Below are 576716 nucleotides of genomic sequence, written 5' to 3' on the forward strand. Positions count from 1 at the left end.
CCTTAATCGAAGCTAATTATTTTCGATTATAAAAGCATTCATTTTAAAGCCGTGATTTCTGAAAGGTATCAACTGCATGTCCCACATTTGGAATTCTAAAATTAGTCCCATCAATAGAGAGTTTACACGAACACAACAATTTCACCAAATCCTGGAAATCGCCAAGTTTAGTTACCACTAATAACAACATTACACGAAAGTTCCTTGCGTAGGAAAGTTGCCATCAGTTCAAATTCAATGAAACGATTATTCTATTTCAGGCTTCGCAATCCTATCGAATTTCTAACATATATTTACTTTTTTCGTAGACATTATTTTCTGTTTCTCATTGCTAAATATTGCTAATAAGCTAAATGAACATATATTTAAAATATTGTCAAAATATTGTACGTACTTAAAAGGAGTTATTTTGCGAATGAGTGTAGCGAGTGATTAAATAATTATATGAACATTTTGAAATAACTTATTTGGAGTTTGCTTAAGGATAGAATTGAATTATATAAATAATAGTTTTTTCAATAGTATATCTAATATGATATTCTCTATTATAAAAATTATTATAAGAATTTATATAATAATATAATGATTAAAAATTATTAAATATAATACTTAAATATACTTAAGAATATATTTTGCATTTTTATATCTAAACTATAATTAAAATTATAAATTTTAATATTTAAAATTGAATATTTTAACATTTTTTAACATTAAAAAAATATATATTATTATATTTTTTAGAATCATATTATTTTAACTTTATTTTAAATTTTAAAATATTAGCTTTATCCAAACAAATTTTTCTAAATTATAAATATTTTAAAATCATTATATTAAAAATATATATATTATTGAAAATATGTTTTTTAAAAAAAAAAAAGTATATATATTTCTAATACTATTTTTGACTAAATTTCAAATATATAATAATTTTGGAATGTTCATAATAATTTGATTATCCAATATCCAGAATTCGTATATTCGTGAGAGAGAATTTGAGCAAGACAATAATAGAAATTTAAGAACTATCTCATTTTACCATCTTAGTTTACACAAATTTTTTTAACACAAATTTAAATTGTTTGGTATTTAGTCTCATTTTTTATATATCAATTTTTGTGTTTGTTTCAATATTTAGAATCGATCTTTCAAAAGTCTTGAATGAATATATTAATTTCGTAGTATATATATATATATAATATCAGTCATAAAAATTTTCGTACATTCTTAGAAAATTCATATATCTTTAAAATTATCTAATTTGAAATTCTGATTTTAATATTATATGTGTAATACATTATATCTCAATAAAAAATCTATTTAAATTTTTTAATATTTTTTCATGTTTTAAATACAATTTCGTTTGGAAATAATTTTTATAAAGAGGAAAATATTTTAATAAAGTATTAAATTTAAATACAATTATATTTATATAAATTTTTATTTCATCATATGTTATTATAAAATTATATTTAAATTATATTGTTATAAATTGGGAAAGATATTGAAACTTTAAGAATCTATTCACTCAAAATAGTTTTAATATAAAAACTCGCATATATAACCTCTATATACGTGACATAAAATAAATATTTTTAAGTCAAACATATATCAATAAAAATTTTATTCACAATAAACTCAAATATTTGTATGCAATTAGGGATCCAGTTAACAAAAAATTTACTGTATTTTTTCATTATATATTTTCATGTTCTTTTCCCTTTCTTTAATATAGATTCATTCTAAAATATATCTTCATGATTCATCTTCATGATATCTTATATAATTACAAATCTATTCATCTCCTATATTTTTTTCCTACATTATTTTCCTCATTTCTATCAAAAGAAATTTAAGAGATCATATTACAATCGAACAAAGACTTCAACCCATCGTTGCTCCTTTATTACATTCACTGAAACCAGGCAAATGTTGTGGAGCATCGTTGGTCCGAGAAAACGATCCGTTTTAGCCGTTGGGGTTTCTCTGACCATGTCCTGTCTCCACGATCTGCTTCCCTAATAAAGCTAATTGTACCTTCTCTCCGTCTTTTTTCCCTTTGCTCTCACTTCTCTGGTTCTTTGTTCCCCTTTCTTTCCTCTTCTTCTTTCTTTTTGCAAAGTCTCGTCTCAACCCTCGTTCTTTCTAGTGACATCTCCCATTTCAGTTTCGACGGCTATTGTTGTTCACGTCTCGCGATTGCGTTCATTTAGGGACTATGGTCACATAAGCGTTGAAACAACGGACATTATGATAGACATTACGATTCTCATTGTAGCGTGACATTGTAATACGTGCGAACAGTCCGCGCAACAGCGACAGCAAATGTTAGTAGAGAGGACAAATGTTACGATAGAATATTGGTTAAGTTATTTGTAGGATATATATTTAGTACACATTTATTGCAAAAATAATATAATTTAAAGTTACGAATTTAGGAAAAACGACTTTAAATGATTCTAACTAGTTATAAAATTATAAAAATCAAATTAAAATATCAAAGTGGAAATATGTATAAGTTGAAAACACATTTACAAAATTCTATAAAAAATATAAGTAATAATGTATTTAAATATATGAATAATACTGTGTTAAAAAAATCTCAATAATTGCAAATAAGTGACATTTGTATTTAAGTAACTTTTTTTATTTATTATAATATATATATTATATGAGTATATATATATTATATATATATATATATATATATATATATATATATATTATATGAGTAAATATTTATAAATTGTACTGAATTAAGCTAGAATGACATGGAAAATATAAAAAAAAATTATGTTATTAATGATAACAATACATTCTTATTTAGTATTGGATTATTTTCTATTCATGATACAAACTTATTATTAATAAATTATTATAAATTTTAATTATATGCAGTAAAATTATTAAACATTACATGATAGCAAAAAATAAAATAAATATCTTATATAAAATACAGGATGATGTAAAGTATTACAAGTTTTTTTAGTAACTATAGAAAATTGATTAATTTTAAAGAATATAGGATAAAAAATAATTTGAAATTCAAAAGATTTCTCTCAGAAATACTATCCTCATTTTTTGTAAATGGAATTTATATATATTAATTTGTTAAATTAATTTTTATAAAACTGGATATTTATTTGAAGTATTTTTCAGTTATCTGCTTATTTAAAGAGTTAATAATAATGAAATTAAAATTTAACACAATTTGTAAAATGATAAAAAATAATTATGATAGATTTATTCTAAAAATTTATTTTATTATATCTTCAAAATAATTCTATTTTGAATTTCACTTCTTAATATTCATTTAATTTTTTCATAATATTACTTCATAAATCAGATAATATTGTCAATATAATATATAAATAATATCATATATTGATATAATATAATATATATAATATATATACATACATATTGAAATACATGTACTTATCAATAATATTATTAACATTAATTTTTATTATATAACATATATTTCAATATTTTTGTATTTATATATTTTTTATACTAGTAATATCATATATATATATATATATATATATTATTATTATTATTTATATATATATTGAAATATGAATGTTTTTCATTTTAACATCTAGTAGAAATGAATTTCATTTCAGAATAAGTCTATTTTAATTATTCTCTAACTCTTTAGCTTAATCTCTCTTTAGATTTTAATTTCATAAGTAATTAAATTATGCAGAATAATATAAAAAGCTTAAAGCAAATGTTATTCAATTTTATAAAAGCAATCTTAAATAGAAATAGCATTTCATTAAAAAAAAAAGATCTTTTTTTTTTCTCTGAAATCATCACAGAAAAATCTCTTGTATCTTGAATAATTAGCCCTCTAATATTGCTGAAAAATAAAAAAGAAAATTACATCATTTTTTAGATAGATTATTAGATAGTTTCCATCAAAAAAAATTTATAATATTTTACGCGAATAATTTTATAAATATTTGATAATTCTGTTTTAACTTCTTAATATTAGAAATGTTAATCTTTAAATTTTTTTACTAATTATTTAAATTTTGAGAAAAATAGATTTAACTAACTTCAAAAGATTTCAATATTGATTACTGATTATAATAATTAGTTAATAATTATTTAATAATATAATTAATATATACTATATTATAATTAAATATATATTTAAATAATATTTCTTAATTATTATACTTATTGTAATATAATATATATATTATATTATATATCATACTTATTATATTATAATAAGTATAATAATTAAGAAATATTATCATTCTTAATGTAAGAAAATATTTTTTAAAAATAAAATTAAACTAATCAAGTATCTTACATATTTGTTTATATATATCTCTTTTAATTAGATACATGTCAAAATTCTTCAATTATTCATATTTCCATAAAAATACTTATTTGCAGAGAAGAAATAAATCCGTTTGTCTATTTTATCTCTATATGTTTTCTTATTGTGGTAAATTCAAATCATAATGATGATTATACAAACAAATCAAGTCAGGTAGTTGAACGTGAGCAGAAGCCAATACAAGGATTAATTGTATAAAAGAGAAATCTGTTTTGTTATAAATTAGAATAGAAAAGTTATACTTAAATTGATCGATTTTTTTGTTTATTCTATAAGCTATTGTAGTTTATTCTATAAGTTATTATATAATAATAATAATATTATATAATAAATTTAATATTGTACAATTGTATTAATATTGTATTTGTAATTAATATTGTACTTGTTTTAATTATGAAATTTGATTATGTATGAAATCTGATGTTTTACTTTTTTGGAATAAAATTTTTAAATTTTATTTAAAATTATATTGTATAATTATTGTATAATGATAATAAGAATTCATTCTTTAATTTTTCATACTTGAATATTTATTATTAAAATAAATTAATAAAAACTTTATTATTGTTCGAGAGTACCATTTAAATTAGAATATAATAAATATTTTATAATTGCAAAAAATTTATTTCTATTATTGAAATGTTTCTTATAATATATAATTTGAAGTTAAATATTTATAAAATCTTATCAATACAATGATAACAATTTTTTACTCTTGTTTTTTTTAATGATATTTTTATGATTTATATTCGTCTTCATAACAAGGATAAGTAATTTAAATTAGATAAAAAAAATATATATAGGATATTCGATTGAAGAATTGTTTTGGCGGATGAATCTATGCATAAAAGTAATAAAAAAAATTCATATGAATTGAGTTTGAATTTTTGAATTATAGTTTAATTTTATATAATAATAGAATAATTTTATTAAAATAAGAATAATTAGAAAATTTTTTGCGAATACTTGGGAAACTAAGATTGAGCAGTAACATATATAGAAAAATTATTCAAAATTGGCGATAAATTTTTTAATATTGAAATAAAAAAATTAATGATACAATATCATATATATATAAAAATTCGTCAATATTGTGGAAAAATAATATAAATAATGTAAATATTTTTTAATTAAAAAAAACCATTTACGTTTTAAAATTCGATTTTTTTTATTATTTGCAAATTTAAATATACGTCTTGTATATTTTATTTTATTTAATAGTAACAAATAATTTATAAATATTATAATTAAAGTTCATAATAAAAGATTGTTGATAATAAAAAGTAATTTTTGCTCATTCATTTTTTATTTTTTATAAAACTTAATTTGAAATCTTTATATAAATTTTATTTCAGCTTAATTCTTAATTTAATATTTACTTGAATTTTATATATCTCTGAAAAAATTATTTATATTAAAATAAATAATAAAAAAATTTTTAATAAAATTTCTAAGAATGTTATATTCTATTCCAATTTCAAAATAAAGATGCTTTAAATTTGTTAATTTATGATTTTGTAATTTTTTTTTAATATTTGTTTAAACTTATTCATATCCTTTAATGCGTTTTAATATTATTTTTTAATTTTTCTATATAATTTTAATAAATAAAATAATTAATTTTTTTATATAAATAACTTTTGATATTCTTCCATAATAATTGATTTTTATATTTCATTTTAATAATGTATTTATTTTTATACTTTTCAAACCAATAATATATTAATTTTTAAATCAATTGCAAATTAAAAAAGATTTTACTGATTGTATTTTCAATTTTCAAACGATCATCAAATTACATTTAACCATTAATCTTGTATTTTTTAACTTTCAAATATGGATAAACGAGTAAGTTATCTTGTACTCTATACTCGCGAGTATATTAGATTACAAGTCGATCTCATGAATAATTATTGCTACGTTCAACTGCATGATATCTACCATTAACCATTATATGGAATTATGGAATCTGACATGAAAAGGAGAGTTTTTTTTTTATGAAAGTATTAAAACATATATACATGTACCTGTTACATTATTAATGGGTAATGTATTATTTCAAAACATTATGAAATATAAATTATTCGAAGAAATAATTTGTAATTTTTAAATTTTAGAAATTTATAATTTAAATTTCGTAATTACATTTTTAAAATTTTGCATAAAATAATATATAGAAATATTATTTTTGCATTTTTGCATAAATCATCTGATTATAGCATCATGAACTTTAGTAATAATTTATTCAAACTGTAATCTTGAGACTTTTCTCGATATAACTTGTAAATATAATTTGAATATTAACGAATTGGTTAACCTAGAATGTAAACTTGATTATTGATATTTTCAATCTGAAGTATGAAATTAATTAATTTTATGTTTATTTCATTTTGTATAAATAAATTTGAATATATAGAATGTTCATTTTATTTAAAACATGTAAAATATCTTTTAACAAAAAAATAATATGAATAAAATGTTTTTAAGTTATTTGGTAAAATAATTATTAATAGTTTTTCTATAAATTGAGACAGATGAAATATTTAATTTTTTAAATAAAACTATATAATTTTTATTGTATTAATCAATGCAACTTTTTATTTTCTACAAAAAATTACTAAGCTATTTGTGTTATAATTTTTAGTTTAAAAGGTATTTTATCTCAAAGTGCATCATATGAGAGATAAGCACAAATAATAAAATATCACTTTATATATTCTTTTTGTTTTTCATATGATAAATTTTTACGAAAAAAATATAATAAATTTCAATATTTTTAAATAATTTTTCAACATAAATAATATTTTTTTAAAGGAAATAATAAGTTGCTCAATTGATAGATATATTAAAAATTATAATTTTATTTTAAAAAACAAAAATCGTATTTATATGATCTTTATTCATTCTATAGAACAAGTATTAATTAAATTCAATAATGCATCATCTTATATCAAACAACTTTTATAAAAATATTTTTTTTCATAATATTTATTACTAGTTTAAATGTTGAATCAATTATCAAATTTAGAACGAATATTCTATCTCTTGTTCTTTTTTTCCTTCTTTCTTACATTTTAGTTTTATAGAATTATTATGATTTTAAATAATATAATTTTTTATATATTTTATATATTTTATTATTTTATATATTTTATATATTTTCTGAATCATTATTAAAGTAATATTTTGGATTATGTATCGATAAAATAATAGTATTTTTTAATAATAAAATATAAAAAAATAATCAATATAATATTAATAAAAAAGAAAACTATTATATATTTTCTTTATTTATTTCTAGCTCTTAATAATTTTTTTCTGTTTTTAAAGAAAATATTGAAAAAAAAATATTTTAAGTAGAATCAATTGTAAAACGAAATTTATTGCATATTTTCCAACTATTTTCCAAATTATTTTGGAAAGTAGACAATATCGATACATAACTTCTAAATAAAAATGCTTTGAAAATAATTACAATAATGCTCAGTAATGTAATATGAATAATTTTGCCATGACGAATTAAAGATTTAAAAAACAGAATCATTAAATTCAATCGAATTTTAATCAAAATTAAAATCTCGCTTATTTGTTTCTTTGACTTCACTTTTTCTTAATTCTTTCCTCATACTTCCTTAATTTACTAACATGTACTTCTATATAATTAAAACGTTATCTAACAAAATTATTTCCTTTTCCTTTAAACAGTAAAAGAGAAAGAAAGAAAAACTTACATGTAAGTTCTTAGCTCATTAACCACATTTTTCAGAAGCAGCTTATAAAACCAACTACCATCAAACTTTATCTACCGAATCAGTCATAATGAGTAACGTTGCACTGGTCCACACTACAATTATATTGGACATTCTCTGAATGTCATGTACGTTAATTGCCATCCAGAAATCGTTGCGCTTCCAGTTGGTCCCACCTCAACATTTCCATGCTCGATAAAAGCTGTCAAGCGTATATCTGTTTTTAACCGACGATTTTGTTGCAAGAGTTTTTAGTGGATATCGTAATTTTTTATAATATTGTAATTTAAAAATTTATAGATGAATGTAGCATTTAAAATGTTATATTCAAATAAAAATAAAAAATATTATTTTCACGATAATATGTGAATAATATATATATGTGTATGTAGTTTTATATTTATTGTAATTAAAAAAAATTCGATATTCATAATAATAATGTAATTATTTTAATTACATATGAATTTCAAAATCAATATTGTATTATAATAGAATCTTTATTATATGAATATTCTTTATGAATATTTCATTATATAATTCTATATAATATTCTTCTATCATTTTTTGTTAAATATAAACAATATATTTTTTTTATTTAATTATATAAAATGTTTGTTTTTTTCAGTGAAGTGAAATATATTTATTAAAATTTATTTATCAATGATAGTAATATAAATAGATAACTATTTCATTTTTAATTTAAAAATAGCATTTATTTTTAAATGATTTTAATGATTCAAAAAAAAGAACAATGTAATATCACTATATAAAATTAATGAAATTGATGAAATTATATAATATATTTCTTAAAAAAAATTTCTATATAGAATCTATATGTTTGATTCCTTGGATATTGATTTTAATTTGAATTGTTTTTTTTTGATTTTATAACATTATACATTTTGTTTCATTTTAGCTTAAATAATAAATAAAACTGCTAATTATTTGTTGTTCTATTATGTGAAAATTTTTATCCTTAATTAATTTACATAATTTCATTGAAGAAGATTTCACTTATTTCTGATTAAATTGTTGTTCTTATAGTTTAAATTTAAATTTGAGAAATCAAATAAAACGGGAAGAATTTAATGCCTAATCGAAGAATCTTATTTTTAAAAATAAAATACGAAAAATTATTATAATATAATAATTATTATTTTAATTTAAATTATTTTTTAATAATTATAAATGAGAAAAAATTATATTATAACCATAATAGACAACGAAATTAATTTAAGTTAGAAATAATCATTTTTAAATCTTTTTGGATATTAAATAAAATCCAATAAAAACGAAAAAATTTCTTATAATTTCATTATAAAACTACAAAAATTTTTTCCAAAAATTCAATTATTTTATTCTTTTTGGAATTTTAATCAATATATAATGTATAATATTTGATTAAAAATAATCAAACAAAATTTTTGTTATTAACAATTAAAATAAATCTTTACTATATATAATCGTTATTTGTAATGAAAAACAATTTCTATTATCAATAGTTGTCATTGACACAAAAAGAATAAAATAACTTATAATCGTTGTAATTTATTTATAATTAAAATATTTAAAAATTGATATTTTTTTTTAATCACATCATTAATAAAAAACTTTTTAAAATAATATAGAACTACATTAAATTAAATAATTTTTATTATTAGATTATAAATATACACTAACAACCATCTATAATTTTCAAAATAATATAGAATTAAATTTCGGACCAATTGTCTAGTGATTGCGAATGAATTAAATGAAATTAGAAAAGAAAGCAACCGATCGCATTTAATATAATTCATGGAGTCTTCATTCATGGTAGGACGAATATATTATATTAATTCGTGTTTTGTGATTTCGTCATTGTTCAGCTGTTGTTAAGCGAATTTAGAAGGGACGAGATCGCGCAAAAAATGTTAATTACATGTAGAAAGTGGTAAATCGAATTAATTATCCGTAACTCATGAAATATTCTTTTCTCACTATATTTTTCCTCGCTTTTTCGTAGTTCTACTCTTTTTTTGTCATGCAGATGTTGCTTTTCTCGTAAAATTTTCCCGAGACCACTCACGAAGTCCTATCATCAATCACCTTTCTCTTGGTTAGTTGTTTGTAAGTTTGAGAGAAAGAGAAAGATAGAGAGAGGAAGCAAGACATTGCGCCTCATCATCTCGCGAACAAACGAGGAAAAGTGTGACGTTTCGCTTTTCTTCTTACCATTTTTGAGGAATCAGTTCGAGTGCTCGTTGAGAAATCGTTCTTTAAAGCGAAGCGAATATTGAAGATTCTATTCCAATTTTGTAAATAGTTCGAAGAACGAATCGTCGATCTTTAATGGAATTTGTATATCGTGAGTAAATAAGAACTATGGTGTTCCATTAAAAGATTTTAGTACTAAAATGTACTTTATTCGAAGTAAAAATGTAAATAAAATTAAATTAATATAATAAGATAGAATATGTCTTTATTGATCTTTAAATATTATTTTGCAAACTTATGGATTTAAAAAAATTGTTCAAGTAGAACTTATTTTATTTCGAAAAATGATTTATTTAATTTAAGTGACTTTTTCTTTAATTAAAATATAAAAAAATTAAAAAACATAAAAAAGACAACTTTGTTTTTTTTCATATAAATATCTATTTTTAAATACAGATATCGATATAGCAAATAAAAATTTTTTAATTCTGATCCATTCTAATAAAAATTTTAAGCCATTTCTAACAAAAAATTAATATTTTTGTAAAATATTATATAGATATATAATTTTTTGTAAAATATTTTAATTTTTTATAGAATTAATTGTGCTATTTATAATAATTTAAATAAATAATTTTACATTTTTCTATGTAGATTCTGTTTTTGGTTTCTTTGTCATGAAAGATATATATCTTTACATATTATGCAGTGCAATATGAATGGAATTTATATCAACACTTTTGTGAAAGTTTTGTTCAAAAATTTTAAAGGCTAAAAAAAATTTTAAATTTATGTAATTTTTTAGATTGATAATTGTATTTTTGAAATTCATTATATTCAGCTCTGTTTATACAGTTTATTTTCAATTCTTAAGTATTTCATAATAATAAAAAAGAAACTCTAGAATTGAAACTAACATATGAAATAATTATTTTATAATAAAATTTATTTTCATAGTTTATTTATATTTATGTGTTATTAGATTTTTTCTAAAAACCGCATTCAATTTCAATCTATTAATAATATTTCAAAGTATATTAATTAATATAATTAATAAAATAATTACAATTTTATTTTTAAAAATAGTAATAAAATCGAACTTTAAATTCATTAAAATAACAAGATATATTAGTCATATTCATTCAACTGTATCTAAAATATATATACATAAAATACATAAAATTATATAAAATTATAATAACTCATAACATATATATATGCTTATTCACGAAATATTCGAATGCTAATTTTAATATATTAATATTTTTATTAATATAGAAAAATGATTTTTATTAATTACTGTAGAAAAAAATAGAACGTATAGTTTTTTTAAAGTATTAAAATATATAATAAATATATATAATAAATATATTATAAATATATAATAAATATATTATAATTAAAATATATACAATTTATTTAATTAATTTAATATGATAGAATAATATTAAAAATTAAATAAAATCAATTATTTTTTGTGTTAGAAAAATATTTGAACATCTAACAAATTTAATAATAATAAATGATAATTAAAATAAATAATTTTTTATACAAATTTTTTCTTATTTATAAAAACGTGTGCAACTCTTTAACTTAATAATTTAAATTTGGACTCTATCTAGTTACAATTATTCTTCAATTTATTTTGTAATGCTCAGACAATAAATTATAAAATTTTTCTTTTTTCTTTCAGTTTATATATATATTATAATTCTTTGAGTTTATATATATATATGCATTTTTAATTTACAAAAATAAAAAAACATATTGCAAATTCAAATTATCGATTAAAGTAATGAATTTTATACAGTTGCATAAATATTTTTATAGAAAATATTAAAATATTAAATAGAAAATAAATAATAATTATTTATTTTTATATTAAGAAATATTTTATTGTTATTATTTTAATTATAAATAATATTATTATCAAATAATATTATTTAAAAATAAAAATATATAAATGTTATTATTATTATAATTATAAATAATAGTATTATCAAATATATAAATACTATTATTATTATAATTATAAATAATAATAATAAAGAAATACTAAAGAAAAGCGATAAATTCATTCAGAATAAGAATAAAATATAGAGTGCATTATTAACAAAAAATAGTTTTTTAATATTTTAGATTGTTTTATTATTAATATATATTATATGTAGAAGTAAAAGGATGTAGAATACATATTATATCAATTACAGTTAATTTTTATAAAGAATTTTTATTTTAAATATTATATATGTACATTTGTTAAAGAATATTTTTATAACATGAAAAATAATTATGTTCTTAATTAATTTTTAGTATTATTAATTTTTAAATATAAAATTAATTAAATTAGTTGTATATATTTGTAAAGTAGATATAATAAATATTTTATCGAAAATTTTGACAAATTTGAACCCATTTCTTTCATAATTAACGAAAATATAAATTAATATAAAATAAATTCAAATATTTTTATCAGTAATTGTATTTACTTATAGAAATATTTATTATTTTATTTTTAGGAATATTTTTTTATTTTGAATAACAGAATAACGTATGTAAATTATTTGTAATATAATACTTGATCGTACTTTTATTATTAATATTATAAATATTATAAATTATAAATATTATGAAATACAACGAAATTTGTAGACTTGGAGTTCTTGAAACATCATTCTTTATTTATAATTATCATATTAGTTCATAATGTTGAACAGTTATCCCATTCAAGAAAACCTCTCAATCTACTGAGTTTGTCAATCCTTCGACATATATATAATCCGAAGGTAATTATTACTATTTTACAGTTTTTTTATTTTTAACTCACTGATTACTATTTATTATTATTTTTATTATATGTATTAAATATGTAAATATGTGTTCGAAGAATATATATAGCCGTAATATATTATTTTCATTCTTTATCTTTATAAGTAAACAGAATTATTGAAAAATGTATATATGTACATTTGATAAATGTACATATATTTTCATTGGTAAATTATATAATGGCAGATTATTTTTTCACATATTAAATGACAAACTATTAAATGAATTCTACAAATTATAAGTTCTGTAATTTTGCATACTTAAATTATGACAAATAAAGAAATATTCATTGATAATTTCTTCTTCTTTAAAATGATTATTGATTTCTCATTTCTAGTAAATGATAAATAATAAAAATATAATACAAATACAATAACTTATTCCTTTGAATTAAAATAATTTTAAAATAACTTTAATATTAAGCCTAATTGAATTTAAACTAAATTAGCAACTTTCAGATCTCTAATTTAAAGTTATAAAATTAAATGTATAAACAAGGTTATATAAATTTTATATTTGCAATTTTATACAATAATGAAGAAAATTAAAACGATAAAAGTTGATTTTTGCACAGTAACGAAAATGGATATTTCACTTCATAATTTCAAAAATAATAATATGTTTTAAGATACAAATAAATGAATATTATGATTTTAAAATAAATTGTCATTAATTTATCTTTCGTATTATAAAGAAATATTATATATATTATATATCAAATAATGATAATAATGTATAATAATATTGAAAAATTTTAATTTCATCTTTCATGTATTATAAATTTAAAAAAAAAATTTAATTTATAAAAGAATATAGATTATTATAGTATTATAAATACTTTTATTTTTTTAAGTTTATAAGATTGAATAATTTAAAATTAGATGGTGAAAGAAATCATTATAAAAAAGAAATCATTATTAAACAAATATTTAAAACTTTATAATTGAAATATTAATTCATAAATTAATATCATATTTATCATTAATAAGTAAATTGATGAATTTGTGCTTAAAATTATACAATAATTTATAAATTATGTTTTTGCCAGATATTATTAAAAAATTAGCAAAAAATTAAATATTGAAATAGAAAATAAATAGAGAATGTTTCAAATATGATTTTTATCAATTTCAATATTTCAATAAAAATTTAATCGAAATTAAACAAAAATAAAAATTCAACTTTCTAATTCTTTCATACAATAATGTTTTCTTTAAAAAATATCGGATCATCTAATAAATTATATTAGGTGCAAATAAATAATTCTCTATTTCTTTTTTGTTTCGTTATATTTTTTATAAAAATATTGTATCACTTTGTAAATAACGTAGTCTTTTTTATCATTAAATAAAAATAAGAAACAACTAACATTTCGTAATTAATTAATGATGTTTTTATTATATATTATTTTTTGTTATTCTCTTTCTAAAGAGAATATATAAAGATCTATTCCATCTATAATTTACAGTTACATTTATTTATCGTTTTTAATGTAACGTAATATACATATTCAATATAATGAACAATAGGAAGATAAATAAGAGCAAAATAAAGTGATAATAATGAAGAAGACAAACGAATTTCAAAATAATTTAATTGCAGAAATAATTGAGTGGCTAGCGACGAAAAATATTCCCTATAGCGGATACAGTTTATTACAGCATTTGAGAAATGATTTTAGATTGGAAATTGGACTACGTATTAACAATACGAAAATAATCTTTCGATATGATTGCAAAGGTCTTGTATTGAGATATGCAACAAACGATTGTCGTAAATTGCTTCATAACGGTGTAACGATTTATCACGAAGATGGATGGATAACTTGCTTCTTTTTCAAAGCTTTGTATGTTGTTTCTTTTTTTTCATTTTCCTTTTCTCATCGAAACTCTTTTATTGAAACTCTTTGTTCAAAGATTAATCTAATCGCGTAAAAATGTAACTGAATTTATAAAAAAATTGTAAAAAGTAATAAGTGATGTATCTCTTTTCATAACATTTGAAGTATAATGTAGTTTTGTGCATGCATTTATAGAAAATGTTTGATTTTGATGGATGTAAATAAAAAAAATGAATAAAAATGGAAAGGATGATTCCAAAACATAAAAATATTTGAAAAATTGAAAAAATTGCTTATGCAAAATAATTTATCAATATTTTTATAGGAAATTATATAATTTTTATAATTAGAATATAATAATTTTATATTATTTTACTTTAATTTTTTTGAATTAAAAATTCCGTTATATTTTTTTTCTTTACATTTTCGTTTTTTCTTTCTTTAGAAATAAAAAAAGAAACATCTTTTCTCTTTTCAAAAAGAGCATACACATATATAATAATATTTTATTTCAAACATATTTTATATATATAAAATATTAAAATCTCAAAATTTTAACACATAAATTTTAAAATTCAAAAAATTTATTCAAAAATTCACTTTCAAAAATTTTACAATAATTTTTCAAAAAAAAAAAAAAGAAAAAATCTATTTTTTTATTTTCAAAAAACAAAATTAAAAGTTTAAAGAAACATTTTTATAAATAATAAAATTTTTAATTTGAAAAAATTGTGAAGAATATTAAATTTCAATGTTATAAAATGTCATTAATAGTACAATTATATCAGGACATCTTTCATTTAAAATAATATAAAAATATCAAATAAAATAAAATAACTGTTCTAAATAAAAAAGAAAAAATAAATAAAAATGTTCACAAATGAATTTTAAAATTGTATAAGAAAAATTATTTTCAAATTTTCACAATTTATTTATCAAATATTTAATTATTTCACATAAAAATAGAAAATGAAAGATAATAAAAAATAAAATAAGTAAATAATTTTACAAATAAATTAAAAAGCGCAAAAGAAAATATATATCTAGATAAAATAAGAATTTTTTGAAAATAAAAAAGTAAATATTAAAATAATTTATCTTTTAAATACATTAATAAATAACAAATATCTAAATATCAAATAAAAGAGAAAATATTAAAATATTTTATATTTTAAATATGTTATTATTAAACTAATATTATTTAAGATATAATAAATTTCACATATTTTAATAATATTTTTAATTACGCACATAAGCATTCGAAAATTATTTAATTTTTAAAAAAAACATTTCATCGATTTTTCCAAATAAAATTTTTATTATAAAAAAATCTTTGAACAATTGTATAAAAACAAAAAAGAAATAAATAAAATCCTTGATATTTAAATCGATTTAAATCAAATTATTCAAAACTAGATAAACTCGAGATAAACAGTAATTACTAACTATCCTTGCAAGAGATAATGTCAAGTGTGCTATTCATCGTTTTCGATCATGCATGTCATTACTATTCTCATCGTTTTATTAAAATGCAGCTAAGCTGATTGACAAAAAAACCATTTTACGTTGATCGTTATTATTGCGGCTGTTTGACGTCGTAATTTCTCGTCTGAGAACACCGGATTCATTATCCTTTCTTTCTCGCCTCTCTTAGTGTTCAGCCAACTCCTTGCGACATCTTTGCGACATATCCTGCTTTTTGTATTGGCCAACAGCTGAGTGTCGCAGTGTCAGAAGTTTTCTCGTTGGTAAGAGGCAAAAGGTCGACATTGGTAACTCAAACAAACAAGAGATTTCTGAAGATTCTTTATTAGCAAAACAAAACTAATGAGATGATTTAAATTTCGTAATTTTATTTAATAATCGCTCTAGTAAAATATTAAGAATATACTAGAATATTCAGAATATGAATTATTTATTTATCATTTTATATTATGTTGATATTTTCCATAAGGATAATATTTAAATAAAAAATTGAATGGTTTTGAGAATAATTTAGTGGATGAATAAAATAGAATAAAAATTAAATAAAATTATGTATTTTTTAATATACTTATATTAAAGAAAGTTTGTTGAAAAGTCATTAACTTAGGAAATTTTGAATTTTGTAGACTTCATGTATTAAAAATATGATATGCAAAGTTTCTATTAATTTATTAATGTTTTTTTTATTTTTTAGAAGTTAGTTCAGATAAATTAAAGATTTTAGTTCAGATAAATTAATGATTTTTTAAATCGGTACTTGAATCTCTTTGTTGATAAAATTTTTGAGAATCAATATATGATTAATTTTGAATTTTGTAACTTTATTTAATAATAGATCTTATTCAGTACTTAATAAAATATTATCAATAAAATTAATTTTAATAATTAAATTTTAATGAGATTGTTTTTAATTTAATAATTTCATTTTGTAAATATGACATAGTATAAAACCAATTTAGTAATTATTTAATATTAATTATTAAAGATTTTTTTTATTTGGATACTACTTTTATTGAATATCAATTAGATGTTAAGAAATTAAGAGAATCAAGAAAATTTAAAAAAAAAGTATATATTTTTTCAAATTATTTATATAACGTAACATAAAAAATCTTTCAAAATCAAAAAATATAGTTTCGAATGTGATAATTTTATTGATTGAATATAATATCAATATTAAATAATGATATTTTGTAAAAAAAACTAAATATATATTCTTACAGATATTTGTTAAATTCGCATTATCTCCAATAAAATAATATAAAAGTCGTTCTAAATATGAAAAATTTTGTTAATTAATTGCAATTTAATAAAAATGACATAAAAGTTCAGAAATCCAGAGAAAGTTTCGGATCAAGATGCGGATATTAAAATGCTATTACTATGCTAAATATATTGGACAAGTTTCATTTTTGATTTCTCTTCTTGGATATTATTTTTTTAAGATGATAAGGTATAACGATGTAAATTATAACAAACTTTCACTATTGCAATTTTTTTTAAATTTATAATTTAATGACTTAAACCTTTCTCTTTTCTCTTTTTAACATGAGACAAAATTTACTATAAATATATCCTTTTTAAAATAAGCAGTCAAGTGAGATTGTAAAAATTTTTGTATTCTTATGTAATAATATTTTAGTATATATATAGTATATATATAGTATTATAGTATAAATATTATAGTATACAAATAGTATATTATAATTTATTAGAATATTTAAATACATATTAATTAATTTGATCCGAATATATTAAATTTCGTAAAATTATTTTTCATATGATTACAAATATTTGATATTATAATGAAAATGAAATATAAAATCTGATTAAAAATACAATATTATATCATCTATATTATATTAAAAAAAATAAAAATAAATATAACATAGTACTATATGTATATAATTATATGTATATATAATATATATATATATATATTAATATAAAAATATAATATATATAATACAAAAATCATCCAAATCAATTTAATTAAAAATTTTCACATGACTCAAAATTCATAATATTATCAAATTAAATCAATTCAAATTAAACTTATTATTCATTTCTACTCAATCCTTTTAATTAACAAATTAAACGAATCTTAATTCTTCTATACAAACTTATTATTATTCATTATTATTAATTACTACTATTATTAACAAAAAATATATTCAATACCTATTCATCAATCAATAATAACATTCAATATTTTCCTTTAATAATAAGAATAAATTCCAAACTTCAAAATTTAAAACAAAACGAAGCAAACCAATTCAAATTAAACTCCATTCCTCAATTCCAATTACGGTCAATCCTTTATTAGTCAATTAAACAAAGTTTTCTAAAAGAAATCCGCAACTCGATATCGTGATGAGATTGTGCTACTAAAAAGAGGGATACAATGCTCGCAATGATCGCAATGATCGTAATTCACCTGTGGGGCAATCGATCAATCATGGTTAACTCTGGTGCACTTATCAAAGCTGACCGTTGTTCGGCGGCTGCCTAGATCCAATCCACCTCATCGAGTATCAGCGGACGTTACCAAATATCATTCCTGACATGAATTATTTCACTCTGTGCTCCACTCTTGTCCTTCGAACTTCGCACGCGGTCGCCATTTTACATGGATGAATTTCGCGGACGAAGAACGGAAACCACGTTTCTGGGATTTCGTGAGCTACCATGAGGATTAAGTGGATGCTGTTACGAGGAAATGCACTTAGTGTCGCGCTATTTGCGATAGATGAGAGAACATTCTGATGATTTCAGGGAGCAAGAAAGAAGCAAAGGAGGCAAAGGACAGTAAAGACTTTGTTAGACGTTGTGAATGATTCTCGGTTGAACGTGGTCCTTGAGTATTGCGCAAGGAGAGTTAGTTAAATGGTCGAAGAATAATTAGGAAATTTCTAATTGAGTTTTAGTGTCCGTCATTTAAAATCCTGTGGATAGGTGTGATTTGTAACTCATAGAATTGGATATATTGTAATCTGATATGTGTATAATAAGTTAAATATTTTATTATATATAGTAAAATACACTGTATATATACTATTACTAGATTTACGCACATTGACTATATATCTTTTTTTACTGAAATCCGTCTTTTTGACGAGTATATTAAAATAAAATTTTTTGTAAATTATTCATAGATTTTTAGTTACTATTGCTTTTAATACATGTAAACTCTATATATACTTATATAAATATGTACTTATATATTTATTAAATTTAATACAAATATAGTTAGACTCCAGACATTGAATTGAAATTAGTATTTTATTCATCGTGATGATCATTACCCGATTCTTCAGCTAATTGAAAAAGAAAATTCTTTCGAATTTTGTTTACTCCAATTTATTACAATTTTGATCTCTTTGTATAATAATCCAGGCATTGGTGGCTGCCTAATCTAAAAACAATTATAAAACACATGAAGGAACTATCTATGGGATCCTGCTTTCACAATATTTTCTTCATTATCAACATCTGTGGTTCACTTTCGCTTTCAATATCTGAATTCAATAATATGCTTTCTTTTTCTTTTACGATATGTATGATAATTTTTATTTCCATTGTCGTCAGAATCTTCAATTTCGTTTATATTGTCAAATTCTTTCTTGCTTTCGCATAATTCGTTTATATCAGAATCCGATCCAGATTAGTCTTTATTTATGCTGGTTATTCTTTTTATTCTTTTTATTATTTATTTTATTATTCTTTTGTATCAATTTTATGTCTTTTGAAGACTTACCCATAATAATATAAATGTAAGAAAATATATTTTTTTGGATAGGTTTTGAAAATATCTTGAAAAATTCAAATCTTCATTTACGAAAATAAATTTTTGCTAAACTTCTAAATAGCACTTATTTTTTTTTTTTTACAAAACGCACTATTGAAATTATCTTTCACATATCTATTTGTTATTATAAAATAAAACAGAACAAAAATCACTTTCTTTGTCTGAAAAATTCACCGTTGAAAGGATTATTTGTTATCATATCACAATTATAAACAACTTGTTTGATTATGTATTTATTGCTAAACAGTCGTTATTTGCTTGTTTTGTCTTATTCATTGTTGTTTCATTCTTTTTATTTCACAATAATTGATCTATATAAATTAACCTATCAAATTGACAGATTTTTATAAAAATAGTTATACAAAATTTAGAAATAATAAAATATAAATATTCTAGAGAAAACGAATAAAAATATATATTTGCTACATTATATCATTAAAAACTAAAATATAATATTTAAAGAATAATATTTAAAGAATAATATTCAGAATTTTTATATTAAGCATAAAATCGAAATCCCATCAATTTGTAATCTAGTGCTATTGTAGTAAAGTACATTAAATCATTTTTATAAATAATTTATTTTTATTATGTTTTAATACAACATTTAAATTGTATTTATTTAAATTGTGTTTTATAATTTCAAGATATAATTATATATAGTATAATTTCAATATATAGTAAATAATTGATCTATATGAAGAAAATTTGATATATTGAATACATGAATAATATATATAAAAAAAGAACTATAATAATAAATAATCAAATATATGTATATCTGTGAAACAATATTAATTATTTCTTCTTAATTTGTTTTAATAAAATCAATAATTTTTTAAAAAATTATATATTTTTTTGATTAAAATAAAATCAAACAACATGAATCATATTTGCATTATAATCAATTAGTAATAAGTAATAATAATTGTTTCTTTATCTATTATACAAAATAAATACAAAATTCGTGGTTAATCTTATTTTTATAAAAAAAATCTCGAATATATCAATAAAAGTTTCTCATAAAAAAAAATAAATTTTATCTTTATTAGATTAAGTTTTAATCTCTTTGTAATTATCTATAATTATTTGTAATTATTATTATATTTTTCATAAAGAAAGAAAAGAGTAATTTAAAATTTAATTCTAATAAATATATATTATTTTATTTTACAATGATATTGAGAAAATAAAATATAATGATAAAAATAAAATTATAATAAATATAATATATGAAATTATTTTGAATTGAAAAAGCATGAAGTATTTTTATGACTAAGTATATATTATTTTTCATATTACTTAATACTATTATATAATTATAATTTATGAAAATGAATAATTAATTCACAATAAAAATAATATTTTATTGATAAATAAAAGTATTTTTTAAAGCCATTATTGTTATTTTTTCTAACTAGTAAATGTTTAACAATAATTGTAAAAATAGTAAATGATTTCTGAATTCTATAAGAAAAAATAAAACAAATATTTCTAATGAACAAAAATAATTATGTAAAAAAATATTACATTTAATAAGTTGAAATAAAATATTTTTGTTCAACAGTTTACAATAATTTATTAAATTACTTTTATATATTAATAATATTTCTTTGCATACTTTTTGTCTTACGAATGAAGTGAATATTGTTTATCGATAAATGATAGACGAGATTTCTAGTCAAGAAATAGATTTTTTTAATTTTATTCTTTTCAATCATAATAAATAAAATAATCAAATTCATTTTTTTAGGGAATTTCTAATGAATTTTTTATATATATGAAATAAAAAATTTGAATTAGATTTAAAATAGATTAAAGAAAATGATTATTTTATTAGAATTTATACTTTATAATTTATAGTTTATTTATTTTATATATATTAATTTTCAAATTTATAAATACAAAATCAAAAATTTGCAATATTAATAAATTTATAACATAAAATTAAGAAAAATATATTATAAATATATTGCTAATATATTATAATATATACATAATTATAATAAAAATAAAAATTAAAAAATCAAAAGATATATGTATGTTAAAAGAAAAAAAAAATTAAATCTTAACTTAGTTATTTGAAAAATTAATTTTATAAAAACTTTTATATATAAAATCTAGAGAAATAATTCTATTTTTTTCTATTTTTATAATTCTATTCTATGTATTTTTAAAATTTTGATTTTTTATTACGAATATTATATTTAATTATATTTAATTATATTTATATATAACTATATTTTATATTTCTTCTACAATCGTATTAAAGAAATCACAATTTAACAGCAATTTGATACCTAACTTTTATAAATAATTTTTTCTTTATACATTATACAATTTTAAATAATTATTTTGATTTTTTCATTTCAAAATATTATTCACTATTTTTCTTTCCATAAAAATCGCATTAAGGAAATCGCAATTTGTCAATGAGAATACACAACTTTCACAGATAATTCTTTAACTTGCGACTGCTTTGCCTGTGATCGCATGACGCAAAATTCTTTGAAGTAGGCGGATACAATTCTCTGTACTTGAGGAAATTTTGTAAATGCACTAGGCTGAAAGTTTAGAGGATCCGTTTTTTGTCGTGAGCGTCCGTGAAAAGTTTGTCTCTGATTTTCTCTCATTCCATCGCTCTCTAAGGCGATCTATTTCTATTATTATCTATTTCTTTTTTATTCCGCTACTTTCTCTCCCCTTATTCGCGCATGGGGATGATACACGTGGCCGTATAAAGAGCCTTTTGACTACACATGTTTTAGCGCACAATGAGAAACTGCCGACAAATAATTCCGTTTTCAACAACCAAACTACAATCAACATGTCGACATTGCTGCAATTTTCTCCTCGTTAAAAATTACCATAACTGAATCGTAGAGTTGAACCGAGTTGATATTTTGAAACAATGACAGAAATTAGATATGTTGCAAGAAAATATCAATTTAATACAAGCAAATTGCTCGGATTTTAGAAAAGCTAGAGCATCTGGATAATTGTAGATATATAAATAATTGTTGGTGATTTGTGCATACAGAAAGTTAATTAACTAGAAATCGTTTATATATTTTTAATTAGAAAAAAAAGTTTTATAATAGATTGTATTATACAGCAGTAATTATAGTTAGATAATAAGATACTGGTAATTTTAGAATCTTTAATGATAAGAGTTGGTTCAAAAGATATTATTGTGATATTGGATTTTGATTTTTTTTATTTTTCGTAATTATCATTTAACTAATAAGCTATTAAGAAACAAAATAGATTCATCATAGTCATGAATTTGATTGAGTCATCTAACTTTCTTTTATTTGATTATTATTGCTATTTCATATAAAAATTGATAGGTTAAGTTATAAACTCGAGATGTGCATAACAAACATATGAATGTATAGAATAGACTTTTGAATTTTCAAATTACATTATTTTAATATCATTTTTTTATAATTCGTATAATATATTTTTTATTTAAAGAATAAATTATTTTTGAAATTGAATTATTTCATATGAAAAATAAATAAGTAATTTATAATTAAATGATTTATTTAATATTTTATTTAATAAATTATTTATTTGTTATTTGATTTTGATGAAAATAATTAGTTTCTTAATAACAAATATACATTATTGAATATTTATATTATCATTGCTTTTGATTAACATTAACACACGATTATTATCTATTGTATTCACGTATTCTAAATGTTATTTTCTATTAAGAAATACATATTACTTTTTCAAATAATCAATTGTATACTTTATTTTATAATTATTTACATTTCACAATTAAATTTGTTTAATTCTATCAAGTAAAAAACCTCAATTGAAATTATATATTTATATATTATATATTATTTATCAAATATTGAAATAATATTTTAAAATAATTATTTTTATTTTTATTTAAATTATTATTTGAATTATATATGTATAAAATATGTATAAAATTAATAAACACTTTATATATTTATATAAATTTATCATCTAAAAGTCTTTTAATAAATGAAAAAGTATGTTTTGTGTCTTTCATTTTTCATACATTAAAATTTACATAATAATTTAAATTAGAATTAAAATATCTTGCAAATGATGACTTCTTTTTATATTTAGTTTTTATTCTTGCAATTTATATAAATGACTAATTATATCTATTTATATATTTAAAAACATAAGATATAATTTAAGAAAAACAAAATTGTTCAATTTAAGAAAAATTTTTTATATTATACAATTTACTTTTTCAAATCATTTTTGTTTGAAAAATTTTTCAATATCATCAATAACTTAAAATTTGATAGTTGATTTGAGATAATATAAGTATCACAGGTAGATATAAGTATCACAGATAGAATTAAAATATAATATATTTTTCTAATAGTCAGGAATTTTCATCATTCTATATCTATCAAAATTGTATTCGGATAAATTCAATGATTATTATATTCTATTATCTCATTTCCGAGAACATTCTTTACCATCATAAAAGTAAAATACAGAATTTCGAGTATATATTCTATGGTTTTTGAAACTACAATCATCCAGGCATTGAATTATTATAAAATAACTTTGATTTCATCGATGGATTGATGTATTTTTGGTCGAGTGGGCATATTTATACAGATGCAACGCATAACAAGGCTTACTTACAACGCGTTCATTGGGAGAAGTTTTAAACTGCACGGTCTCATGCTCTGATACAATTCCGCATCGTAAACATTTCATGTAAAAATCATCGATATAAAACATATCGCTGAATTACAGCCACTCATATGTCGTGTCACTCGATTCGTTTTATATTTGCTTGACTATATGGAAATGTGATTGTTTGTATTCAACTATTCACAGTTTTCTTAAATTTGATTATTTTCGTCTCAAAAAAAAATACACCCACTCAGTTATTATAAGCAAATCGGCGCATCAGATGCGATTTACTTTCTAATTTCCACTGGTAATCATTCGTTGCAATGTTCAATTACATCATAATTCTAATGCAAAACACACTACTCGTGCAATCATCCGACGATCACCCTTCACTATTGGACCTTTTAATGTAGTATTTTTCACTTCGTTTCATCAAGTAGAGTGATAATTATTATTTACAAAGAATATAAAATATAGTTGATTATGAATAATATTGGTTTTTTTATTATTATAAAGACTTTTTAAATATTTTCTATATAATTATTAAAAGTAGAAAAAATTTATATAAAAAATTTTTGAAATTCTTTTCTTTTCTTCACTTATATAAAAAAGTGAAATTCATTCGATTTCAAAGCAAAACAGTGAATTTATATTTACTGTGATATTAATGAAATATTATATTTTAATCTCCTATTAATTAGGAGATTAATTTTCTAAAATTAGGAAAAATGGATTTAAAATCACAGTGATATAGCGATAAATCATTTATGAAATATTTTAATAAATTTATATCAATAAGTTAATATTAAAAAAAAAAGTTTATATATTTTCCGAATATAATATTTTATTGGATTTAAAACCTAATATGTTGAAATAATCTATATTATATAATTTAAATTAATGTGAAATTATAGATTTTTATAGAAAAAATATAAAAATAAGATTTCTAATTTTTAAAACATCATTCATATCACTTTTAATATCAGCGTAGAATGCAGATTTGAATAATCATTGAAATTTTTATTTTAACTTCAAAGAAAATATTAAATCTATAATTGAAGAGATTCATTTACATATTACTATTCTAAAAAAAAATTATGGGATAGAAACATTTACATAGTAAGCATTTATATTAATTTATGCTGAATTTGACAGATGATATTATACTGACGGGCAAATAACCTAGTTACCATGATACATGACAATCATGAGTAGATGTGTAAGATTCTATGGGTAAGCCTCTGGAAATGCCATGCTTGGTGCAAATTATCATAGAGTCGCGAAATTCGAGTGATGGCATGTAACAAAGATAAATAAACATATTGAAATATCCATATGATGGTATTTGATTCATATAGATTTGTGTGATTTGATATTAATGATTCATTGAAGTCATGATCTAAAAAAAATTAACATTATTTATTATATTTAGAATGCAATTATTGTAATTTGCGATACAATAGATAAATAATTAATTTTATTACACGATAGAATCTTTCATAATTTATTTTCAAATATTATATCAGAGATTCTCATGAAAAACCATTTTTAAGTTTTTATAGTTTTTGCAGTTTTTATATTATTATAAATATCGGAACTAATGAATTGAAGAATAAACATAGAGATCTTTAAAATTATAAGACAATTCTTGAATCAAAAAATTTATGAAAAAATTCTTATGCGCCTTTAATCGTTTCATTTAATAGTTAATAATATTAATAATATTAATAATATTAATAAATTCTAGCTTTAATAAGCGGCTTACACAATTTTATAATTTTATATCGATTAATTTTTTAAATTTGTTTGTAAAATATTATTCTTTTTTATTATTAAATTTGTTATGCCAAAAAGAATTCTCAACAATGATAATTCATAATTTAACTTATTATCTCAATTTTATAAGAAGATTTAGAAATATAATAATACAAATATTGGATTGTGCTAAACTTTAAATCCATAATGATTCTTATCTACTGTTCATTTCATTTTAATTCGAGTTCAAATTCGATTCCAATTTCAGATCTAATTTTACTCTGAATGTGAAATTATTACTTTTTGAACTATAGATAAGGTTTAGTTTTATTATTTTATTCTGAATCATTTTTATTATATATATTTTTATACAGAATTTCAACATTGAATAATATTATAATAAATTTGTTTTTTGAGAAATGAAGTTCGTTATTTCAACATACTAATCATTTGAAATAGATTTCATTTGGTCTAATTTAGATCTATTTATAGATATTATAGATAGATGTAATCTTAGATAGATCTATAACTACAACATAAGCAAAGCAATAAATAAAAAACTGAAAACTTTATGTAGATATTTCGAAGTTTTGTTGATTTTATTATTATGTAAATGTTAAATTGTGATTTTCTAATTAATATAAATAAAAATTGTGTAATTTTTAGCATCTAATGAGATTAATTTATGAAAAAGTTACTTTTCTTTCAATATTCATTTTGCATATTAATATAAAATTAATTTATAAAAAAAATGAATTGAATTTTTAGTTATATTGAAAAAAATAAAATATTGAATTTATATTATTTTTTCATATCTTTTCTAATAAATACATCATATTTTATTTATGATTTATATCTCTTTTTCATTGTTTCTAGAATAAGAATCTAGAATAAATTTTCTATTATAATATCTAATATCTAATATCTAAAATTATTTATTTTATCTTCTAAATTATTTCTAACATTATTTAGAGATATCCTTTTTTTTATATGTAATTGGTAATAAAGAATGATTTATCAAAAAAAGTTCCATAAATCTATAGATTATTTCTTAGAAAGTTTTTAATTATTATTTTTTAATTTTTAATATATTTTATAATTATAGGTATTATTTTCTTCTTTATCTCTATATCTTTATATTAAATATAACAAATTATTTTCTCTTATTTTGATCAAGAAATCTCATTAAAAATTTTATTTAAAAAAAGCTAAAAATGAAAATCAATTATCATAATAATTCTTAAAATTATGAATTGATATATCATCGATATTCTTTTTTTAAATAGTTCTGCTTTCAGTTTTGTTTTTTTTATTAAATTTATTATAAATCATTAAATTTATTATAATCGTATATTATAAACTTCAGTTCAAGCTATATCAAAATTAAAAACTAATATTATTACTATTACAATATATTAATATTGGATAACTATAAAATTTTGATTTCAAATCTTTAGCATTTATAAAATATTCACTGTAATATATAATTAATTCTAATTTTTCAATAATTTTTTAATAATTTCTGATATATTGATGTAAATATCGTTTATAGAACATTCCACATATCTTCAGTTAAAACATACTTTTTCCCACGTTCAATATCTCTTCAATATACCGTACCAGTAATAAAAATCCATTTCGTAATTCAGCGACACAACATGTCCTGCAACATTCCTGAGTACAACTAGATTATTGGAACTTTCCTTGGTTGCTTTCTTTTTCTCACTATCGGTCTCCAGCAATAGAGTCGCAAGGATACGGCCACACGATAAGATCGAAGTCTCGCGGCTAGACGATTGTAGCATCGTGCTATTGGCTTCGGCTAGCCTTGACACGATGTACCCGAGGTTGCAAGACTGGAAAGAAGAAAACATTGGGCCAACCTACGGGAACGAGCCGGAGAACATCACGTACCATTAAGAAGACAGTCGGTAAGAAATCAATTTACAGATGTTTCACACGCGAACAAAACATTTTCTGAAAATTTTATTTTCTTTAAGATTTTTATTCATTTGTTAATCATGTTCATGCAAAAAAAAGAAATATTTTTTAATATTTGAATTGAAATTTTAGTTAAAATAAATAGATAAATAAATTTAAAGTATAATGAAACTTTTTGAGATAATAATAAAATAAAATTTATTTAAATTATTAATATTAATTATTAATATTATTATTATATTATCATATATCAAATTATCATATAATTATATATTTTAATATTAATTAATGAATTGTAATCAATAAAATATTTATAAAGTTTTTAATATATTCTTTTTTATTTTTTTTTTTAATTTTCTACTTCTTATTTGGATAAGGTATTTATTTATTTTTTTGTTTAATTTTTTGTTTCTTTTCCATATATTTGATTTTTTTTTCTTTTTTCTTTTTCTTTTTCTTTTTCTTTTTTAATTAGAAAACTATAAATATTCAATTTTATTCAATAATGATTTTTCACAATCAAATGATTAATTTATAAAAAGAAGCATTGCTAATATATAACTTAATTCATTTAATATTTGTATTGAATAATTATTCTTATTATCTTTCAATTTTAGATATGGAGATATTTCTAAAATGAAGAAAATATTAAATAATAATATATTAAAAAATAAAATTAAAAAATTTTTTATTTACTTTATTTATTTTCTTTAAGATTTTTATTTTAGAAAAGTTAATACATACTTAAAGATTATGATATACATGTATGTTTTGTTCATTGATACCGAATAAAGATCATTAAAAATCATTCAATATTTTATTTATTTCTTTTTTTTTTGAACGAAATCAAATTAAAAGCAAAGAATAGTCTATTGATTATGTATATGAATCTATTAATAATTTTCTTTTTTTGTATTAATTGGGATTAATCTTCTTCTTTTTTATATTTTAGATTATTTAGAATTATTCTGTATGAGAGTATTTTTAAAATAATTAACATAATGTAATTATCATTACTTAAGTCATCAATAAAATTTAAATCAATAAAATAACATCATTAACGATGTGTTATATAGTATTGTAAACATATTTTATATATGATTCAAATTTAATGATCAGAAATATATTATATATATAGAATAGAAAATATAGAATATTCAATTATATTTTCTATACTTTTCAAAAAAGAAAATTTACAACTATTATTTATAAGAAATCGAAATTTTTATTTTTAGTCTTTTTTTTTAGAGATAATATAAAATCTTCTTCAATGAAAAAATTTTGATTACACATAATCAACCAATGTATCATATTTTATATGATTTCTTCTATATATAGAAATCTTTATCTAAAAATATCTTAAGATATTAATATTAATATTGGAATATTTTTGGAAGATCAAAATCTAAGAGATTGAAACACAAAAATATATATACAAAATTGATTGAGATTTATTTATCAAATTATATTTATAAATAATTACTTATAAATAAATAAGTATCAATCAACATTTTTGTGCATGAATTTTTGTGTTTATTTTGATTTCAAGAAATATCCAAAATTATTCTATAAATATAAATCAGCTATATAATTTCTAGTAAGTTGATCAATTATGACTATGTATATTGCCGTACAAATCTATTAGATATCTATAGAACAATCATTTTAATGAATTTGTCAATTTTCATAGTTTAGTTAAATATTCGTATCATTATTATCTATAGGAGTTTGCAGAAGGACTAAACTTTTTAAATTTCATTAAAATTTTAAATATATATGTTATTTCTTTCTTTATATGCTAAAAAATAATCTTTGAATATCAAGTTTCATAAATATAATTCGTTTTCTGTTGATTTCTATAAATTCTTTTATTTATCATTGATAGATGCATTATATAATTACGTATATTTATTTATTTCATATTGAAAATTTTGATTACACATAAATTACGAATTTTTGTTTACGATAATTGATAAACAATTTTTTATACATGATTTTCCTATATAAAAATATAAATCATTCCGTTATTGAATGATTTTTCATAGTCGCTCCGATTGCCTATATAAACCAAAATAACTGCACAGTTTAGTCGGAACGATTTAAAACCCGGCTTAATATCCTAGATATAAAAATCAATAAAATCAATAGATTCATAAATTATCGAAATCTAATATATGCAATCTTTAAACTCTTATAGTTATAATAAAAAAAATAAAATTAATATAGAAATGAACAGTTTTTATAAATAGAAATTCAAATGAATTTCTTATTATACAACAAATTTTTGAAATGCTAAAATTTAACATTCAATTTAATAAATTCTTAATTTTATTAAATCTGTAGATTATTGAAAAATTTTCATGATTGAAAAAATATAGAAAAATTATTATTAATATGCATGGTTTATTCCCATTTTATATGTTTTATTAAACAAAAAGATTTTTTTTATTAGAACAAAAATAAGATTGTTCAGATCTGAAAATTACCTAAAGCTATTAAACTTAACTAATCAATTTCAATTTTAATCGTCCTTTAGACATTCGGATATTTAATTATTCATTTTCATATTTTATTTTAATAATTTTTTATTTTTCTAATATTGCAAACCATCTAAAATTTTTATTTTTATGTCTTTTATAATTTTGTGATGTTTGATAAATAATATAAAAATTATAAAAAAATATATAATAAATATCTCTATAAAGTAAATATCTCTATAATATATATAATAGCTCTAAATGCTTAAGTATTAAATATCAAACAACTCAAATATTAAAAATCTTGTCAATATAATCTCAATATAAGAGTCAATAAAATTTTCAATAAAGAGAGAACAAACAAAAGAAATGAAAATTTATACTAAATTCGAAACAATTGACCAGACACAAAATGCAATTTTCATGAATGTTCTCGGTAAAGTGACATTCTTTTTTTCATTTGTTTCATTTCCATCGTTGTATTTTTCACATTGAAAATCTGTCCCGGTACGTATAAATCCATTTTCCGTTTTTCACATTTTCCATTCTAGTTCGATTAACATGAACAAATAGCAGAACAAGTGATTTGGTTACAAGGTGATTTTATCTTCGTCATCGACAGCTTGGCTACGCAATGATTCGATGTAAACAAATTGATGAATCGATTGACTCGATTTGACCGGATGCAGAATGGTTCGCCGCGCCAAACTCTACGAATGCTTAATTATGAATGCAAATTTGACATCCGTACTCGCGGCCTGCCTTCTGATTACATTCATTCCCGATAAATGCCGTAATATTGCGAATTCTCGTCGTTCCATGATGTTTTTTAACTTGCATTTCAATGGTAAAAATATTATCCTATGTCGTATACAATACACCGTATAATACAGAATAATTCTATACGAATGTGAAAATGTTTTTGGCAAACTGAGGGAGGAAGTTGTTTCAAATGAGAAATATCGTACCAATGTGGGTCACAGTATTTCATTTCTGTTATTTAAATTTACTACGATTATGATAAAATCATCTCCTTTGTTGTGGAATTTATTGAAATAAATGTTCAACATATGCTCTTAAAATTTATGTATATATTTCATGTATATTATAATGGAAGAAATGAACTTTTGAAGATGTGAACAGAAATTAATTAAGATTAATTAGAATATGGAAATTATATTGTATCAGAATAACTATGTTTGACAATTTCTAATCTCATTTCAACAGACTCAGGAATCAATTAATTCTTAATTATAATTTAAATAAAGTTAAATTGATTAAGATATATTTAGTTTTAAAAAAGCAACAAAAAATTTGTATTTGTAAAATAAATAATGTATATAGAATAAAATTGTTCTCGATAATTCTCAAACAGGAAAATAAAAAAATAATTGCAATAATTTCTTTAATCTGTAATCTATTAATATTAATCATTATTATATTTTATAAATAAAATAACTACAAATAAAGATTTAAATGTTTTATTAGTAAATTGATAAAAATATGAATATGTTGTAATATTGCATGTAAATTATATTTTCAAAAAGTTATCTGTCTTTATGAATATATATATAGTAGATATATTTAGTAGATATATTGATATATTTTTGAATTTATTATAAATTTCATTTCAAGCAAATCCATTTAACAATATATCAACTATTGACAATATTACAATTAATACTTAATTATCGAAGAATAAAACTTTTGTCTTTTTTTGGTTTTTGCTTTTTTATTTTTTCTAAAATTTACGATTTGCAAGAAAAATGCCTGAAACTAATAGCATAAATATCGTTTATATTTTTAATTCAAATATATTTAACAAAACCTCAAAAAAAATTTTTCATCCAATTCTATCCTAAAAAAGAGATTTAATTTCGAACGAGAGATCATGAAAGATATTAACTACAAGTCAGTCTCTAAAGTCCACAGATAATAAAAAAGAACTGGAAAGAAATCCATTGAAACATTACTGGAACTTTCCAAGCCACGTTCACAAGCTTTGCAATTATTCGTGGACCACAGTAATCCATTACTCGACAGTCCATCGAGCCGTGGCCATCAATAAGGAGCTAATTGCAAGGCGGAACGGGCAAGTCGAAGCACGAAACAATCCTAAATTCAGCTCTGTCGTTCGTCGAGGACAATCGATACGAACGATTGTATAGCCAATAGCATAGCACAAAAAACGAATTCCTGGCTAGACTCTTCGAAGAATCGTTCGAATGATCTCAATCGATCCTACTTGCGAATCCTGCATGTTGTTGCTCCACTTAAAGGAGCAAACTTGAGACCAAAATCTCTCATAATCAGCTCTTTTGTCTTGTGCAACATGAATATCGACTAAAATCGAAGATCAAATAAGAATGTCTCATTTTATTTTTGTTATAGAACTTTAGCTTAAGAATTAAAAATGTTCGCATATCCTTTAAAATGGAATAATTTAAAATTAAATGATTTTATTAAAATCCATTATTATACTCGTATATAAAAAAAGCAAACATTGAAAGATATAAAAATTTTTAGATTTATTATAGTTGTACATTATATTATATTTTATATTATATTATATTTATTATATTTGCAATTAGATTTACAAAAAAAACATGTTTTATATCATAGCATATCTTAAATCTACATTATAAATTCAAATAAAAAAGATTAAAAATTTTTTAATTTTATTTCTTTTTTCACAATTTCAAACAGTAACAATTAAAATTTTTTTTATATATTATCTAATAAAATTAATCCTTCTAATATTTCAAAAAAATTCAAATCATTTGATTCAATTTTAAAAAAATTATTCCATATTAATTTTTAAAAAATTATGATTATAAATATTTTTATTTATCACTATACCTCGATATAATAAATTTTTGTTAAAAAAAATCATCTCATATAAATGTATTTACATCACATGAAATATATAGATTAAAATTTAGTGAGAGAATATGATGTTATGAGTCAATCACGAGGCTGATATTTATATTATTTAACTTTAATAGTACATTAATATTTCCACTACTTACATAATTTCTTATAGAAAGCCACTAATAAATTTCTCATACTTTTAAAGCTCATACTTTTATAATCTCAAAACATTTGATTTGTCAAATAATTGCGATATAAACTGTTATATATTTTTATCTTATTATTTTAATATCACATTAATAAATATAAATATAAATAAGTTTTAACAAATATGTTTAATATTGCAATCAATAAATTATATAATACATATTTTATGTCTATCGATATTCATTTATTTATTTATTTAACAATCTATTTTATACAAGCAATTAACTTGATGTCACATCAACATAAAAAAATGATGTTAAAAATCAATTTATACGTAATATATCTATTCTATACTGTATTCATAATACGATCATATTTATATATAATTACATATATATACAATTAAAGAGCGTTCAGCATTTATTCACAATAAATATTTTTGAAGTTAGATTACAATACGTTTTTATTACAATATATTGTGGAACATTTAATTATTGTCTATATAATAATTATACTTCTTGATGAAGAAGAGGAAGAAAAACAAGAATCATAAAAGAAAGATGATTTATATTCATTATGGCAAAACCGAAATATAAAAGAGAATTTAATATCTAAAGAAAATAAATAAGAAGAAAGCATCAAGAAAAATTTTATGAGCATTTCAAAATGACAGTTTTTCATCATTTGTTTTAAATTTTATGCCTCTGACTGATGAGTACTTCTCAAGATGCAGTTTTCATATCAATTATTCTTTATTATGTCAGTCATATTTAGGACATTATCCATACAATTCTTCTATAGTTAAACTAGGAAATAGAAAAAAAAAAATCGAAACCAAATGCGACCTTGGAATCATTCAAATCACAAATAATAATGAATATGTATAAATTGATGTATAAACTATTATATATGTAATTAATTCGGATCCGACTATACGGCTGGAATATGATTCACGTATAAATAGATTTTAAATGGATATTAAATTGCTTATCTCAAGAGTAATAATTCGTATTTTAAGGCATTACATAAATATTACTTGAGCTATAAAAGAAGAATCGATTCCCAGTAATAAATTGATCACCAAAAAAGAAAGTGCAACGAAGAGAGAATTTCTGTAATCGATACGCGAATGAAATTGTATCAATCCGAAATCTGGCATAATATTATAAGTTTTAATAAAATACGAGTCTATAATTCAGTAATTTGACTTTCTCCCATGATTTCGCTATGCAATGTTTATATATGGGTAATACATTGTAGGATATAAACGGCTAAAATATTTTTGCAATATATGATATTTTTTAAATATTATTCGTGTTTGCGATATAATATATACTTGTGTATATTATATTTAATTTATTATATTATTTTATAATCCTATAAATTAAAAATTTATAGAAGAATATTTTGATATTATTTTTATTTTATATACAATATTTTTTTATTCAGATTAAATATAAATATATTTATTTAGATATTAATTATATTTTCGAATCAGACAAATAAGAGCTCAAAATCGTTTACATATCTCAATGAAAAATCAGACTATTACATTGTTTTATTTTCATTAGAAATACATTTTTATTTTTATTAATAAATCGTTTACAAATAAATGTTTCCGACATTTCGTTTCCGACATATTTACCATAAATAGTTTTTATTTATTATTTTGATTAGTTTTTGATTATTTTTGCACAAAAAAAGCTATTTCACAAAGCCGCTTACTACGAAACAGAAATACAAATTACAATAAAAAATTTTTATCAACAAGTGTTTAATCGATTCTATGGTCAGCCTATTTTTTATCCAACCATTAAACATATCACTAACCCTCTTAGTCGAACCATGTCAACCTACATTAATTAGCGCTTTCTTGAGTAAGGCTCGCCTCGAAGAAAATAGTCAAATTTTGTGACTTGTATTCGAACAAAGCCTCTACATGCCATTGGAGTACTTACATACTGGTTGTTATGAGGACTGTGCATTGCCACTGTATATAGACAGCAATGACTATGGAGTAATGAAACCAGGTTGAAACCACTTTCAAGATTCATACTTCGAAAGCGACGGTTTGGAAATCGTGAAACTCGTTTGAGAGGACTAACGTTTTGTGCGGGAATAGCTAAGGACTTTGGCCGTAAAATGCAGCTGAGGCAGCTTGGGAATAACTTTTAACCACTTTAACGTCGTTGAATTCATTAGAATTATTCGTAGATATTTTTCTGAAATAATCGATGCATATAAGAATCAGAGTTTATTGTTTGATATTATAAAATGCAAGAATAATTAAAAATTGTTTTTATATTTCTAATAATATTTTCCAATTACAAAGAAAATTCAATAAATCAAAATTTTATAATTAGATATATTGATTACTATTTCAAAATTACAAATACTCTAAAATATAATTTTTATACGAATACGTGCATTGTTAACAACGTTTCATTAATAGAATTCAACACAATCAGAGATAAATGAATGTTTTATATATCATTTTATGCAACTACTTACAAGTAAATTATATGTAATTACTAACATTATAAATTATAAATATATATTATAAATTATTAATATTATAAATTATTAAAATTATATATAATTTTATAATTATCTTGGACATAAAATTAAAACTCGATTTCTGAAAATAAAAAATTGAATAATATGGCAAAGATTCAGATATACTTTTATTAATTCATAGAATTTCAATATATGAACAAGCTAATTTTATATTTTATATAAGACTCGTACTAGATTAAATCATTTAAAAAAAAATCTGCATATAATATATATATATATATATATATATATATATATATATATATCAATTATACTAAAATATGTATACATATTTTATAAACTATTGAATTTTTAAATGAATTTTATGTATTATAATAATAAAATAAAAAAACATAATAATAATAATAAAACATATAAATCAAATTAATAATTATATTAAACTGATAAGTTTACCATCTCAGTTCTATATCCATTCTATTCTTTTCATATTCTATCATCTAATTCTACAAGTTATATGTAAAAAATATCAAAATGAAATTTGATATTTGAATTTATTTTAATGATGAATTTAAATTTATTTTAAAACAATATTGATATTTAATTTTTATTTATTTCACTATTGTTTAAATTTATATTCTGTAATTTAAATTTAAATTAAATTATTATAATTATTAAATTAATTTTATTAAATTTTTATAATTATCTGAATTATTGATTCATACAAAAAACATAGTATCATACTAATAATAGAAAAAAAATTACATTCATGATTTTATAATCTCATATCATAATTTCATTTAATCATGTAAAAATGTTTTTTTATCCAGTTTTTATTGTCTGATTTAAATGAATTTCGACTGATTATCCATCGATATAATATTCGTTTTCCATGCTTTTATACTAATTATATATGTATCACAAGATATAGTAAAAAAAAAAAAAAAGAAAAAGAAAAAATAGTATAATAAAGTGTGAAAAATAAATATCAATCAATATTCAACCATCATTTTCAAGTGAAAATGAATATGAATTCAAGTGAAAACCGGGCAATGAAAAAGTTCGAAGAAAATTGCTAAATTTGTTATATTTATCTATCTTAATGTAACATAATAAACAATTTTTTACTTAATTAAATGTCTATCATTATACTATGACTATGACGCAAATCTTATTAATCAACCCTCCATCGTTCCACAACCACCGCTCTACTTTCAGCAGCTATATACCATTCACAGCTGTGTATTTTTGTACACTCTCCTATTATATAATGTCAGTTATAACGCCAGTTAAATCGTTATAGAACTCGCATAACAAGACTTTCTCCTGAGATATCGGCGACAGTAAGGCGGAGACTACTATATTGGAGGTGCCTCTTGTGACAAGGATTTTTCGACCAAATCAAGGTAGCTGTGCAAGTAACGACAATTAACATGGTCTCTGAGCTGGTTTTCTGTTCGCGAAAAACTCGATGGAACCTGATGTAAGCAAGTGAACACTGATAATTGTGGTTTCTTCGCTAGTCTTGGCCAGATATATGGGATGTTTCATTCTGAAACGCCTCTATGCGACACCCTGGCCGCGCGATTAGCGGTAATGCACGTCGGCCTACTTTCGCGGATTAGTACGGCTTATGGGCTACGCACGCACGCGTACACATCGGCTCCAAATTGCATGAATTGTGAGAACCATTATCTTGCTGTTAAAGACTCACAGTTGGATTTACGTTATGAATGAGACGATATTACTTTTTAAAAGATAATCATTAATGCTTTCGAATACTATGTTATTTTTACATAAAATAAAATTATTTATAAGGTCAAAAGTGATTTGAACATCTATAATTTGTTAAATTCACTAAAATTTTTATATAAGTTTTATAAAAATATATTTGCTTTATATTTAAGAGTATTGTTTTATATTTATTTTATGTTTAAAAAATTATAATTCGAATTTTTAGAAATCAAAGTTTATTGTGGAAATTTATTTTATCATTTGACTTGTTTATAGAACTACAAGTAGTTATATGTTTATTCATTGATTTCTTTTTTTTTTCTATTAACTTTAACTATTTAACTTTAACTATTAACTTAAGCACTCAGAAAACAAAAAAGTACGAATTTTTCTTTCTTTAGTTTTTGCGATTTTAAGTTTAAATATGAATTTTCATTTGATAAACATTTTTTTTTCAATAATTTTAATATGGTGAAAATACCACATTAGACTATCATAATATAAAGATTTTAAATCTTCTTTTGAAATTTGATTTACAAAAATTAAATTGAAAAATAAAAATTCTATTTATATTTGCACAATTTTTGTGATTCTAAAATTTATTTTTCAAATCCTTCACATTTCTTAATACTAATATAATAATAATGATTTTGTTTATTTATAATATCACAAAAGTATGCTTATATTTGTTTATATTAAGTTGTCTATAAGAAATGAAAATTGATATTTAAAAGATATACAATAAACGATATATATAATTCATAAAATATATAATATATATAATTCATAAAATATATAATATATATAATTCATAAAAAGAACACAAAAATTATATTAATTCTTGTTCAATCAAATGACTATAAAATAATGCAATACTAAAATTAGATCATTTTATATTAATTATTATATATACATATATTTTATTTGTTTATATAAATTTATATGCATATATATATTTTTCTTTATAATAAATTTTCTTTTGCAAAAAAATTTTACCTTTTACATTTATCAATTTTTATAAAAGATGTTAAAAGAGAGAGATGTTAAATAAAAATTATTGATAATTATAATTTTTGAGTTTTGTAAATATGATAATATTAATATTGTAATATTCTTTCTTATACGATATTATAAAACTGCTATATATAATTAAAATAGATATTGAATATTAAATTATCAAGTTTCAATCTATTTATTATTATTTCTTGAATGAAAAAAAAATCAAGCATTAGATAAATAATAATAAAAGAAGAATTCATTCAATTTCTTATTGAATTGTTTCATACACTTATTTTTTATTATTTTGTTTAGAACAATAATGAATTTACATATATATATATATATATATATATATAGAGAGAGAGAGAGAGAGAGAGAATGTTTTTCTTTAAAAATCAATTTAAAAAAATAAAAAGAACAAAAAATCGACATATTAAAAGCTTCAATTTAAAAGTTTCATTTTTTTCATCCTGAATTACACTACTATTAGTTTGCTTTAAAACAATATAAAATAAAACAAAAACGACAATATAAGTTCTTTATAAATATGGATAACAAATTTTTTTATATTCATAGTTTTTATTTAAATAAAATAAAATGATTTTATATCATCTCTAATTTGATATAGTCTCATCAATTACAAAAATAAAAAATATATGGAGAAAATATTATCAAAACAAGATAATAAAAAAAACATGTATCCATAAGTTATTCACTGTTCGTTCTCTATCGCGAGAATAATGTAAATTTCTTTCGTAGAAGTTGTTCAAAACTAGAGAAAAAAGTTCGCTAAAAGAATATTATATTTACATACATTTGTTCCAAAATTAAAACAGATTTGATATAACATACAAAAATGGAACACATGGATATTTGCATTCGTAATTTCCGCAACGATACACGATTTATTGTCAAATAATTGTGTCAAAGCTTTTAATATAGATAGTAGCGGATAGAATCGATCATAACACGATTAAAAATATCAATGTAATGCAATAATCGAATCATCAACTATATTATATTCACCTTTAACCTTTTAAAAAATTTTGTATGTAATCAGATCATCCTTTGAATAGCAACAACAAGATAAATCGATCGATAAATCAATATTGTTTTGGCGGTCCCGTAACAAACACGAGATCAATCAATCGACCTTCTTTGTCAATTTATCAATCATGTATGTTAGGTTTATATGTACAGCAAAGGAATCACAAGGTGTTTCATAATTGTCTGCAACTTTCCATCGATTATCCATTGTATCGCGTCTTTTTTTCTTTTTCCATTCACTCTGACCAACCTATGATCTCATCTCCGCACATTTAATATGACCGATCGTAATCGAGGTTATGCAAGTGCTCTCTCTTTCTCTTTCTCTCTTTTTCTCTCGAATCATTTAGATATGAATCTTCGTGAGTAGAACGAGCATGGTGAAAGGTGTGTTTGGATGCACTCACTCTAAAGGAGGGAATACCTTTCAAGAGCGGAAGTTCTTCCGGTCATTTTAAAAATAAGAATTATCCAAGATTCGAAAAATCTTATGACACGGGTGAAATCGTTTAAATGAATTGTAAAAGCGATATTATGTAGATAAAGAATTAATATTAAAATTCTATTAACCATCGAACTCCGTCTATCACCGAACTCATTATTATCTATGCGAAATATTGAATGGATTCAAGTTTATGAGATGATTATTTCATTGTTTCGAAGGTGATATGTTTCATACGTTTGCAAATTGTTCCTTTATAGAAATATATAAAGTTTTACAAAAATAAAATGTTTTAATCATTTTATTGAAATTCTGATTAGCTTTGCGAATGAGATGTAATTTCATACATAAGAGATTTATGGAATTAATTGGAATTGTGAATTCATAATTCAAAAGATAACCAGTTTTAATAGGAATATCGTAAAAATATCATATCATTAATCGAATATCATTAAATTATGCATGTGTTAATTAATAAAATATATATAATTAAAATACATTTTACGATCATTTCAAAAAATATTAGTACACTCTTTAAAACAGAATAGTTTTTTTAAAATTAAATTATTGAATTAAATTAAAATTAAATTAAAATTAAATTTACTTTATTAAAATAAGAATTTTATACCAAAATATAGTAATTATAACGAATAGTCGTTATTATATAAATAATTAAATAATAAATAATAATAATATTTTAAAAAATTTTTATTATTATTAAAAAAATTTATTATCTTAAATATATAATAAAAATTAAGATTTCTTTTTAAATTTTAGTTTAGTTTAGTTTAGTTTTTAATTTCTTTAAATTTTACTTATAAAAGCATTATTTTTTAAAAGCATAATGCAATTAAAAAACAAAAAAAAAGAATATGATAAAATATATATATATATGATAAAATCCAATCTTGGAAAAAATCTTATAATATTTCATAATTAAAAAATATATCGATTAAAAGAAATATAATTAAAAGAAATATAAAGAAAATCAGAACAGAAATAAGTTACGTGTATTTAAACAAATCTTTGAAAGAATAAAGCCATTACTTTACAATATACTATTAATTAATTTAAACGAGAAGAAGAGATCAAAGATGATCTCTGTTTCATGGCATGTTGAACAGAGGAATTTTCACATGACATGATTAGTTTTGCGATTACATTTGAATAAGCTATTTTGTAAGAAACATAGCGTATATGATGTTGCAATAAAGTTAGAATATTCTTATCCTTGAAACAGGTTTATTAGCATTTTTTCTTTGAATGACTTACTGCATATATTTATTTATGCATTAAATAAATAATCAAGTTAATAGAACTTATTAATCCAGATTTTAATAAATTCAAATAAATTTTTAATTAATTTTTTTCTTATTTAGTTTTTTCTCATTAGTATTTAGTTTTTTCTTAGAAGTGTAAAGTAATGCATAAAAAAGAAAAAAATAAATTGAAAATAATGATTTATGATTATGATAATGTAAAATTTTATTTATGCATAATAAAAAAAGTGGAAACAACAACAACGAGCATAACATGGATGGAATCATGTCAAAATAAAATATTTATAGAATCTTCTTTCAGAGATAAGGTATAAGTTAAAACATGTTTTTTAAATAAAAAGTGTTATATAAATACTTGCATAAATTTAAAAGAATATTTCTGAATAAGGATATTTGCCATATTTTATCTAATGACTTTAAATAAATTTTAAATAAATAATAAAAATATGATTTTTCTTCTTTTTAATAGATTCAAAAAAAAAAAATTTCACATGAATTCGATGAAATCATAGTTATTATATATGATCCAATTTGTTAGAAGTATTTCATGATATATGATGTTAAAAGGAATTATTTTTATCTTCGTAGCATCGGAACATGAAATAAACGAAAAATGGAAATGAAATCAGAATTAAGATGAATAAGCAGAATTTTTTTATTATTATAATAATTTATTATGTATAAGTAAATAATATATTATATTATTATTATAATTTCTAAAAATATATTTTTATAAATTTTAATTTTTATATTTTTTATAAAAATATTTAATTACTTTGAATATATGAATAAGAACAAATTAATAAATATTATAAATATTGTTCTCCTTGATTAAAATATTCCATATAAATTTTTTTTCAAGATTTAAATATTTATTATTTAAATATTTATAATTATATTTAAATTATAATATTTAAATTATATTTAAATATTTATTAATAGTTTGCTAATAATTATATTATTAAATTTTCGAACTCCTCTCTCTATCTCTCTCTGTTTATCTATTTATTAATCTCTATTTATTTTTAAAATTAAAACATGTCTATAATTGCATAAAAATATTTAAAAGTTAGAAAATAATTATAAAACTGGTTGTACATTATATCTGGCTCAATCAATTAATGATTTAATATACAATGGATTCCTATATAATTGACTTATACTCGAAACAGTGGCCCTTGGTAATTAAAAGTTAAAACGGATAAAACGCGATGTTTTTTATTATATTATTGATTTATAATCTCTAATGAATTGATTTCTTTTTGTTATATATAATATATGATATTAATTCTTTAAGATATTATATTCTTTAATAATTTGAATTAGAAGATATATTCTTGTCATATCATTATATTACTTTCTTAACTTCACTATATTCAATTACATTATAAATATGATGCAAAAGTACATACATATATAGAATATATATATATATATATATATATATATATATATATATAGGAATACTCATTGTATTGAATACATAGTTTTATAAATAAATGACATCAATTATTAGTATTATATTTTATTTTTTTATAGAAATTGAAAAATGATTAAAAAATGATAAAAAAGTTATAGAAATTTTTCCATTTATATCTTATGGTATAAATTGTTTATGATAAAGTCAGTTAAATTTCGAATAATTAAAATTGGTAGTTTTAATTTTCGATTATTATACAAAAACTTCATTTCAATTTTGCATTTCGATAACACATGGTGAAAATAGTGATGTCTAGAAAGTTCGTGATGTTTCTTATATGTTTCTTGTATGTTTGACTTTGGTTTTATATATATATATATATATATAGTATAGTTCTGTTTTGCAACAAGTAAAATTGTGTTGCATTATTATTTTTCTAAAATACTTTGTAATAATTAATTTTAAATCAACATTTAAATAATTTAAATCAACTATCTACATTATTTTAATGTCGATTTATTTAAACCATTATGTCGTAATGATTCATTTTGATTACCATTTGTTTTATTTATCATTATTATTATCCGTAATACAAAATATTTCATATACAGATAGTATGATTTCAAAGAGAGCACGTTTTAATGTTATTAATTTTTTTGTAGATAGATATACAAAGGACATATAGATATAAAGGACATAAAGATAAAATTTTGTAAAATAAAATTATATGTTTTTTTAATTTTGACATCAATATAAATTGATATAGTTTGACATTCTCTATAAAAAATATTAACTTATTTAATTTTTTGAATAAATTCTTTTGGTTTATAATTAAATCGAATATATTAAATTTTATTTCATTATTGACTGTTATTAAACACAATAAAGAAAAAAAATATTATTATAAATTTCTTCTTAGTAATATTAAATATTATTAAAATTTATAATAAAAATGTTATTAATATAATAAATTATAAATAATGAAAATATTCAGATGATTTTTTTATTATTTACTTATGAATTAAAATTTGAATTTTGTCACAAAAATTATTAAAAGTATATGATATACAAAAAAATTGAATATGATAAAAATATTCTTTATGCCATTTATAATAATTCTTAATTCAATAATTTATATTCATTAAATTTATTGCTTTTATTTATATTAATTAGTAACTTTTAACTGAAAAAATTGTAAAAATTACATTGGAAGATTTTTTTGAATTCTTATATCTAAATAGAAAATAATGAATCTAATTCATGAAAAAAATTCATAGAATTATAATGAAATGTTTATAATTGATTAAATTTAATATATTTCGATAAAAGTTTTTTGAGAAAATAATTTTTTATATACATGAATATAATTATATTATATTAAATCAATCACATCAAGATGGAATAGAAGTAGAAGATTTAATCTGCGGACTTTTAAAAGATTTAATTTGAATAATATATTATAATACAAAATATTATCGATTTCATTTAAACTTAAAATATAAAAAAATCTTACGTGTTAATTGCTATGACACGATATGCATTGCAAACAACATCAAGTTTCGATCGATACGAGTCTGTAACGTGTGAAAGTATTTTCATGGTAGTATGAAACTTCGACGAACAAAAGTGTCTCGACGCAATGGGCGATGTGAAAAAGATATGTCGCGAAGTCGGTGGAAATATTGAAGAGGATGCGATTGAATGCTCTTTGTGTCGTCTCCTTTCGTTGAGGGATTTATTTGTTTTGTTTGTTCTGATGGGGGAAGTAGAAGAATGTGATTCTTTCAAATGCTTTTGTCTGCCCTGGAGAAAGGTAATTATATTCATAGAAGAGGGTTATTCCAGTCATAAAATTTACCATTAAAGACAAGGAAGGATCATTGATTTTGTAAGTGTTATTTTATTGTTAAAATTAAATATTTATATTATAATATATTATAATATATTATAATGCCGACTGGATAAAATAATCTATAACTTAATTTATTGATAAACGAAAAAATCAAATATTTTACGAATACATAAGATAAAAAAGATAAATATTATAAATTTGAATTATATTTCGATATTTTAATAAAATTTCAATCAATTTTATGAAATCATATTCATGTATTGTTCAGAAAAACATATTGTTCACATTCATCCAATTAATTATGACTTTAAATATAGAGCTCAATATTTAATGAAAACCTAATTAGAGAACAATATATCGAAAGAATATATTCAAAGTTAATGAAAATCAAAAAATTGAATTGAAAAATTTCTTTTTACAGATTTGTAGATTCTTGTACTTTTTATTACTTTATTTTATTTATTTGTATTAATTCATAAAATAATCTTTTATAACAATTTCTAGTTGAAAATTAATAATATATTTCAAAATGCAAAACAAAAATAAATAAAAATAAATAGTATTAAAAAATAATTATTTACAAAAGAATATAACGATTTTAATAAACTTTTAAAACATGTTAAAATTAATATTTCACAATTTTTCCTAACTTTTCCTAGTATAAAAAAATATATTCGATATACAATAAATATACAATAAATATATACAATATTATATTGTATATCATATCTTTATCATTTAAGAAATATTTACTTAGATTTAAATCTAAACTAATCTCATTTAACTTAATCTAATTAAAATTTGATTTAATTTCATAACTAAAAATCGTATATTATAAAGATTATTACATATTATATATTATATATATATATATATTACAAAGGTTGTCCAACATTTCTTTATAATATATTTCAAAATCATCAAAATTGGTGATGCTATTTTTTATGTAATTATCGTTTATTATGAAAGTTTTTCATTTCTGCATTTCTTACATCTCTAATCCAATTCTAGTCTTGATAAAAACACATTACAAATGTTGTATATTAAATAATATTGTATATTAAATATATTTTTGCGAATATTTCGAAAAATAGTTCTTTATATTTCGGAAAAGTTTTTTATATATAAAAGAAAATTAATTCACTAATTAAAATTATAACTCTAATTTCGAAATATTTCGAGATCATTAAAATCAGACAAATGTATGTAAATAATATTTATAAAAATATTTAAAAAAATAGAAAATGGAATGGAATAGAAACTAAAAATAAATTAAATACGAATTTTAAAATTATTATTTCAAGAAAAAAATTTAAATCATTCAAATTAATATATATTAATTATTTTTAATATTATTTATAATTTATACATTATATATATTTATATATATTTAGTGTTTAAAAACATTTTTGTACTGTCATGTAAATTTCTTTATTTATTTATTAAAACTCTTATTTATTTATTTTTCAATTATTTTTAACTCTTTTACTTTAATGCTAAAGAAATATTTATTAAAGTAGATTAAAGTATAATATTTATTTTTCTTGTATTTTAAACATAATTATATTATTATAATATTGTTTAACATAATATCAATATTGAATATTGCTAATGTGATATGAGAAATTTTAAATAAAATATTAATTATAATAAGTTTTTAAATTTTAAATTTCAAATTTAAATTTTAAATAATTTTAAATTTTAAATAATATAATTGATGATAAAGATAAAATTATAAGCAAATATTTCAATTGTTGAATGATTATATTTACTATATATACATATATACATATATACATGAATTTAAAATTAATGATGATGATGTTCTTTGGTTTAAAGAAGAGAGATTTATTTATAATACAAGAATAATACCATATGTTATATTTTTCATCTAGTGATATAATATATTTATAAATAATATAAAATAAATCACCTATATTCAATTGCAAATTGATTATTTCAGTAATATACAATTTCAAGTACTTATTTTCTCTTATAAATATATGTAATTATAAAGTATACCTCCTTCCTTATCTAATGATTAATCATAAATATTATAATATAATGTATAATAAAATTTCATATTTCATCGTACTATTATATTTTTTTCAAATAAATTATTTCTTATTTTATATTATTATGAATTCAATATAAATAGAAATTTATATTTTTTAATTAAAATATATTATATATAATTAAATTCTTAAACTCAAAATCAAATTGTTTAATTATATATTTCACATTTTTAAATTTAAATTCAAAATCAATTTTATTTAAAAATTTAAATTCTTTTATGAATATATAAACGTTTTCCAACTTTTTATTTGCAAAATTTTTATAAATTCAAAATTATTTCTAATATAATTTTAATATAATTCTAATATAATATCAAAATATATAATAAAACAATTCTAAGTATGTATTGTTTAATTTTAAAATTCTTTCATATACAATTTTCAAGGATATCATAAAAGACTATATAGACTGTTCATTTGATCATTTTAATATTTCTTATATTATTGAATTCCTATATCTTGAAATTCCTTGAAATTAAGTAATAAATAACAGACACGTGCAAAATTAATTTTTTATAGTCAGTAATTAAAATAAAGGTATGAATATAAATGATGTCATAATATTGATAAATGGAAATTGCAAAATTGACGGAAGTTTCGCATACAATGAAGAGTATTTATTACATCAAGGTCGAGATTCTTACAAATTATTTCAAGACAGACTGAAAAAAAAAAAAAAAGAAGAAAAAGAAGAGAAAGGAAAGAAATAGTATCTTAAGTTTTAATATAAAACTCTGTTGTTCGCTATTTCATTTAATTCTTATGGATGTAATAAAGCAATAATCTTGGATTCTGCTCACGAATTTATTGGACAGTTTCGATATATTCATTTTTTGTAAGATGTGTCCATAATTTATATGTGATTTTATAATATCGTGATGTACAACACAAATCTAAAAATTTGCGTATTTTGCACAATTGTGAACATAAAAGGAGAATTTTGTAGTACAAAATATTCTTTTAGATAATCCTGTTTAGAATCTTTTCAATGTATTAATATTTTCTACTTGGTAATTTTTTCGTATAAAACTAAAAATTGCTTTTATATATAATAAATTTTTTTTAAACAAGAAAAATAAGAATAATAAAATTTATTTTAAAACATATTTATAAATTATTTTATTTCTTACTTTATATTAAGATAATAAAAAATATTAATATATAATAGAATTATCTTAATAAAATTTTTTAATGTGTGATTTTATGTGGTTCACATTCATTTTGTATAATAATATATAATGAATTATATATTATTATATTTATATGCAATTATATGTATTTATGAATATATTAATTAATTGTTTAACTCATTGAAATTTCCTATAATATGAAAATTAGTTTTACATAAATATAAATACGATATAATTTCTAATGAGAGAAATATATAAATAAAGATTTTCAAATAAATAAATTATTGAATTCAAATGATCATATTCACTTGAAGAGTTAGGTTCTCAATTTTCTTAGATAAAATAGATAAAATAATGTGATAAAAAAACTAAAATACAAAAAATATGATCCAGAAAAAGAAGAAAAATTGCAAAATTATTTTACTTAATTATTATATTTAATTATTTTATAATCTTAATCTTTTCAATAAATATCATATAATGATATTATAGATAATATAATGATAATGATAATCATATTAAAGAAAAAACAAATAGAATATAATTTTTAAATAGATAATTATAAAAAGCATATTAAAAATTATATTATAAATGAAAGGATGATTTTTCATATAAAAATAAATAGAAAATACAGAATGACAATTTTTTATACAAGGTTTTTCTTTTGAGAAAATTGATTACGAAATTTTATGCATATGCATTTGAATAGAGTTGTTTAAATATATTTCTTCACGCTTATACTAACAATTTAACAGTTAATTAAATTTAGTAGGAATAAAAAGATAGGAATCATGCTATTGCAACAGATATTTATAGATACAAACATAATAGTTAAATGAAAAAAAACACATTCAATTGATTCTATAATAACGTTTTCAATGTACATGTAAGAACTTCACGTATGTGAATTCATAATTAATTTTTTTGAAAATGAAGTTTTTTATCAAATATTTTCATTTTACGTTTTCGACTTGTTTTCCACAAAAAATACTTCTTTCTAATTTCTATTCTCATTAGCTTGATATCAATCACATTATAAAATTACAATAATCTTATAATCATTATAAATAATCTAATATAATAAATAAATAAACAATCATTATAAATTATCTAACAATAATCTTTATAAAAATTATTTTAAGATTTATTTAAGATTTTTTAAATCTGAAAAAAAATTAATGAAAGAAAAAAGATTTGTTACAAATTTAATAGCTTCAAGCTTATATGTAAGATAATCTAGTATTCATTAATAACATTATGATAATGATAAATACAATAGATTTTTCTTAATGTTCTTCCGTAAATTTTCCTTTACTAAAATTCACTGGTTATTTATCTTGCTAATAAAATATTCTAAAATCTGCTTTCTATTCTCTAAAATCTTAAAATTTATCTCTTACTGATAATTTGATTAAATAATTTAATGAATACAATCATTTCGAATATGTAGAAATGTAATCTTTATCTATTTCTATAATAGTTATTCAATTTTCTTAAATTTTTAATTTTAATAAAAAGTTATCTATACAATTTAAATTAAAAAAATTTTTCATTTTTATTATATTATATTTATTAATAATTCATTCGAAATTAAGTTTAATTTTTAAGTTTAATTTCATTTTAGTGTATTTAAATTTATGAAATTATAAATATTTACACATTTTTTAAATAAATATTTTAATAAATAAATATTTTCTTTCTTTGCAATCAATTTTTCTGGAATATTTAATTTTGTTTTTTCTAAGATTTTTATTTCCTTTATTTTTATTTATAAATATTAAGTATTATATAATTAATATATTTATGAGATATAGAGATTAGAGGACCAATTTCAGAATTCAAAACAAATATAAAAGTTGATAAACAAAAATATCATCAGTTAAGACATATTTATTAAATTATTAAATTATAAATAATTTAAATTTGTATTAGATAAAACGAAGCAAAGATAAAATACAACATGTAACAGAGATAAAGTGATTTTATGATCATTTTCGTTTTTTATTTAACGTAAATTTCAATTGTTTATAATTTAATAAATAAATAAATAATAAATAAATTTGAATTGATATTTTATACATCAATTTTTGTATTTGTTTTAATTTTTAGTATGAATTCTATAATTAAATATTGAATATATTAAATTATAAATATATTAACGTCTTATACACATACATACATATATATAAATGCGAATATAATATTTCTCATTTTTTATCAAAAAAATTATATATAACATATAATCATAATTATTATATATTAATTATTAATTATATTAATTTATTATAATTAATATAATTAATTAATACAATATTATAATTAATATACTAATATATAATTAATAATTTAAAAATTAATATACATTTTTACGAAAACAATTTTTAAAAAAAAGTTAAAAAAGTCTAATCTATAGTATTTATAATAAATAATAGATTAAAATTAAAATAAAATAATAAAATAATAGAAAAAAATAAAATAGTAAAAAAAATAGTAAAAAAGAGAATGAAAGACATTTTTTTTTAATGATTCTATATTCTTTAATAAATTTTCATTCTTTTTTATTAACATGTATATGCAAATTTTAATACATATTTTTATTTATTTAAAATTTTGTAAAATAAATTTTATTTATATATAAATTTTTTTTACCTTTATATTACAATATTATTTATATAAAATTATAAAAAAAAGTAAAAAAAATTTAGATTCTTTTTAAATTAATATATATATTAAGAAAATTCAAAAAATTTAATGTAAATGTTTTTAACTTTATTTTCCTTACTTCGAAATAATCATAAATTTATTATTGATCAAATTTGTCTTATTATAATCGTCAACGAAGTGTAAATACTAATTTGATGATTAAAATCAAATTTTGGTTTAAAAAGAGTTAAAAGCATAATTACAAGGGTAATTAACTTAGTTTAATGGATATGCGGACTATAACATTTTAACCAAGTAATTTGAAATATATATTTCATACGTGCTCAACTTTGCATAAACGTACTTATGCACATGCAAAATGATTATAGAAAATAAAACAGAGTTCCTTTCAAAATGAAAATCTTGTAAATTATTTATTAATTATCTTTTATAATAATAAAATTTCTTTTTATTATTCTATATTTATATATATTTTATTTATTATGTATTTATTATTTTAATATTTTTTTTAACTTATACAATGAATAAAAGAAAAATGCTCTGTGTAAATGCTCTGTTAAAATTCCTTAATAATATTTATGATAAATTAAAATTTATTTAATTTAAATTTAAATTAATTAAAATTAATTAAAAAATTTGAATCAAATAAAAAAAATTACAATTTCTTTTAAGATTCTCATTACAATTTTATTAATCAAAGATAAAATATATTTTCATATATTTATATAATACAATCTCTATAATACAAAGCATTAAATGAAAAAATTAATTTACTATCTTTTCAAAATAAAATTATCATATTTATTTACAAAGAAATTATATAATTTTTATTTCTTAAAATTTACATTATTATATTTAATTATTTTATTCTATTTTTCGTAAATAATCTTCGAATCTCTAATCAAAAAAAAAAAAAATAGGTTTTAGTAATATAATAATCAATAAATCATTGATGAAATTACTTATAATGATTATTACTTATGTTAAGCTTTTTGAGTGTAAGCTTTGTTTTTTTAGAATAAAAAATTTCTGATAGCAATACATTTTTGTTATCTTTTTGTTATCTGGATGAAATAAATTGCAATGCTTGCGAAAGGACACGGCTTTTAACTCTAAAATTAATAAAAATAATTTTAAAAATAATAATAATTAGTAATAATAATTTCTAATAAATTATTAATATCTATTTATAGTGTCTTTTACAATGTTTGAAAGTATATATACGAAAAAACATAGGAATTATCTAAATATAATTATTTATATAAATGAAATAAATAATGCAAATAGATTATAGTCAAAAAATAAAGATAAATCATAAGTCATATAAAATAATAAAATAATAAAAAAATCTTTTCTTATATAATCTAAAAAACAAATATTTTTCGATTTTTTTGCCAAAGTACCAAAATATAATGAGATTTGTTTTAAGATTCTGAATCATGACATAAATGAATGATAAGCAGGAATAAATAGAAAAAACATTTTTTTTGTTTAAAATTTAAAATTGTTTAAAATTTGTTTAAATCATATTGAAAATTTTTCAAACATAAATAAAATTATTTTTCTATTGAATACAAATAAACTATTAATAGATCATTATTTTATATGTGGAAATAAACAAGAAATGTAAGAATAAAATTTTATATTCTTCTTTTTGAAAAAATCAAAATTATAAATGAACAAAAACAAGAAATCATATAATATATAATCAACGAATTTTCGAATTTAATTTACTCAAAAACTGCTTTTTGAAGAAAAATGAAAAAAATGTATTCTATACTTTTTGCTTATTTTTATATATAGAATTGTTTTTATTAAAAGCTTATTCGTACATAATTAAAAATTAATTAATTATTAGTTATAGCTGAACATTTTTTTAATATGATTTATTTGGAAATTAAAACTTAAAAATATTATTTTGTTTCTTCAATTTATTTTTACATGTAAAATTATCATGTAACTATTTGTTCTATAAATTTGGAATTTGGAACTTGTGAATTCGAAAACACTTTGTATATATTTCAATTATATATTTTTATTGTATTTATTATATATTTTAAATAAAATTATTTTTCTTCAATATGGAATATTTGAAGATTTGAGTTTAAAAATCAAAATAAAAGTAAGTACAAAAATTGCCGTACGAAAATATTAAGATTTAATTATTTAGTTATATAAATCATTTATTTGTTAATTGCGTCAAATAAAACAAAATGGAAATAGAATTCTATTTCTATATTTTATATCATTTCGTTTTTGCCTCCTTCATCGCACAAATTTAAATTGCTTATAATAATATAATAAATAAATCTCAAGTTTCATATATCAATTTTTATTTTTTGATGTTTAAAATCAAATTTTCAAATCAAAAAGCTTATTAAATATCTGTATAATAGCATACGCTCTATTATAATACATTTATTTCCAGACAAATTTTTCACGTATATTTTCACGATTTTTTAAATATCTATAAGAATTACAATCTATTAATATAAAACATTAGATCAATAAGATATTGAATTAATTTTTAAACTTAATATGTTATTTTCGAACATCAATTAGTTCATAACGTATAAATATATATATTCACAGTTAATTCTAAAGATGAAATATATCTTCCTCTAAAAGATTAATGAACAAAATGTTTAGCGTAATTTAAAAGTGTACAGCGATAAATTTGACGAAAATTTAGTATGTATTCTAGATAAATCATTATGAAATTACATACATATATGTGATGTCCTAAATTTATCAAACTATTATTAATATTAAAATTAAAATAGAATTTTATATTCTAATTTCAATGTATATAAATCTCTTTCTCTGATAAATTATATTTCAAGATCAGGCAATTCTTAAGTATTGAAATTAATCCTATTATATTTTTCTAACATATCATATATAATTCATGTATAAGTAAAATGCAAACAACGATTCGCTTAATCTCAAAAATTCTCAAATTTTTCGAAATTTTTTAAACACAAAATTACGAAAATTACGAAAGAGTGAACATGTCAAATTGACGACTCGAGCGAAACGAATATCTCGAATTCCTAGTCGCGTAAACAGTTCCTCTAGTTATTTTCTTACTATTCCTAAAGAATGCCATTCATTTTTCCATCCTCGATCGTTTGGATATTTTGAATTTTTCCAGTTGGACGCGAGAAGCTATCGAGCGGTGCAAAATAAACGCTAAATAGATGAGCCACAAAGTGCTCAGAGATCAGTGAAAAATATTCAGAAGCGACGGCAAATCGATTTCGAGAAATATATACAAATCCATTCCTGGACCGCAAACGACATCTCGAGACGGTTGCGACGAGGAATTGCCTCGAGTTTGGGAAAACGATAAACCGATCGAAGAAAGAGGAAATGGAAGGATAGCAGGGAAAGAGATGGATGAGAAACGATGTTCTGTGGTTGGCGAAAAGATCGATCGCAACCTCGATAACTTTCCTAGCGAGAAATCAAATTTTCAGCGAAGTTCCCGCGCGTAGGACTGGGAACGCCATCTATGAATTGAAAGATCGATCTGGTGAGTTATCAGAGTAAAAACGGATTAAATGAAAAAAATAGTAGATCTATCGAAATCAGATCTATCGATCTTGAGATAATGTAAGTTATAGAAAATTCAATGGAAACTTGACAATTCACAAAAGAAAAATAATGGAGAAATGAAATTGAGAATTTTGAACGAATTTTGAACGAATAAAAGTGTAAAAGATTCAATTTTTGATTATTTCTAAATTAGCATGCAATATAAAAAATATAAATATAATATAAATATAATATAAATATAAAAATAATATAAATATAATATAAATATTAAAAAAAATATTCTGCATCATTTAATATAGATTAGATATAAAAAAATCAAATTTATTACAGATTTTGCTCTTCATTATTATTTTCTATAATATAAAATAATATTATTCTTTTCATATATGTATATATTTACTCAAAATGTTATTTATATTTTTTTGACTAATAAAATTATATAAAATTAAATCAATGTTATATTTCATTGTCAAATAAATATATATTTTATAATAGATATTTTTTTAATAAATATAATTTTTTAATTTTGATACAAGTCAGAAGTAAATTTTAAATTTTAAAATTTGCTACAAATTGAAATTGAAAAGCTCAATAATTACTATTTATTATTTTGAAAAAATATATATCTTTAATCAATATTTTCTTTTAAATATTAGGTCAAAGTAATAATTTGAAAATTTCTTTTCAAATTTTTCTAAAGTTTAATCTATTATTATATATGATGCAATAAATATTATTATTATAAAAATTATTATAAACCTAAAAATTTAAAAAATTTTGATTATATATAAATATTTTTTGTTATTTAATTAAATTATAATGATTAAATTAAATTATATTATAGAAATGAAATTATAAGAATAAGTATTTTTTTATTCAAAATCGAAATAAAAATAAATTTGAATTAATATTATTTTATATAATTTTAAAATATGTGATAGAAATGCGTACAAATATTTTTCGAATAAATTTATAGGTTTTCAATTTCGTTAGAAACTGGAATCCTTTCGGAAGAGCAATGTCGATATTTTGTAACATGCATGGGCCATGGTATACGATTTTGTTAGAAGAATAAGATATCGAGAATTTATTCTATTTCACGCGTCATTTTAAATTACGTAACATAAATCACAAAAAATATAATCTACAGTCCTCAGTAACTATACTATATATATCACCGGAAATAGAGAGTGTAATTTGATTTTTTACAAAATGAACAAATGAAATAATATTTATAGTAAAATTGATTCGCAAAATTTATTTAAAAATTTGCCTTTCATACTAATTTATATTTTCTTTTATCATTTTTTATTATAATTAAATTTTATTATTTTTTAATAAAATTCATAACAATTTATTTATATTTAACAAATTTATATATATATAATAATGTATATATACATATATATTCCGTAATTCTTATGCTTATTATTTTTAATAATCATATAATAATAATTTTTAATAAATTATTGAATAATTTATCCAATATTGTTTTTAATTAGGAAGAATCATAATATTCATAATGATTGATGGAAGGAATATAATAATCTTGACAAATATATTTCTATTATTGAGGTTTCAATTATTCGATCTTCGAGCTTTCAATACCTCTATTAACTGACGTCTTAATCTCAATTAACCTACATCTCTATTAATTGACGTAATCCGACATAGTTCAGAAACAGTCCAAGCAAGTCTTGGCAAAGCCATGTACGTCCTAAATCCATTCTCGATAACCATTCAATTGGATGATTTCCCTATTCAACATTATGCAATTCTGAAACAGGTCTGTTAAATCTATATATATAATATTTTTTAATAGATTCAAAATTTCAAAAATTTGTTAAATTTGTAATAAAACATCGAAAAATGATAGATTAGAAAAACATATCTTAAAGTAACTAATATTATGTGATTTGAAACAATAATGAATCAAAAAAATTATTTTCAATTCTTATTTCAATATTCAAAATTTTTATTTTTTTTTTTTCATATATTAAATATTTTTGTATAATGAAGTTTTAAATTTGGAATATTAATTTATAGAAAATACAGGATATTCAATCTAAAGTGACCATCTTAATTATTTTATTGTTGCTTATTTTTTATGATAGAAAAAAATATCAGAAAGGAACATTATTTACTTCAAAGAAACAAATACTACGATAAGCAAAAAAAATTTTAGGATCAAATTTTGATATATAGTTATGTAATTAAAATATTTTCGATAATTAAAATTAAAATAAGTCCATGACGTAAATAATATGATTTTCATCTTGAGTAACTTTGACTAAAAATAAAATAGAATAAAAATAAAACTTAATAAAATTTAAAATAACATTTTGAATGTTTAAAAATATGCAAAATTTTTAATTAGCAATTCAGATAATTAAAAGACATTCTAATATTCAAATAGTGGTTTCAACATGACAAATTTAAGTTTACAATGCATTAATAATTTGTCATAGATATTAGATCAAAAATTTTGAAAGAAACATCAAATTTATAATGACATTTTATTAGAATACGCAGCAAAATATAAGAAAGTGTATTAAATAATATATGTTAATCAATTTATAAGAAAGAACAAAGAATGTTTATTAATTATTTATAGAAATATATTAAAGTAATTATCATATAATAAAGATAAAAATATATAATTTTAAATTTTTTAAATTAATAAATTTTTTAAATGATTTTGAAATTTCAAAAAAAATTAATGAATAAATAAATTTAAAAAAAAATTATAATATTTATTTTTTTTTTCAGTTATAGAATTTTCTATATATCAAATAGTTATTTATGGGGACATAATAAATTTCAAGTTTTTTTTAATTAAAAATGGATTAAAAGGATTGGAAAAACCAAAATTATTCAGTTACAATTTTATTTAAATTTGAAATTTAGCAATGAATGAAATATAAAATGATATTAAGAATAAAATAATTCTTAATCAATTCTTTTATTTTTCTTTGATATTCATTTTATTTGGTATTTAATTAGAATAAAAATTATTTAAATATAACATTTTTATATTTAAAAAATTTCTTAATATTGGATAGAAAATATTTTGATTTTTAAAAAAAATTAAATTGAATGAAAATAATTTAAATTTTTTATTTAAATTTTGAAACAAGTGATTTTAAAAAATAATTTTGTTTTATTGAATAGGAATATATTTTTTTATAAAATTAAATATAATTTGATAATGAATTTCTGTGAATTTGTAATTGATTTATGAAAAATCTTTATTTTTTTAATTTATCAAAGATAAATTAATTTAGACTCAAATTGCATGATTTCAAATGAATATATGAAAAATATAAGAAGTTTCATATATTTTTAATTTTTTTATATTAATTAAATATCAAAGTTTTCATTAAATAAGATATCAGTTTTCTCTTAAATTATGATATTAAATATTATTGAAATTTATATATATATATATATATATATATATATATATATATATATATATAATAATTAATTATATATATTTGTAATAATATATAATATTAATTATTTGATATATATATATGAAATTTGTGTAATATGTGTCAATCTCAGATCAAATAATTTCTTTTTTTTTTAATAATATTATAATATAAATTGTACAGGTTATTTGTTTTGCTTTCACATTTTCCTTTTTTTCATTACAATTTTATTTTTATTATATATGTTTTTTATATTGTTTTATAAAACATCGTGATTTTTTTAACTTTATAAATTTTAAAATTACTGTATTAAAAAGAATAACATTAAAAAAGCTGTTTATATCATATCATTTGATAAATCCATAAAATAATAATTTACTATAAAATAATAATTATGTGAAATAAGTAAAAATCATGAATCAATAATATTGCATCAAATTTATGATAGACATTGATAGAAAATTTTTATCAAAGCATCTATTAAAGAATGACATAAAAATCTTTCTCCCTATTTTTTCATGAAATCCTTATAAAGACTTTAAAGATATCAAATATACTTTTTAGTTCTTTTAAGTTATTAAAATCATTTTCAATTGGAACATCATTTTCTCTCATTTGTCCTTCATTTTTTATCACTTAAAAGTTCTAGATTTCTAGGAATAATCTCAACGTCACCTATGTTATCCCTTAATGATTTCCAAATCAAAGAATAATGATCAGAACCAATAAGAAAGGATAATAATGAAGAAAAAAATCAGACAAAAATCTACATAAAATAACATATTCATTTCTCCTTAAAATACATTAACAATATATTCGTAATATATATATATAGATTTGATTTCTTTTAATCTCAAAATTTTTATAATTTATTAAAATTGATTTATACATGATTTATATATTTTTATTTATTATTAATTGGAAGTATTTGGATATGCTGTGCCATGTATATACTATATTAATGCTATTAATTAGTAATAGAATAAGTATAATTATAATAATAATATGTGAATAAATATAAATTGATTTTTAATAATCTTATTTGCAAATATCACATTTTAGTTTCATTTTGTCAAAGTTTTCAATTATTTTAATAAATGAAAATTCATGAAAACTTTATATGAGGATTAATATTCTAATTATAAAGGTCTAAAAAAGAAAAAACTCATAACATTTTCCTATCATAAATCTTATTTTCACACGATATAATTTTAAATACAATTTGAATGAAAAGAGACAATATTATTAATCTAGTTGTAGCAATAGATAATTATTTTTAATTGTAAAGATTCTATATTAATAATTAATTATATATATATATATATAATAATTATTGTAATAATTAAAATTTTAATTACAGGATTAAATTAGACAGAGTATTTCATAATATTTCTCATTTTATTAGTAGAATGTATAAATAAAACAACAACAAAAAATTCATATAAAAAATATTTTATTTTTTTTGTTTTTCTGTTCATTTTATAATGTAATTTATTTAATTATCTTTATAGAAGATGCTCGATATCTTACATTTTTAAGAAAATCTGTTGATCTAATTATTCTTTCAATAATTCTTGATATTTCTCGAATTTGTTGAAAATTCTTTCAATTCTATAAATTTTTCTGTTAGATTTTAAGTGATCCAATGAATAAAAATTAAATTTAAAATATGATTATATGCGGAAACAAAATTTCATCCTATTTAGAAAATTTCTTACATCTCTAAAAAAGACAAATAATATTAATTTTTATATTTTTGTCATAATTTTTGAAAATTTGTGGAATAAATATCACATATTATAAACATCTTGTATGTAACAAAATCGATCTATTCGAAATATTATTTAAGTTGTGAAGATAAAATAACATATATAAAAATGATAAGTAATTCAAACCAAAATAAATTTATAAGTTGAGAAATTTTCAAAACACTAGAAAATAATTGAAAATTTAATCTTATAGGTATTCATTTGTATATAAAATATTGTATATAAGATAATTGAATAAAATAACATAAGTTTCTGCATTTTTATTTTATTATCTCATTCAATTAAATGTCACATGTAATATCACTAGCTCATAACTATGATCTTATGCTGCTATATAGTTTGAAAATGTCAATACTGAAGAATAAGAGAAAGGATAAAAGCGCTTTATGCAGAATTCTAATCAATTTTATTAATAAGTTTTCTTTATTATAATTGATGAAACTTAACATATATTCATATTCCTTAAATACTGATTAGAATTTTAATCTTATAGAGGTTTGTTTGCATATCAAAATAATTGAATAAAAATAACATAAATTTTTGTATTTTTATTTTATTATCTCATTCAATTAAATGTCACATATAATCATATAACTCATAGCTATGATCTTATGCTGCTATATAGTTTGAAAATGTCAATACTGAGAATAAGAGAAAGGATAAAAGCGCTTTATGTAAAATCTAATCAATTTTATTAACAACTTTTCTTTATTATAATTAATAAATTAATAAACTTAACATGTATATTCATATTTCTTATACAACGATTATCCATTTATTATGTTGAATTTTTTAATCTTAATAATTCTCTTAATAATTAGTGTAAATCTCAGACATTGTATTTTTGTTATAATTTAAAAAATAAATTTTTGTAAAATTTTTTTTTTGCTTTAATATTTATTTTTTACATATTCATTTTTTAATTCAGGATGCAAAAGAATTTAATTGTTTTTTTGTTGAATTGCATAAAAGAAATGGAGAACCTGAATCTGACAATGTGAAGTCTAAGCAATATTTCCTCCGTGCAAAGAATAAAAATAAAAAATTACAAGACCATAGTATAATATAATTAGTATACAGAATATTCTAAAAATTCTTTTAATTTTATAGTAATAATATAATGTAATATATTTATTTTTTAATTTAATGTATTTATATGTATATTTAATAACAATTATAATAAAAAGAATGCTGGAATTGTAGTATTCAATATTTACTGTCGAGATATTATGAAGGCATTATAAAGTTTAATATGAAAAAATTTTATAATTGTACTATAATATATAATTATATTAATGATATAATTAAGAAAATTAATTTTTTTTCAATCAACTTTTTTCTACAATCTAATATACAATCTAATATAATTAATAATTAACTCATTTTACATCAACACTTTTTTTTCAATTATTATTATTATTTCTATTTTGATATTTTGTGATTGATTTTTTAATCTTTATTATTTTATTCTCCTTTTTATTTTATATATATATATAACTTTTTTCTTTTAAAATAAATAAATAAAATAAACATTTGTATTTTTTAAAAATTTATAAAATCTTATTTTATAATTTTTTTTTAAATTTTACTTAATTTTCGAAATAAAATTTTAATAGAAGAAAACTCAGAAAATGTATTCATATTTTTTTATTCATTTCTTTAAAGTAAAAAAATATTTTGTTTGATTTTTTACATGATTTCACACATTTCTAATGTATTCACGCATAATAAATATATATACGTATATTTTTATAAATATATTTATATATTTTCATAAATCTTTAAATATATCATATTTAAAATCATATTAAACCAGAAAGAACGAAAAATAAATAATGATTAAAATGTATTCTTATTATTTCAAACAAAAAAAAAATGTTTTTTAATTGATTTTAAAAAATTTGATTTAGATTAGATTTACATTTATCTACAGTTATTTATCATTTTTATCAGATTTTGAATGCGAATTATATCAATATCAATTAAATCAATATATTTAATGTACATTAGATTTATGTTAAGTTTTCACATTTTTCTTTATTCAATAAAAATAAATAAGAATATGTTTTTCAAAGCTAATTGATCTTATTTTAGTAATGCAATAAGGCTCCTAAAATAAATAAATACACGTTATCAAAATCGAAAGAAATTAAATTAACTTTTTTTTTGCATGCAACATTAAATACATACTAATGCATTAATTACTACATCATCAGTAAAATAGAATAAAATAATTTAAAAAAGAAGAAAAAGAAATGAAAATAAATGAAATAAAAAAAAAAGATATACTATCTAAAAAAATCCGCGTTATACGTGTCGAACAGTCAGATCAGAATCGAGGCAAAGAAATTGACTATCGGTACGTGCCACGCGTTCTCGGGATTCCCTAGGAAAAGCTTGAAATTCATAATGGAGAAGGCACGTCGGAAAAAAACGTTCGAATTCCCACGCGACAGAATTCTCGCGTGATTTCTCGAGCGGAATTCGAGCGTGTCGGCGTCAACCATTCGGAATTGCGACATCCGCGATTGGCACCCATCCACTTGCACCCGTACTTCGATCCGCTGATAGATCATCATCGTTCAGGAACCTTTTCGACCAGTGGATATACATTGTCCTATACATTGTCTTCATCTGTTTCTCCTCTACTACCACGTGGAATTCAATTCGATGACGAATAATCAGTTCGTTTGTCGATCTGTTGTACGTGCGAACTTTGTCTGTTTGAACGTTTCGTTCATGTGATTCGAGAATCGTTCACTATCTCGACCAACAGGCAATAATTATCTTGGAGAATTTATGAGATTAGCAAGCTCTTATGGCTAATAAAAATTCTCTTAACATACCGAGAATAAGATATTTTTTTTATTTTCAATTTCTATGTAGAATGGTAATAGTAAGATAAATAATATTTAAAGTGCGAATACAAAAATATTTATATAATAATTAAACTTAATATGTTATTAAATTATATTTATAATAAAAATTTTTATTACAGAAAATGAATATTTATTTGATATTATTGAATATAATCAATTGCGTTATATGTCAAATAATATAAGCCATTAATGAAAATTATTATTATTTCATATTAAATATTTTTCTACATACTTAACATGAAATAACAACATTATAATATTATTATGAATATTAGATAAGTAATATTATGATAAGCATATAAATTATTTTTTAATACATTTTTCATGAATTTAATATATAATTTTATTTATAATGTATTTTTATCCATTTAATTTAATATTTATACAAAATTACTCTTATGATATAAAAACAAATAAAAATTCTAAATTACTTATTAAATAAGAATTTAATAACTAAGTAAACAAGACAATAATATTCTTTATAGAATATTTTTGTATTGATCATATCGTTATAATCAATTATAATCAATCATTAATGTTATCATTTTCGATTATATTTTTGAACTAAATTATAATTATAAATTTTGGCTAACGAGATATATAAAAGGTTTAAGTAATAATATTGTTTTAAAAAAAGTTGAATTAAAAATTGAAAAAAAATATATGTTTTTAAAAAGAATATTACTTATATTGAATAGCACTTATATATATTATATATTATATTACATTATTTATATATTTTTATTACAATATTAAAGCAATAAAGAGAAAAGTATATCTATATTTTTAGAAGTATATTTTGTTAAGATATAGATGTTTTTCAAATATTGTTTTTTATCATATATTCAAAAGTATTATTATCAAGGTTTATGAGTTTGAAAAAAATTATCTAAATATTTCTATAAAAAAAATAGTTTATAATTTTTAACATTAAAAAATTAATCAATACAAAAAATTTTATTTTGAAAGATGAATATTCTAAATTAATATTAAAGAAACAACAATTCAATGCGATATATAGTTTTCGAAAAAAAATTCATAAGTTTTAATAAAAATCAAAATGACAAAATTTAATTTTATATATTAAAGAAATTCGAAATCAACAAAATAATGATTCAATTTTTAATTTTTAATTTTAATTCATATCATATTTTAGTTTGAAAAAAAATCCCAATATGATCAACAAGAAATTTAAAATGGAATGATTGTTTTACTCAATGTAAAATGTTTTAAATAATTTTGAAAAAATGTTGTGAACAAAATCCTTTTTTATAAATTATTCGAATTTTTTTCAAGATTATTAATATTTTTCAAGAAAAAAAAATATTTTTTTATGTTGCATCATATAGGTGATGAAAAAGTATATTTAACAATGTTTAAATAGTAATCTTTAGATGATTAAAAATAGAATGAAAATTTTAGAATAATATGTAAACTTATAATAAACAAAAATCCTAGATTACTTGTCAAATGAGAAATAATTTTATAATAAAAATAAAATTGTTTTTATAATGTGTATATAGTTATAAAATATATTATATTTTTAAATTTTTCCTTAAACAATAATTTCCTAGTATAATAATTTTTATGAACATTCAAATGAAATAAGATTGAGCTTCTTCAAAATTAAGTTAATTCTCCAAAGAAATTATCTAAAAAATTAAATTAATTATATAAAATATTTCTAATGTTTTAAGGATTTGTATAATTCGACAAAAATTATAAAATTTACAAAAATTGATATTATTATCATGGAAAAAATAAAATTTTTTATATTCTTGAATATATAAATTAAATTTATATGAAATTTCATACAAAAGAATATCGATTTGATTAGATTTTTCACTTTTTTTTTTATGTAGATTTATATTCTTTTAGTAGCAATAATTAAAATATATATACTTATCTAAATTCCAAAAATATGATCTTTTTTATCTTGACATTTAAGTCAGTGACAATTAATTATTTTTTATTTTCACTTTAGATTTAACATCTTTAATTACATACACTAATTCATGACAAATAGAATTTTCATTTAATTAACACTTCTTCTAATGATATTATATTATAAATGATTAAAATTATCCTTAGCAATCTAAAAGATTATATAGTAATCAATTTATTATTATTTGCTTTTGAAATACTTAGTTATCATTAATTATTTTAAAGATTCTGGGTATTATAAATATGTCAATTTTTTAATTAAATGAATAAATATAAAAAATTAATAGAAATTAATTAATTAATTAAAAATCATTTTTTATTTTAATCTAAATATTTGATTGTGTATTAAACATTTCATTTTTGAAGAATTATTATATTAAAATATAATAAATTAAAAATTTCTTTTTTTACTTTAAAATTTATTTAAAATTTTTAATTTTTAAAAAAAAGATGTTAAAAATTTCCAATTTGTTTAATTTAATAGCTACAGATTTACATTATCATTATAATTATAAAAAGTTGGTTAGTTTAAGAGAAACAACAATACAGATTGTTGGTAACGAATTATCAAAAATGAATCTTAAAAAATATGGGAAGTAAAAATCAACCGTCCAGACAGGAGCAAGAACGAACTCTGAAGCATAGGCAGAGAAGGTAGAAGAGGTGGAAAATCAATTCTTGGAGAGTCTGGACCACAGCTTGCTCGATAATTCGTGCGAACACCCTCGACGCTTACACCTCGTTTGACACAAGAGAACCTACCTTAGATGTCGATAGTCAAAGTCGTCGATGTGATAGGCTCTTAAACCTCTCCTAACCATCAATGACACGAATAGATTCTGATGTTAATAACACGATAAGATTTTATCAAGAATTTCGCGCTAGATAATACCGAATAATTCCAACGAATTGTCTGATCATTTACAGAATATTCTACTACAAAGTAATCTAAAATTGGAGAAATATGATTAACATTATAAGTATCTAGAATGAAAATTTATTAAATAAGCATTAAAAATATGAATGTATATATTTTTTTATATTTAATTTTGTAAATTTTTATAATCTTTATCTTTTAAAATCATAAAAATTATTATATATTCTGTGTTGTATATATGTATTATGTATTGCACATTATATAAGAAATTATAATTGTTTTCAATATTTTATTATTAAAAATTTACATAATCTGCAAAATAAAAAAAATATTTATAATTATAATATAGAATTAAAAAATTAATTTTAAAAATCTATAAAAAATCAAAAAAACTTTGTGTAGAATGATTCTTCATAGAAAAATAAATCGAAAATATAAAATAATAATTTTTTATATAAAATATCATTTTCACAAAAATGAATTATAATGAATTATATTATTTAATTTATATATAATGAATTATATTATGTCAGAAAATAGTTTTACAATTTAAATAATATATTTTTAAAGTATAGTGCATTAATACAATCTATATTAAATTTCGATTGTCTAATACATATTATCGAATATGAATAGTGTAACGATATACAGAAAAACATTCAATCGATTTTACTTTTCAAATATACATGCAAGAAAGTTTATAATCGACATAATAATCGCATAATTGATTTTTCTCAAAACAAAATCTAATATCAAAAATTATCATTGTATTTTTGATTCATTTTTGTATGAAAAATTATTATTTTTCAATAGATAATTCGATAATATATAATACATTTTTATAAAATTTTTAACTTTTTTAAAATATTTTAACTGTTTTAACTTTTTAAAAATATGATATATATACAGAAAATATTTTATGAAATTGAAATTATACAATTTAATAGTAATGATTTTTAAGTTTCAGTTTAAGATTTTGGCAATTTCATTTGAAATTATTCTAAAAAAATTTTATATTCCCAAATACCTATAATTTTTATATAAAATATATGGACTTAAAAAAATTCTTTGTTTTAACGACAATGTAATGCCACTAAGATACTTTTTTTTTATGCTTTCAACATTGTGAGTGCATTTTAAGAAAATCGTCGGCTAAAAAATATCTAGCATCATTTAAACATACACAACATATCTATTTTACAGAGATTTTTCTAATATTTTGAATAAAACGAAAAGAAACAAATAGAAGCATTCACGATATAATCATTGTAATTATTGTACCGATAAATATTCAAAGAAGCATTTATAACAAAATGAAAAATATTTGATAAATATTCTTCGATTTTTATAAATTTTAAAATATATATCTAAATAATTCTAAATATATATTTAAATATATCTAAATATATATCTAATTTCTAAAATATATCTTGAACCATATGTTAATGAATTTTTTTTTGTTTAAAATGAAATTGAAATAAAATAATTCTAAAATTAATAATATTATTGAAGTTTTTCAGTTCAAGAATAAATATTTAATAAATTTTGTTAGATAACATAGAAACAAATGAAGTTTTATAAATTATAAATTACATATATAGAGATATTATATATATGATTATCTTATTTGATATAAAATTATAAGATTGTGAAGAAAACTCTAATTTATAATTTATAATTTATCTTATCAATTAATATGATTAGTTAATAAATTATTATACAAAAGAATCTATATAACTATTAGATAAAAATATCATTTATTTTTTTGTCTTATTTTATATTTATTAGATCAAATTAAATCTTAGCGAACCATATATAAAAAAAGAAATACAAAAGAAAAATTTTATATTTCTATAAAATAGATTAGAATTATGTTAAATGTAATTACTTATATGAATTTTTACCTAATTATCTGTTATTTCTTTATTATATCAGTTTATTAAATCTTTTAGTTTATTAAAAATCTTTTAAAATATTGTCTAATTATATCTGTTAAATATTATAGTACAAAACAAAAGTTAATCTACTTTTTTTGTATTCGTTTATATTTTTTGATATTAGTTTCAAATATGCTAATTACAATAATTAAAATGATATTATTAATAAAATTATAAAATTATAATATTAATAAAATTATAATTTTCATATTTCAAAATATAGATTCTATTATTCATGAATTCTAAAATTTTAATATATAAAATAACTCGAAACTATTAACTAATTGTTCGGCTATTGTAATTGCCGATTTCCAAACTTTTTCTTCATTGTAGCCAACGAACAATAGAAGAAGAGATCCTAAGTTTCAGTCTTGAGCCATTTCAGTTAGGTTTCAAAGTCAAGCAGCTCAATAAAAAAACTTTGAATGCGAAGAGGAGGCTATCTCTGCGGTGTCTCGAAACGTGGCGTTATCCACAAGTGAAAACAGACCGTTGACAGCAGAGTAATACCACTTTGGAACTATACAGGAAGCTGTGTACACCGTCGCGCGGAAGCTGCTGGCCAACTATCCCTAACTTCATTAAAAGTTCCACCGAATTTACCGAATGGCCTGTCGAACGTTTAACGTAACTCAGAATCAGTGCATTTCGTACATGTTAGAGGATATCGTTCCGACTAAAATGTCAGCAGACAGAATGTATTACCTGAAAATATAAACGTGATATACATCACTGTTTACGAATTACTTACTAATTTTAAGCATAAACTTATTAATTCATTAATGATACTAAATAATTTATAAATTTTTTTTTTAATATCTCATTTATAAATTTTTAAATATATGCTTTATATTTTTGATGATTCTTTTGATTTTTTATCCATTTAATTTTAAATCATAGAATCTTATGAAAAATAAAAATATAAATATAAATGTAATATAAAATATAAAATAAAAATAAAAATATAATATAATATGAAAATTTATAACAATAAACAATTTTATTTCAAATAAAGAAATTTGTACAAAAAATATAGAATTAAAAATTTTCTGTAACAGAAAAGTAAATTATGTAATGGACTATTAATATAACAATATATAAATTATTTGTTATATTATATGTAATTATGTTATATGTAATATTGTTATTATACTGGTATTTTATGAATTTGAATAGATTTATATAAAGATTATTGAAGTACATTTAGATTATATATTATACATATTTTTTTACAATAAAAAGAATATACTTATTATCAACATTATATTACAATCATAATAAAAATTTTGTCTGTATTTTAAATATATAATTACTCATAGATAGAAGTATATATATATATATATATATTTATAATGATACCAAATAATTTATAAATTTATATTTTTATGCTATTATATTGAATAAGACATCTTAATTCACATTAATATTATTAAGAGATTATTATATTAATATTATCTATTATCAATAAATTGATATTTTATAAAAATCGAATAAATAAATTTAGGAGGGAATTTTTATTATTATTTAAAATTTTATTATTATATAGTATTTTATAGAATAATATATAATAATTTCATAATATTATTCTTTGTAAATAATTCTAGAATATAAATGAAAATCAAATTTGTCTTTAAAATAGAATACGATTTATTATATTACTCGTTGATATATTCTAAATGATTTGACTGATTATTACTTATAAAAAAATATAATATATCATATTTATACAATATTTATATCATATAAGGAAATTAGCTTTCAATTTTATTTTCAATTAATTAAATTACGAATATGATATAATAATGAATATAATAAAATACGAAATATGGATAATTTTTAAATAATAGTTTTTAAAATTTTTAATAATATAATAAATAATGTTTTTTTAATTTTTTCACAACAATGGTCAAGATATGTCATGGAACACATGTACGAGAAATCTCATTTTTTTTTTTAGAATGTATGTGTACGAAATATTTCATCCGAAAATTTGAGATAAAAAATAAAATAGTAACATTCATCATAGTGTTGTGTAAATAACATTAAGATATCTTGTCCATAGCATCTAATAAATATTGCATCGAAATAATAACTTGTAAATTGATTAAATACTTATAATAAGACAAATAAAATTTATTTTATAAAAATATTACAAATATAAAAGTCTTTTATATCTCGATGTTAAATTATAATTAAATTTATAATTAAATTAAATTAAATTTATAAGTTTTCTTGTTGAAAAATTTCATTAATTGTATCCGTTTGTATTCGATCATCGAAGAAGAATTTCAATGTCGGATAGTTTTATTTAAAAGAGACGAACCATTCTTTGAAAAGCAGATAAAGAAAAGGAGAGAATGGGAGACAGAGAGGCCGAAGGAGTAGAGAAAGATACTCGAATTCTCGAGCAAAGACGTTTACGACGAACAAGTTAAGTTGCGGATAAGGGTAGCTTTAAGTTCCTCCCACAAGGAACGGTTCTAAAGTGCTCGTAGCCGTCGGAGCGGAATCGATTTCTTGATAGACGTGCGCACTGATTCATGGCTATAACACGGCCCTCGAGTGCAATGTCGTCGTCGTCGACGAGACGACGATGCAAGACAGGCACGTTATCACTTTAATCGTCATTGTCGCTAATGAAATTCATTAGAATTTCTCGAGCTTCCGACTGCGGAGGACACAACGATGGCTGTTATCAACTATTATTAAGAATCGATATCTGAAGAGTTTTCGTGAATCTTTAGCGTTTAATTCTATATTTCATAATTCTGATTCGTTGCAGGATTCGATTGATATTTATATCAGTTTGTTATTAATTTCAATATTTTTGTGTTATTCTACATTTGTAATTTTCCAATTAAATTACAAGAACATAATTTAGAAGAAATTTTAGAATAATTTCGACACAAGATATAAATGGATAAAGGATAATTTTGAATAAAAGATATAAACTAAAATTTTTTTTGTAAAACTTCGTTTTTGAGAAAATTGAGATTGAAAAGAATATTAATTGTAAGTTTCGATTTATTCATACAAATACAGATAATGTTATTTGCTTGTTGCAGTTCTATTCGTACTATCGTGCTATAATGTTATATATTTGATTGGATTCAATTAATTAGATTCAATTGAATACATTTCGTTAAGAAGATTTCGCTTTGTTTTTGCAGTTACATGTTTATCAGATTGATGATTCAGATATTATTCTCGAAAGAAGTGACATGCAAATATGTTATCATTACTAAATAGATCATGTACTTTTGTATATCTCTATATCATTATAAAACTAATAATATAAATCGATAATAAAATCAATAAAAAAAAATTGCAGCAAATATATAATATTATCTATATTTATATATTCAAACGAAAAGATAGAAGAATAATTCGAAATTTTTAGTATACATATAATAGATAAATTTTTGAATTTGATTTTCTTAAAATCAAAAAACTAAAATCAAAAAATCAAAATATTCTATACTTTTCTAAATGAAATTATTCTATTATATGGTTATTAAAAGATTTTATATTAAGATTATGTATAAATATACTTTGAAAAAATATAAAGACAGTTATTAATGTAATTTGAATATGTAACAATAAATTCTGTTGGAAAACATGAAATTTTATTTTAAAATGAAAACATTTTAAGTAAGTCTTATAAGAAATATAAGATAATTAAGAAATATATTTGATAAATTCCTATAGATAAAATAAAAATTGATTGTTATATTTCTTAATGCTTATTTCTTAATGAATTTGCATTATGCAAATATTCAAGAGTTTAATATAGAATTTAATATTTATTTATATCAAGAAATTGAAATTTATGTTATTAACAACGATAACATTATTGATAACATATATTTTTATATTTATGTCTATTTAATATTTGTATTTATATTAATTTATTAATTTTTATATTTATTTTCTGTATTATATTATTTTGTAAAATGTCATTCTTTATATTTTAATTGTTATTTTATAAAATTGTTATTTTATTAAATTCATTAAATTCATTAAAAACTTTAATATTATAATAGTCTATAAATATTTTGTAGCAAAGTATTTATAAACATATTTTATATAACATGTTTTCTTATTTTCATTTGTAAATTGTTTTAATACTTTGATAGAAAAATAATATCTTACATAAATATATATACTATGGTGGAACTATTATATTATTGTTTATTTTACTGATTTAATTAATTGTTTAATATTATTTAAAATTATTTAAGATATAATATTAATTCTGAATAAATTACTAATTTGAAGTTCTGTGTTTTATAAAAAAATTTTAATGAATCAAAAATTTCAATTATTTTGAAACTTGTCACAAAAAAGGCTATTTAACACTTCTTTCAAAATCCTCGAATCTATAAAGTTAAAGAATGAACAAAATTGCATTATTGAAATTCCCTAGTTAATTAAAATTCTCTTAATAGTTAAAAATAAATATTAATTATCCTAATAGTTATTAGCAAAATAAAATTCTTTATAAATAAAATTATAATATATGAAAATTTAGTAAAGCATAAATATTTCTTTAATATTACAAAAATTAGAAATATATATACATAGAAAAATGTTAATTCACAAAACAGAATTAAGATGAATATTTGATAAAAGAAAATGCAATACAATTGGATAAGTTATAGCATTCAATTAACAAAATTTTATTTTTTTCAATTTTTTATCAGACTCTTTATATTAAACTTCATGGAAATGAATTGAAGAAAATTCACAATAATCAATAAAACTTAAAGTATATCATATTTTAGTTGAAAATAAGTAATGATAAATAAATCACTCAATTTTCAAACTTGATTTTTGATGAAATTTTTAATTTCCAAATTATAATGGAATATATTCTCCTGAATTATAATATTATAATTATTATTATTATATTATTATTATTATAATATTATAATTCTATTATAATATTCTATTTAAATATATAGAACTCCGCATTAAATTCCAAATATAACTAACTTTATAGATATGATAAATTTATATAATAACTATAATAACTATTTATATAATAATTATATATATATAACTATATATATAATAACTATTTATTATAATAACTTATAATAACTTATAATAATTTAATAATAGTAAAAAAATATTTCAAATGATTTTATTATTAAAATATTTATCACATTGTGGTAAATTTTATATTATCAATACATTATTAAATTATCGCAAATAATAGCAATATAACATTAAAATTCAATTAGAAAAATATTAAATTGCTAAGAAATTAATTGTGATTTCAAGAGAATTATTTAAATATACTATATCCTATATCCTATATATATATATATATATATATAAGTTGATGTAAATTATAATTTTTATCTTTTGATGAATTTGATAAATTTCATTCATTATAGATTTTTAAATTCTATTAAAACAATGATAGCAAAAAAATATCATCAACAAAATAAAAAGTGCCATCATTTATATCTAACATCAATCGAAAAAAACTAATTTTTCTTTATAACAATATTTAACTATGTGCTTCTTTTTAAAAAAATTATACGAACTAGATTATTTCATCCATTTTATTCGATTTCTAATAGATTATCTTTACTTTTTTTTAAAAATATTTTTCGAATTTTATGTCAATGAAATAAACGAATTTGTAAATTTGAGAAAATTTATAAATATATTTTTATATATTTTGAAAAAAAATGATAACTTTTATTTTTATTAAAATATAATTTTTTATTATATTAATTAATATATGTCTTTTTAAATTCAATAAGTAAAATTTTTTACACTAATCTATTATAATAAGTTCCATATCCTGTTTCATATACTATATATTCATTAAGATAAAATAGAAAAATGTTTTATATATCTAGATGATATTAATATCCATTATAATCATGAAATTAAAATCATGCATCCGACATTCGTCATATTGTGTTTTTGACATTCCATCATCTCAATATTAAAAACGAGTAATGAAAAAGCAAAAATAAATAACATATAAAAAACAAACTATCCAGCTACATTTCGTAACGTATCGCATGACACACTTGTACGAAAGGATTTTGAGAAACAATAAAGCATCCCCATTTCTCTGGTACTTTTAATTAATCAACGTTGGTAACGATGTGCAACGAAGAAAGAAATCATGGAAACAGCCGATGGGTAATACGTGTTCGTTGAACTGCGTTACACACCTAATTAATTGTCACGATGCTAATTGGACTCGCGTTACATCAAGCCCATTTTCTTTCTTACTTTTTAGAAAAAATTCGATAATGACATGTCTTTTCATTTTCTGTAAGTGCTTATTTGAAATATTAATTATTGAAAAAGATTTATTTAATTATTAAAAAAGATTATAAAAATTTTTTGTCTTTAGAAAAATTTTATGAAGAAAGTGAATTTGAATAAAAATTGTTTTCTTATTGTAGTAATTGTAATTGCTATGAATTTATTTGTTCTCATTGATAGTATTTATTTTATTTGATTTCTCATTGAGAGAATTTAACAATGAAGAACATTTCATATACTATCTAATTTATAAAATAAATTTTTGAAAAAATTGTTAAATATTTATAATATATTTCAGATTTTTTAAGTTAAAATTTATCAATACATTTAAAAAATATGTTACTATAATGATAGATTTTTATTGAAAAATTAAATGTAATATAATTACATTTCAGTTTTCAATAACAAAATTTTTAGTTTAATATTTATTTGCAGCAACAAATAAATATAAAAATATATAATATAAAAAAAAAATATGATATAATCTATAAAAAAAGAAAAAAGTAAAAAATTCACAATATATTACAAAGAAAACAAATAAGTTTATCTATTAATTACTAAAAAAGCTATGAAACAACTTTGAAACAAAACAAGACAAATATTCATTCCTTTGATTATTTTGCTTCAATGTAAATAAAATATTTCCACAATTTACCCATTCATTAAATATTTGTAGCATAACATAATAACAAGATTTAAATCTTCAAATTGTATATATCTAAAAATTATAATTGACACATATTATGTATAGAATATTAATATATTCGTGGAACATCTTTAAAATATTGATTTTAAATTCTAGTTAAAAATTGATATACATAAATATCGCTAAATGATTTAAGTAGTTTAAATAAATATAAATTTTCATTGAATGAATATAACAGAAAATAAATATGACATTGTTATTCTTTTAAAATAAATATAATTTCTTGTTAATAATGGAAATATAAAGCTTGTCCAAATCCATTTTTCATCAGTATGACATAATCGAAGCTACATTCACCAAAGTTATTTTAATGAAACGAACAGATGCCATCCAGTAAAGGATATTGAAAACATATAAAAAGAAACTGGAAATTTTTATGAACGAAGAAACCGAAATTCCTTTCTTTAATTATTTTAATTCATTTATAATCTATTTTCTTCTTTTTCTTATATTATTCATGAGCTTTCTCTTAATGATGTCTGTAATTTTTATCGCATATATAGCACTTATTTTGCTGCAATAATTATATAATATAATTATATAATCGTAATAATAAATAATAAACATCTTAGAAATCATTTTTTACGGAAAAAAATCTATAATATATTTTTAATCATTATAAGAACACATAAAAATAATAAAGTTATCTTTTAATCATAGTGTTCTTAAAACTGTATTAAAACATACTTATACTGAATGGAGCAATTTTTATAATATAATATAACATATATTGTTAATACACTTGTAAGATCTTGAGAGAAATCTAAAGATTCTAAAAATTAAAATAGATATAAAAGTTGGTATAAAAAAATGTCAAATAAGATTTATTAAATTATAAGTAAGTTTGCATTTAGATAAAGCAAGATATAAAAAATAGCGTAAAATAGAAGTGAAAATTATTAACTATTAACTATATATAAGTTATAAATTATATAAATTGTTTTTTATTTTATCTATATTACATTAAGTAATAATTTACATTAGTACATTAAGTAACACTAATGTATATATTACATATAGTACATTAAATAGTATATTTACATGAAGTAGTTTTTCATTATCAAACAAATTGATCGGCTTCAAATCAAACAAAATCATCCATATGTGTTAAATTTCAAATATGTAAAATAAGCGAATGAAATTAAACACTTTAATTTATAAATTGCCAAGTATAAATAGATAATAACATTTAATAACAGAGAACATTTATAAACAGATAATATACTTAAAAGAAAATGGCTGAATGAATTCTTATCATTATTATTTATTATTGTGAAAAAAATCAAATAATCCTTGAAAAACATTAAAATAAAAAATATATATATTTAAATAATCATATTTTATAAAAAAAAGAAAAAAAATATTAATTCAACTGAATATTATCGAAATGAATATTGCATCGATAAAATAATAAAATATTAAAGATTAAAAAATTCTGACACTTTTTAATGTCCAAAAAATTTTTCAAAATTCACCAGAAATGATATCGAAAAATTCATGATAAATCAGTAATTACTTATAGATCGAGGAGAATTATATCACGATTTCTCATTTCTTATTCCACGGAGAATAATTTTGCGCATTAAATCGATATCAGCAAAACGATATTCCACCACGATGTAATGTCGCATTTGGCTTTTTTTATCCGTGCTAGTATTTTTAACCATTGTTAGTCTAGATGGCGAGCTAACAAATCGCATCGCCACCACTACCACTATCGACAGTAACATATATAGAGTTCTAGCGGCTGTCACCATAAATCGAGAGGCAATTTGTCCGAACTGGTCACGCTCTTCCGTCCCTCGTGTCTCGTAATCGTTCGTGGCCAAGCTTTCATTTATGCCCTCCCACCTACTTCCCCACCCATTTCACTCTTTGAATTTCGTACGATCCCGGGTATAATTCCCTAGAACGAAGCTAAGAGGCCGACTGTTCCAGTGGCTCGACCCGGACCATCTGGCTTCCTTAGTTGTCGGCTTCTATTGAAACTTTCCGACGACGCACTTCAGAACCTCTTTAAGGACTTCAATTGTCGCGTTCAGAGCATGCCAACTTTCCTATTATAATTTTATTGCCAATGTTATTGCTGTTAAGGACGCGTAACCCCCGGTAACAACCTGCGAGAAATTGTTAATTTTTTTCAGATGATTTTTAATTGTTGAATCTTTAGCTGTATAGGGACAATTTCTGTGCTCATGAAGAAAATGATGCTTTAATATTGTTATATTTATACATAAAGTAAAGTTAGGAGAATAAGTAAAGCATTACTGTAGATAAATCTAGAATTATCCACGATTTATGAATAAAGTATAGTGAAGTATAGTCATTTACAAAAGTACATAGGCATATATATTTCGCGATGATATTTACAATATAAAATTTCTGAAAAATTGTTAGATTAAAATTACTCTAAAAATTATACTTACTTAAATTATATTTATGCGGTTCAAATATGTTTTAAACATTACAATCAAACAATCAAACTTGGAAAAATTTTGCAGTCTATTAAAAATTTAAGGATAAAATATTGAATTACTCGTATATTCGTATATTTGAAATATTGAATTAGCATTCCTAATACTAATATTACTTACATTATTATATAATCATTGAATTTTTATATTATTAATATGTAAAATACAACAATTTTTAATAGAAAAAAAAGAATATTCTAAAAAAAAGTAATTTAATTTTTTGTTTTTGTTTTTGTTTTATTTTGTAATATTTTGATCAGAAGTTTTATAAAAGTATCATAATTTGTGAAATTTAAAATGCAAATTTAAATTTAATTATGCAAATTATTAATAATGCATTTTAATAATGAAACTATATTTCGGAAAATTTTTTCTTTTAAATTTTAGTAAATTAAATTGTGAAATTTTCTTAACTTTATTTAAAATATAAATATAAATGTAATATATAATAATAAAATTTTATATATTAAAAAATAAAAATATAAATTTTTATTATTTTTTAGAAAAAATTCTTTAATTATTATGTTAGTTCTTTTTATATATTTCAAAGTAATATTTCAAAGAAAAATAATTTTAGAGCGATTATTTTACAAGTCTCTCACGGTATTCAGAGCGATATCTACGTAGACGGAGAATCGACAAGAAAGAAAACTTTTTACTTGGATTAAAGAGAGTTTTTACCTCTGAAAAGGTTTACTTGTAGATCCACCTTTGCCAGAATTTTTTTTGCTTCTTTATACGACCACCCGTCCATTTATGAAATTTTTCAGCAAATTCTTCAATTTTTCGCAAAATGAAAATACATCTATTTAAAATAGTTAATATTCGTCTGCCAAATTACATCGTTACTTTGTAAACAATATTCTTGTTCATATATATGTAGTTTAAACATTACATTACTTATATATATTATATATAATATATATATATATATTATATTTCATAATGTATTCTTATATGTTACAATGAAATTCATTTATGAAACTATATACATAAAATTCTATATTTATAACTTTTTAATTTATAAATTATATAATTAAGACTATATTTATTAAAGACTATATTAATTATTTTTACGATAAAATAATAAAAATAAAATTAAAAGATTCGAACTTAGATTAATATTTATATTAACAATAAAACAAATTTTTTTTACCTCATAAAATAAATAAAACTAGATGCATTATATTATTTGTATATTATCTCTGATCTAAACTAATAGAAACATTTTCATATTTTATATATTTATATACTTGTTTATAATTGCTTAGTATTTTATGAACAACTTCAAATATAGTAAAACAGTAATTTAAAAAGAATCGTTTGAATTGTAATCGTATGTTTATGATGTGTTTCAGGGTGTATGAATATAATCCATTGTTTATAAATAAAAATGAGAATAAAAATAATAAACATTAATTCTTAAAATATGATACGATAATAAGATAAATATAATTAATATTTATTAATTATCAAAATATTAGTAGTATAGTTTTAAAAATAATTGAAAATAAAATTAAAAAATGTAAAAAAATGATAAATATAAATATATATAATATTTTATAATAAATGATTATTAATAAATATTTCGATATGATAAAAAATAATTACTAAATAAAATTTTTCGAATTTATTATAAAATATAATAAATATGATATACAGTTTTATCATATTTATTATAAATTTTTTCCATATATATACATATTATATATATTATATTTCTTTAGATATCTTTGGGATATCTTTAGAAAATTGATTCTAAAAGCCTAATCCAAAAATTTTTATAAAGTCAAAATCAATTGAATTATGAGCAATTGAAATTTACAATTAAATGAAGCAATTCGTAATTTAAATAGAAGCAGAATGAAACATTTCCATTTCTATTATATTGTCTCTGTTTTTGTCTCACTTCAATGATTAAACAACTTAAATTATTTATATTTTAATAAATATATTTTAACAAACATTTTTGTATAACATTTTTTTGTTTCTTCTGTAGTTGTTTTTTCTAAATCAAATTATCTAAATCAAATATATCTAAATCAAAAATATCCTAAATCTATAGATATACTGTATCTATATGTATACTGAATAACTACAATATTACTTATTTAAAAAGTTCATATAGTATAATATTAAGAAAAAAAAATTATTTTTTTAAGAACATCTTTAATTTTAAACATATAAAAAATATAATTATTCTTTCTAAAATGATATATATATATATAATGAAATCTAATATATAAACAATATAAAATATAAAAAATATATATATATAAACAATAAAAAAACAGTGCAATATTTTTTATATATAATTTTTTGATTAACAAAATTTTTTTTAAAAAATTAGCTATTTTTTTTACTAGAGTTTCGAAAATTTAGAAAAAATAGACAAGTATGACTTATCAAAATTATACCTATTATATTGCTTTGATTTGACAATTATAATTTTTAATAAAAATTTAAAATATATTTATTTAAAATATATTTAACCGATTATATATTTATCTGGATATACTATATAATATGACATTAGTTATTAATGTATTTGCATATTTAATTATCATATGCAATGTATAAGTTATTAAATATATTAATTAAATTTGGTTTGTGAACGTATAGTGCGAATACAAATTATTAGTAATTAAGAAGTAATTAAGAAATTAATGATTAAAAAAGTTCATAAAGAAAATAATTTAAATGTGTAAAGTTTATAGCTATATTAATTTATCTTATAATACTTTATCTATAGAATGTGATAAAATTAGCATTTAAATCAACAAAATTTATTAAATCAACAATATTTAATCTATCAATAATATTAAATTAGTAATTAAACATATACATATTATATATATAAAATATAATATAAATATTATATTTTTTTGTTTTATTGTATTGAAGAAAAGAAATATACTTTTTTTTATTTAAATATTAGTATTATTTTAACATAAGTATATATGCTTCTTATTTTAATTTTTGCGAAATATAAAATATTTCTCTTTATAATTTTTTTATTAATCTGTATAAATACATAAAATAACATATATATAATATATAAAATTAATTAAATTTTAAAAAATGATTACTGTAATAATTGTAATAATAAATTACTATATTTAATGATTAAATTACTATTTTTAATAAATTACTATAATTATGGATTAAAATAATAATTGAATCATTTAATTCAATTCCAACAATTAAGTTATTAATCGATTCCAAATTCAATGTGAAATGTCTTTATTCCAAAATTGCCTCAAGTTCTTTGTAAAGTTTTGATTTCAAAATTCTCGTTAAAGCAAAATGATACTTTTTATATCAATTAGTTTATAGTAAACAAATCGATCAAGTATTAAAATTTATATGCTTAAGGCAATTAGACAAGTGAATTACAACTTTCGAGATTTGAAATTTTAATAAATTTGATTTGAAGAATAAGAATTTTAAATTATAAAACAAAAATTATATAAAATATTATATATATAATATATATATATAAAAATATATATAAAAATATATAATCTACATATATTATACACCATTATGCTAACAACATGAATACAATAATTGGAATGTTTATTTTAAAATTTTATTTAAAAAATTTATTTAAAAAATTATTTTAAAAAATAACTTTATATTATTTTTACAATTTAAAATAATTTAAATAAATAATTTAAACTTAAATTTTTAAGATCTTAAATTAGATATAAATTAAAATACAAAATAAATATAATGTATAATATGTTATGTATGAGATGCAATGAAAACATAATTATTTTTTGTTACTAGTTTATTGTTAACTTTTTGTTTATTATTTATTTTAAAACGTTCTAATATATAATCTAATATATATTTAATTTAATATAATATATTATTTAATTTTATTATAATTTTATATTTAAAGAAAAAAATCAAAAATTATTTCAATTTTTATTAAATATATGTAGATGTATATAGATGTATAAATGTATAAATATTATTTTATTTTTATTTTATTTACAGGAATTAGCAAAAACAAGATAATAATATTACTAAATATAGTAATTAAATATTTTAAATATATTGTAATTTTTGCTGTTGTCAAAATTGAGTTTGACACAGAAAATTTACACAGGCAAGATATGTCACTTCCATTCAAAGAGTTAATTAATACAATTTGATAAAACTCTGATACTGTAATTAATATAATATAACATAAACTTTCCCAAATATATTTATCTACTTTCAAATAGTGTTTTTTCTTTATATCTATATAAAAAAATGTAGTATATATATATATATATATATATATATATTATGTTTAATTTAACCATTAAAAATTGAAAAAGTTTATAATTGTTAAAGTTTATAAATACAATGTAATAAATAATATTGATTGTGAAAATTAATTGTAATTTCAATAAAATTTAATTTATTATTTATTATTTCAATTTATTTTAGTTTATAGAGTTTATTTAAAATATTGACTGTTTTTTCGTATACAAAGTTATATTCTGCGAATTAAATTACGATGAATTGTTTGCAATATATTTTTTATTTTTATTTTTTTAAATTCCAGAATAATTCTTCATTTTAATTATTCAAGACTTTCTATATTTTCGAAATAAATTATTTTTTTTTATGAATAAAAATTAATAAATAATATTCTAGAGATTAAAATTAACACAAAAAACAATAAAAAAGAAACAGATTTATATTAAATCTAAAAAGAAATTAATATATTGTATTAAATTATTTATAAATTATTTATAACGACAGATTTATAAACTATTAATTATTTATAAATATAGATATAACGAGTGATTTATTATGTACTTACAACAGATTTTAGATTTCGTTAATAAATAGATTTTTACTGTTTTTTATAAAAACAATTCAGATCCATTTACTTCTTTTTCATATCTAAAAACGATTAAATTAAAACGATTTCTGATTAAATAATAATAAAAAATCATTATTAATAAAATAACAAGAAATATATTGTGCTTTATTTTCTATTAATTAATTAAAAATAAGAAATTTTTTTTATATTTTATATTTTTTTTTTTTTATATTTTGATGTAGATTAGAGACAATTTTAAATTTTTCAATTCAATAATTAATTTATAAAAAAAAATTTGTTTCAATTAGTTTTTTTTTTAATCAGTTTTCATTTTTTAATATTAAATCAAAGTATTAATTATATAAATAACTTTTTTAATTTTCTTAAAATTACTATACATGAACCTGTTTTTGTTGCAAAATTCTCAATTTTATGACCTATTTCATGATTAGCTATGCATTATACAAAGAAATCTTAAAATATATTTAAACATAACTGCTCGCAATAATCGAACTTATTTCACCAATTCGTAACAATTCTCTCAGATTCACTCTTGTTAGTTATATATACTATTTATTGAACGATTTGAAAACATAAGATGAAAATAAAAGCCAAAGTTTTCTGTTTATCCGCCTTTGCATATCTGAAGCGGGTCGAGTAGGCTAGGTAGCACGAACGCTCGTCTCTATTTACCAGGGACGATACACAACATGTATTTCTACATTCGTAGCAGAGAGAGCCATGTCGATTACTCATCTTCTGCCGTTTGTATCTCTAGCGTGCACGCTTTTATGGGCCGCATTTGCATACTTTGTCCGCGATGTATCCTTGTCTCGGCAGGTTTTAAAGCTCTTTCCGGCATTTGTCTGTCGGGCAGGAAGAGGTCGTCATGGGTATTCATCATGGTGATTCCCTTTTCCCTCCTGTCCACTTATTCCTTATAATAGTACGATGCTTCTTTACATATGAATAATTAATGAAGTCGAATTTCCTTTTTTTTTCTTTTTATTTTGCATACGAGAATCATTGGTTTCAATGTTAATCTCTTATATGCGGAAATAATTATTAATTATTAATTAATAATTATTAATAATTATTTAATTTAAAAAAATGTATATAATTTACTTGATCGATTAAATTATTTAATGTAAGTTTATTTTAATAAAAAATGTTGTTCTTAGATAAAATATTAAAATGATTGACTTAATTTGAATAATATTCATTTTAATATTATTAAATATTTGATTAGAATATAAATGCGAGTCAATTTCACAACTAATTTTTAGATAAATATTTAAAAGCCATCTTCCTCAATGATTTTTTAATATGGTGTTAAAATCATACTGAATGTTGAAAGTTTTGGCAATCATTATTTATTAAAAAATGATTTAATAGTTTAGATTAAGTTAGATTAGATTACGTTGTTATTAATTAAAAAGTGATTAACTTAACCTAATCTAATTCAAAAACAATATATATAAATCGGAAATTAAATAAATTTTTGTTTGACGTCATTTATATTAACATAATTTATATTAATTTATAATATATAATACAAACAATGTAATATAATTAGAATGTAATACAAATGTAATACAATTAATATGTAATACATTAATATATTAATAATTCTAAGTTAAATTTTACTTTGAATCGAAATTAAATAAAAATCATTTTGTTGATTTAGTAACTTGCATTAAATTTAGCCATGAAGCGGTTAGCCATCAATTATTTATAACAATTAATTTGACCTAATTTAAATTCGAAGAAATTTATAATTCTAGAATATAATTCTAATAATAATATACATTTTTGAACAATGAACAACATGAGTAATAAATATCAAGTCAAATAATATTTACAATACAAGATAATCTTTACAACATATTAAAATAAATAAATTAAAAATTAAGTTAAAGTTTTAGATTAAGAAAGAACATATAAATTATTCTTTACACAATATAACACAAGAATTATTATGAAAAATATCTCATTCAATAATAGACTTTAATATTAATTCCATTTTTATAAAGAATTTTTAATTTAAATTTTCCAAAGATTATAAATCCTATCTTTAAATAAATTTCTATTATAGCATATAGAATAAGTTAAGAAAAAAATTAATAAATAGTTTATTTTTTATCAAAATTTTCTTTTTAAATGAATAATTATTTAAACAATATTTATTTTATGTCTTTTTCTTTATGCTTGTATAAAAAACTTATTAGTTATGATATTAGATACTATCGCAAAGTAAAAAAGAACATTAAATAATATAATTTTTTAATATAATTTTTTGCCTGATATTATTTTATAGTTTTTATTTATTTTCAAATAATGATAGGAAAAAATTTATATTTTTTTATAGATACTTTAATAACTGAATATCTTTTAATTAATTTTAATCATTCTTTTATTTAAAAAGTAGTAGTTTCGAATTGCAATAAAATATAATAAAAATTTTTATTTCAAATTAATAAATTCAAATTTTAAAATTTTAGAATTTTAAAATTAAATATTTTAATTATCCATATTATGGATTAGGATTGGTAGTAACACTTTGATTTTGGAATACAATTACGCAAAAACTATTATGTTAATAACAAAAATTTATGTACGAAAATATTATTTATTTGAAATTGTATTGAATTACATTTCGCTACAAAATATCAAATAATAGAATTATATTCTTTAATTATTGGTTTTAACACAATTTTAATTTTAAAAAATTAAGATATTTATATAATCGAACTGTAATAATAAAAATAATTTTATTTATGAATAAAAAAACTATAATTAAAAATCACAATATTTTTTTAAGGAATTAAAAATTATATATTATAATTATGATAATCATATAATTTTTCGACGTATTTTTCATGTGTCTGAATGTAAATTCAATGTATTGTATCAATTTTTCATTTTCATTTTTTATAACACTCAGTATTAAAAAAGTATTGTTAAAAAACACTAAGTATTGTTAAATATCAGTATTAAAAAAAATTAAATTAAATAAAAATAGAAAAAATAATAAAATATTTGCGAAGAATATTTATATTTATATAATTCGGTTTTGTTTTTGAGTTACAACAAATTTTTGCTTATCTTTGTAAGAGATATTTAAAATAACTCCTTTTCATTTAAATGCAAGATTAGACATTTTATTATTAACAGTCTTATTTTTTTCATTCATACCACTAATTTTTTTAAAACTTTCATTAATTCTTTAGCAAAATATTTCGATACTATCAATAGGATTTATAATTATCACTTTGAACTTATACATTAAATGCATATCTACTATTTCTTGATTAAAGATATTTTCCATTTTCACATACTGATAATTAATTTCTTAATGCACATTAAAAACTAATGTTCTAAAGGTACACACGAAAGATACTAACAAAAAGAAACTATTTACAACATAGAAATACAAGATTGAACGACAAATATTTATTAGTAAACAAATACAGTTGTTCAATTATTTCAATCATTCGACAGAATATTACCAATCTTATACCAATATAATATTATATTAGAAAACATAATGGAATATAAACTTTTTTATTGTTTTTATGTGCAGAATCTACTACCAAGAAATATTCTCAATATTACAGAATATTTTAAATTACTTGTCAAGGATAAATATTTTTCATTTTAAAATATATTTATATTTCATATTTAAAATTGTGTTATAAATAATCTATTGTGTATATATATTTGTGTATACAAATTGCACATGTATATGTTTTTATATATATCATTCTAAGTTAAATTAATGTATTAAGATTTGCTAAATTATTTAACATTTAATTCTCTATTATTATTATCTTGATTTATTTTATGTTTATGTATATGTTATATTATATGAAAATATATAAAATTTTATATGTATATAGTTATTTTTATAAAATATAAAATATATAAATTTTTATAAATTAAATTAAAAATTATATATTTCTTTTCTATTTTTATATATACTTTATAGTTAATCTTTTTAATAATATTTTTTATACAATATAATTTTTTTAATATAATAAATATTGTTAATAATATTTTTAATAAATATTGCACAATGTTAAATTAAAAAATTATAAATCTTGAATAAAATTAAAAAATATATAATATATATAATTATTTTTAAAAATTACCATAAATATTTCATAATTATATTTCATGATAAAAAATTATTAATGAATGTTATTCGCATCGATGAATCTTTATTATTATATTTATCTGATTTAAGACATATAATTAAAAACAAATAAGAAAATGACGGAAAATTGTTAAAAATAATTTCAGTTGTTAGTTTTGTTATAAATAATTGAAAATGTAACAATTACTTTGTAAAGTTTCATATTCTATTCAGAACTTATTTTTTATTTCTATTTCAAAGTTTAAAACTAAAGTTTAAAAAAATTTAATTAAATCATTTAAATAAAGATTAAGATGATTTTCTTATTTCCATTTAGACAGAACAGAAATATGAAAATATAATAACTATATATTTGTAATTATTTATTCTTTTTAATTTGATTAAATTTATAAATTTTAATCAAATTATTTAATATAAATTTTTAATCATTTCATTTTATTTTTCTAAAAATTTTTCATCAGAATTTTCGGTCATATATTAAATATAAATTTTTTAAAAATATATTTTCTTTTAATCAACATTTTGAATAAAAAAAAAATATGAAGAATATATAAAACAAAAAAAAATTAAGATCTTTTTGATTTATTTTTAATTACATTATTTTCATAATCTTTAAAAAATTTATTTATATATCTCATATATAATATAATTAATCGAAAACAAACAAAGCAAAACATACGTAATAATCGCTAATAAAAATAATCAAATTTATGTATATAATACCATACATGTATAATTTCGAATTATACACTTTTATAAAAATTAAACAAAAAATTAATTAAAAATCTTCAATTTAAATTTAACACAACTTTTAATAAGAATGAACTTTTATAAAAAATTGTGTCAATGTCTTTGCGTTATTAAATTATATTGTGATTGTATTTTGTCAACAAAATTTCCTTATTTCACAATAAATTGATATAAATTTAATTAGATATTCATTTAATTGTAAATCTCTGATGATGCCAATGTGTTTACTTACTCGATTGTTCCCGATGCATTCTAACTGTAACAGGTGTTTTCCTTGCGATTTCATTCTATGTCACTCCACGTAAGTATTATTATGAGAGTGCACATAAGTACTAAGCTATTTCACTAAATAATATACATTTGCATCGAGTTACTCGCTAAATAAGTTTAGATGTATATAATTATTACGTATTATATATACTTATTTATAATTATTATATACTTATTTAATTATATATATTATAATTAAAACAACGAATCTAATTAAATTAAATGTAAATTACTTTTATTATTATTACTTGATAAGTATTATATATTATTATTATTTATTATTATTATTTAATAATTACATATTGCATTAATATATCAAGAGAAAATGAGATATGTAATCATAAAAAATGTTTGAATAATTCCAAATAATTAATCGAAATTTATCTATATTTTTGTCAAAATATGATTGTAATTATTTTTTAATAAAAATTTAAAAATTAATGAAAAAGTCTTTTCTTTTGTTAAAATATCACAATTAGTTATATAAAAGATTGAGAATTATAATAATGATAAATTCAATCGATAAAAAATTGAATTATATTGTAATTTTAAATTAATGAATATAATATTATATATAATAATATTATTTTAAATTAATCAATATAAATCATTTTAGTAATTCAATACAGATTAAAGCTAACTCAATAATAAAATTTAAAAAAATATAAAAATAACGAAGAAAATTATTTTTTCTTAATGCAATAATTTATAAATACTAACTTCACAAAATAATGTTACTTATATCTTCTATATATGTGTAAAGTTCAATATAAATTAAATATATCTTAAATAATAAAAGTATATAAAAATAATAATTATTTTTTTACTAAATATTTTTATTAAGAATTATAGATATTAATAATTGATTATACAATATCAAGTAATGAAAACATTTTTTGCCATTATTCTAAAAGTTGATTTTTATGTAAAAATATGAAATGATTTCTCTTTTCTCTTCAAAACTTTTCAAAACTTTAAAATGATCATCCTACTTTCAGATATCGTTTACATTTTTGAATTTTTTTTTCAGATATTTTTATTAAAATAAATGGAAATCCAACTATTCAAAATATTAAAATAATAGCTATTTTCTAAATGATTTCGAATACTGTGCCGAAAATTATAGAATAGCCTCATCTTTTTAATAAATATCGTTATAAAAACATTGTTATGCTATTTTTTCCATTATTTATAATAAGTTTCATATATATATTTCATATTTTCCATTTTTTTTATTTATAAATTAACATAAATATCATTCTCGGTCATCAGATAAATTATATTTCTTTTAATTATATTTTTTAAATGTTATGGGTCATAAATGTTATGTGACTACCTACGCATCGTGAACAATCTATTTGGAATTGTTTACTTTTCATTAACATATTTAAAATATTTAGAATCTGAATCTGAATAATCACGAAGCTATTGACATTAATCATAAATTATTTGTTTCTTATTATATACTATATATATATGTATAACTTCATAACTGCTTAAACACTTTTAAATTTTTTATCGAATGTATTTAAAATAATTTATTATTCAGATGTATAATGATTTATGTGTGAAGAATAGATTTATTTTTTACTTTTACCGATAATGTTAACTAATTTAATACAATCCGTCAATCAATTACTTATAATTTCTGATTTAACTTTTTCAATAGGATTTATATACTAACAATTATATACTATTATATTTTTATATCTCAAAATTATTTTTAATAACAATTCCATCGCAACTTCCATAAAATATTTTTATTATTTATATTTATTTCTTTATACGATATAATTATAAAATCAGTGAAATAGAATAATAAATATATCATTATCTTAATGATATTGTTTTTATCATTTATAAATTATATTTTTCTAAATATAAATATAAATATAAATATAAATATAAATATAAATATAAATATAAATATTAAGATATTATCAAAACTATTAAATTTATATTAATAATTTAATTAATAGATTGGAATATTATGTTTCTAATATTGTTTTATGTTTTTCATATTATATCATTTATATAAATAAAAAACAATATACAATATTTTTTGTTCAATTCAATAATTATCAACTTATTTTTTTATGAATATATTTTCTTATTTTATTCATAAAATATGAATATATTATATAAATATAATAATTCATAAAAATGACTTTATCGTATCATAAAAATAATCCAATAAAATACTACTAATAAATAACTCTATGAAATATTATTGGAATATATATTATCTCAATTGTGATCAGAAACGAAAATATTTACACAATATTTTTCTATTTCACATTATAATAATTATCAAAAAGTAAAAATTACTTATGCAAAAAATACAATATCGCATTGAAATGATTAAGATATAATTTATTGTCAAAGCTTCGAATAGCACACTCTGTATAATTAACTTTACGTAATCTGTATAGAAACCATTATCTTCATTTGAATATTGTTCCATTTCAGCAAAGCACGAGATCGAAGGATGAACGTTATAGCGATTTTTATTCAAGAAGATCGTCGAATAATCGGACGATGGTGTAGGGCGATATTAAGAATCGCGTGGCACATAATGGATGGCGATGGAATACGCGCTTAATAATTAATAGCGTATCCGTGGAAGAGAAGGAATGAAAATCTCCGGCGAGGCATCGGCCGGCAAACAATGCTGCTCATTAACGTTCATATCGAAACACTCAAATCCTTATAACGAGACGCAAGTAGCGGCATTCGCGATTTCCACAGTGATAACCTAATAATCATTACGACAAGATGACCCGCCTCGATCCGATCGTCCAGATTTCTATCGATTATTATTAATTACGTTTTAATTATCTCTCTGTTAATTCTTTATTCAATGAATTTCTTGTGTTAATGAATGTTCTACGAATAATTCTAGAAGCGATTGTTTAAATTGAAAAAAGGAATATCGAAATGTTGAGAGTTTTACAATGTCGAAATATTGTGGATTCTAGAACAGAATGTGATACAATCACATTCATAAAATAATATTTTCAATTTGCGAAAATTATATTGTAAAAAGATAAGTTAATTGTATTGAAATTGTGCATTTTAAATTAATTTTGATATTAAAATAATAAAAAATTTTTGATAATCTTTTATTTATTTTTTTTATTCTTTAATATGATTAATAATTAATATATATAATTTTTTAAATAATTATATATAATTTTTATAATTTACATAATTAATATAATTTATATAATTTATATATAATTATATAAACATTCATAATATGTTTTCAAATTTGAAGAAGAATTGTTACAGTAAATATATCAGTATATATTTATATGAATTAATATTCATATGAATTAATCAAACTTTTATTTTATAGCGATAATAAATAAAATGTTCAATCTTATTTTTCAATTATCTAGAAAAAATACTAACAAATACTATTATATTATATATATTAAATAGTATTGTTATTATTATTGTGCATTATTATGTATTATTATATATTATTATATATTATTATATTATATGTATTAATAATAAGTCCAAAGAAAGAAAAAAAAATAATAATAAGTTATTGTCATTATAAAAAGAATACGTATTTCATTCAAGAAATAATTTTAAAATATAAAATATACTACATTATAAAATATAGTGCATTATAAAATATACTACATTATAAAATATAAATGTATAATAATAAATTAATAAAAATTTAAATTTCTTATCCGTATTAAAAATGTAAATATAAAATTTTAAATTCTATTTTTAATTATGTTTTTTAATTATAGTTATAAAACGCGATTTCAAAATATTTCCAAGTGCAAAGTTAATAAAAATTTAATTATCATGTAAATACTTTATGATATTTAAGATTAAAATTATAGAGACAGAATATTTCCATTTCTCATAATTTTGTACATTGTTATAAATAGTTATATATATTAAAAATAATAAAATTTTATAGGAAATAAATTTCCAAGAATATCGATATATTATATTTTTGAAATATTCTCCAACGTATCACAATCGGTATTCATAAAAAACTAAAACTTGTTGAAGATTCAAGATATTGTTGTTCAAGTACTAATATTTATAAAAAAAAAAATTAACATAAGATTAAGATATAATTTCTCTAAACAATATTTTGGTTGTGATTTTGATAGAATAATTTATTAAATATTTTATTATTAACTATAAGAACATTTATAAAATACTTATAAATACAAAGATACTTTGTATTTAATTTAAAAGTATTTTTAAAATTCTCATTAAAATAATTTAAAATATTTAAGGTTAAATTTAAAAAATTTAATTTTAATAACTTATAAACTCAAAAATGTTTCTTGAATTTTATTTTGTTCTTTATAATTCTTCCATCCCAAAGTAAAATACAATGTTCACACTTTTCAATAAAAAATACAACACGCACTCTTTATCTTCTTTATCTTTATCTACTCTTAATCTTCTCATGCATTCGCGTACTATTCTAAACAATTAATTATTTTATCATTTACTAAGTGCGTGATTTTCATTCATTATACTTCGTTTGATATCTTTAATGACTAGCAATTACTCACGTCGCGTGCCTAACGTCAAGGTTTCCGTTCATTTTGATTATCATTTTTTGCTCTCCCTTTCCATTATATACATACACAAAATTAACATATTTATTTATAATATTTTCACACTTATATATATTATATTCTCACATCAAATTATTTATTTAATATCATTTCAGCGATATGAATCTTTTTAAAATTTATTTGATAAAAGAAATCGAATTTGAAGGATCACAAAAAATAAAATGATAAATATTTAATTTAAGTTAGATTGAAGTTATATGTTTTCAAGATCAAATCCTTTTTGAAATACTATGTTATAAACTGAGTTATAACATACAATTTATAAATCAGATTAGAAATATTTAATTAATTATAAGATTATTTATAAGATTTTTCATTATACATTTCATAACTGTATTTTTTCGAAATTTCTATATTTAATACGCATTATAAAAACGAAATTCAATTTCCTGTTTATTTTAAATTATTTTGGAATATTTTTAAATGTGTTAAAAATACTAAAAAATCGATATAACTTAAAGAAATTAAAGAAAAATCGATAAGAAATAAATTTTTCAATGATTAAAATACATGTTCTTAACAAAACTTATATTAATAATATTTATCAAGATAGAATTATAATTATATATTTATTTTATTATATATATTTAGTTCTAATTATGTAAAAATAATTTATTATTAATATTTTATTATTAATATTTTTAGAAGACATGTTTGAAAATTTCATTCTAAACACAAAAATTATCGATTGAAACTTATTCATATACTGAACAACTGAAATTTAGAAGTGAAACACAGAATGAAATAATTCTATATATAATAATTCTATATCATCACATCATGTCTCTACCACCTTAAATTGCTTATAATTTAATAAATAAACTTAAACTGATATTTTTGTATATTAACTTTTTTATTTATTTTGGCCTTTAGAATTAATTCGAAGATCTACGGATATATTAACTGTATAAAATATATTAAAATGCATATTAAAGATCAAAAGTTTTAATGAAAATTTTGATATTATAAATAACGAAACTTGAAGAAAAAATTTAAAATTAATATTTAAGATCAAATATAAAATATATATAGTTTAATTACTTTAATATTTAATATTTAATATTTAAGATCAAAAAAAATATATATAGTTTAATTACTTTCTTAAAATTTTAATATTATATTAAATATAAAAACATATCTATATGATTTTATTATTATACTATCTATATGAAAGTTATTGTAACAAAAAACATTTTCTTATATGTACACTCAAATTGTATTCAGAGCATAGATCTTCACATGAACATTTTGTTACATTACAGCTGTTGCAAGCTGTCAAGAAAATTATTAATGATTCTTTCTTCATAAATTCTCATAACATTCCTATTTTCCATTGTGAATTATACAAAACTTCTTTTCATAATTTTTATTATGTATTCTAACTAGCGACAGACTTTATTATCATTGCAAAATGATCAAATGATAAACAAAATATCTATCTTTATTGAATTAATCTGCTTCGTGTAATTAACACAATTCTTTTTACGATGAATATTTTTGCAGATAGGATTTCAACTTGGAATTTTTTCCATTATCTATTTTTATGTAATAAATTTTTTATCATTTTTTAATTACTGAATTTATAATTATATTCTTTTTATATTTTTTAGAATAATAATATAAAAATATCTACATAAAATATCCAAAAATAATTAAAAACAAAGAATATGGAACTAAAAAATAAAACTACTTTTTAGTAAATTAAATATTAATTAAATAAAATGTGGATGAAAACCCATCATGAAATCAAAAACTTCATAAATTTATCGAACATAAAAAAAAATTTATCGATATATCCTTCAAACCAATCTGTTTATTATCCATTTAAATGTATTATCCGTTTAATTCATTCCAATTATTTAGTCATTTTTTTTTCTCTTTGATTTAAAGATACCAAAACAATTATAATGACAATTTTTTTTTTCTTTGATATTTAACAGCATCCCTAATGTAAATCGTTCTCCACAATTTCATTCACCTATCTTCTTAATTTGAATCGGAAGACGCGAGAAATCGTGACTGAGGAAATTTACGATCTCGTTTAACAGTACGATTTATAGTGAGGGAAATTCACGAGGACATTAATCATTCTAATCAGAGAAATGGGCGCGGGAAATCTGACGAAAGCATATAGCAATGCAAATCTGCGAATAATACGTCGTTAATATGAAGTTAATTGTTATCCACAGCTATGGGAATTAAATAAATGTTTTCAGCGAATATAATGCAACAACACATACGTAAATCGTATTAACATTGACATGTAGTAATTAAATGGAAATTATAAATCAATTATAGATGATTAATTTTATCGTTCAACTGAAATAACGAGAGAAGAGAATGATATATATGTATATTTATGACAATTATGGAGTTTTCGATAACAATATTCTTTTTATTATTACTTGATCACTTGTGTTGAAAGAGAAAGAGAAAGAGATGGAGAGAGAGAGAGAGAGAGAGAGAGAGAGAGAGAGAAAGTGAAAATAAGTATAGTATAGTATTTTTTTTTACCAATATCAATGTTACTTCGATACCATTAACTATAACGACCGCAAGAACATCGGATTTCCTGTATTTTCAGAATATCGTCTGCTATTTTTCCTTTCTTGACCAAGCAACCAACTGTTACGTATTCTCGAGTAGTTTCAACCACCAAGGATAGATCGATAAATCAATCGACAACTGCGACATTTTCCCCTCAATATCTTTTTCTTCGTTGAATATTTTCAGTGGTTTTTCTTTTCTTATCGTTTTTAGATAAAATTGTTCGTGATATTACATAACAACCTCTTAATTAAACTCCAGAATTAAAAAATTTTTGAGATAAATTTTACTTTGAATATAATATTACAATAACGCGAAATATAATAAATTGATTAGAATATATTGAGCAAATAAAAAATAAAATAAAAAAAAAATATTGAAATGTTCAATCATATAAATAAGTTCATATTTGACAATTATAAATATAATTTTAATTATAATTATAATTTTAATTATGCAATTTTTATTAAAATACTATTTTTCATGACAACTTCAATATTTACACCATATATATTTACACAATTATTAACACCATTATAGCAAAAGTCTTTTTTATATTAAACTTTTTAATTATTTTTTCAGTATACATATATTAATTTCTTTCTTTTTATATTGTACGTGTACAACTTGTTTTCTAAACGAAAAAACTTAATTTATTCTAATGTCATGTTTTAGATTTAATATTTAGATTTAATATTTAGATTTATATAAACACGAATATTTTGATAAAATTGTTATAAATTATTCGAATATTTGAAAAATATTTTTAAATATGAATTTTATTATGAATATATGAATATTATTAAATATGAATATTAAATATAATATTTTGAATATTATAATTTAATTTATATAAAAAAGTTTCGATTTGAAAAAAAGAATATACAACTATGCAATACATATGTTGTAGTTCTGAAAAAAATGCATAGTCGAAAAGATAATTTTAATTGAAGCATTCATTGTTTCTCTAACTCGTTTTTTTGATTATAATCAGAAAATATCTATGAATTATTCCAATTGCATAGATCATTGTTGTATGCAAAAATTATTTTCTAATTATATTTTTAAATATTTTATAGAAAAACACTATGAAATAAAAAATACATTAAATTAGAAATTTTATTTTCAGTATTTTAAATACAATAAGAAAAGAAAATATAATAATTTTATAATATAATAAATATAGTGTTTTCATTTATCTTGTCTTTAATATTTTTGCTGCTTTAAAAGATACAAAAAAATATATGAGGAAAAAGTTGTTTAGTTTATTATGCTATATTGCGGTTTATATTTATAATTTATGTTAATTAAAATTTTTTTCAAAGAAGATCATTTTTTTTAAATTTTTATTTTCAAGTTATCATGAATTTTTTATTCAAAATCAATTTCAAAATTGATATATTTGAAATGCTTTTTATCAGGTAATAATATGATAATGAAAATATAACCATATTGTTTAAAAGTGTTGATAACTTGAAAATTGTATAAGTATATATATATATATATATATATATATATAATTAGAATATTGTTGACTGGGCAGTGAAAACAATAAATAAAAATGTACGGGTTTAGCTAAATGAATATATTTGATTATATGTAATTATGCGTATCTGTTTACAAAACATTTGAAGTATATATAGAAAAAGAAATAGGTACCAACTATGAAGTAGTGATATTGCTAGCAACATTGAATAATAAAACCACAAATAAAATTTCATTTAACTTTAAATTCTATAACAAATACTTATATATATATCCTAATCAATTAATTAACAATTAATTAAAAATAATTTATTTAAAAAGATTTCACATATTTACAATTTATATTTCCGTTTAAATTTATTTTATTTTTCTTTTTTTCTTCTTATTTCTTTCATGAAAAATATTTTAGAAATATTTTTTTTGCATTAGCAAATTTTTATTTCTTTAAACACTCTTGTTAATTCCATTTTTTAAATCTCTGTTTCAAAAATTACCATCTTTATCACAAGATTTTATCAAAAATCTTTTATTTCTCTACATTTTTTTTTCAATTTCCCATTCTATTAGTTTCTTATTACTCACCTCACCTTCAGAGTAAAAGAGAAAGCACAAAAATATGCACAAATAGTTATACATACACTTTAAAATTCTATAGAAAAATCTATAACTCCTTAATTTAACCTAAAGAAAAGACACAAAAATATAAAAGGAATAAAAAAAATGAGGAGTGTCGATCTATATTCATAGCGTATAAATTTAGCGATATTCAGAGTTTTTAGCGAGAAAATCTTTCCATGCTAGCAAGTCCGACCAGTTTTCACCTCTTGACCATGAGGCACGTAATATTGCATCACGTGCCAAGGAAGCATCTCGCCGCAAGAGAGAGATTCCCTTGCTCTTTCGATGTCAGGAATGCTCGCGTATTTCGCAACTCGCTATCGATATAGGTGAGTACTTGTACATATAGTAAATATATATTTGAGAATATACATATTATTACATGATGATATTTCATATTTTTTATCATTTTATTAATATTAATTATTAAAATAATATTTCGATGATATTTAATATTTTTTATCATTTTATTAATATTGATTATTAAAATAGTAATATAATTATAATATTTTTAAAATCGAATATAAATTTATTTGTTATGATATATACATTTAGAATCATTTAAACGGTATGTAAATATTGTAAAGTTTATACATTACATTGTAAATTACATAAAGTAATTTATTAATTTTTTTTATTTATGTTTTTTTATTATTCGTTTTTTAATGATAATAACTTATCAAGATTTATTTTGTAAAATATACTACATAATTATATCTTCTAAAATTTGGTTAATATTTACTGACATGTATTTTCACTTGACTTACAGTATTTACTTCAAAAGTATAATAAATATTCTTTATAAAGATAATTGAATTTGTAGTTTTTTTTAATATAAGTGATTGAAAATAAAAATGTCTTAGATCAAAATGTGACAAATGTTTACTTGATGTTTAAATTTAGATGAGAAATTTAGATATTTATTAATATTAATATTATTATTAATATTTTATAAATATATTCATGAAATGAATTTATGATAAACAATGATAAAGTAATATATTTTAAATAATTGTTTATTTTCTCAAAATCAAAAACTGATATAATATTCGAATAATTGACCTAATAATAATAATTTAAAAAATAAAAAGAAAAATAAATTCATTAATCTCTATTATCTATATCTCTATATAAAAAAAATTGATTTAGAAAAATAAAACAAAAATGAAACATAAAGAAAAATAGTAAGACAAGTAAAATATTAGAAGTTATATATAACAATAAAAATAGAATGTTTAATAAAAGATAATATAAAAAAAATCTAAAGTGCAACAAAATCTATTCTCATATATCCAAAAATGATTTTTAAAATTAAATTAATCATAAAGATAATTCATTTTGCAGTTAACTGTTTTCTCATTTCTTAATTTTTATATGTTTAACTTTTAAACAAATTTATAAAAATTTTATGCGTTTCGGTTTTGATATTATATATATGTGTGTGTGTGTGTGTGTGTGTGTGTGTGTGTGTGTGTGTGTGTGTGTGTGTGATAATTCTCAATTATTTAAAAGTATGAATTATTTTCATCATAGTTTTCATTTAATCATCATTTATTAGTATTTGGAAAAAAATTATAAATATAATATATATAATATATATAATTATATTATATATTATATATATATTAATTAATTCAATATATATTTTTATTTTTGCTGCCATTTAGAATTGAATTTTGCAAATGGTACAGTGATAGATTATGTAATTTTTGAAAAAATATTTTAGAAATTGCAAATTATTTTTATATACTTTAAAATTTTTATATATCTACTTAAGAATAGTTTTTGAATTTTCTATTATTTATTTTCTTTATTATATATATGTGTGTATATATAAATATATTTATATATAAATTTTTTTCAATTACCAATATATAATTGAAATATATGACTTTTTTATTATTTTGTATAATATAATAATTTAATCAATTAATAATCATAGTAAATTAATAGTTTATTTTGCTTGTTATAAACTTTTTTATCATAATTTTGAAATTGAACATTTTCAACACAAAAAAAATTCATTGAAATTTTTAAGGAAATAATTTTTGATTATCAATACATTAAAACATAGATAAAATTTTATTTTCAACATTTATAATATTTATATTTTAATAAAATATGAATTAATAATTTTAACAGTTAACAAAAAAAAGAATTTTATATTTTAAAAAATGGTAAAAGAATTTAAGAACAATTTATTGTGTTTAATTTGTTTTTTTAACAATTTTTCTATTTAGATTTTATAGTATTCTTAAATTTTAGCGATTACAAATTTCTATCTTACTTATATGGCTGCTTTTATCTTAATCAAATGATAAAAGTTTTAATAATTTAAAAAATAATTTAAAAATGTTTGAAGATAAAATAATAGAAAATATTGAAAATAAGATTTGAATTCTTGTAAATACACTTGTGGAACATTTAAAAAATTATTGGAATAGAATATAAGGAAATCTCCAGTTTATTGAGATCTATAAGTATTCACCGACAACTTCCTTAATTTTCTCGTCTGACAAGATTTCTTTCAGATAGGAATTTTTTCAATTGCAAAAATAGATGGTAATCAATGGCAGCTAATCTGACAAATAAAGTAGATCTGGCAACAAATAATAATTTAATTTTTTCATTTTGTTATTTCGGTGAAAAATAAGTTTTCTTTTGATTTGAAGAAAATATTTTTTGTAATAAAGTTATTATTATATTAGTTACTATTTTATTACAAGAATTTTTTTTAAATATATATTTCAAAGATAAAAAAATCTTGCTATTTTATAATTTATTTTTACAAAATATATCAATTTTTAAATATATCTATAAAATAAAATTTTATACATACAAATTTATTATTAGAATAAAATATTTTTCAATGATTATTTTATAAGAATATCATATAACTATATATGAAAATTTACGAACTAATTCATTTATGGTTAAATTAAATGAATAATTATTCTGAATCAATCAACTGTTAATCTTGTTAATCTTTAGAAGTTATAAAATTATTAATATATGAATAACACATTGTAAATTTAAATTGTTTTCATAAAGAAAGAGAAAAGAAGACTAAAAAATGTTGTGTTAACATTCATCGTTACGAAATAATTATTAATTTAATAAAAAAAATTCAGTGAAAGTAAAATAAATGAACGTGATCATGTATAGAACATAATTCAGTCATACATAAAATTTCCATTCAAAGTATTTTATCATCTCTACAATAATGATCATTATATAATTCATATTATTAATTAATTATTAATTTAATTAATAATGACATTATTTTTATTTAATATTTTTATATATTTAATATTAACATATATAAAACGGTGAATATTCAAAAATAATATTCAAAAATAAAAGCAAAGAGATAAAAAATATAGAAAAATAAAATAATAAATTATTTTTACATTAAACTCATTAAATTAATTTGAAATGATTTGTTCAAACATAATAATAAATAGATTTTAATATAATAAACTTTTTTCAAGTTTCTTGCATTATAATCAAATTGATAACTATTAATAACTAATATAGTTTAATAAAATGATAAATAATATATAAAATCCATTATTAACTTTATTCTAAATTTGAAATGCTAATTAATTTGATCACATTAAATAATAAATGTTTCTTTATCAAAATTCTAACCATAGAAAAAATACTTACTATGCTAAATATATTCCTAATCACCTTTTATTTATCATTAATTTTGATAAATTAATTGATAATTAATTTGGTTAAATAAAATAATAAATGTTTTTCTAAAGTGTCAAAATTCTAAATATAAGAAAAAAATGCAATAAAATTAATTACACAAAATTCTATTACTAATACTGTCTGCAAGAAATAATTTAAACAAATTGTTTCTTTTTAAAATTACTTCCTTAGAATTTATTATTTTTTGTATTAATTTATTATTAGCAACAAGAATTCAAACGATGAAATCATCGCTTAGTCAAATTCAATTACAACGATTCGTAAATGGGAACATGCGGAGTCATTGTTGCTTCGAATTCGCTTTGAACGTTAAAATAGCCGCCCTGTGGCTAGTTTTCCGCTAGTTTTAGTTTCCTTGTATGCACTATACTTACCGTACCACCTTGGTCTTGCAACAGCGGAACTTTCACTATCGAGTATAATATTGCGAAAATTACGGACGTTCAAAAGGATACAATTTGAATTGAGCTCGCTTACTGACAATCGACAAAATCTAGTAGAACTGAATTTTGTAAACGGATAATAATAGCGAAATAGTCGATCATTTTAATTAGGAATTGAAAAAATTCTTCAACGTTTTCAACGTCTATACTTAAAACAATCAGCATACATACATATATATATATATACATATATTTCAGATCTGAATTGAAAAAGTATATAATAATCAATTAAAAGATTCACATTTTTATTATTTCAATATTACAGTATTTAATAATAATTTGATTAGATAACATAAATAATTTATTTTTTAAACTTTTAAAAAGAATAATAGATATATATACATAAAAAAGTTTTGAATAATTTAATAATTTACTTTTAAATTCCTTTTTTTTATGTAAAAAATTAATTATTAATCTGTTTGTCTATGTTCATTATTTTTTTTATTATATAAATAATTAAAAAGTAAAAGAAATATAATATAAATCAAAGAAATAAATATTAATCAAAATAATCTGTCAAATTTTCTGGATATTATGAATTAACAATAATAAATTATTATTTCATTTACAAAAATCTAATATTCTTATTTTTAATTTTTTATACCATAATATAATGAGATTTTTATTTTAGTAGTCTGTGATTAATAATTATTTCTTGATATTTTTAATAATAAATAAGAGTAAATAAATTATACTCTTTCATAAAATCATATATTACATAAACATTATTTTTTAAAAAAGGAATCATAATTCACATTAATAATAAAGATAATAAAAATATTAAGAAAATATTAAAAAAATATTAAAATTTATTGAATAAACATATAACAATTTATTGAATTAAACATATTAAATTATTTATTTACTTTTTTTATAAAAAGATATAAATCTTAAAAAGATAAAACTGAAGATTTTAATTTGAAACTATTCAATCATAAAACTATTCAATCATAATAAATCGATTTTGTTTCCTTTTTTATTTTAAATTGTTGATTATTGAATTGTTGATTATCTTGTTAAAAAAAGTTTATTACACGAATTCCAATCTTCCAGTAGATATTTTATTATATTTAAATTCATTATAAATGAACATTCAGAACAAAAAATGAAAATCGAAAGTCAATAAAGAGAATAAAAAAGGAACGAAGCGAAGCAGATTGTCTCATGATGGAAATTTCTGGATATCGATTCGACGATCGGGATCAAATAACAGAAGGAAATTGTGCAATAGCGAAGAAACCATGTTATATTTCGTGAGAAATAACAGACAAAGCGAAAGAATTTTATTCGGAAGGTTTATAAGCGAATCGAATTCCTTAACATAAATTGAATGGACTGAATAAAAAAACTTTTCTATTATATGATATGCAAATGAAAATAATGGAATTTAAGTTGAATAGTGATAAATGCCTGTTTTGAGAGATTAACCAATAGACAGAAGTTAATGAATAAATTTCCGGTTTATTAATTGTTTCCAAAGTCTTTTATCTTTTATAAATCTTTTATATGAACATGTTTAAATATAATAAAAAAAATATAAATGGTTTAAATAAAAAGAAAAGAAACAAACAATAATTCGTTAATATAAAAGAATAATGAAAAATATAAATGATATACAAGAAAATATGATGATGCATTAATATTAATAAGATAATAAAGAGTATATTAAATGAAGAAATAACTCGAAAAAATAAATAAAGTAAATTTTATTATAAAAAAAAAAGATAAGTTTTATAACTATGAATTGATATAGAGTAACATTAAAATATAACAAAGAATATAGAATGATTGTGAAAAAACAGAAACACAAGAGCTTTTTGAGAAAAGTATTTAAAGAATCTTTAGGAATGTATATTTTTTAGAATATTTTGCTTTGACTGAAATGTGAACGTGATTTTGAAACATGAGACATTTTCCAACCCAATGCCAACCTTCATTGCAATCAGTATACTCGAGAAAATTTTTGTCAAACACTCACGGATCAGTTTGCTTGAGAACAACTCTATCTGTGTACAACACTTCTCCCGATCTTAAATAAAGAAATTTTTCTTACATTTATTAAATGTTGTGTAATTAGAGAATTGATTTATGGCGTCATTGATTGTATATTTCACTAAAAATTATAATCTTCCGAAATAAATATGGAGTTGAAAAATTTAGAGGACACAAGTTCTTTCTTGAATCAAGGAAAAATTAGAATTTATCTATCCATTAAACCGAACATATTGAACTATTGAATCTTTTCTAAACTTTTTTAAGTTAAATTATTTAGATTTTTTTCAATTATTGAATTATCCCAATTACGCAATAAAGTTATTAGAAAAATAATAGATTAGATTAGTGTATAGAAAATAAACGAAATTTAAATATGAAAAAAATATATGCAACAAAACTTTTCATAATTTTTTAATTACTACTAATACCTTTAATAATTAAAATATTATTTTTTGAAAAAGATAAATCAAAATTTACTTTTGATGAAAAGTACAATGAAAAGATACTACATGTAACATTTTATATACTACATATAATATTTTAATATATTTTAATTAATATGAAATTTATAAATTCATTAAAGTTTATAGTGCAATACGATTATTCACAATCGTATAATTGATCGATAATTTGAATTTTATCTTTTAATTAGTGTCTTCTCATAAAAAAAATTAATTTATGATAAGAATTTGATTTTACAAATTTGTATCTGATAGTTTTTAAATTGGCTGATTGAATAAATTAGACATGATATTTTGTTTTGTCTTGAATTAAATAATTGATTCAAGAATTCAAAAAAATTACTTTGGGTAGGTGAAGAGAAGTGGAGTAATAGCAATTAATTTGGTAAGTTAACTGGCGTAGAATGAGAAAATCTAGTTAATTTGGAAAGGATAAGTGGAAAGGATAAGTGTAATTTTAGAAGCAATTTAAATTGTACTTTAATTTGTTTCAAGTTTTAATCGTATTTATACATATAGGATTTTATTGAATAAAAATATATTTTTATTTAATTTTGAATATTAACTTGTATACTTGTATCATATTTTTTAATGAAATTCAATTGAAATAAAATAGTTCTTTTCTTTAAAATCTTTTTAAATAAATATATTTAAATTTAAGTTTTTATGTAAGATCTTTAATTGTTTGAAATCTTTTTTATATTGTAAAATGTTCTGTACTTTCATGAATAAATTATGATGATAAATTGGTTGACTTTTTCTCTGAAATTGATTGATTAATATCACTTTCTTTTATATCATAGTTATCAAAAACATAAACGAAAAAAGAAATTTGCTATTATATAAATATGCTATTATATATACAATATATATATAATTATATACATACAATAATTTGTTATTATATAAAAAATATTAATAAAATTCATATGAAAAAATCAGAATATTTGTATAATTCTTTTTTATGAGTTTAAATTTGTGAAAAAGTGTCGTGAAAGTCCCATAAATTTAATCACACAGATTTCATATGTAAATAATATAAACATTCTATATTTTAAATAGACAACTTTTTTACGAATAAATTTTAGTTTTAAAAGAAATTATGGAAGAGTTTTAAAATTCTAGAAACAATAAATTTTTTATTTTAAATCCTGGAATTATATTTTCTTAAAATAATAAAATCAATTTTTATTGTTAATATTGTTAAAATTACTTTAATTAAATATATAATGTATTAAGAAAGATAGAATGAATGCAGTTGAATTTTTATTGAGAAAAACAACATTTTATAATTATTTTCTACTTTAGTATAATAATAATGTGAATTACAGTATATTACATATTTTGTAATAATGTTATCATTATTTATATTAAAATTATTAAAACATAGAATTTATAATAAAAGTGATAAATTAATATTATATTAGAATCATATTATATTAGAATCATGTTCTACTAAAACGTATTAAATATTCAAAGATTTATAGATAATAATATATATATTATAGTAATTTTCTATATATATATAAGAATATTTTTATATTCTTTTTTATATATTTTTTATATTTCTCATAAAAGAATTGTATGAATTGTATAATATGTCTTATTTGAAATTTTTCAAAATATTATTTGCATTCAACTAGATACAATAGTTAAATAATATGCATAATAAAGAAATATTTAAATTATAAATTTAAAATATTAATATTTAAAAAAGATTTAAATAAATTGATTTGAATTAAATAATATTAATTTATAGAGATAAAAATCATAGAGTATTATTAATTATATATTTTCGAATTTTGTTCAATATTTTGTTTCAAACTTTATCTATATAAATTTCTTTAATTCATTTAGTAAATATATTTTTTAATTCATTTAATGAAATATTCTAACAAAATATATAATACATGGTAAAGGAAATCAAAATATAGACAATTCAACTCTATCTCTAATGTTTTAATCTATGGTTTAGTATCGTATTATTAAATCAATACAAGGATATTATAGATCACAAAGTTAGAATTGGATTTGGTTTTGATTAACTAATTTTAATTGTTAGATATAATTATTGTTATAATATAATTTCATAATTGTATTTTGAATAATATTAGAAATTGTATATTATCAAAGAATTCGAAACATTAAATCAGTGGTGTTTATAATTTTTTAACTAATATGCAAATTTTTTTCATATTCTAATTCAACATTAATTTTTGTAATGTTTCTTTGTAATAGAAATACAAAATAGTAAAAAGATTTAAATTATTCCAAGATATATAAAGTTTTAAGATTAATATAATCATTAATTTACATAAAAATTTTTAACTAAATTTCTAAATCAAACTATTTGCATTAAAAATTGATTAAAAATTATAATTGAAAATATATAATTCACTAAAGAATATTCTTATTTTTTTCTTAATCTTTTTTTTTATTTTGAATAACATCTCAATTCATTTCCATTTCAATTAATTCATATTCCAAAAAATAGGATTTGTAACGTGTAAGTACTAATATACTAATACTGTGTGTGTGTGTATGTGTGTGTGTGTGTGTGTGTGTGTGTATGTATAGTATTGTATATTAATACTATATTATTACTATATTTATTCCATTTCAGAAGATGATTTTTAACACCTGTATTTTCTTTTATAAGTTATTAAAAAAAATTTTTTCATTTATATTTAATGTCCAATAAAAATCTGAAATAATAATTTAAAATTGAAAATTATTCTCAAACTTGAACTGATTTAATAAATATTTCAATTACTGAAAAGTATTAATTCACATTGCATAAAACCATGTTAAACGATATCTTATAGACTCATAGACTATGATTTTTCAGTTTCTTTGTTCTTTCTGTTACTTCTAACCACAAAAACATGATTCTTGTCTTTGTAGTCAAACTAGCAGTTCAAAGGAGAATTTGAATGATGTTCATATACAGTCGACCTATCAGTATTCAATCGTATTTCAGCAGTGAAATTTATACTGTTACGCTGTGAACAAAGATGTATGGGATAAGATTCACTTAATAAGAAGGCCAAAGATCCAAAAATTGAAGGCTGACTGTTAAAAAAAACTATATATACTGAAATCATTGGGAATATATATTAATCATCAATATGAAATTAATGATCATAATTTGAAATTATTTTCTTTTCTTTTTTATATTGAATTTTTATTTTTTTATTAATTTAAATTTACAGGCATGAATTACAGATATAGATAATAATTTTATTTATTTCGTATAGATTTTTGATGAAAAAATTGTGTAAGTCTAATATAACTTTTTTAAATGGATTTTATAAAAAAACTTTTTAAAGTTTAAAAAAAATTTTAAACTTTTTGAATTTTGTGGAATTCATATGTAATTTCATATGTAATTCTAAATTTTTGAATAGTATTCTACAAATATTATATTGATTCAAATTTTATAATACTAACAACAATAATAATAACAATAATAATAACAAGAATAATAATAATAAATTATATTATATGTACAATGCTCTATATTGTTGTTATCTATTCCTAATATATTTGAAAAATAGTTTTGTAAAATCATTTTTAAAAAGAACAAGTAAAAATTGTATAAATAAAAAGTTTCACAAGCTTTTTAGTATTATTATTATTAAGTATATTATTATTATTATTAATATATTATTATTGTTAATATATATATTATTATTATTAATATATTATTATTATTAATATATTATTATTAATTAAGTAATAAATTTATTAAGTAATTATTAAGAAGTTTTCATTATTTAAAACGATAGTGAACAGAGAATCGTTTCACTTTATCTAATGTAAATTTAAATTATTTGTAACTTAATAAATAAATCTTAATTGATATTTTTGTGTATATCAACATTTGTCTTTATATATCAATTTTTATTTTTAAAAATTGGTCCTTCAAAGATATTCTATACATACGTTAATAAAAGCAACTTTTTTAATAAAAACATTATATAATAAATGGTATATACTAATGACATAATAATGGTATATAGAATATTCATCTTCATTACAAAACTATTACAAACATAAAATTTATATATTTTGTTTTGAACATTTAATTACATAATTTAAAAATACTTGAAAATATAACAATGAATTTTAGAATTTTTTGCATGATGTAAATGTGCGAAGGATATGTCAAATTTAAAAGATCTCAATATAGATAGATCGAAAAAATAGTATATTATTAATAAGATCAACAAGTATTATATTATTTCCTCGAAAATTTATAAATTCACTTTAAAAAATAGCTAAAGATTCTCTATGGAAAATCAGAAATACATTGCTTCATTGTATTGAAAAGCATCTGACTCATACAGGAAATTCCAGACTAACATAATTTTTCGAGATCTGCCGAAACGTAAGAAGTCGATGGTTTCTGAACCGGTGAAAGGCCAGAAACTCAGCTCCCCCTATCTCGTGAAACGTCGTTACCGTCTGCGCCGAGAAAGTGTAGCTTCACGCGATGAGATCGTTCCGCGCCAAAATGTATCGTGATCGTGAACGCATTAGAGGAAATGAACGACCATGCGAACCGCCTCCGAAACGACGATCCATTATCGTCGATTTCTATTGTTTTCCAGCAAGCGATTAAGCGCCTCCTCCGATGCAATCCAATGAACAAAATCGGCTCCGATCTCGAAGCGTTGTATCGTCGTACACAAGTGTAAGCCAACGGTCGATTCGCTTCATGGAAACCCCATTATTATAACGTTAAAACGCTTATCAACGATGTGAAACGCCAATTGATCGCGGGAATCAGTGATAATGAACACTTTCCATCGAGAAATGGGATGAATTTGCTCTGACCAATCCATCATTCGTCATATTCTTTTTTTCCCTCTTTTTTTTTCTTCTTCTAGAATAGTCCCATTTTCAAATGAATTGAAACTCTCTTTTGTAACGTTTAAATAACTTGTTAAATAATCTCTTTTTTTATATATATAAGAAAATGAGAAAAATTGAAGCAATCGTAGAATGACTAGCATTATCTTTGACTAGCATTATCTCGACGAATATCGAAAGAATTAGTTTGATATTATTATATAATATGGTAATGTGATTATATTAAAATAAATTTTTTATAAAAACAAATAAATTAGAAATTTAGAATTAGAATTAAAAAAAATGGTAGCAAATAATGATTTTCTAAAGAACACTTTGCGATTTCCTATTATTATTTTAGACATTTTGTGATGTTCTTTGTATAGTTAATTAATAATACGAAAATTAATTTATGAAAATTGAGCAATTACAAAATAGATTCATTAATATATAATATATAAAGAATAAGTATATATATTCATCAAATTTTAAAATTGTAAATATATTATTAACACAATCCTCACATATATTTTTATTGATATTTCCTCTAATTTATAATTATAATTTTAATTCTTAAAAGAAAAATCTTAAAGAATGGCCAAAATTCAGATTGTTCTATATTTTTGAAAGAATATTATTTTAATTTATAATAATTTATAATAATTTATAATAATTTATAATAATTTATTATAATTATATAATTTAATAATTATAATAATTATTATAATTTATAATAATTTAATATTGCAAAATTTAATGCTGATCAATTGACATTACTATATTATAATATTGCTATTACTATATCATAATATATAAGTGTATCATTTATTTAATACTTCTATTTTTTACATAAAATAATATAAATATATTTAATCTAATATAAATATCTTTAAATTCTTCATTATAATAACTGGATAAAAATTAAACATTGCGATATGAATCGATCGAAAATTAAATTACACATAATTTAATAAATAAGATAATCTATTATTTTTACATATTAACTTTTAATGATTATTGTGTGATTATAGTATTATATAATATTATATTATATAATATATTATAGTATATATTATATTATATGTAGTATTATATTATATATATAATATTATATATTATATATATATTATATATAGTACATATTATTATCATATAATATTGTATTATATTATATAATATATTATATAGTATAATTATAAAATCGATTCACACTTTCCTCATAATGTATAATAATTCCACATTAATGTATAATATTAATTTATTTCAATGGATATATTTTCTATAAATAATGCTTTAATAATGTAATAATGTAAAATGAATATGATAAAATATTAATAGTTAGGAATAGAAAAAAGAATTTAATCAAATAAAAAGTTAAACTGTAATTAAGATTACTAGATAAGAATAATTACTAAGGTAACAATAATCAAAAAGTATGAGAATATAGAAATTTAAAAAAAAAAAAAAAAAAATTAAGCAGAAAAAGTGAATTAATTCGCTTCAATTTTTAAAATTGAAAAAATTATAGTATAATATTATTAATATAATGATTTGTTAAATAGAAAAATTTAAGTCAAAATATTATTTGTAAATAAAATAGACTTAATTATTTTATAAATATAATATAAAAATTGATAACTCATTAAAAATAATATGCAAAATAATTTTAATAGCCAGATTAGATAGGCTAAGATAGGCTAAATTATCGTACGATTCGATAAATAAAAGTAGTTCAGAATTTTGAGATTCGCATGATCATAATACAGTGGTGAATTTTCTCAATTAAGCGACCGAGGTAAATCTCATAACAATGATGTTGCTGGCTGTTGCGTTTTGCCGGTCTGGTAAAAGTACGGTTTGCGTAATGAATTGAAATGTAGATAAGTTTGGGACGGAGTATGGGAAAATGATGGATAGATGGGATAGGAAAAATTGGCTCAAATTCAAGGATGAAGCGTTTGTAATTAGAAAAATGAAAGTTTAATAGTTTTCTTATTGATTTAGTGATCCAAAAAATATGCGAATAAAGCGAATATAGAGCGAAAATATTAAAAAAGTATATCTAATTTAGATCTTTTAACGGAAAAAAGGATTCGCTCTATTTTATGTATAAAATATTGAAATAAAAACTGTGGTAAATATAAAAAGAAATTTAAGAAATAAAAAACAATGTAACTTATTTTGAAATGCCATGATAAATTATATTGCAAACTTTTTACTACTATCATTTTTGATAATATAAAATAAGTTTTAATACATTTTATAAACAAATAAAATTTTGACAATTAAAAAATAAAGATTTTAGTTTTATAGCCCATCTTTAATTATGTAAAATTTCAACAGATTCTACATTTTTTTATAACAATTTATGTAATATTTCTACATTCGTTTTTAAAAACATTCATGAAATATGCATTTGAAGATATGTATATAATATTCATGCATTTAAATTGCTATAATTTTTTTTTATCAAAGAATTTCAATATGATATACTATATAATATAATATTCTGTATATATTATGATTTCGAAAAACTGATTTCTTTTATTATATTTGAATTGATTTTCAAAATAGGTTATAATAATGATATCATTTTATCAATTATATATATAAAATATATTAAAAATTTTTATTTGCTTCAAAAAAATATACAGTTAACAATGTATAGTTAATAAATATACAGTTTATATATAAATGATCTATAATTATAATGAAGTGATTTATGTTTTATATTTATATATCTCTATTATTATAATACCTTATATAACCAAAATATATCTATAAACTTCATCTATAAATTATACAAAATCTATCTAAACATTCTAAGATTAAAGTGTCATATATAAACAATACCTAATAAAAATATCTTTAAAACTTTTATCAACTTTTGTCGATTTAAAAATTAATAAATACTCATCATTTAAGTGCATTATTCAATTTATGATAAAATACAACACTTGAATAGTACAATACAATATAATACAAATATAGATCTTAATAAAGATAAACAAATAAATAGATATAAACAAATAAATATAAATATAAATATTCACGTTTCAAACAATTTCATTCATGTTTCACAAATCAATCGCATAATTTCAAATACGTTAATTTTATCTTCTTCTCTTATTAAATTTCATCTCTTAGAGAAATCTGGTGTAAGGAAAAAAAAAGAAAGATAAGAGTTCGTTACGAAAATGACGAAACTCGCAACACTCGGTCGTTTCTCTTTCGAACTTGGTCTCCTGATTCCCAGGCTAACGTGTTTTCCACGAAATTGCATCAAATTCTCGCATCACGAGATATTTCAAAGATTCTTCATCATCATTGCACTTTTTCTTCCCGCGCCTACAAACATTCTAACCGGCATGCAACCGTGAAAACCTGACCCCATGTAGCGACGACGGCCTCGTTCGACGACGAAGAAAAAGAAGAAAAATTCCTGTCGAGCATCTCGCGGGTAAATATTCCATAAGCATCGGATATTATCTTTCTAATGAATCATCGCGTTTCCTCCGGCAACGAGGTCGGCGAATTTCTTCACTATTCCCAATTTTGGAACGCTTATTAAAGAATATAAAAGAAAGAGGGCACATACAGTTACAAAAGTCTTCCTTCTTATAAAAAAAATTACAAATGTGATTTTAATGAAAATTTGTATGTATGTATATAATAGATTTATTTTTTGATAGGAAATCTCTTCGAATATGTGAAATCAATCTTCAAATATTTACCATTTTTTCATATTTTAAATGATGAAAAATTTATCTAAACATTTTTTGGATGGATAATAGAGAGTAATAATAAAATAATACTAAGTAATAAAGTAAAACTAAAACTTGAATATTTTATAATTTAAAATTTTCTTTTACTTTATATCATTAAAAATTATATATTTTAGAAAAATGAAATAATATCGAAACTGTAATTGATTTTACTCTGTTAAAATGATATTTCATTAAAAAAGAAATATTTTATATATAACTTATTATGATTTATATACTATTTCACATAACAAAAATATTATTGCTTTGGACAATGTAAATTATTAATTGAATTTTTGTAAAATATATAAATACTTCTATGACTGATTGCATATATATAAAAGTATTATTTATATAAATAAAATTATTCATATATATACTTTTAAATTTTCTTCGAAATAATAAAAGAATTATTTTATTACAATTTTTTAATGATAATGAAGTAATATTTTTTTACAATATTTTTAAAAAGACTTTTACGTTTAACAAGAATTATTTTATTGAAAAAAATACATTATCTATTATTTATTCAATAATTAATAATAATTAAAATATTCAATAATTAATAATTAAAAATAATTAAAATAATAAATTATTTAACTAACTAAAGCAACATTAAAAATGAAAGAATACAACAATATTAGTGAAAATATTACGTTACGATAAATAAACATATATTTATTTAATAGATAAAAAAAAGATTACTAAAATGACAAATAATTGACAAACTTGTTTCTTATTATGAATCAAACTATATAGTTCGTTTATATAATGTAACAAAAAATATTACAAATTTTCAATTTTTAATTGATTGATCATATATACAAATTTATTAAAATTTAGCAATAATTTTTTTTATGAAAAATTTTTAAGATAAAATATTACAAAAAGATATAAATAGTTATTTAACAAAATAATAAAAATTAACACGAAAGAATAACAAAAAATTAAATACAAAATTATATAATATAATAAATATATGTTTGATTAGATAGATTTAAAGTACTTGTATAAAAGTACTTATGTACTTCATAGAAATGTAAAACATCTTATTAACCTTATAATTATGATCTTAATGTTTTATTTCAATAATATAAAAAAAAATTAATAATAATGAAAAAGAAATAAATATGAAGAAAAAACATTCGAAAATAAAAAGACAATTCAAATGAAAGAAAAAAAAATTATATGCAGAAATATAGAAAATAAATATAAATATAAAAAATAATCATATACATGCACAAAAGATGGAAAATAAATGCATATGTTTTAATTATTTAGTTAGATACTATAAATTGTATTTATATACATTAAATATAATAAATGCTATGTCTATAGAAGATCTATTGATAATATTTACATACTTTAGATATTATAGAAAGAAAGACAATGCATAAAAACATAGAAGTTAGAAACAAAGAGTAAATATACATAATTTGATAAATATAAATCTAAATACTAAAGGTATACTCTTTGTAGATATATGTAAATAGAGAAAAAAGAAAAGCAATGCATAAATAGACAAAAAAAAGATATGTATCCACACTTGGAGAAACAGAAAAACAACAAAAGAAGAAAGAGTATACGTATAAAAAAAAAGAGAAAAAACAAACTCACACAAACAAATAAACTCAGAAATGAAATATACGTACTAAAAGACGCAAAAAATATATGCGGTAAGCAGAAAGGATCGCACGACCCTGTAACCCAGACGCAATGGCGGCCTCTTCAAAAGATTCACGATCGCCCGTTCAGATTAACCAGCACAAGGATCGTTACGTCGGTTACATCGGTAACAAGTAGAGAGAGACCCTGAAGAGGGGGTTCGAAGTGCATATACTGACAGTCGGTTGGTAGGGAGATTTTTGTTTCAATAGTGGTGGGACGAAAGTTAGGTGTTACTGAGCACCAGAAGACGAACTGGCGACCGGACGGAGAGAGGCGGAAGGGCGGGGATCTGCGAAGAAAGGCAAGAGCTATAAAAGAGGCACCGGTTCCGACGATGGGCATCAAACACCTCAACATGAAGGTACGTGGTAACATAGGCGTGCGTGAGCCTCTCGATTTTTACGCTGTTCCTTTTATCATCCGTATTTCTCTCCATCTCTATTTCAAAGAATTCACGCGATATTTTCGTTACAGGTGTTCGCGATTACGATTCTTTTGGCGCTCGTAGCCACTGCCTATGGTGAGTAATACCCTAACCTAACCAGTGAACGAATTGTTATTACATAGAATTGGATGAGTTGAATTCTTGATAAATCACATCCAGTAGAAATTTTATCGTAACGTTTCGTAAATATTACTATTATTTTTATCAGGAAGGAGATTGTACTAATATTATGTGTCATCTGATTTCTGACGAAATTAGCTGAAATAAACAATTAGGATAAATCTGGAAGTTCGAAATAAAAGTAATTATATAAATTGCTAAATCGTGAAAAAATTTAAATTTTTGAAGCAGTGAATGTGCAAATTTATCAAAAATGCAAAGAATATATCGTGATTAATATCCAATTAATCATCCATGATTCCAATTAATCAAGAAATCAATGTTTGTACGTACGAAAAACGCTGCAATTGGAACAAGCTTTCTTACCCTCGGGAGAAGACGTTAATCGAGTGACGGGTAAAAACGCGCGCACGCTCTCTCAATTTTCACGATCGTTTGCCTTCAATCATTAATCAAGTTACTATAAAATCAAATCGTCCGTGTACTTATAATAACCGCAGGAAAGATTTGAAAATAAAAGAAATACGATTAAATAAATATAGACAATGGATCGTTCGAAATTAATATCTTCTACATGCATAGAATAGAAATAACGATTCGATTTTAGCAAGAGTATTTCGTTCAGTGGTATTAAATTTCAAATAATTTTGAAACGTAGTGGTGTGTCATATTAATTTTGATAGCAAAGAATTAAGACAGATACTTTTTAAATAATTTGCTCGTATAATATTTCATTTTTGTGTAAAAATTTTAACGTTTTCCTTGTATAATAACAAACAATAATACAGAATACTATTATCATATTTTAAAATACGAAACATAAATTCTATGCTTCGTATAATATAATTTTCAATAAAACAAATTGACATGTTTATTATTTATATTTTTCATTTGAAATTTGTATTTATATTTATATAAAATTTTATATAAATTTAAAAATTTCATAATTACTTCTCTTCCATATCAGTATTCAAATCGATATGCAGATTTCTTATTCTTATTAATCAAAGATTAAAGATTGTCAGAAAAAAATAATCTTTATTCTAAAAATATTTTTCTTCCTTCTATATTTCTAAAAATATTTAATAAGGATTTCACATATTTTATCAAATTAATATTTAATATTAATCAAAGTCCAATAACTTATAATAAATACAAGATCAGTACTTCAAAGTGTCATTTTCCATTATTTAATCAAAAAAATTGATAGATTATTTTGTTTCACTTTACAGCCGGTTACATAAGCAGCGGTTGGTCTGGTGGAGGTGGTGGCTGGAATGGAGGTGGCTGGTCCGGTGGCGGTGGTGGTGGTGGCTGGAAGTATGGAGGTGGTGGAGGTGGAGGCGGAGGTGGCGGAAAAATCATCAAAGTGATCACTGTTAGCGGTGGAGGCGGTGGATGGCCTAGTGGGGGTGGTGGTGGATGGGCTGGAGGTGGTGGCGGATGGCCGAGTAGTGGCGGTGGTGGATGGAAAGGAGGATGGAGCGGTGGTGGTGGTGGATGGAGCGGTGGTGGTGGGGGAGGCGGTGAGTAATTAATATGATTTTTGAAATATTTTTCGAAGATATTAATTTCTTTTTCTTTTTCTTCTTTCTTTTCTTTAATTATCTTTTTTTTTTATTTTTTTTAAATATCAATCAATTAAAAATATCTCAAATACCAATGAAAAGTATTTGGAATTGTAAGTAATATATGATAATGAATTTTTAACAATTTTTTTCTTTGTATTTTTTTTTTATTGTTTTTCTTATTGTTTAATGTCAATTTTGAAGTAGGAACTTTGATTGAAATTGTTTGAAATTATCACAAATTTTTCTATGATCTCGTTTTTTTTTGTTTCAATTTTCTTTTTGAAGTAAGAATATCAATCGAAGTTAGATTTAAGAAATTGATTTTTTTCTTTTTTTTATTCCTCTTCTTTTTTTATTCTTAATTTTAATTGATTAAAAATGTTCAAAAAAATTTCTATAATCTTTTTTTTCATTTTTTTTTCCTTTTTATTTTGATACTAATTTTAAGAATAGTCAATTGAAGAAAGTCAAAATTATAATGAACTTTCTATAATAGAATTTTTTTTCTTCATTTTTCTTTGTTTTTATTATATCAATTTTGGCAATCTTTTATATCAATTTGGTAATAACAATATTGAAGATTTATAAAATTTTAAAAAATATATATAATGAAATGAAAAGCGATAATTCATGAATGATTTTTTGGGGCGTGAAAATTACGTTTGATTTGGAAAGACGGATCTTTGTTTGATAGATTTGTTGAAAGCGTAACGCGTTAATTAGCTGGTTAAGCTGGAATTCGAAGGCAAAGGGATTTATTTACATGTTTATTTATGAGGAATGTTGTTTCTGATCCTCGATTTAATTTGTTGAAACAAGGAAAGATATATTTTTTGTAAAAGTAAAAATATTTTCTTTTCTCTATGGTAATAAAATTTAAAAATAACTAATAAAATATAGATAATTTTGGTTATTTTTCGCTTATCATTAACCAAAATTACAATATCAAATAAATTTTATTAAACAAATAAAAAATACTTAGAACGTTTACTAAATTTTATAAAAATTAGTGCTTCTACAAACACATGAAAATAAATGAAATAAATTAAAAATTCATCATCCATGCAATATAGCAATACTTACAATATTTTTATAGTCCTTATAGTTTTTTAAAAATATTTGTCTTAGGAATCTAATAATTAATTATTAAAATTAATTTTTTCTTAAAAGTAATTTGAAAATTATTGAAAGTACTGTATAATCAAATTTTATGTAAAATAATTTAATAATTTCGCGAAACTATTACAAAGTATAATGAATTCGTGATTCATCTTCTTCGCTTCCTCCTCTCTAAGATTGCTATTCGCTTCGAAGATTTATCAACCAAATTATGTAAAATTAATCGTTCATTCATAAACCATCGTATATTAATATATATATATATAACTGAATAATGCGAATATAATCATTTTTAACCAGAATCGGGTGGAAAAATGAGACATCGGATAAATTATTTGATTTAGTAATTCGAAATACAATATTTATATATCTATTCGAAAATGAATGGATTTCGACCACCTAAATTTATAAATTGCATGCAGTTTAAATTAAGCTTTTTACGTACAAGATTCGATGCACGAGTCGATAAAAAGTCTGCCAACCATTTTCCTCTCGAGGAAGTAGAAAAATAAAAATTTGGCCGATCTTATTTAAAAACACATTTGTCCATTTCTCTGTTCGATCTTTTCTTTCAATCCGCCTTGATTCCGATTAATTAAGAGGTTTTACGTTTTCGATGAAATAACATTATAAGAGAAACAAATTTTCGAAATTGAGTATAATTAAGACGAAACAATATAACGAACAATTCCACCTGGCTTGTTGGGGTTCCATGTTTTTGATTAAAGGGTGCTTCGCGTTACAAAATAATGGGGAAAAAAACAACGAGGATTATAAAAGACAAAGAGGCTCGTAAACAAAAGCGCGTCACTGGGACCATCGTCCGATGAAGAAGAGTGTCGTCCCTTCGCGATTAACGCACGAAAAATTCTTTTCAGGCTGGTGGTAAAGGACAACTGGGAACCAAGCGAATAATTAGAAGGAAATTTTGCTCACCGATCACCACCAGTGCACATCTTGGCTGTAATCACCGATTCTCGGTTCACGAAGAGACAGACCTGACCCCTCTCCTTACTGATTCTTTTTCTTCTTCTTTTTTTTTTATTCTTGTACGCGAGGAAAAGCATCCATGGAGAAAGAAGGTGGAGATAACGTGATCGCGACCGAGGAACCATGTTTCCATTTCGCAAGTTCCGAGATACAAGCGCGCAAAAAAGAAAAAAGAGGACAATAGTGAATCCATGGACAGCAAAGAACAAGATCACACTTCCGAGGTTTCTTTTCTTCCTGGCAATGTGTACGTGTTGAAAGTGAGTTTTGGATGTACGTAGAGATTACCAATCCACTTCGAGGCAAATTTTGGATCTGTTGTCGAATCACACTATCAGGATATAAAAATTTTCTAGATTATTGTATCCGTGTAAAAGTGTTTTCTTTCGATTAGAAATTGAATCTGATGATATTTGATCTGTTGAGTTCGTAGAACATCTTGTGTGAGGGTATGGGTATGGGCTACTCTTCGATCAAAATATTTAGCAAATAATATTGTAGATATTGTACATTTAATCCCATATCGTTATAGTATGTACATGTATGTAAGATCCAGTTTTCAAGTAAAATGAAATAAAAATATGAAAATTGATGTGGGAGAAAAAATAATTTACACTGTATAGGATTATTTTTGTACCTTTATAATTGATTTACACATTTTTAATCAGCAAGAATTAAAAATTTATTGACACACAAAATGGTTTATTTTCTATTTTCATCCTTTTTGTCCAAATTTAAATATTTTAATTAACAAGTAAAATATGAATTTTCTGTTTTTTTTTTCCTTATCTGAAGCAGTGTATCGTTTGTTTGTTTTAATGTGATTAAAATTTCAATTTATATTTTTTTATTTTGCGTATCTTTTGTTTAAAATTTTTTGAAACTTAAAAATATTATAAAACTTTAAAAATAATAATGAATAAAATGGAAAGTTATTAGAAAGAAAGAATAGAATATTGAGATGTAACGATCGAGATTGAATTGTAAATATTATTATAATTGATCAACAAAATAATTTTCTTGAAAAAAGAAAAAAAGTAATTATAAAAGATAAGAAGATTTGATATTTTTAATAATCTAATTTTATTGTTTTAATTTAATAAAATATAGGAAAGCATTTCTATTTTAATTGTTTCTTCTTGTATTTATTATAATTTTAAAAAATTATAATTATTATTAAAATAGGAAAGTATTTTCTATTTTAAAAAATAGGAAAATAGATAATAAACATTTGTGTATATTTAAAGAGTTATGAAATAAAGAAAGAAATTATAATCGAGAGAAAATATTTCTTTTAAGATTTTTTATATATTTTTTTATAAAGATTTTTTATAAACTAAATTATAAAAAAAACAAATAATTTTGAAGATTCATAGAAATTCACTTATAAATCAAATTGATATTTTTCACATTCCTTTTTTTCACATTCCATATATTATCTTATATATTAGGATTTTATTATTTTTTTTTTGTATATTAGGATCTAATAATAAATGATACGAATGTATTGCCATTGTACACAATAATGCAAAACGAATAAGTGTCAAAAGAACGTGAATTAAATGCATGTTAATTCGCCCGAATTCGGTGAATCTATTTTCGATTTATTAATCTACAGTCATCTTGTACAAGGGTGAAAATTAAAATCGCTGTGAAACGGTCGTAAACGGGTATGGTCAGGCCGCGATTATTGCCGAACCAATGAATTTACTATCGTTCCAGCTCGCGGCAATAACATTTCCTCGGTTACGATATTGCAAGGGTATAAATATTATGGGCACAGTGGTTAAAATGATCGACTCGAGGAAAGTATCAGTATGGTAAGGCCATGGATTTGAAAAATGTGAATGCAATTGAGAGTAAAATTCTTACGAGATTTTTTGCAGTTGAATATTGTATTGAAAATGATTATTGAGAATAATTTTCGCTAATGAAAAATAATTCTGAGAGCGATTTTTGCTTAAATATATTTAAAAAACGAAGTTTTCCTCTTAAACATATTTGCATTTGAAACATTCACGAAACATTCGCGAGATTATTTGTTACCATAAATATTAAAATGAAACGAAATGTACAGATTTATTCATAATTTCTAACAAAATTTATTTCCTATAGTAAATATCAATAAATTTGATCAAGAAATTTTATGAAGTATTATAAACTATTTTAAAAATATTATTTTAATTGAATTTATAAATTTTTGTTTGGTAATTTACATATAATTATATTTTACATATAATTAAATATATATATTTGCCAATAAAATATATTTTTATAATGTTGGCATTTTATTTTATAAATATATTTATCAAATTATATATAATCATATCCACGATACATATAATACGATATAATTAAATCTAATAATAAATATAATGATATAAAATTTTTATTGTCATTATATATTGTAAAAATTATTTTATATATTAATTTTAAAGTATTAAATAAAAAAAATCAAAAAATAGATTTTTTAAAAATATCTTAAAAAATAATAATCTAAGAAAAAAATAAAAAATAAAAAATTTCAAAACTTTTGAAGCATTTATATATATATAAATTAATCAGAAATGATCTTTCGAAGATAAAAATCTAGAAAATTAGAAAATACAAGTTTCTTCGATTATTAAAAAATAATCATACATTACGAAGGTCGCAATCATGAAAGTAACAATTATTTTCAGACAATCACTCTCAATTTGTAATAAAATTAACTAAAACTACTTTTTCGAGAGCAACTTTCGACTTATTATTCAAATATATTCGCAAACAGATATTGGATTGAAAATGATCATTGATAATAATTTTCATTCTCAGTAATATCCATTTATTTAAAAATATTTTCGAGAAAAATTCTTGAGATAAGAAAACTTTTATTCTCAAATAAATTCGAGTCTGAATGTAATATTTTTAATGACTGCCATTGTTATTTACTTTTTTTGTGACTTTCTGATGCGTTGCCTTGAATTATGGATATGAGAAATAGAACAGGGATTTAATTATAATTTTTATTAATATTTATAGTTCAGATTAAATGAATTATTTACGTGATATATAATATGTTTTTATTCTTTTTATTTCTTTTTCTATCCTTTTCTTTTTTGTCATTTGTGTTTGATTAATATCCGAATTTATATTAATATATTTTTTGAAAAACATATATTTTAGAATTTTTGCAATTATAAATTAATTATTTGTCAATTTAAGTTTGCTTAATACATTTGTAAAATTTTATTCGATGAAAAATTGAAATTACGAATCTATGTAATTGATTCAGAAATATTTACGAAAATGAAAAAAAAATATTTTATTTTTATTAAAATAAAATATTGTAAAAAAATTAGAAGAATAGAATTTTCAAATTTCCAATTTATATTTATTTGTATTATAGATGTATATTATTTGATTTCATTAAGAAAATATTATTATTTCCTTTATGTTTAATTGTATGTTTAAATATTATATACATGTATCTATATATATATATATATTTTATTCAAATAAATTTTAAAGAATAAATTATTTTTAAGTGATATATATATTTATATTATATATATTATTATATATATTATTATATATAATAATATATAAAAATATACAATATACAAATATATTATATATATATATATTTCACTTAAAAATAATTTATTCTTTAAAATTTATTTGAAAACATTTTATTAAATAAATTTATTTCTTATTTTATTTAAAATTATTATATTTAGTTATTTATTTTTTTCTCTGTTACTTTAATAAACAAAAAAATCATTTTAATTCAACCATTTAAAATCATTTAATTAAATTTTAATTCACATTATAAATAAAATATATACTAGAATTTAAATAATAATAACAACAACAACAACAACAACAATAATAATGGCTTGATATTAAATCAATTAAATCTAAAATCAAATCTTCAAGAAATAATAATAACAATATCAACAACAATAAATTATAATAATTAGTAATAAAAAAAATAATTAAGAAGTATGAAGTTTCATAGACTAGTAATGATATAAAATTCTTCTCATTTGAAAGGAAATCACTTTGCAGAAAAGCCATGGCACACAGCATTAAATAATCAGGGAAAGCAAACACGCATGGAAAGCGTGCGCATGAAAATGTCGCAAATCCATCGATTTCATTATCGATTACGGCTTTCATTCATTTAATGCTCATGTAAACTACCCTTCGTGTTGTTCACAAGGGAAGTTTCTTAATTGAAAAAGTACGTGATTTCCGTGATATGATCGAGTCAATGATTTATTAATCATTTCATTTGTGAATCGATTGAAAAAAAAATTTCGAATAGAATTATATATTATAAAATTTAAGAACTTATTAAGAATATTAATTATATTAATATTATATTATATTAATTAAGAATATTAAATATTTAATATTTATATAGATGAAATTTTTGAAAGAACGAGATAAAGTTGATGACAAGAATAATTATTTCGAATTTAAAATCGACAATGAGTTAAAATTTTGTTTGATTGTACAAATGATGATTTTTGACGAAGTTATAAACAAATGTAATTTTTGAAAATATCATAATTATTCTGATTTAATGCTGATATGAAAAAGAATACAAAAATATAATATTTAGAGAATAAAATATATAATAGAATTTATAATTTTCTTTTAAAATAAATATAATTTCATTAACAATGGAAATAATATAAATACGCGCAATATATGAAATAGCCTGTACAAATTCATTTGTCAACATTATATAACTACATTCACGAAAGTCATATTATTTTTTCTGAATGAATAAATGCCATCCAAGAAAGAATATTGAAGTATATAGAAAGAGACTCCAATGAAAAAGTTTTTGTCAACAAAGAAATCGAAATACTTCTCAATTCTCTTTAATTATTTCAATTTTTTTACGAATCTGTCTTCTTCTTTCTCTCTTTGTTTATTCATGAACTTTCTTTTAATGATTTTTGTTTCTATAACATTCATATTGCATAAATATTTTGATGCAACAATTATATACAAAAATCATTTTAGAAATTACTTTTTATAGAAAAATGTATAATTTATTTTTTAAATCGTTATAAGATTGTATAAGAAAATTATAGTAATTTAAATATAATATTCTTCTTTTTATTCATAGAACTACTAAAACTATGTTTGGTATATCAAATGAAGCAATTTTTAAGTATATGAAAATATATTATAGATATAATTAATTAAAACTAGATATAAAACTAGATATAATTAATTAAAAATAGTATATGAAATAATAAAAATAAAAATAAATTTATGATATTGAGAGTATATGTATGTATATGTATATACATGTTATGTATATGCATACATAAATTTTTAATAAATAATTTAATAAATAATCATCTGATATTTAACAACGTATACGTACAAGATATTGAGATAGTTTTGAAAAATCGATTTTAAAATAAAATAAACACAAAAATGTTACTTGAATTTATTTATTAAATTACAAGCAATTTAATTTTATGTTAGATGAAAATAAAGATAGTATAATATAATAATCTTATTTTGTTTAAAACAAATTTCAATTACTTATAATTCAATAAACAAGAGATAACTAAAATAACTAAAATATATATAAACTTTTGTATTTGCTTATAATCCATCCTTTAAATATGTTTTTCGAATATGTTATTCGAATAGAATGTTTATAATATTATATATTATAATATAAATATTATATAATTGTAAATATTAAATATTAGATATAATTATGATATTATATATAATATTATGATCTTTTAATATCATAAAAATATAATATAAAATATAATATATCATAAAAATATTAAATATCATAATATTAAAATTATAATATTATATAATTTTAATTATTTTCTATTCATTATTTTGTTTTAATTTCATAAACAAATAATAAATATTGTTCATCAACAACTTATCCTTAATTTGTACATGTTGTACATTAAAATTCAAATAGATGCGTAGTTAAATACTAATATATACAAATTGATGAAAGTTCACATATTCATAAATAATGGTATTGAGTAATATTTTTCATAGTAAAAGATTTTTACTAATAATCTCAATATTTGAAAGTTCACTACAAAATTTTATCAATGATTCTGTCATACAAATAAAAGCGATTTTTTTTTTCTAGAAATTCTAAGTTATCATTGATATAGGAAATAATTCGATAGCGTACGAGAAATTCGACCAAATAGTATATAGATAACCATTTGCGATATTCATTACATTTTATGAAAGATAACCGAAAAGCTCATCCAATCTGATATCATATTAATTAATTTATTTATTTTATTAATTGTAATTAAGTTACAAAACAATTAAGTCACTTAGATGATTGCGCATTCTAAAAATTCTCTGTGGAAGGAAAAAATTGCTCAGCATAAGATTGGTATATTCAGAAATATACAGAAAAAAAAAATTTCTTCCACTTTTTCTATTTTTATCCTCTTCATATATCTTTATCCTCTTATACCTTCATTTTAGTTTAAGAGGAAGAAGAACACGATACTTCAGTCATATTTTTTTACTTTTTTTACGAGGAAATAATTTTAAAATTAATTCAATATACTGTCAAGCAATTTTATAAAAATACATTAGAGATAGAATATAAAATAGGAATATAAAATTGGAGATATCAAATGTTTTGTTTTTATATATATCTATGTTATTGAATTAATAATTCATTTATTTTTCATAATATTTTTCATAATAATAAATAAAAATAATTCAAATAACTGATAATTCATTTATTCATATATACTATATATTTACAATATTATATTTATAAACTATATTATATATTTATATGCATATTATTTTATTTATTTATATATTAACTCGCTTAATATTAACAATATCATATGGAATTATTTATATAATTATCTGAGTATTGTATTAAGCATTTAATTATAAATTTATACTATAAGTCTCTTATATTTAAATAATATATTTTAAATATTATTACATATAAAGTGAGCCGCAATTCATATAAATAGTACAAATAAATTCTATCTCTATAAAACAAAAATCAAGAATAATGTTTTGTTTTCAAATATTAAGTTTGAAAATTTTTCAAATAATTTTTCAAATAGTGAAATTAGCTAATAAATAATATAGGATATGAATAAATTGTTGACAAATGATTATTCCTAATGAAAATTAATAAAAAATTTACAAAATATTTTTTCAGTTAAAAAAAATTTTAAGGAAAATCGAATTTAAAAGTTCATCAATTATTTTATGAGTGTATATATTCAATTTCGATTTTCTCAAAAAAAAAAAAAAATAAAAGAAATAAATGAAAATTATTCTACATTTTCGCACAACTTTACAAAAAGAATAATCATTTCATAATTCTTTATAATATCAAAAATTTCTAATGATTAACTAATTTCATTTATATTTAAATCAAAATTTCCAAATGAGTTATTCAAAAAACAAAGTTTTAAATAAAAAAATTTTATTTTATATTTTATTTTATATTATATTTCATTATATTATATTTCACTTAAGACTTTCATTTTCCTTATTCTGAATTTCTCTGACTTCATTTGTACTATAATTTATGATGTATTATAATATTCGAATTATTTTTTATTTAATTTTGATAATGAATTGAATCAAGAATAATGTGTAAGTCCGTTAAATATTAACTTATACAGTTTATATAAATATTGTTAATATATATGTGGAAGAATCAAAAGATTAAAAAGAATATAAAAATTCGTATACAAAAATCTTAATCGAAACTTGTTTATTAACTTATAAATAATTTAATTTTGTCTTAGATAAAACAAGATACGATAGAACGGTTATATCACTCATTTTATTTCCATTTCGTTTCATCAATTCTGCAAAGATGTTCATTTGAATATATTAATTATATATATAACAAAATTAGTGCTAATTTTAGTAATTTTAGTAATAATATTTAATAAAATATGAAAAAGATATATCTTCATAATATATATTAATTGATATTTTGAAATATTTTGACTAATTTTAATATTCATAGAAAATTAATAAAAACGTACGGATTAAAATCATCGGAATTTTTTATTCGTGAACGATAAGCCGATTTACCGAATAAGAGATTAATAACTTTATCCGATGAATAATGCGACAAATAATGTTAACATATTACCATGCTGATTTCCATAATACAAAATTTTGTAATATAATATTCAAGAAATTATGGATATAAATATTTATTTATTTATTTCGTAACTTTATTGTTGAACCAATTGAAATACGCGATCAATACAAAATTACAATTCGAAGTAAAAACAATAGAAATGGAAACTAGAATAAATTAAAATGAGCAAAATAATGAAATAAAAGTACAAAAAGTTATCCAAAGAATAACGATAAACGGTAGATAAATGTTCAAATGGAAAATCAATTGAATGTATATAAAACATGAAAGAAATGCAGGAAGATTTAAATGAATACAGGAAGATTTAAATAACTTGACTTTATAACTTTCTCTATTCCAATTTTCTCGTGATTATTCTACTTATAATTTATTAATCTATGTTATGTTGTTTAATAATTATCAATATTGTTTTCTTTTTATAAGATATAATGATAAATCTATATATGTAAAAAGTTTGTTTTAGTCTTTAAATTATTCTAAATTTACTCTAAATTTTATTGAATATTTTTTACATAAAACCAAATTATTAAAATAAAACCAAATTATAAATTAATCTGGATATTAGAAATGAAGAAAAATATGTATTTTTTTTTTTTGAAAATTTTATTATCAGCTAAATATTAATTGAAAATATACATATATTATTCAAATTAACTAAATTTAATTTTATTTAATTGTAATTTTAATGCTATTATAGCGGCATCATTCATCTGCAAAGAGTTAATATATAATCTTTATTTATTATTTATTTATTAATTACACATTTTATTTATTAATTTTTAATTTAATAGAATAAACACTTTTTGATTATTTAATCTTGGTTATTTTCAAGAGAAAGAAATCTAAAAATTTACATTGTTTGAAAAAATTAGTGCATCAACTATTTTCTTTTTAAAATTTTCTTTAAAATTAATAAAATTCAAACTATTGTATCTTTATTGAAAAAAGATCATATTGCATTCTACTTGAGTTTATTTTAAATAGTAAACTTTTTTCACATTTCTCCAATTGAATCTTCCAGAAGAAAAATTTTACATTGCAAAACTAATGAAAAATTAAATTTAATTTTTGTTTTAAAAAAATATTTAGAAATTTAAACACTCTTACAAAATTTAAAAAAATTTTTGGCAATTTGTTTATATATTTGTTTATTATTTGGCAATAGTAAATTTGTAAAAAAATTTCTTTAAAAAATTTCTTTATAAAAAATGCAAAAAATTATATATAATTTTTTTTCATAATCATCTTCTTGGTATATCTTGGATTATTCTATATAAATGCTAATAACATATTTTTCATTTATATATTTTTTAAAATTTAATAAAGCAACAACAAAAAATCATACATCAAATCTTTTAAAATCTCTGTATAATAAAAAGAATATAATAAAAAAATATCTTAAAAGAAATCGCCAAAAATTTTATAAATTTTATAAAATCGTTTTATATATTTTTTTAAAAATCATTTTCAATTTCATAAGACTTTTCGAAAAATTTGGAAATGCAAAAGTAAAAATTTTACTATTTAAAATGAATTCAATATTATAACTTTTTTTCATGAAATTATGAATGTTTTATTTTTATCAATTCAAAAAAGCCTTAAATAATTGCTTCAAATTCTAAAAATACTATAGCTTTTTGTTATAAAAAATTAAAAATAGATAAATAAAATAACGGTTACGACAAACAATAAACAAAAATATAATAATAAATTTATTATCGAAAAATAACGTTTTTATTTCATATATTTACTAATATTTTACTAATATTTCTTCGATTTTTTTTAAATATATTAAGAATATAAAAAAAAATAATGAATGTTGAAAAATAATTAATCAACTTTTTATTAATTTATTTATTTTTAAATTTTGTAAAGTAAATAAATAAAAATTCAAATTATTCAAAAATTTTCAAATTGTCACTAATAGTTAAATAAGCCACTTTATTCTATTTTTTCTTTTTACATATAAATCTTTCTATTATTTTTCTATTATTCTATAAATTTTTCTATTGTTAACATTCAATATTATCTTTATATCTTTGAAAATGAAATCTTAAACTTTGGAATGAATGAAATGAAATAAATTATTGAATTTTGACATTCATTTTTTATTTAATTCATATATAATTCTCTTTTTTTTTGCTTAAATTTAATTAATTTTTTAATTAAAATTTAATTAAAAAATCACTTATCCAAATAAATATCTAAATTTAGATTAAATATCTTAATTCACATTAAAATGAGCATTATCGTGTATAATAAAATGAACAATAAATAAATAATTTCACAAAATATATAATTTGACAAATAATAATAAAAATGATGTACTCTCCAATTAATATAAAACTTAATTAAGGCATTAAAATTATTTAAGACATCAAAACGTATACACTGTTGGGTTTAAGTCAATAGTTTACAATCTATTTCCAGCGTTATGTGAGCTATTGATTTAAATCTATCATTTGAATCAATGAATATATCGTAACATGTTTCAGTGTATGTAGAGATTTTAAACATTGATAAAATAATATATATAAAAATATTTGTTTTTGATTCAATAAAAAATTGAATTGAATTTTTTGTAAGTTTCAAAAATAAATCAAAATTTATCAAAATTTAAAAATTTACTACAATCTTATAAAAATTTTATTTTATTTATTATTATTAGTCATTTCCATTTTCTTGTTTCAATAAATAAATATCTATTTAAATTAATTGACGCGTAATAATTGACTATTTTGGTAGATACAAAACTTTGCGCCAGAAGATTTGCGTAAAATGAAATTCCTCTAACGATGCTACTGTAATTATCCCATTAATAACTTGTTTATGTAAGTTAGTCTATAGAAGCATCATACAAAAGCAGCCATAATTCAAAATACGATATTCCAATGACAATTTTATCTTCTTGATATCATAACTTGGTTAATTACTATTATTATACGATGATTATTGGCATTTATCTTCCATTATACAAACTATGTTTCAATTTTAATTTTCATCGAATTAATGGATCTATATTCAATTTTACAACATGGTATTATTTCACACGTAGATATGGCTGTGAAAATTTAAAACATAGATATTGTGCTGCAACAATAAATATATTGAATTTATAATTGACAATAACAAAATATATTTATATTGAATAGTATAGAATTATTTTAGTTTTTTAATTATTAAAGATAACTATCATTCAATCTATAGAACTCGTTATATATTGAAAGTATTTCAATAATTCTTTGAATTTTTCAAATATAACTATATATTTGATGTTACCGATATATTGATATTTATAATATATACTATATCATTTAACATACAACAATTATTATTCAATCAAAATAAATATTATAATTCGAAATAGTATTTTGAAAATAAACATAATGTAAAATATTCGTTACATTTTTCTAAGATATTTCGTTATTTAAGTATAAGTTGAACATTCTATATTGAAAATAACTATATTAATTTATTGTAGAGCATTTTTATATATTTATTATATCATTATTATATCATAAATATTTATTATATCATTAAAATATATTTATATAATATATAGCATTCATTGTGTAATGAAAATGATTATTCTAATTTAATATAAACCAATTATAATAATCGCAGATATTTTTACTAAAATATTTGTATAGAATATTAATATAATAAATATTCATGGGATATGTTTGAAAAAAAATTCTAGAAAGTAAATTCTAAAAAATTAAACAAACAAAAATTGGTACACAAAAATATCAGTTAATTATTGTCAGTTATTTATTGAATTATAAATAAATTTACATTAAATAATGAAGTAAGAACGATATAAGAAATACAGAATAATTTCACTTTATTTTCATTTTGCTTGTAGTATCTAATATAAATTTCAATTCGTATTTATGTAAATCAATTTTTGTATTTGTTTTGGTTTCTTGAATTAATTTTCCAAGAATATTTCACAAATATATTTTACAATATCTTGTATACTATACTAAAGATAATTATAATCATTCAATAATAATAACTAGAAGCAATTACATTCATTCAATTTAATATATGTATATATCATATATCAATAAAATAAAAAATATAAATATAATAATGAAAAATAACATTCAATTAAATACTACTCTAACAAGATCATATTATAAAAAATATTATTAAATTTTAATTGAAGATAAATTCTTATCATTCGAAAAATGATAGAAAAAAAATTCCATAGCCACATAAATTCCATTAATAGATAATAAAATCTATAATAATATAATCTATAATAAAATCAAGATATCATAATTTTTTTATTTCTTTCATAATTAATTTATTGAAAAAATAAATAAATAATAAATAAAAAAAATAAAAATTTTCACTTGAAAAAAATTTAAAATCATTATCGCTCTCGCATTACAGTGAAATCTTTCGTTCAATGCATAAAAATATCTTCGATTTCCTGAATCAAACTATCTAAAATAAAACAAAGAATCTTTCTTATTTCATTAATCATAAAATAATCTTTCGAAATATTGCATTTCTCGTCGTTAATCGTCGATAGCTTTTCTCATTAAACGATTGGTTATTGAAAAAATAATTGCGATCAATGGGACGAGCTCCAGACTCCGCTCAAGGTCCTACGGGGTGGTTTTCCACGCTTGCCTTCTATACCCGCGTTGTTTTTAATGCAGCCAATTTACAGAACTACGCCAGTAGTCTCGAAGAAAAGCTTCGGAAAGCATCCAACGCTAATTGGACTCTTCAGATATCTACTTTGAATAATTACCAAGAGTCTGTCTTCGAATTATTCGCGCGAATACCACTCCCTTCTGCTACCATGGTCCACTCTTCGAACGCTTTTTTTTCATCTAGCTATATGATATTTTATTCTTCTTTCGCTTCAAATGGTTCAATTCTATATTTCTTCATCCACCTTGTGGATATAGATTGATATTCTTTTGGAATTTTTTATATTATCGTCGATACGTTTAAATGAAATATTCAAATTTATTACAAAATTATGATATAGAATACTTAGAAGGAAAGTTTATTACAAGAAACAAAAAAATAATTTATTTTGTCATTTCTTCTTGAATTATTGCAATTTTTTGAAATTTATTTAATGTCTTATTATAAAAAAATATTGAAGATATATTTTAGTAACTATGATGGAATGAATAAATTATGAAGTTATAAGAATAATTAATAAATATTTCAGAACAAATAATTAATTTTTCTTCTTTTAACGAGAAAACAATTTGCAATAATGGACATATAATTTTATTAGATTTTATATTTTATAAATTAAATTTTTAATGTGCAATATTTATATAATAATCGGAAAAAATAAAATTCTATTGATAATTTTTTAATTAAAATATATTTTATTTCTCAAAATAAAAATATGTCGGAATATTATTGTAATATAATCATTTGAATCAAATAAACAAATTTCATTTTTGTTTTCATTTATCGAATCTAAATTTCTATGTTCAAATCATTTCAAAATCTATTATAGTATGTTGATAAATTAATTTTAACATCAATTGTATAACGTAATCGTAACGTAATAAAAATACTACTTAAAAAATTATTAATAATCTCAATAAAAATTCTATAAAAAAAGTGAAATAAAAAATATTCCGTTATTATTATATGTAACTCTTTTAAAATATTAAAAATCAAGATATAAAAAGTCTTCAAAACATTTTTAATATTCTTTTATATTGTAACATAATTATATAATGCATAATTATATAACGAAAGCAATTGAAATATATATAAAAAAAAATAAAAATTTGTTTATTATTGTTATATTATATATACATATAATTTGCTGTATTTTTCTAACACATCATGAATTTTTGAAAATATATTATCATATAAATTTCTTAGAATAATATTTTAATTAAAAAAATAAAATATGTTTTAAAATGAAGAATATTAGCTTGTTTTAAAATTGGGAAAAAAGATAAAAATCAATATAAATATCATAATTTTTTAATTGAAATTAAATTTCAAAATGACATTATTTTCTAGTTCCTAGAGATCAAAAAATTAAAACTATTCACAATTTTCATATTATTTATATTTTTCATGCTTCTAGACTATTTAACAATAATTTTTATTAACTATTAAGATCTACAATTATTATTTTTATTAATTATTGCGTACATATATGTAAGTACGCATAAATAATTTATGTTTCCTCTTTTTACTTTGGCATAGTATATATTCTTTGTAATATATTTTATATACACATATTTTATCTTATTCTTTATTTTTGAATAATTTTATTAAATATCTAAAACTTTCTTTTTTGAATAAGTTATATAGTGATTGACGTTTTGTATATAAATTATTAAATAAACTTCAGATATTTTCAATTAGATTCATATTGAAAAATTTACCTAGCCATAACATTATAGTAAAAAAATAATAAGACATTATAAATTATTAATGTATGTGTGAAATACATTAATAATTAATAAGATTTGCAATTAAATTTCACTTTATACTTTTAAATTTCATTAAAAATGAAATATGTTAAAAATTATGAATAATTTTTTAACTAGGAATATTAACAATGGGAAAAAGAATGTAATAAAAAGGAAGACAGGAAACAAAATTGAAAATTCGCAAATCGATTATAAAAATATTCATGTTTCTTTAGAATTTGATAAAAAATAGGAAGAGTACCTATTTTATTATTAGAACGTTCTATTCTAGTTCCTAATTGCTTTTAGAAAGTAGTATTGATTTTTTTTCGATCAAGTATCTTTCTACGTATTGAATCGATAAACGAATCGTAGGAGAAATCCTTCCTGTTCAAAGAATCAACTTTTTCCAGGAACTTTTCTTTCATCTTGTTGCCCATTTATAGCGTTTCAACCGGTTCATTGTAAATCGTTTACAGTAAAGGTAACGATTCCAAACTACATCATTCGCTTCTTACGAAAAAATATAGTACGAGGCTTATAGTGAACTTGCTTTTACTGAATCGAGAATCAATTGCCATGAATCAGATAAAAAATTCCGTTACTTTCATTTTGTGTTTCTCCATAAAATTATCCTCTTGGAATTTTACTTATGCAAAATTTATTATAATATAGAATTTTTTTTTACTTTTTACATTTTATTATATACATTTATTACATTTAATACAGAATTTTTATTACAATTTTGTATTGTAATATATATATGTAAAATAATTCAAAACCAGTGATATTATTGATATACAGTAATTCACATAAATTACAAACTTGAAAATTCTGATTTTAACGAAAATTTGCATATATATATAGATAATAGATTAATATGAAGCTAATTTTTTTTTGACAAAAAATTTTTTCAATAGACGAAATCAAGTTCCAAAATTTCAATATTATATTTTTATGTTTTAAATAGAATGGAAATTTCTTTTATAACGAAATGATAGAGCATTAAATTTTAATTATTCTATAATTTAATATTATATATTTACATTTATTTTTATTATATTTATTTTTTCTTTATATTTATTTATTGTACCATACACTATTGTAAAATTTTTAAAAAGGCATTTTATTTTAAAAAAGACATTTGAGTCTTGATTTCTACAAGTGATATTTCGATAAAAAAAATTGCTTCATATATAATTCATTATGCTCTTCACGCTTATAAAATTTAATTAAAAATGAAAAATTTTTCATTCATCATCATTAATATTTCATTGCAAAATAAAAGAAGTATTCTAATTTAAGTAAGTCACTATATATTGAAAATGTTTCACTACAATAATAGAAGGTAAATAAATATTTTATTAAACTTGAATAATATTGATTTTATCTGATATATATATCTATTCAGTAAAGCATTTCAAATTTTGAAATTATTTCAAATTCACTTTTTTTAATTAGAATTGTATATTTTTATTATATATATTAATCGATAAAATTCTTTATTTTACATATAACATAAATTAAAACACAAATTAAATCATTTAAATCGAAACGTAATTATTTTATAAGATATTTTAATTTTATTTTTTCTATATATTTTGGATTTATTTTAATAGTTATTCATTAATAGTCGGAAAACGTAAGTTTCAATGTGAATGAAAAACAAATTCAAAGTATCTTTTTTCTTTTATCAGTTATTTCGATTATGTAGAATTACATGTATTATCTATCTTGAAAAATTAATATCTTGTAATTTAAAAAATCTTTGTAACATTTTTTTAAACAAAATATTAATATAAATTGAACTTTAAGATCTGCAAACTTTTTTACATGAAAAAGTAAGTATAAAAGTATATAAAGAATAGTTGGTTGGTTTTTGGAAATATGAAAAAACTTTTTTAGCAAAAGTTATTCAGTATAAATACAATATAATAATATAAATTTTTTTACAAATGAAATGAAGTTTCAAAAATATTTCTTTTTTAAATAGGATCATATATTTTTTTATACAGCTCATTGCAAAAAAAATATAGCCTATAAATATTATTAGTTTAGCGGATATTTCAATTTGAATTTTTGAAATATTATTGAACGAAGGAATACACAAAATAATGAATTTGTCTATTTATTTTCCTCGTCTCTCCTTAAATTAAAATTAAATGTCTCTTAAATAATTTTTATACAATATATAAGTTAATATTTTTTTTATAAAGAATGCCAAACTGTATTAGTTAATGCATAAAAAAATATATTTCATTTCATCAAAAATCATCTTTGAAATCTCCAAAACTATTTAATGTGAAAATAAATTTTTCTTTTTTTTTTTCGTTTTTTTTTTTTTTTTTGCTCTGTAAACAACAACACTGAACTTGCATTTCTAAAAGTCTTAATACATATTCATACAGCTATCTACTCAAGTGATGAATTTAAATTAATAGCTCACACGAAACTGAAATATCATTTTATTACTTCTACTCTTATATAGCTATTGATTTAAATCCATCAGTTGAGTTGATACATGTATTATAATATGTATTACAACATTATAATATATTTCAATTAATATAAATATTATATTATATTATATAAATATTATATCAATTAATATAATATTAATATAAAAAAAGAAGAAAAAAAAAGAAAAAAATAAAGATATAAAATATATTATATATAATGATATATCTGAAATATTCATAATAAATATTATTTTTTTTGTAATTGATAAAAAATACAAATAAATTATAAATTATAAAATGAATTCGAAAATGAATGGAAAAATTAATATTTTTTTAAGAATTTAATATTTTTTTTAAGGAAACAAAAAAAAATTGTAATTTATTGTAATTAAATTGTAATTTATTGTTCCTTTGAAACGTTTATCTTTACAATAAGTAAAATACAAACTAATAAAAAAAATTTTGATTTTGAATTTGAAAATCAAAATCATTTTTGCACTTTTATTTATAGATTTCCATCTAAAGTTGTAGAATCATGCTTTTTATATTAATTTTTTATCATATATCTGTCTATTTTTATTCTATTCTATTTTTACATTTATTTTTCATTTTCAATTTGTTTTCAATACGAAGAATAAAGAAAGACATATTCGCAATATAATCACACAGTTTTTATGTACATCAAGCCTAACTTTTAATTCAAGATTTAATATTTCACAATAGTTTATTATAAAATCTTTTATTTTTATGTTAAATTGTTTAAATTTTAAATACACTGTAAAAGATAAATTTTAGACAATTTTTTTTTATCAATACTAAAGACTTACCATGGATTCATCGAATAAAACCAAATATTAACAGATTTCATTTGGAATTCGATCTTTCGAAATCTCTAATCAGCAATTCAAAACTTTAACTTCACATTCAAAACATCTTCTTATTTATTTTTCATTGCTTATGTATAAAACATAGCTTATATCAACATCTTAAATTAATATAGATTTGTTTTAAAATTTTTTTTCTTATAAAATAATTAATGAAAAAATTTATATTTATATTTAAATGTTATATTACATTTAAATAAATCATTTGTCTTTTATTTTGTTTGTGTTAATAATTTGAAATTAATATAATACAAATTAATATTATAAATTTTATTATTTTACATTAATTTTATTTTTGATATATGAATTTAAATATATAGTCAATATATTTTAATACTATACATTTAAAATTTATGTATTTGAAATAACAAATTTATATATTTGAAATAAATATAATTAAATTAAAGATTAGAACATTTTTCTATTATTTTAATAAATTTATAAAATTAAAATATAATATAAATATAAATTAAAATTTAAAAATACGACAGAAATATTTATGAAAATTAATATTTTGTCTTTAACAAAATTCTAATTTCATCTAAAATAATATCTTATGCTTTACTGCTAATTGGACAATTGAGTGAAGAAGCATAAAAGATCAGAAATACAAATTTTAAGAATATTTTAATAAATTTTTTATTAATATCTTTTTATTATATCTTTCAACAATCTTGAATTTTCAACATTTTCCAAAACAAAGAAATAAGATCACTAATAGCAATTTTATTAGAATTGACATTAACAAATCAAAAAACAATAATATCTGAAGAAAATAAATTATAATTCATCAAATATTTGAAGAATAATATGAAATATTAGTAAGAAATAATCTTTCAAAAAAAAATAATAAAATTTTTATTTTGATCATTTTTGATTTGTTCTTATTTTATTTATTTTTCATATCTTTTGAAATTGATCATAAATTTTCTAAAGAAACAAAGTTATATAAGTTAATAACAAAGATTTTCGTGTTTTATTATTGGAACAATTTAAAAATCATATAATTTAATAAATAATGAGGAACATGAGAATGAGGAATGCTACTCCGTTTCAATTAATGACGTATTCGACGCGCGTTCCATTGCGCGTGGCCAATTAGATTTCAAGTGAAGGCTCTTCAACGTAGACGTCCAGGCAGCATCAATTGTCATATAAATTTATTGGATGATGGCCTCGCAGTCGTGTAATCGACTGACACCAATTTATGACACCGGCGCGCTAACCAGCCGACTGGCAAAACCGGAAACGGTATCATTTCACCCATGTAACGGTATAACGCTTCCACTTATCTCTATTTTCATATTCAATGCGACATCCATCGAAATCCCATGCAAATTTTAGCTGGAATTTGCTCGATCAATAGGAATTCATGTATCTTTTCATATTGGAAACTGATATAGTATCATTAAAAAAAAAAAAGAGAGAAAAAAAGAAAAGAAAATAAAGGAGATCCATCAACGAAAATATAAATATTTATAATGTATATGATGAATATTTTTCGTAAGCTTCATTAATGTGAAAAATCAATAAAAACTTAATTAGCTTATATTTTTATTTCTAATTAGAATTAAATCTTGATTTAGTATAATATAATAAATTATGGCTTCTAGAATTAATATAATATAATATCAATAAATTCCTATTAGAAAATTGTTAATATCAATTTATTTCAATACATATATGTTAAAATTTAATTAATTATATCATAGCATTGAAAAATTGTTAAAGATTTTCATCATATTAAATATTTAATTTTATTTATAATTACGATTCACTTCTAAGAATAAAATATTAGATTTATTTTATGCTATTAAAATTGCATTTTTATTAAATAATTATCAAAAAAAGAAGAGAAAGGAGAGAGAAGATATTTTAAAATATATATAAAAGAATTATAAAAGAAGACAATTATAAAAGAAGAGTGTATCTCGAGAAAAATTCAAAATACCATAATCATAATTAGAATATTATCAAAATAACTAAGATACAAATATTTTTAAAATAATTACTGTAAATGAAATAACTATAAATAATTTTTATGTATGGATTAAAATTGACAAATATTATATTGTAATTATGATAAAATAAAGGGAAAAAATTATTATTAGATTATTAAATTTTTTACTTCTAGTGTATTGAAATACAAGTATACGTACGTAATAAATAAATTCGAACTTTCCATATAATTTTTAATATATATATGTAACATTTAGACATATATAATAATATAACTATATTGAATACAGGATAAAATGATAATATAATTGAATAGAAAATGAATGATAAAATTTAAAAAAAAATTGTTTTTATTAAAATTCCTGACAAATGTATTTTAAGATTATTTTATGAAATTAAATTAAATTTGAAAATTCATCAAGTATATGAGAATTTGATTATTATTTAATTTAATTATTTAATTTAATTTGATTAATTAATATAATTTTCTTATTGGATTTTCTCAAAAAGAAATTTGAATAAAAAATTGTATTATATATCTATTATTTATTTTTGTAAATAATTCAAGAAATGATTATAAAATATTTATTTTTTGAAAATATAATGATTTTAAAAAATAAATAAATAAATATATACATATATAATTATATATATAAAATATAAAATAAATAAGTATAATAAATTTCATACAATTTCTACATATGTTATATTCTCTTGATTATTCTCCTAATAAAAATTCATTGTAAATAATTGACAATGTTATATTTTATATCTCAAAAATACAAGTAAAATATTATATTCCATTACTTTTATATATATTTTTGTTAAAAAATTGTATGAAATTTTATTATAATATAAATTTTAAAAATTTTTGCTTAAAAATTTCGATATTGTATTAGAAAAATATAATATAAGAAGAAATGTTATATGATATTTCTCTTTTTAAAACTTTAAGTTTTAAATTTTTTATGTATGTTTTTACCAATTTCGTGATTTTGTATAAGGAGAATAATGCAAAAGTAAATAGTATGCGAAATTTTTCCATAATTAAAAGTATAAATTTTTATTTGGTTATACTTTGCAAGAAAGAATTTTTATTCATTTTATGTACTTATTTAGCTCTAACTTTTATTTTTGCAGTATTAAATGTTTTCTTAATATGTAGTATATAGTTTTCTTAATGTAATTTTCTTAATTCTAGATATTTAGCGAAACATTTCAAATAATAAAGTTAAAAAAAAGTTTAAATGGTTCACAAAAAATATAAAAAAATAATAAAATATTCATAAATGATATAAAATTATAAATTTATATCTATATATGACATCTATATTACAGAATGTTAATATATTTGGATAAATTTTTTTTTGAGAAATTCTAGAAAACAAAAGTTGATATTAATTGAAACTCCTTTTATTAAAATATGAATCTTAATTACTAAGTTATTTATTTAAGTTTGCGTTATATGGAGCGAGACAGAATTTAATTTTTTTCCAAATTAATTAAGTTTAAATGTTAATAAAAAAATATCAAGTTACACAAATGATTAATTTTGAAGTGTTTGTCTTCTGTTAAATTGTTAATTAGTCTCGATTTGTTTCTTATGGAAACATCTATGATATATCTTGAACTTTATTTTAATTGAATATCCAAGTAAATAAGTAATAAGAAATCGAATATTAATTGTATTTCGAATAATAATTGTAATATACTATAATATCCATATTTGTGTTTGATTCTTGATACAAAGTAAATATTTTGAATGCTCCATTATCTGAATAATAAATGTCTTCTCTAAAATCATATTTAATTACATTTGCACTTTTTAATTACATCATTATTCGATATGCATTTATAACAAAAATATACTGAAAAATATATTGAAAATGAATTTATAATTTCTAAATACAAATTGTATTATATGGTTTTGTGTATTAAAATTCATTATTTTAAATAATTCAGAATTCACTAATACAATAATTATTTTAAATAAATTCCATAAATTAATTCTATATTTCAATATTCAATTTTTATCTATTTATATATATTCTTTATATATTCAAATATATTTTATATGTATTTTACGACAGTATTCTTAAGACATCACCTTTAAACATCTTTCTAAAAGTTTCCATAATTAAGACAGAAATTGCGCCTTATATAGGGAACGATATTGCCAACAATTCTATTCCGGTTAATGGCCATCGATGACGAGGAGCAATTAAATTAGCGCGGATTAGGAAATGCGCGTCAGTGTGTGTAAAATAGGGGTGGATCGTGTGGACGGTCGGGGATGGGAGAGTGTGGATATAAATTTAGGGTAGGCCTGGTAGTAGGTACCATGTTTCAAACACATCTGTGCTACATGCCAGGTTTCTCTCTCTCTCTTTCTCTCTCCCTCCCTCCCTCTCTCTCTCTCTCTCCCTCCCTCCCTCTCTCTCTCTCTCCCCCTCTCCCTCCCTCCCTCTCTCTCCCTCCCTCCCTGCCTCTCCCTCCCTCCCTCCCTCTCTCCCTCCCTCCCTCCCTCCCTCCCTCCCTCCCTCCCTCCCTCCCTCCCTCCCTCTCTCTCCCTCTCTCCCTCCCTCCCTCTCTCCCTCTCTCTCTCTCTCTCTCTCTCTCTCTTCTACCTTCCTCCTATTACCTTGTTCTCCATCCTCTATGCCTCTGTTTCCGTTTTGCTATCGAAACATGCTTTCATTCTCTCTCTCTCTCTTCACCTATTTCTCGTCCCTCTCCGTCATATTTTCCTCTCTTTCTTTTTCCTCGCGTTCCATTTCTCTTCCGTTTACCCTTTCCACCTGTCTCCATCGTTCTCCCTACCTGCTATCTAAACGCCACAGTTCCCATTCTCATCTCGTTCTGTCCTCTCAAACACGCGATATTTCCATCCTCGTCGAACATTCGCGGTCGTGTTTCATCCCTACCAAGAGGACGCTAGTAGTGCCAAAGCGGAATCGACCTGACGCTCACCGTGGCCGATTACAAATCTGACCAATTAGGCGCACACTGTGCTCACCGGATCCGAATTGGTGGCCGTTACGAAGGTGCCATTCACCGAACCGATCTTCCGGTGGATCGGTCTTAATGATTGCCGCGACATCGCGCACGATATTACATGATCATGACTGATCAAAGACTATATAGGGAGGAGCCTGTGCTTGACTTTCTCTTGATATTTTGCAATATAATCAGCTTCTTAATTGTGATTAATTAAGACGAATCATCAATATTTCAGAGATAGTTAAGAAATTTTGCTTCTTAAGTAGAAATTTGTGAAAAATATGATTCGGTTAGTAGCGTTTTGATTAAGAATAAAAGGAAAATTTGAAAAAGTAAACCTTAATTTAATGTTACATGATATTGTTCTATATTTGATTAATAGAGAATAATGCAAATGTATGTATGAAAGAAATATTCTGATTGTAAAACTTTTAAATTATATTTAACAATTTATTTATTTTTGTTGTAGCATTTTTTATTATTTGTTATTAAAATATTTAATTAATATTTATAAAACTTGAGTTTTTGTATTGACTTTTTGTATAGAAAACATATAGAGAAAAAATAGAATAAAGATAACAATTTACCGAATTTGGTTAATAAAATATAGATATCTGTGTTAAATGCAATAAAATATTTTTCAATGAAAAAATATTATGATATATTTTCATAAAAGTTGTTTCATAAATATATTAAACATACAGATATATTATATTAAATATTTTTTTTAAATGAAGTCAATATTTATTACATTAATCAATTATGCAGCTTATACAAAAAAGAGTAATTAAGTTTACTTTTTATTTTAACTAGAACTTTGCAGATAAGTGAAATAATAAAATATTGCTTCGCACGCTTCTTTTCATTTTTCATATTATAAGTTATACAAACTTCAATATTTTTTGAACTAAATAAATAGTTTAATAGTTTTTTACATATATAAGTTACATTTTGATTGTCAATATTTTTATAATTTTAGAAATTATTAAAATTTTCATGAATTTTTTTGCTTCAAAATATATTTAATTAATCTTCATAAAATCTATTTCATTAATTTTGAAATTATACTTTATATATATTACCTAAAATAATAAAAAATATTAAATATTTTATAAATGATATAAAATAAATCATATATTGAAATACCAAATTCGGTCAGAATATAGATCCGGAATCCACTATTCTAAGCAGTTCCCTGAATTTGAAAATTAAATTTAAATAAATAAATAATATATGTATAATAATGGATGTATAAATAATATTTATAAATATTTAATATTAATATTTAATTATTAATATATATATGCACAAGATTCATTAGTGTTTTCATTTATTTTTTTCATTAACGAATATGATGATATAATTTGATTATTATTAATAAATATACATATATACTTTTATTATTCATTATCAATATGTGTAGTTTTATTAATTATTAAAAATTTTGAAATTTTTTAGATAAATAATAAAGTTGTGTATTTATATGTGTATTATATGTGTATTTTATAAATATTATTTAGATGTTTTTATAATTAAATAATTATTATTAATAATTTTTTTCATAATATTTCAATTTTATATTTTAATATTATTAATATAATTATAAAATTTCTTAATATTTCTAATTCTAAGTTTTAATTATTTATTATTAACAAGAATGGATATAAAAAATTTTTTATATAAAGTAAATTGAAAAAATTAATCGAGATAAATGTATGACAAAAATGAAATATTTATGAAATATGAAAAAATTTTTTTTATTAAAATAAATAATAAATTAAAAATTGAAATAAATAACGAAAAAAATTAACTAAATAAATAAATATTTTTAATTAGTAAATTCCAATAAGTAAATAATCTCTGTAATTATTTATTTATTGAAATATAATAACCGCACTAATTGAGAATACTGAAACACTTATTTACGAAGAAAATCACAATATCTCAAAACCATTTGTCACTGTACAAAGTCACAAATGGTTAATGGTCTATTCTTTTTTGAAACATAGTGCTGCTTTTGCAATAACTTAACTTTATATTGACTGCAATTTGACGTAGAAAGCAGCATGAATAAGATACATTGCAAAGATGTTCAGTAATGTGAGAATAGTGTAACAGAATTCCTTTAGTAGCTGAGTCTACAACTATTAAGGGGGTTAGAAACTCTTGTTCAGAGCCAAATAAACAAGCTGCACGACTATTCAAGAATCCCATCTTGTTCTGTCGTCGACGATAAACTAATTTCCAAGATATCTTTTGTTTCCCCATGTCCTTATCCAATTTTCACCTTGACAAAAATCTTCATTAACGCTTTATAAGATATTTTGCAATTAATATATTTCAAACGACAAGAGTAGTTATTTTCACACGAAATTATTACATAATTATACATCAAAATATTAATTTTAGAAGAATTTTTGAAAATAAAACAATTTACATAGAAAATTCAAAATATTATTTTCTTTTATTTACTTTGGAAATGATGATATTTGATTTTATTTCCAGTTTATATCAGAAAATATTTATATTTAAATGAATCTAAACAATCACATTATATGGATATTTATTTTGAAATTAATATATATATTTGATATGGATACAATTATTATAAATGTATTTGTAACATAACAATTAATCATTGATATATATGTATATATTATATTTAATTATAATTTTCAGGTTTATAATCATAAATAATTGTTTTTTAAAAATTGAATTTGTTTTATTTTACAATTCGAAGAAAGATTAATCTTAAGAAAAACTATTTGTTGTAAGTCAAATTTTTGATATGTTAAAAATTTAATGAAATGAAAACTTGGAATAATTCAAAAAAAGCTTTTTAGTTTCTTTTTTTTTATTGATATTTGAATTATTAAAATTCGATATAAATAATAATGGGAACGAATGCACGTATATATGTAATCTTAAGTTATCTAATCTTAAGATGAGCAATAAAATAATGTATTTCTTACATATATAATTATTTATTTATTTGAAATAAATATTTGAAATAAATATTATAAATAATAGTTCTAATAAAATATACTCTTTATGTGATTTTATAATTTTTAGAGATTTTGTGCTTTTTTTAATATGTTTGATAAATAGATTTTTTCAAAACATATTACATAAATAAATACATAATAATATTATAATAATAAGAAATTTTTCAATTATTATAGGAGCATAAAAAACATTTTCACTATATATAAAATTTATCTTCATCACAATAATTAAATAAAAATAAATAATTTTAAAATAAATTTAAATTCAAATTTTTAAAATTCATTATATATTATATTGTTAATCATAATTGAAAAAAGAAACAATAATAAAAAAAATATTAAGCAAATTTTTCTTTCGTAATCACGATATTAAATAATATGATATAATTATACATAAACTGAAAAGAATTATAATTGAAATGTTGCATCAATAAGAATATTAGACCATAATAGGTTAAATTGACAAGACGAAAATTATAACGTCAAAACGTTACTGACGTTTGCAACAAAGTGATAAGAGTTCACAGATTTCACTTTTATATCCCTACACGTGTGCGTAAATATATAACATCGATCTCTTCCAACATTGGATAACGCTCGACTGTCAAAAGCGGCAAACGTGAATAAAATTTTTATCGACATATTACGGTATCACCGTACGAAAACAGTAAACGTCAAAAACCAACTTCCAGTACCAGCGCGACAAAATTTTACTCCGCGTAACTATACCGTTACATCCCCGTTCAATTCTTATCACAACGCGTTGCAGCGAGATATACGGTTGTATAGAATAAAAAAAAAACAGAGAATTTAAAAATAAAACAGAAAAAAAGAAAAAAATAAAATAAAATATATTGTACTGAAACAAATGCATGCATGAATTCTACCAAAAAAAAAAAGAGAGAGAGAGAGAGAATAAGAAAATAAGACCACATGAACGTTTTACGTCGACCTCGATTCAATCGACATGGTCCCACATTCTACCTCTTTTCTATTCTATCTCCTACTTCCAGATTTCAAAATATTTTTTTTATTCTACTTGAATTATCCACCATGACATTTTCTACGCAACCAACGAAAAAAAAAAATAAAAAGAAACGCATAGAGAAAAGAAAAAAGGAAAGAGAGGCACACAGTTCGGAAAATTCGAATGCACACTTACTGCTGGGCGACAATAATTTATTATTCGTTGTTAGGCCACCGGCGATCCATATAGAGTGGCTCTAGTTCATGCATGAATCCGAGTTTCAAACGAGCGAAAAAGAGACCGAGCTGAAACATTGAAAGAGAGAAAGATAGAGAAACAAGGGAATGGAAAGTGGTAGTGGGGACAGTAGTTGGGTACTGTTCGAGGCCGAATAGGAAAGGAGAAGTTAAAAAAGAACAGAGACAAAGAACCAAAGGGGGGAAAGAATGCCAAAAAAAAAAATGGGAACGCGCGCGTCGGTGTTTTATTGCCGGCGGATTTGTCGTATTGACCGAGCGTGGCACAGGGTGAGGGGTTGGAGGCACACGTTGAAAGGTGGAACAGAGGGAGCAGAAGATCTAACAGGAATGGCAAAAATGACACTCGGTTACCGACGGTTGATACAATCGACTGATTCTTCTCACGTAGAAATGATTTCGGTTCCGAAACGAGAAGTGACGATCGATGAAACGATTTCGAACCGGTTCGCAGCGATTCCTGAATGTATTACTCCGCCTTGATTGAAACGGAAAATCATTTTTTAGTCCTAGGATTGATATATGGTGTACAGGGTTAAGTGGATCTGTAAATCGTGAACAGGCATGTAATATTTCCGGTTTGTTGATACTTGCCACCTGAGGATGATTCGATTTAATTGACATTCGTACTGCTCGATTAAAAATGTTTCATGGTTGGGGAATCGGCGTTATCGTTTAGTAATTTGTAGTAAATCTTCAACAGATACAAGAGATGAGAGAAGAGGATGGAAAAATCGATCGGCGATAAGGCACGTATGTTTGTTTTGTTAGAGGAATTTAGTTTTAAATGATCGGATTAAGTAATTTACAGGCTGAAAAAATTGTATGTTAAGAAGATTACATTTTATGAATAAATTATTAGAATTAATTTTTGTAAAAGATTAGAAATATTGAGAATAATTTTTGATTTATCTTTTAGAATTATAATAATAACAATAAAAAAAAATTATATATTCATATAATAAATAAGAAATGTAAAAGAAATTTCTATATATATATATATATAATTTTAATAGTATCTTCATCTCAAAGTAATGATTTATATTTAATATTTGAATTTTATAATAGATATTATGTTTAAAAAAATATTGAATTAATATTGAATAAATATAAAGACTAAATCGTTTATAAATAATATAATAATGATAAAATTATTGATAATTGGAAAATTCTTTAACTGAATAATGAAATAAAATTTGTTAATGCAAGGAACATATCTGTGCGACTTTTCTGATAGAAATTGCAAAACATCAATATTGTATGGGATTCAAAAAAATTTTTCTTTTCCTACCATTCGTAATATAATTAATAAATAAAAATCATTTTTTTATTTTAATTAAAAGTTGAATTGAACAAAAAGAAAAATTTGCAAATATAATAATAACTTCAAAATAATAATCAATATGAAAGTAGATTCTTTAAATAATAAAAGTTTGATATTTAACTGTTGTCTTAAATTGTTATTTAAAATCATAAAATTATATTATTTAAATATAATATTTAATATATATAATAATATATATAATAATAATATTTAACTTTTCTACAATATATCTTTTTCAGAATACATTAGATTCGAAAAAGAGCAATACTTTTACACGGAATTACTATTTTATTAAATGCACAGAATATTTGTATTTTATAATTAGTTATTATTTTTATATTTGAACTTAATTTTATTGACTTCAACGGTAAATTTTATAATGATTTTTGTATTTATAAATTTTATAAAGATTTTTATATTTATATTTATTTTATACAACTGAAAAAATCTAAATAATTAAAACATAACTAATATATAATAAACATAATAAACATAAACATAATAATCATAAAATTTAATTCAAACTGATATTCTTATATCCCGTTTCAAGATTAAAAATAAATTTTTTTCAAAAGAAGTAAAAAATAAGTAAATTTAAATATTAAATAAAATAATAATATAATAAATTAATACAATATTTTTATAATTCTTTATAAAATAAATATAATTTTTTTTCTTTCGTACACTTCTTGAAAATCTCAATTTTAATCTATATATTATATTTTTTATTTTCAAAGTTTCAAGCTTTGAAATTTAAATACCTAAGTGAAACTATAGAATTCCCTATAAATTTTTTTAAAATAATAATTATAAATTTTTCTATTTTAGATACATCCAAAATATTTAAATATACATTAAAGTCAATATTGAATGATTTTATTAAATATTTTTCATTACTAAAGCAATTTAAAACAAAATAAATTTTTATAAAGCAATTTATAAACAAATTTTACAAAGTATTTAATCATCAGAGGTTTAAATTATTCTGTTAATTAAATATTAAGAAGTTAATTCTCTCCACAAAAAATATAATGTATCTTCTATGTAAAACATTTCTTTGATCTTTTTTATTTATATACAATTACACATTATAATGAACAGTAAAAAATAAAAAACAAAAGTAAAATTTTTTTTATCATTAAAATATTTAAATTGTTAAAATTTAAATTTGATCGATAAATTTTTTAAAATGTTCCAAATCATTCAAAAGCTATTATTTGCATTGAATTTATGAATTTTTATTTAACAATTTATAATGATATAATTTTTATTATTAGCAAATAAACATTTATTCATAATTTGGCAAGTATTTTTATTTTATATATTTAGTGGTTATAAAAAATATTCATTTATTTAATGGTTACAAAATATGCTTTTATTTTCGAATAAAATATATTTTCACAGCATTTAGCATTTAATTGTTATAATTATATGAAAAAACAATCTGATGCGACATATGATTTAATTAAATCTAATTTATTTATGTATAAATGCTGTAATAAATAAATATAGATGATAATTTTGCTTTATAGCCGTATATTGTAAACATTATTTTATATATTTATTTTAAAATATCAATAAATAAAATTAAAGAAAAAATATTTTAATAATATAATAAATAATATAATAAGAATTAAAGAATTAATAAAAGTATTTAAAAATATATCTAAATGTTTTAAAAAAAATTAAAGAAAAAATAAAAATTTGAAACTTTTTATGGAATCTTAAAAATTAATTTTATAAAAATTACTTTATACTAAATATAAAAAAAAGATATACTTTTTTCATTATTAAAAATTAATTATACAATTTTAATTTCTTTTTTGTTTATTATATACTTTATTATATACTCAATTTATTTAGTTGCCTTCACATCGCCAAAATTGTTACCACTTGTCACTTGTTACCTATGTCTTATTGCATTATCAAATTCATCATTCATCGTAACATAAGATTCACTTTCATTCAATGTGAAAAATAAAAATAAAAAATAAAAAATAAAAATATGCAAAAATTCATCATTTTTTCATTGCAAACTAAACTAAAAATGAAATTCCTCACTGCAAAAGAGACACGCATGTAATATTTCAAACAATACTTATTATTTCACAATTCTATCCTGGTCATAGATGGAAAGAGAATGAAATTGTCATTTGCTCTGAATAAAAGCCGCCAAAAGTCGGCATCGTTGAAGGACATATGAAAATTGACCAAGCATTAACAGTTGGGGCATCGGTGTTGGCGTTTACAGCGGAAACTCTTTAGAATTTTTAGAAGAGCAGACGATCGCAAGGCGTGGGCGTTATAAAAATTACACGCATTTCCATCTGCGAGCGATAGCATCAATCCACAAGTCTGAGGAATAAAAGGAAGGCGGAATGAGTCCCGCTGTGAATCGTCCGTTGATTCACGGCTTGCATCCCCCGGTCTTTGTACGATTTCTCTCCCTCTCCCTTTCTCTTTTCCTTCTTTTTTCGAAGAACGAGCTCTTTTTCTGCTGTTCTCTCTTCCATCCTTGTATTTCTTAGCTATCCTGCTTCATTTACTTTTGGAACTCGGAGAAAAATTGAAATTGCGGATTAAAATCTATTTCTGGCAAGAAGAAACTGTGGTAAGAATTATATAACATTCGATTTTTGCAGATGTAGAATAATTCGCTTGAATTATTCTTGAATTATTAGAGATACGTGGTGAAATGGATGTTGTTTTTTCGTTATTAATTGATTCAGATAAATCTTGATATTATGAAGTGATTTTAAAGTTTTGTTTATAATTACGTGACAATTTATTTTTATTAATTTTTTTAAATATACAGAGATATTAATTTATTTGAAGATGTAAAGTAAAATTAATTAAAATAAAATTAAAAATAATTTCAGAAGTTTCTCTTTTAAAAAAAAATTAATTCAATATTTATTATATATATATTCATTTGAATTATATTATTTAAAAAAATAAATATAAAATTAGTTTTTAATATTTTTATTATTGTTTTAATTCTTTGACGAAGCACTTTAACGATTAATTAAAGTCTTATTAGATAATAAAATAAATGTCAATAAATAATCAAAAATTTTTCGAGTCTTATAGTCTAGAAAATTAAAAAAAAATCAGAAATAAAGTAAATTCAAATTTTATGGTATTATAATAAAATTATAGAATATATATTATAATGAAATATAATTAAACAATATAATAGATTAGTATAATCGATAGATTATGTATAATACAGATAAAAAATTCAATCTCATGCAGATTAAAGATTATTGTATGTATCATACAGATAATAAAATAAAAATGTAAAAATATAAAATTAAATAGAAAATATAATATAAAAATTTATGATATAATAATATAATAAATTCATAATATCAAAGAAAGATTTTTTCAAAAATAAAATTTTTAAAATTATTTATAACATACAAATAAATATTATTTTGATTTTATATGTGTCACTAGATAAAATCCTCATACCACTCTTGAAATAATATAACATTCTAATGGAGATTGCTATCTGAAAAGAGAAGCAGAATATCTCTCAATATATAAATGCTTCTTCAGATAGGAATGAAGGTCATTAAAATCTTATAATAAAATGATATCACAGAAAATATATTTCAAATGTCTCAAAAATATGTATCTACCAGACATATTTTCCTAAATATTCTTATGAAAATAATTTTTATTGAAAAATAAAACCTTTTTCATTGATGATTTATAAATATTTTTGAAACAATATTTCAGTGAAAATGATAAAACATTTAGACAATCAATAAATATTAGCTAATGCTACAAAATATTATTATGATGATTGTGCTATTATATCTATTTTTGATATTGGTTATTTTTTATTATCTAATTATTTTATATTTATATTTTATTATTAATATAAATATATGTATATATATTTATATTAATAAACAAAATATTATTATGATGATTGTGCTATTATGTCTATTTTTGATATTGGTTATTTTTTATTATCTAATTATTTTATATTTATATTTTATTATTAATATAAATATATGTATATATATTTATATTAAAATAATAAAATATAAATATAAAAAATATATATATATATAAAGAAATTTAATTATTTTTATTAGAAATCCGTTCAATGCATAAACATAATTAATAATATTTACTTGAATTTAGGAGAAATATTGTATATAATATTATAATATCATATATTGAAATTTATAAAAATATAATTTAAATAAATCTCATCTTATATATTGTTTTCCGTATTTATCCCTGACTTATATATCATTTTCCAACTAACAATAAATTACATTTTATTTCATAATTAAATATTTTGTATTTTGTATTTTGTATTTTTAATATTTATAAGTTTGAATATTATATGATAAATAATATTAAAATCTGTTATTACAAAAAAATATAATCTATATATAATTTTTATTTAATTTAATATTTATCAACAATTTTACTGCAAAAAAAATATATAATTAAAGAATTGAACATTGAAATATTCTCTTTAAGTTCTTAAATATTAAGATTCTTAAATATTTTCTTAAAGATTATTGTATGTATATTAGTCATTAAATTAGGAATGGCATATTCAGGATGAGATGTCTAAATAGAAAAAATATGTCTTATCAAATAGTCGAGTAATATTTAATTTAATGTAAATATAATATTTTTTAGATAAGACATATAAAGATTATATAAAACTCAACCTTATTTTTTAAATCAAATGTTAAGAATCTTATTTCTATAAAATAAACTAATTTCTCTTGCAGTCAGCTTTTAATGACTTTGAATTATATACCATTTTTATTTTTATATTTTAAAACGCTCTACTAGATAATATATAAAAAAATATATCATTCCGTTTAAAAAAAAAAATTAAAATTGATTTTCGTATTCATGAAGATCATATTCTTATAACTCTACATATCCATTTATATATAAAAATATCAAATTGTGCCATTCAATACCATGCAAATGTGATTTGATATATTTTTCTGTCATCAATAATAGTTATCAATCATTAGTTGACATATTCAAGTCTGTTTTAAGTGCTCAACTTGTATATATGCATTATAAAAATTGTTATATACATATTATTTTATTCAATATATATATATTACAATAATATAATATAATAAGAATAATTAATTAAAAGCTAAAATGAAAAATTATTATATTAATGTTGTGATATTAGTGTTGTGTTGAACATAATATTGATGTAACGTAATAATAACAATGAAAAATTTGTACCAGAAAAAATAAATTGATAATAAATTCCCGAAAGATTAATGAAAATTTCAAAATTTCCAAAATAGAAATTCACAAAATGAATTAGAATTAATTATAAAGATTGCGTTTGGAATTCGCTTTAAATAGATCAAATGGTGTTCAAATATTCGAAAATACGTATTAGTAATACACAAATGATGTGTGCCCGAATGTTATCCATGATAATGGAGTTTGATTCGTTTTAAACAGAAGCCTAATATACAGTACATAACGATTGCTTCGATACACGTGATCAAAGCGAGACCGTTCATTGATTAAACGGTTCTTGACGCGTGAAAGCCAATTTGGCAATGAACGGCTTTCCAGAAATTAATCTTCAATCACCGGTTGGCTAACGATCGCCTCTAAGCCGGAAGAATGATTGCGCATCATATAAATGAATAAAGAGAACGACTTGCGAAAGTTCAATAATATAGCTGAATAATTGTCTACCTCGATAGAAGACAATTAAAAATAATTATTGTTCTAACATTCTCTTGTAACAACAATCAATTAAATAGGTCGCGTTCACGTACTATACGTAAATACGTCCTTTTCTTTTTAGCCGGATTCATGTCTATCTTATTTCATTCTTTCTTATATCATTATATACTATTTGGATAATTAGGAAATTATATGATGAAATATCCAAAATTTTTGCCGTGATCAATTTATTTTTTTTTTGAGTAAAATATATTTGCTATATAAATTGTTTTATTTTAATTTTTTAGGAATATTTCGAAAAATAGGATATGATAATTAAATAAAAACAAACAAAAATTTATGATTCAGCAAATTCTAAAATCGAATTAATATTGTAATTGATATTATATGAGTATTATACAATTAAAACTAAAACTCACATTTCTAATACCAAATAATTTATTTGGAATTAATCATCAATGTATAAATTTAATTTTATTTAATATTTATTTATTTAATGACTTATAAATTATAATGCAGAAAAACAATTGTAATAAGATGATATAAAATCTATCAATCAATATATTCAGATTATACGACTTGTAATGATAATATCTTTCATAAGGAAATTTTTTGTTTTTTTTTATTCTTTGTATAATAATTAAATACTTAACAATAACATGTTTATTAGAAGAAGTTAAATGATAGCTAATGATATATAAATATGATATATAAATATATTATAAAATCTTAACATCTAATTGTAATTGTAAATGTAGCATCAAATAATATTATAAGATCTATTAAATTCTGGAATTAATTCTGATGTTTAAATTCTAGAAGAAAATGCTTATAAATTTTCAGCAAATTTTAATACCAAACTATTGAGTTTTAATGGCATGTGAATCTCACAATCAATTAAAAATGAAAGTTTTTTAGCATTAAACGGATCTGTGATTAAATAGTTATATTTTACAAATATTAGCATCTACTAATTATAAGTATATTGTGACATCAAATAGAATTATTAGATAATTAAATTATAATTAACAAATCATATGAATTTTAAAATTAAATAGAAATTGATTTCATTCTGAACCTGAACTTCATTCGAAATTCATTGTACCAAGTTCTTGAATTAACGATCAATGATATCAATGAATACTAGGCCTAATTGTAAGTGTATTCTGGCATTAAATGGCTGTCTCGTGAAACTATTAAACCAAATAGATTCTAGCTTGAATTAAACTTTGATGTTAAGTGGTTCCATATTAATCATAGTTTACATGAAGATTTTAGCAGACTTCTAAAACCAAACCTCTTTAAGAAACTTCTATTACCTAATCTCATTTTACTCATAGTTTACAACTTATAAAAAAAACATTAGGTATTGTATCATAGATATATACTTTTAAATTATAATATACTTTCTATCTATTTTGTGTGTATTTAAAACGAATATAACTCGTTAATATGAATTTGTCATAATTTATAATAATATACTAAGATTTTTAAGATTCTATTTTATATACTCTATGGATCATATCTAATTCTGTAAATCTGATGTCATCAGAATTGGATTGCAAACAAATGTATGAAGTTTTATACACTGGAAGGTATATATATGTATATATATTCCCCAGAGTTTATAGCGGATAGAAATCTTATCTTATGATTATGTAGAGATCTTTTTAAAGTTGAATGTACTTGACTTGTATTCCATCTTATTTTGCATAGTATTCATTATTTTCCATTTAAAACATTAAAATATCGATATTTTAAGAATATTATATCATATTAATCACTATATATGTAATATATAAATTATAAAAAAGTTATATAAAAGTTAAGAAAAAATATTAAAAATTTAGATTTTTAATCACGTATCAAATATTATTTATTATAATAATTATTTATTTTAAAGAATATTCCTCATCAATTTCGATGATTCTAAAATATGTTATCAAAGTAATTATTTTAAATTTTGTAAATATTATTCATTATGCCGTAAATTATGGTTTAAATATTTATCTAACAATAAATAATTACATTTTTATATGATCTATTCTAAATAGTAAAGAAAAAAATTATTTGATTATAAGTTAAATTATATTTTATTAGAATTTGCTATTTATTATTTATTGGAATTTTTATATTAATTTAAACAATAAAGAAATTTTTATATTAATTTAAATAATAAAGAAAAGAAAGTAACGAATTATAGATTATGTTAGATTAGTTTTCATTAGTTTATTGTCTAACAATAAAGACGAGCGTGTTCCTGTACAACTCAATTAAAACAATAAAACATAAAAATTAATGAATTATAAGTTAAATTAAGTTTCATTGATTTTATTATAATTTAACATACTTTATTATGATTTGAATTATTTTTTGATTAAAAATTATATACATATATATATATATAAAATAATTATTAAGAAAAATATTTCTTAATTTTTTAAATTGTTATGATTAGAATTAAAAAATAAATAAATTTGAATTGAAATAATTAACTTTTTTATTTTAAAATGTTATAAATTCTATCTTTCGAATTTCATATTCATTGTCTTTGTAAAACTTTTAAAAGCTATTCTTGTTTAACATTCGTCATCACAATAACATGATGCGATTACAATGTACATATGTTACGCAATAAATCAATGTTGCACACTAGCCGCGTTAGATCATAAAATGTCACGTACCCTTATGCATGTACATAAAACGGCGAATCTCACATTTTGTTTCTGATGCACGAGAATTGTGAGAATAGAGTATTCGAGAAACAGGTGATTGAACGAAGATCTTTCTGCTTCTCATTTAAAGAGCGATGGCCGCTGAAAAACGGAAACTCTAGCCTTTCGAGTCGAACTTGGAACCGAGTTAAGAGTTTCCCTGCATCACTTCTTTGCTTCTTCACGATCTATTTTTCTCATACTCTTTGCTCTCTTTCATATGTATTTCTTTCGTTGTCTCTTTTTCATATTCCCGGATGAGCGACATGAATACCATTCTAGTACCTACTTTGACACGTTTTGGCTATCCTCTGAAATTATTCGCTTGATTCATGAATTTATTACATTCAGATGGATGTTTAAATTACTTAATGATTAGATACGTATAAAAATGATTGCATAATTGATAATAATATTTTTTAAAACATTCATAATTCAAAAATAAACTATAATCTAAACTATAATCTTCAATGTCAATAATCTTCAAGTAATTTATTAATGTACATATTGGAAAAAAAGTTAAAAAATGTAATCATAATGAAATTACATGAATTTATAAATTTAACAATATTTATATGTTATATCTAATTACTTATTAAAATTTCTAATACTATGTATATTTAACTACTTATTAAAAAAAAATTTTTTTTATTAAATTCGTTTTATTTTGTTATTTTACTTTGTCTAATTAAATAAAAATTAAATAATCTTTTACATGTTTAATTTATCAATATCTAAATTTTTGCTTTACATAAAAAATATATATTATTCATAAATCTTATATTTTATTTAATAAAAATCATATTAGTAGTTTATAATAATTTCTAACATAACATTATTTTCGAAAATATAATCTTTCTAATGAAAATATATTTTCAATTACATTATATTTTGTAAAACAATTATTATCGATTTTAATTATCAAATTTCATTAAAAATAGATGATAATACATGAGATTATAACACGAATAAAACAACAATTTAATTAAAATTAATTTAACATAAAAATGAAAAATTATAAAAAATTTAGAATAAAAAATTATTAACATAAATATTAAAAAAAAAAGATCGATATCAAAACTGAAACGAATCTAGACGCGATGTAAACAAATTCCAAGTTGCCATGCAGTCAATGTACAACACATATAAATGTTACTCGCTGACATAAATTGGAATCAATTTTAATATTGAATGCATATCACAACTTCGCACAACCGTTTAAAATATCTCGCGTATGTATTATATACATGTACTTACACATACACAACACGAGGGAGCTATTTCGTTTGGTTTCGAAGTGAAGCAAAATATGGTCGGCTTTCCCCAAGGAAAGAATTCACTTTGCATTTTTACAGTTTCGTAAAGGAAGAAGAAATCGACTTGAGATTACTCTTCGAAAAGATGTATTCTTCAATGGTGGCTGCAGCCTTTTTCGTCCTTCTATCCGACTTTCCAAGGCTTCATTTTCTCTTTCTTTCCGCAATTTAAGGCACTCGTCTCTTCGATGATTCAAATTTTAATTCAATTACGATGATGACGACCATCACCTTTACCGACAGCGACGCATCTATCTCTTTATCTTTTCTCTTTTTCTCCCCCGGCTATATTATTTTTTCTTCCTTGATTTCTTTAAGCCTCTTTTTTTCTCTTATCCTTGCAAAATCTGAATTTAATTATGACTCTTCACGTAACCGCTTTGCTTCTTCACCCCTCATACCATGATTCGTGGCCTATCTCACTCTTGCATCTGTCGCCCCTGAAACGTTAAGATGCTCCTTTCTTCTCTCTTTTTTCTCCCTTCTAACTTCTGTTCTATCCATGAGCTAGATGATCGTAAAAGAAGGCAAGAAGTATCTTAAATTTTAAAGGACATTAAATCTGCCTATTGTTTTTCGATTTTTTTTCCACCCTCCTCCATCATTAAACCTTTAATCAATTGAACATTCCATAAATGAATTTTATGATTATAATCGAATTTTATAGCTTTATTTCCCTAGTTATTTAAGAGAATTTTTATTTGTGAATTGAGAAAAATTAATTCTGATATTTGAAATCTGTTATAGAATTATTTATTATATAATTACAAATTAAATGATTGTGTTAGGATGTTATGAACACACATATATAGAAATTTTTAATTTTTTTTTATAATTTTAAATTGTAGAATTGATATCGAAAATAATATTAAAATTATCAATTATTTAATTATGAAATTATATTAAAAAATATGATTTTGATTATATAAGTTAATATATAAATGTTATCTGCTTTATTAATATTTGCTTTTGAAATATTTAATCTTTATTCATCTTTTCTTTATCTTAAAAACAACTTTCAATAATGTATTATAAATTTTTTATTGCAATTGTAATAAATTCAATCGTATGTAACTTTTCTTTCAAATTTTCTTTTTTTAAAGAAAAAAAAACATAAGAAATACAAAATGATGTATCCAAAAATTAAATTCATTATAGTAATAAAAAGTTGCAATAATTATAAAAATTTCTTATAATAATAAAGAAATAATACATTATAATAAAACTTTTTAGGTAGAGTCTCTAATAATAAAGGAAAAAGTACGAATGTGAGATAGAATAAAAATATAAGATATCAATGTTTCAACTACTATTCAAACAATTAAACTTCTAACAATTAAAATAATTATACTTAAAATATTATAAAACATAGCAATTCTTAATTATTATATTTTCTTTATTTAATGGGCATTTTATGTTTCAATTGTAACAGAAAGTTTCTATTACACTTATTAAACTGCTACTTATTTATTGAAGTGAAAGTTGCTTCAGTTTATTTTTAAAGAAATAGAAAAGGTTATATATATAAAGATCATAGTTTCAATGTATTAATGAAAATTTCAATTATTTTTTATATGTTTTATAATATATGTGTTTTATAATATATATAATTATGACATAATATAACAAATTGATAGAATATAAGATACTTGATTAGTAATATAATTAAAATTTTTCGAAGATTTTAAAAGTAAATTATAGAAATATCTATCATGCTAATTATGAATCATTATAATTATAAATCTAGAAAATATATATATAATTGCAAAATAATAACACTAAATTATTCGTTTAATTGTAAATATTTTATTATATTTGGCATTGTTTATTATGCTTATTTTTTCTATTAATATTTTAACATAATTTCATAATTTATTTTCTTAAAAAATAATGGTATTATTATTCGAATTTGTACTAATCGAATTTTGTCTTTATTAAATAAAAAAATTAAAAGTTCTGTAACATCCATAATATTTATTTTTGTATAAATAGGATTTCATATGAAAATATGTATTTTGGAATAAAACCTTTTTATTCGATTTTTTATTTATTACATTACTTTTAATTATATAGTTTAAATTATAAAAATCATATTATAAAAATCATATTATAAAAATTATAAAAATTTCGCAATTATAACTGCTTAATTGAAAATGGGAATGTAAAAATATATAAAATAATAAAATGATAAATATTTACATATATATCTATTACATATATAAATATTCACATTTCCCATTTATGAGATTGAATATACATAACTGATTTTATCATTTTATCATGATTTTATCACTATTCTAAACTCTGAACTATTCTAAACTCTATTCTATACACAAAAATTCTAAACTCTGTAAATTCTAAAATTCTGTAATAATTTCTAAACTCCATGTATCAAATATCATCAATAAAACAAGTAGACAATAATCTATAAATTGTCCGTTATAGTCAATATTCCGAAGACTCTTTCCCCATAATTGGCGACGAATTGTTCAACCAATTTGAATCCTTCGATTGTCGCGAGTTCACAGTATCCAGTGCTTGTACCATGCACGCGATTGTAGTGTATTGTAGTGTATCGATTGATCGTTTGAATAAATATTCTTATACAGAAATAATGATGGAGCGCATTATGAAAAGATGTAATAACGTATTCAGGATTGGTCGTCTACTCAGTTCAATCTTCATTAAAATTCCCTTTTTCCTTTTTCTTCGTTTCGCTATCTTATTTCCGTCTCGATTATCCTTTAGAAAACATTCGCATCGACGAGCCTTTCTTCCGTTCGATTCATTTTCTATTCCCTCCCCCTCCCCCCTCCCGACTTTTTCCACCGGTCTTGCCCTCTATCGTTTCTTTTTTGCATTTATTCGACCCCCCTCCGATATTCTCATTACTTCGGCATCGATTCCGTTCGAGGTCCCATCGATACTAACGGCAATTAAGCTAATGCCAATTAAACAAGCCGACAACCGTTAATTGATGGTTTGCATTCCCGTCAGTTCGGGTACCGCTGATTCGACAAGTTTTACAATATCGATGATTGCATATTGCATGTGTTATCTCTCTCTCTTGTTGCTCTCGTTAATTGTTTCGATAGTGCAATATTTCCCAATATTTTTCAAATTGTGTTCATCTTCATAATGTTGAAAATTTCTTCTTTCAAGTAAAATAAAGAAATTAAAAAATATTTCTTTTTAAATAAATGATTAAAATCAGTAGTTAAAATAAATATTAAAAATTAATAGTTTAATTAAACTAGCAATAATCATTCAGAAAACACTTTATAGTTTAAAGATTGTGATATCATATGATATCATATTCATATCATATGAAATGAAATTTTTATTTTAGATTAAAAATACAAGGAATCTTCAGAAAATTTTATATTTAATATGAATACTTTATTTCAAGAAAAAAATCGTTCCAAAATATAATTAAAATTTTATAATCTAAAATTAAAAATTTATAAATTATAAGATAAATGATGTATTGAAAATAGTTTTTATGATTAATATATTAAAATTTTATTGCTTTTATATTGAAACATAACTTTTTTCCTAATAAGATAATTAATAAAAATGATTTTGAAAATTATTAAATTCTTTATATTTTAATTAATTATTATACATTTGTTTATGTAGTTATATTTATGAATATTATATAATGAATATTTATGAATATTCTTGTATCAAAATTATTTAAAGAAATTTTATCGATTTATTCTTAAATAAATTTAAAATCAAATCATGTTACATACAATATCATTATTAGTTAATAAGAAAACTACATACAATCTGCTTCAAATTCAAAATTAAATCGAAGAACTTAATAAGAAAAAAAAACAGTTTCATTTTTAACTGGAATTATTACATTTAATATATATGTAAATATTTTGCATCATAATGCAAATTCTATGCAGATCGGATAAAAAATAAACGTTATAGAATTTGGATTTGACATTATTGTTTTATCAAAAGCAAAATAATGACAATTTCTAATGTCTATAAAATATTCATTTAATAAAATAATAATAAATAAATAAATTTTGTATTCAACAATTGTACACTGTTGAATTCTTTATGAAAAAATTTGAAAATATAAAGTATTGATTTTTTGTTTGTTGCATAGCATTTCAAGAAAATCAAAGATTTTGATTATAATTTTAATATTTATTAAAATATAAGAATTTATATGATGATAAAAAACTGGTAAATCAATAAATTCACGATTTATTTTTCAAGATAGCGAAAAATAGATAAAAAATAGATATTATTTATTGTTTAATTTAATTCTTTATTTATAATTCATTCTTATAACTTGATTCTATTTGATTATTATATTTTTTTTATAAATAAATAATTTCATTTTAAAAGACTTTTAATTAATTTTTACACTTAATATATTTATTTTATTAATATGAATTTCTTCTCAAAATTCACTTTCGGAAAAATAAATTTCAAGTACTTGTAAATTAAACGGAATCGAAGATAATAAGAATACGAAATAAAATATGTATATATACATATATGTAAATAGTATATATACATATAATATATATATACAGTATTTTGATCAGATATTTTATTTCAAGCTGAGAAGAATATTTTGATGGATTTTAATTATTGAAAATGATCACATGAAAAAATTGAAAAAAGACTATCTGACACAATTGCACATATTTTAATTAATTTAATTAATTATTACATAATATTAAGATTGTATATATATATTAATTGTTAAAAATAAATAAGATAATTAAAAATAAATAGAATATAGAAATGTTTTGCATATTTTATATCTATAATTATAATTATTATCATTCTTATAATCAAAATTATTTTTATATTCAAAATTTAACATTAAAAAAGTACACAATTATCATTTTAAAATCATATTATTGTAATTCATTTTAACAATTTATCTTAGATTTAAAAATATTATTTTATCATTATAAATCATTCATTTCAATCATATCAATACATATTTCATATATAATATAAATATATATTTCGTATATATATATGAATATAATATAAATATTATTAAACGATGTTATTCTTCATTTTATAAAAAATATTTTCGAACATAAATCTTCGTTAATATAAATACTACACATTTTTATTTGAAACTAATTAAACATCAAAAAAACATCACGCTTAAACAAATATAAACCTATGCTAAAGGACAAAGCTTAATCAATCTGACGGGACTATGAAAATCTGCAAAAGTTGAATCCATTCGAGTAGACTTGGTCTGGCATTTGACATAACGATGCAGCTGTATTCTAATTAAACGGTACAACGACCTGATCTCGGGATGGAATCCCAAGACCGGCATCGATTACCTAGCCAATTTGCGACTAGCCATTCTCTCACCTTTATCTCACTACCTTCTCTCACTCTCTCTTTGACAACCATCTTCACTACTCTTCAGTTCTTCGAATCCGACTAGTTTCCTCTGAGGAAATTCACATAGGCAACTGATCAAAATGCATATGAAATTCTGAAACATATTATCCAATTATGAAGAAAAGCAATAATTAAAAAAATATGTTGGAAGATTTTTTTTTATATTTTTAAATATAATTGTGTATTATTTTAGTAGTAAATAATAAAAACGTATCTCAATATAATAAATATATAATACATTTTTATAATTTTTGAAAAAAGTTTGAAAGAGGTATATTTTTTACTAGTCAATAGCAAATGCAAAAGTATTAATATTGATATATAGTCGCTGGTCAAAAAGTTAGAATCACTTATAATTCTTAATATTTTTCATATTTACAATATTACAGTAAAGTATTTAATAATAATTTTTATTAACTAGGTTCTGTTATCTACTCTTTTTATTAATTGTTAATACATATATAATTTGTTTCTCTCCTTTACTTTAATTATAATTTTTCTTTTTGACATGTCTTTTGTTTTTGTATAATTTTTGCAAATATATCATGACTCGTAATGAGATAAATATCTTAAATTCCAGATGTAGTCAATTGAATTCATATCGAAAGAGGCCTGACCAAGAATATAATAAAAATATAGAAATATAGTAAAAAATTATAAGATACTTTATATATATATATATATATATATATATATATATATATATATATATATATATGAAATTTTATTTAACTTTTTAAATTTTATTAAAAATTCAAAAAATTGTAAATATTTTGAAAATTGTAAATAGTTCTAATTTTTTGGCCAGAATTATATAAATTTAATGTATAAATTTCAATTGTATCAATCAGTCATATAATGTAAAATATCATATAATGTATAACAAATACTTCGAAATTCGAACTATTATCCGATTTTTGTAAGCAAGAGATTATTTTCAAGAAAGCAATGAACAATTCATAAAGATGAGAAAATAATTCATTGATATGCATGTATGGACAAAATGTTCCAGATTGCCAAACAGTCATTAAATGATATAAAGCATTCGAAAATAGACATAAGGCTATTATTGATGATGGTTGTGTAATTTTAAATTGGAAATCAGATGCGAACATTTTAGCATGCGAACAGACAGTACAATTTATAAATTAAATTGTTATAAGACCTTGATAGATATAAGAGAAATATATTGTAAAGTAATAATCGAATATAAATTTTCATTAATAATAAAAAATATTCGCTTATATATATATATATATATATATATATATATATATATATATATATATATATATTTTACATATAATTACTAATATTATTGATTAGTTATAATATTTTGATAAAAAAGTTAATAAAAAACCATTTTTTGAAAAAATATGTAACAAATAAGAGAAATAATAATATTTTTTAAAATATTTATGGCTAAAATCATCGAGATTTATATAGATTATATATTGAAAAAACGATAGATATTGATTTTTTTCATAATTGAATAATATAATTGATTACAATTAAATTAAATGTTTAGTTTTTCACATTAAGTTTTGTTCTAATTGATTCTAAAATTTGAAACATATTGAAACAATTTTTGTCCAATCGACAATTTTATAATTTTATTAAATATCGTTAGTTTTTTTATGATTAATCAAATGGCATCTAAATATAATATTTTATTATTTTTTTATTTTATTAATTAAAATTTAAATTTATTAAAATTAATAAAAAAAATTAAATATTATAAACTATTTATTTATTATGAAAAAATATAAAATTTTAAAAATTGTTTTTATTAGCAGTTAGTATCAAGTTTTATTAATAATAATTAATTATATTATTATTATATTTTTATATTATTAATCGTAAAAAAAAGAAAAAGAGAAAAAAAAAATTAATAAAAATCAAAGTTTATTTATGCCTTCAATGATGATGTTATAATAACTCTTTAATACTTTTTAACAATGCCTCTATAATATCAAATTCATTCATTATTTAAAATTTTAAACGTTTACATATTTTATTTCTATAAATTTACAAAATTTTAAAAAATTTAAAAAAAAATTTGAAATTTATTTTTAATAAATATTTATTTTATATTATTTGAATACAAATAGATTGAAATAAAATTAAAAAAAATAAATTATTAAATATACAAAAAAAATAAATTAAAAATTAATATAACTATTATAACTTAATATATTATATTATAATATAACTATATAACTTATATAAATATAGATATAGATATATAGATATAAATATATAACTTATAAAGATAAATATCTATGATTAAACATCGACGTATCATCACTGAAACTATCAATATTTATGAAACATTTCTCAAAGTAGTAGCACGTAAAGCGGTCTTTGGTGAAAATTTCAGCCGGGTTCCTCCGACGTTGCCTTAATAGTTCATTTGTTGTCACACAAACCCGAACGCGGCATATCACACACCAGAGAGGGATATAGGGAGAAACAAGGGAATAAAAGGAAGTTTGGGAGAAGAGAGGAGCTCAGGGATGGTGAGAGAAGACAAAGGCTTGGAGCCACTGTTTATGTCAATTTTGTGCCTACGGTGCATTACAGAGGAAATAAAAGGAAACAATTGCACTGTCGCCAAGTGCAATTTGTGTCTAGATATTATAAAAAGGGTGGTACAAGGAGGAGAAAAAAAGAATAAAAAAAAAAAGAAAATGGGAGAGAAGCGAAAACGAGAGGATATAGACAGAAGAGAGGACTAATGGGAAGGGACAAAATGGTCGGAAGAATGCGAAGGAAAGAGGTAACTAGTACAAAACAAACGATATACCATTCTACAGCGGTGCATTGATATATTACGGTATACACTCACAAATTCGATGCCTGTGCGTCTGTGTGTGTGTGCTTCGTTGTGCGGATGTTTTCGTTGCGCTTTTAGAATTCGATTATTGGACGGGCCGGTAAATCAACCATGGAAATAAACTTAAATTACGACCGTTTTTTCTTCGCTCGGCAAACGATAGATTTTTTTTTTAAGAGTAACCCGGGTGTCTGTATTAAAAGAGATAAATTTAATGTAACGAACGTATTACACGGAGAAAATTTGCCCAATGATTAATGCGAATTGAAAAATCAATGTTTCGAAAATGATAATGATAAGGATTAAATGTATATGTTGCTCAATTTTAAATTTGATACAATATTTTTTGTTTTTCTATTTGAGGAAATTATAATAATTAAAGGATTGGGAGAAGAAAAGTTAAAAATAGGTTAAATTCTAACATATATTATATATGACATATTATATATAACATATGAATTTTAATTATATTTCGATACAATTTTTAGATTTAGTAAATATTTTTTTAATTAAAATGAAATTTCTTATCTTCTCATAAATATAGTTGGATTGTTAGTATGTAACATTTGCTATTGATTTATATTCTAAATTTATAATCATATTAAGAATTATTGTTAAAAATTATGTTAAAATTTATATTTGCATAAAAAATAATGACTTGCATGTTTTTATAGATTAAATATTAATAAAATAAATACTAATAAAAGATATTTTTATTAAAAAAAAATTATTACATGTAGAAACTTTATTAATAATTTTAATTATAATTTTTTACATTTATTTTTAAAAAAACTTATTATATGATATTGTTTTATAATTTTTCATTTTGAATTAAATAATTCTAGAAATTTTAATTATCTTTTTAATAGAATTGATTAAAATATTTACATTTGAGATATAAAATATATAATAAAAATAGATCTATATTTAGAATCAATATTGTTTAGAATCAATAATAAGTTGTCAAAGAGCAAACAAAAAAGATTGTATTTATTAAAAAATTTTACAAAAGTAATTTTTATGAAGATGTCTTCGATTCAGATTGGAAACTACTTTAAGAATAAATTAAATTGATTAAGTGAAACAATCAATTTCGAAAGGAAATCGGAATGGAAATTTCCTTTCGAAAAAGATACTCATTATTTACTTAACTAGGTTAACGCTATAAATTACGCTATAAATTAGTAGTTTTAATATCAAAAGATAATACAAATAATTTAGAAATATTTCCATGAATATTATTATAGAATTATAGTAGAAATAAAGTTGATCAATTTAAAAAAAATAATTTATTTAAATTTTATTTGAATTTGTGTATCTCCATATAGAAATATTTTCCATAGATCTTTAATTTAAGGAATAATATATACTTATAAAACATTTGAAAGATTGATTGGTTTACCAAGCAATCAACCCAAAATTAAATTTTTCAATTATTCTTTATTCATAAACTCTTTGATCATGAATAATTTTTATTATGCTTTTTTTATGCTATATTTAAATTGCTACTTAAATAATTAATATTCATTGACAGTTAACATGATTAAATGCAAAATAACATAGAAATTATAAAAAATAATTCATATAAAATTTATATTAAAATTTCACAACATAAATTTTATAAAATAATTATTTTTTATCTTTTATTAATTAATAATTATTAATTATTCATTATTAATTAATTATATAATATATAATAATTATGAAATTTATAATTTTTTTTAATTGTATTTCAACTCATAAAATTTTATATTATATTATATTATATTATATTGTATTATATTGTATTGTATTATATTGTATTGTATTATATTGTATTGTATTATATTATATTGTACTGTATTATATTGTATTATATTGTATTATATTGTATTTTATTATATTATATTATATAATATTATATTGTATAATATATATAATAATTATATTATATTATAATTATTATATAATACTCATTAAATTTTATTATATCGTATTTAAAGTTTGAAAAATAATAAAAATTTTTTAATCTTAAAAATTTTTTTTTTAAGCTTTTAAAATCATCAATATCCATAAATAAAATTAAAAAAATGTATTACAAAATATAATTTTTTATCGCATTCTACAATTTTTCACGATGCTTGTAAATCCAATATTTTTGCTCTGTCCTATATGTCCCACTATTCCTCTGTCGAGTTACACAGACATTCAAAATCTGATGAAAGCCACGTAACAAGAACCGACATTTTCAAGGCAAGTATAAGCGTAGCCGATATTTCGAAAGAGACACTCTGTTAAGGTCAAAATGCATCCTTGTAGAAACACAGAGAAACGGCCAGAGGGTTTCACCTACAAAACATCCCCTTTCCCTTAATTTACTTTTCTCGAGGAAACGTGACCCGAGGACAAATTTGAATTCGCGCAAATCATTCTGACTGCCTCTCTTTACAAGCTCCCTTACATAATTTCTCTCGTCAGAGAGAGAGAAAGAGAAAGAGAAAAAAAGATAGAGAGCAAAAAAGAGAGGAGTGGAAAGAAATCGAAAGGGAGACGGAGATATAAAGACGAACGCATAAGACAGAAAAAAATAGCGTCAAGACAACAGCCTTAATAGCCAGTACAATGGGCGGATCTTCGAGTCTTTTACGTAGCACTTGACGAAACAATAGTCGAACGAGTAGAGCGCGATAGACCGGTGCTACTGGAGGATGTTGAGGGTGTCGAGGATGCCGAAGAGGGGCTGCTACCACTGGTAGACGAGTCGGAATCCGTAGCCCCGGGTCGGGTTTTAACGACGTGCTCGGACACAGTCATTGCATCCCTCTGCCACCGATGCATTCTCCCTCTCTTCCTCCCCAACTCTCTATCTTTCCTCTTCTTCTCTCTACCATTTTACTATCACGTTTCCTCCCTTTCCTCGTCTATTCTATTCTTTTCTAGCTCTATCCGTCTCTCACGCTCCCAACTTCACTTCGCTTCGTTTTCGTGCATGCTGCAACCCTGAAACGCATCAAGTTTTGCTTTCCTTTTCTCCATGTGTAAATATACACACACATATCTATATCGCCATGTATTCTTATGTTCTCTTTCTCTCCTACTTTCTCTTTTCCTCTTCGCTTCTATCGTTCCTTATCGAGTACTTTCACTCTTTCTTTCTATTCTCTTCATTCTCTATACTCTTAATCTATTTCCCTTTCTTTCTGTTTTTTTTATGTACTATTTTTTTCATTTCTCTCTTTCTCTCTCTCTCTCTCTCTTTCTCTCTCTCTTATATCATTTCAACTTCTATCACTCTCGTTCCTCTTACGCCACTTTCTTCGTCATTTTGCTGTTTTTGTCCCTGTCCAACAGAGACGATAATTACCTTTGCTCCATGTGTTTCCATCGTTTCTTTTATACAGCTCAAGCTTGCCTGCAAACCTCGTCGTTTATGTCAAAACTTTCCTGTTCTTCGTCGCATGCCCGTTTTCATAGTCAATGAAAACATTCTTCCACCTATATATTAGGTATCCGGCTCTATTATCGATATCATCCTTTGCGAAAACAGCCTGTCCCCTTCATTCCTTTCCTTATTTGTTTTATAATACTTTATTCATTTTCAAAATGCATACGGAGATAGATTGTAATTTAAAAGAATATGAAAGAATTGTAAATTATATTATTAAATAAAAACGCAGAATAATGTTTTAGGATTGAAAACTTATTTATAATTAGAATCTTATAATAATATAATATAATATAATAATCTCTACTCTATGATTTTCATAAATGAAATAGACGAATAATAGTAGTTTCATTTGAAAAAGTTTATATATTAAAAATTATACATATAATGTCATTTTAATTTTTTATGTGAGCCATTCACTATGTTATATTATATGTATTAAAAAGTATATATTAATATATTTTTTAATATTTCATAAAATGAATATTAAATATAGAATATTTGATATTAAAATGATATATTTAATATTATATGAAATAATCATTTTATAATATAATATATCATTTTATAATATAAAATTGCTAATTTTTAAATTATTAAAAATTTCTTATTGTGTTACATTTTTTCCAGTTTTTAAATTTTTTCTATGAAATTTACAAAATAATGATATGTAAGAAAATATTATTTTATCTCATAAAAAAAGTATATCATTATTTTCAAAAATTAAAGAAATAATGATAATGCAATATGAATATAAATTTTTATTTCAATATATTTTCTATATTAAAAATTCTTTGATCACATTATATTAATATTATAATGTTTATATCTATATCTACATTCCTATCGATTCCTCTTTCTATAAAAGGAAATTCACGAAACATGATAACTTTAACTATTGACTAATTTTACGATCTTCCTATATATATTGTGCGCATTAAATTTCAAAACTCCTATGTTTCAAAATTCAATATTTTATGTCAAATTACTGTCAAAAACAATTTAACTTGCCATTTATTATCAATAAAGTATCATGATTTCTTTTATGACGTGTTTTATTTTATAATGAATCGTTATATATAATATATTATAGTACATAAATATTAGTAAATTATTACAGTATCATGTCTAAATTAAAAAAGATTATATAAATTGAATTATATAAGTATTTTCTTTTTTTAATCAACAGAAATCATAAATAAAATCCTCAAAAATATTTTATTTTTACGTATTAGAAAAAAAAATGAGATCATTAATTATTAAAATTTAATTATTTTTCTAAAAAATATCTATAAAGAATGCTCAATTTTCAGTTCTCTACACCAAACATCTCGTTAACCCGTTTACTAAATCATTTCAGAAAAAAACATTCTTCGAATATCTCATTAAGCTGTTAATGATATCTAATTTATTTTTAGATAAAATTTAATATTTACCTATATAAATATGGGAAAAATATTGGGTATAAAAATATAATGGAAAATATATTTTAAAAAATTGATAACTATTTTGTAATAGAATAATTTTAATGAAATATTTTTCCAAAATAAATAAAATACTTTTCTTTCATACTATCATATTTTCATTGAACTTTCATTGTCAAGAAATTAGGAAAAATTTTTTAATACTTATATATAAGCATATAAATAATATTTTATTTAATTTTTTTCTACTAATTTCTATGGATTTAAATATTGCAATATATCAAAATGTATTATATTAATATCATTATGCATTATATTAAAATAATTGCAATTCATGAAATATATAATTATATAAATTTATTTTTTTTTAAATTTGAATATTGACAAATTAATTAATATTTAATTGAAATATGATAAGAATATCTTTTTTCAGCATCGTCAAAAATTTTATTTCTTATTAATTACGTTCCTTTAATTAAGTTTGCTTACATAAAATTAGTTTTCTTTATTTTTTTTTTCTTTAAAATATACGATCATATTATCACGAAATATAGCGGTACATTTCTTTCACAATCATTCCAGTATATATTTCCAGAACTTTAAATATGTATCAGAAAACAAAAAAACTTTCTTTACATAATTAAATCACTAAGTTGAAAATATTCGAAATTTGGAATGGCAAGTCGACTCATCATTCTTGCTTAAAATATCAAATAGTGTTTGATTCCAGGAGATCAAAATTCTTTTTTCGTAAAATCCAAAGAATTATCAAAATTCCTTGGATTTTATGAGATTCTTTCCCCTTCTGTTAGAAATTTCGCGACTGCGTATGCATAAACAACGAACCCATGGTAACTTTGTAAAAACTGTATGAATATAATATACACAGCATTCTTTATTCCAGAAGAAACTGCAGCCATCGAGCTTTTTACAAGTTCGTTGCAGGAAATGCTGAGAAACAGAGTAGAAACGAAGCCTAGTGTATTTTAATAAAGTCATTAAAACTCTGATATTATCTTTGGCAAATAACTGCGTAAAAATTGAAGAATTGAAGAGTTATTTTCTTCTACTTATTTCTTCCATTATTATTTCTGTTTCTTTCCCTTCTTTTTTTTTAAAAAAAACAAAGCGACAATGCTGAGAAAAGAATGAACCAGGATGACGAGACTTGTTTAAGCAAGAATAAAAAATGTAGGAGGACAGAAAGAGGGAAAGATGGACGAACACAAGGAGGAACTCTAAAAAATAAATTATACATTCCAGGCTAGCTCGATGCTTGGACATAGCCTGCGTGCACGTAAGTTGCAAAGTTACTCAAAGATGCGATGACTACAAAATGTTTTCCTTCCCTTTTTTTTATCTCCATGCGCCATTACGGCCAATCTTCCTTTGCAACATTCCAACAGCTCATATAAGAAAGCTCGAAATATCGGTAACGAAAAAGACGATGAAATGCAATATGGATTTTATAAAATGATAAATTCAGCGAAACTGTTACAAAGAAATTGTTGGAAAAATATAATATGGTATTATATAAAAACCGAGTCTCTTGAATGTTCAAAGAAGCATGAAAAAGAATGAATTTTATGAAACATGGAATGCTAAATAAGCGATTAAATGATAGAAAAGCGTTTTGAAAAGTGTTTTGAATTAATTTATCTGTTGATTTTGCATTTAAGTAAAGAAAAATAAAAAGCAAAAATACAATACAATAACATATATATAAAATTTAAAAACTGAGATATATGTAGAAATATAAATCAAGTTCATTTTTTTCGAGATAAATATAGAAAAGGATAGATAAGATCTATGTATATTTATCTAAAATAATGATCTCCAATATTTGAGATATCCAATTCTTTTTTATAATAATTAAATGTATTGCGACTTTCATCTCTTTTTATAATTCTATAAAAAAAATTTTTAATAGTATGAGATAATTAACATTTTATTTTTAAGAATAAATTATTCTATACACAATCCGATAATGAAATATGATAGAATATATATATATATATATATATATATATAAATATAATGAAATATAATAGAATAATAAAAATCTATTATATAAAAATATAAAATATATTTAATAATTTTTAAAGTTTTAAAAAATTTTAATAAATAAAAACAATTAAAAAAGAAATTAAATAAATAAGATAATAAAAATTTAAAAGATTAAAAATTATTTCGTAGCCTTTTGTTGTTTAATTGTATCTATAATAAGGAAAATTAAATTCATGTGTATTTAATAAATTTTCAAATAAAAATTTAAAAATGAAATCTTCAATTTATTATTCTTGATTTTCATCTTACTTTGCTATTTTCATAACTTTATTTATATCACAATTTTTGGCTCACAATGATTAGTGTTTAATTAGATTTATATGATGAATCTTTAATATTTTTTAATTATCGTTGTGATGAATCATTAATTAGTATTATTTATGATAATACAACTATTAGCCAGAATAAGTAATTTATTGAAATAAATGTTGAAAATCTATCTGAAACTATAAAATTTTTCATATTTAATTTTTCATAAAACGATTACAAATAAAAATAGTTACAACAATTCATCTTTAAAGATTACAAGCAGTAGAATAAAAAACTGATTTATAAAATAATAATAAATAATATAAAATTTTGCTATAAATTTTCCCTATAAAATATATAATATATATAAAAATAGATAACTCTTTATATAAGATATAATATTATAAATATTGTATTGATATTATAAATACAATGTTTACATAACATATGTAAAAGAATTAATTGACTAGAAATTTATAATTATATTAAATAATTAAATATATTAAATAATGTTTATAATTTATATTAAAAAATTATTATAATAATAATTTATGAAAGACAATAAAAAATTAAGAAATTATTAATAAAGAATAAATAATAGAAAAATTTAAGAATTATCGTTGGAAAAATATATTGTTATATTATATTATGTATGATTTTTCAAAATTTAATTTCTAAAAAGTATGCAATGAGTTAGATAGAAACCTTCAAGAATTGTTGAAAACTGAAAGGAGTTTCATAATTTGAAAGTACTAATTCTAAATTAAATTAATTTTTTTAAATTAATAAAAATTTTTTAAGTTATTGAATTTAAAAAAAGAAATACTCAAATCTAAATAATATATATCTTTTATTTCATATTGTACATAAAGTTTTTTATAAAAGAATTTTCTTATTATAATATAATAATCTCTATTATTTTATTCTTATATTCCGAATAGAATAGTCATATATATATATATATATATAATAAAGTAAAAAATGGAAAATCGAAATATGAATATAGATTGTACTAATAATAATATAAAGAAGATGTGGAAAAGAAAGAAAAATTGAATATTTTGAAAACTTGTATTATTAAACTTTAAAATTCAATTATATTAAATTCGTAAAAGTATCTTTTTTTATCATTCGAAAAAGTTAAAACTTAAAATGAAAAAATTCGAAATCAAATATTTGTAAAACATGACTTCAATTACGATATACATTGCCATCTATATCTTATTAAAAACTTTTTAAAAGCTCGATGTATGCAATTATTCCATTTTTCGTTTATTTCTGTCTATAGTGAGTACAATTTTCAATAATGACAATGATTATAAACGAGGAATACGGACAATTGATCGAGAGAAATAGGAAAATTAGATTTGGAAGAGATTATATATACTTGGAAGAGATTATATAGCAAGGTTACTGAAGCTTTAATCTCTATTGTATGTAAAATCATGAATTATTTGGCGGCATGTTTAAATTGTTCATGGAACATTTAATAGTGTAAACATGATGATGATTTATCAATAATCTATTATAAACGGTATCATTAGTATTCGATCGTTCTTTGAAAAGAAATTACTATAAAGTGCGGTACGTTATATAGAAGATTTTTCATATTAATCGAATAAAAATGCAGAGTTCAAAATTTTGTTGAATATTTCCATTTGTTTTTTTATTTAATTTTTTTACAATATTAATTAAAAATATTGAATATTGATTATGATATGCTATATTATATAAGATGTTAGATTCGTAAAATATTGAAGAATTAATTTTAGACGATAATAAATAAACATAAAAGTATATAACATAAATTATTTATTTATAAACAATTTAATTTGCAAGACAAAGCGAAGTAGAGGCGATTCAATAACAAGAGTTTTATTTTATCTGCTTTTTTTTCATTTAATTGATTTTAGTTGATTTAATTGATTTAATTGATTATTTTAATTGATTTTAACTTAATAAATAAAGCCATATTTTAACTTTTGGATTTGTTTTCCTAATCGATCTTCTCATGAAATATATATATATATATATATATATATATATATATATATATATATATATAGAATAGATGCCATTAAATAAAGAATGATTATACATGTAAAAATAAGTCGAAGAAAAGAAATAACATTTAAAGTTTCATTTTCAAAAAAATTAAGTTTGAAAATAGTATCGAATATGCATTAACTCTAATCAACTTATTTCCTATAAAATATTTTTTTCTTTCACACTTCCATGTTCATTGATCTGTTAGATATATACAAGAACATACTTCGTTTAATACTTCGTTAAATAGTTACATTAAATATCACTCAATAATATAATAATAATATAATTTATGATATTATTATTAATGTTGATTATTATTAATGTTGACAATATTAATAATATTAATAAACATATTATTCATACATTAACATTTTTTACTTATTAATAAACATTTAAATTCACAGATCCATATTCGATAAAATTTTCAAATTTAATTTTTTCAAAAACAAGACTTCAAACGAAAAAATGTTGTTTCTTTTAAATAAATAATCAAAACACTATTTTGATTATTATCATTTTTAATTCTTCTTGATTTCTTCATTTGATATCATATTTCATAATTAATATGAAAAACTTGAACAATATGATATCATGTTATATAGTTCTCTTTCCTAAGTTATAGTTCTATTCTCCATTTCTTTTAAGTGAAAAATAATTTAGTTAAATTTTAAACGAATATTATATTTATTAATTGTTAATAAACATCTTCTTGTTTTCAAACTTAGTTTAAAAAAAATTTTGAGAAAATAATTATTTTGGAAAAATAAAAATCTATTAGAAATTATACATATTTTTCTTTTACGAATTTTTTTATATCAAATTTTATTTAATTCTTTTTTCATGAAATTGTTTGTTTAACTAAACAATTTATTAGATGTGCATTTTTTTACTAGATATGTATGTGTATATAATTTTCACATTAGCTAAATTTTTTTAAACATTATTCAAAAGATACTTCTTTCAAATCGTAAAGCTAAATAAAAGGCATTAAAATGTTTTTACATTAATAAAACAATTACGTGAAATGTTCATATACTTCAACTGTAAAATTTCTATCTTAAATAATAATATGAAATAATAATTTTAAATAATTTGCGCAATATAATTTTGAAAAATAGAAAGAGATTATTTATTAATATTTTATGAGAATTATTCAGAATAATTTTCATTTTTTCATTGATTATTATTAATAATATTTATAATATTGATTATTAAATAATAAATTTTAATTAAAAAATTAATTGACTTAAAGTACGCAATTTTATTCAATTATTATATATAATTATTTCAATAATGATAAAATAAATATCTAATGATAAAATAAATATTCTTTTTCATGCAAATCTTCATCATTCAATAGAAATGTGCAAATGATAATCACAAATACTTAAATGAATCAAAATGCAACGGTGGCCAATTGGGATCAAAATTGGGATTAAAATTATCTGGGCACATATCTATATTTTTAATAAAATTTTATATTTTTTGGTTTAGCATAAAGATTTTAGAAGATAAAAATTTTTACAAGCAATGGTAGAGAATATACCATTTTAAATTTACAAATACAAATTTTTAATAATCTCACAATAAAACTAAAAAAAATTTATATTATATTATATTATATATACATGTATAAAATTTTTTCTGCTATTCATTACAATCTTGAAAATATATAAAAAAATTTTAAAAATATATATTGTCTTATAAAGAACTTTTTTGTTACAAACTAGCAGAATATAAAAAAAAATATAATTAATCTTATTTCAAAATATACAGGAAAAAGGAAGAAAAAGAAAGATATGCATTTCTATAAAAATAAAATCTTTCGTAGTGAAAACATCTTAATAAATAACGAAAATAGAATTGCTTATTTCTACATTAAAGAAAAAAAATAATTTTTCATAGATAAAAAAATGTTGATATTAAAAGGAATATACAGAAGAAATAAGAGCTTGTTATCTCATTATTTTATCATTCATTATTTTTCATTCCAAAATATCAAATAGTATTAAATAAAATATAATATTATCAAATAAAAAATAAAAATATTTAATTTATAAGATTACAAATATTGTTATTAAAATATAAATAAATATAATTTTTAAGAAATGAAAAACAAAAATATATATACTACGAAAAGATAACAAAAAATAAAATTGTTTAATGTTTACGTAGACATATCAAAGTCCTCTAAATCTACAAAATTTCAAAAAACTCGGGATTATCTAATTAATTCTCTCTGAGTAGTACACTAAATGAAGTTACATAATGATATAGAAAAATAATATGATGAAACAAAGAAAAATAGTAGAAGAGACGCAACACGAAATAATTTACATGTTCGTTGTTACATGACACAATGCGGTGCATAGAAAATTCATTGAAACTCAAGCTTGGATTTTAATAATTTTACATATGTATAGTGCATATTCACTAATAAACGTATAAAATTGCAACATATTGCAAAAATTTAGCTCATAAATGATCAAATTCAATATATTACACAATATATTATACATGACAGTGATAAAAAAAGAAAAAGAAAAAGATGAATAACATATTTAGAATAAATTCAGATTTTTTATATCGTATAATATTATCGTTTTCAATATCGATTTATCCGAAAATGAAATTTCATGTGAAAAATCATAATTTTGTTCTATTTTTTCATATGGATTTACCCCTTTTTGGGTTGAACCACCTTATATTTGTATAATTGGAAAATAGTATTGTTGTAGTAAAAATAATAAAACTGAAGTATAATACAATATATCGTGTATATTTGACACGTAAGTTTTTATTGATCTATAACTGAAATTTGAAGTAAATTTAATTTGTTTATATAATCGAAAAATAAAAACCTACCAATGTGGCGAAAATAGTTAAATTGAACATAACATGTAACGTATTTTTTTCGTATATGACAGTAGCTGATATCTAACAAAAGAATTTGTGTTGTTTCAAAAATTCCAATTTATTTGGATGTCTGAAAAGAATTATTTGACTAATTTTTTTTTGTCATAATTTCGTTCTAGGTTAAAAAAGCTATTACACATTTCCCCATTCCTATATGAATATCTTTAAAATCATGCTAAAAAAAGAAATCAAAAAAAAAAAAATAGATTTTATACTGTTCTGAAAATATACAAATAACTTTATAAAAATAACAATAAAAATTGTTTTTATTCAAACAATTTTTAAATTTTTTTCTAATTTCCAGTATCAAAGTTCAGAATAAATATAATTTTACTTTTTTACTTATAATTAAAAAAAATCATGAAAATATTAAGCAAAAAATTTAATACTATATTCTGATTCAGCATTATTATGAATAAAATGTTTGTTCTTAATGCTTACCTTGCTATAAAGTTAAATTACGCAAATACATGTAATTTTCAGTTGAAAATCCTATTCCAATGAGTTATTCGTTACGCGTTAAAATAGAATTACAGAACAGTAAACTTTTAACAAATAAAAAAAAAATTTCTAGTATAATCAAATTGATAATCTTAAAGACGAATTAATAACATGCACATTATATACTTCGAATGTAATTTAAAAAAAAAAGATGAAAAATTTTATTTTTTTTTTTCAATTAATAAAAACCAAATAACAAAAGCGAAACAATATCAATTATATTATAAACTTTTATTCTCAGTCGTTTAAATTAATATTGTATTTCCTGGAAAGCGAGCGCGACGATCTACACAAAATACATGCCGGTCGGGTGTTCGAAAACTCGTGCAATAATCACAAGCTGGCAGTCTTTCATTTCGTTTAAGCACCTACACTTATATCTATCACATTTTCGATCGGGTCGCGAAAGTCGCAAGAGAAAACATTCATGACAAAGAGGAATAAAAATTACGCTAGAATTGTTTTCCACAACTTGCAATAGTGAAATGTACAAGTTCGCAGATCAACGAGCCACATTCTAACTTTTCCTCGAAACAATGAGCAAAAAAAAAATTTTTCTCGAACCAGAAACCAATGATCATCCACCTACCTGTTCCTGTTTCTCGAGTCGAACGTCTCGTAACATAAACGAGACGCAACTTATATATCCAACGAAAGAATCTTTCTTTCGTTACAAAACAATACGAAAGGACGAAAAAAAAGGAGAAAGACAAAAAAAGAAGAGAAACGTTGGAGGAATAAAATAGGAAGAAGGAAGAGAAAAACGGACAAAAGTGTAACGCATCGCGAGCATCTACGAATGCTGGATGCGTGCAACGTACGCCGCGCACCGTACGTCCTCCCTTTCATTCTTTGTGGCACCTGCAGCTACCCTTTCCAACCCCTACGACACGGCTATCCAGTTGAAATGAGACGGCCGATACACGGCGCGCATTGAACAAGGATCAAGAGTGCAGGCGGTAGAGGGAATGAAACGCATGCGCGGCAGGACTCGCGGGGGTTCCCCAGCGCGATCAGTCGTGGCCGGCGGTGCCGGAGGCCAAAGACTTTCGCGAGGGTGGACGCGCCGCGTTTTCTGCCGGACCTCTTTCGCTCTATCTACACCTATCTGTCCCCTCCTCTCTTCTCCTCTCGCCGCCGATTTACAACGCGGACTGGTCTCGGCCGCGCATGCATGACCCTGCACTGCCACCGCGTGCATTTTCGCGGTCGGCTGCACCACTATCGACATCAACCACGACCGATCGCCGTGTGACAGAGGAACCGCTATCTTTCCGCGGCTCGACGTCGTCGATCCTCGTTTCCTCGTCGCTGTCGCGTGCGATCCGCGCGTACGTATCGCGGATACGATAAGAACGAGAGGAGAAGAACGCGATCTGTGACCGGACTAGTCGATTGAGGAACGAATGCGACCACGAAGATCGGCACGGTGTTACGTTTTTGGAACCGGCGACTAAGTGTCGACAGTTCTGCAAGGTTGATCCTGATTCAAAGACATACGGAATCAAACGATGCTGGCCAGCTGCCTAATCTTAGTGGGTAAGTTCTCTACGACCGCGGCTATGCCTCCGCGTGTGCTGTCTGTTGACTTTCAGACAAATTTTCAAAGTTCATCTGTGTGAGTTGGAATGAAGGGGTAGTGATGATTCGACGACTTTCCATGAAAAATGGCGGGATCGAAAGGTGCTCAATTAAAAAAACATTCGTGAATGTTACATTTTTGGTTCGGATATGCATTGTTTCGTTGCGCCATACGATGATCGATAAAATCTTTCTGGGAACTTCTAGCAACGTCGTTTCCATTTTTTCCAATTTTTTCTTCCTTCTTTTTAACGTGGATGAAACGACGAACCGATATCACGGATATCTCTGACGGGAGTCATCGGCGCGTAAAATTACCGCGAAAAAAGAAGACCGCGGATGCATCGACGGGTTTCCACCGAGTTCCTGGTTTCTACAGTGGCTATTTCGGGGATATGAGCAGGTACCATGTCGAGCAAACAATTGCGAATACGAGCATAGCCTCGGTGTTCCTAAAAGTTTTGTCCGGCGATGTGTATTGGAAACGAGATAATGGAGAACACGTGACACTCTTGAAAATCTAATTTGTGAAATAGAAACGACGAATTTCTACTCCTATCGAATTGTGGAATCAAAAGACTGCTTTCACTAACTTTTGTACATGAATGCTCTTTGAACGTTAGTGAGTGAATCATGCGTGAAAACATTGTGCATTCTTGTCCATAGTTAGGACACGCTTCCTTTATATAGAACGATCTGTACGTGACTTTGAAAAGAATCTGATAAATCATTTTGAAGATGTTAGAATTGTGCACTCATGTGTTTCTTTGTTTTTTTTTAATATTGGAATTATCAACCTCTAGATATATATAAAGAATTAAAGTGATATGATAAAAATAATACAAACTTAAATGCAATAATATTTATATCTTAAAAGTTATTTGAAATGAAATGATTATTATTAAAAATATCATTTCAATAATTATAAAAAGAAAAATGTTTGACAATTTTAATGTTAAATTGAAAATTATAATTGAAAAAGATTAATTGATTTAATTAATAAATCAATAGTGATTCAGTAAAGTATTGAAAACAATGAAAGATTGCGGCAATAAAGAATTTTTGTATTTGAAATAGGAACAAAATGTAGAAGATTTACATATTTGAAATTTTTGATTTTTACATATGTAATACATATGTATTTTGGATATGATCTTTTACTCAATATATTCTTGCTGTGATTAAATTTGCATAAATAAAAAGCAATTTACAACATTTGCATTGTTGACTAGATATAGAGATTATTTATATAGAAATATTATATAGAGATTATTTCTTTGACTTTTTATTATATATAAAATCATAAGAAATAGTGTGTTTATATTTCCAATACATCAATGATTTAAAAAAGTGAGAACTTTTTGGATAAATGTATATTTATGTCCAAAGTTTATATCAATAATATTCGTTCGATGCAAAGAGTTAATAAATATGTATTTATATAAAATAAAATGCTTCATGTATATCATAATGTTATTATAGTTTGAATTGAAATTAAGGAAGAAATATTGTTTACTCCAATTATACTTCTAGTAAATATACTAGATGAAATTACACATATAACTTCAATATATAACTCTGATGACAAATAATATGATTAAGTTGTTTCAAAGATGATTTTATATTGTTTCGATTCGTCATATCATTTAAGAGTCAAATACAAATCAAATTATCTCATTCGCGAACAACTTTATTCTTTATTTATAACGTAAAAAGTGTCAAACTAAATCATATAGAAAAAGATTAAAACATGAAGTATTAAATATCTCAAATGCTTTTTATAATTTTTTTATATTTTATATTTTAAAATAATGGAGAAAATTTTTAAAATATTTAATTTTTTAGAAATAATTGATTCATTATTTTTTCATGTTTTGAGTTAAAATAATATGGCATCAAATATTTCAAATATTTTTTATGATTTTTTTATAAAATCGAAACATAATGAAGAAAATAATGGAAAAAATTTCCAAAACATTTAAATAGACATTTTTTAAAATAATTTAATTTTTTATTTTTTTTCGTATCTGTTTCAGTTGAAATTTTTTGTAATTAGAATTTTTATAGAATAAAAAGATATAAAAATATCACGACAAACTTTTCTGTCAAAAATTTTGTATTTAATAATGATCCATCAAATTATACATTATATTGAATATAATGATGTACTTCTTAAAATTCTTAGAACAGCTATCAATTATTTATATTAAATTTTTATTTTATTTTTATCTTGTTACTCAAATATTATTTTTCTTGAATAATTTTCAGTTGTAAAACTTCATTCTAATTAAATGAATCGACTACAGAAATAAATGACTTTCACTCTTTTTCAAATTTAAGAGTTAAATTTTCTTTCGATGATTATTACATTTGTGCGAGAGAGAATCGATATTGAAGAACATAACGACCTTGTTAAAGGAACAATAATCGTACAATAGTGGATTCGAATCGACATCTTATTTAAATTTGAATCGAAAATCTAAGTATAATCACTATTTGGTTAATGAACTATACATATAATGTTGAATCTCTCATTATGTGAATATTCACTAACTAAACATTCTACTTATTATTTTGTTATCTAAATATCTATAAACATTATATAAATGATTTATTTGATACTTTAATAATATTATAGAAATATTTTATAAAAAATATTACATTAGAATCTTAATTATCAAAATATTATAAAAAATATTACATTAGAATCTTAATTATCAAAATATAATATAATGTATTTGAATTATTCTACTTTATATAGGATAAGATTAGTTATAAATAATATTAATAATATAATATTAACTTTGAACAAATAAAAAAATTATTAAAATTTAATAATTTTTTTCAATATTCATTTTAGTTTTTCAATCTTTCTTAACTGGGATTTGAGCCTTTTTCTTTAGTATTATTTTACTGCTTGCATATTCTGTTTTTTTTTCAAATTATTTTAAACTCTTTGTCAAGATAACGAAAAATTCTGTAAAATCTATTAAGATCATATTTATTTTCTTTTTTTTTTTCCTCCTTTACAATCTTTACTTTCTATTTATTTTATTACAAAACATATTATATATTACATTTATAATATTATATATTTATGCAATTTGTGCTATTGCTATTTAGCTATTTAATTATACTATTTTTATCTGAATTCTATAAATTGATGTATTATATGAAACCATATCTAAACATTTTGTTAATTTATTTCAATCAATACCATTGATATTTTCAAACTTTTCATATATTTCAGTATTAAGTAATAGTTGATCTATTAAATAAACATAATATTTGATATCAAAATACGTTTTATACATATTTAATAAGTGTTTATTTCACTAATATAAATTTTATTGTAGTAACTATAATACTTAGTAAATAAGTTTAAAAAATTCAATTCTTGATTCATTGCTTATATAATGGAGTAACATATAAAAGCAAAAATATTATTTTAACATTATGAATCATATATTATCAAAAATAGTAAATATATCGTTTTAAAACTATCGTTTTGTAAAAATTTATTAATATAAGATTTTAAAAATTTAATGATACATATGTATAGAAAAAAAATTATACGTCTATATTTAATGTGAAAAAATAAATACAAAATATCATTTGTTATCATTTACTATTTTACAAACAGAAAATAGTTAAACTTTTTTATCCGAAATTCGTAATAAATCTATGTGATAAATGATATATTTCATTATCAAAATAATAAAGTTAATATAATATATAATATTATATAATATTATATAAGTTAATATATATATAATATAATATATAATATAATAATAAAATTTTTCTTTTACTATCATTCTCCGTTGATAAACACTATTTTATAATTCGTACAAATATATTTGTGATTAATTTTTCTAAATTAATATAGTGAGAACAATTTATATTATATTTAATAATAAATAAAAGACCAATTATTTATTGAAATATAGAAATAAAAAATAACAAAATAAATAAAGTTAAAAAAGTATAATATAAAATATAATATAATATAAAAAATTCATGAATCTTTCCATAAGTATATAATCTTCGCTTTCACAGCGATGAAGAAAAATTCATAATTCGATTAACATCATAGTTTTAGAGAATTGTAGAAAAGTTATCTCTTCTCTGATTTTGATATAAATGAAATTCTGAAAAACTTTTCCTATATACAAAAAGATCGATTTTTAATCTTTCAATTAGTTTTTGAGATATTTGCGAAAAAGGATTTCTACTATAAAATTTCATCTATATATACATGTCCTGTGTATATATATGCATAAAATATATATCAGCATACGACTGCCACTTATTAATTGTTTAAATAAACACAGCACAGCAATTGACATTAAAAATGTATAATGAGTAAACTAATATCATCACATTTATCTATCCATAACAAGCTTGAAAAGATTCATAGAATGCTTAAACTTATATACAGATATTAAATATGATGAAATTCTAGTTCATCCATTATATATTTAGAATACCGCCGTGATTTATTAATAAAATAATGTATATATTAATGTAAATTAAACAATTAAGAAAAATTAAGAAAAATATATATATATATGTATATATAAATTCAATATTATAGTAGCAATCATTGCTTATAATATTTTAAAAAAAAGATTTATTTTAAAAATATATATAACATATTATTTATATAATATATAACATATTATATATTATTAAATTAATATTTTAAAAAAGAAATAACCAATTAAATTATAAGGAAAAGTTATTTAAAATGAAAATTTATATCAAAACTCTATTCTATAATGCATAATTATTGTAGTTTCATCTGTATACAGATTCAAAGAGATAATTTTTCTATTAATAAATTGAAAAATTTATTAATATTAAACTTATTATCAGTAGATTTATTTGAGAAAAGTTTCTTATTTGATATCAAATTTTATATAATGATAAAGTTTGAAAGCTAAGAACTTGCTCTGAAAGTTGGATTTTTTCCTAATTTTTATTTAACTCTTCTCATAAATAATAGATCTAGATCAAAATTTTTCGTTATATCTATTTAAATAAAATTATTTAAATGCTACTAATGTAAATATATATATATGAGTATAATTTATTCAATGAATTCTCTTTACAATCTCTAATTTCTCGTTTTTTTTTTCTATTTTATTCTATTAGAAACATGCCAATGGAATGACATGCCAATTCATCAATTTCAAATAATAATAATTTCAAATAATAATAATAATAATATAATTTGATCTATTTATTATAGTTATTATAGTAAGTTTATTTAAATAATTATATTATTATTTAATATAACCACTATTTAATTTTTAAAAAATACTAAGAAAAATCACTAAGAAAAATCTCTATAGTAGCACGTAGTTAAAGGATTAATTATTATATTACAAGTCCCATTGCAAATTTTTTTCATGTTTCTTTTTAAAGTTTATGTAAGTTTATGTCTTTTTAAAAATATTCGATCAACTGCATTCGAAGAATATATTTCTCTGGAAAATTTCCTCGTGAAAAAATCTCATTAAAGAGATTCCATCTTCGTTGCTTTTTCTGTAGTAAAAAAGTAAACTGTAATTTTATTTCGAAGAGCGCGTGTTGGTCCATACTATAAAAGTGTTCCTTTTCATTTTAAAATTCAGAACTCAGAAGAAAACTGATAAACATTGTACACATGTATGTATATATCAATAATTATATCAAGAATTAATTGCGATTCATATTTCATAAAACAGTTAAAAATGAGGAAAGATAGTAAAGTTCGCTAGCAGCATGCAAGCTATGTATGTGAAAATATAGAAGTTGACTTTCATAATTTTCACTTAATCATCGTATCTTCTATGTCTATAAAAGTCATTGCAAATTTAAAGATGGATGATTTATACTTATGCTCATGCCATATCGCGTTGAATCTCAGTGTATATATTGTTATTAAATTATAAACTTTAAAAATAGTAACTTTAAAACTATTAGTCAATTTTCGATTTTTTATTATCACAATAATGAAATAAAATGATACAATATGTTTCAACTTACTTTGAACCAAAATTAATGCATTATTTTTATTATAGAAAGAAATAAATATTTTTTTTTGGGCATTAAAACAAGAACCATTATATAAATTAATATTTTGATAAATATAATGAAATAAAAAAATAAAACTTAAAAAAAATTTAATTCGTTCATCAAATATTCTAATGAATACTTTACTTTGGGTATTTTTATATGTTATTTTACATTTTTGTACATTCAAATTCTTTATAAATGCATAAAAATTCGCAGTCAACAAAATTCAGTAATGAATTTTTTGTTTTTCTGATACTGTTATATGAATCACTCCACTGAAAGATGAAGATATTAAAAGATATAATACATGTAAAAGTGAATATATTTGTTTCTTTTATGCGTATTGTATTACGTTTCACGTTTGTTAAAATTTAATAGAAAGATATGTAATGATCAATCAGTGAAATATCAAACTTTTTTCATATCAAATAAATCTATAATTTTAAACAATAGAATTTCATCATTTATTGTTTATTTATTTCAATCATTAGTGTTTATATTTTACAATTCCACATATTTCATATAGGTTGTACAGGTCATATTTTTTATACAGATTTAAAATTATAGTATTTGCAAAAAAAAAACAAGTCATTCACATTAATAATTAAGTTTAAATTAATGATTAAATCAATATCGTATATTTTGATATTCTGATATAGTATGTAATATTTTAATTAATAATTATTTAATGATAACAAGTACAGTATAATTATTTCTCCGTATTACTTTAATAGCAATTTTTTGCCAATCAAGATATCTATGATCACTTACTTTACTGTTTGTATAATATCATTTTATTTTATTGCATTACAAAATATATTTTCTTCCTAACATTTTTCTGTCCTAATATTCCGATATTAAAGTGACTTTGATATTATGAATATATCGATATTGATCTGATGTCATTTTGTTATTACATTATATTGAGAAATGGACAAACAATGAAAGGAAGAAAAAGTGAAAATATAAGAAAGTTAAAAGAAGAAAAGCAAGAATCGAAGGGAAATGGTAGCCACGGCTACTACGGATGATTCGTTTTCATATCGACGTCCACAAAGAGGCTACATCGTCTTATTTGTGTTGGGAAGAACAATACGTTTGTCTGGACGAGAATGAGACGATATCGCTCAAACAATAAGGAATGTCGATAATGATCGCAACGCATCTTAAGACCACTCTCGTTAACGTTCTACTGGTTCTTTCGCTTCTTGCAGGAAGCTTTCTCTCTGTACTTTCCTGAAGGAGCTTGCCACCCGGTCAGCCTCCCACCCTCTCCCAACCCCACCCGGTCGCTGTCCTCTCCTACCCGTTTCGCACTAATTGCGGACAATTCCAGACTTTAAATCTCTCGAATCTCGAAAGCCTTTAATCTCGACGGCCGAGCCTTAACGACGTCGCCGTGTTTCGTAGAGCGACAGTTTGAAATTTAAGCGCTCGAGGGGGCGGAACAGACACCCTTAATAAGGTTCCTCCATCGTCTCGTCCTTTCTTCGCCTACTGCTAACTACGCTCTCTTCTCTCTGTCTCTCCAGCCCGTTCACTTCGTCTTCTCCTCTTTCTTCAGCCGTTCACCTGACTTCATCTATCCTGTGTACCCGATTCCACACAGACGAGAGCGTTAATGGAATATTTTAATGCCTAAGCAAACCTTTAATCAACCTTTGTTCACCGGGAGTGCATTGTACGAAATTAGGGATAAGCAGATAAGGTATTCGTGGCGCCTTCACTGGGACGTGGAGGGATGATTCTGTGTATATACTATGATTCTTGTCGGGTTAGGTAACGTAGCTCGTTGACGTTCCCTCTTGCAAAGATCTTCTCTATTAATATTATATCATATGAATTATTATTCGAAAATATTTCATTTGTAATTTGCGTATTGATGAAACGAAAATACAATGCATGTAATGTAATAAGTAGATTGATTTTAACTTTAATATATTTTTTCTCAAAGATAAAGTAAAATATTAAAGTAAAGAAGAATTAATACTGTTTTCTGCAAATTGTTTTATAATTAAAATTTTAATACATATATTATTGTTCAAAACTATTTGATCATTTATCTAAAGTGTTTGATAAAGTGAAAAAAAAATGGAATATAATAATATAGTGAGTAACATAATAGTCTAGAGTATAACGTAATAATATAGAATAAAATTACATTTATGTGAATCTATGAAAAATTTAGAAAAGAAAGAGAATAATTAGAATAATTGTTTTTTTGTTTTTAGTTTATTACCAAATAATAAGAATTCATATAAAAGAATTGTATGGAACATTTATTTTTATATATATAATAAGGCATTAGAAAAAATTTTAAAAGCACAATGATTACTCACCATGCTTGATAAATGTAATTTTTTTACTTATTTTGCAGAAATATAAAATATATTTTCAATTATTATATTATAAAGATATTCATTTAATTGGAATAACTTGACTATTGTTTAGATAATGGCTCACGTAAAATTTAAATCAAAAAATCTGATTAAGAGGGAATTATGCTATATGTAGCATTAAGACATATTAAAATTTTAAAAAATAGTTTTGAATAAGAATTTTTTAAAATAAATTTATTTATCTAAAAATAGTTAATTTAGAAAAATATTTTATTTTTTATTTTATTTTCTGTATTAAATTGGATAAAGAAAAAGTTTTACAAAAATTATTATTATTACATTAAAATATTTTATTTATTATTTGTTTTTATACATTTTATTTATATTAAATTATATATTGCAATTTTAAAAGTTTAAATAATCTTATAAATAACTTAGTTACACGAGTTAAAACTCATTTTTATGTATTTTGTATGTCTTCTTGTGTATTTCTTGAATATAATACGCAAATGGAATAAATAATATTATGAAAATTTTATATTTCGATTTTTTAATTTTGTATAAAACTATATTTATGTATACAAATTATAAAATTTCGTATAACATAGTTTTCTCTTGTATAAAAATTAAAATATATCATATATAATCATATATATGTTACAATATAAATAGAAATTTTTTACTAGAAAATTTATAAAAATTTTATTTTTTAATGTTTTGTGACATAAATCTTGTGTTGAACTTCTCAATTAATCAAATATTATTAAAATTTTGTTTAAATAAATAAAATATCACTTACAAATTACTTATTGCATAAAAATTTCTAACAAAAGAAGAATATCATTGCATGATGCAAAGAGAAAAATAATTTAATTATTGATTCGAGTTAATTTTTCTATAAATGAAGATATAAAAAATATAAAATATAATATAAAAATATAATATAAAAATATAAAATTTAATTTTTATATTATTGCATTATATTATTTTTAATATATTAATTAATATAATTTATTATATTACAAGAAATTATTATTAACTCATATTTCATAACTATTAGTTTCAAAGATATTTTAACTTGAGTTTTGTTAATTTTATTCTTTCGAAGAGTTTATAAAATCTGTAAAAAATGATCTTCCTTGAATTATTTTTCAAAGTTGTTCTTTGAATTTTAAACGATGCTTATTTAAAAACTCTTCAATTTCGCTTTATAACTTTTTAAAGGAACTACAATTGAAACTTCAGGATAATTACTTACAACAGTTTAATATAAATCTAAGGTGTTTTCAAGTGAAATTAAAGAATATTAAATTTATTCTAAACTATATAATATTTAAAAATGAATTTTATAAATTAAATTGTTATATATACAAAATATATACAAAATATTTCTATCTTCATCAATGAATGATATTATTATCGTTATAAATAATAAGTTAATAACATAAAAACATACATTTCATAATACATTTTAATAAAAAAAATTAAAATTAATAGAATTAAAAGTATTTAGAATTTATCTAAAGAATGAGAAAATAGAATTAATAGAATTTATCATCCGTTATAAAAGAATAACGAAAAATAAACATATTTTTTGCTATATAATCATATTTTTTTATATTTTTATTATATATTAAAATAAAATTATCGTAAAATCTAATAAAATCTAAAAAGAGATTTCTACAATATAGAAATTGTAATATAGACTGTAAATCTATAAATATATAAGTTATAAATACATAAAAATTGATAAATATTTTGCTCATGTATATGTATATTATATTGAAAAATAATGAATAGATAACAATGTAATAATAAAATTGATTTTACATAATATTCTTTAAAAGATGAATCTGTAAGTACTTTAAAATTTCTTGACAGATTACCTTTATGTTTTCAAACCATTTGATTGAAAAATTTTTAAATTAAATTTAAATCCAATAATTGTATTATTTTATAATTTTCATCTCATTAATATTTTGTAACTTTAAATAATATTTTCAATTAGTATTTTCAATTACATTTCGTATATTTCCTATGAAATGAAGGTAACAAAATCTACATGATATGTCACAAAGGTAATGAGATTAATCTCGTTACTTGGAAACTGGCTATAATCTGAAAATTTAACTTTATCGAGATGCACATTCATATTCTAATTTTAATATTATTAATTATTTGATAGATTTAATATTATGATTTTATAGCAATTTGTACAAAGTTCACTTACATAATATAATACTTACGAATATTAACGATATTGTTGATTATATCGCAATTTGAAAATCAACATTAAAAATAATGAAAATATTATTATCAATTTATCATTTTATTAATATCAAAGTACATACACATAAAAAAATAAAAGAAATATTAAGAAATATAATTTCTTTATAAAAACTTTATATAATATTTCAGCAGACAGACATTTAATCAATTTTATTAAGTCTTTGAAATTGCTAATTGCCAGATACTACATCATAAAACTCTGTCATTTGTCACATTATATTATCTGTTTAATTTTTAGTCAAAATGAATGTTCCATTGGGTTTCCAACTTTTGTACTTTTCTAATTTGAATCTCATTTTATTTTCAAATCTATCTTAAAGATTATTATTTTAATCTAAAATATAATATTGAAAATTGAGACTGATTAATTAAAAACAATCTTAACTGAATACAATAGAACAACGTATTCAGCATATATATATATATATATATATATCTTCTCGAAGAAATTATCTTAATGAAGAAAGAAATCAATTTATAACTAAAAAAAATTGATAATTATGATGCAATAAACTAATCGTTTGCGTATTTCTTTATATTGTTCAAAAGATGAGAAATAAATATAAATTCGAAAACGATTAGTTTGTTTAATAAATATATAGATACACATATTATAAGTGAGTGAAAAATATATAACGAGCATCGAATGATCGAAAGATTGCGCTCCATTTGAAAACCGAACTTCCCCCTGAAAAATGGCGAAATAACATGTTCCAAGTGAGACTGACGCAGGGATCGATGCGAAACTAAATTCGAAATGTTCATCGGCAACACTCGGGGAAAAGTTACTTCTCGAGAGAAACCCGCGTTCGAAACGGAACTCTGAAACTCCCCCTTCCAGGTATCTCTACCGTGAGCACGATTGAGAATGCAAAAATGCTCGTTTCCAAATATATGATATAATTATACGGAATCGCGTAATTAAAGTTTCGATGTCGTATGCCACCTCCGTATTCCCGTTTACTCTCCGCGTCCTCACTCTGTTCCTCTTTCATCGGCTCGGTTTATTTTTCCAGCGGAATAACTCCACGTTAAAAAAGAACGAACGAACGAACGAACGAGCGAGCGAACGTGTACATACGAACGAACGAACGAACGAGAAGTATCGATCGAAGCTTTATCGCGAGACGTCAAGCGGGAAGGTTGTTGTCGAAAAACAAAGCGACCGGATCCGGTGAACGCAAATAGCTTAATACTCTGTCTCGAAAATAAAAACGTGGAAACAGCAGGACGCGGTTGCTGCGAGTGCTGTCAGTCACTGTGAAAATTATCGCTCAAGTATACATATGGTGCACGGATCCCTAGACAGTCTGAAGAGTTGCTCTTGCAGAGATGGCAGGAACGAAATATGCGGAGGAGAAGATATATACTATATCTCTTTCGCTTTTCTCCGCTTTCTCTGTCTTTTTTGCTCTACGTTAGGTTACGTTCTCCGATTATATGGATAATGCGATGCAAAGTGACGGGCCTGTGTCCAGCAGAGAATGCTCGGTTAAATGACATATTCGTTATGAATATAAATTCTAGAAAACTAATTCGTACGGGCGGGTTTACACTTTAAACTACCACTTACGATTACGAGCACTCTTGTCACTGGAAGGGACATCTCACGGTGCAATCGTGTTGCCAACTTTCTCGCTTATCGCGATCCCCCATTTTCGATCGTTTCCTATGTTTTTTCTGGCGATATGGATTCTTTCGATTGGTTATTGGTATTGGCATTTTTCGTGATCTCTTTGAAGTGATAGATATTCTATTTTAATAATTGAAATAGATCGATGATAGCGAGTTTTTTCGGTTAAAATTGAGAAGATAGGTTAGATTGATTCTAATCTTATATTTGTGTTTGGTTAAATATCAAATTATTGAATTTATGCATATCAAATTCAATAATTCACGCTTTAATTTTATTTTCATGTTATAAGATTATATATTATTGTTAATATTCAAATCTTTTAAAATTTGGAAATTAAATAGTAAGATATTGTATTTTTTAATTGAATTATAAAAATATTCAACAATCTTTTTTAATTACTTCAACTATTCTATAAATTCGTATCGTATTAATTTCGTATCGTATAAATATTAAAATATTATAATAATATTCGTATTAAAATCTTAAGAGATCTTTTTGATATTCATGCAAGAAATAAATCGATGAAAATAGTTTCTTAAACAATTTAAATGCACTACTCAATAACATCTCAAACTTAAATATTTTGAAAATATTGGAAATATTAATATTATAGTATCATTTGTTTTACTTATACCATCTTTCTTATATTTCATCCAATATTTCAAAACCGAAAAATATGAAATTTTATCATTTTCATTTTTGAAATAAATAAATTTTTTTTTATTTGTTTCTAAATCTTTACAAAATTCATATAGATTTTCTAACTTTATTTAAAAAATAAAAAATGTACGGAACTAAGAAAACCAATATATAGATAATAAATTTAATTTTAAAACAAGTTATATTTATGGAAAAAATATTTATTATGAAAGATCTGAAGATGATATCTTCAAGAAAAAGCCATTGTCTCTACTAACAAGTTCTCAAAAAGAATTCAACAAAGTTATTATATTACATCTTTTAACGTATGTTCGCAACTATATTTCGTGACTTTATATGTATATGAGTAACAAAGAATAAAAAAAAATGCTTTGCTAATTCCGCTTCTTGCCCATCCACGGACATTTTTGTTTAATATTAATATGTTCAGGAAACGAATATAATGAGAATACAAAGTATAAATTGCAAACGTTATTATGAGCCGTATGGAAATATATCCATTGTACTTTGTTATTTATATTTCTTCCCTTGTTATCCTAGAAACACCAAGGTGCAATCATCGCATACCTTTGAATAGCAAAAGACTAGACAGGAAGCTAATAGCGTGCTTTCGGTTAGATGTTCGTGAATCGAATTATACCTAGTGTTTCCGGCTAAATTGAATTCAACCTATTCGTGTTTAGCAAAAGTATATTCAATTTCAATCGTACTATATTATCGAATTTTTTTCTCGATTCGTACTTTCAATTAGTTGTATTATACTTTTTCCGAAAATGTTTCTTCGTTGTTTCTATTTATGTAAAGAATTTAAATGAACATTCCGATAATATCACTGAATTTATTTAATTTAATTTCGAAAAGCATATAATTAAATCGAGCTATTCTTTGCAATTCTCAAAGTGCATTTTAATTATTAATATTTATAATGAAATGCCTTTTCGAGGGGATACATTGTCGACTATTAACGGTTAATGGTTAAAATAGTATTTCTTAATTGCGACCAGAAGAAAGTTTCAAAACTTGGCTTGTTAAATGTATATTAACATTATAGAATGAGCATTTTGCGAATATTTTATTTAACTATCTATGAAACTTGCCAATATTACATTTTTTTTAATAATATCGGTTAAATTTCGACCTATCAATCATTTCAACCAAATGAAATAAACGTGCTTCACATAAATTACAATATAAAACTTTAAAAAAAGAAATAGTATTATTATATATATTTGTTAATTCTTAATAATGAAATTTTTACAAAATTCTATTATAATCAGATGCAAATTTTTAAAAATGTTTTTTTATTATATTTTTTTTAATTCTGTCTTATTATATCATTAATTCAAAAATACCTTGTACATAAATAAATGACAAAAATATATTATTTATAAAATATTTAAATCAAAAATATATTAATATATATTAATCTTGTAATCATCAATGATCCGTCATTTGCAGTTTAATATACATATACTTGTATTTAATATACATATATTTGCATACACACACACACACACATACATATATATATAATTTTTAGCAATTTTAGCAGACTAGCAGTATAGATTAGTTTATAATGCAATTACTGAATTATTATTTTTTATTGAAAGCTGATTTTAAAGTTGTATTTGGAAGAGTTAGAATCAAGAAATTTGTATATTATTTGTATATTTATCTTATTTTCTTAAGTTTTATTTAGCTTTAAAAACTTATTATTTAGCTTTAATAACTTCAAAATACGAAAGCTGTTAATTTCTCAAAAAAGAACGAATCTAGAAAATTTATAGAAAAAATTTATATTATTGTTAAACTTCTAACTAAAGGAAGTTTATTAAGGAAGATAGGATTTAAATAAAAATGATGATATCGCTAATAAATTACAAAACGATGATTGAAATCAATCATATTTGAATTAATTGAAAATAAAAAAAAAATTTTGAAAAATATCACCAATTTCAGACTTTGTTGTAGATTAATATCATCTTAAACATTTATAAATGAAAAAAGCATTTATAAATTCATTTGATTATTCTGAAATAACAATTTTAGAAATGGGAAAAATATGGTCCTTACGTGCAACAGGCTCAAGACTTAATAATTTTGTAATGAATGGCTATTCGCAGTGCCACACGTTGCCATCAACCACTATATTGTGGCTTAAATATTCACTTTATTCTACATTTGCACTTTTAAAACTCTCTTAAGTTCTATTATTTCTTCCTTTTCACTTTATTTTTAATTATAACTTCCTTTCATCGTACGAAAATAGAATGTCTTATTCTCTCATTTACTTTCTTAAAATTCATTACTTAATTAGCTACAGGAAATTGGATTAAAAAATATCTATAATGTAACAATTAGCAGATAAAAAATCTTTTTTTGAAATCTATTTTTTTTATTATTAAATGCAATATTCAACAACATCGAATATTTTCTTTTTTATTATTTAATAAATCACTTATTTCTCGAATTTCTACCTTCATTTCTGATATCTCAAGAAACTTTCACGTTCGTAATAATATGTCATAATATCTTCCTTTGTTCCCTTCTTTTCGCATTTAATTTTATTTTTTCATTCACTTCACTCATTTCTTTCAATTTTAAAAAGCTCATTTCAATTTTGCTCGCGTAGTTGAAAAAATACAGGACGAATATCCATAACTGTTTGTCTATCGCTACATAAAATAGAAAAAAAACATGGCCGAGACAAATGAGATTTTTCAAATATATCGTAAAGGGTGAAATTCAACCGCAACAGATTTTTTATCCTTATTGCGGCGGTTATCATTCGATATTTTTTCGTTTTTTTGTTCTACTACAAATGAAATTAAAAATTTTTTAATAGCTTAAATGTTTATATATTTATATATTATATAATATTAAATATTTTAAATATTTTTATAGAAATTTATTTTATTTATTTATTTATTAAATACAAATCTGTTTGTAATTAAAATTTGAATTATGTTTTATTTTTCCCAATTGTAATTTCCCAATTTCAATATAGTTCAATTATTGTTTGTTATTGTTTCTATAATACATTTTCTAGTTTTAAAGAATACAATACTTAATACAATACTCCAATAATCAATCTTAAAATATTTCTTTAAAAGAAAGTATTAAATATATGGATTTTTAACATTTTTAATAAAAATATTATGAATTTATTTTTATTTTTCAAATAAAAATAATGAACGCGTTAAAAGTCTACAGAAATATTTTAAATGTATAAAAAGAAAATAAAAGTGATCTCAAATGTTTGATAAATAGTATGTCTTAATTTGTCGAATCTAACATTAGCATATGGTTATATCAATTTTATATCAGTTCACTTATCATTATTTTTTATTAATTTATCAAAATATTTTAGATTTTTTTTCTGTGTATTAATTGAAAACATTAAAATACATTAAAATTGTTAAAAATATGTAAATAGATAGTGCAATATATATATTATGAAATAAGAAATTCAAATAACATATCAAAAATATATTAAAAAATATCAATAAAAAAAGTTAATAAAAATAAATAATATAATAAAATAAGAAATTTTTAATATTCTACATAATATTCTAAATAATATACTACAACACTTGAGAAAAAGCATGTTAAATTAATAAACTGTTAATATATAGAATTTTTCTCTTACATTATCTTTATTCCCAAAGAAAATAAATATACATTAACAATTAGTTACAAAAATATCTGACTTTCTAAGTATGTAATTTCATACATAATTTTTAATATATAATTTTTTATCCTATATATTATTTCTTTTTTGACATTAAATGTTGTCTTGCTCATCACTGATGAATGTTTAATTTCTGATTATGTAAATGAAATTGCTCGACTTAAATAAATTACACTTTCATTGTAAATAAATATATAAAACTTGATTTCGATTTAATAGTATATAATATTTCGTAAAATATATAATATAATCGGATACTTTTGCAATCAAATATATTTATTTCTATAATTTTATACCAATGATAATCAACCAAAATTTAATTAATCAAAAACATGTGCGTCTTTTACATTAACTACCAATACCATATTAGCTATGAATTATTTATACTATATACATTAATTTTTATCAAACATCTAGACAATATAAAAATTTCAATTTTGACTTTCAATAATTAATTAATATCCACAGATAACAACGGAAATTTAAGCAATTTAATATAAATCACGCAATATCATGCAAAATCTGATACGAATACATTTATTTTACAAAGCGCGCGAAACGAATAAAGTATTTTAACATTTTTAGCCGATTTACAGCCGATCGCAGATATGAAGCTATATAGACGAGCGATATGGAGATATTTTAACAATCCAATAGCATTATTCGAAAATCACAATACCATGCTTTAAAAACATTTTGAACATTAAGAATTGGCAGAATGAAATACAGAAATAAGAAGAGGAGATTGGTGCAGAGAAATTTATAGTGTTATAATTCTTATTTTCTTTTTCATTTCATATAAAATTATATTCAAAATAATAAAGATTTTTATATTATTATTAATTAAAATTTTCATATTATCGAAAATATCAATTTTCTTTGAATAATAAAGGAAAATGAAGTCCAAAATTGAAAAAACAATTATAAATTATCTGAAAGAAAATTCAAAAAGATATAATTTAAAAAATTTCCTAAATAATCAATCAATATTATCCAAATTTCAATCATTAATTTTTCTATTACTTGATTTATTGATCAAAAAATAAGATATGTAAAATATTTAAGAATATGATATTTAAGAATTTATTTAAAAAATATATTTATCATTTCGTTTCTAATATACATGCATTCCAATGTCTACATAATTTTTATTTCATCAAGTGGCATTAGTATAATTTTATGAAAAAGAACCACTTTGATTTAATATTTATATATAATAATATATAATATTAATATAATTGATGATCAAAAGTGAAACAAAATTATCATCTCTGTTCAATTAAATATAGAAGAAAAATTTAATCCGTATTATTTTTCTTAACGAAGTTACACGAGTCCACATATTTACAATTAATTATTTCATTTTTTGAATTATTAATTTAAAGTCTGTCCATGACTATCTGCCTTGTTCGTGGAAAAAGCTTTGCCCTGAGGTCATATTACATTATCATAAAATTTTTTACTTTTTCTTCAACATATAAAAATTTGATTTCGTTCTTCTTATAATTTCCTTTATGCACATTGTTTTATAATGTTATAGATAAAAATATAAGTAAAAATATGTTATTATTATATTATTATTATATATTATTATATTTATCTTGCTTAAGATGCAAGATATATTTAAGAGTAAAATTCTTGATTTTCTTACAAAATAAATTACCATTAATTGAAAATTATCTAATAGTAATTTTTTTTATAATTTTATTCTCAAGTTAATTTGTACTAACAAATAAAAAATAAATTTCGAAAATTTTAAACGACTAATAAAAATTAAATAATTAATTACTATTGTTTGAATTCTTTAAAATTTCAATTTTTATATATAAACATTTCTTATATATAAATTTAATCTTTCTCTTAGTTCTATTGTTTTTATTAATAAAATAATATTTTTAGATTCATTTTATTCTTTTAAATAATTCTATATAATAATTACATTTATATTTCATTTTTTATTGGAATTTTTAAAATAATTATTCAAATTGTTTCAATAATTAATTTAACTATATTTAATAATAAAATAATACTATAATTATTAATACTTAAAAAAAAAGAATAGTTATTCAAGAATGAAATATAAAATATTTGATTAATTTTGAATTCTTTTTTCTAACAATAACAAATTTAATAATAAAACGAATCAGTTTAATAAGTAAATTCAACTAAATGTTATTAGATTATAAAATATTAAAGCCAACACTAAATTACCAAATTCATTATTAATTTAGATCATCACATCGGCCTTATAAAGTCTAAAGCATATCTGTACGGATATTCATTGGCACGGTTTATAACACCATAAAAGAGAGCCATTTTTGAGTACAAGATTTTTATGTTTTTATAAAGTATATATATTAAAATATTTGTCATAAATTAAAACATATATCATATAACAGGAAAATTTTCGAAATAATTTATAAAACTGATTTCAACATAGATTTCATATTTACTATATTTATTACATTTATATCATTATATACATTATATCATTATATCATTTATATACATTATACATACATTATATACATTATACATTTTTATACATTTATATACATTAAAAATATATTATATGTAATTTTACATTTAGATATAAAATAAAAATATTTATGTTTAATTAAATTATATTCTTGAACTATAAAATTTCTTTAATTCTATAAAATATGAACTGCTGCAAATAAAAATATTAACAATGAAAAAATATATATTGATCATAAATATTGTTTATAAACATTTATTATGTTAGTCATAAATTAATTAATCATAAAGTTCTAATATATTCTATTATTTCTGTAATTACTATAAGATATAAATATTAAAATTAATTGTAAAAGTATATCATTTATTCGAAGTACTTTTTAATCATACATTTTTCTCATGTATTGTATTATAAATATGAAAATTGTAAATATGAAATGTATTGAACTTAGAAATTGATTTCACTTCCTCAAAATTTACTCAATAAAAATATTTTAAATATAATTTATTATATTTTACATAAACTTTCATCTAAATCAGAATTTTATTATATCAGATTAATTTTATTTTATTATATCAAATATTAATTTTCGTTCAAATATATTTGAAAATACTTTATAAACTACTATATATCTAATTAATATTTACTTTTAACAAACAAACATTATATAGTAATATAATAATATATTGTTAATTATTATTATATTGTTAAAACAATTATTTTAGATTATTTATTACAACTAATCATTTAAGAAAATATTAATCATGTTTTGTTTGCAGTTTGCAATTTTTATCATAATCTTTATGTAAAAGAATAATTATTGCAAATCTAAATAATCAAAGAAATGTATCAGAGTCTGATGAGATTCAATTCGATGCAATTCAATTAACTCAATAAAATAAATTCAATTATTTGTACAGTTCCTATTTTCAGATAACTTTTAGTTAAATTATTTTATGCTTTATCGCCTCATGCAGAATAGTTACAATGAGATTTTTCCCACGAAAATTGATTGGAAAAAGAAAAAGATGTTGGAACAATTTTCGAACGAGAAAGTTTGAAAAAGATTCATAAAGACTCGAACGACCAAATTTGAATAATTTTCTTTTGTGTTCTTTACATCAAATTTTCTATTGTTATTGTTATGCTTCATCAAAGTTAGACATTTAAAACTATTATTTCAGAAAAAAATTAAAATTACATAAAATATTTACATATAAAATATGAATATTTTTTAATAGTTTTAATTTTTTAATAGAAGATAAAAAATCTTATAAGAGATTGATAATGATATTTTATGATTATATTCGATAAAATTTATATATGTAAATTAGTAATTAAAACATATTCATATAGCATAATAATATTATGTTATAATTAAATCCTTTAAATATACAAATATAAATATTTACTTATTAACTTATATTTACTTATTAATTTGTTTATTTTAATATATAGAGTTCTAGTTTTTTCTATTGTTACTGTTATTCTAATAGTTTTTTCTTTGCCAATATATTATACAAAATAAAACTAGCATGTATAACAAAAATTTTCTAAATACTTTATTAAAACTTTATTATTGAAATATGTTTTCTTAATTTAACAGGCACGAGCGATAAAATTGAAAAAGATTAATCTTTTCACCTGCTAAATTTATAAACTTATATTTATTTTAAACATTTATAATGTTTTTTATATGACATTTTAATCATATAATTAAAATTATTTTTAAAATTTTTAAAATTTTTAAATTTTTAAAATTATATTCATAACTTATAAAGTTTAAACAAAAAAATCTGAGATATCACTGTGTAAAGCATTAATTATAAATGAATTAAATTATTTATTATTTGAATATTATTTATTATTTTAATATTATTAAAAGAAATTAATTTTTTAAGAATATTGAAATTAACTTAATTAAGAATGTTTAATTTATCAAAATAATGTAGATTTTCTGTATCGATATATATATATATATCATAAGAATGAATTAATTTCAAAAAGATAATTTAAAATTAAATTCAAAATTAAATTTTTACATTATGAAGAGATATTAAATTATATGAATATACATCCATTTTAATTTTTTTAAAATTATGAGTTTCGTCTATACATATTTAATTTAATCTGTAAGAGATGAAAATAAATGAAAAAAGAACATTATGTTATTTTAACTACTTAATTTTATACATTTTTTATTATATAGTCAATATAGATGCTACGTAGCTTGTAATTTCAATAGAATATACCGCGCAGATATCAAACTAGATTTTTCCTTATAATTTTATCATCAGTTCCTTCCTCCCTCTCATAAATTAGCTTCATTTCATATTAAACATGCTTTGAATTGCGTTACAAGTACAATGCAAATTTATGATAAAAATACGAAGAAATATTTTTTTTCAATTCTCGAAAGAGATAATTTTCTAGCAAGTTTTTTCCTTCACAAATCTTCCTTCAAGAAAAGTTTCACACCAGATAGTCATGAAAGATTAAACTTCAATTCGGTACGATCGAGATTGCGAATACTTAATCTCATTTACTGAACTTACTATTAAAACTTCCAAGAATCTTGGCAAGGTGAAAAGATGAGAAATGAAAAATTTACTATTATTTATTATATAAAAATTTATTATATAAAAGAAATATGTAATAAAAAATGTATAAAATTAAAAGAATCATTCAATCTTTGATATTGAATGATTTTATAATAGTATATATAAATAGGTAATTTTTATATTTTTTTTTAATTAATTTCTTTAAGAAATAATTTTTTTTTATTATATCATGATTTAATAAAGATAAAAATAGATATATATATGATGTGATTCAATAAATTTTTAATATTTCCAACATTATTGAGTACTGTAGTATATTTGTACATATATATATAAAGTGTATAATATATAAGTAAAATATAATATAAAGTAAATATAAAGTAAAAGGATTTTTATAATAATTTTTTAATAAATATTCATAAATATATATTTTCAGATTTTTAAATTCAATAAAACATTTCAATTAAATAAAAATATAACAATTAAAAAGGAAAAAATTTGAAATCAATTAATATAAAGATTATTACTTTTGAAGAAGCAAGAATAAATCTCATAGATTAATAAAGATTCAACCAAAAACGACTTTAATTGAAATATTTTATTTTTTCTTCTCCGCATATATTTCTAACAAACATTTATAACAAAATATTCCATATACCAAAAATGTATAAAAATAAAAGAATGCTAGAAATACATATACCTACATAACAGTTCCATTGACGAAAAAAACAAAAAAAATAAAAATTTGTAAAAAATAATCACGAAACTATTCGTAGATAGATATTTAGTTTTTATAGTTTTTAAATAAAAAAGTATAAAAAAATTTCAAATATTTCAAATAAAAATAATTCAATAAAATAACTCTTTAAAAATACGTATATTTTCAATTTTTCTCAAATATGATATAATTATATTAACTTAATTTTATTAAATATTATATATTTGTATATTGCCAATAATCGTGAAAGTTTGGAAATCCTATATAATCTTAGCAATTATAAATTAAAAAGCACTTCAAAAAAAACACAAATAATGAATATATTATTAACTTGTAATTTAATATAGAAATAATATTTTAATTTAAATATAACGTATTATTTGATTGTTATGTGATTATAAAATATTTTTATTCAATTGTTTCATACAATATCATAGAATCTATTTTTCATAATCTTTTTATTAATCAATGTAATATATACTTACATATTATATTGTAGGCATGTTTTACTAAATTAAATGAATATTTTTATTTACTTATATATTTTTTTAAAGATTATTACAATAAAATAAGATCAGAAAAATAACAATCAATCCTCAGATTTGTTATTAGATAATCAAATTGTATTAAAAGCATTGTTTTTTAATTTTTTTAAATTTGTGTTTTTAAATTTGTCAATGAACGTGACGTTCATTGACAAATTCTTTTATTACACATTCTTTTATTACTTTATTGTATTATATGGACTTTATAATGTGAATATTAATTAATTAACATGACTATTGACTATTAACTATACACTTAAAGAAATAATTTAGTTTCTATTTGATTAGTAAACTACTTTTGTCAAACAAGAAAACATGAAATATTATATTCTGCGAATACTTAAATTACAGAAGCATTTTATATTCCATAACACGAACAAATACAAAATATAAAATTATTTAATTTATTCAATAGAAATTCAATATTTTATATATATTTCAATTACACAAAAATATTCGATTCAAATCTATTATTGATCTAATTATATATATTTCAATTACAAAAACATTTGACTCATCTCTGTTTCTCAAAAAAGAATCAAAATTAAATTCGCAAAAACCATTTTCAAATCCATTACTCATCTAATTTTGCAATTGTGTAACAAAGATACGAGACTCTCAAGACAAACGTAGAAAGGAAGAAACAAGAACCTTCCAGTTCTCCCAGGTTCAAGCATTGTGCCGGTAAATTAAGTCGTCGCCGGGGTTAAAGGCGTCACAGTTTTACGCGCGATAAAACGACGAAAGGAGGGCCAATTTCCTGATCGACCATGGGTGAAACGTCGAAGCCTCGGCTGCCTCCCTCGCGTTCGCCTCTCCGCCTTGGAACGTGTTCTTTCGCCTCCCCCTTTTCCCGGTTCAATCCCCCGATCAACCCTCTTTAAACTCTCAACCGTAACACGCACGCCAGTTGGTTCGTCGAGTGGTCGGTCCGACCGTTTATTTTCATTCGCCGGGATTGCTTTTCATCGACGCTCGACGAACACGACAAAAGCTTCTCTCTCTCTTTCTCTCTCTCTCTCTCTCTCTCTCTCTCTCTCTCTCTCTCTCTCTCTTTCCCTACGAATATATACACAGATCCCATAACGTACATAGGCGTACCTTTTACGGACTCTCGTCTTTCAATGGAACTCCTTGGCAACGTTCTCGATCGTTTATATCGTTGGCTGTGTAATACCAACGTCCTTGGCTGAGCCAACGAATCTTACAGCTAATTTGCACGGTAATGAGCTCATTATCCTAGCCACTTCCCAAGCCTGGGGATATTAAGAGATAATTTAGATGGCACCCAGGTAACGATATCAACGGGGGTCAAACCTTTGAGAAGGTCCTCGTGTTCAATTAGCTGTCCCTACGTCGAAGAAAATTCTACGGATACGAATCCAACGTATAAATTTCTTTATTTCGGTTCATTTATGAAAGAAACGAGAAATAATGATTTTAGATGATAATATTAGATTGTTGCATATGAAATACTTTTTATTAATTCTTTAGAATGCAAGCAAATGATAACTTGAAATCTCCGTATATGAAAATTTCATAATTTCGTAACTTTCTTTTTTTTATTATATTTTTTAAATATTAAAAAATTATAAATTTTTTGGAAATAAGTTACGGATTTTCTTTAATTTGATGTTTAAGTTTTTCTATATAACAAATCTTGATTTTATGTTTATTATGTGATGTGACATTTTATAAGCTAAATAATGTTTCTGTGTTCAATTATTATTAGTTTAACAAAAAAATGAATTTATTAATTTTTTTAAATAAATTGATTTATTTAAATATAATATAACTTTTTTAATGAAATTTTTCATAATGTAAATTTTAACATAAAAAATTTAAGAATCTAATATTTTTAAGAAATTAAATTTCTAAAGCAATAGAATTAAAATAAATAGCTTGTATTTTATTGATAAAACTATATAAATTGTAACGATTTTTATTTTAATTAAATGTATTCAATAAAGTTTTATATTAAATAACTTTAATGTAATTCTGTAAAACTGTATTTCATTTTCAAATATAAAATTTTAATATCAAAGTTTGTTGTTAGTCAAGCTTCTTAGAATATTAATACGCTAGAATATTAGCTTACTTAGGATCTTATTTCTTACCCTTAAGGTACAAGAAAAGAATATTTCCTATAACTGAATATTTTGCATTTCTTTAATTATTTAAATATTAAGTACATAATATTAATCTAAAATTGTTTCTAAAAAATTGTAATCTAAAATATTGATTTTAGTACACTTTGTATTGGAAATGAAAAAATTTTTATAATATTTCAATATTTAATCGTAAAGAATTGTTAAATTTTAATAATGTTACTAAATGTTACTAAGATATTATTAATAAAATATTATTAAATTAACGAAAAATGAATGTTTCTATTTCTATATCCAATTAGAAAATTAGATTATTAAATTATTAATTATTAATTAAATTATTAATGAATACTGTTAAATATTATTAAATTAATGAAAAATGTTTTTACTTCTATATCCAATTAGATAATTATTATATCGAAAGAATTAGAATTATTTTTTATAAAATAAAAATTTTTAAATTTCAAAATTATATCATTATTTTATTATTTATTTTATGATTTAATTTGCATACGATAAAAAATATTGATTTAAAATCTAAAATAAATATTGATTTAAAATTTTTGATAAAGATTGAATCTATTTTAACTATCTATTTCGAATCATTTTCAAATGATGCATGCCTAGTGAAAGAAACTTGTCATTTACATTGAGTTCTATTTTGAAGATAATTAATTGTAACAATATACTGGATATTTATAAAAATTTATATCTATATTAATGTGAAATATTGTATAAATTTTCATTTGAAAATTAAATTTTTTACATGTTTTATTAAAAAAAAACAATTACGGAATGAAAATCAGATAAAATTTATTTCTATTTATTTCTTCAAAATTCTCATATTCCATCGATATATATATATACGATAAAATACATACATGCATACACAAAGCTGCGAGTTGATATCGAATTGAAATCTCTAATCTTTTTTATTTTATTAATCAACATCCATTAGAAACTTGGAACAAATATTAATTCTTTATACATATATTTTAACCTTCTTCATTTAAATAATAAAGTAACTTCTTTTTAAATTGTGAAAGGTTATAAATAAATTTTCTGAAAATAATAATTTTCTGAAAAGAATAATTTTAGCAGAATATGAAAAAAGATATTATGGGAAAAATTCTCCTATCAATTTTTATACTATTTATAAAATACAAATATCATTTTATTATAATTTTTCATAACAGTATCGAAAAGTTTTACTTTCGAAATAAAGTTTTCTTTTAATAATAAATACAATGTAATAATATTAGATCAAATAATAAAATGAAAAAATAAGATAATTTTCAAAATTTCATTTTTAATAAGATTTTATATACCAATAAACCACTTATCAAAATAATGGAGATTTGTCATTAATTGAAATGCTCTTTCTCTTAGTCAAATAATAAAGAAATCTTCTTTCTAAAATTTATAACATTTTATTATTGACGATATAAAATGAGACCAACCGTTATATAATTTAATTTATTCGAAAATGAATTATTTATTAATCCTAATTAAATAAATAAATGTGAATTCATTACATATATCGCATTTGATCGCTATTTTAATCAAGGAAATTTCATCAATATATTAATAAACATTTTATTATCACAAAAACAAAAATATAAAAGTTTTATTGTTATATTAATATTCTCTCACCGATATATGAATTTATACAATAATTACATATAATATATATTAATTACAATAATATCATAATTTCAATACGTGTTCCAATTCAATATTACCTCTCCCCTATACACAACCTTAAACATTAATTACGCAAAAAATTGTAATTTATTCCAAGATGTCGACAACAATACGTACACAAAGATGTTCAAATAAACATGTCCACGAAACGTATACTCACTTTTGGCTATCAATGTGAACACGTGCTATCCAATATGAATCCGAGTAGGATGCAGCGTTAGTCCAGCCACGTATCGGACGTGTGTGCACGTTATGCTCCCCGCTACTAAATTATTCCACGATAAACGTGTTTGCGTACGTTTAGTCGCGCAGCAAGCGTCACGCGGGTTACTTTAATCGGTCCAGCAAATAGACGTGTTCAATATCTAACCGATCCGATCGAACGGCTAGCACGACGGTCACGTATCAGTGGAATAAACTATATACACGACTTAAACAGCTCGAACGCATTGGTCGCATTATCGTTTATCTCGATTTTTATCCATTTCCTCGTTTTTCCTTTCCACATTCGATGCGACACTCACTTTATGGACGATGTAGCATCGATGAAATTTTCAACCGAGGCAAACACCATTCCCCTCTTCCAATCGAACTCCTCTTTAAACTTTCGTTCTAATTGAAAAATTTAAATGTAAACTGGAAATATTCGGTATGACTCGTGTTAAACGATTCGTGTCGCTTGTGCTTTATAATTACAGATGTTTTTGCGTTCTCTGATGTCACATGATGTAGATCTCTATGTTGTCGAGCACTTTTCAATTGAGAAGAAAGGTTGGAAGAAAGATTTCATCGAAAGAAAAAAAGGTTTTTATCGATAGAGATATGAGAAAGAAGATTTGTCTTTCTTTTTGAAAAAGAATGGAATTTTGAAAATACATAAGTTTGTTTAATATTATTCGTGATGTTTTACTTTGTTTTAAATCAATATAATTAATGTTATGGTAATCAATATTTTATAGATGTTTGAAAGATAAAGGTAATAACAAAATAGTGTATGAAATTTTCAAGTTTCAATTTTAAACAATTGTAACTTTGAGAAAAAGAATTGTACAATAATGATTCTCATTTTAAAGCATGAATTTTTGAATTTTATATTTACATTATATATTAATTATTACTGATCAAATTTTCTCAAAAGATATTTTATACTAATCAACAAATAAAAAAATAAAAAATAATTTATTTCCTTATATTATAAAAATTCTATTTAACTTATTGTTAGAAAATTGAACTATTTCTTTAAAATTTAAACGCTCTAAATGTTTATGTATAACTTTATACAGACTTTATCTTTTATTTTATTTTAAATGAAATATATCATCGCTATTAAAATCCAAAATAAATTTCGATTATAATTATTATTATAGTCGAAATTATATCTTCATGAAAAGTTATGAATAATTTAAGAGATTAGATCATTCTTTTCTATTATCATAAATTTTGTAATATATCTTTAATATTGTAATATCAAAATGTTATTTATGTTATTTATTAATAAATGATTTATTAAGAATAAAATAAATACTTTAATCTTTAAATTCATTATAATTAATTTACAAAAAATTTTTTAAGTTTATTAAATTCATCGAATTATCGTTTGAATTTTTTACAATATTTGAAAGAAACCATTTTTGAGGAAACTCGAAACATATTTAAAAGGATTTATTGTTAAAAATAATCTGAAAAATATTATTGTACGATTTATATAAATTACAATTATTAAAAGATTTTATATTATACATTCAATTTAAAAAATAAATAAATACAAAAAATATTTTTTATACATAAATTGATTAATATTTTCTTTTATTACAACTATTTTATTATATAATCGTAATTAAATACGATTATATAATAAAATAAAATATATAGAAAAATAAAAAACATTAAATTTATAAAAACACAAATCAAAATAAATTCTTAAATTTTCTTTTTAATAACTTAAAAATTAACATACATTTTTTATATTTGATATTATTATATATAAAATATAATTTTAAAGAAAATAAAGAAAAAATATAATTTGACAATAATATTTATTAAAAATATTTATTAAAAATTTAATAAAAATTTTATAATTTAAATTTTAAATATAGAATTATTTATGAACAAGTAGATAATCAAAATATAATTGCCAATAAGATAATTATGAAATTTTTAAATCAAAAATTATCATATAAATCTTAAACATATAAATCTTGTAATATAAAATTTTTAGAAATTAATAATTAATTATAAATTCATAATTTATATTGACTTCATCCAAATCTATAATAAATACATAATAATTTCTATCATCGTAAATATGTCCCTAAATTTCAGTTTATTATTTCAATACTATATTATTATTACCTATTCCATCTTAACTTATTTTGTATGGTTAGCAATCGAAGTAAAATAAAATACTCGACGATCTATTGCGCGATATAGCCAACTTACAAAAAGCCATATTTCAAGTTTCTATCGAAATACGACAAGAAAGTTGATCGGCTGAAATCCCATTGTTGGAAGAATATTCGACTACGAGACGCCAAACTATGATAGATAAGATGAAAATTTAATAAACACAGCGTACGCGAACTACGACAGTTTCCGTTTAAAGCTAATACGAACTTCTAACAAGTAAGAGGCGTGCTTTGTACAGGATGAGACGGTTCCGGAACAGCAACAGTGTATTCCATCGATCGCTTGACCGGTTACACGACAAAGGCGGATTTTACTTTGGATAGAATCTCTAAAAATGAATAGAGAGATACAAGTACATTCGAACATTTCATAACTATTTCTATTATTCATTACATACTAAAGTAACTTTTCTATGGATTTTGATTAGAATAGAAGAGATTTAGCATTAAAAGAGATGAAGCATTAAAAGAAATATTATTAATTCTATTTTGAAAATTAGAACTATTTTTAACTGATTCCTTACACTTTATACTACTTTATTATAAAATTCATTGTCAAAAATAAAATCTGTCTCGAAAAAAATAAATATTTTAGAAAATGAAAACAATATTTTTAAATACATTCGAATAAGTTCAAATTTTTTATAAAGTATCTTATTAAAATTTTTTTGATTTTGTTAATCATCCTTTTTGTTATTTTTAAATTCAATTATATTTTCTTTATATTATATTATAATATTATTTGTTTTATATATAATATTTATATATATATATATTTTAGATATATTTACAATTTTTGTTTAGTATAGTATAATCATTTCTATATTTTCAGAAATTAGAATATTTTCAAAATCAGAAGATATCATTGAAAAAAAAAAAAAAAAGAAAAAACTAAAATCAAGCATTGTGAAAGTGAAATATTATTTCTTAAATACTCATTAATCAATAAAATGCAATTAAAAATATTAGGGAAGACTTATAAAATCATATATCTAAATAAAAATATTATATTTATTTATTTTGTCATTTCCTTCTTATTGAAGTGTTCAAATTATGATATAATGAAGTGTTCAACAATATTTTGTTATAAACATTTTAAAGAATTATCGAGTTTATTATATTTTCAAATATTCTAATCTTATATTTATTTGTTTTTTGAAACTATATTAATATTTCAATAAGTCGATAAACTATACTACAATATTTTGATAAATAGATAAGATATATGATATTTCTTAATAGCATATATATTGACATTATATTTCGAGAATTTTTGTTGATTTTCATCTTTATATTTAATATTATTCAAATAAAAAATAATACATATATATAAGATGTAAATATGCAAAATCAAATTTGAAACAAACAAACAATAATAAAAAAAACAAAAATTTATGAAAAAATTATATCAAAATAATAAAGATTAAATTAAATAGTAAATTTGGAGTCGATAATATTTGCCTACTTTGTCAAGAAGAATATGATATGAACTCAAGAAGATTGGATATAATATAATATAATAGGTGAGCATATAAAGAGTGAATAAACTATTAATTTAGATTAAATAATATTATATAGTATATACGATTTTTTCCATTCTATTGAAAAATCAGAAAAAAGTATCATTTTATTGTTATTGTAAATACTAAAATAGAATTTTTTAATTTTATTTCTTTTGTTTTTGTTTATTATAAAAGTATTTATTAAATACACTTTGATTTATACAATTTGTTTTACTAATTATAAAGTTACAAATTTTCAAAATTATATATATACATAATTTTATCTTTCTTACGTCGAATACATTATTTAAAATCTATAAAATGTTAGCTGGATTTCCAAGATTTCAATATTTGTAAAATTCATTTGAATTATTTAAAATATTAAAATATTTAAAAATATTTTCTAACTAAAATTTATTTAGATTAATTTAAATAAAAATAAAAAAATTATTATGTGAATTGCTTATCATATCCTAGTTCAAATATAGTTCGAAAATATATATGCTTTTCTATTATATAACAAATAATACAATATAATAAAATATAATATTCTTATATGAAGAATGCATAAATTCCTAAAGTTAGCTATTAAAAGCACTAATACTTTTTTAATTATAAACGTATTTCCCTTTCAATTAGAAAAATTTCCCAATTAATTAGAAAAATTTCTAATCTTCTTTCTGGTTAATTTATGTATTTCTTTTATTCTCATTTAATTATATAATTTATTTGTCATCTTATGGAATAAAATATTAAAGACAAATAAAATATTTTTAAAATATTAAAATATTAAAGAATGAGATTAAGTAGATAAGCTAAGATATCGATAACGATATCTTTGCATTCTTTCCTTTGCTTGACCGATTACACAAGAAAAATGGATTTTACTTGGTTGAATAGAATTACTAAGAGCAAAGAAAAAAAGAATCGACGACTATGGTATGGATGATGTGTTGGTGTGAACTCGGTCGATTGAAGAGAACGGAAGAAGAAAACGGAAATCGACGTTAAAGCTGATCGATTCTCATTTCTGGAAAATTGATTAGTTCGATTTTCCTTCGAGGAAATTGAAGTTCGCGGCGCGTCTTAATCCAGTTTAGAGAAACGTAAGGATATCTTGAAATGAACGGATGGAATGGAATGGGATAAAGACATCCGTCGATTTTACGAATTATATCGCCCGACTGCGATTTCATTGCCGCTACCAACTTGTTTCTACAGTTTTGCCCAACTCGATTATCGAATTATTGATAAGCATCGTATACGTATGATATATGTATATACAACGTAAATTATCTGAAGATAACATATTCATTAAAACATCTTCATTATCAGCTTTCATCGATAACTATTATTTGTTACAAATATTAACGAATATTTAATAGAGAAGATTTTTTTTAAATAATTTGAAACTATTTTTTAATTTTGTTTACATCAAGATTTATAAAAGATTGATTATTTACTCTTTCTACGATTATTTTTTTCTAGATAAATTATTAAGAAATGAGTAAAATATTTTCATTTTCCTTCACTTTTTTAATCACTTTTATTGATTTATTAAACAAAATTTTTGTCATATTTATCAAATAACAAATTATCATTTTATTTATTTATTTATTCTTAATCTCTCATAATATAGAAACAAACTTTTATTTAATAGCCTCTGATTAACTATTGTTTCTTAGCAATAGCTATAATGAAAATAGATAAATAATTTTTAATAAATATTTTCATATTTTGAAACAAATTATGTTATATTCAAATTATATTATATTCAATGATTTATATAAATGAATAAACATATATGTTTTATTTTAAAAATATGATTTAACTATGTTTGTTTTAATTATGTTTTTTTTCAAATTCTTTGCATTCGGAAACTTTTTTGAAATAGATATAATTATTATAAAAGTAATAAAAGTTTTTGAAATTAATAAAAAAAAAATTTCGTATTATATTTTATTAACAAAAATATTTTACTTTTATTTTTTTTAAGTCTTAATTTAAGCTTTTTTATAAAAATAAAACATTTATTTTATAAAAAAATATAATTTTATAAGAAAATAAACATTATATGAGGAATAACAGGTATCTGGAAATTTCCAAAAATTATAAAAATATTCTTGCAATTTCTGCAAAATATGAATCTCTAATAAATCTCTAATAATTCATTTATAAATGGAAAGAATATAAATTTACAATTTCTTAATATTGCTTAATATTCTTCACGTACGAAATTAATTGGTGAGTGATATTTGCTTCTAAAATGAAAAACTTTAATTTTGATTATTATTTTCGAGGAAAAATAAAAGTAAAAAATAAAATATCGAATAATTTATACATTGAAAAATTAAATTAGCTTTTATCCAATTCGATGTCAAAGCAATCGATCGAAATTCAAAATGTCGCCGTATCGACATCTGACATTCCAAAAAAAAAAAAGAAAAAAGAGAGAAAAAGAAGAACTACAAAAAATTGTTCATGCATTAGTTCAACGTAACTTAATTATTATAAAGATAATGGATTCATTGAAAAATGCGGGACACGCTGAGGTCGCTTTATTTTTCGAGTCATTTCGCGCGCCATTTTATAAAAAAAAAAAAAATCGAGAAGAGAGAATGGAAAAAAAAAAAAGAAAAGAATATTCGTGAACATTCGGTTACGTTCGAGCGAATAATTTCGTCGCGGAGTTTACGCTCGTCCAGTAGTAAAACAAACGACCTCTCCGCCATTCCATTGCCAGTAATAATTTACTAAAGGCTATTGCCGTGGTTCCCTCGAATTATTTCTGAATAATTCAACCGTTTTCTCTTGCAATTTAACAAATATACCTGGTACACGCGAACACGAATCATCATAGCCAATGATTCCTCCGTAACAAATATGCATACTCATACTTCTTCTGATGCTTCGTGTATTTTCGGAATACTTCACGCGTAAAAATGTTAATCAATTCGCCGTCGAATGAAAATAGCGAAAATTGTTATTATCAAGATTTTCGTTTTTTTTGTTATTACTTTTTGAAAATCGTTTGTGTTCATAAATGATGTTATGATTATGCGATGAGATATATATCTTACTTGGAAAAAAATAAATAAAAGTATAAAAAATAATACTTTAAATTATTTAATTATTTCATTTATATTACATACAATTTGGATTCATCCTTTGGATTGTTTCTTCAAATTTATGTATTCTATGTTAAATTTCATTGGAGAAAAAATTCTATGTTTATTTTGAATTGAATTTTTCTTTTGATTCAATATAAAATGTAATAATTATTACATAAATAATATAAATTTTTTCAAACATAGAGAAAAAGATAAAGAATTTTAGATTTAAACTATTTCTACTATTCTATATTTTGTGTTAACAAATTACGTTAAACAATATGAAACTTCTAAAAAAAATTACAAAATTGAAAGATTTTTTCGTAAAATTTATTGTAAACTTTCTTCCTTAAGTATATTATTTTCTTTTAAAATTCAAAATATTTAGCATCATCGTAAATAAATATCGTGATAATTTCCTAGAATCTCAATCTTGATATTCCATTTAATCTCTAATTTCTGACCAAAACAAGAAATTCATCATATTCATATAATATCATTTCTTCTTTGCAGAAAGAGAAATCATAATCGTTCATGAATCCATAATAATTCATAATTGGTCTATTTTTTCCCATCTTCATTTCTTTCTCCGTTTCTTTATCTCGTCTTTTCCTTGTCGATTATGTGATGTTCTGCAAATTTCTCATGCATCACAGATTGCATCATGAATCAAAGCTTAATAGGAAACGAAGCGAAGAATTCTGATGTGCAAAACGTTCACTACATTCAAAACGCAACTTTCTAACCCTTTCCTTATCACGCTCGACTGGTGACCAGTGCATCGTTACTTACCACAATCTCGATAAAGCAAGTATCCGACAACCTCATCATCCTCTCACGGCCTATGAGAAACTCCTGAACGAACGAAACCAGAGAATGTAGAGGTAAAAGAGAGAGAGAGAGAGAGAGAGAGAGTGGCACGATTCGTTCGATATCCATTAACCTCTTACTATCTCGAGTTTGTAGGGTTGAGGGAAAGCTCTTCCCTTTTCGTTCATCAAAAAGACACGAATTTATGTCATGCAGAGAAGACTCCTCGTTTATTAATCTATTAGAATTTTGGAAACGAGATTGATCCGTACCAATCATTTCTTCTTTGTCAGGACATGAAAGGATAACGAAAATTTATTTTTGAAAATTTGTTTTTTATTGCAAATAATAAAGAATGGAAATTTTGAAAGTGGAATATGTATAATGATGTATTTGAAATGATTCGTGCTATATATAATAAAAGTATCTTTTATTTCAAAAAATTGGATATAATCTTTGAAAATGAAGATATATTTTTGCAGATTATTATATTATTATATTATTAGAAATTCAAATTTATGTTGGTTATTGAAAAAATGTGTTTGTAGAATTATATTAAGCTTTAGTTATATTTTATGAAGAAAATGTATACAAGTAAGAATTTATATGAAATTATGTAATATAATTTCAATATTTTTAATATTTTTAATTATACAATAATATTTTCAATATTTTTTATTTATACATAAAAAATTGCAAATTTTTTAAATTGATTTTTTTAGAAATTGTAGATTTTAGAAGAAAATAATTTAAAGATTTAACATATTTAAATTCTAAAAATTGTAAAATCGAAAAAAAATTAAAATTAAAATAGTGATATTATAAATAATAAATTGGCGTACTTTATTACAATTTCATTATTAGAATTTTTTTTAATTTTTCTATGAATTTATTCTGAATATAATAATGCTAATTATTTTGTCTAAATAATAAAGTTGAATCTATACAATCAGATTGAATTCAATTTTCAATAAATCTTAATTGATTTCAATAAATTAAATTAATATAAAGAATGTTTATATATTTATAGAATTTTAAAAGAAAGTCAATTTTAGAAGAAACATAAAAATTGACATATATAATAAGTATATATAAATATATATAATAAAAATTAATGAAGACTTCTTTAAACAATTTAAATTTAAGATTAAATAAAGCAAGATTAAAGTAGAATAAGAGTATACTTCATTAACGTAAAGTATAAATTCCTTACAGCTTAATAAATAAGTTTCAATGAATATTTTTATATATCAACTTTTATATTTCTTTTATCTTTTAAAATCGATTCTCCTATGAATATAATAATATCTTCAATTATATAATTATATAATCTATAATATTATACATATTATATGTCTTACATATTATATAAAATATTTTATATATTACATAAATTTTAATAAAAAATATATACAATTAAATGCATAATCTAAACCAAATAATAAAGTTGTATTAAAAATAGAAAATATTCTAAAATATTTAAACATCCAATTAATGAAATTTATAGTCAATTAATGAAATTTTTTAATTTTCTATCATCTATGTGAAATTAAATCAATATAATTTATATAAGATTTCAATATAATTTTCCATTAATTATAAGCAACAATTTTGAATACCATGACTCACTGTAAAGAGATACACTTTGGCCGCTTCTTTTTCTTCCTCTTAGGCTTCTTTTCCTCGAGCTTTTCTCCACGTTTCGTTTTACTCCTTACACAAACGACCTGCTACGCCTTGGCCATTTAATATTCATACAGTAACACACTCCTCTTATACTGTATTCTCTCGTACCTTTCAAAAAATGAACCGTGCCGTACCATCCCCCTGTTTCCTTGACGAAATAAGAAACTGCATTTCAGAATCGTTCCGCCACTCATCTCGAAAGCTTGATGGCTACTCCCGCCGGCTAATTACCCGCATTTATCGTGCTGCACGTTTAATGTAATTTCACGATAAAGCGGCGAATACCGCGGGGAGCCGTTTACGATGGCTGCTCGATTTTCCTTTGATGAATGCGCATTATCGCGAGAGCGGATAAACGATCGATATCTTGGGGAAATTCAATGCGGCAAATAATTGTGGATTTCAGCTTTAATATTAGATAAGTTTATTTTTCTTTTTTTTTTCAAGAGTCAAGAAATTTCTTTTATCAAAAATTTAATTCTTTTCATTTTGTTTCATTAAATGAAAAATTTTGTTGTTAAATTTTATGATAAGAAAAGGATTGCTTATTGAGATTGAGTGCATATATTAAAACATATTTACAATTATTATGCATTTTTATGCAATTGTTTTCAATTATGATAATTTTAATAAGCGAAATATTTTGAATAAAATTATCATAAATTTTGAAAATGAAAATTTTTTATTCAATTCTTATTCTCTCTTCTCTCTTTCCGGGTTATTATATAATTTTCTTAAAATCTGGATAATCTCTTTAAAACTAAAACTGAAAAATATTGAAAAAAGTTTTTAACTTCTCCATCTTTATAACTTTTATAAAATCAGTATAATTTTTTTTTATTAAATAAAATGTGAATAATTATTCCAATGAATGAAAACTTTTTTCCAGGCTTCTTATATTTTTCTCACAACAAAACTTTTGTGATTACCTAATTTAAATTTTATTTAATAAATTAGTTTTTTATAATATTAAAATATTAATTATTAGTTAATAAATATTAATTATTGTTGATATTAGTTTTATTTTCAAATTAAAAGAATTATAATAATTATAATAATCTAGTAATCGTTATATAATAATCTAAATAATAATTTAATAATCGTTTCACTTATTATGTAACAAATATTCAATATTAAATATATAATATTCAAAATTAGTAATTTAATCGGATAAAAATAATTTTATAAAAATAATTTTATAAGCAAAAATTTTGTTTAAAATGGATGAAAAAATTATTCTATATGCAAAAATAAATGAAAAATTTAGAACATTTTCTTTATTTAAGATCTCTTGATCTCTTATATCTGAGAAAATCAATTTATTGAATATAAATGCATTCAATATTTATTATTCTTTCATATTTATTCATATAATATTTATTATTCTTTCTTCAAAATTTTTTTAACAAAAAGACAAACAAGTTTAACGAAAAAATATTTTCAATATATTTTATTTTTCTTTCCAGTCTTTAAATGTATTTTAAAAATAAATTTCAATTCTTTGTCTCTAATATATTTATATAATATTGTCTCTAATATAGCTATACAAAACTAATTTGACATAGAAAATATATGAATATTTAATATTAATCTTCTAAGTTTGCATTAGACATTATAATTATTCTTAATTTCTTTGTCTTTTATTTTACTTCAATATTTTATAATAGTATATAACTATAAATATTTTATTTTAGACAAAAAAATGATCGATTTATTCAAATCGAAAATTATAATACTTTTTAGATGTATCTTTTAATAGAGATCGTAACAAAATTATACAAAAATTCAAAAAAAAAGGCTATCTAAAGATAAAAATAAAATTCTCTAAAAATATATTGATATTCAATACTATTATCTGATTTATAAAAAGTATCAATTATTTCCAAGATTGAAGGCTTTTTCGTCTTTATTCTCATGTATTCTGTATAAATGTTATTTTAAGAGTATCAATATAACTAAATTTTCCATTTTACTCGTTATTATCGCGGAAAATGGGAAAACTTGTTACAAAAATATAATCTTTTCTTCTCTAATTCTTTTTTTTTAATTTTTTTTTTTTCTCTTTTTTCTCTTCTATATTTCTTCTTTAGAAAGACAAATATACCATTAGAGGAAATGAAACAAATATTCTATTCGAGCCAATAATTTGGAATATTGAAAATAAGGAATTGAGAAAAATTAAAAATTAATAAAATATATTAATAATAATCAATATCTGAATATATTTCCATGAAATTTATTCCAAAACAATTTTACATTACACTATTGCGCCAATTTCGGAATGAAATTTTTGTTTTAACGATGCACGTGAAACCTAATTGTTGTAATCGTTCCGATATTTCGTCAAAATGTACGTCGTTTCGTTTTTTCGCGATTTAGAAAGCTCGTTTCGTATTTCAGGTCAACAAAATAACGTTCCCAATTTTCATTGGTACTGTATTCACGAACAAGTGCACCTGCACGATCGTTGTTGCCCTATTACACCGAAAACAGTGAACGAACAATACATTGGTTTCCTCCCCAACTCCTCCCATTTCGGTTCAATTATAAAAACCTTTTTCTCATGGAAACAAAATTCGCCTCGAAAAATAAAAAAAAAAAAGTAGAAAAGTAGAATTCTCAACAATTTCAACTTTACTTTCACCGAGAATTTCAGAATTTCCATCCTTGGTGACTCTCATATATAACTCTTATCTGATATTATACTTTATAAATAGTTTTTAACTATGATTAATGATGGAAGAAAATATATGGCAAGTGTATTCGAACATTGATCAAATTTGAATCTTTCATAAATATTTCAAGGAAAAGAAAAATGATTACTTTCGAATCTAAATGTGACGAATTTAAATCTTGTATGAGTCTAGAAGTTTTCTATAAAAAAATAATTCGGATAGAAATTAAATTAAATCGATCGAATTTTAATAAATTCGAAAATGAGTAACTTATTAATTATTGAAATTCCGATATAAGATTTCATTGTAAATAAATAATTAGATCTGTTTTTTAAAATTAAATATTATTTTTTTTAATTAGAAATTAATCTTGAAAATATTATATATTTTCACATTTTTTGAAAATAAATATATATTTTATTTAAAATATTTTATTTAAAAATATTACGTTTTAAAATATTTACAAGTGAAAAAATTAAAATAAAATTATAAATATTCTATTTATATTCTTTTATAATTTTTTCTAAATTTATTGTAAGATTTCAATGCCTTTCCAATAATTCTCTCATAATTACATTTCAATTACTATTTATTTTACTAAAAGATCCAATTCGCTCTAATATCGAATTATTTATTTTGAAATCCGAAATCAGTTTCCAAAGATCAAATACTTGGCATGAAATGAACATTTCACACTAGATTTGATTGAAATTTACAAGTATATATGTATTGAACTTGATCTCATCGCTAGCCATGACCGAGCTGTGGTAGCAGCGTGGCATATTCAATGGCACGAGCAGAAGGATTATGCTATGTGCGCGACGGTTGGATGGCGATATACGTTGAGCTGTAGTGAATGTGCACCCCCTTCTCCTATCATGTACAACTGACATGGTGATGCAGAAACATAGATGCATCCTGTTGGAAAGTATAACGAGCTCAAACCTAGCTCTCGATGACTCATAGTTTCACCTTGTCTTCTCGCCCACCCTTTTCCTTTTCCCACCCCCTTCATCCGATTCTTTTTCTCGCTCTTGCTCTCATTCCGTCTTACTCTGTTACTCCCTCATTACCTCTTTTTCCAATCGCTTTGCCCACAATCTTTCTCTTGTTCTTGTCCGTCGTCCTGACAGTGCCTACAACTTTAAATTCAGGATCAATCCAACCCGGTCAACGGAGATATACCTTCATCTGTCCAATGGGACAGCGATGATTATAGGAATAGAAAACGTTTTCAAACGGGAATTCTTGAAAGATAAATCGAACTTCGTCGCTTTCGATACACTATTACGGGTAATTGGAATTCGTGTGAATACATTTTTGCGATTTTTCTGTGTATAAAGTGAGCTGTTTGTGTTGTTTTTTTATTCAATGCAGAAAATAAATATTTATATAAACTGATAATTTCTGTTAATATTATTTGGAAATACATAATAAAATAGATGTAATACATCATATAAATATTGATGGCTTATTATATTATTATATAGCTATAGATGTTTTCTAAACGTTTATATGTGTTTTTTTAATTGTATTTTTTATTATTATCTATTTTTTATATTATCTATAATAAACATAAATGAAACGAAAAAATAAGTTATAAACTAAATCAAAATGTACAATCAATTTTCTCGAAAACAAAATCAAAAATAAATTTCTATATTTTCAACTTATTTTTTTATGTAGAATCTCTTTCTTTCCAATCAATCTATGTAATGATAGTATAATATTATAAACTAAACTATTTTAAAACTTGACTATTTTATATTAAAAACTATTTTAAAGAAAGGATTATTCTTCAATAAATGTCTAAGATTAAAGAGTTAGCTAGTTCTTTATTTTATCTACAAAAAATTATATTACATTATATTATATTAATTATTATTGACTTCCATTACAAAAATAAAATTTTTTATAGAATATTTTTAAAACATAATATTATCTACCAGACATCTTTTATTTTATTAAGATTTTTAAATTTTTATATTTCATTTTCATTTATAAACAAAAATTTTTCTGAATAAGAAAGTTTTAGAATAAAATTGAAACAAAAAGTCGCATATAAATAATATCTCTTAAATTTAAGGAATTTTTTAATTATTAAAAAACATGATCGAAAATGATTTAAAGATTAAAGATTAAAGATTAAATATTGAATATATCAAAATATTTAAATAGTTAAAATGAATAAAATTTTTTAGTGTGTAGATGCGATTCATGAATATAATGTATTATACAAGAAAAAAAAATGTTATTAAAAAATGAAATGTAAATGTAATAAATACGAAGATAATAGAACTGTAAAATTTTGTAAAATTGTACTTGATTTAGATTATATAAGCGTTTTTTTATAACTTTTGTATACAAGAGAATGTTTTGAATAATAGTATATTATAAGGAATATTAAAAATTGTTTATAAAAGATTAAAAACAATGAATTAAATGCTTTATGAAAGAAAAAAACATTATTAAGAGATGATATAAACGAATATCATAACGAATATAATAATATAAAATAATAAAATAGTAGATTGGTTATTTGTTAAAGTAAGACACAGAAACTTATATCAAGTAGATTATATAGAGTATATAAATAGATTTTTGATAGAAAAAATTAAAACTGAAAATATTGAAATATATTAGAAGATAATCAAGAATATTTTTATTGAATAATTAATTAATATCTTTATACCATCTTTCATTTGTTCATATAAAAATAAAGAATAACAGCAACAAAACCACTGATAAAAAATAGAAAATTTAATATTTAAATAAAAAAGAAAAATAAATTATGCAAATATCACAATAAATTTCCATTATATCTTTATCATGAAAGATGAGACTATATTTATTCAAATTTATAATGATTAAAAAAGTTACTTCCAATTATCATTTTTATCATTACAAAATAAGGTTATGTTTTATTAAAAGACTTCTTACAAGAAAAACAATAATTGAATCACAAATTACTTGATCACTTATTATATATAATAATATAAGCAAATCTAAAATTGATTCTTCTTATTGAATTATGTATTAAATAAATATTATCTTATTTAGAATAGTTATTCTAAATACTCTAAATATTAAAATTAATCCCATTCACGATCACGATTGCCTAAAGAAACGGAAAGTCACGAAGTGAAAACATACCGACATTGAACACGTTAAGTAAAACACGATGTCGGGTCAATGTGTTCCTGAGTGAAACGCTTGTGTCATAGTAACTATCGTTTAACTCTCAACGTTTTGGTGCAGGCGAAACGACGGCGAAAGAACCGGAAGACGGTGTCATCTCGTCATCTTACTCGAGCAAATACGACGCAAATTCGATACGAGATCTCCCGCCTCAGTCAAGTCGAAAATGAGATACGGCATAGCTACACCTGGGAATAGTCGAGCTTTCTCCTTTCAAACCCTTTTCCTTCAACCTTCAGCCTCCTCCCCTCTTCTCGTGATTCTCGGGTGTCTCTTGCCCCTCTTTCACCTTCCATCTTTCCCTATCCATCCACCTGCCTTTCACGATAACGCGTCGGCCAAAGTAACACGTCGGTTTGACTGATGTCGCCTGGCGACGTAAACGCCCTCCGGGAGATGCCTTCCGGTTTGATGGCGCAACTGTTCTCCAGTTGTCTGTTGTCCTAGAAAGACATACGAACTACCACATAGGCAAAGATCGGCTGATATTCTTGGTTATCGATGTTGCTCGATTCGATGGTTAATTTATAAACATAATATTTGTTTAATATTCGATTGACGAAAAATAAATGTTGGTTGATTTTGAGAGTACGGAAGTAAATTCATTTACTATAATGTATCCATATATTTAATTTTTAAATCATTTAAAATTTGAATAATTATTATGAAACTTAACTCGTTATGCAGTTTATTGGAAAGTGTTTTTTTAATATTATTTTTTGAAACATTAGCATAAAATGATAAATAAAATTAATAGTTAATTTTATTAATCATTTTATAATTATTTTAATATTTGTTACTTTAAAATTTGATCAAATCTGATAAACTGTTTATTGATATTATGTACATTTACTTACGAAATTTATTTTAAACATTTATAGCAAATACTTTTCTCACAGATAATTACAATTATATCTTCTTTATATATTGTACAACTGAAAATATATTTTATCATAAATAATGATATTATTTGGAATTGTTTATCTTATCACATTCAAAAACTGACATAATTTTAAAATTTGGATTCTTTTTAGGATAATAGATTTCTCTTTAAGAATTATGAATTCCTTGACATGGAAAGTTCTTTCTTCTACAATTTTGTTTACTTCATTTAATATTTTATAGTTATTATGAAAGTTTATTACTGATTCAGATATGAAAGAGAAAATATTAGATTATCAATATAAAAAATTTATTTATTTCTTTATTATTTTTTTATATATAATAATTTTCATGTATTTTTGTATTATATTTTTGTATATTTGTATTTATGTAATTTTCATTTTATATATAATAATTTCATATTTCGTTGCTGATAATTCGAAATTATTGTACTAATTTATATATTTTTCACTCGAATAGAAAAAAAAAGAAATATATATATATATATAATAAAATAAAATATGATAAACAAATAAAACAGAATTTAAAAAATATGAATAGAACCTATAATTATAAATGACATGGTCTTATAAAAGGTTAAACAAATAAAAATTTTATGTTTATAATACATTTAAAATAAGAAATATAATATAGTAATATAAATTATACTAATTTATAATTAAATCTTATAAGAAAATTTATAATCGTATCAAAAATTTAAATTACTACTAAATTAACAATATAATACAAACAAATGATAATACAAACAAAGGAAACTTATCTAAAAAACTCATTTAAAAAATATTTTGCTATTATAATTTATTTTTACTAAATGCATATTAAGTTATAATCTATATACTATATAAATGCATTTTACAAATTAAACACGTTAATAATATATAACATATAAATTTAAAGCTTTCAAGGTTATGTAATAAATAAGATAAATACATAATATCATGCCTTTATGCTTATAATGTATTGTAGTTGAATCCGATTTTTTATTCTTGTCAGTTAGTTACAGTAGTACGTACAATGACAATTTGTCTTCTTCAAAAGAGAATTATTTTCTATTCTTGGCAATTGAATGTAAACAGGTTTTCATTTCTTTTCATAGTTTAACAATTTTATTCACTTACATAAACCAACTAGGAAACTTCATTTCCTATTTCCTACATATAAAATGTCGATTTTGTCTCACTCAACGTTTTATAAAAAGAATTACTAGAATTAGAAACTATTTAAGCATTTTTTTATTTTTGCTTTTAATCCAATTTTATCAAATTTCAACTCAATTTTATTTTATTTCATTTTTCATTTAAAGTAATTGACTTCGCTTTATTCTAATATTTTACTAAAAATTGTAAGAAAATATAATTAATTTCTCTAAAAATTACAAAAGAAACAGAAAAAAACAAATACATGTTAGACTTAATTTTTAGAAGAATAGATTTGTTATTGTGATTATATAAAACACGAATATTCATGTAAAATAAATTCTCTTTATTTTTTTAAGTATAATTTGAACTTTAATTTTAATTTTAACTTTATGGGGTAGGAAAATAGACGCAGAATGTCAATGGTATTGATAAAAAAAATTTAATATTATATTTTATTATTTTTATAAATGAAAAAATAATATATAAACGTAGAAGATTTTTTCTTTCCAACGTATAAATTTTTCGAATTACATGAGAATATCTTAACAGAAATTATATTAATCGATAGCAAAAGAAAATCAATAATTGTCTTTATTTGATTTAAATCTTTTTGATTTTTATTTATGGAAACATTTTAAAATTTAATTTATAATAACAATATTTATAGTTTGGTACTTAAAAACAATATAGTAACACTTAAAAATTGGATTATTGAATGTGAAAAAATTCAGAATATAAAAAATAAATTCAGAAATTTTTGAATGTCTTTGATAATCTTTAAAATATCAATGTGAAACATTGATATACTGTAAGTGAAAATCATTTTCAATTTCTGAAATATAGCAAAGAATATATCAAAATTTCCTTGGCATCCTATATAAAATTTCCAGATTTTTCTATCTAAGAAATATTCCCAAATAAATTCAAAAGATAAAAAAAATTATGAAAATTTGAGAGTTGAGTTCATTGTTTTTCATTAAAAATAAAAATTGCTGTATAACTCATAAACTTTCATTAAAATCAAAATATTCAGATAAAATATTAATTAAATTCTTCTAAAACAATATTGGAATATTTTCCTAAGTTATTGTTCAACACATAATGTAAAATAAAAAAATATTTAATATCATCTACTTTCAACATGAATAATATAACTATAATTCAATTAGACATAATAATTATTCGATAAATTATTTTTCATCAAACGATGAAAATAATTTAGCCAAAAGTTCATTAGTCGTTTTTCGAAACGAGAGAACTTTCATGTTCTTGTTCAAATGATCGCCCAATTTGAACAAATTTCCCGATGAATGCAATCCTCTTCCGTATTGCTGGACACGCTGAAGACATCAGAAGAAATTCGCGTTTCACGCATCGACGGTGTTTCTCGAATACGCCCGCTCAAAGTGGACGAAACTTTTTATTGGAATCCCCTTGCTTCCGATTCCAGAGATATTCCTTGCTGAGAGATAAGAGCGTGCTTCTTCGGTCGTTGACTCGTCGGTAAAATATTATTTCCGCCTGCACTCGCCCGCTCTCGTCCTTCCTGAAGCATCATGTCTCGCGCGCAACGCAAAAGGACCGTCGCTCCTCATCCTACATCGTTCTTTTTCTTTTTTTTCTTCTTTTTTTTTTTTTTTTTTTATGAGCTGAAGAGCGAGGGTGGATCAAAAGGACGCGGCTTCTCGGTGGGACGCTCATATGGGAATACACAATGCGGGAGCGTAATGGTAAACGTGCTGTCAAAACTGTATATGGCTTCAGATCTATCCACACTTTGCAAGCAAGGGTTTTTGGCGTCGGTAAAGTACACAAACCGACTCTTGATTGATTTTTATTTTACTCTTTGTTCTTTGTTTCTGAATATTTGCGTGTATTTGTGTATGATATAGGAATGAATTTTATATGTACATATATGTATATGTTAGAATGAAATATCGAAAGTAGTAAATTTTGGAATCTAAATAATATCTCCAAATAATTAAATATGAAAAATAAATATAACAATAATATTTTAATAATAATATTTTAAATATCTTATCTATTTTAAATTTTTACATTATATTCTTATATTTTTCTATTAAAATCTTCTTTCTTTGTTAATTAATAAAATTGAAATTATTATAATATAGAAATATAGAAATATAGAAATATTGAAATATTATACATTAAATAACATTCTAATAATTAAAAAAGTTTTTTTAAAAATTAATTTTAATCTAAGAATAGTCTTATTTAATTTAACAATATTTTGTCCCAAAATCATTTGATTACAAATAGTTCAACAATATTTATCTAATCAAATATTTGCTAGTATTGTAGTTAAACATTTCGATAAAAATAATATAATTTTATAAATAATATAAATAAAATCCATATTAATACAAAATTTTAATAATAATTAATAATGAAAAAAGATTCATAGAATCACATAAGATTAAAATAACTAAACATAAATTAAAAATTAACATAAATATTTGTTATCTTTAATAAATGATCATTAATTAAGAATATAATTACATAATATTACATAATATTAAGCATAAAAATAAGAAATACAGAAAATGTAACTATATATAGATTAATAATGATACAAGTGAAATATCAAAGGAAATAATAAAATCAATTGAATAGCAAAAAATTAAAATTTGAATCAATATCACATTCTTTTAAAGAATTTTTATTTTAAAAAATGCGTAAAATAATTGATTTACTAAAACTTATATAGATAAAAAATACGAAAATTATAAGAGATAGTATTTATTTAACTAAAACTTGAGAAAAACAAATAATTCATAGAAGATATATTTTTAATGATTTGATTATATATTCTTAACTTCAAAATTCTTGAAAGGATCGAGAAGTATCAGAGATGCTTTATAAATTTCATGGATTTTCCACGAGATCCGGTAAAGATTACTATCCTTTAATTCAGATAAGATATATGGCTAACAGGTCGTCTGATACACTTTTTTTTAAAAATCATGGACCTCCTCTGAGATTGAATTTTAATTTCAATTTTCAATTAATACGTTTTTCTCATAAAATATCGGAAAATAGTTTGTCCCTAGAGTAGAACAAAAGCCAACGAAAAATAAAAAAAATTCAAATAGTATAAAATTATCTTGAAGCATATTGTAATTTGAATGAAAATTTTTTTAATATATTTTTTGATATAATAATAATTATTATATATAATTATTATTATTATTAATTATAAATAATATTATTAATAAAATTATATAAATAAAATTATATTAATTATAAATAATATATATATACATTAAATCATAAAAGTGATACAGATTTCGACTATTAGACAATATTGTATCAATATTGCGTAAATATTGCATCGAAGCAAATTTGCACTATTTGGAATATCGAATATAATATTATAATATATATTATAATATATGGTTTGTTGTTTACTCTTATATTTATTGTTATCGAATTATAAGAATTTATCTAAAATTTTTCTATGTTACCAACGATAAAAAAAAATTATATATACAAGAATTTAAAAAAAAATAATTCAAATTCTTACAACGAGAATAAATTCTGAAAATATTAGAAAATTTAATTCTCAAAATCCAATGCAAACAATTTCAAATCTAAATTTTTATAAGTTAGCAATTTTTAAACTCATCAAATAATTTATTTCCTTCGAGAAATCCTCTCAAGCTACTAAACAATAGAATTGTATTTTCCCCATCGAATTTCACCGCGAAAAGTGATTTCGATAAAAGAATTAATACATTGATTATCCCGATGGATAAGGGATTGTGTGCGAATGTTTGCCATCTAAAAGAGAGGCGAAAGATTTCTATCTATCCGCATTGGTCCATTTGACGACTGGTTCGCCTCCGTTCGGATATTTGCTCCCGTAATCTTTTTATCCTTTTCCTCGTGTTCATGGTCTGTGAAATAGAGGAAAAGAAAAAGGCGGAAGAGCACGGTATCCAACCAGCCAAGGAGCAATATCGTCCTTCAGACGACTGCTCATCTTCAGAGGACATCAGTTTCTCCGTCGCCTTTGCAATCTCTCTGTTCCATCCCTCTCTTTCCCATCCTTCAGCGCGCCATCTTTTTCCGTCCAACGTTTACTCTTCCTCTCCGAACGAAAGAGCATCCTCGGACTGTAAATTAGTCCGAGATCTCCAGAAAGAAGAATCGTGTGTCCCCTTTTAGCGAGCGTACACGCGACCCGTTGCAACATCATCCCTCGGCTTTGCTCCATGACCCCTCTAACGCAGTTATGCCAGAGCGTCGTAAATAAACCGTGCACGTAGCACCTCCTTGTCAGAAGCATAGCAACAGTTTGTAGCTGTATGAATCGAGCGATGCGGTTTGTTTTGCTGGCCTACTTCCTTACACGGTGGTTGCCACTCTCCTTTGAAGGTTCGATCGAAAGTGGCTGCATCTTTCTTGGTCCGAGGTCAATACGACCCGTTGAACCTTGCCAAAGAACATTGATCTCAATTCTTGGAATGGCCAGTGAAAGTGAGGAAGAAGTAAGAAAGATCATACCGCGATTACGCATCAAATGACAAATGTTCTGTGTGGACTTTTGCTTGAAGCTTCTTTAATTAAAAGATATACATTTTACGCAGAGAAAAAAAGAGTAGAAGAATTTATTATTAATAATATTATTGTTTGTTGAGAATGAAAATGAAATTGAATATATAAAAACATGAACAAAATATAAAAATAGAAAAAAAATAACAAATTATGCTAGCTAATGGAACAAAGAAATATACTTGATTTATTGAAAAATATTATTTTAAATATTGTTCATTAAAAACGAAAGAGTTTGAAAAATCGTATTATTTAAAATAAAATTGTTAGTTAATAACGAAGACAAAATATTATTAAAATAATAGTAATATATATTAAATGATTATATTAAATGTACAATTTATTAAATAAAATTCATTCAAATTATTTAAGAATCATATTATTTACTCTGTTAGAAATATTTGCATAACGATCTTTTATTATCTGGTTTGATTTTTTATTGTTTTCAATTTCAAAAAAATTCGAAAAAATATCGAGATATTTATAATAATAATTTACTTTACATATGATACTTTAATGAAATAAACTTTTTTACAACAAAAATAAAAATTTGACGGAAAGTCAAAGATAATGAAAATTTTTGAAACTTATATATAATTTGAAACATATATGTAACTCTAAACTTATATAAATTTGCCATTATTCTAGCATAAGATTAAAAATATAAAAAACAAACGATAAACTATATTAAAATATTATATTAAACTATATTAATTAGTAAAACAAAGAAAAATATATAGTGTGATAATGATAGAATAATTGTTAATAACTTATTTGTCAAAAAATTTTCCTAAATACACTCATCCATAAAAATTTTTATATTTTATAAAATAAATTTTATAAATAAAAAAAATTATTCTTTGAGATTCAAATTGATCCCCAAAATCAATTATTTTATAGAAGCTGTATGCTAGATAATTTTCACTGTGACATCGATTTGCATGTAATATTATACTTAAATTAAATTTAAGTATAGAATATTACATTATATTTGTATAAGTTTAATTTTTTCATATCATTTTATATATTGATTTTATAATTTTATAATAAAACGAAGCATGTATATTATTTTATTATATAATAATAATAAAATATGATAATAATTTTAATATATACAAAAATAATAAACTAGCCATTTTGATATAGAATACTCATTTTGCAATATTGTATTTATAAATATATTTATTTATATTTATTTCAATGAAAATTCTATATGATCTTTTTATATGCTATAAACTACGTTCTATATGTGTATATTCAATATATCTATTAACAAATATAATAAAAATATCATAAAGATTATCAAAAATGATAATTCAATACATTTAATACATTTGTAAACCATAATTTTTTAGAATATCGTTTGCTCAGAAAGTATTTTGCAAGGTTTTCGAAGAATAACATTTACTCGCTGATATAAAGTTTCAAGCAAAATTCATTGCCATATTATACAGAACATGATGAAATATTATTATTCTTTGTAGACGAAATGTACATTTTCGGTGTTGTTATTTTTAGCGGCAACGAGAGATGCAAAACAATTTTTAGTGCATAAAATATAAAGTTTTCTGTCGCAGAACGAATCTGCTACATCTTTTGTAAGAAACTTAACGCTTGTGATAAATGAATTTACCGTGCAAAGTATATAACTGTCTAATGCGTTAATTAAAAAACTTTTCTCGACTTTTACAACTTGTTACAGCGATATCATTCTCTTGAAATTATTATAGTGAAAAGACTTTAACGCAAGCTTCAACAAAAGAAACTGCTACGATAATCTATTTTCTTTTTTTCGTTTCTTTTTTTAAAAACATTTTTATCAAAAAATTCTGTGTAAATTTATTTCACTTTTTATAAATTTTTAAATCAAATAATTTTGTAATATATGAAAAGAGAAATTTAATTATATATTTTTATGCGAAAATTTCAGTTAAATTAAGTTAGGTTTAGATTAAATAATGGTATTTGAAAATTGAAGATATACTAAAGTTGAATAATCGAAATTGATGCAATTAGGATTTGCTGGAAAGAATTTTTGAACAATTTTTAAACAAAAATTTAAAAATATATATATATTTTAATGATTGAAAAAATAATCAAATTGCAATGGAACAGATCCATTTCAACAATTATTATCATCAAAGAACAACTTTCCTATGTAAATCTAAAATATATTTTGAATATAATAAAAAAAAAATTATTTTCTAATTTTTTGCAGTTTCTAAATTATTAGCATATTTGCTTCTCTATTGATGTTCTATAAATGAATAATATTTTGTTTATAAAGATCGTGAAATGATTATTGTGCCAGATACTCGTTTAAAATTTATATCGATGAATCGATTATATGAATGGTCTTGAATATTTCACTCCCACGTTTTCAATTATACCGTTTTATTGTTTTATTGTTCTCGTTGCGATCGACTTCGAATTATGCTAATAAATTCTCTTGCAACTTAATTCCCGGAAGAACTAATTATAACTTTTCTAATTCCTCCCACTTCTAATTACGGGAAAATCGCGACTGAACATTTACGACGATTTCAGATTGAAACTGTAAATTCATTCGTCAGATTATTGATTCAACAGTCAGGAAACTTACTGAATGATCTGCCCTGAAAACGTCCCCATTTAGCTTGAAATTAGTTCACACAATTTCATGAGAGTTAATTACGATATCTATAAATGAATATCTTTTAACTGAATTAATTGCGACTGAATAATTACAATCTGCAAGATTTTTTATATTATTCAATATTGGATAATTATTGGATTAATTTCGTTCTAATCCAAATAATTTCTCTAAAAAGAAATTAAATAAATATAAAGAGGAGATGATATAATATATATTTTTAATTATAATGAATCTTTGAAAAATTATGATGAACATTTTAATAATTATCAGAAAACACCGAAATATGGAATTGTAATAGAACTCAACTTGTTAAAGTTGTTCCGGTTACGATATAGAATTTTTATTAAATTAAAATACATATTTGAATAGTTTAAAATAAATTTAATTTAATTTTGATAAATTAATTTTAGCTAAATAGAAATTTTGATAGGAAATTGACAATTAAAATATAATATTTACAATAATTTTTATGTACATAAATATTATGATAAGAATATTAATACAAATAATCTGTACAAAATTGTATATATATATATATAAAATATATAAAGTTCTAGATATATAATTTTTTATTTATAAAATAAATTGTATAATTAAAATTGTACTTATTAAAAACTTGTATAATGAATATAAAATAATAAAAATAAAAAATAAAAATTGAATTTTTATTTAAATTAACAATAAAAATCTTCTTTCATGATTTTGGCTCATAAAATAGATAAAATCGCATTAAATGATATTATTCTTTTACTTAATTAGCACAATAATATTGAAAAATGATCGAATTTTTATGATCTCTAATCGAGGGGAGATTAACTTTTTATTCATTAAAATTTCTGCTTTAATGTATAAAAATACACTATATAAATGTAATACAAATGATTGAAGTTTATTGTGTTCCATTATTTAAAATTAAATAAAAAAATAAAAATAATCAGCAATAATTTTCGAAATGGTTATAAATAAATATTATTAATATCTGAGTATAAATAAATATTGTTATTTTTATGCAAATTTTCCATCAATTATTAAAATATTATAATATAGTTTTAAATACAACCGAAAATAAAATAAAAAATTAGAATACATAAAAATATAATAAATTCAAATACAATGAAACTTAATACAATAGAACTTAATGGAATTAAATACATATTTTGTAACAAATTGATGATGATTGTAACTATTGATAAAAACATCAATATAAAATAATTGTCAAATGATGAATTAATTAAAAAAAATAAATATGATATGCAATTTTACTTTAATATAAACATTTTTCTTTTATTATTTTTTAAAACATTCCATTTTAAAATCCTATATGACACATATTTAGAAATATAAAATTTTATTCTTATTGATATAAAAATATGAGATATACATATAAGTATAATTATTCTTATTTAATATTATTTAAAATTATTTCTTTTATCCATATTATTTTCTATAATTATTTCTGAAAGCAGATAAACTTTTTGAAACACTATCTTCCCAACCTCCATCCTTCTTCATTTAAGATCAATAATGATACAATCGTGCCTCTCACTAATCAAACTTTCCGTTTAACTTATATTTGCCATTGAACACAACAAAGGCGTATCTACAATCATCAGACAATTCCCCTTCGATCAGTTATTTTATCCGAAAGTTGATTGAATAGCTGCCGCGCCAACAAGATGCTTAAAACAATTCCCATCTAACTGGTTTCGATGCTATTGTATATCTAACGTCTAATTGTAAATGAGACGCGTTCACCTATCCATGCTCTTCGTTCAATTGTTTGCAACACGTTAATGAATCCTGTTATGTATTGTTCGCTTATCGAATCATGTGTTCTATACCTTTACTATGATTATATGGCTGATCGAAATATTTGAGTAAATATGATGACATTCATAGACGATATTAATGTGTTTTACATATTTGAGTATATACAAAAATACAGTTTTTATTTATTTTAATGAAGTTTGAGAAGAGGATAATTTTATATTTACAATAAACTAATTAAAATTATAATCTCTAATTAATCTTGAAAACATAAAGTTTGAAAAATTCTTCAAATTAAATACATTTTTATCGTGGAATTATTAAATTATTATATATATTAGATATATTATTATTTTATGTTATTTTTTTATTTAAAGTGAAATTTTTTTTTAATATTATGTGTAAAATATTATAATTGTAGAAACGTAGATTATTTATATATATTAATTATTTTAATTATTATTAAGAAAAATAATATTTTATTATGATGCTTAACTAAACGATTTTTTCAAATTTTATATATACTTTTCTAATTATAATTATATTAAATAATATTGAAGATTTTTGTAAAAAAATGAATTTATAAAATGGCGAATTGAGTAAATTATGTCAAAAGTTCTAATTTTATTTTTTTTAATAATACATAATTATTAATAATTATTTCAAATTCTAAATTGTTATGTTTTTCCAAAACATTTCTATTTCTACAAAATTATTAGGTACAGTAAAAGCATTTTAAAACTATACTAAACTTGTAACTACATTTTAATAACTACAAATCATTATTCCAAATATTATTTCCAAAAATTGCAAAATATAAAAGAAACATATTTATACATATTTATAAATAAAATTTCAGTCAAATTTTATAATAATTTTACTTTCATTCATTAGAACATAAATTGATACTTTTATTGATTATTACATAAAATAATTTGGAATAAGTATGTAATATTTTTATTAATATGAATGCAAATTTCTTTGTTATTATAAATCTATTACTGTTAGTAAATTCTTTTACTTCTTTTACTTTTTTGATTTTTAAAATATTAATATATTAATATAATAATATAAAATAATAAAATATTAATAAAATAAGTTTAGTTTCATTTTATTTTTTTCAGTTTACAAAACAAATTATTATTTATTCCAAAATTACTGATTAAACTTAATTCGTTTTAACACATTACTTTCGTTATAAAAATTTTAAATAAGTAAATATATCGAACAAATATCATATATCTATGGACATAAAAAAAAACTGGCAAATAAAGTTGCCAAAAAACGCAGCAATGAACTACATATAATTAAAGAAAAAAAACTGCAACTATCTCAACTGTTTTTGTATTAAATTTTAGAAAAACATTCATATACATTAGCAATTTTATTTACATTTATTATAGAATCTAACTTCCCTTCATTAAATTTTATTGAACAGATGAGACGCTTCTTATGAAAGACTCAAAATAGAGAAATAGCTTAGTCAGCTTGCAACACGGCCAATTGTGCGTTACGCAGTAGATATGGGCAAAAGAGGGGTTGCCTAGCTGCTTTAACGCCGCCAATTCGCGTGGCTTGGCTACACGCGTGCGATCTCCCTCTCCGTAGCGTCATTTCCGGCTGACACCGGTATTGTGCAGACTACATTGTCCCCGCGTGTATTCAATGAGACGGCCCGCGGCAACTAACCGTCAGGAGTAGAGGGTGGGGAGAGAGGAAGGGCAAAGAGGTGGGGGCAGAGAACAACCAGAGAAACTGCGAGCAACAGAGATGCTGCTCTCTGCTCTACCGGTTGCCTCGACTCACTCGTAAGCGAACGAGCTTCCTTGGAACAATGAATTGTTCTGGAAGATGTCATTGTCCGATCGCTCGCGGGTCCTGTCACGTTTCGCATAGTAAACTCTTCTCCTATGGCCCTCCTCCTCATCACCCGTTCAAGTCGCTGCCCGATGCAATGTCTTAATTTCCCGTTTATTGATCGGCAACACAGAGCAGATCGAACAACGGGAATTTTGTCAATTCACAAATTTCCAGGAATTTATATCTGGTTTCATTGTAGGTGTATTTGATATAAGGGGCTTTTAATGGATGGGGTGGATATTGAAAGAGTACATGGGTTTTTGTTATGTATGATATTCTCTTGATATTAAAATATAATATATAAGTATATATTGAAAAATATATAATATAGAATAAATAATATATTGTACATACAAAAGACATAATAAGTGAATATAGGTATAAATATATATATAATTTAGAATACATTTGGAAATTCAATTTTAAAGTTCAAAATAAATATAAAAATCTTGGGAAGATTTATTTATTAAATTTTAAAAAAATTAAGTTCACATTAAATAAAATAAAAAAATGTGCATATAACAAATTTTAATTGCTTGTAATCTAATATTTTGCGGGAAACTGTGATTATATTTTTAAATAGAACAAAAGTTTTTTTATTTTTATAAAAATTCGAAATAAATCTATATTTAATTAACCAATCTTTTATTTCTAAATTCAAATCAATTCTAAAAGAATTAAATTGATTCATTAACACAATGATTGGATTTATCTGCTATATATGCAAAAAATCAATAAATAAACTTTAACCAAAACCTTAATATTTGTATACCAACTTTTTGTAAACCAACTTTTGTGTTTAATTGTGGTCTCTATAATTAATTCCATAAATATTTTCTATATAGAAAAATTCTCTTCATATCATATTTTATTAATTTTCAAAAAGTGAAATATTCATTTGTTAATAAATGTTTATGAATTCATTAGTGAAATATTTATTTGATAATAAATATTTATAAATATCTTCTTAAAAAATATTCTTTTTATTAGAAGAATTTTTTATACAAAAATCATTTTTTTTTTTAATTAAAGATATCAAGTATATACAAATGCAGAGAGAATTTACGTATTCGCTTTTATGCTTCAAATGATAACTCGGGGAAGCTGAAAACGGTAGGGTAACTTTTATTTCCGATTTCACAATTATACTCCGATATATATAGGATTGCCTCTCGTGCCTCAATGTTCACGGCTCTTATCGCAGCAAAAGATTCAATGCGCGGTAAGTTCGACGAGATGATTTCATTGCGGGTATGGTCGATATGGTCTGTTACACAGAGTGAATAGTCTCGATTATATCAATGGTTGGCGTAAAATTCGAACCACCACGATAACGATGAGTTTTTATTTGCTACCACTGAGAAATCTCGAAAAGATGAGTATGAATAACGAATCGAACGCCGTTTATATTTTAATGCGAAGAAATATTTCAATGTTTGAAACAAGGAAGCATGTAATCAACTCCGACATGAAATTGCATTTATATCAAAACATTTTGTCTATGCGGATAAACAATATCCGCGAATTCTCTTCCAAAGAAATTTTCAGCAAATTTTCATAATTTTCCATTATTTAATGAAATATACTTTAATAAAACACACTCTTTGAATATTTAGAATGTTCCTAGAATGTATCAAATGATAAACAATATCGGTCTTTTATTGAGATTTTAAATGAAATTTCAAATATAAAATATCAAAAGTTATTATATATTATTATATGGAAAGAAAGAAAATATTGAATCGTCATTAGCATATCCTGTAATTAGAAAATAAAATTTTGCTGAAATTAGCAGATATTATATGAACTTATTATTATTATTTAATTAATTATTTAGAAAGAATTTAATTAACATTTAAAATCTTAAAATAATAATTATTATAATGGAAATATAAAATATTATAAGCAATATTACATAAAAAAAAAAGGAAATGAAATTCTCAAAACGTAAAAAGAAAAAATAAAATTAATTTTATATTATAATACAAATAAATATATAAAAATATATAAAAATTCATTAAATATCGTAGAAATTCATCTTTATTATTTTTTTTAAATTTCTAACAAATAGATTGTTTACAAACTAGAAAAATAATAAATAATATATTGAACAGAAAATAAGACGCTTTTCCAGAAGAAAAAAATATTGAAAGGATTTATTAATATAGAGATTTATTATTAAAAGCAACAAATTACAATACTTAATCGAAAACAAATAGCGCTATTTATTAGCCTATTTAAAAAGAAAAAAAAGAAAAAGAAAAACAAATTTTCCATGATATAATTCTGAAGTATTTTTTTGTTTTTTTTAAAAAATAAAATCACAAATCACTAATCCTGTTGATAATTTAATCATTGCATTCTTTATTACAGTAATCTGTTCTGAATATATATAATTATATATACATATTAAATTCAAATTTTATTTTAAAAATTAGTAAAGAAAATTTTTATTTTTTAACAAGATAAATTTAAATAATAATAAATATACACATTCAATTTAAAATGAAGAAAACATACAAGAAGAAATACTTAATATACATTTACAAAACATAAATTTATAAAACAAAATTTATAAAAACATATATTTATAAAACAAAACAAAGAAAAATGGTCCAAGAAAAATTATTATATGAAAAATATTTTAAAAAAATCAATACAAAATTCGAACATAAAATAACTCTCGATCCACAAACAGTTCATAACAAGACTAATTTTTTCTAGAAATACAAGAAGTCGTTTAAATAGAATAATATAAAAGTCATAAAAAAAACTACAGAAAAAGTACATAATTAAAGAAACTTTAAATACACATATAGAGAATATCATCATGCAAAGAAATAATAGAGTATATAACAGGAGAATGCAAGTTACTAGCTGAAACAGACACAAGAAAACATAATAAAGCAGCAAAGATTATACATCAAGAATTCATATTCTCAAACATCTTCAGTCAGGCATATACACGTATTTAAACAAATATACAAAAACTGTTATATTCAAAACAGCAGTAATAGTCACTACTGCAACAATGAAAGAATGTGTGACCTAGAAATCTGTCAGATAATCATTAAAATACAAATATATTTTAAAATTATACGACAAGAATAATAACATAATAAAAATTTCAAATGTATTTACTAAATTTCGATAAAATTAAAATTTATCTAAAAATATTCAAATCTATTGCTTTATATGCTATTGTACTATGTTCGTATGCCTAGAATAAAATCATTTAATATATTCGCAATAAGGACATACTTTTCAAATACAGCCATGTAATTAAAATTTCTCTTATGCATGTAAGTAAAGAATATCTTTTAATATAGTCTAATACTTATTCAGACATACGCATTTGAACGGCATTCAAATACCAGGAGAAGCAGCAGACAGTAATATTCCGTTTTCGTCGACGGAACGAGTCCGCGAATTAGCACGACGTTATACTACAGGCAAGTGCTTGACTCGATGGGAAGTAATATTGTCCGAGGTCCTGTTTCAACCACTTTAGTTCCTTTAAACAACGGGCTCCATGCCAAAACTGCCAACCCTATCCGGGCCGACTCGACTCTGAGATTTCCGAGGAATTTTGTATTCGCGTCACGGAGTCCGGTTAAATCCAAAGATACGTGGAATATGGGATAGAGAAAATGAATTCGCATAGTGTATTCTCTGCGTGGAACACGCAATGCTTACGGCTACTAATGAATTTTTACTATTCGAGACAACGTTCTCTTCGCATTTTGTATATACGTTTTTCTATTCTATTATTTTTATAATGAAATATGTGCAAGTCAATATATAAGGTGTATATAATTGATAAATCACGAGATTTTTCACGGTGAGTAAAATAGTGATTTATTATATACATAACAATATTATACACGGGAATTTATTGAAGTTCATTTATAGAAGAAAGTAATTTTCATAAAATAATTGATGCAAATATTCTTAAAATATGGAAAAAATATTCTTAAAATAATGGAATACTTATTTATTTATTCATTTATGGAAGAAAAAGTTTTTTAATGCACAATTAAATACACAATTAAATATACAAATATAGAGAAAGAAAAATAATATATAAAACTGTGAAATAGTATTTATAAAATTAACGTGTCTCAAATATTACGATTATTTCAATGAAAAAATGAATTGAATTACAAATATATTTAATTATAGATGTACCTCTTTAATTGAACCAAATTTATATAATAGATTATATAATTTATGTAGTTTAAAATAATGTAGTATAATAATTAAAATTATAGATATTGTATATAAATTATATAAGATAAAAATAAGCAATTAATTGAAAAAATAAATTTCAATTAATTCATTAGTAATAAAAATAATTGAAATGATCCATTCTGAATGAATATTATTTCTGAATGAATATAAAAAATAGTAGAAATAAACTACAAAATATAAAAAATTTATTTAGTATTTCTTCTATTATTTCAGTTTCAGAATTATCTCGATCCTAGTTCAAACAATAACTCAGTTGCTCAACTAGATGTAGGTCTCAGTCGATAAAAACTGACATGATACAAATTGAACCTGCATGTACTACATAAATCATCCCTATCTTTCCATCCATATATATAATAAATCGTATTATTTTTTATTTTATTCTAAATATAAGGATAGAAATCAACATTTTGTATGAATATATATTTTACATTTTAATTATAAATAACAAATAACAAATTATAAATGTGAATTGAAAAGATATATGTATAAGATATTTTTTTTTCATTTGCTAAAATGCTCGAATAGAAATCTAGTGATTATTTAAGAAATTTATTTTAAGAAATTACGTAATTCGAGATACTTTGTTGTTCGAAACAGTGTAGTCTGACCAACCATTAGCATAAATCCAGGAATAAAGCATTATAAAAGAAAAAAGCAAAAGAGAATTGCTTTAATGTATTTACTTTTTGTATCAATAATTACTTGCCTTTCACCAATGTTTTGCTCTATACGTATACAACGATTGATCGTTATTTTTCACCATTTGTGTCCATGTATTTTTCTTCATTGTTTTCGCATGTTCATTCATTGTCAGTATGTGGCAATCGTTTTTTATGCTTAATGAGTTCGTTTCATGATAACATTGTCTTAATGAAATCAAATAAATTGGACATAAAGAAACAAATTATAATATAGCGATCATAATATAATACAAATAAAATATTTCATTTTTCATTTCCTACTTAACAATGAATCGTATTAAACTATAACAAAACACAGTAAGAAAATACAAAAATCTATTTTACAATTTCGCAAATTTTCTATAATATCAAAAATGTTTAAATTAAATAATCTAAAATCAATATTAGTGTTATTCCATATACTACGTGCAATTTACACAAGTTGAATAATTGATAAATTAAGTAATATGAATGGACATCACGAATCAAATATTGTGCAAATAACCTGTATCCATATTCTCCATGGAGAATTATACACCTCACGAATAGTAAACTCTTAGTTGTGTTTCTATCAACAAATTAACACGATATGTAACATTTGCTGCAAACATATCAATGTATAGTATGTAATAATTTTGATCGATGCAAATCCACACACTTATCAATTTTAAAATAATTTTACTTACTTTTAAATAGATCGACAGCAGCTTATTGTTTCTGAGATAAATTTATAATCATTATTAATATGTAATATAAAATATTTGTTAATACATTATAAACAATGCAAAAATATTAACATCTCTTAAAATTGAAGGAATATGATTGCCAATTGTTTGATGAAATAATATTCTTTTGAATTAATCTCTTATCTAATTTGTAAAAATATAATATAAAAAAAATATAATATTTTTTTCTATTGGTAAAAAAAAATTATTAAAAAATGATAAATAATTTAAATTCAATATTTAAATAAAATATTTTACTATTTTTATATTTACATATAACTTGATAATTTTAATTATTTAACTATTTTTTTATTGTATTTTATAAAAGTATTGTATTTTATAAAAATATTTTATATTTATATATTTTTATATTTCATACAAACGATTTATATCAATAGTATTTGTATCAATAAATATTAAATTTATATTTTAAAATTAAATTGTATAAACTTTCAATTTTATAGAAATGAATTTCATATTATTTATATATTTCATGAAATTTGCTTCTATAAAATACGAAAAAAGATATATTGAATACAATGATAAATCAAATACATTTATCCAACTTCGATTTGTACTGTGAATTATATCTTCACAATAATTTACTTTACTTTATTTTATTTTTATATTTCATTAAAAAGAAGAAATTATGAATTGGCCATTTTAATATAAGTATAAATGCCATTGAATCTCTTTTTATACGTATTTTTCAAGATCTTTGTTCTTCATAGACATTTGAAATCATTGTAATTATATATATCTCATATTAATTAATTGTTTCAAAGCATATTTCCATGAAATATCGATGTTGAAAAACCATTTATAATAAAAAATAATGTTATACAAGTTGATATCAATATAATACCCTTTGTAAACATTCTTATTACTTTTCCAAAGATATTTTCTTATTATGTTATCTTCTTGTCAGTTTCTTTCTGCGAATACATTTATAAAAAATAAATAAATCTTTAAAATAATTAACTATAGAGAATTAGAAATGAAAATGTAATTTAATCTCTCAATTAAAAAAATGTTATATTCAAACATTATTATACTAACTTTTTATTTTTATTATGTAATATATTAACATTGCATTTTTATTATATTACATCAACTCATTATTTGGATGACATATTGCTATATATATTGAATAAAATAGTATATAAAAATTTATGGATATATATACGACATAATCACTTAAGAAGTTAATTTATAAAAAGTTTTAGAAAAGTGGATAGATAAAACTTTTAACATTTTGCGGATCGAAAATAAGTTTTCTCTGGTTCCCTGCGACCATTCTCTCTCTGTTATTCGTCGAAAGAGCAACTAAAAGCGATGAAAAATTGACTCCACTCGTTGAGTCAAGGCAAAGTTGCCGGAACTTCCGGCGACTTTCCACTTTCTCGTTAAAAAAAAAAAATTCTCAGGAATAAGAGCGAGATAACAGAATCCAGAAAAGAAGGACAAAAACCTACAGAGCAGAGACTTAGCGTGTTTCAGTTCGACAAGCAGAAGAGAGAAGTTTTGGCTCGTTAGTAGTTAGAAAAGTCGATAGAAATCTCGAAAGCATCAAATTTTTCCTGGATCTCTTTTCATTCAAACGTTCTCATTAACATTCTCGAAATTATAGATTCTAATTGTACGAAAAAAATAGAAATATTCTAAATTATTAATGCTATTAATGTAAGTCGAACAAAAAGTGAATAGAAGTCGCAAGTAAATTATTCGAACGAAAATTTATCAAAAATGATATCGAAAATCATTGAATAACTTTCAAATAATTTTTCTAATGTGAAACTAATTTATATCTATGCAAGGTTCGATCAAAAAATTATTCGGACTGTACGATAACGATATTAAATAAGTCATCGTTCAATTATTTTCACTTCTCAATTTTCAGTCATTATTCACAAAGATTGTTATTTATTAGAGAAAAATAAATGTAATCGTGAAAACTAGAAGGCGTGGTTATTTTATTTCGACTATCTACAACGGATTTAGTGCAAATCATTTAATTTCATCGGAATCGAAAATCGATAACATGGATGTATATTAAACTGAACATTGATGTGATTAATTATTCTCAAAAGTGTACACACATATGGTGCACAGAATAGATTTTCAAGCAATAAATATATTTATGTTAATATCATGGCAAAACACGTTTCTTATAATTGATTTTACTTATCTATTATTTTTAAAAATATTAATCTATTTAAATTATTTCAATTATTTCTATTATTTAACAAAAAATTCAATTCGATAATTCTATAATGATTTTAGAGAAAATATTTGTAACATATGAGATCTATTTGCCTTTTGTTTCTATCATTATATTTACAATTTTCTGAATATTAAATTATTATATCGAGTATAATATTTGCTAAATCAGAGTAAATATAATTTTTATACTAAAACTCTTATAAATGATATAAATAATTTCTAAAAATTTTTGCACGATATACACTTAAAGTGTATAAGCGTATGATAAATATCCTTTCTATTTTTTTCAGACACATTCTGCATATATCCACAAAATTCCATCTTTAGATCAAGTAACATTTTACGCAACACATAACTTTTTCTCAATTTCATTTATTGCGTATCGACCGTTATCTATCGTATAGTTTGCCTGCAAGGGGATTTTATTAAACCTCGTCCGGTAGTGGTACACTCCCATACTATCTCTCTGATATCGCGTCGCTACGTGCATACCTCTCTTTGAGATGAACACCATCCTCGAGGCAAGCACCGGTAAAAGTCCAAGCAAGCAGGACTAAAAGAGGTCGACAACCCCGCCTTCGATAATTACCGTGGGTGGCGTGGGTGAAGCTCTTTCTCTCTCTTCCCTCTTTCTTCTCTGTTTCATCCTTTCTCTCCACCCTCCCTTCTAGCCTTCTCTTCGCAGCCTCCTATTTCCCCTTTCCCTCTTCTCTCTTTTTTTCATTGCTCTTTTTTCTTCTCTTTTTTCTTCTTTCTCCATCTCTTCGTTACTCTTTCTCTTTCCACCACCCCTCTTCGAGCTCTCTCCTTTCCTTTCACGCCCAAGCTTTTGCGCCTTGATTGCGACGAATCGATGGAGCGACCCGATAAAAATATACCCGCGATATATAGCATATATAGACATATTATTTTGAAAACGTCTTGGTTTACCGTTAACCTTTTGGCTAACAGGTGCACGATCCCGATAATGGATAACACAAGTGAATGGACGTTTCTTCGAGTGAAAGATATGCGAAGGAGAGAAGAGAGAGAGAAAGAGAAAAAGAGAGAGAGAGAGAGGAAAAGAGAGTAACAAAAAGAAAGAAAAAAGAAAAATCATTGTAGAAGTAACCATGAATAGAAAGAGATTGTCGGTGATAGCATGATACGATGGTGAAGAGATCATACGACATTTTTTGACGTCCAAAAGTAGACGTTTACCGGCATCGCAAGGATTTCAGCGCAGACGTAGTTCGTATTCAGCCTGTGAAATATATTGTAACCTATGGAGGAAGAAACGAGAAGTGGCGAGAGGATAGATTGGAAGGATGAATGTGATCGTTAGAAAAGGGATGCGAAGAGAGAAAACGCATAAAAATATCCTTTCGAACGAAGCTGAAATAATTCTCAGTTTCCGATAAAAATCGCGGTTTCGTTAACTTGCTGGATTTAAACATCCTAAGTATTATTTTTCATGATAAAATTTCCAAGATATTGTCTTGCGTATGTCTGATACATTTTCAATATCCGATTTATTGTAGGAAATGATGGAATGCGAGAGTTTCTAATATATAGGAAGAAGTATAGGTCAAATAACGTTTCAAGTGGCGAAATATTTTAATATTTTCATTTGCAAATCAAAATTTTGATAATATAAATGGATTAGATACACATTGATTTGAACATGAATATTTTTATCATATTTTTCAGTTTTCTATCATTTTTCTTTATCACTTAGAATTTCTTTAATAATCATGTATCTTTATGATTTTATTTAAAATTCATATTTGAAAATATTTAAAATGATAGTTAAAATAATTGATTACTTTTACAAAATTGATTTAGTCAAATTATAAGAACATAAAATCTTCATATAGTTATAAAAATCTTCAATCTTCAATACATGAAGATACATAAGAAGTTTATTAATAAAATTTAATAAATTATGTTATTAAAATAATAATTCTGTTTATATGAAACATTTTGAATATTTAGATCACAAATTATATATGAAGTAATTTTTTTATTAGTGGAATATCACTTCAGAAAGATAAAATCAATCCTTAAATTTTTAGATTTTATTTATTTTTTTTAATTATAATTTTGAAATACTCATGTTTTGCTCTATTATTCTAAAAAAATATTTCTAAATTAAATTATATATAAAATATGAAAAAATGATAAAAATTCGAGGATTGATTTTCTATATTTAAAGAAATTTTGTATCAAAAAATAAATTATTCTATATATGATTGATTATGTCTAACATACATAAATTTCATTAAAAAAAAATTTTCATAAAATAAAAAATTACTCAAAATAAATAAATAAATTTGTTTGTAAAATAACATTTGAAGACTTATTTATGTTATATAAATATTAAGTATTTTATTTTTTCATTAAAATATTAATAAAAATCTAATATATCAATAATATTTTAAACAATAAATAATATAAATATAGATTTTTTTATTTTTACCATTATCAAACATTTTATTCATTAATTTATTTACTTAAATTTGTTCGAATAAAATTTTAAAAACATTTCGTTCCTAAAAAATAACTCTGCTCTATATCAAATTTCTTTTTAACTGATAAAATAAGCTCCTATATATTGCGTATATATATATTATAAATTGCGTATATAAATAAAAAATAATTTCTATTTTTAAATTATTTTTAAGATCATTATTTAATAAATATTGCCTATTTATCTTAATAACTACTATATACATATGTATTCTTCTAATTTATTACATTTTCAAAGCTTCGTTCTATCATGAATTGCATTTACGTATGTAATGTGTAAATATTTTACATCCATCAGTGCTATAAAGTACACATTTGTCTCGAATCGTTATATTTAGGTGAAACGTTAAGTGTAATTACTCGCAGGAGTATGTGTGTCTAACAATATTTACCATCTTAATGCTCTGTAAATAAAACGAATCCATAGATATATAAACGCTCATTTGTTCAATTTATATCATCCACGATAAAGTTATGAAATTCATTTCACGCTTTTACCATTCGCTTTGAGGTAAGAAAAGCCGGAGGGATTGTGAACACGCTAATTGCGATTCGCCAAAGGCTGTTTGAAACGGTTTACTGTTCCAATTATTGCGCTGCGAAAGCTTGCTCAATTTCGAAACTAACGGATAGCATTGCACGTAAAACAAATAGATCGTATCGGTCTCTTTGTACAATCACTGATTATGAAATTTATCAATCCTAAAATTATTATTTTGAATTATTAATTATAAATTGAACTCATCTTAATTTTTAATCGTACCTTTTAACTTCATGTTTTTATTAATTATATCGATACTTTAAGTTTTGTGTTATTTATGTGGTTGAAATATTCAGCGGAAATAAATATTTCAATAATGATCAGGCAGTAATAATCATACAGATAATACAATTATACATATTTAATGTAATTTGATATCGTAAATATCGTAAAGTATTTACGCATCATACAAATACGATAATTTTCAATTTATAAGACAAAATAATCAATTATGAATATTTTTAAATAATTATTTTTTAGGAAATTTTTAATTCGTAAATGTTCATAAGTTTTAAAATTTGAATTCATCTAATAATAAATTTAACTCCATTTTCTTATTGTTTTTTTTATTAATAATTAATATTCAATTTTTCAAAAATTAATTTCCTAATCTTATTTCAAAATGGAATATATACAAAAATGGAATATAAATAAAAAAATAAATAGAAGAATTTTATATCTTTTTTATATAAAAACATACTGATGTAATATAAGGAAAATATTTTCCTTTTTCATATTTCACATTTCTTATAAAAGTTTATGATTCTATGCATCATTCATTATAAAATAGGAAATTTTCTTAATGTATACATTGCATTATTAGTTTCAAATATTTTAATTTGATCATTTAATATAATTAATATAATTAATTGTTAAATTTTAAGAAATATTTATATATTCGAGAATTTAATCATCAATTTATATAAGTTTAATTATTAGATTTTAAAAAGTTTAATTAATTTATAAAAAATTTTATACAAAAATGTCAAATAATTTTGTCTAAAAGACAGACAAATGAATATAATTAACAATTAGAATGATATGTCTATTTTCATATTTTAATTTCTAAATATTGAAATAATAATATTTCATATTGAACAAAAAGTTTTATCTTTCACAGTTTCGTATTCTAGATAACGAGTCAAACAGAAAAGCGAATGCAAGTTGATAGGCACGTTGACCTATATCACGGTAATTCGAAGTGGTTTGAAAGCACTTTTCTAACAGAAGGAATGAAGAGTAACAATTAATGATTAATACGTGTCGAAAACTATAATTCCTGAAAAGTTCTTAACAAATTCTATAATCTCTATTTAAGTTAGTAATTCTGAAGTCTCCATATCCTTTGACATCAAAAACAAATGATTTTTATTTCTTTTCTTTCTCATCATATAAGATCTAAACAATTCATTTTTAATGTTAATATCAATATTATATTTATGATGTTCTCAATTCATAAGATTGTATTTTTAAATAAATTTTAATATCTATTTAACATCTATTAAAAAAATAGTAAAAATCATAATAGTAGAAATTGAATTATAATCAAAATATTTTTATTTTAAGATTAAAAAAATTCTTAAGGATTTTAAATTTATCTAGATAATTATTTTAAATCATACATTTAGAAAAAAATATTAAAAAAGAAAAACGAATTCTAAAAATTCTACATTTAAAATCACGTTTTTTAAATTAATTATACCATTATTTTAAGAAAAAACGAATTTTTTAAATGTAGTTATTTTTTTGAATTATTTATGCTTTTCTTTAATTTTTCTGTAACTATATTAATAACAGAGTTATGAATAATTGCATGATTATATTTTGTGATCTTATAATTGCGATCTTATATTTATACATATTTTAAAAAATTCAAAAAGCATAATTATTTATTCTTGAACTCATAGGAAGCATATATGAAAACATATATTTGTTATTACACATAATGTAAAAAAGCCAAAGCTTATTATTATATCGTATTATTAATTAAAGAATCTAAAGTAATAAAAAATAATTAAAAATAATCTTTTCAATATGTTATTTATTATTATTATTTTACATTAATTTATAATCAATTATAATATTAACAAATTTGTATTTTGAATGTGATATTTATATCTTCTTTATTGTTTTAACTTATTGTTAAAATTTTTATTATTTTAAATTTTACTATTAACAGTTTCACTATTTTTGTGCCAAAGTGAAAAAAAAGAATAGAGAAATCCACTAAAAAGATTTCAAAAGACAGAAAATTTTACTACAATTTTATTATAATTTATTATAGTGAATAATGTAATAATAATTATTATTATTAATAATTTATGTAATAATGTTATAATTATATTTATGACGTGAAATCATTTTCATATAATTTACCTTCTATATCATTTATCATTTTGAATGATTTAATGTAAAGTTTTGTGATTTTAATTTGTAATTATAAAATTACATTTCATTCTCTGATGTACCTTTTTGCAAACATGTCTTTACATTCTGCAATTTTTAATGAATTTTTTTATGCTGAAGATTGATATTTAATAATTAATATTTCTTTTTAAATATCTAATATTATTTTATTATTTTCATTTATATTCATACTTCTAAGGCTAAATTTTGCCATTTAATCATTCTTTTACATTTACTCTTGGAGAATATGTAAAAAGTGGAATTAACTCTTTATTATTGTTATTTTTCAATTATATACTGTTTACTTTTCAATTATTATTAAATATTAAAATATTATTATAATTAAATAGTAATAAGAAACCTATTTATTTTATTATTGTTATTATAGTATTTATTTTTCAGATATTCAGATTCAATACTAATATATGACGAATATATTTATTAAATTCTTCTTTAAAAAATTATTAAAAAATTAAAACATTAAAAAATTATTACAAAATATTATAAATTTTGCAAGTAATCCCAAAATTTACTTGTATTTCTTATCATTTAAAATTTTTTTAAATCTGTAATAATTTTTAATTAGGCATCCAAAATTAATCAATTTTTACCATAGCTTTTTTTTTACAAAATTTGTTATATATCAAAAATTTAAAAATTAACATTAGTTTGTGATTTATTCAATGATTTATACTATTTCTCTATATTTTTTTATTAAAGATTAATTTAAATTTAAGCTGAATAGAAAATATTATTAATTATTTAACATTTATTTGAGGTATTATAAAACATTGAGTAATAAAAAGCATCAAAGAAAAAGTTAGTTAATTGAACATGGAATTGTATAAAAATCCATATTCCCTTTGATTAAAAGAACGAGAAAAAGTATTAAATATTTTCCAGCAGCATTCCTTCAAACTGTCGTTAAAATTTGTTCCACAGAAGAAATAATTTCTCATTCAAAATTGGAATAAGACGGATGACCGATTCCCAAAAGCGTAAAAACCTTCAGATGTTAAAGCCGCAAAGTGTTAACACTTGGACCATGCAGCACGATTTTCCGCCCCGTCTGTCGTGCTAATTCGCCTACTCGAACAAAAATGAGAGAATACGTTAGTGGATGGGCAATTAGAGCAAGAGGACATTACATTCGTTGTCGTTAGTTGGAACGGAAAAAGAAAAGAAAAAAGGAAAAAAAAGGGGAGGGAGAAAGGAGGAGCTAAAACATAAAATTCCAACGTGCCTTGGTCAGTCTTCTGTAAATTACAACGCTCGGCAGAGATCAAAGGTCATAGGAATCTAGGGGTGGAAATGGGGTCAACGGTAAAATCAAATATCATCGTATGATATATTAATGGGAGAACTGGGTAACCCGTTTGCGCCACAAAGACAATCCATTTTGCTCGGATAACGTTGATTTAATTAAGAATGCCGGACTTTAATTAATTTTGATATCTTCGTGATTGGGGATGGCGTTGCTCGCGCTTGAATCCTTGCTATCTATTTACAACCAACGGACCAGTGTCGCGGTGGAAAGTAATTAGCAGTAAATTTTCCGTTCTGTACACTATCTAGATTATATAGGGTATTTAATACAAAAAAAAAGGCCAAGAGTTTAAAGCTTTATAATAGTTATTAAGAGGAGCAAAAAATATTCAATCAATATAGATTCTGCAATCAATTTTTTCGATCAAATTTTATCGTTGATGAAAACATTGAATATAAACAGAGAAATTAATTTAGCAGAACATTCAAAGTTTTTAAAACGATTATTATTAATATTAATTAATAAAATTGGCAAGATCATACATAAAATACATATTCACAACTTTCATGTTCGAATAATGATAAACAGACTTGAATCAAGATCTGAGAATAACTTAATAATTAGTAACAATTGTAATAATGTCGATAATTTTGTGTTCTCAAATCAAGTCTTCTGTTTATATAACAGTGTATTACAAAGTTCATCAATGATAAAAATAAATTTTACATAAAGGATTGATTTCAAGACATATGTTGACTGTATTTAAAATCTTGGATCTTTTTCATCACCCTGTATAAACTATAGACGGACACATAGACGTAGTTATACATTTTCTGGCATAACTGATAACTATGCAATCACGCGACCGTGAGATGCACACGTTGAAAAATGTTCATGACAAATGTTCATGACAGGAGATATATGATCGGGTGAAAGGTTCATCGAACTGAACCGGCCCTCCCTAAGAGAGCAATTTCAAGAACGCATAGAACCGGTCGACCGTGGCCCACGCGTTTATATAACGTGACGCGTTTAATTGTTAATCAATACTAGCTGGTCAGAGCCGGTGTAGTATTCAATATTGCTGTAGCGTCGCGCTTCAATTAGTTTTCGCGGCGCATGCATCGTAACGTTAAACGGGATAGGTTTCGGGCCTTTAACAGCGGCTGGACGGCGAGAAAAAAAAAAGCTATTCGTTTCGAGGTTCAGACTTCATTTAACTTTTACGACTGGCGCGAACATTTTTCATTTCCTCCTCGAGGTTTCGATCGGGATTCGTGATATAAAAACTTTTATTTTCCGAAATCACGGACCGTTTCTTTTTCCTTGACGTCTCCAATTGTTTTTATTATCCGTCATTCGTCGGCATCGATGTTTGTTGAATCATGTCATTTAATACTATAAATCAGCTTATTAAATATACATTTCCATTCAAAAGCTATTGGATGTTTAACAATACGTTTAACAATATTTTTTTAAAATAATAATTACAGATAAATAAAAATTATGTCCGTAATACAATATTGAAATTAATTAATTATATATATGTATGTATTTCTTAAGTTATGTATAATATTATAGATTGATTGATTAGTATAAGTAAGAAATGTATATTTTCATTTATAAGACATTGGATAATAAGAATTTTAAAAATATAAAATTATATAATATATAATTTTAAAATAATTATGGATAAATGAATAAAATATTATACAATACAATATAGATACAATATACAATGCAAATTATACAATACAATATAGAAAATTATATATATTTTAATAATTTTAATATAAATTTATTTTATTTAAGTATTAAGTAAAAGCAATAACAGGTAATGATTAAAAAACGGAAATAAAAAGATAATATATTGTCCACAGAAATATATTATATTAGAATAAGAAATAATTTATTATACAAATTTGTATTAAAATATTAAATTTTTCATTTCTTCAAACTTGATAATATTATAAATTTATAATTTGAAAAATGAAAATTATTACTAGAAAAATATAAAATAAATATAAATAAAAGTGTAGAATTGTGATATTTAAAAAAAATTAACGAAGAAATTAACAATTGATTGTTAATGGAAATTAATCATTAATAAATTATAATTAAAATTAATAAATATGCAATAATTTTATTTGAGCAAAGATACATATTTACACTTAAAAAAAAAATGAAATTTCACAAAAAGATACGAATTCTTTTTTATATAGATATTTATTTATGAATTAATATTAAATAGTTTTTAAATATTTTTAATTTTCTTAGAAAATTATTATATAAATATAATTAAATCATCTGAATTAATTGTAAATAAAATCTAATAATTTCCTTTCTTTTTTATATCAAACAATAAATATACAAGGATTCGCAAGTCAAATTTTCTTTTCAAAATGCTTATACGTGATATAAAAGTGCAAATATTGAAATATTGATAATCCACGAAACTACTAAATCTCGGACTTTATCGATTGGTCATCGCAATGGGCGTGGTGATAAAAAATCGAGCACAACGAAAATTTTTTTCGCGAGATATTTATTACGCGTTCGCCATTCCGCGTGTGCAAATGCACGAGAATGCGCGCGCTATACACATTCCACCTGAGAGAGATTTTAAATTCTGCGCGATTCGAATTCATTTCGAACGCGGCCAAGCCGTTATCTATGCGTGTAGAGCTTGCAGTCTCGACCCCTGGCGTGGTAATAACTCCAGGGTAAAAGAGGTTGGGGGTGGGGGTCGTGAGAGAGAAAGAGAGAAAGACGGCGAAACGGAAGAAAAAAGAGGGACGCTGCAATGGAAAAAAGCGTAGAGTGGAGGGGGAAGGATAGGGGAATCGGTGGTGGGGGAACGTGCACCATCCCCCAGGGATAGCTTGCGGAAAATACAAAGGTACAAAGCCCCAGTAATATATTTTGGATTACCTTGGCTAGTCTATCCCCTCGTTCTCGTTCGTTCCTTGTTAGATGTATTCAAGCGTACCTCTAACGAGACTACGGGTATAAACAAACAGTGTGCATAGCTATGGATAAAAACAGAGGAGAAAAAGAGAGCAGAGAATGTCTTAGGAAATACAATTGCATCTACCACGATTGTAGGATTAGTAAGTATTCCAGGTATAATGTCTCAAAGGGTTGCAATTACACGTGATGTGTTTGTTCTTATGATTACCGTCATTTTAAAGCATTTTATCACCGTGGAATCTTGTGTTGCATTTTGTTGTTGTTTGAGATAAAGCTTACTTGAGTAACTAAGAATGATTTATGGAAATTGTTTGCATTCAAAAGAAAAGTTTTTAGAAAAAAATGTGAAATATTGTTTTTTTTTTAATAGATATAATATAATGTAACGAATTTTCCGATCAAGAGTAAACATATTCCGTCAAAAATCTGAATGGTATTGTACGGGAAAGAATAGAAAATTTACTCGTAAAAACTCGTAAAAATGAAGAAGTCAACAGGTGCAAACACAAACGACACTCAATTGTTTCGTTTACAAGAGCTTTCAGAAGAAGCTTTCGAAAGATAAACATCTTAAACATATATGTATATATCGATAACTGAGGATAACATAATAACATTTTGTTATACCGGACAACAAAATTGTTTCCATTCTTAACAAGTGGACATTGAGATCGTAGAATCAGTCGTGTAGAAATAAAAAGATAACATTGCTTTTCAAGAATTCTATACACAATAAATATATATGTATACAAACATATAAGAGATTATTTATCTTAGCTCGAGAATTTCTATTTATACTTCAGATATTTAAAATTTATCATATCAAAAAATGTAGTGATTGGTTCAAATCTATTTACATTTATCAAATATTCAATATATTCTATACATGATAAATAATATATCATGACAGAAAAATATATTTTTTCACTATAAAATATACATCGTAATATATAAAATATAATGATACATAAAGATCTTTTTTCTTAATGTATCATTCAAAAATATCATTAAAGAAATGCTACATGAAAACATTTGCTTGAGATGAAATTTTATGAAATTACTTATATCTCTAAGATAAAATACAAAGTTTAAATCTATAAATGTAAAGATTTTGAATAGAAATTTTTGAAAGCATATGGATCCTTAATTTTATGTAATCCTTTAGATAGATATGTATAGATAGATATATATAGATTCATAAATAAATTCTTGTATGAACAAAAGCTTTAGAATAGATAAATACTGTAGAATAAATAGATATCTAGTAGTAGTTAGAACTTTTAGTAAATATGAATGCTTGAATAAGTAAAAACTCAAACAGTTATAAACTTCTGAATGGGATCTGAAGCGAAATAAATAGAGATTTGAAATAAATATTAAATTTTAGTTGAATAGATTTATCACTTTCAAATAGATATTAAAATATTAAAAATATATTATTAATATCTATATAGAATAATTCATTTAAAGATAATTATCTGATATGTACTTCAATATGTAATGATATAAAAAAAATTTTATTACAAAAGTAAAAAAAAATGCAAAAAATATTTTTTTTGCACATTATAATTGATATTAAAATACATTCAGAGATGTTACTGACATGATTTTAATTCATAAAATTGAAATTACATATATATAAATATATATATACATATATATATATATACATAAATATGAAATTCATTTTCATCAATATGATTTTGAAAATCGTTTTTGTTTCTGATGGAGAATAATATTAATATAGTTATAATAACAATATTAAAACAATATTAAAATAATTTTTAAAAAGATTTATTGACCAAATTTTTCTTATCAATCATGATTAAGTAAATATAAAAAACATTATTGAATAGTGAAAAGTCTATATGAAACAGTAATCATGGATTGTATATGATTTGGGATATTTTAAACGATTATTTTATAAATGATATATATTAAATAGAGAAAAATATGTTAAGTTTTTGGAAGATGAATTATCATTATTTTCACATAACGATATCAATTGTTCGGCACTTTTTTTTTTACGTTTTATAAAACAAATTCTTAAAAGAAAATTTTCAAATCGCTCGATTGCGCACAATAGTTATCTTATCGAAATTTATCTGGACAATGGATTTTTTCTTATAAATTAAAGATAAACTTAAATAATTTAACAACCTATAACATCAAATAATATAAAAGATAATTAGAATTTGTTCAATTATAAATTCGGAAACCATCGAAAAATTATTAGAATTTATCGTTTACATATCTATAAGAGATATTATTTTGAGCATTTAACTGATGAAAAATAAGTTATAAATATAAATTTAATAGCGATTTTTTAGATATATTTGTTTATAAATAAGTTTAAGTTCGTAATTGCTAAAATCAATAATATCATGAAAATGAAATTAATATGTAATTTCAATTTTATAAGTCAAAAGTCATTTTATTAATATCTTTGAATGCATTTTAGAAAGAATATATATTTATTTGCAAAAAAGAAAAAAAAACGATGACTAAAAAACGCGAAAAATTTTTTTACCAAATATTTGTCTTGTAATATTATTCAAATTATATAAAAAATATTTTTTATATCATAATTGAAGCAGATATTTAGACTAGACTTAAACTTTTTTGTATAAATAAAGATAAAAAAGAATATCGAAAAAAGATAATCCAATAGATATCTATTTTCATTTCTCTGAAATCTCCGTTTTATCCATATGTCAATTTTCTTTTATAAATTTTATATTTAATATTCTATTTCACTATAATATATAATGTATAAAAAGTTTTAGCACATTGTTATAAACTTATTCCTATTGAATGTAATTTATACTTTGTAAAATTTTTAATTTTACATAGAATAATTATTATATCTGGAAGCATAAATAGATATTCTATAAATTTATATATACGTTTCATCTAATTTTATCTTCGCAACTATCATAACTAAAAAAATTTATTTGCACGAAACGCAACAACGCAACATCGATTTTTCGCATTGACGAATATTTTTCCACCTCTCTCGAATTCCACTTTGACCAGCAAACTTCCATGAATATTACGGGCACATGGAAATAAATTACAGGTACATATCGGTCCGTTCGTTAAAGGTAGTTTCGTGAAAATATAGCGAAACCCATACGTCGTTCCCGTTAGTTTTCCAACTATTGCCGCAGCCACCATTTTGCGTTCTATGGAATCGCTGGTGCATCAGCTCGATACTGTAAAACATTTCCCTCGCGGGTTTCGAAACACGACCCCCCTTTTTTTCCACATCCGAATTACCACTGCACTTGCTCTATATGTCGATGCTTGTCCATATTCGACCGTTTCGTTATGAAACCAGCTCTCCATTCCGTTTTATCTGTGTCTGTTTTCAACGTTTCTTTTATCCACTTGCTTTTCTTTTTCTATCACTTAAGAGCTCTCTCTCTCTCTCTCTCTCTCTCTCTCTCTCTCTCTCTCTCTCTCTCTCTCTCTCTTTTGTACGTAATTGTACATTTGTCCAGAATCGGACTACGTGGTCCTGTATACCGCATAATTCCAGAAGCTTTTTACCGACGAACGGTTTCCCGAGTTCATGGAAAATGCAAATTTTCATGAATCTAGCCATCCCTGCACCAGATGGAGCGCATTATAATGTATTCGAGGAATTATGTATACCTTTTGTATTATTTCGAACGAACTTCTCCGAGTCGAGTTCTTTTCAGTCTTGTCTTGTCTGACAATCTTCCCGTGTTCTTTGGAATACGAGCAAAATGTACATTTATTTCGGTTAATATTTCATGCCAACCAAAGCGCGTTCTCGAGGAATCTTCTTTCGTTGAACTGAAAATTGAGAACAACGGTTGTAGAAATATCATATTAATATCAATGTACTTTTACTCGAAATTCTTCTTTGCTCGTAATTTAAATTTACTATTTCAAATAAGTTTTTATGTTCTTCATGCCTGAGATAAAAAGAAGAATATGATGCGATTATCATGGATACGAAATAGCTAATTTTACACAAAATTTAGCGTTTAAACGTTTCATTAAGCAATACTTATTACGCATAGATTTGAAACTCGGGGTTAATCGATCGGGATGATCGTTTTGGAAACGCATGATTAGTATTTTATCAAATAGTTTATTATTTAAAGAAAAAAATGATTGTGTATGTTTTGATAATTCTAATTTATTTTTATTAATTTATTATCAACAATGTAAAACATTTTTAAATAACAAAGTAATAATAATTTTAAATAATTAATAATAATTAATAAATAAAATAAAACATTGCAAATTTATATTCATTATGTATATACAAAAGCAGTATAAAAAATATATTTAAAAAAACTATATTAAAAAATAAGAAATCTGCAATTGATATGAATAATTTTATTCAGAAAATATAAATATTAGAAATTTTTATTCTATAATTATAATTTTATCTTCTTATATATAATATAATTTTAAATAAAATAATTGAAAATAAAATTGATTAAAATTGAATTTGATCAAAAATTTATACGTCGTATCTGTAATTAATAAATTCGATATTTCGTTATCTATTTTTCATCTGTTCAAATAAAATCGCGATTATAATAAAGACGATTTATCATTTTTTTTTCATAACATTCGTCACATGATATTTCTATCAGCAACAAATACGCGAGTCAAAAACAGTAAACATCCGTGATACGAATCCAAGAATTATCCGTCGGGAAATACAAATATTTGAGCACATTCAACATCCGCGTCATCCTTTCTCCCATACAGCTCTTTCTTCCAATTCTCTTCGAAATAGATCTAAACGTATCCTGCGATCAAATATAAAGGATGCTCCTCCGTTTCTCCGCTTATCCCTTTTCTCATATATACATATACAATGTACATACACACACGTGTTTACCTTTCCCACTACAAATAGCGCATGTATAACCCCTCAGACTCTCGCATACTTTCTCTTCGAAAGGATAAGTCTCTGTTCGAGATATTTCTTTTCTCATCATACATACATACGAGAATCTTGCAAAGAGTGGCAAACGTCGTACACCAGTGCATAATCCGGAGGATACAGGGATAGAGATATATTCTTGGAGTGAAATTATTCAAAAGGCGAAATCGCACTCGTTCGGAAAGTAAAAGGAATTGGTCGAAAAGACGAACGAACTCCTGAAATTTTCCAAGAAAAATCTCTAAAAATAATTCATGCGCGAGGAGCACTCTGTATCGCCAAGGAGACAAAGAGAGCCCGCCATCCTCCTTCAAATGATCAACGACGCGAACGGGGATGGAAAGGGATAAAAAGATAGGTAGAGAGTTCAGTACCTGGCACACAGTTAAATATGCTTCGAACGTTCTGTTGCTTGCTCCTGGGAGAAGGCGAGCCCGGTATTTCCGTTCGTTCTGCCGCCTCATTATTCCCGGCCATCTTTGTTCTTGCCTCCCGAGCAGCAAGAAGCCGTGCCACCCCCTTTTCCCCCGCTTTTCGTACGCCACCCGCTAATATTTTCATCAAGCTCTCTGCCACCCCCTCGCCCCACCATTCCTCCTTCCACCCGAGCTCTAACTCTCCTCCAGCGTAAAATATTCTCCGGTGGCCGTTGCCTCGACCAGCCGAAAAGGAGAGAGAGAGGATCGCCGAAAAATTTATTCCTCGCGAAGAGTCTTCCTTTTCTCTATCTATTCGAGCGCCAGCCTGGATGGGATGGGTCGCTCGACCGGGGATGATATAGCGCAATGGTTGAAGGGGAGAGATACAGGCTATGGGGATAGCAGGCAGGGCGGTGGAAAGGCGCATCGTCGAAATTTCCAGACGAAAACTTTCCGCGGCGATTGTACGGTGCAGACTCCCGTGATTCGGCGTGGAAGAAAGGCCGACGAGAAAGATGAGGCATCGAGAGATGAAAGGACGAGGAAATGGGGGGGAGGAAGGAGGGGTAGAGAAGGATGGTAGGAGAAGGTTGGAAGGAGCGTGGTGCGTGGAGACAGGCGGCAGGGGGAGGAGGAAAAGGAGGAAGAGGAGGAGGAGGGAGAGGACGGCGAAGATGGTACATGAGAGGGTAGAAGGTTGTTGGCGCGCGCGAGTCAAAGAGGCGCGCATAAAGCGAGCAACGTCTACGGCGCAGAGGAAGCCGAGGGAATTGCCTCATCCAGAGACCGCTCGGCCTCGAGATTACCGCTAAATTTTTCGTCGTTTGTCAGCCCGCCCTTGCTCCTCGCCGCACCCGGAGCTTGGTAATTTCAAGCATCCTATGAACGTTACCGGGGCCTTTATACGCCGATACTTCAACGTCGAGCCGCCACCACTCCGTATATTAGCCCTTCACTCGGACATTCAGACCTCGACCCGGCGAAGAAAAGAGGCGGAAGATGAGGATGAAGTCTTCGAGTTCGTTCCAGCTGGTTCCAGCGCTCCCGTTTACATTGACGCGCCGTACCTCGATTTTCACCCCCAACGACTTCCGTCCCACCACGACTTTCGTATCTTTCTTTTGAACGGATTACGAGGATTGCGTGCTCAAAGGCGAATAACGTTGCGACGGATTCGTTTGCACGCCGAGCCTGGTTTTTTTTATTCGGACGGAAGGAAAGAATAAACGGCTTGTGACATTCTGCCGTGCAAAGAGAGAAATGACTTCTCTCTTATGTTAAGTTAATTCCGAATTTTTTTTATAATCAAGATATCAAATTGTATAATATATTTTATTTATTAATTATTACACTAGAAAAACTAAAAGTACACTTTGAATAATTGTTGTTAGTAATAAATATAAACTTAATTTATAAAAAGATCTCTAAAAAAAGATTTTTTTCTTGAGAATTTATTTCTTGTAAGTATATTTGATAAAAGATGAAATCTTAGTAAATAATTTTTCTACAGAGATCATTTATAAATTGTTAAAATAATTTATTTTCATAATATAGTATATATTTAATATTCGATTTAAATGTTTTTGTTTTATTTCTATCTTTTCTCAAAAAAATTTATAAATTTGTAAAATGTAGAATAATTTAAATAAATATATACAAATATATGAAGAATCATTTACATTTATTATTATTTTTTCTTTTATGATTTAAATTTCGGGTCATTTTCATTGTGTTATGTCGAATTTCTTGTCAGAAGAACTTATAGCATACCAAAGCGCAATGGGATAGTAGAAAGTCTCATAAATATGGAAATGTATGATCAAATTTGTATAGAGTGTTTTATAATATATGGAATCTACTTTAATGCCGGGCGGAGAATTTAAAAATACTTTAAAAAGAAATTCAGAAATTCAGAAATTCAGATAGACATTGATGTTGTTTTTGAAATGTGATCATTTCTATATTTTATTTGACATGTTGACACAATTAAAAATATCTGCAATTTTTAAGAGATTAATATTACATTATTTTAATCTTTTCAATATCGAATGTATCGAATTTAGCAGATAATCAAATGTATATATATATAGTCAAATAATTTAGATAACGAAATATTTTATTAACATTTTATTGATAAATTCTTAATTTTTTAATAAACTTTTGAATTTATATTTATTGAAATAAATTAATTCTCGTTAATATTCATGATACTTAATTATAAAATATATAATAAAATAATATACAGTTAACGAACATTGTGCAAAAGAGATTTTTAGTTATCAACTTAAAAATTAAACAATAACTTTACAATTTAAACAAATTTAAACGAATAGTTTAAGCTAACTTAAAAACATAAATTGTAAAATAACTAAAAATAACTAAAAAACATTACGTAATCTTATTTCATTTAAATGTTCATACATGTTTTCACGAAACTGACAGAAAATATGATCTTTTGAAACTAACTAAAGGTTAATAACATGAACAATTTCAATATACTTCCTTGAATTCTAAATGTATACGTACAATACATTCTCATGATATTGGTAAATCAACATTACATCAGAATTCACCTTTTCATTGAATATATATATATATATTTCTCATAATTGACTTGATTCGCAAAACGCATAATAATTCGATTTCGAAATCTGTAACGTCACGTATCCATGAAATTTGCCCATCACTTTTTTTTTCTTTTTTTCTTTTTTTCGTATCTCTGCCTGATTTTGACCCCGATATCGATTCGACTAAAAATACCGTGGTCCAATGTAAATGGAAGCGACGCACGTAAACGTGGTCGAATGTAACCAGGCTCCATCTGTGTCTCGTATTTTATTACCAGTCGAAATCGTACGATGCACGCAATTCGCTGTCGCGAATCCGCGAACCGGTCTCGTGTAACGTAACATATGCACAAACGCGTCCTTAGAATACGGGCCAAGCCCTATTGAATTATTCATGTCCAACATACGTATGTACCTACGTACACAGGTTCGAATCAAACTGACATTTTTTTTTCCATTTCTTTTTTCCATTATTTTTTTTCTCCTCCCTCCCCTCCTCTTTTTTATGCTTACTCTCCTTTTTCGCTTTCTGATCGTTCGTCCATCCGCCGCTCGTAAATTGGGATTTCAAATTGAAATCCGTAGTGAACGTTGCCCGCGTGTCAAACAGAATAAATACATGATTTGTTAAAACGAACGATGGAGGAACGCATTCCTATTTTTGAAATATGAAAACGAACTTGGATATATTCCGGTATTCAGAATAGGGTAAAAGGGATGGAAATGCAAGGAAATATGAAATTTTCGTTCCTCTTTGCCACGATACAAGAAATAAAGAATATTATATTTGACATGACAATGATAATTGAATTTATGATATATATTTTTATTGATATAATCATTTAAGATAAATATTATCCATAATTTAAAAAATCAAATAACGGAATAAATGCACGATTCATCGAAGACGAATGATGATATACATTCTTTTTATTTTTGAAAGGTGTAAATGAAATTAGGGATTCTGGGTCGCAACGGGGATAGAAGTGCACGAAAGATGAAATTTTCTTTTCCAAGGAACTATCGTATTCCTCGAAAGGAAAAACCATATCCCATCCGTCGTTGATAAAATTGGAGAAAACGTTGGATTGGCTTTGGACCGTATATCTAGGATCATATTCATCGATGGAGCCATCCGGGATATGCGCACAACTTCGATCCTTGAGAAAATGTTAAAACACGGTGGCTGCATGCCCGCCCTTTTCCGGCCGATGCACGCCCTCCAGCGACTTTTGCATTTCTATGAAATCCAATTCTTAGTCGAATCCTGGCGTGGTGGGAGTTGGAAAGAGTTGCGAGCTCGAATCGCTTATATACCGGGAAGATCCTGGGGGAAAAGATGGGAAAAATAGAAGAACCGGTGGAAGGAGTAGACAAGTAAGATCGCTGGAAGTTACGAAAGTCACTTCGACGCGAGTTCATCCCTATCTTATGCTCTGTTCACACTGGTGTTTACAAGCGGTAGGAAAATGGATGGAGAGCGATTTTCTTTCGTGATCAAGAAACTTGTCGAATATTATAAATTCAAATTATGAATTTATAAATTTAGTAATATCAGTATTATAATATTTAGTATACACATGAATACATCATGAATCATTTTCTTTTTTCTTTTAAGATTTTGATAAATTCAATTTTTTATCAAGTTTTAATTTGATTTTGATAAAATAAAGTGATTTTAAATCGATGCATGTCCTTCTTTACATATTTTTAAAAATTTTGAAATTTTTTTTTGATATACACGAATACAGATCAGAATCACAATGATTTCCAAAAGAATAAAATTAAAATTACTTGTATTTTATGTATCAACAACTTCCAGTACGAACATAAACTATTTTTATTCGTAATATATGTATACATGTGAGCAGTTTGTATTACATGATTGTATAATTTCTTCTGAAATATACTTTTAATAAATCTTTAATAAATATTTTCATTAGTTCATGATAATAATTTATAAATATTTTACTTCAAAATTAAAATAAAATTTAATTAAAAAATAAAATCAAGAAGTATATATATAATTTTTTAAATCTTTTCTTTAAAATAATATTTTCGATAAAAGTATAAAATTAAGATAAAAAGAAAGATAAGATAACAAGAAAAAAATTAAAGCGTATGTGATTAAAATAAACATTAAAATATATAAATAATTCATCAAGAATTCAAGAGTCTGATTAAAAAAATATTATTGAAATAAATAAGTTTAAATATCAAAATATTAAAATATTTTGGAGAAACAATCGAACAGTTTGATTTTTTTGATTTGCAAAATAATTCCTTTTTCTTTTTTACTAAAATTTTTCATTAATAATAATTTATATAAATATATTTTCTATCTTCTATTGAAACATTTCATTTTATAATTTTAATTTATATGGAAATATTTTCTCTAAAATAGATAATAATGTATCAAATATTTTAAATTTGAAAGTAATTTTGAAAAATACAATAATTACTTATAATGCTTAAAGCATTTATTTTATATTAAAGATAGAAAATATATTTTCATATTATGATAAACTTTCATATAAATGGAATGATATTTGGAGATAATTCAAATAATTAGATACTACATTATAATTTCATTCATATAAATTCATATCAATGGAATTTCACTTGTAGAATAAATATTTTAACTATAAAAGATTCAAGAAACTTTGCAATTATCTAAAAGAGGCATTCATTTTACTATAACTTTGAAATTTTTATGTATAATATTAATATATAAATATGAACCAAATTATATCATAGTTTTATTTTAATCACATGAAATTTTATTATAAAAGTACTAAAAATAAAAAAAAATTTAATTGTATTGTATTGTCTCACAGATATTTGATCTTAAACATTATTTTTTCCACGAATTTCATAATATGTTAAAAAAAAATAATTTTTTTAACGGATGATAAATTCTTTATATTCCAATTATTCCATAGATCAATTTTGCAATTATAAAATGCTTATTGTACTTAAATTAAATAAATTTTTTTTTAATCATTATATTATATATTCATATAATATTATTATCTATTATTATCAACAACTTTAATATGCAGAATAATTTTTTTTTATTATATATATATATATATATAATATATATATAATAAAATAGAATAATTTTATTATATAAAATTGAATCAAATACTGTTTTTTTGAAAAGTTAAAAACGATTAGTTTATTAAACGCTTAAAAAGATTTTCATTGTAAAGATCTCTTCTTACAACTTTTTTATTTGAATCTGTATAATATATAATGAAAAATATAGTGAAAAATTAAACAATACATTTTGCAGATTAATGTCAAAATTTATATATATATATTAAAAATTTCATACTGAATTTAATGCTGAAACAAACGAAAAAATAGAAAAATTTAAAAATCGGATAGATTATATAGAATAATGGAATATCTTCTGCCATACCCGCACAATTCCAATTCCAATTACTGTGTACGCAGCATTATCCTTCGACCTATCCTCTCCTTCCAATACACATACACACACATGCGTTTTCATCTCTCCATCACCAGTCACTTCCATTCCTCGCAACACGGTGAATTTTCTCAATCTATCGAAGACATATACCTTAGCGATAGCTCACGAGCTTCAGAATTTAGATTGCATCGTTAGGGAGATGCGGAAGCCCGCGTCGCGAATTCTGACTTTGATTAGAAAGCGAACGAACGATTTACATATTGTTTTCCGGCGTTGTTGCCCCATTATCGTTACGCGGATGAAGTTCGAGCTTTCCTCTTGTCCCGCGCCGATTCGCAATTCAACTCCCGCCCATTCTCGTTTTCGCTTTCTCCGCCTCGTCATCACCTGCCCCCTCCTCACTGTTTTTACCACGTTCCATGTTCCGTTCTCGATGTCGAGTCCTCCGTCCTTCGACGCTCGTTGTATCCAACTGTGCACGAGAGAGATTCCGGGTTGCTGCGGTTTCAACCGAGACTTTTAACCGAGAATGGAATTCACGATGGAACGTGAATGAAACGCAACTCGACTATACGACTACAACCCTATTTCTCGGCTATTCGCAATCGTTCGCCGAAATTCCTGGTTGTTTTCAACGAGACGAAATTCCGGCCTGGCAGACGCAACGCCGTTTTCCGCCTCGCTCGAGAACCACAAATCCGAATTTATCTCATGTTATTTTTTTGCTTCTCTTTTTTCCCCCTTTTTCCTTGCCTTTACCTTCTCCACCTTCAACCTTTCCAATTTACCTACGCAATACGAGGAGCTTAGTTCTCTGAACGCGACACTGGCGATTAATGCGTTCGATTATTTCTTGTTTTCTCGTTTTTCTTCCTTTTTTTTTTATTTATTTTTTTTTATTTTTAGAAACGAGAATACATGGAATGAACGAGGATTGCATTGCTATTGAATCGACAATATGCTCTTAATTAAAATACTATTCTGGCTTTATTGGATACGGAAATATTCGGGTATAGAATATCATGAAATGATGCGGCGAAATAAAGCTTCGTTAACTGGAAGTGCTTATATGAACGGCGGTTAGTATCCAAATTCTTGGTTTTCGAGTAAATTCTGTACTGAAATTGAAGAGAAAAGATAGAAAATCGGATGGTTAAGAGGAATTCTTGCATCATAGAAAAGTGATGGATTAATATACACTTATAGAATATATGAATATTGTTTATAAATTTATATTTTCTATTATTCTATTATTCTCTTAAAGAATATAATGTACAATAATAATTTTATAACAATAATAAAATATTTTATGAAATATAAATTTAGATATATTTTATATTAGAGAAATAAGAAATAATTATTATAATATAAATTTAAATATAAATTTAGATATAAATTTTTTATAAATGAATAGAAATATTTCAATACAAATAATTTGAATTAAGAAATTTTTTAAATATTTCAAATAACTATTCTAAAATTAAATTTGAATTAAATAATTTTAATTAATTTCATAAGAATGCTGTATGAGTATGTACTGTAAAAATCTTATTTTATTCCTATTTTATTATATCATATATCATTATATCATATATCATATATGATGCAAACTTAATAATTTAATAAATGAGCCTCAATAATATAAACTTTTTATGTATTAATATTTACATTTGATTTAACGATTAAAATCAATTATTTATAATTCTTTACATACTATTAATAATAATAAAATAATATTAACAATATATGCCGAAATATATATTCTAAACATTTTGTATTAATTGTTTATTTTTAATAAATCGTTACTGAATATTAAAAAAAAAAATTGCGCCATAATAACTTTTTTGTATTATACTTAACACTATAGTTAAAATTATAATTAAAATTACAATTAGAATTACAATTTAAAAATTATATTATTATTATTATTATTATATATTTATAAAATATATATTAAATAGATATCTATCATAAAATAAATATCTTTCTGTTTCAGAATATATGATAAGTTATCAATATTTGACAGTTTTCATATATCTGGAAATATCAGACAATTGAATAGTATTCATTCTTATATACATAAACAATATTAGCATTTCTCTTATATTTCTAGTTGCACAATTTTCATTTAATTAATAATCTCTGTAAATTGATAATTTTTCTGAAAATGTATTTAATAAAAAAGTTTTATCGTTTCAATCTTATTTTTTCAATTTGATTCGAAATGAAATAATAAGATTTTACTAAAATTAAAAAATGAAATTTTAATAAAATTCACATTTTTTAAATATATATTTAATTATTATAACTTTGTAAAATATCATATTTAAGATTTTTCTTCTACATATATATTGAAAAGAAAAACTTTTGTTAAAAAATTTTATAAAAATATATGTATAGTTATGAATAAATGTAATGTTAATGAACAAAAATATAGTGCTACTATTAACAAGAAAATACTTATCTTTTAGATAAACATAAGTTTTATGTATTTACTACTTCTTAAACTTGTTCTTTTTTGAAAATGCATAATAATTATGTAGAATAGTAATTATTTCATCTCATTAATAAACAATTAAAGATATAATATAATAAAATATTTTACGAAAATCAATATAATATTCAGTCATTATAATTTTTTTTTATATATAATCGCTATTTGCCTTTAGTTTTTATATAAATATTTGATATATATATATCATAGACAAAAATATTTTCAATATTATTTAAATACATAATTTATGACAAAATAATGTCAATTTAAATTAAATCAATAAATTAAATAGATTAGATATTCGATGGATAATAAATAAAAAACTAACTTCAATTATCTATATATCTATAGATAAATTACAAAATATGAAAATGCAATTATATAATTATCAATAACCCCCATAATATTGTTAATTATAGTGTAATGATCAATCGATAATCTCCATTCAACGTGAAGTAATGTTAAAAATATATTGCTCGATTTCAGGCGACATATTCTATTTTATTACAACAATCCTATTTTCTGTCTTGTTTCGTCAGAAGACGGTGTTAAATAGAAGTAAGAAATAGATGTTATGTATATAATAGTTCCTAAGCGAAGCAGATAAACGCCACCGATAAGAGACGCAGCCGCCTCTCGGTTCGAGGCGTTGGTTGCCGGTGGTTGGAGTTACCCAGGCACCTCTTATTACCAAGGGTCGGCGTCGTTAAACCGTGACTATCGTAGTAGACCATCTACACGAGGAGTAACCTTTATACGTGTTTATACGCCTCGTGACACCAAAAAGCGCTGCCAATTTTACTGCACACCGACAGAGATAACGTCGTATTCAACGCGCCGAACTATCGAAGCTAATCCGACCAACCCTGTTGATCCTGTTGATAAGGAGTTCCGGAGTTACTTGCTCAATAATCTCTAATATAATTAATCTCTTACATGCTTTGAACGAGGAAAGATAATTCATCGATGGTAAAATTAACAAAAGTGGGAAAAAATCATAGTGAAATCATGAACTCCGGGAAAAGATGAATTAATATGTGATATGTGAATCTTGTGTAATATCTGAATGATGGAGGAGATAGATTGAGAATTTAGTGAAAATGGCAGAAGATGAAAACAATTGAGAATCAATAATGTGATTTTTTTATTTATTTAAGGTTAATTCCGTGAAAAGTAAGAGAAGTATATATATATTATGTAAATGCTAATAAAAGAGAAGTATTATTGAAATATTTATTTATAATATTGACGAAAATTATTTTAAAGGAAAGAAAAAAAGATTTATATTTTCTTGTTATATTCCGTAGAAAGGAATTTTATAGGAAATTGAAAATTACTTTTAAATATCGATTTTTAAGAAATATTAAACTGAAACATAAAAAATTTTAATATTATGAATAAAAACTGTTTTCTTTCTTTTTTTTATTTCTTCATTATTATTATAACAATAACTCATTTAATTTAGGAAATTCTTTCTTTTCAAACAATTTCATTTATAAAAAATACAATACTTCAATAATATAGTAATGTAATAAAGAAATATATTTTATTCTTAAATATATTTTATAAATATATAGGATTTAGCCAAGCTCTAAGTTACTATAACTGTCTCTCTCTCTCTCTCTCTCTCTCTCTCTCTCTCTCTCTCTCTCTCTCTCTCTCTCTCTCTCTCTCTCTCTCTCTCTCTCTCTCTCTCTCTTTCTCTCTTGATGAATAAATCAATTGTAATAGCCCCTATATATTCATCAGAGAAATCCTCGTCAACAGAATTTTTGAAAATTCTCATCAAACTATTATATCTATAGAAATACATACATCTTTTGATCTAACTTCTATTACTCTTATGTTAAAAGTTTTGGTTGTTAGAAAATCTTACTGATATATTCTACTACTTAGCAGATTCTGAGCAAAAGGGTTTTTTCTTTTCTTTCTTCAAGCTTCTATTTTTTTCTCTTTTATCTTTTTTATTTATATTACAGAATCCTTTTTGATAGAGTTCTTGTTATCGATAAATCTTCCATGATAAGTATACATCTTAAAACAAAAATTCAATGATAATAATTTTCAATGATGATATTTTTCTTATCAATAAATTTTGTGGAATTTTGTGGATTTTGTGGAATTGAAATAAAAATTTATCAATCGTATCAATGTAATCTCAAACAAATTCAATAATATAAATTCTATTGTTAGAGATTTTAATTATTGTATCAATAGTGATTTTAGTGTTGAAAAAGAAATCTATCGATACAAACTCTATCGGTAGAGTTTTGTTATATCTGAAGGAGTCTTTTTGCACCCGAATAAAAACCCTATTCATACGATTTCTATTGTACCAATAGAAGTTCTCTGTTCTAAAACGGAAACTTTATTGATGCACGCTCTATCTATAGAGTTTTTGTTACAATGATAGTCGTTTTGTAGTATTGAAATAAAATTCTATTCATATAGTATACGGAGTTGTGATATAGTTGTTACAAAAATTTACCTATACATGAATTCTATCGATAGAACTTTTTTATTGAAATAAAAACTCTACCAATACGAACTCGAACTACGAAAATAAATTTAATAAATTTTATTAATATCATAATAGCGTTCCAAATTTTATTTCTGTATTGAGTCATTGATACATATTTTCATAAGCAGCTATTTTTATTTTTCTTTTTTTTATTTTATTTTCATCAATTTCCAAACTTTATTTTTTTGACATTACTTATAAATTCCTCTAGCCAATTTGAATATTTGGATATTACATATATAAGTCTTCTTATATATCTTTGTTATTTTAATAATAATAAAGAAATTTTGTTTATAAAAATTATATATTAATAAAAAGGATCATAACTTTATAATAATCTTCATTGTGGAAAGAAATTTCAAAAATTTCAAGATTATCTCAATGTTTTTAAGTGATATATTATATTTTTCTATTCTTAGTAAAATAGTAAATATTTAGATAATTTCAATGATACGAGATTATTTGTTAATATAAAACAAATATAAGAAAGAATATATATAATATATATAAATAAAAAAGTAAATAATGAATTTTATGTTATTATAGATGTTTAAAATGATGCAATATTGAAATATTGAAATATTGAAATTAGTTTTCTATGAAAAGCATATCTAGCTTGCCAAATAAAAATTTTATCTTAAAATCAGAATTTAATTTGTCATTAAAATTATATTATTAGTTCATTGAATTATTCATTCTCTGAAAAGTTTATTGATACTAATAAAGAAAATGCAAAATTTCGTAACAGTTACTATTTACATTTCACATTATATTTATTATTAACATTTATTATTATTTAAAATTTCCAAGAACTCTTGATATATATTATAATTTTTTTTCACAAAAGTTCTTCATTCTAAAAATAAAAAACAGAATTATTGCTTTACTTTTTAATATATTTAAAAGCAAAGTAGACTATTTTCAGTTTTTATCAATTTTGGTAAAATGAATTTCTTGTAACAATTTTATAATAAAAGAGATTGTATGTATAATTTATATAGTATATTCATTAATAAGTATTAGTAATATTGTTTCAACTTAACGATACTACATTTCCTTGAAGTTTTTCACAAAAAATGAGAGTTTTTGATTATTGATTATAATTGTCATTATTGTTGTATAATGAAATTCTGTTTTTGAAATGATTTTTATTTGACGTCATGAACTAATTGTGTTCGTTTCTTTGCAAGATTCAAGCTTTACTTATCTTACTTATCTTAAAATGCATATTAAAATTCGTTTTAAAATTTGTAAAAAATTTCAATTTTTTAATCAATGGTATTTTAAAAATAAATATCACAATCATTTTTCTATATGTTCTTAATACATATATCTTTTTTTGATGAGAGGTTTCTTTAAAGAATATTTTAATAAATATCAAAAGTGAATACAAAATTTCTATAATTATAAATCGAATACGGGATAACCAATATATATGATTAACTAACTCTTCAGAAATTTTCAGCAAATTTATAAAAACTGTTGAATATTAAAAAGATAAAAACTGTTGTATTCTTAACATATTGATAAATTATTATTTCTGTTACTTTAATATCTTTCCTCAAAAACAAAAAATTAAATAAGCCGTCCTTTGTGATTATAAATTTCGTCAACAAAAGTTTCACATCTTTGCGACATTGTTGCAAGCACTGTCTTAGATAAATTTATAATTCCTCGTATTATGAGTGTAATTTAACTATCACAAAGACTCTGTAAAATTGGAGCAAAATTCACGATTGATAAACAAATCATACAAAATCCTATCGATATGACTTAACTAAAAATTCAATTCACGAAACAATACAAATAACTAGTCTAAATATCTATCGATTTACATTTTGATCTTTTAACATCTTTATATCCAACCGACTCAAGGATTACTTCTCTGCTACACACGTGTTTGCATTCAATTACACGTACCCCCTTGTTAAGCACGTTCTCCGTAACGCGATAACCAGGAGCTCCTTCGATATCAGCCAGTGATCTTGAGTCTATCAAAAGAGCAACACGGTTAACGATCCTTCCCCGACACGTAACATCGCGTGTTCGATAACGCCAGGATTCGAGTATCATGCTCAGGAAGAGAAGCTCGGCAATCAAGACGACGACACGTCCCCGATGCGCCACACCTGCGAACCATTACACAGTGAATTATGGCTCGTGTACTAGTTAAGAACGGTTCTCGCGTTTCTGTAACGCGAAACCATAGCCGATTGGATCGCGAATTCGCAATCTTCGAAGGGGGTGGAAGCAGGCCAGCCTCAAGCAAGGGGGAAGACGAAGCACGTAAGGTGCGTCTGGAGACTTGAGATAAGACCTTATGCAGGTACTAGGGGATATCAGAGAATTGAAAGGGGTGGCGATGCCCATCCTACGATTGGATGACCGGTTCTTAGGGATGGTTCAACCCCTAAGAAGAAATCTCATACTTGATACAACAGAAAATTCATGATGAAACCTTGTAGAATATCCTTAAGGACGCCTGGAAACGCGTAGATAAAGAATTTTTCACCGAAAAATTGGAAATTGAACGGAAAATATGCGGTAATATACTTACGTCCCGCGACTAACGTGTATGCACTGCGATTCGATTATAGGTCAAACGGAATAATGGAACCGAATATAGAGATTGCAGACCAAGTTTTGTCAGCATTTATAGAACAGTGTCTAATATATGAATATAGAAAAAAAGATTATAATCTAAATTTCGTTCTTCAACAATTTATAAATCTTTATACCGATTCAAGCAATATTTGTACTTTTTCTTCTGTGAATCTAGAAAGTAAGAATAGATAGAGATAAGTGATTTTTCACAAGATTCTAGATATTTAGATCCTAAATTGATATATTCTGTATATAATTATCCAATTTGAATCTAAAAAGAGTATTCCGAGGCAGCATTTAAAAAACTATTATTTATTTTTTTCAGTACTAATTTCTTTAAAAGTATATAAGAATATGTATATAAGAATCAAAATTAAAAATATTTAGAAAGTATCTATCCTAAACATTTCCACAAATTATATAAAAGACCAATATGCCAAAATAAATAATGATGTATATAAATATAATTTCAATAATATTTGTGTTATTCTTTCATTATAATATCTTTTTATATTTTTTATTTTGTATGAAATTTTTAAAAATTTCATAATATTCACTTTAAAGACTAATAATTTTTTATAAGATTCTTTATATCGATTAATCGAAAAATAGAAATAAGAAATTTCATTTCATTCAGAGTTAAAAATAATAAAAAATTAATTAGAAATATACAATTACATTTATTATAATTTTATCATCTAAAATCAATAGAACTTTTGCTTCCACCAAGAAACAATACAGATAATGAAAACGATACATTTCCTAAAAAAAAAAAAAGAAGAAAAATTCCTTTGATGCAGAAAATAATCCTCAATATGCATCTTCGCGACAGTAACAGTTGGTGTACATGGTGTATCCAGTAAAAAGCGACTCAGTGTTGTCGTAATATGAAAGAAAGAGCTTGTTCAGAATTTTTCTCAGAATACTCGATTGCATTGTGTTTATTACGACTCACACAGTAGGAGAATAAATGGTTTGAGACTGAGTAATCGAAGTACGGCTGGAGCAACGAGATAAGACTACCGGCATAAGAACCGGACCGAACAATCCGAAAAAGACGAAAAAGGACAACGGTATATCGCGGCTTCCTATACGTAAGGGGATCAAGTTATGACTTCCTTTTCTGAATTATGCTCGCCTTGTGAAAATAAATTGATAATATCGGATGGAAGTTTATAGCTGTCGTGAAATACGAAATTCATCTGTGTTGGGTATTCGGTGAAATTGAGTTCGTTAAGGAAATTCGAATACTGGATATAAGAAACGTGTACTGTTACAGGATTTTATATATTGTACATGTATACTTTTGCTAAAAAAATCCGAACATTTTCTATTTGCTATAGGAATTTAATATTTGATATAAATCGTGAAGTTCTATTGCATGCAATTTTTAAATAATATTATTAGTAAAATGAAAATAATGTATATATGTCTTTAAAATATTTATTTAATATCAATATAAATATGCAATCTCAAATATGATATATAAAAAATATTTATTTTATATTATTAATTTATATTCATTGCATGCTTTATAGCATTTTTTTTTAATTAATTTTCAATATATGTAACAATGAGATGAGATTTATTAAATTTCTGACTTTAAGGAAGTATATTTTGATTCTCATTAGATATGCATCTTAAACTCTTTATTTTATAAATAAAAACAAAGAAAAACCTTAATTAATGTAAATCAGAAAACATTTTCTCTTCAAGATTGTGATATTTCATATTTAAAATAATTATTAGAATAATAATATATTATTTAAATAACAATCAATTTCTATATTAAATATTATTTTATTTATTTAAATACATAAAATACAAAATTACAGAATATTTTTATCCCCATATGAACTAATATTATATAATTTATAACTCAAAATAACATTTTATTATAGAATTCATTAATATATTCAAATTTGCTTATAACAGTCAAAATCTATTTTTGAATTTTTGTTACTAAAAAATAAACCGAAATCAAATATTGTTATTAAGCGAAAAATATCTTTACTACTCTCTATTTGATACATATATATATTTCTGATATATTGTATACATAGTTGCGAAAATACACATTATGTATTTCGCAGTTCATTCAAATTCATTCGCAATATACAACATAATATTCATGTGAGATGAGATTATTTATCTTTTAATCAACAAATATTGAAATCCATACACTCGTCAGTTCAAGTACTGGATAGTAAATTAAGAAAACAATGCAAATATGAAAAATTGATAAATATTATTCCATAAAATTCAATTTAACTTAACAAGTTAGGAAAAATTAACGAAAACGCAATGAGAATATCCAAATATTTTCAACCTGATTCAAACATATTGATTTATATTTTATTTTTCGTTTTTCGTTTCATGATTTCATCTTTTATATTATCTCGTCAAAAGCGATAAATAAATATATTTAAATACTTAAATAATTATTTGATTATCTTGTTACACAGTTTTTTTAATGTGGAAAAAATATTTATCTAATGAGAAAAAATAATTACATATAATATGTGAAGAAAATGTAATAATAATAAGTATAATGAGTAATAATAAATAAATTGTTAATATTTATGCATAAAATATATGAAAATATGCAAATATAATATAGAAAATATCATGTCATATAAAATTTATATTAAATTATATTAAATTATATATTAAATTTATATTAAATAAATATATTATATATATTATTATTATAATTATATATAGTATATATTTATTTAATATAATTTTCATTACAATATATACAAGTAATTTTTTCTGAATTGAACATTTATTTTAAAAAGTTAAATTAAAAATATTATAAGTCATAAAATATTTATATAAAATATAAATTTGTTGTAGTATTATAATATATATAATTATTTATCATTCTAATTTTTGACTAACATGTTATTATTATGTGACTTTTTTATTATAAAAAAATATTTTTTATTATATTTCTTACTTAAAAATCGCATATAAACCAACTTACACAACAACAATATTCAATCTGGATATGATTATTATTCTCAATTTTAATATTTTCTTCTATAATTTGCATATGGAGTATTAAAATAATATTTATGATTCAATTATTCTCACTTTATGCTATTATTAATAACAAAAAACTTTTCAGGTAGAGCTAAATTTCAGAAAGGATATATTCTGATACATTAGTTTTTTTTGTAAATGGATGCGAAGAGGACATAAGAAAATTATTAATGTCTTTTTAAATAGGATTATATATTTTGCATCACTTGATATAAAAAAATATTAACCTATTTATATCTAAAAATCATTAGTTTTACAAGATATTTTTAATTAGAAATTTGTAAAAATTATCAAATAAAATATGAAAAGAATATCAGAATAAACGTAATATATAAAACATTGATTTTATTTCATTTTTTTTATCAAAATCTATTCAGCAAATCATATTATTGAGATATCTCAATTTCAATATCTAAATCAATTTACAAGATATAACGATTCAAAATGTTTACAATACTTAAGTGTAAAAATTTCAAGTTAATCTGAATTTCACAATTATAGAAATACACATATATTTTCAAAAATAGCAAAAAAAACTATTGTATCAATAATTGAGGAGTATTATTTGTATGAAGTTTATGTTAATGTTTTAAGTTGTGAAATGACAAAATAGAAGCAATAAAACATACGATGGAAATTATCTTATATTTGTAACTATGAAAGACATTATTCATTACGTATCATGCGTATAATTGTTAAACACAATTCAAAAAAGCTCATTTTTATACTAAGTATATAATCATCATATTTATACTAAGTATATAAAAAAGTATTTGTTTCTTTATATTATTTCACAATTATATAAGTCAGCAATTAAGATTTTATGTATAAAAATGTATAATGGAAAAGAGTATTTTCATTCTTAATAGTTCAAATAGTTTTTTAATTATGTACTATCAATTTAACTAAATAATATTTTTAATTAAAAAATAACTTTCCTTTAAACTTTTTTTCTATTTTTTATAAGTTTACGAATTATAATATATAAAAAAATAATCAGATTTTCTATAGTTAATTTCATTTCTTTAAGATGAATTTGGAGAGCAAAAGAACTTATATATAAAATTTCTATATACCTCTATATATCTCTATATATGAAAATTTCATAATTTTTTGAATTTGGAAATCTTCCTTGTAAATCGAAATTATTTTCTTATTCAAAAAAAGATATATTCAAGAAATATTAAAATTGTGACAAAAGTTCCTCGTTTTCTATTTCTATCGACAAAACAAATTGCTGACTGCGAAATAGACAAAATAACGACATTGTCAGGCTTAAGACGTGGACCATGTTATTTTCGAGAACGACGCGAAGAAATATTAGAAAGAGGCGAATGGAAGAGAAGGAAGAGATGATCTCTTGGGAAATCATCGGTGTCCTTACCTTCTTGCTTTCTTCGCAGTCCTTCTTTCTTCGTCTGCTCTGTCATCCCTTTTCTTCTTCGTAAGGAAACGTTGCCATAATACCCCACGAGAAGCACCTTCATTCGCCCTCCCTAAACCCGTTGAAGGCGATGAACCTTAAAACGATGAAGGTCTTCTCGTTAGCTTGTCAGCCTAAATTGTATGTTCTTGTTCTCTGTACTAGATTACTAAATGAAACGTAAAAATATCTAAGATTTCTCGCAGAGTTTTTATAAATTATGTAATATATATATATTGTTGATAAAATTGTCCATTAATTCTATTTTAATTTCACTAATTTCATTAGTACATGAAAATATAAAAAAAAATCATAATATTTATTTAAAATATTAACACTTTCAAAATAATATATTATATATTACAGAATTTTTAATATATTATATTTAATATATTTAATATATTAATTTATAATATATTATAGAATACAGAATAAACATATATGAAAAAATCTTTTACGTAAAATTTATTTGATTTACAATAATAACTTAACTAATTATTTTCAACTTATTCGTATTAATAAAAAAATTGAAAAATCATTTATTCACTAGTTTTTTATAATTGGTTATTTTTTACAATGTTTGACAAGATTTTTTTAATTCATAATTATAAATAGTTTCATCTCATATTATTTTATATTATGATTCTTTTATAACATATGGCATTATAATAAATAAACTTTTTTTAATATTTAAATTAATTTAATAAAATATAATACGAATACTCATTAATAATTAGTAAATATACTAATATTTTCAGCATTCACTGGAATGATTAATATTTGAACAATAGACACTATTTCTCTTGTCACTTATCAAATAATCTTAAAAAATTCTTTTTAAAATATGTCTTATTTTTATTTAAATTCTCCAAATTCCATTAAAAAAGTTTTAAAGATTATATTAATATATATAATACAAATGATAATAAAATAAATTTAGTTTATAATTAAATTAGAAGAGATGGAAAAAAATTAGGCTTAAATATTTATAAATTATATGTATTTTCATTGATATAAATATATATATAATATGTATTTTCAGATATGAAGAAACATATTTATATTCTAATATTGATTATTAAGAATGCCAGATTGATTTTATCTTATAAAATTTTTCAACAAAAATTAATCTTTTTTCTTGAAAAACTTCAAATTAAAATAAAAATTTAAGTTTGTATACATAATCTCAAACATATCTGTTGCATTTTAAAATATTTCAAAATAATACATATTTATATTTCAAACTCGAAAGATAAAATATTTCTCTGTAGCATAATAATGTACAAAGATATTGTACATTATACTATAAATATATACTATACTACAAATCAGATTCAGGATCCATTAATAAACAAGTTAATAGGATTAAACGGCTTTGTTGTGTTATTAGTCTTACACGTAACACCTCTAATATATTAAACCGAAAATCCTTTCCATACATGTAGCGTAAGAAAATTTGCAAGAAAATATGCCTTAACCTGACAATAGTGTTCAACGTATTTAAAATATAATTACATAAATAATTTATAAAACTTCATAAATTGACAAAATAAAATATATCGTACATTAAATTTTAATGTTTTCAAATATCTCGCGTTACCATAAATACCTTTCACGTATTTAAAAATGTATCGTTCCCCATTATTATACTGTCTATATAGTATTTCTAGGAAGGAAATTTTTAAAAATCGTTAAGCACAATTATATCGAGCAATTTCGAGTAAAACGTCAATGGTATGCCATAGATCCATTCCCCCGCGTTCATTGAAAATTTGAAAACCAAAGCGACTCGTCGTTTCCATCGAGCATTATCTATAATTACACCCAGCGATAGTTACATTTATCGATCAACGCCGAGGTTATTGACCGCGCGCAAAACGCTGAATATCTGACAAGGATAGTTCTAGATGTATTTTCAATTACTTCGCGTCGTAAATATGTGGCAACATGGAAAAAAGAGGAAAAAAGATACAAACAAAAAATGCAACAATTATACGCTAATTACAAGAACTCATCGTTGAAAATCATTCGTTAGAATCGATTCGTTTATTTAACGCGTTAGATAATACTTAAATGTTATTTCTGTTTCACAAACTCGAAATACGATGTTGTATGAAATATATATATATATATATATACAGATATATATATATATACAGATATATATATATATATATATATATATATATATATATATACAGAATGTTAAAGAAAAAGACTTGATAAATATAGATTTACATTTATAGAAAATATTCTAGATGTTCTCCTTTCATTTCCATTTATACTCTTGATATCTTTTTCTTGAGAAACTCTCTTGAAAATTTTAGATAGATCTCTGTTTAATTATTTGACAAGCTGAATTCGATTCAGTTAAATCATTTATCGGTGAATTGATGAACTTCTATTACGAAATATATATAGAAATTAAATGAGAATATTCAGAAAACGATTTATATATATTAAGGAAAATATTACATGTGATATATTTACTAAATCTTTTCACATAATATGCTATATGAATCTTGAATGATTTCTTTGAATATCCTGTATAAACACAAAACATCGTTGATTAAACAGATTTTCGTCAAGTAGGATCTAATATATTTCTGCCAATCGAAAATTAATCAATAAAATTGTGTTTAATTATCTCTTATTATATCACATTATTAAAATCGACAAATTGCTTTTAATTTTAACGTTTGTTATCTAAAATCGATCCTATGAAGTATCTCATAAATATCGTAATCCTATATGTTGACAAATTGTGAACCGATATTCATCATAACGAATTAGATCTGATACATTTTTGATTTTCTCAGCTGAAAAGTAATCAATAACTAACGTATATCTATTATACAGCATCATTAAAATTTTCGTACAATTCGCGATTCATTAAACTTGTTATCCAGCACAAAATTTCATTGGTATCGACGAATCCTTCTTGACTATGACTTCTCATAACCTATAAATTATACAGTTCACTTGAAATTTCTATCCAGCATCCGATATAACGTCCAACGAAATTTTATTGACTGTTCCCTCAGATACATTAACCATTCCATTTCGAAACGATGACGCTTAAACCGCGATCGATAAGAGGAAAGGAAGTAACAAACACGTGAGCAAGAAACATCGCAGACTCGGAACAATGTTTTACACGTTGTCATCACATGGCGATATTAGCAATCAATCAGCAGTATATATTTGAAACACTTTACTAATAATCGATCATTTTCCTTTGTAGTTTTCCTTACAAAATCCATTTAAATCGATGTGGTCATCGATTATTATTTTGTTATTACCGTTTAGATATTCATGCATAAATATATTAATATTGATTTGTAGCGAAGTAATGTCGACTTTAAAAGTAAATCAATTTAAGCGTTTTATATATGACATATTATTTAAAATCTGTACTAGTAAATTTTTTTTTATTTACAAATATAAATAGAGATTTATTTTGATATATTTTGAAATTCGATTACGAATAATAGATTTTGTAATAAAATAAAGTAATTGTAATGAAATCTTTAACTATTCAGTATAAAAAAGAATTTAATGATATACATGTTTTTGTGAGGAAATTTGAGTTTAGATTAAATTAGGTTAGAGTAATAGAATGGATCAAAGAGATTATTCGAAGATTAAAAATATATCGGACTCAGATTATGTTCACGAAACTGTTAATCATAGCTTCATTCATTCATTCTGAAACTGGTGCAAATACTCAGATAATTGATACACAAATCGAAATTTAAAAATATAACATTCATAAAAATAAATTCTCTCAGACTATTATATAAAAGATATTAAAAAACAATATTCTTCTACGCAAATTTAAATGAAATATAATAAAAGATCGTTTCACTTTGTACAATGAAATTTATGAATATATTTTTATTTATAATATTTATTTATAACATTTGTATCAAAAATATAATAAATACTTTTTATAAGAATAATTATATTTAATTTTCTTTAAATTTCTATGATATAAACGATCGAAAATTCTTTTATATCGAATTGTAATAATTACTTAACACAAATTTTTAAATTCAAATTAAATTTAAAATGTATTATAATAATTATAAAATATGATCTATTGCGCATTCGAAATTATTTATCTATTGGAATCAGAAACTGGCATACAATTCCACCAATTCAATACGTTCTCGATTCAAGGAAATGGTCACAGAAGAGCAGAGTAAAGGGGGAATACGAATCATGATCGAAAGAGAAGGGATGATACGCGCGCGAAACAGAGAGGTAGAAATAAAGAGAGAGAGAGAGAGAGAGAGAGAGAGAGAGAGAGAGAGAGAGAATAACCTCTCGAAATTGGGTCATGAACTGGTCAGTTCTGCAACACGCGTGTCGCAACCAGCCAGTATTCGGCTGGAATTCGTCCCATTTACCGTGCACTACAATCTCTCTATCCCTTCTCTCCCCTCTTTTGCTCCTCTGTATCCCTGCCCCAACTCACCAATCCCTGACCAAGCTTACGCTCTCTCTTCGTGTCATTCCATTTATCAGTCCGCACTGCTCCAACCTTTCTCTTCGTTACTATCCATCCTTCTCCACACGTTGCATTCTCTTTCGTTCCTCATTCGTGTGTTCCACCCTCTGAAATTTCTCTTTGGTTCTTTCTATGTCTGTCTTTGTTCGATACATCTCTTCTCTTTGTCTCTCTCTTTCTCTCTTTCTCTCTCTCTCTCTCTCTCTCTCTCTCTCTCTCACTCTCTCTCTCTTTCTTTCGATTTTGCTATCTCTGGTTATCCACATCAATCGTCCATTCCTCTTTCGCTCTTTTCACGTCTATCTTTATTCGATGCCTTTCTCTTCTCTCTCTCTCTCTTTCCTCTCTCTCTCTCTCTCTTTTCTCTCTTGATTTTGCTATCTCTAGTTATCCACGTCGATCGTCAATTCCTCTGTCGCTCTTTTCACGTCTATCTTTGTTCGATATACCTCTTTTCTCTCTCTCTTTCTCTCTTTCTCTCTTTCTCTCTCTCTCTCTTTCTCTCTTTCTCTCTCTCTCTCTCTTTCGATTTCGCTATCTCTGGTTATCGACGTCGATCGGCAGGCAGCATCCCTGTCTGTTCAATTCCTCTTTATCGCATGTATAGTGGACACTAGAGAGGCGACAAAAGGCAATCGAGGCCAATGGGCTACTGGCGCGTACGCCGGCCGTTTGATTGACATCGAAGGGGTGCCACACCGCATTGATTGCGTTCATTGTTCCTGGTGCACCTACATCCTTGCACCTGCGGGGCGACGGACGCGTCCATGCTACACCACCTGCTCGATCTTCCGGGACAAAGAAAATGAGATTGTTACGTTCCGCTCGACGATCGACAAATCCTTTTATTCTTTTACCAATTGATCGTTTTGATCGAGTCTCGGTTGGAAGGATGGCAAAGGATACATCGATATGTTTCGTTCTTGATTTCGTTCGATCAAAGAACTGATTATTTCCTTAAACAGATTTTATGCTTTTTGGTTTCGTTATGTTGGAATGATTTGACTTAAAAATTGAATTTAATTTGCTTGATTTAAATATAATATTTATGTAAATATTTAATATTTTATTATTTGCTTGTTGGAATTTTTTATAAAAATTATAAAATTATCTGAAAAATGAAATTTCCATAAGATTGTGCATAAGATTCAAATTAATAAATTTTATTATAATTATTATTGTATCAACGTATTCTTTTTATTATATTAAGTACATTCTAACATAATTTATTTAATTACGTTTTCTATTCAGTTATTTCAATTATTCCGATTATTAATATAATAAATTATGTAATAATTTTAATTATTATATGATAGATAATTTACTAATTTAAATAAATTGTTCATTAAAATGCTTAATACGTATTATTTATAATACGTATTAAATTTATAATTATATTATAAATCTAAATTAAAAATTATGATATTTTATTCTTCAAATTATTTTCTTAAAAATGTCCTTGAAATCTGGAATTTTATACGAATATTTCAAATGTCATACTAAATACTATAATGTACATAAGACAATTGTTATATTGTAGCTAACATGGATTACATTCAAAATCATAAATTATACAATTCATTGACTTCATAAAAATGGAGTTAATAATTTTCAAAAAATGTTTTATTACACATAATTTTATATATATATATATATATATATATATATATATATATATATATATATATATATATATATATAAAAAACATAAAGCACAATTTTTTACAATTTTAACAATCTTATATATAATTTACTCTCACATTTATTCATAAAGAATCAGTATTACATATGTATATATGAATATGGCAATAGATTATTCACATTTTTCAATAAAATGAAATTTTTCAATAAAATTGTCATAATACATTAATATCTTTCTTATGCATACTAAATTATAAAAATAAATTGAGACTTATTTATTAAGTTAAAGTTATGTATTAAACAATTTAAGTTTCCGTTAAATGAAGCACATATAAAGTAAATGATGGAACTGCATTTTGCCTAATTTCATTTAACGCAAACTCAAGTTATTTATAATTTAATAAATAAGTTCAATGACATTTTTCTGTATCAACATTTGTTTTAGACTCTAGAACTTTTTGTCTTAGCCCTTTAAAGGCGAATTAATTAATTTGGAATAATATTATATTTCATATTTTAATTAATTAAAACTTATCTTAAAGAAATGTGAACATGGAATTTAATTAATATTGATAAATATTTGCACATTTTCTCATTTCATTCTTCATTATGATGAATTCTTCATTATGATGATCATTTATTTTCAGATCATTAAAGAAAAGTTAATTAACTAAACAACAAAGAAAAATTTCACATTTTTATCTTATAATTTAAATAAGATCAAATAGCATTATAATCGAATTTAATATAATTTTCATTACAAACATTTTTGATCATTATCAATTAACAATAATTGTACAATTAGAAAATAAAAAATAAAGGTTATAATATAATTTTAATTAATGAGATACAACTGTATTCATCTATTTTTCAGTATTCATCTATTATTATCTGTTCATATTAAATTTATATCAGTTTTTATTTAGATTAGCAATTTACGATAAACTTAAATCGTCTTTCAAATTGATATCATCGTTCACTTAAAAAAATACGACGCTCTCTTGACCGCAACAAATTGCGCCGGAAATTCGTCGAGTAACAAGAACACGAAGATTTTCATGGGACATTTTTCGCCCACGAAGATTCTTTTATCGGAAGTATCAACTGGAGGGGCAAAGAACGACATCATATGAAAGAGCGCTGAGAAATTGCGACGTCAGAGAGAAGAAAAAGAAAGAGAGAGAGAGAGAGAGAGAGAGAGAGAGAGAGAGAGAGAGAGAGAGAGAAAGAGAGAGAATAAATGGTGGAAAGAAAGAGAAAGAAACAAAATGAAACAGAAAAAGAGAAAAAGTAAGGCGGCAGGTGAACAGAGCACGATAAAACTAACGTAGCCGGAAGAAAAGCAGCTTTTTGTCCCGAAAACTCTGTACGGGGCTTTCAGACCGTTTTAAAATGACGAAAAGGTTACGCTACGGAGTACTCGTAGGTACGTTGCGAAATCTGCGCGTACTAGAAGACAGGAAGGAAGGCTGAAAGGGAAGGAGAAAGAGTAACTGAAAAAGTGTGTATGCTCTGGGCAGAGTGGAACCGAGAAACAGCGAAAGGGGGAGAGAGAGAGAAAGAAAGAGAAAGAGGGAAAGAGGATAAGAAAAAAGAGGTTAGGTTCGTCTTAACAGTGAAGATATCGTGGGGGAAGCGTGGTTGGGAGCTGAAAGTTTTCCTCATATTTCCAACAATCACTCGTCTATCCTTTTTCCTCTTGTTTTCCACTCCTCCTTTCTATTCTTCTATCCGCGTTCGAGGAAATTGAAACGACCAACACCTCCGAGAGTCGACATCACCGACGGTCGAAGGTGCGTTCACCTCCGCGTGAAAGAAATACTCTGTCGCAATTTTTTCATACACAAAACTATGGATTGTTCACCCAAGAGAAGAAAAATATGAGGGCGGTCGAGGATAAATCACGGAATATAGCCTCCTTGACTCGTGTTACGTTTTCTTCGTCTTAATTAAAATTTTCACATACCTCTGTGGGATAACGTAGCACAACGATTGTTCTCTGTACAACGCTGTTTTTTTATTATACATTTTAATAACAGCGAAGTCGATATTTTCTCTCTTTTCTTTTAACTCTTTTTTGAACTTTCGATTCGTTCCATGTAATGAAAGAACGTCCGATTGTAATGATTCGCGAAATGGTATTTTGCGTTTTATATTTCGACTGAAATAAAGGGGAACAAATATGAATCCATTTCTTTCGTGGATTAAACTAGTATTGTTACTTCCATTTATGAGAAATTCGTTTTTTATTCATAAAAAAATCTCGGGCGGATTAATAATGCTGGATGAAAGAGTGTTATTACGTCCTTGTATTTTTGCACGAACGAGATTTTTCATTTCCGTTTTGTACATATATGATAAATTAATTATGACAGAAAAGGATAGATTGACGGTTGACAAAGATTATTAAGGAAAATTAATTCATACGTAATAGAAATGGTAATAATGGAATTTTATAAAACTATATGGAAATATTTGAGATTTAATAACTGCAGTGTTATTTAAATTATCAATTTATACGTAAAGATATAATATAGAAAGTAGAAAAAGAAAAATGTTGTTGAATAAATTCTATAGAAAAATATAGAAAAACATAGAATATGAAAAATAATTTAAATTAAAGATTTCAATATTATTATCATTAAAAATTTACATTTTTACTAATAATTAATTATTAATTATTTTATAACATACACCTTTTGTAAAAATATCTCATTCAAGTTAAATTTAATCATTTAAGAAGAGATTATTAAAAAGATTAAAAACAAAAACTCAAAAATCTTTTGTATACGAGTATCTATTATAAGTTATAATTGAATAATTTATACAATTATTATTAATGTATATAGATATATTATATAACATACATTATATATATAGAATTTTAATAATGTAACTTAAGAATTATTTTTAAGGAAATATGTTTTCATTATCATTAAATATGAATGTTTGGAGGCTGTGTCAAATCAAGCGTTATTATATTTGATATCGGGAATTTTATTCAAATAGAAATATAGTACAATCCATATAAAAATAATGAAACTATAAATCATTACGTTCATAAATCATAAATTTTGAGTTTGTTTAAAAAGTTACCAATTTTTATGAAAACTGTTTTCAACAAATTTTGAAAAAAACTTTGAAAAAGATTTTATCTTTCCAATCACTTTCGTATGAATTATAAATTATTTTAATGTGAATAAAATACCAGATATGAAGTGCAAAAATAAATTATATATGAAGCATAATCCTTTATATGTATTTATCAAGATCAAAAATTAAATAACATAAAAAAAGAACTGATTATAATTTATTATTACATTTTAATTCCAACATTGAGAATTAATTAAACTATTCAACATATATATTATATTACCTATATTTTATATAATTGGAAGGAACTATAAATTTGATTAATAATTTATTATTATTAAGAATTTAAAATTATATTTTAAAAGTTATTATATTTTTATTATATATTATATTTTTTGAATATTTAATATTCAAAAAATCAAAGGAATAAAAATAAACAGAAATTTTTAATATATATAAATATTTATGAACAAATATTCATGCGATAAATTCTAATAAATTAATTTTTAGCAATTTTTAACAAATTTAATTCAAATTTTATATATCAATATTATCTATTAATTTATTTGTAAAATAAATTACAATTTTACAAATAAATTACAAAACGATAAGAATATTAAATTTATTTTTAATTTAAAATACATTTAAAATACATTTATTTATTGGAAATAAAAATCTTTAAAATTGATATAAAATTGACAAAATTTTTTATAAGATATTCTCTTTAAAGTTGCTTTCGAGATTCTTTATTAAATATTAATTTGTATGAAATTATTTTTAAATGATCATTAGTAAAAAATAACTCTCAAATGAATCCCTATCTTTAGCTTTTAATCAGTAATTCATACTGATTATAGATCAATTTCAATGATAATTAAATTATCATGAATATTATTATTATTTGAAATTAGTAATTATTTAAAGCTTCGTTAAGAATGAATTTGAATTATATACATAGTATCTATTATCTATATATCTTTTGTAAAAATTATTTAATAATAATATAATATTTAACAATAATAATAGAAATATTAAAAAATTATTAAATATAAAATAAAATATATTTTATATTTTTTTTCATTTCTGATCAAAACTATGATCTTAATATTTAAAATCCAATGTTTGGCAACAAAATTAATATTGGCAAAAAAATTATTATTATTATCTTTTATTATTATCTTTTTTTATTTTTAATTTAAATTACAATTTATTTAAAAAATTTATTTTAAACTTTAAGGTATTAGATATTTAATTTCAATAAATTTGCAAAATAAATAATGACAAATATTAACGTATATTTTTTTATATTTTAAAATCTTAAAATCATTATAATATGTTAAAAATATAAATATAATATTTCATAACTATGAAAATATCATTTAAAATGTACATATTTTCGATTCTATTCGATTTCGATTCTTGATTAAAATTCAAATAAGTGATAATTTCAAAATATTTGTAAAAATTTGATTATCTGTATATTTTACAACAAAATTAATTTATATTATATAATTATATAATTTATAATATATTATATTATATAATTTGTTTCATTTCTTTGAGAAAAGTTAATATTGCAATTCCTATACCATTTATCGTTCCTGAATCACGATTAAAAGAAAACATCATCTAACAATTCCCTACGTTAAATTCAATTTTACGGAAATTCAACACAAATGTTCCATGAATCTTTCTTTATTCCCAACGGAATCTTCTCGAAAACACAAAAAGATTAGATCGAAACGTTCGTAATTTTTCTTTTATCGTTTCACAGTATAATCTAGAGCATTAAGAAATCAGTAGTGAGAAAGATTGTATTATATATACATTGGTCAAGGAATCGAGCCAATTCGCCTTACTCCTATCCGATTGAATCGACGATCATATCCTTCTGATAGAATTCGCAAAAACTTTCGACTCTTCCACGGATAGTTTCATATCGAGAATCTGAAAGCTGTAAGATTAGTCGTTCGACGCTCTTCGAAATGTTCTCTGGAACGATCACTAACCACTGTCACAATCGTAACGAAACTTCCTCCAACTTGTTGCCCGCCACAGAAACTTCTTTCCAACATGGTACACTGTGTAAAAATTGCCCCCGTGTTTCTACACGGTGATAGTTTTTTAAAAGTGTTTACCGACCAGTTCCAAGGTGTCTAAACAACTTTCGTAACTTGTTGCCCCTGACTTTTTCGCTGGTATTGGATTCTAAAATCGGTGTGTTTTCTTCTCGAATTATGTTTTCTCTGTGATTATATATGTTGTACGCAACGAACAATTTTGTTACTTTTATTGTTTCTTTCCAGTTTTTCAAATTTTATTCATTATTTATTTTATTTTATTATTAATTTTATTCATATTATATATAGTTATTCTTTTTCTTTTTAAACTGGTCTAAAAAAATGCAATAAGGGATTCAAAACAAATAATATTATTTTGTTATAAAAATTTTTTAAACTTTTAAATGTAAGATATAGAAATATATACTTTTAATTTTTCACAATTGATAAATTTTAATAATTGTATTATACATAATTTAAAAATTTAAGATTCACTTAGCAAAGGATTAATCCATCAATTAATACTTTGAAGAAATTATATTTTTTATTACAAAAGTTATACTTTTAGTACAATTTATAATTAAATAATGAATAAAATATTTAATGATATTGGAAATAAAAAAAATTGTATTATATTAAGATTGTACTTTATTGTATAAAAGAATATATATCAATCATAATTAATATAATAAACTATTACTATAATAATATAACATTAAAATAATATTTAATTACAAAAAATCAAACGCTTCTATATTTAGATAATTATTAGATAATTAGAAGAATTAGATTATTTTTGAAAGCAATAAAAATAATATTCTAAAAATTTGCAATCAATAGTTATATCATACTTCTTCAATTATGTAATATCTCTGTACACAGAAATATTTTTCAAGCTATTTTTGAATAAATTCATTTTACAGAATATCCTTTACAATAATTTAATTTATATAAATGTTTAACTGTAACTGAAATGTTGAGTTAATCAATAGTGTTGAGATTTCAATCATACGTCTATTACGAATAAAAACAGAGACATAACATATTAAATCAACACAATATACGATATATAATCCGAAAATTATGTATGTGATTAATTTATCTAAATAAGAACTCCTATTAAAAGAACTCCTTATTCGAAAAATTAAATGTATGCAAATAATTAGTAAACTCTTGCACCTATCAAATTATAATTAAATTATATATGAATTGCTTATCGAATTCATTCAAAATTTACCTTAATAAAAATTAACACGAATTTTTCAAAAGTACAATTTTCTACTTGATCATACAATTTTATCAATTAGAAAAAAGGAAAAATTTCAGAAAATCTATCGAATTAATCGACATCCAATCACGTTAAAAGTTTTCCACTGAATCACCACATTATCAACACCTCAATCCATGACGCTTGAAATTCAATTTCTAATCTGCATTTAGATACCTCTACCTAGCTTCGCAATTTCCTCCGTTAACCTAATCCTCGACAATTGATTACTTAATGCAACATCAAACACCATAACCAAAGGATGTTTGCTCGAAAACATTTGCACTGTACCTGTGCATCGAGATTTAAGACCTTGCATATGGAATCATCGTGGCAGATTGAATTCATCGGTCCATCTGAAAGTTAAAACTTTGAGGTTGATGTGACTGCATAGCCGTGAGGTAGCTATCCGTCTGGGAAACGAAGAAACTCTGGTATCGACCTCGAACAAACTCACGGCTCTTTCCAACGGAGAACACAACGACATCGTACAACAGCGAACACAGATCTCCTTAAACTTTAAAGTCAGAACTCTCAAGAGAGGTAGGGTAAGAGTAAAAGAGCGAATAAGAGAGAGAGAGAAAGCTAGATGGAGTCTTAGCTAGCAGGTTATGGTGAATATTTTAGGTGACTCGAGTGTCCTCTAAAATACGTTGATGAATCCGTTGGTGGCTGCGCGCGACAAGATACCCGGAATTTATCGTGCAGCTTAGCATATTATAGAAGAAAGTTACGAGAAACTGATAGAACATGTAATGGCAATTATTTTCCTTCGGCTTGGCGTTAGATGGAATTTATTTGAATAACGTGAGAAAATATTCATATTAATTTTGGAATTTAATTGAATATTTGAATGAACAAGTTGAATATTATTAGAATGAACAAGTTAATTAATGTTGTTTTAAAATAATTATTTGTTTACAAATTAGGAAAAAAATATAAAATAAAATTAATATTTTATATTTTTATGAAACTTGAGTTTTCATTTATTTGTACAAATCATTAAAATAACTTCTTTTCAAAATGGAAAATATTTGTTAAAAATATTATTTCGCGAAAGAGTGTAATAAAGAGTGTATTATTGTTATAAAATTGTTATTGTTATAAAAAAAAATAATGATTAAGCATTTTCTTTTATATTTTGATTAATATTTTTTAACAATTTATTCAGAAAAGAAATAATTAATAAAATAATCCATTGTCTATAAATAATAATGAACATTTATTATTTATAAATCTCTTAAAAATGTAAAAGAAATAGAAAATATTTTCAAACTATTTAGTAACTTTAAAAATTCAATTCAAGTATCACTTATCTATTTTATTAGACAAATATTTAAATATATGTACATATTAGAACTTATTCAAAAAAAAATTATATTAAATAAAAAATAAAATAAAAATAAATTTTTAAGCAAATTGAAAGAAACAAACTTTTGCAAACATTTATGTAATTAAAAAAATTAATAACTTTTATTTAAAAATTATTCTTTGATTATAATTTAAAAAATAAAATCAAAAAATAATAATAAATCAAATTTTTATTTTATAATTTTAATTTCTTAAATAAAATTTAAACTGAAAAAATTATGTAATAAATATCTATGTATCATCATATTTTCATATATTTTTAAAGTTTTATTATTTTTTATATTTCCGAATTAAAAAGTATATTTTCTTGAAAATATGGTATATTATCACATAAAAAAATGTTTAATCACATTGAAAATCTTTTCTTAGACTAATTTAGAAGCAAAAAAGAAAATTTGATTTCCTTTTCAGATTCTTCAAAATAAAAAAAAGAAGTCACAAAATATAATATAGGAAAAAATTAATTGAAAGTGATTTGTGTATACTTTTGAATAATAATAATAATTTGTTAATGACAAATAATGCTTTATTGCAATAAAATATTTTATTATTATTGTGATGTGAAAATATGAAATTTTATAATAATAATATTTATTTGTATAATAATAGATTATATAATAGATTTTTACAATAAATTATAAACAATAAAATTTGAAAAAGTATTTTATGATTATACCTGACAATTTATTTTTAACCCAATTAAACCCAATTATTTTAGAATAATTCATTCAAAGTAAGATGAAACAATAAAAATTATCATAATCAAATAAAATTTTTTGATTGTAATTTAATTTAGTTACAATTAAATTTAAATTTAATTAAACTTAAATTTAAAACCAAGTATTTAAAGAAAATTATTTTCCCTAAAATTTTAACTCTTTTTCCATTAAATCTATTTGCAATTTTTATTTATAACTTTTTATAATAGAAAATCAATAAGTAGAAATTCTATCAAATTCTAATATTGCTTTTTTAAATCAATCAAATACTCGCGATATCCAATGTTTCAAATAAAAAAACAATTCAGACTAAAGATTAAATTTGCAATGATGCCAGACCATAATATTTAAAATCCACTCGAGCGAATATCTAATTATCTCAAAATTCCAAACAGAGGGAAAAAAAGAAAGAAGGAAGGGAGGTAAACGAATCTCGTATAGCAAAAGATAGAAGCGAATAAAGAGGCTTCGCAGGCTCCTTGAACGATTCGCGAAGGGTTGGTTCGTCCCAACAACCGGATCAAATAATTGCTGTCTTGATCGGTAGTGTAAACACGGGAATCTTCGCGAAAGAAGAAAAAAGAGGAAAACGGTTTACGAAGAACCATCTTCGTGAGACTTTAAACTTCTATTCGTTCTAGATTTGCTTTCTTCTCCATTTTTTCCTTTCTCTCTTCTTCTTTTTTTATTTTATCCTTTCTTTCTTTTTTTTTTTTATCCAATCCCTTTCTAGCCAACAAGAGAGTCTGCAAATTCAATCTTACCAGCGACCTCTACCCACCTACATAGTTTGTTCCGCCTATTGATTCCGAGTTCAGGCTTACCTTGGCCGGACTCGAAGCGAGCTGGTTTGCTTCATGGAAACTGACTCTACCAAAATCCTCCACAAAAGCTCTGATTCTGGAAGCAACCCAATTTTTCACGAAAGGAAACTTGTTCTGAATATAATCCTCTCTTTTTATCAATTTTTCCTCGACTGGGCTGACTCGACGGATGACATTTTCAACGGAATTCCGCTATGATTTACGATGAACAATTAATCTCTTCGCCAATGTTACCAATGATGCAAAAGATAAGGAATTTTTCAATTTTATTCCGATCGTTGGAATGAATTTTTACAGTTTTCATTCTTCTTTTTACGATTCATTTTTTAGTTTGAATTTTCGTATAAAATGATGTTTGTTAATTTAATGTTTAATATACGTTTTTTTTATTTTGTTCTTTATTTGAATTTTCACATCAAATGACAAATTTATAATTAACATTAGATTTTTTTCATTATTAAATTTCTTATATCAAATTTTCATATAATATAATTTGTAATTTATATTAAATATTGGATTTTTTCCTTTTACATTAAATTTTTTGATGTGAATTTTCATATAAAATGATTTGTATTTGTAATTTATGTTCAATATTAGAATTTTTTCTATTTGTATTTCTTTAAAATTGAATTTTTGTATCAAATGACTTATGTTAATATTGCATTTCTCTTTTTCTTCTTTTTTTGTTAAATCTCTTGATTCAAATTTTCAATACAATATGGTTTGTAACTTATATTCAATTGATATTTTTTTCTTTTTTAATATCTCTTAGATTTTTTCTATATCGATATCTATATACGATAATTCACATACATTTAATATTATTCAAGATTTTTTTCTTTTCTTTTTTCTGTTAAATTTTTCAATTTGAATTTTCATATAAACCAGTATTTGTAACTTACGTTCAATATCGATTTTGTAAATGTTTTATATCAAATCGTTGAATCGAGATTAAAAATTTGTATGGAAAATACTGAGAGAGAAGGATTTTGAAATTCCAATTTTCGTTATGTATAGAGTGGACAATTGATTTTTATACTTATTACGTTACTTTTTTTTCCCCTTTATTATCCATACAGAAATTTAATTTTAAAACTTTATTGACATTTAAAAATGATAAAGCTTTTGAAATTGAAATGTTATTTTACACGTTTTCTACTTAACAAATGTAATATACGAAATTAGTTTGTGCGTTGATTCACAGTTACAAAGTACGTAAAAGCTTTTCCCTTTGATACAAATACATTTTGAAACATTACAATGCAACAATGAAATAAGAGTATGTTTGTAAAAAAAAGCTTTTTATCTTCTTTTGAGTACGTGAAACGGACTCATGTGAATTAAAAGTTCAAAAAACATCAAAGTGTTTAGAATTCAATTCCTGTTTCTTCAATTGGATATTTTAATTTGAATTTAGTATTAGAAAAATCAGTTTATAGAGAATGAATAATATTATATGTTGCACAAATAAAAGTGTATATATAACATAAAAAAAATTGTAAAATTAAATAACTCAAATTTAACAATTGTTGATAAATTATAAAAAGTTTTCTATATTTTTCGCTTGTTATCAAATGTAGAATGACCACCTTTCTTTTTCTATAATTCATTAGTATTCATTCATTTTTATTTGAAAGATTTTCAAACTTAATTTAAATAAAATTGCAAAACGAAAAAAATTTTATTTTTATCTTCTTTATTGCTTTTTTTATACATATTTTTATACATAGAATCATTTTTTTGTATCACAAATTATTACATATTTTGTTTAATATTAATATTTTGGATATATATAATAAATAACTAAAGCATATCTGTTAATAAAAATCATTGTTAAAAAAAATCATAGAGTAAGAGAAATTATGAAATTATAAATTATTTCATAATTTTACTTGTAATTTATCCATGCTATAAATTACATTAATAACGTTTAAAATTTTTTCACAATTTAAAAATTATTTGACAATTCTGATGTAAAGTTAAATATTCTGTTATATAACATAACATATTGACATAATATTGACATAACTTAGAAACAATACGAGGATTGTGATCAGCATTTTCGCAGCATCTTCGATTCGAATAAGAAATAATCTAGTGGAAGTGCATTTTTGGCAATTCACAAGAATCCAATTCTACCAGAGCGTGAGATCAAAGACCGATATGGAAATTCATAGTAGTATAGTACATCCAGTCCTGGCATGGACGTGCGATGTGGTCCAAAGTGCAAATGCCATCGCTATAGATGCACATAAACGGTAATCCATGTGCAATGTGATTAATAATAATTTGCCGGTCGGCATAAGCGGAACCGATTAGTCGGCTTAGCCAAGCGTTATGGTAATTGGGAACTATTACCTGCCGAGTGCTCCTTCTCCCTTTCTCTCTCTCTCTCTCTCTCTCTCTCTCTCTCTCTCTCTCTCTCTCTCTCTCTATCTATCTATCTCTTTCTTGTTCTACATCTTTCTCTGCTTTTATCTATCTAATTTTATTTTCTATTCTTTTTCATAATTTACAATTACAACTCTTTCTCCTTTTATTTTTTCTAAATCCTTTATATTTATTTCTTTCTTATGTTTTTTTAAGCTTTCTTTATTTTTTTTATTTTACTGATTATTTCTTGTTATCTTCCTTTATCTTTTTTTTTTAATTAATTTAATTTCTTTGTTTTATTTATACACATGTTCTTCTTTTGTTATTTTTTTTCTTTGTGTTATTTTCTGTTTTTTATACTCTTATTGCCTTCCTCAATGTCTTTATCATAGAAAAAATCTGTACGAAATTATATAGTTAATCTTGGAACTTTATAACTTTGCAATTAGTAAAAAAAATTGTGTAAATCAAATTATGTTTATTAAATATTTTCTATTTTAATACTTTCAGAAAATAACGAAAACTTTATTTTTCATAATTTTGCAAAATAAGTAAAATCATATATATTATAGAATATTGTCTCTAATCTAAATTAAATCTTTATGTATTGATTTATTACATTGTGTACAGTATATCTAATCTTCTTGTAAGCAGTTTACATCATATTCTTCCTGATAACAAACAAATATTATTAACTCTAGATTAACTATTTGATTTAATTTTTTTCTTTACCAATTTTTGCTTTTTGATTATTGTTAATTGATCGTCATTGATTGAAAACTTATTTTGAAGATAATAACATTTATTTATTATATTTAAAATTATATTTTAAAATTATTTATTATAATTATAATTTATATTATAATTTAAAATTCAAAATAAATACTGTTATATTATATACATATACTACTATATATATACTTTTATCTATTTTTTTGAGATGATTATTTGGAAAATTAATATTTAAATTAATGTTAAAATTATTTTTTATATAACTTTTTAAAATAAAGTAAAATTGTTTTTTGTTATTTATATTTAAGCAAATTTTCTTTCTTATTCTAATTTACATAAATTCTAAGATATCTGAAATAATTTTGAAATATTCAACATTTTATATAATTATTTATTATTTATTTATTATATTAAATATTTTAATCTTTTTTAATAAAAATAGAATATGTATTGAATCATATTATGTATTGAAATATGTATTGAAATCATATTATCGTAAACAATAGATAATATATAATATTAATATTAATAACAATAGATATTATAAAAAAATCAATTTACTATCCGTGATAATTTATAATATTTATAATATTTTTAATATTTGATGCTTACTACAATTTAATTAAACGAAAAATAAATATTTTATTTTTATTAAATATAATTTATTTATTTATTTATTTTATCCATAATCCGTTTATTTTATCCAATTATCCATAAATAAGTATTTCACGATTAGAATTAAAAACAAATATTATAAAATTAAATTAAATAAAATAATATTTTTAATAATATTTTAATTCTTGCTTCTGACAACATTTCAATTTGTCTTAATTTATATTTTAAATTTTTATCCAACTTTGTTTCCATCCCCTATCATTCTTTCCCTATATTTATCTCCTATTAACCGTCTTCCCACTTCACCGTCTCGTCCGTTCTTTTTATTTCAAAAGCAAATGTAAAACCTGCAACGCTCCAATTTGCTCTCTTTCTCTTCATTCTATCTTGTTTCCTAATTGTTTCACCCGCTATTTAACGTTTCCACCCCTTTATGAAGTCCACCGGTGGTTGCGTCCCGGTCGTTCCGTGCAATCCGCGCGATTCCCAACGTTGTCGAGAATTCCTGTCATCCATCCAACTCTCGTTCGATTTTCCAGCTCGTCGAACAAATTCCTGAGACGACACGATCCACGAAGACGGATCGTCTGGTTGGATCAGATCCCTCGAGAACGTTTTTTAGATTTTCTTGAGAGAAATCTAACGAACGCTATCAATAGGAACGCGAGGATCGGATTGGGTATATAATAAGTAGAAAAATAAAGATTAGAGAATTATTACTTTCGATTAGATCAGATATTCTTTTCATTATCATATCATTTCATTTCATATCATATCGAACGTTTTTAATAACTTATTTTGTATTTATTTCTTTGAGGATTATTCAAATTTGAATTATCGTGGGATTGTAAAGTTCCCTTTATACAATAGTAATTTTCAAGCGATTTCCTAGAACGATCTGTTTTCCACTGTAACAAGTTAATCCAGCGTTTAATCATATTGTAATATACATATATTCTGTAATATATCTTAGTTACTAAGATTAGTTATTGTTGATTATTAATCCCTTAAGCTGTATATATAGAGAATATTATTATGGAATAGTTTTAGATAGTAGATTCTAAAAACTAAAATATAACTAAAAAATAAAATATATATAAAAGTTATATATATTATATATATATTTTTTTATAGTTAAATACATAAAAAATATATATATATATTAATGTGAATAAATAAAAATATGAATTAAGAATTATTTATTATAAACAATTTAATTTTTAATTTAGATAGAAGCGAAATAAGAACGCGAATGCTTTTAATATAAATTTCAATTGCTTATAACTTAATAAATAAATTTAATTTTTCTAAAATCGATCTAAAAAATATCCCATATATTAACACTTTATATGTAAATATTAAATATTATGTATAAATATATTATAAAATTTCTTATATATTATTTTTTTTAATATATTTGTTAAAGCAATATAATATGATGATGATGATGATGATGATGATGATGATGATGATGATGATAATAATAACAATAATAATAATAACACAAGATTATATAGTAATATAAAAAAATAGAAAATTATGCATATATAAAAAGATAAGATTATAAATAATTTCTTTAAATTTTTTATTGTTAGATAGTTTTTCATAAAAATATTATTATGATTTACAAAAAAAAATAATTTTAATCAATTTTATCAAAATAGTAAGCCGATGATGGATTTCATAGAATATGAAACAAGAAAACTCATTTAAATAACAAAAATTTATATTAAAAATAAAAATTAAATAATAAAAAATAAAATGAAAAATAAAAATTATTGTTATACTATTATATATTGAAAAAATATTGTTACATATTATTATATATTACGAAAAATAATCGATCTTCATTTATAAATGAAATTATGTTTTGTATAAAAAAATAATTCAGATAAAAATAATTCAGATAAATGGTTTCGAGGAAATGTAATTTTTAGATAGATCATAGAGATCATATATAGATAATAATCATATTAGATTACATATATAGGTACATATTTTTTCAAATTATAAATATATTTTATGATATATTAATTGATGCAGCATTATTTTCAAAATTATTTATATTAAATTTCATAAATTTCAAGTTATCTTACAAAATCTTATAAACTAATTATTTTTTAATATAAATAATTTTAAAACATATTCAAATTATTTTATTATATTTCATTATAATCAATTTTTTCTTATATTATAAAAAATCTATATTTATACATGTATAATTAACATACAAATATAACATACAATATAAAAAAATATTATTTTCGAAAGTAATTTATTGATGTAATAAATAATAGTAATAATAATAGCAAAGTATAAAAAATATGAAAAGTAATTTAAGGAGAATTAACACAATGAGTTGCAGACAATAATGTTTTAGCATGAGATAATTTCTTTCATGCTTCGTAAAATCAAATAGCAAAAAGAATAACAGATCTTTATTTCCAGTTTAACAAGTCCAGTTTAACAGTTTAACTTTTGGTCCATTCGTAACTTCTTGCAACTAAACTGATGAAAAAAAGAACAGAATTCTGTTTCTCTCAATTTAAAGCATGATATACGTTCCTTTAATAACCAACAGCGGCTGTTTCACGGCTATTTCTCCTCAATTAAGCGCAAACGTTCTCTTGTAATTCGTTCATTAATTCGCATTTTAATTTAGACCGTGCATGATAAAAACTCATGCGTCGAATTAACAAATAACTCTTTAATTACTCACATGTAATTGGAAATCATCGAATATCCAATATCAAGCACAAAAAATTAAATCTTTAATTTAAGAGTCAAAAGAAAGTATCAATATAAAAGAACAATCAAAAATAATGAAAACGTTCTTTTGTTTTTTTAATACTGTTATTTTCTTTCTCTTTTTTTTTTGGTTCTCTTTTTTTTACAGAAAGATATGTATTGAATATAATCTATTCTGTTTAATTTAACTTGAATTGAAAAATATTGAAATACTACGACTATTCAAACAAAAAGATTAAATTCTCTAAAATTTATTGTTATAAATATCTATAGTAATGTTAAACTTTTCCCAACAAAAAAATTTCTTTTTTTCAGACAATAGAAAACAGAGCTATTTCGTGCATCTATCAAATTTAAAATAAAAAAAATTAAATAATTTAATTCAATTATAAAAAAAATAATTGTAAAAAAAGTGATTTCTTCAAAAATAAAAAGAATAAAAAAGTAGAATGATGATTTTTTTTCATAAACTTTTGTTCCAAAGAAAATATACAGTCTATCTATTAAAATAGGAAAAGAGTTAAATTCTTAATCCAACTTTTAAAAATTGCTTAAAATTTGATACCATAAAAAGAAAATTGTTAAAAGAAACAATCAAAAATATAGAATTTATTTCTGTGCACAAATTCTCTAAAAAAAACTATATTATACGATGTTTCATTTCACAATGGAAGAGATTAAATTCTTAATTTAAATATTATATATCACGTAAATATTATCATAAAAACAGATAAAAATATTAAAAAGGAAATATTACATTAAATATAATGCAATCATTTCTTTCCTTAATTTTAATCCACAAGAAAATTCCATACAATATTTTAACTCATAATGGAAAGAATTAAATTTTTAATTCTTTAATCTTTAATCCAATTATTAAAAAATTACTGTAATTTTATTGTAAAAAAAAGCACTCAAAAAAAATATTTAAAAATTACTGCAATTTTATTTTTTTTTTCCATAAAACAGAAACAGAATTTTATCATGAAACAGAATTATTAATTTTGTAAAAAGATATATCGAACAAAAGATTTATAAAATTCACTAAATATACTGTAATTTTCAAAATATAAAAATTATAAATATAAAATACATAGGAACATTGTATATTAAACATTATATAAATAAAAATAATTTAAAATTTAAAATTAATAATATTAATAATAAAATAATTTAAAATTTGAAAAAAACAAAAAAACAAATGATAATTGACAGAAATTTCGGAAAAAATATTCATTATTAATATAATAAATTCATAATAAAGAAATAAGAATTATTTTTTTTAATATTTTCTATAATATTTTAAGATGAATAATATTTTATGACGTTTCTATAATCACACACAACTACTTTTATTATTAACATTAAACTTATTAACAATATGTCCAATTAAGATTTTACTTTTTTGCTACTTTTTGGCTGATAAAGAAAAAGTTTAAATTAATTCTTTTTGTATTTATTTCATATCAGACTAATTTAACATCAATATTCCATATTTCTACATATTTTATATCTCAAAAGATAGAAAAAAGATAAAATATGAATATGAGGATAAAAATATAATAAATTAAATATTATAACAATACATTTTTCCATAGTTATTAATATCTAATTATCTTTTTTTTGTTTAATGGATGTTTTATATTTTTATAGAAAATAGAATAGAAAGTTTCTCTTATTTGTTTATTATAATTTATGTTATGTTAAGTATTTACTATAATTTATTTTATGATTTTTAGAAATTAAAAAAACGAAAAAGCTAAGTTAAATTATAATAATTATAATTTCAATATATTAATGAAGATTTGAATTATTTGTGTTTTTGATTTAAATATGATGTGACAAATTGATAAAAATATGAGATACTTGAGAGGCAGTAATTTAATTAAAATTTCCCAAAAATTTTAAAGACAAATTATTAGAGATACATTATCTATCATGCTAATTATTGGTCCGTTATAATCATACAGAAAGCATATAATATAATAATTTACATATGCGGTTATTGCAAAACAATAATAATAAATTATTCGTCTAATTATGATTATTTTATTAGTTTGACACTATGTGTTATATATTAATAAAACCTTTATTAATAGCTTAATAGCACTTTCATAATTTATTTCCTTTAAAAGTAACATTACATTATTAATTTGTATCAATTCAATTTTGCTTTTATTTAGAAAAAATAAAAAAAGAATCAAAAGTTTCATAAGATTCATAGTTTTATAACATTCATTTTTACGCAGCATATTTCATATTTAAAAATGTCTCATTTGATTTTTTTTTTCGTTTATTATTATTCTGAATCTTTCTTCATTAAAAAATAAAATATTCGTGCTTTTTTCTTCACAATTATTGTTTAACAAATTTCATATATATTAACATTTAATCAAAAAACTTCTTACCAGCCATAATATTCCATTTTTAACAACGTCAACAAAACTAAACAAACGAGTAACAAATCAAACATATGGAGAAAAAGAAGAAATAAAACAATTGTTTCTTTCTCATAAATTCCAGTACAGAAAAGAATTATTTCACGCGACGTTTCCCGCATCAAAGTCGAGAGACGTCCACATTAATCGCGATACCCGCGCGTTATACGCGCGGAAAACGAACGGGCATAGAGTGTAAGGTGCCATGCGTGTAATTCAACGCGAAGCTCCGGCCAACGAAATACTTGGCTGGAATTAGTAATTAAGTGCTCGAGACAATTCCGGAAGCGAGTCACCGTGACGGTCTGTAATTGCCGGACACTACGGGGATTTCAATTCGGTCATGCTGCACCGAGGATTTGCATACTTTGTGTTTTGTATGCGACGTGCATACTATCTCTGCAACCGGTATTACGAAATTCGGTTGTGAATCTATCTCCTTCTACTTCTTTCGCTCCTTCTTTCTCTTTCTATCGTTCCCTGTGCCCTTTTCTCTCTTCTCTCTTCTCAAATGTCGTTATAAACGAGTTACGTCCCTTCCCTTGGATGTCGTTATGAGTTCCACGTTTCACCGAACCCGCTGCTCTTCACTTATGGACGATGCCAGAGAGATATGCAATATCGTTCCATTCCCTGGTTTCAGTTCGTCCGTGAGTGGCGGTCGGGGTAACGATGGTCCTTTTTTAATGGCGGAACATTCTCTTCTCTCTTCGAAAATTACACTTTTATTGAACGAATTAATTACGCGTTATCATTACGTTACTTTCTTTTTTTTTTATAGTTATTATTTTTATCAAATTGGCTGAATTGCCTTTTCGTTTTTTCTATAACGTTATTGAATGTAAGCAAATAGATGTGATATTCGCGTTTTGAAGAATGTAATGAATATACGATATGTATGCTTCAAAAGAAAGTAATAAATGTAATATAATAAATGTGAAATTAAAATTTTATTTCAAATTTTAAATGTTGAATTATTAGAAATTGCAATTTAATATATCTGATCAATTTAAATTGCTAATGATAAATTAAATATTCACATATAAAAAAATATTTCATCAAAAAAACAATAAAAAAGATTTTTATAAATATATGTCTTATTTAATTCTGGTGCATTGAATAATAATATTGAATAATTTCTTGCATTTATTTGCATTACTCTTTTAATATCTTTTGATATTTTTTGAATTTATAAAAATGTTTCTTGATTAATTTTGAATCAAATTGGTATCAATTTGATTCGATCAAATTGAATCAAAATAGATATCAAATTGGAATTTCAATTCCATATATAGAAAATTTAAAATATTTTCATAGATAAAAATTTTATGAATTTAATATTATTTTTACTCGTTAATTATTTTTTCTGTTCATATCTTTTCTGACCGAAACAACCTAATGAAAAAATAATATTTTTGAAATATATAAAAAATAAATGATAAATATAATGAATATCTTAAAATTTATTAAATAATTTTATTAAATATTTTAAATATATTTCAAATATTTTAAATATATTTATCTGAATTTTTCCATTGTTTTTAGATGCTAAATTATATTTTGAAATATTTTCCACTTATATATCTCCAGGACTTCTGCCGATATATTTAAATATAACAACATAAATAACAGTAATAAATTGAAAAATAAAACGAAAAAATTATATTAATCAAATCAAATATCTATTTTGTTTATTTCTTTCCTTCTCATTGCATACAATATGTGAAATTTTTTAGAATTTTTTTCCCAGAATATGTGCGCGCGAACGACCTGCTCGTAGTCAGAGGAAATTGAATTTAAGATAAATGAATTTTTAATTAACACACGACCACATGGACATCGTCGAGCCGATCGATACGCAAATTTTAGAACGTACGCTTTACGTTGCCGCGATGGAATCGTGATCTTCGTCAAAATCGAACGAACGAAATTCTGCATAGATATACGCAGGCAACGAGATTTCTTTTGATCATCATTATTGAATCTTCGTTCATTTGTTTTTTTTTTCGTCGATCTAAAAAAATATCTGAAATATATAACAAACTTCAGGATGAAAATTTTTGTAAAAAGTTTCACGCTTGTGCATAAATTTTTCGTGTTTGTACAATTTTTTTTATTTTCGAACTTTTATGAATGAATCCTTTGATCAAATTCTGTCAAAAATCTTTGGAAATGGAAAAATAGTTAAATATTTGATGCAGTTGAAATGTGAAATGCAAGAACCTATATTATGTATCTTTAAAATTTCAGTATTATTTCAGTAAAGAATTAAAATTAGAAAAGAATATCATTATACTTACATATCAAAAATATTATATAGTTATATTATAAATAAATATAGCAATATATCATAACCATTAATTAGTTAATACAATAATTAGGACAAATTTTTATATACCAAATTCTCTATGTAAGATCCATTAGTTTTCGTATTTTTATATATTATAAATATTCGAACATAAATTTTAAAGAACTTTGTTATAAATAATATTTATCGAATAATCAATTCTTTTTTCTTGTCAATAAATTCTTATCTGAGTTAATAAGTTATTTAGTTTTTGCATTTACTTAATAAAATTAAAGAATCATTCAAATCAGAAAACTTCTTCAGATATGATCGTGCTTATATCACTTATGATATAAAGGATAACTAAATATCATATTATTTGATTGATGATTGGTTATATTCATATAACCAGAAGAATCAATATAACTATGATTTTCACAATTTTCTTTTTTAGCATTTTAAGAATCATTTTAAGAAAATAAAAAATACTTGAAATTTCAATATTTTTCATTTTCTGTTCATTTTAAATGTTATATAATTTTATAATAGTGTAAGGTATAAATTTTAATAAAATTTTAAATTGCAAAATGTTTAAATTTTTTTAAATTTTAATAGTTTATTATCCTATTGTAAACTTATTGTTCTATATATATATAATCCATTGCATTACATGTATAAATTTTCATTTACATGTATAAATTTTCTAAATAAAAATTTAGATTAATTTAAAATTAGATTTCTTTTTAAAATAATATTTAAATATTTTTTTATATACAGCGAATCACTGTATATAATAATTTAATAAAAATCATTTTTTTCGAATCTCTAGAGATAAATTAAAATAGAGTATTAATATAATATATAATATAATGTAATTATATATAATTAAATTATTTATAATTAATATAATAAGATATATCATATAATAACAATTGAAATAATAATACATGTATATAATACATATATACATAATTTATAATTAAAATAGAATTAGTAAAAATTATTACTTACTAAAATATTTGTTATTTCTTTTTATATAATAATTAAAGAATGATGTGATTAGCATCATTTATAAAAATTATCATTGAAAATTATAAAAATATCCGATTTATCATACAATATTCCACCAGAAAATTGATTAATTAATTCTTTGATATATTCACATATTAAATTAATTCATTTAATTTTTAATCATATAATAATTTCTATCACATTAATTCCAATCCGAATATTTTTCTTATCCTATAGTACATTTATCATAACCTTTTCCATTCTTCGATCGTTTCATGAAACGCAAAGAATGATATTACCTATTCATCCCCTGAAATTGAATTCCACTCATAGTTTCTTTTACCATCGTACAAATACCTTCTACAATTAAACTGCACTCTCGAGTTGCAGGAGTGGCCTGCCCGTAGTTATTAGCCTGAAGTGGCGTTCTAACGATGCAAGAGCCCCAGTACTTGCTGACTCGTGTTTTCGCACCCCCGATCAAAGCATTATGTCGAAGTATCGTGCGTCTGATACACTTTGAGTAGCATAACTTGTTCCTTACGTGTCGTCCTTCGTATCGATAATCGCGAATACTAAAAATCGACCAACCATTTCACGAACTATATTGAAATTGATCGAACTATATTGAAATTGATTATTTAGAAAGTAATGCATACTTCGATTTCTTTCTCAAATTTCCTCATGATAATTAATGATGAAAATGATTTTATTATTAATGTAATTTTATTTTTCGATAATCGAGAAATTTGGAAATGATTTATTTAAATATCGAAAATATATCTTTTATAAATCGTATTATATATAAAATAAGATATTCAAATATAATAAATTATATATAATCATTGAATAATCATTGATACATTATAATATGTAAATTTTCAAAATTTATTATAAATAATTTTGAAATTTTAGAATTTTGAAATTCTAAAATTTTACTAGATAACATTTTGAAAAGTTACTTGAAATTATTTCAAACTAAAATATTATATTTTTTAAAGCTTTTATGGTTCAAGCTATTATTTTTTAAAAAGATAATATTTTTAAAAATTATTTAAAAGTTTCAAAATTTAAAACGAATTAGAATTTTAGCACCAAGAAATTTATATATTCATATATATATATATATATATGTTTCGTTGTGGTTAGATTCTTTTAGAATAATCTTTCCATATCATAAAAATGTTAATACGTACATCTAATAAAAAATCTAATGAAACTTTCTAGAATGATTTTCTACAAAACTTTCTACATAATAATTGGAAAAAAATAGTTTTTTAATAAATCTATTATATCTAATTTTCATATAATACACAATCTCTGTAGAATAGGAAATATTATAAAAAATTTTCATTAAACTATAAATTATGTAATATTTAATTACAATTTAATTGAAAATCTATATAGAATAATGTTTTAAATTAGAAACTGCGCTTAAAATATTTATTTAATTTTATTATGTTCTTCATTCATTTTTTATGAATTATTGATAATATTGAATTATGAATTATTTGTAATAATGAATATAAGTAATTACAATTTAATTTATGTAATTCAAGAATACAAAATATATTAATATATAATTAAATCACGATTTTTAAATTATGTTAATTTAAACTTTCCGTACCATAAAATTGTTAAATGAAAATTAACTATTTATAAATTTTTCATTTTTATAATTGTTATAAATTATTAATATTATTTTTAATATTATTCATTCAAATAGAATAATTATATATAATTACTTTTTACAATAATATCTTAACTTTATGCATCTTAATGCATATTGTTAAGTAGATATTATAGATTTATATTTTGAACGTCTAATTATTTTTTCAGATATTTAAAACAATATTTACTAAATCAGTAAATAGTAAACTTAATAGTGACATTTATGGTATTTAACATTTAAGAAAATAATCAAATTTTTAATATTTTCAACATTACAATAACGATGTAATATTGAATACATCGTTATTCATATAACGATGTTATGTTATTACAATATATTATACATTACAATAACGAAAATCATCATAAAGTAGTCACAAAAATTGACAAATATATAATCACTTCTAATCAATAAACTTATTAAGAACGAGCATAAAAAATCATGATTTATAATCTCAGTGAAATATAACCCCGTAAAGATGGAAAACCCAGTAAACGAATGAGCTCCAAGCTTTTTATTAGCACAGGCCGGAACCATGAGGGAAATATGCAAAAATCGAGGAGGAACGGGATTTACGTGGCAATTAAACTGTCGCGTGTCGGGCCGGTGAATGCGATTCGGCGCCGTTTTTCCGCAATCAGCCGGCAGATTTATGTGAATTTTCCATCGTTGAACGTTTCGTTTTATTCGCAGGTGCAGCCGCGGCGGTGACATCGGCGGGCGGCCACGGTTTCGACGCACATTTACGGGGACCAAGCTTCGTGATGGAGCCGCCCTCGAGGGTCGAATTTTCGAATTCGAGCGGCGCCTGGCTGGACTGCACCGCGACAGGAAGCCCCCCGCTCAACATCGATTGGTCGACCGCGGACGGACATCCGGTCAATGACGTACCGGGAGTGAGGAGGGTGCTCAGGAACGGCACGCTGGTCCTTTTGCCGTTTCCGGCCGCTGCATTCCGCCAGGATGTGCACAGCGCGGCTTATAGATGCGTGGCGAGCAATTCTGTCGGCAGAGTGTTAAGTCGTGACGTCCAGGTCAGGGCAGGTAAGAAAGTTTTATAGTGTTGGCAGTAAGAACAATTTTATTTAGATACTGAAAGAATGTAAAAGTATCTAAGAAGCATAGAATTATTGATTTATTATACAATGGTTATTACGATTATAATTTGGATCAAAAGAAGTCAATGATGGATAAAATTTTAGTTCATTGAAGTTAAGAATAAAGTTAGGTCAATAATAATTTATTATTCAAATTATCAAATAACTATTACTAATTGTAATGTTAAAGTTATATGAATAGTGGTAAAGTAACTTCATTTGAAATTTTAACTAATTAATTTTTCAGCTCATTCAGTGCTTAACTTTGAAATTTATATTTGGATTTTCTGGAAGTTTTTACATTGAGACAAAAGACGTTAAAGAAATTTATATTAATTTTTCAAAAAGCTTTTCGAGATTCTGTGTTCGATTATATTTTTTTAAATGATACTTTATCTATCTATCATGAATGTATCTAATTATGTAATTTTATACATTAAGAAAATGAAAGTATTTATAGTATTATGATAAACTTATATTCTTTTGTAGATTAAAGAAACTTTTAAATTTATATAGATAAAAATCATGCATTATCTGTTATTCATATAGATATTAATATTAAAATACTGTTTCATTTAACGTTTAGAATTCAAATTACTTATAATTTAATAAATAAGATTTAACATTTTTTTTTTACTAACTTTTATACTTGTTTTAATATTTAAATAATTTTTATATATATGTAAAGATTCTTATGCAAATATTATATTAATTGTTTTAATTAATCCATGTTTATATAAAGTTTGAGAATTTTGCATACATGTTTTTATATATTATGATAAATATGCAAAACTTTAGAGTTTGTATTTTATCTTCAAATGATATATCTATATTTCAATATTTCATTTACTTTTTTTTTTAAGATAGATCCCAATAGATTAAGATTATTTTCAAATTTCATTTTATTATATATTATATCTTCAGAAATATTACATGCAATTTTTAGCAATTAGATATTATATTGTTGTGTAAAAACATTAATGATTAAATACGAACGAACGATTACAATTTATATCGAGCAAAAGAACACAAGCGCAAACGAGCGTTGATTGTGCTGGAGAGGAGGGGGTATTTGGAAGAATAGGGGAAGCAATTAAAAAATCATTAGGAGATGCGCCGGTCATGTTCCTCTAAGGAAGGAAAAAGCGAAATCCGAGCAAGTTCTGACGAAGGATGTTTTAAACCCAGCCGGATGCAGATGAGACGCGGCCGGGTTTTCTCCGAGTACAGCTCAGTGTAATTACCTCTTTAAAAAAAAGAGAGAGAGAGAGAGCACGGAAGAAAAAAAAAGAAAAAAAGAAAAAAAATGCAATCTGAATGCAAATCCGTGGCAGCTGCGAGGTCGACCCGACGCTTTCAGGATTGCCAACTACTCCCTCGCGGCTATAAAGTTCTGGCCCGGACGTGTGGCCGTTAATTAAAACTTTACTTCCTGCTTTCGGTTTAACGAAAGAAATTTCTATCCCAAGCTGGCTCGGACTTCCGGTCCGAACCGGAAGTTTTCACGGTCCATTGCATCCCGTTTGGGAAACGGGAAGAAAATCCAAAAGCGGCGGAAACACGACAACGCGATACTGTTTCACCCCATTTCGCCGGAATGTTATTCCTATCTCCCGTTTCCGGAACAAGAAGAAGCGTTTTCCTCGGGGTAAGAAAAGCATGGACGAGGGATGTATCTGTTTTGCATTCCTGTTCCTTCTAACTGACCTGCCTAATGTGCTTGTTATTGCGGTGTTTAATTCTCAAGTGATATCGTAAATGACCAACAAAAATTAAATTTTATATATTTTGTTTCGTGTAATTTGTATGCTGTATCTATTTAATAAAAACAATAAATTTAGTAAATTGATTGGTTAATATAATATTATTATTTATAGATTGTAGATAAAAATAAAATTTGGACGAAGTGTAAAAGAGATTAAGCGATGATTCTATGTGAATTAGAAATTATATTAAAAACGATTATTGTTTAATAAACGTTATTTTTAAATTTGTTGATTTTTTAATATTATGTAGAAATCAACATTTTAAAGAATTTTTTCAATATATATATATATATTACTGTGAATAATTATAAAATCATGTTTTCAGTAATTAGTTTGTTTTGATTTTTAGTTGCATTTTTTCTTTCTTCTAAAAATCTAAAAGAATATCTTGCAAAATATTAATATCAATAGAGACATATGAGACATTTGAAATAATTAATTTTAAAGATTAGAAGAAATAAATTTTGTTTCGTATAATATAATAATGATAATAATAATAAAAGTTACACGATAATGTTGGAATTTATTTATTAATTTACAAATAGTTAAATTTTTGAATGTAAGCCAGAGATGGAATAAGATGATGATCTATTTCATTCTTATTTAACATAAATTTCAATTGCTTGTAATTTAATACAATTAATTAAACATTTTTATATATCAATTTTTATATTTAATTTCTAGAATCAATCGTCCTCCAAATATATTAATCAGAATACATATATTTCCTATTCATGTATAAAATCTTATTTCTAAAAATATTATATATTAACAGTATAGAAATAACGATAAAAAAATTTTTATGTATAATAAGAGAATCTATATAAATTAAAATTAAATATTCGGCAATTTAATAATTCAATTTATCTATCCATTCATATTAATTAATAAGTATTCACAAATAAAAAATATTATAATTTTCTAATATTAATAATATATAATATATAATATATATAATAATATAAATATAATATGCCACAGTGAATTCTTTAATAATTTATATTTAATTAAATTATTTTATAATTTATATTTTCTATATCTATATAAAGATTTTTATTCTACAATTTTTATATTTTATTTATAATGAATATTTATGTCTTTTATTAAAATTAAATTTATAAATAATTATCTTCTGAATATTTCCAAAGAACTTAAAATAAAAAAAATACCTTCTTATATATAATTTCTTTCGAGTATTTTTAAGAATTTTTAAAATAATCAAACAAATAAATAAAATCAGAAATGAGAAAAGAAATAAAATAAAGAAAAAAATTAAAAAAATATAAAAAGAATAAGAAATCATAAAACAATATGTTTAAAACTTATAATTCCAAACCTCAGAAACATGTAAGTACAATTTCATTGTAGAACAGAAAACCACAATCTTCATACTATAGAAATGCGATATGCTCCAATGATAATTCTGAGGTCACACAACCTCAAACTCTCAAACCCTAGAGACATGAAATGCTAAGAACAAGTCCAAACTCGGAACCTCAAGCTTTATGGTCCAGCAATTACTGAACTCGTCAAGATTGATCCTAGAAACATAGACTTTGAACTTTACATTGAATAACTACCAAGAATAACCACAAGATAGATTTTAACTTTGTAGTATTAGGAAGATAAAATTTGTCAAAGGTATGATATATCAATTCATCTATATCTCATCTCAAAGTTTATTATTTTGTGTTTGTGGAAAATTTTTTAGTTAAATTTTAAGATTTTTTTAAACAAAAACAGTTGAAATTTAAAAATCAGAATCTGAATATATAAGATTTAATTCTAAAAAATCAATAAATAATTTTAATAATTTTAAAAGATGTTTGAGATTTTATAGATTCAAAAATGTTTATAAACGTGATAAAAATTATATAAAAATATTATATTATAAGTATAATATTTCAAATCTATATAGTTCAAATCTATAGTTCAAATCTATATAGTAAAAAATTTTGATAATTCAATAAGTATTTAAAAAATTTTTACAATTATTAACTATATTCGAAAAGAGATATTTTGAAAAGTGTATATGATTTCTACATATTTATCACATTGAAAGATGATAAGAATATATCAATTTGAAAAATCATAATTTTGAAGTATAATATTTTTAATATTTTTCATAATTTTTGTAAGCTATTTCTTGTAACATTTTATAGAATAATTATTTATTTTCCATAGAATCCTATGCAATCAATTTATTAAAATTATTGTTATTAATTTATTAAAAAATTTGAATGTGACAGTATTTATTTTTTTGTTTTTTTTTTAATTTCTCTAAAATTCACAAAAAATTCACAATATTGAATACAATATTGAATACATTTCCTATGAAATTCTCTAACATTAATCACTTTTTTTAAAATTTATTCATTAAAAAACAAAAAAGATATTCTATTTATTAAATAATTTTAGATTTTAGATTAATTGTAGATTCTAAATTTTATACTTAATAAAAATAAATACTTTAATTGTGAAAAGCTTTCTATTTATCTAAATATCGAAACTTGAGTTTTAAAAAATATAAAAATTATTTTCTTTTTCTTGATGTTATTTTAGCTTTAATAAAGAATGATGCTACTAGCACTATTATTAATACTGTGGAACGAAAAGAGCTTGCATTAAACTTTAGATAAAATTCGTCTTGGGTAAATGAATGTGAAACAAAGACTATTTGTCCAATTTGAATATGCAAATAGCTAAAAAGACCAGAATAAACAACCGTTTGCAATCTGTTTGACTATAGGAGGGCTATTACGTGAACTAATTGTTCAATCTCCTGTATTTCTCATCAGACATTATACGATTATCTTTCTCGTACCTTACCTTGAACTAATGACATACTTTAAACATTAAAAACATCGAAATTGAGAATTAAATACGCTTGGAATAAAAATTATTTCTCTTTATATTACTATTTAATTTTAACTTTTAATATTAATGATATTTTATTTCTTCTTTTTTTTTCTTAATGAAACATTACATTAATGAAATTATGTATTTCTAGCGATGAAACATTTCATTTTATTGTATTATATTGTGTCAACACAATTGATTATAAAATTATTAGTATAAGAAATGTGTACAATATTTCATTATTAATATAAATATAATTCACATAAAATATATAAATATAATATACGCGTTCGCGTTATTTTATTATCTATTTTCTTCGATAATAAATGTTTATTTTAATCAGTCTATATTTAATAAAAAAAAATTTGTTTTAATAACTATAATAATTGTATATTATAATTGTATAATTGTATAATAATGTAACTATAATAATCAGTATATATTTATTTCTGCTTTTCTATTTTTTTCGAATAACATTAATGATAAATAAATTATGAAATTTCAATAAAAAAATCTAACAAGATCAAAAATCTTAATTTCAAATCTTAATTTTAAAACTAATATAAAAAATAATAAAATCAGAAATTAAACATATTACTAATTTTTTAATTAAAGATTTTTTCTAATTTTATTAACAATAATTAATTTTCTAATTAATAATTTTAAATTTTCCAATTTCTTTTTTAAATTTCTTGATATTGTTGTTTGCAAAAATAAAATTTTAATAGAAAAAATTTAAAAAATCATTGTATCCATTTTATTTAAATTTTTTTTATGTTAATCTAAATCTTAAAATATTCAATAATGTTAAAATAACATTCAATCATTATAATCTAATTCATTTTATTATATTACATTATTGACATTTTTATATTGTCATTTTGAATGTTCAAAATCAGAATTTTAGTTGTTTAAAAATATTCCATCAGAATATATTTTGATTGTTTTCTTTATTTCTCGTTGAGCTTTTTTGATTTTTGAATTTAACAAATATCGATAGGTTTACTATATATATATCGATAGATATATGACTGTATCTATTCACGAGTTCATAAAATATTTGAAATAAAATGTGTAAAATTTGTTTTCATTTCATAATATAAAAATTTTCAAGCCATCTTGATGAAATTTTAACTTAATGATAAAAAGCTTTTTAACAATATTATCAAAATTGAGAGAAATCATTAGATTGTATAGATATCAAATATTTCTTTTTAACTCTAATTTTAACTCTATTGTGAATTTTCTTCTCGATATCCATTCCTATAGTTCCATCAAAATATTTTTAACGATGAAAGATTTAATTTTCCCTGGCGTAACCGATCAATACGAAACCCGATACAAAAACATTGTGGAGCAAATATTTTCCTTATATTTTTCACTCGCATAACAACGCGATTTATTTCTATTTTCTTTATTTCCACTCGAAACAACACAAATAACGAACGATCTGAAAAAAAAATCTCTTTTCCTCTCTCTCTCTCTCTCTCTCTCTTTCTCTCTCTTTCTCTTTCTCTCTTTCCAATCAAACCATCTAACCCACATCGCGCACCAATCACATACCGACCGGATTTCCCCTGTATCCTTCGAGTGCTACGTCGAGATTCCAATTTCGAATCGCGTTCGACGGCCGCGCCGCGTTTAAGTGTTTTCATTTCCAGAAGAATTTCCATCGGCATGTCGGATTCGCGTTCCACCACGCCGCTCGATCAACGCGTTTATTAGCTTTCCCGGGGAGCACGGGAAAACATTGAAGGCCGCGGCGGGGATCGCACTGGAAAATAGAAGAGGGAATTCGAATTCCGTGAAAAATTGGCCGAATATCGTTACCGGGTAACGTGACAGGGCCATTGAAAATGGACGTTGGGACACGGAATACCGAACGAAAAGGGGTGAACGGAGAGGATAAAAAGGGGTTGACTGAGAGACAGGGAAAGGCTAGGTTTCGAAATAGAGGGCGGCGTGCGAAGACGATGGGAAGAAGAAAAGTTCAGCGTGTTGTAGAGGCGAGCGCAATACGAAAGGAGGAGAGAAAGAGAGAATGTGTCTTCGTCGGCGTCGCGACGTCGTCGGTATGTCAGAACGGGTCGCAAGTTTGCTGGCCGTCGCCCTTGAAATTTCCACGTAAATAAAATCTCCGGAAGAGTACAGTGCCTCTCGAGCGGGTGGGCGACGGTAGAAACAAAAAAGGAAAGCAGAAAAACGACCGGCAGACGTCGAGGACGAGGCGTTCGTTACGCCCGCGTCGCCTCACGCCTCGCCGCTTCCCCAACGCCGACGTCGAGATTCATCCGGTTGTCGAGAAGTAACGACGTGACACTCTGTGCATTGTACACATTGTGTGTATGGTTGTATGTTTATGATATTTCAGGATAAGCGAAAACAATACGTAAAAATTTATAAATGATAAACGTAGAATAATTCGGTATTCTTTTATCTTTGAAGAACGAATTAATCCAAGCTCTTCGAGCCCTCCATTTAGGAAATTTGAAAAAATATTATTTCTTTCATTCCAAAAGTTTCTAAAAATCATTTATTACTTTTAATTTAAGACAGTTATTACTATATCTTATAATGGTACGAAAGTTAATTGACAAAAGAATATATTATGCAAAAGAATATCATAAGTGCATATTTCTTATTTATAATAGCAAATTCAAATTCGAATAAAAATGAATATATTGAAAAGATTTTTTTTCAAGAATTATTCAATGAATCGATTCAAAAACAATAGACGACAAGAATTTAACAAGATTAAACAAAAGCGCTTATAATGAACAATACAGAAAAAATAAACGGGATGGTAGAAAAAGGAAAATAGTAAAACAAAACAATAGTAAAAACAACCAGCAAAGAAAACATTTATATTACTCCATAAATGTATACATAAATATATATCTACATATATATACATAATATATCTACAATGAGAAATAAAAAAATAAAATAACTTATCTTATTAAAGAAAGCAATATTGTAATAATTATAACCAATATGTATGCAAAAAATATTCAAATAATATAATAATATAATATACAAAACTTCTGAAGAGTCTAATGTATTGCGATAATTAAATGAATTATTAAGATTAGGAAAATCTTATATATAAAATATTATATTCTATTCATATTTTGCATAATCCAAAATTATCTATACTTTATATCCATAATCTTAAATATCTGTTTTTAAATTACATTTTTGTACCGATATGAACATGAAAAACTTAAATGGACACAGCATATCCCTTTTTAATCTTTTATAGCTCGAGCCTCTTTTTAAGTTTAATGGCGAATATAGAAGTTTATTTTATAGAATGAATATTCTATATTCATTATTAATCTATTCTTGAATAATGGACAAATATCGAATTAGATGAATGTAGAATCAATTTTTTATATAAAAATTAATAAAAAAAATATTAACGAAATAAAAGAAGTAATTAACGAAAAAGGAAATAATCAATTCTTAGTTTTGAATCAACTAAATAAATAATAATAAATAAAATTTTAAATAGAAATTTAACTTTTATTTAAAAAGTCGTGATGATAAAGAATGAATCATACAATAAGAACTACATATTCGCCAACAAATATTGAAGCAGATAAATATCGAAGTATTTTCTTGTCGAAAAAATATAATGAGTAGATTTTAACGAATATAAAACTTTCAATGTATTATTTAATCGTATTTATGAACTCTTTATGAAATTTCAATAGCATTAGATTATTTAGATTCTAATTAATATTTTATAACATAATACAATTGTACAATAAATTTGCTGTAATTTACCTTTGTATTAATGAATGCATAAGAATTATTTATTCAAGAAAATATGTATATAATTCTCACACCTATCACAATCTGTCATAAACGACTTATTATTATATTGCAATTACCTTAACAAAAAAAATTACAAATACTTATAACATTATATTTTGTATATTCAATTGATATATTCAATTTTTTACATCGTAAATAAAAATCTTTATTAATTTTTTCCATTAATTATATGTAATTCAATTTTAAAAAAGTATTCTATCTTTCGTAATTAATTTTTTATTCGTTTTTAATAATCAAATACAGAATTTTTTAATTAATTGAAAGAAAATTGATTCTTAATCAAGAATAGAAAATATATAATGTATAATAAATATACTTTAATACATAATAATAATGTGTTTTTGTTTATTACTATTTAATTTATAATTACTATTATATAAAAATAATGCGATTGAATAATTATTAAATTATTTAAATAAATAGATTTAATGTACCGAGTTTAATTGAAGTTTGAATTAGATTGAATTAGATGTAATCTAATACCTAAACATTAACCTAAATCTAATTTAAATTAAATTAATTCAACTCTATTCTAAACATTAAAAACATTATATTCTATTTAACGATATATTGTATTTAACATATTTTTGTATATAATTTTATATAATTTAAAACCAAACACAATTATATTCTCATAATAAAATCTTCCATAATATATTTTAAAAGCATTAAATTCCTTTTCTGCATAAATTTCAAAAACTTTTGTTCAATTGTTCTTTCGTTCAGTTTTCTCAAAAATATTGTTTTAAATGAAAAAATTAGTTTCTATGTTTATTCGATACGATTTGTAGAATAATTTAATCTGAAATATCCTCTGAATAGATATTAATGTACGCATGTAAATTCGTATCTTATTATGAAGAAAAATTGTGACAGCTTATATTGTAAAATCATATAAATTAGTATCAACACAAACTAATCCTTTGTGGGATTATTTCAATGACCGTATTTTGCAACTAAGTCAAAATTAACTCTGGAAATCTGTAGGATCGCTCATTAAAGATATAACTTTAAATGATGATGAGATCTCATTCGCACATGAATATTTATCAATATTCACTGTTGGCGTACTGCAATTACGAAAATACGAAATTCAAAAGAAAAATATTGATAGTAAAATAATGAATAAACTTCTGTTTCGATATTTGTATGGTAATAAAATTTGATGATAATATGAAAAATTAAGTAAGTCAAATTTATTTGAACAAAAATAAAAACAAAAATTAAAATAGAAATAATTTGAATTTGAAAATAATTAACAAATTTGGATAATACAAATTTGTGCTGTGTAATGATTTATTTTAGTCTTATAATATATAATAATGTTAATTATTAATAATAATATAATTGCGGATTTTTATGCTAAAACAAGATCAAATATTCAATATATTCACTAATATATAAAAATATACAGTGTTGTTAAAAATATATTTCAAGCTATTTATATGCAGATTTTCAATAACTTTATTAAGTAAAAGTTATAAAAAATTATAATATTGTATAAATATAAGTTTAAATTTGAAATTATAAATTAAAAAAAAAATTGTATTTTACAAAATATAAAATATTGTTTCAATATCATATTAAATGTCCTCTTTCTACAGATAAATTATTCAAAATTAACTTTCAATATTATAATATCTAGTATAGTATCTAGAAATTTTATTCAAAATATGATTTTTTATAATATTCAATTATCAAATTTAATAATAAAATTTATTAAAATTATTATTATAAGTTAATATCAGAAGAAAAAATATAGATATAACATATTTATTTATGTCATATTTATGAAAAATATACAAAACTTTTTGAATAATATATTTTTGCATTGAAATATTTTGGATTTTATTTTTTTATAAAGATATTATATTTTACTGACAAAAATATAATTCTAGAAAATAATAATGTATAATTTTTTATAAAATTTGTACCAAGATAGATAAATTTTTCTCCTTAGAGTTACATATACAAATATAAGCACAAATCTAATTTTATTTAAATTGATTTTTATTTATTCACAGTGGTGGCTCAAGCATACAAAGTCGACGTGGAAGTGATCGGAGGTGCATCTAGAGGTTGTACCGCGGTGTTGCGATGCGTCGTTCCTAGCTTCGTGAAAGATTTGGTGCGCGTCGTGTCCTGGTTGCAAGAACCATCCTTCTATATTTATCCTTCGCTACAAGGCGGTAAGATATTTTTTTTCTTTGTGCGATGATTTCAATCTTTCATTCATAATTGATAGATTGATGCGAATTGAATATTGATAAATTAATAATGATAATTGATTGATGATTTGTTTAACATTAATTGTTACATTTGTTTTTATATATTTTTTCTCAGATACCATCCAAGATATATCCAATTATAACACGACAAAAAATTATTTTGCAATGAAATAGATTTACTTAGATTCTTTTTAAGTTTAATAAAATAATTTAAAATAAATATTTATAATTTTTCATTTAGTGAAATATAAAAAAGAACGATTTATTTCTGTCAATGCAAATAGCTATTAACACTAATTATGAGAATGATGAATCGATAAAGAAAAAATCTTTTAGAATAAAAAAACAGTTTTCAAAAAAATATTTGTTTTTAAAACTATAAAATAAATTTAAATAAATCTTCTCGCGTGCAGATTAGTCACGTATTTTATTCGTTAATCATTCATTCAAAACGTTTAAATATCATTGGGCAGATATACATTTTCAAATATTGAAAAAAGTACATAAAAAACAATTTATGATTTCGTTACATGAAAACTGTTATTTTTTATTTTTTATCAGAGAAGTCAAAAATTTGAAAAATAGAACAAAGTCGAAGTTAAAAAATAAAAGTTATAATCTTTCTTTAAATAAATAATAATTTTATTTTAAAAAAATACCAAATTAACTTAGATTATATTTTTAGATTATTTCAAATTATTTGCATATTTATGATATACAAATCAGAAAAATTTACGGTATATATTATTCATAAATAAAAGTGATATAAAATAAGTTATAATAAAATAAATGATACATTAGTTACACAATAATCAATGTGTTAAATTATATAATGTATAAAACTAGCGATATTCTGATACATAAATATCTTATAAACATATTATTATTTAAAATATACTACTTTAATTAACATTATAGAATAAAGAAATTATTTATTTAATTCTCTATAATTATACAAGTTCCATATTTAACGGAAAACCATAATTTCCTTCCTTTATCACAAATTCTTCTCTTCGATATTACATGCTTATCAATTATTCCAACAAAGGAGAACCTTCGATAAAATACACACTTCCACTCCACAATTCCACTCCTCTATTATATTCATAGAAACATCAGAACGAGAGGATCTCTCCCTTATATTCCATGCTCTTGAAACGCACGTGAAAGCTCCTATACGCGACAGAAAGAATACGGCCAACTAATGGCCGCAATGGTTCGGTTTTGCGGCGGATCCACTCGAACCCTATTATTCTACGTGAAAAGCGTCGCGCTATCGTATAATCGATAATTTCGCCTATCTGCCAAAATGTAATATTCCGCGGAACGGTGTGGTAGGAGATGGCAATAAAAGCCCAAGGGACATTTCACGGGCGCAGATGCAGTAACACCGAACCGATAGGTGCACGAGGCACGAAGCAAGAAGAATTATACGGCTACATTGAACGAGGAAAAAGGGGAGGGAGAAGAGAGAGAGAAAGAGAGAGAGAGAGAGAGAGAGAGAGATGGCAAAGAGAGGTCTAGAGGGCGATTTTCACGTAGGTATCGCGAAGTATTATGCCCGGGTGGCGGCGTTGCTTACTGGGACTAAAATTTAATATCCGGCCACGGGGCGTGCAGAGGCGGCCGGTACAGTGAAATTTAATATCCACAATAATCTTGCATCACTTCTTCCCGCGGTGGGCGTAGTATAGGTCACGGAAAGAGATCGTGGAGGACATCGACCTCAGTAACGGTCGAGCGGCTCGCTCATTAATAGTCGTAGAAATTAATTGGATTTAAGAACGTCGTCGGACGGTCTTGCTTTTTTATCCCCACCCCTCTCCCCCAACCATCGTGCACCACCGCAACGACACGGATTGAAAAAGATGATACCCGGTAATTAAAACGTAATATTACGTCGGTTCGCGCTATTAATTAGTAAGCTTAATTAGTAATCTTTTTAATTGGACGCGGTGCGGTGTTGTTAACGCCGTTTGAGGATGATCTCGCGATCTTTTCGCGATTTACGCTTTCCCTCTTCTCCACGGTAATTATTTTCCTTCTACGTATCTCGTTGCTCTCTGTCTCTGTTCTGGTCGTTCTCTCTATCTCTTTTTGCTCCCAGAGTTTAGGTTTTTTGTATCTTTTTCTTTCTTTGGGACAACATGTAAATTCTAAATGATTTCAATGTGTTTGAAAAATGTTGTTAAGAATAACATTTTAAACAGCTTTTTCGTATATATAACTAGTCAGTATTTTCGAGTCATACATGAAATTATTTTTCGTTTTGGCATTTAATTATCTCCTGAATTATAATTTAAGAATTGTAATTAAGGATATTTAAATCTGTTCCAAACTGAGACAATTCAATGTATATTGTAATATGAAAAATAATTTGGTTTTCTTATAAAAGTTTTTTCCATTATTTGCATACGTGATTTTCTTATAATTTAAGGAATTTGAAATGAATAATTTTCTTATAATTTAAGGAATTTTATATATATAATACTTTTCATTGAAATTAGAACATTAAAATTTTTCAAAAGCACCTTCTGTGCTCTTTTACAAAACTATTAATGATATAATTATAGCAAATTAATTATTATAATAATTATAATAATTATAATAATTATTATAATAATAAATTAATAATTGATGTTAGAAAATTAATAAATTGATTAAATAATTATATTAATGTTTCATTTTTAATTTTGAATTTTGATTTTATTTAATCTTGAATATTATGATATAATACATATTTAAATTTTTTATATTTTCATATGATAGATTTATGGAATTGTATTTAAAAAATTAAAATTTATCTTCATTTTTCGAATAAAATATAAAAAATTCATATATATTATCATTAAAAAATACTAAAACTTCTTTGTTTCGTATCTTTTCAAAAAGTTATTTTTATATTTCCCAGAAAAATGTTCAATCTTGTATAATATTATATATTAATATAATATAGATATTATTCTTTTATAATTATTATATATATTCTTTTATAATTATAGATCACATAAATGATTTGATAATTTTCTATAGTAAAATCGGTTTCTTAAATGGCATTAAAATTAATGCCAACTTGAACAAGTCAAAATTATTTTGGAAGAATAAAATAATAAAAATTTCTAGAAGATAAAATTCTAAAATATTCTTCATATAAGATATGTATAAAATTTTATTATAAATCATAAATATCAATAATTCGATCAATATATATAATCAATATGTAAATATAATTCATCCATGAAAAATACAAATCTAATGTACAATAAAAAAAATTTAAGAGAAATTGAATTGAACATCAGAAATTTATATAATAAATTTCTCAAATATTTACAATATATTTTAAACTCATTGAAATTAACAGAAAATTATTTCTTTGACAAATCATCTTTCCTCGTTTCTTTTTATTTCTCTCTATTTTATTTCTCGATGATTCGACAAATTTTATAATTGTACAGAATGATCGCATCGAGACAAGCATATTCATTATTGTCGATAATGTAACCGAAGAAAAAAATATAGATCTGGCTGGTATCCAAGAGGCCATTGTCGTTCGGTTTTCCAGGAACATCGGAATAGCGTAACTTTTATGCGCCCTTGCAAAAAGACGACCGTAAAAACGTGCACCATCCTCGACAAGAAGATATTGGCGCACACCCGTTGCTGTTATCGCGCGCTATATAAAATTCTCCCTACGTGTCGCTTTGTTTTTAACGTGACCTTCTTGCTCGGCTTTCTAATGTAAAAGCTTTCTATAGTTCTTCTTCCTCGTTAAAATTTTTACGATACTATTCGCTTAACATAACCTAATATGATATTTCTTTTAAACTTAGCGTTTTAAGTTTAAAAAATGAATATTTTGATGAATAATATGAAATATTACCTATTTTAATTTTAAGAAATTTGTAATAATAAATTTTTTTTTAATAATAAATTTACATATATACATATATATATAGAGATATATACATATATATATAGAGATATTAATGATTAATTTAAATTGATTAATTTAAATGATTAATTTAAGACAAATATCAATTAGTTTTCAATAATATGTATATTAATAAATATTAATAAAGTAAATTACATCAATACTATTAACAAAATTAATGTTTAAGAAAAACAGTGATTTTGAAATGTAATATCTAGTGAATTTGATGGCTTTCTAATAAATGATTAAATGAAAAAATTAAATAATGGCTCTTTTAAAAGATATAAAACTTTTGAAGTAAAATATAGTATAATCTCTCCTAATTGTTAATTGAATCTAAAAATGCAGGAATAAAAAGTTTAAAAGTCGAGATAAATGACTGAATATGATATGAAAAGAAAGTTTGTAGAATTGGTTTTCTTGAACATTATACTTATAAGTAATATAATAAACTTTATTAATCAAAAGTCTTTGTTTTATATCTCTGAAAGTATGATGTTTGATTTTATTTTCATTACAGTTTCTTGGTTTTTATGAAGAAATAATACATACTTTCAATCGAACAATTGAACTTTTTAAAATATCCTGTTTAACTTATAATAGATTAAAAAATATTCTCTCGTTCTACAAAGATATAATAACGTTTCTGTAATTATCATTCTATTATAAAATAAAAGAATCATCACTTTACAAATTTTGCAATAGTTTGTAACCGATATTCTTCGAAACATTAACACTCTGTAATCTTATTTTATAAAGCATATTGTAAAAATATATATACTATATAAATATATAATTATAAAAATATCAAATTTAAATTTTCTATAATTTTTAATAATAGATTTATTAAATATAAATATAAATAATTAAATATATTTGTAAATATTTTTGTTATTAGTTTTATAATTGATTTTGATTGAAATTTTGATTTTGAAATTTTTTTCATAAATTTTTCTTATTATCCAAAATAAATTTGAATAAATTAAAAAATTATTTGTTTCCTCACATTCAAATCTATTAAAATACTTTTTGATTTTAAACATAAATTTATTAATATGAGTTTTTTATATACTTTAATATTTTTATCATAATTATTCTTTCTTTTATCTAAATAGTAATACCATCTTATAAAATTTGAGAAAAATAAAAATATTTACTATGATAAATTATATTTTTTTTTTAAATTAAGAAAGTTTTTTTAAATTTATATATATAAATTTATATATAAAGAGGTCATATATACATTGCAAAATTCGAGATCTTATGAGAATTGAGATGTAAAGCACTCTGGTGGTAAATGCGGAAGATACTGTCACAGATCAAGCGGCTGTCACGAGTACTGTCTTCATACCCATTAATCTATAATACCCTTTGACTACTAGTTCAACTTTATAGCATTGGTTACAATCGATGATCATGTCTCTTTCATGCGAGAACTTGTCGTAGAAATTAATGAAATATGTGATGGAAATAGAAATTAATCACAATAAATTGAATATTTAATGGCCGTATAGAATAGCCAAAAAGAAAATTTTTTATAATCTTAAAATTAATTGTCTTAACAATCTTAAATTTATTTTCATTATTGTTTTCTTTTTTTAATTTTTCTATTTCTTTTAAATTTATTTTTTTTATAAATTTTCATTTATTTTAATTTTTTAATTTACTTTTATTTATATTCACCAATTAACAATTGAAAAAAATAATATAATACATTTATTTTAGAAACTATTATGTATTCAATATTACAACTTTATTGTACAAAAAACAAATTGTACAAAAAACAAACACATAATAAATAAAAATTCAGATTTCTATATTTTATTTCTTACTTTTACTTAAATATTGTTTATCCAAATCCTTATTTATATTATTTATATTTTATTAAATTTTCTCCGGTTTATTCTTTTGAATTTTTATAATTTAATTTCTTATAATAAAATAAAATTAAAGTAGTTTGTCAAATTAATTAGTTTGTCGAAATAATATGGTGAAAGATGATCTTAAAGAAACAATTTTTTTACTTTTATTTATATATTAATTAATAACTTGCAAAAATAGTAATCTTTAAAAATGAATCTCGATATTTTAAACTATATATTCTAATTACATAATTTTTAATATGTAAATTTAGAAAACTATTAATTTTTTTTGTTAATTTTTTTCTATGACAAATATAGAAACCAATCGATATTTGGTTTCTTGTATAAACAACAACGTGAAGGAAATATAATAAATTCAATATAAAATAAATTCGAGCAAAGACATCTTCAGAATATCGAATGTTCTCAAGAAATTAAATTTCATTGAATTTTTTTATTTGTTCCGTCTAAACTCATTAAACGAAATTTTCATTCTCTAATTAAATAATACTTTATATATTGAAATCAAAGTTTAAATTATATTTATCAAAAACAAATTTGTAATAAAAATTAGAATAGTCAATCATTTTTTTGAACGATTTTAAATATTTTCTTGTACAATTGTACCAAAATTTTTAATAACTTTTATTCAGTCAATAATATACATATATATATACATAACTATTTCGTTTTATTATAATTTTATTATATTGTGTTTTAATTATAATCGTTATTTTATCATGAATATTACATACATAATATATGTATTTAAATACATTACAAATAACTCTTTATTAATTTATTAAAAATAATAAAATAAATTCATATAAACTTATACATAACATAAAGAAAATAAAGAAAACAATTCAAGAAAAAATTCTTCTTAAAGAATTATTATTTTGTATTTATTTTGGCAAAGATTAGATAATTGATAAAAAATATTTTTTTATGAAATCTAGTATATGTTATAAAAAAATATAATATAATTCTCATATTAAAATATACAAAATAATGCAATATTATAAATAGTAAATATTTTGACAATCTTGTTTTCTTTATGTATAGTGATTTTGAAGAATCAATTTTATAGATCAAAATAAAAATTAGTATGTAAAAATATTGCTTGAAACTTATTTATTAAGTTAATATCACTCTGTTATATTTGTTATATCACTCTATCTCACTCTATCTTTATCTCGTTTCATTTAATATAAATTTATTATTAATACATTGTTATTAAATGATTTATGTTAATACATTAAATAAGTCAATTAATTTTTTATATTAAATAAATAAATCTTAAACAGTTTTTGTATATATATTTTTTATCACCTTTATATCTTATATATCATCTTTTGTTCTTGTTTTAATCTCTAATCTCTGTAGATAAATATATTCTACAAATATATTAATAAAAACTTTTTATATATATTTTCATATGTATTTTAGAATTGTAAAAACTTTTGAGTAACATTTTGTAAAATGTATATATTTATATAAAATATTCAATAAACAAAAATTCAATAAAATTTATAGAGTTTGCATTACAATAATTATGATTTTAAAGTATTTATATATTTCCTATATTGAATCATGTCTATATGTTTCTATTATATATATATTTTTCTCTATGTAATATATTCATTTCGTTTTCAAATTGCAGAACATTTATATTTTGATAGTTCCTTATTTTGTTTTTTAAAATAGATATCAAAAAAATATCTATTTAATATAAAATCTCTTTTAATATAAAATTTCATTAAATTTTTATATTTCCACTCAATCAGAATTTTTAATGAAAAATTTTCCTAAAAAAATATTGTTTTAATGTTACCTTTTTATAACTTAATATCTTTTTGTTATTCAAATTTTTTATTACGTAATATTTTATCATAAAAATTTCTTTAATTAATTTTGAAAATAAAAATATATACAAATAAATTTTTGTATTCTAAGAAAACCTATTATTTTTTATTTAAAATGTATATATCTATTTACATATCTAATGTACATATCTATTTAATGCTATTCTACAATTTTCACAAATGATTTCGTTAGGAATTTCTTTTTTTTGTTATCACGTTCATATTTAAACAAGACATTTCCAAATTTTTTAGAAAATTAATATTTATCATTTTCACAAAATTTATATAAATAATTAAATATTAAATTGTATCTCATTAAAAAATTAAAAAATAGAAAGTTATTTTAATTCAACAAAAAATCCAATTACATATAAACTTTATATTCCAAAATATAAAAAATATTTTATAAATCAATATAATTTTAAGATATTTTATATATATAGAAATCAATCGACAAATTTCGATTTTATTTTTATTAACATATTATTAATAAAATACATTCGACAATTACAAAATAATAATATATAATAATAATAATATATATATATAATATTTGAGTAGTATTTTGTGATAAACATAATAGCATTGAGTGACTATATATATAACTCAAATCGTGGAATTATATTAAGAGTTCAAGACAACTCGTTGACGGTATATAACCCAACACTATCGTCGCGTTATATATCTTTCGATAATATAATTCATTGAGTTGTGAAACAATAATTTTTACAAAAGTTACTTGAAATTATCTAAAATCGATTGATCTCTGGAACACCCTATATATCTTGTATGTTCCTGTTAAATCTATCCCTATATATACATCTATCAGGATCAGCCTGCAATTAATTCCACACGCATATTTCATCCGTGCGCGTGTACACATTTACACAAGGATTACCGCCATGTCCACTGTCTCGAATTCTTCGACAAGCAACGATTTTTTCCAAAGAGGATTGGCGAACATTTATACGCTCGAAATTGTCGCGAGAAACGAGCGAGAAGTTTTAATTGCTCCGCGTACGAGCGCACCAATTGAATCGTCTTTGTGCGACGATATTGTTTAAATACACACCTTCGAAAGGTTTCATGCTTACAACTCGTTAAAAGTGCAGACATGTGCAGAGACAAAACGATGTATTGATACAATGCGGTTCCCCGTTTCATTGTGAACGAATGTGCAAACATATTGTTAGATTTCTTTACTTTTTTTTTATTTTTTTGGTTTTTCATATTTTTTCTTTCTTTCTCTTTTTTTTAAAATTTTTTTTGTTTGCAATTTAATTCAACATTCGAATGGAAAATTTTACTACGGTGAATAGAGCGGAAAAAGTTTATAAATGGAGCGCGTAAATTTAACGTTCGCCGATTAAATGAAAGTGTTCGTTTGGTCGGTTTTTTCAGAGGAATCGACAGGAAATTGTGTGAATTAATCGCTCGAATTCGAATGACAAATAATGTAAAAGGATTCATGTAATGCTTTTTATTAAATTTAATTAAAAAAGAGAAGACAAGATATTTCAATTTTGCAACAGAATGAATCATTCAAACTGAAATAGAAATATTTTATTGTTTTGTTTTGACTATTTTTGTTTATTTCTCTTTTTTTGTAATTTTTTTTTATTTGCTTTTTTTAAAGTCATATTTTAAATGTTTTTTGAAAAATATTTTACGTATTTTTTATTTTTTCTTTCATTGTAAAGTTATTAATAATGATGATATTGTAAAATTTTATATAATTTATCATGTAAAATATTAGTATTTTAAAGTGCAATTATAACATATCAAAATATATAAGATTAAAAAGTAAAGTATATAAGATTAATTAGTTTTGCACATTAATATTATACAAATATTATTTATCTACTTATTAAGTTAGTTTTCATTCATCTTTCCAATATAATTGTAAAAATTATTTATCTTTCTTTTACTATTTAATCATCAATACTTTTATCATGCAAATAATTTCAAACATTTCTTATCATTATAATTCTAAAAATTATTTAATCATCTTCTTTTTTCTAACAATTTTCTAACAAAAAAAGAAATTATTTATACAAATATTTATAACTTTGTATTCTTCAAAACAAGTAATTTATGTCAAACTCATTCAAAAGTATCATTTTTCTCATTTATTAAATATATGTTTTTTTTAAAACAGGTAACATTTAAAATATTGTTTTTCCAGTATCATTAACAAGTTCAAAAATATTCGAATAATTAAATAGACTAATTATAATTATATACATACATTTCAAATATAAATATAAATATAAATATATATATATACTCTATATACATTATTTATAAATATGATTTATCTCGATCACTATTCTAGAAAAATTAAAGAAGAATAATAAAAAAAAAGGAAAATAACAATCTAATTTAGAACAATCTAACACAAACAATTGAATACAAAAACTCATATTCTTTCCTTTCTTTTCGTTATTTAATGAAAAACGCATATACAAATATATTTACAAATTTTACTCACGTAATCAACCTTGAACCGACGTATTCGTACATGATATAAATTTCACAGGCGCGTCTCATATTTCTTGCGGCCTAAATAATATTACAACGCCTTTGTTCCCCTTCGGTGAGCACTATATTTCCGTAAGCGTAACATATCCATCTTACTAATAGCGCTATGGTCAGACTGCACGTAATTCGAGGTAGTCACCAACGGTTCCCCCTGTGGTATATATCTCCTGTATGTACATCGGTCGTATATAGCTCCGTATACATATGCGGTATATCCATGTTGAATAGATCCGAACAGGCAGGGCATAGGTAGCAGCATCGAGTGTGATACCGAAACTACATAACCTATCCAAGCCGGCTGACTTGGCCGACAATCGCTATTTAGGAGGCCGCTTATCTCAGCCAGTCTTAGCTGATCTAATGTCTCCTGGCGAATTTGGTTTAGCACGTAGACGCAATAACGTATACGGAGTCTTAGATAGAAATGTTGGATAGATTTAGAACGAAGCAAGAGAAAGGAAAACCAAAAGCGAGAAGGGAAAAGGGAAAAAAAATTGAAGGTATAAGGAGGTAAGAGGAAAATGGCAAGCGTGGAGAGAAAGTAGTGAGGGGAATGGAGGTGAGAGTGGTCGTGAAAATGGAAGAAATTTGGGGCAAGGATGATAATACGAAAAGAGAAAAGTGAAAAATAGGACGGAGAGGAGAAGTGAGTAATAGCAGAAAGAATGAAGAATCAAGGAAAGGATTAAAAAGTATTAAAAATTTATTGGCGAAAAAAATATGAAAGGATTATTGCTAAAATATGTTTAGTTTTATGTCAATTTTATTGGAAAATTTTTAATATTAAAAATCTTTTTATTTATTGAAATCTGAAAAAAATATTTTGCCTGGATATTCAAAAATAAAACATTATAAATATATTAAAATAAAATTAAGAAAATATTGTCATAATGAAAAATATGTAATAAATAATATGTATAAATATAAATAAATAAATGAAAAAATAAAAAATGAAAGAGAAACAACAAGAGAAATGAAAAAGTTTTTTGTTAGGAAATGAAAACAAAGAATAAGAATACTTCAAAAGATAAAAAAATAAAAAAATAGTAAAAAAATAAAGCTCGTAAGATTGAAAATAATGAAAAAAATGACATAAAAATTTTATTAATTTCTAATATTATTTTAAAAATGAGATGAAAAATAAACAATTTAAAAAGGAGAGATTATACAAACAAAAAAATTAATAAAAAAAAATAGAAATATATTTAATAGTGAAATGTTAGAAAATATAAATATTATCAATAATTAAAAGTAAAATGTAAATATTATCAATAATAAAAATAATTAAATAATAGAAATTATAAAGATATATTTAATAATAGAATTACATAAATATAATAGATATAAAAAGAAATGATATTAAATAAAAAAAATAATCAAAAAAAAATATTAAATAAAAAAAATAATAGAATGAAGAAAAATACAATGTACCAAAACGATAATTAAAGATAAATAACAAAAAAATATTATAAGAATCAAGTTGTAGAAAACTTCATTCAGATTCATTTTTTGAAAAAAAATGATATAAAATAATTAAATAAATTTATCTAAAATCTTAAAATTTTATAAATTATTATAACGATCTTTTTCCAAAAAATGATTTCACAAAACAATGCAATTTATCTATTTTCATAAAAATAAAATTATAAGAAAAGAGTTAATAAAATTAGAAACGAAAAAAAGATAATGTCAAGAACAGAGTAAAAATGAAATCAACAATTATTCTGATAAAAAATACCAGTAAATGAAGAAGAAAGTTAAAAAATATTGTATAATTTAAAAATCAGAAAGTACTGAAACAATAAGAGAAATATAGAAAAGAAAACACAAAAAAAGACAATAAGCAATAAAGAAACAGAAATGAAACTAGTATGAAACTAGAAAACGATCTCTTCGTTGTAAGATAATCATGCATTCGTGAACTATGTTAAAGATTTTCAACCATGACCGCGAGTTTCGCGAAACGACTCCAAATATTTAGGATAATTACCCTCATTAACATTACTCGAGCTTATCTAAGGAACGAGCACGAGCTTTAAGCTGCATAGAACAAGAACGACAAGATCGTATCTTCGCCAGTCATTCAAAATAGGTCGCTAGAAATTCTAGAATTAGCATAATTATCATTACGATAAAACCGGTCGCTTATTTATCGACGAAAATATCACGAAATATTGGTAATAATGTGCATCCATGATATGATAGTTATTAAAAATAATTCCGAATCCATGCGAATTTTTATTAAATGTTGAAATCAATTATCACAGATATAAATAATAAAGAAATGTGCTGTACTATAACTGATCATGTTATGATAATTATTTTATTTTGTTATGAAAATATTTTATTTCAAACACTCATTTTACATATGAAAAATTTTTATATGAATGTATATTCTATTTGATGCTATTTATGAGAAATTTACGATAGAATATTTTTTAAAATAATCTCAGAACGAATCAATTTGAATAAGCAAAATTCTTGAAATAATAGATCAAAAAGAACAAAATCTACGAATACACTATAATAATTGAAAATTAATACAACTTTCAAATATGTATATAAATATAAATATAATATTATAAATATAATTAAATCATGTATATAAAAAATATATTTCTATAAGAAAAATTTAAAATTAAATTCAAATCAATTTTAAATACCATTTCAGAATATATGCTTTAAAATATCAATACCAGAACAATAAAAATGTTAGAACATTGATTAATTAAAGATTCCTGAGGTGATTTTCATTTACTTTCTTAGTGGTTTTGTTAAGTTATTAACAAAAAACATTGGCCAATTACAGAGCGCATAGTTTAAGTAGTCGAGCGACTAAAAAGTGCATTTCAACAATATATTATTTTTTTTACCGTTCTATTTAATAATATATATTTTTATAATATGAGATAAATCAATGGTAACAGATAATATTGTTAAATATCTCAAAATAATAGTATAATAATATTACAAATTTCAAATATACAATGAAAGACAAATTTAGAGAATTATTAAAAATAATTATTAAAAAAATAAAGTAAATGTCATATATCTTTTTTCAATTGTATATGTGAGAACTGTTGAATTTCCAGAAATCCATGAATCATATTAGATTTGCTGAATTTTAAAAAGCACTAAATTAGGATGCATAATTATTTTCAGAAATATTCATATACTAAATATAATTTATAATAAGCTAAAAAGCAAATTTAATTTTACAAGTGTAGTTATAAATTTATTTATATGTTAATAAATTAAAATAACTTTTTTTTAAATAAAATATTTTTTTCAAATATTAATTTTTAAAAATTTTTGTAGTTATTTCTTTATCTGATAATAAAATGAATCGTAAATTTTACGAAAAAAATAAACATTATAAAATTCGCTTAATAGAAAATTCGCTAATAGAAAAATAAAAAGGAATTGTAATCATTAAAATAAAATTTTTAACATTTTAAATTATTTAAAATATATTATTTTTTAATAAGAATATCGATTAAAGTTAAACTTTTATAAAAAATATATAAATAATTCTTTATTTTGAACTTATAGAATATATAAATAATTTTATAACATAAAAATTCATGTCTTTTTAAATTTTCTTTAAATATTTAATAGTTTATATTAATTTTGTCAAAATATTTTTTTTTATTTTCTAATATTTTTATATTTCTTTGTATTTTAATATATTTCAAAACATTTTTTTTATTTTATGTATTTCTTTTAATAATATAAAATTATCAAATCAAAATTATTCCAATGTCCAATATTAACACTTTCTGATCAAAGAAATCAATTCTAAAGGCCAAAACAAACATAATTGATATACAATATTGATTAAAACTAATCTATTAAATTATGAGCAATTGAAATTAGATGAAATGAGACGAAAATAAAGCAAGATTAGTATTATTAATAGTATTATTATTATTATTAATATTAGTATTATTTGTACATATTTGTACATAAATTTTGTGTAGCCTAGAATAAATTTGTACGAATATATTAATATCTTGTATATAAAATTCTCACATAAAATATTTCTTATTTGTCACAAAACATTCTATTTCTAACATATACTATGCAATAAATAATTATTTAATTATTTAATCTTCGAAATAAATAGTATGATTACTTTACCTTTTTTTAAATAATTCACATTCGAAATATTTTACCCGGAGGATGATATAATCGCGTTTAATACCAAGGGGCGATAATCTTCGTCGTTTTCATGATTGTAACATAGTTTGCCCTTATGTGCTATTTCTATTCCCTGGTGATGAAAGCTTCTCTGTGAATTATGTCTACGTGAATCATGAATCAAATATTATCTTTGATATCGCGATATAATTGATAAAAAAAGACTTTTTTTAATAATAACTGTTTGATTAAATACAATCATTTCATTTATTTATCATTTTATTTAACAAAAGAATAAAAATATATAAAAATATTTAATAAATATATAAAAAATATTGTTAAACATTTTTCAGAAAATGATTCAAAGATTTAATAAGATTTTAAATTATTTGTGATAGAAATTTTAAATTATTCAATCTGATGAAATCTAATGAATATGATGAATATCTAATAAATTCAAAAGTCTCAATAAAAACTTGAAGATGAAAAATAATATATTATATTAAATATTAATAATATAATATTTCGTAACAATGAAATAATGTGTTTTATTAATAATAATTAATTAATTAATAATAAAGTTTTCAAGAGTTTATGAAAATATAAAAGAAACAATAAAAAAAAGAAAGTCTTTCATTTTTTTATATGATAATGATTACAATATTATCATTCTTATTATAAATTAAGATAATTAAAAATTTTGAATTAATAAAACTTAAAAAAATTTTATAACAAAAAAATTTATAATTTTTATTATCAAAAAAAAAATATGTATTTAGTTTATAATTTTTATAAAAAAAAGTAAATATCTATGATGAAAACCTAGAAAGTCTGGATCAAAAATAATTGAATATCAATATAAATTGTGAACACGAAACATTACTTTGTGATATGTCATGATGCATTTTTGCCAATCAAAAAAAGGTCAGAGATACATAACAGATTCGATTTATCATATATCGATTTTTCGTTATCGTATCAAAGAAATGACACAATATCTAAAACTAATTTAGATAAAAAGTACTACATTGTTCTGTTGTTCATAGAAAAAATTAATATATTTCTCATATATCAATTTTTCAAATATGAAAATATATTTTTTTTATGTAATAATTTTTCCAAAAAAAAATAATAAACGTGGAAAAATTTCATTTTACAAATTATAATACAAAAGAATTTAAAAAATGAGAATAATTTAAAAACTGTCAAGTTCTCACTAATGTTCTCATTAAATTATCCTATGTAATGCTATAATGATGTATAAAATTATGAATATATATTATTGAATGATACTCATTATATAATACAAGGATATGTGATAAATATATTCATAATAATGAAATTAACATAACATAATATAATAAATAAATATGATTATTGATATCCAAATAATCATTCCTATACCGTTTTGAATGAAATTTAAATTCAGATTCAGATTTAAATTGTCCCGATAATCAATCATAAAATATTCGAAATTATAAAATTTTTTTTCATTATTTGAATTCCAGACGGCAAATTTCATCTTCTACCAACCGGTGAACTTCTGGTCCACAGTTTGGAATTCAGCGATCAAATACACGGTTACAGATGTCGAACGATGCATCGTCTCACAAGGCAGGTAGTCGTGAGTTCCGTGGCCAACGTAAGGATAGCAGGTAACAATTTTCACTTTGGTCAACGGACCAATTTTTCTTCCGGAAATTTTTCCCAATTGTCCTCCTACATTAATCGATCATCTCGAACAATTTTTTTATAGATCACAGAGGGGTGATGCCACCGGTAATACTTGAAAACTCTGGAGTTGTTCATGTCGCTCAAGATGAATCAACGTCATTAGTATGTGTGGCGCAAGCTTGCCCTACTCCCGAATATAGGTGAGTATTATTATCTAAGAAGATTTATTATTTTAGACTTTAAATTATCTTATCTTTTTTGCACAATTTTTTATTTTAAATAATTAAAACTTATTACCTATTATATATAGATAATATTTTAAATATAAATAAAAAATTTATATCAAAGGGAAGAATTTATTTTTAAATTATTATGTAAAGAAATATTCTGAATATTCTTGTTTGGTATAGATTGTAACACAAATATGTATTTATTTGATAATAGGAGACGCTATCATATCATTCAGTCTACTGTTATATACTATAGTAGGAATCATGATTGAAATTATTTTAAGAATATGTATAACTGATTATTTATTATTTAAATTAACTTACACTACGATGTAGTATAAAACATTTTATTAATATTAACTAATAATAAAATTAAATAGTAGAATAAATCTTATCTTATTATTTTTATTGTAAGATAATATATTTTCAAACTTCAAATTTCATACAGTATAATCATTTGATAATAAATGATAATTTGTTTACAATTAAAAGTAAAATAATGTTTCGAATCATAGATTGACAAAAATCCAAAAGAATTAAAAAATTCAACACTCATCAAGATCCTGTATGAACATCGAAATACATAATATTAATCAATTTCCAATCGTTATTATATAAAAAAAAAATGATTTGCTAGTTATATTTTTGGTAGTATAAATAACGCTAACGAGAATCGTGGCGTTATGAAAACGTCCAATAGTGGTGATTGGTACTACAAATCATATAGAGCCGATGGAGTAATAGAGTAATAGTTTTCATGAGATTTGATCATGATTGTGGCTATAGATAATAGAGAGTATTAATATCTGGTATCGATGAAATATGATGTCGTATTATAAATTTTATATAGATCAAATAATAAATGAGCGATTTATTATAAATTAAATATCTTTAAAATTATTTTTTTGTACAATATAAATATAGAATTATATTATTTTTTACAGTTTAAAAAATATCGATATATTTTTCCATTTTTGATTAATAAAACAACAATAAATTGTATTTTATTGTTTACATATTGATCAACATAAAATAAATATTTGATGCAAATTAGAAACAGATTTAAAGTTCAAAAGTTGGTAAGAATTTATCAATGAAATAATTTCTTATGTATGAAAATATTTTGATTAATATTTTTAAGATTAAAATTTAAAAAAAAAATTTCAATTTCTAAAGATGATAAATATGAATCTCTTTCTCTTATTAAGATAAATAAGATTTTCAAATATTTTTAATCTAATATTTTTATTTTAAATCTAATATGAATTAAATGTAATTTCTAAATGCAATATTAACTAAAAAAATTTAACCTAATAAATTTAAAAAAAAATTATTTTTTATTTATTTATTATATCGAAATATTTTCCTTTTATTACCTTATTAACTTAATGGTAATGTTATAAATCTCAAAATTAACAGAAATCTAATATATGTAACTTTTTTAAAATTTTTGAATTATATTCATTATTTCATATTGAAAAGCTTTATTATATTACAAAATCATCAACATATTAACAGTGCATAAATCTCACAATGGAATTCCAAACAAGAGATTCAATTTAATCAAAAATTAAAGTAGATGTAATGATTATAACATGGTACTTTGAAAATAGTTTTGAAAGAACACGATAAAATATGATAAAATAGAAAAATTGTGGTTCTATACACAATATTTTCATACACAATGTAATATAAATAAAATAACATAATTTAATGAACTATTCTCATATAACATGATTTATTATTTTCATCATTTGTTTTTTTTCTTTTATATTTTCGATATTTTATATTTCTCTAATTTATTCTATTTTATATTATTCTTTATTTTATATTATTATAGATTTCACTTAATTACAATTTCGAACATAAATTAATTGTATTAGAAACCTATATTTTTGTTTTATGAATGATTAACTTGCTAGCAAATATAAATTAAACTATTCAATTTACGTCTAAATAATCATGGGAATAATTATACATAATTGAAAATCAATATCTCTTTACTTGTCAGTAAATTTAATGTTATAATTACAAACAATATAAACAAATTTAATGGCATAATTATGGAACATGGATCATTATAAGTTGAAAGCGGCGGAAACGGAAAGACGAATCTCCTGTAAATTGAATATCCAGAAATATAATTTTTGCTATCGATACGATTGCCATTTCAATATAAGATATAGAAATTTATTTTTAATTTGCATATAGATGATTGAATAAATGATCGGAAAAAAATAATTTTAAAATAAATTTAAAAAAAGAATTAAAATTTTATTTAAAAAATTGATTGATATTGAATTCGTTAAAGAAATTTTCCAAATTTTATTAAAATTTAATGAAATTAGGCAATATTGATTTTTTGTCTTCTGAGATTAAATTCAAAAAATAGGAGAATTTGTTAAAAAATTATCTCTTTATTTATTATCAGTTTCAATGAATTAGAAACATTTGTTAGAAATATTGTTAAATATTTTTTTTCTAACAAATACAAGACAATCGACTTTAATTTGTGAATTGTTCACAAACTTTCAAAAACTTTCGATATTATATTATTAAATTCTGCATGATATAGTAAATTAATATGTAAAAGTACTTTGATATATTAAAAAATTAAAAAGAATTAAATTTAAAATATATTTTGAGATTTCATAAATTTACTATATACGAAATATACTAACTATATACGAAAGTAATTCTGAGTCCATTTTTGAAGCTATTTTTTTATAAAAATTAGAAAATGTGATTTTAATTTGTTTCCTGTGATTTTCAATTAAATTATACAAGATGTACCACTAATATAGTTAGAAAGGAAATTATATTATAAAAATAAAATGAAAACATAGAATAAAATAGCATATTTTAAAAGTTTGTTTTTGAATTAAACTAATTTGTTAACACAAATATATAGTAATAGAATAAAGTCAATTTAGCATAAATTAATCTTTACAAGATCGACAAATGAGATATAAATTATTAAATTTTTGAAATTACACAAAAAGAATTTATTATAATATATTGATAATTGAAGAGATTGATTAAATATAGAAGTACGTTAAGTAATCATTAATAAAATTACTGTCCTGTGCTATATCACGAAAATATATACAAAGTATCCCAAAATTGTTCATTCGGAATACTGATTTTAGAAGTTCCTAAAAGTAATATTAATAATCTCTAATTTCAAATAATATTTTCAATATGTAAAAAGATATGAATTCTAACAATTTATTTCTGATGTGATTGCATTTTTAAATAATAAAGATTTTATGTTTTATTTTTTTCGGTCTTAAAAAAAATCCTCTTATGTCAAAAGATAAAAAAAAAAGAAAGTGTATAAAAGTGACATATACTTTAATCCTTTTCTATAATCTCAAAAAAATTGTGATATGCATTTCTTAATCTCAAAAAGAAGATCGAAATAAGAACGAATGAAAAGACAATCAAAGATAGAATTGAAGAAATATTCAAAGTAGATAAGTAAAAAAATAAGAACTGAACAATAAAAGCAGAAAGAACCTCGAAGAAAATCTCGCGAACAATCGAAAACTTCATGTCTCTCATATCTTCGAGAAGTCTTCTTTCTAATATTTTTTTCTCTCAATTTTTGGATCTCGAAATTTCTGAATCTTCTTCTCGACAAGATAGAACGAACAGATAGAAGAGATAAAAAACATCTGGAAAGATATATCGATACAAGTGACCAACACAATGTGCCAAGATGTTTTTGGACATGCTTGAACGTGCTTCTACGATACTAATCCATTCAAGCGAAATAACTTGACCTAGGGATCGTAGTAGCCACGTAATTTAGACTCGACTATAAATTTATAAATGGGATCGATGGTGAGATTTGTTTTATGCAGTCGAAGTTTTACTTTTAGGGAAGTTTTACTTTTAGGGAAAAATAAGAACAGGTATCTACTATATTTCTTATGATAATGAAAGAGTATAATGAAAGAGAGGATGAAAAGATATTTGGACAGCGTTAAAAGTTTTAAATGAATCTTATACAATCGTAAAATAAAAGTTTTTCTTTAAAAAAATTAGCTGTTAAAAAAAAAAAAATTCTTCGAAAATGTTGATGGAAAATTATTTAAAAAAATAATACAATTTTTATCTTTCATACGAAAAATTAAAATTCCAAAATAAATTTTTGGAATAATTAAAAGAAAATTAGAAAATATATGTATAAATAAAAAAAGTTTGTTTATAATTTACATAAAATTTTTTTAAAAAGTGAGCAAAAAAGATATAACTCAAATGTATATTTAATAAGTATTCATTGTTTTATTAGTATATATTGTTTTACAATGCTAATTTACTAATTTAAAAATAAAATACAATGCATAATACAAATATAATCATATATAAAATATATATATGAAACAAATTGTATATTATGTTATATTATAATAGAAATACTTTCTATAAAATCAAGATAAATATCTATATTTTTGTATCATTTAAAATTTTCTTTCATTGTTTTCCTATCAAATAGAATTCTGAATTTGTATTTTTTCAAAATTTTCTCAGAATAATAAATTTAATTATAATTTTTCTTATAAATAACCAAAAATAGAATTATAATATATTAAATATAAAAATAAATCTATACAAAATGAATCATTTAATACGATCTTTTGAAATAATTCATTTGTTATATAAAAAATTATTTCAATAAAAATTATATATAGTAAGAAATATATAATATAGAAAGAAACATAATTTGAAATTATTTTTATTACAGATAGATAAAAGAAATTGAATTTTATTTCTTTAAATACAATTATATTTTTTAATAATGAATACACTATTAGTCGATTAAACTATTTATTTATTTAACAGAAAATTATTAAATTTAAGTTTAAGAGATATTTCAACTTAAATCTTTTTAAATTTATGAAAAATATTCGCACTTTGCCTTTCATATGATATTGGCCTTTTATCAAATTTAAATTAAAAATTCTTCTGAACTATATATATATAATTTTTTACTATTAATAATCATTTACATTTATTAATTAAAATTTAAAAAAATATGTATTAAAAAATACATAATTCCATTTAAAAAAACAAAGTTAATTTTCACATATCTCTAAACTAAAAATATCAAGTTAATATCTTTCTATACCATTAAACTTTTACGTAAAATAATTTGTTATATAATATGTAATTTACATAATATTTAAAAAAATCATATTATATAAATTTTCATATTCATTATATAAATTTGTAAATAAATTTCTTAAAATATTCACAATTCGTTGTAATTCATCTTACAAATTACTACAAACGTTTCTATGTTTATAATTACGAAACGTAACATAAGTAATCAATCAAAACTAGGAATGCGCAATTTCACACAACAAACAAATTCCAATTTACCAGTCTAATTTAATCAGTGTGTTGTATACAAATCGAAATTATACCATATTTACCATCAAAACTGATCATGCACAATGTAATTTACCTTCTTCGAAAAAGGAAAGTCGAGAAAGAAATTCAAGCATTCGAATAAACAAAAAAGTTTTCGATTCGACAAATGCTATCTTAACACCCGGAGAAGAAACGAAAAACTGATCTACTAGACTAGAGTTTCAACGTTAACTTTTTACCCTCTCATCGCCGATAACTTTTCCCACGACTAGAGGCTAAAATTCTCCAAGGAAACCAAGATTGTTACGTACCTTGAAATCCAAGAACGGGCAAAGATGCGAGAAACTACGTTTCAGGATAAACTGAAAGAAAAGAAGGAAGGAGAGAAATCGAAGAGAAGGCCGAGAAGGAGAAGAGGGTAAAAAAAGGAAGAGGGGGAGAAAAAAAGTTCTTGAAAACGAAAAGAGAAGGAAGAAATCTCTCAGAGTTGGTTTGAGCCAACGAACATGCCTCGATCGAAAACTGTCAAGAAGTTGGGAAAGAAAGCGAGGAATCTCTGGGATAAATGCTCGCGGTGGATACGATTCGATGTCGTTTCTAGGTCGTCGTGCCCGAAAGCCAGTGAAATTAAAGCTCATCCCTTTTCACCACCCATTCCTTTGCCTGATTCGCTTTGCCTTTCGATGAAAAATTATTCCTGGCCGTAAGGGAAAGGGGAAGTTTCAAATGGAAAATGAAGGGCATTAACTTGCAATCATGCAAACTGTGTTAACCTCGAAAAGTCCACGCGCGATATTTGAAAAATTTTTTTTCGCCACGAAGGAATACAACAGTATGGAACGGTGCCAGAATCTATTTTGCATCCCGCTAACAAAGGATTTTTGGACGAGTTTGGGAAATTTCGAACGAGGAATATTCAGGATAGAGTTTGGCCAATTATACGTTATATCGCAAAGAGATTTCAATTTCAGGTTCGGTTAATGCAATTGGATGATATATTATGCTGGCCAAGTGGGCGAAATGACGTTAAATTAATTAGGATTACGGGAGGAAATTTATCGTAGTTGAATTTTCGGGATTGTTTGTTAGTTTCGTAATTTATGGGTATTTTTAATTGATGCTTGAGAATAGTCTGAAATGGTGTGTAAATTAGAGATATATGAGTGCAGAATGTTTCAAAATTGATTGAGCGAGCAAAACGTAGGTAGAAAAAAATTAGAAGTTTTTTTCACTTTTTTCTTCTTTTTCTTTTCTTTTATGTTAAAATATAAATAATAATAAATAAATTTATTTATTATTATATACAAAACAAATCATAATTTTTTAAACTCGAAAATCTTAATTATTTTCATTATTAGTATTAAAATTTAATAATTATTAATATTAGTATTCATTTTTTTCTTAAATAAAATCCCAAATTTATGATCCTATAATTTATTGAAAGATTTCACAAGAAAAAGATAATTGAATGAATAATAAATGTTTTAGAAACTTACTTTACTACAATATTTCACAATATTTAACAAGGAAAATCGATTAACGAAAATATAATTTAAATGTTCAGAACAAATTTGGCGAGTCATAACTATAAACAGAAAGTGTTTTTAAGTTTTATAGCCTCTAAATCTTTCGAGCGAATTTTATATATCTTTCAGATTATCATACGAGTGAAATATTCTTTATGCAAAACCATATAATATTTACGATCCGATCGATGATTTTCAGATGGTATGCACAAACCGGTTCCGAACCGATGCTGGTACTTTCTGGACCAAGGACCAGATTACTCGGATCTGTCTTAGCCCTCGAAGCTGTCACGTTAGAGGATAACGGTATTTATCGTTGTTCCGCATCGAATCCTGGTGGCGAAGCTAGTGCGGAGATTCGGTAACTAATAAATGAGAAATCATTTATGGTTGAGCCATTCAGAAAACAAACTGGACAATCTAATTAACAATTTACTTTTCTGTCATTAAATATTTGTTACATTAAATGCATCAAAATATAAAATGAAATTTTTTTCTTTCCAGAAATTAAATTATTAATGTCAATGGATTTGATTAGTTTATCTTTTGTGTGGCTCAAAATTCAGAATTTGATTATTATTCATATTCGTTTTACGACAGATATTATTTCAAAGTCGAAAAAAATTAACTACTTAAAACTCGTTCGGAAAAGACATTATTATAAATAATCTATATGTTTGACGTCATTGTTCAAATATTCATGAACAATGTATTATTTTATAAACAATATCTCTAATCGTATCTCTGATATTTTTGCGATTTATAAAGTATATTTGTTTTTCCGTTTACGAAAAAAGAAACAAAAAGTATTAAATTATTATGAAAACGAAACTCATCGATATGGAAGCAATTTTTTTAGAAAATTAAACTTAAATGGCAGCTTTGGATTTAGAAATTTTATAGGGATATTTGAAAATAATTTCAAAATTTTAATAAAAAGTTACTCCAAAAATAGAAAGAAAAGTTAACCTTCGTATAACAATTATGTTTAATATAATAAATAATATTTTGTTACAGAAAATTCATTTATTATTAATTTAATGTATATCATATTTATACATTTTTTCATTTATTACAAAAGTTGCTTCTTGTTTTTTATTCCTATATTTTATCTTCCATTATATATCTAGACTATCTACAAATGACTATCTATAATGTGTGCAGATTATTAACATGTGAATTGTGGACAATTTCTTTCAGTTTTTATGAGATTTTAAAAAAAAACTATTTAATTAAAAAGTTCATAATCTTCAAATACTTAATTCATGATTTATCATATCCAAGATCTATTTATCAATATCCATTTATCATATCCATTTATCAATATCCATTTATCATATCCATTTATCAATATCCAAGAACTTTTCTAATCCCTTCTGAGAAAGATCCTTCTTCTAATGTTATGCACTAATATATATAATAGTGTCGATTTCAATATGTAAAGAAATAATGTTGATGAAATATACAAGATATTCAAATAAAGTATAAAATTTAATGAATGATTCTAAAAAATAAAAATACAAAATTAAAATGCAAATATTAATGTTATACAAAAATATTTCTAATACAAAGTAAATTGTTTAAAAAGTTTAAATATCTATAATAAAAAATCTCTAGAATTATTTCTTAAATTTTCAAAATTTCTTAAAATTTCATTCAAAAATCTTTTCTAATATAACGAAATTTTAATATTTTAATTAGTTTCATTGATTATTAATAAAAGATTTAAAATATAATTATCCTAAACATTATCTTGGAATATATTGTATCATTACTTCTGAAAGGATTTTCAGTAAATTTCAATTTTTTCCCCTAGAAGAGAAATTAGAAATGCAAAAACTAAAAAAATGTTTTTCAGGCTCATCGTAACGGCTCCATTGCACGTCGAAGTAACGCCTCCGTTATTAAGCGTCCACTTAGGAGGTAATGCCGAATTTAGATGCGAAGTCAGCACGCATCCACAAGCTGGACCACATTTTATTACCTGGTACAAAGATGGTCGACAGTTGCCAGGCACTGGCAGACAATCAGAATTATTGAGGCTAAACGGTATCAACAGAGAAGATCGTGGAATGTATCAATGTATCGTCAGACGATCGGAAGGTGATACTGCACAGGCTTCTGCAGAACTACAATTGGGCGGTAAGTATGAAATGTATATATATATATATATATATATTTTTATTATCAATAAGATATAATGGAATATATATATTGTTAAATATGTGAAATATTTAAAAAAAGATTTTAATTTTAATTTAATTTTAGAATTTTATTTTAATTTAGAATTGTTAAATTTGCAATTGTTAAAGAATAAAATAAATAAAAACGGAATTAAATTTTTCTTTTAGATATAATAAATTATTTTAAATATAATAAATGGAAATTGAAGAACAATTGAAGAATTTGAAATGAAAATTTACGATTTACGAAAGAATTTTAATAATTAATTCTTTTGTTCATTTTTTAATAAAAAACAACGGTTTCCTATAAAAATATTCGCTCAAAAAAACAGAAATAATCATATCATTGAAATCTTTTTTTATTACATCTCGAAAATTCATTAAAAATATAACAATTTGTTAAAATATAAGAAATTAAGAGAATGTAAGAAAAATTTAAATATGCTTATGAATAAAATAATCTAGATAATTCATACGTGTTTCAAAATAGTAAAAAAAAAAATCACATTGGAATCGTTTTACCTGTTTGAAGGAATCAGTGATGAAATCAAGCAAAAGGTCCAAGTGCAATAAAAATGAAAATAATCAATGATTAAAAATTCTTTTTTTCAGAACTATCTCAAAAATCAAAAATTATATCAAAATAAATCGAAAAATATTTTAAAGGCTAAAGTTTCTGATCTTAATTGATTGAAATTATTATTTTTGGAGCTTTTTTTTAATAAGATTTAATCGTGATACTATTATATATATTCGTTATATTAATAAAATTCATAATAGATATTATTTATAGATATTATTTCTGGAAAAATATTACAATGATTTTAAAATAATTTTAAAATAATATATTGAAGATTTTAAGAATTATATTTATTATAATATAATTACAAATTATATATTATAAATTAATAAGAGAATTTCGTAAAAGTCAATTTTCAAATCGTAGTATTAAATATCGTTTTTTTTTCTGCGATTTATATGAATTAATTGTTGTCTATTTTGTTGTATGTGGTTGATTTGGTAATCATTTCTCAAACTATTCTACATTTATTTATACAACAAAATTTTATTCGTATTTACATAATGTTGATTTCTATTTATTAATAATTAAAAAATAAAACTAAAAAATTTTTTTATTGTTTATTTTCGTTTTCTTTTAGTATGAAAAATTATCCCTTTTTTTATAAAATTTATAAAATAAAAATGCAACAAAAACTTTCTATATTTATTCAAAATATGCAAAATACAATTATATATTTGCATAAAAATTTGCAGTTTAATTATAAAAGTTAAATTGATCGACAATATTTTTGATCTCTTGATTTCACTCTCAATTTTATTTATTTTAATTGATTTAAAACTAATTTTTCATTTGTGTTTCTCAAATTTTTTCTTATAATTATTTTCCTTTAATTTTCAACGCTTAATTCCAACATATTTTTGAAATATGTATAGCAAATGATATTTGAATAAAAAGTAATTCAAGAGTTGATTGGCTCTCTGCATGATTTCCGCGCGCGAAACCGCGTAAATGCACAAGAGCGCGCACAGACACGATATTTCCATTCGATTCGATTCGCTCGATCTCAATTACTAAATTCCACATACTCGACTTCATTTCGACTTGAACTGCACAAAGGAAAATTACATGGAAAGTTGCGGTACAGTTTCGATCAGAATTGCAGATGAGAGGGTTTTCAATAGATCTATGCATACGTATAAAATCACTTTTCGTGAAACCATCCACCTTCGTCGTGTACGAAGGAAATTAGGTCATTCTCAAAGATTCATTTTCTACATTTTCGAAACTTTATAACTTCCGTGAAAATTCATCGAAATATACAGAAATTTTTCATTTATCACGCGGAAGAAAATTTAACGAAATTATATGATGTTTAAAGTTTATAATTCTATTACATTTTTATTGTAAATTTAAGTTAAACAAATACAATTTTTTCTTTCTCAAGAATAATTGAAATATTAATTTTTAACCAGTTTGTTTAACAAATTAATAATTTAATTTTCATTAGTTTTCTTTTTATTAGTCTTTATTTTAAAATTTAAATAAATTTTAAGATAAACTTTAAGTTTAATTACTTTCAACCGATACATAAATAATTGAAAATACTAATTAAGAGCTGTTATATCGAATAATTTCAAGCTCTATAAAGTCTTAACTATTAATTAACTTTAATTAATCATTGCTCAAACTTATTAAATATTTGAAATTGGTTAAATATTTGAAATATTTGAAGAGTAATCGATCTCTTTAAGATCTCTTGTTAATCTCTTGTTATACTTAATTATTTACTTATCTTAGATATTTAAAGTTCAATAAAAAAAATAAATTAATATCTATTATTCATTCGATATCCAGAAGAATTTAACTGAAATTTTCTTGAACTTTTAATTTGAATCGATTTCAATTACTAACTTGCAGAATCAATTTAAATAATTTCTCAGTAATATCCAAGTTCTTAATACACATCTGTCTTACATATATTCATCAATTTATCTTCATTATACAATTTATATGATTAAAAATCGTATATTATTTTATACGAAAATTTATTTAGAATATAATAGTACGAAGAAAATAATAATTATGAAACAATTTTTCTTTTTTGATAATAAATGTTCTTGAAACCAATTGTCGAAGTATCAAAAATTTTTAATAAAATTTTGTTTGAAAATATTTTTCAGAACAAAGTGATGGAATATTAAAATTTCGTTTCGTTATAAAATTATATTTTTCTTTTTTAATGTTTTATTAAAATTGTTATTCATTTTAATATTACTATTCATTAATTAAATAAATTAATAAAACTTTAACACAAAGATTTTTGCGATTGAATTTATACGTATTTATATACATTTGTACATTAGATTAGAAGAAAATGAATTCAAATATAGATTTATCTCGTTAATTGGATAAAAGTCAACATAAATGATAGGATAAGAATGCGAATGGTTTTTATAATTTTCCAAGTAAAATTTGAAATACATCAAAATGACATGTCCTAGTAAATCCAGTATTAAACACACATCTGCTATAATAATAATTTGCCCAACACAAAGTAACCACATTTCTCCATACAGTTACAAACCTCCATTATCACGAATGGTATTCATCGATCACCGGAAATCGAGTTCTATTGCCCTCGAAATAATTTTACCCGAACGATATCTATTGATTCAATAATGAAAATATCCTTATTCGAAAACACATTCAATCATTGACATGTCGGACGTAAACATGAAAAAGCTAAAATAGCAGCACGTGTATCCTTCAATCGCATTACCGTGGACTCGATTATTAAGTGAAAAGAGCATGTCATGAAGACCACGTGGCCCGTTGCTTCGGATGTCCCAACCACCACTTTAAAGTGGAGAAGGCTTCTTTCACGCCGCTTTAACTCTTCTCGTGTCCCTTCTCCGCGTTATTTCACCGCCACCATGCTTGCCAACTATCGCCAGTGTATTACCATCCATCTCTTTTCTCCTCTTTGCTAGTCACTACGAGGCCAGCTTTCTCTCTCCTTCTCTCGACCGTTTGCCCTATATTTGGACCTCCCACCTATGGATGAGGAGTGATGCATGAAAGAGGAACACTCGCCGTTGGCGAGAGACGTAGAGGAAACCAGTCAGAGGAGAGCCTTTGAAACAACAATGAAGTTAGCGTCTCTCGCTCGTCAGCGTCGGTAATGCACGGAATTTACGTCAAAGGGAATTCGAGCAAGCGGTACAAGCGTGGTATAAGGACGTACCGTGGCCTGGACAGAGCGAGCGAGAGGGAGAGATGGATGTACAAGGAGTGCAGAGGAAGGGAGATAAAGGGAGAGAGAGAGAGAGAGAGAGAGAGAGAAAGAGGATTACCGGTTCGTTGCAATTTCACGACTAGGAAAAATTGCAGGAATAAAAGAGAAAGAGAGTTAGCCGACTTGCATCTAATGCCAAGAGGCTAGTGGAAAAAAGTCGTTTCGGTTGACGAGCTGGAACCAAATAGAGACGAATTGCATTTCGATTGAACGTCTGATAATCCTTGGAAACGATTTCTCTCGATCCCTAATTTTTCCCATTGCTGAGATTTCAAAACTAAGCGAAAAATAAAGGAGAGGAAAAAACTAAAGGACGAATTTGCGTATATTAAAAACGCGATCGCGAAAGCGCTGAATATTACATTCCCGTGAAAATTATGAATTACGAGGCGCATTATGAAATTTCGTCTTCCTCGTGATTCCGGGCGCGCAAACCTCGGTGGTATTTTGTCGAGCCATCGTGAATGAAGATTCACGATTTCGTGAATACCACTTCGACGGTAATCTGGGCTGGAAACTAGAATATTTTTCTCCCGACTGAAATTTATTTGTTTTTTGAAATTTTTTTTATACGAATTCATACACATGCAAGTTTTGTACCCACACACGAATATCCCATTATTTCTCGATACGCTTCAAGATGATAATTAGAGAACTGGAATAAAGATAAAAAGCTTTTGTAAATATAATGATATTAAAAATGAATAAAACTAAAGAGTAATGGTGCTCACGATCTAAAATTACGTTTTATCTGAACTTTACGATCTATAATCATTATGTGCGTATGTAATGAAAAATTTAAATATATATACATATACATTAATTAATTCGGTGTATATTTCAGAAAAAAAAGCTTCAGAATTATGGCCTGAAATTTCGAATAACAGCATACTATTCCAATATTCATCTTTATACATGTCTCTCCTTTATATAACTTTTCACATACTTTATATTATTCTACTTATATTTTAATTATTTCTTTATATATTTCATATCTTTTTATTTTTCTTATTTATTACTTATTTTTTTCTTTTTTTTTCAATATCATCTCTTCTTTAAGAATAATCTTTAATATTATAAAGAAACGCCTTGCGAATCATCAGTTACAACTATTTACTTCTAAATAGAAGATCATTTGACGATCTTTCAGTAGTTTTTCTTCCTCTCCGAATTTTTACATCATAATTTTCCTATTTTTTTTTATCATTCTCCCAAGACTGAATAAACAACTAGAAATGTCGTTTTATTGAAACCAGTAGACGAGATTTCGCGGCCTTGTATTTATGTATTGATGATTGTAGAAAGGTATCGAAGTGAGATTCATCAATTTCCGTACCGATCCCATCGAAGCCCACCATCTCTATTTGCTGCTTGTATTCATCTTAGACGAAAGCATTCTATCACGGCTCTCTCCATCTCTCTAGACGACAGAACTGCCTTTTGTAACGGGACGCTCAAGCATTTTTAATGACGACGAAATCGACACTTTTAATTATAGAAAAGTCTCTCTCCTCTTGCTCCTCTTCGTATCGACCAAGAGACTCCGCTTCGATCTTGGACTTTTTCCCCAGTTCTTTTGCCTTTCTCCGCTATCCTCCTACCCCCTCTCCCTCCTCTCCCCGCCTCTTTCTTTCCAGATATACCATTTCCATCTCTTCTAACCTCCCTCCCGTTCCCATCTCGTGTCGCTGAGATAGAAACATCGAGAGAGAAAAAATATTCCGGCGCGCTTCCGTCGCAGCGAGTCCATTGTCTTTTCCGTTTTCTATCGCGATGCACGGGAGTCAGCCAGCCAGCCAGCCACCCAGCCAGGCGTAGTGCGGCTTTTAGAATCAAGAATTCGCCGTGGTCTTTCACGCTCTTGCCTCTTGTTCTTCCTTCTCTTCAAGCAAACGGCAGGATTTTTATTTCTCCCGCTATCTGCCGTCCCTCGCGTATCGTTCTTAACGAGATGGATTCGATTGGTTTTGTACGCGTCGAATAATTATTTTTTTGATCAAACTGATTCAATTCTTCGTTCCCATTCTTGTTTCATTGTTATTAATTAATATTCTTACATAGATGATTATTAATAGAGCATTTACAATTGTGGATGCTAATGATTTAATGTTATTTAATTTTAATAAAATAGGAATCTTTTCTTTTAATTAATTTATTACAGAAATATGCACAGTAAATAAGTTTTAGCCGAATAATATGTAGAAGTGGATAAAAGTAATTTCTTATAAAATAAAAAAAAGAAAAATAGAATAAAATTTTCTCAATTTTTACAAAAATTTCAAAATTTTTTAATTATAAGTTGGTTTATTCTAATTTTAGTTTATATTCTTATTTTAATTTCTAATTGGATATGAATGAATTGTCGATAAAGCTATTCTATATATGAATATAATGAAAAGTTAAAATTAATTTGAGAGATTAGAATTAATGTAGAATTATTATTTTATTTATTATCAATAATTTATTTTTGTTATTATTATTGTTAATTTTAAATGTAGAATTATTTTTAAAAATTAATTTCTAAAAATATGTTTATTTTCATCTATAGAATAATTTGTTATCAATATTTCATTTATATCCAGTTAAAAATTAGTCAATTTCGTTTGTTTATTAAATAAGTTTATTAATAATTTTATTAAAAAGTTTTCAAATTTGATTTTCTTTAAAATAAAATTTTGGACGTAAAAATATTATTTTATTATTAATATTATTTTTTATTATTATTAATATTATTATTAATATTAATAATATTATTTTTTTTCTTATTTTTTTTTATTAAAAAAATGTTTTGTGTTTGCTTATATGTTTTTCAATTGGATATAATGATAATAAAAATATAAACAATACATTGTATTACGATTGTAAATTTTTATGCAAATATATTGTAACATGTTTTTCATAAATAACATAAATATATTTTTTTTTTCAAATGTTAATTTTATTTAATTTTTTATGAACTATAATAATTAAATATTATTAATAAATTTATTCATCTTGAATAAAAGTTTTGATCACAATATAATATTAAAAATTTTGAATAGTTTATGTATAAAAATAATAGAAAGATATTCAATATAATTCAGCTCAATTTTTTCAGATAACAATTTGTAAAAAAATCTTAAGAAAATTTTATATAATATTATAATTTTATATATGTATGTAAATCTACATAATAAAATTAATGAAATTTAACAGATATTACCTATTTGTTATATATTTTGAACAACATGATATATTTTTTACATATTAGTTGAATATCTGGATTTAATATCACTTGTATAAAATTCTATTTATGATATTATATTGTTTATTGAAATTCTTGTCTCTTTGTAGTTTTATCTTTTATTCTGAATTATCTATATTATATAAAATTATAATTATATACAATGATATCTCAATTATATATTCTATCCTAATCTTTTTAATCTGTCGAAAAAAATTTATATTCATTTTACTTAAAATTATTTTATTTATTTTATTTATTTATTTATTATTTATTATTATTTATTATTTATTATTATTATTTTATTTATTTTATTTATTTATTAAAATAATAATTATTAAAATATTTTATTTATTAAAATTTATACCATTTTATAATAATATAATAATATCTAATAATAATAATATAACGAGATCCAATGAATTTTACATCGCAAACGTCTTCTTTGATCTTCTTTTTCTCCATTTTATAGTTTCTTTTTTTTTTTCCATCAATGCAATGAAAATAGAAAGATTTCCCGCGAATGGAAATCCAATCTGTGTCGAGCAGTGACGTTAAAAAAAAAATTCCACTCCCGCTGGTATTTCTTTCGATATTTCTCTGGCCGGTTTCATAACCGCGCATACTTCAAATGCTTCTTTGAAGTCGTATGAAAACACACAGCACAAAGTATATACCGCAATGGCAATCGGGAATGGTAATGGTGGTTGAAAACGAAGCATACCATAGAGAAATATATGTATACATCGGTGGCCTTGTTTTTTGATTTCGTAGATGCGCCACCGATGCTGCTCTACTCCTTCATCGAACAAACGTTGCAACCGGGACCGGCTGTATCCTTGAAATGTTCCGCTGCTGGTAATCCAACACCGCAAGTCACCTGGGCCTTGGATGGTTTTCCTCTACCGACCAATGGAAGGTAGGCTTCATTTAATTGTTCGTAACCAAACTCCGGTGTGTCCAAGAGCAATCAAATTGCTCGTTAATTATCCCATGTACCGATCTGATGATGCATCGTGAACTATACACAGGTTTAATTAATTTAATTTGATCGAATATAGTTTGTGAGGGATAGATAGATTCGCTATTTAGGGCATAATGATTATTTTTAATCAATATTATATTGAAAAGTAATTATATTGAAAAATTAGATCGAAAGATTTTTGATATTTATTTATTTTAATGTAAAATTATTAGTAATTGTGATATTGGTTTTTATATGGGGTAGAATATAAGGGGTAGAAATATTTGATTTGAAGTATGAAAAAAGAATGTGATTTGAGAAAAATAAAGACATGAAATTTGAAATAATATAATCAATTTTGTCTATAATTATGTTATGATAAATATATATGTTACATAAGATATAAGTATGATAAATTATTTCAAAAAAATTTTTCATGATTTGTATGCTTAATTTTAATCACATTAACATTTGAAAAATATACAATTTAATTTATTTTTAATTCTTTAATCCATTTTTATTAAAGAAAAATATTTATTTTTTTATTTTATCTTATTTTTATTGTTCTTTTATTATTTCTCTTATCATTTTCTTTTGTTATTTTTATTAATATTAGATTTTTCATATAATAATATATAGCATCAATTAGCTTAATAATATATTGTGATAGTTTGAAAATATTAAAAAAATTTCATAATATAAAGTATCATTTTCAATATAGAATATTTTTCATAAAAAATATTTCAATGTGCTGTTAATATTTTAAATTAAATGAAATTTAATTATGATTTATAATATTTCTCTTAAATGATTACAAAAAATGATTCTTATAAGATTACATAATATCGATTTTTGGTCACGAATATTTTTCATATGTAACATAGAATAATTAAATAACACAGAAAATATTTTCTTTTCTATTAAATTTTTTCATTTTTTAATTTTATATTAAATAGGAAATAATCAAATGACAAAGTTTTGTCCTATTTCTTTTGTAATAAAAAATATATGACAAAATAAGAAAGTATTTATGTAATGTTGTTTTAAAAATAAAACAATGCAATTGTTGAATTGTGTATTGAATTATATTTAGAATTATACATTTTTATAAATCTATTATATTTAATTACAATCAATTCACAAGATTCGCAAATAAATATTTTTATGTTTGTCTTTTAAGATCTTGAATTGTTATATATATAAATCTGATTAAATTTCAAACATCCCTAAAATTAAAAATAAAAAATATAAAAAGATATCTTCACAATTTTATATTATGATTATATCAGTATATAGTTTTTAATTTAGTTTTTTTCTATTAAATAAGAATAATTTTGGTGAAAATCTGTTTTTTATTCATTTTAAAACTACAAAAAAGAACGATCAAAATTTTCTTGATTACTAATTAATTTAATCTTAACTTATTCTAATTAATCACTGAATTTCTTATTCGTACAAAATCCTACTTTAATGATATCAAAGCAAACACAGTACACATTACTGTCACGTACGGCTGATAAAATATACGCCATTTCTCCTTAGTCCGTCGCATAAAGCATATGGTCGTAACTCTTGAACAATTGTTTTAACGCGCAGTTGATGCCTCGTAATTAAAATGCAATCTGCCTGTGGCAATGGTCGAGGACTTGCATCTGCACTGAGGCCAATTTCAATTTCAAGTGCAATATCCCGGCAAGAAGCCGGAATATTTATTGCGACGACACGGCGAAGCGTTGTTGTGGCGGGAGTAGAAAAGGCAAAAGGCACAAGAAGATACGAGAGAATATAATTCTCGTACGGGTTTAACGATAGATCGATATAAAAGATGCTCCATGATTCTTCAACCGTGCCATTTTATCGTCGTACTCGGCCATTTCCTTTTCGACAAAAAGCAATTCGTATATCGATTGCCTCAAGGCAAAACGCATTCACATACGTTTCTTTGTAATTACTGTTTTCTACAATATACGCAAAATTAATAATTTCGTTGGAAATTGGAACACTTTGGATGAGAATTGTGCATTGCGACACGGTAAATTGAAAAACGATTTCTCTTATTGGAGAATAGAAAGTTGTGTGTCTTTATTCGTAAACAAAATTAATCATAATTGAAAAAAAAAAATAATTTGTTCATTAACTGGGAGAATTTTGTTGAAATTATGTAGAGAAATTTACTTGTGAAATATTTATTAATTTTATTTTACATTGATGTGTTGTAAAAATTGAGACTGAAAATTGAATAAATATAATAAATATAATAAAATTTCAGAATAAAAATTGAATATTTGTTCAAAATAAAAAAATTACAAATAACTAATAAAAATAGTAATAGAATATTTATAATCAGATCAATTCCTATTATAACATTAATAAGCAATATCTTAAGAAATTTAGTGATAAAATTCATATTTATATTATAATTTTTTTTACAATTTTATCGTTTTCAATGAAAAATAAAATCAATTAAAATTTATTTTGTTTAATTTTGGATTAATAAATTTCGATTAATATAATTAATTTTTTTTCTTAAAAATAAAATAAAATGTTTTGATAAATTTAATATTTGACAATTCCAAATTTAATATTTAACAATTCCATTATATTTTTTAAAAGTCTTTTCTTAAAACTAGCTCTGTTTAAATTTATATAAAAGAATCAGTCTCAGTAAAATTGGTTAAATCTAGCTTCCAGGTAAAATTAAGTTAAAGAAAAGTAGTAAAACTTCATTATTGTTAAAACCACGGAAATCCATCAATATTCAATTTAACCAGTAAACTCTCAAAACTACTGAGAAATAATTTAAAGTTAGAATATAAATTACCCATTTAATATAAACTTTTCTTTATCAAAGTTTTCCGTTTCATTTTTTTTTATTTTATTTTATATACTTTTTTAAATTAGTTTTAATTTTTATTAATAAAATATCAATATTTTTAGAACTTAAAATTAATGATAACTTAACTACTTAAAATTAATGATAATGCTAAGATATTGATAAAGTTTTAATTGATCATTAATAAATTTCAGATTTTAATAATACGAATAGATAATAATAGTATAAATAAAAAAAAGTTAATTAATATTGATATAAAATTTCTTTGTTAAATTGTTTATTTATTTAAAGTATGTATGAATTAAAAAAAAGAATTTTTCATTAATATTCGAAGGTTCATGATTGGTCAATACGTAACAGTTCATGGCGATGTTATATCACATGTCAATATCAGCCATGTGATGGTGGAGGATGGAGGAGAATATTCTTGTATGGCCGAAAATCGAGCTGGGAAAGTCACTCATGCTGCTCGCCTCAACGTTTACGGTAAATTTTATACTAAATTCAATAATCAAAATTCATGTTTAAATTGATGTCTTTCGATAAAATTTCTTTATCTTATAATTTATATTTGAGTTTTAATTTGAATTTATTAAATTTTTCATTAATTCAAATTGTTTAAATAAAATGGAAATAATAATTAATATGAATAAATATGTATACATTATTATAATGTATAAGATATTTAATACAGACTAACTTGATTATTACTAATTATTAGAATGTAGATTTCAGTAGTTAGAAATAAATAAGTAGTATTACTATATGTGTTGTCAGACATTTTGTTACACATCAAATTGAATATTATTTTCATATAAAAAAAAAAAGTTTTATAATAATTGTACTTAATTCCATATAAAATTTTCATTTAAATCATAATTTTGTTACATAATCTTCTTTATAAAATTCTATTTTTGAAAAAATAACTTCATTATAGGCATAATATTAGCAGTCAAATTATTTCTAATATAAAGACTAATGAGAATATTATTAAAAAATATTAATAAGAAATATTTTAAAATTAATTGATAAAAATTGTGTTTATAATTTTTTTTTACAATATTTTGTTTTCGAAAAATTAACTTTATAATACCAATAAAAAATATCTTTGAAAGTAATTTAGAAACAAAATTTTACATATCCACATTTATAATAAATAAATATTTCATTACTTTATTATTAAAACACATTTTAAATAATGAAGATAATAATAATTATTTTACTTTAATGACATTACTAAATATTTAATAATTATTTTATATTTCATAATTTTCAATTACTATTTATTTGTTTTTCTTATTTTTAAATTTATTTTTCTTATTTCACATAGGTCTTCCATATATTCGACTAATTCCAAAAGTTACCGCTGTTGCCGGTGAAACTCTTCGTTTGAAATGTCCAGTCGCCGGCTACCCTATCGAAGAAATCAAATGGGAACGAGCGAATCGTGAATTGCCAGATGATCTTCGACAAAAAGTGCTTCCAGACGGTACCTTGGTCATCACGAGTGTGCAGAAGAAAGGCGATGCAGGCGTGTACACGTGTTCAGCGAGGAATAAACAAGGACACAGCGCAAGAAGATCAGGAGACGTCGCAGTGATCGGTAAGGCATTACGTTCAATCCGTTATTCCACGATTGTTCCAGATTGTTTCGATTCCAAGTGGACGACATCAAGTGCGGAAATGGTTCGCCATTATTCGCTATACTATAAAAATGAAGCAAAACTGGATACGTTTTTGAAAAAATCATTATTACCCTTCGAATGATATTTGCAAAAACGAAAAAAGAAAAAAGAAAAGAAACGGAAAGAAAGAAGACATTTTCTAGGATTCTACGATGAAGAGAAGGATGTTCCCGGATGACGTGCTATAGATCTTCGCCTATGTTTATCGAGTTCACAAGCTGTCGTTGTTGTTATTATTCCAGTTCCTCCCAAAATTAGCCCATTCACGGCAGATCGTGATCTTCATCTCGGCGAACGAACGACGTTGACTTGCTCGGTGACGAGAGGCGATCTGCCTCTCTCGATCTCCTGGCTCAAGGATGGACGAGCGATGGGCCCGTCGGAGCGAGTCAGTGTCACCAATATGGACCAGTACAATAGCATACTGATGATTGAACATTTATCTCCAGATCACAACGGCAACTACTCGTGCGTGGCCCGTAATCTGGCCGCAGAGGTATCACACACGCAGCGGCTTGTGGTTCATGGTAATCCTCCTCTAGGCCCCCTTCATTTTTGCCTGACGACCGCCTGCCCGCCCGAAATTTGAACGAGTGTCGATCGTATGAGTGCGTACACGGTTGCCCACACTCGCGAATGAACAGCGTGAAGATCTCAAAGTGCTGTTTTTTCCCTTTTTCGTATTCCAAAAATCATAATCATGTCAAGCGACTAAATAATAACCATTCGACATCTTTTCACACACGTTTCTTCGTTCTCGCTTCCTCTGGAAACATCGATGTTTTAGCGCTATCTCACCGCTGTAAATAGCTTTCAACGTGAAACCAATTACAATGAAGATGTGTGATCGCACAGCTCGTTAAGTTCTTACGTGTTCATTCGAGAAGGAGTCTTTATTTTTTTATCTAATACAAAGCCATCAACGTTATTCAGGAACGTAGAGACCTGGTGACGCGTTACTTCATGACGGCTCACGCTTAGCGTGGCTCATCCTCCTGCACGAAACCTGCCACTATCATCTCCTACGTTTCTCCCTTGATCCAAATTTCGACTCTTCGAAGAGAGATTTTACGATCGAATCAAAATTAACGATACAAAATCATTCGCGCTTTGTTCTACAATATATTTCGAGAAGAATTTGGCCGCGAAAAGAAAAGAGTTTTCACTTGAAAGAATAAACATTTTCGAAGGGTCGAACGAATGCTAGCTCTTGCGTTGGGAACGACCGTATGCGGTGTGAGTGTGCGATGCCAAGTTAAGTGTACAAGGTGTTTTAGGGCGGCAGGGGCAGGTCCGCGGCGGGGCCACCCTCTCTCTCCTCTACATTGCTACGTTACTATACTGCCTCTATTGTACATATTCTACGTATATATATATACATATTATATTCTATATATATATCTATACATATACATGGACGTACTACTGTCTATATATATAATATATATAAACATACCGCTACTATATAAAAAGAGAACATATATATATTTATACATATATATATAATGATTACACATGTACCTGGTACAAAAAAAAGGTTCTTGCGTTTTTTGGTGCCATCTTTTTCTCGCTCTCACGTATGGTTCTCTCTTCTCTCTTGACCTTTTCCAGTACCCCCTATTATTGAGCCATTTACGTTCCAAGAGGGACTATCCGAGGGGATGCGGACGCGGACGGTGTGCGGGGTCGCGGCGGGTGATCCACCCTTAACTATATCCTGGTTAAAAGACGGCCAAAGCCCTTTCCCTTTGCCGCCAAATCTTGCTTCCGCAAACATTTCCCAACTGGATCCTTATTCGAGCCTCCTCAGTATAACGAACCTCGCGGCCGAGCACTCCGGCGACTATACCTGCGTCGCCGCGAACCCCGCCGCCGAGGTCAGGTACACGGCCAAGCTACAGGTAAAAGGTAACTAGATGATCGGCGACCCTTTTCCATCATCATCCTGAAAACCTAAAATCGATCTGATATTATTATCTTTCTATCGATCTCGACGGAAACCCAGATAGAATATTTCTTATCTTATATTTTATATAGATTGAGAAATTTCTTTTCGCTAAAGTTTTTTTTTCTCTTTTTTCTTTTTTTCTTTTTTTTTTTAAACGAGTAACGAGTGCTTTGTTTCTAGTAAAATAATTTATTTTTGAATTTGTATTTGTGGGATTTTGTTTTTAGAATTTAATACGTTTAGTCTGACGAGTGTTTGTTATTTATTTTTTGTTCGCAAACTTTTTAGAAAGTTATTTAGCTGAGTTTATTGTCAACACTTTAGTCCAGCTATTTAGAATTTGTAATTATTAATTAATTTTTGGTAGATATTTGATTAAGCGGATATGCGTATTTAGTAGTATCTAAAATTTTTTTGCCACTGAAAATTTTATTGCGCCTTAAGAGATTATTGAAAATTCGAAATTTAATAAATTCTCCAACGAATACGTATTTTATAATAAAAAATAACGTCGAGGTCGAGATCATCCTTGAATATCCTGATCCAATTATACATCTTGAAAGATTAATCAAATCCATTTTTATCCGAATTGCCATAATCAATATCCGTACCATCGAATCACGTCATAGCGCTTTACTAATTCGATTCCTGCATCACCATCATTAATCGTCGTAGTGTTCTCGTACGAATTAAAGGCAAGCTACAAACTAATAATCCTGAAATTATAATTATATATAGAGATATGAGATTAATCATTATGAGAATTTATTCGTAGCGAGATCACGCACGTTTCATTATTGAACCCTTTAAATTCATCGAATCCATTCTTATTCTCCTTGAAATCCAAAAAATTTCCTGTCCCTCAGACACAGTGTGTATTACATTTACGTTGCTTTGGCTCTCTGGGAATGCGTCGGTATCTCGTGGACCCCCGAGGTTTGCTTGACTTGACCGAATAATAAAGGTAACAGTTTGCACCTTTCCTTATTTTTACTCGTTTTTTAAAACGGAGCAAGCAACCAACCAACCAAGCAAAACTAAAAAAAATATAATGACAATGATAATGGCGATGTGTACGAACAAAAATGAAACTCTCTTCTGGCCTGCGTGCGTGCGTGTATGTGAGCATCAATACACTTTTATTCTGCATGCTCTTTTTTACTATGACATAGCTGTGATTTTTTCTGTCTGCATAATATATTTATATATTTATATATATACCTTACATGTTTGTGTACATAAATTATTATTACTTATATATATTTTAAATGTTTTTTGATCACCCGAGTACGAGCACGTGCCACTCTGCTCACGACCAATAATCTTCACAGAACTTATGCGCTGGCTCTTCTTTGGGCTCGTTGGAAGGCAACCTTTTTTCATTACACTTTCTGCATGCCTTTTTTTCACTGTCTTTTCTATTTCTGTCACGCTCTTTTTTATCTTTCTTTCGTGATCGCGAAACGCACGGGACACGAATATAATCGACTTTCCATCTCGAAATGAAAATAAATACAAGAAAGAAAGATTACTAAATATTCATATGTACATATGTTTGTAAATAATTCTCTTTTGTAAAAGTATAATGTCAATCGAGATAAAATATCGAAAGTAAAGATATACGTATCCCATGCAATTTCCAATTGCGAATTTTCGGTAATGTAGGCTAGTAGTACGTATTTATGATTAATTAAATTTCGTATTCGTCAAACTAGTCGTTAGAAGCGGGTACTTGATATATATCTATATATACATATATATATTATTATTCGCCTATCCACGATATATATATCTATATATCTTTCGGTCTTCCGCCGACATGCTCTCATCCATAACCTCACAATCTCCTGCCCAATTTGCGCCTTTTCTTCTTCCGAGAGTTCTACTTGTTTCACGCCACAATTGAACGACTATCTTATATATTTAAAGACACGTTATATATACACACATTTACATACCACTTGATCTATATACACACACACATATATATATATCTATATATATATTATATTGTCGCACGCGTTAATGCGTGGCCGGTATTTGCCGTCTTGTAAAACGTTGGAACTCCCACTCACAGTATCTCGCTTGTGCAGCGTTTTTCACCACCGTAAAAAGTAGAACCCGCCAAACAATACACCCCAAAAAATACATTAAACCTTAAACTCTCGACACGTCGATGCGCGGCGTACCGACGTAGATCATATTACCGTTGGAGCTCTCACTCTCTCTTACATCCGGTGTTTGTCGCAATTTAGACGATGCACACAATTAGTGGTGATTTCATTTCAGCCGTAGCTAGATATACAGAATCTCGATAGATGCTTCATTCTGCACTGTGTACCTCTTTTTTTTTCTCTCTATTTTTTTCTTTTTTTTTTTATTTCTTCTTTTTCGTATGTCTCCTTTTTGGGCTACGTATGTACGTTTATGGTGTATCGAACGAACGCTTTTACATTGATGATCCTTTAGTAGAAGCAGAGAACAGAACCGTCATTTAATTTATTCCAAATGATTCTAGATAATCGGTCGAACAAGTTTCGCACGTCGCGAACGTCTCGCATCGACACGTGACCCCCCACTTCCATACTTGAACCTCACCCACAAACCTTCATTCACTTTGATCTTAATGTCTCTATCACTTTTTCATTAAACGTAAATTTAATCATTTTTTTTTCTTTTTCCACCATGTATAACGAATACTCGAGATTTCTGATCAAAATTTCTGTCGCGAATTGTAAATTTTATTGCGCATGTAAATAATTAATACTTCTTATAAATAATTTTCGAATTAATTAAAATAATTAAAAAGAGAAAAAAAGAAAAGAAATAGAACGAAAAAAAAAGGAACGATGATTCCTCGTCGACGACAAGCGTCATCGTTTAACGTTTTCTTTGTTACTTTCACTTTTGTACAGTGTATATTTCTATCTTATTTTGTACATATATACATATCTCGATAATGCGTCTACAACGATGTAACGCCACACCGTCGACGAGTTCGTCCTTTGACCGCGCTTTTTACGACTCTTTCACGACGTACCTGTCTCTAAATCGCTAACGACCAGTAAAAATAACATAGACTGTGAATAACGCGACGGACTTCTCTAAAGCTGTCCGCTCTGGTTTTCAGTACCTCCACGATGGATCGTAGAGCCTACGGATGTTAGCGTTGAAAGAAACAAGCACGTCGCTTTGCACTGTCAAGCGCAAGGCGTGCCCACCCCTACAATTGTATGGAAAAAAGCCACGGGTAAAAAATTTATTATATCAAATAAAAATATCAAACAATGTAAAAAATAAGAATTAAAGAACAATTAAAACTTAAAATATATTTAATATATTTAATATAATATAAAAATAAATATTAAATTTAAATATTTTATATAAATAATTGTAGTTAATATAATGTATTAAAAATTGTCATGTATCGTGTCATAAATAATGTCATTTTAGAAACTCAGTTTCAATTGAAAACAATTAATTATATATTAATTTGTTAGTTATTTAATTAATAATAATTAAATAAAAAATTATACTTGTAATAATTTACAATATTAATATATAAATGATTGGCAAAATACAATGAAATTTTTCTAATTATGACAGAGATATATTCTAATTATAATAGTTTGAATATGCATAATAAAGCAATGATAAAAAAAAATTGAATTGACAATAATGTATCGTATCATATGAATTATTATTTATATATTTATATATTTATTTTAAAACTCTTTATCTTAAAATTTTTGAAATGCAATCATAAAATGCAATAAACTATTATATATTAGAATTATTCTTTTAATTGGAAGAACAAAATATATTTATCAAAAAGAATATTAAATATTTATTTGAAATAGAAAAAAATATATCATAGCTATTTTAATGAAAATTAATTGATCTAATATAATCAAATGTTTTTATTTAAATATAATTTTAATTTCATCAAAAATATTTATATATATATTTAATAATTATAAAACAAAAAGTTTTAATATTCTTTATTCTGAAAGATTTCGTAATTTTGTTTTTTGCTTGTTTCTTTCGTAATTTATAATTTATTGTTTCTTTCGTAATTAATAATTTCGTAATTTGCTAATTCTGTTAAAGAATAAAATACAATAAATAATTTTTCTTTTTTGTAATTTTTAAAAACTTTCTAGAGTTTTATAATGTTCTTTATTTAAATTTTTCTTATCTTAATAATAATTAAGATTTAATTATAAGAATTATTATAAGAATTAATAATTAAAATTTCATTAACTCAAGAAGTAAAGTTTTCATTAATTAAAAGCAAATTTTTGTTAAAAGTGCATCATAATATAATATATAACATAATAAATATTTTTCTATAAAAAAATTCTATAAAAAAATTTTAAATGCAAGAAATATAGTCAACTTAAATTCTTTTAATCTTTTAATGTTTTTTATAACATTTATATTTTTATGTATATTTTAATATTTCGTATTTTATTGAAAATTTTTCTTTATGTGAACAAAATAGGAAGCAAATCCGGGGAGTACGAGGAGTTACGAGAAAGAGCGTACACGAAAATCCTCAGTAATGGTACGCTACTATTGCAACACGTGAAGGAAGACAGAGAAGGATTTTACCTCTGTCAAGCGAGTAATGGCATTGGAAGTGGAATTGGCAAAGTAGTTCAGTTAAAAGTAAACTGTGAGTATCTCTTTGTTAAACGTAAAAATTGAATAACCATTTAACAATACATAAAGTCGCTTTTTTCAAATGTAAATTCTTAATCGTAACAAAGTCAACGCAAAATTTATTAGAATTTCTCATTTTAATTTCGTAATAGCCTCTCCATATTTCGCGGCTCCATCGAGACTTGTCACTGTGAAGAAGGGTGACACTGCAACTTTGCATTGCGAGGTACACGGCGACACACCGGTCACCGTCACTTGGCTGAAAGGCGGAAAAATTGAGTTAAATCCCTCGACGAACTATCGGTAAAACTGAAATTAGCTTGAGCACTGTTGAATGAAACTCCCTGAAATTGTTAGAATCTTGTTTTCCAATGTTTAATAGAAAAATGTTATTTTAAAGTTTAATTAACTTTTGATCAAATTTTGATTAACTTTGTTTATTTTGTTTGTTATTTAGTGATAAGTGTTTACGTTAGACAGAAACTATTTAAACTTGTAAAAATTTAAATTCTAATTACTTTTTATATGATTGACTACTTATTATTACTTTATTATTGTACTATATATAATATTATAATATGTATATGTATATTATAAGTAAATATTTTACAATTATTTTATTATGTGCAAAGAGTTACAGTGAAACGTGAGGTAACACCAGATGGTGTAATAGCACAATTACAAATTTCTTCGGCCGAAGCGTCCGATAGCGGTGCCTATTTCTGTCAGGCGAGTAATCTTTATGGTCGTGATCAACAATTGGTGCAACTCCTCGTACAAGGTACAATACTTTATAAGGAAGAATATATCTAAAATATTTATAAAAAAAAAAAACCAAATTATTTTATTCGAATCTAGAGCCACCACAACCGCCAAATTCTTTAGAAACAGCCATGGTTGCCAGTCGAAGTATTAACGTAAAATGGCAACATAAATCGCAAGACACCACTGAAGTGACTAAGTACATTTTACAATACAAAGAAGGCGATGGTGATTATTTTACCTATATCTTAAAGAGAAAGAATTTTTATTAATAAAGAAAATACAAAAGTGGAATTACGATTATAATTAATTTAATGTTTATTAAATAACTTGTAATAGCTGGAATATGGCAACAACAAGAATTTACTGGGCCACCTTTGCCATATGCTGCTCTAATAGATGAATTGAAACCGGCAACTAGATACACTATACGCGTAATAGCTGAAGGACCAGCAGGTAGATCAGTACCCTCGGCGGAATTGATTGTCAGAACAGAGCCACAAAGACCGGCTGGACCTCCGATTAATCTTGAAGCTAGAGCTTTGTCCTCCTCTGAAATTTTAATCACTTGGTCACCACCATTGCCTGAACTCCGACATGGTGACATTCAAGGATTCAATGTTGGCTATAGAGAAACAAGGTAGAAATGTCAAAGCAGAATAATCAATTTTATGATAACCTATAGTTACCATATTTCGAATGAAATTCATTAATCAGCTTCCAATATTTGTAAATTGTTTACATAATTATATAAATATAATTATATAAATATATATTTACTAAATATTTAATAAAGAAATTATGATATATATATATGATAACAATATGTATAATTCTATATAGAATGATATATTTAAAAGAAGCCATTTAATATCTCTATTTATTTGATATTAGAAAAAAAATTAGATCAAAAAAACATATCATTTCATTTAAAAAAACCTTTAAAAATTATTTTAATATAAATCTTTAAAAATTTTTATATTTTTATGTATTAAAATTATTTATATAAATTATATATTCTTCAACACTATAGAAATTAAATGTAATATATTTTTTTATATCAATAACAATTGAAATATTTACGTAGTTTTTTATGTGCTTCATTTTATATGCATATACAGAGTTTTAAAAAAAAACAATAAATTGTTTTAAATTAATTTTTATTATTTACAAATATTTGATATCGTGAATAAGTTTCTTTGCAACACATTGAAGATAAATAGAGATTGATTTAGAAGCAAAAAATTATATATATATATATATATGTATATAATGATCTATAATATGAAGATATAAGTTTTATAATGGAAGAAAACACATCGAGCATTTGTTAAAAAGAAGAATTTTTTACTTCATTTGCATTTATGAAGTAATTTCTGTTGATATCAAGTAATAATTTTAACATTTTTCAGTTTGACAAATTTTTGAAATAATTTTTTTATTCAATGAAAATTCATTATATATTGAATATTCCTCGATAGTAAAAATCGATTTATATCGAAATAATTAATTCCTGTTGAAATTTTTTTTCTATATTGATTGGACATTTTTTGCTCAGTAATTATATATCAAGCATAATTATATAAATCTTTAAAGTCTCTCTTTTTTTTAAATTAAATATTTCATAATTTAATTATACAAAACATATTTTGAAACACGTTGAACTCAAGTTTAGAACTCCATTACGTTATCAATCTTCTTTCAGCTCGTCAAATCCCTCGTATAACTTCAGTTCCGTGTCCGGAGACGGAGAAGAAGGGGGTGCAGAACTTCGGCTAACAGGGCTTCGACCTTATACAAAGTACACTTTGGTGGTTCAAGCGTATAATCAAGTTGGTTCTGGACCACTTTCCGAACCTTTGCTCACACAAACAATGGAAGATGGTAAATAATGTTCTTAAAAAGCAAAATATTAAGAAATTTTCTTAATAAATTACATATAATTATTTAGTTCCCAGTATACCACCTGAAGATGTAAGATGCGCTGCGTTAACTTCACAATCCCTTCAAGTTTCTTGGCAACCACCACCTAACACACACAGTAATGGTATTATTCAAGGATATAAATTACACTATGAACCTATTTTGGCGGATATGTGGCGCAGCGTCGATGAAATGGAAGTAAGCATAACGAAGTAACATTATAACGAAATATTTTAAGAATTTCTTCGATATATTCTAATTTTTGTTTTAGGTTCGTAAGACTAGCGCTTTAACCACTGTTCTCACGGGTTTGAGAAAATATACAAACTACACTATTCAAGTATTAGCTTTCACTAGAGTTGGGGATGGAGTACCTACGACCGTAACGTACTGTCAAACAGAAGAAGATGGTAAAGTTTTTCACAAGCTAATCGAAAATTGATGTGAATAAAAATTTAATAATTAAGACATTTTCAATTTCTTCGTGTAGTGCCAGGTAGCCCAGCAGATATAAAGGTGGTGGTTAGTTCACCACAGGCACTTTTTATCTCTTGGCTTCCACCTTTAGAACCAAATGGAATTATTACAAAATATAATTTGTATACAAGGTAAAAACAATTATGTTAAAATTTATTAATATAAAGTATATATTACAGTACGATTATTAAAAAAATATATATATAAAATCAATAGAGTCGTGGATGGTCGAGAAGAACTGAATCATGGTAAAAGAACATTGCCAGCAAAAAATACCTACTTTGAAGCGACTGATTTACAGCAACATGTAGAATATCAATTTTGGGTGACCGGTAGCACTCGTGTAGGCGAAGGTCAAAGTTCCAAAGTAGCTGCACAAGTACCAACCAATCGAGTGCCAGCGAGAATTACGTCTTTTGGTGGCCACGTAGTGCGACCATGGAGAGGATCTGCCACTCTGGCTTGCAACGCAGTTGGAGATCCTACCAGAGAGTGGTATAAAGGTCAGGGGGAACAAATACGCACCGATTCAACGAGGAATATACAAATTTTGCCATCTGGAGAACTCATGTTGTCAAATTTACAATCACAAGATGGTGGAAATTATACTTGTCAAGTGGAAAATGCTCAAGGCAATGATAAATTGCATTACACTTTGACTGTACAAGGTAAGTTTAATTTCCATAAAAGATAATATATATTATCTCAATTTTCTTCCAATCGATTGTTCCAACAGTATTTCCATTATTCAAATCAGTGTTGAAAATTATTTTTGTGAAACTTTATTCAGGACTTTTATTTTCGCGTTTTGTGATCATTGATTTTCTCCATTTTTTTTCTTTTAGCATTAACGATGATAATTTCTTTTTTCTCGAATTTTATGAAACGATAAAATGTAATTTTATTTATAATTGTATTGTTCTTCAAAAAAATAATAGAAGACATTTTTAAAAAAATATGATAATTGAAAACATATTAAAAACATTGCTAACATTGCTAAGCAAACGATTTATTACATAACGACTATAGACTCGCGAAATTTAACTTGTTCATAAATAAGACTATAATATTTACATTATTTGCTACAATATTGTTGAAATAATAATAAAAGAATTATTCTATGAATTTTATTGATAATACTAATTTTTAAAAAACATAAATTTTTTAATGATATAATCCTTTTTATTCATAGTGCCACCTAGCGCACCTGTTCTTTATGTAACGAGTTCTACATCGAGTAGTATATTATTACATTGGAAATCTGGGCACAATGGTGGTGCTTCACTCACAGGATATACATTACATTATCGAACAACGCACGGAAATTTAGATGAATTACAATTATCTCGTCACGCTACAAGTCACGAATTAAAGGTATAAGATTTTAAATAAAAGATTTTCAAAATTTAATGTTTCAATTAACATATTTTGTTTGAAACTTATCAATGAGATAAATCAATAATTTAGCGCTTTATTGATTATTAGGGTCTCTTATGTGGCAATACATATCAATTATACTTAACATCTCACAATAAAATTGGAAGCAGTCCATCATCACCAGTTCTGTCAGTTCGAACTCAAGGACAAGCACCAGGAATACCACCTGCTGCAACATTCCTCAGTCCAAACTCGACCACATTAGTCCTTAGACTTCACGTGTGGCCAGATAATGGTTGTCCAATACTCTATTTCACAATTCAGTATAGACCCATCAACGAATTTCACTGGACATTGGTGTCGAATAGCGTGAAAATGCAACGACGATTTGTTGTGACAAATTTACAACCAAGTTCTGTTTATCAGCTGAAAGTTGAAACTCACAATGTAGCTGGTAGCAATCAAGCGGAGTTCACATTCGTAACATTGACGAAGGAAGGCGGTAAGCTTAGTGATATAGCTATTCTTCTTCCAAAATCAATTGAAATTGAATTTCGAATCTCGTGTGAATTTCAAAATTCAATATGACAAATTTTTTTTTTTTACAAATTTTTATAATTTTAATGATTATTTCTCGTTTCAAACAGTCTTAATTTATGGATGAAGAATAATATCATGTAATAATTGATGAAAATTGAACTTAGAATAATTAAAGAAAATCAACTTAATCAGTCTGGTGAAAATATTCAAATTGAAAGAATTATATCCAAAAGCACTGTGTTCCTGAAACCTTACAGAACCTCCACCTCCAGAACTATCAAAACGTGGAATTGCTTCGACCGTACCATTTTATGCGGATGTGAAAGTGATGCTGCCTCTGATTGTTGCCACTGTTGCCTTAGTTGTTGCTGTTGTGATTGTAGCTCTTCGCTGGCGAAGCAGTAAGTTATTCATATTTTAAATCTGAATTAATTGTTAATTAATTATTAAATATTGTTAATAGTTTACAATATTTGGAAGGTTTAACTAATTTAAAGTTCACAAAATAATAATATTTATATCGCTATTTTAAAGTAAATATTAACATTTAAAAAACATAATAAAATAAATTATTATAATTAAAATTATTAAAATATTTAATCATTTTTATTTTACAAACATACAATATCTATATTCGCCTATTTATCCGAATTCAATATTCATATTTTTTTGGACAAGAAAATATTTCGATATTCGTCCAAAAATCCAATATCCGTTGCCAAAAATTTCTTAATAATTCTGAATAATTGACTTTCTGCTATCACAATAAAAGTTTTTCAATAAAAGTTAAATTCTGTTTAAAATTTTATTCATTCGATCCCGAATTGAGAATCAATTATTTCTCTTCAATTTCTGAATAAAGCAATATTTGTTTATTTTTTAGGAATGTACTAATGACGAATATAGATTATTCCATTCCATTCTTTTATCTCGTTAATCCAATCTGTCTGATCTTTGTGGTAGGATATCTTGGAGATAGAATGCAGCGTCCCATGAAGGAATCACAGGAGAATCAACAAAATGCGGAAACCCAAAGGGAACGTTATTACGCGACAATTCACAAGGTGGCTTTACAACAAGCGGCGAATACGGGTGGAGGGCCCGACAAGATTCCAGGTGAACCTTTGTTACGATACGGACGACAGCCAGGTTTGGTACTATAATTGTTGTTCAGGTAAAAGTCGCACGCGTAGCGCTGTCCATTCGAAGGGACAGTTAGCGATCGATTACAATTCACAAGCGAAGATGGATCATTTCCACATCTTCCTTTCATCATTCTACACCATCGTCTATTTTCTTTGTGCACTTCATTGCGAACAATGTTGAATGTTTCATTTATTCTTCACCATATTTCGTTCAACATTTTATCATGCATCGCTTTTACCTTTGCTCTAATCATCCTCTATAATTCTATAGGATCATACCCCCTTAGGACATCATGTTCATTTTTTGAATAATTAACGAGGAGAACTCATTAAGAAAATGTACAAATGTATTTATAAACTTCTCATATAGAATAATCTATATAATATAATCTATCCTTTAGGAGATAAATATATATTATGATATATACATTTATAAAAAGACATCTTTACATTCATAATTTAATTATTAATTTATTCTATTCTATTCTATAATTTGAAATATACTACTTGTTTTTATCTTTAAATTTAATTCTTAGAAATATCTTCAATTCTGTTACAAAATATTAACTTAAATAATATTCTCTTTAAAATATAAGAGTTCTCCTCATCGATCATAGTTGAGCATTAAAAATTAGAAAAGAAAAGTAATAAAATGAAAAAAGAATTATTCTTTGTGATAGAGTGGAAAATTGATAGTTGCATAAAAAATTCATCCCGACGCGATTTGAAAGGTAGGCAATGCCTCTGATGGGTTACAGAGACAGCGGAGGACATCTCGCCGTACGCTACGTTCCAGCTTTCGGAGGGTGGCGGGGGAAGCCTGGCAGGATTGGGAGGGTTGGGAGGACTGGGAGGCGCGGCGGAAGCTTCAGCGGCCGGTCTCCACCCGAACAACACTCTTCTTCACAGTTTCATGTATCACGAGCACGCTATGACCGAAGGGTGCGCAAGCCCTCCACCTGCAGCAACGGTAAGTCTACGTAAAGCAGCAAATCTATGTAAATTGATTTAAATTAATATTTAATAAAAGTAATATTTAATTATTAAATTAAATATCAATAGTTTGTAAGGATTCTGAAAATTTATAAGGTTATTATTTAAAAAATATAAGTAATAAGATCTTACATAATTCTTACATATTTTTCGTTGATATCTAAAAATCTTATTTCTAAATTATTATTCTATTATTATATTATCTGTATTTTGTATTTTAGCAATATTTAAATATGCGATACTTCCATTAGAGAATGGATATGTAATTTCTCAATTGGACAATCAAATAATTTTTTAAAAATTAGGAAAATTATAAAATATTTTATTGGATACTTATAATAATTTTTAAGATAAAATTTAAATTTTTATTTATGGATATTAAATTATTAATATTTCAAAATTTAATATAATATATCAAATATTCTTTAAATGAGAATAATTTTCTTTCTACGCTTCATATTAAGTTCATAAATAGATTGCGGATGTTTATGCAATTATAATATATCATATATAACATATATTTATAACATATCAAAATGTATATATAAAAAAATGTACAGATTACACACATATAATAAAATATATCTACAAAATAGTTATAAATAGAATATATATAAATTATTCTATTGTTATTACTAATTATTTATTATAATATTTATGAATTATATTATATAATTTTAATTTTTATTATATTTTCAATAATAAATTATTGTTATTAAAAAAGTAATTTATACATTAAAAATGTTTTGACAATATCAAATTGCATTAAAAAAACATATTCCATTTGAAAAAAAGAAAATCGATTTTTATTTATTTATCTATAAAAAAAAATTAATAATCACACAATATGCATTCTTCGAAATAATTCAAATATTTGTCGCTGTAAATAATGACAAAAATCAAAATAATTTCAGTACACTTGAAATATAATTTGAAAATCAAAAAAAGTACGAGAAACTTAATTTATTTGCCAATTATTTTATAGTTTAAACATTAATATATAATATGTAAAAAATATATGCAATATATAAAATATATATAAAATATGCAAAATAAATTTTTAAAATCTCTTAATCATAAAACACATATTTATATTTATCATATCAAATTTGTTTTTCTATAAAAATATTATGCATTTGCATAAACATTCACATTATAAATCATTGCAATTATCTTTTTTCAATGATAATTTATTTATTTTTAATTAAAAATTTTCATAAAAAATGTTAACAATTGTAATAAAAATAACAATAGTAAGATAAAGATTTATTTAATATAATTTAATATATTTAATATATTATATATAATTTAAAATATTTAATATAAAAGATTACAATATTTTAATATATTGTAATTTACGATGATTTAAAATAAAAATTATAGTGTAAAAATATTTTTAATTTAATTCTAAATTTATATTCTAAATTTAAAATTTAAATTTATTTATTTATTTTTTTAGTATTTAATGAAGTGTCAAAAATATTAAATTTCTGTATTAAATGAAAAATTAGAAATAGATATGTAAAATATCAATTCATTATTCATAAATTCATAATATACGATAAATATAAATGTTTTGATTAATATTTTTGAATAATATTTTAATAATACCTTAATAAAAAAATAGTTAATAATTCTTTATAAATCGTAATATAAAAAAATTAAAAAATATCTTCAAATTATTCAAAAAGTTTCAAATAATCACTAAATATTTATTAAATACATTCTAACAATCTTATATACTTATTGAACTTTTAAATATATATAATTATGTATTATATTATGTATTATATATTTCTTACATTGTAATAATTACATTATAATAATGTAATAATTCCATATACATTTACATATCAGATATTAATTTTTGCATAAATATTTATATTATACATATTGGAAAGAAATAAATAATTTTTATTATTTTAATTATTCATTTAAAATAGTTCGATGATACTTTTTATAATTTATAATTTATTTGGAAAATGTAATGAAACATTTTTCTCTGAAATTTATTAGAGTTTTTCTATGTAATATAAATGTTATTATACGATAATATCATTGATAATTGTTACATAATATAAAATCTGTGTCATACAGAGTATGAAGAGTGTTTCGTCGAGGAGACGACAACAGAGAAAACAACAAACGCCGGGCGATGTCGAGAGCGACGAGAGCGAGTCTGACCCAGATCAGCTGACGAGCTCTCGCACAGAGTCTTCCAACCAGCTAGACGCTGGCAAACTCAAACACAGTATGCCTAATTATTCGTTTTATTGTGTTAATTTTTTTGATCAATAAATTCGTGAAATAATAAAAATTCTTCTTTTAGTTCGGGCCGTTTCCGATTTCATTTACCACGGTACGTCGAGCACTTCTTCAGACATCTCACCCATGTCAGAGCAGAAGTCACTTCCTCGAAGAGGACGTTCTAGGTAATTTTTTCATATTTTTAAATTTTTTTTAAATCATTCAAATAGAATAAATAGATTCATTAGTCAAATTGTCATTCATTTCATATTCATAATTCATTCGTATTCATAACACATCTAACAGAGCATAATTTTATTTTACAGTCGATAATAAACAATTTTCAAATCTTAACGTAAAAATCACATACTTGGCATATATACAAAGAAAAAAGAGTAATTACAAAGATTAAAATAAAAAATAATAAAAGTTGATATGCAAAAATTATTGAAATTTAAACAAAAATTATTGAATTATTTATTGAAACTTATTTTTTTCAATTTTGCAATAGATGAAAATAGAATGCGATGATAATTTCATTTTGCTATAATATTATTTTAAAATTCAAAACAAAATTATAAAATTAAATTTATAATTTGAAAAATAAATAGAATAAAATAAATATTTTACTTAATATTTTTTGCATTTTCGATTTTATAAATGATATCGATTTTAATCTCTAGAATTTTTAAATTTTCTTCCTATTTCATCCATTATAAAAAATATAAATATTTTGAATAGTGAAAATAAAATGAAAAAAATTAAATTTATCACAATATGCATATCTATAAAAAAATTGACTATTTTTATACTGTCATTATGTAATATAGAAGTAATATATCGTTTCCCTTTACATCAGAAACATGAATATATAAATTTTTTGTTTGAATTACGGGTTGTTTTTCAATATTTAATTTCAGTTCACAATAATAAAATAATATTTTATAGTCGAATTTTGAAATCATTGACACTTCAAGAATATTAATCTCAAATAATTATCTTTTATTCTATAACATAAACTTAATTTAATCTTTAAAGAACGATATGCATATAATTAAAATTGAGGAAATTAATTTTTAACAAAATAAAAGGATAATGATTCCAAATTCTCGAGCAATCATAAGTCGCATTTATTTTCATAAATTATACACCATCGACCAAACGAAATGCTTTGTACGATCAGGATTCGACAGTCGAAGAAAAATCGGAAAAAAAAAAAAAACAAATTCATGCAAATCATATTTTCATCCGTAGTAAGTTCATTTCTTTGGCTGTCCCGTAAGATGGCATGTTCCCAGCAGGAGCTCTCTACGCACATTGTTACCACCGATATCGGTCGCGGAGACCACGTTCGTCGGAGGTAATCAGGGGAACGTAGTGCCAGGGAATGGCGACCGTTCCGACAGGCCGGAGCTCAGCGAGGCCGAGTGCGATATCGACTCCTTGAAGAAGCTGAAACTCGGTTTGAGAAGCTCCCTCTGGTCAAGGCCGAGCACCCAAAATAATCCTTCCTCCGACTACTCTATCGCCGTTTAATTTACCCCACTTTCTTAATTCTATGTGCCTCCTCCACTTCCCATATTGGACACGATAGGCCAAGATATCTTCGTTCTTCTTCCCTCTCTTGATCCCATGGTCCAAGGAAAATGAAAATCCATTCCTATCTGGTGTCTTTGGCGTCAGATGTTTCGACGTGGTTAAAATTTAAAATTTAAAAGGAAGAAAAGGAAGAAAAGAAAGGATGGAAAGATAGGACTTGGTAGCGCGTAATTACGCGCGTCCGTTTCCCTTTTTCTCTCTGTCGATATAGATGAAAAATTAAATTATATTCGATCGATCGGGAATCGGCAGATGAATCGCTTGTAGATAATGAAGAGAAGTAAAAAAAAACAAGTGAAATTTTAAATATCACGAGATTCGTGATAATATCGTTAATTTATAATTCGAATTGTCATTATTTATCGTCCAAGATCTTCATTGAAAGAACTCGAACCTTTTACCTTTCTCTTCTTTATCTATGATGCAACGATATATAATTACATATATATCAGTGAGTGCGTGTGCATGCGTAACGAGTGAATGAGTAAAGAGATTGAATGAGTTAATCGGGTGTGTAAGAGTGCGTGCCAAACGACAATTTGCTCAGACTCGCTGCGACTCGTTTGCCGGCGGGCGACCCATTCGAGACCAAAGACTTAATCGTACGAGCAGAGCACGGGAAAGTCCTTGGAGCAGAATCGTGGAAAATGGCGTCGTATTGCAAATTCGTAAGAATCTAACGTTTCCATCTTTCTTTCGAACGTTGGACGATCAGCTTTGAACATTTGCATTTATTTACGTATTTGATCACGATGTCGCGTATAAATGGATACGTGATACGTATTTATGATCGATAAGGTGACGAGGATGGGACGGAACGTGATTGAGAAAACGTTTACCCGACGACGGTGAAATTAATCATTGCGTAACTAATTGCTGCGATTTAAGCGACGTGTCACTTCTCAGATGTCAAACCGGGAGCATTTATTTTGGTCACGCTGGCCTACACCGTTCGATCCTCGATTCTATGTAGATCTTCATCGTTATTCTTTGCGACCACATTCCTAAGTTTCAAATACATACCTACATCGATTCGATTCATTACGAAACATTCTAAATCTGAAAAATCTATTCTTGACTAATATTTTATAAGTCGTAACGAGTAATATATAGTGCGAATATTTTTGTAATTTTTTTTAAATTGCTCTTTTCAATCTATTTAAAATCTTTTATCATTTCTATATCTCGAAATTGATCAATCAAAACGTATTCGAAGAACATTTGATAAAGTTTTTTATTTTAATTTAAAAAAAATTTAAGAATCAGGTAAATTAATCTATCGATAAATGAAATATTAATAATGAATAGAATTTAAAAAAGTTCATTTAAAGATACAATTATTTTCTTACACTTTACGTAACTTTGTGTAAACCTTTTCTTTTTTTAATCGTCTCTCACAAATTCCACACTCTCTACGAACAACAACGAATCTTAATAAATAATTCAAAGCTCGTTCGTAACGTTCGTTGCCGAAAGAAGCGATTCCTTCAATCCGTAAGACTGATTTCCTTAATCTTCGTTCGACCGACCGCTCTTTCACAGAGCTCATCCGCTATAATTTCAACGTACATGCATACGCGAATCGTCGGCAGGCGTCGTTTTCCGCTCTCGATTCGTGCTCGCCTCGTGTCCAGTTGCGTACGTGGTATTAGAATCGGGATGCAAGTTATAATAACCTGAGAGAAAACCAAGGATGGCGTTATACGCGAAAAAAAAAATCTACGTGGAAAACGTGTTCGTGGAAGGTTTTTAAAAAGACGACAATGAGACGTGCTCGTCCGTTTCTCCAAGGCGAGCAGCACGTCCAAGGTTGGGCTCTGTTGCATTGTAAAGTTTATACGTACGTCTAAACACCGTTAATTACTTTAAGTCCGTTATATAAATCCTAAGACTTCTAAGTAAGGCATTATTTCCGCGTGCGGGCAAGTCAAGCACGCCTCTCTCCTGCTCTGTACATTTTTCGCCGTGCCGACGAACTCTAGTCTAGAACGTCGATGGCGTCCGTTTCGACGCCATACCGTTCAGTCGATTACACCAAAAAAAAAAAAACATCCCTCTTCGAATGTCGCGCACTCGAGAGACCGCGAGACTCGCGAATCGTAATTCAAAATGTCCGGGCGGTCGTTGTTTTCTCTAATCGAACGCTTGATTCGCGTGAAACGCGAATAGGCGGATACGTTTTTAAACGAGCAATCCAATGAACCTGTTTTCGCACGGTTCCAGACTGAACTTTTATCATTCTCGTATGAGATAATTTGAGAGATTCTTCGTTTTTATTATTCGAATAAAAAAAGAGAAATAAAAATGAAAAAAAGAAAGAAGCATATCGATCTAGTTAAAGGTCAAAGATAAGAGAATTGCTGCGCACGAAGTTGCAGCGAATTCGTAGTTAGTTACGTTTCCTTAGACTGATTTGAAAGTAAAAATAACACGGTTAGAGCGCTCAAGCGTATTTCCATGCTTATCTTATCTTTGACGAATTTTAATACATACATATACACATACGCGCACACATACACACGTACACGTACATTATCACTGCCATTCTAACTGCCAAAATCGAAATTCCTAATTCCAGAAACGATAATTTTAATCATTCATCAAAATAACGAATTTTCGAAGTTTTTAAGATTTTAGAAAATGTTTTTTCGACGAATTTTATGATAAAATTAAATGATCGATGATTTTATTCGTGAATTTCATTGATACTTAAGTTCCGTGCGCGACACTGCGAAGACGAGGGCATAGGTATACGTATATATAAATTTATATAAATATATATATGTACTTAAAGCGCGTGTAAGCGCATGCATTACGATTAACATACATGAATGTATATATTGAGAAGCACGTCAATCAAACTCGTAGAGTTCGATTAATTTGTTAGATCCTTATCGGGAAGCGGGTATCGTTCATCGTTGCGATAATAAAAGTTTTTGTACATGTTTTCTTATGTCACCGACCGACTGACGTCCGCTCAACGAGGACTCTATACATTTTTCCATTTTTCTTTTGATATTCGATTTTTTCTTCTAGGAATTTCTGGCCCCAACCAAAAAAAAAAAAAAATTTCTTAACAGTTACACATTTCGAAATTATTAATCTTGAAAAAGTGGACTTTTACTTTCATTTCTTTGTCAGTCAACAAATATTGTACATTATAAGTCGTTAAATTACATCATAATTATATATCTATAGAGTAATATGAAAAACTGGCCTAGTTTTGAAACAATTACGTTTAGATGAAAGATGCAATAAATATTTATTAATCTCGAAAGAGGACGTTTATATGATGTTAAACAAAAAAAGCGCCGGAAATTCCATAGAAACACGCGACCCTATACTGCGAATCATTTCCATCGCGTTAATCGTTGGGATACAAACGACCCTCACGATGCTGTATGTTTTAATTTTAATAACGGTGATGTTACTTAGAACGTCTCGAGATATTAAATGAATCGATGTTCTTGCGACTTATTAGCGAACATAATACAAGAAATTTCAAGAAATAAAAGCGATAAAAGTTCATCGAATCGATCGCTAACAGATGTAAGATTTTACGTCCTTCTGAAAAATCCAAACTAGTCGTATAAAATTATAAGTACTAAAAAAAAAAAATAAGATATAAAGATGAAATATAGAAAAAAGATTTTTAGATAAGCATAAGTTGTACAACGTTATTAAATTATATGAAAATCGATGATGGACTTTCTATCGCTAATTATTCTCATTTTTCGTGTATTGATTTATCTTATCATATGGATTAATCAAACTTCCCATGATCGAAAATTCTTCAATTACGTACAAAAATTACGTATCTTTATTTAATATTATCGATTTAATATTTGAAAATTACGTCACCGATTTGATGAACCGCGTTTTGCGAATGAACAAAAGCGTGAGAAGTGAGCAAATCAAACGAACAATTATTATTGTAACTACTATTAGCATCGTTGTAAAAAAAAAAGTAATAATAATAATAAAGAACTGAAGAAAGAAAAAGGTAAAAAAAGAGGAAAAGTGACGCGAATGTGAAGAGTGTGTCTGCGTATCGAGATTCTATTCTTGAGTGGCATAGCCACGTGCGGAAGGAAGAACTCTGTTGATTGAGAAAATCGCGATTGTTTCCTCTCTGTTTTAAACGATCGCTGTGAAACGACATGGCCATTATGCCATTGGTTGAAATTGTATTCAAGTCGGTGGTGTGGCGTTTCGAAGCATTGTGTCGATCGTAGTATCGATAAAATAAATTGATATCCTGTAAAGTACCGTACGAAAATTATTCTTGTCGTTTCTTTGTTACCCTTTGATAATTAACAATTGATATAAAAATAAGTTACTTTTTAAATAAATATATATTATTATATCTATTTTTATAGATAAATAGATATTGATATATTTATTTGTTACAAGTAAATAGATGTTATGTATTTAAATATATTAAATTAGTAATTAGACAATTATTTTATCTATAATTGAATTTAACTATTATGTGAAAAAAAAAGTAAAATATTTGGGTATAATTTTTAATAGAAATATACTGACGTAGAAAATAACAAAGTTTGATATTATAAAAGTTCGATTAATATCCGGTGAGTTCAGCAAACGTGGAGTCCATGTCATCGCAGATATATTTGTATTTTTCCTTCTCTCTAAATAGAAAGTCTGAAAGAACACGATTGTAAATGCAGAAAAGAAAAGGTTTGATCGGAAAATATAAAAAAAAAATTCATGAAACGAAACATACCTTCTCTCGCATCCAATTCTTTCGAGAACATTTTTACCATCTTTTCCGCAATGATGGCTCTTTTTTCAGCAGTTTTCAGTTTCACTTTCAAGTCCTTCAACTGTGTTTTAAATTCCTCTACCCTTTGATTAGCCTATGAAATATTGTCGAAAATATTGTTAACAAAAATTGGATCAATGAACGATAAATAAGATTTTATTACCTTTTCCTCGGATACTTCTAAAGATTTCAATATATTACCAACAATGAATAATTCGTCCTCTCGTTCCATTATTTTTCTGTGAATCGTTATAGATGAAATTAATAAGATACGAGACTAAAGTTTATCCAAAATAATTTACGATTTTTACAATTTACGAATTCTACATACGCTTCGCTCGATTTTACTCTCTCTTCAGCTGCTTCTAATTCATCCTCCACAAAAGCCAATTTCCTCGAGATTTCGTCCGACTTCGTATCAGCATCTTCAGCAATTAGCCTCGCTTCTTTTAGCTGAGTCATCAATTGATCCATTCTTTCCTCGTCCTGTTTGCTTCTATTCTCCAAAACTTTGCAGATACTAAAAGTAATAATTTACCACGAGAAAAATTTCAAACGTATATCATATTCTTCCCTTTCTTTTCTTTCACATAGAACAAACCGTTTCGCATCCTCTGCGGTTTCCATCGCTTGTGCCAGTTTAGCTTGTGCCGTTAAACGACGTTCTTCCGATTTCTCCAAATTCTGCAAGCATTGCTGCATCTTTCTGTTCAAAACTGCCAACTCGGATTGCGTCTATTCTCATTCAATAGGACAAGAATCGTTAAAATTATATTTTTAAATAATCAAAATCAGGTATTCTCAACCTTATATGATCTCCTTATAAGCATATCTTTATTGTCATTTTAGTTAATGATTTTTAGATCATATTTATTTTATATATTGAATAATTATTGTATAATTATATATTGCAATCAGATAATGTTTTGTTACTTAACTTAAAAACAATGTTGCTAGTCATTCAACAGCACTGTATTTATTGATTTTTTAAATTATCCTTATATGGCAAAAAAAGATTACAAAAGAGTTATTTAAATATTAAAAAAATATTTAAAAAGGGGTTTACGATTGAAAAAAGGTTGAAAAACTGTTCTAAATTCATTATAAAAATATTACTAATATGTAGAATTGTATATTTGTACAAATCACCAACCACAATATAGATTCTTTCTTTTTGCTCGAGATCTCTATTCGACTTCTCCAATTGGGCTTTGCTCAATTCCAAATCGCGTTCCATCTGCACCAATTTCTTTGCAAATTCCCGAACCTCATCCCTCAACTTTTCTTCTCGTCGATTCGCCTCCTTTGCTTGTTGATCGCATAGATCGGCCTTGTCCATCGCCAGATCCTTTTCGATCTTCAGCATTTGCAAGCGTTTTTTTATCGCGTTCATGACTTTGATAATCAATTTTACGCGCGAAACTATGAAAAAAATTCGTACAAAATTTAAGTTAATAAAAATTAAACATTATCAATATAATGAACTTTTTCAATTAAATATTCAATTGATATTTAATAAAAAATATTCAATCGATATTGTATAGTGTAATAAATTGTTGTAATTAAGAGGTGAATTTTTTATATAAAACGTATAGAATACGTTTAATAGTTTTGCAAAAATTACAAAAATGTAGATCTTGAAAGATATTTCGCGAATCTTGTTTTTTAAAAATAATAATGTTTTTTAAAAATATTTCAAAAAAGGAAGAATCGAAATGTACATTTATCAAATGACGTTAGAATAATATTTATATTATTGGATAAATGGAAATATTCGATACGCATGAATCAATATTTTATAAAAGGAGAATTGAACATTAGCGATTTTTATCAAAAACTCAAATATATAGAAACACTTTTGTTTTTTAGTCCAGTTTTTTACACCAATTCATTATCATTAATATAATTATTCGTTTCAAAGCACTTTCACACTTTAAAGCAGAACAAAGTCGAACAAAACATTTTATCTTATAAATATATTTTATTTTATTGCATATGGAAAAACTATGATCTTACGTATTAATTATTTTAAAAACAAAATTCGTAAAGATAAAATAATTCTTAGGTTTTTCAAAGCAAAGCTCGCGGGTTACTGCACTCCGTGACCGACGAGGACAATGCTTTATAGACTCAAAGAAATGCAAAAGAACCTAATAGGCCATTTCTTTAGTTAGACGCAAACGAATTCCTCGACTTCTCTAGACGTTTATCTTCTTCCGATAGCTCGATTGACATAAAGTTGTAGATTCGGGTATTAAGAGGAGTAAAGACAAATAACAACAATATTAAAAAAAATTATTTCTTGCCGCATATGATTAAAGATCAAGCTTGCTCATAAAATAATAATAATAATAATAATAATAATAATAATAATAATAATAATAGTGAAACTGATAAAATTAGTTTCTATGAATTCATTTAAGGAAAATAAAAAATAAAAATAATTAAATAATATAGATATATAATTTAAATATATATAACATATATAATATATATAAATAGTAATATAGATAGATTCAATTATTCTTATCATATAATTTGTTTATATATTATATTTTTTGTGTTATATTATATATATATATACACATAAAAATTAAACATTATATATAAAGTTAATTAATATAATTCAAAAAACGAAATGTAATTATTACAAGAAAAAAAATTTTTTTTAAATCTTTATTATTTATTTTTTCTTTTTACATTATTTTCAATATGATAGGATTTATTTTAATTAATTACGCTATAAACAATTTCTTTTTAAATACCGTTTATTGAAAATACAGATTTGGCATACAATGATAAAAAGGGGATACGGTATTGCACTTGTTTTCATGTGCACAGAAATTCCTCTTCAATGTCTCTGAAAGAAAAATAGGTAATACCGTTAATTCTATCGAAAAGAGACTATTTGTTTCTGAAGCAATTAAGCTCGATTATCTCTGAAGCTTTAGCAAAGTGTTAAGCTTGAAGCAAAGCGATTAACAAAAACTAACTGTCTAGTCACTTTCTAGTCACCATATTAATTGCATAATTTCGCATAATCGAATTAATTATATTATAATTATTTGAAACCCCATTCAAACGTTTTCTTTTTCACGGTACACTATACGACGAACACTTCAACGAATTAAATCAGCGTAGCTGAACACAGCCGACTGATGTCCATTATTAAATGTAGCGAATAAGCGGAAGAAGCTTAGAATAGCAAAATAAAAGAAACTCCATCCGTTTCTGTAATTTTAATATCCTGTCATTTCTGCGAATGTAGCATCCATGTCGTCACAGACTGCTTTGTATTTTTCTTTTTCTTCTCTGAGTTCATCTAAAACACAATTGTCATTAAAAAAATCTTATTTAAAAAAAAAAAAAACAAAATTGAATTCTTATTTCAATATACTACTTATCATACCTTCCTTCATATCGACTTCCTTCAACAATTTTTTCACTGTTCTTTCAGCATGAATGGCACGTTTCTCAGCCTCCCTCAATTTTTTTTTTAATTGTTTTAATTGTATTTTGAAGTCTTCCACTCGTGCATTAGCCTAAATAAATAAATTATTTATTTATTTAAAGATAAAAGAATAAAAATTGATGTAGGATTAATTGAATTTTACTATATTTTAAAAATTATATTTATCACTTTATAAATGAATTTATAAATGAAATTATAATAATTACCTTTTCCTCGGATACTTCTAAAGATTTTACGATGTTTTGCACGATAAAAAGCTCATCTTCCCGTTCTATGATTTTTCTGTAAACACATGTTAAGAATGTAAAAGAAAAATTTATAGAAATTTTATAAGTTAAAAATATGTCATATAATTATACAAACGCCTCGCTGGTTTTCACTCTCTCCTCCGCTCCTTCCAATTCCTCTTCAACGAGCGCCAATTTCTTCGATATTTCCTCAGATTTGGCGTCCGCATCTTCAGCAATTAATCTTGCATCTTTCAGTTCTTGCATCAATTTTTCCATGCGTTCTTCGTCCAGCCGACTTCTATCTTCTAATACTTTGCACATTCTAAGAAAGAAAAACATGTATGCTAATTTATTCATACTTTTTAAAATTTTATTCATACTTTAAAGCATATTAATATATATTTTGATCTGCGAACTTAAAAAATGACGAAGAAAAAGGAAAATTCCAATATTTTATCTATTATATAAAATTCTTAATAAAAACCTTCGTGCATCATCCGCAAGTTCTGATGCACGTCCAAGTTTCGTTTGAGCAGTAATACGTAATTCCTCCTTCTTCGTTAACGTTGTTTCAATTTCTTGCACCCTCTTGGTCAACGTGGTTCGATCTTGCTCTGCCTGTTAACGTCATTCATCAAATATAAACAATATCAACTTTCGTAAATCTGTTTAAAACACGTGTTTACCTTAGACCAAGATTTTTCGCATTGTTCCAAATCAGCGGTAGATTGCTCTAAATTCGCTTTGGCCACTTCGTAATCTCGTTCGAGCTGAGTGAGCTTTTTAGCCAGATCTCTTACGTCGTCGTTCAGCTTATCCGCACGAAAGTTCTCTGATCTCGCCTTCGCTTCATTTGCCTCTACTTTTTCATTAGCAGCATCCATCTCTTGCTTCAACGCCGCAATCTTCTTTTTAATCGCCTCCATGATGACGATTTATACTTTTCTATCCTTTTATCGTTTATCCTTCGTCGGCAATTTGAACCTAACCCAATTCATTAAACTTATTAACAACGATTTGATAATTATTAGATCTAATTTGATTAACTATATAACAAATTTAAAATATTTTATTCTGTGATTCATAATATTTAAATTAAAAGTGAAGTAAATGTTATTTCTATGTTGGTCTGATTATAATCGCGCCATATCCAGTACAATTGAATCAATACAAAATATACATTTGAAATAATGATTAATGAAAACAAATCTTCAATTTCTTTGAATAAAAGATAATGGAGGAACAACTCTAAATTTGTTTTAATTTAATATAATATCAAACGGACTTTTTACTTTAATCATTATTGTTCGACAGTATACAATATTAAAAATGAGCGACTCAACATTCGTTCGACTTGTAAATCATTGCTACTTACCGATAAGTTACATTTAATAACAAACAACGTGGAAGAAAAGACAAGTTAGAGTTAAAAGGGGGACAATACTCACTGTTGTAATCGTGGCGATGATCCGCGATGAGAATGTACAACCGGATGCCTTCGAAAGCTAAGCTAAAATAAAACGAAACCGGCGTCGCAGGCCTCCTCGAACTTCTCGATCCAATCCAATTCTATAATTGCTTGTTGCCTTGTTGGCTATTGTCCCGATTTTATCCCGGCTCTTCACTGGCTGATTGCTACTCGCTGCAGTGGCTACCAACGAAACGCGATCTCCACCTCTCTTATGCTATTCTCGGCTCGAAAGAATTCCGTTCCTATTTCCTATCGACTACGTAACCTAGTCTACATAAATACCATAGTAAGATAAACATTCTTCGATTTTCCGATATCTTGGAAAATTTCTAATTTCGCGCCGCGTTCTCCACTTTATCTTCCTGATATTTAAATTTTCCCGCTTCTACCAGCACTCGATTTGTATCGAATCGATATCGTGCACAATGACTGCCAATGTACATTAGAAACGCGGGAATTCTATCTCGATAATTAAAAATGGTATGACAATAATTGTTTCATGATAAAGATTATGAAGCAACATGATTTTATTGACATTTTTTTCCGGTATAAAAGGAATAATTACACATATCGTTCAGCTAATGTATTTCTCATTCTTTGACGTTACAAACAAATGCGCAGCATATAAGTTTTTCTATTCAGAATTCATATTCGCTTCTACTCATGGCTGAATTTTTTTTTTACAAAAGTATGGATAATAAATATAAATACATCCTACTAAGTGAATATAAGATAAATAAAATTTAACGCAACTTTACGACACTTTGCAATAATTAAATAATTTTTCTTCGAATTTAATTCACAATGTAGAAATTTATTGAACTATTCTATATTACATTTTTTTTTTTACTATTTTAAAAGTTTAAGATTTTTTTAAAACATTAATATATTACTTCCGCATCAATTTTGATTATAATTTGAAGGATATAATTTCCTAATGATATATTTTATCAAGTTATTATTTTTTATAATCTATCTCCTATTTTTATAATATATTTTAGCAAATTTTAAGCAAATTTACAGATCAAGTTAAAAAAGAGAAATTTTGTGTAACATCGAAGTTAGTATAAAAGCTAGAAAATTTTAAATACTATTAATCACAACAAAATCATACAATATCATATTTCTATTTTTACAAAATATAAATAACAACAACTTATTGATATTATATTTACTATATTTTTCAATTTTCTATTCTGCAAAATGTCCTTGTTGCGCATAATATTATATTTAATCTTAATTTTAAATGTAATTATTTATTTAACGGTTTCTATATTGTATCAAGCAAAAGCTATAAAACACAAATACTATCAGATGAATTGAATATGTCTTTACATTTACTCTGTAACAGTAAAATTGTTTTTTTCTTAAATAAATATACATATATGTTGTATAATTAACAATACTGAGCAATAACAGATTTTTTAAAAACAAATGTTTGTTCGTAATTCAGCGTACATAATAAGAAAATAATTCCTTACAATTATATTAAAAATATTTTTAATTTACATTAAAAATATTAAAAAATTTTATATTTCAAACTTGTAAATATAAAATGAACACAGTGCATAAAAATATAAACCTGAGAACATGAATTTCAAAAAATAATTCAATACCAAAAAATTCGATGATTCGAGAATATATAATTGTACAACATTATATTAAATTTTTATCATATAATAAATGGATAAAAATAGAACACAGAGATAACCAAAATATCTTAGATACAATTTACAAATGAAAACTAATTTTTAAGATATGAATTAAAGACATTACTTTTGTGATATTTTTACATTTTACACATGTCATATTCAATTATTTCCATACATTTAAGATTTGTATCAAACATTATTTATATAAGATAAGAATACAAATCATCTTCTACTTAACAGACTATACATAAGCAGTGACCACTGGATAAAGTTAATACATAATAGATATGTTCAAAGAATTGTTTTCTATGAACAACAAATTTGACTTATTTTTAATAATATTTTTAATAATATACATTCATGCATATTATACATGAATAGTATATCTTGTGAAATATTATTGTGCCTATAAAATATGAATAATCTTATTCATTATCATTATTCAAAATTCATTGTCACTATTTGAGATTGTTTTGAACAGTGATCCTTCATATTTTAAATGTCATTACGAAAAAATTACTTTCACACGCAGAAAGAAGGATCAATTTTTAAAGAAACATTTTCACCTTTTGATAAGTATAGATGAGCAAGTTTTGTTTATGGCACATAATAAATATTTTAGGAATGTTGATTTAGTAAAAAATGTCGATATAAGAATGGAACTTTCGTAAATATACCAAAAGCAAAGAATTGTGCGAAGTGTTTCACTCCTTTTTTCGCATAAATAGTTCCTAAATATCATAGAAAGCAGCGTATATTAACACTGAGTTTTGGCAAGATATAATATATATGCATATCAAGAAAAGCTTTCAAAACAATATTAGTATCAAATACGATAATATTGTATTATATAGTGTGTAAACGTGTTTTATGATTTACGCGTGCATACACATTATTTAGAATTATTTTGTCTAATACATATAAATTTACTTAAGAAACTTGATTAAAAATGTAGTTAATCATACAATATAATATCACAATACAAATGCTTACAAATATTTCACAATTAAGAAAAAATTCTAAATATTAATTCTAAATATTAAAAATTAGTACTTTTTTTATGTAGATTTTTGTTAAGTAAATATTTTCAAATGTAACAAAAACAGAATTATAAATATTTTTTTTATACTAACACTTAAATTATGATATATTTCCAGAATCAAAAAAGTTCATAAAAAAAATACAGAAATGTAAATTATGCAACTTTTTAACTATATATAAGTGTATATGTATATATTAAAAGGAATATATTAAAAGAACTTTTTTTGTGCCGCTTAAAGTGTGCTCTAATATTTTGATATAAAAGTACACATCAGTGCATGTGCATTTCAATATACCTCTAAATAAGTACACAAACAATATATTATAATTATGTACTGAAGAGCAATGCACAATTTATGTTGGGCGGAAGCGGTGACGTAGTAAGTCTATTAAACCCATAACAAAGATGAAAATTTCTTTCAGAAATCCGTATCTCAGAAAGTATTAATGCACCATTGATAAATGCAACATTGTCATCTAGAAAGATTAGATCCTGTCTCAGAATCAGTAGTTGTTGATAATATATATGTCGGTGTATAAGAGAGTAATAAATGTACAGCATCTTCTCGATCAAGAGCTCGTAATTGTTGTATTAAAGATCCTACAGTGCAATCAGCACCAGCCGTGTTAATTAATCTATTAAATAATAAATTTGATAAAATATAAATATTTTATAAAATATAAAATTTATTGTTATAATTAAAAAAAAAAACTTACCTCAATGTTGGACTATCTACTGTGCTATCTAGCTGAGCAACTCGATCTCCCAAACCTAATCTTACAGCAAGTAAACACCAATCTCTTCCATGACGATCAGGAGGATCAAGCATCTGAGCTAATCTTCTTTGCACAGCAGCTTTAATTTGTTTTATTGGTTGTTTTGGTCCAGGAAGACAATTTTCTATTAAAGGTAATCCACAACCTACTATTTCCCATACACTTTCTTCTCGACTATTTAAAGGATTTTTAAGAGTTGCTTCTTCAAGACCTTTATCAATTAAAGCTGATATAATTGATGTTGGTTCCCAAGAATATATTATCTACAAAATTTAATAGAATTTAATAAAAAATATTATATTACATTATTTTAATTTATTAATAAATAACTAACTTCATCATATTCGCGAAGTTGACTAGGACTTAACCAGTATCTTTCAAGTAACATGCCAGGAGCAACTAATTCAATTGTCGTTTCAATAGCATCCAGAATAATACTAAAAAGAGCAAAACATTGGGCACTGGTACCTCGCGGTCCACGTACTCTTATCTCTATACAACTCTGCTCTTCTTCTTCAAAAGTAATAATACTTTCGCAAGGACCGATACATAATTTTGATCCTCTCCACCATTGATATAAATCTGAATTTGATGGATCCCATGTTTGAGTAATTTTTCTTAATTGTGCCTATATATAATATTATATCATTATCAAAAATTTTATTTTAAATATATTATATTTTTTATAATTTTAAATATATTATTTTTATTATCAATAAAAAAAATTAATTGCTTAGATATTTTTCATTATTATATACTTGTAAATGTGGAAATACTGCAATCAAATGATATAATGGTGCTTCAGATGGACAAAGACGAAGACCAGTATGAGGCAAAATATTAGAACATGGTTTCCATGGTTCCCATAATCCTGGTAAACGCTCAACAAGATTCAAACATGGTATTTCATATTCTACTTCATCATCATCTACTTCACACTGAAATAAAATTACATATTTTATTATAATTTTAATATAATTTTTATATGATTTTACAATTTTTTTGATATAAAATTCAAAATATTAGATACTTTAATACATACTGGTACACACAAATTTACAGCTTGTAAAGCTTGCAAAGCTTGTCCTGCAGGACAAGGACAACGAGCCTGAAAATCTTCTAAAGCATAAACACCTGTAGTACGACCACCAAGACGTCCTCGTTGTTCTAAACTTAATTGCCAATTTATTACATCCTGCCAGAACCATTCTGGACTTAAAACTATTAAATTCCCAGGAAGAAGCATACATTCCCCTAAATTCTAAAAATTAATATGTAGTTAATATAATTATAATTATAAATTACAAAAATTATAATGATAAAAATACAAACCTGTAATTGTAATCCAAGATGTCTACAATGCTCTAAAGAAACTAATGGATTAATTTTTCTTACTTCCTTCAAAAATTCCTCCTGTGTGAGCATAACTGGAGGTACTTCTAAAGATTGCACATACGATCTCCAAGATTCTGCAAGACCAGTCCATACTAGTGCACTCTATAATAAAATTAGCTATCTTTAATAATAAAATACAGGGAAAAAATATTAGATAATACACTGATGCAGAAAATATATACAAGAGTAATTTCTTAATTGCATTGGACAGTAGTGCACGTATGTATTAATGGGATAAAGCATTAGAGCAATTATTAAATAAATTACAGCTTCATTATACGCATTTCACTTTTATCAAAGGAATTGAGAAATAGTTCGACCTGTTTATCAAGATTCGTCAAGGGCACGTACGAGGCCGCAGCCCGCGGCGTGTCACGTCGGAGAATACTTTCTGCAACTTCCGGTCCTTCCTACATCATGCATTGCATGCAGTAAGGCTGATGTTAATAAACGTTAATGACCAAATAATCAGCAACTAAAATATATGTCGTTAGTAAATTGATCATATGATAAAGTGATAGCAGATTTGAGAAAATTTACTTAATATCTATTTTTTAAGGAATGTGCTTGATTAAATGTCGCAAATAATTATTTTAATTGAAAAGTATGAATAATATAAATTATCATATTTGGTGAGCTTAATTACTTGTACATATATATTAAATCAACCATGCATCATGAAATGATCATGGGTTACAGAATCATAACTTCAACCAAAAATATTGCATTATATTTAAGAATGAATGATTTGTTCAACATAGTATCAACATTGCAGGATTTGAAATCAAAGAAATGTGAATCATTTAAACGTAATTAGCACTATGCAAATGAAATGACTCGATTCTGATTAGTTTTGAAAAATGTTAATGCACACATTTATTGCATGCTGTACAAACATTGGCGATATCCCTGTAAAAAAATGTGGAAGTATAATTATGTACATAAATATATTAAGCTGAACCTAAACCTTTTATATATTATATATTAGGCATAAATTTTCTTAATATATCATTTGATTTTTTTATTTTACTGAACGAGTCGCTCGTGCAACCAAGCATGAAATGATTGCAAATTTTAAGATTTTCATGTTGAATAATGATTTTTGAATGTAAACCATAAATATTCAAGAGTGCTTATTACTATTAATAATATATTTTCTACCTTAGAAAAATTAACAATATAGCAATGGAATAATATATTTAAATATGATTTACATTCTATATTTATAATATAAATAAAATGATTTTGATAAAATAATTTTAATTTTCCTAACTTGATATTTCGAATGATGACATGCAATATTTAGTTAATTTGGTGCATTTTAAAAATTTAATCCAAAATTCAAAATTATTTGAATAAACAATTTAAATCTATTATATTTTATTAAATTTGACCAAAAATTAATTAGAAGTTATTAAAAGAATCTCGGTTAAATTGAGAGACTCGTAATAATAGTTTTTAATTTTTAATAATTAAATAATATAAAAAAATTATTTTATAATATGTGTAAAAAATGTGACAAATGTTATAAATATGTATAATCACTTCACCTCTAAAAATTCCATCCTTGCATTATTCAAGTAAGATCTTAGAAGTTTCAGACCAGGACTAGAAGGATTAGTTGCATCCACTGCGACCATTTGTGGTTCATCTCCCAAAATTGGAGTGAACTCTTTTAAAAAAGGTAATAGTGGGGCAAGTAGACTACCATTATTTGAATTTGGGGCAAGAGGTTCTGGAGCATAAGTACCAACCAAAATTACTTTTAAATCATTATATTTACCACCAAAACCTATTATATAAAAAATTAAATATCAATATTTTTTATTTGAAAAATCTATATATAATAAATAATTATGTTTATATATATTTCTTGTAATAATAGATCATTTAACTTACCAAAATTAGTTGATGCAATACGATCTGAAATAAATCGTAACCAAAATTTTATTTGCTGAAGTTGTACAGTAAGTGGTTCTCTCAGACTAACTGTAATAAGATGTACAGCAGGTTGTTGAAAAGTAAGAACATAATGATAAGATGCTAAAAATTCTTCGCGACCGCATAATTCCCAAAAGATACATTCTCCACCTTAAATTTATAAACATTAATTAATTAAATTAATAACATTTTATTAAATTAATTAAATTGAATATATATATATATTTATTTATACAAAAAAAAATGAATATGAAAATTCATGTTTCTCACCTACATTACCACGACTCCATTCTACTCCTTGTGTACCTTCATATTCACTGTCACTATATTCGAAACTAAGTGAACCATGTTTACTAGTTACATCTAATTCAATACTTGGTTCTCTCTATAAAATTTCAATAAAAGTCATCAATATACTAAATAAATATATATGTTATATTTATATTTTGTTTTAAATTATTAAAAAAATACCTTCGCAGTATAATTTTGACTTCTTGATCTTCTAAAAAATCCAAAACTAAAAATACCCGATTTTAAAGAATTTATTAAAGATGATTTTCCTGATGCACAATGTCCTAAAAGTCTTATATGTAAACGATCTATTGGTCTATGTGTTGGCTGTAGCTGTTTAATATAATTTTCACGTTGAATGGGCTAAAATATAATATTAATATAAAATATTATCAAATATTAAAAGATAATTTAATAACATACATTTCGAAGTTTATCCAACAGTGATGCAATATCAGGATGTCCATATTTGATTGCTGTTACATCTGCTCTAATTCCACGATTTGTTTTGTCAACATCACAACCAGCAAGGCACAAATGTCTAACAAGATTAATGAAACCATATCTAGCAGCCACATGTAATGGTGTTAAGCCCTTTTTATTTGGTGTATCCAAGTCTATTCCATTTTCTATTAAAAAAGTTACCATTCCTTCATCTCCTGCTTCACAAGCTATATGTAAAAGCGTATCTTCCTTCTATGTAAAGAAACAAAATTATTTATACTTTATTATACTTTATTTACATCATACATACATACATATATATATATACATATATATATATATATATATATATATATATATATATATAGTTATATATATATAGTTATATAGTTTATATAATTCAAAAATATATGTGAAAAAATCTTACAGAATCTTTCACATTTAATGGTGCTCCTTGCAGTAATAATTGAGACACAGCCTCAACACAGCCTCGTTTAACAGCACTAATCATTGCTCCACCAAGACCTTGAGAGGCTTCCGACTCCTACAGAAAAACAAATCATTCAGTATTGTTATTTTATAAACATGTTATGTTTCATAATCAATTACATTATAATATACAATTACAAAATCATATATTTTTATACACAAATGATAATAAAAATTTTTTGTAAAAAATGAATTACTATGGATAACACTTCTATAATATAGAATTATGTAAAAAATTATAGATATTATATTTTTTAAAATATATAAGGTACACATATATTGAATAAAAAAAATGTATTATATTTAACTTAATAATGTATATTCTGTGAAAAATAATGTGTATGTATGATGTATAATTGATATGTAACTGTACAGATGATACTGACATTAGTCACACGATGTACATAAATAAACGTTATTTCATAAAAAATCAAAAAAATAATGTGAGTGATTGAAAATTATAGTCAGCTCTGCCAATTATAAAGGAAATTATAATATTGCATTCAGGAACAGACCGTGAGGATCCAAGGATGTTTAAGGCACGATTCTGCAGTTCCTCTTTCTCTGAAAATCAAATTTATTTTATTTTATTTTATCTTAAATCAATTTTATCATATATATATAATTATGAGATATTAAAATTAAAATTATTATATTAAAATTTTTAATATTGTTTTTAAATTTCTTAATACTTACTTTGGATCCTTGATCAACAAGGATCGTATGAAATCTTTGGCAATTTCAGATACTGTACTGAAATATTCATTATCAAACTGATATTGACAAGCAGCAACATTTGCATAAGTTTCTTGCTTATCTTCACCTAGAAATGGTGATGCACCACTTAAAAGAATATATGTCAGAACACCTACTGCCCAAAGATCAGTTCCCAAACTGAGTGGTTCATAATTTACAATTTCAGGAGCAACAAACTCAGGTGTACCAAATAATGCTCTATGTTCAGATCCAGGTACTAATCGATGTGAGAGTCCTAGATCTATATTAAAAATTAAAATATATAAATATTTATTATACATATTTATATCTAATATAGTATATAATATATATATATATATATATATATATATACATTTATATTATAATATATATATACATTTATATATTATATTAATAAAAGAATTATTATTATTCATTAATTTACCTATTAATTTTATACTTGGCATTGGTGGTGGAGTTGATAAAAGGATATTTTCAGGTTTAATATCTAAATGAGCAACTTGATGAGAATGTAAATGACTAAGTGCCATTAAAACTTGACGAACCTACAAAAATTTTAATTTTTTAGTATTTATTTTATATTAATTATATCTAGTAACAATTACGAACCACATGTGCAGCTTCTAATTCACCAGATGGAACCCAATGAAAAAGTTCTCCTCCTGAAATTAATTCTAAAAGTAAAACAACTGTTGTGCCTGTATCAACAACTTTGTGCAATGAAACAATATTTGGATGTCTTAGTCGTGCTAATAAACCTGCTTCTCGAGCTGCAACAAAAATTGAATAATTATTTTTTTAAAAACACATTATAAATGTATATGAATATTCATACCAATATCTGCAGCTGCCACACCTCTGGCAACTCGTCTTTTTCTCATAATTTTGGCAGCATAAAACTCTCCAGTCTTTATTTCCATACATTTTCGTACTATTGCAAATTGTCCTCTGTAAATTATAATTATGTATATGCTTTTAAATTAAAATATTTATTATGAATATAAATTAAATATTATATATTGACTTACTTGCCAATTTCTTCCAACAGTTTATAGTTTTTTTCAATTGGTTCATGATGAACCTCCATTAAAGTGTCCCACTCAGGGCCTATTTAATATAAATTTTTATATGAAAAAAAGATTTTACTTATATCATTTTATCAATATGAAAAATATGAAATTATTAATTTTAATAAATAGAAAATTTAAAATAAACTTTAAATTTTAAAATAAAATTATTAATTAAAATAGAAAATAAATATATATGAATATAATATTCTTTTAAATATCCATATTTAAATACAATAAAAATACGAATGTTTAATATATAAAACAAAATAAATACTTTATTTCTATATGAACAAATTATTTTAAGAAACATTATTTGTAAATATTTCTTAATGCAAATAGAAAAACACAATAAAAATAATGTTCTTTAATCTTTTAAAATCAATACATGATACTACACAATGATAATTATTTATTAATAGTCGTTGTTCAAAACTAACAGAACATAGACACCTGTCAATCCTGTAGTAAACAGATATGAAAATCACTTCCGTACACACGTAGCCACGTGGATATATTTTCATTAAGATCAGAATGATTGTGTATTAAAAACGTTGTTGATACGCTTTGCATCTCTTGATTGTATTGAATTGTAAAGAAATATTAAACATCTGCCAGCCTTGACAGAAACATCGACACTATATTATGTAGAAAGATTAAAAACAATTGAAAGGAAGTCGGTTTTTACCACCGTTCGAAGTTCCCAATTGGCGAGACGTGCCTGGCATCATCTCACACTCATGCTCATCGTTCAGTCTATTCGAACAGTTTTAAGTTTCGCAAAGAGCCGTTACGAAAATTGTGTCCCATTCGTCGGCCTTCACTCATGCCGGCCACCCTACACACACAATCGATATACCTGTGTCGCGTGAAACGCCACCTTCTTCAAAATGCATCGCAATCTCATAAAACCTTTCCTAATTTTTAAATTATTTTACATAATTCATTTTTTAAATCAATAATACCATTAGATTCGTTTTTAATCACTCGATCATTATTATTAATTAATTATCACTTAATCATAAACTAATATTGTATTATAATTGAAACGTTGCTTTAAAAAGTAAGATAATAAATAAAATAGAATGTTATTAGAAATTATTTAATTAAAATGTTACAATTTGTGAAAAAAATTAATTTGTAATTATTTGAAACCAAATATAAATATTGAATCATTTATTTTATTTAATAAATAAATTAAATTATAAAAAGTTTTTTCAAAAAAAATCTTAATGCAATTTTATTTAATATTTGAAATAATAAAATATTCAAGTTATATAAGATATATCTATATGTATACATAAAAATTTGTATTTCAAAATATTGCTTAATTTAATTTAATGTAAGAAAATATAATTATAGTTATAAATATATAAAAGTTCAGAATATTTACTTTGATTAAAAACAATTTATTAATGATTGTTAATACATGTGCATATTGTTAATTTATTAATATATTTATGAAAATAATTGCAATTACACAGAAACAATTCTTAAATATATAATTAATGATATAAAATAATCTTAAAATAATTATTATGATATAAATAGAATTTAGTTAGTTTTTTAGAGAATAAGGAAAGGTATGTAAAAAAGCAAATTAATGAAAATATAAATAAATAAATAAAGTACTTATATCTGTCTTTAATACTTCATCAAAGTTCATTTTTATTATTATGAAAATGCATACAGACAAATGATATTTTCTATAAATATGAAGTTTAATGAAATTATCATATGTAGGAATTATTAAATGTTAACAAATAAAAGTTTTACGAGCAATATAAATTTAATCTTTCATAGATTCTTCTGAAACTTGTGCAGGTGGAGTAGGCTCATTATCTGCCTTCTTCTTTTTACTTCCTGATACAATATCATCAATTCGTAGCAATAAAATAGCAGTTTCAATAGCTGTTTTATATGTTTGCAATTTCACAGATAAGGGTTCCCAAATACCATGTTCTTTCATATCTACTAATTGACCAGTTTCTCCATCAATACCCCATGTCATTCCTTCAGTAGCATGTTTTGCACGTAATGCAGTTAAAGTTCTGATAGTATTTGCTCCACAATTTTGTGCAAGAGTTCTTGGAATTATTTCTAATGCTTGTGCTACAGCTTTATAAGGCCATTGTTCTACACCTGCAAGCCTTGCTGCTTTTTCTGTTAAAAGTCTTGATACTGCCATTTCCACAGCTCCTCCACCTTTAATAATATATAAATATAAATACAATATACATAACATATTTTAAACAAAATATACATAACATATTTTATACAGCTACATATATTATTCTAATGACAAATTATTAATTACCTGGTACTAATTTAGGTTCAATAAGAAGATTCCTTGCAACATGAAGTGCATCCTGTAAGTTTCTTTCAGTTTCATTTAATACATCTTTACTGGCACCTCTCAAAATTATAGTACATGCTTTAGGATCTTTACATTCTGTAATAAAACAGAAGTATTCATCACCAACTTTCTTGATTTCAAAAAGACCAGCTCTAGTACCAACATCTTCATCTCGCAATTCTTCTGTACGATTAACAACAGTTGCACCACAAGCTCTAGCAATTCTATTAATATCACTTTTTCTCAATCTACGAATAGCAGAAATTCCAGCTTTAACAAGATAATGTTGTGCTAAATCCGAAACTCCTTTCTCTGTGATTACTACATCAGGTTTTACAGATATGATATCTTCACACATTTTCTTAACAAATTCCTCTTCTAATTCCAAAATCCTGGTAAAATCTGTATCTTTCATTATTTCTATATTGGTTTGAGATTCTCCTTTTTTATATTCCAAAGAACAATCCAATAAAACTATTCTTGGATTTTTAATATGTCTTCTCATTTTTGGATGAGTAACATCTTTATTAAACATCACTCCCTTAAGAACAGTGCTATCTTCAATAGTACCACCTGGAATTTTTTCTACTTTTGCATAACGCTTTATATCTATTTCTCTTCTGCCATTTTCTTCAAGCAAAACAGTGTAAACTGCATCTAAAGCTATCTGACATGCTAATTCACACCAACGTCCAATAAATTTAGTTCTGACACAGGAATTAATAACTTGAATCATTTTATTTTTATCATTGCAATCCAAATCAATGCTCACTTGTTCATTAAGAATAGTAACTATATCTTCCAAAGCTTGGCGATATGCTCTTATTATAACAGTAGGATGCATATTTTGTTCCAGGAAAGGCTCAGCAGTAGCTAGAATTTCTCCTGCTAATACAATGACTGAAGTAGTACCATCCCCAACTTCTTCATCTTGGGTTCTAGCTATTTCTATCATAGATTTTCCAGCAGGATGTTGTACTGTTATTTCACGTAATATAGCATTTCCATCATTAGTCATAACTATACCTCCCATTGGATCCATTAACATTTTTAACATTGCTTGTGGTCCCAGACATGTTCTAATAACATCTGCAATTGCCTTTATAAAAAAATATAATAAAAAATTCAAGTATTTATTATTTTATATATATTTATTTTAAAAAATTTAAATGAACAGTATAAAATTAAATCTATTTCAAAATTCAAAAATTGAAAATTAAAATAAATATTTGATATATAAATTATAGATATTATTTAAATGTAATATAATTGTAAGTGCTATGCTTATTAATATTAATAAATTTAATAATATTAATATTATAATATTAATATTATAATATTAAATTTAATAATATTAATATTATTAATATTAATAATATTAATAATATTAATAAAGAATGTATTAAATAAAAAAAATACACGTGATTATGCAAATATTTAATGAAAATCTTAAAAGATAAATATAAAAATATGCATAAAACTTACTTTTCCAGCTTGTATATTTTCTCTCTGAACTTTTCGGCCAACATCCCGTTTTGTATTTTGACCTGCAATAATCAAAGCGCACGACATCATGAATTTTCTCACTTCACTACTCAAATAAATGAAAATCAAAATTGTCATTGTTTCTACATACTTAAAACTACGATCGGAGCAGCTCCTGGACCAAACATTTTTCTTCAATTTTTTTAGTACTTTTATTAAGTATTGAGTTAGAAAACGATATTTAATACACGCCCGACTTTTCCAGAACAAAATGAAAGACGAGATCTTGTAATAATTGGTTAGAATCACGGTTAGAGAATAATCCTAGATAATACGAATACACTTTAATAAAATGTATAATACCAACAAAAACATGAAATGTCCCTATAATAATTTTTGCTATTTATTTTATTAAAAAATTCTTTTAAAATGTATAACAATAATATAAATTAATATAAAATATTTTCTTAATTTTTATTTAAATTTTATTTTGAAATATCAAAAATTGTTAATTTTTTTTTTATTTTTTAATAACTTTTGAGGATTAGAATCTAAAAATATCAATTTCAAATTTAACAATTCATTAATTCCAAATAATTTTTTAATTTGTAAAATTAAAAAAAAATAAAATTTATTCGTATATAAAATTAATGATTTTAAAATATATTTAACAAATTACTAAAATGCTATATTGATTCAACTTATCCAATGAACGAAATTATTATCTAAATGAAATCATTTAAGCGGGAAATCAAATTTGATTGTACACATATTTTGTTTTCCTGATTTATCTATCTAACATATTTATCTACCCAATATATATATAATGATTATTGTAATGATTGTTTGTTACAAATCGATTCGATATTGAAATAAAAATAATTTTTAAAATATTAATCATTGTTAATATTATCGAAAAAAAAAGATATTCTAATTAATCTTATTATATTATATCCTAATATTCTATATTTATAATATATATCCTAATATATTTCAGAAATATTTAAAAATACATGTGTATATATGTGTAAGTAGATATTTATATAAAGCAATTTATTAAAATATATTATAGAACTATATATAAAATTATAATATATAATATATAATATATAATATATAATATATAGAACTATAAATAAAAATTAAATAAAAAACTATATATAAAATTATAATATATAATATATAATATATAATATATAATATATAATATATAGAACTATAAATATAAAAAGATAATCAAAATCAATAAGTTTTATATAAAATTACTATTTTAATTATTTTAAATCTAAATAAAATCTAAATAAAATATAATAAATTTTTTAAGTCTCTGAATATTTTTATGATAAAAACAGTTGTGATTTCATTTAATTTTTAATATTATTTTATTATATCAAATTAATTAAAATAAGTAATTTGTAAAGTACAATAAATATTCTATCGAAAAAAACAGATTGAATTCATTTATATCCATAATTAATAAAAATATGATATCATTAAAATTAAATATATAATATAATAGCGTCCGTACATTTTTGGAAATCATTATACATTTTAATATGAAATTTTATATTTTGTTATGTTTACAAAATAATTTATTTTATATTGTATTTGGAATTTTATATCGAAATCGCAGACTAGACAAAAATTTACATCTAATGATCTGTATCAAAATAACTTTAATTCTAATTATAGTTGTAGCATTATTTTGCATTGAATCGATAAAATTTGAAAGAAACTAAAATAACAAGAAAGAAAATTCTGAAGTTACTAAATCGAGAGATAAAAATATATTATTATATTTATCTTATATCTTATCTCTAATGTTAAATCTAACTTATAAGTAAATTTTACTTTATGTATAATCACTGTCCAATGATATCGTGTTTTGCCATTGAATGTTAGATTTAATTAACTCACTGTTAATCGGTTGTGATCGTAATACTGCATAGAAATCGTTAAAAGCCAATCTGTAGTACCAATTACCATCGCTAGGTAGCTCTTGTAAGTGCCTTGTAAATCTTATCTATGTTACAGGTATAATAATATATTAAATCAAATAAAATGATTTCTTTTATAAAGCGTCTACAGTTTAATTTATCTTGGTTTTCGATCTTTCCAAGATGCAATTTTAATAATTGATCATTCTTATATATTTCGGTTTTTTTTCTATGAATATAATAAAGACTTGATTTTTGAATTTTCAATTCTTCCGGATTGTTAACAATTCTATCATTGATCTAAATCAAGTAATTACCATTATTTATTATCGAAATATGATTATACATTTTCTTCTATTTTTCTTCAGTCTGGTAATACTATCTATAGTTAATTATTAGTAGCAGTTAATTATTAATACTGTACATTATATTGTAAAATAAGATAATATAAATAGTAAATAATCATTAGTATATAGAATTAATTTTAAAAAAAATAAAGATTCTCAAGATTATTGAGATTTTAATTACGATTCTTACTATCATTTATAACTGAATTCTGAATGATTAAACTCGGCAACATTTCTTACCATTGAACGTATTATCGTTAATGAAAGATGAATAATAAATTTATTTTCAATTCGATAATATTATGTGACAAATTTTTTGAAAAGATAATGCTACTAATTATCCAAAAGATAAAAAAAGATAAAAAAAGATAACAACAATTCATCTAAATGTTTTGTAAATAATTTTTAATCGTACAAAGAAAAAAAAGTATAGTAAAAAAGTATAGTAAAAATATTCGGTATATTTATATCTTGTTTAAATTTTAATTCAGAATCGAAAATAAGATATAAAATAAGATATAAAAAAAATGAAAAAATATAAAAGAAAGAAAAAGAAAAAAAATCAAAATAAATAAAAAACGAGCAATAACTTCGTAACTTGCAACAGATTATATATGATGGCTATGAATAAATTTATAAAAATAAAGATTTATGATACGATATAAATACATAAAAAAAATAAATTTTCAGAAAATTAAAAGAAAAATAATTTTCAATTCACTTGAAATGATTTTTATATCATAGAACTGAAACAAATAGCAGACACCGAAAGCATCTTAGAAATATTAATCAACGCATATATACTCAAGTAATTAGAAGAAAAGCCTATATCAGTTAAATTTGAATTAGAAGAAACAAAAACTAAAAAAAACAAGATGAAGACTTATTTACTAGTGCGAAATAAATGTAGAAATAAAGAAATTATATAAGAAATGTATTAATAAAAAAAATTGAAGTAAATAAATATATGCAATATTTTAATGCAAAATGATATAATTCGTTAACAAGACACAGAATTAAAAAAAAGAAAATAATTAAGAGCACAGATTTTGATATTATAAATCAAAAAATATACTAGAATTTTTTAATTTATCGTGTAAAATTAAAGATTTTATAAATCAAAGATTTATGAATGTCCTGTAACTTCAATGATAATAATTATTTTTATTTTTTCGTTTAATATTCATTAATATTCATTTTCATTCAAGTCATTAAATGTATATAATATATTGTAAATAATTATAACTTGATGATAAAAATATTCAATTTTCGTTAACCATTTTTTATCAATAAGATCGATCTTGTCAATTCGTAACTTATAGAATCAATCAATTTTTGTAATTCATCTCTTCTATTCCATAAGAATTCAAAAATACAGAATTTCAATTCAGAACAACATATACAAAATAAATCAGAACCTATAGCTAATGTACATAAGATAATTGTGGAATATAATGAATTTATTTCATAAGCGTAAAAAGATTCTTCAATTTAGAATTAAATAAAAAAATTAATCGAAGTCTGAAAATCTTATGATTATTGCGAATATTAATAACAAGAAATTCAAAAAATGGTAGAATTAAATCGATTTTTAGTGAATTAATGATTATGCAAGTGAAAGTATTAGTATATTCATGAAACATTTTAGTTCTAAGCCAAAACAAACAAAAAAATTGGTATACAAAAATATCGATTGAAATTTATTTATTAAATTATTAAATTTATTAAATTTATTAAATTATTAAATTTATTAAATTTATTAAATTTATGAAATTATAATTGAAATTCATGTTAGGTAAAATAAATGTTAGGAGAAATAAAGTACAATAAGTTTTGCAACTTCCTTTGATATCTTTAATAAAAAAATCTACTCTCTTGTATGATATGATTAGATTTTCTCTAGATATTAAATCTTTAGTTTTTGAAATAAATTGAATAAAATGATTACAATTAAATTAAACCATCAAATTTAAATAAAAAAAAAACATTCACATCAATAGAGATAGAAAAAAAAAGATCAAATCTATAATAAACTTATTATGATTTATATAATATTCTAATTAATTTAACAAGGGAAATATAAATGCTATTAATGGCTTTTTAACTTTCTTTTCAACTTCTTTGAATTATTTTATGCAATAGAAAAAAGGAAATAAAATTCGAAACCAGATAAAGATTATAAAAGATCTTAGATTATATAAATAATATTTATATTGTTATTAAAAATTTATAAAATGATCTACTACTATTAAAATTAATTTACTATTAATAGACAGTTTACGAAATATATAAAACAAAATATATTCAAGAATGAACCAAATGTTATTTTATTTAAAAAATTATATATAGTTTAAAACTATAATTTAAAATCATTATTCTATAGTTTTATATATATATATATATATATATATATATATATATATGCTAATTGCTAAATGGAAAGAATGTTTCAATAAATTATAGTGATGCAAGCATTATAAAATTCTGCCATTATCACGATCAGATTTTACAAAAAGAAGGTCAGATATTGATAACATCACGAACCTTAACATATTCACACAAACAAATCTAATCAATAATTAAAATATCTTTCATAGATATTAATGCAATTCTACGGCGCAGTGATTAAAAAACTGTTTTAATCGATTCAGTAATTTTAATATTATTTAATATTATTTAATAAATTTATTTTATTTAATTGATATTTTTAATTTTATTAAAATCTTTTTTAAAATCTTATTTTAATTTTAGCAAATATATATTGTCTAAATATTAAATTGTATATATATATATACTAGAAATAATAAACATTTTAATATTAATATTTTCGCTAAAATCTTAAAATATATAATATTGAGTAAATAAATAAATATATACTTTTATCATATTTTAAAGTTTTATTACAATATATTTATATATTATATATGAAATATATGAAAATATTGTATATCGAAATATCTATATGAAATAAATCAAACATAAAAATAATGTATATACTTCATATATAAAAATTAGGATCTTATTGTAGTTTTTAAAGCCCGAATTTTATATTTTATATATATAATATTGAAATATTTAAATCCATATATTTAAATATTAATCTTTTACTTTTAAAATTGAATAATAATTAATATTCATAATCATGTTCATATAGATAGTTTTTATAATAATTTTGATTAATATGTTATTCATATATCTAGATAATAAGAATCCTGATTGTTAAATCATATAAGTTAAACATGTGTAACAAACAATTTTAATAATTATCCTATTTTCATAAATAAAATAATAGTTATAAATCTATTAATATAATATTAATCACTATGAATATTAATTATTATAATAATATAAATAATTATAATAATACAATAATAAATATAAAAACAGATTACAATATACATTAATATTTAATGATATTTTTTTATAATAAATACTTAATTCAAAATGAATAAATTTGTAATATCCATAAATGAAAATATCATTTTGTTTCTCTTTTACACATCAAATAACTTTATCATATTAAGTCTTTCAAAGAGGAAATAAACATTTTTTTTCTTTTTTCTGCTTCAATTTTAAATAACATTAGTAATATTTTATTAGTAATATATATATAAACACGCCTACACTTATATACTGTTTAAGCGATAATCAATATATTTTTTTTTTACAAAAGCATGCAAAAAGTGTTTCTCGCGTGACGAAGTCGTAATAAGAATTACGAAATTAAGAGTTCGGAATGAAGGCTGTTTGTAAGAGGAGGGGCAACCACTCACAAAACTATCCATATTCGAGCAGCTGTCGTATTAATTAAACAAATGAACGTAGCTGCCGGGCTTATCGAACATCAAAGACGAGAAATCGTGTGTAGGATGAATGGTAGTCCGCTGCTAAGCCGGCTACAGTAGTAATCCAGTGCAACTGCGAGCGGTATCGCGCGGAGAGACATGTCACCGGTTGAAACACTCGTCCTTCTGGCGGTCGTTCTCTCAGGTAAAGGAAGTCACGTGGATCTTTTCGCAACGTTCCACAATCAACTAAAAGTGAACTGAATGTTGTTCTTACGAATCTTGAGTATTGTGATTTTATTGAACTTTATTGTTGAAGTTTTATAATAAAAAAAAACCTCAAGAAAATAAATAATTTTTTAAGGTTAAGGTGATTGTGTATCTGTTTGAATAATCTTAAACGATTCTATATTTTTTCAATACTATTTCCTCGTGGTTTTAGCGTACGCGTATCCGCAGAACACGCTGCTGAACGATGTGGAAACAGTCATCAAATCTGTATTCAGGCTTGCCCGTGAACCGGCTATGTTCAATTTGTACACCAGGTATATACAGTTCAAAATGTTTTTTTGTTTTATTATCTAGGAGAAGATTAAACTTGCGATAGAAATTAAGGAAATTGTGTTCTTAAAATAGAATATATCGTGAAAAATAATGTTTGATATTGATATCTATTTAAAAAAAAAAAGAACTTTATATAACATTGTTTGAAGGTCAATTTTGTTTTCATCAAATATTCTATTTAATAGGTATCTTTTATTTGTTTACATTATTTTATTTCGTATTTTTTAAAGCAAAATTAAAAATGCAAATTAAAAAAAAAATTAAGCAATTTTATATAATATTGCTTGAAAATTTTATTTTTATTAAAAATATTTTATTTAACAAACATTTTTATTAATTTATTTTTTACCTTATTTTTTAATCTATTTTTTGAATAAAAAATTATTATTAGTAGTCCTAGTAGAAATAATAATAGTAATAGTTTGATATTATTACGTTTATGTCATTTATGATTTTTTTAAGATTTGTAAAAGAGAAAATTACATAAAAAGAAAAGACAAATTTGAAATGTTTAAGAAATTCATGTTTCTCCTTGGCAACGCGCTGCGAATTTTTCGCCCATGCAGAGGCAAGTCTTATCATTTGCTGTTCATAAACGATGCATCAATTTTTTTAATGATACGTGCAATCATGTCGGCGAATTCTATTCTCAGCGCTGACGCTCCACTAACTATCATCGATGCGTGAATATCGCGGACGCGCCTCCTTTTCTTTTTCTTTTTGCACCATTTTGCTTTTTGCTATTGATGGACGTAATCGGAAAGAAGGGGAAATTAAGGCGCCACTTGAGGCATATTTTGAGTATTCATCACTCTGATCCTTGATATTTTCGTGATATAAGTCAAATTATTAATCAAATTATTAACAGCAAAAAAAAAAAAAATAGTTTCGCTTAATATTTAAATTAAAAATTATAAAGAAAATTATAAAAAAAAAAATTATAAAGAAAATATTAAAAATATTTTAATAAATTTTGAATTTGAAATTATAATTAATAAAAAAAGATTATCAATAAGAATTGTAAAAATTTTTTTATCAAAATCAAACAAAGAATTATAAAAAAATTTCAAAAAAGAATTTAATATCAATGAATGTATGTAATATTATAAAATTAAAAAATTATAACAAGTTAACAAAATGTTAACTTAGAAATATTTTATATTATTATGATCAAATTTGTATAAAGTAAAAATTTCCAAATATTATATATATTTCAAATAATTATTATCGAAAAAATTAAAAATATTTTTAAAAATATAATTTTTTTTTTATTATTAAAGGGAAAATCCATTTGGTGAAGAACAGTTGTTTCTAAACAACACCGAAGTTCTTTATGCATCTCACTTCAACGAAAGTCGTCCAACGAAGTTCATTATTCACGGATTTAGTGACACCGGAAATGAAGCTTGGGTACGAGGTTTGATAGATGGTATGTAAAAATGAGTTTTGTTTATTTAGATGATTAAAGAAAAATTAATTAGAATAAAAATCGAGGAAGAAAATGAACAAACGAAGAAAAAATAGTACATATAGTAATGAATGAAAATAAGAAAAAGGAAAAACGATTTTCAAGGAATTTCTAGAAATATCGATGGTGTCGACATCGTTTCAATGAAATTTAATTACAATCAGGGTCAATCCGTTTCGGTAAACACGGAATCGACGTCGCCAGGTTCAAAGGTCATTACGATAACAAGTTAATTGATCACTTAACAAGTTTTGCTGTGTTGCGACTAAATTCCTGACGTAACTATGGGAAATCTTAAATTAGAACTTGGATGTACATCATTTTTCTTGTCTATTGGCAAATCAATTGTCAATATATACTATGTACATCTAAATACTATCATTCAAAAATTTTAATTTTATTACTTTATCTTTTATTCTATTGCAGTATCAGTAGCATTCCAAGTTCTATAAACTTATTACAAAATATAATTCACAATCTAAAGATTATAAAAATATAGTGCTAAAAATAAAATTAATGTATATATTTTCATTTCATTCAATATGGATTTTTTTATTTGAATTTATATTTCTAGTATTATTTAATTTATAGTCATATTATTTATATTATATAAAATGTTAATACATATTCATAAGACGTTTATTAGGTGAAGCAAGGCTAAGATACGACTATAATATAATGGAGAAAGTGGCCTCACTCTATCTGCGACTTGCTTTATCTAAAGCAAATTTACTTATAATTTAATAAATAAGTCTCAATAAATATTTTTGAATATCAATTTCTCTATTTATTTTAGATTCTAAAATTGATTCTTCAAATGTGTTTTATGAATAAATTAATTAAAGTTTTATGAATTATGCAATTATATTTTTCTTTACATTTACTTTTCTTATATTGAATGTTAGACTTGAATATTGGATTAGTTTCATAATTAAACTAATAACAATAGATTATAATTATAGATTATATAACTAATATAAAATATTTTTAAGATTTTATATTATTATAATATATAAATTATATATAAATTATTATATATAATATATTATATATATTATTATATATAATCTTGTATATTTAAAATTTTTTTGGTATTAAATATATTTAAAAATGATTATTTATGATTTCAGCGTATCTACTTCATGAAGATGTAAACGTGATAGTCGTCGGATGGGGTGCTTTGGCAGCTGATGTTTATCCGATGGCAGCGAACAATACGCGACGAGTGGGTGAATTTCTCGGAGATTTCCTGGAATTTTTAAATCGCGAATCGAATCTTGAATACAAGGATGTTCACATTAGTGGTCACAGTTTGGGATCACATGTTGCAGGATTTGCTGGAGCTTATCTGGACGGGCGTATTGGCAGAATAACAGGTATGTTTTCATTATAACATTTCAATTTTTTTAATCTATAATTTGCTATAATATTTAAATAACTCATGACTTTTTTCCTGATGTAAGAAAATTTAAAAAAATTAACTGTTTTATTTGTGGAATAATTGATTATTTTTAAATTAACTATCAAGAGGATCATTCTAATATCTTTTTAAATTACTAATATAATGTATTAAAATTTAATTTAAGAATGATAACTAATTTGTTTTAAAAAATATTTCTTGACTTACAGATTATCCTTGGATTATATTTAGTAAGATATTTAGTTTTTAAATTTCTTGTTATTAATATTATAATACAATTCAAAGGTTTAGATCCAGCTAGTCCATTATTCGAGACATTTCCTGGGATTGTTGACCCAGAGTTCAGATTAGATCCAACTGATGCGCAATTTGTGGATGTAATTCACACAAGCGGACCTGCATTTGGATTTTTGGCTCCACTTGGCCATGCTGACTTTTATCCTAATAACGGAAAATTTCCACAGCCTGGATGTTCATTTTTACCGACAAGAAGTAAAAATTTTATTTTTTAAATTCAATGTTTAATAAAATATATTATTATAAATATATTATTATAAAGTTTGATCGATTTTTAAGTAACAATATCGAACGTTTGTCAGCTTACTGTAGCCATTCGCGAGCTCATCAGTACATGACAGAGAGTATAGGAAGTACATCTGGTTTCAAGGCAAGAACTTGTGAAAGTTGGGAAAAATACAAAGAGGGACATTGCGATTACAATCCAATTGTTCTAATGGGAGAATACGCATCCACGTCGTAAGATATTATCTATATATTTAATTTTGCACTATATATTATATTATTTAAATGCAATTATATATTATTTTAATCACTTTAGATTACGAGGTAAATTTTATTTAACTACAAACGAAGCTCCTCCGTTCGCAATAAAATAAATGACAATGGATACTAAATTTGCAACCTCTCTGTGGTAAATGATCGTATATTTGCGACATCGAAATAATCTGTACTAGTCATTTACAAGTACTTTATTTATGCAGCGTGTGCAGTGTTATTTGAATTTTATTGTTTTTTTTTTTTTTTTTTAAATAAATCGGACGAACGAGATCGAAGCCGGTGAAGCGTTATCGTTCTATATCGTGCATGAAAAGTACAAATTATATTAATTAAAATGGCACGTTCTGGTGATACTTTCTCTCGTTCGCGTACTTTTGCAAAATGAAGCGAAAATAAATGTTACATTGATTATTTTGAAATTTGTGTACTTTGTTTCATCATATCGAATATTATTGTTATCCAGAAAAAATGATGGATCATAAACGTGGACGTTTATGAAGAAATGTAAACGGCTGGTATATTAATAATTCAAGGTAGTTAGAGATTAATAAATATAGAAATACAATATTAACGAGATAATGGAATGTTCAATAGAGAATATCAGTGCAAGACCGATTTCAATATTGTATTGAGAACGTTCCTATATGAGATAATTCTGTACAATGAATCGAGCGTATTTCTTGTTGCTTTTAATAGCGCAATTAATAGTTACTTTTTGCGTTAATGAAAATAACGTTATCCGTGATTATTTTACATTCAGAAAAGTGGAACGGATCGTCGGGTTCTCTTGTGACAATCTAGAAAGTGCGTAGCAAACATTTTATAAAAAATATTTTTTTAACTACGTATAAAATCTTATTTTTATTTCATAAAAATCAGATAATTTTAAACTTGCAAAAACCTTCAACAATATGTATACTACGTATATTTCAATGTTGAATTCTACAGTTGAATTGCGATTAGATGTTAAGAAAATTCTAAGAGCAGAATACCATCGATTAGGTATTTTTTTGGATTCTCGATGCGATCGTAGCCGATACAGAAGAATCTTGATAGATGTAAGTAATTTATCTTTTGAAAATCAATGTTATGATATTTCAATATTGTTATATTTGTTCATATTTTTCATATATATTATATTTATCCTCAAATTATGTATTTGATATATTTTTTTTTCTAAATATAATTTTCATTATTATAATGAATAAAAAATTATACAAACTATTCAAGAATTATTAAAATTAAAAATAGTTTATTCTATTGTATATAGTTCTATTGTAATTATTTAATAAAATTAAAAAATTTCATAACTTTTAAATAAGGAAAATATCATCATAATAATATTGGTTTCAATTTATCAATTGTTAGATATAAATGTCTAGATTATTATATTTTATTATTATACTTATATAGGCAACAAAATATTCTATGTATGATGAAATGCATAAATGGTTAATCTTGGGTTCAAATTTAAGTCATGTATTAGAAATACTAAACGATGAAACATTTACTGTCTCTACTGATGTTATAATTGCTGTGCCATCAGCAGATAATTATATTTTATACGATGTATACAATCCTTGTAAAGATCGAGGAGGATCAATGAATGTAACATATTTTGGAATGTGGAATTTTAAAACAGGATTAAATGTTAATTTAAATCAATCGAAATTCGCAAGAAGATCAAATTTGCATGGAATGAAACTTAAAGTTGGAATTGTAGTAAGTTATTTTAAAGTCTCATAGTTATTAATGATTATTAATAAAATTAAAATTTTGAATAGTTTTTGAATAGAATTTAAATAATTTTAAACAAAAAATATATATTAAAATAATGTACAAGACAAATATTTATAAAACTTACAGGTTAATTTTAAACCAGAAAATATGTCGCTTCACGATATGATGTTACAATATAGCATGAAATCGAAATATGGTCGATCGAAATTTTTATATATACTACTGCAGCACATGTCTGACATCTTTAATTTCACGTAAAAATTAATAAATTTATAAACATTAAATATAAAAATGTTTTATTTTTGTAATTATACGTCTTAAAAACAGTCATTAAATATAATAATTTTTATTATTTTCAAATATAAAACATATTTTTTAAAAAGTAGATTATATCAAAAATAATTATATCAATAATTTTGAATTTTAATTCAATTCATTTTTTATATTAATTATTAATATAATAATAAATTTAAAAATTTTCTTTTATCTAAATTAACTAAAGTTTTTTTATCTTTTTTTTATCTTTTTTATCTGAACTATTATAAATAAATATAAAGATAAATAGCTATTATTTATTGATTTATCTTTGAAAATTTGTCTATTGTTTATTGATTTACAGTATGAAAATTGTACAAATAAATGCTCAAAGAAGATTCGATAATTCTGGTCCTATTTTCGCAGCTTTTAAAAAAAAGCTGATAGATTTTTCAGCAAACCCAGTCGCGATGAAAGTTGAAAGACTACATAACGGTGATATAATTAGACCAGTCTGGCCAATAAGGTATATATTGTTTAGCTTTTTCACTTCATATTTTTCGCATTTATGTTTATTTATAATATTATAGTATAATATTATAGTATTATTTAAATGTTTTTAAAAATATATAATATTTTGATAAAAAATTATTTAAAATATATTACTTATTTATAGCTTTTTAATTTTGATATATTTCTAATCTATAGAATTATAATATAAAAAATAGGAAAATATTAAATCATTAGATCTTCAAATTTTTTATATTTTATTGTTTTTATTTTTTTTAATTTTTAGTAATATCGATGTTCAATATATATTTTTATACAATTGAATGCAACTCATTCACATTTAAAATTTCGTATTTCATAGTTTTAATATAATTATATAATATAAAAATTTTTATCATGTATTAGTTTAAGAAATTCAATTTATAAATATTTCATTGTCATAGATCGTGTTTCTTGTTTCGTACGATTTCTTCAACAAAAATTAAACCAGATCAATTTCTGAAACCTTTATCTGTGAAAGTATGGTATGTGATACTTGCCATGATAGGAGTTGTAACGACAATTTTAATTATCTTTTTAAAATTAGAAAATATTCGTACTCCCACAGAGATTTATGGTCTCTCTGTTTTGCTCACAATAGGAGCATTGTCACAACAAGGTATAGGATTGATAAAATAAAAACTCATAATATGTTTGAAAAAATTAATCAAGACAGGTTATTAAATTTTTTAAAAAAAAATTCTTTTATAGGCTCTGCATTTATTCCAACTCGTTGCGCAAGTCGGATCGCACTTTTACAAGTTTTATTTTTTAGTTTGTTAATTTTTAATTATTATTCTGCAAGTGTGGTATCAAGTCGTTTGAAAAATAAGGAGGAGAAGATGAACGATTCTTTAATTAATTTGGCAAAAAGTAATTTGAAACTTGCAGTAGAACCTACGCCATACATTCATTCTTTTCTTCAGGTAACTTTTTTTTCATAAAAAAAAGTTTTATTGAAACAATTTTTTTAAAAAACGAAAATATAAAAATTTCTATAAATATAATAATAAAATAAACGATACAATGTAAATGCATATGATATTTTTAATAATATTAATAAAAAATTAATAAAAAAGAATTTTTACTAATAGAATAAAACTTATCTGCAATTGTAATATTTTATAATGATTTTTATTACAAAGAATATTTTATTATAATTTTAAATACATGACAGATTAAACAATATTTTTTTTTTTGATGACAGATTAAACAAATACATTTATTTAAAATTAATATTTGTATATATAGGTATCAAATAAGGAAGTGAAATATTTTTATGACAATTGTTGGACGAAAATACCAGAATCATATAAGTACTTACCCCTAGAAGAGGGTCTTAATCGCGTGGCGGAGGGTCGTTTAGCTTATCACACGATGACTGATTCTGCTTATCCATACATCGAACATACGTTCAATTATCGAAGTATATGCGAACTCACGGAAGTTCATTTATTCCGTGCTGTTCTCGCATTTTATGCAAGGCACCATAGTCCTTTTACCGAACTTATGAAAGTAGGGTATGAATGTTATATATTCTTAATTGACTAATTATAATATATTTATGAGTATATGGATGTATCTCGAATTGAAATAAAATGAAGATATTATATATATATATTATAGAATATATATTAATTAGAATATTAAAAAAATTTTCAACAATATTTTGAAGTTGTTTTAAATTGCATTTTACTTAGCTTTTATAAGAAAATTTAAAAATATGATTAATTTTTTTGTATTAAATATCATATTAACTTATTAAAAAATTGAGAAACATTATACTCATTTAAATTTAGGACAAATTAATAATTCTTTTTTTTCGAAATATGTCCATTTACTAATTAGTAAAAAATTAAATTATAATGCTTGAAATCATCGGTTTCAAGAGAGTAATTTAAAAATAAAATTTGAAATTAATTGTTTTTTTAGTTTAACTAAAATTCATAATGTGGGTATCCAGAAACGTGAATTGATACGATGGACGGCTAGAAAACCTTTCTGTCCGAATAACCTACTTATTGCTGAACCTCTATCGATTCATGAAGCTGCGCCGATTTTTATGTTTTTGTGCATCTCTATTATTCTATCAATTCTCATTTGCATTATTGAAAATATGATCTTCTGTCTTTTTCCGACACGATAAATTCGAAATTTATTTTAAAGAAATCGTTATAATATACTTATTATTGAAATATATTATTAATATAAAATTTTTTATTTTTATTTTTTTTTAGAATTCCTAATTTCATAATGGAAAAAAATCAATTGATCAATTTAAATTTTCCTTCTTTAGGATCTAAATAATAATAAAAATAATAAGTCTATAAACTCTAAGAAACTTCAATTTTTTTAGCGAATGGGACCATTTTTAAAATTCTTAAAATTCTTACGATATAATTATTTTGCAATATAATTATTAATTAACTAATTTGAATAATTTCACTTGAATAAGCATGGAAGCATTTAATTATTAACTATATAAATTAATTCGATTTAGAATTTTCATATTATTTATTTTAATTTATATCTATATAGCAGTTTTAAAGAAATGTCATTTATGTTTATATAATTCTAATGAAATTGTCTTACATAATTAATGGCAATGTAATTAGAATATAAATTGCACATAAATTTATATTACAATATCTTTAATAATATATCAAAAATAGAATTTAAATCTAAAATTATATATAAAATATATTAAAATAGAATCATTGGAAACATGTATTTTAATTATCAAAGAGTTGTTAATGATATTATCATAATATATATATTAATTAACTAAATTATATATAAATCTATTGATACAAATTGTCAAATTTCTGTAAATTCTATAGAAATATGATTATATTTCTATGATCATTCAACTATATCAAAAAAAAATTAATTTTATCAAATTAAAATCATCTTATTTTAATCTCAATAGAATTCAACTTTTGATCGGAAAATGGAAGAAAAACAATTTAAAAAAATAGAGATAAAACATTTAATATGATATACAAATGAAATTTGTAAATTTTAATTACAAATACTACAATACTTATAATTATTTTACACACTATTCATATTTTACATGCACAAATGTAATTTAAAAATAATAATTTATGAATAATGAAATTTAGTTATCATTTAGAAAATATGACAGCATCTTAAATTAAATTAATTATCTACATTGATTTAGTGAGCAATAATTATCAGCCTGTTTATCTTCAATTGTATAATTCATTTTTAAATTCTTAGATTCTTATTCCTTTAACTTACATTAATTCATTTTTAAACAGCATTCGAATCGAAATTAATAAAACATCACAATGATGAATAATAATAATGTAAGTATATTATATGATCGATATCTGAGAAGTTTGATCGATCATAAGACGTTAGTTTATTTGATATTGAAACTGTCGTGCTGGAAACAAGACGCTTGAATGAATAATCGATTAATCATGTTCTGCAAATACTTTTCGTGACACGAATAATTTGACAAATTGCTCTAAATAATTTAACTTGTCTTTCATATCAGAATTCAAAATGATACGTCATGCATTCGATGCATAAAACGTAATAAAATAATATAACAGAAAGATACATGGTATTTAACGATATTCAATTTGATGAGTATTTGATTAGTATTAGGGAACAAGTTTTAAGTTTAAAAAGGGAATAGTACAATGCATCCTATTTTTTTTATTTTATTGCAATTTCTTTCAATTTCTAATGCACAGGATCATATATTCATTCGTGATTATTTTTTATATAAAAAAGTGCGAAATGTTGTGGGATTTTCTTGTGGTGATACAATAAGTATGTAATTATTATTATATTTAATTGAACTTAGACAGATATATATATAAATACAATGTCTCATGTAACTTGAGTCTTATATATGTTATTTTTTACCATACAAAAAGTATCAGTTTAAAAACCATTGAAATATTTTTAAATGAGAATATATATTTTTATCATTATGATATGATGGTTAAAATTAAGGTGAATTTAAAAATTAATTTTAATAAATATTCAAAAGTGTTCATTAACATCAATGCATTTCTATAAATAATTTAATATAATATATGTAATGTATAATATATAGTTTCTCTATTTAAAAATTAAAATTATTTCCATTTCTTTTGTTTCAAAAAATTTTACAAGAATAATGTAATCTTAGATAATGACTAATTCAAATGAAAGAAACCAAAATCTAAATAATAATAAATGAAAACATTAATGTATGAATATAAATAGAATGTCTCAAATTAAGTGGGATTTGTAGGATTTGCATATGGTTCGTTTATTTTTTAAAAAAATAACATAATGGAAAAATACCAACTATTCAATTAGTACGTATGTTAATAAGTCAATAAAAAAATAATAGTCAATTTAACATAGAATTCTTCTAACATATAGTAATTAATATGATATAATATATATATATATATATATTATATCATATTAATTACTATATATATATTTATATATAATTATAAGAATATGCTTCATTTCTTTTTATCAATTTAATATCTTAATTATAATTATATATCAACTTATTATTAATTAATAAAAATAGAATAAAATAAAAATATAAAATATAATAAAATTTATTCAATTTTTAACAATATTTCATTTATTATTTAATTGTAAGTATTAAAACTAAATTAATTTATTTTACTTTATAAAAAAATAACTTCTTCAAAATTGTATCATTAGATGTTTCTTTAGATCAATGATATATTTGAAATAAATATATAAAATATATGAAATAAATAAATCAGAAACGAATAATTTAATTTTTAAAAATATTGATTTTTTGCTTTATATTCCAATATATATTTATATTTCTAATAATAATTCAAATAAATTATTGCTTAAATTTTATATTTTAATTTCAATTTAAAATATTCAAAGATATAATTTTTTCAGATTTTTTCAAAGATTTTTAACAAAAGATATATCAAATGATCTTAGATTTAAAGTAATTGTAAAAATGTTAATAAAATGTAGATTAATAATTTTAAGAAAATAAATATTTAGTTTTTTATAGAATTGTACTATATTAAAATTTTTTAGAATTAGAATTTTATTTAAAAATTTTTTTTTTAAATGAATAAAAATAAATATAAAAATTTTTTAAAAATTATTATTTTAAGAAAGATATTATTTATAAAAATTTATGCAACAATTAAATTAGGTGATTTTAATCTTCTGAAAACGCTAAGCACCATGGGTATATTTACGATAATAAGGGAATCTAGTGTGAAGATTGACTTCCAAAAATTTATGAGAAGTGAAACTTGGACAGTAGGTGTTGTAATCGATTTGCGATGCCATAATAAAACTGCTGTACGAATTTTCACAGAAGTAAGAGAAATTTTTCTTCGTGAATAAGAATATCAATAATGCAATATACAATAATATTAATATATTTATAATATATTTTTTAAAATTTAGAGTTCAAAATATCGAATGTATGATTATTCATACAATTGGCTAATATTGGATTCGAATTATAATCACAGTATTTCACTTTTGAATGATACTGCTTATAATATAATAACAGATGTTGCTCTTGCTATATCGAACAAAAATGGCTTCGATTTGTATGATGTCTTTAATCATTGCAAATATCGTGGTGGTATATTAAATGTTACTGAACTTGGTACTTGGCATCTTGATTCTGGATTGAAGATATTTTTGACGCAACCATTAATTAACAGAAGGGCTAACATGCATGGAATGAGATTAAAAATATCTGGAGTGGTCAGTTTGTTTATAAAATCTTATTTTGTATAATATTGGATTTTCTTTTATTACTATTATATTTTTTGTTTAGTTGAAATATTATTCTTTTTATAAATTTAATGACACACACACACACACACACACACACACATATATCAAAATAATATTCACAAATAACAAATATCGAAAATAAAATTTTAATGATTATTAATTAATATAAACTAATTTGATTAAAACTGATAAAAATAATTAATTTTTACTTTTAGATTCAATATAGACCAAAAGACATGCGACTCGAGAATTACATGCAGGATATAAATACAAGATCTTTAGATAGTATGCATAAGTTTGTGCATGCCATGATTTTACATATAGGAGAGCTTTTTAATTTTAGGTATTATATTAATATATTAATAGTTCGATTTTCTATGATAATGAATCATAAGTTCTACTTTTTTTTTTTTAGTGTTCACGCTTCAGAAATAATTTACTGGGATCGACACAGCGTACACGGTTTGATTTTTGAATTTTTACGATCGAATTATATCGATTTTGCCAGTAATCCGAGAATAATGGTATCTGAACGATTAGATTATGCTAGTCTCATTGGTGCAGCATGGCCAATTAAGTAAGCAAATTGATGATATATTAATTACTTAACATAATTATCTAATAAATTATATATTCGATATTTAATTTTAATATATAATAAATCATTAATATTATATTGAATATAAGAGTAACTACAAAAAATTTTTAATATGAATTATTTATTAAAAATTTGTCAATCTCTTTTTTTTTAGTATTTACAATTCCAAAAGATTTTAATGATTATAATGACATAATTAATAAAATAATTAGTATAACACGTATGAATGCATAAAAATGAGTTAAAAATGAGCAATCTAATATAAAAAGATGTTATATTAATATTCTTATATTAATATTCTTAATATTATTAAGAAATATTAAGATTTTTATGAAAAATTTTGTCAATAAAAATTGCATAATTATAAACATAAAAATTGCAATTTTTTAATATAATTTAATGCGAAATTAATGCATCTAGAAAAATGTTTTATTTTTTATTTTTTATATATTTAAATTTAAAAATTAGAAGCTTTATAGTTATTATGTTATTTAATATATTATGTCAGTGTGCATTTAATTCTCATTAAAATGTATAGAGAAATTTTAAAGATTTTATTGAATAATCTTGCACATAAATAATTGAAAGTAATTCATTTTTATGTACCTTATATTTTATTATTGTAAACTATACTAAGTTTCTTAAAAACATCATGGTAGTAAATTGAATAAATTGTAATATGAAAATTATATCTTTTAATTTTTATTTTTCACAAAATTGTGTTTATATATAACAATTATGAATGTTATGCAAAAATTGTTTGATAACTCTTTTTTGTTTAGAAATTAAAATTCATAAGAAAATAATCATTTATATATAACTATAGCAGATAAGAATTTTATTATATAGTTAATTTAAAAAATAATTAAAAAATATTAGAATTAATATGGCATAGCTTCATCTTCCATTAAATTGGATTTCATTCAAATAATGAAAAATATTCAAAAAATATAAAATATAAAAATATAACAAAAAATATTCAAATATTATATATATTTTATTCTATTTTATTTGTTTCACCAAATATAATATAATGAATAATATAAATATTTCTGGCTTACTTAAAATTTATAAAATTCTCAAAAAATTGATGATTTTATCCTAGGCCTTGTTTCATGTTATTATCGACTTCAACCAATAAAATTAAATTAGAAATTTTTTTAAAACCCTTTACACGTCAAACATGGTACGTATTTGCTGTTTTTGGAATATTTTTCATATTCATTATGAAAATAATAATGAATCGTGAAAATGTCGGCAAAAGAAAAAAATATTCCGATGCAATTATATTATCAGTGGGAATTCTGTCTCAACAAGGTACAAAAGTAATTTTATTAACAAAAACATTTTTCAAAATCAAAAGATCAAATCACTAATACTGTAATACTTTCTCATTTTAATAGGTGCAAATTTTTTACCAAAACGATTACCAAGCCGTATAGCTCTATTTCAAATAACTATACACAGTTGGATAATGTACAATTATTATTCTGCTAGTATTGTATCGGCTCGATTAAGTGAGCCTCTCGACATGATGGAAGATTCTGTAACTGTTCTTGCTGATAGTAATCTAAAAATCGCGGCGGAAGCTGTACCATATTTAAACTATTTCTTATATGTAAATATTATTTAGATTTATTATTTTTGATTATCATATTTAAATAAAAAAAAATATATCAATTAAATTTTCGATATGATAACTCAATCAATCAAGTTTTTTTTTCTTAAAATTTTGTAAGCTCCAAAAGATTAATACTTATAATATTAAATTATAAAAAATAAAAGTCTTAAGAGAACGAAATAAAAAAGAAAATAAAATCGATGTTATAATACTATTATTAACAGAATTTGAACTGGGAATCAGATTACTTTCGCAAAAAACGCTGGGACCCTTTGCCAGAATCGAAAAGATATTTACCAATAGAGGAAGGTATTAAACAAGTGGGTCAAGGTATTTTAGCATATCACACGGATCCAAATACAGCGTATCCTTACGTTGAAAGAATGTTTGACTCTAATAAAATCTGTGAATTGACGGAAATTCATTTGTTTAAACAATCGGTAATGGGAATGTATGCTAGTCATAATGGTCAATTCATTGAAATAGCAAAAATAGGGTAAATAATCTTTAAATATATATATATTTTTCATTTAATTATCATATTTATTTAACATCATAAAACTTATTTATTTCTTAAAGATTGACAAAGATGTTTAATACCGGTCTTCGCAATCGACAAATCAAATATTGGTCGTCGAGGAAACCGGAATGTCAACTTGATACTTTATCCACAAGAAGCATCACTATCTACGAAATTGCTCCAGCATTAATTTTATTAGCATTTGGAATCATCGTAGCTAGTATCATTTGCATTGTGGAAAATATTATTTACAATCGTTCCATGAAGTAAGTTTTGCTCATGTAATTGCAAGTATAAAAGTAAAAATTTATTTATATTTTATTATTTTATAAGGGAAATAAATCCATCAAACCAAAGAAGAAAGAGTGAAACAAAGAAAAATTTTAACAGTGATAATAATAAAAATAACTTATTAGATATTATTCCATAAATTAATCTAATCTAATCTAATCTTCATAAATTAATTTAATAATTAATTAATTAATTATTAGATAATTAATAGATAATTTCATTTAACTGTTAAATTGAATGTAACATATTTCATAATAATTATATTTTATTAATAATATAATATAATAACACTAATTATTAAATGTAATAAAAGATTTAGTATATATAATATATATATATTTATTTGCAAAATCAATATTTTTTAGATTTTAATTATTATTTAAATATTTAGTTAATTGTCATTAAACATTATCGGATTATCGTGTTATATAAATCAGTTCAGAATAAATTGTTTCTTTTTCTAAAGAGCCATCATGTCAAACCTGTCATGTTTTCTCATGTAAAATGGAAGAAGAGATAACTGTTGGGAATTGTAACATGAAACTGTATTCAGTCATTCGATGTACAATCACGAGTAACAATAACAGTGAGATGTATGTTCAAAATATCTTTTATTTGCAATTAATTGTTACATCGTGTGCGAGCAATATAGATATCATTCGCGATTATTTCATTTTTAAAAATGTTTCTAGAGTGGCTGGATTTTCTTGTGGAAACATTGAAAGTGAGCTACTTTTTTTTATGAAAAATATACATAATACATAATTAAATTAATATTAGATAAAACATATTTTAAACATATTAATTTTTAAATATTATTATATTCTTAATAAATATATTTATTAATATTATATGAATTAAAATAGTAAAATTTTTTTATTTCAAAAAAATTTATAAACAAAATTTTTTTAAATTATATTATTTAATTAGAAATTGGTTATAATGTGGTTTAATATTTCAATATAGATGATTATCAAATTCTTAAACTTCTAAATGAAGTAGGGATTGGAGTATCTATTACTCAATTTACATCGATAATCAATATACCACAATTTTTGCATACTACTTATTGGAATTTAGGTATATTTGTGGATCTGGAATGTTTAGTTTCAGACGAGGATATAGTGAAACTTTTTTACGAGGTATAATCATATTAAAAAAATTATATTTTTTAAATAATTATCTTTCAATTTAAAAATTGATTAAATTTTAATTATCAATTTAAAAATTGATAACAATGAAATTGATAATAAAAACAATAATTTAGACTTCAGCCTATTACATGTTCGATCATTTACATCAATGGTTGATTTTGGAGAAAAATATGAATCATATACTTCAATTATTAAATGACAATATGTTTAGTATCATTACGGATGTCACAATTGCTATATCAAAAGACGATGATTATATTCTGTATGATGTATACAATCATTGCAAAAATTACGGTGGTTTGTTAAATATTACAAAACTTGGTACCTGGACTAAAAACGATGGATTACAAATTATTTTACAGACAAATAAATTTTCCAGAAGATGGAATTATCACAGGATGAAAATAAAAGTTGCTGGAGTTGTAAGTATATTCAAATAATTATTACAAAATAAAAAAATAAAAATTGAAAAAATATTAAAAAAATTTATCAAATTTATGAATATAATTATCAAATTTACTTTATCATTAATAATAGTATCATATCAGCGGTGACAGACAAAGTATGTAATAAATTCATAATGCAATTACTCATATATAGCTGAAATATTGAAAATTTAATCGATATTCTTTCTTGATATTAGGAATTTTTTCTGAGTTTTCAGAACTCTTAGACATCATCTTGATCAGCTTCAATCTCTAAAATAAACTTATTGAAGACAGATTCCATTGCTGGCCAAGTCAATGTCTAATAGAAGAAATCAATTCTCCCTTTTTGCTATTAATAATTTTGAAATATTATCTAATTTGAAAAATTTTTTTGATTAAAAGCGAAATTAATTTAAATAATCTGTAAAAAAATCAAAAGAGAGTAAAATAAAAATATGTCAATCGTGAAAAATAAAGAACTTGTGAAATATTATTTTTAAATATTGCGGAATAAAAATAAATATTAGTAAGAATAAATTGATTAGATGTAGACATAAAAGAATTTACATTATTTAACAAAAGTTTAATTTACATGATTATTTACATTTCCAATCCAATCGCTGGTTCTCGCTAGATCGGTAGTTATGCTTCTTATTCTTGTGAAAATAAGAACAATAGCATTTAAATTTCGAGATTCCTTCATCTATAATTATTTGCTATTCAATACAATGAACAATGAAATTCGCAGCTTCTGCTTTTCTTTTTTTTTTTCTTACTTTTTCTTTTCTAATCTAATGGTTTTCATTGTTCTGCAAATTATTCTGTCAATTAAAACTCTAATAGTTGACATTTACTGAAGATTTTTCAATTGTGAAATTCCGCATCTAAAGCTATCTTTTTTTTTTTACAGAAAATTTTTCAATTTCATTACTCTACATTCTACAATTTCATTAATCAATTATAATTTAATTCTGTAATTTGTATTCTTCAAAACAAAATTCAAATTTAAATATTTTATAATTTTATAATTTTATATGATAGTAATGGTTTAAATAATTTGTTGGTCACGTACTTTTTATTCTTTGGACTTTCAATCATGTAAATAATTTTAAAAATAAAATCTTTCTTTTCAATATCTCATAATCAATTTTCAATCATATATATATAATATATATAATAATCAATGATAATATATATAATAATCAATAATAATTAATGAATTTGGATGATGAATTTTAGATATTTTGCCTATCGCTATTTATTAACATTTATTATTTATTTTTTTTTATAAAAAAATTTTTTTTAAATAAAATATAAAAATTTTATATAAAAATGTAAAACAATAATATAATATAATTGTTCTATAAATTTATTTACTTATATGATTCTTTTATATAGGTAGTAAATAGACCTAAAAATCAAAGTTTAATAGATTATCTTCAAGAAGAAAATTTATACGAACATACAGATAATTGGTCTAAATTTGGATATGCTATTATGGAACATGTTAAACAACTATTCAATTTCACGTAATTTTTCAACGTTTTCACATCTTTTAATATTATAATTATTTAATACTAAAGTATTAAATATTTCTAGTTTTGAATTAATAGAATTAAATCATTGGGAAAAAAATGATAGCAATGGACCATTAATTGCTGGTTTCAAAAATGGCATTTATGACTTGGGATATTTTCCATCAATTTTGACAAAAGAAAGATTCAATTATGCAGATGTAATTATGCAAGTTTGGCCTATAAGGTAATATAATAAGGTATTTAAAATATCTAATTTCTAATCATTTATAAATTTAATACATTATTATAAATAATAAGAAAAAACGATAAATTTGCAATGTTAATTACGAAATTTATATGTACATACGTACATTATATACATATATATAATATTTTGAATTTGGAACTAATTATTAGTATTATTTTTAAATTTTTATTAATATTTATTTATTATAAATCTTATTTAAAAATTCATAATCATATATATTTCTTCACAATTTTTTTCTATTTTTTATTATTTTTAGTGAATATCTGAATTTTTGAATTATAATAATGCAAAGTAAAAAAAAAATAATTTTTTTTTCAGAACATGCTTTATGTTTCTTACTGTACCTTCATTAAAAGTGGATATGAATATAATCTTTAGACCATTTGCAAGAAATGTTTGGTATATGATTTTAATATTAACAGTCATAATAATTTTCGGCTTATGGATAATTCTGAAACTTGAAAAGAATGATTCTGCATATGGATCAACAATTCTTATTATTATTGCTGCATTATGTCAACAAGGTTTTTATGTCAATAAACAATTCATGATGAATTGCATCAAATATAGTTATTTACTACATTATTTAAATTATTTGGTTATTTGTATAAAATTTTGATGAAGATTTGATGATCTTTTATATTGAAAGTAAATATTGCTATAACATTACATTTAATATTTTTGATATTACAGGTTTACCATTTTTTAATAATCAATTTTCAAGTCGTATTGCTTTTCTTCAAACTATGATCTTTGGTTTACTTGTATATAATTATTATTCAGCAGCTATAGTATCCAGTCGATTGAATGCACCTTTAGATAAAATGAATGATTCATTATATTCATTAATAAATAGTCGAATGAAACTCGCAGCATATAAGGATATTTATTTTAACATTCTATTGCATGTGAGTTCGAATCTTGCATGCAACTAAAATTAGAATTTTTTTCATAATTTTGTTTTTATCGTATATAAAATTAAATATTAATTTTTTATTATTGAAAAATATTTTCTTAGTCTTCTGTGGAAGAAATTCAATATTTTAAAAAATATTGGGAAAAAATACCAGAAGAAAAAAAATTTTTTTCAATACAAGATGGTTTAAAAAAAATGACGACAGCTAAATTTGCTTACCATACAGATCCTATTAATGTGTATCCATTTATAGAACGTGTTTTTGATAAACAAATGATCTGTCAGCTTACTGAAGTTCATTTACTTCGTCCTTCTTCGTTAGGTTTATGGTCAATGCGACATAGTCAATTTCAAGAGATAACAAAAATAGGGTAAGAACTTCGTAAAAATAAATTAATAAAAATAATTTGTATATATAATATATATATTTTAATTAAATTAATATTTATATAATTACAGTCTTATTAGGATATCCACTTCGGGAATTCGAAAGCGAGAAGTGATACGTTGGACTTATAGGAAGCCTTATTGTGATAAAGATAAACACTATGTATCAAGTGTAACGATTCATGAAACAATACCAATTTTACTTGTATTATGTTTTGGGATCATTCTATCAATTGTTATTTGTTTTATAGAAAATATAATTTTTCACACAATTAGAAAAAAACAAAGACAAATAAAAGAATCTGAACACCAATTAAAGAAAAATAATCAAAAAAATGTAGCTAAAAATAAAACTATGATAAAAATAAAAAAACTTATGTACAAAAAGACTCATAATAAAAAAAATTAATTTTCCAATAATAAATCTCTTTTATAAAAGTGAATGAATTATATTTTTCTTCTTTATTTTATTTATTTATTTTTTTTTTAAAAAGAAACATTTGATAAATATTATAAGTTAAAATTTCATTTTTTATATATAAATTATAAATTATATTATTATATAAATTATAAGTTAAATTTATTAAATAAACTATATGAATTACATTATTTAAATGTAAAAAATACTATATAGTTAATATTATTCCGAAGTGCATATGTTGTAATAAAAAATATACAATTTTTTGTTATACTAAACCTTGAAATTTTAATGATGTAAAATGTATACATATTGATTGAGTATTTATTTATTTTTTTTTTTTTGACTTTTTCTCATTTGAAGTAGGAGCTGTTCCAGTAAGATCTGCTAATTGTTTTTTAAGTTTTAATAATTTTTCCACTTCAGGTTGCCATACTGATTTTTCTTCTTTAGCTTTTAATGTACGCACAAGATTACCCTAAAAAATGAAATCAATCGTTTTTATAAAATATATATAAAAATAATTATAAAATTGATATGATATTATTAATATAAGTATATATATGTATTAATGTGTATAATTTACCTGCATAGCAATAGCTGATTCCAAACTCGCTACATCCATTAAAATATCTCCATTTTGTTCAGGTACTAAAACTATTTCAGGCTTTTTATTTTTCGAATCAGAAGACTTATTTTTTTCACTTATGAGATCAGAAAGTTTTTTTTTTAAATCTGAGAAAATTTGTACTTGACTGGATTGCCAACCGCTTTTGTCATGTTTGGCTTTCAATTCTTTAACTTTAGTATCCTAAATATAAAAATAAACAATATATATATGTGTGTATGTATATATGTGTATATAATGTATATATATAATACATAGCAACTATTATTAATTTTTTATATTATTTTTATTATATATTTTATATTATATATTATTATATAAAATATTCACTAACCAGTTCTGCAATTGCATTGTCCAATGATTTTACATCGCTATGTTCATTTGTAGTTTCTTGTTTACCAGCATACTTTTTTCTTAATGTTTCTATATTTTTATCTTCTATTTTTTTAAATAGAGGAGACGGTTTACCAATTTTGTGTGCCGTTGGAAGTATATTTGTAATAAGATCAGGAATATAACCGTAACTATTGGTGGCTAATCCTAATTGCGACCTTAATTCACGAGCAGTACTGGGCATAAATGGAGCCAAAAGAGCCGATAAAAGACACGCCATGTTACAGCTAATACCGATGATTGTTCCAGCTCTTTTTCTACACATAATAAAAAAAAAAAAACAAAATTATGTCACATTTAAATTGAAAACGATAACGCCACTTAATTCTATTAAGCGAGTGTTATTCATAAGTACTAACAGACCTGTAACATAATTTAATACATGAAAGTTGATTAACAGTCACAATCAGTTTATAGGACTTATTTTACAGCATAAAATTAACTCATGTAACAGCAATCCACACTGAACAAGGGTACCTAGGAAATAAAGATTTTCTAATCTCTAATATAATTAAAATCAATTTTTTCATTTTCTCAATGAAATAAAAATAATAAAAATAAAATACATAAGGCATGCAATGTTTCAAGTCCTTATAAAAAAAAATATAATAATGTTTTAAAAATAAAATACTTATATGAAAACGTATAAAAACCTATATTCACAATTACATAATATTATTAAATATTTAAAACTAACATGCCACTTACTTATCATTATCAGTTCCTTTGATTTTCACCCATGGTTCTTGAAACTGCATATATTGATTTCCATGTTTTGAAATTGCTAAAATATGTTTCAAACCATCACGTAATTTAGCTTGTTCCATAGCATATATATAAGATGATAATTCACGTTGAGCCAATGCCAATAGTATCAAATCATCTTCCTGAAGTTCTATTGGTGGTATTTTAGATTCAAAATATCTTTCCACAAATACTAAAGCCCTGTTTGTTAAAAATTTTATTAACAATATAAAAAACTAAAATTACAATTTAATATTCTTTATCAAAAAGAAATACACACCTATTAACAAAATTTCCAAAATTGTTTAATAATTCACTATTATTTTTAGTTGCTAAATCTACCCAATTAAAATTTGAATCTTGAGTTTCGGGTCTAACATATGCTAGATAAAATCGCCATACATCAGATGGTATACCTGTATCTCTAGCATCAGTTCCAAATACTCCAATACCTCTTGATTTAGAAAACTTTGTATCTTCATAATTAAGATATTCTAAAATTAAATTATTAATAACTAATGATTTAAATAAAAAAAAACGTAATATATATAATATATTGTTTTTTTAATTTAATATATTATATTATTTATATATATATACCTGTTGCCATTAAATGTTTCAACAATATATAATCTTCATTAGCTGCTAATAAGGAAGCAGGAAACATGATTGCATGAAATGGAACATTATCTTTTGCCATAAATTGATATAGATCAACTTTTATATCTTTAGGTTTCCACCATTGTTCATATTCTTTTGTATATCTTTTTGTGATACTGATATAACCAAAAGGTGCATCAAACCAAACATAAAATACTTTATTTTCAAAACCTTTTACAGGAACAGGTATACCCCATTTTAAGTCTCTCGTTATACATCGTGGTTTAAGTCCATCACGTAACCATGGTTTTGCAACTACTCTTGCAACACCTGACCATCCTTTTTCTACAGTTGACGACCATTCTTTTAACTTATTTTCTAACTGTATAAAATAATGTTTTGATTAAAATATAATGCATATAATAAATAATTTTACATACATCATTAACAATACTTACTTTAGGTAAATCTAGAAAGAATTGCTCCGATTTTTTGATAATAGGCCTATTACTACATACTTTACAACGCGGAGATATTAAATCTGTTGCGTTTATTAAATGACTACATCCATCGCATTGGTCACCACGTGCATCTTCATATTTACATCTTGGACAAGTTCCTTCTACAAATCTATCTGCCAAAAATCTATCACAAGATTCGCAAAGAAGTTGATCTACAGTTTCACTTAATATATAACCTTGTGATTTAATTCTTAAGAAAAATGTTTGCACAATTCTGAAAAAAATAATAATTATATTTATTATTTTTTTATAATAATGTTTAAACAATATGCAATAATATATATTTTTTAAATAATATAAAATCTTGAAAAATTACATTTTATTATGAAATTAATATAAAATGTATCTTACTCTGTTTGTTCAGGTGTCGTAGTACGACCAAAATAATCAAATCCTATGTTAAACCATCGATAAACATCATTATGTATATCAAAAAATTTGTCACAAATACTCTGAGGTGTCGTTTTTTCCTCTAAAGCTTTAGCTTCTGTAGCAGTACCATATTCATCAGTACCACTAAAATTTTTATTTTTATTATATAACATTCGAGTTAGTTAGAATTTTAAAGAACAATAATATTATTATTACTATTATTATTATTATTAATATACCATATATGAGAAAAAAATACATACCTAATAAAAAGAGTATTATAATTTCTTTGTCTACAATATCTATAAACAAGACATTTATTTGAAAATATATATATATATATATTTAATATTCTTAGAATGCTGTTAAATATTATAAGACAAACCTCGCAAAAATATCAGCAGAAAGAACACAACCAATAATATTTCCTAAATGAGGAACATTGTTGACATAAGGTAGTGCTGATGTTATTAAGACATTTTTTTCATCTTTTTTTGGTAATCTAAAAATAATATATAAATTTATGTTAATTACACATTTATTATTCCTTTTAAAATACTTTGTTTACTAATATTTCATTACTATATACTCAAGCTTACACAGGATAAGGAAAATTCTTTACATCAGGATATAATATAGACGACCAATTGCTTGAAATAACATGCATTTCTTCCTGACTAACTGCTTCCATTTCTTTTTCTTTAGTTGGACTAAGCTGAACCTTATAATATTTATATAAGATATTATAGCAATATCTAATTTTAATTTAATTTAATCTATATTTTAATGAACTTACATCAGCTGATTTAGGAGATCGAAAATTTTGTATAGTATTAATAGGAAACCAAGATACAGCTTGAATACTGAAAATAGCTTTCAAACCCCTTTCAAATTTATATTCTTTGATAGAATCCTAAAATAATTAAATTTAAACAAATGTGATATTATACAATTGTAATATACATAATAATAAAAAAAAACCTGAATAATTGGATGTGATTCAATATTGGATATCCAATTATTAATATGTTGATATTCTCTACATAATTCATTTCCAATTTCTGTAACTAATACAGTAGACCATAAAGTTACCCAAATACATATATCTGCTAATGATAAATCATTATTATCCTAAAATAATTTTAATCATATATATTTAGCATATAATTAATTTTATAATAAATTAATAATTTTAATTAATATAATAAATTACCTTAATTAAGTACTTTTTATCTTTCAATACATTATTAAGTTCTTCTAATAAAGACCATAAACCTGATTTATGTGTAGTTTTATAAATTCCTGTACTACCATAAAATGTTATAGCTGACTGTACAATATATGATAATGCTTTATTAATCTGTCATTATTATATAAATAAATGTTTATAATATATTAATTATATTTTTACCTGTAATTGAGATATTTCCCATTCTAACCATTTGCTATTAATAATTTTTGACTCTTCAGATGGAGGTATTATAAGTTGCATTGCTGCATTAGTACTAAATAATACTAATCCGGATGATAGTTCAATGGAAGGTAAACGGCCTAAAAAGCTTCCTATATATAAAATAAAAAACACATTTTACAAATTACAAATCTATTATTAATTATATAAAAAAATATATAAACTAAAGAAATGATATTTTTGATATTGTATTATATGAATGATTATTAAACAAAAAATAAAAAATGCTTCAATATAAAGCATTTTATTTAAATAAAATTATAATTCCATATCGCTGCAATTGCTTTCAAAATTAATAGATAATATTTGAAATATAAATAATATAATATATATTATCATTAATTAAAATTAAAACTATTTAAAAAAAAATTACTTTATAAAATTTAAAAAAAAATTAATAAATTTAAGTTATAAAAGCAATATAGATGAAATTGAGATATGATATTTCATCATATAGTTAGAAAATGAATTGTTTGAAACGGAAATACTCTACCTTTTGGTTCTACCTTTTTTACGGTAACAGATTGTTGAACTACTTTAGCTGCTATTATTAATTTTAATGTATTGGGATTATCTTCGTTTGTCAAAATATTCATTTTTATTAATAAATTAATAAATATTCACAATAAATAGATGAAAATATTTTCAGCACACAACCGACACATGTGAGCGACAAGTAAATGCAGTATGGAAACGAACACCATGAATGAAGCACATTAATGACATTACCTATTTATTCAGAATCTAACCTCAAAAATTGAAAAACATTTTTTCATTCATATTATTTACTTAACAACATCCATAATAATATCTTTGATTAAGATGGAATAAATCATATAATGATAACTTGTGTATTTTTATCTTATATAATATAATGTAAAATCTAATAAACATTCAATGATAGTTGGTAATACTGAAAGTTGTAATATTGTTACATTTATGAATTTTTCAATTATTACATTTAATGACATTTTATATTTATTATAACAATTGATTGAAGAAAAGTTTTAAAAAAAATATTTTAATTGATTTGTATCTTTTTTCTTTTATAGGTACAAATTTATAGTGGATACTAGTATAAATATTAGTGTCCTCTAATGTTTTTATAATTTAATTCTTCAATTAATTTTAATATTTAAATTATATATTGATTTTAATTTATATAATATTATTTAATGTAAAATAATATAAAATAAAAATATAAACTTAGTTTATATAATATTTTTTAGAAAGAATTTATAGTTTTTAATTTTTCACTAAATTATATAAAATAACTTTGAAGTTAGGGGAATACCCTTATTTTCACAAGAATTTTTAAATAGTTTAAAATTTGAAAAAGGAGTTTAAAAAACTCAAAAAGATGATTATTTTATCTATTTGTTTTTTTATGTGTCATATATTGATATCAAATTGTGCAGAAAATATTGTATTAATTATTGCTGATGATCTAGATTTATTTCTTGATGGGATGGTAAATATATAAAAAAATATATGAATAAACATATAAATAAACATAATTAATTATTGTTTTTAGACTCCAATGCAAAATACATTGGATTTAATTGGAAGTAAAGGTGTAACATTTTCAAATTGTGTAAGCTTTTTTTCTTTTTTTTTAATATTTATAAAATATAATTTATAATAAATAATTAATTGCAATTATTAATTATAATATTTATATAATTAAAAATATTTTTTCTAATAATTAGTTTGTTGCATCACCTATTTGTTGCCCAAATAGGGCATCAATTTTAACTGGAAAATATCAACATAATCATTTAGTAGTAAATAATTCAATTAATGGTGGATGTAATAATATTGAATGGCAAGAATTACAAGAACCAAATACATTTGCAGCATATTTGAAAAAAGAAATGCTTTATACAACATTTTATGCTGGAAAATATTTAAATCAGGTATATAAGTTACTTTAAAAGTAAATTATATTCAATTTTATATAAAATAAAAGAAAAAAAATTTAATAAAAAATTCATAAAGTATGGAGATAAAATAGTAGGCGGAGCTAGTCATATACCAATAGGATGGGATTGGTGGGCTGGTCTTATTGGAAATTCAAAATATTATAATTACATTTTATCTATAAATGGAACTGAAAAAAAATTTGGTAATGATCCATCTGATTATCTTACTGATGTAATTGTAAGTGTATAAATTAATATATATAATTTTTCTATAGTATATTAAAATAATATTCTTTCAGAGTGATATGGCAACAAACTTTATTAAGACACACAATCCAAATCAACCATTTCTTATGGTTTTAGCACCTCCTGCACCTCATGCACCTTTTACACCAGCACAAAGACATATCAATAAATATAAAGATGTGAAAGCTAAAAGAACACCCAATTTTAATACAGAAACTCAAATGGTAATATAAATAATTTTAAATTTGATATATTTGATACAAAATTTCATGTTACTATATAATTTTATTAAATTACATTAATAGGATAAACATTGGTTAGTAAAAAGAGGACCATCTCCACTTCCTGAGAATTTATTGCCTAAATTAGATGAAATCTATAGAAATAGATGGGAAACATTGTTAGCTGTTGACGAACTTGTAAAAAATGTATATCAAGTTTTAAAATTGCAAAATTTTTTGAATAATACTTATATTATATTTACCTCTGATAATGGATATCATATTGGTAATATAGTTTGTATTTAAATTTAATAAGAATTAAAAATAATATATTGATTACATATTATTTTATTTAGGTCAGTTTAGTATGCCAATAGATAAACGTCAACCATATGAAACAGATATTAGAGTTCCATTATTAATACGAGGTCCAGGAATTATACCATCAAAAATTGCTGCACCTGTTAGCAGTGTTGATTTATTTGATACAATTTTAGAAATAGCTGGTATAAAATGTCCATCAGATGGAACTTCTTTTTTGAAAAAAGCATTGCCAAAAGATAGAACTCTTTTAATAGAATATAGAGGAGAAAAATCTAGAAATATTCCATCATCAGGTTGTCCAAGTGACTATGATCTAAACCTTACAGTATGTACTCTATATATAGAAATAATTATGAGAAATATTTAACATAAATTTTATTTTTCTTAAAATTATTATTATTTTTATAGTTATGTGAAAAAGATATGGCATGCAAATGTCAAGATGCTGCAAACAATACTTTTAGTTGTATACGACATATATCTCCGAATTTTAATAATATTTTTTGTATTTTTGAAGACAATAAGGTATTATTATATAATAATAATTTACAAAGTATTATAAATTATTAAAATTATCTTTGATTTATTATTTTTTTTTTCTTTAGCATTATATTGAAGCATATAATATAACTACAGATAAATATCAATTGAAAAATATTGGTTACCATATGAATCATCATCATAGATTCAGATTGAGAAAAAAACTTAAGAAAATGAGTATTTGTAAAGAGGAAGAGTGTATTGTTACAAATATGAAAAGTATATATATATAAATACGAATGTATTAATATTATTAATATATCTTACTTTGTCATGTATATTTTATAATATTTTATTATATATATTTTATAAAAATAAATATTTATTTAAAAATTGATTTACTATTAATATAATAAAATTATTATATAAATATAAATAAATCAAATATTACAAATATAAATAAAATAAAATAATATATTATTACAATTATTACAATATACAATTTATCATTTTGATTAAACGAAACATTTTGATTAAAAAAAAACATAATTGATTAAATATTTATTAAATAAAACATTCGTTTGTCGATGAATTTATTTTATATTGGTTATATTATGTTGATTATAAATATAGAAAAATATGAATCATTAAAAGTTAGAAATGCCGACGGCCGTCTTACTTCGAATTACTGCATTTATGGAAATCGAGCGAAGGATACGCTGTGAATCTGGATATAAGAATAACTCGCCTTGCTTCCCGGGTACTTCGAGCGAACTGTTTTCTTAGCAAATATTTTTATTAAAGCCCCGCGGTTCGAATATCTGAATAGCAATCGTGCTATTCGGGGGTGCAGAAAAAGAAAACTGAATGAAGATAGAACGCAGAAATATACTTCTACCATATCCATAAATTTAATCTATTAAAACGTTTCAATCGTTTAAGAAATAATGAGATACTAAAATTATCTAGAGAAATAATCGATATATGGGTTTTTTTGTATTTTATTAATTAAAATTTTTCAATTTTTTTTTCTTATATAATATGCATAAATATTCGTTAACAAATTATTACACTTCCTCAAATGGTAAATTTTTCTGTTTTTAAATAGGGGCAAGTATGAAGCAAAATTCTCCGATTTTGCTCTTTTCAGTGTCAAGCACCGTAAGAGATCCTTTCATATTATATAAAAGAACGTGGAATGTTTGTATACTCAACGTTTACTGCTCTAGGCTGGTTAATTGTTTACACAGATGGTATTTGAAGATAATATGATATTTATAAAATTACACAAAATACTAATTTTATTGACATAAAAATATAGATTAAAATCAATTGCTTATTTTATTTATTTTTTTTTAATAATATAATTAAATTTATCATAATAAATTTTAAATAAATCGATAATATAATAATTTCAAAAAATTTCATTTCGTAAAACGATAGGATAATTTAAAAAATAAATTTTTGTTTTGTTAAGTTAATATTAAGAGTATAAAATTTTCGTTTAGAGAAAATATATAAGTCGAATTATGATACAGTGCATTTCACTTAAAAAGAAGCACAGCTGAAAATGCAGCATTGAAAAAGAGAGTTTGTGGGTGTTTCGGTAAACAGCATGAATTCCGGCTCGATCGATTGGGTGGAGGATTAACAGGCCTCAGCTCGAATTGTGAAGTCGTTACATCGTCACTGAGACGTGTAAGTCGGCTTGCAAAAAGTCCTTTTTTTCTCTCTCTTCATTGATCGACAGAGCGAGTGATCGCTTCCTTGTGCATTAGGATCAATGGCTTTCGTTGGCTTCTGAGTTTTGAATTCTAGTTTTCCTGCCCCCCGGGGATTTCAGTTTTATTCAATTTTTAACAATTCATGAAACTAGTTATAGCATATATTCGGTAGTAAAATATTCGTAGTAAAAATTGTATTTCTTTTATATATATATACATATATATCCTTAAAATATTGATTGATAATTGAAAAAAATATTAAATAAATTAATTTAAATTATTCATATCAAAATCCTTATGCGCGTTTGTATTGTTTATAATAAATAGGATTATTGTAAAAACATAACAGTTTGAATTTAAATTGAAATCAATCCATTATGATATTCAGATGTAATAAATAACAAAAGTGATGTTTGATGTATTTTAATCACGATATTCGCAACTTCATGATTTGATATAATTCTTCTGCAAATTATAAATAATATTACAAAATTGTAATAAATTCTTTCTTAATAAAACCAGTTTAAACATATTGAATAGAATTAAAGATATTAAGAATATTTACTTTTATTTTTATTTATTTTTCTAAAAAGAAGATAAGGATTGATTTCTAGTAGATTTTATTTTTATAACTTGTAAGGAAATGTTTATTTATTTTTCTTTTTTATTTTCTCTTTTCTCATTATAAACGCTAATGCGAGTAACATAAATTTGCATCAAATATTTTATAGAATGAGAAAACAATGAGTTACAAACTTTCTTCAATAAACTTTGTCCGTGTTGTTCTATAGAATCTTAATTAAGATTCACGAATTTACATTCTACACGCTTGGAAAAATATTATATAGTTAGAAAAGTATTATATAATTTTCTGTAAATTTGATTTTATTTCATTAATTTATTACTTCATAAATATATATTAAATATAGATTATAAATACAATATGATTTTTATGTAGAAATATTATGCATAATATACATTAATGGCATATCATTTATATTCAGTTATAAAAAATTATTAAGCAAACTCACATACATATAATTAAGTATAATAAATACAAATCATTCTATTCATTATAAAAAAATAAATAAAATATATTATTAAATTTCTACAAATATAACTATCAATAATTATAATTATAATTTATCATTAATTATAATCAATAATCAATATATCAATAGTTATAATTTGTCCATTAACTAAGAAATAAAAATAATAAAAAGAAATACAAAAAGGAGTGTCAGTATTCCTAATAGAAGATAATTTCAATAGTATTAAATTTCACGACCGATAATAATAAAAGCACAGGGTTCGCATTACGGAACCGCTTATCCGGACAACAGTAGTCAAATCAAACACGAAGCTATTAACTAGGTCAACATTTTGGGTTTGGAGTACTTAGTCCCAACTACTTGGTACCTTCGTTAGTGAGCTGTACATCATATATATGTATTTGCACATATACGAAGCAAGAATTTCACGGTGAACAAGAGCAAAGCAGCCGTGTCGGACGGTCTTAAATAAATATCTAATGTAGGGGTCGCACTGGCTCTCTTTGCCCCCACCAATATTGTTTTAGGCACGGCCCTTGGCTAGCGAAGTTTTGTAATTCGAGAAACGAGCGCCACTCGTGCCTGTAACGGACAAGATACCAATAGGTGTCAGAAGATTCTCAGTCGCGTATTACTTAAGTTCTCGAGATATCCTGTCTACATTTTTGTTCCTATATCCTGCAATGACAACATCCATCGTTCTGTGAATTGTGCAGCTGTCAATTTCCCTATTCTATATCCTAATGATCGATTATAATTTTACAATATTAACATAAATATTTTTCAATTAATGTTATTTTCGTTCGAAATTTTGATTGAATGAAATTTTAAAGTGATAAAAATATTTTAAGAAAGATATTTTAGAAAATAAAGTTTATTAAAATAGACTTAATATTAAATATTTAAAAGAATTAGAATAAGTTTAATTACATTGTTTAAATTACATAAGTTTAAATTACATTGTTCATATTTTATATAATATATATAAATAACTTGTTCATATATAAATAATTTTAACAGTTTTATTTTTGAAAAAATTTAAATTTACTATTCTAAAATCAAGTATTAAATTCTAAAATGAAGTATTAAATAATTTTATAATCTTAAATATAAGATTATAATTTAATAATGCTTTAAATATTCTTTTTATATCTTTGAATGATCTAAATTATTAGTTTTTTGATTTGAAAATTTAAATATTTAGATATTTTTTTCATCAGATTAAAAGCTATCAAAAACTATTTATATATTTATAAATATTTTTTAAAAATTAAATTAGAAAAGTCTTATTGTCTATTTTCTTTCAGATTTTTTTCTAAGAAAATAAACTGCCTCTGAATAAATATATCTACATATATCTATCGATTCTGTCTTTCTTTTTTCTCGTTCCATCAGATGTAAGATTTGTTTTACTAGTATTTGTTGCAGAAATAATTAATTAATAGCAGAAAGTTCTCCAACTTTGTCGTTCTTTCTTTCACTTTTTCTAACCGTAACCTCTTCTTTATTGTACCGACTCATAGCTGCGCTCAGTTAGCTGCTGAACCCCTTTTGCTCGTGCACCCCTTATTACCGTGTCGCAGCTTGGTTAACGCGAGCGGGTTAATGAAAAGCTCGAGCAAATATAGAATTTCTCGTAAAAACTACAAATTACTGCTGTGTCGGGTGCATAGCCGCGTGCAACGAACTTCGTCCTCCTACTCTTTTCTTTCCCTCTCTCTCTCCATCCGTTCTTTTTTTCCTTTTTTCGCCCGTGAAAATTATACAACGGTATAATACGCGAGAATAGGAAATAATAAAATGTTTCTGGACGTACTTCGAAGATCGTGTCGGGATTTTATGACGGAGAATTCGCAGAATCGCGTGCGAGATGAAAACGTTATTCGAATATGTCCGTGTTTCACGGGTTTTTTCCTGTGCCGCTTAAAAGGCCGAAATGAACGTGCCCGTAAAGTTTTTAATTTCGCAAGAATCGTGCTACCTCTAGCGTAAATGTTCTGTGAAAAAAAGAAGCATTCATCTTGTTAAAAAAAAAAGAGAGAGAGAAAGAAAGAAAAAGACAGAAATACTCCAAACATTAAAGATATAAATTATACGCGTTATACTTTATTCCGTTTTAATTAATATTATGATATATCATTAAATTTCGTTGATCTTCGATATTTATATCGAACGATTAAATTTAAGGAATATGAATTTATTATATTCTGTAAAAAACTGTGAAAACTGTGAACAATTTTTATTATTTGATTGCAAAGTAAAATTTATTTATAAAAAATTGATGATTTTACGAAAGGAAAAATTTATTTTTAATATCTTTTTAATATATCCTTTTAATCATTTCAATTGTTTTGCAAACTCATATAACAAATTATACGAAATAGTAAAGTTACGTAATTTATTGCATTTTGTTCTATTACATTTTACATTGAACATTTTTTCATCACAATCTTTTAATAATTTCTTTTCAATTGCTATTAAAAACTCTATATAATTGTAAGTATATAGTTTTTTAACAATTTTAGTTACTTTTTTATTACATATAATTACATATTATAAATTGAACGTGTATTTTTTATTCAAAAAAACTAATAAAATTTATCAGATATAATTTATATTGTTATTTTTTTCAACATTTTTGAAATTTTCTTTTATGATAATCAAAATAAGCTACGATTTTCCGCTTTTTTTAAATTATATAACAATTTATTAAAAAAAAAATAAAGAAAAATAATAAAAAAATATATAATATTTTATTTTTAAAAAATGCAACTTATACTTGAATATTACTCAATAAATGAAATTATTAGATCTTATTAAATACCAAATACTATTATTCATTTTAAAATATTTTAATTTATTATGATAATATTATTATATTTAATATTTTTTTAATGTCTATAAAAATAGCCTTTAAATCACTTTCAGATTCAATATTCAATTTGTATTACATTCATATGTAGCTATATTGAAATAAATAAATGCTATATAATAAAAATTTTCATTATACAATAAAATTTTCTATATAAATAGTTTGCAAAATCAATTTTCTAAAAATCATTTTCTAATTAATTCACAAATTAAGAAAGATTATATAAATGAGATTTACTGGATGACTCTATATAAATATTTATTTAAAGATTTAATCAATAATCAAATAAATCAAACAGTTTTAATCCTCTATGGTCAAATATATTTACATATCATTCGTTTTAGGGAATCTAGATCATATTTCTATTGTTTTAAGATTTCAAAAAATTTGAAAAAGTTCTGAAATATTTATTTCAATAAATATTTACTTATTATTATTATTACTTATTATTACTAATATATAATCATTCGCCAAATATCCAAAAGAATTATTAACATATACAATGGAATAAAAATTCCAGAATCGAATTTAGATATAAAATTTTGATCCATAAATGCTTATAGAGACCTAATTAATCATTTCTAAACGTATAATAATGTTCAAAACGATTTAGAAGACGTTGAGATGATCCATTTCTAATGAATTATGATCGCGGAAAAAACACTTCATTTCTACGATTGCACAATGCCTCTTCGAAGCGATTTCATTTTCTTTCACCCACATGCTCAAAGATATTGTTGATTTAGAACTCAAACGTGACGAATTTACGGATACATGCATACATAAGCAGTAGAAATAAAGGCAACAATACGCGAACAAATATATTACTTATCTCGCATTATATTATTATATTCGTGGTCTCTGTTTGTCAGTTTAAAACCAGGAGCCATTAGCAGGTATTATTTTAGCCGTGATCCAACGTTAGCGAGAACAATGGCGTCACTGCGGGTTACGTCCCACGATATTAAATGAGGCGAAGTGATACATTTCGAGGGGATAGTCGAGCAAATAGGGATGATGCGGTGATGGCACGATGGGACAGAAGAAGGAAGGAGAAAGAGCGATGGATTTGATAGAAAAGGAAATGGGAATGATAGAGGGGGAGAGGATAGAGATGATGAAGAGAGATAGAGGGAGAACTTGGTCAGAAATACAAGGGTTTAGAAGAGGAAAGGGAGCCAGTACGTATTACGTTACGCCCCTGGGCTGTGTAAATACCACAGTGCTGTAATCTAGAGTTAATGGTGCTCTCATGATACGAATGTCTATTAAAGCTCTCGAAACTTATCTACAAGACCTACTGATGCTCTTTGTGAGAACGAACCCGATAATACTTATCTATGTCACAGCTTGCATTTGCTTCGGAATAAGAAAATAATCAAGAATATTTCGATCTTTCGTTCCTATGAAATACAACAATCAATTTTATTTGGCCTTTATACGATCTGTGATTTTCTTATACTTAATTTTAAATTTTCTCTTAATTTAATTATAATTTTAATTCCGATTGAAATATTGATAATGATTCTAATGATTTTTAATTAATATATTTTATTTTATTTTTGAGTCACTACTTTTATTACGTTTATTACTTTTATTACATCACCTAATAATGAAATAATAAAAAATTAAAAACATTAATCTAACCTATTTCACTTCATCGAAATGATGACGTTTTATTAAATATCAATTATTTTACAAGCGAAATTATCTAATAGTAAGTTTCGATTTCGCGTTTCTAATCGTAAAGCGCGACGCGAGCGGTCAAAATTGAATGTGATTTATCGGGACATGCGACGTCGTATAATATATCAGTGGAGGCAACAGGCGAAAATAATAGTTTGGAGAATGTAGACGATATCAATGCGCAACCGGGTGGTAGTGTCTCTGACAGCGCAATTATCTGGCCTCGCTTGCGGTTGCACGCCAACCCCTTTTATTATCGCCATCCCCAGAATCAACGCTCCTATCATACACGTTCTACCCTAATGCTTGCGTATTGCCGAGGATTGTCAGATGATATCTATCGAGCCTTGTTGTAAGTCTCTCCTCTATATTTTTGCATATATATTAGTTTTCTTTTTTTTTCAATTTTTTTTTCTTTCACATCAAGACAACAAAAGATTAATCAATTATTTAGAAAGCAGTTGTAAACGGAAATCAACATTTCGAACAATTTTTTTCTACACCTATAACTATCGTTCAGCTATTGTTTTTGAAATATTTACAAAAAAATTGTTACTATTTTCATAAATACATTAGCTTTCAAAATATATAAGGGATAATTCGATCGAAAAAGTCAAATTTCTTCATAGGTTTTGATGGGATTGAAATATCTTAATTCCAATCTATAGCGGATTTAGATATTCCATGGATTCTTCGGATCAGCGGAATGTTAAAATATATCTAAAACAATCTTTGGATAATCGAAGTTACATTCATCATAATTACAATCATAATGATATCATATCATATTCTAATTTCGGCATTGTAATTTCGATCATTCAAAGATTGTTTTATATTCTACTTTTGCATCAAACTATGATATAAATACTAAGTATAGTGATATTAATCATCTGTTATATATTTTGGATGTATAAAGCGTAAATATATATATTTTATAACAATTAATATATACAATTATAATAATATATATTTTTTAACAATTAATAAATGTCGATTCACATGTCGATGTATCCATGAATGCATACGTGTAGACAAAATTAAATAATAGCAATTTTTTTTGTAAATATCTTGAAAATTATTGTTAAGCGATGATTATACATATAGAAAAAGATGATTCAAAATGTTGATTTTTAACTCAATATATTCAAAAGTCGTCAAAATCGTAGATGACAACTGTTTCGTAAATAATTATCTAAGAGATATTTAATCGCTCAAAATATTTATAACTTGAAAATATTGAAAATTTATTTATTCATTTTTTGAAATTTAAAATTTAAATTTGTACAAATAAAAATTTAATTTATGAATAGATATTATTGCGTTATGAATAGTTCGTTAACTTTATTAAGCGTTTGTTACTAAAAAAAATATCTAAGAATAAAACTTGATTTATATCGTTATAGCGATCAAGATATGCACGCTTGTTAATAGCGATGATTTAGAGTATTCGAGTATCTAGTTTCATTGGACGCTATTGATTAAAAGACAATTTGTCCGACCGTTTATGGTTGTGCGTACGAACGTTCTGCGGTTTCGAGGTCTCTCTATTATTTCCAATCGTGGTTACAATACCGATATTGAATAGTAATCAAAATTCGTAGTAATCAAAACTCGCGTACGTGCATTGAATGGAAATAGGCGAATGAATTAGATTACATAGGGAAGTGGTTGTATTATTTTTACATCATTGCATCCGTCTCGTTATAAAATTCGAAATGCGACAAATATTGTAGCAAAATTTTAAACAAAATTGTTCAAGGAAAAGTAATTTAAAAAATTTTATTAATTTAGCGCGTATTTAACATTACAAATTTCGATATTTAGACGAGTGAAATATATGCAATTATCTGAAAAATCACAATAGAAGGTGAAAAAGTGAATATCTATTCTATTTATAGACAATTTAATAAATCTGGTAAATAGAATAAATAATTTTTTTTTATATTAAAAAGATTCTAAAAGAGTATATAAATACAATGAAATAAAGCACGGTAAAAAGTAAAAAAAAAAAAAAAAACAAAAAGCAAAAGAAAATAGAAAAGAGACACAAAAGTTATAAAAATACTGGAAGAAATAAGAAATACAAAAATAAATCTAGTTTATACAAAATTTAAACCTATGATGTTTAATCTATAATTAAATAAAAAAAAAAAGTAAAATGAAAAATTAATATCCCTACGCATCTCTTTATCCATTATCTGATAATCAAAGAAACTGAAAGAAAAGATGAATCAATCCTATTGACGTGATACATTTCTATCTCTTTTTAATTCAAGCGCAATACTTCCGATTCCTTTTATTTCATCGATTATCATGGTGAACAAAGTGAAAAGCTCTTTTCCCGGACGAACGAATCGATACTTGGAACAGAGCCCGAAGGTGTGATTGTATAATAAAATAGAACCGGTCGACAGATGAAACGTTGAAACGATGGACAGATTCACGCGTACGTGCACACGTGTATCGACACAATACGTCTACGTTACGCGCGCACCTGTCAACTCAGAATGTAATCGCGAAAATCAAAGAGATCGTGATCAACGAGGCGGGAGATTCTACATTGATAGAGCCTCGCATTTGTCGAGGTGATAGCGAAAAGAGACGATCCGAGGGTGTTACTAGGCAGGAAGCCATTTTGAGTTACTGACTTGATTAACGAACAGTCGAGTAGAACAAGAGAGAGAGAGAGAAAGAGAGAGAGAGAGGTTTTGTGTGCATTTGTTCCCATGTATGAATAGCAACATTGAGAATCCTTGTTTGAACCAGCGAATAGGAATCCTTATGAGCGTGATAATCGAATAACAGTGGTTTTCGTTGGTCGGTGTCGTCATGATTACGCGACTGATTATCTCTTATTGCACGAATGCGTTTGATCGTTTCATTCATTAATTGTTTCCCTCTTTGCTTTTTTCATTTTTACTTATTTTCGTTTTAAAAAGTTTCAAAAAAAAAAAGATCTTTCCTCGGCATATTATCAGCATATTCATTTTTATAATTCGAAATATATGGATTGGATCGATAAGGAAGTTTTATCGATTCTTGATTTAGTAAAATAAATAATGGCTCATACGATTTTTACGATAAATTTATTTTATGAAGATGAATTTTTATGTTTACGTGAATATTCTATTTTTATCTGAGTTTAACCAATGTTGATTAAATAGTTATAGAAATTAGACATTTATTATAAGAGAACATTAGGGATCAGAAAATAATTTATTTCATCAAATTTCACGTTATAATAAAGACAGATAAAAAAAGATTTTAAAAATAAATGATAAAATTATTAATATCTATATATAAATTTTCGGCACATATTTCGAAAAATATAAAAAACTCTTATTAATAAATTACATAACAATTTTATAATATTTATATAAAATTTTATTATATAAAATTCGATTTAAAAACTTAGATATGTATATATATATATATATATATATATATATATGTATATATATATATATATATAAATTCATTGTAGTAAATTAATTTATCTTTTCAATCATAAAACCAATATTTATTTTTCTAGCAAATAATAGAATATAGCATACTTATCTCGATATTGGAAAAGCATCATTAAACATTTTCAAATGATACGGTACCACTTGAATAATTCACAGATCTTTTCAACGATTCAATAAAAAATTATGATTAATGCCTTGGATTTGAATGAGAGGGAAGAACAGAAGAGGACCTCCGGAAGCGATTCTTTTTTTATTTTTTTTTTTTGTTGAATCTTTTTTCACGGTGAATATTCACAGTGAAACCGCGGAAGAACCGTTTGAACATCGAAAAGGAGGAGCAGCGAGTTGAAGGGAATAGCGACGTTTTAAGACCTTAAATTCTAGATTTATATCGTGCAACGCCAGGCAAAGCCAGACCTGGCACGATGACAGCTTTCGAATCGCTGGCAACCCTTCGGCCCATGGACGCTATTGGCTGTCTCTAGGGGTGGTGGGTGTGGCCCCCGCGGAAACCATCATCCCCGTCGGACGTCGAGACTTCACGGGATCCCCTCTACTTTTCCATCCCTCTGGAATGTGCAGCTTACCTAAACGAGTCCTCTCGACTCCCCAGGCGTTTTGGAGGGGATCGTTGGAACTTCCTCAAGGGGAAATACTGGGAGGGAGAGGGGTGACAAAAGAAGAGGGAGGTATCTGTGTCTAGGGACGGATAATCGGTCCGCATTACTGCCTCTATCTCTCTTTCTTTCTCTCTCTTTCTCTCTCTTTCTCTCTCTTTCTCTCTCATCTTCCCACCCGTTTTTCTCGTTCTCTTCCCTTCTATCTCTATTCTTGTCTCTGTTTAAGGCTTTGTAAGGCTCTGCAATAACGCTTTGAACTGTGCCCGCCCTTTTTGGTAGAGAGGAAAATATGATGGAAATTCGCGTGTCATTCGACCAATAATTCCCTTCTTGTCAGATCTTTGCTCGATTCCTCGTACGTTAATATGTATACTGTACTCTCTCATTTAAGGTTGATGATTTTATTACCTCGTTATCTCGAAACGTGAGAGTTATATAAAGGTACGATATAAAGGTAGATTACATGGAAGGGTTCTCTCGTCGGAATCCTTTTTTCTTTCAAAGATGAAATCTCGTTCGGTGCTAGCCTGTTTTTGATAAGAATGATCCTTAGTTTATTGTATGAATGGATTTAATTGTTTAGCGTTTGGCGTTTTTAACCGTCGAAGTCGCTAAATATTATTCGTGATTTATAGATTTGTATATATATTATTCCCGTGTTATCTATATGGTAACAGAGACGTGAAAGAGAATTAGAGAGAAATTTAATACCAAGCTCGGAAAATATTAGTCAAATTCACATGAATGGAATGTTAAATTAACATTAACCGTGGAATCGGTTGTTGAAGTTATGGATAACGACAGTCGAATTAAATTCACAAAGATATTTACGAGATATTTCGAACGAATGGATGGATCTATGCAGATTTTCCGACCTTCCCAGCACTTTGGATGTATTCAGGCTATCGTTGCATACCTACGAGGGTTCCCAGGTTGAATTCTCATCACGGGAAAACCCGTCGGGATTTCACGCGTCGGCTCGCATTACTGAATCCTACATCGAGTTACAGGGATTATAACGAGCCGAGATAGGCTCTAAGTTCTTTTCACTACAAAGTTTCATACAATCCTCATAACACGCAGCTTACTTTTCATCCTTCTTTCACGGTACTCTCTGTAACGCGGCGAAAATTTTATTCTAATTTTTTTATTCTTGCAAAACAAGCGAAAAATTTGTCCCCTTTTGTCGCAAGAAAATCAAGTTATTTTTTAACGCACGATAATTTTAATTGTGTATATAATATAATATAGACTTTTAATGTCGTGTAGAATTTCAAGTATAAAAAATAATTATAAGAAATTGTTTATGTCATTCGATTCGATTAATCAAAAACTATGTGAAACAAACGCTAACTACATTAATTACATTAACTTGTACGTTACACTTCTTGTATCATAAGTATTATTTCAAATCGTTGAATCGCGAGTTTTGATTTGAACAAAGTCGTTTTGATCTGTCCCAATTGTAATGTTAATTTTTATGTAATTATACATTACTATAATTTTCTAATCGATCATAAAAATTTCAAAAATGAATCTAATGGAATTTCTACGAGTTTTTACAAGCGTTCAAATACATTTGAAAATAAAACTCTCGAAAATTATTCCCGAAATCATCATCGGATATTCACTTTTATCGCGATTTCCATTTGTGAAAATTCAACCGAAGAGAGCAACTTTCGAGAATTTTAAATGTATTTGCACTCTCGTCGGAAAGATCGAACGTTGAAATTATCATAATTATCCGAGCAAAGACCGAGAGAAGGCGGCGGAGATCGTTTTGGGGTAATTCGAACCGGGACTCTCGACGTGCACACTAACAATAAGTGTTCCTCTGCCGCGCTCCGAGGAGAAAACACATCGGCGAGGGTGGCGGTGCTGGCGCTATCATGGCGCTCGAGGCTCATGCAGCTGACGGCTCAATTATCTCAGCGAGGGTCTCACACAGTCACGCCTGCGACCAAACCTACCCCTCGGTACTTACTCCCAGGATCCTTGAAACAGCCAACCCCAACTCCATTGTCCTCCAGCTATTAACTGCCTCTTCTCGTCCCGAATGAAGGACTCGTTGCTTTCGAATGCTTTGACTCCTGTCACGCAATCGGGTGTCGTTGACTGCTCCGATAACGCGTTCTCTCATTGGCGAGCTAATCCCTTTCGAGGATTCGCCGGCTGATGAGCCACGCATGAAACGATCTAATGTAATTCGTAGCCTGTTTCGAGGGAAACTGGGTACGCTGCGCGAGCGAAAAGGGTTGGAATTAATCTTTGTTTTCTTTTTATTTGGTTCGTTGATTTTCTTTTTTTTTTTTTTTTGGTGAAATTTACAATCAATCGTTCGAAAAACGTTTTTAAATCGACGTTTGACAATTGTGAAGTTAATATTGCATTTGTATATTTCGTTCTATATCAAAGTTGATGGTAAATTTGTACGTATTTATATATTATAATATTTTAAAATATTTCGTCTAGATAAATCGCGTTTAGAAAATGTATGTCGGTCAAAATCACCCATATAAATTAAATTTTAATGGTAAAATAAATAAAAAATTAATATAAAAGAAAATTTTCAAAATTTTCAAAATTCAACAAATGCTTTCAAAACGAACATCGATCAACTCATATTCTCAATGAGAATGGAAGTATCGAGAATGAAAGTATTATATATATTTATTTTTATCTTAATAAATCATAGCATTTATTAAATTGTTTTTAATTTGAAAATATTGCCTATTTAAGTAACATAAAATTTAATTTGGATAATTAAATAGTACATAATATTTTTTTAAAATTCTTAATTTCTTAATTTCAAAGTATATAACTCGATTTTATGATTAATTTTATTAAGAATTGAAGGATTATTATTATATTCAGATATTTTGTTCCAGATATTGTTCTTTATTTTAATCTTTATTCAATAAACCTTATTTATATAAAGGATAATTTGTCAAAAAAGTAACGAGCTCGTATTCGATTTTTTCATTTGAGATTAGGGTACAAACAAAGGACAATTAAGTCACACTGATAACGGATATTTTGGACGATATTTTTCCGATATTTTTATTCAATGGGAAATTGGTAATGTGCCCATTAGCAGACACTCTTTGTCCTATTTTGGCATAAATTTAAGCAAATTATTTTAAATAAGACTATATATATATATATTGAAGAATTTAATTAAGATAGATTAATTAAGATGGATAAATTAATGGAAAAGATACAAGATAAAAAGGACAGAAAAAGAAAAAATAAATTTTGTTTTTTAATATAATTTTCTATAATTGATGAGAGAGATTTGGTTAAAATATTTAATCGAATAGAAATCAAAAATTTAACGCGTTAAATATTAAATAGGAGAAATTAAGATTGTTTCAAATCGATTGATTTCACGGTTTTAACGGAGGACGGATTTCTCTTCTGCGAAGGTTTTCTTCGTTTGAGCTTCTTCTATGTACTAATGGAAATGAAATCCCTTAGGATAAAGACACCGACAGCAGCTCTGACAAAGGTGAGTTCACTCGACCCTAAAACTCAATCTCACCCCCGGCGTTACCTGCTCACGCTCTTGTTCATCGTTTCATTTGATCACACGAAAACTTTGAAAATGCCCGACCACGCTACCACCCCCTCGTTACAGCGAGTTAATCAACCTATTAATTAATATTATCCGGCCTGTCTCCTTCAATAAGGGGAGATCAGCGTCGAATAAAATCGGCTATACCATCAAGGAAGGGTCGATCGAAACCAATAAAAAGTCGAGCTTCGACTTTCCTTCGATTCTGGCTCTGTTTAACGAAAAAGATTTTAATTAAACTACCTCTCCTTCCCTCCCCTCCTCCTTCACCGTTGCTTTACATTGGATTAGATTCCTTCTGGGGTGGAAAGTCAGAATTTCTTTACGGATTAATACGATTGCGAACGAACGATCAGGTATATTAACCGCCGATGAATAAAAAAAATAATTCCTTAACGAAAGATGTTCATCGTCACATTTTATGTTTACGTTCCGTTCTAATCGTAAAATGGAAAGGACAAATTATTACTCTTTTGCGTTATTACTTATTTGTTGCAAAAATTCAACGTTCTTCTTTGTAATGTAGACGCTCGCGTGTTAAATGAAACGAGCGTCGCATCCGAGATAATTTAAAGAATGGAGAAGAAAATACTACGAAGGGCTACGATCAGGATAACGATGGTTTACATAAAGCTGCGCGACGAGAGTTTATGACTCTCGATATGAAGCCGGTTGTTTGTCCCCTTTTCATCCTCTTCTTTCGATGTCTCACTTGGGGAAGGAAAGAAAAGGAAAGAAAAGAAAAAAAAAGAAAAAAAGAAAAAATCCCGATAAAGAAGAAAGGAAGACTGCTCGTTAGGTGGAGAGCAGAAAGAGCAAATAAAACAACGAGGAGGAGGAGGAGGAACGTGGCAGCGAGAAATAGCGTTCATCGCTCTTCTTCACGGGCGACTTCCTCCTACGTCATCTCGTTACGTACGAGGAAGAGCAGGTAACGTTCCGCAAAGTGAATGTCGAGGAAAAGACTCCCTTTTTGCAAATACGGATCGCGCGCTGTCCTTTTACAACGGCTCGTTGTCCTTTCTTTTCTATCTGATTCGTCGACCAGACAAAGGAAACGAAGAGAACGCGCGATGAGAAAAAAGGAAAAAAAAAAGGAAGGGAGGAAGAAAGAGAAACGAAGGAAAAGAAGGAGGAAACTTTTGATCTTTGAAGTCTTGTTAGTATCAAAAATGTCGAAAAATGAAACTCTCTCTCTCCCTCTCTCTCATAGTCTTTGAAATATCGAATTTTTACGTTTACGTCTGCAGTTTTACTTATCGTTCCATTTTCTTCGAAAATGATATCTACGTCTGTGGTGGTGAGAGAAGCGAATCAATTTTTTTCTCTCTCTCCCCCTCTTGTTTCTGCTTTTTTTTGTAAGAAGACATTGGTAAAGGTGAACGAAAGTATCGGAAGCGAAAAACGTGAAGAGGTTGCGTGCGGTGGTTGGAGATTGTTCAACGGTCGCATTGCTTATATTGAATCTATCGAAGGCAATAAAACAGTCGCTCGGTGGAATGTCGCGTTTCAATCATTCCGCCATTGTGAAACTGGGAAAGATATGGTACTGTACATTCAGGAATATACGTATTTTCTACGCGTATACCTGGATGTTTTACATTGATCACGTAACAACTGACGCGTGTATTTTCGCGCAAATGTAATATATTATCCCGAAGAACCCTTGCGTTGGAGCAAGTGTTCTTTTTTTTTCTTTCTTTTTCTTTTTTTTTTACATTTATATGGCCGCAATAGAAATTGACAGGTTATACAACGATAAGTAACGGAAGCTAATAAACGCTTAATTGTCGAGAAAAGAAAAAGAAGAAAACAACTATTTTTAAAATAATTTTAAAAAAGAAATTTTTATAGTTGAAACATTTTTTGATTTTCCTCGCTCTCGAAATGTTATTAAAAATATTTCGCACGATCTAATAAATATATACTATATTATTTAGATATGTATCTAACATAAAACTTTTGATTTCCAATCGTTTAATTTATCTGGTTATCATCAATTCTTCCTTCAATCAACTTTAAAGATACCTCCCGTTTCCATCCCGCCACCCTCAACCTGATCATTTCCAAATCATCCCCTCGATTGCAACACCGAATAATCGAAGTTGAAACCCTCCCTATATCGGTGGGACGGGCGTTCACGAACGATTAAAGGAGGAAAGATCACGGAAAGACCTTGTGGCTGTAATTCAAATGCGGTTTATTGTCACGCATCGGTACCCCCCGCGTCCTCAACCCCCGTTCGTTCTTCTCCCTCCCCCTCCCCTCCTCTTCCGGAAACCATTTGTCCAGGCATAGCCACAGAGTGTGTAAACACGTGGAAGGGGGTTTGGCCTCTCTCGTACGAGGTTACGAGGGTGCAGCAGAGATGGTGAGGCGAAGCTCGGGGTAGTAGGGGGTTGATTTTCGTTCTGGGATGTAGGCGCAGAGACCGGGTGCAGAAATCGTGCGGGTTTCTATCCCCGCGGGCTATATCCCCGGAATCAGCTGCCAGATTATTCTATTACCGCGTATCAACATGGGGTTTGTTTGGTCTGAAAACACGAGCCCGCCACATTGTTTCAGCCAGATAAAGAATTTAACGTCGGGTAATTAAAAGGACTGGCCTCGGGGACAGGTCCGTCGAGGGGCCACGGCAACGAGGACAGTTCTCTTATACTTGAAACCTGAAAGCCCGGTTTGCCGTTTCCGACGGCGTTCTCGCGCCCGTAAATCCCTCCTGGGGACATTTTGTGCCTCCGTTTAGTTTCGCGATTCTTCAACGCCGCGATTCGAGCACAAAAAAAAATTGAAACGAGATTGAACTGTACGCAAAGAAAAATTAAATCTTATTTTCGAGTATTATATATATATACTTTTTCTCAGATTGTTTGTATTTTCTGAATACTCGACTAATAGAAAGAAAATAGGTACAAGATTAGATCAAATAATTTTTTGAAAATTCTTAGATTCAAAATTGATATATATTTGATATATATATTTCGTTTCTTTTTATTAAATATTATTAATAGATATTATATTATAAGTATTATAATAATTATATTATTGTATTATGTTATGTTACATATAAATGTAACAATAATTATTACATAAATTTAAAAATGATTATAAAAAGAATAGTGTTTCGAAACGAAGTTTATCTAAAAAAAAAAATAGATATATGTAATGAAATATTGAAATCGTATAAAAATTTTGGATTATAATAATAAGATATTTATAATCTCATTTAAATTTTTTTTTATACAAAACTTGAAATTTCTTTCTCAAAAATGTCGCTAATTTTTTTTTTAAATTTTAATTGTTAGAATACAAAAAGTTGTTAATTAAAACTGTAATACGATTCTTCTTTTTCAAGATTTTAATTATTAAAAAAAATTCGTAAATTTATCTGATAATTGTTAATGTGATATCATTCATGGTAAGGAAAAGAAAATGAAAAAAAACTAGGTCAAAGATATCATCTAACAGTATAGATAGAAAACACAATAATTAAAGAACGATAATTAAAAGTATATTGAATTCACCTGTTCGAATTACATTTGAAAAGGATCGTATCAATGTAATCGTTTTGCCCAATTTAATTACTGAAGGTTGAAATTTTGTAAATGTTTGCAGACACTCGCGTAAATTTTCATGGAGAATTTTCAAGTGTACATATGAATCATGTAACTCAAATATTTGTCTAATAATTTCAAATGATTTTTGAAAAAAATGAAATCCTCTTTATAAATTCAAAATGATCTAAATTTTATAATAATATAAATTACGTAAAAAGTCACGAACTTAATTTTAAAATTATAAAATATATATTTCAAATTTATTTTTTAAAACTTAATTATTTATCGTATAAAAAAAAAAAATAAAAAAAATTTATCCGATATATCTTTACGCTTTGTATTTAACCTATAGTATTAAATACAATGTAATTAATAATTACTCAACAATTAAATCGCGTTACTTCCACATGAATACAATGTGGAATAAAATAATAATGTCGCATAACTAACACAATAATTGTTTGATCATTAACTGTATCGCATGGCAATATTTATTATTACTCAGTCAACATAATTACAGTATTTCGATAGTTATAACCTCGTCGAATCGTATGTGATTATGTGCTAACGATTGCTCGTAAATATTTGCATTGGCAATTCATATATAAATAACACGAATCATATGAAAAGTATTACCATTCAATTACATGACACAGAAATTCACTATATATTTTTTCCACGATAATATCTTTCAATAATAAACATGAATATCGATCTTTGTCAAAATTGTCTAATAAATTAGCAAAACTAAAATTTCTTAATATTTCGTGTCATAGTCAGTAATAAAAACAAAATTACGATACGTACAATAATATACAATAACTTTAACAAGCAACTTTTTAAGTCAATTTTATGTGTAATAACTTTCTGTTACACAATTAAAGTTTAATTTTATAAAATTATGTATACAATTAAACCTTATAATTTTTTTTTCAAACGAAATAAAAAGAAAAGAAGAAGGGAAAAAGGAAAGAAAAATGAGAAAGAAAGAAAGAAAGAAACAAAATGGAGAATATGTATCGTTTATGAATAGTGAATATCTGTGGAACTTCGAAAAAAATTCGGTTTCCATTCGAATATCTCTCTTTCTCTCTCTCTCGCGGCGGTGCGAACAGACAGAAATTGTCAGCAGGAAAATAACGAATCGTCAGTCGATTCGTTGCCGCCGAAACAATAACAATCGGCGTATGCTCGACGATGCAGTAATTAAAATAAAATTAATTGGATTGGTCGTGTGCGTGTTCCCGTACGGGAACTTTCGAAGGAGATGGCTATATAGCCGTAGGGGCGTTTTGTGCGTTATTGCATATAATGCACTGTTCATTCTGCATTCTCCCTCCACCTACCCTTTTTCGTATACACGCACGATACACGGCAATCCGCTTCTTCTCTCTTCTTTGCTCTTCATCAATCTTTTTGAACCTTTTGAATATACAGTCTGTTCGTTGGATTTAATGGATAGATCTTCGATTCTCCCGTGATCTTCGACTTTTTATGTATTTTCGTATTTATAAATCGATGGATAATTATTGATAGTAGAATTTGATTGAAGAAAAATTATTTTTTATTTAAATATTTGTATTTGCATTATCTTGTTAGATGAAATAAATAATCTTTTAAAGAATTATTTGCAATTGAAATAATCATCTAACAGTTGGCAATTAATGTATTAGTATATAAAAATATATATATATATTTTTTATAAATTAATGTATTAGTATGTAAAAACAAATGTAATCGAAATAAGAATATAAACTTAAATAAAATTATATTGTAATAAAATTATATTGAGTAATTTTGAAGATTTAGATGTTTTAACGAAATTAGAATATTAAAAATTTGAAAAAAATTTTAAAACAAAAAATTATTTATAATAGTGATTCAGTCAACAGAAAAATTGATTTTTGATTCAATTTAAAATAAATATTAAAAGGTAAGAAATATTTAAAAGAAAATTTTAACAATGAATAATAATTAAAAAATAAAAATGAAACACGATAGAACATATATCCAAATTTTCAAATATTTCTCTACAAATGACGAAACTCTGTCGAATAAAATCGTATATGCTTAGAATTAAAAGCTTATCTATATCTTTGAAATAATTGAACACTTTTTTTTCTCCGTATATCTAAATCTTAATATTTTATAATTAAATTTGTTTCTGAAACGTTAACGCATACACACTATGCATACAAGCAACGATGAAACTGGGCGCTTCCACGAAGCAATTATTAATTAAAGAACAAATACATTAATATGCAAATGTAGAGGAAACCCATAGAATAAGTATACACGTTAATATTCAGTTTCGAAAATAATTAAAATATCGAAATTAATGAAATCTGCATCAATATTGGCAACATTCGATCCCCATTTCCTTTTTCCTCCGCGTTATCTCGATTCGTAATTCATATACTACTGTGACCCCTCCCGTAATAATTCATTTCAACCAGCTTTCGAGATTTAGCCGTGTACCGTTCAACCAATCGATCCACCTTTTCTCGATGGAACTCTGCGCGAGCCGAATTCATTAAAATTTTACCGACTGAGTTGTCTTGATCTTTGATTTGCTCGGCAAAACTTCGCCTCCATCGTGGAACCTTGCGGGGATCAGGCCGATTTCAGCTTCAAATTCACTTTGACTTCGACTGCTGCTCCGATTCCCACGGGATACATCGATGGACTGTTCGAACCTTTTCTTCTCGTTTTACTAGAAAAATCGAGCAAAGATACTCTTGCTCCATTTTCGTTATCTCGATAGATAGCTGTTAAAGAATAGCTGCACTTAAAGTTGAAAAAAGGATCACTCCGTTTTAACAAGACTTATATTGAGATGCCATTTTAAGAAAAGAAATATTATAGTTATTCTTTTCTAATTCCTTTTTTGCAATTATCATCCTGAAAAATTGTTTTATAAATATATAGAAAAAATTGTGATTTCGATTAAACGTTTCAACTTTCTTTTTTTTTTTTTCTTTATGTTATTCGTTAAGATTTTGAAGAAATTTAATTTATATAATTATATATGTGTAGGATAAAGATATCAAATATGAAATATTAAATATTCCATTTATGTTCGATTAAATATCTAACAATAGAAAATGAAAAAGATAAACATTTTTATATTTATATTTAAGAAAAATATTTCATATATATTTTTATATTTTGTTTATGAAAATATGAAAAATGTAAAAGAGTAGATACAAAAGATGGTTTTAAAAAAATAAGATCTTGTTTAAGATTAAAATCAAAAGTTGAAATTACTATTTAAAATTAAAAAATCGCTTTTTTTCTCAATATTCATGGATTCATTTGTGACTTTATGAATTATTCTTGATATTTTCGCGATGATATCAAAAAGTAAAAATAGAAACAGAGAATGTAATAGCATACATATAAAGACAAATTTAAAAATATGTTCATATCATAATTGTATAAAATTCATATTAAGAATAGCATTAGAAATATCCTAAATTTAGATTAAATTATATTAAAAATAATTTATTAATGTTTCATTTAGAACAGATAATAGAGTTAGTTTATATCAAGATTCAAAATTGATTAAATAATGAACAAATTGATTAAATAACTTACCTTATATTACACTTGTATTATATTTGTTCCTTTGTAATTAAGTATAAAAACTAGAGGCGAAAAAATGTATTTAATGGTATATTAATGAAACAATTACATTCGCGTCAAGACAATCTTTTTGTCGTCATTTGTTCTAATATTTCTAATTGTTTCAATATTTCTTTATAAAGATATTAAGGAATCTTATGTTATTCTTATATTCGATTTTAATTATGTTTATCAATTGAAAAAAGCGAATTAAATTGTAAATTAATAATTTTATTCAAAAAAAATATGTTTCTATCTTCTTAATATGAAATCACATCGATATTTGCAAAAATCAAAAGAATCATCTAATTAAAATCCACTTAAACTTATTAGTTTCATCCTATTGAAGAAATATTTCATTATAAAAAATAATTCGGTTAACAGGTTTAAATAATATATTACCTCATTTCATTTGATATTATTTTTAAATAATTAGGCGTTAATTTATTTGAATAAACAAATGATTTCTTTTCTAATTGTTTTGTTTATTTGATCGTTGATTAAATTAATTGTTAATTTTATTTGACATTTTATATTTGAATAAAATAATTTTTCCGAAATAATTTTTCAAATGATTTCTGATTTGTTAATATTTATAATTGTACAAGAAATAGAGATTTTCTCAATGCAAAAAATTATATTTATTTTATCTAAATGTAGTTACTTTTTCTATTTCTAAAATTATAATCTTACCTAATATAAAAATAATAAAGTAAATGTATAATAATTTTCCTAAAATAAGAATAATGAAATAAATACAATAATAATAATTTCAAATATTATCAAATGTTTCTTATTTGTTTATTTTCATCGTGTAATTAAAACTTCATTTAATTTAAACTTCATTTTTATTGCTATCCTAAAAATGAAAATAAAAGTAAAAATAATAATTTGCGTAAAAGTAATGTAAACAATTTATAATTTTCATAGATATATATATTTAGCTAATAAAAATCAGTAACTGTATATCGATATCTTCATTTTAATATCGTATACTTATTTATCTATCAAAAATACAGAAAAAAAATTATTTTAATCTAACATAGATTCAAACGTTTATTTTATACATTTTTAAATAAATAAATTTTCGTGCATGATTTTAATTAAGTATAAATTATAAATCAAATGTACAAATAATTTTCTTATTTTTTATTTTTCGTATCAATTATAAAATCACTCGAATATAAAAAGTAGAGAGATGTAAAAACATTTAAAACTCTTTTTTTTTTTTTTTTTTTTTTTAATTTTAATACGTATTATTAGAATGAAGATATTGATATATATTCTTCTTTAAATCAGAGAAACGTGCTTCAAAGTGTTTGCAACAGGAATTATTCGCAGTTGATGCATGTGCGGGGCTCCTAAATCCAATAATGATCAGAATATTACCCTAAAAGTAAGGTTTCACGTTATTTCCATCGTGTATCAGCGTAATTTTATAAACACTTCGAAAATTTTGTGTCGCTATCTGGCTTCGCGTGGTGAAATTGCTTGATGTTTTAAGGTTTCGTCTACTCCGAAGGAAAATAATTACAAAATCACAGAACAGGAACACTTTAAATTTTTTTCGTCGGCGCTTTTCAAGAGCGCATTTCGTTCAAGTTCACTCGACCACCACGGACCACCCTTTTCCAAATAATTGTTCACATTTCGGAAAGTATATTTGAACGGGAAAAAATTCGTGCGACACAATTCCTTCGTTATTAAAATAGAGAGCGTGTAGAAAGCAAGAGAGTCAATAAAACATTTTTATTACATCGTTTTTCCGCCCCTCCCTTCACATCCTATCCTCGATACGATATGAATCGATCGATCACATGGAACAAAATTATTTTTCAATTTTTCGCTTTTCGAAAATACTTCTCGTTGACAAATTCAAATTCCACGAGTAGATCGATTTACGTCATATTCTCAATAGAAGTTTATTATTTGTTAGGTTATATTAAAATTTCCTATCGAATCATGGTCGAACAATATACAATGATATAAAAAAAAATATCGGAACAGATATAAATTATAATCGTGAAATGTACAATATTATTCGTGATTAAAAAGAAAAATAAAAAAGGAAAAAGAAAAGAAAAAAAAATGAGCAAATGATTTTAAGATACAATATACGATAAAAAATTCAACAAAATCGTATTAAATTAAGCGTGTTATTAAATTTATATAAATACACGGGGCATAAGTTTGCCGATAATATTCGCAGGCAGATAGATAAAGGGAAATCAAACGAAAATGACTGACGACCAAACCGAAGAAGATACCATGACGGACTACGTCGATGAGACAACCACTGATGCGCAGGATACCGATCTAACGGAGTATACGGATGAGAAAGAGAGGACATACGGGGAGACGATGACCGAGGTTGAGATAACCGAAGGCGAGGGAACCGAGGACGAAGGAAAGGCTATAGCATCTAGAATTCGCACGAAGTATTTGACACGAAGACCGAAGGATCTCGGTAGATGGATGAAAAGATGCATGGGGCAGAAATGGAAATGCGATGTGCCCCTTTGGCAACTTTACATAAACGCGTAAGAAAAGCTGGAACGACTATCGCCTTTTGATCCCGTCGATGATCGGTTTCACAATTTGTACAGATTCGTGGAGGATGAGGATCAACGGAAGAGAGAGGATATTTTCAAACACAGGAGACCCGCCACTCTTCAAAAATTTCCCCAAATTGTTTCGGAGGAAGATTTCACCGTGCATCATAAGTGTTTACCCCTTAACATATTTCAATTGGGAGACGAATTGGAATTACCTGATAGGATAGATCGGACGAAGTTGATACGAATATGGCGCAACATGAGAGCAAATTTGCCCGTTAGTAAATTGAAATATTAGATTATTAACCACAATCTAATTCTGCTCACTTTTCATTTCAATAAGTAATTGTTTCATTGCAATATTTTTTTTTTATTTTATTATTTTTGGCTACATTTGACGAATTAAATTCGCTATGCATTTCTTGTGCACGCGTAACAATGTTTAGCAAATTTAAATTTGCATGCATTTATTTATTTTAGTTGGTCATTTAACGAATAATTATTATTATTGAAGGCAAATAAGGAATTTACATTTGCTTAAATATTTTGAAAAATATCACATTCTTCAGAATTTATTATTTAAGTTAAATTATTTGCTATTGTTTTTTGAATTTGTTTCATTCATTTTTTTTTTACAATTTTTTTTAACTTGAAATCATTTTAATTTATTTATTTATTAATTTATTTTTAAACGTAATGTATAATATGTGAACAAAAATATTAAATCGGATTCACATGGAAAAATTTTCCAAGTTAAATTGAAACCTAAGGGATTAATTAAAATAGCATTTAATTTAACTTGAATAATTTATTTTTCTATTTCAACGAAAATTGAATTCCATATTATTTATAATAATAGTTTTGATTCGCTTTTTCATTTTTTTAAATAGCTAATTTTTAGAAAATAATAACAACAATTGAGAAGTAAAAGAAAAAAATTTTAAATATGAACTTACCGAAGCATCTTATCATTTATAAGCGATCCACAAAATTTAATTAACGATCTAATACATAATCAAAGTTTAAATTTAAAAAACTTAAATTACTTATGGAAGTATATTGAATTTATTAAACAAAATAAATTTATTAATATAGAAGTTTTTTTAAGGATAACTTTAAACGATTTTTTGACTGGAAACTTAATAGTCATTCTCTAGATAATAATTATCTTTTAATTGTTTAGTGACCAATTATTTTATATACTTTCTATTTCTATCTTTGAAAATAAATTTTTCAATTCTTAAGAGAATCCTGTAATCGTTCGATGAAAGTAAAATGGAATGTAGTATATATTTATTATATATCTATCTCAATATAATAATTTTTTTGCTACATAATAATTTTTTTTAATGACATGTAATATTGTAGCATACGTTATATAACATATTTAAGATAAAAAATTTACCATCCAACTTTAATCTGAAAAAAATTTAATAAAAATATTAGGATTCTAATGTATAATTGAACGAAATAAGAGTACATAATTTTATTAAGTAACATCCTCAAATAGAATATCATTTAAAAACAATATATTTTTTTATATAATTATTTTCAAATAAAAACATCTTAAATTTTTATTCAAATTATATAACTACGTTTCGATTATGTACATATATAAACAATAACAGCTTATCTACTATTGCAAAATCTTCTAATAAACCATTACTACACTAAATATTTCAATAACTTTTTTATCAACTTGGAATTTACAATTATTATTAAAATAATAAAGGTATCCCAATATCTCATCAAAGAGTTAATACAATATTTCAATTTAACCATGTTAAAATTAATTAATACAATTATATTCAAATACTAGATAATGCTTAATATAAATTACATCTTCAGGTAGAATCGAAATCCGATACAGCGATAGAAAAACCAATATCAGTAAAGACCGAGGACGATAAATGGCCAGGCAAGTGGCCGTGCACGACACGAGACATGACCAGAGAATTACTGGAAAAACGAAAACAGAAACGGATGAAACGAAAAGATTTGTTCCCCTGTGATCTAGACGACACTTTCGATATATTGGAAGACCAAGCTAATGATTATTCCGAGCGTAAAGAGTTAGGCCATGCCCGGATTCCACAAATATGTACTCTACCACATAAAGAGTCGCTAGTCGATCGGTGTACTGGTGAAAAATTTGGTTTGGTCGATGGTGATTACATTATTTTCGAGTTACCTTCTAAAGCGCGTGGAACAAGGATCTATGCTGACGTATGCCTTCGTGGAATGAAGGGTATGCATTTGCCAGAACTGAGCGTGATGCGAGCGCGTAAAAATACGTGGAAATTCTGCTTTTATCAAGGAATCATTGCACTTTTGGCTAAGACACAATTGAGGTACTTGTTGAATATATATTTCATAAATTATCAATTGTTTTTAGATTTCTTTAAGTTTTCTTTTTTAATTTGTTTATTAAATGAATCGAAGATCAATATTTTAATAAGAATATACATTGCATTTGAATTAATCCATTCGAATATCTGTCAAATTTTCGACAATATAAAAAAAATGTTTTAAAAATAAACTGGTTAAATAATTTCAGGAAGCAAACAAAATCTAATATAATCAATTTTATAAACTTTAAAATTTTAAAAAATTTTTCGATACAAATAGTTTAGTACTTTTTCATAGGAAATAATAAACTATTATTTATTAGTGCAATAAAAATCATATGATCTCATTTAAAAATTAAAATTCTTTATATATTCATTTAAAAAAAATTAATCATGTTACTTACTTATATCTTCTCAAAGCATTCAACTTTTATTTAAAATATTTTTTTGTATAATTAAATCTTTATATTTTTATATTTTTAGTTATATTTAAATTATTTATTTTTATTTTGTCAATAATATTCTAGTAGATTGATTTAAATAAAACACTCAGTATATAATATATTTTATCTGACATAAAAATAAAAATTTGTCTAATAGTAAACAAAAATTATATAATATTTTTCTATAATAATATCTAAACTTATTAATGTCTGAATTTGAACAAATTTTTCAAAATATTGGGTATTTAAATAATAAATAAATTTTTATTTTTATTGATTTTAGAAATTTTTCTTCGATAATTTACAATAATATAATTTTTTTTCAAAAAATAATATTTTTTATCATATAAAAATAATTTTAAACTAGATTTAAAATTTTAAAAAAATTATCATTTTGTAAATTTATTCTTATTTGTTTATTCCTAAATTGTTTATCTATTATGAATATTACAATTATTATTATATATTATTATTATTATTATTTATCTAATCACGAAATATTATTTTATATATTTATTTTAAAATATTGGAAAATTTACAATATGAAACTAGAACATTATAATTAATAAATTAATAAAAAAAATATTCAAAAATCTGTTAAAAAGAAAAAAATTAATCTTACAGAAATTATCCTTTGCACTTCATACTATTAGAAAATAATCATACAATTTTGATTTTTTTATTTTATATCTTAATGGACATTTTATTAATTTTTGATAATTTATCTGCTTTAGTTTTTCAATTAATTCAGTTGGATTTTCTTCTTTATTCCTTTTGAATAAATTAAGAATTAAATAAAATTAGAAATTCTCATATTTTATTCATTTTTGTTAATTGATTTTTAATACTTATTCAATTAGAATTCAATTAGAATTATTTAAAAATGGAAGAAATATGTTTTATTTAATATGAAAATATTTATATTGCATAACTTTAATAATTTATTATAAATAAAAATATAATATTATAGTAGTTTAAAGAAGATTAATAATACTACCAATACATATATTATACATATATTATAGATTATACGTTAACAATTATTGTTATTATTATTATTATTATTGATTAAATACAAATTCAAAAATCGACGGATTGAAAATATTATTGTAAATCTTTTTCGATAACATTATTATCAATATTCTATATAGAATGTTTAACAATCTTAGCAAATCTACCACATACAATAAAATAACAATTTTATATCAAGTCACGTTTAATACACGTTTTATAAGTTAAATATTTTAATTAAGTTACAACATAAATTCTCATTATTTTTACTTTATATTTAATTTATTTAACATAACATATATATATCCTTACGAGATACAAGTATGCTTGGAGCGCAAACATCGATTATATCTATGATCACGCGTGGATGTTGTACACCCACATCGGTATGATGAACATCAAGGAGAAACAAAGACTGGACGACATCGTGGTGTACAATTACAAGTACAGCATCGAAGTGAAATTGATTCAAGAGCTGAACGATGTTCCAATCGTCACGGACATTCCATGGGATTACGAGGAGAGGAACATGAAGCAAAAAATGATCATGGAACGTAAGGATTTGATAAATGTTAAATTAGAGATCGGATCTGAAAAAATAACCGACGAACAGAAGATGCCAGTTCACAAAGGGACCAGAAAAATCGAGGAGTGGTTCGATAAATTAAAAATACGTTATCGTAATTGTATAATTCGCACTACCCGATTCAGCCTTGCGTTCTGGAAGGATAATCTATTCTGGTATCTGTACAATCCATATCGTTGCAACGAATTCGGTTATTGGGACGACGATGGATATGCTTGCATCATGAAATTCTGCTCGAAGGAATCGCTCAGAAGACATCTGATGATCCTTTTATTAAGAGCATACGTTTACAGCCCTCCAAAACCGGAAAAAGAGCCAAAAAAAGAACCGGAAAAAGAGCCGGAAAAGGAACCGGAAAAGGAACCGGAAAAGGAACCAGAGAAAGAACCAAAAAAGGAAACAGAAAAGGAGCCGGAAAAGAAAGAAGAAAAGATAACTGCCAAGGAAGCTAAAGAAGCAAAGAAACCAAAGGATGTGACTGAACCAGCAACCGCGGAACCAAAAACAGAAAAGCTAGAGCCAATTGCCGAAGAAGTAATTTTCGAAGAGAAGTTTTTCACGATTCAAATCTTTCACGTGACCCATCTCTGTTGTCAAATCCACAATTTGAAATTGCTGCAACGAGGGGCGCCCAAACCAGCTACGCGGCCCGTGAAGAAGAAGACCATCGACGATTGCCCCTTCGATCCCTTAGATGTGAGAGATCCTTGCACGATCGAGCAAGAAGAGGGCGATCTGAAGGAGCCTATCGAGAAGCCAACATGGCTGAAACTGTACAAAATCACTTGGGCCAAGGGGTTGGCTCTCCCCCAGAAGAAGAAGGGGAAAGAATTTACGGTAGGGAAGATGCGGTGGCATCAATACGTCGTGGAAGAATCGAATAAATTGTTCTCGTTGTGGGGCGAGATTCACATCACGGATGGGATGTTCGAGAGGGAGAATCGTGGTATGCAAACGTACGCTTGTTACGTGGTTTGCGCCGGTATGACTAGAATCATGGCGCCGGAATATTGGAGCTCGAAGATCCTCGACGTAATCGTCATGTGCGGTGACAGATATTATACGCACAGTAAAGTAGAAGCGGAGTTCAAGTCGACCAAAAATGAATACAGTCACGTGAATTGTTGGAACAGATACTTGATGAGCCATTTCAAGATCGGCGAGACTATGTTCGAGGCGAAGGTTTTGCCAGCGATTTGCGGAAGATTGTACGCAAAGTCGGGCAAATACCTGTGGCAATCAATGGAGCAGATGTTCCTCAAGTACAATTTTGGCATTTTAACGTGCGAGAGCTCGTGTTTGGGTATCTTCAAGTTCTGTGGAGCTTATTACATGTGCGATGTAAACTCTTTGGGACCACCACTGTTCACTTATGGTGAAGGGGCCGTTTATCTGCTGAGAGCAACGTATTTCTTGAAATTCGTCACGGTTCTGGTATTGACCATCGGTTCACCGGAATGCAGCCAATTCGCGTTGAATCCTATCGAGATATTGAAAGTCGTGGACGTTGGTCCATCCGTATTCCCCGTTACAAGAGATAAGAAGGATAGGGGTAAAAGGATGCCCAAAACGGAGTGCCCGTACGACGAGGAGAAGAAAAAACAGATGAGAAGATGGAAACACAAGAGGGCGGAAACAACGCGAATAATTGATAAATTGTGTTGTAAAGGTCAACCTGATCGTTGATTCTCTTTTAAATTATCTTGTTGTGAACGTGTATATTTTGTTGTGTATATACAAATTTGTAAGAAATGTAAAGAGTAATTTAGTTCGAATTCTTTATGAAATTGTCTCTAAATTGAATGTTATTATGATACATATTTTAATCTGAAAAAAATAAAGAATCAATATTAAAAAACTTTGAGAATTTTTATAACTTTTTAATACTATAATTGAATTTATTGGATACGTAGTGAATTAAAACATAAAGATCATTATTAATGTTGTATAGTTATAAAATAATACATTAAGTAATTATTAAATATAACTGCAAATTATAACTGCAAGTAATAAATGTATTTCTTTTCGATGAAATATTTATTACAATTTAAAATTGTAAAATAGCATTGTATCTCTTTCATATTAATATATTATATTATAATAATATTTTACAAAAATATTATTAACTGTAAAAATTAATTAAAGTTTGGAAAGGTTAATAATGTCTTTAAAACGCTGAAATATCATTTGAAAATTATTTTTAAGTAACATTTCACATATTATTAAATTCTGTTTGAAATTTTCAAAAAAAAATTTATTTTGTTTAGTATTTATAATAAAAATTTTAACAAAATTTTTCAATCAAAATTATTTCATTTTATTTCATAAAACATAAAGATCATTAATGTTGTTTATTTACAACATAATACATTAAATAATTATTAAATAACTACAGAGTAATAAATGTATTTCTTTTCGATGAAATATTTGTTATAATTTAAAATTGTATTGCAAAAAATAGCATTGTATCTTTTTCACAAAAATATTATTAACTGTAAAAGTTAATTAAAATCTGGAAAGGTTAATAAATTAAAAAACTTAATTTAGCAAAAGGATTAAATTTCGTTAAATTTCATTAATCAAACATGCAAACGATCTTGATAAAAATTAATTTATCTTTAGATCAAAGATATTACCGAATCATCAATCGGAAAATTCATACAATTAAATTTTATGAATTTTATAAATTCATACAATTAACAATTAATCACAAAATTTAAAAGTACATCGATCAATAATATTTTTTTATTCGTTATCGTTTAAAATTTTTTCCAAAAGCTTTACTTATGCGAATAAAATATACAGCAATTTTTATTCATTATTTTTTTATTTATTTTTATTTATTTATTTTTAATTATTTTTATTTATTAATTATTAAATCGCAAATTTGAAATAAATATTTTACTTTTATTTATAAGTAATATAAATGCATATCAGATGATATATTATTAAATATCAAGCGTAATAAACAGATTTCTTTGCAATAAAGTTACAGCAATTTATCTAAAATACTAATAATAAAAAAAATAAAAAAGACATATCTATGCAATAATATATAATTTAGAAAATAATATGATAAGATATGAAACAAATAATAATAATTTAATTTAAAAAAATTTTGAAAAAGAAAATATCATATATTTATCCGTTTGCCTTTTAGTTCTGTGAAAATTTGCAATTTATTCCATCATAAGATATGCTATGAAAAATATTAAAAAAACATCTCAAGGATTCAATGGGAATTACCAATAGGCTAAAAAGGAAAGAAAAAGTATTTATCGTTTTCAAACAAGTAAAAAAGAGATCTTGAAAAAATTTCAAAAACTTTTCGAATAAAAAATTTGAAAAATAGAAAAAAAACGGATTTAAGTCGATCGTCTTTAGATTGCAGTGCAGCAACAGCGCGGAATCTATTAAACTTGTACCGCAATAGAATGTCTTAGTTCTTGGTCGCCCTCTGGATTTATGTACTTACCCGAACTTAGTTCAAACTTTCCTCTCTCGTGTAACTTACGGTGTCCATGAACCGGCTAACTGCTCTTTCACTCCTATCGCACAATACTAATAATATAATCGTCAAGGCACGTAGAACTAAGTTTCAACTACAACGTTCGTGGAAATTGCCCGGGGATTTTAATCACTGATCCACTCTGTAACGTGAAAGTCGTGCAGGATACATTCCTCTGGTGAAAGTGATCAGTGGATAAAGAAATAATATATAGATAAAGCAATCAGAGGATAATAGAAAATTTTTAAAATATGTTAGCTATCTTCTAATCGATTTAAGTTATGATATGAAATTTATTAAGTAAATTTAATAAATTAACAAATAATAATTTTAAATAGTTTTTTTTAAATTTACAATGAAGTTTCTCAGTGTATGATTATGTATGACATATTAGATTTGCATTGTAATAAAAATTGTAATTGAAATTGTAATAAAAATTCGCGAATAGAATGAATTAGTATTAATCATTAACAAAGATTTAACAATGATTTAGTGATCACTCGAAAAAAATTGAATAATTTGAAGATATTTTTTAATTTTATTTGTATTAAGATTTATAAAGAGATAATTATTCTATGTTAATTTTTTTTTAATAAATTCTTAAAAAATGAAAAAAATATTAATCAAAATAATAATCAACTTTTAGATAACAGTGTCGTTTAATCGTTATTTATTTCTAATTTTTCCTAATAATAAAAATTTAATATTTTGATTTACTTTTATAAATATTTATATTTTTATATTTTTTAAATACAATGAAATTTTTGTTTTATTAATCTCATTAATCACCGTTTCTTAGTGTTATTATATTCTATAATGAAAATGAAAAAATTATTTTACGAAATAATATTTTTAGCAAATATTTTTCCATATTTTAAAAAAATTATTACAGACAAATAAAGACAAAAAAAATAATAATTTAATTATTCGATGGCGACATAATACTTGAATCGTTTAGCATAAGATTTTTTACAATATTTAAATTCCTGAATCTAACTATCGATTTTCATTGAAATTAGTTTCCACTTTAAGATAAAATATAAAACTATATTTATTTTTTATTCTGTGATTAATAATATCTCATTATAAATCATTCTATTCAACCTGCAATCTAACGTTAAATACTTAAATCGATCTTCGAAGGAATAAGAACGGAAGAGTGAAAATAAAATCCCATTCTCGTTTCATATCTGGGAATCAATAATTTATTTCACTACCTATATTTTACATCGATCGTAAGCTGTATGTACAAATATATTTACATCCTAATTCCGTATTTACACACGTATTTGTCCCCTGTAACAGGGGAAAACCAGTCTGTTTTGAATCTGTTTTGAATTGTCGTCGACGAGAAATAAAAACGAAAGAAAAAAAAATAATAATAATAATAGTAAAAAAAGAAAAAACAAAGAAGAATAAAAGAAGAGTTTACAACCAATATTTTGACTACGCCACTTCGAGATCCGAGCTGTCGGTGTCCTGTTCGTGTTGTTGCTGTTGTTGCTGCCTGGTTAATGTCAAATGTTCGGGTACTTTGACTGCAGGCGTTGGCACATTGTCGTCGGCCCGTTGACGTTGCTCCAACTGAAGTTTCCGCATACGTTCTTGCTCTTCTCTTTTCTGTTTACGCCACTTGGCACGTCGGTTCTTGAACCACACCTGGAATAGGAAATGTTTGATGAGGAATCTCATCGTGGTCCACTGGTCGCATTTATTTCGTAGGTATAAATTCTTGTAGCGCACGGGAAGACGATGATTCTTTGTGTTGGGAAAACGCTTGAAATCGAAGCGGAATATTGTAAATAGAGGCTCGTATAATATAGCTTCCCTTGCAATTTTTTGCTTGGTAAATTTTACTTCTTGTTTTCGTTGATACCAAGTTAAAATATAAATTTTGAGATATTTTGTGTTTTGTGTTTCGATAATATTTCGTTCTCGCGATCCTCCCTAATTTAAAATCAATTGCAAAAATCGTTCATAATCAATTATCTTATGAGAAAATTTGATTAATTTAAAAATTCTGATTTTTAATGAAAATTTGTATGCATATAATATGAAGAGAATATAATAAATTATTTACGTGAAGTAATATTTTTTGTGAGAGTGAATTCAATGTTTAAAATTTCAACAAATTTTTCATATTTCGAATACAATTTCAAAACAGGAATATTACAATTATGCAAGAGCAATTTAATTTTAAAAACTAACAATTTTAAAATTTAAGATTATATTTTATAATTATAATTTTTACTTTACAGATTATACTTTATATTATAATTAATAAAAGAAATGAAAAAGATATTAAAACTTAATTTTCATTAGCTATGTTTTACGTATTCACAAAATTTAAAATCAAAATTTTTATTGAATTTAATATAATAATATCAATAAAAATTTTAATTCTAATCAAACTTTGTTGATAAATTTCGTATGAAATGTATATTAACAAATTATTTGTTACTTTGAACGAAAGAATTATTTAAATGTTGGGTTGCTTATGATATATGAAAATATGTAAATACATACAGAATATTTTTCATAATATTCATATAATATATAATAATACATAATGTATTTATTTTATTAGAGAAGTTTGAATAATAATTTTGTTTATATTCTTTTTGATAATTATAAATAATTTTAATATAAAATTTATGCTTCATTTTGTGTTATATTATCCGTATTAATAATATATCCGTCAATTTCTATTAGTTTATTTATAAAAATTGTTTAAATAAAAAATTTCAAATTGAAAATAATTGTAATAATTGTAATAATGTTTATCATTACAAGAAATATATAATTTGACTTGTGATAAGAAATTTCCAGTTCTTGTAAAGTATAGTAAAAATACTATATATTAATATTTTTATTTACCATAATTAAAATAAAAAATATTTTTTATAAATTCTTTCTAAAAAAAAATAAATTTATACATTATTAACTTGATATAGATAAATTGATAGAATTTGAATAGAATTTGAATAGAATTTGAAAAGAATTTTGAAAATATTTATATGGAATTTAATATTCAGACATTTTATGAAACAAAATATTTTATTTATAAATTTGAAGAAAATTTATGAATTTAATATACTATATCTAAAGATATCGTGAAATCTACTATAGATATCTACTAGAGATATCCTAATTTGTGGATTGTGATTCACAAAAACTTATTACTTTTTAGAAAGTTACTATCGTTATTTTTAATTAATAAATTAGATTTTAACTTATTTATTTTAATATCTAACGATTATATTGTCATTTTATAAAGATAATCAAAGTGATTTTCTCGTTTATTTAAAACCATTCAATGTTACTAATCATTCTACGATGATAAAATTTGTTTGTTAATTTTTTTAACTTTTCTTATCTTATATATCGTAAGATTTTAATTTGATTTTAATATTAAATTAAATAGAAGAAGATTCGAAGCAATTCAAAGAAAACAATCATGCTCAATCATTCGCTTATCTATCATATCATTCACCGTATTATCGTATCGAAAAATTGCCAAACGTATCTTAATTTTTATCAAGACAGGTACAACGCTTAATTGATAATCACCTTTACCTGCGCGTATTTCATCGAGAAGACTTTTAACGAGGCGCAAGAGCCAGAGAAGATCAAAAGGTTTCATCCCACGTTCGAAATCAGCATTTGTTCTTCACGCTTGTCCGACTCGATTTAAACGAAACCCCCGACAATCAATATCTCTCGGTTGTTACCGATAGATGTTTCATCGTTTCAAATATCGCATTGATCTCTCCCTTAACCGTTGAATTATGCAATAATCACACAGCATTGTATCCGTTCCTGTTGCATCGTGTATATTTTATACGATATATTTATTTACGCGAAATGATCACATATATTTTTATATAAATTTATATAAAATATTTTATATTATTGTGTATTAGAAAAAAACAACTTTTCTTCATTACTAATTCATCTAAATGTACTTGTTTTTTATCATTCGAGAAATTAAGATTTATTTATTTATTTTTTTTTTTTTATTTGAAGAATCATTCATTAAATTTCAAATTTTTCTTTGATTTTGTATACATTTGCTGACAGAAGTTAAGAAACAAATTAATGAATTTATATATTTATGTGTTTCATCTTCTGAGATAAATAGAATTAAAAATAATATAGAAGGATAATAACAATTCATACTTTAATAAATAATAAATTTTTTTGCATTTATATAAGGATAAAATAAAAAATGAAAAATACAAAGAAATTTTTCTTAACTTTTATTAGTAAATATATTTAATTTAAAAATTAATTTGTGTTTCAAATTAATTAAGCTTTTACATTATATTAAAATATTTATAACTTTAGTTTGATGTATAATTTGTTCTTTAAATAATGAATTAAGAAAGAGAAATTGTTTAATCACGTTTAATGTATTTCGGATATATTTTGCAAGAAAGATAAAAAATATAATTTGTTTTTTTAGCTAAAAAATTCTGTGGATTATTCCTCTAATATGACTTTATGCTATTATCATTCATTCTAGGATGAGATTGCATCAATAATTTTATCAAAACCGCCATCTTTTTTTAGCAGATTCGAAAATTATTCAAAAGATGAAAACTTGTCGAAAATAATAGTGATTATTCGAAAGGATTATACGAAATAACTTACACCTATCATACCTAAATAATTATAATTTTCATCGAATTAACTTTGTATATCTAACGCATATAAGATGCTTTTACGTTTTTGCTTTTACAACAATAGCATCGTTGTTCGTGTTTCTGCATTCTGTTGATGCAATCACGAGAATAGGAAAAAGAGCGTAACGTCGCGCGTCGTGTAAACACACAGCTTCTTTCCAAACAGGGAGGAACCGAGTGCCTTAGGCCCACCTCTCTCGAGTTAGTATTTCTCGTCTTTTCCTTTATTTTCCCCGTTCTCCTTTCGCTCTCTTTTTCTCGTTTCGAAAGTCGCCTTTCCACTAATTCTGTACAAACATCGAAACTCTTGCCTCGATGCGGCAGGTGCGCTGCAGGTATATGTTGTTTCAAAGTCTTTAAAGACTCTCGAGACAAGGGATTTCCTTTGGCAAAGCCGACGACGCGGGTGGCCTGTTGGTCTACGATAAGTGTGAATGACTTTGGGATTGTACGATTGTTCGAACAAATTGCCGGACGCGAATAAAGAAATTCCAGGCTCGTGTCCCATTATCGCAACATCACGATAATTCTTAAGAGGTTATCTTTGACGGTGTTGGATAAACTTTGGTGCTTGGGATATTTCAACGAGAAATAGATGTTTATTGGCCAAGATTATTCGTCAGTTTAATTTAAAAATTGAAAACGTTTTAGGGAAATAAGTTTTAAAAGAAATTAGTATACAGACAATGATTTCTTTTTAACATTACGTACGAAAGAATTTTTTTTTAATAACCGTATAATTATAATAAATTTAACATATATGTTATTCATAATTATTAAAATATTAAATAAAAAAAATAAAACAAATAAAGAAAAATTTGGAAAAGTTTCGTAATTTTTCGAAAACTATATTTGTTTCTCAAATTAACTCTTCTATAAATATATTATTATATATTCGTATCTTTAAAATATCTTTATTTTTTCTTATAATTAGTACTATAGAAAAATGTATTAGCTTGTATTTCTTCTTATATAAGTATCTTCTTTTCAAAAGACGCCTTATTCGAGTAGGAGCAACTGAAACTGAGCATCGATCTTGTCACGGGCCTTCTATCATGAAGCAACAATGCCGTGGCAGAAAAGGGTTCTTTCGACAATCCAGTCTCAATGACACTGTCCTAAATCCTTTGAAATATCCTTGCAACCGATCCAACACATCCATCGAGCGATAAAAATTTTGATTTTAATTCCATAGAGTTACACGCACAGCGTTTCATCAATAAAAAATTACGTTTGACCAATTAGCGAGCAACGAATCGCATCGATTAATTACATATAAGAGAGCCTCGTGACAAATTAACGAATTGTACGCGCAATGTAAATCTTTACGACATCAAATACACGAAACATTATAAATTCTACATCTCTCTTTCCCCATTTTGTATGCTTTTACATATATACGTGTACACATGAGTGTGACACACGCGCAAAACATATATATATATATATATAATTGAAGTAAACACATTATCGGCAAAGCTTTTAATCTAACACGCAACTTGTTGGCTCGAGTCAAACGACGACCGATAAATACAGGCCGTAAATAATTTTAATGATCGCGTTAAAGAATTATGAGGCTGTGCATTAAGGCGACAAACAACAGAAACGTTCGAGGACTTCCAAACCAGAAAGTGGACGGCATATTTTGTCATCGGAAGAAGAAATTATGCGTGTACTCGAGACCGAAGAGTTTCTCGACAATCCGAATGGTCAATGTTTGTTAGACGAAAACCTAATATTCACCCAGACCCAGGACAGTAATTTGTCAGTTTAGCCAGTAGCCACCCGATTATGAGATCTCTGGAGGATTTCGACGTAAAATTCTCACGACGCTCGAATTTCTTTTCATTCAGAAAGGAGGGAAAAAATGAAGATAAAAATAAAGAATGAGAATACGAGCGTTTGTTTCTTTAAAGCTAGATTTTATCCGTTGTAAAATTCTTACTGTTTAATATTTGTATTCGAAAATGAAGAAAAAAGTAGAAAAGGAAGAGAGAAGAAGATTAAAAAAAAAAACTAGATTCATCGTAGTGAAAATAATCATTTTAAATGTAATGATAAGATTGAATTTCTTTAAGCTTTTATAGTTTTTTGATTATATTTTAGTTTTATATTTGTTTAGTTATTTTATATTTTTTAATATTTTCTTTTATTTTGTTATTATATTATTAATTATATTTATTCCATTATTATAAATATTTGGAAAATCACGCGAGTTTTATTAATTAAAATTCCTGTCATAATATAATGATTAGAAAAAAATATTTTTATTATATCCTTATGTCAATTTTTTATCAAGTTTCACATTTCGTAATATCAAATTTTTTTTTTAGTGATATGAAATATTACCGAATGATACGTAACATTTTATTTCAATCTTTTCAATTTTAATTTTTATATTACGATTTAATACAATACAAAGAAATTTAACGAAATTTAATTAAAAAATAGAAAAAATATCAATATACGTACGAAGAACAAAAATAAATCTAAATTATAAACACTAGTGGGGAATACCGAATATTTCTTCAAAAGAAAAATCTTACATTCAAAAAACTGAAATTTCATAACCATATCTAAATATTTTGTCTAAACTCACCTCGATTCGTTCCTCCTTGAGATCGACCTGAAGAGCGAGCTGTTCTCTCAAAATTACGTCTGGATAGTGCGTCTTGTCGAAAGTGGCTTCCAGTTGTTCCAGCTGCTCTTCGGTGAATATCGTCCTGTGACGACGCTTCCTCTTCGCCATCGGCCCCACAGCCGTGGCGTTTGGATTTATTTGATAGGGATGAGCCGCGTGATAGAAGGCCGGTTGACCGTGAAGCGAAACGCCGGCGGCTGCCATTGCTGCCACGTAACCGCCGGAATATAAACTAGGATATGCTGCAGCTGAAAACGAGAAAGAACTATCATTAATAATATTAAATTAATTCTATTTCTTAAAATGTTACGTCGATGAAATGAAAAATTTTTATCAAAAGTAAAGGAAGCCATCGATCTCTTTGATTGATAATCGCTGCATTTCTGGGAGTTGAATAGTTGAAGTTACATTAGGTATCATTTCTCATTTCGTTTCGATCGAAGATATCAATGAAACGAAGGAGAGAGAATCATAATGGAAGTATGCTATGTTATTTCAAGTTACCTAACACGGCTAATTACAAATTAAAGCCAATATTGAAACCAGAGAATTTCGTAAAAAGATACGAAAAAAAGGTATTCTTTTCTTAAATATTCATTGAACGTTATTCTCAGTCTCCCAAATAATAGTAAAACAAATATCTATTAGATCACTTTAACACGAAAAACGTTATTAAAAATAGAAAGAAAGATAAAGGAAACGAACTAGGAGGAGTTAAAAGAAGATTAATCGAAACGTGAAAGGTTTCGCGTTTATCACCGAATATTAGAGCGATGAAAATTGTAATAATGTTTCTCAACAATTCACAACCTTATTCCGCGTGAAAAGGGAACTGGGAAAAAATACTGGGAACCACCCCCCTGGTCCCAAGGGATGTTTTGGTTTAAAATCTCGAAGAAAGCTGCTTAGAGGCGACGTCTCCGCATAAAAATGTGCGAAGGGTGGATGCTTATGCTTTCAACCGCGGCGTCGCTCGCGCTTCTCTCTCTCCCTCTCTCTCTTTCTCTTTCCATGCCTCTATCCTGTCTCTTTCCATCGAAAACGCCGAGCGTTGCATATTTTTCCTTCTCGTTTTTCATCTTCCAGCACGGGATTGCAAGGAGCTAAATCGTTCGCGCGTGATCGAAACGGATTGCGGATTTCAGCCTGCGCATCCCCAATCTGCGTCGAGGTTCTTGCGGGTGAAATACTTAAAGCCCTCGGGGGCATAAAGGAAATTTCGTTGCGGAACGCGTCGGTCCACCCGCGAGGATTTACGCCTTCTTTCATTTTTACGTCACGAGATCCAGGAGGGAGGGACGCGTGTAATATACGCGGAACCACGGGGCAAGCTATTATTTCCGAATTAACGAGGGATTTCCTTCGTGCAAGTGTTATGTCGATATTTGCTCGGCGGTGAAGATAAAGGAAAACATTCGACGGACTAATTCACTTTATAAGTAAATTAATTGATAATCAATCGATTTCAATTTTGCAAAATTATGCAAGCACGAAATATTTCGTCGTTGCTTCAACTTTATTTCTACATATATAGATCTTAAATAAGATACGTTAGATACTGATCTATACTTTTTATGCAAAGTAAATGTAAGATTTATATAATGATACCTTTGATATTAAGATGAAATTATTTTACGATATTAAAGATGTTACATTTCTATAAATGTTATTTTAGAACGTTATTAAAAATAATATAATTTTTAGAATCCAATTATCAAAAAAATTTTATCGAATTGATGCATAAAAGAAACTTTCAAACGCGTTTTTCCTATTTCTTTCCATCGAAAGATTTTCCATCGAAAAGAACCTTCCACCACCGTATCCATACTCGGAAACGGAACAACTCACCGAACAAGTCCGCGGATGTGAACGCCAGATGATGGATCTGTTGCTGAAGAGGATGGATCGGCGTGGTCCTCGACGGCGATCCCACGGCTTCCGGGTTTTGAATGATCGATCCAAGGCTACTGGTGCTGGTGGGTGTCATGTTTCCTATGGGTCTAGGCGCTAAGATGTTCTCGATGGTGAAGGCGGACGTAGGGGAGGACATGGTGGCCGAGGAACTTGGCCTCGAGACCTCGCGCGGTCTGAATCGTATCTCTTCGGAGCTCAATGGACTTCTCGAAAACGTTCTGTCGCGTCCATCGATCTCGTGTCGCCTCCCAGTCACATTTTGCTCGTCGTTGCTCTTCAACTTGTGCTGCAAACTCTCCGGCGAATAATTGTAGAGATATCGGTAGCCGGATATTCCGGGACCATCTTGAAGAGGACTCGACGGCTCCGTCATCGGAGAACGCGATCTGGGCGAATCACTCGCATAGGTACTCTCTACCATGTTACAGGGATCGTTGTGAAATCGAAACTTTCACTGGTACAGCGAAATATATGTACTTTTTTTAAATGTTCGTATCGGCGAGATGGCGAGTGTCGTTTTGAGTAATGTATATCACGAGGGATAAACTCAAGTTGCTATAACCTGAGGGAGGACATTCTTGAAGATGCATATATAGGTTTCGATGTACACTGAGGTTTATTTCGATACGCTTGAAAATGAAAAACGTAGAAAAACTTGCTTATTACGATATACGTATGGAATTGTACAACGCTGTCACGGTCAAGCGTTCGTTATCCCGAACAGATGTGTAAGGATCACATATCAAGAGCACCGATGAAGAAGCAACGCGCGTAAATAAATAAAATATATTCAAGTCCGCGATGATGCGAAATTTCTCGAGATCCCTTTCTGTCCCATCACAAACGGATCACCAAACTATGCACTGTCTTCGATTTCCGTCCACTTTCCGAAATCCCCAAAACAATCATTCCCCACAATTTTCGTATCGCGTGTACTTCCCCGACTCGAATAATAATATATTTCTTATAACTCTGAATAAAAATCGAGCTTGAATCACTACTTCATCGATCGCCAGGCTGAAAGAGATGATCGACGATGGTTAAAACGTTAATATGATCCAAATCGATCGGACCGGCAACAACGGGAGAGGTGTATTCGCCGGCGTATTCGGAGGACAGCCACGAGGACGAAATCAATCCGACGCCCGTGTGCAGAAGTCGAGATGTGCAGCGAGTGATAAAGGATATCCGACGACTGGTCCGACTCCGGTCGTGTATGTACGCGTTGACCTCTGGGGGGGTGCGCTTAGATTCGCCGGCATCTACGTACGGGTAGCCACCCCCGTATTAGTGACAGAGGGACAGAGACACCCTCGAATATATCCAGCGAAGTTTTGCCGACACTAAAGCGGGGCGTGGCTCACCCTGGCTCCATCCACTTTTCCACCACCCTTCGCCGCTCGACATCCCCTACGAGGCAGTGTCGTGGAGATGAAAAGGGATACGGGGGAGGCTCGAGAGCAGGAAGCCAAACGGGGAAAGAGAGACGGAGAACGGGCGAACGAAAACGGTGGCACCCGACGAGGAGGAATGGTTTCCGGGAGGATGCATGCGGAGGTGCGATCTTCTGACAACAGTGCGATGGTTTCGGGATTGAAAGAATGGCAGGAGGGGAGGGGAGGCGCCGAACGAGCCGGCAGAATGTCCTTTCAACCCCTGTCGACGCACGCGTCGGGCTTCCACGGTGCATGGGATGGTGGAGAGAGAGAGAGAGAGAGAGAGAGAGAGAGAGAGAGAGAGAGAGACGATTGTGCATCGGTGGAAATGGTGAAAGAAACGGTATTTACAACGGATAATCACGATGTGTCTCGCGTATTACACAGCTTTCCGAGTTTACACTGCGCGAATCGTATTCGCGAATTAATCATGCTTCTAAAAGTGTTTGGATTTGAACGGTTTCCCTACGATGATCGAATTCGCTCAGATATTGTTTCTGAAAATAATTTCCATGTTTCCCTCGCAGCTACGGGGGAAGGGAGGGAGAAGGGGAGGGGAGAGAGAGATTCGTAACCGGAGAGATTATTGTACGGGTGTTTCGTATCTTTGCTTCCGGTATCTTTTCGCTTTTTCTTCTCGTTCAATTTAACTCGAAGATCGAATTTATTTTCGTAGGAGGTTTCGAAAAGTTGTGAGAATATTTCTGCAAAATACGGAAAAACGTCTTAATGAATATGTTTAAATCAAATTATCGATTCTTTGATTATTTCTTATTAAACAATTTATTGATTTGTTCTGGATGGTTTCATGGATTAAAAATTGTTGTTTTCTATTAGGCGTATGCGAGAAAAGAATAAAATTGGATTTTATACGAAATGATCCAAGATTTATAATAAATCTATCTAATCTCTCTCTTTCTCGTTAGTTAATTATCGAGATTCTGTTTTCAATTATAAATCTATAACATTATAAAAATGTTTATTAAATAATTAAGGAATGTATATCACTATTCAAAAAAATAAGAAAATTAAAAAAATCTGAAATTACATATTTTATTTATATCGAACTTCTTATTAATTTTATTAAAACTTGCTTTACTTCGATAAATTTTTAACTGAATTTTTCTTCTTCAGTTGGAGTTCACATGGATGGACAAATGATTTTACACTTTTAGTTAATGGTGTACCATTTCATTTTAATATTACGACATTCGTTAGCAATGTATATTCTTCGATATATTTTGCATGACATTTAAACAATAATCGATTCTTTAGTGTTTTGCAACTGTCTGAAATATCAGATACACACAGCAGATCTAAATATCATTCAGAACAAGATCACGAACAATTGACAAATTCGACAAAAATAAGGTTTTCGATGTTTTTAATCTGCGTTATAACGTGGATATTATAAAACTGACGTATTATGGATATCGCGATACAGAATCGTTGGCATTCGCATCGGATGAAGTGCAGATTTTCTCGCAAGCGTGCGCGCGCGCGTGCTTGATTGATTCGCAGATTGAAACGGCGAACCGAACCGAACCTCTCTGTACATATAACCGAAACAATTTTTTTTCATAATACCTATTGGTCAGATTTGAGGATATTATGATTTTAACGTGTGGATTACACCGAAGTATTATCGAATGGAAATTCGATGCCGTTTCGGACTGGTTGTTATTTGCATAAACAAATAAATCTGCGTACGGTATTTCGTATTAGTTGAATATAATTCGAACGAATTCAACGTTAAGTCTGTACAAATTCCAAAATTCTCTAATATCTAATAGCCCCAGATAATAAAACAGAGAATATAATTCGGCAATTCGGTTAATCATAAAGGATACTAAACCATCTTGTTAATCATTTGGTGCACGTATTAATATATTGATATTGAGATATTGATATTCAGTATTCAAGCGTTATGAAATTATCGGGTAGAAATCCGAAACTATTCAATAAGCGTTTGATATGATTAAAGTTTTTTTAAAAAATAAAAAATAAAAAAGTGAGTAATTTAAAAACGAGTAACTGAGAAATATGAATAGCTTGATATAAAACTTTGAATGCATCTTCTGGTGTTCCTTCTCTATTTCAGTTTGTAGTAATGAAAAAGGAAGTTAAAAATATTTCGATCGTTTAATTGTTAATAATAAAATGTTTATACAATTAATTCAATATATACTAACAAAATTTGAATGCAATAGATAATAAAATTTATACACAGAGAAAAGAACATACATGTATTTCAAAGAATTATTTATTTTTGAAAGGGATCATTCATCTTATTTATAACATAAATTAAAAAATAAATATAGTATCATCATTTCTATTTTTTAAAAATATTGATATTTATTGCAATCTATTTTTCTGGTACTTCAAACAATTTCAATACAATAATCGTAAATAATATTAGTATTTTCTTTTGTTAACAACATATCTAAATTTTTACTTTTGATATTCAAATGTTAATATTAAAAATAAATATGTTTAACTGATTTAAAATGGACATATATAGTTTTAATATATAATTCTCTCAATTAATAATATCTAGAGGTAGTAAATATTTTAAATTTCAATGATTAATATACATTTTGCATATAAATTAAGTTATTACAATTTTATATATACATAAAATAACCGAATGATACGTATAAAATAATTATTGAATTGAAATAATTTTAAATTGATCCAAATAATCTTAGATATTAAAATGCATCATATGTTTAATATACGCTATAATAAATTTCGACGAATTTCGGCGAATTTCTCATTTTATTTTCAACAATTTTTCGATCGATAATTTTTTTAAATTATAAACTAATATACAGATAAACTGATATATTCATACTTTACGGATAATACGCATGATAAATTAACTTGGAAAAATAGAATAATTTAATTATTCCTTTTACGATATTTTAAGAATCAATCGATCGATAACTGAGTCGAACACATTTTATTTCTATTTGAAATGAAAAGAAGGTGGTCAAATACTTATAAATGGTACGATGCCAAACTATTACTCCCTCCCTCCCCCCGTCAAATCGTTGATCCGGCAGATCTGTTCAATTATTCAAATCCCGCCCAATGCGTCCGTATTAATAACATAAAACCGTTGTAATGTGCATTGACTGTCGTCGTCATTGTTGTCAGGATCGGTCCTCCGGTGGGGAGGATCGTGACGCGATACGTGGAGAACCGAGCGTGAAAAGGTTTTCCATAGGTCGCGCACGTACCCCGGACATTGTATGAACGTGTATCCCCCTCCGGCCATCTCTTCTTACCCCCGTACCGTACGATCCCCGATAGCGTGCGTGCACACTTCAATCCCGAAGTCCACATCGAAAAATCTGCGCCAACCTTAATCCTAATCCGTGTACGTTAATCGTAGGATCCGTAGGATGGATGGATCCCGGATTGGCCGCGTATACCCGCCCTGCATGGTTTACCAGCATGTTCCAGAAATACACGCTCTGTGAAATTCGGCCATTCCATCATGGTGAAGACGATCCCATTGTCACGGCGCACTCGTGAATTTCATTAGCACCGTGCCGAATAGATACACAGTTTCAGATTCATCTAAACACGATTGCATCGGCATTCGCATGCAAATCGATAGAGGCACATGGCTCTATGATTTAGAGGAAAGTGATTTCGACGACCAGTTTCGCGCAGTGACAAAGTGAGAAGGATCGAAGAATGGTTAAAGCGCGATGCTCGTTTGAAGGAGGAGGGCGTAGAAAAAAAAAGAAAAAAGAAAGAAACTCGTTCGTATGAATTTAAAATCGTTGCCTCTTGAAGAGAAGAGATCTGGAAATGAGATCGTTAGGATATTTTGGAGGAGGGAACATTTGCGATTTGGTGTGGTTAGAGGTACGATACATGGGAGGACATGCGAGCTCGGTGCGGACAAATGGCTGATGCCTGCCTATGCGAATCAGGATTATCCTTCCCGCGGGATTATCGATTCTTTCGGACGGGACCAGATTTTCTGGGAATCGAATTCGCTGCATGGGATCATTTTTGTTAGCAACACAATTTTTGATAATGGAAAATTTGCGCAATTTGAGAATAATAAAAAATAGAAAGAAATGGATAAATAATAACGATAAATAATAAAGATCTTTAGATTTCGTTTTTGAGATTATTAATTCCAATGAATAAATATTATTTCGTAACGAAATTCTTCCGTTTCCGAAAGCAAAAGAAAAAGTGAAAAATTAAAAAGATTGTTTAACTTAGATTCTATTCGATTTTTTAAAATGTATCAAATTTTTATAATTAATTCAAAATACGATACTTACTTTTTTATGCATCAAACTTCAGGAAAATTCGATTATTTGCATTAATTAATTTCGATTGCTCAGTTTTCAGGATTGCTCAATTGTTATGTTTCTTAATTCGTTTCTCTTTCCTTCTTACTTTCTGACTTCAAGAATGATTTTTATCCTGCAACTCGCCCATGTAACCCAGCAGCTATTATTCTACGTTTTACGAACTCACGGATAATGGAGTTTCACGGATTTAATTTAAACTTATTTAAATTTTTGAAACTATAAGTAGTCTATCTTTTTAAACATCATTTTTATAGTTAAATATATATTTTAATTATTACTTTGAATTTTAAGCATTTCCAAGATTAAAGTTTTTTTCGTACAATGTATCTAATTATTATTGAATTGTTAACATCAGTAAATAGCTCTTTTTTTATTTTTTTTTCACAATCAATATCATGATTATTGATGCGATTCTATTAACTTTATTTCTTCAAATTTAATTTTAATAACTAAAAATTGTAAGTTTAATACAAATTTAGAAAACTTTATCTAACTATAAGTTAGATAGGAAATTAATTAATTAACAAATATTATAATAGAAAATAAATTCTCTGATAAACTATTGATTATTACTTTAACATATATATTACATTAATACAAATTAATACACATATTTATTACAGTAACACAATAATTATATAAATGTTTATATATTTTCTCAATATTTTATATATCCACAAAATTAAAAATAAAAAATTTTACCAAACTTATTAATTTTTGCAATTCGATGGCTATATTTTTTGATCGACAAAATTTAGATTTATAGATCACTTTTGATTTGATTATAGCTGATGCCTTGTACTAGAAGGATTGAAAACAAATAAATTAGTGTTTTCCATTTTATACATTTTTATAATGTATTTATAATATATTATATATTTTCATAAACCGATAGTAGATATATTTCAACTAAAGATCGCATTATATCATTATATTTTTCAAATTTCGATTCTTAGGATATGCTATCACTTTTTAATTTAATTTAACTCTTTATTTTAATACTCCATAAGAATATCTTTTTGCTTTTAACACTTTATTTTAAATAAATATAATTACCAATTATTTTACTCGCTAATCATAAATAACGCGATAAAAACCACTAAAATAAAATTTTAAAACAAAGAGTGATACATGATAGAAATATTCTACGATAAAAGTTATTTGAATATTAAAAAAAAAAAGAATCGCAATTTAAAAAAGTTTAAAAAAAACATTACACTAGCAGAATTAGAGGATAGACGATGCAAAGAGAAACTTCTTTTTCATCATCTCTTAGTAGGATTCGGTTTTAAAAAGTTTCCGCCACGGAGGTACGTTTCCAAGCAAAAGATTATAATTTCCACGATAATCATCGTGGACCAGTCCCCTGACGTTAATACAGCGACAATACAGATGTTTTCACGTCTAAGCGGCGTGCTAAGTGGATGTCCTCCCTCCCCTCGTGCCCCACCATTTCATTTCCCACTGTTCAGATTTCAGTGAGCTCCGACCTGGGGGGTGCTAAGTTGTTGTACCTGGCCGGCCCCTGAAATGAACGTTTCGCGTGTATATACTCGTTACTTCAGCTTACACTTGACTGGCCGCCTTCTTGCCTCTTTAGGTGGAGAAAATAATCGACGAAAGAGAAGTAATAATAAAAAGAGAATAAAGCTGGCCGAGCAAAAGCCAACGCTGGAAATTGAGCCTGCGAATTATCCGCTGGCTCGAAGCTATTCGGCTCTTGCTCCTCGAACTTCTTCTCGTTTGCTCTTGTTGTTTCTCTCCGTCTCACTTCCTCCTTCTAGGATGGTTACAGAGTCTGGTGCAAGAATTTTCTGGGACTCAAAGGTGATCTGGCTGGTAGGCTTAACGTCGTGGAAACCGATGAGTCCAACGTGATTATCCTGGGCGTGGATATTTCCATCGAGTGCCGAGAATTACGAGAATCGCAATGGACGCAAAGGGTGAAGATTCGTTTTGTGGAAAATTCGTTCGCGTTCTTGGCCCTGTTCAACCGTGAAAGTGGTGCCATTTCATTTATTTTGTCACGGTTTGACGATGAAAAGGGGTAAATTTCTACGAAGGAACAAATTGTTATACATATTTTACAGCTGTCCTCTTCTCGTTCAAGATTTAATGATGGAAAGAATTTTCGCGAGGGAACGAAATTATGTTTTGTGTATTTCCGTGAGTCAAGAATATATACAAGGATAATTGAAAAAATATAAATATAAATTTTCAAATCAATTTTTCAAATTGTATTATGTGTATTACGCACATTTTACCATTTAATCTTGGCATTCGTATTTAATATGAGTATATTAATATGAGTTTTTTGTTTAGTTGCATATATAAAAGAAATACTGAATTTAAATTTTTGATAGATTTTTCTATTCAATGCTTGCTTTTTATAAAAATTTGTTCAATAAGGATTAATATAAATACCAGTACATTATTAATTCATTTTGTCTGATCAATTGTTATATTCTCTATAAAACTAATAAATATAGCTGTACTAAATTACATTATAAAATAATATTTTATATTTCTGAAAAAATCGAGTGAAATACAACGTAAAGTAAAGTTTAGTTCAACATAAAATAGATAAATATATAAATATATTACAGACAATAATAAATATTGTTAATATGAGATTGATCAAAAGTATTTATTAATAGTAATAGTTATTTTGTCTTTACATATGACAATTTTTTAAAAAATTATTACATTTACAATAGAAATTTTTATAAGACAATTTATATTTTATATTTGTTATAATATTTATAATAATTAACATAATTAACATAAACGATTATTTTTGACCGATAAATCCGATATAAATATATTGTTCAATATCAAGAAATCTTTTTATCGTACTTTCAAACGTATCATTATCGAATAATCTATTTTTCTATTCGCCAATAATTATAATTTTTCGATCGAGATAAACTCAATTAATAAAAATAAAATTGTGCTTGTATTGAAAAGATTAAAAAGGATATGAAAAACGATAATAATAAGGGAAATAAATTCGTGGAAACGATCAAAGAAATCCGTATAGTATGAGAATATTAGCGGGCGAGCACAAATATTTTTCAGATGCCATAATCGCACGACAACGTTCCTTTCGTTCGAGGGTACCTGTTGACCGCATCCATGGAAAGAAAACCTGTACTTTTCTTAACGTATACTGCAAATATTGTTCCTACCTTGGAAATCGTATACTCGCAAAGCTTTAACAGCATTCATAGTCAAAGACGCCGCGAGAGTCTAATGGGAAAATTATAATCTAGCGGAGGAAGTCCACAACATAGCATCGTCGAGTTCTACACGGATTAGCTATAGTTGGTTACAGGATGTAAATATTTGCACTTCCTGGGTGAAGGCAGACGTTTTCTCCATGCGTGAAAGGAACGCTTGTAAAGTTGGAAATAACCAGCGAGGTTGGAATGTAATCAATCATTAATTAACATCTTAATTCAGAAAAGATACATAGAGAAGATGAATTTTTGTTCTAAATTGATGATTTTTTAAATTTATGGATTTAAAAAATGCTTCCAAGTATTAATCTGTTTTTTAAATTTATTGGATTTACTTATATGAAATATTATTTGATGATTGAAATGAAATATTAATTTGAATTGGATAATATTATTATTATTGGACTGTGAATTTTTATGCAAAATTTTTATATTTTATGATTAAAAAAATGGAATTTAAATTTATTTTTGTTCTACAAATATATATGCTATATTTTGGATATTTTTACATTTCGAACACGTTCTAGATTTTTGTATATTTAAATTAAATATTTTGTCTAATTATATTATATTTCTCATAATGAAATGAAACAACAAATCAAATTTTAATCTGAAAAGTTACTTGCGAAACCATAATTATATACCATAATAATAATTAAAATATAACTTTCATTGTCAAACTTCCAGAGATTCTACGGTTTAATAATTTTTGATTAGCTTATTTTATTATTAATAATATTACATTCGAACTAAAATTGATTAATAATTAAAATATAATAATTATAATATATATAATTATATATAAATAATATATATAAATATATAATTATATAAATATTATTTTTATTTCATTATATTTTTCAAACACATAATTATAAAATTACAAATGTTACAAATATATGTGATGAATGTTTACCTAGTATTTTCTTAGCGTTCACTATTTTCATTCATTATATATATATTAATATAAGTAAAAAATTGAAAATTTTAATCACAAAATTATCTGTATAAATAATTGCAAATAAAAACATTATGGCTATCAAAAACCAAATTTCTAATTCCTTAAAAACTTTGGATTGGGAATCTAGTTTATGGGAATGAACTCTCTCAATCAACTCCTCGTCAATTGAATTTCAAACATGACATGACAGATACAATACTAATACAATACTAATTGTATATATAAAATAAATCATATAAATAATTTGTAAATAACATTACTATATTTATATTTATATTTATATATTATTATATAATTTTTATAAATATAAATATTTATTTGAAAAATATAATAAATATAAATTTTGAAATGCTCACCAATTGTTAATCATCATTAATTATTTTATGATTGATAACACAACATCAAACACCAAGGATTATTAAAAATAATAAATGATAATACAATATCACAATAGTTTTTCATTGACATTTATAGTTCAAATGACAGCCAGGATTCGATGATCGCAGTACGATAATGAATGATAATTTTTTTTAAATAGAGAGATCGAAAAATCCAAAATAGAAATCTATATTAATATAACCTCATTAAACAAATCTAACTTTTTCCAATCTTTATCCCCAACTTCTATTAGAATTAAAACTGATGCTACAAAACAGATTACAATTTGATATCCATTTGGTTCAAATGACACGCAGTATAATATATTATTTAAATAAAGAAATCGAAAAATAATCAATCGAAAATAGACAATTATATTATATATATCTTAATTATCGAAAGAATTACTTAAAAACTTTAAGGAAGATATAAGATCGATCGATACGATAATTCACCTCCCAAACCTTTTTCTTCCCCACTCGAAACTTTCCAACCCTCATCAAACAAATCTAACCTTTACCAATCCTTACCCACGAACGGGAAAAAAGGAACCATCTTCGCAACAGCCGCTTGTTCGCACGCCGTAATTGTTTATCATACTAGCTGGCGCTCGCGTATACACGCGACAACCCGCGGCGATCGCGAATTTATTGGCTCGTACGTTAATTACTTTAATTATTACACTGCTGTCAAAGGCTGATCGGAATACAAAGGAAGTTTATTCGACGCGGAACTATGTCCCCATCGCCCCGAGTCACTGATCGCCAATTAATTTTCCATAATTGGACGGACATGCTGGCACGATACACGCCTTGACGCTCGTGGCGTGCACGCGTGCGCCCGACACACATACGCGCGCGCACCACACACATACACGCACATACACACGCCCAAGCGGGCATATACACGTGTATGCAATCGGCCCGCTTAAATTGTACCTGTGCCGGCCGGCGGCCACCGACGCCGTATTTTCACCGCGGAACCAATTAACAGTTTTCACCTATTCCTTTTTAGTAGCTCGGCCGAACGAGATGGCAAAAACAAAAAAAAAAGGAAAAAAAAGAAAATAGAAAATAGAAAATAAAAAATAATAAAAAAAGCACGAAGCAGTGTGTGCAAGCGTCGGAGTAAAAGAAAGCATAACGAACATTGGTTGGTAGAAGGGATGGAAAGGGGGGAGGGAGAAGGAAATGGATGAAAAAAGTGTTGCCGTGATGGCCTTATAGCGATGGAAAAATCAACTTCGATTTTGTCGAATATAGAAGGCGATTCGTTGTTACCTATACGAATTGAACGAAATCGATTGCTGGTCGATGCTTGTTATATAAGGGTGGTTTAATAGGGGCTGTGTTTGATTGATATTACAAAAGGATAAATAATTTTTTGGAGAAAAATAGGATGTAACGAGAAATTTTGTGTCGAGAATAATAATTGTTTTTATTACAATTTATTAGAATTAAAGTGAAAAGATGAAAAAGACGAAGATAGGAAGTGTAGATTAATAGAAGTAATAAATACTAATAAATTAGATTTATGTAAAAATGATTATGTATTTATGTAATAAAACTAAATAAATTAATATAGTTATATTATCCAGAATAATTACATAGAAATATTATATTTGATTTACTATTAATTACATTTGATTTCATTACATTGAAATAATATAATCCAAAATTGAAATAAGATTATTATTACATAGAATATTTAAAAGAAAACAATAAAATAAATCATGATTTATTTTATCATTCACATTTTTTAAATATTCTTCCTTAGAGTAATAATTATTATGAATTATTTATATGAATCAACGATTGAAATTGTATTTATAAAGAATATCGATCAATTTTAAGTCGTATCTAAAATTATGCAAATTTAAATGTTATCCGTGTATAACATCCAAGTAAAGAATTTAATCTGATCTATCGTTATAATTTCATTTTACTATTATGTAATATTATTTAACAATAATATTTTAATTTAATCATATTTAATGATAATTTAATGATACATTGAAATAGAGAATCTGTGATTTGAGTTTGAAGTATGAAACATTAGCCATGATCCACATATTGTAATCTGAGGACTTAACTCTGACCTCGTGAAAGCTAGTTTCCGGTGACTACAAACTCATGAAGTTAGAAGCCCTACAATACAGAAATAGTTTATAACTCCGTAATTTATAGAAGGTCAAGCATTTCCATAATCGTAAAGTTTTACTTATGACCTCAATGCAATCTTAGGATTAATATTAACTTGACATCATAATGGAATTTATTTTTGAATTAAACCTATTAATTGTAATTTTAAATTGAACACGACATTTTTGACAAATGAAAATCATTTATAAAAATATTATTTCTTCCGAAAAATTCGAAATCTATCAATTTCTGTTATTCTTACTATAAATGCAGAGAAGAACATCATGTAAAATTATAGATATATACAAAATAATATTTTACTATAAAATTCAGAATAATAAAAATATTTTCTCATTTTTTTTAAAATTAAATTTATATAAAAACGAAAAAAATCTAAGCAATTTTTTTTAAGCAATTGAAACAGAATCATAACGATTGTGTAATTTATAAATTCGATAGTTTAAGAAAGCTTATATAAGATTTTTACGTTTTTTATGCCCAAGAAAAATTTCTCGGCTGTTTACGATGATGCTTTAAAAAATCGATTCAAATCCCGTAACCGTGATGGCAGGGCTTTTAAAGCTATTTCGGCGCGGATTTCGTTAAGTGATACCAATAACCCGATGGGACAACAAGACGGGCCCTTCAGGATTCGGTGGAGGATAAACGAAAGGCCAGCAATCCCGGGGGATGTTATCTAATCCCGACGGATTTGTTGATTCTACGACTTGTGCTTGGCAAAGCGCAATGTGGTTTCCATGTAGTGCTGGATTACCCTTATTTTTTGCAATCCTAAAGACCCTCCCGAAAACTTCGCACCGATGAACCAACGCTCTCACGCGGTATCTATTTTAACTAAAGCATTTGATACTTAATCACGTATAAGAATAATTGGGTTTGATAAAAAAGAAAAAGAAAAAAGAAAAAATAATTTCATACATAATTTATAATTTTGCATATAATTTAATTTTTTTTAAATTATTCATTGAATATTTTTCATTTTTTCTTTTATTGAATATTTACATTTAACTTTTTACATTAACTTTATTATGTAATATTTTATTTGAATAAATTTAAAGAAAAATAAGAATGATTAATATTAATAGATTATATATATATATTTGTTTACATTTATTATATATACATGATTAATAATATTTATTATAAACACTTTAATCCTTTAAATATATTTGACTAATTGTAAATAGATATTTCTTGTGATATAGTGTCCAATTAATCTTGAATTTGAGATTGAATATTTTAAATTTACAATTTAAATTTGTATATATTAAATTTATATTTGATTATTTTAAAATATTTAATTAAAGTGTCTATTTAATAAAGTTATTTTTTAGTATCGTTGCATTTGCTTAAATATTTTGAAAAAATACTCAAAACTATTAATAAAAAATACTTATTATTATTTCTAAAATTTGCTTATTTTATTTTGCAATATATAATATATTTTAAAATAATCTAAAATCATTTTAATATTCATTTTATGAAAAAATGAAGGAACTTTTATATAGAATCTATTGATTTATTTTTAAATATAGGTCTAATATTTGCATAAAAAAATTAAATCAAATCCATATGAAATTAATAAAAAAAAGAAGAAAAATCTTATTTCTGAAAATTATTTAATAATCTTAATTTATTAGACATAAACTATAAATAATTATAAACTGAAAACATATTCTAGCTTAATCTTCATATAATCGCATAATTTAATTTGCAAACGCGCGAAAAAAATCAAACACAAATACAGAGAACTGATCCTTCCTTCCAACTTCAAAGAGAAGAATTATCCTCCAACAGAAAATACGTTTTCCTTTTATCGATCGGGGAATGATGATCTATATTCGCAATTCCACGAAGATATCAAAAGAAAAGGAAAAAGATAGAGAGAAAGAGAGAGAAAAAGGAAAGAATTTTCCCTGTTATTATTATTCCGTATGATAAAACCAGCGCGGATATCACGTTATCGGGTCGAAATGTCCTCGCAAACGTGCGGATCTCGAGCGAAAAAGAAAGATATGAACGTCGTTTGCCCCCCGGTGCCATTCTCGTAACACAGATTATTCTATTACACGTTACGTCAACAGAGAGGAAGAAGAGAAAAAGCGAGTGGAATAAAGCAAGAGAAAGAGAGAAAGAGAGAGAGAGAGAGAGGGAGGGAGAGAGGGTGAAAGAAAAGAGAAAACGGAAGAGGCGAATATGGCAGAGTTGTTTCTCCGCTTTCCGCGTCTCGGTACCGCGATGTTGTTTGGTCTGAAAATACGTTATTGTTTCACCACGATAAAGAATTCAGCGTTTGGATAATTACATCAGAGTTGATCGATCCGACCAGCCCCCAGCGGATTTCCACTGAGTTACTGACTTACTTTGCCTACCCTTTCCCTGTGCCCACCGTGACACAGATGTTTACGGGATCGTAATAACGCCTCCGTTACAAAAAGATTAATACTGGCGATCATATTCATTTGATGTTATTGTCAACGGTGAAATTTTTTTGAAATTTATAAATAATAATAGTAACGCGCAAATAAAATCTTTAAATCTTGTAGCGGCGTTGCTCGAAACGAATGAGATTCGAAATTGACGATGAATAAATGGATTGGACGAATAAATTTCTTCTAAATTAGTGAAATAGAAATTAGGCTATTTCTTTGTTGAAAAAAGAAATTGTAACATAAAATTGAATCGTTTAAAAATATAAGATGTTTTTGTTGTATCTATGTGTAGATTTTTTTTTAATTTTCTATTATATGTTTTAATATTTTATTTAAATATAATTTTTTTATTCAGTAAAATTCTTTTCTTGTAATTAATTTTAGCTTTTATATTTTATAATAAGAAATTGTAATTGTGACTACCTTTTTTGCGAAAAAACATACTTGATAACAATAAGTTATATCTAGTAGATAAAATAGAAGATAAGAAAGATTTTGTATGAAAATATAGACCATAGATTGTATTGAAATTTGAACAAAATATTTTCCAATAATAAAAATAAAATGAATATCAATGTTTTAATTAATAATTAATTTAAAAATATATTTTATATATAAATACTATGTAATTTTATTTATTATAATTTATTTTATTGTAAATTTATTGTAATTTATTGTAAATTATTTTATGTAATGCAATTTAAATAGTTAAATACAAGTTGAAAATTATTATAGTTAATACTTATCATGTTAATTGGCACTGCAACAAATCAATTGACAAATATATGGTAAGTACATAATATTATTTTATATTAAATACATTATACGTATAGTAAAAGAAATTAATTACAACGAATATTACTTCTTTGCTACAAAATATAAAAAAGAAAAAATACATTAAATATATTAAATTTGTTTGGATAAATTTATTTATTTTTGCGTATTACAAACTTTTTCCTTCAAATTTTCTTACAATAATAAGTTTCTTACAATAATTATACAATAATAATACCATAATAATATGTTGTAAGAGTTGTTGTAAGAGCTAATATTAGTAACATAATATATGTATGTAATGTATAATGTATGATATAAAACAAATATTAAAACAATTTTTTATATTTTTTTCTGCAAACGTATAAAAATTTGCAAAATAACAAATAATTTTTTCCCCTTAACATCGTGTTAGGTAAAGTCTGTAAATAAAATATCGTCAACTCTCTCAAAACTTTTAAACGGCTCCGTTTTCCGCTTCTTAAGTACACGTGTTACGTTGTTGTACGTATCAATTTAAACGTGCTTCTTTATATACGATTCTTCTTCTATGACCAGAGGCACGCTTCAAACGAAAAGCATGATCACCTGCGTGCGCGCGCGCGCGAGGGCTTTCAAAACGAAAATGCTTCTATCCGCATGGATTTCGAAGAAAAAGATAGAACGAATCAGCAAAGAACGAATCAGTTTTCGATAGAACCACCCGTGCGTGACAGCTGCGATCCTTTTTTTCGAATCTTTCTTTTCGTCTTTCCTCCTCTTTCTTTCCTCTTCCCTCCTCTCTTCCTCTATAGCCCATGTTTTGCCCAGCTACATAATCCCTTCGAGCATAAAAGACAGAGAACGAAAGAGGAGAAATTAAACGGGCGTGACGAGGATAAACGAGGAGCCGAGAAACGGAGAAGGATGAACGATCGGGAATACGGGAGAAACAAGGAAAAATGAAGAAAAGGAAGAAAGAGAGGTAATCGAGGGACAAGGACGAAGATAACCGACAACCCCGCTGTTTGCCTTTTATTAAACTCTTGTTAAACGCCGCCTTTCTTCGCACACACAATTGAATCGGCAAAACAGCGAAGATAATGCCACGACCGAGCTGTACACGGCCAAGGGCCAGGTTCTGTCCGTGGAAGACTTACCGCAAACACCAGTTTCTTGTACACCCTGAAATGGACACCGTGTAATCCGTTCTTTTATACCGGCAATGCCGCATTGACCGGCTCCTCCAAGCATGCACATCGACCACTACGTAAATAATGCGTCTAATAAATGCTACCGTCGTTTATGCGTTTCCGTTGTTCATGAAAAAAGAAGGGGGGGAAGGGGAAGAGAGACTAAAAACGATTGCTGAACGACCGTGAAAATTGTCCACCCTCTTTCTATCGGCATCGTTCACCTCTAATAAAAATATTTAGATATTTCGAGAAAGATTGACATAGACCAAGTTTCAAAACGTGCCATTGTAGAAGTTATTCAGGGATATTTGGGTAAATACAATTTTCCTTGGAACATGATCAAGAGACTATGAACTTCTGTTTAAAGTATTCGATGATTTTTTGGGTATTATATTGGGTATTTCATAATTTGCTTTTTATTTATCTGCAATTTTTTATTATATATGTATTATATTTTATTAATATATATTATCATGAAAAATATAATAATATAATAATAATATTATGTATTTGTAATATAATAATTATTAATTTCTATTTTTTAATTAAATTACAAAAAACTGAAAAAATATAATATAATTAATAAAGATTTTAAATAATTAAATAAATAAAAAATATAATTTTAAATGTATATAAGTAAATATATAATTTTACTAATAGTGGATTATTAGAATATTTTGAAATCTTTCTGATTTCGTGTTAAAATAATAGAAAATTATGATTAAAAAAATGTCGATATTAAAATAATTTATTTATATATCATTCATTTTTTTTATCATAAACTTATTTATTCAATTATAAGCTTTAGTTACATCAGTAACTACATCACTTAATAATGAAATAAAAAATATAAATAACTTAGTAATAAAATATAATAAAAAAAATGCAAAACGATATTAAAATTTCTATATATAATATATATGTACATATATATATATATATATATATATATATAATTAAAAAATAATTTTATTATATATGATGAATTTTGTAATATGATTATTTTAAATAATTTTCTAAATTATTATAAAATATGATTATTTTAAATAATTTTCTAAATTATTATAAAAAAATGTTTCATATTAAAATCACATTTTGTACAACATGACAAAATTATATAGTAAATTTTTTGCAAAGAAATATTTAAAGAATTTATAAGAGTCAAATTTATTTTTTTAAATAGAATTATATTATTTTTTAATACATTCGACATACATCGACACAAATTATTATTATAATTATATGTTATAGAAAACTACTAAATTATTAAACAATTTATAACAAAAAATTATCCCAAATAAAGACATAAATAAATAAATTGTCTGTTTCAGTAACGAATGAAGTTTTATACTTAACTTAAGTTCATAATGATAAAACAATGATAAAACAATGTTTTATAATCAAATTGAACTTTGAAGTAAATAGTACATCTCAAAAATGTTAATGTCGATAATGATTTTTATATTTTATGTTTGAACCATAATCTTCCACAAGTTATCGAATTATATATTTGTGCCTTTGACATAAAAGAAACGATATGAAAATATGAAAAGAAAAATATTACTTTGTATATTTCTTATCTTTTATATGATAAATCTTATGAAATTTAAAATAATAAAAATTAAATAAAAACAATTTTATTTAATTCAGAAAATTTCATTTAAGAAAACATGAATATTTAGTAAAATAAAAACGAACTTATTAAAATTTATAACATGAAGAATTTTATGTAATTATATATTTATTTATAAAAAATCAATAAATATTAAATTATTTCTTTTTCTACATCATATAACTTTTATCTATAATATTTTCTTATAATAAATAATTTACGAGTTATTTGAAATGATCATGATTCATCCTATATACTATATTTTTATTATTTTTACCAAAATTGTATCAAGACAAATATTTGAAATGATGAAGATAATAGTGACTCATGATTTTTTCCTAATCATTTCTATGATTTTCAAGATTATCAACATTTTTTGTCGTTAACATTAATATATGTATATTTTTTTATAATTAATTAATATATATATTATTTTTTATAATTATAATAGATATCAGAACAAAATCAATATCTTATAACATCAAAATCTTGAAATGATCTTAAATGAAAAAAATTAATATTCTATTTTCTCTTAAATTAATTTTAATATTATTTTTATCTTTTCTTTCTATATGTATTTAATGTTACTAATATAACTAAATATTGACTTACATGAAGATCATCGTTATATTCATAAACTTGTCAATGTTTTCAAATGTTAAATGTAATATATTTATAGACATTATCAATAAAAACATTAAAAATTTTTTTTATATAAAATTGTATCTGAAATGTATATGGCCTTACATCAAGCAAAAGTATCTTGAAGTAATGGAAATCAGTTTGAACATTTGGTAAATGAATAAATATTTACACAAAAAATAATATTCAATTTCTAAACTTTATTTGATTATTATTTAAATTTTTTAATTATCATTTAAATTGTTCATTCAAGATCATTTCGAAATCATAATATTATAAGTTGATAAATTTGTTTTGATATCTATTATAATTTTACATTATAAAAACTAGATAATATGTAAAAATATTGATAATCTTTAATATCATAGGTGAAAACAGATTTTGCAAAAAAATTAGAAATTATATTCCAAACTAAATATCTTTATCCTGTATAGAATTTTCTATATTGTCAAAATACAGATATAATATGATATGAACACTATAGGATATTAATACATTTATGCGATATTTTTGAAAATTCAATTTTAGAAATTAAAACAAATATAAAAATTAAGACACAAAAATAGTCGATTTTAAACTTATTTATTAAGTTATAAGCAATTGAAAATATTTGTATTGAAAATAAATAAAAATAAAATATACAACTGTAAAACTCTGTTTAGAATCTTTAACTCTAAACTCTGTTTAAGTCTTTAGAATCAATCTTTCAAAAATATTCCACGAATATTAATATTCTGTGTAATAATTTAAAAATTACAAAACAGAATAATTTAACAAAATCTACCAAGTTTATTATAGTATCGAATTTGTATATATTTACTATTATATCTAGTCTTCGATGATAACCGATTTAATTATCCGTTATCCATTCTTCAATTTCTTTATTTTATTCATTAATATTCTTCAAAACAGTTTTAATTGCAATTTGATAAAGCAGAAATCAAACAGTTTTAATTGTAAATTGATAAAGCAGAAATCAAAAAAGATTACATACAAAGAAATATGCAAAGTATCGTGAGATATTGTCGAATTATAATATTGAAATTTTTAGAATCAAAATATAATTCATCAATTGATATTTACGACCCATTTATTCTCAATAATTTTATTACAATTTGCAAAATTCTCTGCTCTGCTTTTCATTTGTCTTAAAAATGATCTTCAATTCTCTAAAAATATCTTCAACAAAAAATTAAAATGTGAAATTTTGGATATTAATTTTTTTTATATTTTATTTGGAATATTTATTTTGGAATAAATTTATTATATTTATTTTGGAATAAAACTCAGAAAACATAACTTACAATCAACATTCTCTAATATTCAATTTATAAGTTCGTTAAAAAATTGCATTTATGTGTATATTGTGACACAGCCAATTTCTCGTTACAAATTTTACAATTTCATCTATTACAGAAGGGAAGAAAGAGAGATACGGATGGGAAGGCAGAAACGTTAAAATGAAATGGAAAGAAAAAAAAATATAGTTGTGTACAGTTTATAAACAATGTTTATTTCTGCTGTTTTGCTTCTGTTTTGTATTCTTTTATTTTTCCTTTTTTTAATTCTCTTTTACAATCATGGGAGAAGCCTATAACTTGATTGCAAAGTCTTGCGCATTGTGTGTGAATGTCAAATGAGTTTTAGACACATACATATGCATACATGTACATATATGTATATATATATACACATTTTTTTCATTTTATCTTACTTTATATAAGGCAGGGCAAACCAGGATTGAAATTTTATTAATTTGTATTTTACTAATTATATATAATAATTGATTAAGACTGTTAAACAAAAATTATTATAATTAAAAAAAAACTATTTATAAAATAAATTTACTATCTGAAATCAAATTATAGTTCATGATAAATAATATTAAAATTATTATAAAAAATATAATTAACTTTCAAATTAATATAATAATAGATATAAAACAATTTATTAATAATAATAGAATAAAACAATTTAAATATTTATTAAAAAAAGAGTATAATATTTATTATCATTAATAAATAATCGAATTAAAAATATTAATTTTATTATTTAAAACTTGACATATTACATATTACTATCATCGATTATGCTTTTTGAATTCCAATTACAAATTTTTAATGATATTTAAAAGATATAAATATTTTATTATTTAAAATGATTATTAAATGATTATTATATTAAAAAAAAGAGATCGTACTAAAAAGAGAGATTAAAATAAATATTAAGAAAAAAATAATAAAAACAATATATACATATATATATATAAATTTATTTTAACCTTAAATTAAAAAAAAGAAATTTTATGATGTGTGTATATTCAAGCTATTAATTATATATTATGATTGTAATTTTTTCTTTACATTAATAGCTATGACACATTTTAAAATATTTTAATTTTTCTATTTATAGAAAATGTAGATACATATTTTTTTTCTTGGTTTTCCCTTCTTTTCTCTCATTCATTTAATGGGATTTATAAAGGCACATTATAGGACTTTCTGTGTGTACATATATATACATATGTGATGTGTATCCTTCTACATATATTATATATACATACATATATTATATATACATACGTTTTACATACTTTCAAAGAGATATGATATCTGAATATTTTCTTTTTTCGACTTGACTAGACAAAATCCTAATGTACCTGTATATTATTTTCTTTTCTTTCATTTCGTTTTTTTCATTTTTTCATTTTTCTTTTTTTCTTTTCTTGAGTTTACTTACTTTTCCTCTTTTCATTGACTAGCGATGATAATTGACTAATAAATACCGAAAATACAAGGTGAGAATATACAAAAAATTAAAAGAATGCTAAGTTTCTTTTTTACGAATAAATCTATCATTATATTACTGCTGTTCTATATAAACTCAAATTTGTTCATCATATAATCTTATTACTACTTACAAAGTAATGTTGGAAATAAAAAAACTATGAAATGAAAAAACATAAGGAAAAAAAAAAAATATCGAAAAAAAAATTATTAGAATAATCAAAATAATCGTTAAAAATTTAATCAAACCTGTAACTTAAATACAAAAATCGAAATTTAATCTATAATAACAAATATATGAATTATAAAGATATATATGCCTTTCTTTCTTTCTTAGCATAGAATAAAAAAGAAAAAAAGAAAGAAAAGATTTATAAATATTTTTAATCATTTCGAATTGTTTTCTTTTGACGTAATAATATTTATATATATATTCGTATACGTACATTTATATATTTTTATACATCATAAGTAAAGTCATCGAAATAGATATTCGGAACAGAAATAGGTCACGTAATTAGAATTATTTCCATATAATATTTTCATTATTTTTTGAAAAAGTTTTTCATTCACATATTTTAGCATTTATATTTTTTTTATTTTTTCTTTTTCCATTTTATTATTTTCTTTATCGAAATTCACAGATTTTAAATATAAAAATACACGTAATATATACGTAATACTCTTGTTTTACATTTGTTTCTTTCTTTCCTTTCAGCGAATCTTCATATATATGTTTACATAGCTTTCTGTGTTTGAAGTTTATGCGATAGGGGGAACATGTCACTATGTATGTGTAAACATACATGACATGTATTATTTCGACAATGATACACGAAAAAAATCTAATAGTGATATATGAATGTAAACACATAAAGATACCGGAATTTAGTTTTCGATTTAAATTCTTCTAAAAAATTTTAACATTCTTATTTTCTTCTTGTCATTGAATGAAACGTAATTTTAATATGCACAGAATTTTCAATCACTTTTCTCTATACTTAGTAAAGTTTTTGTAAAATATATAACAAAGTTTAATTAAATACTTATATGTATTTATATAAGTATAAATCTGGCATTCATTATGGATGAAAAAAATAACGAGTATATTTTTTTATGTACATCAGTTCCCAATAACAAGACGCAAATATGTTGTAGAAAAATTCACTATTGATTCTCTTTTAAAAATTCTGTTTATATTCTTCTATTAGATTTGATTTTTTTCTTTTTTGTATAATTTTGATTCAAACAGGCTTATCATTGAAAATAAGATTATAAATTTTCATTTGGTCTGTTATATTGCTGTACTATATGCATGGTAATTTTTATAATATTTTTTATAAAAAATTCTTTTCAAAATTTATTTCATAAAATATATCGAACTGATCAAATATCAATTAATTAAGAGTTTGTTTTTATATTTTTTCAATACTTTTTAGTATATACCAAAAAAGAATTAATTAAAAATTTGTTTAAAAATATTTTAAAGATATTAAAAAAAATTTGTTATCTTATTTTCATCGCATTCATTCGATTTTAATTTTTTTTTTTCTTAGTTTCAGGTAGAAAATAGATAAACGTATGGAATAATAAATCCTTAAATGACTTATTCTACTTAAAAAACGTGTAAAAATTGTTGTCCATGTTTACTTTAACTTATTTTTTTCAAATATATCGTTCATTTCTAAGTTTCGTTTAACGATATATGTTCAATATGATTTTTTTCTAAATATATATTAATATATATTAATGTATTTATTTTTATGTCAGTATGCATCTAAAATATATGTATACAATACAACGTTTGTATAATATTCGCGAATTCCTTATCGCTAAATCATCATTTATATAGTTCATTACTATTTATTGTGTATTGCGTCTTTTGTGGACTTTATTGGCACTGTTTATTACAGTTCCAGGATCTGAGTAATAATAAAAAAAAAAAAAAAAAATTACATACTAATCAACTAATCACTTATTTCAAAGTTCATTTTCACAGCGATATGGTATATCAAAAATGTAATCTCGCCTGGGTATTTATATTTCTTCTTAAATCGTTTTTGTTATATCGATTATTTAATAATACAAATTTATAAACTTCATTCAATATTCTTATAAAAAAAGAACATATTCGCAAGAGAAAAAAAAAAGAAAAACACCTTTTATAAAAAAATAGACATTTCATAATTCTATTTCAATGAGAATCCATCGTTATTCATCTTTATCAATTTCAAAAGTATACAAAATATGGCTGAAATACAAGCAGCAAAAATTTTTAAATCAATAACTTAAATATACAATATTTAACAAATTAATTTAAATTCTACGAATGCAAAACTGAAATCCATTATATTAATTGATTACGATCTTTTTTGAGCGGACTACAAATTCGAATAAAATGATTTCTCTTAATTTTTAATGTTAATTTGTAATGATTTTTTAATGTACCAATGTAAAATTTTTCCATTACAATTATTCATTTCATGTTTCGGAAATTGATAGCAATTATACAATATTTGGTTAATAAAATCACTTTTAGTTAAGTTATTTCAATAATATTACAATATATATCGGATATTTTCTGTTATTGTTTTTTGAGCGACGCGAACTTAAAAACTATACATAACTAAGTACCTATTATGGTTTTCGATGAAACACGCTTCGCCGAAAACTACATTCAGCCTGATTATTACCGTACAATATATTTTGTAATTATACGATAAACAATGAAATTACAAAAAAAAGGAGGACATGTATATATTCACACATCGTGATTGAAATAGAGATTTGACGACTGCACACATAACATTCATTTTTTTTTGTTTTTTTTTTTTCGTAATTTTTTCATAATTTATTTTATGGGGTAAAGCCATTTAAATGGTTACCGGAGAGATACATCAATTAAAAATAGTTTATAAAGATTTATTTGCTTCACATCAAAAAAGATTTCTTTTATTTTGGCTGATATCTATATGTTTGTACGGTTGTTCTATTAAATTAATTCTATATATTTGAATGTAATTATAGCTCTCGAATACAGTTCATTGGAAAGAAAAAGTATTCGCATGATATTTGATTTGTTCATTAGCTGATGGTGTTTTACCATCACGATTATGCTAAACAATTTACATTTTTTTTTTTTTTTTTTGCTTTTTTGTTTGATTTTAACTACTTAGAGATTCCCTTTTGTCCTTTTATTTTTATTCTTCTCTCTCGTGTTTAGTTGTCCTTACTTTATAAGTATATCATAAGTTTATAATATACAAAATTCTTGTCGAGGACACAGTCGATATGATAATGTAGAATGTTACATCATCATCTAGGATTCTAATGTCGTATAAGACATTTCCATAGTAATGCCAGCGCTGCTACGACGGAATCTAGAAGGAATTTCAGTACTGTTGCGAGGTTTACGTCTGCTCAAGTGCCTTTCCACCCATTTCAGCATGGTCAACACAGAATCCGTGCTTGGCAAACGCCTTTCAGCTGATGTTCGAATTATATGTGACGACGCTACACGGAAAGTTGCTGCCATACCTTTCAACGCCTAGATAAAATATACAATTAATATTATGTATAATAGTACACAATATATAAAATATATATAAATATATATAATATGAAACCAGATCAAAAGATTAGAAAAAAGATAAGATATAACTGAGTGGAAAATCTCTAAAACTAAATTAAAAGTAATATTCTTTTTTCATTTCATAAATCGATTATTAAGAAGTTCATACTTTCATCGCATCTTCATCTGTCACATCATCACCAGCGTAAATAATCCTAATACGTTCGCTCCAATCTAAGCCAAATGCAGTACGTAGAATATAAATGGAAGCATGGCCCTTGTTCCATTCGACAGGTGGTTTCGCCTCGATAGCACAATGTGCCGAACAAGCTTTGAAACCCGCTTGTTCAATGATTTTCTTTGCTTGTTCAACCATCACAGAACGTCCCTCCATAGGCGTTTCACGATAGTGAAACGTTAATAGTGCTCCTTTGTTTTCTACCCAAGCACCGTCTCTGCAGAGCTGAATAGAATATATCAAATTAGTAAAATTTTATTTTAATATATACATATATATTTGACAATTATTAAAATTATTTAAAATTTTTTAAATTTCATTTTTGTTATTATGATATAAAAATTTCGAATGATATATTATACGTGATAAAAGTATTTAATTATTAAAATTGCAGTATTAATTTTTTTATCATTTTTCTTTATCATTTATATTTTTAATCTTATGTTAGCTATTTTCATCCTAATTGATTTCAATGTTAATAAGAAAATTATGATTACAAAGATTTAAGCAATTTTAATTTAATGAAATATATAAAAGAATTTTTAAAATATTAAATTATTAAAAAAATATCTTAAATGGAACTCACTTGATCTTGCAACGCTTGCATCAAATTTGCCACTTTGCCTTCTAATTCAGCAGGCATCGGATGAACAAACTTACTGCCATCTGGATGTAAAATTTCCAGTCCATGATTTCCAGCATATGTGATGCCGTCTATGCCAACCATTGATTTTACGTTGTTCACATTTCTACCCGATATAATTGCTATATATACATCAGACATGTTGGACAACCTTTGTAGAACATTCTTTGTTTCAAGTGGTAAGATTGCAAGATCCGGGTGCGTTGCAATAGGAGCCAACGTACCATCATAATCCAATAAGAGAGCCAATTTATGATTATCGCCGATATACCTAGGGGACATGTGGATGTCACTGGAACGTTACCCGATTTTCATCATGAGTCAGGTCACATTCGCACGCGCGGGCCCGCCCGTTTTCCAAAAGCATTCTCTGGCTGAGCATAACCTCAAATAATATCAAACATGGACATGTCGAAGATCCCAATATTATATAAATTTGATCCAGGATATTTATACTTTTTTCACGATGCATTAAATACACCACAGTAACTTGATAACAGGAAATTTTAGGTATTTTAGGAAAATTAGAAAAAATAGATAGTTAATTAGGAAAAAAATATTTAAGGTAATCTTGAATTTTAATAATTGGAATTTATAATTTTTATACCAACAATATCAGAAATACAATATCAAATATCGTTCCCCACGTTGCGATGTACCCAAACTCATGCTCGATTTAATAAACAAATCTATTCTTAATCTGCATTGAAAGAAAAAACATTCCATTTTGATGATTTAGTTGACTTATTAAATATATTTTTTATATATAGACATTCCCAAGAATTTATCCTTGTATATGTAATAAGCAAACTATTATACATTTATATATTTCATTATATCGTACAAAAACATATAAAAATTTAAATTCTAGGAATGACATATTAAAAGTAAGAATTACTTAGCTTAGAGTTTATATATTAGACTACAAATTGCAATTTCATTATTCAATAAATTTTTCTTATTATATATCAGAAATTTTGTAAATAATGTTTTTCAATATAATAGTTTGCTTATAATCATATATTAAAATGCAATTAATTCATTTAGTATTTTAAGTTTAATCAATAATTCATTCAATAAGAAATTTATAATCTATAACGTGTTAATAATTTTAAATTAAAAACATCAAATGATTTTAATTTAATTTTATTTGATTGAGTCCCGTATAAACGCATGCTCTGGTCGGGCCCAGTCATACACCATTGTTGAACTCTAATAATACCTACTTGCTCAAATAATCATCGAAATCATCCATAGTCACCGGTTGCATTGTCGTAGCACCTACAGAATCATGTTCTTCGAGTGATCCCATTACTTGCAGGAAAGATTTCATCCAATAATTAACATCGTAGATTCTTTCGCGACGTCTTAAGTGATTCATTCTTAATGTGCGTTCATCTTCTGGCATAGTAAGAGCTCTAAAATATACATATATAATAAATTTTTATAATAAGAAATAAAAGATTTAAGAACTAACAGATTTTTGCGATATTCTTTATATTTTTTATTTTTTTTATTTATACATTTTCTAAAAAAATTGTATTATGTAAGATCATATATTTAAAAAGTGAAATTAATTTTAATAAATTTTAATTATATATTTTATTTAATATTTGTTAATATATATTATATTATTATATAATATATATTATATTTAATATTTGTTTATATGAAAATATTGTTATATGAAAATATATTTGTTAAACTATGAAATAAAAGAATAATAAAGTTTGTTAATATAAATTAACTAAAAATTAGCTTTAATGTTAATTGGAATATTAATTAAATTCATAGTATCAATATTATAAATATATAGTATAAATAGTATAAATATTTAAATAATATCATTTTCATTTGAATATTTTAAAACTTACCTATGAATAACTTCTGCAGCTTCATCTATTTCATATGGATTACAAATCAAAGCTTCATGCATCATTTCTCCAGCTCCAGCAAATGGAGAAACAATCAGTACACCTGGTGGTGTATTGATTTGACAAGCAACAAATTCTTTGGCAACCAAATTCATTCCATCTCTGAGTGGAGTAACGAGAGCAACAGCAGCATCCCTATAGAATGCCGCCAACTCATCCTGACTCACACAACCATAAATATAACGAATAGGAGACCAATTGGGTGTTGTAAATCGACCATTTATGCGACCAATCAACTGATCCATTTCAAGTTTTAAATCTTGATATTCACGTACATCTGTTCGCGATGGTACAGCAATTTGAAGCATAGTAACCTAAACAGAAATATTATTTCATCTTCTTAGTATTTCTTTTTATTATTACACAACTTCTTTAAAACATGAATAAAATAATTGTATAATCTTTTTAATTATTAAATCTAAATATAACTGCGTTTCTTTATTATCTTTATAAGAATTTACACTACTTCAATTACAAAAGTTATTACTAAGTAATTAAAAATTAAAAACAGAATGAATAAATAATGCATTTATTCTGAAATATTTAAAACTTAAAATTACATTTAATAATTTGTCTCTTTCAAACATTAAAATATATATCTAAATATAATATTAATAATATTAAACTAAATATCTATTTAGTTAATATTATTATCTACTATATAATTATCTACTAGATATTTACAATATAATAATCCAAAGTAACTATTTTCAATAATTTAAAGATTTGCTTTTGCACACAAACATTAAATGTATAAATATAAAACGAATCTTTCTGTAATTGCATGCAACTAGATAATAGCAACATCTTTACCTGTTCTCGATGTTCAGGATGCTTTTCCAGCAGCATCTCAAAAGCTTTCAGTCTATTAACCAGACCCTTAGTATAATCGAGACGATCAACGCCCAATACAATTTTCTGATTAGTTGATATGACTTTGTTGGCAGTCTCGGCCAGCGAGACAAATCTATCGAATGGAATACCAATTGGAAGCGGTCTCACTCGTACAGTTCTTCCACCATGCTCCACCAATAAGTTCTTACGATCGACTCTGCAACCGAGACTTCTCTGACAGCAGTCGACGAAATTCAGACAATAATCCTGAATATGAAAACCGACCATGTCGCAACCTAATGAAAATTTATTTTTATTAAATTTGCTTTTCAAAAATTTCATAATTATAAAATTTTTAAATAAAAAATATTAAAATATGCAATAAATATGTGATTAATATGTATGCACTATATTTTATATAATTTTTCATAAACTTTCTATAATTATTCTTATTATAATTACTTATTATAGTAACATCTAAATATTTTTCAAGTATAGTATTCTATTCTATGTTTTTTAACAAATGCTAAATTTTCCTTTAATTGATCTTATGTATGTTAATTTTTTTTAAATTAAAATTCATGAAATTTATAAATCAATATTCATTTATTTTTAAAAAATAATTTTATATCTAATAAATATTAAATATTTGTCTTAAAATTGTAATACAAAAATTCTTAGCAAGATAAAAATCTATATATAAATCTATACATCAATATATATATATATATATATATATATATATATATTATTATATATATATATATTATAAATATAATATCTGTATATCTACACATAAATATATAGATATACAGATATTATATTTATAAATATATAATATCTATATAAATAAAATATTTATATATCCATAATCTAAAAATCTAAGAATTGATAAAAGTATATTTCCTACCAAGCATTCCCTGAAGGATTTCATCAGCCCATGGAAATAATCTGAATATGTCCCATGGTGGAAAAGGGATGTGAAGGAAGAAACCTAATTTACACTTAAGTTGCTTCTCATCAGCTGCTTGTCTAATCCAATTCGCAGCCAACATTAGATGATAATCATGCACCCACACCAGTGGTGTACCATTTGGTTGATTCTTTTGCTCTTTATGGATTTCTTCTAAAGCACGAACCTAAATATCAATGAGACAAAATTATCAAATTATTATTACGAGAATGCTTGTGTAATAAAGCATTTAATTTTTTATTCAATATTTCAATAATAAAGTAAAACAGTAACCTGGAACCGAATTGAATTCGTGTACAAATTTATGTACATTTTGATGATTTTATTCTGTAATTACTGCTTTTTACTTATATTTTTTAACTAAAGTTCTAAAAATAATAGATATTTTATCAATTTTTTTAGCAAAAAATTATATTTTATTGATATTTATGATTAAAGTAGAGAGCAAAACATAATTTAAAATAGATAATCTAAAAATACATAAACATTCATTAATTTTAAAATTGTTTTGCAGTTATTATATATCTTCCTTCACAATTAAGTAACATTTCTTTTCATCTGAATTATTATTCAGAAACATTAATATTTAAACATTTGGCTGGTAAAAAATAGTTTAAGTATATTTTTATGATATTTTTATTTTATATTTTATATTTTATATTATTTCATTAAATATTTGAAATTTCAATAAAGATTTGATTCTATTAAGATATCTAATTAATCCAGATTATTAGAAAAACAATTAATGTTTTTCAAAGAAGTGATTCAAATAACGATTTTATATTTATACAAGACAATAAATATAATAAAAATTAAACAATTAATTTAAACAATTTCTAAAAATTACTTGAAAATAATATTGATTTTTGTAATATTAAAATATTTTAAAAGAAAGTATCCAAAATCTAAATTATACATAAGCAAAATTTCCTATTTTCCATGAAAATGATATATTTCATTCATAAAAATAGATATCATTCTATTTACATTATAACAACAAATATTTGTCACTTTATCATTCTTAACAGTTTCAAAATAAAAAACTTATTTGTACAGTATACAAAGTGTAGATAACAAATATAAAATTTCCTACGTTTTATATCTTATTTATCTTTCCTTTTATCTGACAATTTTATTTGCACAATTGTCAGATCATACAATATTATCAAGTTCTCGACTTCTTAAGAATTATTCTCCTAATTTCTCGAATAATCGATATTCCATTCGAAAACTACCCACCGTTTTTGCTGCGAATTCTTCATTTACCGCGGAATACGCTCGCCAATGTTCCGCAATGAAGGTCGCTCGATCAGGCATAGAGTGGAACAATGGCCAAAAAGTTCCATTGCAACATCCATTGTAGTACGAATCGAAAATGTTTGGTTCAACATGTACTGCTACAACCTGGATAACAAACATTACAATTTTTTTTTTTAATCTAGTAATGAAACAAAGAGAGATTTTAGTTAATTCGCAGATATCCTAAGGCGCTTTCTTTGTGCACAAAAAACAGTAAAGAAACACTTCTTCGAGAAATATTTTTTTCTTTTTTTTTTCTTTTTTTCTGTATTATTTCTTTATGTATTGTTAGAGACGAAGAAAATAAACAGTTGCATAGAAGAAATTCATTTTGTTATTTTTTATTTCTTTATTTAAATTTTTAATATTTATATTTATTATATTTGAACAAATTAAATTTTGAATAAATTTTGCTATATATATTTTTTACATTAAATAAAATTATAATTAAAAATGTATATTGAAATTGAAATAGAATAAAACAGAAATTACATTTAATATTTTGTTATTTTAAATATCAAAAAATTTTACAAATAAAAGCTATAAATATCAAAGTTTATCGATGGAAAAAATTAATTGTAAATCATTTGTTTTAATTTTTTAATCAACTTGACATTTCAATATAAAATATTAAATGTATTTGGAAGACACAATAGAATTATGAGGGAAAAGATAACTTGTAACATTTATAGTTGAAAGAAGAATCTTGTCTTATAGATAAAGACTGGATGGAATACATATTCTATGAAAATAATAATTTCTCTATAATAAATTTCGATTTTTTTATTAATGAATTATGAGTTAATAAATTATTAATTTATGAATTAATGAATAAATAGTATTTTAAGTAGTAATAGTAATTTCTTTCAGAAAATCCATAAATCTTTTAAAACAATTAAACAAAATCCTCTTTTAATCTTTTGATCAGAATATTATTATGTACACAATCATTATTTATAAACATTACAAAAATAATAGAAATAATATTATTAAATTTCTCAAAATGTTTCAATGCAATCGTGATTCGCCATCTATTATACATATTTTTTTCTCTTAAGATAATATTTTCTCTCGGATATGAAATACGAATTAATTAAGGAAAAAGTATCTCCATTTTCTTTCTCCCAAGAATAATTACTCCTATCATATGTATTTATAGTTTCGTTATCACGCACATTTTATCATTATTATCCATGCATTTCATTATATTTGTTGCGCAGACTAAACTTCCTATTTTTATCGTATCTTAAGTCGTAGATACACGGCCGATTGCTGCAAATAGCTTCGAGTCAATCGAAAGAGACGAGTAGTAACTTGGCAAATGTTAAATGATGTTATGTCGATCGTCGTACGCGTAGATTAATTATTGTCGTTGCCGGAAGCGCAACAACAACAATTGTAAAACGCGATACAAAATTTTCTTTATCGATCGATCGAAAATTCTCAAATTAATTTCTCGCGTAATAAGAAATTACATTATATATAAATATAAAATGTTTCTAGAAATATGTAATCTTTTTAACACGTTTGTGTACATTTGATCAAATTTATACGGTTTAGGCGTAAAATGATATAATATAATGCAAAGATTTCGATTATTCTATTATTAATTATTATACATATATAACAAATGCATAATGCATTAAATGTATATAATATATCTTAAAATGTTTATCTAAAAAGTAATTTCTCTTTATAATTGAAATTTCATTTGCTTATAAGGATAAAAATTGTAATTAAAATTTTTCAATTTTATTTGAAAATGAAATAATATATGAATAATAATATATATATGAAATATATATGAATAATAATAATATATGAAATAATTATAAAAAATATATAATTTAAATAGACAAAATATAATATATAATATCTTAAACATAGAAGAGGTAAAAATTGGAAATAAGTTAAAGCAAATATTAGAAAATTAAAATATTTTTAATATATAATATTGTAGTAAATACTAATGAAAATATTATATCATAAATATTAAAATTATAAAGAAATATTTATTATTTGCTTATTTAGTATTTATTTCGATTCAATGTAAATAAAATATTTATTTCTTGTTTAATTGAAATGCAATAAGCATCAAAGGTGATGTTCTATTTTTAATTTCTTATTGCTCAAACATAAAAAATAGATTGATTATATATATATAAAACTTTAATATGTTCAATAAAAGTTTTAAAAGAGAAATAAATATTAAGAAATTATTATTATTATTAATTTCATAATGTTAATGTTTAATATTAATAATATTTTTCAGAATATGTGAAAAAAATTAGAATTTATATTGTCAATGAAATAGACTTGTACAACTTTTTCATCAATATTAAATCATATTAAACAATTATTAAACAAATATAAATATTGTAATAATAAAAAAAATTCGTTTTAAATTTATTTAATTATATAACGTATATTTTCAAAATTGTATTATATAATTAATATTATATATATTGATGTGAATTGTTCTCAAAAATTACACGACCTTATAATATCATTATAAAATTATAGACTATTACTCAACAATTTGATTGTTGAATAATATTATGTGTATTGTCAAAAATATTATATGTATATAAATCATTAATATTTGCTTTATCTTTGACATATGTGCTAAATTATGTACTTTAGAACCTTAATTAAGATTAAGAGATTCTCTTATTCTTTAATTACTTCAATTAATTTGTATTATGTATCTTGTTGATTGAAACGAATATTTATTATCGATTTGAAGAACCATAAAATTATCAGTAAACTATTTTCATTCATCATAAAATCTAAAATAGAATATTACATCATAAATTCAAAAAATGATATATAGAATGAAATTAAAATTTCGAAATAAAGAGATAAATAAGTAAGTATATTATTATTGCTTTTTATGAATGAGAATTAATTGACTTGTACTACTTACAGAATTGAGTATCAAAGTATTAGTTCTTTTATGACACAATGATCATTCATTTTTATTTTTCTTTTGATTCAGAAATGCTATAAATAATTAATAATAATTTACTTGAAAGTTTTAAAAAATTTTTTAACATTGTAAAAAGTTATAGTTTTATTTGAAATAGAGTTCTAATTCTATTTCAATCTATCTTTTTTGGGATAGATCTATTCTTCTAATTTCTAATTTCTTGTTTTCTTTTAAACTTTCATGTTCTTTAATTTATATGATTTTATTCAATTAATATTACAATTAAAATTGCACAAATATAAATCAATCAATATTTATTTTTTTTTATTTTCCGAATAATATATTATCAATTTTCCATAACTAAAATTTTAAATGTATAATTTTATACTAAAAAAATCTTTTTACGAAAAAATATAATACATTTGTCAAAATGTGAATCTATTTTCAAAATTTCTTTTTGGTGAACGTTCTAAATTTTTAAAAGTTCAATTTTCAGACTATAGAGAGATTTCACAGATTTTTTCCTTAAGATATTGTTATAAAAAAATTTCTTAATATCCCAATATTTTTAATATCTAAGAAACAATTTCTCAGAAATTCTATTTTATTTTTAAACGATTCATCTATTATTGTGCAAAAAAAATAATAAACATTTTGTAGAAATATTTCTGAGAAATTCAGTAATATAAATACTAGAAGTTTTATATTTCTAAAATTTAGCATTTTATAAAATATTTATATATTATATATTATATATATTTTATATATATAACATATATTTTATAAAATTATTATATATTAAGATTATTTTACACATACACAATTAAATATTTTTCAATAATAATATATATTAATATTAATATTAATATTAAACGATATTCAAATAATTTAAAAAACAAAAAAATAATTACGAGAGGAGTTATCTCACTTAAAACTCCAAGAATTAAATATAATTGAAATTTTCGATATTAAGAATGCTTTCAAATGATAAAAAGGATACAAATACATAAAATCTGAATTAAAAATATAGACAAACATTGATATATGCACAAATATAAAAAATAATTAAACAAGTTTCAATGATCTTGAAGTAATATAAAAAAAAGTTAATTTACTCTAATAACAAGCTGCGAAATTTGCGAATATTAAATTTAAATTGAATTGGATAAATTATCAACTGTTGCAAATAGTGCAATGTTTTTCATCATATTGAGCAATTGTTTCTGTGGCTGAATCTATATGAAAATAATAAAAAAAAAATTAATATAAACATACATCCTATTTGATCTATTTGTTTTCGAATTATAGTGAATTTCATGTTGCAATAATTTTATCAAAAAATAGTTAAACTAATTTCATTATTTACAAAATCCAATATCGAACGTTTATTGACAATATCAAAATATTTCGCAAAAAAAATTGAACAAAGCTTTTAGAAAGTACAAATAATATTTCGAGAAATGGAAAGACTCAAATCAATGCTGAAACTTTCTCAAACTTTTTCATATATAAAGGAATCATTGTGAACATCTCTCTCTGAAAATAAACAGATATAGTGTCGAAGAAGTAATTCATTGTAACTGGAAAACAAAGTCAAATAGATCACATGTTTGTATGATCTTTTTCATTGTTTTAATATATAATTAAAACTTGTAAAAACTTTTGAAGATTTTAATATTCGATTTTATATTTTTATTCTTTTCAACATTCTTTCTAAAATTAATTTATATCGATCGATATCTTTGGAGAAAAAAATACCAGTTTCTCAATATATTTGTGCAAAGTGAAAGAACAAATCGAAACTGGCAATCGGAAGTGCATAAAGTCCGTAGTTCATGGGAGTTAATTAATAATCATCATTGGCAACGTGACGCATTCCAAAGCGTCTGTTAATTGTTCATTATCCTCCTTGGGGCTCGTTTATTTGTTCGGCCTCTTTTATTTTCCTAACAGCGTGAAAACACATCCATTCCTCGATCGTTGATTGACGCAAGAACGTCACGACCAATCACTAAGAGAGATAATTATTATAATGTTTCCAATAGACTAGACACAATCATCTGAAGAAGATCTAAGTAATGTCTTGATTAATGAATAATAAAAGTAACACGAATATTTATGACATTGTTACGATTACATATCATTATGGTCAGGATTACTCGTTTATTTATACATTATTATGTCGAAGAGAGGGGAATTTTTTACAGACACCTTATGTTTATCGATGGAACCCCTTGCCACAATTGACTTGATATCATTCATAAGATTTTACAAATTTAATAGAATGCAAAGATGATTGTGCAAATTTATATTTTAAATCCTTTAAAGAAATAGAAACAGATATTATTATTATTACTTAGTAATGTATTCTTTTGATATTCTTTGCATATTTAAATGCAAATATTTTTAATACTAAATAACAAGTTGTTATTAGATAATAATAAATTCTGCTTGTATACAAAAATTTACCGATAAGACTAATTTTTAAAAATTTATTAATCTTCTCGTATTGTCGAATGCGTTGCATTTACGCAGCATAATTTTAATGTTAATTTAGTTTAGCGTTTTAATTAATTATTATAAATAAATTTATTCTTCAATAAATATATTTCTTATTGATGAAGCACAAAAATATCTTTCTATCATTAATAATTGAAAAATTAAAAAAACATTTTTTTTCGTTAAAAAATATACAAATTATTAATTAATTACAAGTTATGTATACAATTCTTTTGAAATTTGCGAACACTTAAAAAATTTATATTATACTCAACTTTTGTTATGATTATTTTTTAAAAAGAACGATCAAATTTAAATTTGACCGCATCTCTAAATATTCAGATATTCTTATAAATAGACATATGAATACTAACATTTTCATTAACATAGTATATTTCAATACAACGTAAAATATAATACGAGCATACTAAATTAAAATTAGAACATAAAACAAAATTTTACAAGAAAAAATTTTTTCGCGTAATTTATTATATTTTTTTTGTTTTTTTTTTCTTTTTCTTTTTTTTTCTTTTCAATTCGTCTACAATTTTGAATACAAATATATTGTACATACTATAATGCATATATAAAATATATGAAAGTGATATTTCAAACGTATCAATCATAATGATAAAGATCTTTTTATGCATTTTCGTATCGTTATTTATTTGAATTCGTTTTGCAAATCAATCAGATTTGAATTTCATCAGTCATCCGTATTTGTAATATATATAAAAATTAAAGTTCAAAACTTAATTGCAGAAAATAAATTAATACATCATTATAAAACCTATTAAACTTACAATGTTGCAATAATTTGCAAAGATCAAAACAATTTCGAATAAAATTGATTAATAATTAAGTAAATTAATTTATTAAAACGAATTTCTAATTTGTATCAGGTGAATACACGATCTAATCGAATCTATATTTATAAACATTTTTACATAATAATAATATTCTTAAAATATCCAAAAATACACAGATAGAAAAAAATAATTTAATTGAAAAATTTATTTTCAATGATACAGAAATACAGTAGCATTTGTTTAGTAGCAATCACTATTGGTTAATTATTAGATTAAAGTCATTTAAAATTGATTTGAAATTATTTTTAAAATTATATCGTGTTATTTACACGTCAGGAGAGATGCATCTCGGTTCATAAACAATTCAAAAGACCGGATCGTGCGGTAAGATCGAAAATATTTTAATTACCAATTATCAGAATGTGAGAGAAAGAAAACTCGTTAAGAAAGCAGTATGAATATGCAGCACACACTCACTGTAATCGAAAGATATAGTAACACGAACGTGTCTCTCCCTCTTGCCCCACTTATTTTATTCAAAACATGTTGTTAAACGACGACCGCGTGATTTAACTTATTCTCTATCGTAACAAATGATGTTCTTATTTACAAAAGATTTGCATTCGTTGAGTGACACATACTCGAATATCAATACAAAGTCGAATATTTATTTCTTGATGTGATTAGATTAAAATAATTTGAAAATATAAATAATTTTAAGAATTTTAAATAATTATTTAAAGATATTCCAATAATTTTGAATTTAAATGAAATCGATTTTTTTTGAATTATTAAAATAAAATTTACATTTTAAATAAGACAATGTCAAAATGAACAGATTTTTCTGAAAAAAATTTTGTCTATGATACAAATTAAATGATTATTTTCATTAGATTTTGTCAATTTTATTTCTTAATGATTTAAATTTTTAATATCTCCTTTCTTTTTGTTATTACAATGATAATAATTATCGTTAATAATACATTTTAAATAATATATAAAATAAATATTATATTATAAAATGTGATAAAATATTAAATCTGTATAATTAATGTTATAGAAATTGGCGATTTAAATTTTAAAAATTAAAATATTAAATACAATTCATTCATATGTTTCAATTACATGTTTCAAGTTTGTACATGAAAAGAAGTACTTGTTTCGAATACGAGCGTATTAATCTATTTTAAATATTTAACAGCTTTGAGATATCAGTTAAAATATCAGGTAGAAACACATAACGCGTTAAAAAATCGTATATCACGTTTTTACTTTTTCAAAATAAAGGAAAATATCAATAAAAAGGTACAAATATGAAACCCGGATTTAAAATATCTATTGTAGTTTTTAAAGTCAAATAAATGTCAGCACGAATATTTAAATTTTTTTTATAAAATTCACACAATATAGTATTATAACGACAAAATTTTATATTTCACATTTTAACTACAAATATAAATATAAATATATTATTCTCTGCATTTATTCAAAAAATTTTTGGAAAATTAAACTTGAAGTTACAAAATATTTTTCTATATAAAGTTAATATAATGATAATATATAATATCTTTTATTACCTTTTTATATCTTGATTACTATTTTTTTGATAATAATTTTAAAAAAAGTAATGTGATAAATATAATATTATCATAAAGCAGATAATATTTAATATTTTAAGATGTTGTAAATGTTGTAAATAATACTTTGAATTATTCTTGACTGTAATCATAATCTTCTTCGAATTAATCACATATCAATTCATTTATCCAACAGAAAATTTTTCTAAGAAGAATTTGTAAGAAAGCAAAACTTTTTTTCATTTAATAAAATTAATAAATCGTAGAAGTGTAGCATATTTGGGATACCAATTTGTTAAAATGAATAAAAAATTGTGAAAGATAGGAACAAATAATATCATAAAAAACTAATAAATTTTTGTATTTTAAAATTTCAATAACAATGGAAAAAAGAAATTAAAACTTTAATTTAATTGAAAAATGATATAAAATAATAATTTTGTTACAATACAATAATTTGAAATAGCAATTATTTAAGTTTACTTTCATATTGTAAAATTAAAAAAACAAACAAAAAAAATATTATCTGTTATTTATTTAAAAAATCTAATCAAATAGAATATATTCATAATATTAATATTATACATACTATTTCATAATAGAAATTTTTTTTTATTTTATATTTCCATATATCTACTTTATATTTTTTCAACTTTAGCAAATGTTATTTTCTGCGAATCTATATTTCAAAGTTTCTATATTTCAAAGTTTTCAAATATTATGTTCCATATTTTCCAAATTTTCCAATGCTTTTTAACAATTTCAAAATTCATTCTATATTTTATTTTATATTTGTACTCTTCTATTCAAATTCCAATATATTTTTCAATATTTCAAATATTTTATCTAATTCTACTAATAAATTATATAAATAATTATATAAATAATGTAATAAATATAATAATATTATATTAATTTTCAGAAATAAAATTTATTTATTTATCAAATTATTAATAATTCTCATTTTATTTATAAAAGTGCTTCGTCTAATATTTAATTCCTATTATTTGTTGGTTCTAATACAAATCAGAATTGAAATAAAAAGAAATTAAATCGATCGATATTAATCATTATACATTTATCTCATTATTTTTGTCTATATGTTGAATAAAAGAAAAAAGACTTATAGAAGCCATGAGTTATGAAGCCATAGTTTGTTCTTGGTAGATCAAGTTCAAAAGAGCTCATCGATGCAATGATCGCAAAAAACATTAGATATGATGGTATCATGCCACACCTTTGTTTCTCTTTAATGTCATCTAATGGTCAGCTGAATGTATTTAAGAAAAACAAAACATGAACAAGATAATGCAAACTTATCCAAGGTCTTTTATATCAAAATTATTTCAAAATTATTAATAAATTATTCCATATTGTTATTAAAATAATAAAATTAAATAATAAATATTTATTGTTATTATTAAAGATTTTATATTTTACTTTAATATTAATATTTAATATATAAATATACTTGTAATATAATATTTATATATACATTTTCATTATAATATATTTCTATTTTTATTACATTAATAAATAATATATTATATAAATAAAATATAATAGTAAATATAATAGTAAATAATAAATATAATATAGTAATACTAATAATAAAAATAATTATTATAATTTTTTCAAAAATTGTATATATTAATGTATGCTAATATCAATTATCAAGTTTTTATATATAACAAATATTATTGCACTTTTCTTTGAATTCAGAGGAAGATCAAAGTTTGAGAGCATTAAGTTCAAGTAATCTTGACAAAAAATTTCATACTTTATTCTCTATTTGCGAATAAATTATTTTTCGTAAAAATTATGATTCTTCCTTTTGAAAAAATAATTATTGCGATTATTATATTTATTTAAATTTTCAATATCTTTGCAAGAATTAACATTGGTGCGCTATTACACAATATCTGTTCACTTATCAATTTCGGGATATAATATTTAATTAATAATAAATTAATAATAATCGAGTTATTGGTATTAATCGAATTAAGAAAACATTCAATGATTATATTATAATAAAACATAATTAATTATAGATGTTAATAATATTAAATATTAAAGTATTTTTTTAAATTATAAATTATTAATAAATTAATAATTTTTGAATTAGTGAAAAAATTGTTTAAAAATTGTTGAAAATAATAAAGGAAATAAATAAAATATATTATATTATTACATATTAATATATTATACAAAGAACATGTAGACATTTTTTTTTGAAAACTAAAAGTTTAAATATATATATAAAAAAAGAATTTGATATTGATTCATAATTTCTTTCAATATGTAATAATATTTTTTTTATTGAAACTATTAATAGAATCCATTATATATTTTGAAGTATTAAATTGAAAAATAATAAATATTATTTAAAGATACATTTAGCTATTAAATTCAAATAACTTTGAATATTCATGAAATAAACTAATTCATATGTAACAACTTACATAAGTAAATTCAATGATGCGCCATATTTTTTGTATTTTGCATGATAATACAAAATGCAAAAATATATTTTATGATAATTTTAAATGAAACAAATGAAGAAAAGCAATGAATGTACATTTTATCGATCAGGATTATTTAAACACGTACCTGTTGGAACAGCAAATAAATAAACGAAATATATTTCGAATTTCTAAAAGTTAAAGCATTACATATGCAAATATGTATTTTCTTCTAAAATAAATATATGTTCATTATGAATAAATAAAATAGTACAAAATCTAAAATACATGATTTATCAAATTATAAATCTGTTAAATAAAATTGGATTAATTTGTATTTTATGAATTTTTTAATTAAGTTTTTAATTAATGTTTTTAATATTCATAATTGCCAAAAATTTTATATCGAATCACAACATTTTTTTTATTTTTTTAGTTTCAAATCAATTCTATATATAATTTAAAATTATATTTGAGTATCTATTTATATAATCAAAATTTTAATAATGTATAAAAATCTTTAAATTTTTATATTATATTAAAAAAGATAACATGAATTTTTAAGTTTTTAATATTAAATATTAGTCAATGATAATTGTATTTGAAAAAGGCCTCTTTTCATTTTTCCTACAATAAACGATAATAACTCATATTATATTTTTTAATTCACATTTTATATAAATAGAACACATATAATCTAAAAAATATGATATAAAATTTCGTAATAAACTAAATTATCGCTTCAAATAGAAGAAAAACAAATAAATCCTAAAAAACTAAAAAGAGAAATATAAATAGATGAATAATATATAATATAATAAAAAAGAATATACAATAATAATAAATTATAAATTAAAAAGAAATTAAAATATATAAATCTTAAAAAGAAAATACATTAAAATAAAAAATTCTGTAAAAATTCCACATAAAACTATTTTCAGCGTATGAATATAATTAAGAACCAACAATTAAAAACCAGATTTAAACGAATCTTTCAATCGCAACGATATTATAAATCATTTCGTTTCTCAGTAATTCAAACAAATTTCACGCTTCGCAAACATCAAATGAAATATCGGTTAATGCTATGATCATGATGTTTACGCATGGTTCCAGAATCATATAAAAAAAAAGAAGAAAGAAAGCAACCGGTTCGTTTTCCTCAAAACGATTTATTACGAGATCACTTTAAATGTATCAGATGTAACGAAATCGTATTGCGTCACAGTAAACATTGTTCGTAATCTCGAATCTCGCCAAACTGACTGCCAAAGATCACATTGATCGATTGTTTCATCAACACAAGCATCGGGCAAATTATCAAAAATCTCGTAAATAGCACGTGATTCATAGCTGACGAGGCTCGTGGGTGTGCATGTCGCGAAATTTGACGCGTGAATTGAAGAATCATAATTATAACGGTCCAAATGAAAACCTGCACAAAAGATAAAACATCGACTGTATTCGCGAGCGTCACGCCACTGATAACCCTCTGATTCGACCTCCCGACACGATTATCGTCGACACAAGAGATCTTTGCCTCAGATTTATACGTATATGACACTCTAATCGACACTCTGTAAGAATTAAGGAATATCGAGTTGATTTTCCTCCCTCTGGCCACTGAATAAGGTCACTGAGGATCGGTCCAAGGTCCGACTAGTTTTGGAGATTGAAGAACATTTCGGGGAAACGGTTGAAGCAAATTGATAAGAAATGATAATTGGAAAAGATAGCCAAGACAATGGATGGAATTAGAATTGGTGCATAATCATGTGATTCGTATCACATACTAATAAAAATTAGAGATATATCGAAATTAGGATTGTCAGAGATTCTGAATTTTATAATAAATGTAAATTTTTTTTGGAAATATATCCGGTAAGGGAAATAAGTAATTTTTTGATTATTTAAAACTTTAAATTGTATTAGTTGAATTTAATTACTAATAATAAGAATTAATAATTAAGAATTAAGAATTAAGAATTAATAAAGATATTTTAAATGAACTTTATAATAATTAATATAGCATTTAAACAAAAATGCATCATTTTATTTGAATATATTTCATTATATATTGTAAAATTTTATCTCTTTTTCTCTTTTCTATTTCCGAATTTTAATTAAAAATCTTCAATTTGAGTGGCAATTCATGGTATTTCAAACTTTGCAATAATAAGTTTAATTTTTAAATAATTCGGAATTTTACAAGATCTTTAAACAATGCTAACTTTTTCTTTTTTTTTCTTTTCTTTCTAAAAATCTTCAAAAACTAAAATCTTAATAACTTTTTATCTCTAAAATTCTACAAAATTAGATTTATAATAAGTTATTATTAATAATAATAATAATCTTTTGAAATTGAAACAAATTAAATTTTTATGTTAACGTGAAAATATATTTGAGAATGAAAGAGATGTTTTTGAAAGTATTTTTTACAAATAGATATTCTGTTAAGAGTAATTATTATTCAAGACTAATTTTCATTTTGAACATTTGTGAGAAAATATTCTTAATACAACTTTCGAAAACTTTATTTTCAAATGAATTTTATATTTTTTCTCTGTATATTATAAAAAAGTGATATTAAAATAAGACATATAAGTGATATTAAAATATAAATGAATTATGATAATTATTGATTTAGTAATTTGATCTAATCAAAGATTGATATAAATTATATTTTCACTTGATTATATAAAAGAAAATATATTTATTATATAAATTGTAAGCTTTTTTTATAAAAATTTTTTTAAGAAAAGTCATTTTGTTTTAGTCAATTACTATGAAAAGACAATAATATCTAATTCAAATTAATGCAATATTATTATATAATACAGTTTATTTTAATATATTCATATTAAAAAAATAAAAATTCTATTAAAAATTTAAAATATAAACATTGAAAATTATTTTTTTTTTACTATTTTTTATTTTTATCGGTAATTAATCGGTAATTAATGTATTGGTATTTTATTAGAATCATTACTTATGATTTCTAAATAATAATAATTTGTGTTTAGATAACTGGATTCAATTAAGCAACAGGATCGAATACTAATTGAAATATCATTCCAATCATTATTATTCGGAAAGATTTATAAAGAAATCTACATTAATTTTGTACAAAATATAAAAAGTTCACATGTATGAAAAAATATATATATGGAAAATATTCGATGCAAAATATTTATTATATATTCAATGTTGCAAAACTTTGTATAGATTTCATTTTTTTCTAAAATTATCTGAAATCTAACCATAACTAATTACTTAACATGTTGGTTGTCATATGACATGTCAGCATTTTTATTTCATATCAATTTACTTATCATTTATTTCATATTAATTTATTATCAAAATACTTTAAGTTCTTTTGACCTACATATATGGCATAGAAATATTAAAAGTGCTACAATATGTTTTTTTTTTAAATGTATGTGATTATTTTTATATCAGAAATTTGAAAAAAATATTTTAAATGAAAGTTATATAATTAGAAACATATAATGAAGGACAATCATTTGATCTTGGAATAATGTTTGAAAATTACATCCTATATAATTAAATTTTTAAATGAAACTATATATTTTTATTGCATATTCTCTTAGATAATTGAAATGTATTCAAAACATTAACTACGTATAAAATATAGATTATTTCATAAACCATTGTTGAGTTATTAACTTCCAAAGTTTACATGCCGCAAGCATTAACATTATCCAATGTACGTCACGAAGAGATTGATCAGTCGAACTTTGTACATTATGATTATCCTAAAAAGAATTGATTGTGTATTTTGGTCAATATAAAATTACAGGAAAAAAGAAATAATATATGGTTTTAACAACATAGTGCACTTTCATATTACATATTATCAATAAGAAAAAACTTAAGATTAAATGAATTGAATATAACAGGCTATATCATGATTACGAATCATGATTATGAATATCATAATACCAAGATTAATTACATTGTTTACTATGCATTTCTTTTTATAATGGTAACTTAAAATAAATAATTTATTGTATTCCAATTAAAAATTACATTACATTAATTCATTACGTAAAAATAGTATACATACAAAAATAATAAAATTTTGAATTAATTTAAAAAAAATGAAAAAGCAATTTCCAAGATAGATTACAGACGTGTGTTTTCAATAATGAAAGATATAGAAGAATAGCCATTCTTAGATTACACTATTTTAAAGCACGCCCGTACACATACATACACGCACACAGAATCGATTTTTTTTAGAACTACCACGATGTAAGTACAAAGTCCAACTGAGCAACTTCTTCATGAACATCGAGTAACCAGCAAAAATAAATGTTAATAATTCAATATAAAAAATATATGTATAAATAATATTTTAAATATCTTAATATTAGAAGACAAGAATATGCAGTAAAAAATATACAGTTCTATCTAAAAATTTATATAAAAGCTTACAATATTATCTCAAGATCAAATAATTATCATCATGATACCATACAATTTTCACTTGAGAATTTTTTCGCATTTCTGATACATATAGAAATAATCATATGTAGACGTAAATTAAATATAATTAATATGGATAATAAAATTTTTGAAATTTATAATAACAATAATATAATATGATGGTATTGAGGAAAAATATATTAAATTAGATATGGTAAATCTCCATTTATTTTATATTTGAAATCTGCTACTAATTCTTATCTGTAAAATAAACAATTTTTCAATTAATTTTATCGTTTACTATGTTGCAATAAACAATGAAAAATTTATTGAGAATATTTCATATATTTTTCCACCCAAACGAATCAAGTATGAATTTTATCGATTAACACATAACACATAACAATTAAATATTAAAAATTAACAATATCAAAACTTTTCTTTTAGATTAATATTTTTCTTTCAAGAATATATAAATCTATTTTTTTATTTTTTACTTTTTCTTCTTTTCTTTTTTCATTTCTTCTTTATTTTTTATTTTTTTCATTATAGACATTTATCACTTATCTAATCTATAAATTCTAATAATTCTAAATATTCTAATAATTCTATAACTTAAAAAGAACTATCATATACAGCAAAAAGAACCATATACGATTAATTTTTTTTATTTCTACCATTTTCTCTTTATCATCGTTTTCTCTATATCATTTACCTAATTGTATATCTGTGATTCCATAACTCAACTCAAATAAAACAAAGGACTCGTACATGAAACAAATAATTTCTCTTTCTAAACGTTATTTGGAACGAAAACAAGATATTCTCTATCTGTGCTTCATAAGAAAAACCCCCTCACCGTTATCATCGATATATAAACCCCCACTATAAAATACGATCTTCGTTCGTTTTCTCACAATATTTCTTGAAAATAAATCTTTGATATAATAATGCGTTCACGAGTCATCATTTTTCTTCTGAAAAATAATAAAGAGGAACATGGTACAATTTTCAAAATGGAAACTTAATCTTTCAAGTCTTATACAATAAAAAATATTCAAATTTAAAAGAAATAAATTCTTATAAAGAATCTAAATAGAATACGAAATTTCTTAGGAATTTTATTCGTAATTTTATTTTATTATTTATTAATTTTATTTTATTAATTGTTCCTTTTTTCCTTTAAATTGTTATATCTAATTGCAGTTTTTATAATCAATGTTTGATATTATTTATATATAATTTAGAATTTTAGAGATAAAAATTATTCCATTGCTATAATTTAAGACTGAATTCATCAATCTTTATGTTAATATTTATATATTTGACATTTTTATTCGACCTGTCCGTTCCAACTTTAGAATTTTATTTCTAAAATATTATATATTGAAATCTAAACTTGAATAACATCTATATCAACATAATAGTTTATAAAAGTATTCATTTTACATTGATTATCTTATTAAATATTATCTTTTATTCTTATTTTATTATCATTATTTTACAGAAAGACTTAAAAATCTTAATTTTAATAAAAGTTTGTATGCATGTAACAAGGTCTAGGCAAGTCCAATGATCTAAGTAACTTAGTAAGCTATTTTCCCATGTATTTGCTTCATTAGCAAGTGGTGACCCATATCTATTCTTGCTTTCTACGCTGCATTGTATAATGATATGACACTTGTATTATATACAATAGAAATCCGGTATATTTGGTTTCAGTTATCCACAATTAAAAAATTTACATTCCATGTATATAATAAGTTTATATGATTCTGCGAATTATTAATTATATAATAAAAACTTATAATCAAATTCATTAAAACCTCATATTGGCAAAATTTGATATAATAAATAAAATATTATCATAGATATGTATAACATGTATAACATATAACATATAGATATACATGTATACATAAGTAACAGGAATTATTATTTGCAAATTTCTGTATCCGTGGAAGACAATGAATTTCCCGCGGATACGATATAAATTCTAGAGCACAGTTGTCAGACAAGACTTTAGATTTTCAAATTGTCTTTTGAATTTAAAGAAGAGGAGAGTAAAGCTAATACTGATAGTGACGCGATTGCTATAGGATACATATGTACTATTTTCACACGACACTAAATACGAATTGTATCAATTGAATTTGATATCATGGTATATAGTATCACGCTGCCACACAATGTCACGCTGCCACACAATGTCACGCTGTCACAATATCATATTAGACATTGATGACATTTAGTACTTTAATAAGATAGCAATCGCATTGCATTAGTTTCCCAATTAATTTTTTCTTTCTCTATTTTTAAATGAGAATATGACATCAGATTTTAAAAATTTAAAGTCTCATCTGGCACTCTCAAAATAGTCATACTATATCATATCATCCGCATCTCACGTGCGGAAATGAGTCTACGGTTTAAAGATAGGGGAATTGGTGATTTTAATGAGGAAAATAGCGTATGAAAGGGGGAATATAGACTAGGCCTGATATAGAGCATAATTAAAGTTAAACATGAAGCAATATTATTTCAACGAAAGATCTGCATTTATAAAATCCATTCTCAAAGCTTTAGTACTCTTTTATCTTTTAAATAATTTCGTTTAAGAAATGACAACAAATTTTTTTACAATAGAATTAATTATTTTAAAAAAAGATTAAAATACGAAGATATATTTTTTATATTTTTGAAGTTTTGCTTTATTTCGTACTATCATAAAGGAAAAATTATAAAAAAAATAATAATAGTAAAAGAGACATTGAAACTTTACTTTTGAAAAATTTCATACTCTCAGAACAGAATGTCGTTAAAAAAGTATTTCGTATTAACAATAAATTTGAAAAAAATGATATTTATATTTTTTGATATTTATATTTTATAATAATTAGAACGGTATATTAAAAATTTTAATCTAATATGTATATTTTCATTATTAAGTTTTATTTAAGAAAAATTCAAATAATTTTGTGAATAATTACACGTGTAAATAATGAAAAATGATGATATTATCTATAAAAAATATTTTTAAGTTAAAAAGTTGTTAAAAAAAATTATATGATTAAATTAAAAAAAATTATATGATTAATATTTTGAATAATATTTATATAAGAATTTATATAAGAAAATTGATTACGCTACATCATAATCATTGTATAAACATGAAGCTATGATTTCTACATAGACCCCTAAATATTACATTATCATGTAGTAAATTATTACATTTGTCTAAAAACTTCTCCAAAGTTATTAAATATCAAATATAATTAACTAATTAATTAATTACTGCATTATAATATTCTTTTTTAAGACAAATTTTAATTGATTGTAAATTTTATTAAAGTTATTAAAGTTTTTCATATTAAAATGAAATAAAATATTATTGCACGTTATTATTAAATAACATAATATAATTAAGTAAAATATTATTTAATATTTCTTTTAAAAAAAATATTATTTTGCTTCTTTTAAAAACCTTTTAAAATCAAATCAATAGATTATTTTTTGAAAAAATAATATTCATAATTATCTTAAATCTTTAAAAAAATAAATATTTGATGAAAATTAAAAATATAAAATCGGAATCTTTTTTAAAAGATTATACTTTTATCCAGAATTTGTTTAATTATTCTTAAGCTATATATATAAATAAAATATGTATAAATAGAACTCGACGTAGAATGCTTTTAACAAACTTTTCCTTCCACTTCTCTCTTAAATAAAAATAATACTTTATAAACTTTTTCTATAAAATATAACTCCGAGTTCTCTTCAAGTACTTATATGTACTCTACAGGTTTATAAAAAATATCTATTTATCATAAAAGATTCAATTGCATTTTAAATAAAGTAAAGTTTTTAATCTACAATATAGATAAGATTTATTATATGATTCTACAGAATCAAATTAAAACAAAAAAAAAATGTTGAAGTACTGATAATTAATAATAAATAATTAAATTTTTCTAAAATAAAAAAATATATTTTACAATTTATTGTTCACGTTAAGTTTGAAAAAAGATTAGAGAATTAAGAATTGTATATAATCTATTTTTTAATAATTAAATAAGTTTTATTTATTTTTAAAAAATCTATAATTCAAACTTACAATTTTTATTTATCAAAAAATATTTCCAAATTATTTAATATATTCTTATAAATTTTTTTATCTGAATTTATCTTAATTTATTATCTTAATTTTTTTTCAAATTTAAACAAAATTTGAATAAATATTTATACATGATAATTAATAATATACGATAATATTCACTATATAATAATTATAATATTATATGTACTATATATATTATATATAATATTACAATATTATACATAATGAATAAAAATTAACATATTATACATAATGAATATAAAATTAAAATGAAAAATTAAAAATTAAAAATTTAATAATTCAAAAATTAAAAATATTTAAATTCGTATAAAGAACTTAAAAAAAAAAAGCAAAAAATTTACGTAAAAATATGTGCACGTTACTGTTATCTATTATAATACCTAGTAATAGCTTTTAGTATTATCATCATAATGTTTCTTTTCAAAATTCAAAAATCTGTCATCACTTCAAATATCTCTTTTTCCTTTTAAAATTTATTTCTTTTTAAATTTAAAATTTAATCTTTCGTGTTACTCTATATATTTCGTGTAACTTTTTATATTACATCTTCTCTGTATTACTTATCAGAAATATCAAATTTTTTTTCTTAAAAGAGACTCTACCTTTTCTTTTAAACAACTATTAGAGATAATTAGGTCATTTCGCAACAGATCAAATTTGTTTTTTGTGTATCACGATTTGATTAATTCGATACTGATCAATTCGATTGATACGATATTTATTATGGCGATTAACCGGATCAAATTGAGAACGATTTACTCCATTTCGAAGTTCAGAGGTGAATCTGTACACAATAATGAATTACAATTGACACGATTTTAACCATGTTCTCTAATCAATATTGATAACCGATTCGCTATTGATGACGTTTGTTTTCATACCGATGCTTACTTTTTCAAAATCATTCTAAAAGTGAGGATTTAATTAAAATTGTTGAAGAATTTAGTCGGATAATAATCAAAAAGATTAATTTAATTTATTTTGATTATGTCAAATAATTTAGAAACAGTATTATTGCAACAAAAATATTAATTGCATTTATGATAAGATAATTCTTGCTCGTGCTTAATAGAAAAATATTTATTTTATCAAAAAAATATATGATATTCTTTATAATATACGAAAAATTCATCAGTATAACTTCTGATTACATATTATACACACAAGAGATTATTTAATAAACTTCTAACATTCTAATTCTTCTAATTCTTTTAACATTTCAAAAAATTCAAATCATTTTAAAATGTCCAATTTTAAAAAAAATTATTTTATTTTAAAGAGTTTTTGAAATTTATATTCATTCAAACAACTAATTTTAACATTGAAAAAAAAATTAAATGAATGAATATTTAATATATTTTTTATTAATTTAATTTTTAATTTTTTATTAATATAATTTTACAAAATACTTTTGGTTAAATAACTCGTCTTATTGATATTTATAAATTTCTAGCAATCTATTAATGTCATTAATTACAATTTATAATTCATAAATTTACAAATAATTATAAATATTAAATTATTTTATAATTGTCATCATTATTATAATAATTAATATAATTGTAAATATTCTTTCTAAATATATTATAGTTTATTTATATATAAGATATATTTATTTAAAGATATTTTATTAATTTTTTAGTTCCAATAATTATGATTACTCCATAATCAGTATTGAGATTCGGAGCATTTTATTCAAATTATAATCGTTTTTAATTTTTTTTCTTAAATACAAAGTAATTTTTTAATTTTAGTGTATTAATTTCATCACAAATAAAATATTTATGATTTATTTTTTTATTTTTTAAAAAATTTCATTATTAAGTTTTTATTAAGTTTTTTATTAATTTTTTATTAATTTCTTTAGTAACTTCTTTATTTCTAAAATAATAGTATCTAAGACATAATTTCCAGTAAGAATTAAGTAATATTTATTTTTAATAATTAATTAAATTATAATTAAATTAAATTAAATTAAAAATTATACAAAAAATTATAATATTTGAAATATTAACAATTAACAAAATAAATTATTTCAAATATTTTTGTTTTTTAATAATATTTTCATAATATAATTCATTGTATGAATTATACTAAAAAAATTAATTTCATTTCATTTCATTTTAATTTTAATTTTATACAACAATCCCATTCAAACAAAAAAAAATTAATAGAATAAAATTAATAATAAAATTTTTAATTTGAGAAAAATTTTTATTTAATATAAAAGAAAAATAGAAAAATCTATATCTATATTATTGTATATATATTCATGAAAACTTTACAAAAAATTCTCTGCATGAATATCTTATTGATATTTTTTTTGTATTTATCTCGTTTATAAATAAGTTTATAAATAGTTTTTTATTATTTTTCTTCTAGGAAAGAGATATATATTGTGCAAGAAAAATCAAATAACATTGGAACATATATCTAGAAAAGAACAGAGTAGGAGAAGTTATAAATTGATACAGGAGAAAAGGGTGACAAGGAAAATATAAGAAGAAAAAGTAGATAATTAGATAATAATGTAAATAAGAGAAATGAAATAATTAAATAAATAAGATAAATAAAAAGGATAGAAAATGTGAAACATTAATATATATAACTATAGATGCAAGAACATATAAGCATATAAAGTATATAAAAATATTATAGAATATGTAAATTTATATAGATCCTTCATTTTTTAACGGAATAAATAAATTAATAATCTATTTATTATTTTTTTTCTATTATATAATCATATATAATCATTCTTTTATTATTAATAATCTATTTATTATTTTTTTTTATTATTATTCTCAATATATAATAAACAAATTATGAATTTGCATAACAATGATTAATATTGAAGTCACAAAAATAAATGCACCGATTTCTTACAAGATTAATTAGTATTACTGTAATCGATTTTAAAATTTAAATGATTTTTATCCTTGTAATATTCAATAATAATAATAAAAATTTAAATGATATTTAAGTGATATTTCCTGATAGATACAAAGGGCAGACAAACAAAAATTATCATTTATTAAATTATCAGTAGACATAGTCACAAAGACACGTATAGAAAGTATATGTCAATGATTATCATGAACAAGCTCAATCAACACTGACTTTCTCGATAATATTTTTTTGTATATTCAACGTACGTTAAAGTTTGTTAAAATTAATAAATAAGTCGTAACATGTGTGACAAAAGAAAAATATCAATCGTTACAAAACAGAAAAAACATTTGAGTAAACTGTAAACAATTCAATTTTTTGATGAACAATTTTAACACTTCAATATAATAAAAGTTTAATAAGTTTAATGATAATAAAAGCTTGTTAGAAAATATCATTACAAAATTAATAATAAAATTAAGTAAAATGCTTGAATGATATTGAATAATCATAATTTAAATGTTTAATCTTGATTATATTATTAAATGATTATTATTAGATGAAAATATTTTAAAGAAAATTCTGTTATTTTATATATTATTCAACGAATAAAATATTCAAATTATTTAAAACTACCTAAAAATGCGTCATTTAAAAGAAATTTTAAATTTTGAAAATTTACATAATCAATCTGAATTCTAATAATATATAATAAATCCCCGTTTTTATTTTAATTTTTTATATTTTAATTATATCTATTCTTACTATACAATTTTATAAAATTAAAGTTAATAAAATATCTCCATTTCAAAAATTACACGAAATATAAGAATATATAAATTAATTATTTTTCAAAACATATTGCTAAATTAGAATGAGCATAATAGTAAAACATTGCATTAAAGTAAACATAAATGAAAACATTTATTTTATGAAAATTTTTTTATACTACTTCATATTAGTTAACAGAAAAATATATGTTATTCTTGAGTTTTGATAAAATTATTCGAATAATATCAATTTTATTAGCCAAAAAATTAAAAAATATTGCTTTTTAAAATTTATTTTTTAATAAATAAATATAAATAAACACAAAACAATGTAAAAATAATTTATCATGAAAACTCATATCTTCTATTCAAATGTCTACAGAATTTCCTGAACTTTTCTAAGTAAAACCACAATATAACACCAATCAATATAACATTTTTTCAGTAATTCAATCTTAATAGAACAATACATCATCTTATATTATGAGAGAATGACTCAGATATAGTATGAAGATACGAATAAATAACAATGTCAAGGTCAACATATACTATAATATCAGAATTCCAGTTGTCAGGTTATATGGGTGTAATACGTCGTTGTTCATGTGACGGAACCGTGATAATCTGAATCACAGTTTATTAAGTGTGCTAGTCAAATGGAAAATTATCATGATCGCATAAAAGTAATTTTCATAATAGAAAGATTGAAAAATTTTTTTCTTTAATTGCGAATATTCTAATAACATAATTTTAATGAATAGAATGAATTATCTATATTGTATAAATAAAATAAGAAGATAAATAATATAATAATAATATAATAATAAAATAAGGAAAAAGTAGAAGAAAATTTAATTATACTTGGCATTCCTATTATTTTATACCGAATATCTTATATACCGAAAAAACTTATATAATATTATATCTTATATAATAAATAATTCTTTTTTTAAATAACATATGAAATTTCTACATAAATTGATTAAAGAATAAAAATTAAAGAATTTGATTCAAAATATAATAATTAATAATTATTAACAATAAATATTAATGATTATTTTGAGAATAAAAAATAATATAAATAATAAATATAAAATATCAATTAAAAATTTTTCATCAATATTTTATTTAATTTTTTTGAAAATTATTAATAAATATTTTATAATATTTACATTTTTAAAAATGTTTTGCAATTGTATTCTAAATACTTTTTTTATGAATTTCATATTTATAAAAATGCAACCTTTTTTTGTAACACAAATAGATAGCTTGAATATAGGTAGTTTAAAAATGTTAATTTTCTATATTTAAATTTAGTCTCAGTATATTTAGCTTAAATAATAAACAGAAAATAATTAGTATAAATATTATGTTTTATTATAAAATGAACTATGAAATTATTTCTCAAACTATATATTATTGGAAAAAATATTTCAAATAAAATTTATTTTATTTCAAAAGAAATAATGATAACATCTTATCCAAGTAGACATATGTTTTTTAAATTTATTATTCATTAAGGTAATCTTCATTTTCTTCTTTTTTTTAATGAAATATATTTTTATATTTGATGCATAATATATAACTTGTTCCATGAATTTATTGATTTAAATGTATTGATGTTCCATTAATGTTTCTAGTCATTTCCCAACATTCAAAAATCTTAAATGTTTCCAAGATTTCGTTCAAAGATCAAAGATATTTCGTTGATTCGATTGTAAACATTATATGAAGATGAGTAAATCAAAGATTCCAAATTTTTCTTTATAAAGTGCATAAAATTATGTAAATTTATCAAGAAAGAACAAAATATTTCTAATAATATGAATTATATAAGAAATGCCTATCAATAAATTACTTTTGTAATATTAAAGAGGATGCAGCTATCTTTTAAAGATACAATAATGCATTGACATTTGAGGTCAATATTTTGAATATCAAAGATAAGGAACAATTTCTGGACTTTCAACGAAGATAAGTTTTGAACGACAAGAACTTTCAATGACCTTGTAACACGAATATATGTATATCGATGAATTTGTCATCGAACAATATATACATTTATCAGAATAAAAATATTTAAAAAGTAAAAGTCATTTTGAAATCTTGAAGGATATGTGCATTCAAATAAGATTCGTTACTATCTCCATTGAAACAAAACAAAATTTTACTTTTTTCAACAATAATGAAATACTTTATATTAATAATTGAAAACAATATTCTTTAAAATTATGTCTTTATAAAAAATATATACAATATATATAATAATTATATACAATTATTATATAAAAAATACATATTAAATTTTAAATAAGATTTTAATGAGAAGTTAAAGAATTTAAATTAAACAAATAAAAATTATTTTATAGAAAAATTCAGAAAAGTTGTCATCAGAAATGAATTATTAATTCAATATATCTAAAAACTAATAGTTCCATGCTATATGTAGACAATTATATAGATATAAACATTCGATATAATTTATTATTTGATATAAATACATAAATCTGAAAAATAATAATAGATCTTTACCAAGAAATCTAATTATTTTCACATTTGTATATTAACTAGTTAAGATAAAAAATAAATCAATATAAATAATTTAAAAAAATTATTTAAATTTAAAAAAATTACTAATATAAATAATTTAAATAAATTTTATAAAATTTCAACAATGATTATATCTTATAAAAAATTAAATAAAATCTTTAATAATTAAAAACAAATTTGTTTTATATTCTTGTATACATCATTTACATTGCATATCTTCGTGTATTTTTGAATCAAATAATATTTAGTAGATAATATATATTATATATGTAAAAATATTTTTTATTAAAAATTATTCATAGTAATAATTTCCAAATTGAAAATGTCACAATGAAAGAATAGAATTCTATTATAATTATAGAACATAATTCTCTAAGAATTCTAAAATTCTTCGAATAACGCTATTCGAGGAAAATTTATAAAATCAATAGAAAAGCGATGAATCATAAAGTAGGTTAATAGAGAAGAGAGATCATTTCAAGATTATTTCGTGATAATAGGAATTCGACATTAGAATCGACTGATGCTTCGGAATCTATAATATATTCAATTAAGTCAACCATTATTATAAAATACTTTCATGATGTTAATTGTAAACAAGAGTAGGAGAAAATGTGAATTATATTTAACACATTTCCTAACCGTACATTCAATACAGATACAAAAATAAACAAGTTCCGTAGAATTCTCACTGAATTTTTGCAAATGCTAACCATAACTGAATTGTTCCTTAACTTCTATATTCTATGCTAGACTTTTACGTCATAATAATTAATTTATATTTAAAAATAAAGAAAAATAATTAATATATTAAAAAATAAATTGTAAATAATAATAATTAATAATTAAATTTATAAATTTTAATCTTTTTTTCAAGTTGGAAATCCAAATAAATCAACTCATCATATTAATTCATTACATAAGTAAATTGAGTATTATATAGAAAAATATATCATACTGAAGATATCAGTTAAAAAAATATTAATTTTGAAATCTTTCATTTTTATTAAATAATAGATAAAAGAAAACGTATGTGTGCTAACCTAATCTTTTACTAATTTAAATATGGTTAGATTAATGATATAAAAATCAAATTATACACTTCTTACAAAAGACAAGTTAAATAAATAAATTTCATTTTCAGTTTACATTTTCAATCTGTTTCGTATATAAAATCACTTTTTCTTAATTACGTCACAGCTTACATATATAAATACTTGTGATTCTAAAATTAAGCATCAATATACAAACTGTTACTCAATTAATAGTATTCCATAAATTTGATATATAATATAATATTGATTAGTGATATGTGAATTTTCAGTTTAAAAACACAATTTTGTGTGAGAAAATGCTCTACTATTTTTAGATTTATTTTTTCACATAAAATCATAATTTTTAGATACTATTAATCCAATGTACATATTACGATCACTATTGCATTATATTATATTTCATTTCATGATCACATGCAATTGACACGCGAAATGGTTCTTATAATTATCGATTGACACGAAACTGACACGAGGAAAGATCGAAGAAAGCACGCGCGCCCTCTTGGTTCGAAAAATAGTATTTTATTTTGGTTTCTAAAAATAATATATGAATCATATTTACATATGTTGAAAAGAATTTTTACTATCATAACAATTGTATTGGAAATAGATATTTAACAAAAGATATATTTCTCGCAAGAGAAACGTTCCAATTTCGTCAAATTTCTATTAATAATATCTATTATGGAACATTATTTTTCTTTATATTTCAATATCAACACTTCGAAAGGAAAATCATGGATACAATAAATTTCTAATTAATTCTTTTTCTTCTTTCTTTAAAATTCTATGAGATGAAATAAAATGATATAATTTGAAATTGTAAGGTTAAGTGAATTGTTTGAACGTGAATGTTGGTATGAACACTATTGTTTATTTTTTTATTTTTATTTATTTTATGTTTATTTTTATTTTTATATTTCTTTTTTTATAAATTCGTTAAAATTATAATCAAATATATGATAATTCTATATTTCTTATAGTTTCTTGTAATATTAAATTGCTTTTCTCTAGTAACATAAATATGTATACGATACTCGAAACGAAATTATTCGATCTAGTTATTTTCAATGTGCGTCATCTCTCTATCAGAACTTTGTTAATGACATATATAATCAACATGTAGTAAATAAATATTTTAACAATGATCGACTATATATGTATATATAGTCTACATACTCTATAATGTTCGTTGCAATAATTACCAATTCATGATATGTTAACAACAATATTCTTCATAATACACGTTGTTTTTACGCATATTGACGAAAATATCTCTGCACACATATCGTCGTGCACTATCGCTGGTATCAAGAACGCAAAAAGGTCAGCGTAACTCATGAAAATGAAGATCCATAAATAAACGATATTATGTCTTATATTTTCGTTTTACGAACGTTTTATATTATAATGCTTTATGATTTATAAATTTAACTTTGAATAAAAAGTAAAAAATTTAATGAATATAATTAAAAGCGCCATTACTTATATGAATAGTTTTTTATATTACAAGAGATTTATTTTTTTGAATATTAATGCATTGACTTAAATTTGACTTTAATTTAATTCTCATACATTTCTTTTTTATATCTAAAAATTTCAAATAAAAAAGAAAACATTTAATTGGAAATTTTATCTTCATTTGAAAAACTTTTCATTCAAAAGTTTTTATGCAACTAATATAAAACTCTAATTCCTTTGAAAAAATTTTTTATTTATTTAGATTAATATTGATTATAATATATAATATGTAAACTTAGTATTATTATTTTTATTATATTATATATAATAAATATATATAACAAAAATATTATATTATATTATATATTATTATATGTAAGTTAATTGTCCACAAATATAAAATATACATAAAATAATAATAATAAAATAATAAATACTTCAAGATATATTTAAATATATCTTTAAAAAAAATATTTATTCAATTAATATAAACTATAAACCAAATTCCATATTTATACATTTTTTAATATTTCTAAAAATACCAAAAAATTTCGTGAAATTCTTTTTTATATAAATAAACATATTTTAAAAACATCAAAATATTTTAAAATCGTTATAATTAAAGAAATAAAAAAATTCATGTATAAAAAATTATAAAAAAATTTTTTAATTTCACAAAAATGTTTATATTGAAAGATTAAATATATTTAAAATTCTTTATAATATTCTATAATTTCATATATTTTCTGTTACAAATATATTCTATTATAAAATCATATATAAATGTATTATTTTATGTATTATGTATTATTTTAATATAGATTGGAAAGCTTCAGTTTACCAAGTTTACTAGCAAAACTTCTAACATTTATTACTAGCATTACTGCCTTCTCTTTTACATTTTAAAAAATAAAAATATGCTATAGGGGATATCTTATTTAAAATTTTATTATTTTTATTATTATACGAATATAAAATTTCTAAAAAGAAAAAACATACCTTTCGAGACAAAAGACCAGCTGTTGGTGTACGATCGTTAGGATCAGATTCAGGAATTGGTTCATCTCGGTTCTCCATGTGCATACCGGGCCATCCGACCCAGACTCCATTTCCGCTTATGACAACCGGTGCTACCGCTGTCACAAGTCCTCCAGCACTAAAATACATAAAACGTAAGATTATGGTGGATTATATAAGGAAAGTATTCTCAAAGAGAAAAAAAAAAAAGAAAAAAAAAATGTCAAATAAAAAAAAAATAATATGCATATAATAGCATGAAAAATATCAAAATAGAAAAATAGATTTTATAAAAAATTCATATCCATAAATAAATATTATTCGCAAAGATTGCTTAAATTAGAATATTTCGTAAACTTTAGGGACAATCTTTATTATGATTTTTTGACCGTTATATTTTAAAACTCAAACAAATTCTAATGTCATTGGAGAAAGACAATACAACTTGTAAAAATACTAACAATATTTTAAAGAAATATAAATGCAAAAAGTATATATGTTTTTCGATGAAATTTAAAAAATTTAAATTTAAGTTGAAGATTCCTTTATATCTGTCACTAATTAAATATAATTCTATTCCTTTATACTTACTACTAATTAAATATAATCGGATCGAAATATTTTTAAATAACAGATATTTTTAAGTAACAGATATAGTACATTTATAATTAATAATAATAGATATATATATTTATATTAATCTGTTAATTGTGAAACACTTGTTAATTTTATTAATCATTAAAAGACAATATATTTTTATTAAAATATTTGATCACAGAGTATTCCAAAACAATAAAATTAAAACATAAAATATCAGGAAAAAAGCAAAAATCTTAGATATATTTTAAGTAATATAATTTTATATTTTAATTCATCAATTGATCCTTTTCAATGGAATTTATAAGATCTATCTAATCTATATCTAATATGAAATCAATATTATTTCAATTTTTTAGAAAACTTTATTATTTAAAAACAATTATAATTAATTATAATTATAACAATATAACAAAATATTTAAAATTATTTAAAAACAATAATTATCTCATAAACAATTATTAAATGTTAATTCTATATTATATGATTTTATATTTATTTTAAATCTATCAAATTTCTAATAATCTACTACATCTAAAAATGTAAATGCTAGGTAAGAAATGGGATAGTTTTGTTTATATTACTAGAAAGATTTTATTATCTGATCTCTCTTAGCAATTTTTATTAGAATTCTAGTAATTATCGATTCTAACCAACGAATTATTGTCATATAATAATAATATTGAAGATACCGACATAAGCTATGAAAAAATAACCTGCATGTAAATATAAAAGTTCACCAAATGGCCACTATTAGCGTATCGAGCGATAAGACAGGGATAATATTGAAATATTGAAAGACGTCTTCGATCAGTTCTCGTTACGGTTCGCCAAAGTATATATAGCATATATAACCATATTTACATAATGACAAATACATAGCAATTGTGTCAATCGCAGAAGTGCATCGTACATTCTCATTTTTATATAATTAATTGTATGATTCATCTTTGAACAGTTTATCACCATTATTAAAATTAATTGATGAATAAAATAAAAATAATTATAAATGTGATTATGTTTTTAATTTTCAAAAGAAAAATGGTAACATTGTGATATTATATTTTTTAAATCTGTGAAGTTTTATAGTTGAAATAAATATTCTAAATTTCAAAGATCTAAGACTTGAAAAAAATGTGAATAGTGCAATATTTTTTTGATCTCTATCAGAATTATAGGATATATTAAATCAAAATATACTATTATAATTGTACTATTAATGTATGATTGTACAATTATTACAACTATAATTCATTTACTGCGATAATTTGTTTAAAATATAAATTTTAGAAATATTACAAATTAAAAAATATTTAAACGTCTTATAATATTATTTAAAAATAAAATGCAAAACAAGAAAATATAGAAATAATTAAATTTTAAGAATTTAATATTTATTTAATAATTTATTTTCATTCAAATATAAAAGAATGGAATGTAAAAACTTTTTTAAAAATATATAACAAAAATATTATAAAAATGTGATAAAAATAAATTATTGACGACAATTTTTTTTTATATATTTCAACATTAAAAATTAAATGCATCGTAATACAATCAAAATTTGATCGTTTATTTAATTTAAAAAAAATTTTAATTTTACGACCATTGAATGTAACAAAATAATATTTTTTTTATTTCCATATTCAAGCTATCTTATAAATAATAAATGATTCTATTTTTTTTCTATTAATTTAGATAACAAAATACTTTTTCTACTACATATGCAAATCTTTATTATATATTTCTAATTATTAACTTGTATTAATTGTTTTTCTTATAATTAAGGTTAATTTTCTTATCTTGTACAAGATTATATTATTTTATTACTTTAAAAATCTTTATAAATAAAAATGCAAATTTATCTTATTATTATTTTATCAACATTATATATCTATCTATTTTCATTAATATATTCAAACAATTCTTATAGACAATTGTAATATTATTCAAATAAAAACAACTCGAACTATTATATTTCAATTCACAATGATCACAAATTTTCTGAGATGCCTGTGAATTAATGCGCCTTTTTACCTTGGCCCACATATCTAATCCAAACCCATCTCATCGCAAAGCCCGTAAATGGGCTTGAATGTCGTTGACTATATCATTGGCACATCATAATTATAAATTTGTAATGGAACTTGGCTGTCATTCAGCATATCTCAGCGCAACAAAGACTGATCGAACATCTAAATGATCATTCGCCGAAGGCTAGGTCAAATCGAACAATTTTCACCAGAAATATATTTTCATCTTTGTACATACGTATAAATTTCCCTGAGAAATTTGCCTCTTTAGATTTTTTTTTAACTACAATTTGTTTAAGTGAGTTTGAAAGCGACGCAATTCATTGAAAATAATCTAGTTATTAATAATCTAATAAATAAAAGAATTATATATTAAATTATAATTTAACATCGACCTGATGTCGATTTTAATTGTACGAAGCGCAAATTTTTTTAAATTAAAAAAATAAAATATAAAAAATTATATTTGATATTAAAATATTAATTTCGCTATTATTTTCCATTATATAATTAATTGATAAATTTTAAAGATAAACAGATAACACGTGACTACACGTGAAAATTTCGTTGATGTGTTACTGTTATAGGAAGAAGGAAGCAATTGATACATGCTATTATTACAACTGAATTACTCGAATGTGATCTATTTTGAGAATACCACGATTTCAGCGCATATATATGTGTTTCAGCACGAGTGAAGCATGCTCGAATTATTTGCGCTCTTCACTATATAACGATCGTGTTCGAAAAAATGATCTCTTACGCTTTTATTCGTGATAGATATCGGGATTTTCAAACGGGAGAAGAAAGAAAAAATATTCATCTTATTGCATGTTATTTTTAAATGCATTGATTAACGCGCTCGTTGAAACGATATTATTCAATCTCTGTCCGATTGAATTAATATATTATTCAAAATAATTAAGATATCGATAATAATTATTTTTAATAAATAAGATAAAATATTAATGAATATTAAATCATAATACGTGATACGTGATTTAATTTTTTTTAATTGAAATACAAAAAAGGAAAATAATCAATTTTAACGCATAAATCAAAAATCTCATTGTTAATTTGAAATTATAATATTATATATAATAATAAAAAATTTTATAAATCATTTCATGTTACGTTTAATGATACGTGTAGAATAAGGATAGATATATGTGACAATATAGTTCAAGGATGTCTATATTAAAATCAGAAAAGAATAATTACTTTTTATTTTTAATTATACATTTATTAATTATATATTTATTAAAATATATATATATATAAATATCAAATGCGAGGCAAATAATATTGAAATTAAATATTTTAAAATATTTAAGAAAAATTATATATATAATAATGTTTATATGTAATAATTTTATTTTTCTAAATCATATTTAAATTAAATAAATATAAAAACTAATAACATGTATATTTAAGTATATCTCTCAAGATATCAAATATCTTAAAAAAAACAATTCTTATTTATTAAATTATTTATTATTTATTAAAAATAAAAATGTGGAGAATAAATGGCCATTTGTTAATTTTTTAAAATTAATTAGAAAAAAATCATAAAATAATTGAATTGCTATACTTTCAATTAGCAAAATTTAAGTTTTTATTTATATTTCTATAAATCAAAACAATAATCTTTTTTAAAATATAAAAAGTATTGAATTTTTATATTACAAAAAATTAAAAATATTGAAAATTATTAAAAATTCATAGTACGTTTCGATAAATAGCATAAAAATTTTATTTTATTTTACTTTTAAAATTTCTTTTATTTTTTTAACAATTTATAAAAAAAATAAATATAGAAAAATAGTTAATAATCATTTCATTACAAATATTAATGCAAAAAAAAATAAATATAATACCTTCAAAAAATTTCGAATCGTTATTAAATTTTTGTTAAATGAACGATTTAATCTATCATGCACCTTATGTACTAGATTTTATTCGTCATCAATGATCACTTGCATTTGAAGTTTGTGTTTTTCCACAACATTTATATGTGTCTATTGTACAATCAAGGAAGTATTTAATGACTGTGACAATCGTGATAATATATTACATGGCGCATGTAACTCGCGCAGCCAGACACGCGGAAAGCACGTGGTTTCAGCACGCTGGCAAATACTTCGTGAATGAATGCATGCAACGTACGAGTCAATTTATGATGTTATATATTTATCGAATCTTCTAAAAATGATTATTGTCGTTATAAAAAAAGTATTCTAATTCTAACGAATACCGGTTATACTTAACCTTGAAGAATAAGTATACTTAACGAACGTTGAAAATATTGGAAGATTTCAAGGATTAAGAATAACTTGAAACAAGTTATCAGATAAACATATTACGTAACGAAGAACATAATTGAAAACAAAGAATCAACAGTTGTAGATAAGAATGTTTAATGAATGCAACGTGATCGTTTTTCATGTAAATCATGTAATACGATTTGGAAAACTTCCATGGAATTTTTGCATCACGGTTTATACGATTACATTATCATTAATATGAATTTGTTTTCATCACAATTTCTTCTACTTCTGTTACTTACTTTTCTGTTTTGGTTTATTTTGATTTATTTATTTTTTTTTACTTTTTTTTATTTTTTTTTACTTTAAAGCCATAATCTCAAGATTATTCGAAACATAAATATTATATAGATAATTAATCAAGAAATAATATAATTCGGACATAAATTGAAAATATAAAAATTCGAATTTAAAAATTTATCGAATATTCGACGAGATAAATTTGTCGTTTAAAAAAAATTGTGATATATTTTAAAAAAACTATTTTAATAGAAATACAAATCTTGACTGATTTTGATGGACATTCGTAAAAATAAGTAAGTGTTATACCTATAGATAAGATATATCATTATTGGAAAGAATTTTATTGAAGAGAAGAAATTTATTTCTCTTGCATTTTTCACGTGTCATCCTAAGAACTTTTTAAACATGAGTAGTATTTTTTTGATGTACAAACAATTTGCTAATATTTTATATGTGTTTAATCAAAAAGCATAAATTAAACATATATATATATATATATATTTTAAAAATATTTTTATGTACTTTAACTGAAAATAGAGCATGAAATGAAAAAATATTATTTTACATTTTTGACATATTTGTGTATATAATAAGTATATTATATGAAATTATATCATCTTTTTGTTTTCTATATCATCAGAAACACTGTGCATATAATAAAATTATAAAATTCAACGAAATATCATATTTGATAATAAACAATATTATATATAATATTAATTAAATATTACTAAAGTAAATTAGTGAAGTAAATTATATTATCTTCAAAATAATTTTATAATAGATTTTAATTATTTATATATTTTTTTTATATATTTTACATAATATAAATAATTAGAAATTCTGAATCATCCATTTTGTAAAAACTTTTTTTTTTAGAATAAAACTGGAATTTTTTAGAATAAAACTAGAAATTGATGACGTATTAATATATTTAAAATATCCTATCAAAAATATTCGCTCTATTCATTAATTCACGTATCATCCAATGTTTTAATCTTTTACAACTGTCTACTTGCAAATGTAAATGTAAATGGCAAATATTCGTAAATGTTTTAGGGAATATGTACATAAAAATACATTGATACTTTCGAATTTTTTTTTCACAAATCGGTTATTTAAAATACTCAGTAAATGCTCATAATCCTTCATGATTATTCGCTGTTCGTTATATGTTTTATGTTTCCATCAAATTTCGTGTTAGCAAACATCGTAAATGTTTTATGTAGTGTAGTATATCGAATTTTACAATTTGATCGCAGTCAAACAAGCATAAATTTAATGAATAAATGTGTGACGAATTTGTTTTGTTACTGGCAAAAAATTCTTTAATTCTTTAATTAATTATCTATATAATAAGTTATCAAAATTCATGATCCAAGATTCAAATTCAAAAAATTAAAATGAAAAGATTTTTAATAATTTTTAATAATTTTTAATAATTTATGAAAAAAAATGTTAAAAATAATGGTTTAGAAAAAAAAGTTCATTCAGAGTTTATTCCATATTTATTGCATGTTAAGATTGCGTAATAGAAAAAATAGAATAAAATGAAAGTAATACTTCAACTTTAAAATATGATTGTGTAGAATCTATTATGCTAATAAAAAACTTTTATAAAAAAATATTAAAGATATTAAATAAATATTAAAGAGAATATTACTAAATAAAATGAATACTTACTTATCTTATTGAATCATTATAATTTCGTATGACAATGTAATCTATATTTTTGTTTGATGATAAAAAATAAAAACAAAGAAAATGTTATAATTGTCTTTGACAACTCTGTTAATGTTAAACATTTAAAAAATTTAAATGTTTATTGAATCAGTTTATAATTATAAATGAATTTAAAAATAATGTAATTTTTGAATAAAAAAATTAAAATTAATTAAAAATTACAAGATCTTTTACTGAATAATTAAGAATTATTTTATATTACAATTATAATAAACATATAAATCATTTTTTATGTTTAAACTTATGTTTTCTATCAATTTTAAACTTAAAATTAAGTAACTAGTGAGTATTAAAAGTAATTTTAAAAAAAACCAAATTAAAGATCAAAAAATATGAAAAATAATTGCAAAAGAAATATTTATTATAAATATTATAATTATAAATCAATAAGAAAAATTTATTTTAGAATATCGAAAAGTTATTTTGTTTATGTTCATATCTATTATACATCAATAATATATATCAATATATATCAATATTATCTGAAAATAAATATATTCTAAATATTACTTTTGATCATATTTAAAATTTATATTCAAAGTCTATATTTAAACTTCATATCAATACTTATGTTAATACCTATTATATGTCGTCAGATATCTAACGTGTTATATTCCCCTGTTATGCTGCTTCCAATCTATATATTTTTTACGAGAAAAATTAAAATGGATATATAAAATTTGGTTATACATATAACAAAATAATTTACTTAAGATAAATAAAATTCTTTTTCTTAATAAAAATATATTTTGTTTACAAAAATTGTAAACATGATTTTTTATTAATTAATATTAATAAATTAATATAACTATATAATAATATATTAATTTAATTTTACCAATTCTATATAGCAAGATATCATATTGTTATAATTTCACATCATTGATGTTATGCAATTTCATTTTGATTGATATATTTAGAATATTTTTGACTTTATATTTCTAATGATGCGATTGCACATGATCGTGTGATCTCACTAAAAGACAAATCACATTATTTCATCAATACAATGTTGCATTTTGTTGTAATTTAATTCATATATATCATGTTATATTATTAAATTATTATGATAATATAATTATAATAATATATCATTTATCTATAATAATTAAATTTAACTTTGTGACAATTGTGAATATATTAATATATTAATAATCACACAATATTATACAAGAGAAATATAAAATTAATTTTTTTATTATGATAGAATTAAGAATTAAATTCTTTCATTTTTTTTGTTTCAAATGCATTATTTTAGATTAAGGTCTGTAATCTTATTTTGGAAATAATAACTAATTCAATATTGTACTTATTAGGTAAAGCAGTCTATATATTCTGTAATATCTTTCAATGCTATAAAGCTATATTATGTGTAAACATTATGTGTAGTAGAAAATGTATAGTCGATATTTTAAGAAAAATAATAGAATAAAAAAGAAAATGAAGAAAAATATTTTTAAAAAATTTAAAAAAAAAAGAATTATTTAAAAAATAATATATAACTGTGTTATAACTGTGTTATAATTAAATATATAACTGTGATATTATTAATCACAAAATAATTCAATCATGTCATTTGGCATAAATTATTATTTATTATTATATAAATTAATCTTAAATAATAAATTCTTTATTCTATTCTTCTTTATTTTCTCTTCTTCTTTTAGGAGCTACTTAAATAAATTTAAATTATATACTAATATACATAATATAACATATATTTTTTTAATTTAAAAATTGAAACTGAAATATATACCTTTATATGTCCTTCAAAAGCAAATATTAAGATATCTGTTCACTTCAAGTAGAACGTAGTAATTCAGTTTAATTAATTTCTACGTTATAAATTAACAAAAGTAATTATGAAAAGAAAATTTAATTTTATTATATATATAAGTAGCAAGATTTTTATCATAACATAAGATACATACATATAATATATTCTTTATAGAGCAAATTAATATATTTTATAATAATTATAAAACATAATTTTTTCTTAAAGATTTTTTAAGATTATTTCATTTTCTATAAGTATGCTAACATTTTAAAAGAAAGTGTACTTAACAATTGTTATAAGTATTATAAAGTTAAGAGTTAAGATTTCAATTAATAATTCAATTAATTAAAAATAATTACAAAATCAAATATTTTTAAACTGAAGTATTTTCATTGTCTATATTTTATGAATGCGATTAGATTAGATCTGTTTTTAAAAAGAAATTTATTTTCTTGAATACATGAAAAGACTGAGTGAAGAACAGAGATATTTTTATCTATACTGTGACATGATTAATTATTTCAATTCCTAGTCACGCACACTTTGTTATTTTTTTTATTGGTAATATTTATTAAGAAAGAGTATCAATAAACGATACTGTAATTCACACAAATAATCAGATAAAATTCATGACTTATATCACTGGAAATTGATAATAACTGTATTTGCCAACTATATATGTTTCGAAATATACAAAGACACAATAAATAACATCTCATTCTTTTGATCTAACAGATCAATTAAAATTGATTATAATGAAATATCTTGATCTAAAGAATTTTATAAAGAATATCAATGTAAGAATTATTATTGAAAACAACGATTCAATAAACAATAATTTAAATTTAAATTTTAAAAATTATATTTTGACTATGTATTCTTAGTATTTTTCTGATTTTTTGATATCTTTTGAAAAATAATATAATAATTATGTATTTTTTTACAATTTATCATTATTTTTTAATTATTTTTTTATTACAAATTTTTTGTAATCTTAAAAAAATAATGCATCGTTTCAAATCATCAAAAAAATAAAAATTAAGAAAGTTTTAAAGTATCTTTCGATTAACTTCCTTTTTGATCTATTTAAATAAAATATGTTGTAAAAATATAATCTTTTTAAGCAATTTTTTTCCTTTACATATAATTTTCGATCAGTTTTAATTTTCTAATTATATATATAAAAAACTTGATATTTTATTATTGATACTATACAATTTTTCCTATAGTGTGAATTCGTGACAACATATCTGTATACAATTGTAAATATAACTATAAACATTGTTTTCATAAACACAGAAAGTAATTGACAATATATACAATAGATAAATTTGTCAAAAAATTATCCCATTATAAATTTTAATAAGTTTGAAACATGTTATAAGACATGTAATATTTTGAACAATTTTTATGAATTTATTAAATTAATTATCCTCACAGATTTCAATGACATTGAAATACATTTTCAAGAATATTTTGAACAATTTTTTCCTTATATAAAACGAAATCCTAATTTATAAGGAGTTTGCGATTCGAAATATCTATATAAAATATAGAAATTAAATATAAAATAACCTTTCGACGAATTCAATGATAGAAATTCTAATAATAACGATTTTAACTTCAATATCTTTTAACATCTAATATCTATCTTTTTTTTTATTATATATATTTACATATTTTACAAAAGATACCTTTCAAATCCAAGTAAGAAAGTAGCTTTTCGAGCTTATCTTTTATATATATTTATGACCGGACGTCATTACGTTTATATAAACAGTTGATCAATTGACTTTAGTCTAAGTATATATATGTATATAGACGAATATATACATAGAAAGAATTTAATAATGATTTACATGCATATAAGTTTTGTTGCATACATATAAGATTATATAAAAAAAAAGTTGTTCGAAATGATGCTTTTAACAATATATTTCAAACTCATATAAGTTAGTCATTATTTCTTCTAAATTTTTGTAATATAATGTAAAAACAAAAATTAAATTCCTCATCAATAAATAAATGAATCAATATAAATATACCGAAAGTTATTATGTTGTTAAGTTAATATTTATTTTAGTATTTAAATTTATATAAAACAAATTTGTATTTATACATACAGATTTTACTTCTTTTATTAATAAAAATATAAATTTACAAATATAAAAAAAAAAATATGAAACAAATTTGATGCTTTATTATTCACGTATATCTATATATATATGTTATAAATATGAAATTTATAGCAACAATTTCTTAAAAATAATGATACTTTTTTTATTATTATTAACCAGAAATCGACAAAAATTATTATTAGTTCCTAATGGTACTTCTTTTGTTCACAGATTTCCATAACTGGAAGGGGAATTTCAAATTCTTGGAAACAGGATGAGTCAATGGGTCGAGGGATTGGATCGATTCAGAGGGTGAAATACATCGAGTTCCACGAAACGTATTCTTATGAAAAATTTCGTCAGTCTCTTTAGCCTATATATGTATTTAGAAGAGCAATTGTTTCCAACATAACTCCACGTGCAATATATAATCGCGAACTATTTATTCGTGAACCATAAATAAACATTACGAATGCAAGATCGATATACATCAGATGTTAAGTCACAATTAACGATTAATTTTAATTGATTGACGTCAATATATGAATAAAAGGAAAATAATACATTGTATAAAAAATTATATGGTCAAAAAATTATACAAAATTTTATTTAATTAAACGATTGTCCATTCAAATGAATATAATACTATTTTAACTCGTTATAATCAAAATTATTTCAGTTTTTATTTCATTTGATTTTTATAAATTTTAATTATAATATTTATATATTTTTTTCAATTATAACATAATTTAATAAAAATGTTGGATATTAAAAAAACTGAAAAATTACTATTGTTTGTACGAATCAATTTATTTTTATGTAGAATATCGTATATACTATTATATAAATACAATATATAAATAATATATTTATATACTATTTATATTTATATTTTTAAATAATTCCATAATTTAAATAAAACAGAATTCAGATTATAGAATTATGAAATAATAAATATTATTTAACAATAAATATAATTGCATTTTAAATTGATAAAATGAATTTAAATTCATTTATTTATCTTTAATTAAAAATATTATTGAAAATGCAAATATATTTGAATAAAAATCGTCCATCAAATAAGACATACTTTAATTGTTCTTAACGGTACATAAACAAAACGATTTATCGAATAATTCTATCGATTATGTTCAATTACCAACCAATAGCACTAGTAAAGAGAACCGGAATAAACTCCTAACAATATAATAAAAAAAGGTAATCGATTACTGTTACCAAATATTAAATATATAATGTCTTTTCTTCAATCAATTCAATTAATCAATGACAATGAATTCAATTAATCAATTTTCTTTAATTCAATCTCTTTTCAATCAATTTGAATAATAAAAAAAAAATGTCATAGACCTATATTTACTTTCAGATATTTCCTCATAAATATGGAAATAAAATTTTCACAATATTTTCAGTATTTTCGATGGGTATATTAATAAATAGATTTAATAAATCAAAAGATACACGAACAAGAGATTCACAATTCAATGTGTTTTCTCCTTCTTTTACGTCAACATGTTTGCTGATATTTCTATCGATTTGTTTACGCAATAGAATAAATTACCACGTGATCAAATATTCATTCGAAAGAATACTACCGTTTACATTCATTGTACAAATCTCTTAATAATTTAATAATATATAATTATATATTATTCGATCGTGATTTTTTTTTATATTCGTTACAATAAATGCAAAATTTTAAAATCTTATATACATTTTATACATTGAAATTAAAATTTTATACAAAAATTAAAATTTATTAAAAATATAATTTATATTCGTTAAATTTGCAATTAGATAATAATAAGATAAAAAATTGATACATCCAAAATGAAACAAGGAAAATTAAATGAAAAGTAATGAAGATATAAATATTGCAGTAAAAAATTGGGTCATTCGAGGATATGCATAATAACGATGAAGTAATATCACGTTCCGCGATCGGATCGCGTTGCAATGACCACGAGTGACGTGCATTCAACGCAGCCGCGAAATTCGTTTACGCATTTGTGTCAGGTAAATAGAGGATAAAAATAATATAACATGATGCATGCATAATAACGTTTATGAATAAAAAAAAAAATAAGAAAATAAAAAAAATAAAAAATCATCTATTTTAACATACTAACCTGGCCTTGCGTTCCAGTTGACCGGTTATTTCATTCCTCTTTAGCACGAACGGCAACCTGTTGCTCACGACGATCATGCTCCCGTTGGAGGTGAAACTACCAGGTTCTGTAGACATTTTGATATTTTCTGATCACCTATGTCAAACCGGGTAATCCGTGGAAGAAGAAAAAAAGACACCGCGAATGTATAATAGCGTCGCGCGACTCCACACACGAATGTCTCTTCTCTTTCTCTTCAATTCGTGTTCTATACGCGCGGCCACCGGTTCAACAGCGCTACTCTATACGAAGTGTCGTGTATCACGTGCGATCACGTGTGCATGCGAAACTGAAGTTGAAGGAGAATCGCGTCAGTTAGTTGTTCGGTCTAACTAGTAGTCTTTCCTCGTTGTCGAGTGCCGCGCGAGAGACAACACTTCGCCGTTCCTCGTGTTGTTTCCTTTATAGTTGGGCAGCTTAGTGTCGCGTACTCGCGGGCAGAATAGTTCCGATGTTTCGTCTCGTCTAGTTTCGTTTGGTCTCGTTTATTTTCGCTCGATGTCTTCGCTTCTTCTCTATTTCTTTTTTCAAGTAGTGCAAACGAGCGTTCTATCGTGAACCCTGATTATCTGTGCGTGATTAAGTCACAGTGAATTAGTTCGTTCCTTTATTTTATGCACAAGGGTAATTTGAAGGAAAGAAATAATAAAAGGAATAATGAATAAGAAAGAGAAACAATAATAGAGGAAATAATGCGTGATACAAATCGATTTATTCAGGATAAAGAAATAATAGTAAGGAATAATAAGTGAAAGATTGAAAGAAAAAGAGAGGAAGAAAGATCTCTTAATAGATGAAAAAAAAGAGAATAATTGATTGATCAATGCGACTGTGCCGCGGTGTGTGGCCGAAGTAGCACTGAAGTAGTAACGCCGCGTTCCCCTGAGTTTATTTGAGTTAGCTGTCGCGAGGAATTGGTCCAAAGTGCGCTCTCTCCATCCGTATCAATGACGGGGCCGCGACCTTTTAGTCATCCAATGTATATTATACGGTTGCTCGTATACATCTCCACAATCACAATTACCATCATCATCATCATCACTACACACTTACCATTTCCACTGTCAAAAACAGCCATTTTACCATTACTATACGTAAATATATATCGTTTCCTCTTTCTTCATCCTCGGTATTCGTTCCCTCTTTTTTCCTACTCCTCTTTTCTCCCTCTCTTTTTATAACAATGTCGCGTGTCATGACAGACGATCAGGGTTATCACTCATTATCTTATAATTCTTTAATAGGACATATACGCTGTCGATGTTGCGATCAGCTGTACACATTGTATCGGTATTCGATTATCAATACATATGCAACAGATAAACGATTAGTAACGCATAATCGATATTATATTATATTGATTTATTGACTTTTTTCATTCTTTATAAATGAAATAATGCGCCGTGTGCTAAACGCAATTATTTTATATCAACATAAGACAAACATCGATGGCGAATAATTTGTTTCTAAATTTGATTAATTATTTTCTGTTTTCGTTATTATGAAGGATAGCTCATATTATTAATCAATGAAAAATAAAACATCTCAATATATATACTATACATATATATACAATATATATATGCAACATGATAACGATTTTACATCTTGGAGGTTTGAAAAAATTTAATTAATACATTTTTTATGCGTATACTAATCTAAATAATTTATTTGATATACATATGTGAATCATAAGAAAAAAAAGTACAATCATTTTTTTCTATTTATTTTTTAATGTTATTTTTTATTCGAATAAACTATTTATTGATTTTTATATACTTGCAAGTTATTTTTTATTAATAGCAATTAATAATGAGTAATTACGTAGTCAGTAAATAGAAAAATGATGAAATTTATAAAAATTGAATATGAAATTATAACAAATTAAAAAACTTTGATTTTCTAAAAATATATATACCATTATCGCGTATATCTTTTGTAAGAAGTTGATTGAATTGTTTCATTGACAATGAAACATATCGTCCTAGTAAATATTTAAGGTCAGATTTGTCGAAGTTACATATTTCTCGTTTTCTCAAGATAAAAAAAGTAGGAAGACTATACATAATATACATACACGCTAAAACCATATTTTGTAAACTTTCATGTTTCAAGTTCAATATTCGAAAAATTACAACTAATAATAAATAAATTGTGTAATAATTTAAATTGTGTAATAATTAATAACTTAAAAAACTAAAATTTATTAAATGAAAAACAAAAAATTGATGGATCTATTGATTTTGATAGAATATCAAATATTTATTTTATATTTATTTTAATATTTATTTTATCGATACATTTCAATTTTAAATATTTAAAAAAAAAGAATCCATTGATGGTACGAATAAAATTTCATATACAGTTCATAAAAATATTTGATCTATTTTATAAAGAAATTCATCTAATTTTAAAATTCTGATTAAATAAAAATTGTATATATATAGAATATGATAGAATACGGAAGAATTTTTTGTCAATTAAAAATCTCTTTTGAGGAGATGAAATCAAAATTTTTAAACTTTTTCTTTTTTCAATTTTGTAAATTTAAATAAAATTATAATTAAAATAAAATATAATTAAAATTATTATGCAAATATTTTATATATACATTTTAAAAGTAAATTTAAATTTAATATTGATTTAAAACTTTAAAATATAAATATTTCCTCTGCTAAAAAGATATAATGAAAATCCTAATGACAATCCTTCATCTGCACATATAGTTTCAATTCTCTAATATGAAAATTCATATCATAGCTAAAAAAAGTTCATACGCATATAAGTTGAATAATCTGAGAATACTTTGATATTTGAAATACATACTAATAACATAAAATTACACAGAAAAAATATTGACTTCTGCAGACTTAATTTCGCATTATCTATGAATATGATAATTTGAATTTGAATGAATTTCTCGAAAAGTCACTAATTATCAAGTTGTCATTATTATTTGTTCTCGTGAATAATCTATTAGAAAATCAACTTTCTATGAATATTTAGAAGAATTAAAATTATTGATATCATTGTTTTGTTAATACATTACGTGAAAAATGAAAATTTTTATAGATATTTTTGTCTTTATTCTAACAACATTATAACAATGTTATAATTATTATAATAATTAAGTTAAATGACGTTTAAGCCATCTAATTATGAAGTATTTTTTTAATTATAAAATATAAAATCAATATGAAATTAATTGAGAATTCTACTTTCCTGCTGAAATATTGTCTTAATGTTTCTTTAAGACATAAAAGAAAAAATGTTATCGTCACGTTATCGTCACGTGCTGATGTTAGCTAATAACAAGCTAGAGGATAACGAAGAAAATTGGCACGCGTCGCGCATGCGACATATAGTATGTTTTACTTTATAAAAAATTATTTTACTGAAATCTAATGTACTTACGTTAAGAAAAGTTGTCGAGTTGCAAACAATACACAATTGATTATATATGATTAGTTTAACCATAAAAAACTATTAAACAACGAGAAATGGTCGAAAATTAGATATATTATTATCCATATTTATTTTCTTTTTAAATATATTCAAAATTTTTTGTATTTTCATTGCATTTACAAAAAATATTTTTATTTCATTTACATCACAAAAATATGTTAAGCAAAATGTATGATAATATACAGCGTATTCGAGATTAATTAATTAAACAAGTTAAACAAATTATTTAGATTATGAAAAAAAAATCAATGATAAATAATATTGTAAATAAATAATTTTTATTTTTATGCAATTATTAATAAATAAAAAAATATTTTTATTATTTAATATAATATATAATTTAAAATTAATCAATTTTTTTAAAAGATAAATTCATCAACTAAATAAATAAAATAAATAAATAAATGAAATTTTATTATGATTTTTTTAAAATAAAAATATTTATGATATATTTATGATATATGAAAATATAAGTCAAAGAGAAAGTAAAATATAAGTTAAAATAATCGATATGTCAATATATGTTATTCATCATATATATTTAATTACTCTATAAAATTTTTTTTAAGAAAATATTCTCGACTTTGTTGAGATTTGCGACTGTCATGAATTTCGTCTTTGATCGTACTTCTTCGTGAAATTTCGATAAAATTCGATGAACTTCGGTAAAATTCGGCAAACAGCATGTGCGTCGAAAATAAGCGCGAAATTAGTATATTTTTTCATTCTATAGAATAGAATAAAAATATTGAAAAAAATTTAAATATAATATAAACATAAATATAAAGCATTGAAATCCTAAATTATAATGAAATAATTTATATTTTAAAATATTAATGATATTTCAATATCAAGTATAATTATTTGTTTTATGTATTTCAATAACATTATAAATAGTTTTTCAAATATAACTATTAATCATAAAAATTAATTTTTTTTTACGAAAAAATTAATAATAATGATAATATATAATATTAAAATATCATATTAATCAAAGATTTAAATGTCCATTTTAAATCTGAATGAAATTTAATATTTAAAAAATTACGATCTATATAATACAGTATATAAATTAAATTAATATTAAATTATTAATTACAAAAAAAATATATCATATTTTGAAAAAAAAACATATTTGTAAATATAAGACTCATAATTTTAATAAGTAAATATAATAACATATATGTAATATATAAAAAATATATTATTAAAAAATATATTCATATCTTACGTATATATGTATATATGCGATTCTATTATTATATGTTTCTATGAAGATTTTTTAAACAAAGTGAAATTATTTATGTATTTCAATAAATGATAAAAAAAATAATAAGAATAGAGATTATATATAACAAAATTTTATTTTTGTATATTTATTGGATATATTTCTATTATATATATTATTTTCAACAATGTATATACAAAGAATAGTTAATTCTTCATAAAAATATATTTTTTTATCTAACGTAAAAAACAGGTGACGTTGATTTATTATCAATAAAAATCATTTAACCAACAAATGGCTGACATTTTACATGAATGTTTTAATGTAGAATATGATGCAATTGTTTAATGACATATAAATAAATCACAGAAAACAATTGAAAAAAATAACAATTGAAAAATGTGAAATATATCTAATTCATATTATTCAGATTCATTTCAGTATCTTTATTCAAGTTAAGACGACATGAACACCCACCTCAAAAAACAAGCTTCCTCGTTTTACTGTATATAAACAACAATATTAAATACACCAATATAATAATTATTAATAATAAGTTAATGAAAAGTTCGATGTTAACTCGCGCACTCACATGTATGCCGGCAATTCTCCGATATAAGCTAGTGCTTTTGAGAAAGACGTTCTTTCGAGAAGGTACCACTGGTAACTGGTTCCTTCTTCGCGAAGTTTCGAATAGCTGAAATTTGCAGAGTAAATCGATTGTTATGGCCTGCAATACTGACCGACAACTAAATAAGAAACTGTAGAAAATTCCCTAGGAAACATTGCAAATTTTTGTATCTCTAGTTGAATTCTATTGATATTTTTACACGTAAAATAAATGTGAATTAGATATATTATTTTTTAAAAAATGAATTTAGAGTTTAAATATTTTTAAAGATACTTGTATAATTTATATATACTTGCATTATACATTTTGCGATAAAAAAAATAAAAAAAAACAGCGAGAAATGTTTATTATTAATGATGACAATTATCATAAAAAAGTTAATATACATTTGTCATAAAGACAATTTGCTTTAACTGAGATTTCAATTGGCTATCCTGTAAATATAAATATTATACAAAAAAGTATAATATATATTTTATTGTTAAAAACTAAAAGTGACATATCTTTGTTTTTATTATTTACAATTACTTTTATATATGATGTATAATACATATTCAAATACGTTTAAATATTATTTTATAAATAAAGTAAAATTGTATACTCATTTGTACAAATACTAAATTCAAAGTTCTGAGGGTAATCCTACCAATGACATTTCAGACTAATGCTGTTTGATAGCACATGTATAACCTTTTTGAATTAGATCTTGAATTAGAACGTAACAAATTATATTATATTAAATTGATTTTAGATTCTTTTTCGGAAAGTAAAAACTAAATAATATTGATATTACAATTAACAAAAAATAATAATAATAAATTTAACATAAATTAATCTATATGCTTATTATTTATTTTAACGTAAAATGAACGTCATTTGCTCTATATGTAGCGAACAGTTGATACAATCAGATGATATTTTTTATACAAGATGTGGACATGTATTTCATTTGCATTGCTTAACACAATGGCTTGAAAGGTAAATAAATATTAAAAAATAATAAAACATCTTATTAGAAAATGTGAAAATTTAACTCATAGCATGTATCAATTCAATTTCTAATTCATTTCTTTTTCATAATATATGATTATAATTATATGATTATGATTATAATTTATTTTTAGATCAAAAAGTTGTCCACAATGTAGAGAAAAAGTCACACAAAGTAAAATACATAGGCTCTATTTCACATTTCCAAGTAATGAAGTAGTTGAATTTCAAGGTTCTACATTACAAGAGAAAGTGGATAACTTAAAATTTCAAATTTTATTAAAGGAAAAAGACATTCAATATTATTCTTCAAAAAATGTTACTTTAGAAAAACAAAATGCTGGTTTAAAACAAGAGGTTCGAAAAGTAGAAAGTGAAATTAACAAAAAAAATGCAGCAATACATGCTTTGAAAGAACAAATTAATTACTTTAAAGAGCAAAGTTCACACTGTGATAATTTAAAAAAAGAAATTGTTCAATTAAAAAATAAGATTGAAGATCTTAAACCGTACGTAATTATCATATGTACATATATATTACATTTTATATTATATTTTTATGTTTTTTGTGTATTTTTTATGTATTTTAGAATACAGGTATTATTACATGCACCTATTAGTGATGTTAGTAAAATGGTTGGAAAAACTAAAGATCCTGAAACACTTACTATGTATATTTCTATTATGAAAAAGTTAGTAATATATAATATATTTAAAACAATTTATAGCACATTCAAAAAAATTATATAATCATCAATATAATAATTTTTACAGAGAATTAATTGGAAGATTTAATAAATGTAAACAATTACGCATGAGTATTAAGAAGCTTCAAGAAAAACTTTCTAAAGTTAATATGAAAAATGATACATCATTAGAAGAGCAGTCAAAACAAATGTAAGATATTTGTTAAGTAATATCTATAGATTAAAAATTTTAAATTGTAATTTGAATGAGTATTATATACATTATATATATTTTAGGGATTTTGAAGAAAAATTAGCATTTTCAGAAAGCAAAAATATGGCATTACAAAAACGGGTTGATGAATTAGAAGAGATACTTGGTATTAGTGATAAATATAATAATGAATTAGAAATTAAAAAATCAGAAAATAAGAATAATGTCTCTAAAGAAAACTTGATTGAAAGTTCATCAAAAAAAAGTAATCAAAATATATCAAGTACAAGTACTTTATTAAGTTGCACAAAACAAAAAATTGAAAAGGTCTGAAATTAAATATAAAAAATACTTCTAAGAAAAATTAAAATAATAATAATTGATTATATTTATCTTAAATTTTATTTACAGACATTTGTGTACGATACTAAACATGAACAAGAAAGGATATATGATTATCCAATAGAAAATGATACAAGTGATTCGGAAATAGATTTTATAGATTGTAGTTCTTCTAACAATTCTCCAATAGTTTCTAAAAAATTTAAATTATCAGAAAATGACGTAGAAGAAACTTTAAATAAAAATGATAATAATACATTCTCAAATTCTTCTATATCAAAAAAAAAAAGAAAACAAAATATCAAAAAAAAAATATCTGATAATGAATATAACCATGATAGTCATGTGGTCGATTTAACTTGAAAAGTTCCTAAATATCATATAATAATTTTTTTTCTTTTTTGTATAAATGATTATTTATACTTTAAGAACATATATAATATTTTCATTGTAATTAATCTACTTTTGTGTTTTTAACAAATAAAATATTCTACTTTCATAGTTTTTTATCTTGATTTATATGATATAAAAAAATAATATTAAAATATTTTAATTTAAAATAATATTTTAAAATAATATTCTATTTTGCAATAGGAAAAGCAGTTGCAATAAATTTTAAATCATTATTTTGCAACATATATGTTTGAATATCAAATTTAATTCCCGCAAAAGATAATTTACATTTTTTATTTGGTCTTGTGAAAAAACAGAGTGTATAAAGTGCTATTTCCAATTCTGGAGCTGTTCCAATAAACATACTTGATTTTTTATGTTTTCCAATATAAGTGAAATATATTTCTAAGATGACTGCCTTCTAAAAAAATCATTTTAAAATGATTTAATAAATGTCATTATATATATTTATAATTTTACTTACATTAACAATTTTTTTACTATTGCCAAATCCAAAATAATTAATTTTATTTGATGATTCTCCATAAAAAAAGAAAATCCAATTATGGAGTCCTATAATATTTTTATGCGATTTTCTTTCTCCTATAAATACATGTTCAAATCCAGAACTATCATTTATTCCTTTACTTCGAGAATATAAATGAAACCATATTTGCTTTAAAATGTTTTTATGAATGTATATGTCATTTTTAAAGAAACCTTTGGATGATAAAAAATGCATGACATATAACATTATATCTGTTTTCATTAAATTGTTAATAAATTCATTTTCTTCTAGATCTTCTTCCTTAGTTACAATTTCTGATTGATAAGTATCTAATTTATAATTATCAAATAATTTTATAAGAGATTTTATTGTTGATATTGGAAAAATATTAAATGATATATTTAACAACCTAAAGTTAAATAATATATATATTTAAAAAAATTAACTTTTAAATTAAAGTTAATAATAAAATTTTTACCTCTCAGAAGCATTATCAGTAAAATTATTAAAACATATTTGTTTTTGATAATTTATATGCACATAATTAAATAAATCAGGAGATTTTTTAAATAATTCTTCTGATACTGTCATTAATTCCATATCATTTACTATAGACATATTTTTAATGTTATTGATATCTATGAGATAAATATAAATATTAACTAAAAATCATGGCTTTTCATAAAATAATTTTATTTTCAATTTAATTTTTTTAATTACCATTAATTTGATGATTTGTAAAAGAATATATATTTACAATATTTAATATAATTAGAATGTAAATTTGAAAAATTGTAAATAACATTGTTTTAAAATAGATTTTAACTTTCAATAAATAATAGAAATTATAGGTTATGTCGATTATTTTCCTATTTTAAAAAATTTATATTGTATGATGTAATCCTGATGTATATTGTATAATATAATTATAAATATAATGATTATGAATTAAAAAATTATTAACATTTATAAAAGTTTTTGAATTGAGAGTTCTGAATTAAAATAATAATAATTTAATAATTTTATAATATATTTTATGCTCTATCCATAGATTATTATTAAAAAAATTTTAAATAAAAAAAATATGATAAAATATATTAATTTAAAAAAAAAACTTATTTTATAATAATAAAATAAAGTTTGAATATATATATTTTTTGTATTATCTATATATTTTTATATTATCTTCATAAAATTAAAAAATTTAATGATTAACATATATATATATTGAAGATATCAAATACGAATTTTGTTTACAAATGGTTGCCATTTACCTATAGCATATATTTTTCTTAATCATAAAAATGTCAACTCGAATGGAATATATTATTTCATCTTGGGAAATTGAGTCATTTATTGATAATTTACAAATATCTGATCTTGAAAATATTGGAACAAAAGGGTTAATTTTTTTCTTAAAACATTAAAACCTTATTTGAATGTATAAAAATGTACAATATAATGTATAATCTGAATGTTCTTTTCAGATGGTTTGAATTTCATAAAAGATTGATGTTATTGAATGAACAAAGTGTGTTAGAAATTAACGCCTTGCGAGAAGAAAGTACGAAGGAATGGTTTGTTTCTCTTGGGAAGGTAAATAAAATATTTTCTATATAATAATTTCTTATTTTAATATTTCTTTCCCTATATAGATTCCTATTCTTATATATGAAGCTATACAAATTGATATATGGAAACATAAAGTATTTCCACTTTTGATAGAAATGAATGAAGAACCAAAAAATACTTTTATGCTATTCACAATATTTTATCACGAAGATATTGCAGTTTCTTTATTAGAAAATGTATTATTTCACTGTGAAAGTGCAGAAACTTTGAATGATTCTATTCTTGATCTTGTTGATTATGCTGTTAAATCTGTATCTCTACTCATTGATGTATCGAATGTTGAAATATATGAAAATGTAAAAGATCCAAAGTAAGTTATTACTAAAACTTTATATAATTTTAATAGGAAAATTATTAAATTGAGTTAAATAATAATATTAATATTTATTGTAATTAGTTCATGTCTTGAAGAAATTTTTGAAAAAAAGAAAGAATTCGAATTTGATATTGGTATACGTTGCATTTCAATTCTTCGTTACTTGGCTGAATTTGCAGACAAATTACCATTATATGTATTATCACGATTATTAACTACACATGATGTACCCTACTTGCTTGTTGAACTTATTGAGAAACATCCATGGACAAAAAAAAATACAGAAGGTAATTATTATTCTATGAATATAAAAAAATATAATATAAATTACAATAAAATTGGTTGTTAAGGAGAAAATATGACATATAATGGTGGCTGGAGAAAAACAAAATTAAATGAAGAGGAAAAGATTTCTAAGATAGAAGGACAAATTTGGTTAGGTTTGCGAGAATTATTACTTAATCCAAAAAGTGCATCTTATTACGAAATTACTGAACATAGATTCTTTAAACTATTAAAGGTATTTTAATTTTCTTTAAATTATTAAAAGTATTTTATCATTACAGAGTATATTATATATTTAAGATTGTATATGTATATTGCATAAAATAATATATATATATATATATATTTGCATAAAAAAAAATTTGTTTTAGTTACAGAAATATTTGCATGAATGTGTAGTAGATCAAATTTCTCCTTTAATGGATTTAAAACGATGGTTAAATTATTTAAATGTATCATCACCTAATACTAATGCATCACGAGCAGTAAATGTGGAACTCATACCACAGGTTAAAAATTATCATGATAAATATATATATTTAGAATTATTTACAATATTAATTAAACAATTATGTTTTTAGATAAGATCATCAATAATGGAGAAATATCATAAAAAATGGAAAAAATTAGCAAAAAATCAATCAAAATTTATATACACAACAGATGCTGATTATATAAAAAATGCAGCTCAAATCTTAAGTGATGCATATGATTTAGATAAACTAGATTGCATTGATATTAAAGAATGTTTTTTATGTCATGAAGAAGCAAAAAAACGTTGTTCCAAATGTAAAGAAGCTTGGTATTGTGGAAGGTATAAGTCTTTTCAATTATTAAATTCATACATTCATTAGGTTGTTGCACTACAGATTTCAAAAATATATAAATTTTCAATATTTTCAATATTTATATTAATGAATATTCTTATTAAATAATGTTATATTATTTATCAAAAAAATTAAAAAAAAATTGTTTTACTGTTTTTGAAAGTAATTGAATATAATTTGAGTTAATATTTTATTTATTATAAAAATATAAAAAAAATTAAATTATAATAATTTAAGTTTCAATTTGAGCATATTTCTCTTACAGAAATTTATAATTTAATGCATAAAGCTTTTAAAATAATTATATTAAAAAAATAAATAATTCTTGATAAGAAAAATTTAAATTAATATCAAAAATAATCTTTAGATTTTTTAATAACAAGAAAAAGATTTTAATTATAATAATTTTGTTTTATAATGAACACAATTTATTAAATCAAAATTTGATTAATATTACTTTTTATAAAATTATAAATGTTAATAACTTTATTAAAAATTTGACTATTTCATCTGCAACAACCTATTAATATAAAATATTATTATTTTTTGATCAAAACAATTATTATTGAATCATTACAGGGAATGTCAAATAAAAGATTGGATTAAACATAAAAATATTTGCGACAAAATAACAAAAAATATAGAAAATAAATAAAAGGTTTAATTCTAAAACTATTTTTAGAAAAAAATTTTTATCATCTTTTTATTATTTTGTCTTCAATGATTAAATTAAATAAATTAAAAATTATTCATGAATAGATTTTAGTTGATTTTTCTATTACAATACAAAATTTAAAAATACTTAAGGATTAAATTAATTATACGTACGATTTTATGTCCAATATTTTATTAAAAGATATTAGTGTACAGAACTTTGTTTGACATATTCCATTACAACATCTTTTGCAGGAGTATCTTCTCCAAAGTCCTAAAAGTAAAAAAATAATTCTTTAATTAAAAAAAAATTCAATAATTAAAAAAAATTGTTAAAAAATCAATATTAAATTATTAAAATCAGAAAGGCATTAACACAGCATAGTTTATTAATTATATGGGTTCTCTCAGTAGAGGGAGCCTTGTTTTCATCATAAAATGTCATATGACTTAATAATTTGAGTTAAAAAAAATTTTAATTTTTTTATATAATTTATACCTTTATAACAACACAGGAACACCCAACAACTTTTCGAGCTTTACCAGCACTGTCAATTTTACAAAGACCAGCCCATTCACCAAGTTTTTTATTATTGTCTACTCTGATTAAAGGAATTTGATGTTCATTGCATAATGCTTGTACTAATTTTTTATACATAGGCTCATCACAATTTTCAGCTAAAATACATAGCATAGCTTGTCTCCTAAAATATAATATATAAAGTAAATATAAATAAACTTGATATTTAAATTATCAATTGAGAAATAATTATTTAATAAATCAGATAAGGTTCATGACAGCATTAATAATTTTTGTAACGGGTATTTCTCAGAAGAGGGAACCTAATATTTCATCATATGAAAATAATATACATTAGGTTTTATATTTTACAAAAATATATAAAATGACATATAATAAACTCACTTGTCTAATGCTTTGGCAGCTTCATGAAGACCATGTACAACACCATCATGAATCAATGCATTTTTAAGAACTTCTTGAAGGGCTGTGTTGACATCCATTGCACCTCCTGCTGCCATCGCAGAAGGTACATCATCACTAAAAATAAAATAATAATTAGGTTCTATTTATTTCAAATCTATTTTATTTATTATTTTAAATTTTTTATATAAAACTATAAGTTGTATTATTATTTTATTTTTATATAGTATCATAAGAGGTTAAATTTTATATAAATTTTAAAACTCAAATAATTTTTGCAATGAAGACAATAAATATTACATAGAGTTTTAATGAGAGGTTTAATAATTTCAAAAAAGCGTAAACTAAAAAAAATGTGTTAATATTTTATCTTTATAAGAAATATATAAAACATACTTACTTTTCAACGTCTGACATATTTTTTAAGGACTGAAGAACTAAAATAATACAATAATGTTAGTAATTTTATTTTTGAGTTCATATTTTAAAATATTTTCACATAAAAATTATAATGATGATATTACAATAAACTGATATTCAATACATCGCTTCACAGCGTGCTTTCATTTACCTTTTCTTATGAAGAAAGAGAAATGGCGCTTAATTCAACATACGATATTTAGGTTATGTCAATGTTAATTTTGATTGGCTAAGAATTTAATGTAAGTGACATCTATAGAATATTTAAAAAATTCATAATTTATGTATATTTAATTCTTAATAATATAAATTTTATTTTATATACAAGATATAAAATAGCTATAATATGCAAATTTAAATAATGTACAAAATAGATTTAATTGCATTTTTATTGCATGTCTTAAAAATTTTAAAATCTTAATCATTTTAATGTCATTCTCAATATTATTTTACTTATAATTATTTATAATTTTTAAATAAGATTATAGATTAAGAAAAAATATATAATGATATTTTTTGTTATATCTTTTGAAATAATAAACTCTAAATATAGCAAATGAAATCATTAGCATTTATTTCACCAAAGAATAAATTTTAATCTAATATTACCTATTCATTGTAGATGGCGCATGAATGTCTATTATTATCTATTGTAAATTTTCATATAAGAGTTATTACTTAATTATTTAGATTAAATAAGAATATATAAGCTAGCTATTTATTATTTATTTAATAGTATATAGACAAAATTAATTTCAAATTAATATTTTTTTCATATTAACTTTTAAAATTTTAATCTAAAAAAATCAAAATTTTAGCATAAAATCAAAAAATTTGAATTTTTCTATTTCTCATAATCATAAGAATGAATAATTAAAATATTTTCTGAAAATTTAATGAATTAGAATTAATGAATTTAAAAATTAATTTTATTATATTTTTTATATTAAATGTTTTAATAATTATTAAATAAAAAATTATGTTTAAAGATTTATAAGAAATTATGTACATTGTAATTAAACAAAAAGTACTTATAAATTTTATTTAAAATTTTGTTTACAGAAATGACTTATTATTACTATTATTTTTTTAGAGATATACATAAATATAAATTTTTATATCTAACTTAAATAATAAAAAATTGATAATATTTAATTTATTTATATATACAATAATTTTATTCTTATCAAGAAATATATAATTAGTTTGTCCATTTTTATTTTATATTTGAATATTTTTTTCATATATTATATTTAACATTATGTGTATGCTATAATAAATTTATTAATCATCATTAAATTGTAATCATCAAGTTTATACAATCTTTTTCAATTATTTTAAAAATTATCTATTTCCTTAAAATAATTTTACAATTATGTATGTAATATTATTAGATAATGTAGATAATATAATCATTAAGAAAATTATTCACAAACGAAAAACAATAAATTCTTTATGTTACGCTGGTGGGGAATATCTGTGATAAGGCCAACAATAATGTGATGGATGTGGTGGAGGCGCTGGAGGTGGTGGAGGTGCTGATACTGATGAACTCGATGGTCCTGTTGGATATAAATGATGAGAATGATGAGGATGACAATTTGCGCCTGTACCTCGCGACGATGGAGACATCTCCAATGTAATACCGGCTTGGGTCTGACAGGCCATCATCAATCCATGAAAGTCAAATTTGTACGCGTATCGTTTTCCATGAACTTTTGTCATGATGTTTTTGTCGTAGTAATATCTGTATCATTAAAAAACAAAATTAATAAAATATATAATTATTGACTAAATTAACAAAATATTATTTATTATATTAAAAAAATTCCAAAATATATTTTAGATAGATGTCTTTTAAATTTTTTGAAATTTATTGAATGATAAAAAAAGATTAATAATTAATATTTGAATTAAAATCATGAAATTGGATGATATTTTAGTTGTAATCTAAATAGAAATAATAAAAAATATTTTATAATCAATAATTACGAATAAATATGTATTAAAAATTTATATTGTTTTTACTGTATTTAATATTCTTTAAGTATTTATATAATTTATTCTTATTTATTTTTGTTTATTTATCTATCTATGATAAATATCTATATTTAGTTTGCGTACAATGTATTATTATTTTATATATTACATTTATCTTTAATTAATTTACAATAAAAATTAACAAATTCGTGCTATATTTAATTTAACAGGTATTTAATTTGATGAGTCATTCACTATTTGTAATACAATTATAAAGTCAATAATAACAAATTTTATATTGAAATTGATGATAATAAATATTTATATTAATTTAAATATTATAATATAATATACTATAATACTATAATAAGTTATTAAATTTTCAATCAATAATCATTAATATATCAAATATATCATTCAAATCAAATATATATATATATATTTGGCAATAAATGAATGAATTAATAAAATTTTATTATTAATTACATATTAATTAATTTGAATAATAATTCAAAATTAAAATTTAACTATAAATATATTGGTTTCATTTTATGATTTGTCTATAATTATAAAATGTATTGAGTATCAGTGATATAAATACTATCATTACATTAAAATATATATAATTTATTATTTCCTAATTCTAATTTTGTCTTTAGTTGAAAAAACAAATTAATTCTTTTTTTATTAAAACAATATTAAAACTAATTATTGGAAATAATAAAATGAAAATGATTATGCTATTTAAATTTTCTTCCTTTTAATAGTAAATTTTATTTTGTACATATAATTATATTACATATATTATAATACATAAATAAATAGTTGTAATTATTTATTATCTATATATATATATATATTGTATATGTATATGTATAACTATTATATAGATATACTTAAATTAGATTAGATTAAATATTTATATTTATCATTATGTATATAAATATTTATTATATTTCAAATTATATTTTTTATATTAATATTTTTTTAAAAGAAGAGATAAAATTAAGTAATTTATAATTAAATAATTTTATATTTTGTGTCTATTTTTTTTTTTTTTTTGCTTTTAAAAGTTTAGAAATTTTACTTACCATTGGGAATTTTATTTTATTAAATTTGTCATTGCGCATACATTTAATATGTTAAATATAAATTATTTGAAAACATTACAAAATTTTTCTCTTATATATTTAAAATTATAATTATGTTAATTATTATTTAATTATTTTGATAATTAAAAAACAATTATTATTAATATAATAATTAATAATTAATATAATATTATATTGAAATACGGGCACTTAAATTTCTTCAATAAATTGCAATATATTTATTCGTTATAAATTTAATCAGGACTGATCATGAGCATATATTTATAAAATAACAATATAAATATGAAACTTAATTTTACAATAATATCTTCATAGTTTTCTTGATAAATATATCATGAAACTTATCGATATATTTATTTTAATATCTTATTTCCTTTTTATTCATTATTTATTAAAATATAAAGGAAAATTATAGAAAAATCATAGTTTTAATTGAATGAAGATTAAATTAAATTCAATTTTATTACTGAATATTCGGTTTGAATTCCGGATAATTAATCAACAATTATCCAATGTTTACTTAGAAACTTATAACAAATAGATATTTTTGTATCAAAATTTCAAAAAATATAATATAATAATAATTATTATATAATATATAACATATATTCATTTTTACCTGAGCGCTCGTGATAATTTGTCGTAGTTCATATTCGGCTTGCTTTTCCGTTCGCCCCATCGACGCGCGACTTCGTCCGGATCGGTAAGTTTGAATTCCCCGTTAGAGCCCTCCCACGCGATACAGGATGAATTCGACGAATCCGAGAGTAGCTCCAGCAGGAATTGCCAGAGTTGAACTTGTCCGCCTCCGACCGCCCCAGAACCGCTGGTTCCAGCTGTTGATCCAATCAGGGAGCAAGTTCGTTGAAGGAGGCTGAACCTCTCTGTGGACAAGAAACAGAATACGCATGCCAGGGGCTGTGATTGCTTGGAGGTCGATTCGTCGAAACCTTGAAAGAAGCGATGGTAGCGACCGACTGTTACCTTCTCTTTTCTCTCTATCTTTTAACCTATTTAATTTATCTCATGTTTTTTTCATCCGTACTTTCTTCTCGAAAGTGTGAATTTCGAGTTATTCGGCGAGAGAGAAGAAATTTTGGCAAGTATGAAAAATTTAAGAGATTTGATAATGTTGGAATTGTTTTAGATCAAAGTTTTGTTATTTTTGTATATAATACGCTATTTATTTTTTTCAAATATTATGTAGATTTTTGAAAAAAATTTTTTTTCTGAATATAATGATATTTTCGAATTATGAAATAAAATTTTAATTTATGTTTATGATGAATTATTTTTTTTAAATTTGATAAAAATCGATTTTATTTAAATAATTAAATAGAATCACAATTTCGATCATAATTTTGTTTAAGATAAAAAAAAAGATAATTAATTTATAAATTTCAATTTAAACTATAAATTTATACAATACAAAATGTAAAAATAGTGTTGTAAGTTTAAAATTTAATAATGTATAATAAATCCTAATTCATAATAAAAAAAAATATAAAAATTATATAAATTAATAAAATAAGATTAATTATTAAATTTCAGTAAAAATCTCTTTTCTTATTATTAAGGAAATTATTAAGAAAAATTAAAATAAATAGCTGTAATTATGTTTTTCATATTTTTTTTCTGCTATGTATTTTTGAAGCACAATAATGTTTAATTTGTGATAAAATTATAACATGACACAATAGATAAGTACCGTTGTAAAGAATGGCAGCTGCCGAAGGATGAAATCTGCTATCCTGCTGAAGATGCAACGGATGTGTTTGAATTCTCCACATTACGCGTCGAACAATGCCTTAATCCTTCACCGCGTGAACAACGGTGATAGGCAGGCCCGTTAATAATTTCATTACGAAGGTATGTAATACTAAAATCATTCTTTATTGCTTAATCTTCAAGTTTTTCTATATTAATTCAGATTTAATTTTTTTTTTTCAAAATAATTTGTCACAATTCGTTCGAAGATTACGATATCATAACAATAAAACAATTTCTCTTAATTCGTTCGAAATAAAGTCCATTCTTAAATTAAAATTCCATTTCGATTTCCAATTCACAAACTTCTTTGTATTTAAATTATCTTTTTTATTTATCGTATTATATAATTTTATTTAATAGCTTTAAACTTATTTAATGTTTCTTTAAAATAATGTCCAATTAAAAAACGATATATATACAAATAAATTATTAAAATATTATTTTTTTGAGGATTTTATTATAATTTTATATCTTTTTTCGATAATGATTTTGATTATCGAGTAAAAATTCTATTAATTGGAAAAAAGAAAAAACAACAAACCACGTGGTTCACATTTGTTACGCGCACAAATTTGTGTACATGCACGAATAGAATCGTATAAAATTTCGATTAAGGATATCGATAAACTGCCGACATATGCGGAATAAAACGCGTTAGACGGTGGACAGAGAGTAACTGAGCGACCTTTGCCCCCGGTGATTTCAGCCCTTATCGCCCCCACTCCAACTCCCATAGACGTCTTTGTAGAATATACGATTGTACCTTTGGATTTTTCATTGTTATTATCGCAAAGAACCAATACAAGGAGGCATATTAAAATTGGTAACCAAATTCAAATTTTTTAAACTTCAAATTTCTTTTTTTTGAAATCTTTTTTTTTTATTTATTTTTTTTTCGAAATATCTTCATCCTTAATTACATCAAATAAAGGCATTCATGAAAGATTTTTAATTAAACTTATTTATTATTTTCATGCATTTTTTTTACATAATATATTAATTAATAAAATATAGATGTTTATAATAAATTAATAAAAATTTTTATTATATTTTTTATTAAAAATTGAAATTTGCAATTTATTTAAAATATATATGCAATTGAATGTTCAATAAATATAATTTTATAAAAAGTTTATCAGCAAAAAATATTGAAAATTTAATTTTTATATATCATTGATTTGATTTTAAATCAATAAAAAGTTAATTTAAGTCAGTAATTTTCTTCACAAATTTAATAATTCTTTATTTAATTCTTAAAATTAATATAAATTTTTAATATTTTCAACTATATCTACGATTTAATCCAAAAATTTCTCAATATATCATATTAAAAATTGCACATCACAAAATATTGATACAAATATCGATGAAGAAAAAAATTTATAATAATTTCATATTATAATTAACATCAAATCAATCAAATATTCAATTAATATAAATATATATCTAATAAATATAATACTTAAATTCATTGCCAAATTAAAAGAAGATAAAAGCATTTTCGATTAGCAAAAATCTGTGTATACAGAAACATGTAAATATATCTGTATACTATACGTATAAAGACTCAAGTTCTATTTCCAAAAGATAAAAAATATTGAAAAAAAATTGACAAATATATAATACTATAAAGTTACGATTCAGATAGTTTTCACATTGAAGAAGTTTCGCGGTGTATGTAGATGACGCGTGAAATTATCCCGTATGCGTTAAAGATTCAGGAGATGTTTCACGCTCATCAAGAAAACAATATACTCGCACCCCGTGGCGAGCTTACCATCCCTAGCCCGTTTGAGTTTTCCATCCCCTCCCGCGCCAGGATAGATGGCAAGGAGAAGGGTGGTAGCGGTTACTACGAGGCCGTAACCCCAAGCGTGGTGGTGCCACCACCTTTCCGCCTCCCTAAACACTCGATGGTTTATTCATGAGAGCTCTCTCACCACGATAACACTGATTCGTTTAATAAACGGCCGCTGCCGGGCCCAGAGTGTACCCCCAAGAGCACCTACAACGTTATTCAAACGGACGATATATCTCGGAGGCTTACACTGCCAAGATTCTCGCTCTTCTCGCTTCTCACCCGTCTACCGAAAGCCGGATCGCTCTTTTTCTCTTTCGCCAATGGGAATCACTTGTAGTTGGTACTCTTTGCAACCAAGCGCAAAAAGATTGGAATAACTTTTGGTTGGTTGAAACAAGATTCGAGTAGATAGATATACATAAATAAATATTTTTTGTCCCGAGATCTATCTCTTTAGTTATTGCGTATGCTGTTTCTTTTTTCTCTCTTTCTCTTTCCTCTTTGTATTTTTCAATTTCTTCTTCCGTAAAACTTAAATTTTTCAAAATTGAAAATACGAGTGTTCTTTTATCGATTTGGATCATCTTCGATTTTGAAGAAACGACCGAGAAAGTTAAGATGAATGGAATAAATGATTAATAATACAAATCGATCGATATCTCTTTCTCATCGAAAGGTTGATAAGAATAAAAAATGGAGCAAGAGACTATTATCGTCTATGAAATTTATTTTTCTGCCGGACCCTTCTTATCTCTAATAGATCGCGCCATCGTTAAAGCCTAAGATAAGGTTCGCGAGTGGACTAGAATTGACCCTGGGGAATGGTTAGCCTCTTCCGGTCACTTTCAATCCAACCTGAACCCCTATTAACCTTTTCTAAGCTCCATGAATCGCACGTCATTTGGATTTACTGTTGAGAATTCTATCGATTTTTGTAAATTATAATCAGTGTACAAATATTTTAATCTTTAATTTTGAATGAAAATAATAATGAAAAAATAAAAAATGTATGTTAAATATTCTGTATATATATTTAAAAAATAGATATATGTTAAATATTTATTATTTCTATAATGTTTCTTAATTTTTTTTTTTTGAGTTTTTTTGTTTTTTCAATAATTGATACGTTTTGATACGCAATTCTCTTTTATTTATGCAAATATAATTATACAAAAATATATTTTTGATAAGATGAATAAGTCAGTAGTTATTTACCTAATTTACCATAATACCTAATAATATTTTATTTTTAATAACAATAGCAGATTCAAAAAAAGATGGAGTCCCTTTCTTCAAAAATAAAATTTAAAAAAAATTACATTTAATTGTGTGGACTTCTATCTCTTTTTAAAACAAAAAATATAAGATATTAGATTTGCATTCATTCGATAATCTATATCATATATCATGCTATAATATAATTATCGTATATATGTAAATAGATATATTATAAAGACATATTTTTAATTTTTTTAATTTTATTTATAATTTTTTATAAATTAATAAAAATAATGAATTTCATTAATTATCATATTAGATGTATGAAAATAGAAATTACAAACAAATCTTAAAAAGAAATTTAAAAATATTTTTTTATACATTTCATTTCCTCTCTTCTTTTCCTTCCTTTTTGAAAATAAGATTTGTTAGAAGATTTTTATATAAAAAAATATCGATCGAAATTTATTTATTAAATTATACACAATTATAAATAAAAAGTTTACATTAGATGAAGGAAAACAAAAATACAAGTACAAGATAATATATGACGAAGATAAAGTTGTCACTTTATTTCTATCTCTTTATTCAATATTCAAAAATTTCAATTCAAAATCTTATTTATAATTTAATAAATAAATTTCCGGAATTTTAATTATCGATATTTTTATATATTAACTTTTGTATTTCTTTTGGCTTTTATTAATTGACTTTCCAAAAATTTTCTACGAATGTATTAATACATGATAAATCTTTAATATTTTTGTTTAATAAAATTTTTTAGTATAATAATAATATAATAACTCATTTTCATTTTGTATTTCAATCTATTTATTCTTAATTATATTGAAATAAATAAGCGCTAAAAATTTTTAACTATAAAATTTATTTAACTATAAAATTTCCTATATTACAATTAAAAATAATATATATAGAATCCATCAAATTTCAACATAATCTAGATGGAAATTCATGTTATAATGTTATATCTATTTTCAATTAAAATTCTGTTTACTTACTTACCATCGCCTTCCTTTTCTTGTAACAAATTTGGAGTCTGTATGCCGGTTGCCTGGAACTGAAGATAGCCAAGATGTCGTGCCAAAATTTTTCCACCAGGAATGCTTTCCCAATAATCAGATGATAATTTTAATAATTCTTTGCCAGTTGATGGAAATTTGATCGTATTCGGTATTGGTTTTATAGAAAATGCTTTAGTGCACCATGAAATCCATGATATGATGTGATTTGAGTTCCATTCTGATGGATCTGAATAATAAGTATAAATTAATATAATAATAATAAGTATAATAATAAGTATTAAATTCTTTAAATTAAAATATTAATTAGATATTATATTAATTTTACGTTAAATCAAAACTAGAAGCTTTCAACTCGAAGAAAAAAATTCCAAAAAGGTCATCGATTAAAATATTACAATTTTTCGTCAAAACAGCAACTATTTTACTTATTGAAAATAATAAAACGAAAATGATTACATTGTTTGAAAATTTTATTTGAAAATTTTGTTCATTTTTATGTTTTAATATAAAAATGATGTATTTTTATTTATATATTTTACTTTACATATATATTTATTGTATTATACATTTTTTGTTTCAAATTATATTTTTTATGTTATTATTATATTTAAAAAGAAATAAATATAATTAATATTTTATATTTATTCTGTTTTTTCTTGAATGTTATAGAAATTATAATTAGAGATCTTATCTTGCTGAATTCGCCACTGATTCTGTTTGGATCATATATAAATATAACTTTTAATATTAACAATAATATTAATGAACATGATATATACTTACATATTTAGTTTTATATATTTTAAAAAAATAATCAATGTATAAAAAATAAAATAAAAGTAAAAAAATAATTCTAAGTCAAGTTTACATATAAAAGTAAATATAAAATTTCAGAGATGATCTTAGATATTGGACACAAACAAAAATTGATAAATATTGAATTTATTTAAACTTTTCAAATTATAAGCAATTTAATTTTATAGAATAAAAAATATATATTAACAGATAAAGTCGTTTCTATCGTTTTTATCTAATACAAAATTAAATTATAAATTGAAAAATAAGTTTCAATGGATATTTTTGCGTATCTACTTTTGTTTTAATCTTTGATATCAATTTTTAAATTTTCTACTTCATTTTCTATTTTTTAATATAAAACTACATCTCTTTTAAGTTATTTGAACAAAATATTTAGATATAAAAAGAAATAATTACCAGATGGAACCATCACTGGTTCTAATTCTAGAATATCGCCTTCTTCGATCATTTCTTTTTCCATATTACTTGATTCGTTTTCACATTCGTGTTGATTTTTAATCGATGGTATAATTTTCAAATTCCTTCGACGATGTATCTTCAAATCAAGCATTTTTTTCCACATCCGCACGACATTAAATGGAAAAAAATCACTCGAAGATTGAATATATTTCGTGAAATTCTACACTTTCTTAAAAACATTCCTTTTGCGTGTTTCTTATTATATAAATATCATTTCTTCGTCGATCCTTCACTTTCGATCTGATCTCCCATCCGATTAACACAATCTTTCGTTTCATCTTCGAGAAACTGTCACACAATTTCGTTTCTCACGATCGGTGAATGTGATCTCGCAAACTGTTGATGATTCACCGACATGTGTATAACTTACATAATATGCATATACTATGCCAACCGCTCTTTATATTATACGACTAATTATATGACTCATTTTATATTTCGGAATATGATTTTTTTATATTTTTCTATATTTTATATTCTTTTAATATTTTTTTAAAAGTGTTTTTTTCTACAATTCAATTTTTTGTGACATAAATCTTATTTCGATTAATGGAATCGATTTGATGAAATTTTTATTTATTTTCGCTTATGTTAAATATAGATTAAAGATCTATTTCTTGAAAAAAAATATTCAAAGTTTCTCAATTTTTTTTAAATATTTCATATTTTTAAATATCTATTTTATCTTTTTATCTTAAAAGCTGCGATTAATAAAAATATTTATATTTATACTTTTACTAAATTTTGAAAAATAAAATTTATATTAATGCATAACGCAAAATATAAGGAGACATTATTTCTATCAATATTTTATAAGTGCAACTATATATATATATATATATATATATATATATATATATATATATATATAGGTTTATTTCTAATTTTCTTAATTTATTGATATATTATTTCGCTTTTTAAAAAAATAATCTAGGATTTTTCCGAAAAAAAATTTATTAAAAATATTTATATATTCATAAAAAAATATTATGTTCATATCTATGTGTTCAAAAATATATTTATAATTTCTTTTTTATAAAAATTTCATTTTATACTATCTTTTTATTTTATTATATAATTTTTCATTAAACTCTAGATATTATTTTATTTTTATCATATTATATTTTTGTCATATCATCATCATTGGAAATTGTTCTCAAATTATTTTCGTCGAATTTCAATCATCCAAAAATACTCTCATCTTTTGAAGCAACAGATAATCACTGTTGAAATCGGTGTGACTCGCGCATCGGTCGATTCATGCGATTCCTTGGAAAGAGCCACATGCGTCATCAGAGTTCGCAGATTTTTTTGGTTAATCGTTGAAGCAGCATCGTTGAATCTGTGTTGTTTCAATTTCGAATTCTTATGAAATACGATCGAATCGAACATTTAAGTATTATTTAATTACTATTACTTAATGCTGGTTTTTCAAAAAGAATCGAAATAATTATCAGTTTTAAGAAATTATTAGGAAATGTTTTATAAGTATTTTGAGAATATATTAAATGTTTTTATAAATATTTTAAGAATATATTAAATGCAATGAAAAAAAATATTTCATTTTATTTTTGAATTCGTGAAATATATATTTTTTAATGAAAAAATTTTTAGTTATTGTTAAACGTGTAATTATATATTAATAATGTTTATATACTATTTATTGATTTAAATTGTTATTACATCAAAATATTCTTTACTTTAAAATTATATACAAAAAAATATTGGTCTGTTTCAAATCTATTTTTAATTTTAACAGATATAATATCTTAAGCTGGTTTAAAAAAGTTAGAAACATTTGAAAATTGCATATTTAGATATAACTATGATATATTTTTATACAATATATTTTTATGAATAATTGTTTATAATTTAATATTTTCAAACATTATGCTGTGAAAATACTTTAAATACATAATACTTTAAAAAAAAAATAAAATACATAATAGATGAAAAAAATTCTAAGAAATCAATATTAGAAAAGAATAGAAATCAAATAATAAATAATTTAATAAAGTTATACATATTTTTATATAAATTACTTATATATAAACTTTTGCCAAATTATTCATTTCTAAAATTATCTTTATTACCTCAGTTGTAAAAAGATAAAAACCAATAATTCATTGCAGTCACAAGAAAAAAATTATAATATATAATTGCAAATATTACACAACATGTCTCTACGAAAATTTATTAATACAATAAGTTTCTAACAAATAAATATAACGAATAACAAAACAGCACTTCATGAATACAATTATAGATATAACGTTTGTAATCAACTTTGAACTTCATCATATTTTTAAAAAATTTTTACCAATTTTTATTATTATTTATTTATTTATTTATTTATCGTATTATTTTTATTATTTATATTATTTTCTGTATTGTTATTATTTATATTTTTTTATCATTTATACTATTTTTATTATGTAAGCAAACAACTCGTTTTTTCGCGAATGGAATGTTCGATATACGTAAAATTTTCCAAGTGCTGTATCGGCACGTTCCAGACGAATACTGTCCGTGAATGGAGATGATGCTGAAAGTCCTATTGGTGGAGTACGAATTCCCGGAACCAAAAAGGAGACCGGTCGGTTTCGGGGCGTACATCGCCAACCGCTGAATCATGTTCAATCGGCCATCTTTACCTATTTTTTCTTCTTTCTCTTTTTCTTATTTCAGATGATCAAACGAGTTAGCCTGACCGCATGCGATAACCTTTCACTGCCTTCTTAGGCTTGTTAGCATATATATTTTTTTCATTAGGTATAATGGAGGATTAGGTATATTTACGTTGCGGTTTTGCCATTCTATTAATCCTGGAATGAAACGTGTTGAATTTATTATAATTTACAAACTTTTTAATATTAATGAAATAATTATCGTTGAGAGGATATTTGTTAAAAAAGACGAAATTCCACTTATACATATATCATATTCATTTTTTCCATTCTTAAAGATTTAATGATCTTTTTTACAAAATTTTTTTAATTCTGATGTTAATTAATAAAAATAAAAATCGTTGGAATTATAGAAATATATAAAATAAATATTTTACGTAAAAAATGTAGTTTTTATATTTTTCGTAATATAGCAATAGTGTTTCATAGTATTAAAAAGATAAGAAAATCTGATAATCAACAATAATAATAATATATTTTATACTTAGATATCTGTAACATATATAACGTATATAATATATCTGATAACATATATAATATATTTATATCAAATATCAAAGTATCAAAAATTCTAATATATCATATATTTAATATATCTAATAATAATTGTAAAATAAAATTATAAAATCTAAATATTTATTTATTTTAAGTATTTATTATGGATATAATGAATATAAAATATTGATATATTTTTTCAAAAATAAAATAAATTTTATGTGATGAAATATTATTATTTCTCTATTAAATTTAAATAATTAATTTAATGTTGTATGTTTCTAGTAATGTATGTATATTTGAAGAAAGCTGTTTAGAAAAAGATTCAACATTTCGTTATACTTTGAAATAAACAATTTATGATAAAAGAATCCAAACTTTTTATAGAATCGATATAATAAATAACGATTTGAGTCTATTTTCGTTATTGGAATCGTAATTGGAATTTCGTTAATGAATCAAAAGCGCGATCGAAAACTTATGCTTCAAAGTTTATTTGCTAGAAATAATGGGAATAATTATTCCGGATTGTTCAAATTTATTTAATAATTATTGTAACAAAAATTGTTGTTACAATACATTGAATTATATATGCATCGATGACAATGTCAATATGTGTTTATATATTTATACACGGCCAGCATTCAAAATATATTATTATTACACTTTTAATATCTATTCATTTTTCGAATTCGTGGAATGTGAAAATAAAATAAACAATCAAAATTACAATGATCGAATTTATAATCAAAATTAAATAATATTAATTTCGTATTTATAATTAATAATTATCGTCATAATTTCTATCGTAATTTTGCACGCAAGGATTTTTTTATATTTTTTATATTTTATTTTTGCATTCTGCTCTGAAAAAATAATAATCCAATATAGATAATAATAATAATTTTTATTAATATCTTAAAAATTATGAATTTGTAGCAATGTAGAACAAAAAATATTTAATTCTTTAATTTTTTAATTGTTCTTAGTTCTTTAATTCGTTGTTTCAATAATTAAAGTTATGTCCAAATATATCATATTAAATGAGCGCATTCTTGATGCATTCTAATTCTTGATGCACTCTAATTCTAATTTGTAAATTAATATTATGTTTATAATCTTCTATAATCTAAAACTATGATAACAATTTTTGTTACCTTACTTAACAATTAATTAGTTAATAATGTTTTATTAATTTTTGTTTTAAGAATTAGTTTTTATGTTTTAAGAATTTTACAAAATTGTAAGTAATGAAAGAAAAAATTCGACAAACAAATTTTTGATAACTTTATTTTTCAATGAAATGTTTCAAATTTTCCTATTTTTTATTCCCTTTTATTCCTATTTTCTTTGTTTCTATGCCAAATGGTTTCTCGTATCAAAATCAATATCAAAATACTCATATGATATGTTTAAAATATATTACATTTTGCAAGATTTTTATATTAAAAATATAAAAATTTAATATATCTTTTACATTCTTTTATATAAATAACATTTAAATTTTGAAAATAAAATGTTGAAAATACGATGAATTAACATTTCATACTTCATCTAAACCAAAAATAAACAAGAACAAATAATACAAAAAGAAATAATATAAGAACTGAGGATCAGCGCCATCTCTTGATTATTTTTAGAAGGATGTTTTTGGCATTTAAACATAAATGTTTAAGCACAAAAAAAATTGCGTCAATATCTAATTAATTTGATTATCTTTTTTGCCAAGTTATTGATAAAAAATCTTATAATTTTTATATATTGTAAATATATATAGGTTATATATGTCTTGTATATTTTTATATCTCATGTACATGTATATGTTATTTTATGTAGGATATTAATTCAAGAAATATCTTTGAAGATATTGTAAGACATATCTAATAAGATTCATTAAATAGTAATAGTAATCGAAGTAAATCAATTTTTTTATATTGACTGTATTTTTTTGCTTAGTTATTAGCATTCATTGTGCATTATTCAACTAAATTTGCTCGTTTTCATTGTATGCATATTAGCCACATTCATGCTTTGCTACTATATTTATGTAATCTTTTACTTATTTATTTCATATTTTACAAAGGTTTATTTTACAGAGATTCTAGAAGCAAAAACAATAATAAAATACAAAAAATGATATACACAAATGTCGAATGAATCTATTAATTAACTTCTTCACTGATTTTAATGACTTCGAAATATATAACAAAAAGCATTTTAAGCAATACTTCTCTTGAAATGAAATCTGATATTTAACAAGATTGAACGAAAATAAAATATAAGACAATTTTTGGACAAAATCATCAAAATTTTAATATTATAATATATAGCAATAGTAATATGATAATCAATTAATTTTTCCATTATCGTAAAAAAAATCTTAAAAAGATTCGAAAGTAGTTCATAAGTTCATAAGTAGTTCGTTATACATATTGGTTATTAGATTCCTTAACATGTTTATAATATAATAAACAATTGATAAATGAATACTGATGAATACAATGAATACACTATTAATATATATAAAGAATTCAATGATACAGTACATACACTATCACATATATATATAAACAGAATTCAGTGATATAATAATGAATTCTTTTTTCAAAAATAAATTGACTATGTATAAAAAAAATTGTTCAAAATAATATTTTTAACAATATATTTCAAGTTCAATAATGAAATAATTAATCACTAGTTAAATAGAAAAAATGACCGATTATTTAATCAAAATATTTATTATTTACATAAAAAAAATTTATTAATATTAAAAAAAAATTTAAACGAATATGATAAATAAAACAATACTTTTTTAAAATATTATATATTAGTATTAAAAACTTTAATATCAAAGTATTGTTTTTAAATAAGTAATTCATTTGAACAGCTATAAAACAGTAAGATATTACGAAGTACACGAAATCAGCTGTGAATTGTCAAATTTTCCTATTGTAATAAATTTTTCAATATTTATAACTTGTCTAGTATAAAAATATCAAGGTAAGGAATTTGATTATTTAATTCTTAATTTTATTTTTTTGGAAGAAGAAGATTAATAAATTTTAATATAAAAAGTAATGACATACATGAAAAGTAAGGTTAAGAATTCTTTATTTTCAACAAGAAAATCTATTTAAAATATTCATAAAAACTTTTTAAAATAGAAATAAAACGTGATGCACAATGTCTCCTGATCCTACACAAGAACCTATTGAAGAAACATTAAATACACCGAATTTATCTCTTGATACTAGAGGAATAAATACATCAGATAGTGAAGATGATGATATAGCAATGGCAGGATATGTACCACTATCTCAGATTCCTGCAGATAGTGATCCAATGTTGTATGAGGACGAAGTATGTTTATTATTTAATAATTTTATTTATGCATAAATATTTATAATAATAATCTCTTTATGTTTTAGGATGATGAATGGATAACTAATGTAGGTGAATCTAGTCAAGTACTGAGAGCTCCATTATTAGAGTCAGAGCATGTATGTTCCTTTAATTTAAAAAAATATTAAATGTTTTTTAATAATATTTTATATTTTTTATTAGGATAATATATCAGAAACAATAGAAATTTGGTCATCTCCCCATCGATCAAATATTGATATGGATGCAGATAAAATTAATCAAGTAAAATCTATGATGGCATCTTTTACTTTACCAATTACTGCAATTCCAGAATGGGCAAAAGCTATATCAGAAGATCAATGGAAAGAACAACTTATTGGACGTATTAAAGAAATGCAAAATGGAGAAAAATAAATTTAAGTATTTTAATTAATTTTTTATATAAAATTGTGTATATAGTTTGATATAAATTAAATATTTAATTTTTTTTTGAATTATAAAGTTGATAAATGTAAAATTTCAAAGTAATCATGTGGTGACATTTAATCATATTTAGTCATATACAGTAGACAAATTTGATATTATGTAAAGTATAATAAATAAAATTATTTATTTTATCTTAATCGAATTCTTATTTAAAATTTGTTTGTATATTTTTTTATAAGTTTGTATCTTATTATTAATATACTTCATTTATATAAGCACTAAGTTTTTTTATTTGTTTATGATAAATGATTACATGAACATATATATTGTATATGATATGATATTGCTTAACATATGAAATTATGTTTTGTCTCAGTCATTCATTGCAAAGAACACACTTGCATTGATGAATTTCAAATAAACATACAATGATATTTATAATTCGAAATCTGCACTAATAGAGGCAGCTTTTGTGGGATTTAATTTCATTCGTAATGTAGCAACATCATCTTCTATTCTTATTAATTTTCGGAATTTCTGGAAAAAAATATTATTTCAATCGTGTAAAATAGAATTTTATAGATGAAATAAAAAGATTATAATAATTTATAGTATTATACTTCAGAGATAGTTCCAGATGTTGTAAACCAGATATATATCATATATCCGGGAATACATAACATTGAAGATAGACCACAAAGCCATCCTAACACATGACTCCACCATGGATATTCATACGTAAGATATTTTACAGGAACAAATTTAATTATGTTAAATGTGAAAACACCCTAATTTAAATTTAATAAAGATTTAGTTAACTGAATTATATAAAAAATGAAAATTAATAATTATTTGTACATACAGAATGTTAATATATTTATGAATATTTTGTATAATATGAATGTTTTAAAAAGCTTGATTCTAAATGCCTCAACAAATATAAAAATTAATACTTACATAAAAATGTTGGTTAAGACTTATTTATTAAATTATAAGTAATTGAAATTTGCATTAAACAAATGAAATGAGAAGAGTAAGATGATATCTATTTTATTATTATTAAAGCACTTTTACTTTGTTTTTTTTTTAAGGCAAATTTAAATTATTTATAACATAATAAATAAGCTTCAACATTTTTTATCTATCAACTTTTATGTTTGTTTCAATTTCTATCAACTTAAAGCTATGTTATGTATATATTAATATATACACATAAATATATAAAAAATTTTGTCTTACTACACAAATGGCAGGAGTAGTAATGGTCCAACATATTTTCCACCAACAACAAGGATAATAACCAATCATGTCACGAATTCCATCATAAAAACGATTTACACCAAATGCCCATGAGATAGCAATACATTCAAAGAACATTAAAAATAAAAGACAAAATCCGCTTACAGCATATGAATCTAAGAGTTGAAATACATACATTCCTCCCTGAAAGTATTATGAGTTTTTTCCATAATTTATTCATAGTTAATAATAAAATTTAATTTTTATTAACTGCTTACTTCAGTAATGCAAAAAAGACCAATAAGATATGAGACAAAGCATACAATAGCTATAAATAATTCTTTTCGTTTTCTGAGAAGTCGCGGCCATTCATCTACTGCAGCCGTGATAAAGCCTTCAACTGTACAAAACTATAAAACATAATGAATGATCATTTTCATTTTCGGTTTATTAAAATATCTTAAATTACCTGACTGTCTAAGCCAATAAGTATAAGCATGAAAAAAAATAAACAAGACCAAATTGATGATCCTGGTAATTCTAGAACTGCAGAAGGAT

At 23.3% G+C, this 576716-nt stretch overlaps 20 protein-coding genes and 1 long non-coding RNA gene across 55 annotated transcripts in view; 9 read left to right on the forward strand and 12 right to left on the reverse strand.

Annotated features, from left to right (window-relative positions):
• Window positions 1-113384: 113384 nt before the first annotated feature.
• Window positions 113385-118258, forward strand: LOC107993465 (uncharacterized). Its single transcript, XM_017049883.3, has 4 exons — window positions 113385-113676; window positions 113790-113835; window positions 115113-115406; window positions 117449-118258. The coding sequence occupies exons 1-4, from the start codon at window positions 113650-113652 to the stop codon at window positions 117457-117459; spliced, it is 378 nt and encodes a 125-aa protein (XP_016905372.1). The 5' UTR covers window positions 113385-113649; the 3' UTR covers window positions 117460-118258.
• A 59371-nt stretch (window positions 118259-177629) lies between these two features.
• Window positions 177630-375233, forward strand: LOC107993494 (cell adhesion molecule Dscam2). Of its 11 annotated transcripts, XM_062075910.1 has the most exons (31): window positions 177630-178148; window positions 304328-304678; window positions 315221-315385; window positions 331272-331418; window positions 331520-331637; window positions 338772-338933; window positions 340431-340714; window positions 348571-348715; window positions 351928-352079; window positions 352924-353196; window positions 353521-353805; window positions 354890-355186; window positions 358357-358476; window positions 359731-359904; window positions 360044-360194; window positions 360524-360672; window positions 360750-360881; window positions 360993-361293; window positions 362359-362537; window positions 362605-362774; window positions 362848-362986; window positions 363067-363184; window positions 363270-363721; window positions 364246-364427; window positions 364539-364932; window positions 365228-365371; window positions 365934-366086; window positions 366874-367085; window positions 369206-369359; window positions 369438-369540; window positions 370639-375233. In XM_062075910.1, the coding sequence occupies exons 1-31, from the start codon at window positions 178121-178123 to the stop codon at window positions 370889-370891; spliced, it is 6087 nt and encodes a 2028-aa protein (XP_061931894.1). In that variant the 5' UTR covers window positions 177630-178120; the 3' UTR covers window positions 370892-375233. The 11 variants fall into 11 exon arrangements, with proteins under 11 accessions (XP_061931894.1, XP_061931886.1, XP_061931895.1 ...); XM_062075902.1 differs by lacking the exon at window positions 354890-355186 and having other exon boundaries at window positions 365934-366119; XM_062075911.1 differs by lacking the exon at window positions 354890-355186.
• On the reverse strand, window positions 352740-354922 carry LOC133666197 (uncharacterized). Its single transcript, XR_009829993.1, has 2 exons — window positions 354800-354922; window positions 352740-353299 (listed from the first exon to the last, which is right to left on the reverse strand). It is a non-coding gene; the product is annotated as an uncharacterized LOC133666197 (long non-coding RNA).
• Window positions 375234-375464: 231 nt separating the features above from the next.
• On the reverse strand, window positions 375465-377886 carry LOC107993473 (tropomyosin-2-like). The gene is made up of 7 exons (XM_017049892.3): window positions 377757-377886; window positions 376894-377162; window positions 376342-376475; window positions 376072-376260; window positions 375904-375979; window positions 375702-375834; window positions 375465-375619 (listed from the first exon to the last, which is right to left on the reverse strand). Exons 2-7 carry the CDS (start codon window positions 377131-377133, stop codon window positions 375537-375539), a joined length of 855 nt encoding a protein of 284 aa, XP_016905381.2. The 5' UTR covers window positions 377134-377162; window positions 377757-377886; the 3' UTR covers window positions 375465-375536.
• Window positions 377887-378490: 604 nt separating this feature from the next.
• LOC107993455 (death-associated protein kinase 1) lies at window positions 378491-391694 on the reverse strand. 5 transcript variants are annotated; one of them, XM_062075915.1, is made up of 22 exons: window positions 391437-391694; window positions 391189-391367; window positions 390710-390788; window positions 390517-390629; window positions 390291-390451; window positions 390106-390226; window positions 389640-389940; window positions 389459-389507; window positions 388882-388998; window positions 388434-388706; window positions 388191-388373; window positions 387990-388104; window positions 387678-387869; window positions 387329-387570; window positions 386099-386188; window positions 385716-385880; window positions 385426-385644; window positions 385142-385321; window positions 384718-385011; window positions 384324-384646; window positions 380891-384242; window positions 378491-380426 (listed from the first exon to the last, which is right to left on the reverse strand). In XM_062075915.1, the coding sequence occupies exons 2-21, from the start codon at window positions 391193-391195 to the stop codon at window positions 384080-384082; spliced, it is 3387 nt and encodes a 1128-aa protein (XP_061931899.1). In that variant the 5' UTR covers window positions 391196-391367; window positions 391437-391694; the 3' UTR covers window positions 378491-380426; window positions 380891-384079. The 5 variants fall into 5 exon arrangements, with proteins under 5 accessions (XP_061931899.1, XP_061931898.1, XP_061931900.1 ...); XM_062075914.1 differs by having other exon boundaries at window positions 391189-391694; XM_062075916.1 differs by having other exon boundaries at window positions 391202-391692.
• On the reverse strand, window positions 378980-380368 carry LOC107993464 (tropomyosin-2-like). Its single transcript, XM_017049881.3, has 6 exons — window positions 380129-380368; window positions 379927-380060; window positions 379576-379764; window positions 379419-379494; window positions 379150-379282; window positions 378980-379062 (listed from the first exon to the last, which is right to left on the reverse strand). The coding sequence occupies exons 1-6, from the start codon at window positions 380366-380368 to the stop codon at window positions 378980-378982; spliced, it is 855 nt and encodes a 284-aa protein (XP_016905370.1).
• A 693-nt stretch (window positions 391695-392387) lies between the features above and the next one.
• On the reverse strand, window positions 392388-400781 carry LOC107992556 (T-complex protein 1 subunit gamma). 2 transcript variants are annotated; one of them, XM_062075923.1, is made up of 5 exons: window positions 400647-400781; window positions 394741-394913; window positions 394590-394651; window positions 393066-394203; window positions 392388-392953 (listed from the first exon to the last, which is right to left on the reverse strand). In XM_062075923.1, exons 2-5 carry the CDS (start codon window positions 394775-394777, stop codon window positions 392538-392540), a joined length of 1653 nt encoding a protein of 550 aa, XP_061931907.1. In that variant the 5' UTR covers window positions 394778-394913; window positions 400647-400781; the 3' UTR covers window positions 392388-392537. The 2 variants fall into 2 exon arrangements, with proteins under 2 accessions (XP_061931907.1, XP_061931906.1); XM_062075922.1 differs by lacking the exon at window positions 400647-400781 and adding an exon at window positions 396441-396529.
• On the forward strand, window positions 400721-405327 carry LOC107993516 (pancreatic triacylglycerol lipase). 2 transcript variants are annotated; one of them, XM_017049968.3, is made up of 7 exons: window positions 400721-400863; window positions 401101-401203; window positions 402503-402651; window positions 403821-404066; window positions 404396-404602; window positions 404710-404866; window positions 404949-405327. In XM_017049968.3, exons 1-7 carry the CDS (start codon window positions 400818-400820, stop codon window positions 405004-405006), a joined length of 966 nt encoding a protein of 321 aa, XP_016905457.1. In that variant the 5' UTR covers window positions 400721-400817; the 3' UTR covers window positions 405007-405327. The 2 variants fall into 2 exon arrangements, with proteins under 2 accessions (XP_016905457.1, XP_016905458.1); XM_017049969.2 differs by lacking the exons at window positions 400721-400863; window positions 401101-401203 and adding an exon at window positions 401842-402023.
• Window positions 405328-405819: 492 nt separating this feature from the next.
• On the forward strand, window positions 405820-409665 carry LOC107993951 (ionotropic receptor 75a-like). Of its 2 annotated transcripts, none has more exons than XM_062075920.1 (8): window positions 405820-405966; window positions 406322-406630; window positions 406775-406902; window positions 407268-407429; window positions 407857-408071; window positions 408164-408378; window positions 408704-408972; window positions 409385-409665. In XM_062075920.1, the coding sequence occupies exons 1-8, from the start codon at window positions 405820-405822 to the stop codon at window positions 409596-409598; spliced, it is 1659 nt and encodes a 552-aa protein (XP_061931904.1). In that variant the 3' UTR covers window positions 409599-409665. The 2 variants fall into 2 exon arrangements, with proteins under 2 accessions (XP_061931904.1, XP_061931905.1); XM_062075921.1 differs by having other exon boundaries at window positions 408704-408967.
• A 745-nt stretch (window positions 409666-410410) lies between these two features.
• LOC133666198 (ionotropic receptor 75a-like) lies at window positions 410411-416526 on the forward strand. The gene is made up of 10 exons (XM_062075927.1): window positions 410411-411259; window positions 412644-412813; window positions 412904-413212; window positions 413461-413588; window positions 413661-413822; window positions 414949-415160; window positions 415247-415461; window positions 415689-415960; window positions 416044-416250; window positions 416318-416526. The coding sequence occupies exons 1-10, from the start codon at window positions 411127-411129 to the stop codon at window positions 416412-416414; spliced, it is 1905 nt and encodes a 634-aa protein (XP_061931911.1). The 5' UTR covers window positions 410411-411126; the 3' UTR covers window positions 416415-416526.
• Window positions 416527-416627: 101 nt separating this feature from the next.
• On the forward strand, window positions 416628-421363 carry LOC107993456 (ionotropic receptor 75a-like). Its single transcript, XM_028664657.2, has 9 exons — window positions 416628-416999; window positions 417242-417417; window positions 417543-417851; window positions 419256-419386; window positions 419457-419618; window positions 419961-420166; window positions 420336-420550; window positions 420661-420929; window positions 421018-421363. The coding sequence occupies exons 1-9, from the start codon at window positions 416780-416782 to the stop codon at window positions 421352-421354; spliced, it is 2025 nt and encodes a 674-aa protein (XP_028520458.2). The 5' UTR covers window positions 416628-416779; the 3' UTR covers window positions 421355-421363.
• A 261-nt stretch (window positions 421364-421624) lies between these two features.
• On the reverse strand, window positions 421625-426726 carry LOC107993527 (methionine--tRNA ligase, cytoplasmic). 2 transcript variants are annotated; one of them, XM_062075918.1, is made up of 16 exons: window positions 426586-426726; window positions 426033-426184; window positions 425835-425951; window positions 425603-425752; window positions 425418-425534; window positions 425221-425342; window positions 425007-425123; window positions 424885-424923; window positions 424601-424765; window positions 424187-424463; window positions 423729-424110; window positions 423409-423622; window positions 423093-423329; window positions 422326-422641; window positions 421950-422174; window positions 421625-421841 (listed from the first exon to the last, which is right to left on the reverse strand). In XM_062075918.1, exons 1-16 carry the CDS (start codon window positions 426686-426688, stop codon window positions 421692-421694), a joined length of 2883 nt encoding a protein of 960 aa, XP_061931902.1. In that variant the 5' UTR covers window positions 426689-426726; the 3' UTR covers window positions 421625-421691. The 2 variants fall into 2 exon arrangements, with proteins under 2 accessions (XP_061931902.1, XP_016905471.1); XM_017049982.3 differs by lacking the exons at window positions 421625-421841; window positions 421950-422174; window positions 422326-422641 and adding an exon at window positions 422748-422861.
• Window positions 426727-426858: 132 nt separating this feature from the next.
• Window positions 426859-429774, forward strand: LOC107993470 (N-acetylglucosamine-6-sulfatase-like). 3 transcript variants are annotated; one of them, XM_062075924.1, is made up of 9 exons: window positions 426859-426999; window positions 427627-427686; window positions 427802-428008; window positions 428091-428252; window positions 428314-428484; window positions 428566-428767; window positions 428838-429130; window positions 429214-429330; window positions 429411-429774. In XM_062075924.1, the coding sequence occupies exons 2-9, from the start codon at window positions 427633-427635 to the stop codon at window positions 429576-429578; spliced, it is 1374 nt and encodes a 457-aa protein (XP_061931908.1). In that variant the 5' UTR covers window positions 426859-426999; window positions 427627-427632; the 3' UTR covers window positions 429579-429774. The 3 variants fall into 3 exon arrangements, with proteins under 3 accessions (XP_061931908.1, XP_016905379.2, XP_061931909.1); XM_017049890.3 differs by having other exon boundaries at window positions 426993-427563; XM_062075925.1 differs by lacking the exon at window positions 426859-426999 and adding an exon at window positions 427045-427144.
• Window positions 429775-463094: 33320 nt separating this feature from the next.
• On the reverse strand, window positions 463095-472444 carry LOC107993475 (homeobox protein goosecoid). Its single transcript, XM_017049894.3, has 3 exons — window positions 471087-472444; window positions 469197-469486; window positions 463095-463571 (listed from the first exon to the last, which is right to left on the reverse strand). Exons 1-3 carry the CDS (start codon window positions 471571-471573, stop codon window positions 463359-463361), a joined length of 990 nt encoding a protein of 329 aa, XP_016905383.1. The 5' UTR covers window positions 471574-472444; the 3' UTR covers window positions 463095-463358.
• Window positions 472445-495279: 22835 nt separating this feature from the next.
• Window positions 495280-550256, reverse strand: LOC107993483 (uncharacterized). Of its 8 annotated transcripts, none has more exons than XM_062075932.1 (12): window positions 549498-550256; window positions 549383-549408; window positions 544174-544279; window positions 531175-531331; window positions 502525-502689; window positions 501223-501451; window positions 500292-500608; window positions 499419-499792; window positions 498771-498962; window positions 497488-497836; window positions 496833-497126; window positions 495280-496639 (listed from the first exon to the last, which is right to left on the reverse strand). In XM_062075932.1, the coding sequence occupies exons 3-12, from the start codon at window positions 544248-544250 to the stop codon at window positions 496412-496414; spliced, it is 2382 nt and encodes a 793-aa protein (XP_061931916.1). In that variant the 5' UTR covers window positions 544251-544279; window positions 549383-549408; window positions 549498-550256; the 3' UTR covers window positions 495280-496411. The 8 variants fall into 8 exon arrangements, with proteins under 8 accessions (XP_061931916.1, XP_061931919.1, XP_061931915.1 ...); XM_062075935.1 differs by having other exon boundaries at window positions 497488-497815; window positions 549498-550255; XM_062075931.1 differs by lacking the exon at window positions 549383-549408.
• On the forward strand, window positions 544550-556485 carry LOC107993484 (zinc finger MYND domain-containing protein 10). Of its 5 annotated transcripts, XM_062075941.1 has the most exons (13): window positions 550288-550514; window positions 550661-551035; window positions 551117-551218; window positions 551301-551423; window positions 551510-551753; window positions 551838-552127; window positions 554157-554265; window positions 554325-554611; window positions 554699-554904; window positions 554968-555137; window positions 555274-555411; window positions 555484-555716; window positions 556309-556485. In XM_062075941.1, exons 1-13 carry the CDS (start codon window positions 550402-550404, stop codon window positions 556382-556384), a joined length of 2466 nt encoding a protein of 821 aa, XP_061931925.1. In that variant the 5' UTR covers window positions 550288-550401; the 3' UTR covers window positions 556385-556485. The 5 variants fall into 5 exon arrangements, with proteins under 5 accessions (XP_061931922.1, XP_061931923.1, XP_061931921.1 ...); XM_062075938.1 differs by lacking the exons at window positions 551510-551753; window positions 551838-552127 and adding an exon at window positions 544550-545191 and having other exon boundaries at window positions 550428-550514; XM_062075939.1 differs by lacking the exons at window positions 551510-551753; window positions 551838-552127 and adding an exon at window positions 544698-544836.
• On the reverse strand, window positions 551704-553534 carry LOC107993486 (endoribonuclease CG2145). The gene is made up of 4 exons (XM_028664668.2): window positions 553390-553534; window positions 553148-553307; window positions 552646-553078; window positions 551704-552582 (listed from the first exon to the last, which is right to left on the reverse strand). The coding sequence occupies exons 1-4, from the start codon at window positions 553472-553474 to the stop codon at window positions 552349-552351; spliced, it is 912 nt and encodes a 303-aa protein (XP_028520469.2). The 5' UTR covers window positions 553475-553534; the 3' UTR covers window positions 551704-552348.
• Window positions 556486-556559: 74 nt separating the features above from the next.
• Window positions 556560-557971, reverse strand: LOC107993485 (small ribosomal subunit protein eS12). Of its 2 annotated transcripts, none has more exons than XM_017049918.3 (5): window positions 557898-557971; window positions 557727-557763; window positions 557309-557443; window positions 556883-557087; window positions 556560-556657 (listed from the first exon to the last, which is right to left on the reverse strand). In XM_017049918.3, the coding sequence occupies exons 2-5, from the start codon at window positions 557741-557743 to the stop codon at window positions 556589-556591; spliced, it is 426 nt and encodes a 141-aa protein (XP_016905407.1). In that variant the 5' UTR covers window positions 557744-557763; window positions 557898-557971; the 3' UTR covers window positions 556560-556588. The 2 variants fall into 2 exon arrangements, with proteins under 2 accessions (XP_016905407.1, XP_016905405.1); XM_017049916.3 differs by having other exon boundaries at window positions 557851-557921.
• A 791-nt stretch (window positions 557972-558762) lies between these two features.
• Window positions 558763-568417, reverse strand: LOC107993520 (DNA-binding protein D-ETS-6-like). Its single transcript, XM_017049976.3, has 4 exons — window positions 567886-568417; window positions 566651-566896; window positions 561458-561722; window positions 558763-559493 (listed from the first exon to the last, which is right to left on the reverse strand). Exons 1-4 carry the CDS (start codon window positions 568049-568051, stop codon window positions 559205-559207), a joined length of 966 nt encoding a protein of 321 aa, XP_016905465.2. The 5' UTR covers window positions 568052-568417; the 3' UTR covers window positions 558763-559204.
• Window positions 568418-573669: 5252 nt separating this feature from the next.
• On the forward strand, window positions 573670-575116 carry LOC107993521 (male-enhanced antigen 1). The gene is made up of 4 exons (XM_017049977.3): window positions 573670-574130; window positions 574295-574490; window positions 574559-574630; window positions 574695-575116. Exons 2-4 carry the CDS (start codon window positions 574314-574316, stop codon window positions 574905-574907), a joined length of 462 nt encoding a protein of 153 aa, XP_016905466.1. The 5' UTR covers window positions 573670-574130; window positions 574295-574313; the 3' UTR covers window positions 574908-575116.
• Window positions 575117-575185: 69 nt separating this feature from the next.
• The window catches only part of LOC107993519 (sodium- and chloride-dependent GABA transporter 1), a 5468-nt gene continuing 3937 nt past the window's right edge, over window positions 575186-576716 (reverse strand). For all 3 annotated transcript variants that reach the window (XM_017049972.3, XM_017049974.3, XM_062075943.1), the window contains 5 exons: window positions 576628-576716; window positions 576437-576568; window positions 576159-576362; window positions 575540-575707; window positions 575186-575456 (listed from right to left, as the gene is read on the reverse strand). The exon at window positions 576628-576716 is cut by the window's right edge and continues 24 nt beyond it. In XM_017049972.3, the coding sequence (XP_016905461.1) occupies window positions 575355-575456; window positions 575540-575707; window positions 576159-576362; window positions 576437-576568; window positions 576628-576716 (695 nt within the window). In that variant the 3' untranslated portion in view covers window positions 575186-575354. The remainder of the gene's footprint in view (window positions 575457-575539; window positions 575708-576158; window positions 576363-576436; window positions 576569-576627) is intronic.

This window comes from Apis cerana, linkage group LG6 (assembly GCF_029169275.1).
Source record: "Apis cerana isolate GH-2021 linkage group LG6, AcerK_1.0, whole genome shotgun sequence".
Taxonomy (NCBI): domain Eukaryota; kingdom Metazoa; phylum Arthropoda; class Insecta; order Hymenoptera; family Apidae; genus Apis; species Apis cerana.

Excerpts from the sequence above, each read along its gene's own strand:
- LOC107993483 (XM_062075928.1), bottom strand. The coding sequence starts at position 544,289 with ATGTCTACAGAACCTGGTAGTTTCACCTCCAACGGGAGCATGATCGTC. Across the intron at positions 499,793-500,291 it reads ATCCTGAACATCGAGAACAG|GTTACTATGCTTCAAATTGC; the intron begins GTAAAGATGTTG and ends ATTTCTGTTTAG. Across the intron at positions 497,837-498,770 it reads TTCGATGATTATTTGAGCAA|TGACATCCACATGTCCCCTA; the intron begins GTAGGTATTATT and ends GTAACGTTCCAG.
- LOC107993494 (XM_062075910.1), top strand. The coding sequence starts at position 178,121 with ATGCTGGCCAGCTGCCTAATCTTAGTGG. Across the intron at positions 178,149-304,327 it reads CAGCTGCCTAATCTTAGTGG|GTGCAGCCGCGGCGGTGACA; the intron begins GTAAGTTCTCTA and ends TTTTATTCGCAG. Across the intron at positions 362,987-363,066 it reads CTGTCAAACAGAAGAAGATG|TGCCAGGTAGCCCAGCAGAT; the intron begins GTAAAGTTTTTC and ends TTCTTCGTGTAG.
- LOC107993484 (XM_062075941.1), top strand. The coding sequence starts at position 550,402 with ATGAACGTCATTTGCTCTATATGTAGCGAACAGTTGATACAATCAGAT. Across the intron at positions 551,036-551,116 it reads AAGATTGAAGATCTTAAACC|AATACAGGTATTATTACATG; the intron begins GTACGTAATTAT and ends TATGTATTTTAG. Across the intron at positions 551,754-551,837 it reads CAAAACAAAAAATTGAAAAG|ACATTTGTGTACGATACTAA; the intron begins GTCTGAAATTAA and ends TTTTATTTACAG.
- LOC107993485 (XM_017049918.3), bottom strand. Across the intron at positions 557,088-557,308 it reads GCTGCCAAAGCATTAGACAA|GAGACAAGCTATGCTATGTA; the intron begins GTGAGTTTATTA and ends ATTATATTTTAG. Across the intron at positions 556,658-556,882 it reads GTTCCTGTGTTGTTATAAAG|GACTTTGGAGAAGATACTCC; the intron begins GTATAAATTATA and ends TTTTACTTTTAG.
- LOC107993455 (XM_062075913.1), bottom strand. The coding sequence starts at position 391,479 with ATGATGCCAGGCACGTCTCGCCAATTGGGAACTTCGAACGGTG. Across the intron at positions 385,322-385,425 it reads CTGTAAATTTGTGTGTACCA|TGTGAAGTAGATGATGATGA; the intron begins GTATGTATTAAA and ends ATTTTATTTCAG. Across the intron at positions 384,243-384,323 it reads GTAGATAGTCCAACATTGAG|ATTAATTAACACGGCTGGTG; the intron begins GTAAGTTTTTTT and ends ATTATTTAATAG.
- LOC107992556 (XM_062075923.1), bottom strand. The coding sequence starts at position 394,777 with ATGTTTGGTCCAGGAGCTGCTCCGATCGTAGTTTTAA. Across the intron at positions 394,652-394,740 it reads TGCTCCGATCGTAGTTTTAA|GTCAAAATACAAAACGGGAT; the intron begins GTATGTAGAAAC and ends TGATTATTGCAG. Across the intron at positions 392,954-393,065 it reads TGAACCTAAATTAGTACCAG|GTGGAGGAGCTGTGGAAATG; the intron begins GTAATTAATAAT and ends ATATTATTAAAG.
- LOC107993951 (XM_062075920.1), top strand. The coding sequence starts at position 405,820 with ATGTATACTACGTATATTTCAATGTTGAATTCTACAGTTGAATTGCGA. Across the intron at positions 405,967-406,321 it reads ACAGAAGAATCTTGATAGAT|GCAACAAAATATTCTATGTA; the intron begins GTAAGTAATTTA and ends ATACTTATATAG. Across the intron at positions 408,379-408,703 it reads ACATTCATTCTTTTCTTCAG|GTATCAAATAAGGAAGTGAA; the intron begins GTAACTTTTTTT and ends TTGTATATATAG.
- LOC107993473 (XM_017049892.3), bottom strand. The coding sequence starts at position 377,133 with ATGAACGCGATAAAAAAACGCTTGCAAATGCTGAAGATCGAAAAGGAT. Across the intron at positions 376,476-376,893 it reads AAGAAAGAATCTATATTGTG|ACGCAATCCGAGTTGGCAGT; the intron begins GTTGGTGATTTG and ends GAATGAGAATAG. Across the intron at positions 375,835-375,903 it reads TAGAAGTATCCGAGGAAAAG|GCTAATCAAAGGGTAGAGGA; the intron begins GTAATAAAATCT and ends AATATTTCATAG.
- LOC107993521 (XM_017049977.3), top strand. The coding sequence starts at position 574,314 with ATGTCTCCTGATCCTACACAAGAACCTATTGAAGAAACATTAAATACA. Across the intron at positions 574,491-574,558 it reads CAATGTTGTATGAGGACGAA|GATGATGAATGGATAACTAA; the intron begins GTATGTTTATTA and ends TTTATGTTTTAG. Across the intron at positions 574,631-574,694 it reads CATTATTAGAGTCAGAGCAT|GATAATATATCAGAAACAAT; the intron begins GTATGTTCCTTT and ends ATTTTTTATTAG.
- LOC107993456 (XM_028664657.2), top strand. The coding sequence starts at position 416,780 with ATGGAAGAAGAGATAACTGTTGGGAATTGTAACATGAAACTGTATTCA. Across the intron at positions 417,852-419,255 it reads AAATAAAAGTTGCTGGAGTT|GTAGTAAATAGACCTAAAAA; the intron begins GTAAGTATATTC and ends TCTTTTATATAG. Across the intron at positions 420,551-420,660 it reads ATTTTAACATTCTATTGCAT|TCTTCTGTGGAAGAAATTCA; the intron begins GTGAGTTCGAAT and ends ATATTTTCTTAG.
- LOC107993475 (XM_017049894.3), bottom strand. The coding sequence starts at position 471,573 with ATGGTAGAGAGTACCTATGCGAGTGATTCGCCCAGATCGCGTTCTCCG. Across the intron at positions 469,487-471,086 it reads CACATCCGCGGACTTGTTCG|CTGCAGCATATCCTAGTTTA; the intron begins GTGAGTTGTTCC and ends TCTCGTTTTCAG. Across the intron at positions 463,572-469,196 it reads TCAAGGAGGAACGAATCGAG|GTGTGGTTCAAGAACCGACG; the intron begins GTGAGTTTAGAC and ends TTCCTATTCCAG.
- LOC133666198 (XM_062075927.1), top strand. The coding sequence starts at position 411,127 with ATGCATCCTATTTTTTTTATTTTATTGCAATTTCTTTCAATTTCTAAT. Across the intron at positions 415,161-415,246 it reads GGGAATTCTGTCTCAACAAG|GTGCAAATTTTTTACCAAAA; the intron begins GTACAAAAGTAA and ends TCATTTTAATAG. Across the intron at positions 415,462-415,688 it reads ATTTAAACTATTTCTTATAT|AATTTGAACTGGGAATCAGA; the intron begins GTAAATATTATT and ends TATTATTAACAG.
- LOC107993516 (XM_017049968.3), top strand. The coding sequence starts at position 400,818 with ATGTCACCGGTTGAAACACTCGTCCTTCTGGCGGTCGTTCTCTCAG. Across the intron at positions 404,067-404,395 it reads GCGTATTGGCAGAATAACAG|GTTTAGATCCAGCTAGTCCA; the intron begins GTATGTTTTCAT and ends TACAATTCAAAG. Across the intron at positions 404,603-404,709 it reads TTCATTTTTACCGACAAGAA|CTTACTGTAGCCATTCGCGA; the intron begins GTAAAAATTTTA and ends AACGTTTGTCAG.
- LOC107993527 (XM_062075918.1), bottom strand. The coding sequence starts at position 426,688 with ATGAATATTTTGACAAACGAAGATAATCCCAATACATTAAAATTAATA. Across the intron at positions 426,185-426,585 it reads AAAAAAGGTAGAACCAAAAG|GAAGCTTTTTAGGCCGTTTA; the intron begins GTAGAGTATTTC and ends TTTTATATATAG. Across the intron at positions 425,535-425,602 it reads AATCACATCCAATTATTCAG|GATTCTATCAAAGAATATAA; the intron begins GTTTTTTTTTAT and ends TAATTATTTTAG.
- LOC107993465 (XM_017049883.3), top strand. The coding sequence starts at position 113,650 with ATGGGCATCAAACACCTCAACATGAAG. Across the intron at positions 113,677-113,789 it reads TCAAACACCTCAACATGAAG|GTGTTCGCGATTACGATTCT; the intron begins GTACGTGGTAAC and ends TTTTCGTTACAG. Across the intron at positions 113,836-115,112 it reads GCTCGTAGCCACTGCCTATG|CCGGTTACATAAGCAGCGGT; the intron begins GTGAGTAATACC and ends TTCACTTTACAG.
- LOC107993486 (XM_028664668.2), bottom strand. The coding sequence starts at position 553,474 with ATGTTATTTACAATTTTTCAAATTTACATTCTAATTATATTAAATATT. Across the intron at positions 553,079-553,147 it reads ACTGATAATGCTTCTGAGAG|GTTGTTAAATATATCATTTA; the intron begins GTAAAAATTTTA and ends ATTTAACTTTAG. Across the intron at positions 552,583-552,645 it reads ATAGTAAAAAAATTGTTAAT|AAGGCAGTCATCTTAGAAAT; the intron begins GTAAGTAAAATT and ends TGATTTTTTTAG.
- LOC107993470 (XM_017049890.3), top strand. The coding sequence starts at position 427,453 with ATGATTATTTTATCTATTTGTTTTTTTATGTGTCATATATTGATATCA. Across the intron at positions 428,485-428,565 it reads TTAATACAGAAACTCAAATG|GATAAACATTGGTTAGTAAA; the intron begins GTAATATAAATA and ends TTACATTAATAG. Across the intron at positions 429,331-429,410 it reads GTATTTTTGAAGACAATAAG|CATTATATTGAAGCATATAA; the intron begins GTATTATTATAT and ends TTTTTTCTTTAG.
- LOC107993464 (XM_017049881.3), bottom strand. The coding sequence starts at position 380,368 with ATGGAGGCGATTAAAAAGAAGATTGCGGCGTTGAAGCAAGAGATGGAT. Across the intron at positions 379,495-379,575 it reads AGAGTGAAAACCAGCGAGGC|AAAAATCATAGAACGGGAAG; the intron begins GTTTGTATAATT and ends ATGTGTTTACAG. Across the intron at positions 379,063-379,149 it reads GGAAGTCGATATGAAGGAAG|ATGAACTCAGAGAAGAAAAA; the intron begins GTATGATAAGTA and ends ATTGTGTTTTAG.
- LOC107993520 (XM_017049976.3), bottom strand. The coding sequence starts at position 568,051 with ATGTGGAAAAAAATGCTTGATTTGAAGATACATCGTCGAAGGAATTTG. Across the intron at positions 561,723-566,650 it reads ACAAGAAAAGGAAGGCGATG|AGAGGTTCAGCCTCCTTCAA; the intron begins GTAAGTAAGTAA and ends TCTTGTCCACAG. Across the intron at positions 559,494-561,457 it reads AAATTATCACGAGCGCTCAG|ATATTACTACGACAAAAACA; the intron begins GTAAAAATGAAT and ends TTAATGATACAG.